Genomic DNA, 521557 nt, shown 5'->3' with positions numbered 1-521557 from the left:
CTGAGTTACTCCAGCACTTTGTGTCTATCTGTAGGTTAACCCTTTTTTCCCCTCCAATCATAGTCATGGAGTCTTATGCCCCTGTCCCACTTAGGAAACCTGAACGGGGGTTCCCGGAGGTTTTTGTTAGTCTCCCTGCCTGCTTCCACTACCTGCAACCTCCGGCAACCACCTGCAACCTCCAGGAACCGCACGGAAACCTTGGGTGGGGCGCAAAGTCTCCAGAGGTTTCCGTTCAGGTTTCCTAAGTGGGACAGGGGCATTATAGTGTGGAAACAGGCCCTTCGGCCCAACTTGCCCACGCCGACCAACATGCCCCATCCACCTGCCCGCGTTTGGCCCTTATCCATCTAAACCTATTCGATCCTTATACCTGCCTGAATGTTTTCTTAAAATGTTGTGATAGTACCTGCCGCAAATACCTCCTCTAGTAACTCCTTCCTTACCCCTACCATCTTTTGTGTTAAAAAATTGGCCCTCAGATTCCTATTACATCGTTCCTCCCTCACCTTAAACCCATGTCCTTAGGTTCTCGATTCCTCTACTCTGGATGTAAGGCTCTGTTCTTTTACCCTATCTATTCCTCTCATGATTCTGTACACCTTTATAAGATCATCCCTCATCCTCTTGCGCTCCAAGGAATATAGTACTGGCCAGCTCAACCTCTCCCTACAGCTCGCACCCTCGAGTTCTGGCAACAACCTTGTAATTTCATTCCTGCACCCTTTCCTTCTTAACAACTTTCTTTCCTATAATAGGATGGCCAAAACTGAACACAATGCTCTAAATGTGCATCACAAATGTCTTGTACAACTGTAACATGACCTCCCAACTTCTATACTCTGTATTCTGACTGATGAAGGCCAATGTGCCAAAAGCCTTCTTGACCCCCCCCACCCACCCAACTACTTGTAACACAACTTTCAAGGAAAGTGGTACATGTTTGTCATTCATAGTATAAAAACACATGAAATTGTGTCAATTATCTGTGGAATACACAAAGAATGTTTGCAAAATTAACTTTTACAAGGCATCTCTCATGATAGAATATCTAAAATGTTTTACAGCCAACCAAGTGCCTTTGGAAGCATGATTATTTTTGGCATGTATAAAATGGCAACAATTCCTCTTCAATAACCATCAGTAAAGAGGAACTTTAAGGCCCTGTGCTTAGCTGCGTACCCTATTCACTCTATACCCATGGCTGTGCAGTCAGACACAGTTCCAAACCCATCTTTAAATTTGCTGATGACATCACTGTTGTTGGACAAATTACAGATAGTGATGAGTGAGAGATAGGGGGGAGATCAATCATCTGATTCAATGCTGCCAGAACAAAGACCTTGATCTAACGGCAGTAAAACTTAGGAACTGCTTGTTGACTTTAGAAGAAGAAGACCGAGGATCCACAAACTTGTCTTCATCAACAGGTTGGGAGTGTAGAGAGTCAACATCAAGTTCCAGGGCGTGCATATCTATGTAGATCTGTCCTGGACCCTGATGCAATTGTACAGAAAAACCCATGTAGGCTGAGGAGATTTGGCATGTTGACCAATACTCTCCTGAATTTCTACAGGTGCAAAGTGATGTTGGGTCAGGAATAGTGTTGAAAATACCACAGGGAGAACCCCTTCATTCCCCCTTCCTCTTTTTGAAATAGTGCCAAGGACTCTTTCAGTCTTTCTAAGGGATGGGGATGGGGAGGGGAGAGATTAATGCTCGGCCAAAAGAGCAGTACCCCTGACTGTGCACCTTTTCCACAGTACCACTGAGGTTAAATTTGAACTGGGTTCCTTGCCAATTTACATTGGTCTATCTCTTAATCTATTTAGAAATACAATTTACATTTTTAATCTGTGTTACATCCTGTGAGGAAGGGTTCTCAGCTGATTAGCTGCACCACAAAAGGTTGCTTTGTAGTGGGATGAAAGTAAACACTTTAACTGAAAGCCAGAGATAGACACAAATGCTGGAGTAACTCAGCGGGTTTGGCTGCCTCTCTGGAAAAAAAGGAAAGGTGATGTTTTGGGTCATAGAAACATAGAAAATAGGTGCAGGAGTAGGCCATTCGGCCCTTCGAGCCAGCACCGCCATTCAATATGATCATGGCTGATCATCCAACTCAGTATCCCGTACCTGCCTTCTCTCCATACCCCCTGACCCCTTTAGCCACAAGGGCCACATCTAACTCCCTCTTAAATATAGCCAATGAACTGGCCTCAACTACCTTCTGTGGCAGAGAATTCCACAGATTCACCACTCTCTGCGTGAAAAATGTTTTTCTCATCTCGGTCCTAAAGGATTTCCCCCCTATCCTTAAGCTGTGACCCCTTGTCCTGGACTTCCCCAACATCGGGAACAATCTTCCTGCATCTAGCCTGTCCAACCCCTTAAGAATTTTATAAGTTTCTATAAGATCCCCCCTCAATCTCCTAGTTGGGACCCTTCTGCAGACTGTAAGTAAGGGATGAGATAGGGTGAAGAGCTGGAGGCAAGAAAAGATCAGGGCTAGTCACAAATTACCTCAGGCAGAGTGGTGCCCTGGTGGGCCCATTGTTGACTAAGGAAGGGGTTGGGCACGAGCAGTGGATGAGGATCTTGCAGTCAGAGAGAGGAAGAGAATTTCTTTAAAGTAGGCATATCTTGAAGAGATTTCACAGTGGAGTAAGCCAGAAAAGTAGAAACAGAGAACCGCAGATGCAGGTTTATACCAAAGATAGACACGAAGTGTTGGAGTAACAGTGGATGTTGGCTCCCAGCCAATTTTGTTTAAACTCTCCCAAGTAGCACTTGCGATCTTGCTGCAAGATATTCGTTCCCCTCCAGTTCAGGTGCAATCTATTCCTCTTGTTCAAGTCACCCCTGCTCCACAAAAGATCCAAATGGTCCAAAATTTGCCACCCCTGCTCCCTGCACTAATTCCTCCATCATGCATGCACCTGTCTTATCTTCCTGTTCCTACCCACTCTAGTAGGTGGCTGCATGGGATCTGGAGATTACTACCCTTTATGTCCTGCTCTTTAAACATAGAAACATAGAAACATAGAAATTAGGTGCAGGAGTAGGCCATTCGGCCCTTCGAGCCTGCACCGCCATTCAATATGATCATGGCTGATCATCCAACTCAGTATCCCGTACCTGCCTTCTCTCCATACCCTCTGATCCCGTTAGCCACAAGGGCCACATCTAACTCCCTCTTAAATATAGCCAATGAACTGGCCTCGACTACCCTCTGTGGCAGGGAGTTCCAGAGATTCACCACTCTCTGTGTGAAAAAAGTTCTTCTCATCTCGGTTTTAAAGGATTTCCCCCTTATCCTTAAGCTGTGACCCCTTGTACTGGACTTCCCCAACATTGGGAGCAATCTTCCTGCATCTAGCCTGTCCAACCCCTTAAGAATTTTGTAAGTTTCTATAAGATCCCCTCTCAATCTCCTAAATTCTAGAGAGTATAAACCAAGTCTATCCAGTCTTTCTTCATAAGACAGTCCTGACATCCCAGGAATCAGTCTGGTGAACCTTCTCTGCACTCCCTCTATGGCAATAATGTCCTTCCTCAGATTTGGAGACCAAAACTGTACGCAATACTCCAGGTGTGGTCTCACCAAGACCCTGTACAACTGCAGTAGAACCTCCCTGCTCCTATACTCAAATCCTTTTGCTATGAAAGCTAACATACCATTCGCTTTCTTCACTGCCTGCTGCACCTGCATGCCCTAGCTCCCTGCATTTATTCTGCAGGACATCATCCCTTTTTCCTGAACTCTTTACCTATTCCTCTTCCTGGAGATCACCCATCTACTTTCTGTCCATACCCCAGGTGTGGCCACCTCACTGTTACTCCTCCTATCTATGACATCTTCTGTCTCCGGGAGACTGTCTGTTTCATGCTTTGTCCAGAACTGAATATGCTTCATTAATTATGTTTCCAACCTGCCCATGTCACTTTCATGGACTCATACTCCAGATTCCTCGTCATGACCTCCTTTTATCCTTTATTGTTATTCTTCCCACCAAAATTCATCACCTCATATTTCTCCGCATTAAATTCAACTGCCATGGACTAACCCGTCAATATTCTGCTGCAATCTATCACTTTCCTCACTACATGAGGTTTCCAAAGTTGGAAAAATTGGGTCATCCACACTTTTGGAAATTATGGCTGGACCCAGGACAAGGTCCTCAATATAGATCAGAAAGGAATGCCCCCAACACAGATCTCGGGTGAATTTTGCTTTCCACAACCTTTCAGCTCAACACTTTGTTGCTTGTTACTGTTATCCATGTCATCAGCGTACCTTGTATGCCATGTGCTTCAACTTTGCTGATAGGTTGTTCTGTGGCTCCTTATCAAAAACCTTCTAGAAGTCCAACACACCATATCAACTGCATTACCCCCCCCCCCTCCCCACCATCAACCTTGTACATTAACTCATCAAAAAATTCTATTAATTTGGCTAAACCCGATTTGCCCTTAAAATCTTGCACGTTTACCTCAATTAATCCTATTCCTTCCAGACGACTTTTAATCCTGAACCAGATAAATGTTCACAAAAGCGTTCCCACCACTAAAGATTAAACAGTCTGACCTGCAGCTCTTTGATAGAGCAACATTTGTCTTTCTCCAGTTCTTTGACACCACACCATGTTCATAGTCATAGTCCATTCCCGTTTCTTCCTTTAAAATCCAAGGATGTGTCTCGACTGGTCCTGGTGACTTAACTACCTTAAGACTGGCCATCTTTGTTTAACACTTCTGTGCTATCAACCTTTAACCTTTACATAACATTAGAAGCATGCTCTTCCATGGTGAAGGCAGATGTAAAGTTCTCATTCAGTGCCTTAACCATGTTGTAAGCATCCACAAGCAATGCCCTATTTTTATCCATAATCGGCCCAAATTCTCCATGTAATATCCCTTTCCGACATATATTCCTCTAGAAAACTTATGGATTCAATATTTGTCTGGCTGTATCCAATTTCATTCACTCTTGATGCCGCCCATTTTTAATCTTCACTTGTTCTCAGATTGTTTTGGTAATTGCTGTTACTTACAACCCAACACATATGATAAACATAATCTTTTTTTCTCATTCCTCTGTATCTCTTAAATTATACTTTAACCCTCATGGGAATGTGGCTCAACTGAATCTGAACCATCTCACATTTAAAGGCAGCCCATTGTTCTGTTCCTGTTTTGTCTGTCAACATTTGGTTCTAATTTATCTGGACCATATCCATTCTCATGCCATTGAAATTGACCTTCCTCCAATTAATTGTTTTTACGTTGAATTGCTTCTTCTGCTTTTCTGTAACTGACCTAAATGTTACAAAGTAAAAAAATCACAATTTCCAAAAGTTGGTGCATTTGACCACCCTCATCTCTGGAACAGATTGGTTGTGAGAGAACACAGACTTCCAGATTCAGGGACAGCTTCTTCCTATCTGTTATTGGGTAAGTGAATCATCCCACCACATTAAAAAAAAAAGCAGTCCTGAGCTACTATCTATCTCATCGAGACCATCAGACTATCTTTGATCAGATTTTACTGGTCTTTATCTTGTACTAAATGGTATTCATGTTATTCCGTTTATCACACACTGTGGACAGTTCGATTGTAATCATGTATTGTCTTTCTGCTGACTGGTTAGCACGCAACATCAGCTTTTCACTGTACCTCAGTACACGTGACAATAAACTAAACTAAACTAAAGTGTATTTTCAAAATATCCTTTGAAAGTTCAATTCATTTGACTGTTTCTTCAGAATGAGAAAGTATTTTCAGTGGTGGCTCTGTGGTAAGTTTGGTATACAAACCAAAATCATGGTAAATGTCCAGTGCTATCCTATTAATTATTTTAATATTTTAGCCAGTTTGATTCAAATTTAATATTTGTCTCTCCTAATTTTGTATTAATATTCCACATTTATCTTACTGTTTCCAGATCCAAATTTGTTCTACATAGGAAAGAACTTGGAATATAATTCTGGGATGCAAGGAGTTACAGATTTTGGTTTACCAATAAGGAGACAAAGTGCTGGAGTAATTGAAAGGGTCAGGTAGCAACTCTAGAGAACATGGATAGGTGATGTTTCGGGTCAGGACCCTTCTTCAGATTCTAGGATTCTTCGAGTAATTCTGGGGTGTGCATGCATCCAAGAGACATATTTTCTCCTGTACGCTACTTTCTATCCGTCAGCCATTGCACTCATTTTAATTGGTCCTTTGTGTGACACTTCCTAAAAAGCACATTAAATCACTCAAGTACATTAAAAGCACAATGTTCTTTCTGTCTACAAGCTCAGTAACTTCATTGTAGTACCCAAATTACAAGACATTGTACAATATGTTGGCGAGGCTGCATTTGGAGTACAATGTTCAGTTTTGATCATCCTGCTACAGGAAGGATGTCATTAAGCTGGGAAGAGTACAGAGAAGATTTACGAGGATGTTGCTAGGACATGAGACCCTGAACTATAGGGAATGGTAAGATTGCAGGAGGTTGAGAGGAGATTTTACAGAGGTGTATAAAATCATGAGATGAATATATTAGGTGAATGCACAGAGGCCTTTAACCAGGGCAGGGAATCAAGAACCAGTGGACATAGGTTTAAGGTGAGAGGAGCAATATTTAAAAGGAATCTGACCAGCAAAGTTTTCACGCAGTGGGTGGTGCGTATATGGAACGAGCTACCAAAGCAGGTAGTTGAGGCAGGTTTTATAAAAGCATTTAAAAGACATTCCGACAGGTACATGGATAGGGAAGATTTAGAGGGATATGGACCAAATGCGTGCAAATGGAACTAGCTTAGATGGGGCATCTTGGTTGGCATGGATGTTGGGCTGAAGTGCCGTTGCCATGTTGTATGATTCTATGATTCTTATTTGTATACAGTATGAAGTTGTTTTGCCTGTCCCTTTAGAATGGAGACGAGGAAACACTTTTTCTCACAGAGAGTGGTGAGTCTGTGGAATTCTCTGCCTCAGAGGGCGGTGGAGGCAGGTTCTCTGGATGCTTTCAAGAGAGAGCTAGATAGGGCTCTTAAAAATAGCAGTGTCAGGGGATATGGGGAGAAGGCAGGAACGGGGTACTGATTGGGGATGATCAGCCATGATCACTTTGGCTGGCTCGAAGGGCCAAATGGTCTGCTCCTGCACCTATTGTCTATTGTCTATTGTCCCTGATTAGCCCAACTGTTACTAAGCGCTCCATAACTTGGAAACATTTATATTAATCCTGTCAAGCTATCAGTCGACGTTGCTTGGGTGCATTGCTTCACTCATTTTGCCACCTTTCAACACTTAGTGCAGGTTTGTAGGTTAATTGGCTTCTGTCAATTGTCCATAGTGTGGAGGATAACTGGGATAACATAGAACTAGCGTAGGGATTATTGTTGGTCAGCATGGACTCGTTGGGGCGAAGTGGCTGTTTCCACAATGTATCTCTAAACCAAAACTGAGTTCATTTTTTTCTGAATAAACTTCAAATTTGAGGCTGACAGTTTCACTGCTTTAACTCAAGTAGCCAGAAATCATAACATTGCCTGTATTTTAAATTCAGACCCATATTTGGGAATTATTACACTTCAATAGGCTGTGATTCTATTCCTTGGTGCACAGGAGGATTCACCCAGAGTGTTGTGAGTATGTGGCATTCTCTGCCACAGAAGGCAGTGGAGGCCAATTCACTGGATGTTTTCAAAAGAGAGTTAGATTTAGCTCTTAGGGCTGAAAGAATCAAGGGATATGGGGAAAAAGCAGGAACGGGGTACTGCGGCGGCAATGGTGAAGACTCGCGACGATGGGGTCTTGGCGGTGGCAATACTTCGCGGGTCGACTCGCGGTCGATGGTCGATGAGAGCGTGGAGGACCACCGTGAAGGCGGAGGGAAAGAACAATGGAGGACCCAGCGAGGGGGGGATCGCCATGAGGGGAGAGGGGAAGAACAATGGACAATAGGGGGGGGGGGCAAAGGACAATGGGGACCTGGTGTGGGGGAACTGCTGTGGTGGGAGGGAGGGGGGACAAAAGGAGCCGGTGTGCTTTGTAACTTTGTCAGTGGTGTAGGTGGCTGCTATTGGTAGACATTGTGCATGCAAGTAAAGAATCTCACTGTGCCTAGTCACATGTGACAATAAAGTATTCCTATTCGTATTCCTATTTTAGATGATCAGCTATGATCATATTGAATGGTGATGCTGGCTCGAAGGGCCTAACGGCCTACTCTTGCACCTATTTTTCTATGTTTCTATGAGGGGTGATCTTATTGAGGTGTATAAAACCATGAGAGGAATAGATCGGCTAGTTGTCGTCTCGGACAAAAATCTGAACATTATCTGTTATTTGCACTTCATCAGTTTATTTATTCATGTGCGTATATATTTATATAATGGTATATGGACACACTGATCTGTTTTGTAGTCAATGCCTACTATGTTCTGTTGTGCTGAAGCAAAGCAATTTTATTGTCCTATCAGGGACACATGACAATAAACTCACTTGAACTTGAACTTGAGATGCACAGAGTCCCTTGCCCAGAGTAGGTGAATCAAAGACCAGAAGACATAGGTTTAAATGAAGGGGAAAAGATTTAATAGGAATCTGAGGGGTAACCTTTTCATACAACGGGTGGTGGGTGTGTGGAACAAGCTGCCAGAGGAGGTAGTTGAGGCAGGGACTATCCCAATGTTCAAGAAACAGTTAGATGGGTACATGGATAGGACAGGTTTGGAGGGATATGGACCGAACGCAGGCAGGTGGGACCAAAGTGTGGCTGGGACATGTTGGCCGGTGGGGCCAAGTTGGGCCGCATGGCCTGTTTTCACACTGTATCACTCTATGACTTCTCATCTTTCAATTGTGTTGCTGGACAGAAAGCAGAAAACCTAATGCAGGATACGTGATCTTCCTCACACATCTAGATGTCACACTCCCTTGCCAGGGGATATTATGTAGTATTTTCCTATTTGTCGAAAGCCACTATCCCGGAGCTTCCACATTAATTAATCCAGTAAATTCAATTCTTTGCATATATGGACATAGTGAATTACTACATGCAGGTGTCGTCAGTCTTCTGCATGCCATTGTGCTCAATCTATTGAATGTTAAATGGTCAAAGCTTCGGTAGATAACTACAACAGTCAACCTCCAAACATGCTGGGTTTATGGAATGAGCTGCCAGAGGAGGTAGTTGAGGCAGATACTAAAACAGCATTTAAAAGACTCCTTGGACTAGTATGCAAATAAGAAAGGTTTGGAGTGATATGGGCCAAATGCAGGCAAATAGGACCAACTTAGAAGGGTAATCTTGGTCTGTGTGGAAGGGTTGGGCCGAAGGGCGTGTTTCAGTGCTCTACAACGCTATAACTTTATTACTACACAACAATCAATACAACAATACAATACAATCAGTTTTATTCGTCACGTTGCACATAAAGTGCAAGTGAAATGAATTTGTCCATGTTACACAGTATCTGAATTCTACTACAATTAACCATCAATGCTATTTTGTCAGTCTTCTGAAAGTGCAGTTGATAACGCTCTGAAATGTAACTTTGTTAATCATCTAAACATTACTAAAGTTAATCTGAATACTATGATTAAATCTTTGTGACTATATTTTCTTCAGGTTACAAACACCTGACTTATGAACATCCCGTGGGCGGCACAGTGGCGCAGTGGTAGAGTTGCTGCTCTCCAGCGCCAGAGACCCGGGTTTGATCCTGACTTCTGGTGCCATCTGTCTAGAGTTTGTACGTTCTCCGTGTGACAGCGTGGGTTTTCTCCAGGTGGACTGGTTTCCTCCCACACTCCAAATATGTACAGGTTTGTAGGTTAATTGGTTTTGCTAACATAATTGGAAATTGTCCTTCGTATATAGGATAGTGTTAGTGTATGGGGGTGACCGCTGGATGGAGCGGACTCGGTGGGCTGAAGGACCAGTTTCCATGCTGTACCTCTGAAATCTAAAGTCTAGAGTCTAAATCCCATACGTACAAACAAGCTCCCATGAATTCAAAAGCCCGACTTATGTACACCCATTCATACGAGCGGCAGTTTCTTACTCACACTGGGCAAATTATATAATTTGATGGGAATACAAATCAAGCCCCCCATGCAATGCTGGTTATCTTGAAAGTGCATATTGAGAGTTAAGGGCCTGTCCCACGAGCATGCGCCTGCATGCGGCAAGCACGACCTAAAGGGCCGGTCCCACCAGCATGCGCCTGCATGCGGCAAGCACGACCAAACCAGAAGCGGGGGCCGCGCGGTGGTCGAGTGAGTGACATAAAGTTTGAGCGAAGTCCGCGGGAAGTTCGCGAGTGACGTACGCCGGTGAGGCAGCTGCGTGCCGGCAGGCCGTTACCGCGCAGAATTTTTTAACACGGTCAGTTTTTCGGAGCCCCGCGCGATGTCGGGATCAGCTCTGCACAACTCCATACGGCTCCGGCGATCGAAGTGGGACCGGCCCCGCGAGGCCGGACGACTCAAGCGACCACGTTAGGGCACTCTTGCCGCATGCAGTCGCATGCCCGTGGGACAGGCCCTTAAGATTGTGACTCTTTAGAAACACTGTGCAGGTACTGTGCTGTATAATTCTCACAGTATTTTACCATTACCACACCTCCCAAAAGCAAACAAGATACACGTGATGGTCGTGCATCTAAGAAAAGGAAAACCATCTCAATGGAAGTTAACATGGATACAATTAAGCATATGAGAAGGAAGAAGCACAATTAAAAATTGGCAAAGCATTGGGTTTCAGTCGTTCAATGGTAGGGTCCACCATAATGAACAAAGCAAGCATTCTTCAGCATGTTAAAGGATCGGGCCCGATGTAAGCTTCTATCATTACAAAGCAACAAAGTGGTTTGATAATTGAGAAGGGAAAATTGTCGGCGATTTGCCTTGAAGATCAAAATCATCGCCGACACCCGTTAGGCTGATGCTTATTCAAGAAAAAGTAAAGAGAACCTCTTCAAAGATTTGACAGAAAGTTTGGTAATGAAAGTGAAGGATTTGTTACAAATAGAGGGTGGTTTAACAGATGTAAAGCGGGGGCTGACGCATAGCATTAAAGTGCAAAGGGAAGCAGCAAGTCTGCAAGGGCATTCCCTGATGGTTTGGATCCGATAATTAGGAAGGGGTGGAGGGGAAAGGGGTTATTGTGTCGATCAAGTGTTCAATATGGACTTGACAAAATTATATGGCAAGGAGGTAAAAGACTGCTGCAGGACATAATGCAGCAAAAGGAAGAGCACAACTTCATAACTTTATAAATTGTCGGAGCAGAATTAGGCCATTTCATCGAGTCCGCCATTCAATCATGGCTGATCTATCTTTCCCTCTCAGCCCCATTCTCCTGCCTTCTCCCCAGTTGCTGGAATCTTGAAAGTGCTGGAGTTAACTCAGCGATTCAGGCAGCATCTGTGGAGGGAATGGATAGGTGATGTCTCAGGTCAGGACCTTTCCTCAAGTCTGGGGTCAGATTATGGTAGAAAAGTAGGATAGCAGCAGGAATCACAGAGGGGGAGCCGTGAGAGATGAAAATGTAAAGGGTTACCTCTCTAATAGAAGATGCACAACTTGGTGGGAGATTGATTATCCGTTCAAGAACCCTTGGAATCTTAAAGGAATTTGAAAGGCATCCCTTCCCATCACCTGGAAGACCAATAGAATGGCTTTGGAGACATTGTCCCTGTTAAAGCATAAGACTGTTTTCGGCACTATTTTGTCCAGAGGTGAAAAGACACTGTGCTTCCAAGAATATGCCATTCAAAATGTTATTTGTTCTCGATAATGCCCTGAACAATCTGCTTTTTCAATGATTTTCATCTCAACATCATGATTGTGTACTGTCCACGGAACACCACAGCCCATGGATCAAGTTGTAAAGGCATCTTTTGAAGCATATGATCTCCGCAAGCTATTAAAGTAACCAATGCAGCAGAAAGCAAGAAGGAAAATTGGAAGTCATACAACATCAACGATGTAGCAAAGAATATTGGAGATGCATGGACTGAAGTAAAGCCAACAACAATGAATGTTAGGAGGTGCAAGGAACTGCAGATGTGTTTTTTGTAAAAAAGGCACAAAATGCTGGAATGCCAGTCAGATAGGTGACCTTTCAGGTTGAAACCCTTCTTCAGACAGGAACGTACAGTATGAATGTTGCCTGGAAGAAACATTGCCTTAACTTTGTTCATGATTTAAAAATTCCTTAGTTAATCCTCCAAAATTTTTAGTCAGTGATAAATAGCGCAATTTATTAATTTTATTTTGTCACCAGCTTAATTAATATGAATGTTAAATCCTTTGAAGATGATGGGCATATTACTGAGAACTATTATGGTAAATATTTTGGATTGGACAATTATTGGCTTTCTCTGAACGATCATGGTAGACAATCCAATGAATTACAATAATAATTCTATTAATACCACCATAGTGGTATTAAATATCGCCGTGGTATAAGACGTTGGTGAGAATTTAGAATATTGTGTTCAGTTCTGGGCACCGTGTTATAGGAAAGATATTGTCAAGCTTGAAAGGGTTCAGAAAAGATTTATGAGGATGTTGCCAGGACTAGAGGGTGTGAGCGGGTGGGAGAGGTTAAGTAGGCTGGGTCTCTATTCCATGGAGCGTAGGAGGATGAGGGGAGGTCTTATAGAGGTATACAAAATCATGAAAGGAATAGATCGGGTAGATGCACAGAGTCTCTTGCCCAGAGTAGGGGAATCGAGGACCAGAAGACATAGGTTCAAGGTGAAGGGGAATAGAATTAATAGGAATCCGAGGGGTAACTTTTTCACACAGAGGGTGGTGGGTGTATGGAACAAGCTGCCAGAGAAGGTAGTTGAGGCTGGGACTATCCTATCGTTTAAGAAACAGTGGACAGGTACATGGATAGGACAGGTTTGGAGGGTTATGGACCAAGTGCAGGCAAGTGGGACTAGGGTAGCTGGGACATTGTTGGCCGGTGTGGGCGAGTTGGGCCGAAGGGCCTGTTTTCACACTGTATCACTCTATGACTCTATGTCTCTATGAATCTAGTATTATTAATCCTATTAGGGTTAGCTCATTCAATAGTCTCAAAACATTTAATTATCTCAACATTACAATGATTAATTATCTGAACACCACTGCTGATAATATTCCAAAACCTCTTATATGCAGCCTATGGATACTACTCAGCGATTTCCCACTAAAGTCTCTACAAAAACTTGACGCAAAATATCACTGTAGGCCATAACTCGACCAGTAAAATTGTTAGTCAATCTGATACTGCAATATTCAATTTTCTTTTGCAGCTACAGTCAATACCGTGAATATTACTTTAGCAAATGATCAGAATATTGTTTTTAGTAACAGTGCAAAATATACCATAGTTAATTATCTGAATACTATAACAGTCAGTTTGTTGACCTTTACATTACACACTTATCAGAAGATAATAGTTGATACGCCACTAATTAATACAATGACCAATTTCCTAAAGGTGGTCATGGTTAAGTAAGTAAGTAAGTAAGTTTATTGGCCAAGTATTCACATACAAGGAATTTGCCTTGGTGCTCTGCCCACAAGTAACAACATATATAGTGACAGTTACGAATGACTCAGAAAACACTAAACATTAATAATAATAAAACATTAATGATAAAACACCATTGATCAAGCATGTGAACCAACAAAATACCAGATCAAAGGGAGGCTGCAGATTTTTGGCTGTTGAGTAGAGCAACTACTCGTGGATAAAAACTGTTTTTATGTCTGGCTGTGGCAGCTTTGACAGTCCGGAGTCGCCTTCCGGAGGGAAGTGATTCAAATTGTGGCCAGGGTGAGAGGGGTCAGAGATGATCTTGCCCGCTCGCTTCTTGGCCCTTGCAGTGTACAGTTCATCAATGGTTAACCACCTGAATATTCCTGTAGTCAATCTTGCAGGTATGTTTGACAATAGGTAATCCTCTAAATAATTATTTAGCGATACGGTATCTGTAAAATCTCCAATGAACACACTATGAACATTACAGCAGTGATCATTTTTCCTTATTCCCCTGAAAACTGCTGTAGTCAAAAGTCTTAATATAGCAATAGTCTACAGTGAGGCAGTAAGTAAATAACAATAAAGTCAATCTTCTGACTGTTACAGAAGCTAAAAATCTATCCTCTGAATGTGACTATTACCCTGAATACCATTGTTGTTAATCTTCTGAATACCTGTTGAATTAATCCTCTGGATATGGTAATCGTCTAATCCTCCAGATACAATTAGGCTATGAATTGTAAACTGGACAATGGGCTTAACATTGATTCCTACTTAATGGGTAGCACAGACACAGTGGACCAAAGAACCTTTTTCTATAGATAGACACAAAATTCTGGGGTCACTCAGCTGGCCAGGCAGCATCTGTGGAGAAAAGGAATAGGTAAAGAGGACGGGAATAGGAATAGCCTTTTTCTATGCTATATGATTATGACTGTAATTAATTTTGTAGCCTCTGAAGTAGAGTTTATACACGTTCTGATGCACAGCACCAGACTTCATGACAAACAATATTTCACAGTACTCATCTGAACCCCAGTCACTTTCTTTACCCAGAATTTGATTAAATGCAGAAATGACAAAAACAGAAACAAAGGAAAATGACAGGAAGAAAAGGAAATGAAGAACGACACGATGTAGAAACTAATAGAGCGTTATGAAGGGTGACCGGATATGCTTCAGTTTCCTAAATTAGCAGGGAATCAGGAAATATAGGCGGCGATACTCAGTCTTCATAGCGAAAGTCAAAACGTCCTAACTGCGTGTGGCAATGGCTCCTCAAACAACGTTAACAAATACAAAAGTTAAATAAATAGTTTTTTTTAATCATCTTGGGGTATTTACTTACTGGTAAACATGGCATGATATGTGAATAAAATGGCATTGGGATCTGGAATACTCCACTGGTCTTGATCTGGTACACCAGAAATGAAAGGACAAGAGGTAGCTATACTTCTGAACATGCACCGGATCCTATACCCCTCCATGTTTTTGCCCACCTCTACAGTTCTAGAGGCAAAATGGTTCACATTCACAAGGAGATACCTTCTCAGTACCTTACCCAATACCTGGTGATGTTAGTTGAAGGTTAAATATTCTGTGCCGATCTTCAACGTATAAACTGTGTGATGTTGTCTGCTGCCTGACTGGAAGAGTGGAGTCTTACATGGAAGACAGCACCAGCAGTCCAGCACTTCCTATGGAATTTACTGTCAGTGTAGACTTTTCACCCAAGGACGTTATTTTAGGAAGTAGATGAGAAGAAATGTATTTAATCAGAGGGTGGTGAATCTGTGGAATTATTTGCCACAGAAGGCTGTGGAGGCCAAGTCAATGGATATTTTTAAGGCAGAGATTAGTCAGAGGTTATGGGGAGAAGGCAGGAGAATGGGATTAGGAGGGAGAGATAGATCTGCCATGATTGAATGGTGGAGTAGACTTGATGGGCCGAATGGCCTCATTCTACTACTATTCCTTTTGACCTGAAGTCTTTGGAGCAGTGATTCATATTTGCTGGTGAGAGTGTTTCCTGAGTACTCAGTTTCACAGAGTCTCTAATTGTTAGAAGGGGTGGCATAGTGCACAGCAATAGAGTTGCTGCCTTACACTATGGATGTTGTCTAAATGGAGTTTGCACGTTCTCCCTGTGACTGCATGGGTTGTCTCCGAGTGCTCCGCTTTCCTCCCACACTCCAAAGACATGAAGGGTTGTAGGTTAATTGACTTTGGTAAAATTGTAAATTGTCTCCAGAGTGTAGGATAGTGCCAGTGAACGGGGTGATTGCTGGTCGGCACAGACTCGGTGGGCCGAAAGGCCTGTTTCCACGCCATATCTCTAAAGTCTAAAGACTGGATGAGCAAGGTCTTAGTTTAAAACTTTTTTGGAAGACAGCACTACCAGTCTAGTATTTACCCCGGACTGGACCGTCAGTGTAGATTTTGGTGCCAACTCTTTGAAGCAGTGATGCACAATTGCTGGTGAGAGTGTTCCCTGGGCAACCCACTTTCCAGTTTCACCCAGTCTCTTTAATTGTTAGAAGTAAACATGCAATTCTTCAATGGAGAGGATACAAGGAAGATTCACCAGCATGCTGTCTGGATTGGAGCATTTCAATGTTAAGGATAGATAGGGCAGGCTGGGTATGTTTTCTCTGGGTCAGAGGAGGCTGAAGTGACCTGATCGAGGCATCTTAATTTATGAGGGGGATAGATAAAACAGATAGTGAAGGTTCTAACTGCATCCTCCAATACCTTAGAGAGGCAGAAAAAGCTGGAGTAACTCAGCGGGTCAGACAGCATCTCTGGAGAAAAGGAATAGGTGAAGAATTTTCAGTTTAAACCAGCATCTGCAGTTCTTTTCCACACACTCCTTCCATGCCTTGCCTATTTAAGTGCTCAGTTAAATGCCTCTTAAATGTAGTGATTGTATCTGATTCCATCCAGCACCTCCTCTGACAGTGTGTCCCGAATAACAACCACCCTTGAGGAAAGCAACCACCCCATCAGCTCCTCTCTCCTCTCCCGCCAGGCAAGAGGGAAAGAAGTTTGAAAACGAATACCTCCAGATTCAGGGACCGTTCCTTCCCAGCGGAACGGTCCTCACACCAGCTACAGTGTTGGTCTGACCTCCCATCTACCTCATTGGAGACCCCTGAACTATCTTTAATCGCACAAAATGTTGTACCCTTTATCCTTTTTATCTGTACACGTTTGCAATCCTTTCTCCGACTGGCTAGCACGCAACAAAAGCTTTTCACTGCACCCCAGTACACGCGAATAATAAACAAAACTAAATGAAACTATTCCCTGCAGCTCTTTGCCTCCCACCCATTACATCCTGAAAGAGCAACTTTGGAATCCTTCAGAATGTACGTTCCCGTGACCTTTGACGGTATCTTTTATGTAACGTTTGAAGCAGTGGTTCTGCTGAAAATGTATCTTTTGCAATTCCAGTGTCAGATGGTCCCAGTAGATACTCGTGAGAGAAGTTCATTGAATATCAAATCCTGTCTCACCAAGATAAAATAATTCCTCTATGTAAAACTTTGTAGTACATGCTGTTTGCTGAACGCCTGAGATCAGGTTATACGTAGGATTTCCACCATTGCCGCTGCTTCTCCTCCAAGTACCGGTCTGCCTACCTAGCTTTTATTTGAGTTTAGTTTATTGTCACGTGTACCAAGGAAGGTGAGAAACTTTTGCTGCCTGCTAACCAGTCAGCGGAACGACAATATATGATTACAATCGAACCATCCACAGTGTGCAGATACATGATACAGAGAATAACAAGAATAACGTTTTATGCACTATAAAGCCAGTGAAGTCTGATCAAAGATAGTCCGAGGATCTCCAATGAGGTAGAGAGTAGTTCAAGGCTGCCTGCAAGTTGTGGTAGGATGGTTCAATTGCCTGAGGTCATTTAGTACAAGGTAAATCCAGTAAAGTCCGATCAAAGATAGTCCAAGGGTCACCAATGCAGTAGATAGTAGTTCAGGATTGCTCTCTAGTTGTGGTAGGATGATTCAGTTGCCTGATAACAGCTGGGGAGAAACTGTCCCTGAATCTGGAGGTGTGCGTTTTCACACTTCTATACCTTTTGCCCGATGGGAAAGGGGAGAAGAGGAAGTGGCCAGGGTGAGACTCGCCCTCGATTATGCTGCTGGCCTTGCCGAGGCAGCGTGGGGTGTAAATGGAAGGGAAGATAGACACAAAATACTGTAGTATCTCAGCGGGTCAGGCAGCATCTCTGAAGAGAAGTATTGGGTGATGTTTTGGGTCGAGACCCTTCTTCAGAAGGTTGGTTTGGGTGATGGCCTGAACAGAGTCCACAATTCTCTGCAATTTCTTGCGAACGTGAATGTCTGAGTAAACCCATCCACTACCATTGTGACGCAAATCTAAACCCACCTTGTGTGAGAAATATTTATGGCCAGCTGAAGCTCGGACTTCGAAAATGGAGCCAAACTGGCGACTCTTGCACACAGTCTCAGTGGGTTATTTCTATTACACTTTGTACTTAATCCTGGATTGTGTTTACGTATAGTAATAATTTACTGTACTGTATGCAAAAAAAAAGAATTGCACTGTACCTCAACACATGTGATAATAAAGAACCATTGAGGTCTTTCTCAGGTCAGCAGTTGCATCTTTGCGGAGAGTGAAGGTGGTCTACCGCTGCTCGATGACATTCAGGTTCCTGCTGCTACCCGAGGCTGCCCGTGGTCCAGTTCCACCACAAGCATGGGCAGGCTGAAGCAGGCTGGTCACTGGACTGGGCCATTATCCAAGGCCCTTGACGTTTTCTCCACCGTATTATCAGGCTGCAGCTAATGGCAAATCTCGTGCTTGATCTGTTCCTACCACCGGGTGGGAGACAAGCATTATTGTGGGGCACCTCCACCTTTATTCAGGAGTGTCGTGAGTTCCATGTGAAAAGGAGGCATCTCCCACAGAACTCCATCATAAGATCATAAGTGATTAGAGTCGAATTAGACCATTTGTCCCATCAAGTCTATTCGCTATTCATTCTTGGCTGATCTATCTCTCCTTCCGAACCCCATTCTCCTGCCTTCTTCCCATAACTTCTGACACCCGTACTAATCAAGAATCCATCTATCCCTGCCTTAAAATATCCATTGACGGCTTCCACAGCCTTCTGTGGCAAATAATTCCACGGATTCACTACCCTCTGACTAAAGAAATGCCTCCTCATCTCCTTCCTAAAAGAATCAATTGCCCATCTGCCTGGTTATTCTCTTACAAAAATCCCGGAGCACTATATCAGAAAAGCTCCAGTTGCCCTGGCCGATATTTGTTCCTAGCCACTGGGATCTCAACATCTAACTTACCCCCTGCAACGTCCCACAAAAAACAACCCAGGGCACAGTGGCGCAGCGGTAGAGCTGCTGCCTTACAGCGCCAGAGACCCGGGTTCGATCCTGACGAAGGGTGTTTGTCTGTACGGAGTTTGTACATTCACCCTGTACCCGCGTGTGTTTTGCCCGGGTGCTCTGGTTTCCTCCCACATTCCAAAGACGTGCAGGTTTGCAGGTTAATTAGCTTCTGTAAATTGTCCCTAGTGTGTAGGATAGTGTTAGTGCACAGGCAATCACTGGAAGGCTGGACTCAGTGGGCCGAAGGGCCTGTTTCCATGCTGTATCTCTAAATTAAAATTAAATTAAATCTGATAATGACCCCCATCATCTAGCCTAGTGAGCCAGTCGTGACCCGTGATTACTCTAATGACCCAATCATCTACTGCATCGGGTTTACTGAGAAGTAGCACGAACAGCCCTATTAACCTAGTTGACCGGCACACCCTGTCACAGATAGACCCTCTGTCCTGTCCATTTGACCCAACCCTGCAACCTGAAATGTTCTTTTATCAATCACTCCATCCTAGATGTGATCCGAAATTCTTTGACCTGAAACATTAACTCGGTTTCACCTTCCACAGATGCTTCCTGACCTGCTGAGTTTTTCCAGTATTTATGTGAGGTACTCCTACAATCACACATCAGAGAGACAGGCCCTTCAGCCCACCGTGTTCATGCTGATCATTGAACACGCATTGATGCTCATGCCCAAATAAGGAACTGTGAATGCTGATTAATACAGAAAAGGACACAAAGTGCTGGAGTAAAGGGCATGTCCCACGAGCATGCGACCTGCATGCGGCGAGCGCGACCAAACCGGAAGCGGGGGCCGCGCGGAGGTCGAGTGTGTGACGTGAAGTTCGAGCGAAGTCCGTGGGAAGTTCGCGCGTGACGTACGGTGTCAAGACGCTGCGCACGCCCGTCGAGGCGGTGCGTACGGCGTCGTGGCGGCTACGGGCCGGCAGGCCGTTGCCGCGCGGAATTTTTGAACACGGTCAGTTTTTCGGAGCCCCGCGCGATGTCGGGACCAGCTCCGCACAACTCCATACGGCTCCGGCGATCGAAGTGGGACCGGCCCCGCGAAGCCATACGGCTCAAGCGACCACGTTAGGTCGCGCTTGCCGCATGGAATCGCATGCTCGTGGGACAGGCCCTTAAGTTAGCAGGACAGGCGTGGAGAACATGGATAGGTAACGTTTCCGGTCAAGCCTCTTCTTCCAAAACGTCACCTATCCATGCTCTCCACAGATGCTGCCTGATCTGCTGAGTTACTCCAGCACTTTGCGTCCCATTGTGATACTCACGCCATTTACTCGGGAAGTTCCATAATGCTCCAAATTCCAACCAGCCTTGAGGTGAAACAAAAACTCCCCTCTGAAACTCTTGCCCCATACCCTGAACCTTTGCCCTCAAGTATTAGATACTTCTACTGCAGGCATAGGCTACTATCTACGCTGTCGATGCCCTCATGAACTGTTGGACTGGATGATCAGCTCAAGTCTTGGGTCAAGACCTTCTGGCACAATGAGCAGAGTCAGCAATTAGATTATAGGTCACAGTTAAACAGTATAGAAGATGAGCGTAGTCATAATCTCTGGCTCAAATTAACTTAAATACTTTCAGGGGTGAGAATTCCCAAATGTGCAGCAAGGCCTGGAAATCTAATCTGTGCTTAGAAACAAATCAAAGGCAGACGAGAGGTCAGTCAGTGAAAGTCGCACCAGGGTTTAAATAACTAGCTGAGACCAAAAAAACAAATCCACTCCAACAAGGGCATCATCTTGCAGCCGTACTAGATGTTGCTTCGGCCACACTTGGAATATTGTGTGCTGTAGAAGGGTCAGCATTCTGGTCTGAAGAAGGGTCTTGACCCAAAACATCACCTATATCCTTTCTGCAGAGATGCTATCTGACCCGCTGAGTTACTCCAACTCTTTGTGTCTATCTTCAGTTTAAACCAGCATCTGCAGTTCCTCCCTACACATATCAAGAGTCAAGAGTGTTTCATTGTCATATGTCCCGGATGGGATAATGAAATTCTTACTTGCTGCAGCACAACAGAATTTGTGAATATGTAAACATAATACATAATAGGGGGAGATTAAAAAATAAAAAGTTCAACAAATAACAAAATATAGTGCAAGAGCTCAGCTCTTATTCGTTGTGTTTAATGGCCTGATGGCTGCAGGGAAGAAGCTGTTCCTGAACCTGGACGTAACAGTTTTCAGGCTCCTGTACCTTCTTCCTGATGGCAATGGTGAAATGATTATGTGACCAGGACGGTGTGGGTCCTTGATGATTTTGGCTGCCTTTTTGAGGCAGTGACTACGATAGATCCCTTCGACGGTGGGGAGGTCAAAGCCGGTGATGGACTGGGCAGTGGTCACAACTTTTTGTCGTCTTTTTCGCTCCTGGACGTTCAACTTGCCGAACCAGGCCACGACGCAACCAGTCAGCATACTCTCTACCATGCACATGTAGAAGTTTAGGAGAATCCTCTTCGACATGCCGAATGTCCGTAATCTTCTCAGGAAGTAGAATCGCTGATGTGCCTTCTTTACAATTGCATCGGTGTGCTGGGTCCACGAAAGATCTTCGTAAATATGCACGCCCAGGAATTTGAAGTCTTTGACCCTCTCCACCATCGTCCCATTGATGTGAACAGGATTGTGGGTCCTCATCCTTCCCCTATCAAAGTCCACAATCGGTTCCTGGGTCTTACTGGTGTTGAGAGCCAGGTTGTTGTGCTGGCACCATTTGGTCAATCGGTCGATCTCACTTCTATACACTGACTCGTCCCCATCTGTGATTTGTCCAACAACAGGGGTGTCGTCGGCGAACTTGATGATGGAGTTCGCACTATGTCCGGCTACGCAGTCATGAGTATGGAGTGAGTACGGCAGGGGGCTGAGCACGCAGCCTTGAGGTGCTCCCGTGCTGATCGAGGATGACACATTTCCACCAATTCGAACAGACTGTGGTCTGTGGATGAGGAAGTGCAGTTCTGGTCACCATACTATAGAAAGGTTGGGCATTGCTAGAAAGAGTGCAGGACTGAATCTCTCTTGCCTTCTTCCGAGTGTTAGAGTTGCCGGGTCCCATCAGATAGCATGAGATCACTCTCATTGAAGTGCAGGATGCTGAGGGGCTAGCATGATAGAGGTTCACCAAATTGTGAGTGGCATGAATAGGGTAAAATGTCACAGTCTTTTTCATAGATAGGGTGAGTCTAAAACTAAAGGACATAGGTTTAAGTTGCAAGGAGAAATATTTAAAGGAGATGCGAGGGGCAAGATTTCCAGAGAGAGGGTAATGGGAATATGGAATGAGCTGCCAGATGAGGTCATAGATTCATAGAGTGATACAGCATGGAAACAGGCCACTCGGCCCAACTTGCCCATGCCGACCAACATGTCACATCTACACGAGTCCCGCCTGCTTGCGTTTGGCCCATATCCAAACCTGTCCTATCCATGTACCAGTCCAAATGTTTCTTAATACCTGGCTCAACCCGACCTCCTGCAGCAGCTCGTTCCATACACCCACCACCCTGATGAAAATGGTACCCCTCAGGTCCCTATTAAATCTTTCCCTCCTCACCTTAAAACTACGTATGTCCTCAGCTTCTCGATTCCCCAGATCTGGGCAAGAGACACTGTGCATCTAGCACAGGTGTTAGTAGAAGGTATAATGACAACATTTAAAAAGCATTTGGTCAGATAGTTGGATAGGAAAGAAATAGCAGGATGTGGGCCAAATGCAGAAAAAGTGATAAATATAGATAGGCATCTTGGTCAGCATAGATGAGTCGGGCCAAAGGGCCTGTTTATGTGGCGTATAAACCCGATGAATAAATTACTCTTTACGACTCTGTCCTCTTCCAAAAATAACCCTGCCTTCCAATTAAGCCAGAATTCTAATTAAACGTCGATGGACAACAAGGCAAATATTGAGCAGCTGATCTGAACACACTGGGCTCTGTCTTCCTTGGCATGCTACCAAGAGATGTCCATTTAAACTGACTGGGGGTTTATTGTGCCTGACCAGCAAAAGAAAACACCATTGTCTGATCAACTGAGAGCTCAGCATGTGGTTGGAAGGACTGCACTGAAAATTAGTTATTCAACTGCCTTTAATTACCGGGCGAGTTTGTAAACACTTGGCTGGCTTTTGACACAAAGCAAGAGGAATGTAGCAGCTCAGGGAGAAACTCCGTGCCAGCGGGTTCCTGTTGTTTGCCTGGGATTATCAGGAATAGTATGTTCAAGTTGCTGAGGAACATAGCAGCCTAATGTCAAATAAACGAGCTCGGAGTCCAATAGCCCAGAGACACTTATCAGCAGCAGACGCAAGTTTGGTGCAGGAAGGAACTGCAGATGCTGGTTCCTGATGTTGGGGGAGTCCAGAACCAGTTTAAGAATAATGGGTAAGGCCATTTATGACTGAGATGAGGAAAAACTTTTTCATCCAGAGAGTTGTGAATCTGTGGAATTCTCTGCCACAGAAGGCAGTGGAGGCTAATTCACTGGATGTTTTCAAGAGAGAGTTAGATTCAGCTCTTAGGGCTAACAGAATCAAGGGATGTGGGGAAAAAGCAGGAACAGGGTACTGATTTTGGATGATCAGCCGTGCTAAATATTGAATGGCAGTACTGGCTCAAAGGGCCGAATGGCCAACTCCTGTACCTATTTTCTATGTTTCTATGTTTATACCGAAAATAGACACTAAATGCTGATGTAACTCAGTGGGTCAGGCAGCATCTCTGGAGAAAAGGAATAGGTGATGTTTCGGGTCGAAACCCTTCTTCAGACTGAGAGTCGGGGGGGGAAGGGTGCCTAAAGATATGAAGAAGTACAAAGGACAAATGAATGAAAGGTATGCACAAGGACAAATCAAAGCCAGCAACAATAATCAAGGAAAGGTGGAGCCCACAATGGTCCATTGTTGGCCGTGGAGAAGGTGATAACAAGTGAAACTAACGAGTGAAACAGTGAAACAAGGCAGGATGACAGTGAAACTAAGTGGATGGTTATGGTGGTGGGGAGGACAGAGAGCGAGGGAATGCAAGGGGTGCTTGAAGTTGGAGAAATCAATAATCATACCACTGGGTTGTAGGCTGCCCACGGAAAATATGAGGTGCAATATGAAACTGCAGATGCTGGTTTACACCAAAGATGGACACAAAATGCTGGAGTAACTCAGCGGGTCAGGCGGTATCTCTGGTGAAAAGGAATAGGTGACGTTTCGGGTCGAAACCCTTCTTCAGACAGGGTTAAGGGAAACTAGAGGAAGGAAAAGGTTAAGAACAAATCAGAACCAGCATGGGATGACCAAGGAAAGGTAGAGCCCACAATGGTTCATTGTTGGCTGTGGAAGAGATGATAACGAAGGGAGATATGATTGTGAACCATGGAACTGGCAGGACAACTAGGGTGGGGGAGGAGCAGGGGGAGGGGCAGAGGGAGAGGGAATGCAGGCGTTGCATGAAATTAGAGAGATCAACACTAGCCGTTGGCCAGTAAGCTGCCCATGCGAAATATGAGGTGCTGTTCCTCCAATTTGCGTTTGGCTTCACTCTGACAATGGAGGAGGTCCAGGACAGAAAGGTCAGTGTGGGAATGGGAAGGGGTGCTAAAATGTTTGGCAATCGTGAGATCATGTAGGCCAAGGCAGTCTGAGAGTAGGTGTTCAGTGAAACGATCCTCCAGTCTGCACTTGATCTCGCCGATATATAGGAGTCCACACCGAGAACACGGATAGAGTAGATGAGATTGGAGTTGATATTCATCTCTTGTTTTAGGGATACAGTGTGGAAACAGGCTCTGCGGCCCGCTGAAGTCCGCAAAGACCAGCGAACCCCGCACATTAACGCTACCCCACACACACTTGGGCCAATATTTTACATTTATACCAAGCCGATTAACACGCAAACCTGTGCATGTTTGGTGTGTGGGAGGAAACCGAAGATCTCAGAGAAAACCCACGCAGCTCATGGGGAGAACGTAATAACTCCGTACTTACAAGCAACCATAGTCAGGATTGAACCTGGGTCTCTGGTGCTGTAAGGCAGTAGCTCTACCGCTACACCAACGTGCCACCATGCATCTGCAACCCAGCCTGGTCAGGTTACTAGGGCTTGTGAACAGGATGGGTCAGCCTTGCATTAGCCCCAGTTGTGAATGGTAATCTGTGCACTGCATTGTGCTGATATTTGGTCCTGCGGTTCGAACCTGACCCTGGGTCCCAGCTCGCAGTGAGAGCCTGGCTCCCTGCACACTGGCTGGACGCAAAATGCCGGAGTAACTCAGAGGGACAGGCGGCATCACTGGAGAGAAGGAATGGGTGACGTTTCCGGTCGAGACTCTTCTTCAGACCTCGACCCGAAACATCACCCATTCCTTCTCTCCAGAGACGCTGCCTGTCCCGCTGAGTTACTCCAGCATTTTGTGTCTATCTTCGATTTAAACCAGCATCTGCAGTTCCTTCCTACACATTTTCCCTGCACACTGGCACAGCCCAATGTGATGCACAGAAGTCCAGGGTCTGTCCCATTGTACCTGGATGAGGGCATGGACACAAGGGGGTGTTGCATTACTGCGTTCTTGCCCCAACCCATCCCCGCTCCCTCAATCCACCCAGGCCCCCAGCTCCAGCTCAAAGAACCCACAAAACTGAATGTTTGCGAACAAGTCTGATGAAAATTACTCAGCACCTTCAGAAGATCACATTTGCTCCATTCTTTCTCAAAGTTTAAAGAGCAAGAATGCGAACACATACCTGAAAACAATTATAAGATTACTCACTCAAATCAAACAAAAAGCTCTGCTGACCAAGGGCAGCTGATTTTCTCATTCATTTTAATTGTTTCCGTTTCATTTTATTTCGTGTCTTTTGGTCACTGAAACCAGGCACAGGTGTGCAGTTGATGGATCTCCTAACCTGATGGCCGACAAATTCTTACACTCATTAAAACACAGGAGGAAACCATTTGGTCCATCGAGTCCCATGCTGATTCCCATTAGACCCATTGCCTCCCTCCTAATTTCCCTCAGCTCCAACTACATATTCTCACTTAAACGCCTGACAACTCCTCAAACTATATTTTTTGCCCTTAAGCTGTAATGAGGGGGCAATTTACAGTGGGCAATTAGTCACTTGGGGAGTTGGGAGGAAAATGGAGAATGCAGAGAGGAAACCAGAGAGAAGATGTAAGCACCACATGGTTCATGAGATCCCCTGGTTCACGGGTTGCCTGCTTTTTCATGAGTCCCAATTGTTGATGCTGCCCACTGGCTCATGACTTGAGGTGCCCACTGGTTCACGAGTCCCCCTGCTTCGTGTGATCCTCGCTGGTTCACGGGTTCATCTGGTTCAAGTGTTCTCCAGGTTCATGGGTTTAGATTTAGGTTTATCATTGTCCACAATGCACCTGTGAGACAGCAGCACTAACTCTATACACATCTCTATAAGTTCACCCCTCATCCGCCTGTGCTCCAAGGAATAGAGTCCCAGCCTTTTCAACCTCACCCTATAGCTCAGACCCTCTAGACCTGGCAACATCCTCATTTCTGTATCCTTTCCAGCTTGACAACATCTTTCCGATAACATGGTGCCCAGAACTGAAGACAATAAATGCGGTCTCACCAAAGCCTTGTTCAACTGCAACATGACCTCCCAGCTTCTATACTCAATACTCAAACTGATGAAGGCCAGTGTGCCAAAAGCCTTTTTGACCACTTTATCTACCTGCGACTCGACCTTCAAGTAACCATGCACCTGCACTCCTAGATCCCTCTGGTCTAATAAATTCCCTAAATCCCTACAATTCACTGTGTTGGTCCTGCCCATGTTAGTCTTCCAAAAATGCAACACCTCACATTTCTCTGCATTAAATTCCATCAATCATTCCTCAGCCCATCTGGCCAATTGATCAAGATTCTGCTGCAATTTTTCACAACCATCTTCACTATCTGCAAAACCACCCGCTAGACAATAGACAATAGGCAATAGGTGCAGGAGTCGGCCATTTGGCCCTTCGAGCCAGCACCGCCATTCAATGTGATCAAGGCTTATCATCCACAATCAGTGCCCCGTTCCTGCTTTCTCCCCATATCCCCTGACTCCGCAATCTTTAAGAGCCCTATCTAGCTCTCCCTTAAAAGTATCCAGAGAACCGGCCTCCACCGACCTCTGAGGCAGAGAATTCCACAGACTCACAGCTCTCTGTGTAAAACCTCTCTGGCCCACTTTTGTATCATCAGCAAACCTGCTAATCTTGCCGCTGAGGCGGCGGCGACCTGGATCCGGGGCTCGGCCGCGGGCCAGTGGAGGACAATGTCGGGAGCTCACAGGTCACAGGCTGGTGCCTGTTTTCCGGAGCACCCGTTGCAACAGCTGCGGGCAGCTTCGACCACCCCCGGGCCGCAGAGCTTGAACCGCGGGACTGATACCATCGCCCGGTGGGGTATCGCCTCGGCGCAGAGGGAGAAGAGGAGGGAAGAGACAGTAACTCTAAGACTTTTGCCTCCATCACAGTGAGGAGGTGTTTGGTGAACTCACTGTGGTGGATGTTAATTTGTGTTTATTGTGTTTTGTTATTATTACATGTATGGCTGCAGGCAACAGCATTTCGTTCAGACCGATAGGTCTGAATGACAAATAAAGGATTCAATTCAATTCAAAAATTCAATTCAATGAATGTTCTCATCCAAAACGTTGATGTAGATGACAGGCAGTAACGGGCCCCGCACTGAGCCTACAACGAGCATTTGACGGCACTGGGCCTGTACTCGCTGGAGTTTAGAAGAATGAGGCGGGGACCTCATTGAAACATACAGAATAGTGAAAGGCTTGGATCGAGTGGATGTGGCGAGGATGTTTCCACTAGTGGGAGCGTCTAGGACAAGAGGTCATAGCCTCAGAGTTAAAGGGCGTTCTTTTAGGAAAGAGACAAGGAGACATTTCTTTAGTCACAGGGTGGTGAATCTGTGGAATTCTTTGCCACAGAAGGCTGTGGAGGCCAAGTCAGTGGATATTTTTAAGGCAGATATTGATAGATAATTGATTAGTACAGGTGTGGGGGGAAGGCGGGAGAATGCGGTTAGGAGGGAGAGATAGATCAGCCATGATTGAATGGCGGAGTAGACTTGATGGGCTGAATGGTCTAATCCTACTCCTATTCCTTAAGATCTTATAGAAGAATAGAATAGAAATAATTTTATTGCCACACAACCAAGGTCGGTGGTATTTGGGTTGCCAGCAGCGGTACAATAATAAAGAACACATCCACATTAAAATTTTACACAAACATCCACCACAGCATTCATCACTGTGGTGGAAGGCACAGAGCTTGGCCAGTCCTCCTCCATTTTCCCCCGTGGTCGGGACCTCCACCCTCCACAGCCGTTGCTGCGGGCGTCCAGATGGTAAGGGACAAAGTCAAAGTCAAGGTGAGTCCAGGATCGGCTCTTCCCAACCAGAGACCGCGGCTTCAGGCTGGTGTAGGCCGCAGGCCGGCGGTCAAAGTTTTAAAGTACCTGCCGTGCCGCAGCCGGAAGCACCGCAGTCTGCAGGGCCGGCGGTCGAAGCTCCCCTCCAGGGGTGATGTTAAGTGCATACCACGCCCGCGGTAGAAGATGGCCGCGGGCCGGCGGTGGAAGCTTCTTCCACCCGGGTCCCCAACGTGAGATCCCGGGCTGTAGACGCCGCACCAGCTGGAGTTCTGCAGACCGCTGCTTCAGGCTGCCGGCTGCCGCGGGCCAGCGTAACGGAGCGCTCCCCTCCAGCGAGGTCTCACCCGCTCCGCGCCGAGAGTCCACGCTGTGCCCGCCGCTGAAGCTCCAGGCGCGTCTCCGGGAAAGTCGGCGCCGATCCTTGCTGTTAGGCCACGGGGGAGGCGGCCTGAAAAAGTCGCCTCTCCATGGAAGAGGCGGCCGAAACGGTTTCCCCCTTACCCCCTCCACACCACCCCCCACACTTAACACACAAAGAAACATTAAAAACACACTTTTAAACATACTAAAAAAATAAAAAAAGTTGAAAAAAGACGGACACGCTGCCGACAGGCTGCTGCCAGTGCATCACCCCCTACCATGAGGCCCACCAACTCTGCTGCCTTGCCACTTCTTGCACTAAGAATCTAAATATAAAATCAACAAATCCTTTGCCTAGGTTCCAGCCCGTAACTCACTCCCGGGTACCCACTGTTCTAAACACATATTATTCCAACACTGCTGGAGGCCCCATAGCAGAAGCGTCCATGTCGCAGGGCTGGAAACTGGAAGTATCCTGTGCTAATTCTGCTACCACCATCATCTATTGCGACGTGGCAGCTCCCACTGATTGTCGCCAGAAGCTTGCGTCCTTTTCAGGACGGACGATGACAGCGAGGTGAACCTTTGTGACAAGATGGACACGAAAAGAAGAAGAACACTCCTGGAATTCCTGATATTGGGCACAGTCCTTCCCAATACAGTGAGGGCATTTCAGGACATTGAACCAGTGATGTTGTTACCATTGCTTGGGATTGCTGGAGACAGTGTCTGGAATGAGATTTATCGGCCTTGAAGGGATACTATGGCAACCATGACATTGATTGTTAGGGATGTGGAGTTGTGGTAGGAGGGAAGGTTAAGCAGTTATTTTAAGTTATTTTATTCTATGTATGTGTACTACTCTGAAGGTTGGCATCTTAAACTGGCCTCACAAAGATGTGTAGGGAAGAACGGCAGATGCTGGTTTAAATCGAAAATAGCCACAAAATGCTGGAGTAACTCAGCGGGACAGGCAGCATCTCAGGAGAGAAGGAATGAATGACGTTTCGGGTCCAGTCTGAAGAAGGGTCTCGACCCGAAAACGTCACCCATTCCTTCTCTCCAGCGATGCTGCCTGTCCCGCTGAGTTACTCTAGCATTTTGTGTCCATCTCACAAAGTTGTCCCTGATCTGTCCTTCTGTGAACCGTACCGTGATGATGTTCTAATGATATTGCGTTGCAGGACTCTGAACAATGAAAGGGTGCACATTCGCTACCTGTGCAGACTGGGCTGTGGCTTGGAACGGATCTTGATGCACAGAGTGGGGCCATTCAGCCCACCATGTCCATGTTAGCCCTTTGAAAGAGCTCTCCAATGAGTTCCATTTTGTCCCTTTTTCCCCAGGGCTGAGCGCCTAGTATCGATTGGCATCCAGCCCTCTCTGAGAGCTTGCACTGTACTGAACAACTTTCACTTCAGTCTTATCACAAATTGGTGACCACTTATTGTTGAACAGTAGCCCCTAGTTCTGGAATCTCTACAAGAAAACAGTGGCGCAGTGGTAGAGTTGCTGCCTAAAGCCCTGTCCCATTGTACAAGTTCACCCAAGAGCTCTCCCGAGTTAAAAAAAAATCAAAACTCGTGGTAAACACGTAGAATGAATGTAGCGGGTACGTCGGAGCTCGGGACGTCTCTTAGCGCTAACGGCAGGTACTCGGGAAATGTGGTAACTAGTGAAGATTTTTCAACAGGTTGATAAAGGTCCACAAGTAAAATATCCTCGGGATGTAAAAATTTGATACTTTTTAACACCTAGTCATACCGTAGTAGCTGGTGAGTTTACCGTAGTAGGACCTGGTGTCCTATATCACTATTGTATGTTCATGATGCAAATAAGAATACTCTGTATATTCATTACATTTGAATTGTAGTTTTATGTAATACTCCCATAATTTCAGATTTCCATTTCATAATATCTATCAGACATACAGAATGTTGCAAGGTAATATTTTGCCCAAACTCAGTTGTATCTTTCTATCTCAATAAATATCACAAAATATGCCATTGTTACAGCCACATCAGAACTCGCACAGTGGGACAGGGCTATTACAGCACCAGAGACCCAGGTTCAATCCTGACTACGGGTGCTGTCTGTATGGAGTTTGCACCTTCTCTCTGAGACCGCGTAGATTTTCTCCAAGTGCTCCGGCTTCCTCCCACATTCCAAGGATTTGTAGATTTTTAGGTTAATTGGCTTCCGCAAATTGTCTCTAGTGTATAGTATAGAGCTAGTGTATGGGTGATTGTTAGTCTGTGCACCCTTGATGGGCCAAAGGGCCTGTTGTCACACTGTATCTCTAAACAATACTAAGAGGCAACACATCTCTCCACATCAGGATCTTGTGCTTCCGTCTAGTGCTTCCTCATTCTTCTCAACTCCAGCGGGTACAAGGCAGGCCTGTCCTCATGAGATATGCTGCTGTACCTACTTGCCTGGTCTAGTCAGTGTGTGTGTGTGTGTGTGTGTGTGTGTGTGTGTGGAGGGGGTTGAGGTCTGGCTTCTTCTGCTTGCTGTTTATTTTGTCTCGACCTCTTCTCTGTCAATGTGTTCTGGATGATATAACAAATTGACTTCAGAGATACAGCGCCGAAACAGGCTGTTCAGCCCACCGTGTCCACGCCGACCGGCGATCACCCCATACACTAACACAATCCTAGTCAAAAATCCAGAGAAAACCCATGCGGTCACAGGGAGAATGTAAAAACTCTGTACAGACAATACCCGTAGTCAGGAATGAACCCGGGTATCCGGTGCTGTATGAACGCAACTCTACTGCTGTGCCACTGTTCCAACCCTTCAATCAAGCTCCTTCTAAATGCCAGTGGTTACAAGTCTGGCCTGGACAACCATTCCTCATTAGGCAATAATGGGTTCATCCATAGAGCAATTCAGTGTTGTTGTGATAAATATCCTGTACATTTCTTTTTTTCTCTGCCTCGGTCTGACAGTGTACTGGTCCGACCTCCTCTGTTTACTGACTCGTCTCTCCTTGGGTGGCCACACCACGCTGGGTGTCTAGGCATGCTGTTCCACTGAGGACATACAAGTTGTTATGTTCATTGGAATAAGGCAGCCGCTGGCAACTTACAGCTGCAATTCTGCTCCTGGTTGATTTATTTTGCATCAGGATTCCCCAGATTAATGATTCCAATAACGCAGCACTGCAGCACTGGGTCAAATCAAGTCAAGTTTATTGTCATATGCACATCCAGTGAGATGCAGGCCCAACGAACAGAGAACATGGAACAATACAGCACAGGTTCCCAATGTCTGTGCTGAACGTGATGCCAAGCTAAACTAAACCGGCACGCTGGCGAAGCGGTAGAGTTGCTGCCTCACAGCGCTTCCAGCACCAGAGACTCGGGTTCAATCCCGACTACAGGTGCCGTTGGTACAGTGTTTGTAAGTCCTCCCTGTGAACGTGTGAGTTGCTTCTTAGATCTTCGGTTTCTTCCCACACTCCAAAGACATACAGGTTTGTAGGTTAATTGGCTTGGTATAACTGCAAAATTGTCCCCAGTGTAATGTTAAAATTGTACAAGGCTTTGGTGAGACCAAATCTGGAGTATGGTGTACAATTTTGGTCGCCCAATTATAGGAAGGATGTCAACAAAATAGAGAGAGTACAGAGGAGATTTACTAGAATGTTGCCTGGGTTTCAACAACTAAGTTACAGAGATAGGTTGAATAAGTTAGGTCTTTATTCTCTGGAGCGCAGAAGGTTAAGGGGGGACTTGATAGAGGTCTTTAAAATGATGAGAGGGATAGACAGAGTTGATGTGATCAAGCTTTTCCCTTTCAGAATAGGGAAGATTCAAACAAGAGGACATGACTTCAGAATTAAGGGACAGAAGTTTGGGTAACATGAGGGGGAACTTCTTTACTCAGAGAGTGGTAGCGGTGTGGAATGAGCTTCCAGTGGAAGTGGTGGCGGCAGGTTCGTTGGTATCATTTAAAAATAAATTGGATAAGCATATGGATGAGAAGGGAATGGAGGGTTATGGTATGAGTGCAGGCAGGTGGGACTAAGGGAAAAAAGTTGTTCGGCACGGACTTGTAGGGCCGAGATGGCCTGTTTCCGTGCTGTAATTGTTATATGGTTATATGGTTATATGGTGTGTGTAGGATAGTGTTGATGTATGGGGATGGCCGGTCGGTGCGGACTGGGTGGGTCGAAGGGCCTGTTTCCTTGCTGTATCTCTAAACACAAGCCTGCATGTGAATCCAAATTCACTATTTCCTGCATGTTCATGAGTCGGTCCAAAAGCATCTTAAATGCCACTGTCATAGCTGCTTCCACCACAACCCCTGGCAACCTGTTCCAGGCACCCGTCTCCCACTGTGTACAACCAATCTTACTTGCAGCTGTATCACAGCCACACAGATTCAGACAACACATGAGAACAGAAATTATACTCAAAATATGCAAGACCCATAAAAAGAAAAAAGAAAAAAGTGACAAAAAGACCCTAGTGCAAAACAAAATCAGAAAAAAAAGAAATTCATGGCCATGCAAGATGTGGTCCATTGTGTTCCGTAGCTGAGGATGGATTAGGATCAGGCAGATCGGTTCAAGAACCTAATGTAGGAAAGAAGCTAGACACTTCCATAACTGAGCTGTAACAGACAAAAGGTGCTCATGAATGTGTGAACTCTGAGGGCTATTGTCCACTCATTTACTCATAAGTGTACAAGAGAATGGGACATACCCGCAGCATCTCCAAGGCAACTTTGTCAGCACCGTAGGTGGCTGCTATTTGCATATATTGGGTATGCAAACAAAGAATTTCACTGTGCCTAGTCACATGTGACAATAAAGTATTCCATTCCACCCCAACCGTGTCTCACTTCACAAGAACTATCTCTCAGCAGAGGCTCACCGGTGGCAACTTCACCAGCAAGCCCTTTAGGCCGACTGGCTTATAGATCAAGATCTCAGACTGTGCTCAGAGCTCATGGTAGCACTGATTCCCTGCTGTCCTCCACACCTCTGGAACCCCGCACCACCCACTGCAGGCACCATAAGGCACTGGAAAGATATTACTTACACTTTCTCCACAAAATACTTCAAATTCCCTGGAAGGATAAGAGAATGGTACCAGAGTCCTCACCAAGTACAACATCCCCGGCACCGAGGCCCCAGTAATTCTCACCGAACAATGTTGAGCAGTCTCATTGTTCCCCACAACAGGCTCCCGAAACATTCCATTGCAAGTTCTGTCAATGGAAAGATTACCAGACGGACAGAGCAAAAGATTCAAGGTCATGCTCAAAGTTCTTCCATATAAAATTCTTAAGGGATCGCACAGGCTAGATTGAGGAAAAATGTTCCCCATGTTGGGGGAGTCCAGGACCAGGGGGTCACAGTTTAAGAATAAGTGTAGGCCATTTAGGACTAAGATGAGGAAAAAAAATTTCACCCAGAGAGTTGTGAGTCTGTGGAATTTTCTGCCACAGATGGCAGTGAAGGCCAATTCACTGGATGTTTTCAAGAGAGATTTAGCTGTTGGGGCTAACGGAATCAAGGGATATGGGCAAAAAGCAGGAACGGGGTACTGATTTTGGATGATCAGCCATGATCATTTTGAAAGGAAGTGCTGGCTCGAAGGGCCGAATGTCCTACTCCTGCACCTATTTTCTATGTCTATGTCTATGTTAGTAGAGTTATAGAGCAATATAGCACAGAAACAGGCCTTTAACTCAACCCGTTCAAGATAACCCATCTAATCTAGCCCCACTTGCTCGTGTTTGGCCCATATCCCATTATTAAACATAGTTGCACCTATCTCTACCACTTTCTCTGGCCACCTATCTCGTGCCTGTTTCTTCTGTGTCAAATAGTTGAATAGCTTCACAATTTGCAACTCGTCAATCCTTTCGTCTCACAGCCTGTCATTTCATCTCTGGCCTTTGTCCAACCATCTGCCTAACAAATAATCCTCCTCACCTGAATCACCTATTACCTGCAAGACTTTGTCCTCCTCTTCCTTTCTCCCAGCTTTCTTCCTAACCCCCCAACAGTGTCTGAAGAAGGTCCATGTTCCATGTTGTTCAGAGATGCTGCCTTTCCCGCTGGATTACCCCAGCATTTTGTGTCTTTACTTGTAAAGCAGCATCTGCAGCTCCTTGTTCCTGTATTCAATACCCTGGCCAATGAAGGCAAGTATGTCAAATGCCTTCTTCACCACCTTGTCCACTATGTACCTGCCCCCCTCATTCTCTCTGTTCTCCAACACTCTCAGGTCCCCACCATTTACTGTGTAAGTCTTTGCCTGGTTTGCCCCACCAAAATGTAACAGCTCGCATTTTACTGAATTAAACTCTATTTGCCTTTCCTTGGCCCATTGACCCAGTCAATGAAGATCCCATTGCAATCGTAGATGAACTTTGTCACCGCCCATTATACCACCAGTATACTAGTATTATTCACAAACTTGCTAGACATGCCACCTACTTTCACATCCAAATTGGTCATATATATAACGAACAACTGTGGACCCAGCTTTGTGCCCTGTGACACTAGGGTTGCCAACTATCCCGTATTAGCCGGGACATCCTCTATATTGGGCTAAATTGGTTTGTCCCGTACGGGACCGCCCTTGTCCCGTATTTGAATGCTACTACTCAGGTTGAGGGGACTGTTGGGTCCGAGCGCCACGTCCTGCCCCGCCTCACCAGTCCCGACGTAGTGCAGCCCATGGAGTGCAGCAGCAGCGCCTCGCCCGTGGCCCCGTCGGTCGGCAGCCCGGCCAGCTGTCCGACCTTCACTTACCGCCGACACCACCACCCCTCCTTCTCATGGCCAATCATCGGTTCATGAGTTGGATCGGGTGCGGACTTTGCGTGCGATGTCGCGCGGGCCAAAACTCCTCAGCTGGCCCGCTGGCTGGGCATTGTGTGCAGTCCAGCACCCGGGCCAACTCATCATTCACCCAGCCACGGCCGAGTCGGTCAACGAATTGCCGTCGGGAATTTGTCCCTTATTTTAACCTTTTGTCCCTTATTTGGGAGTGAGAAAGTTGGCAACCCTATGTGACACACCAGTTGTACAGGCCTCCAGCCTAAAAAATAACCCTCTACGCCCTCTTGTCAAAAGCCTTGTTGAAGTCCATGTAGACAAGGTCTGTCAAACCACCCTCATCAATCTTCCCCGAGTTCCCAAGCATCATACTTTTTTTTTCACCGTAAATTCAGACAAGAAACATTCATTTAACATCAGGTCCCACATTGGCCTCAGGAGTCACTTGAAGGTCCACATAACTTCAGTGGGAACAGTCACCCTTGAGAGACAGCCGAAGAAGAAGACGACTTCTCACAGTTTCTTACAGTAACTACACTTTGAAAGCTGAGCCACAGCAGTGAACAGCTTGGGGGGAGGTGGGGGTGGCCCACACCCTAAGGATGGGGGAAGGTGGTGTTTAAATGTAGATCCTTCAAATTCCTAGCACAAAAAACAATCTGTCTGTAGAGAACATGGGGAATCTGAATCTAGGATGGGAATGGGTGCAGCTGGGAATCTGACAACTCCTCCTCATGTCGGGGTGGGGAGTAGGGTTGCCAACTTTCTCACTCCCAAATAATGGACAAAAGGTTAAAATAAGGGACAAATTCCCGACAGCATAAAGTACAGAGGCCTTCGTCGAGTCACCGCTGGCGGACTTAACCAACGTCATTTTTGCATCTCATTGCTTGTTATGGCTGCACACTTATCTTTTCTGCAGGTTTACCCATATTTGCTGCAGGTTTACCCATATTTGCACATGGCCAAACTGACCGAACAACACTAGGCCGATATTGGTAAAATATAGCATACAGCTGATGCGCATTAGGGAGCCTGTGATAGGATGACAGGTGAATCACTCGTGCGTGGCATCAACAGCACGTGCAATGCGCACGCACGCTGTTGTATCACATCTAGGATCTGTCTGTAAGCGTGCCCTCTGGTGATTACAGAAACGAGGAAACACTTTTTCTCACAGAGAGTGGTGAGTCTGTGGAATTCTCTGCCTCAGTGGGCGGTGGAGGCAGGTTCTCTGGATGCTTTCAAGAGAGAGCTAGATAGAGCTCTTAAAAATAGCGGAGTCAGGGGATATGGGGAGAAGGCAGGAACGGGGTACTGATTGGGGATGATCAGCCATGATCACGTTGAATGGCGGTGCTGGCTTGAAGGGCCGAATGGCCTACTCCTGCACCTATTGTCTATTGTCTATTCACAACTGTGTGAAAAAGTATTTCCTCATCTCCTCATGGCCTACCCTTTATTCTTAAACTGTGGCCCCTGGTTCTGGACTCTCCCAGCATTAGAAACATGTTTCCTGCCTAAGCGTGTCCAAACCCTTAATAATTTTTCAATTATGTTTCAATAAATACAGCTAAAAAAACTTTACAAAAAATATGTTACCTGAAATGCTACCTAGCACTGAGATGACAAAAAACTTTTTCGCCCAGAGTTGTGAATTTGTGGAATTCTCTGCCACAGAAGGCAGTGGTCTTGTTTCCTTCAGCAGCACCTCGTCACCCTAATCGCCTGCAACCTCCGGGAACCGCACGGAAACCTTGGGTGGGGCGCAAAGTCTCCAGAGGTTTCCGTTCAGATTTTCTAAGTGGGACAGGGACATAAACCCCACCTCAACTTAACTAAACCTCACACCTAATCGCCGCGTCTCTCCCGCTCCCACTATTTATAATACCGGTTGTCCCAGCTAATACGGGACAGTTGGCAACCCTAGTGCGGAGGGTGGTGGAATTAAACGCAAGAAGCGATATGAAGCTTCGCCAAGGCTGACCCAAATGTTCCCGAGAAGCAGCAGTCACATGGAGAGCAGCTTGTGACAAGGAACAACTCGTATGACTGGAAAATATCATTATTTCATTAGCTATGGTCAACAGGACATTTCATGTGAAGTGCACTGGTGACCCAATTAGGGATTTGAATCTTCGCTCTGTTTACAATCGATTATGACAGACCTGGTCTGTGCTCAGAGCTCTTGAACTGTGTTTATTTCGGAGCGAGGAATGGGGAAATAATAGAGGCTGAGAAACCGTGCGCTAACCCTGGCTGTCTCTTTGACACAGGGTCTAATCTGCCTCGTCCATGGAAGATAGACACAAAATGCTGGAGTTATTCAGCGGGACAGGCAGCATCTCTGGAGAGAAGCAATGGGTGACGTTTCAGATCGAGACCCTTCTTCCAGGGAACATGACCCAAGCCCAAAGATCCGTCCGCCACAGTGTATATAAATTAGTGTTAGACCATGAGGAAACATCTCTTCTCACTGTGACAAGGAGCACTCACCACAGGAGGACAAACATTTTATGCCACTTCTGCAGGCTCACCCTCTTCCCAACTGATATCAGCCTGATGTGAATGCCTAAAGTATGCTCTATGTTTGCATTCAGTTTTAGTACAAGATATGGGGTAAAACTGTCTAGAACAAGGGGGCCCAGTCCCAAAGGGTCCTCAGGGCCAGATAAAGCTGAGCTATTTCTCTGCCCAAGAGGATGGTGCTGGTGAAAAGTCGGTCACTGACTTTGATGGTTTGTGATATTAAAGCAATCTGTGGTGTGGTCTAAGTGTAGGAAAGCAGCACTGAGGTAAAATATCAGCAACGGACGCGGAATGATGGAGCAAACACAATGGCCCAATATCTCCTCTATGGAATTGGGGGGTAAGGGACTGATATGAACATAGAACGTAGAACATATACCGCACAGGAACGGGCCCTTCGGCCCACAATGTTTGTGCCGAACATGATGCCCAGTTGAACTGATCTCATCTGCCTGCAAGTGATCCAGATCTCTCCATTCCCTGCAAATCCATGTGCCATTATCATATCTGTCCCCAACACCATCCTTGGCAACGTGTTTCAGGCACCCAACTATGCTAAAATCTTGCCCCACACATCTCCATTATATTCCTGAGAAACCGTGCGCTAACCCTGGCTGTCTCTTTGACACAGGGTCTAATAGACATGGACATAGACATAGAAATCTGCCTCGTCCATGGAAGATAGACACAAAAAGCTGTAGTAACTCAGCGGGACAGGCAGCATGGGTTGCCTGGGCTGGTGAGCACTTCACGTTAGATTTAAACCATTCACATTGTTTTGCCTTTTGTCTGTTTGATTATCGGCGATTTCATTGTTCATTCTGGAACAGCCCCGGAAAGGCACCATCCAGAAGCACTTTGTGGAATGTGGGAGAGGAGTTGGGAATGGAACATTTCCCAGCATCAGCGAGTGCCAGATAAGCCCGGGAAAAACGTGGCTTTTCCTCTCGTTCTCAAAACAAAATCCCCCCGGAAGATTCCCAGGAATAACAAAGCACGTCCCACACCCAAAGCAGGCTCAAACACCCAGATATTTTCCCTGCGGCAAAGAGTTCAAGGACATTGCCTGAGAGTAAAGGAAGTGGTTTTAGGCCAGCAAGGGTCATGCCCAATACATCGATGAAATCACTTCAGCTTGCAACTGTGCCGGGGAAGTAATGGTCGGAGGAATTCAGGCAAAACATCTGTGGCAAAAGCAAGAATATAAATCCCTTAGGATTGAGGAGGAAGTTGTAAACCGGATAATAAATTGGCTGTTTAATGGGAAGTTAAGAGTAGCAATCTCTGGCAGGGTTGCACAAGGGATCACCCTGATCTCACAGAGTATTTTTTTCTTGGGGTTTCGAAAGTGGGTGGGTAGAAGGTCGCTGAAGAAAAATGTTTTACGGGATTCAGATTCACAACTCTTCGGAGACTAAGGTCTGGAAAGCTGTCAGACAGCACAGCAAGGACAGGATGTTCTGATATATAATTACCAGTCTGGACGTGACTGACGCTGTGACTCACGGCTGAAAAGTTGCAGGGTGACCCAGCACATTGATGCAATTAGACAGAAATCTACTTCGAAGATCGAGGAGATTTGGTGTGTCGAAGAATACCCTCTTCAACCTCTAGTCTAGGGTAGTGAACATATTGACTGGTTGCAACATGGCCTGGTTCAGCAACTCGTATACGAAATATGGTGAACATGAACACTGGTTGGTCCATCACTGGTACTGACCTCCCCACCATCAAAATGATCTATAGGAGATGCTGCTTGAGAAAGGCATCGTCAAGGTCCCTCACTAATCTGGCCACACTCTCATTTCCATTCCTGCCATCAGGAAGAATTTATAGGAGTCTGAAAACTGTAATATCCAGGTTCAGGAACAGCTTCTTCCCAATAACCATCAAGCTATTGAACACTACAAACTCCAACTAATCTCTGAACTACAGTCTGCCTTGGCTGCACTGGGGACTTTGGGCTTTGTTTTGTCTTTGCACTACATTGTTCTTTTTATTTAATGGAACTTATTTTTTGTTCATTTATTATATTATTGATTGAGTACTGTGTATGCCAAGCTATTGTGCTGCTGCAAGTAAGAATTTCATTGTTCCATTTTGGGACATATGACAATAAAGCACTCATGACTTTTGAGTTTGACCATGTCTGGTGTACCACATTGAGTTGAGTCCCGGGCATCACATCTCACGGAAGTCTTAGAGCTAATGGAATCAAGGGATATGGGGAGAATGCAGGAACGGGGTACTGATTGTGGATGATCAGCCGTGATCATATTGAATGGCAGTGCTGGCTTGAAAGGCCGAATGGCTTACTCCTGCACCTATTTTCTATGTTTCTAAGTTGTGGAGGCTGCGGCTGGGGGAGAAGGAGAGGAAAGGAGATCCCATGATTTGACCGTTTAACTGGGCAGCAGTTTGTAGAAATAACTGGTTTAAAATGGTCAAACGTGGACATGTTGCATAGCCCAGGATGCAGCTTACCAAAGTACAGAGCAAATAAGAGAGTTAACGTGTTAGTACATAGATGGGCCTCATATTTTTCTATGAATATTTAATTGATAAAATATCATTATATAATACAGGACGATGTGCTGTCTTCATTCACTGTAACTAGCGTGTCATTACATTAGCCTGTAATGCTGACATTATGTCCACGTGACATTTGTTTTTCATTCCTAAGTGTTCCATCAGTGATGGGTTTGAGAGGCTGATACGCAGGGCCCAGCCACTCAATGGCCGGTGTCTGCCTGACCCTAGACTTTAGCTCTTCCCCCACTGAGCATTTGCGTTGTCTGCATTGACTCAGTGTGTTCCTCAGCACGGACCCCTGCATCCAGGAATGCACCAGCCGTCAGCGTTCGCTTCTGGTTATCTCCACGTGCTAGAAGGCCAACATGTTTCGGACAGACAAAGTAGGGCATTCACTTGATCAGTGATCTTCCATCAGCTGCTGAAACTTTCCTCGTGTTCTGTTCTCCTGGAAGCAGCCCCTGGAGTTGAGAGTCACGCCTGACACAGATACTCAGGACAAATCTTGACAAAGACCATGGCATCCTCTCCATCCCTTCTTGGAACCATCCCACAGGAATGGTAGCTGTCTGTGCCGACCATTGCCTGAAGGACTTGTGGGCGAAGATGGAGACACCGCAGAGAACAAAGGAGGACCCGGAGTGGGGGAAGTGGGAGGTGGGGGGGGGCATTGTGCATGCAAAACAAAGAATCTCACTGTGACAAGAAAGTATCTTTCATTCATTCCTTCATTCATGCAGGAGCTGCAGACGCTGCAATCTTGAGCACAGCACCAAGTACTCAGCTGGTCAGGCAGCATCTGTGGAGGAAATGGAGAGACAATGTTTTGGATCTGGACTCATCTTCAGGCTGAATCAAAACATCCGTCCACTCCACCCGCAGATGTTGCCTGACCTGTTGAGTTCCTCCAGCACTTTGTGTGTTGTGGTCAACAACGTTTTCACACAAGGGGCAGGTGGGGCGATATGGTCCAATTGAATGGAACAAGGTCAGACCCATCCTTTGCAACACAGGGGACAGGGAGAGGCTCAGCACCTGCTTTACATTCCCTGACTCTTCAACAAAGTGGCCAACAGTCCAAGAGGACTGTCATCCCCTTTGTCTGGAGACTTGGGCACCACTTCCCCACCGAGGTGGTCTATGTTGGACCTCCAGATAGAAGGGAAGATGGTTGAGGTGGGTACTGCAGTGCAGGAGCAGGGAATGGCTCACGTGTGCTACCGGCAGCAACACCAAGAGCACTCTTCGCCCGGTGTCCAGGACCTTTCCCAACGTCGAGAGTTGACGCAACATCCACATCCACAATTTTTGTTTCACCTCAAAGATAGACACAAAGTGATGGAGCAAACATCAGCGGGTCAGGTAGCATCTCCGGAGAAAGGATATGTGACGTTTCGGGTCTGGACCCTTCTTCAGACCGAAAGTCGAGGGTGGGAGAGGTGATGAGCTGGGGATGAGAAAAGACCAGGGGCAAGTCAGGGTTAGTGACCTGTTTCGCTTCAGCTATTCGCCCCAGTTAATGCCCTCCTAACCAGATTCCCAGCCTCTTTAGGTGCTGATCTGGCATCTCAGAGGCTTTAGAAATCCTGACACTTGGCATCTGGCTCACTCGTTAGTTAGGAACATGAGCTGCGAGTCTTCATCTATTGTGGTCAGGGCCAGGTTGCTGGCAGTGAGCCTGGTTTGAGGTCTGGAACACCGGGGGTCACGGACACTGGTGGGATTGGGTCTGATGAGCTAGTATACTTCCAGCCCCCCCTTTAAACCCGCGGGAAAATTTATATTACAATGCAACATAAAAAAGTGAAATACTAGTGCTAGGATATTAATAGGAGTGACATCTGTTAGCCTGGAAAATTCAGCTGGCGTTTCTTTTATGTACATCTGCATGTGCAGTTCCTCGTGCCTACAAACAACTTCACTTATCTGGAAGAGAGCAGCTTCCACAACACCATACAGGACACCAGGACATCGCTTGATGGGCATCCCATAATCATTCACTCCCTCCACCACCAGCGCACAGTTACAGCAGTTAGTACCATCCACAAGATGCACTAGGGCAACTCACCTTGGACAGCACATTCCAAACCCGGGGTCTCTATTAGCTAAAAGGACCTGGGCAGCAAAATCACAGGAACCACACCACTTAGTCAAAACCTTTTCCCAAGGGGGGAAATGTCAAAGACTTTAGGGTACAGCTTTAAGGTCAGAAGGGGAAAGTTTAATGGAGATTAAAGGGCAGCACAGTGGTTCAGCGGTATAGTTGTTGCCTTACAGTGCTGGAGCCCCGGGTTAGATCCAGACTACAGGCACTGTCTGTACAGAGTTTGTCTGTTCTCCCTGTGACCGCGTGCGCTTTCTCCCTCCAAAGACGTACAGGTTTGTAGATTAATTGGCTTTGGTAAAATTGAAAATTGTCTTTCGCGTGTAGGATAGTGCTAGTGTACAGGGTAATCGCTGGTCAGCACAGACTTGGTGGGCCAAAGGGCCTGTTTCTGAAGGGAAGTTTTGGTTTTACTGAGTGTCGCGGGTGCTGGTAACACGCTGCCAGGAGTGGTGGCGGAAGCAGATACAATAGTGGCAATTAAGAGGCTTTTAGATAGGCACGTGGATATGATGGGAATGGAGGGAACTGGTTCGTGTGCAGAGAGAGAGGTGAACCATAGATTCATGTTCGGCATGGACACTGTGGGCCGAGGGGCCTGTTCTGTTCTATGGGAGTTGCCCTGTCAGCCACCATCCTGACTTGGGAATATATGGCTGTCCATTCACTGTTGCTGGGTCAAAATCTTGGAACTCCATTGTGGGTGTGCCTACTCCTCAAGATGGCAGCTCACCACGATCTTCCCAAGGGCAATTAAATGCTGGACATCCCATCGGAATGATTTATAATCAGACTCAAAATGCCCGTACAAAGCATACACACAGGTTCCATGGAAAATAAATACCAATAAAATAAAAAATAAGGTGGTGCATTTCGTAGAAGGAGTATGGCAGCAATGTGGCAGAAGGAACAGTGGAATTAAGGATCAGGTGGATAAGGCTATACATGCACAAATCATTAAAGCAGTGCCACAAGTTAATGGGAACTTTAAAAGGCAGTAAGACATCGGGATTCACTTCTAGAGCAATAAATAACTGGTGTTGATCTTGTATAAAATCTTGTTTAGTCCATGGGGGAGTACAGTGCAGATAGCATGTTACAAATAGACTAAGGTCACTTATAGGGAAAATATGAAAAAAATCAATGAAGGAACTTCTGTCCTTACTGTGCACTTTACTGTAAAATTCCAATAATACGGCACGCTCAGAATGTTGGCGGTGCTAGAATAATGGATTTTCAGGAATGCTGGTTGTTATTCCTATTCCTAACCCAACACTTTTAATTCAGTTAAATTTAAAGGGAACTAGACCAAGTGCAGACCCGTTGGGTCTGTTTCCCCAACGCGCGTTTGCGGGGGGGGGGGGGGTTGGGCGGGGGGGCTGCGGCATCACACTCACGCTAACCACCCCCCAAACACCACAGGCGGGGGGAGGGGGGGGAGAGGGAGACGGGGTGGGGAGAGAAGAGGGGAGAGGGGGAGGAGGAAAGGGAAGATTGGGGAGGGAGAGGAGAGCGGGGTGGGGGAGAGGGAGGAGGAGGAGAGTGGGGAGTGGGAGGTGAGCGGGGAGGGCAGGAAGGGGTGGAGAGGGGTAGGGCGGGTGGGAGAGGGGATGTTAGAGGTGGAGCGAGGGGATGAGGGGAGAGAGGGGTAGGGGGAAGGGAGGGGGGAGGGAGAGAGGTGGGGAAGGGGGAGGTAGAGGGGAAGAGTGGGGAGTGAGGTGGAGAGGGGTAGCGGGGAGTGGTGCAAGAGAGGGGAGGGGGTGGGGGGGAGATGGGTGGGGGAGGGGGGAGAAAGGGGGAGAAAGGGGGTGAGAGGGGAGGAGGGAGGGGAAGGAGGAGGGAGAGGGGGGAGGGGAGAGAGGGGGAAGAGTGGGGAGGGAGGGGGAGAGCGGTAGGGGGGAGGGGGAAGAGTGGGGAAGGAGGGGGAGAGGGGAAGAGTGGTGAGGGAGGGGGAGGGTAAGAGTGGGAGAGGGGAAGGGGGAGTGGTGGAAGAGGCAGAGATGGGTAGGGGGGAGAGGTGGGGGTTGGGGGTGGGAGGGGAGGAGGGAGAGGGGTGAGGAGAGAGGAAGAGGGGAGAGAGGGGTGAAAGGGAGGAGAGAGGGGGTGAGAGAGGGTGGGGGGAGGGGGGAAAGAGGGTGGGGGAGGAGGAGAGAGGGGGGGGAGGGAGGAGGGAGAGGGGAAGAGTGTGGAGGGAGGGGTAGAGCAGAGAGAGGGGGAAGAGTGGGGAGAGAGAGGGAAGGGAGGGGGGAGAGAGAGGGGTGGGGAGGGATATGGGGAGGGGTGGGGAATTGGGGGGAGATAAGTGGAAGAATGAGGAGGGAGGGGGAGAGGTGTAGGGGGGAGTGGTGGAAGTGGGAGAGAGGGAGGGGGAGTGGTGGAAGAGGGAGAGAGGGGTAGGGGAAGGGGGTGGGGGGAGAGAGGGAGGGAGAGGGGTGGGGGAAGAGAAGTGGAAGAGTGGGGAGGGAGGGGTAGGGGGAGTGGTGGAAGGGACAAAGGGGTAGGGGGAATGGGGTGGGGGAGAGAGGGAAGGGGGTGGGGGAGAGAGGGAAGTGGGGTGGGGGAGAGAGGGATGGGGTGGGAGGAGGAGGGGGAGAGGGGTGAGGAGATGGAGATGGAGAGAGGGGTGGGGGAGGACCCCGAGCGAGGCGGCGGGCGGGCAGGCGTCGAACCGGGTTTGGAGGGGGGAGGAAGGATTTTATTTAAAAACGTGTACATAAAAATGTCCAAATGTTTTAAGGAATGGATGATTGAATGTAAAAGTGAAATCGCTAGCGAAATGGGAAAAATCTCGGGGAATTTCGGATTTGTTTTGGCGTAGCAAGGAATCAAAGGCCGAATCTGGCACCCACAAACACACACACACACAGTTTTAATATATAGATAGATAGATGCATCAACCAGGGGCCCCGGTGACCAGGTGAGGAGTGCAGCAACTGGGGCCTTAGCGATTGATCGGGACCACGGCAACCGGTGCCCCGGCAACCGAGCGGAGACCACGGCAACCGGTGCCCCGGCAACCGAGCGGGGACCACGGCAACCGGGGCGGGTGGGCAACAAGCCAAACATCAAACAATTGGGATTTCCAAAAGATCAGACAGCAAATTATTGGAGTTTTCCCGCATTTCCAATTATGTCCCAACTTAAAATGCGGTTGAAAATAAACAGCAGTCGTCAGAAATTTGAAATGCATACAAAAATAAAATGAGGTGCAAAACCTCTGCAGTCTGGAATTGTAACTCGGTTTCCCTTTCCATTGAGGCTCCCCGACCTGCTGAGTGTTTCCAGTATTTTGTATTATCTCAAAACCTATAAACACATTGTTAGTCCGATTCTCACTCACAGAACAACGTACACACAATGTGTAGTCAAGTTGAAACAAGCTGCATCATTTTTTATTGTTGCGTCACACACAGTGACTACAGAACAAAAAGTGTAAACATATGCAATGAGCAAACATTAGGTCCATGTCAACCACGCCAATAATATCTTCCAAATTTGTTGCTATCTCAAGCTTAAAGAGGCACCTTATTTACCGGTGAATGCGTGACCACCCTCTGCAGACTTGCACCTAGCCCCGTCTTGCTTTCAATTACCACAGCGGCAGAGGCCTCTGCATGCGGAATGTGACAGGGGAAGGTTGGGTGCTGAGACTGTTCACTTCACGGCCAATACTTCCCATTATTTCAGGTGTTAGAAGTCTAGTGAAGGCAAAATCTTGGTCACCTTGTGACCGTGCTGAACTGTGACCTTGGTCACAGATATTTATCAGCAAGAGAGCAATGATCACTTGAGAAAGCAGACATGGAAAGATTAATAACAAGCTGACTTGACCCTTGCATGTTATGCTCAGGGTTAACTGTTAACTGTTCAAGATGTAGAAACAAGGAACTGCATATACTGATTTACAAAACAAAGACAAAGTGCTGAAGTGACTCAGTTGGTCAGGCAGCATCCCGGGAGAACGCACAGTCCTGATGTTTCGGGTCAGGACCCTTCTTCCTTCTTTTACGAAGAAAGGTCCTGAACCGAAACGTCACCTATCCATGTTCTCCAGGGATGCTGCGTGACCCGCTGAGTTATTCCAGCACTTTGTGTTGTTAACGGTTCAAGTATTTGCTTACAAAAACCTGCAATAAATCGTGGAGCTCGATATAATCTTTTTTTTTAAATGGACCCAAGGGATGATTATCAGTAGTTTCAAGCCTAATGGGTGATAAAGTAAAACAAAACTTTCCTCAAAATCAATTTTAGGCTCGTAACAAGAGCCCAGTTGGATGTGGTATTGTGCATGGAAAGGAAACATGGATTCATTTTCATTTGGCATTTTAAGTGATGTCAAGGAATAAATTGGTGGTTTCAAAAATCCACAAAATGCTCAGAATTAATTACAAAGTACTTTAAAGTACTTAATTTTAGCCCCATCTTGGTCTGGAAGGTGCAAGCCATTCATCTGTTTGATTCTGATAGATAGTTCATAAAGATGAACATAAGAGACATTGTCAAATTTAGATTCAACAACCCTTTGCCTCTGAACAGCTATGTAATGTTTCCTTGTGCAATGTGTGTGTGTGTGTGAGAGAGTGTATGTGTGTGAGTGTGTGTGAGTGTGTGTGTGTGTGTGTGTGAGTGAGAGTGAGTGTATGTGTGTGTGTGTGTGAGTGTGAGTGAGTGTATGTGTGTGTGAGTGAGAGTATGTGTGTGAGTGAGTGAGTGTATGTGTGTGAGTGTGTGTGTGTGAGTGAGTGTATGTGTGTGAGTGAGTGTATGTGTGAGTGAGTGAGAGTGAGTGAGTGTATGTGTGTGAGTGTGTGTGTGTGAGAGAGAGTGTATGTGTGCGAGTGTGTGAGTGAGTGTGTGTGTGCGTGTGAGTGTGTGAGAGCGTGTGTGTGTGAGAGAGTGTGTGTGTGTGTGAGAGAGTGTGTGTGTGTGCGTGTGTGTGTGTGCGAGTGCGAGTGTGTGTTTGTGCGTGAGTGTGAGTGAGTGTGTGTGTGTGTGAGTGTGAGTGTGTGTGTGTGTGTGTGTGTGTGTGTGTGTGTGTGTGTGTGTGTGTGTGTGAGTGAGTGTGTGGCATTGGGCACGGTAACCATGTCACTACAGAATACTGAAATATAAAATGACACCTGACTTATAACACATTTTAAATTAGTTATTCAGCATCGTCATATCCAACCACAAATATCAAGTTATTAAATATGCATCAATGTTGTTGATAGAGACTGGATAAGATTCATCAGTGCAGAATGCTTGCATCAGGAAACTAGGGCTTAACTTAATACAAAACTTGATCAAGGCCTTGGTAATCTTCCCACAACTTCATTAAAAGGCAGATGGAGCTGATGTTTATTCATCAAGAAACAGGATATTTGAGTAATCTGGAATGCACATAGAAAATCAAATTATTGGATGCAATTTCATGCACAATTTTTACCATCCTCCCCTCCCTGTTATTGATACACCAGAACTCCACGCAGGCTCTGGGCTGTTTCCCTACTACAGTCAGACATTGAACACCCATGTGGGATTTGGTAGAGTTGCTGCCCTACAGCGCCAGAGACCGAGGTTCGATCCTGACTGCGGATGCTGTCTGTACGGAGTTTGTACGTTCTCCCCATGACCTGTGTGGGGTTTCTTCGGAAGCTCCGGTTTCCTTCCACATTCCAAAGACGTACAGGTTTGTAGGTTATTTGGCTTTGGTAAGATTGTAAATTGGCCCTAGTGTGTAGGATAGTTTTAGTGTACAGGGTGATCGTTGGTTGGCACATACCCGGTGGGCCGAAAGGTCTGTTTCCACGCTGCATCTCTAGAGTAAAGTAAAGCACGATCTGGATGATAACACCACAAGTGTAACAATGAGAACCCTTACACTCTTTCCTTGTGACATGCCATGGTGTCATTTCGCTTCCTTCCATTTCAGAATTGGTTCTAGCCCTTCTCCTGACTTACCAACACTACATTGAACTTTGTAATTGACTGGAGGCTTTGATTATACGGTCAAAACTCTGGAGCAAGGCTTGACCTGGCCTCGTCAGCTTAGATTCTTGGATGTAACTACTGAGACCAAGCCCTTGCACTATATTAAAACCACTGTTACCTGACACGAATCGACCCTCATCATGAATCTGACTGCACAGGATCAAAGATGGGCTTTCAAATTCACATTCTCTCTTTAACAAGTTCCTTCAGAACTATCAACAGAAGTAAACATGGCCCACTTTGTCTGCCCTTGCAAGCAACATTGCGGCACTCATGAAAGCATGTAGTTACATTTTCTCCAGCTTATAAAATGTATTAAGCTCTGAATGCACTTTACGTCCTAAAACAAACAGGAAGATCAGGATAGAATTATATTGTCTAAATCAGTTCTGGACAGACCTTTTTGATTTAGCAACAAGCAAGCAGAGTGAGAAAGATGAGGATCAAGGCTAATGCAATACTAACGCTCAACATATGAGGAGCATTTGGCGGCTCTGGGTCTGTACTCGCTGGTGTTCAAAAGTATGTGAGAGGGACCTCATTGAAACTTACCAAATAGTGAAAGGCCTGGATAGAGTGGATGTGGAGAGGATGCTTCTACTAATGGGAGTGTCTAGGAGCAGAGGACACAGCCTCAGAATAAAAGGAAGTAACTTTAGAAAGTACCTTTAGAAAGGAGATGAGGAGGAATTTCTTTAGTCAGAGGGTGATGAATCCGTGGAATTCAATGCCACAGATGGCAGTGGAGGCCAAGTCTTTGGGTATTTTTAAAGTGGAGATTCTTGTTTAGTAAGGGTGTCAAAGGTTACAGGGAGAAGGCAGGAGAATGCGGTTGAGAGGGAAAGATAGATCAGCCATGATTGAATGGCAGAGTAGACTCGATGGGTAGAATGGGCCAATTCTGTTCCCATAACATATGTAGTTATTCCTCTGCTGCAGTCAAGGAGGAGGACTGCACTGCTGGAGGTGCTCTGCTAATCCAAAATGCCATGTGTATTCATTGGTGGACATAGAAAATCCTTCAAGAAGATTTCCAAATGAGCAGGTCAATACCCAAATATATAAAAAATATAGTGAGTGACCAACTTCCAAGTCACAAGGCACTTGCCTCCTCTCTGCCGCAAGGTCGGATCGCCAGTCAATGCTGATCATGTCCCCTCCCTTGGTAACGTCACTGAGATTGGAATCCAGTGCCACAGGATTTTACCAACTATGAAAGGGAACGTTTGAAGACAAAGACCTGGAAACCTGGCAGGAAGCACATTACTCAAGATGCTGGCAGTAATCTTCAGTTCTCCATGTCTCCAATCTTCACCCTCCTGAAATATTGGAGACATGGACAACTGATAACAGGAGGTTCAAAAGCTTTGAAGAACCACAAACATTGTGTCTCCCCAAAGTGCTCCAGATCTATCGTCAGGAGAGTGAATTATTCTCCTTGATAAACAGCACCACGTATGACTCTGCCCACAGTCATCCAAGTCTGACAAGAGGTCACATTGTTTGCACAGATTCCCACAACGAGGCCTCCTCTCCTCGAAGCTCAATCACAGCCAGTAGTTCCCTGGGGAAAGAAGCCCTTCAAAGATGTTCTCAAAACAACCTTCCAGAATATAACATCCCCACTGGACAAAGACTACTCAGACTCACGGAGAGGCAACTAGGAAGGCGTCCAAAAAGACGGGAGAATTTTAAAGGCAAATGCCAACAAAAGGAGTGCACAATAATTAAATCAAGCCAGCAGCGGGTTCGTCATTTCGACTTTTTTTGTTTTTTTACTATGTCCAAATGTATGTTTTAGTGTCTCTCGGTATGTCTTGTGTGGGAGGTGGTGGGGGGGGGGGGGGAATAAGGGGAAGAGAGAACCATTGGGAGAAAAGGGTACTATGTTTTGCATACCCAGGCATACAAAGAATCGCCCCTACGTGGCGATTCTTTGTATGCCTAGGTATGCAAAACAAAGCATCTCATTGTGACTAGATGCTGCCTCACCCGCTGAGTTTCTCCAGCATTTTTTGTCTACCTTCGATTTTTCTCGCATCAGCAGTTCTTTCTTAAACATCTTAAAACACGTACAGTTTTGGTCTCCAAATCTGAGGAAAGACATTCTTGCCATAGAGGGAGTACAGAGAAGGTTCACCAGACTGATTCCTCGGAAGTCAGGACTTTCATATGAAGAAAGACTGGATAGACTCGGCTTGTACTCGCTAGAATTTAGAAGATTGAGGGGGGATCTTATAGAAACTTACAAAATTCTTAAGGGGTTGGACAGGCTAGATGCAGGAAGATTGTTCCCGATGTTGGGGAAGTCCAGAACAAGGGGTCACAGTTCAAGGATAAGGGGGAAATCTTTTAGGATCAAGATGAGAAAAACATTTTTCACACAGAGAGCGGTGAATCTCTGGTATTCTTTGCCACAGAAGGTAGTTGAGGCCAGTTCATTGGCTATATTTAAGAGGGAGTTAGATGTGGCCCTTGTGGCTAAAGGTATCAGGGGGTATGGAGAGAAGGCAGGTACAGGATACTGAGTTGGATGATCAGCCATGATCATATTGAATGGCGGTGCAAGCACGAAGGGCCGAATGGCCTCCTCCTGCACCTATTTTCTATGTTTCTATGTTTCATTGTGACTTGTCACATGACAATAAAAGAATCTCAATCAGGAAGGGCTAGCGATGTGAAGTTGTTGAATTCAATACTAAATCTCCGGTAAGACCAGCAATGTTCATATTTACTTCAGATTTCCAGCATCTGCACTTTGATTTTCAAGGGAAGGCATGGCCAAGTTACTCCGTTTGCTAAAGGTACTAGAGTATTTAGTTTAGTTCAGCTTAGAGGTACAGTGTAGAAACAGGCCCTTCGGCCCCCCGAGTCCACACCGACCAGTGATCCCTGCACACTAAAGGGCCTGCCCCCTGTACGAGCTAATTCATGAGTTTCCCCGATTCGAACTCGGAGAATTACGGTAATAGCCGCTCGTCGGTACTCGGGGCTCTCGTGGACATTTTTCAACATGTTGAAAAATCTTCACGAGTCTTCACGTGCTTACCGCGTTTCCCGAGTATCTGCCTTTAGCGTTACGAGCCGCTAAGAGACGTCCCGATCGCCGACGTACCCGCTACGTACATTCTACGTGCTTACCACGAGTTTGTTTTTTTTTAATTCTGGAGAGCTCTTGAATTACCTCGTACAGTGGGACAGGCCCTTAACACTATCCTACACACTAGGGACAAATTACAGATTTACCGCAGCCAATTAACCTACAAAACTGCACATCTTTGGAGTGTGAGAGGAAACCGGGGCTCCCGGAGAAAGCCCACACAGGTCACATGGAGAACGTACAAACTTCGTACAGACAGCACCCGTAGTCAGGATCGAACCTGGGTCTCGGGCGCTGTAATGCAGCAACTCCACCGCTGCGTCACAGTACCGGCCGTATTCTTCATACAAAAGAAAATCTCAGTTGTTCTGACAATGAATGATAATGTTAGTACCTGCAGTCTGAGAGTTGCCTTCAGAACAATCCCCGCACCTGCTCCGTATCTGAGTCGAGGTCGATGTCATAGAAGCAAGGCCGAGTGGGTAGTCCTGGCATGGTGCTCATCTGCAAGGACCAAAGAGAATACATCAAGAGACATAACATTCACTACAGAGGCTTGTGGTGCCGCCTAGGGCTTGCACCAGTCAGTGTTCAAAATGCATCTGTGTTTAACTCTGGAGCAAAGACCTGCTCAATGATATTCTGTGCATAGGAAGCAGGCTGAAATTGGCTATTCTACCCGGTTCTCTCAAAGCAACTCCGTTATAGTTCAACCATTAAACTGCTTCCTTACTGTAACTTTCAATGCTTTTTCTTCATGACCTCAAAATAATAGGTGACAGAATTCATCAGCTAATTTGAAGGATTATTAGCTTCGTGATTAGTGGGTGGCACAGTGGTAGAGTGGTTGCTTTACAGCGCCAGAGACCCGCGTTCAATCCTGACTATGGGTGCTGTCTACACCTCCTCCCCGTGACCTGCGTGGGTTTTCTCCGGGTGCCCTGGTTTCCTTCAGTTCACACTTCGTTGGGAAGAAGTAGGAAACCGGAGCACTCAGTTGTAGATGACACAGTCACAAGACGAGCATGCAAACTCCCCACAGACAGTGCCTAGAGTAGTGAGTCAGCAGCTCTACTAACTGCAGGGCTGCCAACTCTCATGCATTAAGCATAAGAATCACGCATTTCGCCAAATTCTCACAGTGATCACAAATTTCTCACGCTCTGTCGTGAGAAATTCTGTGGTCAACGAAAATTTAAAAACTCATATCAACTGCATAGGCCGCGGGTGTTGGAGAGCCGGGGTTGAGCGAGGGATGGAAGCAGAAGCAGCGGCGGGATCAGATGCGGACGGGGAGCCGGGGCTGGCGAGTGTTTGCTGGGCTGGCGTGTCACTCGCTGCAGCTCCAGCCATGGAGCAGCCTCAGTGCAAGAGTCCTGGGCCGTCCGAGGCGTTGGAAGCGTTGCGCCGCTGCCATGAGAGTCTCTGTGCCGAATTCGCCCAGGTGACCGGCATGGATCAGGCTGCAGCTCGGTGCATCCTGAACGACAACCAGTGGCTGCTGGAAATAAGTACCAAAGATTACCGCATTAGATAAGCACCTGTGGACTTGAACGTCTAGGTTAAGTCTAGGGGGTCAGATGTGGGGCTTTATGTGTGGGCCAGATATATTGTCAGTGCAGAAGGGCTAGGAGCAAGGCCAAGTGTGCAGCCAGAGTCAAGGTCTGGAATAGTACCAGGAGTGCAGTGAGACCCAGGTTGGCCAACATGGGCCAAGTGTTTGATTATAATCTGATTTCCTGCACCTGTTGATCAGAGCCTGGCTCAACTGTGGAATGTAATTAGGAATGTAATTTACCCTAACCTTATTCATAGCTAATCCAATTTAAAGCATAAACATTGCATTCAAGTGTAAGTTAAAAGACTTGGTACAGTATGCACCAGATTGCACAATTTCAAGCTGAAAAATGTAAAAGCTCCATACCAAAAGCTCCCACACCCCCCCCCCCGCTCGGTCGCTATGCTCCCTCGGGCTTGGTCTTTCACAATTTCTCACTCCAAACTCTCACCCAATGTTGGCAGCACTGTAACTGAGTTACTGCCATCACAATACGTCAGAACGCGGAAGTTAAGACATCTCCATGGTCCAGTAAAAAGATCAAATGTTTACATTCATAAAAGGCAGCCCCGAAACATTGCCTATTCCTTCGTTCCATAGATGCTGCCTCACCCGCTGAGTTTCTCCAGCATTTTTGTCTACCAACAAGTATTCATGCATTTTGACCACTAATCTACAGCATTGAGGCATCTGCCAATGTACTGAAACACGCTTTGAGTCTATTCACAGAATCGCAACTGTTGAAAGTTGTTTGTTTCAGTTCTTCTGCATAATATGAGATAATATCGCACTGAAACAAGTCAATATTGTGAAGCTCGTAGAGGGAAGTGTACTTTACATCCCATCTTCATTATAAAATTAGAAAGCATAAAATTACACCGAGTAGCAATGGGAAAAGCCTGATGTTAGATGCATCTCCCCTGATCACAGGCCTCTTATTTTGATGGCCGGCCAAAAGTCTGGCAATTTTACAAATAACCTTGGCTGGCCTTTCATTCCCATGCCCAAAGGAACATTCAGTTTCAAAAGTGTCTGGGACAGACTATTCAGTTCTTCGGGTCGACTCCAACACCGCGACAGCCCAAGACAGATCTCCCCTTCACCCCATTTACACCGACTGTATACCGGTTGTGACAGGTTCTGTTCCCAAGAACTGTTTGTCAGTCGGAATTGAAGAAGTATGTGGTGGAGGATCACGGAAACACCAGTGACGGGATAGCAAGCAGGTGCGGGATGAGTGGCCACAGTGCTCGGCGCTCCCCCTGGATCATTGAGCTGGGGGTGAGAGGCCCTGTGGAAATGCTCCATCCCACACAGCAGAAAATGCCTGCAGCCCCACAATAGCCAGTATACTCATTCCACCGATCTCCCAAACGCTTGCTTGTATGTACAAAGTGGATAAAAGTTGGGTGTTTGTAATCCAGGGAGGACCTCTACACTGAGCTGAGCTACTCTAACACTGTGTTTTACTCTAGATGCCAGCATCCATAGTTCCTTGTGTGGCCACACTGTTGGATCGGGACTAGGCACAAGAAACTGCCAGATGCTGGCATCTTGAGCAAAAATCAAAGTGCTGCAGGTCAGGCAGCATCTGAGAATGGACAGGCAATGCTTTGGGTCATAATACTTCATCAGTCTGAAGGGTCGCAACATCGTTTGTCCATTCCCTCCACAGATGCTGCCTGATCTGTTGAGTTCTTCCAGCATTCTTTTTTTTTACTCTAGGAACCGTACATATAATCATGTAACCGGTATTGAGGTAGAAATCTCTTCATTTAGCTAATGGTTACTATCCTAAGGCAAATACCATTTGGGATAATGGAATGGGAGAACATAGACAACATTAACTAAAAGGATAGAGACAAATCGTCAGAATCAAATGAGACGATAATAATTGACCAGCAAATTTAATTCACTTCAGATCCTCATGTCCTTTCTTACAGCAACACAACTGTGATTTGGTTTTCAAGAACCAAGTTTTGTTTTTGTTTTCCAGATTGAGAGAGACTGCGATAAATTGATTCAGATTCAGATTCAACTTTAATTGTCATTGTCCGTGTACAGTAGACAACAAAATGCATTTAGCATCTCCCTGGAAGAGCGACATAGCATATGATTTGAATAAATATTTACATTAGCATATATACAGACATAGTGTTTTTCCTGTGGGAGGAGTGTCCGGGGGGGGGGGGGGGGGGGTGATTGGCAGTCACCGAGGTACGTTGTTGAGTAGAGTGACAGCCGCCGGGAAGAAGCTGTTCCAGGACCTGCTGGTCCGGCAACGGAGAGACCTGTAGCGCCTCCCGGATGGTAGGAGGGTAAACAGTCCATGGTTGGGGTGAGAGCAGTCCTTGGCGATGCTGAGCGCCCTCCGCAGACAACGCTTGCTTTGGACAGACTCAATGGAGGGGAGCGAGGAACCGGTGATGCGTTGGGCAATTTTCACCACCCTCTGCAATGCCTTCCGGTCGGAGACAGAGCAGTTGCCATACCATACTGTGATACAGTTGGTAAGGATGCTCTCGATGGTGCAGCGGTAGAGGTTCACCAGGATCTGAGGAGACAGATGGACCTTCTTCAGTCTCCTCAGGAAGAAGAGACGCTGGTGAGCCTTCTTGATCAGAATTGAGGTATTGTGGGTCCAAGAGAGGTCATCGGAGATGTTAACACCCAGGAACCTGAAGCTAGAAACACGTTCCACCTCCGTCCCGTTAATGTGGATGGGGGTGTGCATGCCGCCCCTGGACTTCCTGAAGTCTACAATGAGCTCCTTGGTCTTCTTGGAGTTAAGGGCCAGGTTGTTGTCAGCGCACCATGCTGCTAAGTGCTGGACCTCCTCCCTGTAGGCCGACTCATCGTTGTTGCTGATGAGGCCAATCACCGTTGTATCATCTGCATACTTGATGATGGTGTTAGTACCATGTACAGGTGTGCAGTCATAGGTGAAGAGGGAGTAGAGGAGGGGGCTCAGCACACAGCCCTGTGGAACGCCGGTGTTCAGGGTGAGGGTTGAAGAGGTGTGCTTGTCTAACCTAACAGACTGGGGTCTGTTGGTTAGAAAGTCCAGTATCCAGTTGCAGAGGGAGGGATCGAAGCCCAGGTTACCGAGTTTGGTGATCAGTTTAGATGGTATAATGGTGTTGAATGCTGAGCTGTAATCGATGAACAGCATTCTTACGTAAATTGAAGTGATCCCACTCTGTATGGGAGGGTTGCTGAGCAGAGGACAGTCTTGTGCAGTTTTGTCCACAGTGCACACAGAGCTCAGTGGGCGGCACAGTGGTGCAAGGGTAGAGTTGTTGCCTTACACAGACAGAGATCTTGGTTCGATCCTCAATACGGGCGCTGTCTGTACGGAGTTTTATGTTCTCCCCGTGTCCTGCGTGGGTTTTCTCCAGGAGCTCCGGTTTCCTCCCACACTCGTGCAGGTTTTGCGTTAATTAGCTACGGCAAAATTGTAAATGATCTGTAGTGTGTGTAGGATAGTGTTAGCGTGCGGGGATCGCTGGTCGGCGTGCACTCATTTCCATGCTGCATCTTTGCAGCTAAAAACTAAAACTCAGACAGGCTTGCTGCACCACTACTCTGTCTGCATGCTAAGTAGTGAGATGCATAAAAACCTCAGCATAAATCAGACATCCAGTAAGACTGGTGGCACCCAACTGAGCAATGACTCACAGAATCTAATAAAGCTCAGACAGTTACGAGCCCATGAGGGGAAAAGGTACAAGGACCATGAAGTCCAAAGAATTTTTACAACGAAACAAAATAAATGAAACCAATATTTTGTGCAATGGCGCTTTTATTGTCGTGTGTGCGCGTGCAGTAAAAGTATTTTCTTACAGTCCAGTAGAGTATTGTCATACCAAAGCACATACCCAATTAGCAAATTGTACGGAAATAGTCCACTGATCCCGAGTGCATGAGCCGCCATGTTTTGGCGCCATTATCAGAGTCCAATCCGCGCTCTAGGTATTATGAGTGGTGCCCGTTACAGGCGAGCCCCAGGCTACTGCAGGCCTCCAGCTATCACCTTTCCTTGGACACACGGGTCGACCTCCGAACCGATGTCCATCTCCTGTACATATGGGACCAGCTCAAGAGGTTAACTTGGCTGGCATGGAAGAGCTGGGTCAAAGGGCCTGTTTCTGTGCTGTATAACTATAATTCATCCAACCTACTTGACTACTGATGGATGCCATTGTGTTTAGTTTAGTTTATAGATACAGTGGAACCAGGCCCTTTGGCCCACCGAGTCTGCACTGACCAGTGATCACCCGATACGCTATCCTACACACCAAGGACAATTTACAAATTTTACAGAAATCAATCAACTACAAACCAGAATGTCTTTGGAATGTGGGAGGAAACCGGAGCACTCGGAGAAAACCCATGCGTTCCCCGAGAGAACATGCAAACTCCGTACAGAGAGCACCTGTAGTCGGGATTACATAGAAACACAGAAAATGGGTGCAGGAGGCCATTTGGCCCTTTGAGCCAGCACCGCCATTCATTGTGATCATGGCTGATCGTCCCCTATCAATAACCCGTGCCTGCCTTCTCCCCATATCCCTTGACTCCACTAGCCCCTAGAGCTCTATCTAATGCGGCGACTCTACCACTGTGCCACCCCATATAATGTTTAAAAGTGGCATAACATTTTAAGCCATTCAGTTTATCAACAACAAAAAACAATCGGCAAACTAAGTAGTCAAAAAGAATGACGTGATTGACTGGCATGAAATGTCCATTTCTAAATACCAACCTACCTAGTCTTGAAAAACACATATTTTCAAAAAGCAAACCATCTCAAAGTCTGCATTTTCTGGAAACTATTGTGAATATTGTTGATTATTTTGCCAATTCAGCTTAGTTATTTCAGATGAATAAAATTAAGATGCAAAACAATGTAAATGGGGTTTTAGCTTCCACTAAAATGAAAGACTCCAAAATCAAAGCCAATGTGTATCATCCTAAAATACGAAAATTACTTCCAGGTTCTAAGTGACTAATATTGCCACAAGGGCAGCACAGTGGCACCGTTTGTAGAGCTGCTACCTCATTTACCTAAAGACCTGGGTTTGATCCTGACCTCGGGTGCTGTCTGTGGGGAGTTGGCACGTTCTCCGTGTGACTGCATGGATTTCTTCTCGTATCCTCCCACATCCTAAATATCCGCAGGGTTTGTAGGCTAATTGGCCTCTTGTAAGCAAGGAGTGGATGAGAAAGTGGGATTCCAAATTAGGTTTGGTCTATTGTTATCACAGGTAATGACGTACATACTCTGTTTTGCATGCTGTCCAAACAGATCAGATGTACCATACATATATGCAACCAGTTCAAACAATATACTGTACAGAGCAATTTATAGAGAGAGAATAAAGGAGAAGATACAGAGTGCAGAATATAGTTTTCAGCATTGTAGAGTATTAGTTCCACAGACAAAATCCAATGTCCTCAAAGGTCATAAGTAATAGGAGCAGAATTAAGCCATTCGGCCCATCAAGTCTACCTTGCCATTCAATCATGGCTGATCTATCCCTCCCTCCTAAAGGGGCTGTCCCACTGCACGAGCTAATTCAAGAGTTCTCCCGAGTTTCGCCCGATTCGAACTCGGAGAATTACAGTAATAGCCGCTCGTAGGTACTCGGGGCTCTCATGGACATTTTTCAACATGTTGAAAAATCTTCACGAGCTTACCGCGTTTCCCGAGTACCTGCCGTTAGCGTTACGAGCCGCTAAGAGACGTCCCCGAGCTCCGACGTACCTGCTACGTACATTCTACGTGCTTACCACAAATTTGTTTTGTTTTTTTAAACTCGGGAGAGCTCTTGAATTACCTCGTACAGTGGGACAGGCCCTTAACCACACTCTCCTGCCTTCTCCCCATAACCCCATACTAATCAAGAATCTATCTATCTCTGCTTGAAAAATATCCATTGACTTGGCCTCCACAGCCTTCTGTAGCAAAGAACTCCACAGATTCACCGCCTTCTGACTAAAGAAATTCATTCTCATCTCCTTCCTAAAGGAATGTCCTTTAATTCTGAGGCTATGACCTAGTCCTAGACTCTCCGACTAGTGGAAACATCCTCTCCACATCCACTCTATCCAAGCCTTTCACTATTCTGTACGTTTCAATCAGATCTCCCCTCATTCTTCTAAACTCCAGCGAATACAGGCCCAGTGCTGTCAAGCGGTCATCATAAGTTAACCCGCTCATTCATTCCTGGTATCATTCTTGTAACCTCCTCTGGACCTTCTCCAGAGCCAGCACATCCTTCCTCAGATCTGGGGCCCAAGACTGCTCACATGGGATAGAGGTGATAGATGGACGGTGGTGCTTGGTTGGTTGAAGGGCCTGTTTTCCATGCTATATCTTTAAACCAAACTAAAAGATGATGCTATCCTGCAGACATACTGCGAACTGTTATATCCTGCATTAATTTTCAATAAGCTAAGTTTCTCCGGAGATATGAGATGGAAGCACTAATGCATCTTTCATGAGGCTGCTTTCTTTCTCGCACAGCAAGCACGGCTTTGGGCTTGAACTCTGCTTGGTAGTTGGTAAAATGAGTAGTCCCACTCTCATCAGAGGCCTGGCTTCCCATTAGACCCACCCCTACGATCAGGTGAGGCCTACTGGGCACCCAGTGAGACTGCAGGTAGTCCCACCGACTCAAGCTCAAATCTGTATTCTGATGCTGTCTGTGGGGAGTTTGCAAGTTCCTCCCTTGACTACATGAGTTTCCAGAAGGTTCTCCGGTGCCCTCCCACCCTCCAAGTGGCTTCTCCGAGAAGAGTGGCTGGTGGGAGCATTGGGAGGAGGGCACAGTTTTATGGTGAGAAGAGAAAGATTTAATAGAAACTGAAGGAGCATTTTTCCCCCACACACAAAGGGTGGTAGGAAAATGGAACGAACTGCCAGAGGAGGGTGTTGAGGCAGATACAATAATAACACACAGACTGGTACATAAAAGACACTTGGACAGGCACATGGATAGGAAAGGTTTAGAAGGATGTGTGCCAAACATAACCAAATAGCATAGGTGGGGCATCTTGGTCACATGGATAAGTTGGGCAAAAGAGAAGTCTGTTGAAGGGTCTCAACCCGAAACGTCACCTATTCCCTTTCTCCCGAGATGCTGCCTGACCCACTGAGTTACTCCAGCATTTTGTGTATACCTTCGGTGTAAACCAGCATCTGCAGTTCCTTCTTATATCTTTCCTAGAAAGGTATCAGTGTGTCTCCATAATTCAAAGCTTTACAGTTCTTGCTGCCAGGCACAAAGTAAGGATACAGCACCTAGAATTGGGTCACAGTTCCTACTTCAACTTGTTCAATGGCCGAGGGACTGAATGAGGTAATCCCTGCCCTAAATTGTCATATGTACTGGATTCAATTTCACAACTGGATGCAGTTGGGTTGGCTCTCACATATTCGATGGCTTATAGTTAAGCGTCAAAGCATAAGATGTAAACAAAAAGACGCTTTTCAGTCACCCCACTCTTCCAAATGAGTTCTGTTCTCCTGTAGCCTTGCGTGTAACAACAGATAGTTTCAGCAAAGCCTCGAGGTCATGCCCGAGTTAGAGAAGGAAGCGGGTTATCAAATGTCCTGCCCTGCATGTGACTGCAATTGTGAGCAAATTCACTTTACTGAAATTCCTCGCCAGATCAGTTTTGTAAGCATGTGACAAAACAAGTGGTGTGTGTGTGAGATGCAAGGCTCTCCAACTAAAGATGCGAACACGATCGTAAAGATAACGAACATGGTTTATTGCATTAAATTACGTCCAACTATTTTAGGCAGAACAAAGTCAGTGTCTTCACTCCTGACCACAACGAGCGTTGGACATACTCCTGTCTGCACACGAATAGCCATAACTACAAAAGGACACAAAGTGCTGGAGTAACTCAGTGGCTCAGGCAGCAACTCTGGAAGACATGGATGGGTGATGTTTCGAGTCGGTACCCTTCTTCAAACTGGTTCTTCTTCAACATGCTTTGTGTCCAAACCCAAGCCTCTCTCCTAATCTCCATCCCGCACATCACTTGTTTGCCCTTCTGCCCTCAGGAAAGCAGTACAGATCCATCAAATCACACACCACAAGATTAACGAGCAGTTTCTAGCCTAAGGCCATCACCACTCTGAACTCTGCACTGAACACCACCCCTCCTCCCCCATAGCCAATATTTTGTACTGCCACAACACTATACTGTGAAATATTGCACATTCTGACTTGACAACTTTTTTCTTGCCGTTTTTGTTGTTTCCATTGTCGTTATTATTTATCCGATACGTTGGAGCAGTGCGCCTGAAATTTTGTTGTATGTATTTACAATGACAATAAAGTCTTTTTAAATTATTATTATTATTAATACCACGACGCTTCTATTACAGACAGTTCCACATCTAATGTTGGTGGGTTTCTCGTCTACCTCATCATTATCACTATCAATTATTAATATTAAACATTATCAATTCCAATGCTCTGCTCACCTTGAACCTTTTTTAAACTGGAGGTGGTTCAAATCCTAATTCCAATTATCCTGTTGACCAAATCCCCTCATTTTCAGCAACCAACACCAGGTCTCAGTGCAGCAATCTTGATCTTAAAACTCTCATCTTTACTTTCAAATCCCTGTCACCTTCCAAAAATCAACGACAATCAGTTTTATTCGTCACATAAAGTGCAAGTGAAATGAATTTGTCAGCAGCGGTACAATGAGAAAGAACACAAAAAAACACACTAAAAATTTAACACAAACATCCACCACAGCATTCATCACTGTGGTGGAAGGCACAAAAATTGGCCAGTCCTCCTCCATTTTTCCCCGTGGTCGGGACCTCAACCCTCCGCAGTCGTCGCTCCACGCCGAGAGTCCACGCTGTGTAGTCGGGGGGTCTAATCTTTTTATGTGTGGGGGGTGGTGGGGGGGGAAGGGGGAAACTGCTTTTTCAAGTCCCTACCTGGTCGGAGAGGCTGCCTTCCTCCGAGCAGCACCTTCGACCTGTACTCGCGGCCTACCAGCGGGTCCTGGAGCGACGTTTCCTGAGGGGACCTGGCCAGAACCTCGGCTTTGGCGGCGGCACAGCGCTGGAGCGCTATTGCGGAGCGGGCGATGCCTTTCCTGGGTCGCCGCGCTGAAACTCCAGTATGCTGGGACCGCCGATGAAAACATTGTGGAGCCGCGGTTCTGTGGAGCGGCCAGCTGCGGCGCTGAACTTTACAACCGAGATCGCCAGTGTGTGGAGCTCCGTCAAACGCGGTCTGTTGGCTTGGAAGCCGCGGTCTCCGGTAAGAAGGCGGCCATTCCTGGCACCCCAAGCCGCTGAGGGTTCTCCCGACGCCGGAGCACCATCACCCGGCGAGAACATCGGGCGCCGTGGCGGTGACTGTGGAGGCCTCAATAGGCCCGACTCTGGGTGGACAAGAGGATGGGGACTGGACTTTGTGCCTTCCCCCACAGTGGTTCCCACTGTGGGGGGATGTTTTTGTGTTTTGGTGTTGAACTTCTTGAATGCTATGTTGTATTTTTATTAGTGTGCTGCAAGGACATCTGTTTCCCCTGAATAAGGGGATTAATAAAGTAAATCTAAAGCTCTCTGGAATCATGTATCTTCACCTCTTAGCCTCTAATGCATCTCGATTTCCGTAGCTTTATTGTTGGCATTCACACCATCAGCTCCCCACAACCCAAGATGCTCCTTTAAATTTGCCTCTTTGGCCAGGTTTATTTCCAATAATCTCAGTGCCTCAAAAATCAGTTCGATAATGTTTCGAGGTACAGTGAAAAGCTTTTGTTGCGTGCCAACCAGTCGGCTGAAAGACAATACATGATTACAATCGAGCCATCCACAGTGTACGGATACATGCTAAAGGAAATAACGTGAATAACGTATATAGTGCAAGATAAAGTCCAGTAAAGTATGATCAAAGATAATCCAAGGGTTTCCAATGAGATAGATAGTAGCTCAGGACTGCTCTCTAGCTGGTGAGAGGACAGTTCAGTTACCTGATAACAGCTGGGAAGAAACTGTCCCTGAATCTGCATGTGTGCATTTTCACACTTCTGTACCTCTTGCCTGATGCTGCAATTTTGCACCAAGTCCTGCACCAATACACATGCTCACCTGTGCAGGCATAAATGTCCTTAATGTTACAAACCTACACATCTTTGGAGTGTGGGAGGAAACCGGATCACCCAGAGAAAACGCACGCAGGTCACGGGGTGAACGTACAGACAGCATCCGTAGTCAGGGTTGAACCCGGGTGTCTGGCGCTGTAAGGCAGCAACTCTCCCGCCCTTGTGTGACACTCCAAAGACGTACAGATTTGAAGGTTAATTGGCTTGGTATAATTGTAAATTGTCCCTCGTGTGTGTAGGATAGTGTTAGTGTGCAGATATCGATGGTATGCATGGACTCGGTGGGCCGAGGGGCCCGTTTCCACGCTGTATCTCTAGACTAAATCAGGCATCTTTACTCAATGGTTGACTTCACAAGAACTCATGGCATATCTCCTTTAGCGAGTTACAGCAAAACCCAAATCAAATTCAATGCCTGTCTATGTTATTCCTTTTGAGAGGCAGAAAGAGGGAATCAGTCTTCAGTGACTTAGGAGGCACTTAAGATGCAGCAGAGAAGGCCACCAAGCCTTTCAGCTCAGTTTAGATGTCTCAAATGTGAGCGTTGTAGGAAACTGAGTGGGAAAATGATGGAATATGTAACACAAACGCAGGCATACAGGGAGTCGTTCGCATCATGTGTGCTGATAATGGTGTCATTTGATATTACATTCAACGTTATTTTACAATTCATCATTCTAAGGATATTGCTTATGTCCCATTTGCTTACTGAACCAAAATCTTTGGGTCATTTGATCAGCTTGCATGCTCATCACTAACGAGACCGAAGATTGCTGTGGAAGAATATACTGTGTGCATTTAGCAAGGCATTGCAGCCCTGCAAAAACCAGCTGATCACACGGAAATCTACACAAGCTCCTCTCTCCACAGCAACTGCAGGCTTTTTTTTGTGGGTAAAATTACTTTGCAAAGCTCACAGGATAAATCTAGTGAGTTCCCAAAGACCGTTCCACAAGATCCCTCCCGTCAAAATCCTTGCAACCTGAGAGGAGGATATGGGATGTTCACATTCTCACCAAACATCAGTGCAGCGTCATCAGCCCACACGCTAGATCGAGGCAAAGTTTTTAAAAAAGGGTGGCGTTTAATCTATCAGGCTTGTGTAAACATCTAGAAAGGTCTGATGGAGGGTCTCGACCCGAAACGTCAGCTATTCCTTTTCTCCAGAGATGCTGCCTGACCCGCTGAGTTGCTCCAGCATTTTGTGTCGATCTAGAAAGTGAATCATACCCCTTCGCTCAGTCCACAACTGCACAGTGGAGTGACTGAAGAAGGGTCTTGACCTGAAATATCATCTGTCCATTCCTTCCGGAGATGCTGCCTGACCCACCGAGGTCCTCTGGCACTTTATGTTTTGTACAGCTACACAGCTTCTTCACTCAAATTATATATCTAATTCCTTTCCGGAAGTCAACTTCCACCTTGCTTACAGGCAGGTCATTCAAAATCAGACTTTTATGTTAAAGTGCTTCAGTTCCTTCATCTGGTTCTTTTGCTGACTATCTGAAAAGGGTGTTCTCTGATTATCAACCTATTGACAATGAAATTATTTTTTTCCCTATTTACCTAATCAATATGTCTTAATTTTAACCAACTTTATTTACATAACCAAGTGGTGCTCGGAGAAGGATATCGCACCTCTTATGGCATCACCCTTAAACACAAAATGTAATATCCATGGCATCTAGAAAATGGCCTGTGAGGAGAAAATTGTTTGCAGAAAGGCTGACTGATCTTGCATCTATATATAAACATGCCATCCTGTGCTTTCCAAACCCTTGGCCCAAGTCCAGCAGCAAATTACCTTCAAAGATACTCACATACCGGAGTCCATTTGGCCCCTCAAGCCTACTCTGTCACTCAATAAGATAATGGCTGATCTGTCCTTGGCTTGCACTTCACTTTCTTGCCATTCTTCATTATCTTTGCTTCTCCGACAGTCAAAAGATCTGTCCCAGCTGTAAATAGATTCAATCCTGTGGCTTTTACTGATAGGGAGAGAATCCCAACCATTCACAACATTCAGTAAGATAAATTCTCCTCATTTTAAATGCTCTGAAATTGTGGCTCCCTAGATGTAGATTTCCCTCTTGAAGTGAAACATCTGCTCAGCATACACCCAGCCAAGCCAAATCTGAATCTTGAATATTTCAGTAAGGTCACCTCGCATTCTCTTAAACTCTCAATTATAGGACCAACCTTTCCTCATACAATGATCCCCTTATCCCGGCAATCAATCCCTTCTCTCAACACCCTCCAATGCAAGTATCTTTCTTCCTGCCTGCAAGCTGACAGCCAGGAGTATTTGGAAAGTTTTTTTTTTAAAGCAGCTGCTGAAAACATGAAATCAAACAAAAAGTGCTGGAAACACTCACCAGGTCAGGCAGCAACTGCGGAAAGAGAAATTTTCGGGTGAATATTATCTTTCATTCATTTGTTCTACATCACCATCTATATCTCTTGTTTCCTTTCCTCTGATTCTTAGTCGGAGGAAGAATCACAACCTGAAGATTTGGCTATCTCTGCCTTAAAAATATCCACTGACCTGGGCTTCACAGCCCACAGATTAACTACCCTTTAACTAAAGTAGTTACTCCCCCCCTCCCCCAACCCTCATTTCTAAAAGAGCACCCTTGAATTCTGAGACTACGACCTCTGGACCTAGACTCTCCCACCAGTGGAAACATCCTTTCCACATCCACTCTATCTATGCCTTTCACTATTCTGTAAGTTTCAATGAGGTCCCCTTCAACCTTCTAAACGTCAGCGTGTAGAGGCCCAGTGCTGTCAAACGCTCATCATATGCTAACTCACTTATTCCAGGAATAATTCTTGTAAACCTCCTCTGGGCCAGCACATCCTTCCTCAGATATTGGGCCCAAATTTGCTCACAGACTGCAAATGCAGCCTGACCAGCGCCTTATAGAGCCTCAGCATTACGTCTCTGTTTTTGTATTGCAGTCCTCTTGATATAAATGCTAGCATTGAATTTGCCTTCCTTATAATCGATCTGACTTGCAAATTAACTTTTTGGGAATCCTGCACCAGCTCTCTCAAGTCCCTTTGCATCTCCAATTTCTGGATTCTCTCTCCATTTCGAAAATAATCTACGCCTTTATTCTTATTACCAAAATGCATTACTCCGCACTTTGCTATACTGAATTTCATCTGCCACTTCTCTGCCCACTCTCTTAACCTGTCCAAGTCCTTCTGCAGAGTCCTTGCTTCTGGTTTAGTCTGGCACGTTGCAACCTCTTCCATGTTGAATACTACAATTTCTGGTAACATTTCTGGTACATTTCTCTGTATCATTGATCTGAATGGCCGTTTCTGCTTTGGGATACCCATTTATGATACTGGCCTGGTTTTTCTCATTCCATCAGCATATTCTGACTGGCTGGACAAACCTCACAACCCTGCACTTACACCCCTTTGTATTACAATTTTCTAACATCCATGAAGCCATTGACCACTCCTTATCCCCACTGCAGCAATGGCCTTACCTGACCATAAGTATTCCCTCTGTCCAATTCATCATTACAACTCCCCCCCCCACCACCCTCTCCGCAACCTAAAACTAACTTGGGGGTGGCACAGTGGCGCAGCGGTAGAGTTGCTGACTTTCAGGTCGGTCTGAACAGGGAAAACGAGCAAACTCCGTACAGACAGCACCTGTAGTCTTTCAGTCTGAAGAAGGGTCTCGACCCCAAATTTCACCTATTCCTTTTCTTCATGGATACTGCCTGACTCGCCGAGTTACTCCAGCATTCTGTGTCTATCTTTTGAAATGGAGTTGCTTTGCGACCGATAACACTATACCGATAACAAATACTCGGGTTTCAATTCACCGTTAACACCAACTCACACAAGCCATTCAAAAAATGACGGCGATCTGATTTGGCATCTCTGTGTTGTGTTCGACACACAAATACAAACCATCAAACAATCAACTACTCAACACCTGTTTCTCCTTAAATAATAAACGTGACCACTTGGGAAAATACTGGTGAACCTTCACATGCAGCATTGACACAAGAGCCCACCAAATCCCCAGTCTATCCAAATGTTAAAAAAAAGCCCAGTCAGAATACCAGACTTGACAGATATCCATAAGATGGTCCCCAAATACCCTGGAGCTCAGAAAGAGATTCAAAAGTGGAAGAAGGAGCTTACACTAATAAACATACATCCACAACTGCAGATGTCCCAATGCACTTCACAGCTAATTAAGTACTCTCTAAAGAGCATTTGGTGTTTTAAATCAGGAAGCTGACCAGCCATGTTAACAGAGCAAGTCCCACAAAGAGTGATGTAATAGTGTTAGATATGGAGTTATAGTTACAGAGTGCAGGAGGAGGCCATTCGGCCCTTTGAGCCAGCACCGCCATTCATTGTGATCATGGCTGATCGTCCCCAATCAATAATCCGTGCCTGCCTTCTCCCCATATCCCCTAGAGCTCTATCTAACTCTCTCTTAAATCCATCCAGTGATTTGGCCTCCACTGGCAGGGAATTCCATAAATTCACAACTCTTTTATTCTCACCCCAGTCTTAAATGGCCTCCCTTTTATTCTAAGACTGTGGCCCCTGGTTCTGGTCTCGCCCAACATTGGGAACAATTTTCCTGCATCTAGCCTGTCCAGTCCTTTTATCATTTTATATGTTTCTATAAGATTGCCTCTCATCCTTCTAAACAAGCCTAGCCTTTTCAATCTTTCCTCATATGACAGTCCTGACATCCCAGGGATCAATCTCGTGAACTGACTCAATCACGAGGATGTCCTTCCTCAAATTAGGAGACCAAAACTGTACACAATATTCCAGATGCGATCTTACCAGAGCCCTATACAGCTGCAGAAGAGTTGGACACTGTAACATTACTTAAAGTACGGTCTTACCAACAACGTGTACAGCTCGTTGTACTAATGATGTGCTAATGTTTGTACACAATATCCTTCCCAATGAAGGCAAGCATGCCAAACGCTTTCTTCACCGTATTGTCCATGTGAATCGAAGATAGATACAAAAAGCTGGAGTAACTCAGTGGGACAGGCAGCATCTCTGGGAATGGACCCTGGTCTCAACCTGAAACATCAACCATTCCTTCTCTCCAGAGATGCTGCCTTTCCCGGTGAGTTACTCCAGCTTTTTGTGTGTATTTTCGAATTAAACATGCATCTGCAGTTCTTCCCTACATATTTTGTCCATGTGATTCTCCACTTTTAAGGAACCATGCACCTGTACTCCCTGATCTCTGTTCGGGCTCCGGGGTCTCTACCATATACCGTTCAAGTCCTGCCCTGATTTGACATATTAAAGTGCGCACCACATACTCGTCAGAATTGAAATCCATCCAATGTTAATTAACTACATTGTCATTAATGATAAAGATCTCGAAGGATAGATGGGAAAAGTATCTGATGAACACACATAATTGTTCTATTAATGCAAGACATAATTTAATTCAATTCAAATTATTACATAGACTATATTATTCAAAAACGAGGTTGAATAAATTTTATCCAAACGTCTCTCCCAGATGCGATAAATGTTTGTTTCAAAATGCTAATATAACACATTCATTTGTAGGATGTACAAAGTTGAATACATTTTGGAGCGATATATTTGATATATTTACAAAGCTTTTCAAGTCCACAATAGAACCTAAAACGGAATGGATTATATTTGGAATAATAGTAGAAGATATCAATTTAAATAAAGACCAAAACGTTTTTTTAAATTATGGGTCAATAATTGGAAAGCAATTGATACTTAAATTTTGGAAAAATACAACCATACCAACTGTTAAAATGTGGATTAGGAATATGATGGACATAGCACGCCTTGAAGAAATGAGACTCCGACTAATAGATAAATATGATCAATTCTCCTTTCATCGACTTTTTGGAATCATGTGATACTGCGGTACCATAAGGATTGCTGATTTCAGTTCACGCGGATAGATCTACATCTCCGAATAAAGATTTGAAAATTTCTCTTTTAAGGGGCCTTCTCTCCTATTTCTACTTTCCACTTTTTCTTTTTTGTATATACACACTTCACGTTTTTCTACTCTCTACCATCTATTTTTCCACTCTTTCCCCTTTCTATTGTTTACATTTTCTTGTCTTGCTTACTTCCTCCTCAAAACATAAAACTAGAGGTTGTACATAGAATGGATCACGGTATGACATAGTTGGCACCTAAAATTAGGTTCCACTGTACTGTTTTGTACTGTATTAACTTCTAATAAAATAAACAAAACAAAAAAAAAACAAAAACAAAAAAAAAACTACATTGTCATCCAAAATAATTCATGCAGATAACAAAAGCAGCGGACCCAGCACCGACCCCTGTGTCACAGACCTCCTATAATAAAAACAAACCCTCTGCAACTCCCCCTTTGACTCCTTCCTCCAAGCCAATTTTATATCCAATTGGTTAGTTCACCTTGGCTTCCATGTGATAGAACTTTCCTGACCAGCCTACTATGTGGAACCATATCAAAGACCTTGCTGAAGTTCCATATAACCATATAACAATTACAGCACGGAAACAGGCCATCTCGGCCCTACAAGTCCGTGCCGAACAACTTTTTTCCCTTAGTCCCACCTGCCTGCACTCATACCATAACCCTCCATTCCCTTCTCATCCATATGCCTATCCAATTTATTTTTAAATGATACCAACGAACCTGCCGCCACCACTTCCACTGGAAGCTCATTCCACACCGCTACCACTCTCTGAGTAAAGTTCGTATAGACAATGCCCACTGCCCTGCCCTCATCAATTTCCCTTCAAAAAAATATAACTAGTGAGATACGACTTCATATGTACAAAGCCACGCTGACTATCCATAATCAATAGACAATAGGTGCAGCTGTAGGCCATTCGAGCCAGCACCGTTTTTATTATAGGAGGTCTGTGTGATCAATGTGATCATGGCTGATCATCCCCAATTAGTACCCCATTCCTGCCTTCTCCCCATATCCCATATCTTTAAGAGCCCTATCTAGCTCTCTCTTGAAAGTATCCAGAGAACCGGCCTCCACCGTCCTCTGAGGCAGAGAATTCCACAGACTCACCATTCTCTGTGAGAAAAAGTGTTTCCTCGTCTCCGTTCTAAATGGCTTAACCCTTATTCTTAAACTGTGGCCCCTGGTTCTGGACTCTCCCAACATCGGGAACATATTTCCTGCCTCTAGCATGTCCAAACCCTTAACAATCTTATATGTTTTAATAAGATCCCTCTCATCCTTCTAAACTCCATAGTGTACAAGCCCAGCCGCTCCATTCTCTCAGCATATGACAGTCCCGCCATCCCGGTAATTAACCTTGTAACTCCCTCAATAGCAAGAATGGCCATCCTCAAATTAGGGGACCAAAACTGCATACAATACTCCAGGTGTGGTCTCATTAGGGCCCTGTACAACTGCGGAAGGACCTCTGCTCCAATACTCGACTCCTCTTGTTATCAAGGCCAACATGCCATTCACCTTCTTCACTGCCTGCTGTACCTGCATGCTTACTTTCATAGACTGATGAACAAGGACCCCCAGATCCCATTGTACTTCCCCTTTTCCCAACTTGACGCTATTTAGATAGTAATCTGCCTTCTTGTTTTTGATACCAAAGTGGATAACCTCACATTTATCCACATTAAACTTCATCTGCCATGCATCTGCCCACTCCCCGAACCTGTCCAAGTCACCCTGCATTCTCAAGCATCCTCCTCACAGTTCACACTGCCACCCAGCTTTGTATCATCTGCAAATTTGTTAATGTTACTTTGAATCCCTTCATCCAAATCATTGATGTTTATTGTAAAAAGCTGCGGTCCCAGCACCGAGCCTTGCGGTACCCCACTAGTCACTGCCTGCCTTTCTGAAAGGGACCCGTTAATCCCTACTCTTTGTTTCCTGTCTGCCAACCAATTTTCTATCCATGTCAGCATTCTACCCCTAATACCACGTGCCTTAATTTTGCCCGCTAATCTCCTATGTGGGACCTTATCAAATGCTTTCTGAAAGTCCAGGTACACTACATCCACTGGCTCTCCCTTTCCAAGTTACATCCTCAAAAAATTCCAGAAGATTAGTCAAGCATGATTTCCCCTTCATAAATCCATGTTGACTCGGACCGATCCTGTTACTGCTATCCAATTGTGCGGCTATTTCATCTTTTATAATTGACTCCAGCATCTTCCCCACCACTGATGTCAGGCTAACTGGTGAAATAATTCCCTGTTTTTTCTCTCCCGCCTTTCTTCAAAAATGGGATAATATTAGCTACCCTCCAATCCACAGGAACTGATCCTGAGTCTATGGAACATTGGAAAATTATCACCAATGCATCCACAATTTCTTGAGCCACTTCCTTAAGTATCCTGGGATGCAGTCTCATCAGTCTACCCAACACCATTTCCTGCCTGGGTACACACAATTGCTGGGGAAACTCAGCGGGTGCAGCAGCATCTATGGAGCGAAGGAAATAGGCAACGTTTCGGGCCGAAACCCTTCTTCAGACTGATGGGGGGTGGGGAAAGAAAGAAGGAAAAGGGGAGGAGGAGGAGGAGCCCGAGGGCGGGCGGATGGGAGGGTGGGAGGAGACAGCTAGAGGGTTAAGGAAGGGGAGGAGACAGCACGGGCTAGCCAAATTGGGAGAATTCAATGTTATTGCCATAAGGACGCAAGGACCCCAGACGGAATATGAGGTGCTGTTCCTCCAATTTCCGCTGTTGCTCACTCTGGCAATGGAGGAGACCCAGGACAGAGAGGTCGGATTGGGAATGGGTGGGGGAGTTGAAGTGCTGAGCCACCGGGAGGTCAGGTAGGTTATTGCGGACTGAGCGGAGGTGTTCGGCGAAACGATCGCCCAACCTACGCTTGGTCTCACCGATGTAAATCAGCTGACATCTAGAGCAGCGGATGCAGTAGATGAGGTTGGAGGAGATACAGGTGAACCTTTGTCGCACCTGGAACGACTACATTAACATTGAATTCTCCCAATTTGGCTAGCCCGTGCTGTCTCCTCCCCTTCCTTAACCCTCTAGCTGTCTCCTCCCACCCTCCCATCCGCCCGCCCTCGGGCTCCTCCTCCTCCTCCCCTTTTCCTTCTTTCTTTCCCCACCCCCCATCAGTCTGAAGAAGGGTTTCGGCCCGAAACGTCGCCTATTTCCTTCGCTCCATAGATGCTGCTGCACCCGCTGAGTTTCCCCAGCAATTGTGTGTACCTTCGATATTCCAGCATCTGCAGTTCCCTTTTGAACACCATTTCCTGCCTGATGTGGATTTCCTACCGTTCCTCCGTCACCCCAGATCCTCTGGCCACTACTATATCAGGAAGATTGTTTGTGTCCTCCTTAGTGAAGACGGATCCAAAGTACCTGTTCAACTCATCTGCCATTTTCTTGTTCCCCATAATAAATTCACTTTTTTCGGTCTTCAAATGTCCAACTTTGGTCTTAACTAATGTTTTCCTCTTCGCATACCTAAAGAAGCTTTTACTATCCTCCTTTATATTCTTGGCTAGCTTACCTTGGTACCTCATCTTTTCTCCCCGTATTGTCTTTTTAGTTATCTTCTGTTGCTCTTTAAACATTACCCAAACTTCTTGCTTCCCGCTCATCTTTGCTACGTTGTACTTCTTCTCTTTTATTTTTATGCTGTCCCTGACTTCCCTTGTCAGCCACTGTCGCCCCTTACTCCCCTTGGAATCTTTCTTCCTCCTAGGAATGAACTTATCCTGCACTTTCTGTATTCTTCCTAGAAATGCCTGCCATTGTTGTTCCACTGTCATCTCCGCTAGAGTATCTTTCCAGTCAACTTTGGCCGGCTCCTCCCTCATGGCCCCATAGTCCCCTTTATTCAACTGTAACACTGACACCTCCGATCTACCCTTCTCACTCTCCAATTGTAGATTAAACCTGACCATATTATGGTCACTACCTCCTAATAGCTCATTAACCTCAAGTTCCTTTATCAAATCCAGTTCATTACATAACACTAAATCCAGAATTGCCTTCTCTCTGGTAGGCTTCAATACAAGCTGCTCTAAGAATCCATCACGGAGGCATTCTACAAAGTCCCTTTCTTGGGCTCCAGTACCAACCTGGTTTTCCCAGTCTACCTGCATGTCGAAATCTCCCATAACAACCACAGTCCAAATGTCGGTAATTCCGGACCTGAAGAATCCCTTCTGACAACTTTCCCGCCATTGATGTCAGGCTCATCAGCTTGTGGTTCCCTGTCTTGTTCTTGCTGCCCTTCTTTAACAATGGTTAAACATTAGCCACCCTCCAGTTCAAGGAACTTCCCCTCTGGCAAAATATGATACAAATATATCTGCAAGGACTACCGCAATTTTCTCTCTTGCTTCCCACAAGGTGCAAGGATGCACTTGGTCAGGCCCTGGAGATTTATTCGCCTTAAAGCACTTTGCAGCCACCAACACTTCCTTTCTGGTAATGTGTATATGATAATAGGACATGTCCTTAGTTCTGCCTTGCCGCGACAGTTGAGTTCTGAAGAAAACTCTCATTTTAGAAAATCGTGCTATAAAAATACATATCGTCAATGGTGAAACGGGGGTTATAGGCAGGGCCGGATTTAGATGAAGAGAGGCCCTAAGCTGTTCCACTTGTGAGCCCCCCCCCCAATCCCCCACCCCCACGACTAGCGGAAGATGGTCCACCAGATTGACACCGATTTGCAGCCGAGCGCGGCCAATGAGATAAGGGGCTGGAAAGCTGCGCTTTATTTATATATATATTTATTGCCACTGCTAGTGTCGAGTTATTGGCTTAAAACACTATTATTCTGAAATGGAGGGCAAGGAAAATTACTGAAGGGTTGTTTAGAGTCTTATAACTTATAGGGGCCGAGAGTTTCCGATTCATAATAACAATGTTTCCCCCGTGTAGGATTTTCAGAAATACAGGTATTTTTAATAGTTGATTTTTGTGCAACAAGCTAAAAATCAAGGCTGTAGGTTTCATTGTTAAATAGGGTGTAGTTGAACAAGCATCAAGAGCAGTGACACAAAATGCTGGAGTATCCCAGTAGGTCGGGCAGCATCTCTGGAGAACATGGATAGGTGACATTTCAGGTTGGGACCCTTTCTCAGCACCACCTATCCATGTTCTCCAGAGATGTTGCTTGACCCGAGTAATTCCTACACTTTCTGTACACTTCGTAAACCAGCATTTGCAGTTCCTTGTTTCTACATCAATGGAAGTGATTGCTTGTCAGTTTAAATGGCCTCCTTGAGTAAAACTGACACTGTTTTCTTGAGAGAAAATTAATGTCTGCAGGGAGGATGCATGGAATCAAATTCCCCTTGTTCCGCCAATCGTTCTCTCCCATTATCTTCACTACCTGGACTAATTTGTTTTCTATGTCAAAAAGACTTGGATCAAAAATGTCCTCTTTCCACAGATGCTGCCTGACCTGTTGAGTGTTTCCACCATTTTATGTTTCTGTTTCAAATTTACAGCAACCGCAGTCTGACATTCATTTGGTGCTTGACCCTGTACACTGGGTCTCCATACCCTGAACTTGGACTCTGGTAACAAAAGTTCACAAATTATAGGAGTGGAATCAGGCCATTCGGCCCATCCAGTCTACTCCGCCATTCAATCATGGCTGATCTCTGCCTCCTAATCCCATTTTCCTGCCTTCTCCTAACCCTTGACACCCATTCTAATTAAGAATTTATCTATCTCTGCCTTAAAAAATATCCACTGACTTGTCCTCCAGTCCTCTGTGGCAATGAGTTCCACAGATTAACTACCCTCCGACTAAAGAAGTTCCTCCTCACCTCCTTTCTAAAAGAGCGCCCTTTAATCCTGAGACTATGACCTCTGGTCCTAGACTCTCCCACCAATGGAAATATCCTTTCCAAATCCACTCTGTTTATGCCTTTAATTATTCTGTAAGTTTTAATGAGGTCCCCCCTCAACCTAAACTCCAGCAAGTAGAGGCCCAGTGCTATCAAACGATCATTATATGCAAACCTACTAATTCCTGGAATCATTCCTGTAAACCTCCTCTGGACCTTCCTCAGAGCCAGCAAATCCTTCCTCAGATATGGGGCCCAGATTTGCTCACAGCACTCCAAATGCGGCCTGACCAGCGCCTCATGGAGACTCAGCATTGCATCTCTGTTCCGTGAACTGAGAACTGCCCAAGACCATGAACCTGAGGAGCTGCAAATGAATGAATTGCAGGTTAATGTCAGATCAGTGATGGCCAAGAAAAGTAGCATTTTAAAGGAGAAAGGTCTATGCCATAAAACCGGCACTAATATTAAACTTTATCTTCCCAAAATTGAATTGTTTCATTGCACATTCACCTGACCAATGCAGCTGCCTTCATGACTGCTGGTAATTCAGGCCTAAACAATACCATCTGCAGGTCATTATGTTCTTATTTAATGGGGAATACAGGATACCAATCATAAAAATAACACAATTAGGACATCTGACAGATTGTTTTAGCAAGCTTTACTGTCTTTATGGCGAGTTTTTGGTTGCTCGCCACTTAAATTGTAAATCTAATTGCTTCTGTCCTTGTGAAATACGTGACATACATACTATTGAGCACGTACACGAGCCACTCGTTGCAGACACTGGGAGCACGGTACAATACCTCACCGTGCAAGCTTTTCTCATGCTGCAGAGAAAACATTACTCACTGTCATGTACTGCAGACTCCAAAAGTGGCACATGTTTTTGTTTTTAAATACCAAGACTGCTCAGGAGTTGTTTCGCTGATTCACATTCAAGTTAACACTTCAAATGCCAAAACCTGCTCCTCCAGACCCGAAACGTCACCCATTCCTCCTCTCCAGAGATGCTGCCTGTCCCGCTGAGTTACTCCAGCTTTTTGTGTCTATCTCCCGTTCATACGATAATTTTCCTCCTCTCCCTCTGGCCTTTCCCACCCCAATCATTTTAAATCCCTACCTCTAGTAATCCTTCCACCTGCCATTCCCACTAACTCGATTAAAAATCAATGCAATCTTGAAGCAAGCCTTTCCTTGACCCGTAGTAGCCTCTTAATCATCCCCAATCTTAATTTAATAACCTTTCTTTTTTTTTAAATCTCATGTCAGTCTTCATTCTGAATGTTGAAGATGAAAAGGCTGCTTCTTTCATTGAAAATGTTGGTCTTTGTTTCCTTTGTTCATAGCTCAGAAATATTCTCCCCATTATCACAACCAGCATTTAAGTTTAATCTACATGGAATCAAGGTTTTAGTTTAGTTTTGTATCACGTGAAAAGCTTTTTGTTGCGTGCTAACTGGTCAGCGGGAAGACAATACATGATTACAATCAAACAATCCACAGTGTACAGATGCATGAGAAAGGACATAACAATTGCTCAGAAGACGACACTAACCTTAGTACCCAGGCCGACAAGCTCAGTTGTGGAGTTTTCTCACTTCTAATTTCATATAGAGATTAATAGAATTATACAGTACAGAAACTGGCCCCTTCAGCCCAACTCGCCCATGCCGGCTAAAATGCCACTGATTCTATTTGCATAGGTTTATCCCATATCCATCTAAACCTTTACTATTCATATGCCTGGCTAAATGTCTTTTAAATGTCACAATTGTTCTTCAACAGGAAAGCAACCAAAGATTGGACCCATCTTGCAAATAAACCTGCAGGTAGCTCAAGTGTCCACTGGTCCAGTGAATGGAATGCAAAATTATTGTATTCATTTCCTTCAGTTTAATACTTGGATTGAATAGATTGGGGGAGGGGGGGGGGGGTTGGGGGAGGAAATTTGCCTGTAATAACATTAGCTTCTCTTAAGCAAACCAAAAGATTGCGTCTGCAACCTTTGTGTCCAATAATATGTGGCAATGATCTGTGTCCAAGAGTTATGTAGGATCCCCACATTGTGCTGGACAAATGCCTAAAGGATAGTTTATTTTTAAATGCCCAACCCGCTACATGGCCTGACTTGGTCCCGTGTAAAATGAAGACAAGACACTGTAGATGTTGCAATGTGGATCAAAAGACAAACTGCTGGAGGAACTCAGCTGGTCGCATGTGCAGTATCTGTGGAGGTAAATGGATAAGACAATGTTTTGTGCAGCTCGGGTCTTGAATTGAAATGTCGACCATCCTTACACCTCCACAGATGCAGCTTGACCTGCTGAGTTCAGTTTAGTTTGGGAACAGGCTCTTCAGCCCACCAAGTGATCCCTGCACATTAACACTAACCTACACACACTAGGAACAATTTATAATTTTACTGAAGCCAATTAAGCTCCAAACTGCACGTCTTTGGAGTGTGGGAGGAAACTGGAACACCTGGAGAAAACTCACGCAGGTCATAGGGAGAACGTACAAACTATGTACAAACGCAGCCAGGATCAAACCCGAGTCTCTGGCTCTGTAAGGCAGCAGCTCTACCACTGCGTCACTATGCCGCCCACACTGTTCCTCCAGCACTTTTTTTTAGCCCCCTGTAAATATCTTAGATAGATGTCTCCTCGCCCGCGATGTTCTGGGTATGCCCTAAAATAATCTGATCCAAGACTCCTTCCAGCTTTATCTAGATTCCCCAACCAACAGTGTGCATATGCTCCATGCAAGAACATTCAAATAGTATTGGTGTGACATTGTTGAAAGGATCATGCAAGCATGAAATCAAGGCTTGTTTCCATTACCAAATGGCTTCCATTCAGCTGGAACCTCCAAAGGCTGTGCTAATCTTATAAACTTTCCAGTGAATAAATAATGTGACCCACTCACACCTGCTTCCCACTCGAGTCCTGGATCAGTATTTTGGTTTGCCAATGTGTTGTTTGGCCCAAGTGGAAGGTTTTTTTTTTTTGTTTTGTTAAAAAAAGGGCCTGTGGCCAGAAAATTATAGTCTTTGACAATAACAAAACCCTTGGGGGCACAAAACATTTCAGACTTCAACTAAATTCATCTCCAACCCTGCAAACAACTCTTTACCTTCCTTCCAGAAAATAAACCTAGATCTCTCGATCACATCTCCTTCCAGATAGGATCACACCGATCACACTTGCAGATGTCATACTTTGATACAATTTTAAAATTATTTGACGGCACGGTGGCGTAGTAGTAGAGTTTCTGCCTTACAGCGCCAGAGACCCAGGTTCAATCCTGTCAACGGGTGCTGTCTGTACGGAGTTTCTCCCCGTGACCATGTGGGTTTTCTCCGGGTGCTCCGGTTTCCGTCTGCACTTCCAAGGACGTACACGTTTGTGGGTTGATTTGGCTTCGGTAAACATTGTAATTTGTCCCCAGTGTGTGGGATAGTGCTAGTGTACGGGGAATGGCTGGTCATTGTGGACATGGTTGACCGAAGGGCCTGTTTCCGTGCTGTGGCTCTGAACTAAACTAAAAAGCAATCAATGTTCCATTTGGCCTCTCGGGTCGATGTAAAAAAGCCCATCATTGCGGTGAAGGAAGCAAAAGATACCTTCATTATCTGTACTTCTGTCTGTGGGACCTTGCTGTGCATTAACTATGTTGGCACTTCCCACGCTTTGCTTGTAACGATGCTCTATTATATCCACCCAGCTAACATCACAGAATGCAGTACTCCTTGGGTCTGATGCTGGAAGAGTTGGCGTGGATTATGAGCTCAACCCACATCCTCTGGCTACGAGGGAATAACCCCATCTTGGAACCAAGTTGCCAATGAGAGAATAATACACCCCGCCCAACATCCTCAAATGGACGGTTTATTTTCTTTGGATGCTTGCTTGCATTGATTTGTTTGTCTCTACGGATGCTTGTTGATGCAGTTGTATTGAGGAACCTGGACATCTATATGCAAAGTGAACATGTGCTCACCATTAAACAGGCAGTGAAAAAAAAGTTTGGCCTAACCAATGATTATATTTGCACCACTACTTAACACCCTCCCCCCCAATCCTCGTTGCTCTATGCCTTCGACCTTCCAAATAAGCATCGTCTGGAGTTCCATATTCTTAATGCACGCTTTACGGCAAAATAAGCCCCCACAACCGATCTATGGTCCAATACGTGTTTGATTCTGTACTCTGGCCCATCAGACCATCAGTTTTAAATGAGTATATTTACGAATTTAAATAATCCCAATATCCATTACAGCAAAACATGGCAAAACAACCCAAGCTGCCAGCATCCTAATGTTAACTTGAAGTGTGAACTATTCAGCGAAGAGCAAAAAATCCAGTCCCTCCTTCCTCTATAACCTCATTAAATTGGCACAAGCCCAAATGCTACCAGCTAAACAGAGACATCATACTGATTACACAACTGTTCTTGTTTCCCCCTTTAAGTGCAGCTTGACTGTATTCTTAGATGTTTGAACTGTGGGATGGAACCAGCTAATCAACATTCAGCCCAAGGCTCTTTTGGCTGAAGAGGCTTCCAACTCTCCGGCTTTAGAGTGGTGTCTCTGATGAAATACCGTGGGCAGACTAGAGAACCTACAGCAGTGTCACACCCTGAGGCTTCAATTAAAAAAGGAGTACCAGACCCTTAAATAGCAGGAAATACAAAATCTTAACTGGAACAACCCCCTGAGTTTAACTTTGGTTTTAGTTTTAGAGATACACATCTCGGAAACAGGCCCTTCAGCCCACCGCGTCCGCACTGACCAGCAATCCCCGCACATTAACAATACCCTACACACACTAGGGGCAATTTTTACATTTACACCGCCAATTAACCTACAAACCTCTACGTCTTTGGAGTGTGGGAGAAAACCGAAGATCTTGGAGAAAACCTACGCAGGTCATGGGGAGAACGCACAAACGCCGTAAAGCCACCCGTAAAATTTGTTTACAAGAGTGAAAACTGTTACATAAGTAAACTTGTATAGTCTTGACGACTTTGGTTTACAACATAGTTCAGACTAAATAATATTCAAATTCCACCACAGAACCCAGTGGCAAAAACCATTGTTACCATTTGGTGGTGGCACAGTGGTAGAGTTGTTGCCTTACAGCACCAGAGACCCAGGTTCAATGCTGATTACTGGTGCTATCTGTATGGAGTTTGCATGTTCTCCCCGTGACCTGTGTGGGTTTTCCCCGGGACCTCTGGTTTCCTTCCACACTCCAAAGACGCACAGATTTGTGGGCTAATTGGCTTGCTAAAATTGTAAATTGTGTCCAGTGTGTCCAGGATAGTGTTAGTGTGCGGGGATTGCTGGTCGGCCACAGGGCCCGTTTCCACGCTGTATCCCTAAACTAAACGCAATCGTTGCTCGTCAGTGATGGCTGTTTTACCAAAAAGCAATTTGACAGTGAAAGTGGTGACCAGTGACAGTAAAGGACAGCGTCCATTTGCAATCATCCATAACTACGCCAACTCCTACCACTGTTTCACGGGGCCGTATGGAGTCACAGCAGCAAAAGAGTGACATTGTTAATTCAGAAACAATGGTTCTGAACTTAAAGAAAGGTAACTTTGAGGGTATGAGACGTGAATTGGCCAAGATTGAGTGGCAATTAATTCTAAAAGGGTTGACGGTGGATATGCAATGGAAGACATTTAAAGACTGCATGGATGAACTACAAAAATTGTTCATCCCAGTTTGGCAAAAGAATAAATCAGGGCAGGTAGTGCATCCGTGGATAACAAGGGAAATCAGGGATAGTATCAAAGCGAAGGATGATGCGTACAAATTAGCCAGAAAAAGCAGCATACCGGAGGACTGGGAGAAATTCAGAGACCAGCAGAGGAGGACAAAGGGCTTAATTAGGAAAGGAAAAATAGATTATGAAAGAAAACTGGCAGGGAACATAAAAACTGACTGCAAAAGTTTTTATAGATATGTGAAAAGAAAGAGATTAGTTAAAACAAATGTAGGTCCCTTGCAGTCAGAAACAGGTGAGTTGATCATGGGGAACAAGGATATGGCGGACCAATTGAATAACTACTTTGGTTCCGTCTTCACTAAGGAAGACATAAATAATCTGCCGGAAATAGCAGGGGACCGCGGGTCAAAGGAGTTGGAGGAATTGAGTGAAATCCAGGTTAGCCGGGAAGTGGTGTTGTGTAAATTGAATGGATTAAAGGCCGATAAATCCCCAGGGCCAGATAGGCTGCATCCCAGAGTACTTAAGGAAGTAGCTCCAGAAATAGTGGATGCATTAGTAATAATCTTTCAAAACTCTTTAGATTCTGGAGTAGTTCCTGAGGATTGGCGGGTAGCAAACGTAACCCCACTTTTTAAGAAGGGAGGGAGAGAGAAAACGGGGAATTACAGACCAGTTAGTCTAACATCGGGAAACTGCTAGAGTCAGTTATTAAAGATGGGATAGCAGCACATTTGGAAAGTGGTGAAATCATTGGACAAAGTCAGCATGGATTTACATAAGGTAAATCATGTCTGACGAATCTTATAGAATTCTTCGAGGATGTAACTAGTAGCGTGGATAGGGGAGAACCAGTGGATGTGGTGTATCTGGACTTCCAGAAGGCTTTCGACAAGGTCCCACATAAGAGATTAGTATACAAACTTAAAGCACACGGCATTGGGGGTTCAGTATTGATGTGGATAGAGAACTGGCTATGTTTCTAACCACACTTGTTAATGATACAGCTGCTTGCCATTACACTTGATAGAAAGCTGCTTTTTTTTTTTTTTAAAGTACCCTATCCACGCTACTAGTTACATCCTCGAAAAATTCTATAAGATTCGTCAGACATGATTTACCTTTTGTAAATCCATGCTGACTTTGTCCAATGATTTCTCCACTTTCCAAATGTGCTGCTATCCCATCTTTAATAACTGACTCTAGCAGTTTCCCCACTACCGATGTTAGACTAACTGGTCTGTAATTCCCCGTTTTCTCTCTCCTTCCCTTCTTAAAAAGTGGGGTTACGTTTGCTACCCGCCAATCCTCAGGAACTACTCCAGAATCTAAAGAGTTTTGAAAGATTATTACTAATGCATCCACTATTTCTGGAGCTACTTCCTTAAGTACTCTGGGATGCAGCCTATCTGGCCCTGGGGATTTATCGGCCTTTAATCCATTCAATTTACCCAACACCACTTCCCGGCTAACCTGGATTTCACTCAATTCCTCCAACTCCTTTGACCCGCGGTCCCCTGCTATTTCCGGCAGATTATTTATGTCTTCCTTAGTGAAGACGGAACCAAAGTAGTTATTCAATTGGCCCGCCATATCCTTGTTCCCCATGATCAACTCACCTGTTTCTGACTGCAAGGGACCTAACAAGATGGCATGTGAAGTTGTCGGGTAATAATCAGATGCATTTTAAAACCATTAAAGAATACATATTGCACAGAATACCTGCAAGAAGCCACTACTTTGTTCAAAGAATAGATTTACAGGTTCCTCTGCAGACTGGACTAGTAGAAATGCCAAGTTAATTATCACCTCAGCATATGTGAGGTTGTTTGTTTTATTTAAGCACCGTATTTGGAGGAGCAACTGGGAACATTCAAGCTTTCTAAATCTACATATGACACCGTGACCAAGTGAAGCTTGGAGACTGTAATCTGGGTTTCAGGATGGGATTCAGCTCTGAAATTGAGGGGGTAAATGGAAAACAGATTAATTACACACTGGGAGTGGCCCCTTGCCATGAATGGAGGAGCACAATCTATTGAATAGGATGAAGTGCATAGAGAGGCTGGAATAACAACAGGCTTTCAGGGTTAAGAAATAATGGACAAGGGTATACAGATGCATTACAGCACAGATCCAGAGGTTATACCTACCCGATGTAAACGAAAAACCATTGGTTTTACTGGCAAAATTACTATTGCTGCATGCCAAAATCTTTTCAGTCGCACCTTAATTGCGCAAAATTGCCCTAAGGCGAATTTGACAATGAGCCACATATGAGATGACTGATGACAAAAAGTTGTCAAAATGTTTTTTAGGAAAGCCTCATAAGTGTTAGGGTAGGTGGGGGAGTCAGATAAGTTTGGGAATGCAATTCCAGTCTGAAGAAGGGTCTCGAACCAAAACGTCACCTTTTCTGTTTCTCCAGAGGTGCTGCCTGACATGCTGCGTTACTCCCGCTTTTTGTGTCTATCTTCCAAGATTTCATCTCTCGGCACTGTGTGTGTTGTGAGCTGGTTGTAGGCAAAGGAGCTGACGTGGAAAGACCAAGAGTGGCTGCTTGGGGGGAGTCGTAAGAAAGGGACACCTTCATTTAGCTCCAGAAATATCGAATTGCAGAGCTGAGGGGGCTACACACAAAAGTGCATCATATATGTTATTTGTCTCAGTTAGTAAAAGATAAAGGAAGGAAAAAAATCTTTACTCAATGACTGACAATTATTTGGAATAAATATAAATGAGGAAGAAATCTAAAAGTTAATGCGTTCAGGATGTGGCTGGACATTAATTAAATGGGATAGCATAACCACAATACAAACTTGATAGGCTCCACTGTAATAAAGTTGATTTTAATTAATTTAATTAAATAATAATTAATTTAAGTAAAATAGTGTTTTATTGTCAAGGACCACTCAAGCTTTGCTTACCAATAGCCACAATGATACATACATAATCAAGACTAAACACAATTAATGTCATTATATATTAGTTCACATAGATATATCTATGATGGGACAAATCAAGGTTGTTTACTATGTTTTGGTTCAGATAGATTTGCTATAACAGGAATCCAGCTTTAATCAAAAGGAGAAAAAGAATAATTAATTGGTGACCTTGTAGATCACCTTGGTGACCAAGGTCAATCCACACAGAGATCTGAGTGCCAAGTGATAAGCAACAATAACTTTCTTAAAACAACTTCCTTCAACCTGAAAGTGCTGCCCAAGCCCAGAATGCGAATACCTTTGCATTAAAAGGTGCAGAACCCAACTATATGGTCGCTGCCAATCTGTTCAATGTGACAAACATCTTCAGTCACATGGCGGAGGATGCAATGTCAGAACATGCCACCTGACCTGCTGAGTTACTCCAGCTTTTTGAGTCTATATTCAACAAAACTAGCTGGCCATTCAATCCTTCACACTTGCTTGTGCCCATTCCACACTTCAAGCTCTCACTCCACAGCTCTTGCCTGAGAAAACCTACCGATCTTAGTGTTATAAACACTAATTGAACCTCCAGCCTCATTTTAGTTTAGTTTAGTTTGGAGATACAGCGAGGAAACCGGCTCAGGCCACCGAGTCCGCACCGGCCAGCAGTCCCCGAACATTAACACTACCCAACACACACTGGGGATAATTTTACATTTGTACCAAGCCAATTAACCTACAAACCTGTATGTCTCTGGAGAGTTGGAGGAAAGCGAAGATCTCAGAGTAAACCCACGCAGGTCATGGGGAGAATGTACAAACTACATGCATATAAGCACCTGTAGTCAGGATCGAACCCGGGTCTCTGGCAGTGTAAGGCAGCAACTCCACTGCTCCGCCACCGTTATCACTCGATAAGAAGGAAGAGAATGCTACAGATTCGTGCCAACATTCTTGCTAAACGAAACAAGCATTGAATTCCACGTTTGCAAGGCCCAATCTCCCATTCCTTCGCTCCAGAGATGCTGCCTGTCCCACTGAGTTACTCCAGCATTTTGTGTCTATCCTAATTATGATTTTCAAGGTTTGTTTATTGTCATATGTACCAATAGGTACTGGGAAATTCAGATTGCCATACAGACATACCAATAAAGAGCAAAACACCCAAATACATTTTAAACATGAACATCCACCACAGCGACTCCCCCACATTCCTCACTGTGATGGAAGACAAAAAAAATGTTCATTCTCCGCAGTCGGGGCACTCGAACCTTCTGTTGTCGGAGCGAACTTGGATCTCGCAGCCGGCGGTCGATCCCTCCGCATCGGGGGATCTCAGCTCCCCCACGCCCGGCGATCAGACTCCCGAATCGGGGCTGGTCGAACCTCGATTCACTCAGAGAAAATAGTTTCTGCCTATTGAATCCTTTTAAGCATTGAGATGTTAAGAATCTCAATGAGGTCAGAGTTCCATCCACTAATCATGGGGGAATACATCAGCATCAGTCCGTTAAATTAAACATGACAGTAAAACTGGTTGAAAGAGCTCCGATGCCCATGTTATTGCAATCAAATTGGTCATCAGAGTCAAAAACCACAAGGGGTTTGTTCTTGTGCATGGTGATGCCCATTATCACAGCAGCCTCATTTATACAGCTGGCACCAGCTCTGCCGGCTGGTCATATATAGCCCTAAAGCTGCTCCTCCTTAATAACATTGTGGCACGGGGCAGCACATTGGCACAGCTGGTAGTGCTACTGCCTCACAGCGCCCAAGACCCAGGCTCAATCCTCACATAAGGTACTGCCTGTGTGGAATTTGCACGTTTTCCCAGTGACCACGTGGGTTTCTTCCCAAATCCCAAAGACGTGCAGGATTTTACGTTAATTAGACTCTGTTAAATTGCCCCCAACGTTTGGAGAGTGGATGAGAAAGCGGGATAACATAGAGCTAGTGAGAATGGGTAATCGATGGTCGGCATGGACTAGGTGGGCTGAAGGGTCTGTTTCCATGCTGTATCTCTATAAACTGGAATTCTCTGCTAAAGAAGGTAGTTGAGGCCAGTTCACTGGCTATATTTAAGAGGGAGTTAGATGTGGCCCTTGTGGCTAAAGGGATCAGGGGGTATGGAGAGAAGGCAGGTACAGGATACTGAGTTGGATGATCAGCCATGATCATATTGAATGGCGGTGCAGGCTCAAAGGGCCGAATGGCCTACTCCTGCACCTATTTTCTATGTTTCTATGTAACTGCCTCTGAATGTTGTGGTAAAGGCAGGGCAATGCACAAAGTATGACCTATACAATGTAGGTTTTGGGCATTTGTGATGATAGTCAGACTTAAACCCCACCCAATAACTCTGTCCTGGCCCACTATCACTTCAGAGTATAGAAGAGCTTAGTTGGGGAAGTGAATGGTGGGTGGGGAGGGAAGGAGGGAGAGGGAGTAGCAGATCGGAGAGAGGGCCAGTGGAGTTCTCCTGGCTTTAGACAATCAAATTCTCTCAGCTGGCAGGTAAGGGGCAAGGTAATTAAATAGCAGTGCAGGTCGGGACAGAGACACGTTCGGGAGTTTTAGCTCTGAAGGACAAACGCAATATGGAAACAGATTTTTCTGTTGTGTCAAGTAGGGCTGTAGACGGATTACAATGCCACCGACCAGAGCATTAAAAATCTAGAACTCTATACAGACACTGGAAATTTTCCCTGTAGAGGCAATCTCTGGGGAAATCCATTGATAGTGGAACACGGTGACCCACCCAGTAGTTTTGGTACACAACAGATGCAAACATGTTTGCTCTCCTTCAGATGGATATTTGCTTGCCCAAAATTAAAGCAGTGAATTAATTAGATGGGGAAGGCAAATCCCAACTGATACATTCATTATGTAAATGCACTTCACTTTTCCTACGAGATTCCCTTCAATGACTGCTAGAAATAAGACGGAAGACAGCTTTGGAAAGCAAAGGCATTCATTTGGCAATGGAAGGGGCTGCTACGTCCCGCTGGACTAGCAGTTAAGAAACAGTGCACGTAGTTTCTCAGCATACAACATTGACTACTCCACCCATTCTATTCCCTCTCCTTCATGCATTCATCACACATTCTTTTTTAAATGCATCCAAGCTCTTAGCCTCAACAATTCCTGTTACGCCCTTAAGTTGTTCCTCGATTTGCAAGAGGAAAGGAAAAAAAATCCCATTGCTGCACTGATCCCAATTTCGGTTTCCTTGAAAATCGATCCATCATTCTCAACATTAATTCTGACAATGTCTTTTAGATTCTCCCTCAGAATGTGGTTGAGAGGGAAAGATAGATCAGCCATGGTTGACACAAAATGCTGGAGTAACTCAGCAGGACAGACAGCATCTCTGGAGAGAAGGAATGGGTGACATTTCAGGCCGAGACCTTTCTTCAGACTGATGCCAGGGGAGTGGATATAGACATAGGATGGAGATAGATAGATAGATCAGCCATGATTGGATGGTGAAATGACTTGATGGGCCGAATGGCCTAATTCTGCTGCCATGAGTTATGAACCTCATGGTCCAACGCACCCATCTCATCATTATCATGTGCAGGAAGGAACTGCAGATGCTGGTTTAAACTGTAGATAGACACAAAAAGCTGGAGTATCTCATCACTATCATCATTGTGAAGCTAAGGGATGGTTCAATTAGTGCAGCAGGACACGCTGGAGCTGTGCTTGTTACTCCTAAAAATTGCCTCATTCTGCTCCTAATATATGCTGGCATTCCCACATATTGAATTCTCCAAAAAAAGAGGGAATAGAAACATAGAAAATAGGTGCAGGAGTAGGCCATTCGGCCCTTCGAGCCTGCACCGCCATTCAATATGCTCATGGCTGCAAGAATGGCCCAGCTGTCCAACATTTCCCGACAGGGTTTTGCACTAATACGATCTTTTCCCCCCCATTTTACTGTGGTGCAGTATTTATGATTAATTAATCATTATGATTTATGTATAATTCATGTTTATGTGCGTTGCGAGTCTAAGTGCCCACGGTGCTGCTACAAGCAAGGCTTTCTTAGTATTGGCACCCTGCCCTACTTATGCATATGACAATTAACGAGACTGAACCTCATTTCCAGAGACACGTTTTCAGAGTGTTTCTAGCACCTTCGACAACACCACCACGTTCTTTTCATGGTTTTCCCAGAGATCTGCGGCGTGAGCTGATGCTGTTGTGAGGCAGGTGAGCAGACACTCTCCGCGCACGAAGAAAGCCGAGTGCTTAACTTACGGCTCTCCTCATCACAGAAAGCAAGTTGGCTGCTCTTGCAAAGGGCAATGAATAATTCAGATACTTCTGTCGCTGCCAGCTGCAAACACGCTGACGTCAAACACTTAGTCAATTTTTACGAGCACTAACCCAGAATTCTGCGTCACAGCTATCTGGAAAACCTGTTTGATTTAGATCACAAATCGCAGGCATCGGTATCCGAAGAGGCATTAATTCCGTCAACCTTTCACCATTTATGATGGGGAAAGTGTCAGGTTTTATTGTGACTCGTTAATGCTGGAACTTCTCCAAGTATTCCACATCAAGCTGATTCCCTGGAACACTTTGGCAGCACCAACAAGCTTACTTAAACGACCGGCTTAAACACCGATTCCCCGTTGCACCCCACATTTGCAGCATGTTGCAACAAAATGCAAGGCACTTTTATATAACAAAAACAAAAATTAATGTTACAGTCAGAAACAAGTGCAGCCAAGCAATCAGTCCTAATAGTATCCTTAATTTAACTAGTTTAGGCAGGTAGCTTTTTTAGACAAGAGCATTCTTTACACTTTAGAGATACAGCGCGGAAAGAGGCTCTTCGGCTCACCGGGTCCGTGCCGACCAGCGATCACCCCACACACCAACACTATCCTACACACGCCACAATTTTCAATCTTATCAAAGCCAATTAACCTCCGTCTTTGGAGTGTGGGAGGAAACTGGAGCACCCGGGGAAAACCCACACAGGTCATGGGGAGAACGTACAAACTCTGTACAGACAGCATCCGTAGTCGGGATCGAACCCGGGACTCTGGTGCTGTAATAGCCCTGTCCCACGGTGTGAGTTCATTCCAAGAGCTCTCCCGAGTTTGCCCTGAGTTTGCCACTCGGAGAATTACAGTAATGGCCACTCGTCGGTACTCGGGGCTCTCGTGGACATTTTTCTACATGTTGAAAAATCTTCACGAGTCTTCCCGTGCTTACCTGCCATTGGCGAGTCTTCCCGAGTACCTGCCGTTATCGTTACGAGCCGCTAAGAGACGTCCCCGAGCTCCGACGTACCCGCTACGTTCATTCTCCGTGCTTACCACAAGTTTGATTTTTTTTAAACTCGGGAGAGCTCTTGGAATGAACTTGCACCGTGGGACAGGGCTATAAGGCAGCAACTACTGCTTCCGGCCTCAAAAACCCTATTCACTATCCAAAAAAACATTTCCAAATGAATTGAAATAACGGTTGATACCAATGTCACAAACCAGCTCGTATCTACGTAGTAAACAACTCTCCTGTAATGTGCCTTCAGGTGAGCAGTCAAAATCTGACAGCACACTGCTGTTGAGTTGAGTTTATTGCACGGAATATTTGGAAAGATACTCTACAACGGGACAAATAATTGGTTTAAAAGCTATTTAAAAAGTGGTCGCAGATTTAAAGCAGGATTTCCAGGTGCAGCCCAGACAGCTGAAGGAGCAGCACTTCAAATTAAAAGTATTTCAGTCAGCAGAACTGGAGCTTCTAAGAGCTTGGAGATGCTTAGGAATTGGAGATCGCAAAGCTGTGGGAAGGGAGAACAATTTCTTCCAAGTAGTTATCAGGCAACTAAACCATCCTACCAACAACTATAGAGCAGTCCTGAGCTACAATCTACCTCATTGAAGACCCTCAGACTATCTTTAATCCGATTTTACTAAACTTTATCTTGCACTAAACGCTATCCTGTGGACACTTGATTGTAATCACTTTCCGCTGGTTACGCAACATAAAAGTTTTCCACTGTACCTTGGTACACGTGATAATAAACTAATCTAACCAACAAGCAGGGATTTGAAAACAAGGATGAAAATTTTGAAAGAGCAATGTTGTCAGAAGTTAAAGTCAGTCAGTGGCTACTGGGCACAATGGGTGAATGAGAGCTGGATACGGGCAGCCGGGCTTTGAATCAGTAAAGCTTCATGGAGGGTGTGAGAATAGTCAAGTCGTGAGGAAATGAAGGCATGGATACGAGCTCCTGCAGCAGAGAAGCTAAGAAGTGGAAGATGGGGATGGTGGTGGGCGGTGATGAATTAAATGAACCTTCACATTGTACTGCACTCCAATCCATTAAGCACAGAGCTACAAGACTCGAGTAACATTTATGAATTCAGCAAAATAAGTTATCTTGTTACTTAACACAATTCTGCACAAGTGTAAAAGTAGGGAAGGTTTAATGCAACATTTCAGGGTGCTGGTGAGACTACTGCATTTGTTTTTTTGCTCCTGATATTCGGGGAAGGATGTGCCTGCTTTGGAGGCAGTGCAGATATTTTCTTTCTTGCAATGAATGAAGTGGCTGATGTGTGAAGAAAGGATGGGAATGTTGGACCTGTCTTCATTTATGTGGAGACAAATATCTTATCGAAACATGAGCGGGGGGAAATCAAAAAGCGGGATATTGACAGAATTTTTTTCATTTCTTGGGGATGCCCTAAACAAGTAATTGGGGCGGTCCAATGGTGCAGCGGTAGAGCTGCTGCCTTACAGCGCCAGAGACCCGGTTTCGATCCTGACTATGGCTGTACAGAGTTTGTACGTTCTCCCTGTGACTGTGTGGGTTTTCTCCGGGTGCTCCGGTTTCCTGCCACCCTGCAAAAATGTATAGGTTTGTAGGTTAATTGGCTTTGGTAAAACTGTCCCTAGAGTGCATGAGAGTGCTAGTGTGTGGGGTGATCACTCGTTGGCACGCTCGGTAGGCCGAATGGCCTGATTCCATGCTGTATCTCTAACATCTAAAGTAAGGATGATTCCAATGTAAGGACTCTTCCATTTCAGACAGGGGTGGAATTTATTTTATTGGAGGGCCATTCTCGACCATGAAGAGCTGGAATCATTCAACATGTTCAAGGAGAAGACTGACATTTCAACTACAAGAGAGTTAAGAGTGAGGGGAAGAGTGCAGGAAAGTGTTGAAACTAAGACTGAACCAGCTGTGATCCTGTCGAACGATGGAGCAGGCTCAAATAGAAAGCTAGCATATTTCTGTTTAGTTTAGAGATACAGCGTGGAAACAGGACCTTCAACCCACTGAGTCCGCGCCGACCAGCGATCCCCGTACACTAGCACTATTTTACATACTAGGGACAATTTACAAATTTTACTGAAGCCAAAGCAACCTACAAACATGTACGGGTTTGGAATGTGGGAGGAAATCGCACCTGGAGAAAACCCACACGGTCACAGGGAGTACGTACAAACTCGGCACAGACAGCGCCTGTAGTCTGGATGGAACCCGGGTTTCTGGAGCTGGAAGGCAGCAACTCTACCACTGCACCACTGTGCTGCCCACACTCGGCTATTCTGCTTAGTATAAAGGCAACCCCTGCATTATGACAGTTCAGGTAATGGAAATTCATTCTTCTGCGATTCACAAGCAATTTTCAAAATATCCAGGACAAGAAATGAAAAAAATTGCTCTGAAACAAAAAAACTCGAATCCTTTCCTCAACGCATTTCTTGCACATGACTAGGCTTCGCACACAATAGGGGCCGTTTTCTAGGAACCCAAACTCCTTGCAGCGAGTAGAAACAAGGAACTGCAGATGTTGGTTTACATAAAAAGGACACAAAGTGCTGGAGTAACTCAGCAGGTCAGGCAGCATCTCTGGAGAACGTGATAGGTGACGTTCTTGGACATGACCCTTCTTTAGATTGGAGAAGGGCCTTGACCCAAAACCTCACCTATGCACATTCTCCAGAGATGCTGCCTGACCTGCTGAGTTACTTTAGAACTTTGTGTCCCCTGCAGTTAGTGCTCTGTATTTTAAGAAAGAGTGTTCCCTTGATGACACAGCCTTTTCTTCACCATGCCTCATAAAAGAACTGCCTCTGGGAGGAGTAAAACATACAGTAAAACATACATCCAACATAATCATCGGAAAATCTTGAATACATTTAATAAAAATAAGTTGGCTTTGAGACACAGAACAACAAATGAGACTTCTGAAGGCACGTTATAAAGGTAATTGTTCTATATGTCCCAATAATATAAGCGGCCATTTTGATCCACTGAGTGTCATTCCTCGTGGAACAGTTACATTCCTCCACTAATTTTACTATCACCTTTTCTCCCCGCATTCCCATTAGCTCCCCCACTCCACCCCTTTCAAAGCTCAAAAGTGCGAGACTGGGTGATGTGCAATAAATCAACGTTTAACTCTTTCCAATGAACTTTACTGCAAATAAGTAGCCAGAGATTTGGTTGGTAACTCGTGTCCCCTGTCAGAAAGGTTCCATGTTCAAGTCCTACTGTGGAGATCCAAGCACATAATCCAGGCCGACATGCCAGAACAACACTGAGAATATATAAAGGAACCGCAGTACCAACTCAAACTAGTTCTGCTTCAAATCCTGCCCAACATTTACTGCTCAAAAAATACCAAATATGCGGAGATTATGAATAAGATCTTGCCCATAGTAGGGGAATTGAGGGCCAGAGGACATATGTTCAAGGTGAAGGGGAAAAGATTTAATAGGAGTCCGAGGGGTAACCTTTTCATGCAAAGGTTGGTGGGTGTATGGAACAAGCTGCCAGATCAGGTAGTTGAGGCTGGGACTATCCCAACAAATAAAAAACAGTTAGACAGGTACACGGATAGGACAGGTTTGGAGGGATATGGAATAAGTGCAGGCAGGTGGGACTAATGTAGCTGGGACATGTTGGTTGGTGTGGACAAGTTGGGCTGAAGGGCCTGTTTCTACACTGTATCATTCTATGACTCTACGATTCTATCACATTGTGGGATCTTGTAGTGCAACGATTAGCAGCCTCGACTCCCCTATTACAACTGTGACGATGCTTTATTTTCTGCAAGCAGTCCAGGATGATTGGAGATTACAAGAAGCAAGCTCTCCCTTTATGGATGAATAAATCCTTGTTTACATTCTGCTTAATGTCATTGGTTTAAAAGGATAAAAGCGTCCCATTCATGGAATTGTACACCAAAGGAAGCCTTTCAGTCCATTTCTCATGTGAATAGGTCAATTAAATACATTCTGATTAGGCCCACTCCCCTATCTTTTCCCTGCAGCCAAACACTTTTTCACCTGTCCAAGCAGTATCAGTTCCTCTTTGAATGTAATAATTGACTCCACTGCCACCTCGCTTGAAGGCAGTGTATTTCAAAACGTGGGACAAAAAAAATCTCATGGTCTCTTGTTCTCTGCCACTTGTGAGAATTCTGTGCCTTTGGTCGTCCTTGTGTAGTTTGCTAAAAATTAAATCTGCCACAAATTTGAGCCATTAAATGTCCCTTCAAGATACAAGAGCACGAGGCTCATTGGCCATGAACACTGGCTCTGCCATTCAATAAACCATTGGCCAACTTAGCGACATCACCTTTATGTACTAATCCAGGCTCGCACGATTCCCTTAAGATCGAAGAATCTACCAATCTCTGCCATGACCATATATATTGGCTCCCCGAAGCATTGATTCCGACATTTTACTGGTTAGTCTTCTAACCAGCTAGTAGAAGCCCAGTGCTATCAAATGGCCGTCAAATGTTAACCCAATCATTCCTGCAATCATTCTCATAACCCTCCAACTCCAGCACACCCTTCCTCAGAAATGGGGCCCAAAACTGCTCACAATACTCCAAATGCTACACCCTATTATATCTAGAACCATTCCACGCGTTCATACTTTGTTTAATAACCTCGTGTCTGTGTCATCTTATCGAAGGCCTGGTAAATGTCCAAGTACATCATATCCCTTTGGTTCGCCTTTATCAATTCTGCTCATTACTACCTGTACCTCAAACTTACATATTTCTCAAATGTGATTTCCTCTTAATAAATCCACATTAATCCTGTCCAATCCTAGTATTCTATTTCAAGTGCCCAGGGGGTATGGAGAGAAGGCAGGGACGGGATACTGAGTTGGATGATCAGCCATGATCATATCAAATGGCGGTGCAGGCTCAAAGGGCCGAATGGCCTACTCCTGCACCTATTTTCTATGTTTCTATGTTATTGACTAAACAAATTCCAGCAATTTTCTATAGCTGATGTACTGATGAAGGAGGGAGAAAATAATCCCATCTTTTTCCAGTTACTCCAAAAATCTAAAAAGGTACGGGATTCAGTTGCTCTTCCAAAACGTGGACCAATTTTACAATCGGCAAGAATATGAAATTAGCTGGGTGTAGAAAATAAAATAATAATAATGCGCTTTAATTTTGCACCATTTTCCACCTCAGGACATCCCAAATGGAACACATTTTCTATCATCTCTCCTCTGGTTTTTATGGGTGCTATCTCAAAATAAAATGTGTTTCCGCTGATGATAATGAATGATGGATTCGGACATTCTTCTTTTTGTTTGTGGTAAATGCTGCACTTGGTAATTCACCTACCGTGCCAACCAGTGGGAAGATAAAGCCAGCCCCAATACTAGCACGTACATCCTGGATCGGCAGAGTAAAGCCAGTGGGAACTCCCTTTCGCTCAGACTGATGCGACAGAGACAGATGGGTCTTTGCCATGCAGATTGGCAGTTCTCCGAAGCCCTGTGTTAGAAGGAGAAGCGTTGGTCATTGAGAGAGTGACAACAGGCATGGATATAAACTGCACAGAATGTGCACATTTTTTTTCCGCTCAACCCCATTCTCGTGCCTTCTCCCCGTACTGATGCCCTTACTAATTAAGAATCTATCCGACTACCAGTCTGAAGAAGGGGCCCATCCCAAGACGTCACCTATTCCTTTTCCCCAGAGAGATGCTGCCTGACCCACTGAATTACTCCAGTATTTAGGGTCTATCTTTGGTGAGAACCAGCATCTGCAGTTCCTTCCTACATAAGAATCTATCAATCTCCTCTTTAAATATACCCAGCGACTTGGCCTCCACAGCCGCCTGTGACAATGAATTCCACAGATTCACCAAAGAAATTCCTCCTCATAAAATGTCCTGCAGTAATTTCTGAATACACGGTCGAACTTATCTCCCATTACTCTGTCCATAACTTTGTGTGTCCATAACACAGTGAGGAATTGTATTTTCCCCTTTTTCCCACATTGCTAGTGCATGAAGTAGCTTATTCGTCTGTGACAAGATTAGTGATACAACATTCAGTCATCTAATCTCATCTGGGGCAGTCCAGCAGCTATGCATGTGCAAAATCCTCCCACTTGACCCATCACTCCTTGGGGTCACGTCTTCCAAAATAACCATTTACACTCTTGGTTCCACATGACAGTCCCGTGATTCTGGACTTACAGCCTGCATGAACACCACTTTGCCAAGAGTTTGGATTGATGATTACACTCTTCATCAATAAGTAAAGGGCCCGTCCCACTTAAGCGACCTTTACAGGCGACTGCTGGCATCCGTGATAGGACGCCGAAATTTTCAACATGTTGAAAATTTCCAGAAAGACGCTACGACTCTTTGGAGACTTCTCACGACCATAGGAGACTCTCACAACCATACAGGCTGTATGGTCGTGAGAGGTCTCCTATGGTCGTGAGAGGTCACCCGCGACATGTCGCCAGGGGTCGCCTGTATGATCGTGAGAGTTCTCCTATGGTCGTGAGGGGTCTCCAAAGAGTCATAGCGTCTTTCTGGTCGCCGCTGAATTTTCAACATGTTGAAAATTTCGGCGACCTATCACGGGTGCCAGCAGTCGCCTGTAAAGGTCGCGTAATAGGCCCTTAAACCACCTGGTAATTCAGCATCAGTGCAGACAATTGCAGGCACATTGCTCACTGAACCCTACTCACTTGGCTGGTGTAGAGATCCACCTTGGACTGAGCTCGAGGAGATAGCTCTATATCATCAGCCCCATACACCTCCTTGGCTATTGTGCGTATCTTTTCCACAATGGGCATCTGTGAAAAGACAAAATTGTGCAATCAGACAAACTAGCGCAATCGGAGTCATACAGCACGTACACAGTCCATACTGGCCAAAATGCCTCATCCGACGGCGCTCCCGTCGGGGCGGCCCAGCTCGAGGGTAACGGCGCTCCCGTCGGGGCGGCCTGGCGCGGGGCTGAGACGCTCACGTGAGGGCGACCCGGCTCGGGGCTGGAACGGTGCTCCGGTGGCTGAGACGGCGTTCTGGCGGCGGCGGCCTGAGTCCGGGGTTCGGCCGGGGGCCAGTGGACGACGTCGTCAACAGCTGCGTCCGCTGGACTGGAGGGCGGCAGCTTCGACCACCCCGGGCCGCGGTGTTTGAACCGGCCCGTTCGCGGAGCTCGGTGAGCCGCGGGACTGATTTGCCATCGCCCGGTGGGGTATCGCCTCAGCGCAGAGGGAGAAGAGGAGGGAAGAGACTGCAGCCCTAAGATTTTTGCCTCCATCACAGTGAGGAGGTGCTTGGTGGACTCACTGTGGTGGATGTTAATTTGTGTTTACTGTCTGTTCTGTTGTCTATTATTGTATTATTGTATGTATGACTGCAGGCACGAAATTTCGTTCAGACTGAAAGGTCTGAATGACAATAAAGGAAATTCAATTCAATTCAATTCAATCCAAGCTATTGGAACAAACAGAATTGGGAGCATTAGACAACACCATTTTAAAACGGTGCAGGAAGATTCAGTGAGATATGGTACAGAAACAACCCTCTGGCCCCGAATCCACTACAGACTCTGAAAGAAGGGTTCAGACCCAAAATCTCTCTGATCCATGTCTTCCAGGGATGCTGCCTGACCCGCTGAGTTACTCCAGCACTCTGTGATTCTTGTGTCTCTGGACATCCTTGATTTCCTAGTTGCTAAACACTTTAATTCTCCTTCCCATTCCCACACTGAGCGTTCTGTCTGAGGTCAGAGTGAGGCTTGAGCAGCTTACAGCCCAGTGGTATGAGTATTTCACTTGAGCAGCTTGCAGCCCAGTGGTATGAGTATTGATTTCGCCAACTTCAAGGAACCCTGGCATTCCATCTCTCTCTCCATCTCTCCCCCATGCAAGTCGCACCAGCTTCTCATTTTCACACAACAAACAGCTAACAATGGAAAGAAGGAATTGGTGAAGTTTCAGGTTGAGACGCTTCATCAGCCTGAATAAGGGTCTCGACCCGAAAACGTCGCCAATTCCTTCTCTCCATAGATGCTGCCTCACTCGCTGAGTTTCTCCAGCATTTTTGTCTACCTTCAATTTTCCAGCATCTGCAGTTCTTTCTTAAACATACAACTAACAATGGAGTTTCCCTTATTATCGTTACTTTTTTGCATATCTTTCATTCATTGTTCTTTATCTCTCTACATCATCGTCTATATCTCTCTTTTCCCTTTCCCCTGACTAGTCTGACGAAGGGTCTTGACCCAAAACGCCACCCATTCCTTCTCTCCAGAGATGCTGCCTGTGCCGCTGAGTTACTCCAGCATTTTGTGTCGATCGCATGTGTGTACAAGCTGATAAAGAAACGCAGAATGAACTGCCGAGATTCATTAATTTGAGAAACACATAGAATGAGTAGGATGTTGGTTCACCACCACTGTCTTGGCCACAGGATTCTAGGCAGGTATACCAGAAGCAAGGTATTATTTATAATTCCCACATCAAGAGGCAAACAACAGTACTGCCATCACTGGTCACTGAATGTACTAACAGTGACAGCATGGTTTAATCTTCAAAGGATGTGTAACTTTCAAGTCGAAACTTAATACAACATGAATGGTAACTACTTAAAAAAGATAGAACAAACAATAAATATGAAGGGTCTTTGCCCGAAACGTCTCCTATTCCTTCGCTCCATAGATGCTGCCTCACCCGCTGAGTTTCTCCAGCAATTTTGTCTACCTTCGATTTTTTGCAGCATCTGCAGTTCTTTCTTAAATATTTCAACCTCTTGTCAATTTAGTTTATACGTTTCATAATAAACAGTGTATTAGATATTCTTTTGGTTAATTAAATGCTACTTTTGTCACTTATCATTAAATTAAAACACGGTGGCACAGTGGTAGAGTTGTTGCCTTACAGCACTTTCAGCGCCAGAGACCTGGGTTCGATCCTGACAATGGGTGCTGTCTGTACAGAGTTTGTATGTTCCCCCCATGATCACGTGGGTTTTTTCCGAGATCTTCGGTTTCCTCCCACACTCCAAAGACGTACAGGTTTGTAGGTTAATTGGTTTTGTATGAATATAAATTGTCCCTAGTGTTTGTAAGATATTGTTAATATGTGGGGATCGCTGGTCGGCGCAGACTCTGCAATTGTACCCACTTCTATAGGTTCCTCTGGCAGTATATTCCATATACTCCCATCCTCTGTGTGAAAAGTTCGCCCTTCAGTTTGCTTTAAAATTTTACCTCTCATAGAAACATAGAAATTAGGTGCAGGAGTAGGCCATTCGGCCCTTCGAGCCTGCACCGCTATTCAATATGATCATGGCTGATCATCCAACTCAGTATCCCGTACCTGCCTTCTCTCCATACCCCCTGATCCCTTTAGCCACAAGGGCCACATCTAACTCCCTCTTAAATATAGCCAATGAACTGGCCTCGACTACCCTCTGTGGCAGGGAGTTCCAGAGATTCACCACTCTCTGTGTGAAAAAAGTTCTTCTCATCTCGGTTTTAAAGGATTTCCCCCTTATCCTTAAGCTGTGACCCCTTGTCCTGGACTTCCCCAACATCGGGAGCAATCTTCCTGCATCTAGCCTGTCCAACCCCTTAAGAATTTTGTAAGTTTCTATAAGATCCCCTCTCAATCTCCTAAATTCTAGAGAGTATAAACCAGGTCTATCCAGTCTTTCTTCATAAGACAGTCCTGACATCCCAGGAATCAGTCTGGTGAACCTTCTCTGCACTCCCTCTATGGCAATAATGTCCTTCCTCAGATTTGGAGACCAAAACTGTACGCAATAGTCCAGGTGTGGTCTCACCAAGACCCTGTACAACTGCAGTAGAACCTCCCTGCTCCTATACTCAAATCCTTTTGCTATGAAAGCTAACATACCATTCGCTTTCTTCACTGCCTGCTGCACCTGCATGCCCACTTTCAATGACTGGTGTACCATGACACCCAGGTCTCGCTGCATCTCCCCTTTTCCTAGTCGGCCACCATTTAGATAATAGTCTGCTTTCCTGTTTTTGCCACCAAAATGGATAACCGCACATTTATCCACATTATACTGCATCTGCCAAACATTTGCCCACTCACCCAGCCTATCCAAGTCACCTTGCAGTCTCCTAGCATCCTCCTCACAGCTAACACTGCCCCCCAGCTTAGTGTCATCCGCAAACTTGGAGATATTGCCTTCTATCCCCTCATCCAGATCATTAATATATATTGTAAATAGCTGGGGTCCCAGCACTGAGCCTTGCGGTACCCCACTAGTCACTGCCCCACTAGTCACTACCCCACTCTCACTATATAATGCTCTCTAGTTTTGGCTCCCCTATCCTGGGGAAAAGACTGCAGCTACTCACCTTATCTATTCCCTCATGAATTTCGGAAAACTCTATAACGTCACACTATAGCATCCGAACCTCCTGGATTAAATTGTTTCAGCCTATCATAACTCAAACACCTTCCGGATGCTAGTAACATCCTCATGAATATTTCTAGCACCCTTTTCAACTTAATGACATCCTTCCTATAGCTGAACGACCAGAACTGTACACAATACTCCAAATGTGCTTTACCTATGATTTGTACAGTTGTAACATACCGTAATGCCAGTGCCTGGACCGTTTAAGGCAAGCATGCCAAATCCCTCCTTCACCATGGTTTCAAAAGATTTGCCACTTTCAGTAAACTGTGTCTGAAGAAGGGTCTCGACCCGAAACGGCACCGTTTAATTCTCGTCAGAGATGCCGCCTGTCCAGCTGAGTTCCTGCAGCATTTTGTGCCTGTATCTCCAAGTCTCTCTGTTCTACAACACTCTCCAGGGCCCCACCATTTACGGAGCAAGTCCTGCCCTGGTTTAACTTACAAAAATGTAACATTCACACTTTTTGAAGTTAAATGTCATCTGCCTACTTGCCCATTTGCCCAACTTTAAAACAACATTAATCCTACTTTTTAAAAAACACTCATCAATCCCCCAGATTCTACCCATCACCTTCATACCCCAAGGGCAATTTACAGTGGACATTTAACCCAACAGCCTGCAAGTCTTTGGGATATGAGAGCAAACCCGTGGACCTGAATGAAAAACATGCAATCACAGGGAGAACATGCAAACTCCACACAGGCAGTAACTCAAGCCTAGACTGAATCCGAGTTTCTGGAGCTGCAAGCTCTAAAACGCTGTATCATGGTGTCGCCCATCCAAAACTTCACTTGGTGTGTTAGCAGCCTTGCATTTCTATGGCACCTTTCACCATGACAGGACATAAGTTACAGGAGCATACTTAGGCCCATCATGTCTACTCTGCCATTTAATCATGACTGATCTATCTTTCCCTCTCAACCCCATTCTTCTGCCTTCTCCCCATAACCTCTTACACCCTCGCTAATCAAGAATCGCCCAATTTCCGCCGTAAAAATATACTTTGACATGACCTCCACAGCCTTCTGCGGCAATGAATTCTACAGATTCACCACCCTCTGACTAAAGAAATTCCCCCTCATCTCCTTTCCAAAGATACGTCCTTTTATTCCAAGGCTATGGCCTCTGGTCCTGGACTTTCCCGCTAGTGGAAACATCCTCTCCACATCCACTCAATCCAGACCTTTCACTATTCGGTAAGTTTCAGAGAGGCAAGAGGCTTCGCAGTCAATGAACTTCTGAAATGTAGCATTTGCTATGTAGTTTGAAATGTCCCAGCTAGTTTGTGCACAGCAACTCCCACAATCAGCAACGTGATAATGACTAGACATTCCTGGCTATGATTCTCAGCACACTGAGAGAAATCTTTCCTCTCGTCTGTGGAATGTGATCAGTTACATTCACACAAGAGAGTTGATCGATCTCAGTTTAGAAAACCTTTGAAAATCAGCACTTTATTGACAGTGGAGTGTTAGATTGGGGTATTTGCTCGTTAGTTCAGTTTTGTTTATTGTCACATGTACCAAGATACAGTGAAATGCTTTTGTTGTGTGCTGACCGGTCAGCAGAAAGACAATATATGATTACATTCGAGCCATTTACAGTTTATAGATACATGATAAGGGAATAAGGGAATAACATTTAGTGCAAGGTAAATCCAGTAAAGATAGTCAAAGATAGTCCGAGGGTCACCAATGAGATAGATAAAAGTTCAGCACTGCTCTCTAGTTGTGGTAGGATGGTTCAGTTCCCTGATAATAGCTGGGAAGAAACTCCTTGAATCTGGAGGTGTGCGTTTTCACACTTCTATAACCTTTTGCCCAATGGGAGAGGGGAGAAGAGGGAGTGGCCAGCGTGCAACTCGTCCTTGATTATGCTACTGGCCAAAGATCCTATAGCGAGCAAGATAGATCACTCGACGAAAAAGACGTAGTACGGTCATGGGCAGATTCATGGGCAATTTCCGGCCCCATTTCTGAAACCGGCTTCCTTCTCTGCACCAAGGATCCCATAGCGGAGCAAAGATAACTAGTGCGGAGACGGAAGCCGGTTACGGAAACATCCTCGTAAAAATAAAAGTTATTTGGTAAAAATCTTCTCCTCATTTTCAGAATTATAATTTATTAACACAAACCGTTCCCCCGCAACGTTGATTACACTGCGAGTCGGGTCGGGTTACTGAAATGGATGAAAAAAAGGCCCACGTTCCGCTCTGTTGCGTACTACACGTCAGCCCATTGCATTCAGAAGGAGTGGTCTATCTTGCTCCGCTATAGGATCTTTGCTGCTGGCCTTGCCGAGGCAGCACAAGGTATAAATGGAGTCAATGGAAGGGAGGGTTGGTTTGTGTGATGGTCTGGGCTGTGCCCACAATTCGTTGCAATATCTGGTCTCCAGAGTAAAATGTCCGACTCAAAGTGTGTATGGTACAATTTTTGAGCCACAATTGGTAAATTGGAAACATAATTTAATGTAACCAGGCCATCAGTGGCACTGTTAGCTGTTTAAGCATCCGTAAATGAAGCTTCTTAAATTGAGCCAAAAAGCATCAGCAAATACATTGACAGAAAATGTATCTGGGCGGTTGCAGTGGCGCAGCAGTAGAGTTGCTGCCTTACAGCGAATGTAGTGCTGGAGACCCGAGTTCGATCCCGACTATGGGTGCTGTCTGAACGGAGTATGTATGTTCTCCCTGTGACCTGCGCGTTTTTTCCTCCGAGATGTTCGTTTTCCCTCTACACTCCAAAGACGTACAGGTTTGTAGGTTACTTGGCTTGGTAAATGTAAAAATTGTCCCTAGTGGGTGTAGGACAGTGTTCATGCGCGGGGATCGCTGGTCGGCGCGGACCCGGTGGGCCGAAAGGGCCCGTTTCCACGCTGTATCTCTAAACTAAAAATATAACATTACAGGAAAAGGGGCAGAATGAAATCATTTGATCAAAGATGAATTAGTGGGTCATTTATCTTTCATTAACTGCTTCCAGTGTATTCCCTTAATATTTCTACAAATTAGGCCACTTTAATTAGGTTTGTTGATTGGAATATTTGAATAATTTAATTTCTGGGGCAATAAATGATTAAAGTATAACTGCGGACTGCAGGTGAATTAATCCAAAATAAAGATAGCATCCAACAACATTGTTGCTTAAAAGAAAGGCAAAGCAAGCTGTTGACACAGTTCATGCACAGTAGTCCTCATTTAAATTGCCACTGCCCATTAGGTACGTTTTCAGTATGAACACGAAGGCCAGACACCAGCATTTTTATTCCAACAGCAAAACATTCTAACCACGATCCTGCTCACTTCTCATACCATTTAGTATCGTGTATTTTAACTAAACTTTGGCCAAAGCACATTAACAAAAATATAATATCACAAGTGAGACAAGCTGGTGTCCTACATTCCTTCCCACATCTGTCCAAAGATGTACAGGTTTGTAGGTTAATTGGCTTGGTATAAATATAAATTGTCCCTAGTGTGTGTAGGATAGTGTTAATGTGCGGGGACTGGTGGTTGGTGCAGACTCGGTAGGCAGAAGGGCCTGTTTCCGCGCTGTTTCTCTAAACTAAAACTAAATTAAATACGTCCTCAGAGCCAATTAGCCCCACTCATTTTTTGCTCTAGATTCTACTATCGGCAGTCTCATGCTCTGCAGTCCCACTCTTTTATTGATTGAAATAATAGGCCCTTCAGCCCACTGAATCCATGTCGGCCATTGATCTCCCACTCACATTAGTTCTATGTTATCCCACTTTCCCCACACACGAGGGGCAATTTACAGAGGCCAATTAACCTAGAATCCCTCGTGGTCATGGGGAAACTCCACGCAGAGAGAATCCGCGGTCGGGATTGAACCTGGGCCTCTGGTGGTGAGAGTACCGACTGCGCCACTGTGTCACATTCATGTGCTTTTTTCCAAAAGCCATTCACATTTTCCATTTAAGTAGAGATCCAATTCCCTTTGAGTATTACGGAGAACTGTGCCTCTGTCACACCTTCGATTGCACCCCCAAGTAATTGTTGAGTCCTCTGTCAAATATTTTAATTCTATTTCTCCAGCATCTGGCCTTTGTCAGTGGAAATAGAAACATAGAAATAGGTGCAGGAGGAGGCCATTCGGCCTTTCGAGCCAGCACCTCCATTCATTGTGATCGTGGCTGATCGTCCCCAATCAATAACCAGTGCCGGCCTTCTCCCCATATCCCTTGCTACCACTAGCCCCTAGAGCTCTATCTAACTCACTCTTAAATCCATCCAGTTTCTCCCTGTCCATTCCAATCAAACCTCACTCAATGACGCAGCGGTAGAGTGGCTTCCCTACAGCGCCGGAGACCCAGGTTCAAACCCGACTACGGGTGCTGTCTGTACAGAGTTTGTACGTTCTCCCGTGACCTCGTGGGTTTTCTCAGAGATCTTCGGTTTCCTCCCACATTCCAAAGACCTACAGGTATGTAGGATAATTGGCTTGGTGCATGTGTAAAGTGTCCCTAGTGTGTGTCGGATAGTGTTAATGTGCGGGGATCGCTGGTCGGTGCGGACTCGTTGGGCCAAAGGGCCTGTTTCCGTGTTGTATCTCTAAACAAAACTAAAGTAAAATGTTCAAAGCTCCCCAAAGTTTGCTGACAATACCACCATTGGAGGAGCTGCAGAGAGTGAGGAATGCTGGCGGAAGTTGCAGTGGGATGTAGAGCAGCTGCAGAGAAATGGCAGATGGAGTTCAACCTGAGCAAGTGTGAAGTGAAGCACTTTGCGAGTTTGAATCCAAGACGAGAATATACAGTTAATGGCAAGACCCTTAATGGCATTGATATGCAAAGGGGTCTTGAAGTCCAAAGTCATCATAACTCACAAGTAGAAATGATGGTTAAGAAGGCATATGCTATGCTTGCCTTCATTGCTATGGGGATTTAGTATAAGAGTCAGGAAGTCATGATGCAGCTCTGTAGGACCTTGGTTAGGCCACAATTAGAGTATTGTGTGCAGTTCTGGTTGTCCCATTTTAGGAAAGATGTGAGTCTTTAGAGAAGGTGCAGAGGAAATGTAGCAAAGTGCTGCCTGGATTCCAGGGTTTCAGCTACAGGGAGAGGTCATATAGACTGGGATTGTTTTCTCTGGAACGTTGAAGGTTTAGAGGAGACTTGATAGAAGCATATAAAATTATGAGAGGCATAGATAGGGTAGACAGTCGGAACCTTCCCCCCCCCAGTGTAGAAAGGTCCACCACTAGAGGGCATAGCTATAAGAGGGGAAAATTTAATGGAGATATGTGGGAAAATATTTTTTCTACACAGCGAGTGGTGGGGGTCTGAAACACACTGCCAGGGAAGGTAGTGGAGGCAGATACGATGGTGCCTTTAAAGAGACTACTGGAAAGGCACATGGAAGCAAGCAAGAAAGGGATATGGATCATGTACAGGCAGATGAGATCAATTTAACTTGGCATCATGCTTGGCACAAACATGGCACAAGGGTCCGTTCTTATGCTATGTTCGATGTTCTTGACATACATTTGCTTTAATTTTGCCCTCTGTTCAACACCAATGGTCAGTTTACCTTATTTTGTCAAAGTTTTATGGCTTACAGAATTTAAAATCTTTGTGATTTTAGTAGAAAATCTAGTTTTGCAGTTAAATTCAAATCCTTATAAATAGATTAACAAAAATCTACAGAGACTTATAGGAAGTAAATCTTCACTTTGAAGTGTTCAAATGTCAAGATTGAATCTAGGGTACTTCTGATTGCTCATTAAAGATAATCAATTAGAAATGTTTGGGATCACGTGCAAAAAAAATATTTTGTGCAGCAAATTATCTGTGGAATTATTTCAACCACGTGATATGCAAGGACAAAGAAAAACATTTTGAATGTGAACATTTGCCTCATCATCCTTGCCTACATTTTCTTGGAAGGAATTTTGGTTTCCTAACTTGACAGAAGTACTGGGAGTCAAGATGGAGGAATGTGGTAAATTTGCACAGGAAATCAGAAGAGCAAGGAGGAAGAATGTGAGGCCCAATAGGTTGCTGAAAAGCCTTAGATATATAGTACACTGTTAAATTCTAGTCAAACAGCGTGGAAACGGGCCCATCGGCCTAACGTGCCCATACCAACCAACATGTTTCCAACTTTCCTTCCTATAGCTGAGCAACCTGTACTGTACACAATACTCCAAATGTGGCCCATACTCCATTTGGCCCATATCCCCCTAAACCTGTCCTATCCATGGACCTGTCTAAATGTTTCCTAAACATTGTGATACTCCCTGCCTCAACTACCTCCTCCAGCAGCTCGTTTCATATACCCACCACCCTTCAGTTACCCATCAGTCTCCTATTAAATCTTCCCCCGCCTCACCTTAAACCTATGAGGTTATTTTGTGAAGCTGACTCAACGACAAGCATTGGCCTGAACACAGAGAAGTATTATTGCCCTTCTTCAAATGGCAATATGTCATAGAACATTCGAGGCATTAGCTTACAGTTTTACATTGAAGACAGCAGCACAAACGGCACAGAACTACCAGAATATTACTCTGAGACTGCTACACTGGTAGGTTTCAATGTATTACTGAGGGAGATCATGTGCTCAGTTTAGTTTAGAAATACAGCGCGGAAACATGCCCTTCGGCCCACCGTCCGCACTGACCAGCGATCCCCGCACATTAACACTATCCTACACACACTGGGGACAATTTAACATTTACACCAAGCCAATTGACCTACAAGCCTGTACGTCTCTGGAGTGCAGGAGGAAACCGAAGATCTCGGAGAAATCCCACGCAGGTCACAGGGAGAACGGAAGGGGAAGCAACGTTTACTGAAGAGGACATCTCGGATGTTCAAGAACCGAAAGCATCATCCTGTGAGTAGATGCGGCAGAAACGGAGGAATTGAGAGTAGGCAATTGTGCCTTTGCAAGAGGCAGGGTGGGAGGAAGTGCTGCGCAGATAACTGTGGGAGTTGGTAGTTGATGTCAGTCGACAGAGTGTCCCCTGTGATGGTGATAGAGAGATCAAGAAAGGGTCCCCCCCAGATGGAACAAGGATAGAGTTCCCCTGGTCCGCACCTTTCATTCTTACAACACAAGGTGACTGCACTTCAGTAGTGTATTTGGCTGTAAAGAGCTCTGAGAAGTATTGACTACATTGAAGACCATAAGACAAAGGGGTTGAATTAGGCCATTTGGCCCATCGAGTCTGCTCCGCCATTCGATCATGGCTGATCTATTTTTCAACTCTCATGGAAAAATACTACATAAAAGGCAAGTCTAGCCATCTTTCATTGTCATTCACATTACTGCCACATGTCACTGCAATTTACATCTTGGATATCTGGTCTGAGGTTCTATTTCTTTAATGGGTCCTTAGAGTTTACAGGGAAATGCTGAACAACCCTTTGGATCATTGGAAAATGAATCAGGTTTGTGCGTAGCAATAACTCCATGAGAGCTATGGGTCAGGAAACTCCACGATGCACACCCAAGTCAAAAGCCTGGAACAGCCTGCATGAGATCCTCATTGTTAATATGCAGCAATTGCAAGTGTTTTCCTGGCCATTTATCCCACCAATTTAGTTTGGTTTATAGATACAGCATAGAAATAGACCCTTCAGCCCATTGAGTCCTTGCTGACCACCAATCACCTGTCACACTAGTTCTATGTTATCCCATCTTCACATTCATATCCTACACACCGGAGGGCAATTTACATAGGGCCAATTGACCCACAAACCTGCACGTCTTTGCGATGTGGGCGGAAGTAAAACCACGCGGTCACAGGGAGAACATGCAAACTCAACACAGACAGCACCCAAGGCCACAATATAACCCGGGTCTCCAGCGCTGAGGCAGCAGCTCTACCAGCTCCGCCGCTGTGATGCACTTGTCAATAGATCATCAAAAGTTTTATAATTGTTATTTATACTGGATGAGTGAGACAGAGCTGAAGAAGAAGTGGGAGCAAGTCTCACCTGTAGGTCGTAGAGGTAGCAGAAGCTACTCTTCTGGTCGGCAGCCTTGCTGACAGCCTGCGCCAGCTGCACGGCTCCCCTGCCCCCGGCTGCCCAGTGGTCACAACGGACTGCATCATATGCACCGGAACTCTTTGCAATGTCGCAGACAAGCTCAATCTCCGCCTTGCTGTCAGTCCTAAGGAAAAGGAGAACCCATGTTATGTGGTGGAAGGAACTGCAGATGCCGGTTTAAATTGAAGATAGACACAAAATGCTGGAGTAATTCAGCGGGTCGGGCAGCATCTCTGGAGAAAAGGAACAGGTGACGTTTCGGGAAGAGACCCTTGTCTGAAGAAGGGTCACGACCTGAAACATTCCGTTTCTTTTCTCCAGAGATGTTCTCTGACCCGCTGAGTTACTCCAGCATTTTGTGTCTATCTTCATGTTATGTGGGTCCCATTTATAACATCAGGATGCTCCAATGGCCTTGCACAACCAAGATATTCTTGGAGCATAGTCGCTGGTCAACTCAAAGAAATACCAGCAGCTTGCATGCAAGTCACAAGCTCTGAAACACCAAGGCAATTGTGTGCCGAGCATGTTTTTGTGATGCTAGTTGAGGGATAAATAATGGCCAGAACACCAGGGAGAAAGCCACGCTCCTGTCACCTGCAACTCCAAATCATAGCTAATCACATCACACAGTTGTAGAAACAAGGAACTGCAGATGTTGGTTTACAAAAAAGGGACAATGTGATGGAGTAACTCAGTGGGTCAGGCTGAATCTCTGGAGAACATGGATGGGCATTGTTTTGGTTCGGGAGCCTTCTTCAGACTGATTGTAGAAGCTCCGATGATGCTTACAAAGTTCTACAGATGCACCACGGAAAGCATAGTGTTGGGTTGCATCACAGCTTGGTTTGGGAACAGCTCTGCCCAAGACCACAAGAAATTGCAGAGAGTTGTGGATGTAGCACAGTCCACCACACAGACCAGACTTCCCACTATTGACTCCATCTACACTTCACACTGCCTTGGAAAAGCAGCCAAAATAACCAGAGACGTTCCACCCAGGTCATTCCTTCCTCTCCCTTTTCCCATCAGGCAGAAGATTCGGAAACTTGAAAGCATGCACCACCAGACTCAGGAAATGCTTCTTATCCTGTGTTATTAGGTTTCTGAATGGACCTTCCCTAAGCCAGATTCACCTCTTCCCCATTGTGGACATTGGACTTTAGTCTCTGGAACAGATCCGCTTCAATGCTGAGAACTATATTCTGCATACTGTATCTTGCCCTTTGCTGTACCAAATTGTACTTGAGTTTGGCTTGATGGTATTTATGTATTGTATTATCCGTCAATGGATATAATTAAGGCAGAGGTAGATAGATTCTTGATTAGTACGGGTGTCAGGCGTTATGGGTAGGAGAATGGGGTTAGGAGGGAGAGATAGATCTTCTTCTCCTTCCATGTGGCGTGCATAGCCTAAAGTTGTTGGGCAACTTGTTCTATTTGATCTTCTGTTTGTGCACGTCGAGTTGATTGCATTAGTCAATACAGGGAAGGTTGCAATCTTCCACCCCGAGAGATAGATTAGAATGGCGGTGTAGACTTGATGTGCCGAAGGGCCCAATTCTCCTCCGTTCACTTATGACCTTATGATCTGATTTGATTGAATAGCATGGAAAACAAAGCTTTTCACTGTACCTTGGTAGAGGTGGCAGTAATAAACCCAAACCGAGGCACAAACTCATTTGTGAAATAATGACTGGAACCAAACAGTTTTTTCTAAATGTGAGGGAAACAACATCAACATCTTTTTTTGCCTCATGTCCTAGTTATATTTTCCAACATTCCAAGCATCTTTTTACATTAAACAGGATACGCATTATGTTATGCTCCGCTATTTTTCATCGAGAAAAATACTTTAAATTGTAATTGCCATCTACATGCTGGTTGTCTTAAGTCAATTAAATCCCTGATAAAAATCCTCTCGGGCTATGATCAAATTCCCTAATCCTCTCCACTTTGATGTTTGCAAATATAACAAGCTTTGGCATCTTGGTTCGGCGCAAAGAACAGAGACAGGAATCAAAGTTCAGAGACCTCATCCTCCAGTCAGCAACTTCATCCAACGTTGTTAGGACACATTGAACACTCTGCACCTTCTCTCCAACACTCTACGGCACAAGAACAGGCCGTTTGACCCACAACATCTGTGCCAAACACCATGCCACATTAAACTAATCTCCTCTGCCTGCGCGTGATCCGGATCCCTCCGTTCCTCACATATCCATGTGCTTATCTTAAAGTCTATTAAACGCCACTATCGCATCTGCCTCCACCAGCCCAGCAGGGTGTACCAGGCACCCGCAACTCTGTGTAAAAAAAAATTTCCATAGTGCATCTCCTTTAAAATTTCCCCCTCAAATCTTTAAGCCATGCCCTCTAAGTCAGTGGTTCTCAACCTTTTTTCAGTGATGTACCCCCTGTGAAATATTTTTTCAGCCAAGTACCCCCTAACCATCGCAAAAATATAGGCCTACATATATGTAGGCCTATATTTTAAAATCTCACGTACCCCCTGGAGTGCCTTCACGTACCCCCAGGGGTACGCGTACCCCCATTTGAGAACCACTGCTCTAAGTGATAAGAACAAAATTGGAACATTTGGCCATCAAGTCTGCTCCACCATTCAATCATGGTTGATCTATCTCCCCCTCCTAACCCCATTCTCCTGCCTTCTTCCCATAACCCCTCGCGCTCGAATCATTTTAATATTTCCACTCTGGGAAAGATTCTGACCATCTACTCGGCACATTGCTATTGCATACTTGAAAGACCCTCAAGGCCTGAATTTCTAGGTTACTCAGACAAATCACCCTGCTGAAATAAATATTTCAGCAGCTTGACACATACGTTAAACTTTGCTGCAGAGTGTACCCCAGGAACCATGCTCGAATGGTACATTCAGTGCAGACTTTACAGCTGAAAGTTACTTGCATTGAGAACTAAGCCTCATGATGAGGGACTTGATCAATTGCCAATGCCCTAGAATGTCCTTCAGAATTTGTTAACTCATGTCTGATACGATTTGAAAGACCTTCAGTCATAATCTAAGAGTCCTCTTAATTTGCTTAATAAGCTGACTGATGCATACATTTTATCTGTCCCCTCATATCTATCTTTAAATAAAAAACATATTACAGGCAATTTCTCCAAAATTCAAAGCCACTTCTTGCTTATTATCTAACAATGAAGCTTTAAGAAATGGATTCTGGTATTAGCTACATGGTTTAATTCAAATTAATGGATAATTCAAATTAGTTTTGATACTGAAACCAAAAATAACTTGGAATCATTAGGAGCAGACTCTTGGACAAAGACCGACTTTTTAATTCACTGCAGCTCCAGTGCAAATTTTAAATAATCTTATTAAAACTGAATTGTTTTTGCCAAAATACTGTCCCTTGAAACTTGTATTTCGGCACGTTGACTTAGAACGAGCAACAACATGGTGTCTTTCATAAAGGGACAATACAGAACATACTGGTACAGTGAGTGGCGCAGCGGTAGAGTTGCTGCCTTACAGCGTCTGAGACTCGGGTTCGATCCTGACTATGGGTGCTGTCTGTATGGAGTTTGTACGTTCTTCCTGTGACCGCGTGGGTTTTCTCCGGGTGCTCTAGTTTCCTCCCACACACTAAAGATGTGCAGGTTTGTAGGTTCATTGGCTTGAGTAAAACTGAAAATTGTCCCTAGTGTGGGATAGTGTGGGGTGGGGGGGGGTGATCGCTGGTCGGCGTGGACCATGTGGGCCGAATGTTTCTGCACTGTATCTCTAACGCAAAGACATGAAACTACAAACACATTCACCGACAGACGACCAAAACCTTATTCAAAGAGGTGGATTTCAAGAGCAACTGAAGTGCAGGTTTAGGGAGAGATTTTTGTAAGGTTAGGAATCAGATGGTTTAAGACACAGCACACAACGGCAGAGTGAAGGGGATACAAGAACACAAGAGTTTGCAGAAGATTATAATATATTCTTGGAGAGGAACAGGGAAAGATGTGATCTAAACTGTATATTTTTAAATGCACGAGTTTTGAAGTGTCCGAAGGCAAATCTTTGAAGTCTACATGATTAATAAGATTATTAAAGCACACATGGCTCTGGGTCCATAAAGCACCAATTTAGCATTGGAGTAGAGATACTACCATGTTACAGACATTCCCTTTGCTCCCTCAACCTTCTCCGCAATTTGAAACACACCCACTTCCCATTGCTGCGGAGGTCTGATAAAAAGTCAATGACGCAAACCACTGCCTATTTCCCCTCCATAGATGCCGCCTGACAAGTCGAGTGTTTCCAACATTATCCGCCTTTAATCAACTGCGAATCATTGTGTCCAGTTCCAGGCATCAATTAAGGATTAAAAAAAAAGGCAAGGGCTTTCAAGAGCCAGCAGAAGATATTTACGAGAATGTTTCAAGGCATGAGCTTGGGATGGGGAATGGGAAGGAATTTAAAATAGGGTATGGAAATAACAATAATAAACCACATTTCTGGAGTGCCTTTCACAATCTCAAAATATGCCAAAGCAGTTGCATATAGGAAGAAAAAAACAAACATATTTTTGCTATGAGCAGACAGGATTTTGACCACAATGCCTCATAGGATTATACGTGGATATTCAATTGTAGCCTTCAAAGGGGAGTTGGAGAAACATCTGGCAAAGGAACAGGGGTGTGGGAAGTGGGACCAACAGCATCTCCTCTTCAAAATCAATGGGTCAAGTAGCCCTCTGTGGTTTACCATTTCATCACAGGGAGGGATGAGACAATGGGTGAAGTTGAACACAAGGGCAGAGGATTTTAAATTCAAGGCACTAATGCAAAGAGAAGCCAGCAAGCACAGCAGTGACCTGAAAGATTACAAATAACATCACTGACGTTAGCTGATCGCTTCTGGCTATGCAGCGTCTACAATCATTGTGGTTTAAATATGTCACCAACTCTTGTTTAGATCACTTTACTTGGACACAAAGGGTTTTAGAGGAATCGCTGCCTCAAAAGGGGAGCCAGCATCATCAGAGACCCACACCACCCTGGCCACACTCTCATTTCACTCCTGTCATCGGGAAGAAGATAGAGGAGCCTGAAAACTGTAACATCCAGGTTCACGAACAGCACCTTCCCTACAGCCATCAGGTTATTAAACATTACTACCTCCAAATAAGCTATGAACTACATAGACTTGGAGGCAGTGGTTTTTTCATTTTGCATTGCTATAATTTGTTTGTTGATTTTATGTGCATGTATGAAGGTAAGTAAGTATGCTGCAAGTAAGAATTTCATTGTTCTATCTGGGACATATGACAATACAACACTTTTGACACCAGCTCCAGTGGACCCTTGGACGACAGTCAGAGGGGAGTACAAAGGGCAGAACCGACACCAATGCGGCCAGAAATTCCCCGGGTGGGATGAACCCAAGTCTCAGCACACAGCACCTACTTGAAAACGTTGAGGGCGACCACGACCGGAATGCCGAAGAGCTGAGCGATTTGGATCTGTTTCTGCAGGTTACAGCACCCGTCAGCGACCAGCGGCAGGTTCTGCAACAACAATCACACAGGCAGATGCATTAAATACAGCAGCTGCTCCAAACACACAGGTCAAACAGGCACTGCCGAGAACGAGGGAAGCGTAGCTAATGTTTTAGGTCAACGATCGCCCCTCAGTGCAGGGAGGTTAGAAAATGAACAAAAGGGCAAAGCAGGTATAAATGTGAGGGAGATATATGGCAAGCGGTTAGGGCTGCACAGTGGTGCAGTGGTACAGTTGCTGCCTTATGCCCATGTCCCACTTAGGAAACCTGAACGGAAACCTGAACGGAAACCTCTGGAGACTTTGCGCCCCGCCCAAGGTTTCCGTGCGGTTCCCGAAGGTTTTTGTCAGTCTCCCTACCTGCTTCCACTACCTGCAACCTCCAGCAACCACCTGCAACCTCCGGGAACCGCACGGAAACCTTGGGTGGGGCACAAAGTCTCCAGAGGTTTCCGTTCAGGTTTCCTAAGTGGAACAGGGGCATTACAGCAACAGAGACCCGGGTTCGATCCATGGGGCTGTCTGTAAGGAGTTTGTACGTTCTCCCTGTGACCTGCGTGGGTTTTCGCCGAGATCTTTGGTTTCCTCCCGCACTCCAAAGACGTACAGGCTTGTAAATTAATTGGCTTCTGTAAAATTGTAAATTGTCCCTAGTGTGTAGGATAGTGCTAGTGATTGTTGGTAGGTGTGAACTTGGCAGGCCTGTTTCTGCACTGTATCTCTAAAGTCTAAATCTACAATTGGTTTAATTATACCTGGCCTGTGGAAGATCAGCTCTAACCACCTAATTCTTATAAACATTCCGCTGTCTCCCACTGTTGGACTCCGTGAACAGATTGATCCAAATAAGGGCAGGTATGGGGCTAGTTTGAGGTTGCCAGTGACACCATTAACACCTTGTGTTCAGCATGTGTATTACAAATGCATTCTTGGACCAATACTGAACAGCAACAGGCGTCAAATGAGTTGGCAAAGACAGTTGAATTGAAAGCAAAAAACGTTTTAATTGATTGAATGATTGAAAGATACAGTTTAGAAACAGGTCTTTCAATCTACACAGGCCATCTGTTGATACTAGTTCTATGTTATCCCACTTTCTCATCCACACACGACACACCCGGGGGAATATTACAATCAACCAACAAACCCGCATGTTCTTGGGATGTGGAAGGAAACCAAAGTCCCGAGGAGGAAACCCACACCGTCACAGGTAGAACATGCAAACTCCATACAGACAGCACCTGAGGTCAGGACCTGGGTCTCTGGGGCAGTGAGGCAGCAGATCTACCAGCTGTGCCACCCTTATTTTCACGGATTGATACTTGGCATTTGTGAAGTTGCCCAATATACAGGTTTAAAGGCAGCTATCAAGTAGAGTCAAGTTCTAATTTAAAGAAAAAAATTTGAAAGAGAAAAATTAAAAAATGTTTCAGTTTCGCTTCTCGGCTTGACAATTTCTGATGGAATAAGGTGGTGAAGTACAGTGGGCGTCACGAGTGAGTGTTGGGTTGCTAATTACATCCGCAATCATGATGGACATTCTGAAAATACTACGCAGTAGGGCCAGAACCTCTAAGCCCGCAATGTCAACAGTGCAACATCCTTGACAGAGGTATACCAGTAAATTAGTCCCACGGCACAAGCAGAATGCTATAGACACAGCGAAATGATCCCACAAACAAGGAACCAGATCAAAACGGGCACCACACCAGTGCCAGGCAATGGGCATTGACAAAGAGAGAATCTAACCACCTACCTTTGACATTCAATGGCATCAACTTTATAATCCCCCAGCACAAACATTCTGGTATCACGACCGACCAATTGATCACAGGCACTGAACCGGCAAGTGAGCTCAGAGACTGGATATCCTGGGGCAAGTGTCTCAACAAAAGCCTTTTGCTGTATATCTCAGTAAATGTGACACTAATAAACGTAAACCTCTTGGTACCACAAAGCCTTTCAGTCATTGGCATAGAACATGTCTGGAGTGCGGTGGAATAACTTTTGCTTGCCTGGTCGAGTGCAGTTTCAACACAAAGAATTGAACCCACTGCACTGCATGTTTACCACCCCTGCCACCAATACACCATCTACTATCTGCAAAATGCACTGCAATTACCCGTCCATGCTACTCCGTTAACTCCTGCCTAGCCGGCAACCTGCACCACTTGAGAACAAGGGCAACAAGTGCATGGAAAGACTACCATTAAGTTGTAATTTAAAGAAGCTGCAGGTTTCCCCCATGTCACAGCACCCTGACCTGGAAATATATCGCCAGTCTTTCATCCATGCCCACATTCAGGATTTTAGTCATATATGAGACTGCAATCTTGCACCATTTTGCTAGTTTGCATTTGTCATTATATTAATTGTTATATTTCTCATTACTGTATGTATACTGTTTATCTGTGAGCTTCATGTGAACAAATAATAATGTACCTCAATAACCTCAATCTGAACCCGACTTTAAATTCAAGCAGCTTTCAGTTCTTTATGAATTCTCAATATCTACTTACAACTTTAAAATACTATTTTGGTGGATTTTATCTGGTTATGTGGGAGGGTTGTTCCTATTTAGACTCCAGTGGTAAACGTAGCAACATGCAGATCTCCCTGGCTTACAGTCTGCTCTACGGTCTGCACACACAAACAAGTGTTTGTGAGACCGGTGGGATGGTTTTACTGGCTGCTGCGGGGCTGCAGGCATCTTCTGAAAGATTGATTGAATGGTACAGCTTGGAAACAGGCCCTTTGGCCCACCGTGTCCACGCCAAGCATCGATCATCCGTTCATACTAGTTCAAGTTTGAATTTATTGGCACATGCACCAATTAAGGTACAGTGATATTTGAGTCACCAGACAGCCATACTAAGTGAAAGGCAACAATACACGCGGCCACATAAAATAAAATTTAGCAAAAGATTATAACATAGTTCTATGTTATTCCACTTTCGCATTCACTCCCGACACATTAAGGGCAATTTAGAGAGGCTAATGAACCTACAAACCTGCACGTCTTTGTGATGTGGGAGGAAACCGGAGCACCCGGAGGAAACCTAGGCAGTCACAGGGAGAACGTGCAAACTCCACATGGACACCGCCAGAGGTCAGAATCGAACCAGGGTCTCTGCCGCTTTGTGGAAGCGGCTCTATCAGCTGTGCCACCCCTTGATGTTCAACTAAACACCGTTTTTAACTACATGTTGCCTTCGGTTGGCTTTTGTATTTAAATATGTTGCTGTGCAGCCCCATTCATTTCCGACTTGCAAACTGTTCGGCCTACAAATGGTTCTCAGGACCAGAACTCTGTCATAATCTGGAGGAGACCATTATGCCATGGACAAGGCACAGAATCCAAGATTAATTAAATCACCAAGAAAAAGTGAAGCATCTCTTGGTCACCATAGAAGCGTACCCACCTCCTTGGTGTACTCTTTCGCTAGGGGCTTGCCCGCAGAAACCTGAAAGAGAACAAAATAATGATAGTCATAAGTTTAAATACTTGTCCAAGCATAGAGGTAAGATATTACATTATAGTACATTACAAAAGCCATTTTTGCTTGTAATGCAATTGAGAAACATAAACCACATCAGTGGAGACAATTCAACAGAACTGGTTTTACATAATGCCCCCATCACAATGACGCAGAGACAATCTATTGGGCCAGGGTACATAAAGCTTCTGCTTTTATCTAATAATGTCCTGGATTGACTATATATTCACTCAGGGTGGCCAGCTAGCTTCTCAGTTTAACATGTCAACTATAAAACCACACCACTCACCCGAGACCTAAAATGAAAAGCCAAGGCCAACCCCTCCTCTCCCCCCAAAACATAGAAACCTTTCCCACACCAGCTTTTGCAGAAAAATGGACCAATTTGCAAGGCTCCTTGTTCATCACCGTTGATCAAATAACAGACAGTGACACTGAGCAAATCCTGATCTGTAGAGGCATGACATGCTCTAATCTGACACTCTCAGTCAAGCCTCCAGCCCTCAGTCATTGCCTAATCTGTTCAATACTCCAAGTTCATTCTGAAATGCAACAATAGCATCTCAAACATATTTCTTCTCTCCTTTAAGTATAGATGGCTAACGGGCTTGTCTCACTCCAATCAAGCAGCTGCCTCTCTCACTTCCACGGTCATCAGGATGAATGTCCACAAAATATTTACCTTGTCGTCTCTTCTCACACCTACAAAGCCACCTCTGCTCCCCCAGCCCTGCCCTGCTGATCTATCTTCCCCCCCCTTCCCCCCCCAGCTCTCGCCCCCTTCCCAACCTGTTTCTCATCCCATCTCTGCTCACAAACTCCATCAGGAGCTGGCATGAGTTCTCACCCGATGACACTTGGCTAGATTGGTTCGCTGACTGCCAACGAGCCGAATACGATCGCCTGCTAAATATTGGCAAAACCAACCCCATCATCAGTGGTCCCCATCCCAAAATGTCCAGCCGTTACCACTCCCAACAATCTTCTGGGGAACTACCCTGGATGGACCATGGCAGGTCAACCTACAACTGCAAGGTTATACACAGAGATTCAAATCTGTTATCTCCAATAACACCAGAGCTGCCCACTTCCCCCTTTATTTATGTCGCAACCCCATCCTTGTCCCTACTCACCATCCTCTCATCTTCTCATCTTCTGCCATTATTTGATTGTTCTAGACCCCCCCCCCCCCCTCCGACTGGCCCATCCCACACTCAATTGCCAATCCAAGTTAACCAAGGAGCTCCTCTTTCAGTGAAGCCTTTAAGCTAAATGTATTTCCCTCATCAACAAGTCCAGCAATGGCTTTGTTCCTCCTCATCTCTAAACTCCTCTGGTTTATTGACCCTCATTCATTCCTGACCGCTTGAGCAATCGGGACCTTGAAATTCTTCCATCAGTGGTTGGTAAATCCCCAAGCTCCAGAACTCCCTCACTCAATCTCTCCCTCTCACTTGCATGCTTTCCTCTGTGTTCACTCCTCAATACCCACCTCGTCTATCCAACAACTCCTTTGCATGGCTCAGTGTCAAATGTTATTTGTAATTATTTGTTTGATGATCTTTATGTTTTGTCAGGTCAGGTCGGGGGGGGGGGGGAGTTCCCCCGCCACGGGTACTATGTAATCCCGTGCTACCTGCTCCATGGTCGGATAATCGGCGACTAAACCGTCTCCTTACCTGGTTTGCCAGGTGAGGAGGGGGCTGTGGACCCCCAGCAGGACCAAAAACAGGACCTGTCAAAGGGCGGATGAGCTTCTAGCGAGCCAACAGCCATCCACACTTCAGTAGAAGTTGCGACCACTGTTGTACATAGCATTGTAAGGCACACAAAAAGGTGTTGTTCAAACTAATTCCCATTGCCCTGAATCACGCTTCAACTATACCCTTCTTACTCAGGCAAAGCACAACTGGCAAGAGCCTAGGGTTGGTAATTACTACCTCTTAGCTCGAGACTCCGTCAACTGGTGTCCATTCAGGGAACTGTGGTTGGCCACTCGGCATTTCCCAATTCACTGACAAACTGGCAGCAAAAACATCGAGAACACAAGACAAAGCACTGGAGTAAATGTGTAGGAAGGAACTGCAGATGCTGGGTTATATCAAATATAGACACAAAATGCTGCAGTAACTCAGCAGGTCAGGCAGCATCTCTAGAGAAAAGGAATAGATGACATTTCAGGTCAGAAGTTCTGATGAAGAGAAAATGTGTAAAAGACTGTCTGAAGGGTTTTGACCCAAAATGTCACCTATTCTCTTTTTTGACAGAGATGCTGCTTGACCCGCTGAGATACTCCAGTATTTTGTGTCTATTTTTCCAGTGTTGGAGTAACACAGCGGGCCAGGCAGCATCACTGGAGAACATAGATAAGTGATATTTCAAATCAGGACCTTCTTCTCGAAGAAAGGCCCAAAACCAATAAGTCACCTAGTTATGATAGACACAAAAAGCTGGGGTAACTCAGCGGGTCAGACAGCATCGCTGGACAGAAGGAATGGGTGATGTTTCGGGTTGAGACCCTTCTTCGAGTCACCCATCCATGTTCTCCAGAGATGCTGCCTGACCCACTGAGTTACCCATAAGTTCTAGGAGCAGAATAAGGCCATTCGGCCCATCAAGTCTACTCATTCATTCATGGCTGATTATATCTACTACAGTACTTTGTGTCTTTTTTTTAAGCAATAACATCCACTTGCCCAAAAGACTTGGTATTCAAAATTTTAGCTGCCATATGCAATTGTTTGCATCTCTGCAAGGCGTTAATGTAAAAAAAAAAAAAAAGGCAGTCCTGGACGAATTGAGCCTGCACAATTTAATGAATGGCATAACAACACTGAGTGGCCATGTAGGAAGGAACAGCAGATGCTGGTTAAACCGAACACTGGGTGGCTAACTGCCTTCCCCACGTTTACTCACACTGGGACCGCCACCGTGCATCTTCAGGGCTCGGATTGTTGCCACAAGCACCACCACGTCAGGCTGGAGCCCCGAGGCCCTGCACTTGATGTTGAAGAACTTCTCCATCCCAATGTCCGCACCAAAGCCAGCCTCAGTCACTGAAAGGCAACACACTGATTAGACCGTCCAGAAGGCAAAGATCAAGCAAAGCCTGGATTTTAAAATCATCACCTTTTAAATCAAATACTCCACATCCTGTGTATCCCTCTGAACTTCATTCCCGATCTGACTTCTTGAACACTGGCATCAAACTTGAGCCACTCAGCACCTCGTGTTTAATTAGAAATGATTTTGTGAAGGTCTGTAAAACCAGACATACTTCAGACAGAAGTTAATGCAGCTGAGCCTGTTTCACCATCTAATGAGATCATGCTCGATCAGTCTCGACCTCATCCATTTGTCTTGGCTGAATATTTGTACTTCAAAAGGTTTCCATCAATCCCAGACTCAAAGTTAATCTAACAGCATTTACTGCTATTTTTGTGGGCACGTTCAACATATCTGAAAGTAACAAGATTTTTTATACTTGTCTCCTGTCCACCCTAATATTGATTTGGAATTAGCCCCCTCACCCTAGACTCCTTCATCAGTGAGACAGGTTTCCAGCCATCCTACTGTTTCCTTCCAAATTCCTAAAGATAAATTAACCACAGACAATCTAGGTGTACATCTAGTTTGGATAACCTCTTCAAATGTGAGGTGTTGCATTTTGGGAAGTCTAACCTGGGCAGGACCTACACAGTGAATGGCAGAGCTCTGGGGAGTGTGGTAGAGCAGAGGGATCTAGGAGTGCAGATGCATGGTTCCTTGAAGGTGGAGTCGCAGGTAGATAAAGTGGTCATCAGCCAGAGTATTGAGTATAGAAGTTGGGAGGTCATGTTGTAGTTGTATAAGATGTTGGTGAGGCCGCATTTAGAGTATTGTGTTCAGTTCGGGGCACCGTGTTATAGGAAAGATGTTGTCAAGCTGGAAAGGGTACAGAGAAGATTTACAAGGATGTTGCCAGGACTAGAGGGTCTGAACCATAGGGAGAGGTTGAGTAGACTAGGCCTCTATTCCTTGGAGCACAGGAGGATGAGGGGTGATCTTATTGAGGTGTATAAAATCATGAGAGGAACAGATCGGGTGCATGCACAGAGACTCTTGCCCAGAGTAGGGGAATCGAGGGCCAGAGGACATAGGTTTAAGGGGAAAAGATTTAATAGGAATCTGAGTGGTAATTTTTTCACATAAAGGGTGGTGGATGTATGGAACAAGCTGCCAGAGGAAGTAGTTGAGGTTGGGACAATCCCAACATTTAAGAAACACTTAGACAGGTACATGGATGGGACAGGTTTGGAGGGATATGGACCAAACAAGGACAGGTGGGACTAGTGTAGCTGGGACATGTTGGCCGGTGCGGAGAAGTTGGACTGAAAATCTGGTTGAAGCCACACTGTATTACTCTACGACTCTAAATAGCCCAACCTTGACAACATGATGAAAAGCCTTCATGTACTCCCTCCATGGTTAACACCCTCCTTCTAAGGTTCAGTGCATAGAACTCTATATTGTGTTCCAGAAATCAGTGCATATTGTGGTTTAATTGAGGCTTTGCTGCAAGACTTCCTCCCCTAACATTATTTCCTTTATACAAGACTACTGTCTTCTAGTGCATATACAGTTCCCCAAATTTACTTGGTGCTCTATCCTTCTAAACTTTCACCAATCTTTATATGCAGACAAGAGCATGTTGACATCAAGATTCAAATATTAATCTGAGCCATCAGCAAGCAAGGATATATGGCAGCCTAGTGTTAGTCTAGTCATTATTCAATGATGAACAGTGAAGGTCCCAACATGGATCCTTATGAGGCACCAAGAATTATAGACTTCCAGTGCAAGACCATATCGTCACAATCTTTACTTCACTTCAGCACAATCAAATCGTGAATTGGTCAACTTACTTGTCTACAGATGCATGAGCAATAATTTCAGTCAGGTCTCTTTTCTTTTGTGTAACCTGCCAGGAGTAGTCTGAATCATATCCACAAGCATCCCCTTCAACCTTCCCTTCCTCAAAAAATTCAATTAGGTTTGTTCAATATAACAAATCTCTCCTTTAAAAAAACACTTAATTTTGGACGTTCAAAGCAATGTTACCGCACACATCTGCACACCATTTATTCAAGGACTTAAACAAAATACACAGACCTACAGTCAAATATACAAAGATAAGACACATAGGCACGGTTTGTGGGAATTAAATCATAAGGTCTACAGAAGTTCACCTCTTAACACGTTTGCAACACAGGAAATAGATCCTGTTCCTCAAGGAGCTGAGGATGATTAATTTGAATGCAAGGAATGATCAACGTTTCACTTTCACATAAATCAATGGCTGGGTAATTTCCTCGATGGCTGGGAATAGAATTTCCTTTCCTGCACTGTTCACATTAAGAACACAGCTCCAGTAACGGGACTTTTGCCCTCTCCCCCAAGCCAGTTCTTCTACTAATGAGACTGCGGGTGGTCTATGATTTAACTCTTTATACCCACTTTCTACCCATATAGGTTCATAAGTGATAGGAGAAGAATTAGGCCATTTGGCCATCATCTACTCCACCATTCAACCGTGGCCGATCTGTCTTTCCCTCTCAACCAATTCTCCTTCCTTCTCCCCATAACCCCAAACACCCATACTAATCACAAATCTATCTCTGCCATAAACATATCCATTGACGGCGTCCACCGCCTTCTGTACCTTTGGTCAACAATACAAATCCATCCATTTCAAGTTTAAATTTAACAACCGTTTGCATAAACTGCAGTTTGCAAAAGATTTCTCAGGGAGGGTTAAGTCCTCAACCCCAATGGGAGGACTAATGGGCCTGTCCCACTTAGGCAACTTTTTAGGCGACTGCAGGAGACTATGCGGTCGCCACATGTTTGTGGGTGGTTGCCGGGGAGTCACCTTCACGGTCGTGAGTACTTCCGCATTCTCGGAACATGTTGAAAAATTAGCAGCAACCAGAATGAAGCCGCCATGGAGAGTAGCGAGAATTCTCGTGCCGTAGGTGCAGTGGTAGTGGGTTGCCAGGAGGTCGTAGGTTCTCGTAGGTTGTAGCCGGTACTGACCGGTGAACTTCATTAGTAATGGTAATGTCTGCTGAGTTTCACAGCCGTGTACCTCTCGATTCTTAAAAGTTGTCTCCACTCCTTCTCCCCACCCCATTTCCCCCTTCTCCCCCCTCTTTCAAAGGACTTAAGTGACCCTTCCCGTACACTGTGCTTTGACCGTCTTAAGTACAGTGTCAACCATCCTGTTCATCGTGGTGTGTGTCTGTATCACATTGGTTTTGCACCGCATAAATTTCACTCAGACATCTGTGTGTGTGTGTGTGTGTTCGTTGCAGTGACCGTTTTTTCAGCAACCTGCTACGGCTTCAAAGTCACCTGAAAAATCGCCTAAGTGGGACAAGCCCATAAGGGTGACTGATCCCGACAACACAAGACATGGTATCTGTATGGTTCCAGCCTGAATATGGTTCCAGTCTGAAAAGTCACCTATTCCCTTTCTCCAGTGATGCTGTCTGACCTGTTGAATTACTCCAGCATTTTTGGATTAGTTTAGAGATACAGCGCAGAGACAATTCTCTTCAGCCCACTGAGTCCGTGCCGACAACCAGCGATCCCTGTACACTAGCGCTGTCCTACATACTGGGGACAAGTTACAATCTTTAACAAAGCCAATTAACCTACAAACCTGTACATCTTTGGAGTGTGGGAGGAAACCAGAGCACCCGGGGAAAACCCACGCAGGTCACCATGGGAACGTACAAACTCCGTACAGACAGCAAACCCGGGTCTCTGGTGCTGTAAACTCTACAAATCCGCCACTGTGCTGCCCTGATCTTGTCTATCTAAGATATAAACCAGCATCTGAAGTTGCTTCCTACACATATGATTAGATATAGTGCAGGAAGGAACTGCAGATGCTGCTTTAAACCAAAGATATAGAAATAAAATGCTGGAGTAACTCAGCGGGACAGGCAGCATCTCTGGAGAGAAGGAATGCGCGAGTCAGTCTGAAGAAGAGTCTCGACCCAAAACTTCACCCATTCCTTCTCTCCAGAGATGCTGGCCGTCACGCTGAGTTACTCCAGCATTTTCTTTCTATCTTTGGTAGGATAGTGTTTCCCCCAAGAACGTTAGCATATACAGCTAAAAGCTGCCACTTTTAGGCAATTCAACATTTAAATAAGTTCTAACCATGTTCTTTTGAAAAAGAAAGGGTCTTTTTTTTACAGAACTGCAATATTACACACAAGATCCACAAACTCAGTGGAGGAGACAAATAAAAATGAGGATTATTCACAATAACGCAGCTTTGGAAAAATCACGAAGGCACCTTGGTTGAGAGGGGAAGTGATCCTCTTGAGGAGGTCATGCTCCCTTTGAACTGGTGGCCTTCAATCTAATACCACCATCTCTTAAAGTGGAAAGGATGCTGAACAGACTTAGTGGAGGAAAAATAAATACATTGATTTAATCCAAAATGAAACGCAGATCTGGTCATGACGCTGGAAGAAATTACTGTTCAATTTGCGCAGATTTAAGAGGATTATATTTCCTGCTTTGCTGCATGCTCTTTCTATAATAAAAGCAGCTCCTTTCGTGGAAAGTGAGCCCATTACAGATGAGTGGAAGAACACTGCAATTAGAACACGGCAATTGGGTAGCATTTGCAGAGCAGCGCTAATAAGGAAGTGGTCAACTGACAAAGACGAGTCTTGTATCTTGTCGCTATATTCTACATATTCAATTCTATCACTGGCCTTTCTGCTGTTAGTATCTCAACTTTTACCTTTACACTAACCATTCCTGGTGCTGTATTTTGGAAGGTTGATTTAGTTTACTTCAGAGATTCAGCATGGAAACAGCCCCTTCAGCCCACACCGACCAGCGATCACCCTGTACACTAGTTCTACCCTACACACTAGGAGAAATGTACAATTTCACCAAAGCCAATTACCCTACAAACCTGTATGTTTTTGGAGTGTGGGAGGAAACCGGAGCACCCGGAGAAACCCAACGCTGTCGCAGGGAGAACGTACAAACTCCGTACAGAGAACACCCGTAGTCAGGATCTCTGGCGCTGTAAGGCAACAACTCCACCGCTGGGCCACCGTGCCGACCCACAGTGATGTGCGGAGGGATCTTGAGGTCAGAGTTCATAACTCTCCAAATCAGGCAACACAAGTAGATAAAGTGGTATAGGTGGCGTACAGTCTGCTTGCCTTCATCTGTCATGTTGAGTCAGGCAGTCATGATGCGGCAATATAGGACTTTGGTTAGGCCGCATTTGGAGTATTATGCGCAGTTCTGGTCACCCCATTACAGGAAGGATGTGGAGGATTTGGAAAGAGTGCAGAGGTGTTTTAACCAGACGGATGCCTGAAATGAAGGGGTATTAGCCACAGGGAGAGGTCATAAAGTCATAAAGGATAGGAGTAGAATTAGACCATTTGGCCCATCAAGTCCATTCCAACATTCAATCATGGCTGATTTATCTCTCCCTCCTAATCCAATTCTTCTGCCTTCTCCCCATAACTTCTGACACATCTACTAATCAAAAATCTATCTCTGCCTTACAAATATCCACTGATTTGGCCTCCACAGCCTTCTGTGGCAACGAATTCCACAGATTCACTACATAAATTTCTCCTCATCTCCTTCCGAAAAGGACATCCTTTAATTCGGAGGCAACGACCCCCCCCCCCCCCCCCCCCCCTGTGGAAAGATCCTCTGCACATCCACTCTATCCAAGCCTTTAACTATTCTGTATGTTTCAATGTAGTTCCCCCTCACTGGAGATTGGAAAGACTTGGATTGTTTTCTCTAGAGCTCCAGAGGTGGAGGGGAGACTCGATAGAAGTAGATCCAATTACAAATAACATAGTAGAACCCTTTACCCCCCAGGATGGAAAAATCAAATACTAGACATCTTAGCTTTAAGGTGAGTGTTGCCAAGTTTAAAGAAGATGTGCAGGGTAATTTATAAAAACTCAGTGCGGTGAATGCCTTGAACATGCTGCCGGTTGTGGTGGTGAAGGTTGATATGATAATGGTATTTAAGACACTTTTGGATAGGCACATGGATATGCTGGGAACGGAAGGATATTGATTATGTGCAAACAGATAAGAGCTGATCTTTGCATCATGTCCCGCACAGACATTGTTGGGTGAAGGGCCTGTTCCTGTGCTGTATTGTTGTTTGTTCTAAATGTGGAAAGAATTTAGACAGTAAATGGCAGGGTCCTAAGGTGCACTGGTGTACAGTGGCAACGTGGGGTGCAAGTCCATAGCTGTTTGAAAGCGGCAACACAAGTGGATAGATTGCCAAAGGTGGCATTTGGCATGCTCGCCTTCATCGGATGGGGCATTCAGTATGAAGTTTGAGACGTCATGCTGCAGCTGTATAAAACTCTGTTTAGGCCACATTTGATGTATTGTACACAGTTCTGGCCACCACATTTCCAAGAGGAGCGTGAAGGCTTTAGAGAGGGTGCAGAGGGAGGTTCACCAGGATGTTGCTTGGATTAGACAATAGACAATAGGTGCAGGAGCAGGCCATTCGGCCCTTCGAGTCAGCACCGCCATTCAATGTGATCATGGCTGATCATCCCCAATCAGTACCCCGTTCCTGCCTTCTCCCCATATCCCCTGACTCCGCTATCTTTAAGAACCCTATCTAGCTCTCTTGAAACTATCCAGAGAACCGGCCTCCACCGCCCTCTGAGGCAGAGAATTCTACAGACTCACAACTGTGAGAAAAAGTGTTTCCTCGTCTCCGTTCTAAATGGCTTACCCCTTATTCTTAAACAGTGTCCCCTGGTTCTGGACTCCCCCAACATCGGGAACATGTTTCCTGCCTCTAGCGTGTCCAAACCCTTAACATTCTTATATGTTTCAATAAGATTCCCTTTCATCCTTCTAAACTCCAGAGTGTACAAGCCCAGCTGCTCCATTCTCTCAGCATATGACAGTCCCGCCATCCCGGGAATTGACCTTGTAAACCTACGCTGCACTCCCTCAATAGCAAGAATGCCCTTCCTCAAATTAGGGGACCAAAACTGCACACAATACTCCAGGTGTGGAGTATAGATTTGAGTATATAAGCTGGAAGGGCAAACAAACTGGCCATTTGGCCCAACAAGCCCATGCTGACATCTAGGTCATGCTTCACAAGGTGCAGAAAAAACAGTCCTCATGGTCTCTTCCCCAGCTGTTGAAATGAGGCAACAACTTTCAATCATGAGAAAAGCCAGCAAACTGTACACAATTTATTTAGATGAATATATTCTCCGGAAGTATCCATTAGATTCTTTGTAATGTTAAATCAATGGCAAATTTATCATTGGCCACAATTGTAATTCACAGGAACCACTCAACTGAATGCGGCAATAGAGCGGCTTGATGTGTTCATTTCATGACCAAAAAGTACATCCATTTTTCTTTCAGATGTATTCTTTACAATGAGCAGAGCGCTTAGAATTGGCAGGTTTATAAAACGTGAGAAATGTCTAATGACACTGTTTCAATAACAGGATGCGTTGGAGTTAAACATATCCAGCCACTGTGCATGTGTTAAGTGCTAACGAGCGCACATTTCAAAGGATTATTTACTTTCTTTTTTTTTTTTAATCGAGGAAATAGATGGAAAATAATTCTCGAGAAACGTGGCAGGACGTAGCTCGAGTAATTGATCTTAAACGTCTGGAACGCTGAGAGAAAACCAGCCCGCGTGATTCCAGAGGAAGTAGGTAAACAAGCAACTCTATTGAAACAAAGCAAGCGTGCTCAAAAGAAGATGGAACCAGCCAGAGAGAACAAATATATTATTTTCATTATTACTGTTTTTCCTTTCAGAGAGAGAGCAACCTTGCTTGCATTTTATTGCAACTGTCCATGCAACACATACCAGCTTTATGTTTAAGAAAGAACTGCAGATGCTGGTAAAATTGAAGGTAGACACAAAATTCTGGAGAAACTCAGCAGGTGAGGCAGCATCTATGGAGAGAAGGAATTGGCGAAGTTTCGGGTCGAGACCCTTCTGAAGGGCCTGTCCCACGAGCATGCGACCTGCATGCGGCGAGCGCGACCAAACCGGAAGCGGGGGCCGCGCGGAGGTTGAATGAGTGACGTGAAGTTCGAGCGAAGTCCGCGGGAAGTTCACGCGTGACGTATGGCGTCAAGACGCTGCGCACGCCCGTCGAGGTGGTGCATATGGCGTCGAGGCGGCTGCGGGCCGGCAGGCCGTTGCCGCGCGGAATTTTTTAACACGGTCAGGTTTTCGGAGCCCCGCGCAATGTCGGGACCATCTCCGCACAACTCCATACTGCTCCGGCGATCGAAGTGGGACCGGCCCCGCGAGGCCGTACGGCTCAAGCCACCACGCTAGATCGCGCTTGCTGCATGCAGTCGCATGCTCGTGGGACCAGCCTTTTACTCACCAGCTTTAGTTCAGTGTATTCACATACACACACTTTCCAAAAGTGTCAATTTGTTCCGTCACCTCTCTTGTCTGTTTAGTTTATTTTTGAGATACAGTGCGGAAACACCTAGTCCGTGCCCACCTAGTCCGTGCCAACCAGCGATCCCCGCACATTAGCACCATCCTACACACATCTAGGGTTACCAAGCCAATTAACCTACAAACCTGTACGTGTTTGGAATGTGTGGGAAAATCAGAGACCCCGGGTAAAACCCACACAGGTCACGGAGAGCACGTACAAACTCCGTACAGACAAGCACCTCGATTCAGGATTGAACTCAGGACTCTGGCGTCGTAAGGCAGCAACTCTACCGCTGTGCCACAGTTCAGCCCAACTGTTCCTGTGTAATGCTAAATTACTTTATTTCTGGGTACAATGAGCAGGGAAGTTGACATTACAACCCACAGCTGATACGCCTTGTCCAAATTGGACACAGTGCCACAACAGTGCAATACAAGTGTAATGATTCCTTAGATAAGGGATTTCAGCTGCAATGGATAAGTTGGGATAGTTTTCCCTGTCGCAAAGACGATTGATGGAAGCACACAGGATCAAAGGCAAGGACAGAAGGACACAAAATAAAGAGAGAGAAGGGAGAGACATTTATTGTCACATGCACCAATTGGTACAGTGAAATTTGTGGTCACCATACGAATAAAAAAAGAACACAGAACAAGATAATCTTGAACATAAACATCCCCACAAGCGGAATCAAAGTTTCCCACTGTGAGGGAAGGCACCAAAGTTCAGTCATCTTCAAGAGTAGTGGGGGCCTGGAATGTATTGCCAGGGGTGGTGATGGAGGCGGATAAAATAGTAGAATTTACGAGACTTTTAGATAGGTACATGGAAGTGAAGGGAATAGAGGAATATGGATCACATACCGGCAGATAGGATCAGTTTAACATGGTACCATGCTTGGCGCAAACATGTGTAGGAAGGAACAGCAGATGCTGGTTTACACCGAAGATAGACGCAAAATGCGGGAGTAACCTGTCCTGTCCATGTACCTGTCTAAATGTTTCTTAAACGTTGTGATAGTACCTGTGATAGTTCTACGAATAAGTCCAAGGCACAGAATGTTAGGCGCCTAAGCCAGAGAGCCTATTTTCATGAGATACAACTTTGCAACTCAATGGTGGATTAAGACTTGCTTAAATGGGGAAACGTCGTATACTGTTCTCATTAGCTGATGGGATCAGGACCAGGGAACACGAATGTAAAGTTTTGGGCAAAAGATGCAAGTGGGATGAGGTGGAAGAACATTATTACTGGAGCCTGGATGTTTAGGCACTATAAAATCTCTGAAATAGGCAGGCAAAAAGGCATAATAAAATTACAAAAAAAGCACGAAAAAGGCTTTGACAAAAAAAGGCATAAAAAGGCATGTATTTCCACCACCAAAATATGGTTAAAAATGATAATATAAAGGTATACTACATTAAATGACCAAAGTTGCCTGGCTGCACATAATTACTAGCATATTTCCAAATTATCTGGTGTTAAACTATGCCGTCTGTCAGACAGAATATGCTTCAGTTGTGAAAAACTTCTTTCTACCTCAGCTGAGGTCACTGGTGCATACCCGAAACAAGTGTGAATGGAGATCGCTGGTCGGTGCGAACTCGGTGAGCTAAAGGGCCTGTTTCCGCGTTGTATCTCCAATTAAACAAAACTAGACGCGATTCAAGGCGATTCAGACACTGCCTTGCTACCAATTCCAGCAAAGATTGCTCATTTGCTCCAGATACAGTAAATCAACACGAGCTGGTCCTTGTGTGCCTGGCAAATACTTGCACACACATTCACTCACTCAGTCAGTGGGGATGGGACTCTTCATGCACAGAGCATGGACTCATGAATAGACAAATTCTTGATCATTATGGGTGTAAAGCATTACGGGGCAAAGGCAGAAAAATGGATTTCGGAGGCATAGATCGGCCATGATTGATTGGCGGAGTATTCCCGATGGTCCGATTGGCCTAATTCTACTCGTATAACTTGTAAACTTGTGGAAAAAACAGCACCTGCTCGGAGAGGAAATGGTTATTTTATTTTATGAAGTCATGTGTTGACTGAGGAAAGACGTGTCGTGCTTCCTTTCAAAACATCTGCACGCTGACAACATTTCCTCCCTGTCGTACAAACGCTGTTCCCGAATGTTGTCAAAGGACACAGAACTTCCTTTATTTGTAAGATGCTGGTTTAAGTCAAGGAAATTCACAAAATGCTGGCGTAATTCAGCGGGACAGGCAGCATCTCTGGAGGGTAGGAATGAGTGATCAGTCTGAAGAAGGGTCTTGACCCAAAACGTCACCTATTCCTTCACTCCAGAGAGATGCTGCCTGTCCCGCTGAGTTATTCCAGTATTTTGTGTCCACCTAAGATGAGCGGTTGTCGGCACTGGGCCTGTACTCGCTGGAGTTTAGAAGAAAAACTCCCTTTATCTCTCTCCATCCCACCACGGCTGCTGCTGCTCTCCAGTCTGCTAATCCTTGCTCAAATTGTGATTATACAAAGTGAAATCATGATCAGATCAGGGTTGGAAAGACAGCCAAATGGTTGAACTTCCTCAGTATGAAGAAGGGTTCCAACACAAAACATCACCTGTTCCTTTTCTCCAGAGGTGCTGCCTGACCCACTGAGTTGTTTATCTTTGGTATAAACCAGCACCTGCAGTTCCTTCCATCACAAATTATCTACATTGAATTTGAGAGACTAATAAGGGCCTGTCCCACGAGCATGCGGCAAGCGCGACCAAACCGGAAGCGGGGGCCGCGCGGAGGTCGAGTGAGTGACGTGAAGTTCGAGCGAAGTCCGCGGAAGTTCGTGCATGACGTACGGCGACAATACGCTGCATCCTGCGTCGAGACATCCCTCGAAGCGGTGCGTACGGCGACGAGGCGGCTGCGGGCCGGCAGGCCGTTGTCGCCTGGAATTTTTGAACACTGTCAGTTTTCCGGAGCCCTGCGCGATGTCGGGACCAGCTCCGCACAACTCCATACGGCGATCAAAGTGGGACCGGCCCCGCGAGGCCGTACGGCTCAAGCGACCACGTTATGTCACGCTTGCCGCATGCAGTCGCATGCTCGTGGGGCAGGCCCTTTAGACTGACAATTGATGGATGCATTGAAAAAGTTAAGATATAAGTATAAGGCATTCCAGGTTATCATCAGGTTTAGAAATAAATGCATCAGCACATAACTGCCCTTCACCCACAAGATGTTTAAAATCAGTCCTTTTCTCCCTCACAGGATTATAGAGACAATTATTTTTCAGAAAAAACATTTTACGAAATTTATTTCATAAAAAACATAATTATTTTAAATAAAAACATACACTTATGAGATATGTGTCAATGGCAAGACCAGCCTTTGTTGGACATTTGAATTGGGTGAGCTGCTTTCTTAAAACATTGCAGGGAACATTGGATCAGGATTAACATAGCTTTAAGAAAGATACAATAAACTGTAGATGCTGGAATCTAGAGCAAAGGACGGTGTTGGAGGAACTCAGTAGGTCAGGCAGCATCAGCGGAGTGAAATGTTCAGATGATGTTTCAGGTTGGGACAAGACTCATAAGTGATAGAAATGTCAGAGAATGATGGATCGGATGCTGAGGCTGGTTGGGGTGAAAGTTGAGGACCAGGGGATCTCTATTCTCTATTCTCAATCCATCTGGAGGGAGGGAGACAGAGCAGGACTACAGGACAGAAGAGGCAGAGGTGATGGATCCTACTAGAACATCAGGAGGGGGCGAGGGCACAAGTGAGAGGGTATCGCAGACGTCGAAGAATGAAAAGCCTCACCCTGGGAGATGTAATGGAGATGGAGAAATCGAGAGTGAGGGATGGCATCATTGCAAGGGGCAGGATGGGAGAAGGTGCAGTCAAGGTAACTGCGAGAGTCCGTGGATTTGTCGTAGTAGTCTGGGCCAAACCCTCACCTGTCCATTCCCTCCACAGATGCCGTCTGGCCCAGAGTTTCTCCAGCACTGAGTTTTGCTTAACAGAAATTTAACCCAAGTAACTACAATGAAACAAAATAGATCATTGGACAGGATGAGAGATAGTTTAACCTGGAAATGGTGATCTCATGCATCTGCTGCATTTGTCCTTATAAACAGTAGAGTCAGAGTCATACAGCACAGAAACAGGCCCTTCAGCCCAACTTCCCCATTGTGACCAAATCCCACCTGCCCACATTTGGCCCACGTCCCTCTAAACCTTTCCTATCCATGTACCTGCCCAAATGTCTTTTAAATGTTGCTGTGGAACCAACCACAACTTTCTCCCGTGGTAGCTCATGCCATATACCCACTACCCTCTGTGTGAGAAAGTTGCCTCCCGGGTTCCTCTTCACCTTAAACCTATGTCCTTTAGTTTTTTATTCTCTTACTCTGAGTAAAAGACTCACCCCTCATCCTCTGGCGTACCAAGGGGTATAATCCTAGCCAGCCCAACCTCACCCAGGCAATCAAGTCCTGGCAACATGCTCATGAATCTTTTCTGCACTCTTTCCAGACAACTTTCTTCCTATAGGAAGGTGACAAAAACTGAACACAATACTCTAAATGCAGCCTCACCAACATCTTGTACAACTATAACATAATATCTCAACTTCTATACTCACAATGTGTAAGAAAGAACTGCAGACGCTGGTAAAATCGAAGGTAGACACAAAATGCTGGAGTAACTCAGTGGGTGAGGCAGCATCTGTGGAGAGAAGGAATGGGCGACGTTTTGGGTCGAGGAGTCGCCCATTCCTTCTATACTCACTACTTTTACTGATGCAGGGCAGTGCACTGAAAGTCATCTTATTTACCCCTGCAGTAGAAAATACTGTGATAAGATGGGGGAGTGCATCCCCAAAGAGTTGTACAGCATGGAAACAGGCCCTTCTAGTCCACTGCACCTGTATCGACCCTCAGGTGCTCATTTATAATAGTACTGTTATACTTTATTCTTCCCACATCCTGACACATACCAACACAATTTACAGTTGCTAATTAACCTACCAACCTGCAGCATGTGGGTAGAAACCCAAGCGACCAAAGGGAGAATGTGCAAACTCCACGCAGATAGCACCAGAGGTTGGGATTGAACCCAGCTCTCTGGAGCCCAAAGGCAGCATTTGCCACAGCATCTTGTCGATGGCATTCAGTGCAGCCCTCCGCCAGCGGAGGAGCAGATTACTCCAAATTATGCCAGCGTTGGACCTGCATTCAGCCAGGCATGTGGAAACTGTTCCATCCTTGCATCATAAAAGTCATACAGCATGGAAACAAGCCCAATGGCTGAACACACCAACCAACATGTCCCATCCACACGAGTCCCACCTGCCTGCTTTTGGCTCATATCCCTCTAAACAGGTCCTATCCATATACCCGTCTAAATGTTTCTTAAACATTGCGATAGGACCTGTCTCAACTACCTCCTCTGGCAGCTCACTCCAAACACCCACCAATCTGTGTAAAAAAAGTTACCCGCAGGTTCCTATTTAACTTTCCCCGCTCACCTTAAACCTATGTCCTCTAGTTCTTGATTCCTCTACTCTGGGCCCGATCTATTCCTCTCATAATTTTGTACACCTCTAGAAGATAATTCTTCATCCTCCTGCACTCCAAGGAATAGAATCCTAGCCTGCTCAACCTCTCCCTACAGCTCAGGCATTCAAGTCCTGGCAATATGCTTATAAATCTTGGCTGCACCCTTTCCAGCTTGACAAAATATTTCCAACAACACAATGCCCAAAACGGAACACAATACTCAAAGTGTGGCCTCACAAACGTCTTATACAACTGCTATATGACCTCCCAACTTCAATACTCAATACTCCGCCATCACTAAGTACTTTGTTTGAGGAATTGTGATGGGAATTGTGAAGAGTAACATTGACACTTCCAATCCATCTCGGGTCCAGAATCAGCCATCGCTCACCTCTCTGCTCAACTGGGGGGGGGGGGGGGGGGGGGGGGGGGAGCACTGGTTCAGTTATGGTTCAAATGTTCCTTGGACCACATCAATTCATCGGACAAAACAGCTTACTTACCCACAAACCCCTCGTGGCCAACCAACTTCAGTGCCAACTTGTCAGCCAAAACCGAAGAACTGCCGTGCGCAATGTTTGCGAAAGGTCCCGCGTGCACGAACACAGGGGTTCCCTGGATGGTAGGAGAGGAACACAAAGGCTCTTAGAAAACACGCAGCATTGTCATCAGCATCAGGGAACTTAATTCCAAACAGTCACGATACAGGAGGCGCAGCGGTAGAGTTACTGTTACTTTTACAAGTTAAAATGTAAAGGAGATGGTAGAAAAAAACCATGATCACATTTAATGCTGGCAACATTGAGCTGGAAGAACATTCACAAACTTGAGACTTGAGAAATACAACGCGGAAACAGGCCCTTCGGCCCACAGAGTCCGCGCCGACCAGCAATCACACCCCGTACACCTGCACTATCCAACACCAGCTAGGGAAATGTTTTAATTTATCCGATGCCAGTTAACCTACAACCCCGTAAGTCTTTGGAATGTGGGTGAAAACCGGAGCACCCAAGTGGTCAAAGACAATTTACAAACTCCGTACAGACAGCACCAGTAGTCATAGAAACATAGAAAATAGGTGCAGGAGGAGGCCATTCGGCCCTTCGAGCCAGCACCGCCATTCATTGTGATCATGGCTGATCGCCCCCTATCAATAACCCGTGCCTGCCTTCTCCCCATATCCCTTGGCTCCACTAGCCCCTGGAGCTCCATCTAACTCTCTCTTAAATCCATCCAGTGATTTGGCCTCCACTGCCCTCCGTGGCAGGGAATTCCATAAATTCACAACTCTCTGGGTGAAAAAGTTTTTTTTTCGCCTCAGTCTTAAATGACCTCCCCTTTATTCTAAGACTGTGGCCCCTGGTTCTGGACTCACCCAACATTGGGAACATTTTTCCTGCATCTAGCTTGTCCAGTCCTTTTATAATTTTATATGTTATGCGTGTTCATGGCTTGTTGTAAACTGTGGTTTGTTTGGTTGGTTTTAATTATTATTTGCAAACTGGCTTTTCACAGAATTGGGTCTCTGATGTAGATTCCATATTATGAAGCAGCCAAGACACACAAGAACAAAACTTATGTGCCGCCTTTCGGAATGAAGTCAAAGTAAACTGGAGAGTGATGACAATCACTACGGTCAGTCCCTCCAATTTTGATTCTCAGTTACTGCTCGCTTTGGTATCAAGTTCCTATGGACCAGTTTTGTAGACTCTTTCAGCAGAACTACTTCTAATTGAGTGGACTTTGGCGTTAACTGTAGGATAAAGACAGTCTGAACGTGTGGAGATAAGCATTTCCAAATCTTCAATCTGCTTTTTGGAGAACAGGATGACGTTGCAGAAGGATTGGCAAACTAACTTGTCAGCCTGATCATAAGACATAAAATGCTGGAGTAACTCAGCGGGATAGGCAGCATTTCTGGAGAAAAGCAATGGGTGACGTTTCGGGTCAAGAACCTTCTTTCAGACTGAAGAAGGGTCTCGACCTGAAACATCATCCATTCCTTCTCTCCAGAGATGCTGCCGGTCCCGCTGAGTTATTCCTGCATTTTGTGTCCATCTTCAAATGACGTCACGCGATCCAGACGGCTGTGCAGGCGCATGATGACGTGCGCGACTCTCGTGGGACCGTCGCGTAAGTGACGGCCGAAGTGGGACAGGCCCTTTACTTTGTGTCTAACACAGTTTCGGTTGCCCCCAGGCTAGTACAAAACATTAAGGTAGATAAACCTTCACAAGCAGCAAAGCGAACAACTCTGCAAACCTTGAAACAAGGAACTGGAGATAATGGTTTACAAAAAAAAACAAAAAACACTGGCACGGTGGCACAGCAGTAGAGTTGCTGCCTTACAGCACCAGAGACCTGGGTTTGATCCTGACTACGGGTGCTGTCTGTACAGAGTTTGTACGTTCACCCCGTGACCACGTGGGTTTTCTCCGGTTTCCTCCCCACATTCCAAGGACATAGAGGTTTGTAGGTTTTTAAGAAGGAACTGCAGATGCTGGAAAATCGAAGGTACACAAAAATGCTGGAGAAACTCAGCGGGTGCAGCAGCATCTATGGAGCGAAGGAAATAGGCAACGTTTCGGGCCGTTGGTTAATTGTAGGTTAATTGTAGGTTAATTGACTTCAGTAAAAATTGGCCCAAGTGTGCAGGATAGTGTTGGTGTACGGGGAGATCGCTGGTCGGCGTGGACTCGGTGGGCTGAAGAGCCTGTTTCCTCACTGTAACTTCTAACTTAATATAAACAAAATACACAGTGCTCGAGTAACTCAGCCGGGTCAGGCAGCATCATTGGAGAACGTGGATAGGTGTTGTTTTGGATCAGGATACTTCTTCAGACAGGAAACCTAGTGTGAACTCCCTAAATTCAATCTCTTATGAACAGAACAATTTTAGCAATACCATGACAACCCCTCATTGCATTTCATGCTCCAATGCATACTTGCATAGAAATCATCGACATCCTTCAAGTTGGTTCCACCCTGTCCTCCAAACCCTCTCAGTATTAATTTTTTGGTTAGTATATAAGAGCAGAGAGTGACTTTGGAAGCTGCCTAATGCTCCAAGTGTTCTACTCCATTTGATAAATAGTGTACATTAGTTTTTTTTCCCCCTTCACTTTCCTTCAGCACTGAAATTCTCTTTCAAACTTTTCCTTCAATTTTACATGAATCACTTTTGAAACGCACAACAACACAGCGACCTTGACTTTAAACCCTGCCCGCAACTTGCCATGTTTTTCCCTGTTCCTCACAGGCCCCTCAAGCTCCATCTGTGAAAACACAAACTGCCCTTTCACTCACACAGGAGGGGAGCTGGAAGGTGTTGAAGAGAAAGAGCCACAATGGAAAGTTCTCAGACACAGCTATTCGGCCCCAAAGCATGAAAACCAAATAACAGGAAGATGCAAACACAAAGAAAGATATCATGTTCCGGAGACAGATGCACTATTAACTGAAATCCAGTTGATAAATATTTAGAGATTTATTAGACTTTTGCTTAACCCGACCTCAGAGCCAGTATGTTACTTGGGTAACAAATTTGAAGCAGATGGTACTGAGGTAGTGCTCAGTCATGATCTAGAATCCCTTCTGAATGAATAAGTTTATTGGCCAAGTATATTCACATACAATGAAATTGCCTTGATGCCCCGCTCGCAAGTGACAAAATGACATACAGTGACAATTACGAATGTCACACAAAACATTAATAATAAAACATTGTCGATTAATCATGTGAATTAAATAAAATACCAGAGCAAAAGGAGGCTACAGATTTCTGGTTATTGAGTAGAGCTACTACTCATGGAAAAAAAAGCTGTTTTTATGTCTGGCTGTGGCAGCTTTGACAGTCTGGAGTCGCCTTCCAGAGGGAAGTGATTCAAAGGGTTTGTGGCCAGGATGAGAGGGGCCAGAGATGGTCTTACCCGCTCGCTTCCTGGTCCTTGCAGTGTACAGTTCATCAATGGAGGGAAGGTTGCAGCCAATAACCTTCTCAGCTGATTGGACGATTTCCTGCAGCCTCCGAGTATCGTGTTTGGTGGCTGAGCCAAACCAGACCATGATGGAGAAGGTGAGGACAGACTCTACGATGGCTGTATAGAATTGGACCATCATTGCCTGTGGCAAGATTGTGTTTCCTCAGCTGCCACAGGAAGTACATCCTTTGTTGGGCCTTTTTGACTGTCGAGTGGATGGTGCCCCCCCCCCCCCCCCCCCCCCCATTTAAGGTCCTTGGAGATGCTGCTTCCCAGGAACTTAAAAGACTCCACAGATGTGACTGTGATGTTATTGATGGTGAGTGGGATGAGGGGAGGGGGAACTCTCCTAAAGTCCACAATCAATTCCACTGTCTTAAGAGCATTGAGCTCTAGGTTGTTGCTACGGCACCAGGATGCCAGCTGTGTCACTTCCTGTCTGTAGGCAGATTCCTCCTCATCCTGGATCAGTCCAATCAACGTTGTGTCATCCGCATAATTCGCAATACTTGAGAAGCTTGACAGAGGAGTCTGTGGTGGTGCAGTCGTTGGTGTATAGAGGAGAGGGGAGAGTACACAGCCTTGTGGTGCTCCTATGCTGAGGGTCTGCGGGTCCGAGATGTGCTTTCCCAGCCTCACATGCTGCTTCCTGTCTGTCAGGAAGCTGGTGATCCACCGACAGAGGGGTTCAGTCACAGTCAACTTGGAGAGTAGCTCTGACACGATGGTGTTGAATGCAGAGCTAAAATCAACAAACAAAATCCTCGCATAGGTCCCCTGGCGGTCTAGGTACTGGAAGATGAAGTGCAGGCCCAGGTTGACTACATCATCCATAGATCTATTGGTCCGGTATGCAAACTGCAGAGGGTCCAGCAGAGGTTCTACACTTAAGTACCATGTTTTGAGTTAGCACGTTCGGTGGAAGGTATTCTTTCCTTGGAGTCAGTACATCATAGTTTAAGCCCAATGCTGGAGATTTGATCCTGATATCCAAGTGCGGTACTGAAGGAATGCCAACAGTCACAAGATGCTCTCTTAAAATGTTAAACCATGCAAGCCTCTCAGGGCAGTATAAAAGTTCCAATGGAACTAAAGAAGTCTGAAGAAGGGTCTCCACCCGAAACGTCACCTATTCCTTTTCTAAGATGCTTCCTGACCTGCTGAGTTACTCCAGTTTTTTGTGTCTATCTTCGGTGTAAACCAGCATCTGCAGTTCCTTCCTACACTATTTAAAAGAGAATTTTTCTCCACCACCCAATCATACCTTTTAAATTTCTTAGTGCTTTCTTTCAATTAATTTAGTTAATTTTTTTAATTACATCACTTCCATTTCAATAGATTAAGTCAATGTCTGAATTTGAAAATTGTACGTTTGCCGACACCTATTTTATTTTATATTTTAATATTTCAATATTTCAATATTTTATTAGTTATTTATGTTTAGTTATTATTAGTTATTTATGTCTAGACTATTATCTGAATGGTGGCAGATTAGGAAAAGGGGAGATGCAACGAGACCTGGGTGTCATGGTACACCAGTCATTGAAAGTAGGAATGCAGGTGCAGCAGGCAGTGAAGAAAGCAAACGGTATGTTAGCATTCATAGCAAAAGGATTTGAGTATAAGAGCAGGGAGGTTCTACTGCAGCTGTACAGGGTCTTGGTGAGACCACACCTGGAGTATTGCGTACAGTTTTGGTCTCCTAATCTGAGGAAAGACATTCTTGCCATAGAGGGAGTACAGAGAAGGTTCACCAGACTGATTCCTGGGATGGCAGGACTTTCGTATGAAGAAAGACTGGATAGACTCGGCTTGTACACGCTGGAATTCAGAAGATTGAGGGGGGATCTTATAGAAACTTACAAAATTCTTAAGGGGTTGGACAGGCTAGATGCAGGAAGATTATTCCCGATGTTGGGGAAGTCCATGTAGATCAGTGCATGCTCCTTTAACATAGTGACCTCACCATTACTAACCACTCCCTATTATCTTCAGTATAACTGTAGCCTCCCCACGTCCCTCTCGCTCTCTAGCTCCAGTGACAGACCACGGACAGCTAGGGCACAGTGTGTGTTATATACCAGTGTCTGTAATAAAACATGTAGTGAAGACCACGCGTGTTTGGAAGTCATTACATGGTGTCAGAAGTGCTCACACAAGTCGGAAAAACAACCCTCTGAGAATGTTACTCTGTTGGGCGCTCGAGCGTGCCAGGACCTCGGTTTGGTTTCCTTCCACCGCGGTATCCACCCGGTGCAGGCCCCCATGGACCCCATGATCGAGTACCCCGATCGTTTTGATGATGTATTGGGGAAGTTACCCTGCAACTACAAGATCGCTGTGGACCCGGAGGTCGATCCGGTGGTCCGCCCGGCTCACCGCGTATCCTTTGCCATGAAGGACAGGGTGGAGTCGACTCTGCGCCACATGGTGGCCACGGGCATACTAAAGGAGGTGAGTGATCCCACCCGGTGGGTCTCCACCATGGTTGTCGCAGCTAAGAAGGACAAGAGCGAGATTCGAATCTGCATTAACCCCAAGGACCTAAACCTTGCCATCAAGCGCCCGCACTACCCCATGCGAACGGTGGAGGACGTCGCTGCACAGGTTGGCCCGGCCACTGTATTCTCGGTCCTCGATGCCAAGAGCTCTTTCTGGCAGATTCCGCTGGACGAACGTTCCTCCTTCCTGACCACCTTCAGCACTCCTTTCGGCAGGTTCCGTTTCCTCCGCATGCCTTTTGGGATCAACTCTGCCAGCGAGGTTTTCCAGCGCACCATGGAGCAGCTGTTTGCCGGTCTGCCGTGTGCTATCATTGTCGACGACATCCTGGTGTACGGGAGGGGACGTCGCTGAGCACGACCTCCACCTCCGTCAAATCCTGGATAGGGCTCGTGAGGTCAACCTCAAACTGAACCCCAAGAAGTGCCGTTTCCGCGTCCCGGAGGTCACGTACGTGGGACACGTCTTCACGGCTGAGGGTCTGAGGCCAGACCCACAGAAGACGGCTGCGGTCTCGGGGATGACCGCTCCGACTGACGTGCCCAGCCTGCAACGCTTTCTGGGCATGGTGAACTACCTGGGGAAATTCATTCCCGACCTCAGCGAGCTGAGTGCGCCCTTGAGGGAACTGACCAAGAAGGACACCGCCTGGGTTTGGTTCCCGCACCATCAGTCGGCTTTCGAAGCCCTGAAGTCCCAGTTGGTCCGCGCCCCCACTCTCAAATTCTTCGACCTCAAGCGCCCCATCGTCCTCACCTGCGATGCCTCGAAGTTCGGCCTCGGTGCCGCCTGCCTGCAGCTCTACGACAGGCTGCAGCTGCCTGTCTCCTACGCTTCCCGCACCATGACCCCTGCTGAGCAGCGTTACGCTCAGATCGAGAAAGAGCTCCTTGCCGTGGTGTTTGCCTGCTCGAAGTTCAAGGACTACATCCTGGGCAACACCTTCACTATTGAGACCGACCACCAGCCGCTAGTCACGATCCTGAATAAGCCGATACACGTTGCCTCATCCCGCCTGCAGCGTATGATGCTGCAGCTCCAGCGTTTCACCTTTCGGATTGTATACCGCAAGGGCAAGGACATGTTTGTGGCCGACACTTTGTCCCGCGCACCGCTGGCGTCCACTGCCCAACACCCGTACGAGTCGTCTGACCTGATGATATTGAACGTTAACATTGTGCCTTCCCAGCAGATGCGGTCCCTGGTCCAGCACACTGCCAAGGATCCTGCCCTGCAACAGCTTGCGGACGTCATCCGCCGTGGCTGGCCCGACCGCCGCTCGTCCCTGCCTGATGGCGCTGCGCCATACTTCCTCATCCGGGATGAACTTGTACTGCACGACGGCGTGGTGGTGAAGGGCCACAAGGTCGTGGTGCCTGCTGCGCTGCGGGACCACTACTTCCAGTCTGCCCACAGCGGCCATCCAGGGGCCGAAGCCACTCTGTCCCAGGCCCAAAGTCAGTTTTATTGGCCCGGCATGGCGCAAGACATCCGGGACAGAGTCTCCGCCTGTTCTACCTGCAACTGCCTCGCTCCCCACCAGCAACGCCAGCCGCTCCTGCAGCAGCCTGCCCCCGCCCTGCCGTGGATGTCGGTCGCCACTGACATTTTTAAGTGGCGCGGCAAACATTTCCTGGTCCTTGTGGACTCCTACTCCAGCTGGTTCGAGGTGGATCAGCTGCCCACCCTCACATCTGCTGCTGTCATCGGGAAGCTGCGCCGCCACTTTGCGACCTTTGGCTCTCCAGTTACTTTGCAGTCTGACAACGGCGGCCAGTTCTCCAGTGCGGAGTTCAGCGCCTTCGCTGCATCCTGGAACTTTCGCCACATCACCAGCAGCCCCGAGTACCCGCAGAGCAACGGCCTTGCTGAGCGCGCCGTCCGCAGTGCTAAGGAGTTGCTGGAGCATTGCAGACTTTCGCGGTCGGACTTTTACCTGGCCATCCTCAACCTCCGCAATATTTCCCGCGACCCTGCCCTGGGCTCGCCTGCTCAGCGGCTCATGTCCCGCACCACACGCCCTCCAATCCCTGTCTCCCAGCGATCTCTGCAGCCCGCGGTCCTCAGCCCTGCCACCGTCCAGGAGCGTTTTGCCCAGAAACAGGCCATTCAGAAGCGCTCCCACGACAAGTCCTGTCGTCCCCTTCCGCGTCTCTTCCCGAATCAGGTGGTCCGGATGCGGTCCCGCTCCGGCCACTACCGGCTAGCCGTGGTCGTCGGCTGTGCGGACTCTCCTCGGTCCTACCTCATTGACTACGAGGGTACCATCTACCGCCGCACCCGCCAGCATCTGCTCCTGGTTAACGAGCCCGCTCCACCCCCTGTTGCCCCTTTTGCCCCTCCGGTTCCTTCCTCTCTGCCCTCCACTCCTCACATGCCCAGGTCTCTGCCGTCTCAGCTCTGTGTGCCTAGTTCTCCCCCGGCTCCTCCCAGTCCGCCTTCTCCTTCCTCGCCCGCTCCCGTTTCTCCCGCTTCACCTCCCCGCTCTCCTCGTCCTCCCTCTCCCGCAAGCTCTCCTGCCCGTTCCCCTGTCCCCGCCCCGGTTCTCGTCCCTGCTCTTCCTGCGGAGGGAGGGGAGGGTGGGCTGCGCACCCGCTCCGGCCGGTTGGTCAAGCCGCCTGTACGTTACGGGGAGTTTGCGTGAATGTGTTAACTGTTTCTTGCCGGTGTACGCGCAGAGAGTGTTTCTAGCGTATGAGTCGTGGTCGCACTGTCACTGCCATAATACTTTGTTTCCGAGGGGAAGGATGTAGATCAGTGCATGCTCCTTTAACATAGTGACCTCACCATTACTAACCACTCCCCATTATCTTCAGTATAACTGTAGCCTCCCCACGTCCCTCTCGCTCTCTAGCTCCAGTGGCAGACCATGGACAGCTAGGGCACAGTGTGTGTTATATACCAGTGTCTGTAATAAAACATGTAGTGAAGACCACGCGTGTTTGGAAGTCATTACAGTCCAGAACTAGGGGTCACAGTTTAAGGATAAGAGGACCGAGATGAGAAAATCATTTTTTATACAGAGAGTGGTGAATCTGTGGAATTCTCTGCCACAGAAGGTAGTTGAGGCCAGTTCATTGGCTATATTTAAGAGGGAGTTAGATGTGGCCCTTGTGGCTAAAGGGATCAGGGGGTATGGAGAGAAGGCAGGGATGGGATACCGAGTTGGATTATCAGCCATGATCATATCGAACGGTGGTGCAGGCTCGAAGGGCCGAATGGCCTACTCGTGCACCTATTTTCTATGTTTCTATGTTATGACATCGGATGGAAGCTGCATACCAAATCTCGTTGCGCTTATGTGCAATGACAATAAAATATATTATTATTATTACCTCCACCGTTGGCTTCTGCCAAAGAATCTCAGAATGAGCGGGGTCTCAGCATGTTTGCCGCCGACAGTCCAGGTGACCCCAGGGACATATTGCCACTCGAAGGTGGAGAATTAGGAGTGACAGATATTCCAGGCAACAGGCACACAGTTCAGCACGATCATCAATTTCACATTGATTCTCATTGTCTGCAAACTGATTGCCGAGATCAAGCATAGACAAGGTGACCACTTCAATGAACACTTGTGCCCTGTCTTCCAGGATCATTTGGAGCTCCCATTTGCAATCCATTTTAACCCCCCTTCCATTATACTGCCTTGGTTGTCCTTGGCCTTCTCCATTGTCAGAATGAGGCCAAGATGCAAACTGGGTAAACGGCACGTCGTATTCCGTATGGGTAGTTTAAACCTCAATGATACAAACATTGAATTCTTCTATCAGGTAAATGAAACCTGGACGAGACTGGACGGCATTGTGGCGCAGCGGTAGAGTTGCTGCCTTACAGCGCCAGAGACCCTGGTTCGATCCTGACCAATGGTACTGTCTGTACGGAGTTTGTACGCTCTCTCTGTGTCCCTGTGTGCTTTCCGTGGGTGCACCGGTTTCCTCCCACACTTGAAAGACGTACAGGTTTGTAGGTTAACTTGCCTTCGAAAAAACTGTGAATTGTCCCTAGTGTGTAGGATAATGCTAGTATACGGAGATTGCTGGTCGGCGCGGACTCGGTGGTCCAAAGGACCTGTTTCCACACCGTATCTCTAAACTAAAACTGAACTAAGCTAAACCCACCAAACCTACTCCCTCCCCACCCCTTCTCCCCCTAGTCTGAAGAACGGCCTTGACCCACAACGTTGTCTGTCCATTCCCTTCCTGCCTGACCCACCAGGTTCCTCCAGCAGTTTGTTTTTGGCTCAATATTCCGGCATCTGCAATCTCGGTTGCCACAATTCCCACTTTACAATTAAAAGTAGTTCATTCACTATTAACGGCTGTGGTGTACTGGGTGTAGAAGACCTCAATCAATTAAAGTCTGTGATGAGCGGCATCCATGTAGACATCATACTCCTCCTCGAATATATGCGATTTTTCTCCGAGTTAATACCAAACGGCATCTGCAGAAATCTGTAGCGCCCGATCAATGCTACCTTCTTTTCTTTAAATAATTCAGGCTTATAGTTCAGTTGCAATGACATTTCAGTATTTGTATGTGCTTACCTCTAGTGTTTGCATCAATGTTGGCTTGATTGCATCTTTCATCAGCACCGCCAGCGCACCACTAACTCCCTGCATGAATCGAGAACAAGATTTTAGAATTGAGAACAACTTTAGAAAGTTATTCTAAAAATGAAGCTGTATTGAAAGTCATGTAATTCTCAAGAAGAAATGCATTGTCCAACTGAACAATTCCAGAGGATGCGATTTTCAAACCCATTCAAGTGAACAATGCATATTTAAACAAAGAATAGCAGGCGCTGGTTTATACCAAAGATGGACACAAAGTGACTCAGTGGGGCAGGCAGCATCTCTGGAGAAAAAGGATGGGTGACGTTTCGGGTCGGGACCCTTCTTCAGGCTGACATTTAGCACTGTTCCAGTGCAGCCTAGTGTAAATTCAACAAACAGCATCCCCTCTTCCAACAAAGCTTTCTCCAGCCCGCAACACCGAATTTAACAGCTTCAGGTAGCAGGACTTTCTCTTTTTTTTTTTGCCAGATACGGCTGTGGAGTCCGTCAATGGATATTTTTAAGGCGAAGATTGACTGATTCTTGATTAGTATGGGTGTCAGGGCCAGCATTTTGGGCCTATCTTTGGTGTAAAGCAGCATCTGCAGTTCCTTCCTGCACCGAAGAGCAAGCCTTTCTCTGCTTCAGAGTGGTCAGACTGGGAACTCAGATTCTGAATGTGTTATCACTCCTGTTCCAGCAGAAAGGTCATGATCCACACTAATACATAGATTGCTTTATGTAGCCAGCGTTAACTGGAGTTCAGATGTTTGACACAAAGGCGCTCAACTCAAAGTTGCTAATTTAGCATTATTGTTGGCAGTAAATTCAACTTTGCCTGCATATACTGGGGCAACTCAGAAGAGTCGATCTTTGCCTTTAAATAGCCAAGTAAATTAGATAACCATGACTGGAATTTCCGACGCAATAACAAGTCCTTGTTTTAATAGAAAACATTTAACTAACAGTGGCAAGACCTGAATTAGCAACATAACTGCGTGCTCGATTAAAAAGGGTAAATATTTAACTGGAACTCTTCCTGCTTCCTTTTAAAGTCATGAAATATGCAGCATTTCAATCCTATTTAACAGAAGAATTTAATGTCACTGCCGCACCACCATTGACCAGCATTTGATTAGATTCTCATTCAGTTCAAGATTTCAGTCGGTTAGAGTTTCACATGTTGAAGCCAGTTCTATGCATGTTGCCACGTGGCCAAAGGAATGACTTGAGAGAGGACAGTGGTGAACACAGGTGAAGCATTATGCCCCTGCCCCACTTAGGAAACCTGAACGGAAACCTCTGGAGACTTTGCGCCCCACCCAAGGTTTCCGTGCGGTTCCCGGAGGTTGCAGGTGGTTGCCGGAGGTTGCAGGTAGTGGAAGCAGGTAGGGAGACTGACAAAATCCTCCGGGAACCGCACAGAAACCTTGGGTGGGGCGCAAAGTCTCCAGAGGTTTCCGTTCAGGTTTCCTAAGTGGGACAGGGGCATAAAGGGCCTATCCCACATTCACGACCTAATTCACGACCACTGCCGAGTTTGCCCTTGACTCATACTCGCAGCATGGTCGTCACGATGTCTTAGGTAGGTCATAGCAGGCCGTGATGCTAGTCGTAGGTACTCGTGGCATCATGTAGGTCGGGGCGTTTTTCTAGCATTATGAAAAATGTCCACGAGTAAAAAAGGTTGCGAATTAGGTCGTGAAAGTGGGACAGGCCCTTTAGTCTTGAATGAGCAGGATGTTGGTTGCATTTGATAAGCAGGCAGAGTTGTTTACACACATCTGACAACAGTAACAGCTTGCGTTGATGCAAGGCCTAGAGTGCAATCATGGCATATTAGTGATTCACGGGACCTATTTAGAGAAAGGAAGCTGCAAAGAGATGTGAATCAATCAAGAAAACTTGCCCAAGAGCAAGGCTAAGCAGCATCAAACTTTTGAGATGGTTGAAATTCATAAGTTCGAGGAGCAGAATTAGGCCATTCGGCCCATCAAGTCTACTCCACCATCCAATCACGGCGGAGCTATCTCTCCCTCCTAACCCCATTCTCCTGCCTTCGCCCCATAACCCCCGACACCCTTACTAATCAAGAATCTGTCAATCTTCACCTTAAAAATATCCATTGACTTGGCCTCCACAGTTGTCTATGGCAATGAATTCCAGATTCACCATTCTCTGACTAAAGAAATGATGACTGATCCTGCTGGTGGTCGAGAAGAAGGGGTTAAGTTTGGTGTAGTTTAGAGATGCAACATGGAAGCAGGTGTTGCGGGGCAGTGGGTCCACACTGGCCATCGATCACCCATTCACACCAGCCCTACATTATCCCACTTACCCATCCACTCCAGACGCACTGGGGGACAATTTTACAGAGGCTAATTAACCTTCAAAGCCGCATGTCTTTGGGATGCGAGAGGAAACTAGAGCACCCAGAGGAAACCCACGTGGCCACAGGGAGAACGGGGTGCATGACAGAAGCCTCCCCGTGGCGATCCCTGGAAGCGATGCACTCTGTGACGAGTCGGGCGACAATTCTGTCAACATGTTGGACGACGACAGAAGCCAACAGCGAGCTACATCGCCTGACACACGAGTGGACGAACAGGGAGAACGTGCAAACGCCACACGAACAGCAGCAGAGGTCAGGATCGAACTAGGGTCTCATGTGCTGTGAGGCAGTGGTTCTGCCACCTGTGCCGCAGTGGCGCCTTGCACCGTGTAAGTTGCGGCCACATTTACGAACACGCTAAAAAAAAATAATTTTAATTAATTTTAATTTACTGGCAGTTCTGAAAAATTAAATTAAACCTGTATTCACGTCGGTCACTATTTAAAAAAAGGATAAACCTTGGCCTCTCTTTACTGCGCACGAACAGAGAAAGCAACGAGTCCAATTATAAAACACTATTTTATAGACTCTTCTCCTCACTCCCCCTCCCCACCCCAAAATACATGTTGAAAACATATCATTTACCTTGGGCAGGGCTCAGTGTTATTCCCTGGTATGTGTAGGATAGTGTTAAGGTGCGGGGATCGCTGGTCTGCGCGGACTCAGTTAGCCGAGGGGCCGGTTTCCGTGCTGTATCTCTAAACCAAACTAAACTTTCTGAAGACAATTAGTTTAATTTTGTACTCCTGGTAAATACTGGCCATCGTCAACATGACTTTAAAGGTTTCGATTTTCCACGTTAGTGGGAACGTAATTTGGAACCTACCAGATCTTCAGCTGTAACTGGTTGTTCTTTCCGGTCATTGGCCACCACTATCTTTCCGAGTCGCTTCTTCATGTCGGCCAGACTGTCCGTTAGGGCGAGGATCGCCATGATCTCGCTGGCAACAGCAATATCGAACTGAGCCTTGAGGGGTAAAGCACAAACGGACAACTTGAGACCACAGCGGATATGAAAAGATCCATGCTTTAAGGAGTTGCATCCCCTTTTTGATAAGAAGCTGTCTATGCCCACTAGGGTAAAGATAGCCACCTGGCCTTTGTGCTCTAGTTAGTGACCAAAGCTGGAATTAAGGTATAAACAAGAAACTGCAGATGGTGTTTTCCCAAGGAAAGACACAAAATACTGGAGCATCTCAGCGGATCAGGCAGCATCCCTGGAGAACGTGGATTGGTGACGTTTTGGGACGGGACACTTCTTCAGACCTCTTTAGATGACATTAACCAATGTTGAAGTTAAGTCCGACCTACGTCAATAGTGATGATGGGTTGTCTTACAAAGGCCTGATTTGCACCTTGTAGCCTGTTTTTCTTTGTCATTCTAGCTGAATACCATTAGTTCAAATTACTCGAGCATCAGTTCGATTTTAATACTGTAACAACTCTCACTATGGACACAGGTGAAGTCGTGAACATCAAAAGGTGCAGTGAGGTGAGCAGGCAGCAGCAGCAAAAACAAGGAAGGGCAAAATCATTCTATTTCCATGGATGTCCCACATTTGGGAATTTTCTTATACTTTTCCTTGTTATTAATTCCTTTACTAGAATCTGACACTGCAAACACTTCACTCTATAATCATGTCCTTTTCCCTCAAGGTGGTGGAACATCAGTGGACTTTAGACTTTAGGGATACAGCATGGAAACAGGCCCTTCGGCCCACCAAGTGTGTGCCTACCATCAACAACACCGTACGCTACTTCTAATCCACACACTAGGGATAGAAGCCAAATAACCTACAAACCTGTATGCTTTTGGAGTGTTGGAGGAAACTGAAGCACCCGAAGAAAACCCACACGGTCACAGGCAGAACGTCCAAACTCCACAGAGACAGCACCCGGATTTTAGGATGTACGTTTTCAATTGCGTAAGTTTTGGTTGTTTAAGTATTTCTACTGGCAGTAGATGCTTGGCCCATGTTCTCCCATCCTCCCCCCCCCCCCCCCACCACCACTTTCCTCCCTCCGGTTTCACAATCCGCTACTCTTCTACCTGTCTCACAACTTCTGCTCTTATCTCTGGCCCTTGTTCCAATCAGCTGCCTATCAAAAGAAGATAAGAGATCCTGCTCCAGTGCTTCACTGAGGGACCCACGATGTGGTCAACATTGATCCACCAAACCAAGATTCAAGATTCAATTTAATTGTCTTGGCTTGTACTCGCTAGAATTTAGAAGATTGAGGGGGGATCTTATAGAAACGTACAAAATTCTTAAGGGGTTGGACAGGCTAGATGCAGGAAGATTGTTCCCGATGTTGGGGAGGTGCTGAACAAGGGGTCACAGTTTAAGGATAAGGGGGAAATCTTTTAGGACCGAGATGAGAAAAACATTTTTCACACAGAGAGTGGTGAATCTCTGGAATTCTCTGCCACAGAAGGTAGTTGAGGCCAGTTCATTGGCTATATTTAAGAGGGGGTTAGATGTGGCCCTTGTGGCTAAAGGGATCAGGGGGTATGGAGAGAAGGCAGGTACAGGATACTGAGTTGGATGATCAGCCATGATCATATTGAATGGCTGTGCAGGCTCGAAGGGCCGAATGGCCTACTCCTGCACCTAATTTCTATGTTTCTATGTTTCTATGTCACATGTACCAATTAAGGTACAGTGAAATTTGAGTTACCATACAGCCATACTAAGTAAAAAGCAACTCCTCCTCCCATTCCGAATCCGACCTTTCTGCCCTGGGCCTCCTCCATGGCCAGAGTGAGTCCCACCGCAAATTGAAGGAGCAGCACCTCATATTTCGCTTGGGTAGTTTACACCCCACATTAATGGGCTGACATAAATGATTATTGATAAGCAGTAAACACAACTCGTGCCTGGCCAAATACATAGCAAGGAAAAAAAGGCTATAAAGCAAGTGGTTCTCACACTACCAAGACAATGGTGATAGGGCTGAAGACAGCTCAGAAGGAAGTGCACTACAGTTATAAACATCAAATAAATCAGTTCTCCTCAGGCAGGTCTCGTTCAGTGAAAGATCCCATTCCTGTCCACTGCCTCCACATTCTAAACCACCATCACCAAATTGCAAAACACAGGAAGTATCTACTTGGCCCAGAGCCCAGCAGCCTTGCTCTTTCCTCAAAGTACTCGACTTCTCTGCCTTTATTTCATTTCCTTCCTGGAAGCTACGTTTGCATCCGCTTCCACAATATGAGGCAATTCTCATGTCCACATTGGGGGGGGGGGGGGGGGGGGGGGGGGGGGGGGGATGGTGTTCTTTCCCAAGACTGACAAAGACGTGAGGAGTGAAGTGCAGCTCAGCTGTGAGAAAAGAAGATTGTACTGTGGGAGGAGACGGGCAATAGGCTTGGGATTCACGCAGAGCAAAATGCACAAAGCAGCAGCCAAAAGGAGCCACTCCACATCCTGGGGAAAGGAGTACATGACATGGAGTGATAACCTTCAATTAGACAATGACATTGGAGGGAGATGCATGCAAATCAACTGTGCAGATGACGACAAATTGTGCACCACAGTGAAACAGTCGCGGGGAATTTCATCAAAGAGACAAGTTCAGGAGAAAAGCCAAGGGACACCTGTCATGATGAGTCACGCAAATACAGACAGGCCGCTGGACAAAGGGTGGGTGGGGGGAAAGGAGGCAAAACTACTCAGCAAGCAAAAGGGCGGCAAGGTGGTGCAGCGGTAGAGTTGCTGCTTTACAATGCCAGGCTTCCGGGTTCGATCCTGACTATGGATGCTGTCTGTACCGAATTTGTACATTCTCCCTGTGACCGCGTGGGTTTTCTCCGGGTGCTCCGGTTATCTCCCACATTCCAAAGACGTACCAAAGGTTTGCAGGTTAATGAACATGTGCGGGGTGATCGCTGGTCAGCGCGGACTCGGTGGGTCAGAGGACCTGTTTCTGCACTGTATCTCTAAACTAAACTAAACCAGAAAAGGCTGTTCAAGTTCACTCTAGCATACAGGTGGATCGTGGCTGGGCCTTGGTTTAAGTTTCATCCACCATGGTCCTACATCCTGACATATCTCAGAAAACTCCAATCATCTCAGTTTTTGAACTTTTCAGCTCGTTGGGAGCTTTTTGTGGTGTGAATGTGCCTAAATTTTCATTACCCATCCCAACATTACATCTAAAAACGGATGAGGATTTGTTTACGGTTGTGGTTTTGTTCGAACAGTCCGTTACAAGGGTGTGAGGAGTCTTTATGGATGCTGACGGCTTTCCTGAGGCACCGTGTGTGGTAGATGCCCTCCAAGGCTGGTAGCTGTGTCCCAATAATCTTCTGCGCTCTGTGGACAACACGCTGAAGAGCACTCCTCTCCGCCTCCGTGCAGCTGAGATACCACATAGAGATGCCATACGTTAATATGCTCTCTGTGGTGCAGCGGTAGAAGCTTGTCAGCAACTGTTGGGGCAGACCAGTCTTTTTTAATGTCCTCAGGAAAACAGTCGTTGCTGTGCCTTCTTGACCAGCGCAGCGGTGTTGGTGGACCATGTGAGGTCCTCTGAAATGTGAGTGCCCAGAAACTTAAAGCTGGACACTCTCTCCACACTGTCCCCGTAGATGGAGATTGGGGCATATTCTCCATTATGTGATCTCCTGAAGTCAATAATCAGCTCCTTGGTCTTCCTTTAAAGTTCTCGCCCGTCGCCCAATGTGCACAGCCATTTTGCCTGTGCAGGTTTTTGGAAGTTAGACATTCCTACCTCCTTGCTTCTCATAGCCCTGCGAATGATTTCCTCACGAGACTCCTTTGAATGTCTTCCCACTGATCTACTTCTTCACGATAAACTTCAACTTGGAGCCACTTGGGGGCAATAATCATAAGCATATTATTCTACAACGGCTGCCAATTTTCTTTTGTGTGCACAAAGTTTTTTATTATAGCTTTCAACGATTGAGTCACTCTCTGCACCCTCTCTCACAGAAACTCCAGTGGTGTACATCTTACAATTACAATGAGTTCAGCCCTGGCTGCAGGAATAGTGGGTGGTACGCAGTGATAAACCAGGCACGCAGCCACAGGTAATGAACAAAACACCATCTGCCGATACCTCCCCATGGACTACGGACAAGTGCATTCACAGAACAGGCAGCAGAATCTCATGTTTCAAACATGCAAGCACTATTACAGAAAATGGCTTCCTGCAAAAACAGCTGGGGAAATATGTGGTGACATTTCAGAACGAGAGGACAAAAAGTAATGGGCCCTATTCAGCCCAACTCGTCCATTTTGATTGCGGTGCCCATCCATGCCAATCCTATCTGCCTGCATTAGCGCCATACTCCTCTATGCCTTTCCTATCCAAGTACCTGTCCAAATGCCACTTAAAGGCTGTAATTGTACCTGCCTCCACCACCACCTCTCTGACAGCTCATTCCACATATTCACCGACATCTGTGTGAAAAACTCCTCAGATCTCCTTTAAAATTCTACTCTGTCATCGAAAACCTTTGTCCTCTTACACTAGACTCCCATACCCTGGGAAAAAGACTATCTATTCTCTAGATGGGGGGGAATCCTGCTTCCAAGATGGTGCCCAACCCCGGCGACATTTGCATGCTAGTCACAGAAGCAGATCTACAATCTCATATTACAACCGCTCCACACTCTTAAATCTCTATTCTGACAGCAACGTTTCTTACTTTAACTATGATCTTCTTAAACTCCTCTCAGATCATTGCTGACCCTCGGATATTCCTTGATCATACTTTGCTGGCTTTACCTTGCACTAAACGTTATTCCCTTATCGTGTATCTATGCACTGTGAATGGCTAGATTGTAATCATGTTTTGTCTTTCTGCTGACTGGTTAGCACGCAACAACAGCTTTTCACTCTCGGTACACGTGACAATAAACTAAACTAATTTATAACTTTCCATAAGGTCACATATCGAGGTCCTATGTCGAGCTGAGAATAAATCCAGCATGTTCAATCTGTCCTTACAACTACAGTGCAATTCCACACAACATCCTGGTGAATCTCTTCTGCACACGCTCAATTTGTTTTCCATCATACATGCTAGAAAATTAGCTATTTAATTCAGAACAATAACTCTGGGATTTTCTAGATTTTTGGATAAGTTTAGGTCATTTTCTTTGGGATAGAGGCTGCTGAGGGGAGATTTAATTGGGGTGCATGACATGAGAGGTTTAGACAGTTGCAAGGTCAAGAACGAGTGGACATGGATCCTAAAGTAATTGGTAGAAGATTGAGGTAAGTTAAGGAAAATGTATTTTCATCAGAGGGTTTATAAACTCACAGTTTGCAAAAGGTAATTCAGGCAAAAATACTCATCATATCTTAAAAATGATTGGTCATGCATTTGAAGGGTTATGAAAAAATAACTGGAAGATAGAAATTGACTTAAAAGCTGTTTCTAACTGGCATGGACATAAGCCATGTGGTTTTCTATCATAGATTTGCCATGTCCTACCATTGCAGTTACTCACCTGAGCAACTCAGGCAGCACCGTTCAAACCTGCGATTTCTCCCACTCTGGACAAGGCCAGCAGGTACATAGAAGCACCGCCCTCTTCCAGGTTTACTCTGATCTAAGAGTCAGTCCATCCTAGGACATCCAAGGTGTCCTCTTTCTTTAGTAAACATGGTTTCCCCACTGCAGTCATAGATGGGTCCATCACCCACATCTCCCCTGTGCCCCCTAGTTCTGTTCGCCTTCCCCCTCCCACAGGCGGAACAAGGACAGAATTCCCTTGGTCCTCACCTTTCACCCACCATCCTCCGCATCCAACATATCATCCTCTGACATTTCCGTTACCCTGAACGTGATCCCACCAGTAGTCACATTTTCCCATCTCTGCCGCTTTTCCACTTTCCGCAGAAACTGCTCCCTCTGCTACTTTCCACCCCGGTACTTTCCCCAGCAACTGCAGGAGATGTAACACTTGACCCTATACCTCCCTCTAAGGATCCCAGCAGTCCTTCCAGATGAGACAGAGGAACATGTGCACCTCCTCTAACTTCATCTACTGCATCTGGTGTTCCCGATGTGGCCCTCTATAAATCAGCAAGACAAAGAATAAACAAAACAACAGTTTCTCTGAACACTTGAACGCCAAGGCCTACAGGGTCTCCTGACTGCTAATCATTTTAATACCCCTCCCCATTCCCATATGGACCTCCCTGTCCTAGTCCTCCTCCATTGCCAGTGAGGCCAAACCTAAACTGGAGGAACAGTGCTTCATATTCCGCTTGAGTAGCTTACAACCAAATGTTATGAACATTGAATTTCTCCAATTTTTGGTAACCTCTAATCTCTGGTCTTTGTTCTAACCATCTGTCTATCTAAATCCTCTTGGCCTGTGTTAACCTATTTCCTGTGTTGTCCTGTCTATCCGCTATTCCAGCTCTCCCCTCCATCTTACAATCGATCTGAAGAGGGTTGTGGCGTAAAATGGCATCTATCCATGTTTTCCTTAGAAATGCTGCCTGACCTGCTGAGTTACTCCAGCACTGTGTGTCCAAAAGTCAATCCTTAATGGTCACCAGGACGGAGAATAAACCCACTCTATTCAATCCCTCCTTACAAACCCTCCCAAACAGCATTGCTGCAGTTTCTACAGACTTGGCACTGACACTGTTGGCAAATGAACAGTTTCTGTGCTGACAGTTCTATGACTCGGACTCACATAAGGAGGCGGCTCATCACCACCTTCAAGGATATATTGGGCCAAGAAATAAGCCCGTATCCTGCTGGCAATACTATCATGCACAGAAGTAACACTCATCACCGTTATCCACCTTGTTGCCATTTCAAATAGTCCATACCTCTCTCATAAATCCTTTCTCTGTGTTAGATTGCCCAATCGTTATTTTACGCAAGAAACGATCATTTGTATCGACCACTGAAAAACAAAATGAAAATAAATACAATTTAATTTTATATATAGACAGGAGATAGAGAGCAACAGAATTCCACACCAGTGTCAAATATTGCACAGTAATGTTTTCTCTTTAACCAATGTGGTATGTTTTAGACTCAAATCACGTTCACTGTCTGAAGAAAGGTCACGAACTGAAACGTCACCCATTCCTTCTCTCCAGAGATGCTGCTTGTCCCACTGAGTTACTCCAGCATTTTGTGTCTACCTTTGATTTCAACCGGCATCTGCAGTTCTTTCCTTCACTGCCAGTGAGATTGTGCTCTGGGTCTTATACGTTTTCCGGTGGGCGGCGCGACTCACGTCGCAGCGGCCTCTGCAGTCCGTCTGTCTTTTTATTATTTTTTGTCTCGTTTGAATGTAGTTTTTATTATTTTTTTTTGTGTATGGGTGTGGGTATGTGTGTGGGGGGCGGGGGAAACTTTAAAAAATCTATCCCCTGCACGGAGAACCCAACCTTTTCTCTGTCGGGTCTCCGTTGTCGTTGGGGCCTAGCACCGTGGAGCGGCCTCTAGCAGGAACGACCTGGGGCTCCAGTCACGGAGCTGCGGACCTACTCACCATCATGGAGCTGGCAGAGTTCGGAGCGGGAGGAGCGGTGGTGGGGCGCTGCTGCGACCCGACCCCAGGGATTCGGAGGCTTACCGCAGGTCTGGCAGACAGGAACACCGGGAGCCCGCGGGTCCCTGCTGGGAGACCGCTTTTCGGGGCTTCCGCAACGGCAACTTCACCCGCCCGAGTTGCGGGGTTGAAGAGTACCTGGAGCGGGGCCTTACATCACCGCTTGGAATGGCTGCGGGACTTTGCTAGCGCCCGCCGGGGGCTCCAACAACAAGACCCGGAGCGTGGCCTTGCATCACCCGGCGCGGCGTAAATGGCCGCGGGACAATTACCATCGCCCGCCGGGGGCTTTGACTTTGACATCGGGAGGGGAATGGGAAGTGCAGGGGAGAGATAAGTTTTTGCCTTCCATCACAGCGAGGAGGAGATGCGCTGTGATGGATGTTTGTGTAAATTGTGTTGTGTCTTGGTTCTTTTTTGTGTGTATGACTGCAGAAACAATGGGGTTCAAATGACAAATAAATTGTATTGTATTGTATTGTATTGTATTATACCTCAACCCTTCACAAGTGCTGGTGAGAAACCAGTCATTTGTCTGATCTTTGCCCGTCCCAAACCTTTTATTTGCTTAGTAAAGGAGTCACTGCAACGAGTATTGCACTGGCCAGCTTGCTCACGTATCTGCACTGCAGTGGATTAAATTGATTGGTGAAGCAGCTGCCCTCAATCTGCTAATCACAGTCAGAGTTTTCTGTCGCCAGACATTTTAATTCACCGCTGAGCCTCCTGCACTGTTACAACACAGCCCATTGCAAACCCAAGTAAAACACCTTTATTTGACTGGTCAGATTCCAACCTGCAGGACTCAATGTTGAATTATTTTGATACAACTTCTGATAACTTGTTTCTCTCTTTTTTGCCCCTCGTTCTTTTTTCCTTCCATTTGTATATTCTGGCCTGCTAAACATGTGTTTATAGAATCTTATCTCACAGAATCTTATTGATCTTATAGAAACTTACAACATTCTTAAGGGGTTGGACAGGCTAGATGCATGAAGATTGTTCCCGATGTTGGGGAAGTCCAGAACAAGGGGTCACAGTTTAAGGATAAGGGGGAAGTCTTTTAGGACCGAGATGAGAAAAACATTTTTCACACAGAGAGTGGCGAATCTCTGGAATTCTCTGCCACAGAAGGTAGTTGAGGCTAGTACATTGGCTATATTTAAGAGGGAGTTAGATGTGGCCCTTGTGGCTAAGGGGATCAGGGGGTATGGAGAGAAGGCAGGTACGGGATACTGAGTGGGATGATCAGCCATGATCATATTGAATGGCGGTGCAGGCTCGAAGGGCTGAATAGCCTACTCCTGCACATAATTTCTATGTTTCTATGTGTACACATCACCCGCACTTCACCACATTAGCAACACATGACACAGACAAAAGAGCCTGACTGTCCATCTAAGGGCTATAATAAACAACCTTCCACAGCGCATTCATTCCCTTAGTTCCATCCACCGTCCTTCCCTCCAACTTGCTTGCTCTTTTCCTCAGTTCTAATGAAGTGTCTGCAACCTGAAACGTTAACCATTCCTCTTTCCACAAATGCTGCTTGACCTGCAGTGTATTTCCAGCACTCACGTTTTGAACACGAAACAAAGTGCTGGAGGAATTCAGCCCATCAGACAGCATCACTAGAAAAATGGACTGACGAGATCATGGATCTCTGACCCGTCTCGTGCTTCCAGCACGGGAACATTATTTTTAATTCATTTCTTGATCACCTACAAGGGTCCTGACTCAAAACATCACATGTCCATTCCCTCCACAGATGCTGCCTGACCCGCCGAGATACTCCAGCACTTTGTGTTTTGCTCCAGATTCCAGCATCTGCTGTTCCTCGCGTCTCTACCAGCTTCGGTAGGGGGCGCTGCTCTGGCAGCAGCCATGTCAAGCAGCTCGTCAGTTTTTCAACTTTTTTAAAACATTTTTTAGTATGTTTTAAAGTCAGTATTTAATGTTTCTTTGTGTGTTTTATGTGGGGGGTGGTGTGGGGGGGTAAGGGGGGAACCGCTTTGGTCACCTCCTCCACGGAGAGGCGAGTTTTTCCAGGTCGCCTCCCCCGTGGCCTAACATCAAGGTTCGACGCGGCCTTTCCCGGAGACGCGCCCGGGGCTTCAGCGGCGGGCGCAGCGTGGACTCTCGGCGTGGAGCGGGTGAGCCCTCGCTGGAGGGGAGCGCTCCGTTTCGCTGGCCCGGGGCAGCCGGCAGCCTGAAGTCGCAGCCTGAAGCCGCGGTCTGCAGAGCTCCAGCTGGTGCGGCGTCTACAGCCCGGCATCCCTCGTGGGGGACCCGGGGGAAGAAGAAGCCATCACTGCCGGCCCGCGGCCAACTTCTACCGCGGGTCCGGCATGGACTTACCATCACCCCTGGAGGGGAGCTTCGACCGCCGGCCCTGCTGTCTACGGTGCTTCTGGCTGCGGCGGGGACTTTAAATCTTGACCGCCGGTCTGCGGCCTACAACAACTTAAAGCCGCGGTCTCCGGTGAGGAAGAGCCGATCCTGGACTGACTCTGGACTCTGGTCCTGACCACGGGGGGGGAAATGGAGGAGGACTGGCCAAATTTTGTGCCTTCCACCACAGTGATGAATGCTGTGGTGGATGTTTGTGTTACAGTTTTATTGTGGTTGTGTGTTCTTTATTATTGTATCGCTGCAGACAACCCAAATTTCCACCAGCCTGGCTGTGTGGCAATAAATTATATCTATCTATCTATCTATCTATCTATCTTTTGACAAATTGGCTGCTCTGTACCCTACTTAAGGTGACCACACACCTAAAAGTAATTCAGTGGCCATATCGTTCTTTCAGACATCATGTCGAATTTGCACAAGAACGGGGAGTCACTGATGGCACGTGGTCACATAGATTTGGTTAAACGGCTCCTTTTAAAAAGTTTTAAACTGTACCTCAATACACGTGACAATAAACTCAACTCTTTACACTTAAATTAGATATCAATGCTAAAATTTCTGCCGTTTTATTTTAGTTTAAGACCACCACTCACCTCGTTGCCAGGTAATTGTAGATGGATCAATATCCAAGCGGACAAACTTGCTGATCTCCGCTGGTGTCAGTGAGTGGGGTTCCTTCGCCTCGATCCCCAGCCGCTGTGTCAAAAAAAAAACACAAAGTTGTAACAGGTTGAGTGCAGGGGATCTAAACATTGGGATTCACATGAGACCACAGATGTGTCACAACACCCTGCATCAGCACACTTAATACCAGCCTTCCAGCTTTACTCTTTTAGAAAGGAGGTGAGGAGGAACTTCTTTAGTCAGAGGGTAATTAATCTATGGAACTCATTGCCACAGAGGGCTGTGGAGGCCAAGTCAGTAGATATTTTTAAGGTAGACCAATTCTTGATTCGAATGGGTGTCAAGGGTTATGGGGAGAAGGCAGGAAAATGGGACTAGGAGACAGACGATGGGCCTAATGGCCTAATACTACTCCCATAGCCTGTGAACGTGAACTTGATGACAGATAAAGCCGATGCAACTATCATCGCCCCATTGATTTAAGGGGGCAAATGGGAAGAGCCTAGATGGGGCATCTAGGTCGGCATGGACCAGTTGGGCCAATGGGTCTGTTTCCACGCTGTATGACTTTATGACACTGCATATAAGAGTTTAGATAACCTCTCTTATTTTCCTTCATTTCACTGCTACTTTTATTAACAGCAGTCCGATAAGTTGAAAAAGATTTTCCGGCTATTTCAAATGCTTATCGTTGAAAGATATTTCTAAACAGTGAAATGATGTCCCACTGCACAAGCTGTCAGAAGGCTACTCGTGGATGTGACAGTGAGGTGCCAGCTGGTTGGGAATTATCCAGTCCATTGTGCCTTTTGCCCTGATCACCCATTACCCACACCAAGGCCAGCCACACAAGAGAACACAAATAAACTTAGTTTGAGCCTCCCTCTCTTCCACACCAGTAACTTCCCAAAACTATAGTTTTTGCCTCTGGTCTTGAATTCTAAGATAAAAGAACAACTTCTAAAAAGCTATGAAGTTCAAAGCAGATGACCCAATGAAAGACAGGCACCATCTTTTTGTTCACGAGTTAGCACTGCTAAAGGGAACTTATGGCAAACAGATGGCTCTTTGTTTACTGCTATTTGGGTTTAGAAACACTCATCATAACCTACAGTAAAATCAATGGACATCCTGTTACAATTTGCCACTAATAGTCTGTTAACTTTTGGTATTCATTTATAATTTACAATGTGTACAAAGATACAGTGAAAAGAGGGGAGGCTGGTTTGTGTGATTGTCTGGACTGCATCCACGACTCTGCAATTTCTTGCGGTCGTGGGCAGAGCTGTTGCCAAACCAAGTTGTAATGCATCCTGACGGGATGTTTTCTATTGTGCATCTGTAGAAATTGGTAAGATTCATTGGAAACATGCTGAATTTCATTAGTCTGATGACATATAGGCGTTAGGAAGCATTCCTGGCCATGCTGTCAATGTGGTTTGCTTTGACAGAACTATTATATAACTCCAGCATGGTACAATGCCAATCCACGAGGTTCCAATAGTTTGGGCAAACGTAGTGGCAAATTATCGGACAACTGTCTCATTTGAAAAACGTCCTACATTGCCAGATAGAAGCATTTGGTGGTCGGTGGAGGCGCTGCGAGGCAGCTGCTCTGCCAGCAGCGTGTTAGTCAATTCGACCTTTTTTGGATTTTTTTTAGTATGTCCAAATGTTTGTATTACTGTCTCTCGGTGTGCCGTGTGGGGGGTGGTGAGGGGGGGGGTAAGGGGGGAACCACTTTCGGTCGCCTCCTCCACGGAGAGGCGACTTTTTCCATGCCTAACACTAAGGATTGGTGCAGCCTTTCCCGGAGTCGGGCCTGGAGCTTCTGCAGCGGGCGCAGCTTGAACTTTTTCATCGCGGAGCCCTCACCAGGGGTCGCCAGAAGGGAGTGCTCCGATCGCTGGCCAGCGGCAGCCTGTGGTCTGCGGAGATTCCAGCTGACGCGGCGTCCGGAGCCTGGGATCCCTTGTTGGGGACCCCAGAGGAGAAGAGCTCCGACCGCCGGCCTGCAGCCTACAACAGCTTGAATCTTCTAGCCGCGGGTGCAGAGGGGACTTACTTAGTTACCATCCGGAGTGGGATCCCTCGCCGGGAATCCCTGGAGAAGAGCTCCGCCCGCCAGCCTGCGGCCTACGTCATCTTCAAGCCGCGGTCTCCGTTAGGGAAGCACCGATTCGGGACTTATCTTGCCTGTACATCTGGCCGCCCGCAGCGGTGACTGTAGAGTTTTATGGTCCCGACCACGGGGGAAAATGGAGGAGGACTGACTGAACTTTGTGCCTTCCACCACAGTGATGAATGCTGTGGTGGATGTTTTTGTGTTAAATTTTTATTGTGTATTGTGTGGGTTTTTTTATTGTACCGCTGCTGGCAAGCTCATTTCACTGCACTTCATTGTGTATGTGACAAATAAATCTGACTATTGACTATATCCCCCCAGCCAAATGGATTCCTGATAAACCATAAATTGTTAAAAGCTACCAGTAGAATGAATGGCAGATGTATTCTTCACATTTTGAGCGCATGTCATCAGTAATTCAATTTGTACAACTCATTGATTGGTGGGCATTTTCAATCAGGAGAGGGAGATCAAGAGTATACTGACCTACGGCATCACTTCCTGGTTTGGGAGCTGCAAGGCTTATGAACAAAAACAACTTAACAGGATAGTGAAGACAGCCAGTAGGATCATTGGTGCTCCACTCCCTTTCCTGTTGGAGATCTATCAGAAGCGAAGCATCCACAGAGCGTCTGCATTATTAAGGACCCCTATCATCCATCACACCACATTTTCTCCATTTTGCCATCTGGGAAGAGGTACAGGAGCATCAGCTGCAAAACCAGCAGGATGCTACACAACTTCTTCCCACAGGCAATAAGACTGGTTAACGGACTGTGTCCCCCCCCCCCATATATCATACACCAACACATCTAACCTCGCCCATACTTTGACAGCTAGGCACCTGTCAAAGCAAAGCCACTGTTCGATCTGAATGTCTGTTTTTAGTTCAATTTTTAGGCCTATTTTAGATATGTTAATTTTAATTTTTAAAGCTATATGTATTTATTCTGTTTTTATTAACTGCACTGACGGGAACTGATTGACAAACAATTTTTTTGTTTCTTCTGTGTATGTAAGTACTCAGTTAAAATAACATTAAAGTAAATACTGAATACTGAGATACGTGGAGTTTAGTTCAGATTTGTTTATTGTCACGTGGACTGAGGTACAGTGAAAAGCTTTAGTTGCGTGCTAACCAGTCAGCGGAAAGACAATATATGGTTACACTTGAACTATTCGCAGTGTACAGATACACGAGGGAATAAAGTTTAGTGTTAAATAAAGCCAGCAAAATCCGATCAAAGAACGAGACAGAGAGACTTGGGATAAAAACACAGGATATTAATACAATTAAACACATTTTACTCACTGCTAGTCGTGCAAGCTGGATGGCAGAGAAGTGTCGCTCTCCATTCACAATAGGCATCAAACGATTATAGAGTGCCTAGAAAAGTGAACCATAACACCATCAAAACAAATCCACACTCATCTCTAAAGGAGGGGAAGCCCCCCCATGTTGTGACCCATATCACTTGGACCTGCGCTGCTGCCAGTTTTTAAATATCACAAAATAAAATCAATTGGTACAAAATAATTACCATTATATTGAAAAGTATCAAGCCCGACATGACTTCAGTGAGCTATGAGGGTTATAGAGCCAGTGAGGCCTCTCTGAAATGTAGACCTTGCTTTTGTGTAGGCACAGGGACAACTAATTTGCACAGGAAGCCATTACAGCACCTGTTTTTGTTACACAGTTTGAGGGATAAATGTGCTAAATATCTGCTCACATTTTCTTTGCATAATCTCAGGTGCAATCATGTGGTATTAGTGGGTGGGCGCAGCTGGCAAGTACAATATCGATTGCCCCTCACGATTGCCCCTCAGAATTACGTGGCTCACTCAACCATTTAAGAGTTATCTCCCTTGGAGTCATGTATTAGCCAGACCAGGAGAGGCATCCAACCTTATCCCTCCCCCTCAAGGTCATTAAAGAACTAGATGGAATTTTTAAAACTGTGCAATTACCAGGTAGTTTCTTTATCATCAACAAGTTTTTTTTTCAAATTGCAGAATTATTACATTACTTGAATTTAAATTCTCCAAGTAGCACACTGGGATTCAAATTAATAAGAGACACCTCTGAATATTAGTTCAATAATAAACATGATGTTACTATTTATCCAACAGGATTGAAAGGTCTCAATTTAAGGTCTACATCTAAGAGAAAGCACCCTCTATGGTAATGTTTCTGTGGTACTGCACTAATCTTGTCAGCCTGAGACTCAACCCAATCTTTAGTTTAGTTCAGAGATACAGCGCGGAAACAGGCCCTTCGGCCCACCATGTTTGCGCCGACCAGTGATCAGCGCACACTAACACTATCCTACACATACTAGGGACAATTTACTGAAGCCAATTAACCTGCAAATCTGTCCGTCTTTGGAGTGTGGAAGGAATCCGGAGAATACCCACGCAGGTCACGGGGAGAATGTACAAACTCCAGACAGACAGCACCAGTAGTTAGGATTGATCCCGGGTCTCTGGCGCTATAAGGCAGCAACTCTCCCGCTACGCCACCCCGTGCCGCCCACAAAATAGATCCTAGGGAGTGCTAGCCTTGTTAACCCATACAATCCCCTGGCTCAAACTTAGAGCAAGTTACCAGAGAGAAAATCTAGTAAAAGGCCAATCTTGTGGCAGTTTGAGCACCATCAGGTCCAATTACTTGAAGATGCTGGGAATTTAATTCAGAGGGTCTGACTGGGACTTGCATCAATAACTGGGTGGATCGTATGGCAGATGTGGCTGGTCAGCCTGGGAAGGCAGTCCATCTAGGAGAGGGAAAACTCTGATTTAAAACCTCCACTGCCTGTTGGTTTAGAGTCCTTGTAGTAATAAAGACCTCACACCTTGTCAGGTTATACACTGCTTATTTAGAATAAACAACTACAAGCTCTCACTTGAGAGTTAACTTCATACTGCGGAGTGCAGTAGACTGCGACGCTAATAAGCTAGTGGGCGTAACTTCAAAAGCATGACTCATAACACGAGCCACTAATCTACATCCTTCTTAAATAATCAATAACAATGTATACCCATAACTAAACAAAGGAAAAATCACAACCGATGACAGACGTATGTAAAGTCAAACATAGTCCGAATACTTCACGACCGGCCTGCTAACACGACCGGCACGTGTACGATAGAGGCCATCTCCATCTGCCATATGATCCACCCACTAATCTACGCTGCCTTGTGGCCATATCCAGTCATGGAAAAGGCTCCAGGAGTAAACCTCAAGAAAATCCGGAGTCGGAGCCCTTAAGGCAGTTCATCGTTGTCTACAACCTCGCTCTGGCAGCTCCTGCGACGGCGCTGGTGCCAAACTGTAACGGCCCTGCTGTTCCTTTGGATCGATCAGCGACGTGGAGAGGGGGGACGTGCTGCATGGGCAACAGTCTGTCCTCCATATGACATTGCCCAGGCTTGCATCCGACCAGGATGCATTTCCCATGGTCAGTCATGACCGAGGGGGGGCCTAGTACATATGGCTAAAGTACAAAGAATCTGAGATTGTGGGTGTAGAGTTGCTTTTCTACTGCAGGAGACAACCTGGTAGTGAGGTGTGGTACACAGTGAAGGGATTAGTCGGGCAGTGGAGATGGTGGTTCCTGTTAGATACAAGGAACTGCAGATGCTGGTTTACAAAAAAACTCAAAGCACGGCAGGTAATAGGTTCATTTCGGTGAGGGGGGAGGGTTAATAGCAAGATGGTGGACAAACTATGTCAGAGATAAAAAGACAGGAGTGAAACAAAAACATAGAAGCGTTGTGAATTGTGAAGCCAGAGGAAGGAATGCAGGTAGAAGTGGAGAGGTAGGGGAGAAATAGGCGCTAGTCCAGGTGGGGCCCAGGAAGGAGTGGTTTTGGGGGAAGAAGGGAGGGAGGGTTTTGCAGTTCCTGTTGGCCGGATTGCCAAGCAGACCGTGTCTGCAATGGACATTAAGATTTTGCTCAGCTGGTAACAGGAGTACTCTCGTGGTCAGATCTTTCATGCACAGCCAGAGTTTCCACACTACAGCACTCTGCCCTTGAGGTGGCTAAGTTGCAGGTGCGACCACTGTTGATCTCCCTACGGAACGTGCATTTACCTGGAAGGTCTGGAAGGAGATGTGGTGGTATTGTTTAATGTTCTCAAGGGAGGGACACCTGGATAAATGTCAACTGCTCCTTAAGAAGAATAACTTAAGAACAACTTGCAAATCTTCCAATGCAAACCATCCACTGGATGTCGCACACAGGAAGATCCCAATGTTCAAGGGAGAGAGACAAGAGTGTTTTATTGTCATATGTCCCAGAACAATGAAATTCTTACTTGCAGCAGCACAACAGAATATATAAACATAATACATTGTAAACAATAATAAACGAGAGAAAAAAAAGTTCAGTGTGTATGTGTATATATACACACACACACACACACACACATATATACACACACACACACACGTGTGTGTGTGCGTGTCTCATATATAGATATATAGATTATATATATATAGTCCAGGACTACGAACTACTGACACACTAGGTTGGTACAGTCACCACAAGGTATCGAGAAAAGCCACAGTTTAAAGCCCTTTCACTGTCAGTGAGATTGGAAATCGTGTTTAAAAAACCTTAAAAAAAATTAGTGTTTCGTTCATGGATTACATAAAGAAAAACTCAGTGTTTTGCTGATACAACGTGGAAATAATAAATAGAATGCTTTGTGAAGGATGACACCAGATTGTGCTGTATTTACAGCTTAGTTTCTAAATAAATTATATCTGAAAGAAAAAGAGGGAATGAGAAAAAGGATGCAATAAAAAAGAAAAATGTTAAGCTTCCAGAAGAAACACCAGCCTGCAAGTAGACAGCTCACCTGGTCTGATTGAGCAGCTTCATGCAACATCCTGGCATCAATAGCTGCAGCCAACAAGTTATTGGCTGCTGTAATGGCATGAATGTCCCCAGTTAAGTGAAGGTTGAACTACAATGTAAAATAGAAACAATTGATCAAGACATACTTAAAGCACAAATGCATAAGGCCAAATGTACCATTACTGGTGCAATAAACTAACTTTCCTTTGACATTTTGCTGATTCAGTTTTGGCTCTGCACTTAGCTCATAGATTGAATTCCATCAACGGCAAAAAACACGCTGTATTAAAGAACCCATGGCAAACCTTTTCTCTGCCAACTCCTCCCTGCTGAAAGTGAGGAATAATGTGGAATATGCTAACTCTTGGAACTTCTGAAGCACATGATACTAATTTTTTCATTTAGTTTAGGGATACAGAGTGGAAACAGGCCCTTCGGCCCACCAAATCCACACACCGACCAGTAATCCCCGTACACTAGCCTTATCCTACACACTAGGGACAATGTACCATTTTTACTGAAGCCAATTAAACAACAAGCGTGTATGTCTTTGGAGTGCGGGAGGAAACCGGAGCTCCCGGGGAAAACCCACGCTGTCATAGAAACATAGAAACATAGAAAAATACGTGCAGGAGTAGGCCATTCGGCCCTTCGAGCCTGCACCGCCATTCAATATGATCATGGCTGATCATCCAACTCAGTATCCTGTACCTGCTTTCTCTCCATATCCCCTGATCCCTTTAGCCACAAGGGCCACATCTAACTCCCTCTTAAATATTGCCAATGAACTGGCCACAACTACATTATGTGGCAGAGAATTCCAGAGATTCACCACTCTCTGTGTAAAAAATGTTTTTCTCATCTCAGTCCTAAAAGATTTCCCCTTTATCCTTAAACTGTGACCCCTTGTCCTGGACTTCCCCAACATCGGGAACAATCTTCCTGCATCTAGCCTGTCCAACCCCTTAAGAATGTTTTAAGTTTCTATAAGATCCCCCCTCAATCTTCTAAATTCTAGCGAGTACAAGCCAAGTCTATCCAGTCTTTCTTCATATGAAAGTCCTGACATCCCAGGAATCAGTCTGGTGAACCTTCTCTGTACTCCCTCTATGGCAAGAATGTCTTTCCTCAGATTAGGAGACCAAAACTGTACGCAATACTCCAGGTGTGGTCTCACCAAGACCCTGGACAACTGCAGTAGAACCTCCCTGCTTCTATACTCAAATCCTTTTGCTATGAATGCTAACATACCATTCCCTTTCTTTACTGCCTGCTGCACCTGCATGCCTACTTTTAATGACTGGTGTACCATGACACCCAGGTCTCGTTACATCTCCCCTTTTCCTAATCGGCCACCATTCAGGTAATAGTCTACTTTCCTGTTTTTGCCACCAAAGTGGATAACCTCACATTTATCCACATTATACTGCATCTGCCATGCATTTGCCCACTCACCCAACTTATCCAAGTCACCTTGCAGCCTCCTAGCATCCTCCTCGCAGCTAACACTGCCCCCCAGCTTCGTGTAATCCGCAAACTTCGAGATGTTGCATTCAATTCCCTCTTCCAAATCATTAATATATGTTGTAAATAGCTGGGGTCCCAGCACTGAGCCTTGCGGTACCCCACTAGTCACTGCCTGCCATTCTGAAATGGACCCGTTAACTCCTACTCTTAGCTTCCTGTCTGACAGCCAGTTCTCTATCCACATCAATACTGAACCCCCAATACCGCGTGCTTTAAGTTTGTATACTAATCTCTTATGTGGGACCTTGTCGAAAGCCTTCTGAAAGTCCAGATATAACACATCCACTGGTTCTCCCTTATCCACTCTACTAGTTACCTCCTCGAAAAATTCTATAAGATTCGTCAGACATGATTTACCTTTCATAAATCCATGCTGACTTTGTCCAATGATTTCACGGAGAGAACATATACACTCCCTACAGACAACACCCATCATCATCATCATCATCGTTGAAAACATCAACGGGCACGGTGTCTTACAAGGCTATGAAAGACAGTGATCGCAGCTTCTACTGAAGTGTGGATGGCCGTTGGCTCGCTAGGAGCTCATCCGCCCTTTGACAGGTCTTGTTTTAGGCCCCTATGTGGGTCCACAGCCACAACACTGGCAAACCAGGTGGGGGAGACGGTTTATTCGCCGACCTTCCGACAATAGAGCAGGTGGCACGGGATTACATGGTACCCGTGGCAGTGGGAACTCCCCCCAACCTGACCTGAACAGCAGCCATAGTCAAGATCAAACCAGGGTCTGGCGCTGTAGGGCCGCAACTCTACCGCTGCACCACCCATTCATTCAAAGGGAGAGGAAGGATATGTCTGTCAGAGAAGATGGCGGGAAGAAGCTTTGTTGAGCAGAAACAGCAGTGCGTGTCAAACCATTCACTTATTTTCTTGTGAGTTCTATCTGATTAAAAGCAAATCCATCAATGTTCAAGTTTCTTGCAATTTAAGAAGACAGTAAGGCACTCAAAATGGTTAAGCATCAGACTTCTCACCTCCTCCATGGGGATGACCTGAGAATATCCACCTCCTGCAGCTCCACCTGCCGAGAGACAATCACTGGTTACATTGAACTGCAATATATAGACTTCATTCTGCTCACTATTTACATTGGAATATATCCATCACTGAAGCCGAGATTTAATGATGCAGAAAACATCATTTTATGTAATGTATTGGTTATCATCCTCCATATAACTATACATGTGTGTGCGTGCGTGCGTGTTCACATCTTCGTGGGTTCGATCCCGACTACGGGTGCTGTACCGAGTACGTACATTCTCCCTGTGACCACATGGGTTTTCTCCGGGCGCTCTGGTTGCCTCCCACACTCCAAAGATGTAGAGGTTTGTCGATTAATTGGTTTCAGTAAAAATGGAAAATTGTCCTTAGTTCGTAGGATAGTGCTAGCGTACGGGGTGATAGCTGGTCGCGCAGACTTGGTGAGCCGAAAGGCCCGTTTCCACACTATATCTCTAAAGTCTAATAATACGGTAATCAATTTATAGGCAGCAACTTCCCAAAAGCAGAACCAAAACGCAATGCATTTAATGGTGCTGATTGAATGATATCCACAGGTAAGGCCAGTGGGCAGACAACCTGCTGATATTATCACGAGGTATTACGTCAAGCCAAAGGAGCTGGTGGATACTCAGTTTAACACTGCGACTGAAGGACAGCAGCTACAATAATACAGACAGGTTCATGGATAGGAAAGCTTTAGAGGGATATAGGGCAAACATAGGCAAATGGGACTAGCTTAGATGGGGCACCTTGGTCGGCATGAACGAGTAAGGCTGAAGGGCCTTTTTCCGTGCTGTGGAATCTGTGGAATTCACTGCTACAGAAGGCTGCGGAGACTGTCATGGATAATTTTAAATCGGAGATTGACAGATTTTTTGATTAGTAAAGGGCCTGTCCCACGAGCATGCGACCTGCATGCGGAAAGCGCAACCAAACCGGAAGTGTGGGCTGCGCGGAGGTCGAGTGATACCCGTACAGGGCCGGTCCCACCTGCATGCGGCGAGCACGACCAAACCAGAAGCGGGGGCTTTAGGGTGTTAGCGATAATAGAGCGAAGGCAGGAGAATGGGGTTGAGAGGGGAAGATAAGATCAAACATGATTGAATGGCGGAGTAGACTTGATGGGCTGAATGGCCTTATTCTGCTGCTAGAACGTATGAACGTGACTCTAATAATACATACAGCAGTGATTAGCTTGATGTAGGACTGGAGTCTATAACCAACTGACTCAAGCCCGAGTAGACCAGAAACCAACAACTGAACAAATTGGACCATGTAGAGAGAGTGACCTTGAATTTATTTTTGGGAATAATATGGGGGGGACAAAGTAAATTTGGGAAGAATCAGTACTACAATCAGATTCTCGTGATACAAGTTTGCTCAGGTACTATTAAGGTGGCATTTAAACTGCACAGTGTTATCCAGATATGATCATTGTGTTTTGGGTGTTATGACCCTTGTAATTTAACTGAATATTTATTTGTTGTGTTGTTGCGTTTAGTTCAGTTTAGTTTACGATACAGCACGCAAACAGGCCCTTCAGCCCACCCAGTCCGCGCTGACCAGCGTGCTCCCTACACTAACACTATCCTACACACCAGGGATAATTTATCAACTTTTACCAAAGCCAATTGGTAAACCTGTATGTCTTTGGAGTGTGGGAGGAAACCGGAGCACCCGGGAAAGCCCACACGGCCATGGGGAGAACATACAAACTCCGTACAGACAGCACCAGTAGTCAGGATCGAACCCAGGTCTGTAAGGCAGCAACTCTACCGCTGCGCCACCGTGCCACCCATTTGCAGCAAGCAAGAATTTAATTGTTCCGGTCCATCTGCATATGACAATCAAACAATCGTGACAATTTCGCTCTTTGTCCAATGAATAAAAATTGCTCAGCTATTTAGCATGCAGTTACCGTAAGTTGATTACCTTTAACACCAAATGTTGGCCCCTGTGATGGCTGCCTCACACAAGCAAATGCATTAATGCCCAGATGAGCACCCAGTGCTTGAACCAATCCAATAGTCACTGTACTCTTTCCCTCTCCCAGAGGAGTCGGTGTAATTCTGGAGACAAATGAAGTTGAGAAATTAATCGTAGTGCAATTGCTCAATTTGAACAGTCTATCCCATAGACTCATGCACACAAATCGCCCAATGAAAATAATTGCCGGCCTAAGAGCTTTAATACACAAAACCATTACTCCAATTAATTTGCGCATAAAATTCTAGATTAAGATTTTGGTGATGAACTAAAGGACCAATACATAGTCATCTCTCCGGTGATGGATATGCATTTTTCGGGTCACAGTATTAGAACTGTTGCCTCAGGAGATCCCATGATCTGGCAACATCCATTGACGTTGACCTTTTTGGTCGAGACCCTTCATCTAGCTTACATTAAGGGTCTCGACCTAAAACGTTGACTCTCCACTTCCCTCAACAGATACTGCCTGACCAGCAAGTTCCTCCAATTACTCTCCTTTGTTTTTGCTTGCTTTCGATTCCAGCATCTAAAGTCTCTTAAATCACCCAGCTCCCGTGACCTCGGTTCAATCCTGATCTCTGATGCAGTCTGCGTGAAGTTTGCATGTTCTCCCTGGATCCAAATGCTGCGATTTTTTTTCCCAGAACCTAAAGATATGTAGATTGGTAGGTTAACTGGCCGCTGTAAATTGGCCCAGGGAGGAGGGATAAGCACTGTAATGGACACTGGGAAAACTCCTGCTATTCACTGAGCAGATGTAGCCAGGGCAAACTGTGCCTTGGTTTACAGTCATACGGCACAGAAATGGGCTCTTTGGCTCACTCGCTCTGTGCCAACCAGTGAACACTAATTCACATCTATCCAATAGTATTTTCCCCACATCCCCTAAATAGCCCTCGGATCCTACACACAGCCACAGGCCAGGGCAATCACAGTGGTCACGTAGTCTATCAACTTCTTGCCAATGCCCTATATTACTGGGGGATAATCCCTCTATTTATCAGTTCCATTTCTTCATTGATAAACATTAATCGCCTTACCAACCCAGATCTCTCTGCACCTTGTGTCTCCATTTAGCTTTTCCATTTTCTTCCTTCCACCCTTAAAATGGACAATTTCACCTTTCCTTGTTTTGCCCCATTCATCGGATCTTTGCCCACTCACGTAACCTATCCCTTATACCCTCCTCACAACTTTCTACTGATCCGTTTCATCAGCAAATCTTTGGCATCACTCGTCCAAATCATTTCAATAAATTGTAAAATATAAAGCTGTGGCTCCAGCATCCATTCATCCCGTACATAATCCTGCCAGAGAGGTTTACCAAATGTATATAAAATTCACAACAAAGAAACAGGCTGTTTAGCCCAAATAGACTTTGCCTATACTCATCATCAGCACAAATCCTTTTCTGCCTTAACTTCAATGACCACTATCAGCATGTCCTTATACTCTTTACACAGATATGTTGTTTCCCTCGGTGCTATTCACCATAGCTTCAGTACTCTGTTAACAGAAGTTTGTGGCGTCAGCCTATACACGGGCCACTTATGGTCGAACCCTCGTCAGGAGGTATGAGGGCGGGCACGTGACGTCATGGGCTAGAGGGAGTGTCCTGCTACTTAAGGTTTTCTCACCTCGAGACCTTAGGACTCAACAGGTAGCTGAGCCCGAGAGAACCACATCGTTCAGCTACAGCAGCAATGTTAATATAGTTAGCGCACCAACCTAACGTGTCGAATACACGACTGTTTGATCCGGACTGACGTCTCCACGTTTATTCACCACGTTTGGTGCCGCTACAAGTTTACCCTTTATTCTTAATTGGATGCTAGTGATCATATTTACCACCTCTAGTTACAAAGAGTTACATAGAGTCACTATTGACAAAATAGCTACCTTCTGGGCTTCAAACTTTGATTTTATAGATTTGGACACGCTTGTAATTGGGAATTTTCTCAGTATAAGCCTTTTCAGAGTGTCTCACAATACTCTACATGGTTACTGCGACATCCCTTTCCAAAAAGTAACAACTTAAATATGGCAATATAATACTGAAACAAGAAATGCCAGAAAATGTTTTAAAGAAGTTAATGAACAAAAAAAGCAAATAAAAAGTTCCTACCCAGCAACCAGTACATATTTTCCTTCTTCTTGGTTCTTCAATCTGTCCAAGAGAGACAGTTTGACTTTTGCTTTGTTCCTTCCATAGGATTCTATTTCAGTTGGATGTAGCCCAATTTCTTTGGCGAGGAGGCTGATCGGTTTTGGAGTCTGTGCACTGGAGATCTCGATGTCACTGAAAATGTTTGAACACGGGATTCAGATCAGTAAACGAGTTCCAATTTGTACCACAAAAATGCACCCTTAGAAACAAGTGCTTCCAATCTCAGTGTCATCCACAGCAAAACTGTTAGGCCCAGCAAGGGTGGGCACGGTGCTGCAGCGGTAGAGTTGCTGCCTCACAGCGCCAGAGACCCGGGTTCGATCTGACTACGGGTGCTGTCTGAATGGAGTTTTTACGTTCTCCCCGAGACCTGCGTGGGTTTCCTCCGGGATTTCCGGTTTCCTCCCACACTCCAATGGTACAGGTTTGTAGGTCAATTGGCTTGATATCATTGTAAATTATCCCTGGTGTGTACAGGATAGTGCAAGTATGTAGGGGTCGCTGGTCGGCGCAGACTCTGTGGGCCAAAGGGCCTGTTTCTGCCCCCCCCCCACCCCACCCCACACCCCACCACACCACACCACAAATAACATAACCTTCCAAGCTGCATTGGAGCTTTGGAACCAGGATACCAGCAATTGATGAAGTAGATGGTACCGGTCATCTGGTGAACAAGGGATAGAACCATTGGGATTCCCAAATGGTCAGTCGCTGATTATAACAGTTTAATTGTATTAAGGCATGGGGTCTGAAAATCCAATTAAAGCAAACCACCACACTCAAGGAAAGTTAGGTTTTGATAAGTTTACCTGGGGACAGGTGAGATGGTGTGTAACCTGAGGAGTTGAATATTCCATCTCTTGTGCTGTTGCTGTTTCAACCACCGGGTACTGCTTTCCACTGTGTTCTAAAGGAAAAACACATCAAGAAAATGAGATGATGTTCACAGATTATACACCCAGCAAGTGCCTGACAATTCAGCTGATACGTATGTGTACAAAAGAACTGCAGATGCTGGTTTACACCAAAGATAGACGCAAAGTGCTGGATAGACACAAAACTCATGCGGGTCACGCAGTGGAATAGGTGACGTTTCGGGTCAAAATCCTTCAGACTGAGTGCCTGGGGGGGGGGGGGGGGGGGCAAGAGGGAAACTAGAGGTATGAAAAAGTACAGAACAAAGCAGAGGTGACACCTATGACCAAGGAAAGATGGAACCCATAATGGACCATTGTTGGCTGTGGAAGAGGTGATAATGAAAAGATATATGGATGCAAACAGTGGAAATGGCAAGATGACTAGGGTGGGGGAGCAGCGGAGACAGGTGAAATGCCGCGATTAGAGAAATCAACACATACTGCTGGGTTGTAAACTGCCCAGACGAAATACGAGGTGCTGTTCCTCCAATTTGCTTGGGGCCTCACAGTGGAGGAGGCCCAGGACAGAAAGGTCATAGGAATGGTTAAATGTGCTTGCGGTTCCTGGAGGTTGCAGGTAGTGGAAGCAGGTAGGGAGACTGACAAAAACCTCCGGGAACCGCACGGAAACCTTGGGTGGGGCGCAAAGTCTCCAGAGGTTTCCGTTCAGGTTTCCTAAGTGGGACAGGGGCATTAGTTTACACTTTTGAAAAGGTTAAGTGTCTTCTTGAAATGGCATGCACCGAGGACAACCTATCACTGTAGACTATGTTAATATAAACCCAACATATTTGAGGTGCCTTTGGATGCTGCATTAAGATTTAACTGAGCTAAAAGTGTAGGAGTCCAAAACGCATGCACAATAAAGCAATTTTGAAAAGGATCTTTCGGAGGAAAGTAACAAGAGACAAAAGGAAGCATTGGGAGAGAATTGGCTGCAGTAGCAGATTGGGGTAGCATTACTTTGGGAATTTGGGATGCATAAATGGAGATGTTTAGGGGCACAGAACTTTGGAGAGCTTGAAGCCTAGAGGGTATGTGTAGCTATGTTTGAAAATGATGACAAATTTCAAATGAGTGCATTTCATTCAGGTTCTAATGACAGGTCATTGAGTGCTGGGATGATGGATGGACTTTCATGTCGAGTGCCCTCCTCCATTTTAGAACAGGATAAAGGAAAGAGCACAGGAATGCAGGTGCAAATGAATGCAGAAACTACGAATGGTTGGTGACAACTGGCAGTAGCCAACATCAATGTCACTGAAAACATAGAAACATAGAAAATAGGTGCAGGAGTAGGCCATTCGGCCCTTCGAGCCTGCACCGCCATTCAATATGATCATGGCTGATCATCCAACTCAGTATCCCGTACCTGCCTTCTCTCCATACCCCCTGATCCCTTTAGCCACAAGGGCCACATCTAACTCCCTCTTAAATATAGCTAATGAACTGGCCTCAACTACCTTCTGTGGCAGAGAGTTCCAGAGATTCACCACTCTCTGTGTGAAAAATGTTTTTCTCATCTCGGTCCTAAAGGATTTCCCCTCTATCCTTAAGCTGTGACCCCTTGTCCTGGACTTCCCCAACATCGGGAACAATCTTCCTGCATCTAGCCTGTCCAACCCCTTAAGAATTTTGCAAGTTTCTATAAGATCCCCCCTCAATCTCCTAAATTCTAGCGAGTACAAGCCGAGTCTATCCAGTCTTTCTTCATATGAAAGTCCTGACATCCCAGGAATCAGTCTGGTGAACCTTCTCTGCACTCCCTCTATGGCAATAATGTCCTTCCTCAGATTTGGAGACAAAAACTGTACGCAATTCTCGAGGTGTGGTCTCACCAACACCCTGTACAACTGCAGTAGAACCTCCCTGCTCCTATACTCAAATCCTTTTGCTATGAATGCTAACATACCATTCGCTTTCTTCACTGCCTGCTGCACCTGCATGCCTACTTTCAATGACTGGTGTACCATGACACCCAGGTCTCATTGCATCTCCCCTTTTCCTAATCGGCCAACATTTAGATAAAAGTCTGCTTTCCTGTTTTTGCCACCAAAGTGGATAACCTCACATTTATCCACAAAAGAAAGACAAAAAGCACTGCAATAACTCAACAGGTTAGGCAGCATCCCTAGAGAACATGGATAGGTGACGTTTTGGGTCGGGATCCTCTTCAGACCGAGCCCAGATGGGGGAAAGTGGAGGAACAGCAAATATTCCATTTGGATAGCTTACAACCCCACCAAGTAAACCTTTGAATTCTCCCCCCCCCCCCACCTCTTTTTTTTATCTCCCCCTCTCTTCCATGTGACCCACTTGGACCTTCACTTTTCATTCCTTCCCCTTGCTGCACGATTAGCAACTCTTCAATCCTTCCGCTTCATGCCTTATTTTAATCCCTGGCATTTGTCCAACCATCTGCCCATCAGGAAGCCTGCTCATCCTGGCTTTGTCCCTTTGCCCAGCTTCTCCTCTCCTCTAGCTTTCTTCTCCTCTCCCCCCCCCCCGGGGGTCACCACCACCGTAATTAATTGAAGAATTAAGAGATGCTGTCTGACCAACGGAATTATTCCAGCAATCTGTGTTTTTCTTTTTTAGTCTACAGCCAAACTAACTCCCAGGCAGATAGCAAAGTTAATGGTTGGCAGTTTTGTTACTGATCCTCAATTAGAATCTTTTGTCCAGAATCCCAATATTTTGTGACCAAAGGTGATAACAAAGAAAGCCCAGGCCAATTTCACTTCATGCTTTCCCTTTAATAATAAATAGCCAAGTCCAAAATTGGACAAAGATACTTTATAATATAAGGTAGACAGACAGTGCTGAAGTAACTCAGTAGGTCAGGCAGCATCTCTAGAGAAAAAGGATTGGTGACGTTTCGGGTCCAGACCATTCTTCAGACTGAGCTACTCCAGCACTTTGTGTCTACCTTCGGTAAAAACCAGCATCTGCAGTTCTTTCCTACACGCACCTGATAAGAGATTCAGCAAGTATATGCCTCACATTAATGGAGAATGACCTTCAGGCTCATGTCTCCTGCTCGTGGAATAATAAAATAGAATTCAGCAAAGAGGCTTCCTCAGGGGATGAGCAAACAAACTTTTTCCTACCTTGATCTGCATAGCTACTGTCAGGAGTCCAATTTCATCGTGCGATGGTCCAGGATCTTTGTGCTGGAAATCTTGGCAGCCAGACCTCGAGCTAAAGGCTGTATGTAACGAAACACAGAACAGTTCTTTCCAGCATCTGCAGTTCCTTCTTAAACACAGAACAGTTCTACATAGATACATAGAAAATAGCTACAGGAGGAGGCCATTTGGCGTTTCGAGCCTGATCAGCCACATTCATTATGATCATGGCTGATTATCCACAATCAGTAACCCGTGCCTGCCTTATCCCCACATCCCTTGATTCCGCTAGCCCCTAGAGCTCTATCTAACTCTTTTTTTAAATTTATCCAGTGAATTGGCCTCTGCTGTCTTCTGTGGCAGAGAATTCCACAAATTCACAACTCTCTGGGTGAAAGTATTTTCTCATCTCAGTTTTAAATGGCCTCTCCTTTATTCTTAGACTGTGGCCCCAGGTTCTGGACTCCCCCATGATTGGGTTCCTGACAGTCTTCAACTGAATCAAGTGAAATGAATCAAATCTAACTTTAGAACGTTAAGCCAGCAGGACAGTGGCTCTGACGCTACACACTGAAAATTACTAAGACAAAACGTACGAGCCAGCAAACATTCAGATCTATTGATTTCAAGTTTCTTTAAATATCAGTCTTGGGCCTCGTTTGCAGAGTGTTTGAGGTAGAGGCAGAATTTCACCAAGGGCAGCACAGTGGCGCAGCAGTAGAGCTGCTGCCTCACAGCGCCAGAGGCCAATTTTCGATCCTCACTATGGGTGCTGTCTATGCGGAGTTTGCACGTTCTCTTTGTGACCGAGTGGGTTTTCTCCGGGTGCCCCAGCTTCCTCCAACATCCCAAAGATGTACAGGCTTGTACGTGACTTTGGTTCTGTAAATTGCCCAAAACACACAAATATAACATAACGAAAGTTGGATAACGGAACTCGTATACGGGTGATCAATGGGCAGTGTGGATTCGGTGGACTTGCTTTGACTTGTATATCTCTAAAGAACCATAAATAATAATTTGCGTTTACACAAAGCCTTTCACAAGCACAACATCCCATTTGTCATTTTCCCCCAGCTAACAATGATCTATTCTACATTTTCTTTGAGCTTCATGACCTCCCAAATCATCCACTGTCTGCACTGGGTGTTGTCTTTTCAATGTTCTCCATGTAATCACACCTGGACCATGACCCAAGAGGTCCCCATGACTCTGGGAATGTTACCTATTTTCCCGTGCACAGGCTGTGTAATTAGAGTCTCTGCTCTCTGGGAGTTGTTCTCGTGGTAGACACTGGCATTGATTTAAAATGCAAAGTGCTGGAGTAACTCAGCGGGTCAGGCAGCATCTGTGCAAGGAATGGATAGGCGATGTTTCAGTTTTGGACCCTTTCAGCTTTAGAGATGCAGCTTGAAAATAGGCTCTTCAGTTCACGCTGACCTTCACACTAGTTCTATGTCATCCGACTTACTCATCCACTCCCTGCACAGTGGGGACAATTTACAGGGGCCAATTAACCTACAAACCCACACGTCTTTGACCCAGAGGAAACCCATGTGGTCACTAAAGATGGTGGCTCATTTCATCATGGTCTGCCTTTGTTCATAGGGACTCCTGACATATGTGAAACAGTCTGTGCTTTACAAAGTCTTGTGCATAATTATGTTTGGAGAGTGCTGTTGTGTAGCTAGGACAAGTTTGTAAAGGACCTTCACGTTTTGCAAATGTTAAGTGTAAGGCCTGTCCTCATCAACGAGCCGACAATAACTAGGGGTTTAGTTTTCATGTGTGTCATCTGCACAGTGAAGCTGCCCTGATCTCGTTTTTGTAGTGGCGGAAATGCAAGCGAACTTTCACATTTGATCCTGACCGATGATTATCCTTCAGTCGGTATTACTAAAAGGAATATTCTGGTCACTGTTTTCTCTGCACAGTTGGTGTGCAAATATCCTGTCTGCTTGCAGTACTGTAAGTGACTGAACCCTGGGATGTTTATTAAAAAGCCAAGTGTTGAATGTATTGGGATTGGGATAGACACAAAATGTAATAATGACTAAAAGTTACCAGGAAAGATAGTGAAAGTGTAGTTTTGCTAGGCTTATTCATACAGGCAAGGAGAGCTATATTTAAGAGGGAGTTAGATGTGGCCCTTGTGGCTAACGGGATCAGGGGGTATGGAGAGAAGGCAGGTACAGGATACTGAGTTGGATGATCAGCCATGATCATATTGAATGGCGGTGCAGGCTCGAAGGGCCGAATGGCCTACTCCTGCACCTATTTTCTATGTTTCTATGAAGTCTCTGTGTGGCGTTTATTGGGTTTAGTCCCACATTGAACTTCATTGAACCACGGAAATAAGATTAAGGCTTTCATGTAATAGTTACATTGGTTGATTACAACATCACTCATGAGGTGCAGTTCGACAGAATGAAGAACTGTTGGGTTGATTGGATCAGACCCACTGCCACATGCCATTAAGCCAAACAGTTTATGCATTGGAAGGAGAGCTGTGAGGGTTCAGTTATCGAGGAGCATGGGTGAAGCTCAACAGACTTCGTACTGGAGTTGGGCGTTTCAATGCCAGCGGAGCAGAACAAGAGACAGCCAGCCATGTCATCTCTGGGTGCCCGCTCTACCACCCACCAAATGGAGCTCAGGCCCTGGCAGACATTGACACAGGGACAACAACCTGGCTGCTCAACACCCAGCTTGAGATCTAACTATTCCTTTGGTTTATGTTTCATTCGCAAGAAGAGAGCTATGGAGATATTTGCAGATAGTTGGCTTGATAAATTTAAGACGAGACAGAAGGAACTGAAGGTGCTGGATTACCAACACAAAGGCACAAATTGCTGAAGTAACTGAGCTGGTCAGGCAGCATCTCTGGGGAACATGGGCGTGCAATGTTTTGGGACTGAAGAACCAACCTAAAACATCATCTATCCATGTTCTCCAGAGATGCTGCCTGACCCCTGAGTTACTCCAGCACTTTGCGTCTTTTTTGATTAATGTGAGCAATCTGATTAACTGGCTAATTAACTAATTGATTGGTGCCAGCACTAACTGTATTGGTAGCTCAGGAATTCCCCAATCTCTTCAAGGCCACTGTTAAGTGGAAGTTAGCCATTCCCGTCTGTGATGGGCCTCTACTGGAAGCACAATAGAAATAAACTTAAATCCCTCCTTGTCCAGCCATCAGAGAAAAAAAAATCACAAACTTTGATAAGGTTTTCTAAGAATATGAAACTAAAGGCTTGGGAGACACAGGACATTTTCCCGGTGGCCATTTGCATCTCCTCCACCCTCCTTCCCCAGAGAGCAAAGACACAGAGGAGAGAATGGCTTCTAAGCCAAAACCTTGTAACTCCAACAAAGCCCCAAGCCACCCAGTGAGCCTCGTCTCACCACCGATGGAAGTTGCATTCCTTCTCGTTACCCCATTACAGGTAGGATTTGGAGGGGGCGCAGATGTTTACCAGAATGCTGCCTAAATTAGAAGGTAATGGATGTAAGGAGAGGTTGGATAAACTTGGTTGTTCCCTCTGGAGCATCAGTGGCTGAGTGGAGACCCGACAGAATATTAGTAACTGTAGTGCCAGTAAAGAGTTGCACTGCCAATTAGAGCTTTGTGCCATGACCATTAACCATGATCGCTCTCCAATATGTAACGTGCATGTATAGGTGGTGGAGCAATATGCTGCTGCCCGGTGGAGATGTTGTTGTGGCTGCACAGTCCATAAAATTGTCAAAACACAGCCCAGGGGAAGCCATTGATCACAATGCAGGAGCAGCAACAGCCGGGATCAACTGGGAATGACAGTGTTCCTCATTGCTCCTGCATCCCATCACTGCTGGGTTGTCAGAGCAGGAGCGCAGCGAGAGTAAAGACAGTGATGGTGAACATTACAGGCTCTGGGGGAGTTAACTGGCAAGAGTTGCTATGATGTTTTATTTTTTATGAATATTTGCTCCATTCTCTGTTGCGACACAACCGCATGCATAACTTGGCTAATTATAGTTTGGTGAAACATCTCCACATTGCAAAATATTTGCACCTCTTCCAATGCACCCTATCATTATAGAATTACTACTCTACCAAACACAAAGCTTGCATTGCAATATTTCCAGGAATTGTTCCGCTTTGGGAGATATTTAACAATCTAAATTGATATGGCAACTGCTCCGCTCAAGACATGCAAGAGCTTGCAGAATTGTGAACACACCCCGATCACATCCACTCAACCCCTGGTATAGGAAATGGTATTGTGGTATCTATCACACACACACTCATCTCCCCTCCATCTACGCCATCTTTGGGACAACAGCTACCGTAATCAAAGACCACTAGCACCTTGGTCATTTTCACTGCTTTCCATCCAGTCTGGCAGAAGATACTAAAGCTTGAAACTACATACAACCAGATACACGAACAGCTTCCCTGCTGTTATAAGACTCTTAAACAGATCTCATATGGTAGGGATGAATTCCCGATCTTCCAGTCTATGTCATTGAGGTCATTGTGCTTTTCTTATCTGCATTTTCTCTGTAGCTGTAACACTATATTCTGCATTCTATATATTTTCCCTTTTGCACTACCTGTTGCCCTCAAGTATGGTAATGATTTGCTCGAATAGCATGCAAAACAAATTCCCCACGGCATCTTGGCACAATAATATACTGTACCTACACCAGGAATGCTTTACAATGGAGGGAATGCAGTGCTGTTTGAATTTCAGATGAAATGTTAAATCAAAACCATATCCACAATATTCAACAAAGTCTATTTAACTGTGTGGAAAAGGCAAGTTAAACCTTAATATCACTTATCAATTCATCCAACGTCGTTAAAATAGATTACGTGCCCTTTATTACATTGTTGGAGCTTACTGTGCAAGTTGGGTACTGTGTTCACTGCATAACAAGGGCTGCCATTTCAAAATTCTTGCCATAGAGGGAGTACAGAGAAGGTTCACCAGACTGATTCCTGGGATGTCAGGACTTTCATATGAAGAAAGACTGGATAGACTTGGCTTGTACTCGCTAAAATTTAGAAGATTGACGGGGGATCTTATAGAAACTTACAAAATTCTTAAGGGGTTGGACAGGCTAGATGCAGGAAGATTGTTCCCGATGTTGGGGAAATCCAGAACAAGGGGTCATAGTTTAAGGATAAGGGGGAAATCTTTTAAGACCGAGGTGAGAAAAACATTTTTCACACAGAGAGTGGTGAATCTCTGGAATTCTCTGCCACAGAAGGTAGTTGAGGTCAGTTCATTGGCTATATTTAAGAGGGAGTTAGATGTGGCCCTTGTGGCTAAAGGGATTAGGGGGTATGGAGAGAAGGCAGGTACAGGATACTGAGTTGGATGATCAGCCATGATCATATTGAATGGCGGTGCAGGCTCGAAGGGCCGAATGGCCTACCCCTGCACCTAATTTCTATGTTTCTAAAATCTCCCCACTGGTTGCAAAGTGCTTTGGGGATGTCCCAGATAGTGAAAGCTGCTACATGCGTAAATGCAAGCTCGTTTCTTTACAGAACCACGTCTCGTCAACAGCATCTAAAAGAACTGATTGCTCAGCCGTTCCAACCACCCTTTTACCTGGCAAGTCATAGGCGATTATGGTTGAGTCAGCTCTCAGCCAGTCATCTTTACGGCCGTCTGGAGCGGGACTGGTCACCACCACCACATCAGTCTGATTCACCTAAACAAACATGGAGGAAAAAGCATCTTAAATCACTTGAGGGAATCAGTATAATTTGGGGGGAAAAAACCCAATAGATAGTCTTAAGAGCAGATGAATCAACATCAGACAGGTTCAGTTCATCAGATGGCTTCCTGTAGGCTGCATTTTAACAAATGTATTGATAGTTTATCCTTAGTAATAAAACAGATATGGACTTGGACACATAGATTAATACCATATACTGTAACAAGGTTTCAGGAGCAAGTTGCCCATGGAGCAATGATTTAACATGGCACCACCCCATGAAATGGAACTGTGCAGCACAGATACCGAAACAGAGCATCTAAAATCAAATAGAAATAGAATACGGTGAATGACTAGAGATGCCATTTGTTGGTTCGATCAGGAGTAACAAATCATTGAACTGAAGACACAGCATTGCCAGACAGTACAACCTCACCACCCTGTTTGTATTCTTGAATGGAGGGATGATAATGGTCCTACAGCTGTATCCAAATATTCACGCAGTAATTTCTGTTCTGGACACATCCTTCTCAAAGGAATGCTTATATCATGTATGGTATGACTGCATCCATATGCAGCATGATTTGCCCGGATAACATTCAACATAAAGTTTTCCACCGCATCTCAATACACGTGACAATAAACCAATACCAGCACAACTGATCACTTAGATGGACACAAAGTGCTGGAGTAACTCAGCGAAGTAAGGCAGCATCTCTGGAGAAAAAGGATGGGCGACTGTTTGGGCCAGGACCCTTCTCCGGACCCATCATTTTTCTCCAGAGATGCCACCTGACCTGCTGAGTTGCTCCAGCACTTTGTGTCTATCTTGGGTATATACACCAGCATCTGCAGTTCCCTTCTACATAACTGATCACTTAGTTCCTCCTTGCTGGCCAGTTTCGCCAGCATGAGTCATTATACTTGACTGCGGGTCCCTTGTGTAATGATCTTTGAACAGTTGATGGAGGAAACCCATGCAGATGGCTTCCCCTGCTTAGCAATGGGACGCACGACCTCAGAATACATTGAAGAAAACACTCGGCTAACTAGGAAACCATAAGCTCAGAAGAAGCTTTGAGCTCAAATTCTACCCAAAGACATGGCAATCAAACTCTCAATCCTTTTGTTCCAGATGCGTTTCTGCTGAAAGTCAAAGTAAATGTTGCAAATTACTAACAGATGTTGATGTTGTTCCGTTCCCTCCCAAACCCCCGAAAAAAGTATGAGCAATGACAGACTGGAGGAGTAAGAAAAATAAATTATAAAGACGGAATGAAAGACTTGACAATATATTCCATATTGCAAACTGCTTTGTGCTAACAGCCGAGGCAAAGCTCTTATTTTTGTTATTCATTCTTGGGATGTGATCATTGTTGGCAAGACCAACGTATACGCAGCCCTCAAGGAGTGCACAGCTTCATTCCATGTGGATAAACGACACTCTGACAATTCAGTGATTTCGCTTCATTATGGTCGTGTGTACGCAGGTACAGTAAAAAGTCTGAAGACGGGTCCCAACCCCGAAACGTCACCTATCCATTTTCTCCAGAGAAGCTGCCTGACCCGCTGGGTTAGTCCACCATTTTGTGACTATCTTTGGTATAAATCAGCATCTGTGGATCCTTTTTATGACAGTGAAAAGATTTATTTTGCATGCTATCCAAACAGATGAGGTTTGCTATGTGTTAAAATGATAAATAAAATATTAAAAAATATTAAAACTAAAAAATCTGAGCTGAAACTATCTATTGTCAGCATCTCCAAGCATCCCACTATGTCAATCATAGAAACATAGAAAATAGGTGCAGGAGTAGGCCATTCAGCCCTTCGAGCCTGCACCGCCATTCAATATGATCATGGCTGATCATCCAACTCAGTATCCCTTACCTGCCTTCTCTCCATACCTCCTGATCCCTCTAGCCACAAGGGCCACATCTAACTCCCTCTTAAATATAGGCAATGAACTGGCCTCAACTACCTTCTGTGGCAAAGAGTTCCAGAGATTCACCACTCTCTGCGTGAAAAATGTTTTTCTCATCTCGGTTCTAAAGGATTTCCCCTCTATCCTTACGCTGCGACCCCTTGTCCTGGACTTCCCCAACATCGGGAACAATCTTCCTGCATCTAGCCTGTCCAATCCCTTAAGAATTTTGTACGTTTCTATAAGATCCCCCCTCAATCTCCTAAATTCTAGCGAGTACAATCCAAGTTGTGGGAAGGAAAGGAGGATGGAAGAATAGGCAATCAAATAATCTCTTTCCAGGATTATGGAAATAGTCTCAGAGTTCTCACTATGCAAATATTTGCTTCCAACAATTTGCGTTAGTAAGTTGCCTTCTCCATGGGAGATCTATTGCCGTTTTACATAAGCATCCCTAGATTCTTGAGGCAGGCTGAGGACAAGAGAGATAGGTGTGTGCAAACAAGGGCATTGGGCATGAGGAGGATGGTTTACAGAGCTTAGGGAGCATAACCACCAATGGCGGGGGAAAAGTGAGGAGATATAAAAGAGGCCTAATGGAATACAAAGACATGAGATTTATGGTGCAGGAAGGAAATTACACAAATACAAAAAGACTGGGGAAGGCAGAATAATGTATGAATTTATACAAATATAAAGGGGCATTGTTGAGGCAATAGTCAACGTGCAATTGGAAATGGGTAGGGGCTTTACATAACAGTTTAACACCACAAACAAAACTTGGACGAAACACAAAGTGCTGGAGGAACTCATCAGGTCAGGCAACATCAGGGAAGGGAATGGACAGATTATGATTCAGGTTGGGATGCTTCTTCAGACATAGAAAGGTGGGGGGGGGGGGGGGGGGGGGGGGGGGGGGGGGGGGATGCTGGAAGGCATGCAATGAGGCGGAGGGGAAGGAATGGGGTGATTGGTGAACAGCTTTTCTTGAAATTGCAGAATTTAATGTTCATACCATTGGGTTATAAGCTCTGTAAGAATATAAGGTTTGCAGGTTGCCTCACATTGGCAACGGAGGAGGCCAAAGACAAAGTTCAGTTTGGGAATAAGAAGGGGAGTTAAAATAGTTAGCCACGGGAAGATCCAGCAGGCCTCAGCTGACTGAGCACAAGTGCTCGGCAAAATGGTTGCCTTGTCTATGCTTGCTCGCGAATGGAAAGACCAAATGTGGCAGAATAAGGGGTAAGCCATTTAGAACGGAGACGAGGAAACACTTTTTCTCACAGAGAGTTGTGAGTCTGTGGATTTCTCTGCCTCAGAGGGTGGTGGAGGCCGGTTCTCTGGATACTTTCAAGAGAGAGCTAGATAGGGCTCTTAAAGATGGCGGAGTCAGGGGATATGGGGAGAAGGCAGGAACAGGGTACAGATTGGGGATGATCAGCCATGATCAGATGGAATGGTGGTGCTGGCTCGAAGGGCTGAATGGCCTACTCCTGCACCTATTGTCTATTGTCAAGATGAGGTTAGAGGAGGTGTATGTGAACTTTTGCCTCGCCTGGAAGAGCTGCTGGGGTCCATGGATGGAAGTGAGCGAGGAAGTGTAGGGACAGGTGATGCATCTCCAACGGTTGCAGGAGGAGGTGCCAGGGGAGAGGGTGGTTTGGGTGAGAAGTGACAAGCGAAAGTAGTTGAGGGTAACAGTCTCTGTTCAAAGACATTGCTGAGTGTCCCGAGGCCATCCTGTTGGAAAATGGAGGTGTAAAGGGACTGGACGTCCACGGTAAAGATGAAGTGACGGGAGCCTAAGAATTGAAAGTTATTGAAGTGGTGAAGAGCTTGCGGGGTACCTCGGGTGTGGATTGGAATGATCTGGAAAAGGAGGGGGGGTGCGGTTGAAGAGGGAGGAAACAAGATAGAATAAAGATATTTGAAGACAAGTTTAGCGGGGTAGAAATGATGTCCCAGGCCTGTTCCATTGCCAGAGTGAGGCCGCCAGCATAATGGTGGAACATCACCCCATATTAGAACTGGGTAGATTACAATCAAATGGTAAGAACACGATACATTTCAAGCGATAACCACCCCACTCCTTTCCCAAGTTCTCTCCCCCCTGTTTCACTCCTTCCCCAACCAGTGCACACGTTCCCCCCACCTTCCCCCGTCACCCTGCTTCGTACATTTATCTCTTATCCCCCCCCACCACGTCTCTCATTTCCCTTTTAGCCCCCACTTTCCCCTCCTCATATCCCCTCTCACCAATATCCTTCATTCCTGCTTTACCTTTCTCTCTTCCTCTTCTTATCCGGCACCCTTTTATCTTCTGTTCACCACTAGCTTTTGTCATTTATTCCAACCATCTGCCATTCAACAGCCCCCCCCCCCCGGCACACATATACATATACCCCTCATTTGCAACGCTTGATCCCACCCCAGCTCTTTGTCTCCTGTCAGTCTGAAGATGGGACCCAGAACATCATCTTTTCATTCCCTCAACAGATGCTACCTATCCCTCTGAGTTCCTCCAGCACGCTATGTACTGCTCAAGATTGCAGCATTAGTTTCTTGTGTCCACGTGCAAAAACGTGTTTGATATAGATCCCAATCAACTGTTTGGTCTCTAAAGAGCAGTGTGTTTTATCATCGGTGTGTGGTGAACGGGATGTGACGAACTGTAATTCTTTCCGTCCAACTTATTTTATTCCACAGAACAATAAAGCAATTCAAAATTATAATCTTATGATTTGGATCTTGAAATGAGAATTACACAGTTGAATGGCTGATTGAAGCTCTTCATGTCACTGAGCACATTACCCGGAGTGACAGTAATGCCACATCACTGGAGGTGTGGTATTTCAACTAACGCAGTCAGACTAATATTTCCATAGAACCAGACCCTTCAGCCCACGTCAACTATAAACTCTAATCCTATCCCAACTCATTTCATTCTCCCCACCTTCCCATTACCTTGCTCCTGATTCCACACCAGTGGCTAACTAACCAATCAATCCTTGCGTCTTTGGGATGCAAGAGCAAACAGGGGGTTTCGGTGCAAACTCATGGAGCAGCAACAGGAGAAGATGCCAATTCCACATGCCCCATGTTATGCCTCAAGCTGTCTGCTCCCCAACCTCTGTAAACCATCCTCCTCCTGTCTAACGCCCTTGATAGCACACACCTACCTCTCTTGTCCTCAGCTACAAGATAGCACTGGAGGTCAGGACTGAACCCAGCTCACTGGAGATGAGGGGCAGTGGCTCTACCACCTATGCTCTTCTTTCAGCCATGATGTTCATGAAATACCCATTCAAGTTCAAGTTCGTGAATTTATTGTCATGTGTCCCTGTATAGGACAATGAAATTCTTGCTTTGCTTCAGCACACAGAACATAGTAGGCATTTACTACAAAACAGATCAGTGTCCATATACCATAATATAAATATATACACACATGAATAAATAAACATAAAGCATTCCATCGGAGGTCCCACAATGGCATTTCAAGAGGAGTTCCTCTCAATGTTCCAACTGGCATTAATACACAACCAGACCATAACCCAGATAATTCCATGAATCACACTGCTGTTTGATGGAGCTTGCAATGTGCAAGTTTTCTGCTACACTTTTTATCCTGACCCCATATCAGAAAACTATTCATTTGCTGTAGAATATTTTCAACTTTTAGAAGACGCACCTAACGATGTTTCTGTGGTGTATAACACTATGACTCCAACAGTAAAGATATCAGACAGGGACGAAAATAAGGAAAGTTCAGAATAGGGGGAAAAAACACAAACAAATGGGCAGAATAATTCACAGCAAAACAATAGCAATACGGCTTAAATATTCACATCACTTTCATGTTGAAGGAGAAGACAGTAGGTCTAGGTGCATTTGTTGCATTTTGAAATTGAAAGAAGGTTAATAATGAAGGCGTGGAAGCAGAACTAGCAAATTAAATCAAGGGACTCGACAATTTGAGTGTCATGGAACATGTTTGCATATTTGTAAGGTCATAAGGAATAGGAGTAGAATTAGGCCATTCGGCCCATCGTCTACTCAGCCATTCAATCATGGCTGATCTAATGAATGAATGAATAAGTTTATTGGCCAAGTATTCACATACAAGGAATTAGCCTTGGTGCTCCGCCCACAAGTGACAACATGACATACAGTGACAGTTACGAATGACACATAAAACACTAAACATTATCAAACATGTGAACCAAACAAAAAACCAGAGCAAAAGGAGACTACAGATTTTTGGCTATTCAGTAGAGCTACTACTCGTGGATAAAAGCTGCTTTTATGTCTGGCTGTGGCAGCTTTGACAGTCCGGAGTCGCCTTCCAGAGGGAAGTGATTCAAAGAATCTATCTCTCCCTCCTAACCCCATTCTCCTGCCTTCGCCCCACAACCCCTGACACCTGTGCTAATCAAGAATCTATCTATCTCTTCCATAAAAATATCCAATGACTTGACCTCCACAGCCTTCTGCAGCAAATAATTCCACAGATTCACCACCCTCTGACTAAAGAAATTTCTCCTCATCTCCTTCCTGAAAGAACATCCTTTAATTCTGACGCTATGATGTCCAGTCCTAGTCTCTCCCACAAGTGGAAACATCCTCTCCACATCCACTCTATCCAAGCCTTTCACTATTCTGAATGCTTCAATTAAATCCCCCCCTCATTCTTCTAAACTTCATCGAGCACAGGCCCAGTGTTGACAAACGCTCATCATAGGTATTCTGGAAAAAATCCGCACTAGCTGCGTTCTAAAGCAGAACTTCACATGGGACACTACTTGGATTAACTACAGTGTACTCACAGCGTAGACATAGAACAGTACAGCACGGGAACAGGTCCTTGTGCAGAACATGATGTCAAATTAAACAAATCTCCTCTGCCTGCATGTGATTCCTGTCCCTCTATTCGTGGCATATCGATGAACATGTCCACCTAAAAGCCTCTTATACATCAATATCATATCTGCCTCCACCACCACTGCTGGCAGTGCATTCCATGTACTCTTCTGTGCAAAAAAACTTACCCTGCACATCTCTTTTATATTTTCCCCCTCACCTTAAAGCTATGCCCTCTAATCTTTGACATTTCCACCCTGGGGAAATAAGTTCTGACTGTCCACCCTATCTATGCCTCTCATCATTTTATATACTACTCTCCTCACCCACCCAAACTCCAGAGAAAGCAAACCAAGTTTGTCCCTCCCCTTATAGCCAATACCTTCTAATCCAGGCAGTATCTTGATAAACTACTTCTGCATCTTCTCCAAAGCCTCCACATCCTTCCTGTAATGGGGCAACCAGAACTGCACACGATACTCCAAATGTGGCCTACCCAAAGTTTTATAAAGCTGCAACACAACTTCCTGACTTTTGTATTCAACGATCTGACGATGAAGGCAAGCATAACATATGCCTTCTTTACCACTTTATTTGCTTGTGTGTCACTTTCAGGGAGCTATGGAATTAGTCGGCAAGCACCTTCCGTACATCGATGCTGTTAGGCGTCTGTATACTTTCAAATTCCATCAGCACAACACGTCTCACTTTGCCCAGATTATATTTCATCTGCCATTTCTCCATCAATGATTCCAACCAATCTATATCATGCCCGATCCTTTGACAGCCTCTTTCCATTCTTGTGTCAGCTGAAAACTTACAAACCAACCCATCCACATTTTCTTCCAAGTAAAGCAAGATTCGATTAAAATATTACAAATTAAAGGCAGCAATAGTGCAAGTATTTGTTATTTGCACTTTATCAGTTTATTTATTCATGTGTGTATATACTTATATTATGGTATATGGACACACTGATCTGTTTTGTAGTCAATGCCTACTATGTTCTGTTGTGCTGAAGCAAAGCAAGAATTTCATTGTCCTATCAGGGACACTTGACTATAAACTCACTTGAAGTAAATTTAAGTAAATGCATGCAAACGATATTTTATAACGCTAACATTGTACTGATCTGATGGAATGAATCTGAGGAAATTAATAACCAAGAAGAGGACACAGCAGATAAATTACATAGGTGTCAAAAATCTTCCATAGACAAGAGCAATACTCGCAACTTTCTACTATTTGGGGCGTTTGACAATTGGACATTATGCAGGAATGGAGGAAAATCACCACCAAGAAACTGTTGGAACCACAGGCTGACAAAATGTACAACTTCATATTTTGCATTCAATACTTCATGGGCGTTGAAAGAAGTGACATGCACGTTAGTGGATTCATTGTTTAACTTTCCAGAGTTCCTCGGATTCTTGGAAGGTTGCGTAGCATTGGAAAACTGTATATTTAACTCTCTCCTCCACACAGAGTAGGTGACAAAGGAGAAAACTACAGAACAATTAGCTCCTCATTTTTAATAGGGCAAGTATTAGAAGTGATTAAAGATATCTATTTTTTTAATGAAAGGGGAATTAGGCCATTCGGCCTATTGCGTCCACTCTGCCATTCAATTATGGCTGATCTCTGCCTCCTAATCCCATTTTCCTGCCTTCTCCCCATAACCCGACACCCATTCTAATCAAGAATTTGTCCCTCTCTTCCTTAAAAATATCCACTGACTTGGCCTCTACAGCCCTCTGTGGGAAGGAGTTCCACAGATTAACTACCCTCTGATTAAAGAAGTTCCTCCTCACCTCCATCTAAAAGAGCTCCCTTTAATTCTGAGGCTATGACTCTCCCAACAGTGGAAACATCCTTTCCACATCCACTCTAACTATGCAAATTACAGAGTAATCAAAGGCAATGAGGTCCCCCCTCAACCGTCTAAACTCCAGCAGGCAGTCCCAGTGCTGTCAAACGCTCATCATATGCCAACTCACTCATTCCTGGAATCATTCTTGTAAACTTCCTCCGGACCCTGTGCAGGGCCAGCACATCCTTCCTCAGATACGGGGCCCAACAAAGGATCCAGAAAAACCCATGGTTAAGAGGAAAAAGCAATGTTTTTTATGAAAGGGAAGACATGTTTGGCCAATTTATTGCAGTTTTTTGTAGTTCTTTGCTGTAGTAATGCATGCGGTGGATAAACGGGACCAGTGCATGTATTATCCTTCAATTTTGATAAGGTGCAAGTTATTGCAGAAAATAAAATCTTGTGGCATAGAAGATACAATGTTGACATGGATAGATTAGCTGGCTAACAGAAAATAAAGGATAAAAGTGGTTGACTAGCACCCAGCAACCGTCTCTCAGTATCAGTGCTGTGGCCCAAGTTTTTCCAATCCATACAAATGTTAAATAAAGGTGCTGAAGACAACAGGCGTGAAAGCAAGCTGTGAATAGGACACTGGGCCACATAGGGATATGGAATATTTTGGCATAGATAGGGTGGGATTGTCAAAGACAAGAGAGGGCATAGCTTCAAGGTGAAAAGGGGCAAAGTTTAAAAGAAATATACATCTTGGAAAGATGAAGAGACTGGGTTTCCTTCCATTTGAAAAGGCAACTGACCACACAATGGTATTCAAAATGTGAAAGCAAGGAGCAGGACAAAATAAGGTGCACTTTGAACCAAAACCAGAATGTCATCCATACATCAAAAAGGGAATTCAGAAGAAACCTTAGTGGTGAGAAGTTGGAATTAATTCCCACAGGGAAAGGTTGAGGCAAGTAATCTCAATACGCCAGAGGCATGGAAGACAGAAAAGGGAAAGTGGAACAAGTGAAAGATACAGGGAGGCACCAGTGAAGCAGGAATAATGGAAACATGGGTTAGGACTAACATGCTGTTTCTGTGCTGCATAACCCACGTTATTTACACAACTTGGAAAAACATATTGTGGGGTGTTAACAAACATACAAGGTTTTCCTTGGAGGTGCAAAGGGACTTGGGAGTGCTGGTATCAGTCGAATCGGTAGGTAGGAAGGCAAATGCAATGGTAGCTTTTATTTTGAGACGACTAGAATACAAAAACAGGGATATGATGCTGAATCTTTATAAGGCAATGGGCAGATCGCATTTGGAGTGTTGCGAGTAGTGGGCTCCATATCTGAGGAAGAATGTGCAGACAATGGAGAGGGTCCAGAGCAGGTATACAGGAATTATGCCAGAAATTAGTGGATTAACATTCGATGAACGTTTGACGGCAATGCGCCTGTACTCACTGGAGTTTAGAAGGATGATGGGGGGACATCATTGAAACTGACCGAATAGTGAAAGGCCTGGAAAGTGTGGATGTGGAGAGGATGTTTCCACTAGTGGGAGACTAGGATCGGAGGCCATAGCTTCAGAATACAAAGGATGTACTTATAGAAAGGAGATGAGGAAGAATTTCTTTAGTCAGAGGGTGGTGAATTTGTGGAATTCATTGCCATAGAAGACTGCGGAGGCAAAGTCAATGGATATTTTTTAAGATGGAGATTGACAGATTCTTGTTTAGTACGGGTATCAAGGGTTATGGGGAGAAGGCAAGAGAATGAGGTTGAGAGGAAAAGATAATTGAGCCACGATTGAATGGTGGGGTAGACTTGATGAGCCAAATGGCCTAATTCTGCTCCCATTCTGCTCCTATTGTGAGCTATTCCCTGCAAAACACATCGCGTTTACAGTCTTAACGCCCTGTCCCACTGTACGAGTTCATTCAAGAGTTTTCCCCGAGTATGCCCCGATTCGAACTCGGAGATTTACGGTAATGGCCGCTCGTAAGTACTCGGGGCTCTCGTGGACATTTTTCAACATGTTAGCGAGTCTTCCCGAGTACCTGCCGTTAGTGTTACGAGCCTCTAAGAGACGTCCCCGAGCTCCGACGTACCCGCTACGTTCATTCTACGTGCTTGATTTTTTTTAAACTCGGGAGAGCACTTGAATGAACTCGTACAGTGGGACAGGGCCATTAACACAAATAGGATGTACAGAACGCTTCGATTGTTTCATTATAATGTGTGCATTTAGTCCAATTTTCAAATATCCTGCACGGTGGGATTGGGACACTTACCAGTTCCACGATGTTGGAGCTCTGCCACAGGCAGCTCACAGCCACCATCCCCTCCCTCTGCACGAGTATCTGCAGGGCTGCCTCCCGTGATCCACCCTCCCCTATAATCAAAACCTTCTTTCCAAGCGTGAGCAGATCTGCGGACAAGTGGAGTATAGACAAAATCAATTTGGTGACATTGGTCGCGCATATATTGATAGCAAGCACGCGAGTCAAGAGTTAACAGTATTTTATTGTCATATACCCCAAAATAAACAAATTTTTGCACATCAAATTCATTCATGAATTCTCACCCCTCACACAAAATAAATGTCAACACAATGCAAGAACACGTGACCAAAAACTAAAATAAGGCACACAAAAAAGCTGGAGAAACTCAGCGGGTGCAGCAGCATCTATGGAGCGAAGGAAATAGGCAAAGTTTCGGCCCGAAACGTTGCCTATTTCCTTCGCTCCATAGATGCTGCTGCACCCACTGAGTTTCTCCAGCTTTTTTGTGTACCTTCGATTTTCCAGCATCTGCAGTTCCTTCTTAAACTAAAATAAGGCCTTTGCAGCCAAGTTAAGATTCTACATTTTGAACAATTTTAAACTTCAAGAGTACAAGATGGCAACATGGAAACTTGGCGACTCTCGTGTGTTGCCAAACATACAATAGGCACCGTTTTGGGTCAGGACCCTTCTTCAGAATGATTGTAGGAGGGGACAGAAAGCTGGGAAAGAGGAGGGAACAGGACAAAGCCTGGCAAGTGATAGGTGGATACAGATGAAGGGGGGTTTAGATTGGCAGATCAGTGGACTAAGGGTAGAAATGAAAAGGAGGTTAAAAAAAAGGATGTTAGATAATCTCACACAGTCAGCAAACTAAAAGGAAAAACACATGGATACAAAATGGGAAGAGGAATGAGAACCATAGCGATCATTACTTGACAAAGCAGTAAAACAAACAACAACTCTGCTAGTATCACACAAGCCATTCCACTCACTAGATCTATAAAATCAGTTCCAAGAATGTTATCTAATTGTCCCTCTCCCCAGTTCCTGCCCCAAAGCCCTACACACCTTCCCTTCCAAATAAATACCTTTCAAAAATACCTCTTTATCATATCAATCATTTAAAAGATATTGCTTCAGCCACAGCAATTTTATTATGCCCAATTCTAGATCGTAAGGTCATAAGGTCATAAGATCATAAGTGGTAGGAGCAGAATTAGGTCATTAGGCCCATCAAGCCTAATCCACCATTCAATCATGGCTGATCTATCGCTCCCTCCTAACCCTATTCTCCTGCCTTCTCCCCATAAACCCTGATACCCGTACTAATCAAGAATCTATCTCTGCTTTAAAAATATTCATTGGCGGTCTCCACAGCCTTCTGTGGCAAAGAATTCCACAGTTTCACCAACCTCTGACTAAAGAAATCCTCCTCAAGCTCCTTAATTCTGAGGCTATGACCTCCAGTCCTAGACTCACCCACTAGTGGAAACATTTCTACACATCCACTCTATCCAAGCCTTTCACTATTTGATAAGTTTCAATGAAGTCCCTCCTCATCTTTCTAAACTCCAGCAAGTACAGGCCCAGTGCTATCAAACACACATCATAAGTTAACCCACTCATTCCTGGGATAATTCTTGTAAACCTCCTCTGTACCATCTCCAGAGCCAGCACATCCTTCCTCAGATTTGCCCAAAATTGCTCACAATACTCCAAATGCGACCGGACCTTATAGAGCCTCAGCATTACATCCCTTACAATTTAGGAAGTATGAAAACTCAGAACACAAGCAAAGGAAAGTTACCACGGGCAAGGTATTGTAGCTGCACAATGAAGTTGAGATTGTTTTCCTTAAGTCTCTAGAGAAAAGCTAATAAGGGACTCCACAACCATGAAGTATTTGGGGAAAAAACGAATTATGATTGGCATGAGAATTAGGAAATAGAGGAGGTAGATTTGAGATAACTGACAGAAGACACAAAGAGACCAGAAGAATTTTTAGGCAGTAAAAAAAATTAGTGGAATCTGCAACCACCCTCAGAGCGGTGCCCCCCAAGCCTGGCCTCGAGCAGCCAAGATTGTTATCACAACAGCTGTGGTTTCAGCTGCCTGGGCTCTTAAACTATGAAATTCCACCATAATTCAATTATTTTCTCCTTCAAGATGTTCGTTATGGCCACCTCTTTGAACGCCTACCCCACCTCCCCTCAATTCACTCAGCATTAAATATTAATTGGATAATGCTGTGAAGCCCCTTGGGACATTGTACTTTGTTAAAGATGTGAAATTAATGCAATTTGTTGTACAATTCAAGACGAAGATTTGAAGGCTGTTACGGTTAAAGAAAGACTCAAGACACTATAGATGCTGGAATCTTGAGCAAAATACAAAGTGCTAGAGTAACTCAGCGGGTCAGGCAGGCGACATTTTAGGATGGCACAGTGGTAGAGTTGCTGCCTCACAGTGGCAGAGATTAGGATTCAATCCTGACTACGGGTGCTGTCTGTACGGAGTTTGTACGTTCTCCATGCCCTCAAAGGTATTCTCGGGTGCTCCGGTTTCCTCCCATACTCCAAAGACGTACAATTTGTAGGTTAATTGGCTTTGGTAAAGTTGTAAATTGTCCCTAGTGTGTAGGATAGTGCTAGTGTACGGGGTGATCGTTGGTCGGCGCGGACTATATGGCCAAAGGGCCCGTTTCTGTGCTTTATCTCCAAAGTAAAATGAAACCTAAAGTCAAAGGGTCCATTGTTCAATTTAAAGAAGGGCCTCAACCCGAAACACCGTCTCTCCTTTCCCTCCAGAGATGCTGCCCGACCTGACGCGCTGTGTTCCTCCATACTGTGTTTAAGATTAAAGGAAATAGTTGGGAAGGAGGATTTGTACAAACTGTACTGCTATTTCAGTAAATTCTGAAATCTGGAACATCCAGGTTCAGGAACAGCTCTTCCCCACAGCCATCAGGCTATTATACACAACATCAAATAAGCTCAGAACAATAACAGTCTATTATTATTATTGCACTATATCTGTTTATTTATTGTGTATATATGGTCAACGGTCCATAGACACACTGAACTTTTATCTTCCGTTTTGTATTATGTTTACATATTCTGTTGTGCTGCAGCAGGTAAGAATTTCATTATCCTATCTGGGACACATGACAATAAACCTCTCTTGACTATTTCAATGGGCACAACTGCCTGGATAGAATTAGTTGGATCGCAGGAGGTCAAAGGGGAACCTGGCGCAGATACTGTGTATACCTTGTCATTTTGTCTGCACCGTATGTGGCGACTATTCATATACCTTGGGTATGCAAACAAAGAATTTAACTGGGACTTGTCACTGTGACAATAAAGCATTCATTCATTCATGGTAATGAGCAGCAAGGAGCCAGCACAATGTAGGAGGAATCCTGCAACTGAGATATGAATTTTCAAAGAGGCTTCACAACAGTTTCCCCAATGGCGGCGACTCGCTGTTCAACAATCAATTTTAAACAGGGTACTATCCAAAACAATTTCTTGCAATGATTATACACTAGTGTTTGGTCAACCTGTGGGTGATGGAGACCAGTGGGAATCAGTGGGAATATCCCAGGACTCACCTGCTTGGTCCAGAAATTCCATCACTGCACTTGCAGCTGGCGGGACGAAGCACGCGCTCAAATTCCCACGGACCAATCGCCCCAAATTAACATCTGTGATCCTTGTTTGGGGGGTGGGTAAGCCATGGGAAAGGAAAAGAGGGGGAAACAAAACATAAATACATTTTTTTTTAAATAAACCAGAACTTGAAGTTTACAATAGCAGCCGACCAGAGGGAGAGGAAAGAGCTTCACTTCACATTAAATAGCATCGACATTACCCAATGTCAACATCCTGAGGACAATGACTAGAAATTCAACTATGTCAGCTGCAGAAATGCCATGGTTGCTGGAGGCTGGGTATTATGGTGAGATGTTCACCTCCTGATGTCCAAATCCTTCCGCTCCACACTCAGGCCAAACAGCAAGTGGGTGAAAAGCTCTCCATTTGCCTTACTGTGTGCACCTCCACCAAATGAACCTCAACACAATCGAAGGCGAGGCAACCCTCATGATCACACCCAATACAGTAGCTTAACAATTACTTCTCAATAAGCACCATCACAATAACTATATCATGCACCCAGACGACGCACTACAACAAATCTCTAACCAGTTTCTTCCCAGCCGTTATCAGGCAACTGACCCATCCTAACAACAAAGAGAGACCAGTCCTGAGCCATTAATTTAGTTTATTGTCAAATATACAGAGGTAGAGTTAAAAGCTTTTGCTATCTACCTCATTGGAGACCCACAGAGTATCTTTGATTGGACTTTAATATCTTGCACTAAACATTATTCCCTTAATCGTGTATCTGTACATCTGTGAATAGCACGATTGTAATCATGTATTGTCTTTCCATTGACTGGTCAGCACGCAATAAAAGCTTTTCACTGTACTTTGGTACATGTGACAATAAACTAAACTAAATATAAGCATGGATAGTCCACTTCACTGCACTGGTGTCCACCGTGCCAGCAATGCTCGTCCTGTTAGTCCTTAAAAAAGTGGCAAAGCCTTTGTGGTATTGTCTCAGATTGCAGCCAATTGCAGCCGGGGGCTTTGACTCTGTCTTTGACTCTGACATGGGGGGGGAGAAGGGAGTGCAGGGGAGAGATATGTTTAAGTTTTGCCTTCCATCACAGTGAGGAGGACTCACTGTGATGGATGTTTATGTGAATTGAATTGTGTTGGTGTGTGTCTTGGTTCTTTTTTTGTATGGCTGCAGAAACCAAATTTCGTTTGAACCTCATGTGAGGTTCAAATGACAAATAAAAGGTATTGTATTGTATTGAGAAGCTTTCAAGTCATCATCTCCTCAGACCTCATCTCCCAAAGCTCTCGGTCTCCAAAATATCTGATGCCTCCATCTCAGGCCCCTTCACCCTCGTACTCACTGCCTTAGCCCCTGCAATACTTCAAAATATCCAGCATGTACCCTAATATACACCGAGGATTTTGTGCAGCACAGTGGGGCAGCGGTAGAGTTGTTGCCTTACACCACTCGGGACCCAGGTTCGATTCCGACTACGGAGTTGGTACGTTCTCCCTGTGACCTGTGAGGATTGTCTCCGGGCGCTCCGGTTTTTTCCCACTCTAAAGATTCACAGGTTTGTAGGTTAAATTAGCTTCAGTAAAATTGTAAGTTAGCCCTGGTGTGTAGGATAGTGCCAGTGCACAGGATGATCGATGGTCGGCGCCGACACTCGGTGGGCTGAAGGGCATGTTTCCGTGAGGTACCTCTAAATCTAAATCTCCTGCATTCATCTTCCATCGTCACCAGTCTCCAAAAGCTCTGGGAGTTGCAGTTCAGACCATGTGCTCACCGCCTTAGTCCTGCAACACTTAATAATCTCTAGCATGTACTCCAATATCTCCCCCAACCTCCCACCACCATTACCTTGGTGTTATCTCCCACAGAGATATCGACAGTTCAGCAAATGCCCATATCACATGTCATCATCTCACAACGGGATCACACCATCCGACTCAAAGGCCCAAGTTAACATTCACACAAGGTTGCAAAGCCGTACTGCCCTGTACTCCTCATCACCCCTTGCTCCCGAGCAGGTTTCTCCCAGGAGGGAATACTCCCATCAGGACACAGGGAGGAGACATGGCAATTGAAGATGAATGGATACTTACCCATCCACGTCCTTTTCAGGATTCACCACATTCACGGCATCATCGCTCACAAGGCTGAGGGGAAGAACCAAACCATGAATTTTTGGATCTTCGTTTAACTTCATAATCTCGTTTACAATCTGAAAAGCAAAAAAAAAAAAAAACCATCATTCCAACAATTTGTTCATATACCATGATACAAGTGGAGTAAAGCACACCCCAGAAGGCTGATGAAAGGTCTCGACCCGAAACGTCACCCATTCCTTCTCTCCAGAGATGCTGCCTGTCCAGCTGAGTTACTCCAGCATTTTGTGTCTACCTTCCAGGTGACTCTCAGGAGTATATAAGATTACATACGACTGGGAAGTGCACAAAATGGGGTGGCGCAGCCAGTAGAGCCACTGTCTCACAGTGCCAGAGACCCAGGTTTGATCCTGACCTCGGGAACTGTGTGGAGTTTGCGCGTTCTCCCTGTAACCATGTGGGTCTCCCACAAGTATTCCGGTTTCCTTCCCGTTCCCAAAGATAAGTGGGTTTGTAGCTTAATTGGCCTCCAATGACAAGCATAATCAATGACAAGTCTCATTCTGGTCACTTCCTCTACTACCCTCAGCCAAGAGGTACTAAAGTGTGAAAAGGGGTTGGACAGGCTAGATGCAGGAAGATTGTTCCCGATGTTGGGGAAGTCCAGAACAAGGGGTCACAGTTTAAGGATAAGGGGGAAATCTTTTAGGACCGAGATGAGGAAAACATTTTTCACACAGAGAGTGGTGAATCTCTGGAATTCTCTGCCACAGAAGGTAGTTGAGGCCAGTTCATTGGCTATATTTAAGAGGGAGTTAGATGTGGCCCTTGTGGCTAAAGGGATCAGGGGGTATGGAGAGAAGGCAGGTACAGGATACGGAGTTGGATGATCAGCCATGATCATATTGAATGGCGGTGCAGGCTCGAAAGGTTGAATGGCCTACTCCTGCACCTATTTTCTATGTTTCTAAAATGCACACCTCCAGATTCAGGAGCAGTTTCTTCGCAGATGTTATCAGGCAACTGAACCATCCTACGAACAACTCGAGAGCAGTCCTTAGCAATTATCTACTTCACTGGAGACCCATGGACTATCTTTAATCAGACTTTAACTTGCACTAAGTGTTATTCCCTTTATCCAGTATCTGTACACTGTGGATGGCTCAACTATAATCACATAGTCTTTCCACTGACCGGTGAGCATGCAACAAAAGCTTCCCACTGTACTTCAGCAGACATGACAATTAACTAAAGTAGGCTGCATCAAGTTCTAGCACAACAGAACTCAAAAAGTTACTTACATGATATATTTTTTGTTTCGCTACCACTTCCCAAGAGCCAAGTCACATTGATACAGATTGGAAGCATAAAGAAAGAAGGGGGAAATAAAGGTTCAAAGTGACATGAAAACAGGAATCAGGAATTGTGGGGCTTTTTTCTCTAGAAATGAAACGGTGAGGACCCATAGGTGATGGAAGGTGAAAGGGCGTCAGCCAGGTATATCTAGTGAGGGACAATTTCTCACAACAGACCCACAGTTAAGAGAAGCCACAGAAAATGGATCTCACTGCTCTGAGCAACTGTTGAGACAATGACAACACACACGTTTTAGAGTAAGCTGCTCAATTACAAGGGGAATAGATAGAAGAACACAATCATGGAGGAGGCAGGCAAGTGGGAAGAGGATCACCTCGGGTTCGAGACATTGGCACAAACTACCTGGGCTGTTTCTGTGCCGTACGTTCTATGTAACCCGCACAAGGCCTCATGGAGAGAGAGAGAGAGAATCAGAATTTACCATTTGTTTCCAGGTGAATGGTTCAGCAACATCCCTACACATTCTTGGTCAGCTGTACATTAAAAAATTCAAGCTTGGTTTGAGAAAGTACATAAGCACAGGCAAAAAACAGTTACCTCCTTTGCCGCCGTTTCTTCGGGCAAATGGACCTGAACAACATGCAACCCGACCTATGAAAAAAGAAAATATATTTAGAGATTAAAACAAGGATCTGATTGACAATTAACCATATGATTGGAACCAGTGTAGTCCTGTGTAAAGGAATTGGGGGGTTTTCCAATACAAATAATGCTTTATAAATTATGGATTATAAATACAAATTATGAAGTGATCTACTGAAAAATCATGAAGTGATCCATTGGATAATTACAACGTCAGCCATGATCATATTGAATGGCGGTGCAGGCTCGAAGGGCCGAATGGCCTACTCCTGCACCTAATTTCTATGTTTCTATGTTTCTATCTACTTAATCTTGAGCTATTGCTCAGTGATGGCACTTGTCTACAAATTAAAAGGTCATGGGTAGAAGCCCTATTTAAACAGAAACTGTCTACATTCCCACCACACTTACTACTGGACTATCAGACATGTCTTTCTGAAGATATATTAAGTACAACCATGGTGGATATAGAAGACCCCCATGATGATCTTTTAAAGAGCACCAGAGCTCTTTGTAAGGTCTAGGCCAATATACAACATTCAACCAGCACTAGAATCTATTATTACGAAACGTCACCTTTCCTTTTCTCCAGAGATGCTGTCTGAACCGCTGAGCTACTCCAGCTTTTAGTGTTTATCTTGCTTACAAAGCTGCTGGAAATCCAAAACTAAAATAGGGATGTTCAATGCGGTTAGCCAACAACCATGGCAAGTGGAATTAAGTTAATGCTTCAATTTTTCACCATCCAATCTCTGCAATCTTCCATCCACAAGACCTCTCTCGTTCTTCTCACAATCAAAATAGGACGTACATGGTAAATGGTAGTGAATTGAGGAATGCAGTTGAACAGAGGGATCTAGGAATAACTGTGCACAGTTCCCTGAAGGTGGAATCTCATGTAGATAGGGTGGTAAAGAAAGCTTTTGGTGTGCTGGCCTTTATAAATCAGAGCATTGAGTATAGAAGTTGGGATGTAATGTTAAAATTGTACAAGGCATTGGTGAGGCCAATTCTGGAGTATGGTGTACAATTTTGGTCGCCTAATTATAGGAAGGATGTCAACAAAATAGAGAGAGTACAGAGGAGATTTACTAGAATGTTGCCTGGGTTTCAGCAACTAAGTTACAGAGAAAGGTTGAACAAGTTAGGTCTTTATTCTTTGGAGCGCAGAAGGTTAAGGAGGGGACTTGATAGAGGTCTTTAAAATGATGAGAGGGATAGACAGAGTTGACGTGGATAAGCTTTTCCCATTGAGAGTAGGGAAGATTCAAACAAGAGGACATTACTTGAGAATTAAGGGACAGAAGTTTAGGGGTAACATGAGGGGGAACTTCTTTACTCAGAGAGTGGTAGCTGTGTGGAATGAGCTTCCAGTGGAAGGTTCGATTTTATCATTTAAAAATAAATTGGATAGGTATATGGACGGGAAAGGAATGGAGGGTTATGGTCTGAGTGCAGGGAGATGGGACTAGGGGAGAATAAGTGTTCGGCACGGACGAGTTGGCCTGTTTCCGTGCTGTAATTGTTATATGGTTATATGGTTAAGGCATCTTGAACAATTTAATCTCCAAACGTTCTCCATTTTCAATGAAGGGACGGCATCTCAGTTCTCAATGCCACGTGACTGCTTCGTATTTCCAGCAAGGTCTTTATACCAATTGCTGGCTCTACCCTCACCTTTCTATCAGTAAAGCATATGGCCAGAGTTGTAGAAGTCCATCAACCTCTTCGATCCAGTCATTGTTAATTTGCATCTCTGGCCCATTAGTATTCGACTCAATAAGCCTGGATTCATCCACTCAACAGAAATCAATCTGTGCCAAAAGTCACAATGACTTCTTGGGGTCAACATTGTTTTTTCTCCTCCTAAGATGCTCTACCATTTGATTACTTGTTATCTCCAGGAATATGCATTACATCCCTCATCAGGAACGCCTTTTTTCTTTCTCATTAGCCCTCCAGGAAATTAAGTTTGATACAAGAGAAATTAATTTAAGGATCTTGATTAGACTATCGCACAATCTTCTCAAGTCAAGGAACTAAAACGAGTTTGAAGGATCAAGGAACTGCAGAGGCTTGTTTATGAAAAAGGACTAAAAATGCTGGACTAACTCAGGGAGTCAGAGAGCATATCTGGAGAACATGGAAATGTGAATGTTTTGGGTCTGGACCCTACTTAAATGAAGTTTATAAGACTTGACCACATCATCTAACATCAGCCCAGTATCATTCCAGTGAATCTACCCGTAGCATATTGGAAATGCAAGTAGACATGGCCCCACAAGTCTGCTTCAAAGTTGAATAAAAGTGGCTGATCATGTGTGCGATGGCCAGTTTCTCACATGATCTGCATATCTCCAATTCTCCCATTGTGCTAAAATTTAATTCAGCCCAGGAGTGAATATCCAAGAAAAACTTGGGACAATCTGCTGTCCAACCATTCAGAAATCCTTGCGCTTTGGCATCTGGCTCAACAGCTAATTTCCCCACCCTCCTACCACCCCTCAAGACTCACTGTTGGAGAATATTCAGGAGTTATACAAATACAGATGGATAGGAGATATTTATTAAAACACAAACCAGTCTTCAAAATGGCAAGACAAACAGTTCACGATTTAGCTTGCAAGGTTACTTTAGGGCGATCAAAACCAATCATTGCGTGTTGGACATACTGACACTGTACCATTGAGGATGGCATCTGAAGGTTAATTCCCGGGATGGCGGGACTGTCATATGCTGAGAGAATGGAGCGGCTGGGTTTACATACTCTGGAATTTAGAAGGATGAGAGGTGATCTTATTGAAACAAATAAGATTATTAAGGGAGCAGCACCGGAAATTGGAGGAACAGCACCTCATATTCCGCTTGGGGAGTCTGCATCCTGGGGGCATGAACATCGAATTCTCCCAATTTTGTTAGTCCTTGCTATCTCCTCCCCTTCCTCAGTCCCCCTGCTGTCTCCTCCCATCCCCCAGCCTTCGGGCTCCTCCTCCTTTTTCCTTTCTTGTCCCCGCCCCCCCCCCACCCCCGATCAGTCTGAAGAAGGGTTTCGGCCCGAAACGTTGCCTATTTCCTTCGCTCCATAGATGCTGCTGCACCCGCTGAGTTTCTCCAGCTTTTTTGTGTACCTAAGATTATTAAGGGTTTGGACACGCTAGAGGCAGGAAACGTGTTCCCGATGTTGGGGGAGTCCAGAACCAGGGGCCACAGTTTAAGAATAAGCGGTAAGCCATTTAGAACGGAGATGAGGAGACACATTTTCACACAGAGAGTTGTGAGTCTGTGGAATTCTCTACCTCAGAGGGCGGTGGAGGCCGGTTCTCTGGAAACGTTCAAGAGAGAGCTAGATAGGGCTCTTGAAGATGGTGGAGTCAGGGGATATGGGGAGAATGCAGAAACGAGGTACTGATTGTGGATGATCAGCTACGATCACATTGAATGGCGGTGCTGGCTTGAAGGGCCGTATGGCCTACTCCAGCACCTATTGTCTATTGAATGTTAATTGGCCCTCATTGAAACCTTCTAGGTGAGATCAGTGAAGTCATTAAGGGGCCATCTCTGGTGTTGCCTCATCGATAAAGCTAGTCCCTGACACTCAAAAACAGTGTATCCTGTCACTTAATATCTGCTGTTTGTGTCTCCTGGGAGCCATCCCTTATAGCAAAACGGGTATATTTCAGGTATTTGAGTTCTCTGTCCTTTTAGCCACTGAAGGATTTAGTCATAGGATTTAGTCCATCCATATGAATTACCTTGACCCAGCAAACATGTTTGAGCATTTAGAGCTATCTTGGCAGTTACAGTGTACTTCCCATTGTAACTATTTAATTCTGCAACATTATCCATCAACATCCAAAGTTTCAAAACTAACCAGATCATTATACCCATTAAAACAGTGGTTAGTCATTTATTGTCTTTATATTTAAAATACATGCGCTTTCGAGTTGGGAGATTCGACTGTAAAGATCACCAAGAGAATGTCTACGTCTCCTGATGAATAAAGACTCATATCAACAACTTCTAGTCCAGTATCATTAGTCAGAGAAAAAACATTCGTGTCAGGGTCTTCTAGGTCTCAGAACATCCCAAGGTGTTTAACTTTCTGCAGCCTCTTCCTGTATTTCTTCCAGTCAATCCCAATTCTTTGTGGTTACTTATTTTAGTCTAATCTGCCTCAGTCCATGTATGTGTCTCCGCACCCACTCTGATGCCGACTCACTGACATTTCTCATCAGCATCACCATGCCTGTTATGATTTGAATATGTCTGCATCTTCAAAACCATCTGAATTTTGTTTCAGCTCAGCTCACCTGCTTTATTTCCTTCATACCCCATTAGTCTTCCCCAGGAAAAAAAAGGGATGTTTCTATCCGCCCACTACTTTCCAAAGCATCTAACTCACTGCAACTTTAGGGCAGCTCATGCCATCTAGTGGCTGGTGAAAGAACAAATCCTAATCTGGATTTTCTCTTGAGTGCTGGAGGAACTCAGTTGGGTCAGGTGGAGGGAATGGTCAGGCAATGTTTTGTACGAGTAGTAGTCTGAAGAAAGGTCCTGACACGAAACATCCTCCCTCCCTCCACAGATGCTGCCGGACCTGCCGAGTTCCTCCAGCACTTTGTTTTGCTCAAGATTCCAGCATCTGCAATTGCTTGTGTCTCTGGATTTTATCTGGTTGTGGCCCAGGACGCAGTAGGGCTGAAGAGCTGATTGGGAAGTTCAATATGCAAATGCCTAGCACTACAGATCGTGACGGGGACATTGGCGCAACGGTAGAGTTGCTGCCTCACAACCGGGGCGGACTGTGTGGCATTTCTACTACCTTCCTGTGACTGTGTGGGGTTTTTTCCGGGTGCTCTGGTTTCCTCCCATATCCCAAAGATGTGCAGGTTTGTAGCCTAATTAGGCTCTGTAAATTGCTCCTAGTGTGTAGGATGCAAAAGTGGGACAACATGGAACTAGTGTGCGGGTGATCAATGGTCGGCGTGGACTCGGTGGGCCGCAGGACCTGTTTCCACGTTGTATCTCCAAACTAAACTAAACACCTTAGTTTCCATTTCGTTGTTGGTAGCCATGTCTGTCACTGCAAAGATTCACAACTCTGGAATTCCCTCCCAAATCCTCTGCCTCTCTTTCCTAAAAGACTACTTTGATGACAAAATTCTCATTCCCTCCAATACATTCTAACTTGGCATCAACGTTTGCCTCCCTCCTGTGCCACCTTAGAAGGTCTACCTACAAGAAGGGTGTACAAATTGAAGTTATTAAGCAACAGCACCAGAAGAAACTTGGAATGAGCAAAATAAAACTCCTTGAGAAGCATTAAACCTCTTTTAAACGCACCGCAGCTCACAAGAAAAAGACAACACAAAGTGCTGGAATAACTCAGCAGGTCAGGCAGTATCTCTGGTGGGCATGGGTAGGCAATGTTGCCGACCCATGTCCAAACCGCCGTACAAAATAAGGTACGCCAGCATTGTTATTTTATTTGTAAACCAGGATCTGCAGTTCCTTGTGTCTCCATTTTTATAGCTCACCAGTTCTGATTAGTCAATCGCTCCACGACCTCACCTCATTTCAGCATTGTAACCATTCATCTTCCCCACCCATTTCCTGCCAATTCACTGTGTCATCAGCACCATCTTTCTGGGCATCAGTACCACCTTTCCCCCACTCAGTCCAGTGGTTTGGTTCTTCCTGCTTCTCAAGAGATAATCTGAATTTAAGTCCCTGCAGGTTGTGGGATCTCAGGCAAGAGTTCAGAACAAAACACAAATTAAAAATAGCCAACTTTAATTTTGTTGACAGGCCAGGATGACAATAATAAAACCAAGTAGAACTAAAAATGATTTTAAGGTTTAGGTTTCTTTTTGTCACAGGTAGCAAAAAGATTTGTTTTGCATGATGTCCAAATAAATCAGATTCCCCATACACAAGTACAAACAAGTCAAATCCAAGTACAATAGATAGAGCAAAGGGGAAGATACAGAGCACAGAATATAGTTCTCAGTATTGTAACGTTTTCATAGACGAAGGTACTATCCAATTCACCTCTACCCCATTGTGGACATTAGATTTTGTCGACAGAGTGTTCAGAAGCTTGCTAACAGAGCGGAAGAAGCTGTTCCCAAGTCTGGTAGTATGTACTTTCAAGCTTCTGTTCCTTTTGCCTGACAGGAGCCGGGAGAAGAAGGAATGACCAAGTCTTTGCTTGCGTTGGCTGCATGAAGTGTCGATGGTGTCTTTGGTGGGAAGTCTGGTCTGCGTGATGATCAAGGTCAGACCCCTGGCCACTGGCAGCAAGGGAACAAGGTGACCATACTGTAAGTGTGATTAAGTCCAAAAAGATCCGAGAGGGGTGGATGGGGAGTAACTGTTTCCTCTTGTAGGAAAAATCTAGAAATTTAAGACCATTCCAAAAGAAGCAGTCAACCATTTGAAAGAGAATGTGTCTTTCATGTGGGCCACATGCTTTTAAATACTTCCTTGTTTGGCAGTGGAAACATGTTTGAGGAAGATGTAGATGGATTTTTGATAAGTCATGGGGTGGAAGGTCCCCCTGCTATGCTTGAATGTGGAGTCAAGGTTACAATCAGATTGGCCTTGACTGTATTAAAAGGTTGTGCATGTTCGAGGGGCTGAATGGCCTATTCCCATTCCTAATTTGCACTTTGGTCACTGCTGCACCAGATGCCAATTAACCTCAAAAGCCACCATACATTGCAATCCACGCAAGCAAATATTTAGATTCTTGACTTTCTGTAGATTGCCTCTCCATTGATTGACCATAAACCCAAGTGTTCTGCCTACCTCACAATTCAGTGGTGGTAAATACTTGGCCAGGTACAAGAGTAACTAACTGCTGTCTAACATGCAGTCCAAGGTGTCAAAAGCAGCACAGCAACAGATAAGGAACTGTACATAATTAATCAAAATGCCAGAGTAACTCAGCAGGACAGGCAGCATCTCTGGATAGAAGGAAATTGTGACGTTTCGTGTCTCCATTTTGTGTCTATCTTTGTTGTAAACCAGCATGTGCAGTTCTTCCTACATATGATTACAGTCAAGCCATCCACAGTGTACAGAAACAGGACACTGCTTGATGACGTGAGGTGCAGGGACAAGTCAAGTCGAGTCCCTTGCCTCTTCCAATTCACAGGGTACTCATAACAAATAAAAACAGCTTCCAGATCAATCTAAAATAATCAGGGCTCTCAAACAGGTTTTGCGAGGATCTTACCAGGATTTGTGAGAATGTTGCCAGGACTCAAGGTCCTGGGCTTTAGGGAGAAGTTGGGCAGGCTGGACTCTATTCCTTGGAGCGCAGGAGGATGAGGAGTGAACCCAGAGGTGTACAGGAATAGATCGGACAGACAGGAAATCAAGAACTAGAAAGCACAGGTTTAAGGTGGTGGGGGAGAAAAGTTAATAGGAACTGGAGGGGTAACTTTTTCCACACAAAGGGTGGCGGGGTATGGAACAACCTACAGAGGAGGTAGCTGAGGCTGGGACTATCACAATGCTTAAGAAACATTTAAACAGGTACATGAATAGGACAAGTCTAGAGGGATATGGGCCAAATACCATATGGGACTAGTGGGATGTGGGACTAGTGTAGATGGGACATGTTGGCCGGCTGTGGGTAAGTTGTGCCTAAGGGTCTGTTTCCATGCTGTTTGACTCTATAATTAAATTCAATCAAACTATTCCACAAGAGCTTGGAGGCAAGTACTCCAGTACAATAGCTGCACTGTGTGGAAGAGCAGGAAGATTGCAGCTGCACACAGAAGATAACCTCATCAGCACCATGCGTCAATATTGGCAAGTGGACACTGCCCCATGGTTTCAACCCATGGAAGGGTTAACCTGCACAATCAAAGTGTTTCAGCACCCGCCACGTCTAATCACCAAGCTTCGATCAAAACCAAAACCATCTTACATCCCCCACACTCCCATCTGCTCCGTAACCCTAACCCTAGTTTCCACCAGTCAACTAAATATTTAACTTGTAACCAACACACTATCCTCTTTGGAATATAGGAAGAAACAGGAGCGCCATGTGATCACAGGGATAAAGTTCAAAGTCGACATGGACAGCTGAGGTCAGGGTTGATTAGCAAGGGCGTCAAGGGTTATGGGGGAAAAGGCTGGGAAATGGGATTGAGGGGGAAAGGCACAAGCCACGAACGAATTGCGGAGCGGACTCGATGGGCTGAATGGCCTCATTTTGCTCCCATGACTTGGGACTTTATGAAGCCAGGTCCCTGGAGCTGGAAGACAGCAGCTTCAGCAGCTACACCATTGGGTGCCCAGAGGGACCTTATCCTGGAATAACACAGAACCACACTAAAGTTTCAACACTTCAGGAGTTTCAACCCACAAAATACAGAAGGCAGAGACTCACAACATCTGCCCCAGGAATGATTTCATGACAGACTAAAGAATGCTAGACAGACTAAGTACGTACGACAAAGATATTTGCAATTTCAGTCAAAGATGAAGGTTAATCAAAGCTCACTCAAGAAACAGGTGGAATACTCCAGACGGCCAAGGTAACAAAAGAGACGGCAGAGATACCTCACTTACCCAGTTTCAGACTTTCAGCACAACTTTGTTCGTTTTCCACAAACAAAAATAAAGTTTCAATTTTATGCTGAAGGTCTGAAGAAGGGCCCCAACCCGAAACATCACCTACCCATTTCTCCAGGGATGATGCCTGACCAGCTGAGTTATGCTCGAGATTCATGCGTCATTACTTATGCAAGAAAACTCACCTCTTCGGCCATCTTCTTCACCTCCACCATGTCACCGTCTCCAGCCTAAAAGGGAAATAACAACCACCCTTTAAGCAACTGGTAAACAGTGGTAGCTCCAATACAATGTTCTTACATTATGATAGACACAAAATGTTGGAGTAACACAGCGGGACAGGCAGCATCTCGGGAGAGAAAGAATCGGTGACGATTCAGATCGAGACCCTTATTCAGACTGAAGACGGGCCTCGTCTGAAGATGGGTCTCGATCCAAATAATCTGAAGAAGGGTCTCGACCCGAAACGTCACCCATTCCTTCTCTCCAGAGACGCTGCCTGTCCCGCCGAGTTACTCCAGCATTTTGTGCCTATCTTCCGTGTTAACCAGCATCTGGAGTTCCTTCCAACACATTCTTAATTATGAATCAGCTTTCAGAGAACATGTATGGGACGACAGATGGCACAATGGGCTAAGTGTTCGGCTGGCAACCGGAAGGTAGCCGGTTCGAATCCCGCTTGGAGTGCATACTGTCGTTGTGTCCTTGGGCAAGACACTTCACCCACCTTTGCCTGTGTGTGAATGTGTGTGAATGTGTGTGAGTGATTGGTGGTGGTCGGAGGGGCCGTAGGCGCAGATTGGCAGCCACACTTCCGTCAGTCTGCCCCAGGGCAGCTGTGGCTACAGAAGTAGCTTACCACCACCGAGTGTGACTGAGTGTATGAATAATGCGATGTAAAGCGCCTTGAGTATTAGAAAGGCGCTATATAAATCCCATCCATTATTATTATTATTATTATTATGGTAAACCAGAAATAATTTTACTTGAAGATTACAGAACAAGACAGTGGGGCAATGGGAAGGAGATCAATTAGATTTGGAGAAAAGCAATTAGATTTTTACTAATGTTGCAAAAGCAAGGTTGTTACCACTCAGACACGGGTCAGTCATCATTACACTGCTGTTGGTGGGAGCCTGCACATTTGACTGCCTGGTCAATAGGATAGACCAACGAGACTGCACAACTACTCTCCTGACTTCAGAGGGAATGAACATTCATAAAACAGTACAAGATAAATGTTTATTTTCAATCTTTTAAATGACATTCCCTCCCTCTTACACCTGCTCTTAATTTCACTTGCATTTTCACCACCTCTTGAAATGCAACCTCTTCGCTCATTTTACCAGTGTTCACCCCAAGTGCCATTTCACCACCAGTTTCCTACCTGCAGAATGCACCCACCCCCAGTCATTTCATAAATCGGTCGCCTCAGTGCCATTCACCAATATCATCTCTTGCATCTCAATCCAATTCTGCACCCATTCTGCCATTGTCCACTCTTCCCCCTGGATTTCAATTTTGCTGATTCTCCCCCCCCCCCCCATCATGTGGCACCAACATACCCACCCGACCGAGCGATCCGTCAACTATTCCAGACCTACACCCTCGGGGACCCAAAATCCCTTCAACTCTGATCCCTTGCTGTGCCTTAAATGTTAAATCACACCATCAACAAATGATGCCTTCAACTACAAAGGCTCCAAGTCTGGAATTACTTAATGAACCCCTGACTTTTCACTCACCAGGCACACAACACCTCAAGCATTTTGTCACTCCCTCGTGGTTCAGTGCCAATTTATGTTCGATTGAACACTGAATTGCCTCTAGTCATTTTGCAAAACAGTACACAAACAAGAGTGCAGTAAACTCCTGACGTGCAGCTGGTGCGGGCGCTGGCGGTCAATGACAGGCCGCGGGTTGAGAACAAAGAAGGACCTGTGGCGGTCCCTGGGGGGTAGGCCACCCCTTGGATCATCCCCCTCGCCGATTGAGGGACAGGGGCGTTGGTCTGCCACGGGGTTTCCTGACGACTCCCTAGGGGCAGAGATAAGGGTGCAGCAGCTGCCTCCCGACATTCGCATGCAGCTCGCCAGGGATCCGTTTAACGACATGCAGGCGCTGGGTGAACAAGCCGACGAGCTGTGGAATTCTCACCATCACAACCTGGAAGCAGTGGACGTCCTTCCCGAGGCGTTTGGAGACTCAAGAGCAGGTCGGGACCGCTACCGTGGGTTTTGCTGGGGATACGCACCGCACCCAAGGAGGACTTGGCCTCCTCCTCCGCCGAGTTGGTGTATGGGTCTCCGTTAACGATGCCCAGGGAGTTCATCCCGCCGGCACGTGGCCAGGTGGAGCAGCCTTCGGACGCTCTGCAACGTCTTCGGCAGACGGTGGGCAAGCTGGCGCCGGTGCCCACGTCTCGCCATGGGTCCTTCCGTCCGCACGTTCCCTCTGCTCTGGAGGACTGCCAGTTTGTTTTTCTGCGCAGGGATGCACATCGGACACCTCTACAGCGGCCGTACGAAGGTCCCTTCCGGGTCTTGGAACATGGCTCGTCGACTTTCGTCCTGGACATGGGGGGGTCGGCGTGAGACCGTTTCAGTTGCGCGGTTGAAGCCAGCACATATCGATATCGATCGGCCGGCGCTGGTAGCGCTGCCCCGAAAGCGAGGGCGGCCTCTGTCTAGGGTACCTCCTCCTCTGGCTACTTCGTCCCCCGCACTTGTTGACCAGGCTCCTGTTCCGTGGCCGAGCGTTGTGTGCACCCGGGCTGGCCACCGTGTACGCCCTCCTGTCCGTTTCGTACCTTGGGTACTTGGGGGGGGGGGGGGGGTCCTGTGGCGGTCCCTGGGGGGTAGGCCACTCCTTGGATCATCCCCCTCGCCGATTGAGGGACAGGGGCGTTGGTCTGCCACGGGGTTTCCTGACGACTCCCTAGGGGCAGAGATAAGGGTGTCGTGGTGTGTACTCGGGCTGCTGGAATTAAAAAGTTTATTTTGAATCCGCCTGGTGTCCGGTCTTTTCCTGACCTTAACCAGGCCACTACAGACACCTATCATTGGGGGGGGCGCTACCGAGAACATGGGGGACCATCACGAGTGTATTGAATATGTTTGTAACTGTCAGCGGCCAATACGAGGCGACTCTTTGCGTTCAATATGCAGAACAAAGAATATCACTGTACCAAGTACATGTAACAATAAAGTACCAATCAATCAAGGCAGAGATAGATCGATTCTTGATTAGTACGGGTGTCAGAGGTTATGGCGATAAGGTAGGAGAAGGGAGTTAGGAGGGAGAGATAGATCAGCTACGATTGAATGGCGGAGTAGACTTGATAGGCCGAATGGCTTAATTCTACTCCTATTCCTTATGACCAATCAAAAGTCTTAAGAACTTTACTGTAGGCTATGGCTCTATTGTTCTTTAGGAATAATCCCAGGGAGACTTAAGTAGTTGCCATTTGCTACCAGGTTTCCACCCAGATATTAAAGTATGCTGGTGCAGTGTGATAGCGTCATAGAGCGTGGAAATAGGCCCTTCAGCCCAACTTGCCCACACCAGCCAACATGTCCCACCTACACTAGTCCTACCTGCCAGCATTTGGTCCATATTCCCTCCAAACCTATCCTATCCATGTACCTGTCTAACTGGTAGTTGCTTTGTGGTTATTTAGTAATAACTAGTCATTTCACTTGGCGAATTTAAACAATAATTGAAAAGAAAATCTGGAAAAACGAAGTAGTTACATGTTGTAACAATCCAACTGGCCCACCAACATCCTTTAGTGATGAACAACTGGTGGCCTTGCCATGACTGCAGTGCAATGCCTACCTTGGTCCATTTATATGCCGGCCAGCAAGTTGGTCAGTCAATGACACAAAGGATGAGAAATGGATGCAGGGGTTTCAAGAAGCCACCAAAACCAAAGGAGGATTAAACATAGAGGCTCAACAGTGAAAGTGACTGAAATAATCCAGTGTTTAGAGACACTGCAACAGGACAAGACCAGTCGCCAGCAGTATTCCCTCAGATCAGAGTTCACACCAGGGCAAGAACTGAAGCACTCTCGGAGTGCTAAATCAAACATAAATCTCACAAAGTACCCCTCCTTTACCATATTGACACAATAGAGAGCAGTTGCTGGAATCTGCAGCAGACCTTGTTTATTTTATTCAGTGCTCTTGATGTGGCCTCCTCTACATCAGTGAGACCCTTTCACACAAAGGGTGGTGGGTGTATGGAACAAGCTGCCAGAGGAGGTAGTTGAGGCTGGGATTATCCCAACGTTTCAGAAACAGTTAGACAGGTAAATGGATAGGACAGGTTTGGAGGGATATGGACCAAACGCAGCTAGGTGGGACATGTTGGCCGGTGTGGCTAAAGAGCCCGTTTCCATAGTGTATCCCTCTATGACTCTATGACAATGGGATGCAGGCACTGCCATTTTTAGCGCCATTATTCAAAGTCGGGTCAGCCCTTGTGTGTCACATCCTGGCCTCAGATGTGAATAATAATGATACTGACACAATGTTTATAGGTTACATTCCTTGGTCTCCATGTTTATTACCTCACTCAGCCATGGCCTCATGCCTAGGCTTACACAGTGCACATGCGATCTGACCTCCAAGTCAGCTGATACAAAGGTCATGATATTTGCATATCATCATCATGGCTCATCATCATGACATCCCTCCTTTACCAGAATTAAACTTTACATTAATATCTGTTCTTTCTAATATACTTTCCAATTAAATTCTTACAAACATATTTGTATTTTCATTTGTGTTCCAATAACTCACGAAACAGATGCATTACAACTACAAAACAAACTTTTTTACACTCTTGTAACCTTAATAAACTCCTTGGTCATAATAAACAGCATCATAATAACAGTATCATAATTAACAGTATCATACTAAACAGTATCATAAACAATAAAACAAAATCATCGTATCTCTTGGGGACTCTCCTTTCACGGTTTGGTCTACCAGTTGGCACAAAAGCATCAGAGCCTGTTGAATCTGCCAATGTGTTGTCACCCCGACACCTTCTCTGCTCACCACCTGCGTTGCGGCGTGCTGCATCTGGAACTCTGGTCGCCACCTCGGAAATGTCACCTGTCCCCTCTGAATCAGTAGCTCTTGGTGAATTTTGGGCTACCTCGTTTTGTGTGTCCCTGGACATGTACTTTTTGATGCTCGATACATTTCTCTTGTAGATAACACCTTCTGGAGCCTTGACAGTCACCATGCTGTCGCTCCTCGATACAACATTGTATGGCTGGCAATCGTAAGGAGTGTCTATCTTACCGCCATCATCTCGCCTCACCAGCACATCATCCCCAGGAATTATTTCAGAGTGCCTGGGTCCTCGTTTCAAGTCAGCAAACCATTTTGCCGCACCTTTCTTTTCGGCATCACAGTCTCTCAGCTCCTGGTCTTCCATGATCTCCCGCACTTCTGGTATTTTAGTGCGAATTTCCCTTCCAAACAAAGCTTCTGTTGGACTTTTCCCTGTCGTTGAGTGAGTGATCGCCCGATATACAGCTACCTATGCTAACAGTGCCTCCTTCCAGTTTTCCCCTTCGGCATGGGCGATTCGTATCCTCTTCTCTATGGACTGGTTTTGTCTCTCTACTTCTCCGTTAGCTTGTGGCCATTTCGAAGTCACCTTGTGATGATGGATACCTGTGATTCTCATGTATTCAGCAAATGTCTCAGAAACAAACTGTGGCCCATTGTCGGAGTACAATGTAACAGGCAACCCGTGACTGGCGAAGATCTCTGCTAATGCCTGTAGTCTTTTCTACTGTACTTGACTTCATCTCTGCATACTCATAGTACCTACTACAGTAGTCTACCACTACCATAATTGATTCACCTGTTGGAAGTGGTCCAAGGAAGTCAACAGCTACGTTGACCCATGGTCCTGTTGGCAACTTTGTACTTCTAATTGGTTCTGCTGGGTTGCTCCTGCTTGTGATTTGGCATCCGTGACAGATCTTGACACATTTTTCTGCATCTTTCTCACAACCTGGCCACCACACTCCGCAAATTCTGTTTAGTACCGACGATGCCCAAATGTCCTTCATGAGTTAATGACACGATCCTTGGTCGTAGTGCCTGTGGGATCACCAATCTGCTACCTCTCAGCACACACTGACCAATTACACAAAATTCATCTTTTATGGGAACATATGCTTTGTAAGGGCATTGATCCCATTGCCCACTGTGAATACGCTCTTTGATATCTTTGAGTTCAGGATCATGTTCTGATTCCCTTTCAACTTCTTTCGTTGTCACGGCTCCTGGCGTTGACTGAATTGCGACGAATCGCACAAAGTTCTCCGCTTCCATCTCTAGCGTGGATGTTGCTCCCAGCTGTTCATCCTTCAACAGTCTCGACAGCGGGTCCGCGATGTTTGCTTTCCCAGCAATGTGGACTACTTTGTACTTGTACTGTTGGAGTCTCAGCACCCAACGTTCTATTCTGGCACATGGCTTAGACCTTGTTGAATAGATAACTTCCAGCAGCTCGTGATCTGTAACAAGTTCAAATTCAATACCGTACAAGTATGCATGGAACCTTTCACAGGCCCACACTAGTCCCAGTGCTTCTTTCATAGCAGAACGATTTGAGTATAGGAGCAGGGAGGTTCTACTGCAGTTGTACAGGGTCTTGGTGAGACCACACATGGAGTATTGCGTACAGTTTTGGTCTCCTAATCTGAGGAAAGACATTCTTGCCATAGAGGGAGTACAGAGAAGGTTCACCAGACTGATTCCTGGGATGTCAGGACTTTCATATGAAGAAAGACTGGAAAGACTCAGCTTGTACTCGCTAGAATTTAGAACATTGAGGGGGGGTCGTATAGAAACTTACAAAATTCTTAAGGGGTTGGACAGGCTAGATGCAGGAAGATTGTTCCCGATGTTGGGGAAGTCCAGAACAAGGGGTCACAGTTTAAGGATAAGGGGGAAATCTTTTAGGACCGAGATGAGAAAAACATTTTTCACACAGAGAGTGGTGAATCTCTGGAATTCTCTGCCACAGAAGGTAGTTGAGGCCAGTTCATTGGCTATATTTAAGAGGGAGTTAGATGTGGCCCTTGTGGCAAAAGGGATCAGGGGGTATGGAGAGAAGGCAGGTACACGATACTGAGTTGGATGATCAGCCATGATCATATTGAATGGCGGTGCAGGCTTGAAGGGCCGAATGGCCTACTCCTGCACCTATTTTCTATGTTTCTATGTTTCTCTGTTTGAGAATACCTTCTCTCCACGCTGGTTAACAATCGACTGGCATATGCTATGATTCTGGGTTCATCTGCATGTGTCTGTACCAACACTGCTCCTAAGCCGACCAGACTAGCATCTGCTATGACTTTTGTTGGAGCAGCTGGATCATAATATCCACGGGTTTCTGCACTCATTAGACTCTGTTTCAGTGATTTGAATGCCTGTCTCTGTTCACTACCAAACTGGAACGGTACGTCTTTCGTGGTCAACTTTCTCAGTGGATCTGCCAGTGTAGTAAAATTTGGAATAAACTTTGCACAATAATTGACCAGTCCTAGAAAACTCCTCATCTCGGTTGCATTCTGAGGTTCACGTGCATCTGCAACAGCTTTCACTTTCGCTGGGTTCAGCCCTTCACTTGTGAGTCTGTGTCCCATGAAATCCATCTCAGAGATGCCAAACTTCTACTTGTCTTCATTCACAGTGAGACCTGCTTCTTGAAGTTTAGTCAACACTAGCTTCAACCTCCTGTCATGCTCTTCACGACTTGATGCATGGACGATGATTTCATCTGATATGTTTGCTACTCCTGGTACACCTTGAATCACTCTGTGGATTTCGTACTGATAGATCTCGGGAGCAGCATTGATTCCAAACATCAGTCTTTTGTATCGGCACAATCCGCAGTGAGTGACAAATGTTGTTACCTCTCTTGACTCTGGATGTAATTCCAACTGATGATATCCCCGCTTGAGATCAATTTTGGAAAACACTTTACTGGTTGATAACTCTTGTAGCACCTCATCAACCGTAGGAATTGTCTTTCTCCGATTATTGCCTCATTAGCTCACCTCATGTCAACACACAGTCTAATGTCATCATTGGGTTTCGGCACTATCACAACTGGACTCACCCATGGTGTGGATCGTTCAACTGTTTCAATAATGGCCTTATCAATCAACTCCTTGATTTTAGCTTCTACTTTTCCACAAAGTCCAAATGGCGTTCTCCGCATCGGTTTAGCTATCAGCTTGACATTTTCATCAATGGCTAACTTCACTTGCCGACCATTCAATTTTCCAATCCCTTGGAATACTGAATGAAATTCCCACCTCGTGTCATCATATGACTGCACTGAATTGACATGCCCTCCGATGTGAAGCACTCCCAGCTCTCGAGCTGTGTTTCTACTCAGCAGAGGTTCTCCCTTCTCCTCTATCACCACGAATTCTGCATCAGTTTCTCTATCTCCGACTTCTACTTTAGCCGTGAAACATCCAATGGTCTGCAAAGGTTTAGTTGCGGTGTATAGATATAACTTCTGACTACTCCTCCTTGATGTGCACTTGATTTTCTGCTGTTTCAAGCATTCCCAAAGTGATCTGTCAATTACGTTGCTGTCGCTACCAGAATCTACAATCACTGGCACTGTAACACCTCCGATGGTCACTGCAACTTTCTCGTGATGGCTCTCATTCAATGCGAACTGATAATTCCTTTTAACAGCATGCTCACCAGCTTCATCACTGCCTTCCTCACTTCCGAAATCACCTTCTACGTGACGGACATGACCCTTCTTTTTCTGCCAAGGTCTGTCTTTCATTTCACTGGACTTCCCTTTCTTCTAATCACTTGTCTTGTCCCTGGACTTACTTTTATATTTCTTTGCAAAATGATCTTTGTCTCCACATTTCCTACATGTTCTACCTTTTGCTGGACAACATGCATCTTTCCCTATGTGACCCTTGTTGCCACACCTGCAACACTCGATTCCACTTTCAGGCATACTTCTTGGTCTACCGTAGGACGGCTGGTTAACTTGCCCAGTCTTGGAATCTTTCAATTTCATGCTGTGAAATTGTCCCTCAACAGCTACCAGTACCGCCGCAATCGACAAAGCATCATTAAGGTTTAACTCGCCCCCTTTTTCTAGTAAGCCTTCTCCTGAGCTTGTCTGACCTGCAATGCTGAACTACCTGATCCAATATCCCGTTTTACACAAATTTGCATCCTACAGACACCTGTCTGTGTCTCGTCACAAATTCGAGCAACAGTCTCGCCCTCTACCTGCAATGTTTTACGGAATAAATGGCGTTGAAATGTAGCGTTCGGCACCACCACATAATGACTGTTCAAAGCATCAACGGCTTTCTTATAGTCTTCCTTCATTCCGGTATCAGGGTGAGTTGTAAACATTTCTCGAACTGCTGGCCCAGCGGTGAAAAGAAGCAACGCTCTCCGCTGCGCCTTCTGCCCTGGCGTACTCTCCTCAAGAAAGAGCCCTCGGCTGCCGGCATAAGCTTCGAATTCCTCCAACCAAGCATTCCACTACACGCTGACGGTACTCACGTCACCCGTCGGATCGAAGTGTGGAACTCCACAAAGTGCTAAGAAATCAGCTCCAGCGACCGAAGCCACGGATCCAGAATCCAAAATATGCAAAATATCCTCGTTGTCAATGTCACATCCTGGCCTCAGATGTGGAATAATAATGATACTGACACAATATTTAGAGGTTACATTCCTTGGTCTCCGTGTTTATGACCTCACTCAGCCATGGCCTCCTGCCTAGGCTTACACAGTGCACATGAGATCTGACCTCCAAGTCAGCTGATACAAAGGTCATGATATTTGAATAACATCATCATGACGCATCGTCACGACAGTGTGCTCCATGAACTGGAGCGATCCCGCAAACCGGCTGGGCAGTCTGCAACCCAACGGCATGAACACCAAATTCTCTAATTTCAGGTAGTCTGCACAGCCCGTCTTTCTCTCTCCTCCCATCTAGCCTGCACCTCTCTCACACACCATCTTCCTCCCTACCTTCACACCCAGTCCCCATCACCCTGCTTCTCTCCCCCTCCCACTGGATTCCCTCCCTCTACTCCTCCCCCCTGCCACCAACCCTCATCAGGTCCACTCTTCACCCTCCTTTCCATTCGGATTCCAAAATCTGTAGCTTTTGTTCTCCACTTCTCACCTCTCGGCCTCTGACACTATCCCCCCCCCCCCCCCCCTCACCCGCCACCTGTTTCTTGCAAATCAATCCCTCCTTGCCCGATTCCACCCAACTCATGCCTGTTCTTGCCGCATCCCTCCACCACCTCTTTATACCGCCTACTTCCCCTCTATTCTTTCAGTCCAGACAAAGGATGTCAACCCGAAACATCGACTATTTCCCCCACAGACGCTGCCTGACACAGAGTTCATCCAGCTTGCTCTGGTTTTTTTTTTGTCACACCTGCTTTCATGCAACTTAAAACCCACCTGTACAATGGCCAGACTTGGGTGAAAACCAGGTTCACATTTCTTCAAGGCTACCAACTCTGCTTTACACTTCTGAATTATCCGCCTATAGTAAAGGACAAAATAAAATATAAAATCAGTCAATTTCAACAACATCTGTAATCTCGCCACAGAAATATGGGAATGATATACTGAATATGCCTTTTATTGCAATTCCTCTTACTTTCAATCCAATTAATTGTCTATGTATCAACTTTGGGGTGGCACAGTGGTTAAGTTGCTGCCTTACAGCACCAAGGACCCGGGTTCGATCCTGACCACGGGTGCTGTCTGTACGGAGTTTCAACGTTCTCTCCGTGACCTGCGTGGGTTTTCTCCGGGTGCTCCGGTTTCCTCCCACACGCCAAAAACATACAGCTTTGTAGGTTAATTGGCTTGGTAAAATTGTAATTTGTCCCCAGTGTGCAGGGCAGTGCTAGTGTATGAGATCGCTGGTCGGCGCGGACTCAGTGGGCCTGTTTACATGCTATATCTCTAAACTAAACTACACTCCACCATGACTGTGTGCTATGCGACTACAGTTTGAGTCCAAACTAACAACACATGTTCAGCAGGAAAGTTGTGGGACAAAGTTATACTGTTCCCGTTATACTGTTCCCTGTTCTATCTCCGAGCAAGAACTCATCCCCATTCATCTGTGTCGCAGAGGGATACATTTAAAATGTTCTTATTGGCATGAAGTGGCACAACCTCAAGCCCACACCACCACTGTGCTGAAGCAACTGCATAAACGGAAAAAAAACAAAATTCTCTTTGATGTTGTCTAAATGGGTCTAGAAGTACCAGCAGCAACATTTGTGCGAAAGCTTGTTTTAAAGACACAAGGTAGAAGGGGCAGGGAGTGGAAGAGAGTTTATTGTTCCAGTGTATTGCATGTGGTTGGACTTGCACAAGACCTCAGGTTATATCAAGACCATTCATCACCATGACCCAAAAACACTCAGAGCAATAATCACCCACATTGCGGAGTGTGGATGTGGAGACGATGTTTCCACTAGTGGGAGAGTCCAGGACTAGAGGTCATAGTTTCAGAATTAAAGGACGTTCTTTTAGGAAGGAGATAAGGAGTAATTTCTTTAGTCAGAGGGTGGTGAATCTGTGGAATTCTTTGCCACAGTAGGCTGTGGAGGACAAGTCAGTGGATATTTTTACGGCAGAGATAGATAGATTCTTGATTAGTACGGGTGTCAGAGGTTATGGGGAGAAGGCAGGAGAATGGGGTTAGGAGGGGGCAATAGATCAGCCATGATTGAATGGTGTAGACGTGATGGGCTGAACGGCCTAATTCTACTCCAATACCTATGACCTATGACCTCTATGTGGAGCGGAGTTTGTAGGTTCCACCCATGACCACATGGGTTTCCTCTGAGTGCTTTGGTTTCCTCTCACATTCTAAAGGCGAGCAGCATAGTTATTCAATGGGCTACTGTGGGCTGCATCCTAGCAAATGGGAGAACCCAATGGGAATCCAGGCAGAATGAAATGAGAAGGTACACAAAATTGCTGGGGAAACTCAGCGGGTGCAGCAGCATCTATGGAGCGAAGGAAATAGGCGACGTTTCGGGCCGAAACCCTTCTTCAGACTGATGGGGGGGGGGGGGGGGGAAAGAAAGAAGGAAAAAGGGAGGGGGGGGGGGAGCCCGAGGGCGGGCGGATGGGAGGGTGGGAGGAGACAGCTAGAGGGTGAAGGAAGCGGAGGAGACAGCACAGGCTAGCCAAATTGGGGGAATTCAATGTTGATGCCATAAGGACGCAAGGACCCCAGACGGAATATGAGGTGCTGTTCCTCCAATTTCCGCTGTTGCTCACTCTGGCAATGGAGGAGACCCAGGACAGAGAGGTCGGATTGGGAATGGGAGGGGGAGTTGAAGTGCTGAGCCACCGGGAGGTCAGGTAGGTTATTGCGGACTGAGCGGAGGTGTTCGGCGAAACGGTCGCCCAACCTACGCTTGGTCTCACCGATGTAAATCAGCTGACAAGGAATGGTAGGGAAGTGTCGGAAATCGTCCAGGTGTATTGGAGTGCCGGATGCCCAACTTCCATCCGGCACTCCAATACACCTGGACGATTTCCGACACTTCCCTACCATTCCTTGACCTCCCCATCTCCATCGCAGGGGACAGATTCCTGACCGACATACATTACAAACCCACTGACTCACATGGCTATCTGGACTACACGTCTTCCCACCCTGCCCCCTGTAAAGACTCCATCCCCTACTCCCAATTCCTCCGCCTACGCCGCATCTGTTCCCAGGATGAGACATTTCATACCAGGGCATCGGAAATGTCCTCGTTCTTCAGGGAACGGGGATTCCCCTCCGCCACCATAGATGAGGCTCACATCAGGGTCTCATCCATACCCCGTAACACTGCTCTCTCTCCCCATCCCCGCACACGCAACAAGGGCAGAGTCCCTCTGGTCCTCACCTTTCACCCCACCAGCCGGTAAATACAACACATAATCCTCCGCCATTACCGCCACCTCCAACGTGACCCCACCACTCGCCACATCTTCCCATCTCCCCCCATGTCTGCCTTCCGCAAAGACCGCTCCCTCCGCAACTCCCTCGTCAATTCTTCCCTTCCCTCCCGCACCACCCCCTCCCCGGGCACTTTCCGTTGCAACCGCAAGAAGTGCAACACCTGTCCCTTCACCTCCCCCCTCGACTCCATTCAAGGTCCCAAGCAGTCGTTCCAGGTGCGACAAAGGTTCACCTGTATCTCCTCCAACCTCATCTACTGCATCCGCTGCTCTAGATGTCAGCTGATTTACATCGGTGAGACCAAGCGTAGGTTGGGCGACCGTTTCGCCGAACACCTCCGCTCAGTCCGCAATAACCTACCTGACCTCCCGGTGGCTCAGCACTTCAACTCCCCCTCCCATTCCCAATCCGACCTCTCTGTCCTGGGTCTCCTCCATTGCCAGAGTGAGCAACAGCGGAAATTGGAGGAACAGCACCTCATATTCCGTCTGGGGTCCTTGCGTCCTTATGGCATCAACATTGAATTCCCCCAATTTGGCTAGCCTGTGCTGTCTCCTCCGCTTCCTTCACCCTCTAGCTGTCTCCTCCCACCCTCCCATCCGCCCGCCCTCGGGCTCCTCCCCCTCCTCCCTTTTTCCTTCTTTCTTTCCCCACCCCCCATCAGTCTGAAGAAGGGTTTCGGCCCGAAACGTCGCCTATTTCCTTCGCTCCATAGATGCTGCTGCACCCGCTGAGTTTCCCCAGCAATTTTGTGTACCTTCAGAATGAAATGAGAGCTTGATGGTTCGGCCTGTTTCTATGCCATACGGTTCATTGAAGAGTTAACACCATTTTGAAAGCCAAATCTCTCTCAGGAGAGAACCAAGGTCAGTGACAACCAAATATAAGCTTCACGCAAATGTTACAATGTGCAACAGACATCATTGCACCACCTTCTTGTTCCTCTGCCCATTTAGTAGCAATGTTACAAAATTTTGAGATTTTAAAAATCAAGTCTGCAATTTATCCCATCAGATAAAGCATAAAAATAAGTTTAATTTGACACCTAATTCACTTTCATATCTCAAGTATTTAAAAAGTTATGGCCATTTTCATACTTGGAAATTAGCATCTTGTTCCCTATTGATTTTCTATGGACATAACAAAAAAGCTGTGATCGTGGACAGTCAAAAGCCCATAACTTTCTTACAAATTAAGAGAACTGAATGAAATTTTCAGTTATCATAGATTGAAGCATTCTGAAACAAATATAAAATAATCTTACTTGGATGACCTGAAATTAAAGCATATAATTAGTTAGTTACCTAATTGTAGCCAATTTCAAACTTCAATTACTAGATCTAAACATCTATCCATTTCTTAATAAATGATTAACATTTTTAAATAGCCTAAGTGTCCAAATAATATTCACAAATAATTCACAATAAAACATGATTTTTAAATCTCATTTACATTAATTTATAGGCCAAATGGAAGGAATTTAGTGTTTAATTGCTGTAAATTAAAGTCCATTTAAATCAGCTTTCTAGTGGGATCCTGTGAACGCGCTGGTTTGGAACGTTCACATTGCGCTAGATTTGTGCCCTCAAATGCCCAGAAAAATACTGCGGGATATAATGGGCCCAAAATTAGCTGCTCGCAACATTAAGCTTTGTATAAAGGGATCTTAAGAAGCCCTTTTTAACGTAAAAATAAACAGCCTACCTCCTGTTGTCCCCTGTATGAGATCTGGCCCGTTGTCGGCGGTCGGGGGTTTAGAGGTTAATTTTTAACCTGCTATAACAATTAAATAAAGCCCTTAAAACTAATAATAGCTCAAGCGAGGGAATCTTCCAGCGATTTTTCGTTAATAATTAACTAGGCTGAAAAACCTCGATTTGAACAGCCTAGGTAAAATCGTGTTTTAAACCCGCCCCCCTCTAAACGGCGCCAAAATCGCGCACACGGGCTGGGACAGATTTTCAGCGACGCTTCAGGTACGTTTTGCAACATACCTACATTTAGCTTTTTAGCAGAAACTGTTCCTCATATTCTTTTAAATCAAATTAATCTCAAACGTTCACCATAATTTCCTCTTGCGGCCACTGACAACACACCTCAAACCTCCACATTCCATTGGAAAAAAAATCTTTAAACTCCAATCAAAGAAACATTAAAAAAAAAAGGAATAGGCCATTCGACCTTTCAAGCCAGCACTGCCATTCAATATGATCATGGATGATCATTCAAAATCAGTACCCAGTTCCTGTTTTCATTTGGGTATAAAATAAATTCTGGCCTTCTGTGTTCGATTATCTTCCTACAATGAAGCACCAAGAACAATACAGAGTAATCTATGGCTTTCGTTTAGCCAACCTCAGCAATAGTCAGCATGTTTGGAGTAAACCCTAATGTTAAGGCCGGTATTTGGCAGGATTCATTGCGGAATCACCAGATGATTTGTTTGTCTTCTCAGCTTGATGATGTGGGCTTCACAACCTGCGGGTGCGCAAAATGGCCATCCTCTCAGTTAGAAGCCAGCACTTTCTAGTCTCATCCAGGGATCTCTTTCTCAACATTAAGGCAAACGTTTGAACAGCGGCCAAAGATAGGTTCAGTCTTGTCGTTCATGGTTAAAGAATCAGATGACACCAAACACTCCTGTGGTAGCACATTTCAAAGAGGAAATAGAAGAACAAAAGGAAAACATAATGCAAGAAAAATGAGGCCATTCAGCTCCTTTTTTCTGCTGCACCATCTAATAAGTTGTTGACTGATCCCACCCCGCCTCCCTGCCCCCATCCTCAACAACCTTGTATTCCACAATTCCGGAAATATCAGTCACGGAGATGCCAGCTTCACAAGCCAATGTGCGGCACGGTGGCACAGCGGTAGAATTGCTGCCTTACAGCTCCAGAGACCTGGGTTGGATCCCGACTACGAGCGCTGCCTGTACGCAGTTTGTAAATTCTCCCCGTGACCACGTAGGTTTTTCCCAGATGCTCCAGTTTCCTCCCACATTCCAAAGACGTGTAGATTTGTGGACTAATTGGCTTGGTATAATTGTAAATTGTCCCTAGTGTATAGGATAGTGTAAGTGTGCGGGGATCAATGGTCGGCTGGGACTTGTTGGGCCAAATGGCCTGTGTCCGCGCCGTATCGCTAAGCTAAACAAGGCTTCAGCAGACTGATGCATCACACGACATGGGAGGTCTCATCTCTCCGGCAAAATATTGAACAGTTTGGACACCCTAAATGCTTCCTCGAGTGAATGCAAGAAACAGCATTTTCGAAGAGAGTTTTCCTGGCTGTGATTTATCCATCAACCACTGGCCACCATCACGTGTTAACTGTGGCACACACACACTGCCGGTCACGTTTCCTACATTACTCTTCAGAAGTGTGTGATTGCACGGAGGTCATGAATAGAGCAGTTGATGTTTATTGCTCGGGAAATAAATGCTTTTGTGTAAAGGGAAGCAAGCTCATCATGCAATTACTGGCTCTGGGGAAACTTGGGAAACTGTCAGACAGCAGTAAATCAAGATCCAAATGGGAGGCTCTGTCTTATGTTACCGAATCAATTGAATTCCCCAGACAGGACCAAACAGACACCAATGACACCACCACCACCACTGCCTGGTCTTCCTACACAGCAGCCACTAGTTAGGAGACGAGACCAATCTTGCATTCCTGCATCGGGCCCAAATAGAACCACATTGCCAAGGAGTGCTTCATCCAGTGACCAATGGGACAAAAAAAAAATGGAACGCACTGCCCCCGAAGTTAGGGCCTTATGCACCGTTTCCCCCTTTCCAACACATTTCCTGATTGCCAGCTTTCTCTTCTCCCCCATAACCCAACACCCTTTTAAACCATCCTCGCTCCTCCAACCCTAACTTATCAATTGATTCCTTTATCTTCTTCCATTCTAGGGCCAGCATTAAACCCTTTAACCCCAGGGGCAATTTATCGTCCATCCTCAACCCCGTTGCTGCCGAGAGTATTGGATACAAGGATGTGGAGAAAAGCAACATCCTAGCTGTAGCCCTGATCATCAGCACTCCGCCACGAGTAGAGCTTCCAGCAAGACTGTTCCACACTGGTATCCACTCAATAATGTGGAAAATGCCCATGGCATGTCCTGATCATAAGAAGCTAAACTAATTCATTCCAATGAATCAATCAAAATGAGTAAAGGTGTCAAGTAGGTCGCGCTATCAAGTGGCATTTTCAAATAAACTGCTCACCAACTCAGTCTGGGTCTCACCAAGAGCCAGTCACTGCTGCTTAGGTTCAATAATGTACCAAAGGGCTGAATTATAGGGAACCTCTTCTTGCGTATGGCGTGCACAGCCTAAGGTCCCTGTCCCACTGTACGAGGTAATTCAAGAGCTCTCCCGAGTTTAAAAAAAAAAACGAACTCATGGTAAGCACGTAGAATGTACGTCGCGAGTACTTCGGAGCTCAGGACGTCTCTTAGCGGCTCGTAACGCTAACGGCAGGAACTCGGGAAACGCGGTAACCTCGTGAAGATTTTTCAACATGTTGAAAAATGTCCACGAGAGCCCTGAGTACCTACGAGTGACTATTACCATAATTCTCCGAGTTCGAATCAGGAGAAATTCAGGAGAATTTCTTGAATTAGCTCGTACAGTGGGACAGCCCCAACTTGTACTATTTGATCTTATTTGATTGTGCAGGCAGAGTTGATTAAATTCGTCGAAACAGGGCGGACCACGTGAAGGTTGCAATCTTCCACCCCATTATAGGGATGAGCTGACAGTAATTGCTCTTGACATCAAGCAGCATTTGGCCAAGTGTGACACCAAGGACCTCTTGTTCTTAATAAAGCCAAAGGGGAGGGGAAACACTCCAGTGCTTGGCATCATTGGAGAGTGGAAGGGGAAGATTTACTATTGTCAGTCATAATTCCAACTGTTCCCAAGGGCAGTGGTGCAGGTCTAACTTGAGTTGCTTTATCAATGGCCTTTCTAGCATGGGTCAGAATTGGGGAATATTGGTCCAATTTCATTCTCTGCTCAATAAAACAATGTGGTCCATGTTTGGATACACCAAATGCCAGACCATTCATCACCATGACCCACATTTATGCCACACACACGGCATGGCTGCCACTAGCATGTCTATCCTTGACCATCTCTGGTGTTACCATTGCCCAGACCATTCCAACAACCAGGAATGTTAACTGGATCAGCCACTGGCACCATAATTACAAGGGCAGGTCAGAGCTTCAGCATCTTGTGGGGAATGACTTTGTTGCCAAATCCATAAAGGCTTTCCACAATTTGTAAGGTGAGAGAGAGAGAGAGAGAGAGAGAGAGAGGGGTAGTTTGCTTGTGATGGAGTGACGTCGCAACAGCGTTCCAGAAATTCACCACCAACTGGAACAAGACAACTCAATAAACTGGCAGGTAGACAAAAGCGCTGGAGAAACTCAGCGGGTGTAGCAGCATCTATGGAGCAAAGGAAATATGCAATGTTTCAAGCCAAAACCCTTCTTCAGACTGATGTAAGGTCAATAAACTGGCACTCCATCTACCACATAAGCACAAAGTCTCTCCACAAACAATAACAGTTGCCCCTCCATCACCTCACCAAACCACTAACCAGAACCCAACAAGATATCCAGAGCCTCAAGGAAGCATTTCCACGTCACAAGGGCAAAAGTGATGGGAAATAAACAATAGGCACTCTTCAGTCGGTCTTAAAACACAACTTGCATGCATGTTGTACAGTAGAATCCCTTGAGTCAACTCCATACCAACTCCATCACTGAGAACTCCTCCCCTATTTCATCTGTGGAAGAATCCACCCCCATGACTCCTGCCAGATCCCACCCAGTCAACTCCAACCCCGATGATGCCCCCAGCCCACCTCCCCCCTTCCCCCAGACAACTCATCCTCACCAACCAAACTCAGAACTGCTGTAGATTTGGGAGCAACAGCAGCAGGAGTTTAGCAAGAGATACGACTGATTGGCTCTAGCCCAAGTGGGAGGAGAGAAGTGAGTCAGTGCCGGGAAACCAGTTGAAAACTGAGGAATTTGTAAACTGAGGTTTGTAAATTGGTAAATCAGGCAATTTATCAGTCAATTTAAGCAAGACGGCTCTTAGCGAGCGGCAGTGAGTGAAGCGCCCTGTGAGAAAAGTGTGAGTCTTTGGCGTGCCCTGTGAGAAAAGTGTGAGTCTTTGGCGTGCCCTGTGAGAAAAGTGTGAGTCTTTGGCGTGCCCTGTGAGAAAAGTGTGAGTCTTTGGCGTGCCCTGTGAGAAAAGTGTGAGTCTTTGGCGTGCCCTGTGAGAAAAGTGTGAGTCTTTGGCGTGCCCTGTGAGAAAAGTGTGAGTCTTTGGCGTGCCCTGTGAGAAAAGTGTGAGTCTTTGGCTCGAGAGTCTTCGGCGAGGAGGCTGAGGAGAGGAGACCACGCAATACGCTTGAGAGGTAGAGACGAAAGAAGGAGATGTCAGGCAAGCTGATTCAGTGCGATGCTTGCAGTATGTGGGAGGTCAAGGACACCGCTGGTGCCTCTGGCTGCTACAAATGCGAGAAGTGCATCCAGGTAGAGCTCCTGAAGGGCCGTGTCGGGGAACTTGAGAAGCAAGTGGATGACCTCCGGTTCGTCCGAGAAACTGAGTCGTTCCTCGACAAGTCCTACAGTACGATTGTTACACCTAAGGTACTGGAAGAGAGAAGGTGGGAGACAGTGAGAACGGGAGGGAAGCATGGAATGCCAACTTCCCCGGGTGTTGTACCTCTTGTGAACAGGTTCACCCACTTAGAAGCTGTCGGGACAGAAGAGGTGTTTACACTGGGCGGCGGACTGGCTTGTGATGCGAATAGGGCTGTTGAGCCAAAACGAAAAAGGCCTAAGGCAGGCAACGCCATTGTAGTGGGAGACTCCATTGTGAGAGGTACGGACAGGGGTTTCTGCGGCAACAGACGGGATGCGAGGATGGTGTGCTGCCTTCCTGGTGCCAGGATCCAGGATGTCACGGACAGAGTGCAGAAAATCCTCAAGGGCGAAGGTGAACATCCGGAAGTGGTAGTGCATGTCGGCACAAACGATGTCGGAAAGAAGGGGATGAATATTCTGCAGCGTGACTTTAGAGAGCTCGGAAAAATGCTGAAAAGCAGGACCTCCAGGGTTGTTATCTCCGGTTTGCTTCCAGTTCCTCGTGCTGGCGAGAGCAGGACCAGGGAGATACGGGACCTGAACGTGTGGCTGAGGAACTGGTGCACGGGGCAGGGATTTAGATTCTTAGATCACTGGGATCTGTTTTGGGGTAAGGGGGAACTGTACAAAAGGGACAGGATTGCATCTTAACAGGTGTGGGACCAGCATTCTGGCAGGCAGGTTTGCCACTGCTACACGGGTGGTTTTAAACTGAATAAGGGGGGTGGGGTGTCGAATGGGATAGTGGAGGATGGAGTTAAAGGGAAAGGGTTTCTTAAATGTGTGAGCGTAGAGACAGAGGGGTGTAAAATGAGGGTAGAAGCAATAGGTAGCAAGGTGAAAAGTAAAAGTGGCAGGCCGGCAAATCCAGGGCAAAAATCAAAAAGGGCCACTTTTCAGCATAATAGTATAAGGGGTAAGAGTGTTGTAAAAACAAGCCTGAAGGCTTTGTGTCTCAATGCAAGGAGCATTCGTAATAAGGTGGATGAGTTGAATGTGCAGATAGCTATTAACGACTATGATATAGTTGGGATCACGGAGACATGGCTCCAGGGTGACGAAGGCTGGGAGCTGAACATCCAGGGATATTCAATATTCAGGAGGGATAGAGAGGAAGGAAAAGGAGGTGGGGTAGCGTTGCTGATTAGAGAGGAGATTAACGCAATGGAAAGGAAGGACATTAGTTTGGAGGATGTGGAATCGGTATGGCTAGAGCTGCGAAACACTAAGGGGCAGAAAACGCTGGTGGGTGTTGTGTACAGGCCACCGAACAGTAGTAGTGAAGTTGGAGATGGTATCAAACAGGAAATTAGAAATGCGTGCGACAAAGGCAAAACCGTTATAATGGGCGACTTCAATCTAGATATAGATTGGGTGAATCAAATTGGCAGGGGTGCTGAGGAAGAGGATTTCTTGGAATGTATGCGGGATAGTTATCTAAATCAACATGTAGAGGAACCAACGAGAGAGCAGGCTATTTTAGACTGGGTATTGAGTAATGAGGAAGGGTTAGTTAGCAGTCTTGTTGTACGTGCCCCCTTGGGCAAGAGTGACCATAATATGGTTGAGTTCTTCATTAGGATGGAGAGTGACATTGTTAATTCAGAAACAATGGTTCTGAACTTAAAGAAAGGTAACTTTGAGGGTATGAGACGTCAATTGGCCAAGATCGACTGGCAATTAATTCTAAAAGGGTTGACGGTGGATATGCAATGGAAGACATTTAAAGACTGCATGGATGAACTACAAAAATTGTTCATCCCAGTTTGGCAAAAGAATAAATCAGGGAAGGTAGTACATCCGTGGATAACAAGGGAAATCAGGGATAGTATCAAAGCGAAGGATGATGCGTACAAATTAGCCAGAAAAAGCAGCATACCAGAGGACTGGGAGAAATTCAGAGGCCAGCAGAGGAGGACAAAGGGATTAATTAGGAAAGGAAAAATAGATTATGAAAGAAAACTGGCAGGGAACATAAAAACTGACTGCAAAAGTTTTTATAGATATGTGAAAAGAAAGAGATTAGTTAAAACAAATGTTGGTCCCTTGCAGTCAGAAACAGGTGAGTTGATCATGGGGAACAAGGATATGGCGGACCAATTGAATAACTACTTTGGTTCCGTCTTCACTAAGGAAGACATAAATAATCTGCCGGAAATAGCAGGGGACCGCGGGTCAAAGGAGTTGGAGGAATTGAGTGAAATTCAGGTTAGCCGGGAAGTGGTGTTGGGTAAATTGAATGGATTAAAGGCCGATAAATCCCCAGGGCCAGATAGGCTGCATCCCAGAGTACTTAAGGAAGTAGCTCCAGAAATAGTGGATGCATTAGTAATAATCTTTCAAAACTCTTTAGATTCTGGAGTAGTTCCTGAGGATTGGCGGGTAGCAAACGTAACTCCACTTTTTAAGAAGGGAGGGAGAGAGAAAACGGGGAATTACAGACCAGTTAGTCTAACATCGGTAGTGGGGAAACTGCTAGAGTCAGTTATTAAAGATGGGATAGCAGCACATTTGGAAAGTGGTGAAATCATTGGACAAAGTCAGCATGGATTTACAAAAGGTAAATCATGTCTGACGAATCATATAGAATTTTTCGAGGATGTAACTAGTAGCGTGGATAGGGGAGAACCAGTGGATGTGGTGTATCTGGACTTCCAGAAGGCTTTCGACAAGGTCCCACATAAGAGATTAGTATACAAACTTAAAGCACACGGCATTGGGGGTTCAGTATTGATGTGGATAGAGAACTGGCTGGCAAACAGGAAGCAAAGAGTAGGAGTAAACGGGTCCTTTTCACAATGGCAGGCAGTGACTAGTGGGGTACCGCAAGGCTCAGTGCTGGGACCCCAGCTATTTACAATAATAATAATAATAATAATAACTTTATTTATAAAGCACTTTAAACAACTGCAGTTGCCACAAAGTGCTGTACATGAGAACTCATGGACAAAAAGCTATTACAAACAATTAAAAACCATTAAAAAAACGTAAAACGAAGGACTATAAAAAACACACTAAAAATTAAAAGACATTAAAAGCATTAAGAACAGGAGCAATGCCTCAGCCAGTGTCGAAAGCCAAAGAATAAAAATGTGTTTTTAGGGAGGATTTGAAGATGGACAGTGAGGGGGCTTGTCTGATGTGCAGCGGCAAGGTGTTCCAGAGTGCCGGAGCAGCAACAGAAAAGGCTTGTCCCCTTGTCCTGGACTTCCCCAACATCGGGCAATATATATTAATGATCTGGATGAGGGAATTGAAGGCAATATCTCCAAGTTTGCGGATGACACTAAGCTGGGGGGCAGTGTTAGCTGTGAGGAGGATGCTCGGAGACTGCAAGGTGACTTGGATAGGCTGGGTGAGTGGCAGATGCAGTATAATGTGGATAAATGTGAGGTTATCCATTTTGGTGGCAAAAACAGGAAAGCAGACTATTATCTAAATGGTGGCCGACTAGGAAAAGGGGAGATGCAGCGAGACCTGGGTGTCATGGTACACCAGTCATTGAAAGTAGGCATGCAGGTGCAGCAGGCAGTGAAGAAAGCGAATGGTATGTTAGCTTTCATAGCAAAAGGATTTGAGTATAGGAGCAGGGAGGTTCTACTGCAGTTGTACAGGGTCTTGGTGAGACCACACCTGGAGTATTGCGTATAGTTTTGGTCTCCAAATCTGAGGAAGGACATTATTGCCATAGAGGGAGTGCAGAGAAGGTTCACCAGACTGATTCCTGGGATGTCAGGACTGTCTTATGAACAAAGACTGGATAGACTTGGTTTATACTCTCTAGAATTTAGGAGATTGAGAGGGGATCTTATAGAAACTTATAAAATTCTTAAGGGGTTGGACAGGCTAGATGCAGGAAGATTGCTCCCGATGTTGGGGAAGTCCAGGACAAGGGGTCACAGCTTAAGGATAAGGGGGAAATCCTTTAAAACCGAGATGAGAAGAACTTTTTTCACACAGAGAGTGGTGAATCTCTGGAACTCTCTGCCACAGAGGGTAGTCGAGGCCAGTTCATTGGCTACATTTAAGAGGGAGTTAGATGTGGCCCTTGTGGCTAAGGGGATCAGAGGGTATGGAGAGAAGGCAGGTACGGGATACTGAGTTGGATGATCAGCCATGATCATATTGAATGGTGGTGCAGGCTCGAAGGGCCGAATGGCCTACTCCTGCACCTAATTTCTATGTTTCTATGTAACCCCCCCCCCCCCCCCCCCCCATCTCTCCCACCCCACCATCCCCCCCCCCACTAACAACTCTCCCCCCTCCACACCAACAACTCTCCCCCCACCCCCCCAACTCTCCCCCCAAACCAACAACTCTCCCCCCACCCTCCCCCCACCCACCCAACAACTCTCCCCCCACCCACCCACAACAACTCTCCCCCCACCTTTCATCCTGATGTCAATGCTCCCCGTACAATTCTTAAAATCAACAAACCGCTGGAGGGACACAATAGGTCAGGCAACGTGTGTGGTCCACGCTCCGAGTCGGGTCCGAGAGTGTAGAGGGAAGATAGATGGACGAGATAGATGTTATAGAAATGCAAGTGTGTGTGAGTGTGTGTGTGTGTGGGGGGTGTGTGTGTGGGGTGTGTGGGGTGTGTGTATGGTGTGTGTGGGGTGTGTGTATGGTGTGTGTGTGTGTGTGTGTGTGTGTGTGTGGGGGGGGTGTGTGTGTGTATGTGTGGTGTGTGTATGCGTGAGTGTGTGTGTGGGTGTAGGTGTGTGGGGTGTGTATGTGTGGTGTGTGTGTGTGGGGGGGTGTGTGTGTGTGGGGGGGTGTGTGTGTGTGGGGGGGGTGTGTGTGTGGGGCGGGGTGTGTGTGTGTGGTGTGTGTGTGTGTGTGTGTGTGTGTGTGGGGTGTGTGGGGTGGGGTGTGTGTGTGTGGTGTGTGTGTGTGTGTGTGGGGTGTGTGTGTGAGTGTGTGTGTGAGTGTGTGTGTGAGTGTGTGTGTGGTGTGTGTGTGTATGGTGTGTGTGTGTGTGGGGTGTATGTGTGGGGTGTGTGTGTGTGTGGGGTGTGTGTGTGTGTGTGTGTGTGTGTGTGTGTGTGTGTGGGGTGTGTGGGGGGGGGGGGGGTGTGTGTGGGGGGGGTGTGGTGTGTGTGTGTGTGGTGTGTGTGTGTGTGGGGTGTGTGGGGGGGGGGTGTGTGGGGTGTGTGTGTGTGTGTGTGTGTGTGTGTGTGTGTGGGGTGTGGGGTGGGGTGTGTGTGTGGGGGGTGTGTGTGTGTGTGTGGGGGGGGGGTGTGTGTGTGGGGGGGGTGTGTGTGGGGTGTGTGTGTGGGGTGTGTGTGTGGTGTGTGTGTGTGTGGGGTGTGTGTGTGGGTGTGTGTGTGTGTGTGTCTCTCTCTCCTCTCCAGCAGCATGGACCCCCTGAGGTTCCCAGCCCCGGCTCTGAGGCGCTCGGCTTCCCGGTTACCTGATGCTCCCCATCGCGCCGGTGCCCGGGAGCTGTCGGGCGGCTGCCGGCAGCTGTGCGGCTCCATCCTTGGTGCCGATGGCCGGCAGGCGCTGAGTGTAGGCCCGTGTCCCGGGCAGCAGCTGTCGGCTGTAGCAGCAGCAGCCGCCGCGGCTCCTCGCTAGCAGCGTCCACATGGCCCGAACGGTGAAACAGAAAGTGTGGCGGAGCTAGAGCCCAAAATCCAGCCTTTAACTCCACCCTCTTAAAAACACAACGCCCCAGAGCCTCCCCCCTGTGCCATACACGTCCTCTGTATGAATATTAATTTCTCTAACTGTCTCTTACAGCGTGGAAACAGGCCCTTCGGCCCAACTTGCCAACATGTCCCATCTGTGGACACAAAATGCTGGAATAACTCAGCGGGTCAAACAGGATGTGTTGGAACGAAGGAACTGCAGATGCAGAACACCGACAAATAAAAAAAATGCTGGAGTAAGTCAGCGGGTCTGACAGCATCTCTGGAGAAAGGGAATAGGTGACGTTTCAGGTCTTATCAGCGTTTTGTGTCTATCTTCGGTTTAAACCTGCATCTGCAGTTCCCATCTACACTCATGGCCGTCCGAAGGGGGTGTGCGTTGGGTGCGACTGCACCCCCCTTTTTCCCCCCTAAGAAAAAATCAACAACAAAAAATCAACGTTTCCACTTTGGAAACGGCCAGTTCTCTGTTCTCCCGTCGCCGGGCGGGAATGGCTGTAACCCAACGGCTGTAACCCCAAAACCAGACGACGCTGCGGCGGAGGCCGCTCCCCTCACCTCCCCCCCCCCCCCCCCCCCCCCCGCCGGGCCCCAAGCCATCTTCCCCCCCACACCACCCTCGCTGACCCCTGCTGGGTTCATGCCACCCCCGCTGGGCCCACGCCACCCCCGCTGGGCCCACACCACCCCCCTGACCTCGGCTGACCCCAAATGGGCTCACTGCCACCCCCGCTGGGCCCACGCCAATCCCCCCGCTGGGTCCACACCACCCTCGCTGACACCCTGCTGGGTTCATGCCACCCTTGCTGACCCCCGCTGGGTTCATGCCAACCCCGCTGACCTCCGCTGAACACCAATGGGCTCATGGCCACCCCCCCTGGCTGGCCCACGCCAACCCCCCGCTGGGTCCACGCCACCCCCGCTGGGTCCACACCACCCTCGCTGACCCCTGGCTGGGTTCATGCCACCCTCACTGACCCCCGCTTGGCCCACGCCACCCTCACTGAACCCCCGCCTGGGCTCACGCCACCTTCATCCCTCCCGCCCGCTGGGCCCGCTCCACCATCATCTTCGCCCCCCCCCGCAAGAAAGAGGGGGGATGTGAGGAGGGGGGAGGGGGAGAGGAGAGAGAGAGGAGAAGGGAGGGGAACGAAGGATGGGGAGGGGCGAGGGAAAGGGGATATCTTTAGTGAGGATATGCAAACTGCAGGTAGGTTTTTAGAGCTATTATATTTTCTCCTCCATATGAATAATATTAAATAATATCAAACAATTGGAACTGCTTTCGTTTCCTTGATAACAATACTGAAAAATATGAATTCCATAGTTTGTGACATAAAGACACATTTTAATGGGATCATTATATACAGATGTAACATTTCCATTTCGAGATCGGGGGGTTGGGGGCAAATATGCGTCAAGCCGATAGCCTAATCGTTAAAGAGGTAAAATATAGCCTAATTGATAAAGAGCTGAGAAGAGGAATCGGAGCTGCCAAGGAAAGGTACTCTGAGAAGTTGAGGAGCAAGTTCTCAGCTAATGACTCTTCTTCAGTTTGGAAGGGCATGCAAGAAATCACCAGCTAAAAGAGGAAAGCCCCCCGCTCTTTGGACAATCGTCAGCTGACGAACGACCTGAATGAGTTTTACTGCAGGTTTGAAAATCAGAAACGTAACCCTGGTACCCCTTCCCCAACAAACACAGCCAGACCCCAGTCTGCAAAGAATGGACCCTGCACCCTCTCCTTCCCATTCACCTACTTAAGGCAAGACTCCAGCATGAAAAGAGTGGACCCTTTCCCACCCCAACCAACACTTCACACCCACTCACAGCCTGACCTCAGCCTGCAAAGACTGTGCCCTTCTACACCCACCCCACTCCAATCACCACTTCACACCCAATTACTCATTTTTAACCAGTCCCTGCAAAGATGTACTGTCCCTGCCTGCTTCAAAGTCTCCACTATTGTCCCTGTACCCAAAAAGATAAGGATTACTGGTCTTAATGACTACAGGCACAGACCTCTGTAGTCATGAAGACCGTTGAAAGGCTTGTGCTGGCCAAGCTGAAAAATATCCCAATCCCTCTGCTGGACCATCTGCATTTTGCATATTGGGCCAATAGATCTGCGATGACGCCGTCAATCTGGGCCTGCACTTCATCCTCCAGCACCTAGACCGCCAGGGGACCTATGCGAGGATTTTGTTTTATTGATTTTAGCTCTGCATTCAACACCTTTGTGCCAGAGCTACTACGCTCCAAACTTTCTGAGTTGACTGTGCCTGAACCCCTCTGTCGGTGGATCACCAGCTTTCTGACAGACAAGAAGCAGCATGTGAGGCGGGAAAGCACATCTCGGACCCGCAAACGCTCAGCATAGGAGCACCGCAAGATGCGTACTCTCCCCTCTCCTCTACTCTCGCCACACCAATGATTACACCTCCACAGACACCTCTGTCAAGCTTCTCAAGTTTACAGATGACACAACCCTGATTGGATTGATCCAGGATGGATCTGTACTTTGTACTCTTTTCAGTTTGACATCTTTCCTATAACATGGTGCCCAGAACTGAACACAATATTCTAAATGCGGTCTCACCAACGTCTTATACAACTGCAACATGACCTCCCAACTTCTATAAATACTCTGACTGATGAAGGCCAAAGTGCCAAAATACTTTTTGACCACCTGATATACCAGCGACACGACCTTCAAGGAACCATGCAACCATTCCTCTGCCCACCTGGCTAATTGATCCAGATCCTGCTGCAATCTTTCACAACCACCTTCACTATCTGCAAAACTACTCACTTCTGTATCATCAGCAAACGTGCTAACCTTGCCCTGTCCTGTGACGTTTCACAGAGTGCTGGAGTAACTCAGCGGGTCAGGCTGAGTATAGAAGTTGGGAGGTCATGTTGCAGTTGCATAAGAAGCTGCCAGAGGAGGTAGTTGAGGCAGGGACTATCGCAACATTTAAGAAACAGACAGGTACATGGATTGGACAGGTTCGGAGGGATATGGATCAAACGTGGGCAGCTGGGACTAGTGCAGATGGGACATGCTGGGCCGAAGGGCCTGTTTCCACACTGTATCACTCTATGACTCTATCTTTCTCTCTCAAACCCATTCTCCTGCCTTCTCCCCATTACCTCTGACACCCGCATCAATCAAGAATCTATCAATCTCCTCCTGAAAAATGTCCATTGACTTGACCTCCACAGCTGTCTGTGACAATGAATTCCACAGTTCACAACCCTCTGATTTAAGAAATTCCTACTCATCGCCTTCCTAAAGGAATGTCTTTTAATTCTGAGGCTGTGGCCACTGGTCCTAGACTCTCCCACTAGTGGAAACATCCTCTCCAAATCCACTCCATCCAGGTTTTTACCAGGCTGGGACAGACGGCAACAGCTTCACACCGTGTCCCAAAGCTTGTGTCCTGTCCTGCATCACCCAAGGCAGCAGAGATGTTATAGGAGAGGGCAAGCACCGTAACAAAGTAGCTCACGATGGTTTGGGTAACATTCAGGAATGTCTATGCATGTCACATCATGAATATTACTGAAGAATGGTCTTGACCCGAAATATAATCTATACCTTTTCTCCAGAGATGCTGCCTGACCCACTGAGTTACTCCAGCACTCTGTGACATGTCACCTATCCATGTTCTCCACAGATGCTACGTGACTCACTGAGTTACTCCAGCACTCTGTGAAACGTCACCTATTCATATTCTCCGCAGATGCTGCCTGACCCACTGAGTTACTCCAGCACTTTGTGACTATTTTCCCTTCACCCATCTGCCCAAGACCACTCTCCCCCCTCCTTTCCTATGTTCCTTTCCACCCATAAACCTCTCTCTGCCTTTACATTTCACTCCTCTTTCAAATCTGCTCTACTTATCTACATGCATTTTTATTCTTCACTTTTTAGTCATAGAATGATGCAGTGTGGAAACAAGCCCTTCAGCCCAACTTGCCCACACCGACCGACATGTCCCATCTAAACTAGTCCCACTCACATGCGTTTGGCCCATATCCATCTAAATCTGTCCTATCCATGTACGTGTCCAAATGTCTTTTAAACATTAGGATAGTCCCAGCTTTAACTACCTCCTCTGGCAGCTTGTTACATACACCCAGCACCCTTTGTGTGAAAAAGCTACCTCTCAGATTCCTGTTAATTTCTGAAATATTGGTCATAAATTTGGTGCAGAAATGCTCCAAAATGAGGCTCAGAATGCATCAGAGAGCATCTAAAACCCCTGAGCTTCCAGGGCCCTTAAGCAGGCCCTGGACCCTGGCATCGAGGGACTTCACGCTTTGCCCTCGTGGTGTGCGCAGCGCGAACATTATTTCACATTATGTTTTTTGTAATCCTGTCATGCCACCCCCCTTTTTGAAAAGCTTCGTACGGGCTTGTACACTGGTCCCATCTTACCTGCCTTTGGCCCAATTTCCCATAACCTGACATCCATGTACATGTCTAAATGTTTCTTAAATGTTGCAATTGTACCTGCCACAACTACTTCCTCTGGCAGCAAGTTCCATACACCTACTACCTTTTGCGTGAAAAAGTTATCCCTGTGGCGGGGGCTCACAGGAGTCCAGCCAAAAACTAGTCGGACACGGGTTGTGTGCACTAGACGTGTTTATTCTCTCCGATACAGCTCCTTACCCCTCTCCGGACACGGGCGTTGCCCGGTCTTAAATACCAACTCAGGTACCGACCTCGTCACTAGCGCCTCCCACACCAAGACGCCGCCCTCTAGAGCCGATGGTTCGTTGTGCCCTTGGGCTTCCACCAGGTGCCGCCACATGGCCCCCCCAGAACCAGAGGCACCGAACCGGACGGGACGCTACACAATGCGGCCCGAATGCGTAGATGCAATCCCGCGCCCCGGGGGCTTGCTCGGTTCGGAAGAATCTCCGAGAGCCCGGGCCAGCAGACACCCGCGACGGTGAGGTTGAACCAAATAGACTGGCTCGCTCAGGTCCAAGTGGGTCAGTTTCAAACGAGCCACAGACAGTTTCACGCCTGCCTCCCATGTCTAAATCAAATGTAGTGGGCCCGTGCTGCAGCACGTGAAAGGGACCTTCATACGGGTGCTACAAAGGTGACCTGTGGGAGTCATGGCGAAGTAAAACGTATGGGCAGCCCATCAGCGGCAGTGGCACATGGGAAGGGCCACTCCATGACGTGATGTTGGGATGGGAGACAGAGCGCCAACCCTCTCCCGCAAGCGGATCAGCACCGATGACGGGGGTTCCTGGGACCCATCAGTAGCAGGGACAAACTCCCCGGGGACGGTGAGCGGAACACCATATACCAACTCCACGGAGGACGATGACAGATCCTCCTTGGGGGCCGTCCGAATCCCCAACAGGACCCATGGCAACCCATCGCATCCACCCAGGGCCTGTGAGATGAGCCTTCAGGGTAGCCTTCAGACAGCGATGGAACCGCTCCACCAACCCATTTGACTGGGGATGGTACGCTGTCGCGTGGTGGAGCTACGTCGCCAACAGTCGGGCCATTTGGAACAGTCGTTTCAAAATGCCGCCGACGGCAGAGTCCGAGGCATCCACGGTAAGGGCTGTGGGGGCGTCGGCCGACGGATGCACGAGCATAGTTGCCCGAGCTAAGGCCTCCTTCGCCCCTTCAAACGCCGCCATGGCGACAGCGTCCCACTGTATCTGCCGCTGCTTGCCCATCAGCAACTGGAAAAGCAGCAGCAAAAGTTTGGTAGCCGCCGGAACGAACCGGTGATAAAATGTGACCATCCCTACGAACTCCCGGAGGCCACGTACCGTAGCAGGCCGCGGGAACTGGCGGATTGCGTCAACCCTGTCCGGCAGAGGCAGCGCTGCTCCGTGACGTGTCACCTGATGCCCCAGGAAGTTGATGGACCGAAGGCCAAATTGGCACTTGCCAGGATTAATTACGAGGCCATGGTCACTGAGGCGCTGGAAGAGTAGACGCAGGTGGGCGCAGTGTTCCTCACGCGAGCGACTTGCCACGAGGATGTCGTCCAAGTAGACAAACAGGAAGTCAAGCCCGCGCACCACGGTGTCCATCAGGTGCTGAAAGGCCTGGGTGGCGTTCTTAAGACCGAAGGGCATCCGCAGGAACTCGAACAATCCGAACGGGGTGATAATTGCCCTCTTGGGGACATCCTCCGGTCGCACAGGCATCTGGTGATATCCCTGGACTAGGTCGATCATGGAGAAGAACGTAGCCACTGCCCAGAAGTGCTGAGAAGGCCTGTATGTAGGGAATAGCGTAACGGTCAGCGATCGTGGCCTCGTTAAGGCAGCGGTAGTCCCCACACGGCCTCCAGCCGCCGGACAGCATGTGCAGCGGGGAGGCCCATGGGCTGTTGGAGTGTCGAACGATGCCCATGGCCTCCATACTCTGAAACTCCGCCTTTGCTATGAGGAGCTTCTCAGGAGCGAGCCTACGGGCGCGGGCGTGGAGCGATGGACCCGATGTCAGAATATGGTGCATGACACCGTGCCTCAGGCTGGCTGAGCCAGAATTTTGGGTGACAATGTCCAGAAACTCAGCCAGTACCTGGGCGTAGACATTGTCCACTGTCGCGATGGGGTTGCTGACCGGTGCAGTGGAGCGCAAGGAGATCTTCAGGTATTCCGCCTGCTGCTGATCGGAGAGCCACAACTGATCAGCGTGGCCGCTAGCTGGTTGGGATCTTCAAAACTCTCTCACGCGAGCTGCTGGCGGATGTCTCGTGGCAACTGCTGCAGGTAGGTAAATTCAAAGAGTGGGCAGGGCAGGTGGTCGCCCATGAGCCCGCCCATGATTGCGAGTCTTGTCGGCTGTAACGCTGCGGATGCAAAATTGGGATTCGGCCTGTCAAAACCAAACCCCTGGCTGCGAGGTCCAAAATGTCGGTAGCTTTAGGGAGACCTCGTTGAGTCCGGCGTCGTCTGCCTCGTAGGCCTCGTAGGCGGGCAGCGGCAGAATGCATTGTTTTGTCAGATTTCCCTTCCAGGATTACACTCCTGGGTGTCGGGAGTCACCGGTGTAGCGGGGACTCGCAGGAGTCCAGCCAAAAACTAGTCGGACACGAGTTGTGTGCACTAGACGTGTTTAATCTCTCTAATACAGCTTCCTACTCTTCCAAGTACACGGGATGTTGCCCGGCCTTAAATGCCAAATCAGGTACCGACCCCATGACTAGCGACTCCCACACCAAGACGCTGTCCTCCAGAGCCGATGGTTCATTGTGACCTTGGGTTGCCACCAGTGCCGCCACACCCCCTAGATTCGTATTATATCTTTCCCTCCCTCACAAACCTATATCCTATTGTTCTCGATTTCCCTACTCTGGGCAAGAGGCTCTGTGCGTCAACCTGATCTATTCCTCTCATGATTTTATACACCTCTATAAGATTACCCCTCATCCTCATGCGCTCCAAGGAATAGCTCAACAGTATACAAACTTAAAGCACACGGCATTGGGGGTTCAGTATTGATGTGGATAGAGAACTGGCTGGCAAACAGGAAGCAAAGAGTAGGAGTAAACGGGTCCTTTTCACAATGGCAGGCAGTGACTAGTGGGGTACCGCAAGGCTCAGTGCTGGGACCCCAGCTATTTACAATATATATTAATGATCTGGATGAGGGAATTGAAGACAATATCTCCAGGTTTGCGGAGGACACTAAGCTGGGGGGCAGTGTTAGCTGTGAGGAGGATGCTAGGAGACTGCAAGGTGACTTGGATAGGCTGGGTGAGTGGGCAAATGTTTGGCAGATGCAGTATAATGTGGATAAATGTGAGGTTATCCATTTTGGTGGCAAAAACAGGAAAGCAGACTATTATCTAAATGGTGGCCGACTAGGAAAAGGGGAGATGCAGCAAGACCTGGGTGTCATGGTACACCAGTCATTGAAAGTGGGCATGCAGGTGCAGCAGGCAGTGAAGAAAGCGAATGGTATGTTAGCTTTCATAGCAAAAGGATTTGAGTATAGGAGCAGGGAGGTTCTACTGCAGTTGTACAGGGTCTTGGTGAGACCACACCTGGAGTATTGCGTACAGTTTTGGTCTCCAAATCTGAGGAAGGACATTATTGCCATAGAGGGAGTGCAGAGAAGGTTCACCAGACTGATTCCTGGGATGTCAGGACTGTCTTATGAAGAAAGACTGGATAGACTTGGTTTATACTCTCTAGAATTTAGGAGATTGAGAGGGGATCTTATAGAAACTTACAACATTCTTAAGGGGTTGGACAGGCTAGATGCAGGAAGATTGCTCCCGATGTTGGGGAAGTCCAGGACAAGGGGTCACAGCTTAAGGATAAGGGGGAAATCCTTTAAAACCGAGATGAGAAGAACTTTTTTCACACAGAGAGTGGTGAATCTCTGGAACTCCCTGCCACAGAGGGTAGTCGAGGCCAGTTCATTGGCTATATTTAAGAGGGAGTTAGATGTGGCCCTTGTGGCTAAGGGGATCAGAGGGTATGGAGAGAAGGCAGGTACGGGATACTGAGTTGGATGATCAGCCATGATCATATTGAATGGCGGTGCAGGCTCGAAGGGCCGAATGGCCTACTCCTGCACCTAATTTCTATGTTTCTATGTTTCAACCTTGCTCAACCTAACCTCGAGTTCTGGCAACATCCTTATAAATCTTCTCTGCACTTTATCACTGCGTGACCATATCTTTGCAATAACATGGTGCCCAAAACTGAACACAATACTCGAAATGCGGCCTCACCAACATCTTATATAACTACAACATGACCTCCCAACTTCTATACTCAATGCTCTGACTGATGAAAGCCAATGTGCCATAAGCCTTTTTGACCACCCTATCTAATTTCAAGTAATCCTTGTATCACCCTCTCTCTCCATTCCACCCCCACCCTCGTCATCCATGTAGTTTCACTGTCTGGGAAGGAACAGCAGATGCTGATTTAAAACGAAGATAGACACAAAAAGCTGGAGTAACTCAACAGAGTGTCTCCAGAGATGCTGCCTGACCCGCTACTGCAGCATTTTGTGACTATCATCTAGTTTCATTGTTTGTATCCATTCATTATCACTTCCACAGCCACATTATCACTTCCACAGCCACATTATCACTTCCACAGCCACATTATCACTTCCACAGCCACAATGGACCATTGTGGACACCATCTTTCCTTGAATAGTTTAGTTTATTTTAATTTAGAGATACAGCGTAGAAACAGTCACATCAACCCACCGGGTCCGCGCCGAATTACGATTCCTGCACACTGACACTATCCTGCACACACTAGGGACAATTTACAATTTTACCAAAGCCAATTAGCCTAGAAACCTGTACGTCTTTGGAATGTGGGCGAAAATTGGAGCGCCCGGAAATACCAACGCAGGTCATGGGGAGAACGTACAAACTCCATACAGACAGTACCCGCAGTCAGGATCAAACCCGGGTCTCTGGGGCTGCAAGGCAGCAACTCTAACCCTGTGCCACTGTGCCACCTAACAATCAACGTTGCTGGCATTGATTTGTCCTATTCATACCTTTCGCTCTTTTGTTCTTTGTACCTATTAAAATTTCTCCAGTTTCCTTCTGCCCCGACTCTGACTGAAGAAGGGTCTAGACCCAAAAGGTCACCTATTCCTTTTCTACAGAAATGCTGCCTGACCCGCTGTTTATCCAGCATTTTGTGTCCATCTTCTGTTAATGGGACGTTGACCAGGCCAGCCACCCAGTCCAACCTCCTCCCTCCGGGGCAGTCTGCAGCCGATACCCAATGCCAGGTGTCCTCAGGCTATGCCAACGTGATCGAAGAAAAGTAGCTGCTATGTTTTAACCTATTTTTATATTTCATATGATATGCTCTGATATCAGTTTAGTTTAATATTGCCACTTGCACCAAGGTACAGTGAAAAGCTTTTTGTTGTGTGCTGTCCTGTCAAAGATATAAACCATTTAATTAGATATTTTTTATATTTTATGATATGCTCTGATATTAGTTGGTCAGTTTATTATTGGCATGTGTACCAAGGTAGTTTTTTGTTGCTTGCAATCCAATCAATCTATTTAATTATATATTTCGTATGATATGCTCTGATATTAGTTTAGTTTGATATTGACAAGTGCACCCAGGTACAGTGAAAAGCTTTTTGTTGCATGCATTGTAGTCAAAGATATAATCTATTTCATTTTATTGTTTTATATTTCACACAATATGCTCTGATATAATCTATTTAATTTTATATTTTATATATGTTCTGATATCATCTATCTAGAATTCCACTGTCAAGTAAGCCTGCAGGTTGAAACTGAATTGAAGTGTAAAATTATCCTATAGTCCTTGCATTTCTGGTGAACAGAGGGGGAGATGTTAAGTGGAATCTTTCAGACGTTCAATTTACTTCAGCACTGTGCGTCTTTTATTTGTAAACCAGCGTCTGCACTTGCTTTAATCTATTCTCTGGCGTTGTTGGTTAAACTGTTGACTGTTTGGTCTGAGCCCAGATATACATCACATTTGACCTATTGGTTGACATGACTGTCAATAAAGGCTTTGGTTTACAAAACCAGGATCTGCAGTTATCCAAAGGCTTTGGTTTAAGAGGGTTCCGTCAGCACTATTATAGACATGGTTCTCAAACTCACCCTCAACCTAATACTTCCAAATCAGTCCCCACCCCAGCTTCTAAACAAATATCATTGCTGAAGAAAGGTTCCGACCCAAACCGTTGCCTATCCTATATGATGGCGGCCGGTGGGAGAGTTTTCTCGAGAGTTTTTGCGAATTAAACCGGAGATTTACCATACTGAAGACGGTAGAGTCATAGTCGAGGATGAATTGCTGAACTTTATTGTGGTAAAAATGCGAACACTAAGCCACGATGATATTGTGACGATAGTTACGAGCAGTTTCAGCTCCGAGCGGATTGAGTCCTCAAAGGCAGTTTTGTCAGAGCTCTTTCCACACAACAAACGATGGATCTCCTACAGGGGACAAAAGAAGGACATTAACAATGTCAAAATGTGCCTGCAAGTGATTAATGAGTGCGGTGAAGAGATCCCGAGATTTGTATCGCACTTTCTGGATGAATTACCCCCCGTCTCATTTAAACACATTGATGTGTCTGCGCTCCTCGGGAGAATGCAGCAAATCAATGCTGACGTTGACTACCTAAGAAGAACTATGGGAACACAGGTAGCTGCCTGTGAAACATTGCGGGAGGTTTCTGCTAAACTCGACGGCCGTCTGACTGCTGTGGAGGGGGCTTGTGGCCCGGACGCTACTTTTTCGGCTGCCTGCCTCTCTGCTGTGGAGATACAACCGGGCTCTGCGCCCAGTGCGACAGGTCTTTCCTCGACTGTGATGGAGAAGCCGCCGGGCGCTGATCCTGCCCCCTGCACTCCCTCTGTGGTTAATGGATGGTTGACAGCAACGCCTGGCGGGACCGACGGTAGACAACCAGCCCAGCCTGTAGATCCAGCCCTGGGACGAACGCAGACTCCCCCGTGGAGCATGGTGGTGAAGGAAGGGCGCCGACTGAAGCAGGTACCTGAGAACTCTGCCCATCAACGCCCTACACCTCGCGCTGTAAAAACTCCAGCAAGGCGTGTGAGAAAGAAGACCGGCATAATCGGGACTGGTGTGGGTAGCGATATACTGGCTGTCAAAACAAAGATGGTAAAGGTATTTGCTACAAAGTTTGATCTCAGCTTAGACGCCAACACTCTCAGTGACTACTTAAAAACGAAGCTGGGTCGGGAAGTGATATGTAGAAAAATAGAGATGACACAGAGTAGATTCAGCTCCTTCTGTGTCACTGCTGAATGTAATGATGTGGCGGAACTGTATGATCCGCAGCTTTGGCCCGCTGGGTCTTTTGTCCGACGCTACTATGAGCCTCGTCGCCCTAGAGGAGCAGACGGAGGTCTGGCTGGTCCAGAGGATGCCCCTCGCTCTCAGGATGAGGAGCTGCTGCACGGTAACGATGCTGGGGTGCCTGTTGCATCTGTGGGTGAGGACGGGATGAAGGCCAGCTGTTCCGCTGGGAGCGGCAAAACACATTAAATGCATGTTGCTTCATACAACACTCGCGGTTTGCGAGTAGGACATTCTGCTACTGATAGATCAAGACGGTTGGTGGTGGACACACTGCTAGACCAATGTGACATTCTGTGCCTGCAAGAAACTTGGCTGGCGAAACAAGATCTGGATAAGTTGAACACTCTACACATGAACTTCCATGGGGCTGGAGAGTCCACTACTGACCTCAGTACGAGGCTGGTTCGGGGTAGGATAGCTGGTGGTGTAGCTATACTGTGGAACATCAAATATGACTCGCTGGTGAAGGTGGTGCGTCTAAATGTTGACTGGGCCATAGGGCTGGAGTGTAATTATAACGGAAAGAAATTTACTGTCTTAATGTTTATACACCGTATGAATCATATGAGCATGAGGACGAGTTTCTGAACAGGTTAGCTTTTATTCAGTCCTTTATAGAGGACAACAGCTCATCTTGTGTCTACGTCATGGGTGATTTTAATGCTGACATGTCAGATAGCAAATCTTTATCTGCAGCACACCTGCAGCAGTTTTGTAATGAGTCTAAACTAATTCTATCGAGTAAAGCTCTGTTGCCTGACACAAGTTTTACCTATGTTAGTGAAGCGTGGCACACAACATCTTGGTTAGACCATATTGTGACCACAGCTGATGCTCATGCCTCACTGGAAAAGGTGGAGATTTGTTATGAACTTGCCACCTCTGATCACATACCTATTGCTGCATGGTTAAATGTTGAGAATGTACCCCTGCTGTCCAGTAATAATAATGCTGCTTCCTCAAATAAACTGGACTGGTCAAAACTGAGCAGTGATGCTATGGCTGGATATTCACTGCAAACGGACAGTTTTTTAAATAATATTGAATTGCCTCAAGAGGCCTTAATGTGCTCAGATATGAATTGTAAGGACGTGCAACATGCTGAAAAACTCTGTGCCATGTATGATGTTATTGTGAAATGTCTCATTGCCTCCAGTGATCCCTTTTGTAAAAGCAAATGTAAGGTACCTAACATCAGACCTGGGTGGAATGAGTTTGTGGCTGAGCAGTATGCTGAGGCAAGAGAGGCCTTTAGACTCTGGTCAGAGGCAGGTAGGCCTAGACAGGGAGTGTTGCTAGATATGAAAAAACGCACAAATGCTAGAGTTAAATATGCACTTCGTTTTATTAAGAAAAATGAAAACACAATGAGAGCAGACTCGCTTGCCAGGAAGCTACAGAATAACAACCTTACTAACTTCTGGAAAGAGGTCAGAGTAATGAGTATAGAAGTTGGGATGTAATGTTAAAATTGTACAAGGCATTGGTGAGGCCAATTCTGGAGTATGGTGTACAATTTTGGTCGCCTAATTATAGGAAGGATGTCAACAAAATAGAGAGAGTACAGAGGAGATTTACTAGAATGTTGCCTGGGTTTCAGCAACTAAGTTACAGAGAAAGGTTGAACAAGTTAGGGCTTTATTCTTTGGAGCGCAGAAGGTTAAGGGGGGACTTGATAGAGGTTTTTAAAATGATGAGAGGGATAGACAGAGTTGACGTGGAAAAGCTTTTCCCACTGAGAGTAGGGAAGATTCAAACAAGGGGACATGACTTGAGAATTAAGGGACTGAAGTTTAGGGGTAACATGAGGGGGAACTTCTTTACTCAGAGAGTGGTAGCTGTGTGGAATGAGCTTCCAGTGAAGGTGGTGGAGGCAGGTTCGTTTTTATCATTTAAAAATAAATTGGATAGTTATATGGATGGGAAAGGAATGGAGGGTTATGGTCTGAGCGCAGGTATATGGGACTAGGGGAGATTATGTGTTCGGCACGGACTTGAAGGGTCGAGATGGCCTGTTTCCGTGCTGGAATTGTTATATGGTTATATGGTTAATAACAGCAAAACACCCCTACCGTCTGACATTGAAGGTGTTAGTAGCCCAGAAAAAATAGCTGAGAGTTGGCGTGAGCACTACTGTAACCTTTTTAACTGTGTTAAAAGTAACCCAGTTAGAATCAATCATGAACTTATTGATCTCTCTGTAGATATGGTAGTTAGGGCAGCTGATGTATATGATGCCATTAACATGTTGGATAACAACAAAGCCTGTGGTATGGACTGCATTACTGCAGAACATCTAAAATATGCCAGCTATAAGCTCTGCCCTTTGCTTTCCATGTGCTTTAATGGCTGTCTGATTCATGGTGTCTTGCCAAATGATATTATGTCTGTAATGCTAGTGCCTGTGATTAAAGATAAGGCTGGTAGGCTCAACAGTATTGATAATTACCGACCTATTGCACTAGCCAGTATCTTATCTAAAGTACTGGAGAGAATACTGCTGACAAAGCTAGAAATGTATGTCCTTACTACTGACAATCAGTTTGGGTTCAAAAGAAAACATGGAACTGACCTGTGTATCTATGCTCTTAAAGAGATTGTGTTCAGGTACACAAGCCTGAATTCATCTGTATTCCTATGTTTTATTGATGCGTCCAAGGCATTTGATAGTATTAACCATGAACACTTGTTTGTAAAATTGCTAAATAGAGGTGCCCCTAAATTCTTAGTGAGAATCTTAGTGTTCTGGTATGCCCATCAAACGTTTTACGTTAAATGGGACAATGTTGTATCTGCTCCATTCTGTGTTAGTAACGGAGTGCGGCAAGGAGGAATTTTGTCTCCTATTTTATTTAATGTTTATATAGACGAATTGTCAAATCAGTTAAATAGGCTAAAAACTGGCTGTCTTGTGGGCAACACTATTGTTAATCATCTGATGTATGCAGATGACCTGGTCCTGCTCTGTCCATGTAGTGCTGGGCTGCTGCAGATGCTGAAGGTGTGCTCTCAGTATGGCCTTGATTATGACATTAAGTATAACGCTAAGAAAAGCCGCATAATGGTAATTAGAAGCGCTGAGGACAGGGAATCAACTTTTCCGACCTTTTATTTGTCAGACGGTCCACTTGCTGTGTGTGAGGAAATAAAATACTTAGGTCATGTCATATCTGATGACTGGAAGGATGACAAAGACCTCTACCGACAGCGCTGTAAAATTTATCTTCAAGCCAACATGCTTATAAGGAAGTTTTATATGTGCTCTGATTCTGTGAAGTGTTCCCTGTTCAGAACCTACATCACACCGTTATATACTGCTCAATTGTGGTCTAATTATAAGAAAAAGAGTATGCAGAGGCTTAAGGTAGCATACAATGATGCAATGAGGTTGCTACTTCGTGTCCCTAGGTGGCAGAGTGCCAGTCAATTGTTTGTGTCCACTAGAGTGCCAACCTGTGAGGCACTCTTAAGACAGCTGATGTTTAGTTTTATGTGTCGCCTGGACAAATCAGAGAAACAAATAATTGAAGCCCTAGTCAGCCCTCTGAAAAGCTGCTATAGATTCACTTCTAGGCTAAGACGGCATTGGTGCAATAGCTTATATATATTTTAGGCTAATATGCAATTTTTTAATGTATCTTTGTAATTCTTTGTACTGTTTGATGTGTTATATGGACCTGTGTCTGAAATAAAGCTTTAATAATAATAATAATAAATATCCATGCCTATCCATGCCCTCCAGAGATACTGCCTGACACTGTTATTTCAGCACTTTGTGTCTTTGTTTGTAAAGCAGCATCTGTAATTCCATGTTACCGCCACTCTGTTCTCTTTCAAAGCGCAGGCAATGGTCCTTGAGCCCAGAGTATTTGTGTGTGAGGTATCCCTTTATCAATGGTGAACCCTTTCTGCGTTCTTCACAGTGATTCACCATTGCAAGCTAAAATAAAACCTTATAAATCTTACTGCCCTATAATTTTTACATATATACAGGTACATCATGTATCCTCAGCCAATTGTCCCAGACACGTTGCTTAATGACTAATGACTTTTTAACGAATTTAACTATACATTTTACAACTTTGGTGCAATCATATAAACCAAATTCGTTTTTTTGAAACAATGCTTTTTGAGCTGCATCTCTACAGAGCTTTTTACAACCTGAGAAAATCCCGACCATTAAATAATTAAATACTTTATCATAATGATTAAATCATTAGATGAGTAATCCACAACTACTTAGTCGGCGGGAAAAATGTGGTAACAGGAAAATTTAGTTAATAATTAAATCTGGAATGAAAAGTCAGCATCTATTTTGGTGACCTTTAAGTCTTCCCGACAATTGTAAGAGATATTTATCATACTAATGTTTATTTTAAGCACAGGAAAAAAAGGCATTTGGTCCTTGAAGACTACTCCACCATTCAATACAGTCATGCTCCCAATACCACGGTCCTGTCCTCTCCCCTTCCCTCACCAAGGCTTTTCCATTGCAAAATCCAGCTAACTTGTGCTTGAATATATTCAACTGCTTGGAAATAATTCCACAGGTTCACAACCCATTCCATGAAAAGATTTCTCATCTCAATCCTGTCTTAAAACTAAATTGGTCACACCCACCCCCACCCCTTTTATAGACCTCTAGGAAGAGTAGACATTCTCCCTGTATTCATCTGTCTAACCCAATCAGAATTTTACATGTTTCTGAGAATACCTCTTTCATTCCAAAATGCTCTAGTAATCGCAGCTCAATAGGACCCAATCTCTGCTCACACTTCAGCTGTGCCTTTTCTTCCACAGGTCCTGCTTGACACGTTGAGGTCCTTCAGCAGCTCTCCCTCTTATGTTCCAGGTTGCGGCATCTGCAAATTCTTGTGCCTTGTTAGAAATATTTTATTTGATTAAGTCAACCAAACCAAGTCAAGTTGAGTCTAGTGTCAGGTGCACAAGTACGGTGTGGTGGAGATACAACGTAACACCTGCTTGCAGTGGCATTACAGGCGCACAAACTCCGACAACACACAAAAATATAAATTCTGTAGAACAGTGAAAAGTAAAATATGCAAAATATAGACATTCACGTAATGATACACAAACAGAAAACAAGTCTACGGTAGTGCAGGAGGTGGTCCACAGAGTTCTGTTACTGAGGTATGTTTGTGCATGTGTAGGAAGGAACTGCAGATGCTGTTGTTATATCGAAAATAGACACTAAATGCTGGAGTAACCCAGTGGGTCAGGCAGCATCTCTGGAGAAAAGGAATAGGTGACGTTTTAGGTTGGAACCCTTCTTCAGTATCGGGAAAGAATGGGGCCTCACTTTGACAATGGAGACCTTGGACAGAAAGATTGGTATAGGAATGTATGAGAAGGAGAGTTATCAACTAGGAGATCCAGCAAGCCTTGCGAAAGTGTTCGATGGAACAGACACTGAGTCCACGCTTGGTCTCGCCGATGTAAAGGGGACCACATCAGGAGCATCGAATACAGTAGATGAGGTTATAGGAGGTGCATACTGTCTCATGCACCTCCTCTAATAGTAGTATATGCTGACATGCCATAATTAAACATTGGCTTAGTATTGTGAGTAGCTGGCCTCTTATTCTACCTACTACCTTGAAGACCTGGTTATTCTTTGATACATAAGGACCAGAGAAAATATTGAGTCGCACGGGGGAATTACAGAACAAGGGCTCGAGTGTCATACAGCATGGAAACAGGACCTTCAGCCCAACTTGCCTAAGCTAAACACAAAATCCCATCTTGACTAGTTCCACCAGCCTGCATTTGGCCCATATCACTCTAAACCTATCACATCCATGTGCCTGTCTAATTGTTTCATAAGTGGGACCATTCAAGAAAAAAAAATTTAAAGTTACAACTGAAATATTTATGTTGTCAAGTCAACCCAACCCAACCCACCCAAGTTGTAATTTGCCAAAGTAGGGTGGGGTGCTGGGACAATAAAAATTTTGCACCAGCTTCACAGGCACAGACTCAGACATAAATCATACATAGATTACATACAAATTCTATAGGGCACGTAAAAGACTGTGCAAGACATTAATAGAAAAATACAAATTAGAAACAAGACCATGAAAGTGCAAGTGGTGGCCCATAGTGTTCTGTTGTCAAGGTAGGATTAGGGTCATGCAGGTTAGTTCAAGATTCTGATGGTGGTAGGAATGTAGCTTTTCCAGAACCTGGTGTGGGACCTCAGGCTTATGTACCCCCCATCCAACAATGGTAGTGAGAAAAGGGCATGGCCCAAACGGGGCCTGATACGGCAATGATGCAACAAGTGCATCAGTAGAAATTTGTCAGAGCATTCAGTGCCATGCTAAATCTCTTTAAAATCAAGAGATAGCTTAAATAGAATTGACACGTGAATCAACCATGATCTGATTGAATAACGGGTGAGACTTGAGGGCCTGACTGTCTTTTTCTTATCCAATGTTAAAAGCCACCGAAAATGGAGAAAATAAATCCCAAATAGTTTGGAAAAGAATTGCTCTAAAGAGCACAGATTCATAAGGTCATAAGTGATAGGAACAGAATTAGGCCATTCGGCCCATCAAGTTTACTCCCCCCCATTCAATCGTGGCTGATCTATCTCTCCCATCTAATCCCATTCTCCTGCCTTCTCCCCATAACCCCGGACAACCGTACCAATCAAGAATCTATCTATCTTTGTGCACTGTGCGTCTTTTATTTGTAAACCAGCGTCTGCACTTGCTTTAATCTATTCTCTGGCGTTGTTGGTTAAACTGTTGACTGTTTGGTCTGAGCCCAGATATACATCACATTTGACCTATTGGTTGACATGACTGTCAATAAAGGCTTTGGTTTACAAAACCAGGATCTGCAGTTATCCAAAGGCTTTGGTTTAAGAGGGTTCCGTTAACACTATTATAGACATGGTTCTCAAACTCACCCTCAACCTAATACTTCCAAATCAGTCCCCACCCCAGCTTCTAAACAAATATCATTGCTGAAGAAAGGTTCCGACCCAAACCGTTGCCTATCCATGCCCTCCAGAGATACTGCCTGACACTGTTATTTCAGCACTTTGTGTCTTTGTTTGTAAAGCAGCATCTGTAATTCCATGTTACCGCCACTCTGTTCTCTTTCAAAGCGCAGGCAATGGTCCTTGAGCCCAGAGTATTTGTGTGTGAGGTATCCCTTTATCAATGGTGAACCCTTTCTGCGTTCTTCACAGTGATTCACCATTGCAAGCTAAAATAAAACCTTATAAATCTTACTGCCCTATAATTCTTACATATATACAGGTACATCATGTATCCTCAGCCAATTGTCCCAGACACGTTGCTTAATGACTAATGACTTTTTAACGAATTTAACTATACATTTTACAACTTTGGTGCAATCATATAAACCAAATTCGTTTTTTTGAAACAATGCTTTTTGAGCTGCATCTCTACAGAGCTTTTTACAACCTGAGAAAATCCCGACCATTAAATAATTAAATACTTTATCATAATGATTAAATCATTAGATGAGTAATCCACAACTACTTAGCCGGCGGGAAAAATGTGGTAACAGGAAAATTTAGTTAATAATTAAATCTGGAATGAAAATTCAGTATCTATGTTGGTGACCTTTAAGTCTTCCCGACAATTGTAAGAGATATTTATCATACTAATGTTTATTTTAAGCACAGGAAAAAAAGGCATTTGGTCCTTGAAGACTACTCCACCATTCAATACAGTCATGCTCCCAATACCACGGTCCTGTCCTCTCCCCTTCCCTCACCAAGGCTTTTCCATTGCATTCATCTGTCTAACCCAATCAGAATTTTACATGTTTCTGAGAATACCTCTTTCATTCCAAAATGCTCTAGTAATCGCAGCTCAATAGGACCCAATCTCTGCTCACACTTCAGCTGTGCCTTTTCTTCCACAGGTCCTGCTTGACACGTTGAGGTCCTTCAGCAGCTCTCCCTCTTATGTTCCAGGTTGCGGCATCTGCAAATTCTTGTGCCTTGTTAGAAATATTTTATTTGATTAAGTCAACCAAACCAAGTCAAGTTGAGTCTAGTGTCAGGTGCACAAGTACGGTGTGGTGGAGATACAACGTAACACCTGCTTGCAGTGGCATTACAGGCGCACAAACTCCGACAACACACAAAAATATAAATTCTGTAGAACAGTGAAATGTAAAATATGCAGAATATAGACATTCACGTAATGATACACAAACAGAAAACAAGTCTACGGTAGTGCAGGAGGTGGTCCACAGAGTTCTGTTACTGAGGTATGTTTGTGCATGTGTAGGAAGGAACTGCAGATGCTGTTGTTATATCGAAAATAGACACTAAATGCTGGAGTAACCCAGTGGGTCAGGCAGCATCTCTGGAGAAAAGGAATAGGTGACGTTTCAGGTTGGAACCCTTCTTCAGTATCGGGAAAGAATGGGGCCTCACTTTGACAATGGAGACCTTGGACAGAAAGATCGGTATAGGAATGTATGAGAAGGAGAGTTATCAACTAGGAGATCCAGCAAGCCTTGCGAAAGTGTTCGATGGAACAGACACTGAGTCCACGCTTGGTCTCGCCGATGTAAAGGAGACCACATCAGGAGCATCGAATACAGTAGATGAGGTTATAGGAGGTGCATACTGTCTCATGCACCTCCTCTAATAGTAGTATATGCTGGCCTCTTATCCTACCTACTACCTTGAAGACCTGGTTATTCTTACTGATTCCTGTCTATCAACTAATTTAGATGTATGCGAGTTTATTACTCTGAAAGCTGCATACAATGATTCTGCACACTTACCTCCTATGTTGTACTTCCTCAAAGGTCTTCTGAAGATCAAAATACAGATATCCGCTAGTTCTTCCTTAGCTATTTGACCAGTTATAACCTCAAAACCTTCAATGTGTTCATTATGTTGGTTTTCCCTTTCTTAACTCCATATAAACTTTGCCTAATCGTGTAGGTATTTTCTAAGTGGCCCATTATCACATCCTTTAAAATTAAATCCATTATTTTTATCCATCACTGAAGTTAGGCCAAAAGGTATATATTTCACTATTCTCTCTCTCTCCCTCCTTACTTTTCCCACTCCTCAATCTGCAGGAGCTGTTCCATAACCTATTAAATTTGGAGAATAGTGACTAATAGTGACTAATACTGACTAATAGCCCAGAAAAAATAGCTGAGAGTTGGCGTGAGCACTACTGTAACCTTTTTAACTGTGTTAAAAGTAACCCAGTTAGAATCAATCATGAACTTATTGATCTCTCTGTAGATATGGTAGTTAGGGCAGCTGATGTCTATGATGCCATTAACATGTTGGATAACAACAAAGCCTGTGGTATGGACTGCATTACTGCAGAACATCTAAAATATGCCAGCTATAAGCTCTGCCCTTTGCTTTCCATGTGCTTTAATGGCTGTCTGGTTCATGGTGTCTTGCCAAATGATATTATGTCTGTAATGCTAGTGCCTGTGATTAAAGATAAGGCTGGTAGGCTCAACAGTATTGATAATTACCGACCTATTGCACTAGCCAGTATCTTATCTAAAGTACTGGAGAGAATACTGCTGACAAAGCTAGAAATGTATATCCTTACTACTGACAATCAGTTTGGGTTCAAAAGAAAACATGGAACTGGCCTGTGTATCTATGCTCTTAAAGAGATTGTGTTCAGGTACACAAGCCTGAATTCATCTGTATTCCTATGTTTTATTGATGCGTCCAAGGCATTTGATAGAATTAACCATGAACACTTGTTTGTAAAATTGCTAAATAGAGGTGCCCCTAAATTCTTAGTGAGAATCTTAGTGTTCTGGTATGCCCATCAAACGTTTTACGTTAAATGGGACAATGTTGTATCTGCTCCATTCTGTGTTAGTAACGGAGTGCGGCAAGGAGGAATTTTGTCTCCTATTTTATTTAATGTTTATATGGACGAATTGTCAAATCAGTTAAATAGGTTAAAAACTGGCTGTCTTGTGGGCAACACTATTGTTAATCATCTGATGTATGCAGATGACCTGGTCCTGCTCTGTCCATGTAGTGCTGGGCTGCAGCAGATGCTGAAGGTGTGCTCTCAGTATGGCCTTGATTATGACATTAAGTATAACGCTAAGAAAAGCCGCATAATGGTAATTAGAAGCGCTGAGGACAGGGAATCAACTTTTCCGACCTTTTATTTGTCAGACAGTCCTCTTGCTGTGTGTGAGGAAATTAAATACTTAGGTCATGTCATATCTGATGACTGGAAGGATGACAAAGACCTCTACCGACAGCGCTGTAAAATTTATCTTCAAGCCAACATGCTTATAAGGAAGTTTTATATGTGCTCTGATTCTGTGAAGTGTTCCCTGTTCAGAACCTACATCACACCGTTATATACTGCTCAATTGTGGTCTAATTATAAGAACAAGAGTATGCAGAGGCTTAAGGTTGCATACAATGATGCAATGAGGTTGCTACTTCGTGTCCCTAGGTGGCATAGTGCCAGTCAATTGTTTGTGTCCACTAGAGTGCCAAACTGTGAGGCACTCTTAAGACAGCTGATGTTTAGTTTTATGTGTCCCCTGGACAAGTCAGAGAACCACATAATTGAAGCCCTAGTCAGCCCTCTGAAAAGCTGCTATAGATTCACTTCTAGGCTAAGACGGCATTGGTGCAATAGCTTATATATATTTTAGGCTAATATGCAATTTTTTAATGTATCTTTGTAATTCTTTGTACTGTTTGATGTGTTATATGGACCTGTGTCTGAAATAAAGCTTTAATAATAATAATATTAATAATAATAATAATAATGTCTCCACTGTTTCCATTGTTACCTCTTTTAGTGAAAAATAAAGTGCTAGAGGAGCTTAATGGGTCAGGCAGCATCTGTGGAAGGATTGGACAGGCAAAGTTTCATGTCAGGCCCTTCTTCAGACTCTCTTAGTACTTAGACATGCAGATTATCAAGCATGGGGATTTATTTGCTTTCAGTCATTGATTTCTCTAGCACTTCATTTTTTAAATCTACACCAGTAGTAATTTCTTCCAATTCATCCTTTCCATTATTCACCTAGTTCCCTAGCATTATGGTGAAGTCATTTTGTATTCTCTTCCTTGAAGATAGAACCAAAATACTTTATCTCAACTTTCTTTTAACTTTTCTGCTGTTTCTTTGTTCCCTGTTATAACGTCTCCTGCTCCTAGTTTGGGTGTCAGCGGTTATGGGGAAAAGGCAGGAGAATGGGGTTAGGAGGGTTATCAGCCATGATAGAATGGAAAAGTAGACATGATGGGCTGAATGGCCTAATTCTGCTCCTATAACTGTAATGGGCTAAATGAGATAATTTGCCATATTTACCAGTCTGGTCTATATGCGGATACAGACCAATAACTGTGCTGTTGATTTTCAATTGCCTCTCTGAAATGCCCTTACAATTCAGTCACTTCAAAGTCAATTAATGATAGTTATCATATCTCCACATCTTATGAATGAATACATAAAAACAGTATTCACTGTTGTAATGTTGCCAAGCTGTTAAATTGTACATCATGTTCCCTTGCAATGATAAGAACCAAAATCTCTTTTAGCAATATCAAATGAATGATAAATATTGACCACAACATTGCACTTTGATGGAGCATTAAGGGATTTTCTGTATTCAGTATGTATTCAGTCCGAGACACCTCACTACAGACTGGTGTGCAATGATTCACCAGAATAATTCTAGGACTTTAAAGATGAAACTTGGAAGATTGCTGTGTTCCTGGAGTTTAGGAGATTGAAACATGATTTAGTAAGCATGTCCAAATTGTGAAATTATTTGATACATAAGGACCAGAGAAATTATTGATTCTCACGGGGGAATTACAGAACAAGGGCTCGAGTGTCATACAGCATGGAAACAGGACCTTCAGCCCAACTTGCCTATGCTAAACACAAAATCCCATCTTGACTAGTTCCACCAGCCTGCATTTGGCCCATATCACTCTAAACCTATCACATCCATGTGCCTGTCTAATTGTTTCATAAGTGGGACCATTCAAGAAAAAAAAATTTAAAGTTACAACTGAAATATTTATGTTGTCAAGTCAACCCAACCCATCCAAGTTGTAATTTGCCAAAGTAGGGTGGGGTGCTGGGACAATAAAAATGTTGCACCAGGTTCACAGGCACAGACTCAGACATAAATCATACATAGATTACATACAAATTCTATAGGACACGTAAAAGACTGTGCAAGACATTAATAGTAAAATACAAATTAGAAACAAGACCATGAAAGTGCAAGTGGTGGCCCATAGTGTTCTGTTGTCAAGGTAGGATTAGGGTCATGCAGGTTAGTTCAAGATTCTGATGGTGGTAGGAATGTAGCTTTTCCAGAACCTGGTGTGGGACCTCAGGCTTATGTACCCCCCATCCAACAATGGTAGTGAGAAAAGGGCATGGCCCAAACGGGGCCTGATACACAATGATGCAACAAGTGCATCAGTAGAAATTTGTCAGAGCATTCAGTGCCATGCTAAATCTCTTTAAAATCAAGAGATAGCTTAAATAGAATTGACACGTGAATCAACCATGATCTGATTGAATAACGGGTGAGACTTGAGGGCCTGACTCTCTTTTTCTTATCCAATGTTAAAAGCCACCGAAAATGGAGAAAATAAATCCCAAATAGTTTGGAAAAGAATTGCTCTAAAGAGCACAGATTCATAAGGTCATAAGTGATAGGAACAGAATTAGGCCATTCGGCCCGTCAAGTTTACTCCCCCCCATTCAATCATGGCTGATCTATCTCTCCCATCTAATCCCATTCTCCTGCCTTCTCCCCATAACCCCGGACAACCGTACCAATCAAGAATCTATCTATCTTTGCCTTAAAAATATCCATTGACTTGGCCGACACAACTTTCTGTGGCAAAGAATTCCGCAGATTCACCACCCTCCTCACTTCCTTTCTAAAGGAATGACCTTTAATTCTGAGGCTTTGACCTCTATTCCTAGACTCTCGTCCTAGACTCTCCCACTAGTGGAAACATCCTCTCCACATCCACACTATCCAAGCCTTTCACTATTTGGTACGTTTCAATGAGGTCCTCCCTCGTTCTTCGAAACTTCAGCGAGTACAGGCCCAGTGCCGTCAAACCCTCATCGTATGACCTTTCGTTCCCGCACATGCAATAGCGTAGGATTTTATTAAAAATTGAATAACGAGAGCTTGAACACACTCCATTCAAGAGAGACCTAGTTATGTTGGGAGAAATGTAACAATATTGCCCCCTTGGGCAAGAGTGACAATAATATGGTTGAGTTCTTCAATAGGATGGAGAGTGACATTGTTAATTCAGAAACAATGGTTCTGAACTTAAAGAAAGGTAACTTTGAGGGTATGAGACGTGAATTGGCCAAGATTGAGTGGCAATTAATTCTAAAAGGGTTGACGGTGGATATGCAATGGAAGGCATTTAAAGACTGCATGGATGAACTACAAAAATTGTTCATCCCAGTTTGGCAAAAGAATAAATCAGGGAAGGTAGTGCATCCGTGGATAACAAGGGAAATCAGGGATAGTATCAAAGCAAAAGATGAAGCATACAAATTAGCCAGAAAAAGCAGCATACCGGAGGACCGGGATAAATTCAGAGACCTGCAGAGGAGGACAAAGGGAATCCCTTAATTAGGAAAGGGAAAATAGATTATGAAAAAAAACTGGCAGGGAACATAAAAACTGACTGCAAATGTTTTTATAGATATGTGAAGAGAAAGAGATTAGTAAAAACAAATGTAGGTCCCTTGCAGTCAGAAACAGGTGAATTGATCATGGGGCACAAGGATATGGTGGACCAATTGAATAACTACTTTGGTTCCGTCTTCACTAAGGAGGACATAAATAATCTGCCGGAAATAGCAGGGGACCGCGGGTCAAAGGAGTTGGAGGAACTGAGTGAAATACAGGTTAGTCGGGAAGTGGTTTTGGGTAAATTGAATGGATTAAAGGCCGATAAATCCCCAGGGCCAGATAGGCTGCATCCCAGAGTACTTAAGGAAGTAGCTCCAGAAATAGTGGATGCATTAGTGATAACTTTTCAAAACTCTTTAGATTCTGGAGTAGTTCCTGAGGATTGGAGGGTAGCTAACATAACCCCACTTTTTAAGAAGGGAGGGAGAGAGAAAACGGGGAATTACAGACCAGTTAGTCTAACATCGGTAGTGGGGAAACTGCTAGAGTCAGTTATTAAAGATGGGGTAGCAGCACATTTGGAAAGTGGTGAAATCATTGGACAAAGTCAGCATGGATTTACGAAAGGTAAATCATGTCTGACGAATCTTATAGAATTTTTCGAGGATGTAACTAATAGAGTGGATAGGGGAGAACCAGTGGATGTGTTGTATCTGGACTTTCAGAAGGCTTTCGACAAGGTCCCACATAAGAGATTAGTATACAAACTTAAAGCACACGGTATTGGGGGTTCAGTATTGATGTGGATAGAGAACTGGCTGGCAAACAGGAAGCAAAGAGTAGGAGTAAACGGGTCCTTTTCACAATGGCAGGCAGTGACTAGTGGGGTACCGCAAGGCTCAGTGCTGGGACCCCAGCTATTTACAATATAAATTAATGATCTGGATGAGGGAATTGAATGCAACATCTCCAAGTTTGCGGATGACACTAAGCTGGGGGGCAGTGTTAGCTGTGAGGAGGATGCTAGGAGACTGCAAGGTGACTTGGATAGGCTGGGTGAGTGGGCAAATGTTTGGCAGATGCAATATAATGAGGATAAATGTGAGGTTATCCACTTAGGTGGCAAAAACAGGAAAGCAGACTATTATCTAAATGGTGGCCGATTAGGAAAAGGGGAGATGCAACGAGACCTGGGTGGCATGGTACACCAGTCATTGAAAGTAGGCATGCAGGTGCAGCAGGCAGTGAAGAAAGCGAATGGTATGTTAGCTTTCATAGCAAAAGGATTTGAGTATAGGAGCAGGGAGGTTCTACTGCAGTTGTACAGGGTCTTGGTGAGACCACACCTGGAGTATTGCGTACAGTTTTGGTCTCCAAATCTGAGGAAGGACATTATTGCCATAGAGGGAGTGCAGAGAAGGTTCACCAGACTGATTCCTGGGATGTCAGGACTTTCATATGAAGAAAGACTGGATAGACTCGGCTTATACTCGCTAGAATTTAGGAGATTGAGGGGGGATCTTATAGAAACTTATAAAATTCTTAAGGGGTTGGACAGGCTAGATGCAGGAAGATTGTTTCCGATGTTGGGGAAGTCCAGGACAAGGGGTCACAGCTTAAGGATAAGGGGGAAATCCTTTAAGACCGAGATGAGAAAAATATTTTTCACACAGAGAGTGGTGAATCTCTGGAACTCTCTGCCACAGAGGGTAGTTGAGGCCAGTTCATTGGCTATATTTAAGAGGGAGTTAGATGTGGCCCTTGTGGCTAAAGGGATCGGGGGGTATGGAGAGAAGGCAGGTACAGGATACTGAGTTGGATGATCAGCCATGATCATATTGAATGGCGGTGCAGGCTCGAAGGGCCGAATGGCCTACTCCTGCACTTATTTTCTATGTATCTATGTATCTATGAACACACTCCATTCAAGAGAGACCTAATTATGTTGGGAGAAATGTAACAATATTGTCATTGTGGGTGGATAAAATGAGCTGGAAGAATTTCTTTATCCTAACCCACTAGCGGAACAGAATACAAATACAAAATCTGAGCATCTTTAAGAATGAAGCTATTGAAGTTGGTGGTGACCTTTTAATGACCAGAAAATATTGCCCAATTGACAGGCAATAGTAAATCTTCCTCTCCTACTGCTGCTCCAGACTAGTACAAGCATAGTACTACGGTGATATCACTGGACTAGTCGCACAGAGACTCAAATGAATAACCCTGAGGTGTTAATTCAAATCCAAAAAGTTACTTAAATAATAAAGGCAAAATAAAAGCCAGCAGCAACACTGGCATCCATAAAACTACTGGATTAAATTGTGATAGATGGACTTTCATAAATGGCATTTAGGGGAGACAACCAGGCTATCATGTGTCTTCACCTTGAGTGGCTTAACTGTCCCCAAAGCAATCCACTTATTGTATGGGCTGTTACAGATTCTATCTGAAGATGCGCTCAATGGCAACAGGCAATGGCATGGAAGATAGGTCAGAAACAGGCAGTATTGTTTTCTGAATTTTCCATTACATTTTCCTCTCCAATGCTATGACAAACAGACTTCTGGAGGCATTTAAGGTTTCTGTTCAAATTGAAATGGCTGTTGGAAAGACTGACATTAAATGAGAGTAATTTATTTTTAATTACAGTGCAGGAAATACTCAGCAGGTCGGGCAACATCTGTTGAGAGGGAAACAATGTTAATGGTTGCAGTCAATTATCTTTTCTCAGTACTTTGCATCAGAGCAAGGTTTGCCCTGAACAGACAATGAACTGAAATGTTAACTCGGTTTCTCTCTCCGCAAACCACTCTGCGAAAGGGGGCGGCAAAATGGCACTGTGGTAGAGTTGCTGCCTTACAGAACAATACAATACAATATACAATACCATTTATTTGTCATTTGAACCTCACATGAAGTTCAAACGAAATTTGGTTTCTGCAGCCATACAAGAAAAGAACCAAGACACACACCAACACAATGAAGAACCAAGACACAACACAATTTACACGAACATCCATCACAGTGAATCTCCTCCTCACTGTGATGGAAGGCAAAGTCTTATCTCTCCCCTGCACTCCTCATTCTCCTCCCGATGTCAGAGTCAAAGCCCCCGGCGGGCGATGGTAAATAAGTCCCGCGGCAATTATAAAGCCGCGCTGGGTGATGCAAGGCCGCGCTCCGGGTCTTGGTGTTAAAGCCCCCGTCGGGCGCTAACAAGTCCCTGCGGCAATTATAAAGCCTCGCCGGGTGATGCAAGGCCGCACTCCGGGTCTTGGTGTTAAAGCCCCCGTCGGGCGCTAACAAGTCCCTGCGGCAATTATAAAGCCTCGCCGGGCGATGTAAGGCCCCGTTCCAGGTCATCCTGGTCAATGTCATTGTAGAATCAGTTTCAATAATTTAAATCAAATTTGGATATATAGTTGAAAAGGAAAAATATGTGCACGAAAATGAGGAAAGCGCAGGGAAAAGGGAATTAATTGTGGAAAGAATTATAGTAATTCAGCATAGAAACAGGCTTTCAGTCAACCAAATTGACCCTGACCATCCATTTATACTAACCCTGGTTTAATCTCATTTTTATTCTCCCTTCTTTCCCATCCACTCTACCCCACTCACCTACTTAACTAGGGACATGTTACAGTGGCCAATTAACCTACTGACCTGCATGTCCTTGGGATGTGGGAGGAAAGTGGAGCCCCTGGGAAGCCAGGGGGCAGTCATGGAGGAAAAGAGACACTAACTCCATACAGACAGCACCGGAGGTCAGGATTGAACCCAGATCACTGGAGCTTGGCGGCAGTAGCTCTGCCTGCTACACCACCGTGACAGCACAGAAGCGCTGCAGTAGAATTGCTGCATTACAGTGCCAGAGACCCGGGTTCGTTCCCGACTCCAGGTGCTTGTCTGTAAAAAGTTTGTGCGTTCTCCCCGTGACCTGCGTGGGTTTTCTCCGGGATCTCCAGTTTCCTCCCCTACTGCAAACTTGTACAGGTTTATAGGTTAATCGGCTTGGTATAATTGTAAATTGTCCCTAGTGTGTAGGATAGTGATCGTGTGGGAAAATCGCTGATCGGCATGGACTCGGTGAGCCGAAGGGCCTGTTTTGTGCTGTATTATTAAACTAAACACTGAGCTGCCTAAATAATCAGCACAAGACCAGTGGACCAATTTGGCGGCTCCTTTCTGCAAAAAGTTTTGTTCTACACGTCTGAGATGAAAAGAAAATTACTACAATAGTCTGGCTGTTTTAAGAACATATGTGAAGCTGGTAAATCAGGCCCTCGAGGGTAGCTTCACATATGTTCTTATGACAGCTAGAAGCTACAGCAGCACCATTTTCCATTACGTTTACCATGTGTGTATATATTTATATATTGGCATATGGACACACTGATCTGTTTTGTAGTAAATGCCTACTATGTTCTGTTGTGCTGAAGCAAAGCAAGAATTTCATTGTCCTATCAGGGACATGACAATAAACTCACTGAAACTTGAACTTGAGTAACTGAAAGACACAAACCTAGCATTGCAGCACTAACTTTGTACAGTCTTTGTGAGATAAGACACAAAGCATCACTGGAGAGCATGGATAGGTGATGTTTCGGGTTGGGAACCTTCTTCAGACTGGGGTCCCGACCCAAAACATCACCTACCCATGTTCCCCAGTGATGCTGCCTGACCCGCTGAGCTACAAAAGCACTTTGTGTCTTTTTTTGGAAACCAGTATCTGCATTCGTTCGTTTCTAGCCTTTGTGAGATGTTGTGTTGCACATCATGGAGTCCCATCAGTGAAAACTATTCGCCACAAGCAACCCTAATTTAATTTTGTACATTCCAGTCTCAAAATGAGATGTGCAGCAAGCACTTAACTTTAATATTTCTTTCAATTGCTCAAACACTGGCAAACTGAGGGATTCTGTGTGACATTTAATCACATTACAGGGCCATTACTGTGGCAGTAAATCTGGCATGGGAATCTTATAGAATGTGGATAGCAAGCTCATGTGACCATCATCCAAAGCAACAGCCATTGCACTTATTTGTAAGGGGGAGGATAAGAACTTTTATACTCTACTTCAGAGCAATTGCATTTGAAAATTGTGCTTTACTGTTATTTTTCCCCAATCAACCAGTAATGCTTTGCAATATGCACATTTTCAAAAAAATAATTGTTTAAATTTACTGCCCTTTGTTTCTTCAAAGCATAAATTGATGTAGGAATTCAGCAGGTCTAGCAGCATCTGGGAATGGAATGGACAGGCGACGTTTCGGGACGAGACCCGACTTCAAACACTTTTCATGCCTTGCCCTCGTGCTGGATTCATTAATAATGCACTACATTACACCACAAGGCTTGGAGTCTTCTCAAGCTTTTCATTTTATCTTTGTGCAATAGTGTTTGCAAAGTCAACTTCCTTCCAAAACACTCACACTAGAATTAAACAGAACAGTCAGGGTGGCACAGAGGTAGAGCTGCTGGCTTACAGACCCAGAGATCCGTTTTTTTCGATCCCGACTACAGATGCTGGTTGTACGGAGTTTGTATGTTCTCCCTGTGACCCGCGTGGGTTTTCTCCGGGTGCTCCGGTTTCTATTCACATTCCATAAATGTGCAGGTTTGTAGGTTAATTGGCTTCTATAAACTGTCCCTAGGGTGTAGGATAGAATTGGTGGACGGATGATCATTGGACAGCGTGGACTTGGTAAGCTAAAAGGCCCGTTTCCACGCTGTATCTCTAAAACAAAAACTAAAAACTAATGTCATTTCTACCTCTAAACCCTCGAGTCTGCAGAGTTAGAGGGAAGTTACCCACCTTCACCAGCCAGGGTCTCGGGTACCCTTATGCTCCATTAACCCAGTCTATCACACAGCCCAGTCCATCACACAAGCCAGCCTTTCCCTCATCGACTCCATCTATAGTTCATGCTGCCTCATAAAATAAACCAACTTAATCAAGGACCATTTACACCCCCGTCATTCCCTCTACTCCCCTCTCCCATTGGGCAGAGGTTACAAAAGCTTGAAAACATGTACTAACAGATTCAGGAACAACTTCTTCCCCACTCATAGCAGACTACTGAACTGGGGTTAAGAGGGAAAGATAGATCAGCCATGGTTGAATGGTGGAGTAGACTTGATGGGCCGAATGGCCTTTTTCTGTTCCTGTCACTAATGAACTTATGTCATATGCTGAGAGAATGGAGCAGTTGGGCTTGTATACTTTGGAGTTTAGAAGGATGAGAGGGCATCTTATTGAAACATATAAGATTATTTCAAGTTATAAGGGTTTGGACACGCTAGAGGCAGGAAACATGTTCCCGATGTTGGGGGAGTCCAGAGCCAGGGGCCACAGTTTAAGAATAAGGGGCAAGCCATTTAGAACGGAGATGTGGAAACACTTTTTCACACAGAGAGTTGTGAGTCTGTGGAATTCTCTGCCTCAGAGGGCAGTGGAGGCCGGTTCTCTGGATACTTTCAAGAGAGAGCTAGATAGGGCTCTTAAAGATAGCGGAGTCAGGGGATATGGGGAGAAGGCAGGAACGGGGTACTGATTGGGGATGATCAACCATGATCACATTGAATGGCGGTGCTGGCTCGAAGGGCCGAATGGCCTACTCCTGCACCTATTGTCGGAACGTGGCTACTCGGTGCACTGTTCCAGAAGATGATCTGCTCACAATCAATACACTCTTACTTGTGTAAGAGTGTGCTGTTATATAGAGTATGATTTGAACGGGTTGCATGCGAACAAGCTTTTCACTGTATCTCCATACACAGGACGATAATAAACTAATCCATAACAGCCTCCTAGTGGTCAATGTGCAGAATGTCACAGACTGTTGGTTACTTTTTGCCTCCAGATGTTTACATTTGCTGCATAGCCATTAATTCTTACCCACTTCATCTTCTTCATAACCTGTTAAAACAAAAACTTGCAACAAAAATACATCAAATACCCAAATGGTTCAATTATTTATTTCATACAATTCATTTCTGTACAGCACTATATCCCTCCACACAGAAAACACATTCATTTTTTTTTTAAACGTGAAATGTTCAAACTATTCCTGGCAATTTGGCATGCATTAGGCTCAACTTTATTGAGCATAGTAAAATTAATGAAGCAAGCATCATTTTTTCATAATTTTGCTACATGTTCAACATTCATCTTGTTTTACAAAATATCCATAAAAAGTGCAAATTTGTTCTTGGAAGTCATTTCCATCTCAAATTCTCATCCATAGGATAAGACGCGAGAACTGCAGTCTTTGAGAAAGTTTACTTTATTCATTAACAGGTTAGTCAGCTCAACACCCATTTCAGTTTCAACTGTCAGAACTGTATGTGAACTTGGCCAACAATCTCTTTTCACTGAAGATCAGTTCTTGACAATGCGTTTTGTACAGTAAAGCCGCTGATGGAATGACAGAGAATTAAACAGGTCATGAGAAATCCTGATAGTTTCTCTGAAATACCAGGATCTCTTTTCTCCAGTTCAATGATTCTTGAATTAACATTTTAAACTACAGCAAGCCTCCAATAATGGAGCAATACAATAAAATATTGACCTATTGTTATTTTAAAAATATATGTATATGAAATTTACAAGCTTTACACTTTGTGAAGACTGTTCCCATCTACTGAATTTTACAATTAGAAGTCAAGTTACTGTATCAAGTGCATTTCATTATTGCTTAAAGTAAAAAGCAATTTCTTTTATTTAGGGAAAAAAGTCATTTTGTTTGTCTGCTTTTCAACATACATGATGAAACAAATGTACCTACACAAGAGGAGCCAGACAAAAGGAGTAATATTGCATAGTTAAATGAAGCACACAGACATATAGCAGGAGCACATAGGTTAAGTGGGAGCATTTTGTGCATTGAAGATCAAGCTTGTGCACATTGTCACAATGCTTTTGGGCAGGTTTATGGTCCAGCCTCTGAAAGTAGCCCTGAAGCTAAATTGCTCATCAATAAACCAACAGAGCTGATGAATAAGTGACCAACACCCCCACCTTCTAATTCCTTGAACCAAGCAATAGGGAGACGTACAGAAACACAACTCCGTTGAACAGATTTATACCCAGTGGGCTCCAATGAACAAGATGCTGTGTGTCTTAACATTTTAATTCGTCTCAATTACATACTGGTGACTAGGCTTGGTGGCTCGCATGCCAAGCTTGAAACTGGAGCATGATTATTCTCAATTGAACTCTCTTTATTGTGAACACGTATAAATTATTGGTTTTCAGCATTTCCGTGGCAATGGATGGAGATCACTTTTGGACTGATCATGATTCTAAATCATACCCCTCACTGAGTTATGAAATGGACAAATTAAATTGAGAAATTAATCTCAGTGAGATTGCTCCACGGGCAATAGTTAAGCTACCAATTTGAATGCAAATGGATGGACTGTTGTAGAGTGGAGGAATGAAGACAAGTCCCATACTTATGCACCTGGTCATCTGATGGACTGCACAGGAAAAAGACAGATGAAGCAGAAGGTCAGTTTTTTTTAAATTGGAACAGCTACCACTTTCCATTATGTTCTTACTGGAACCAAGAAGCAAGGTACAAGTCAAATCAAAAAAGGAAAAGATTTAATCTTGTTCCAGAACACAAACCAATTTCAAAATTGACTTCTAAATGGTGGATTCTCTTAAACTTCCAAAAAGGTAACATTGCTTGCATTGTTCCAGATGACCCTGTTCCAATATGCAACATCAACACGCATTCAAATGATGGTCCTGACCACAAGGCAGAAGGTTATTAGCCACCAGATCTCAAGGTATCAGCATCTCAATTTCTGTCCTGCAATTACCATTTAGGGAACACTACTCTCAATCCACGGTTAGTTTTCAGCAGCCATGCTCACAAGACACATCGTTTGAATGAAGTTCTGCTTATTCTGGCCGGCAGATGTTCTGCCATCTTTTAAAAGTAATAATTAAATGATTAAATAATTTGGAATGCTCATTGTTTATGTTGGCAAAGCAGAACGGCCAGTAGCACAAGCAGGTTGGAGGCAAATGACAGCAAGTGTTATTGGACTTCGGGCAATAGAGGAAACCTCGTAATCTGGAGTCAATTGGGAAGGCCAGGTTTGATGGGATTAAAGATTAATTGCAAGCATGTGTCTGGCAATAACTGTATGGGATGCCTAGTGGTGCAGGTTTGAACATGAAGCCAGACTAGCTTCTAAATAGTTTGTTAGGCATGTGAAGCTCTGCTCACATCAGTTAATGAGAAAATGAGAGGCAACAGCCAAGTAAGTGCATGCCTACTTCCTCAACCTGCTTTTATTCCCGACAGTTGCCAAAGATCCATTTTGCATCCCCCACACATTTCTCCTTTACCACGCTAATTGCCGTTACTTCAATTTCTCCTCAATCATTCCTCATTTTCAACACCAGTCTGAAAGCATGGGGCTAAAACAAGGCCCGAATAAACTGTCCAAGCACTTTGTGTAACTGGATCACTTCTACTTTCAGTCTTGGGGGCTGGGGCTGGCGAGGATCATTCATTTGGATTGCTTTCTCCCCACCAGCCCATCACCCACACCCAAACAGTGCCCCTGAGAGAGAGAGATGGTGAACGCATGATCATTACACTAGAGGGGGCAATAACCATTCTTGGCCAAACCCCGCAGCGAACACCACCAACATTCATTCCCACCTCAATAAGAACAGGTCACCCACGACTCCCACTGCATTTACACTGTGATTGTGTATTTTCTTCTGCCAGTAATTCCCTATAGGTATAAAAGTAAACATTTACTTGCATTGTTTTGTTTGATAAACTCGGACCTTCCCTGAACCTAGATACTATTTTAAGACTACAACTCGGGTCAGGGAGTGCAATCAGAGAGATCTATCAGAGCTGAGTTTAATACGTTATAGTTTCCCTTTGCTCTTTTCCCCAGATAAAGGCCAGCGCCATCGGACCATTCTGCCCACTAGGCAAAGCTGCTGGAACTGAGGCACTGAAACTTGTCGCGCAGAGTCTGCACAATATTCTGCTGACTGGGGGAGGGTTCCCGCCAGAGGTAGTGGCTCAGCTGGTCGGGCTCGCCCAGTGCAGACAGGGAGCCGGGAACATCCTCTCCCCCTCCCCCGCTCAACAGCGGGGTGCAAGGCTGGGGCTCCGACGTGCCGCTGTTTCGCAAGATGGTGGTGGTGGCTTCAGCTGCCAGGCTGCTCTCGTCCAGGTCTTCGTAGTCCTCATCCTCGGAGCGGATCTCCACATAGTCCTCGTCATCCTCGTCGGCATCGTTGAAGTTGGCGAGGTAGTTGCGTGCGGCCGAGCGTGCGTCCATGGCTGGGGTCCCGCCCGCCAGCACCACCTGCCGCGGGTCCCGCAGGGTCAGCTCGGGCCGCGGCGCTTCGACGGAGTGGCCGACCGCCACAGAGGGGGAGGACAGCGACACTCCCCGCGCCCCGCCCTCGCTAGCCAGCCGCCCCAATGTGCCGCAGCCCCGCAGCGGCGAGTAGCTCGGCACGTTGGGTGGCATCACCAGGGCGCTCCAGCGCTGCTCCGGAGGGCGGCTGGTGGCTAATGTAGGGGACGGGCTGGCCAGCCCAACCCTGGCCTGCAGCCGGGCCCTCATCTCCGGTGAGGTGTACTTGGCCGCCAGATCGTGGATGTCCGGCCAGGCCACAAAGTCGGCCAGCTCCCCGTTACTGTAGGTGGAGTGCAGCAGCCAGTCCTCAGAGTCCAGGCTGTGTCCGTGGGAGCTGCAGGAGGACAGCAGCCCTTGGGGAGTGCTCCTCGCCCACACCTCACTGTCTGTCGATGCCGTGGATAACCTCGGGGGAGTTTCTCGGAACAAGAGCTGGTCGTACAGCTGGGAGTATTCAGCGATGCGGGCACCTGAGAAAGTAGAAAAGGGAATGTTAGATCATTAAACAGATTGCTCTACCTATTGTATATTATCTGATCTGATTGAACAGCATACAACACAAAGCCTACTGTACCTCGGTACAAATGACAATAATAAACCTAATTCTAAATCACACTAAAATTGAAATGACAAAATATGACCATTTGCCAAGACTCTTTGACAAAATCCATGTGGACAACATCCACTGCCCTCATCAATTATCTCTTCAATAAACTCATTCACGTTTGTGTGAAATTATCTTCTGCAGACAAAACCATGTCTGCCGTCTGCCTTCTTACCTTCCACCACCTGCAACCTCCGGCAACCACCTTCAACTATCACCGCAACCGGCTTTGACTAAAAAATGACCGATTTTTAAAATGGCAACCTGTTTTTAGTCGCGGCCGGTTTTGAATTTTTTGAAATAATCGCCGGAACATAGAAGAAGCGGAAAGCACTTTCGACCATTAGGGAGACTGACAAAAACCTCCGGGAACTGCGCGGAAACCTTGGGTGGGGGCGCAAAGTCTCCAGAGGTTTCCGTTCAGGTTTCCTAAGTGGGACAGGGGCATTATACTCAAATAACAACTGCGTCCAATTTACTCTCCCTCGCTTCTGTCAAGTCAAGTCAAGTCAAGTTTATTTGTCACATACACATACGAGATGTGCAGTGAAATGAAAGTGGCAATGCTCGCAGACTTTTGTGCAAAAGACAAACAACCAAACAACCAAACAAACTATAAACACAATCATAACACACATATTCTTTTACATAATAAATAATCGAAGGAAAAACGTTCAGTAGAGTTAGTCCCTGGTGAGATAGGCGTTTACAGACCGAATGGCCTCTGGGAAGAAACTCCTTCTCAACCTCTCCGTTCTCACCGCATGGCAACGGAGGCGTTTGCCTGACCGTAGCAGCTGGAACAGTCCGTTGGAAGGGGTCTCTCATGATATTGTTGGCTCTGGAGTTGCACCTCCTGATGTTTAGTTCCTGCAGGGGGGCAAGTGAAGTTCCCATAGTGCGTTCGGCCGAACGCACTACTCTCTGCAGAGCCTTCTTGTCCTTGGCAGAGCAATTCCCAAACCAGATGGTAATGTTCCCGGACAAGATGCTTTCCACCGCCGCTGCGTAGAAGCACTGGAGGATCCTCGGAGACACTCTGAATTTCCTCAATTGCCTGAGGTGGTAAAGGCGCTGTCTTGTCTTACTCACGAGTGCTGAGGCGTGTGATGCCCATGTCATATCCTCGGAGATGTGGACTCCCAGATATTTAAAACAGTTCACCCTATCCACAGGATCCCCATTTATCCTCAATGGTGTGTACGTCCTCGGATGATGTGCCCTCCTAAAGTCCATGATCAGCTCCTTCGTTTTTTTGATGTTCAAGAGGAGGCTGTTATCCTGGCACCAGAGTGCTAGACCAGCCACCTCCTCCCGGTAGGCCTTCTCATCGTTGTCTGAGATCAGGCCCACCACCACAGTGTCATCAGCAAACTTAATTATTGAGTTGGAGCTGAACCTAGCCACACAGTCATGTGTGTACAGGGAGTACAATAGGGGGCTGAGGACGCAACCCTGGGGCGATCCTGTGTTCAGGGTGAGGGACTTCGATGTATTCCCTCCCATCTTGACTACCTGGGGCCTGGCGGTGAGAAAGTCCAGGACCCAGGCACACAGGGAGGTGTTGAGCCCCAATTCCATTAGCTTCCCGGCCAGTCTGGTGGGGACTATCGTGTTGAAGGCTGAACTGTAGTCTATGAACAGCATCCTCACGTAGCCCCCCTTCTGGTTGTCCAGATGGGAGAGAGCGGTGTGTAAGACCTGGGAGACCGCATCGCCTGTGGATCTGTTCGGACGGTATGCGAACTGCAACGGGTCCATGTTCCGAGGGAGGAAGGCGCAGATGTGTTTCTTCACCAGCCTCTCAAAGCATTTCATGACTACCGAGGTAAGGGCCACCGGACGGTAGTCATTCAGACAGGCTGGGGAGGCATTTTTTGGTACCGGTACAATTATGGATTTTTTGAAGCAGGCAGGGACCACGGACTTGTCCAGGGAGAGGTTGAATAATGTAGTGAGCACTGGAGATAGCTGCGTAGCACAGGACTTGAGTACTCGCCCCGAGATGCCATCGGGGCCTGCAGCTTTTCTCGTGTTCACCCGTGTCAGAGCCCTCCTCACGTCGTGCTCGGACAGCGAGAATGTGTGCACATTCCTCCCTTCAGCTTCAATAGCCAGCCCGCTGGCGGTATTGTCGATAGTCGGCAGACCTGGAGTGGTGTTGCCCCTCTCGAAACGAGCGTAAAAAGAGTTCAGGTCATCAGCTAGGGAGGTGCCGGCACTTGCGGATGAGGGAGGGGTGCTCCGGTAGTTGGTTACAATCCGTAGCCCCTGCCACAGGCTTCTGGTGTCCTGCTGCTCCATCTGTAACTCCATCTTGTCTCTGTACCTTCTCTTTGCGTCCTTCACCGCCCTTCGCAGTCGGTAGGACTCTGCCTTGTAGATGTCCATGTTTCCTGATGCCAGGCCCGAGTTGTAGGCAGCGGTGCGAGCATTCAGGGCCACACGAACAGACCTGTCTACCCAGGGTTTGCCTAATAATACTGTCATCTGCTTTACCCCAATTTAGTATTTTCCCCAGATTTATCCTTGCTGAAAATAATCTTAACCCATATGGAGTTGTGATCATCATTTCCAAAATGCTCTTCCATTGGTACACCAGTCACCCGGCCAGGCTAGTTTCCGAATACAATGTCCGGCACGGTCCTTTGCCGAGTTCCAACACACTCCTCAACTTCCCTATATTAAACCATCTACCAAACTCTTGTCTCAAACAATGAGTGGATTTAGAACTTCCCCCCTAAACCATGTGCTAATCTGGGTTTAGAGAAACAGGATAAGTAGAATTTAAGGCACATGTACAGTTTTTTTAAAGAAATCTGAAGAAGGGTCTTGACCCGAAACGTCAACCATTCCTTCTTTCCAAAGATGCTACCTGTAACTCCAACATTTTGTGTCTGTCTTCATTTTAAACCAGCATTTGCAATTGCTTCCTATACAGATTTTTTTAAAGTTATATTTAGGACTGTAATCAACTTACTTCTCGATCGGAACTATATTTTATTCCACGGGCCAGTTTGATTCACAATCAGTCGCAAGAGTTCATGCCTTCTGAAAATAAACTGCACATTCTCTCCTTATACCTCTCCTGTCCCGCCTGCAACTGGTCCAAAACGCCGCAGCGAGACTCCTGACGGGCACCCGAAAAAGGGACCACATCACCCCGATCCTGGCCTCTCTCCACTGGCTCCCTGTGCGGTTCCGTATAAACTTCAAGATACTCCTCCATGTCTACAAAGCCCTCAATGGGCTTGCCCCCACCTACATAAAAAGTCTTCTCACCCACCACTCCACCTCCAGGCCCCTCAGATCGGCCGACTTGGGGTTGCTGAATATCCCACAGTCTAGGCATAAGCTCAGGGGCGACCGCGCATTTGCGGTTGCAGCCCCTAGGCTGTGGAACAGCATCCCCTTTCCCATCAGAACTGCCCCCTCCATCGACTCTTTTAAGTCAAGACTAAAGACTTATCTATACTCCCAAGCCTTTCCTGACGTCCTCTGAGTGAGGGCTACATGTATATATGTATGTAGTCTGTTTTGTTGTGCTATTCTTATAACAAATGTAAAGCACTTTGGCCAACGAGAGTTGTTTTTTAAATGTGCTATATAAATAAATGTGACTTGACTTGACTTATACAGCCCAAATCTGCACTGGAGTGATAACATCATCACTGCCCAAGCTCATTAAAACAGGAACAATGAGGTACCAAAGAAGAGATGACATTATAGCCTAAATTACCAAGAAATGCAATGGGATTAACCACTCCTTAATGCGAGGAAACCTGACAAAGCCCATGCAAGAACAGGGTGCTGCTGTAAAAGATCACCTATGATCGTTCTGAATGACAGAGCAGGCATAAAGGGCCAAATTGCCTATTCTTACTTCTATTTCTTTAGTTCAAAAGTCTTAAGATAAATAAATTCTGTCATAAAGAGCTTATTGTTAATTAGCTCATTTAAGACGTCAGTAATTTTCAATATTGTTTTTTTTCACACATATTGTCTGCCTTTCGTGACAAGTCTCACCAAGCATTCTGGATTAGGGCAGGGTGTATCTCTAGGCTCATAAATCAATTTTACAACTAGCAACAGATAAAAGAGCTCCAGAAGAAATCAAACAACCTCTCCTAATCTAAACAGACTAATCATGTCATAGATAGAGCATGAAAATAGGCCCTTCCCAACCTGTCCTTACCCACCAAATTGGATTCTGGACTAGCCCTAATTTCTCTAAACCCATCCTATAGGAAGGAACTGCAGATGTTTGTTTAAATCGAAGATAGACACAAAATGCTGGAGTAACTCAGCAGGACAGGCAGCATCTCTGAAGAGAACGAATGGGTGACATTCGGGTGGAGACCCTTCTTCTGATTAATCAGGGGAAAGGGAAACGAGAGATATAGACAGTGATGTAGAGAGATAAAGAACAAATGAATGAAAGATATGCAAAAAAGTAACAATGATAAAGGAAACAGGCCATTGTTAGCTAACAAGAGCATAACTCCTTTAAACTAATTGAATTGTGGTCACTGGTCCCAAAGTGCTCCCCCTTTGACATATCAGTCACTTCCCCAACCTTGTTCCCCAAGAGGAGGTCCAGTGTTTCACCCTCTCCAGTCGGGTTCCTTTTACATAGATTAAGGAAGCTTTCTTGGATACATTAAACAAAGTCCATCCTGTCCACAACATCTACACATTCAGCAGGCTTGATTAGTCATTGTTTTATCCAATTGTGTCTCTTATTCTTGGAATAGCCTTGTCAGCATATGCTTTTTTCCCCTCTCTGGAGAATTGTGAGATTAGATGTACAACTGGTGCCCTGGGCCACAATGTACTGTTGGAGCGTCTCAGATCTGATAGTCTATTCGCTAAAACTTTCAATTACATAGAACTGGAAGTGGTGGGAGAGAGGAGACTGGCAAGGCGAACTGAAGAAAATTGAAGGTCCAGACAATAATACGAGATAACAAAATAGAACCACATTTTTAAACACCACTGTCAGGATAGCATTTTCAGTACAAGATGATATACTCTAATTAGTCAGACCAGAGAAAGATGGTATAATGACAAAAAATGAAGATTGTATTTGGATGAACACAGCATTCATAACAAGAGATAGAAACATAGAAACATAGAAAATAGGTGGAGTAGGCCATTCGGCCCTTCGAGCCTGCACCGCCATTCAATATGATCATGGCTGATCATCCAACTCAGTATCCTGTACCTGCCTTCTCTCCATACCCCCTGATCCCTTTAGCCACAAGGGCCACATCTAACTCCCTCTTAAATATAGCCAATGAACTGGCCTCAACTACCTTCTGTGGCAGAGAATTCCAGAGATTCACCACTCTCTGTGTGAAAAATGTTTTCCTCATCTCGGTCTTAAAAGATTTCCCCCTTATCCTTAAACTGTGACCCCTTGTTCTGGACTTCCCCAACATCGGTAACAATCTTCCTGCATCTAGCCTGTCCAACCTCTTAAGAATTTTGTAAGTTTCTATAAGATCCCCCCTCAATCTTCTAAATTCTAGCGAGTACAAACCGAGTCTATCCAGTCTTTCTTCATATGAAAGTCCAGACATCCCAGGAATCAGTCTGGTGAATCTTCTCTGTACTCCCTCTATGGCAAGAATGTCTTTCCTCAGATTTGGAGACCAAAACTGTACGCAATACTCCAGGTGTGGTCTCACCAAGACCCTGTACAACTGCAGTAGAACCTCCCTGCTCCTATACTCAAATCCTTTTGCTATGAATGCTAACATACCATTCGTCTTCTTCACTGCCTGCTGCACCTGCATGCCTACTTTCAATGACTGGTGTACCATGACACCCAGGTCTCATTGCATCTCCCCTCTTCCTAATCGGCCACCATTCAGATAATAATCTACTTTCCTGTTTTTGCCACCAAAGTGGATAACCTCACATTTATCCACATTATACTGCATCTGACATGCATTTTCCCCACTCACCCAGCCTATCCAAGTCACCTTGCAGCCTCCTAGCATCCTCCTCACAGCTAACACTGCCCCCCAGCTTCGTGTCATCCGCAAACTTGGAGATGTTGCATTCAATTCCCTCGTCCAAATCATTAATATATATCGTAAATAGCTGGGGTCCCAGCACTGAGCCTTGCGGTACACCACTAGTCACTGCCTGCCATTGTGAAAAGGACCCGTTTACTCCTATTCTTTGCTTCCTGTTTGCCAGCCAGTTCTCTATCCACATCAATACTGAACCCCCAACACCGTGTGCTTTAAGTTTGTATACTAATCTCTTATGTGGGACCTTGTCGAAAGCCTTCTGAAAGTCCAGATATAACACATCCACTGGTTCTCCCTTATCTACTCTACTAGTTACATCCTCGAAAAAGTCTATAAGATTCGTCAGACATGATTTACCTTACGTAAATCCATGCTGACTTTGTCCAATGATTTCAACACTTTCCAAATGTGCTGCTATCCCATCTTTAATAACTGATTCTAGCAGTTTCCCCACTACCGACGTTAGACTAACTGGTCTGCAATTCCCCGTTTTCTCTCTCCCTCCCTTTTTAAAAAGTGGGGTTACATTAGCTACCCTCCAATCCTCAGGAACTACTCCAGAATCTAAAGAGTTAAAAAAAATTATCACTAATGCATCCACTATTTCTGGGGGTACTTCCTTAAGTACTCTGTGATGCAGCCTATCTGGCCCTGGGGATTTATCGGCCTTTAATCCATTCAATTTACCTAACACCACTTCCCGGCTAACCTGGATTTCACTCAATTCCTCCATCTCATTTGACCCCCGGTCCCCTGCTATTTCCGGCAGTGGACCGGGGGACCAGGGGACAGATGAATTGATCACACAGATGTAAATGGGAATGATTTAATTGTCTTGCCAGATTCATGCCTAGTTTGGAATTATTCTGGGTTATTTAATGAAGAGATGAACAAAATAAGAAAAAGAGGGGTGGACCTGATAAAGAGCGTGGGCAGGCAAGGTGATAAAAACACGCCCAGCTCTGAAAATTGCAAGTACTTCAAGAAATGGAAAGGTACACAGTATAGACACAAACTGCTGGAGTAACTCAGCGGGACAGGCAACATCTCTGGAGAGAAGGAATGGTACACAGTATGTTGGTTTTCATTGTAAGTTGACCTGAATGCAAGAGTAAAGATTTCCTACCACGATTATACGAGGGTTCAGGTGACCTACTAATGATGTTATTTTCTGGTGCTTTGTGCATGTTCAAGATAGAATTTGATACATCTCTGGATATATAGAGTATATATAGAGGATGGAAAAACAGTATAGTAAAGTACCACAGTGGAAAAAGATAAGCCACAATTTTGTTGCACAGTGGAATGGCCGGGTAACCAACTACTTTTATGTTTTACATTCTTGAGGTGAGCTGTTGTTATTTGAGACCCGTGAAGCACAACTAAGGGTCAGAGAGACATTCTACGCACCAATGGCAGAGCCTCCTTGCTTCTTTTCCTCCAGAATAGCTGCCAGGTCCTTGCACTTCCTCTTGGGCTGATCAGACGGCGTCTGTTCTCCCGCATTCTTCATCTTCAGGAGCTGGTTGGCCTTCTTGATCTTCTGGCTGTACTGCCGGGCCATGTAGTAGACCTTGCGCTTGGTGCGGTTCACGATGTCCAGCTCCTGCGGACCCACTGCCTCCGTGCTGCCCAGAGGGCTGTCCGCCTCCAGCCCCTTGTCCTCGGGGAAGGCGGCAGCTCCGGCGCCCAACGGTGAGGCCAGCTCGCTCGGCTCGCCGCTGTCGGTCTCGATGTTGGTGGTGTTCATCCTGCCGAGCCTGCTCTCCTCCACTTGGAGGGACACCGGCCACTCGGAGAGCGGGCGAGCAGAGGGCCTGAGCCTCCGGCGGGCCAGCGCTCCTAGGTCGTCCTGGCTGACTGGGAAGGCGGCCGGCAGCCGGTCACGCCGGGTCTCCTCGCTCCTCTTGATGTAGTCCTCCAGGTCGTTCCAGATCTCGTCCACCTCCTCCGACAGTCGGTCAGGCACCGACTCGCGCGACGCCGAGTTGGAATTGGAGGAGCTGCCGGTCCAGGCCGGCCCGCTCTTGGCCGGCGACCGGCTGCGATCCGAGGCCTCGTCGCCGCTGCACCGCAGGCTCTCCTCGGAGGGGAAGTTGCCCAGGCCTCGGCAGGCCGTCTCGGCGTCCAGGCCCTCCCAGTCGTTCTTCAGCTTCTTGTGGGCCGTCTGGGACGGGGCTGGCCTCCGGTCCACCACTGGCAGCTCCCGCTTGGGCGACGCCGCGGTGCCCGACAGCGCCGGCATCCCAACTTGTGTGCGTTCTCGCTCGCCAACTGCGCCAGGGCCTGACCGGGGCTGCGCTCTGCCGGTTGCCGGTATTACCGACCCTTCGGCCCGCTGCAGGCCCGTCGCCGGGCGCCCCCTGTCGCCCTGGGCCGCCGGTCGGTACGTCGAGCGGTTCTCTCCGGCGCTGCTGGCCCGCCTGACCACCCTGCGGTCCGGTCCCACGGCCTGATGCTCCCGGACCCCCGGGAGACGGCGACCGCAGGCCCCTCGGGACGGGCTGACCGGCGTGGAGTGAAGCTCGGGGGCAGAGGCGGCCGGAACAAAGACCCGCCGATCGCTCTTCTCCAGCATCCTGCCGGGTAACAAGGCCCGTCCTGCAGTGGGCTGGAAACGCTCGCTTCTCTCCACTCCGCCGCCTGGGGCCACCGTTACATCCTCGTCCCATCCCGCAGGTCGGCCCACCGAGTGAATGGAGAAACGTTGGCTTTCCTGCTGCACCAGAGATGTGCACGCTACCTAAAGGAGCAGAAACAAAAACCCATGGGTTACAACATAGAACAGTACCTCTCAGGAATGGCCTTTTGGCCCACAATGTCTGTACTGAACATGGTGCCAAGTTGATCTAATCTTCTCTGCCTACACATGCTCTATCTCTCTCCATTCCCTGCATATTCTTGTGCCTAACTAAAAGCCTCTTAAATGTCACTATTGTACCTGCTTCCTCCACTACCCCTGGCAGCACGTTCCAAGCACCCACCATTCGCTGTGTAAAAACACTTGCCTGGCACATCTCTTTCACCCCCCCCCCCCCCACATTAAAGCTATAGCTTCCAGTACTTGACATTTTTCACCATGAGAAAGAGGTTCTGACTGTCTACCCTATCTATGCCTCTCATAATTTTATATATTTCTGATAGAAGTCTCCCCTCTGCCTCCATCGCTCTACAGAAAACAATCCAAGATTGTCCAACCTCTCCTTTTAGCTATTACCCTCTAATCCAGGCAGCATTCCGGTAAACATCTTCTGCAACCTTGGAAGGGGTCAGCGGTGATTCTGCAGTTAAAATTCCCCAGTGAGGGAACAGAGGCTTGAAGGCCAGGTCGCTTAGTGTAGGTAGAGGCATGTAGGGGGGAAAGCCAGGACTGCGAGTACGTCAATGAAGGATTTAAAGACAGGGCAGGAGGGAGGCATATCTTTTATCTTAAATTGGGGGTGGGTGGGTGGAGGACTCAGAGCAACAACAGTTCTGAGTCACTTGGTGAGTGACCTGATGCAGGTCACACAATTCTGGATCTGCTCAGGTTTGCAAGGACGTTAATTAGTCAAGTTAATAAATCTTGCAAACCAGCCTCCTCTCCCAACCCACCCTTCAATCAACTCCATCTGCACGTCACCCTACCTTGGGAAAGTAGCCATGGTCCATTTATACCCAGGCCATTTCCTCTTCATATGATCATTTAGATGAGAGAGCTGTTTTGGGAGGATCTGATAGTGCTCAATACAGTCAAGCCATACAAGGCAATAATTGATCAATTATTCACCTTAAGTATATTTAGTTTGCATTATTTGATTTAAAGGATGATTGGGGATCTGTCTGTGGATATTACAGGAGAATGGTAAAGACAAGCAGTTTTATTGATGCAGGCAAAGTGAACAAGGTGAAATGAAGGTGTGATTGAGTTTCCTCCATGGCATAACTGATAGCAAACAATTCCTCCTCATCCCATACTCTTCTACTAGTGAAAGTAACAGTGGAATGGGAAGTGGCCTTGGGTGGGAATGGAGCAGCCATGAGATGGCAAGGTTGCGAGGAATTTCTATGGATGTAGGAAGGAGGATTGATATTCATGGAGATTCAGGCGGAATGGCAGTGCAGGGAATTCATGAAGGAGCAAAATTCAAAAGGGAATCAAAAACATACAATGTGTTATCGAAGAGAACATGTTTTGGACTTGGTAGGGTGGGGGGGGGGGGGGGGGAGGGGGGAGGGTGGGTAGAACAATTTTTAAATTGTCAGATCACACAAAACGGTATTATGATGAGCAATACAGGGGATAATGAAAGATTGGAGAAATATATAAATAGGCTTTTGGAATGACAGATTAAGTTTAATGATTTGCATTCTGGTAAGAAGAATGAGAAACAATATAGGATAAGGGATCTAGGTGGATGTGTCATTCATTTGAAGCAGCAGGGCAGATTGAGTAGGTGGTTAAAAAGATGCACAAGTTCTGAGCAATCGACAGAGGGATAGAGTACAAAAATCAGGGAAGTCATGCCAGACCTTTAAAAAACAATGATTCAACCTCAACTGGTTTATTCTAGTCAATTTAGACTTTAGAGATGCATGCAGAAGCAGGCCCTTCGGCCCACAAAGTCCGTGTTGACCAGCGATCACCCTGCACACTAAATTCACTGAATTCTAAGTTATGTTGTAATATGAAGAAAAATATTGTACAGGATGGTCCCAGTGTTTCACCAGACTTTTACTGCAGTGGGGTTTCAACCACTAGGTGTCACCAATGCACTAAATTCAGTGAACTGTACTTTGTATTAGAGAACCAACTCAGTTAGAGCAAGAGGTTTGTGATGCATTCAGTTAATGAGGGGGATGACATGTTTTGTGCCTTTGGGTGTAAGGGCAACACAATGGCGCAGCGGCTAGAGCTGCAGCCTTCCTGCGTCAGGAACCCATGTTCATTCCTGACCTCAGCACGTGTCTGTGTGGAGTTTGTACGTTCTCCCTCTGACAGTGTGGGTTTCCTTCGGGAGCTCTGGTTTCCTCCCACATCCCATAGACGTGCAGGCCTGTCCCACTTTCACGACCTAATTCACGACCTTTTTTACTCGTGGACATTTTTCATCATGCTAGAAAAACACCCCGACCTACTTGATGCCACGAGTACCTACGACCTATCTCCTGACGACCTCGTGACAACCATGCTGCGAGTACGAGTCAAGGGAAAACTCGGCAGAGGTCGTGAATTAGGTTGTGAAAGTGGAACAGGGGCTTTAATTGGCTGCTGTAAATTGGCCCTAGATTGTGGATGATGGGTGGAGTTGACAGGAATGTGGGGAGAATAAAATAGGATTAAACGATGGTCAGCACGGATTCAATGGGCCAAAGGGCCATGATGTCTCTTTTTGTAAATACTTCAATCAAAGAAGACATAATAAAGAAAGCAAAACTTCAACTTGGACATTCTCACTCACTTTTCCCAATTCTTTTTCATCCCTTCCCCACTCCTACAGCATTCCTCCAGTTCTGAGCAATCCTGATTATTATCGTCCCACTATTTGCAGCTCTGCCTTCAGCTGTTTAAGCCTCAAACTGTCAAATTCCCTCCCTAAACCCTTCTCTCCCTTAACTTAAAGCCACTGCTTTGATCGAGCCTTTGTGTCTCAGTGTAAAACTGTTGTGGAACAGGTCTGCGTAGCACCTTGGTATATTTGACTGCAACTCATTATAGGAGAGGGTCTGCGTGCACACATTCATCCTTGGGTGATATCACTAAATGCAGTACATTGTAGCAGCTGCACATTCTACTTGCGAAGTTCGGCCCCAGCAGCTGTTGGATAGCACATTTAGCACCAGCAAACTAGGATGAAGTTCTCAGCACGCAAGCAGACAAAGCATGGTTTATTTATAGCCAACAGGATGTCTAACAGCAATTTGTAAACAATAAATTACTTAAACAAGGAAATACGGCAATCAATTTCAATGCAAGTCCTCGTGTTTTTTTTGGTTCTGTTGGTAGACATTAGACAATAGGTGCAGGAGTAGGCCCTTCGGCCCTTCGAGCCAGCACCGCCATTCACTGTGATCATGGCAGATCATCCACAATCAGTACCCCGTTCCTGCCTTCTCCCCATATCCCTTGACTCCGATATGTTTAAGAGCTCTATCTAACTCTATCTTGAAATCATTCAGAGAATTGGCCTCCACTGCCTTCTGAGGCAGAGGATTCCACAGATTCCCAACTCTCTGGGTGAAAATGTTTTTCCACATCTCCATTGTAAATGGCCTACCCCTTATTCTTAAACTGTGGGCCCCTGGTAATGGACTCCCCCAACATTGGGAACATGTTTCCTGCCTCTAGCGTGTCCAATCCATTAATAATCTTATATGTTTCAATAAGATCCCCTCTCATCCTTCCAAATTCCAACATATACAAACCCAGTCGCTCCATTCTTTCAACGAATGACAGTCCCGCCATCCCAGGAATTAACCTCTTAAGGACTGAGCATTGGCTCTGACACAGGGGCACTTCAACCACTCTTCCTTGACCTTGGATCTGTTGTGGTTCAACTAGGGGAGAAGATAACATCTCCATTTATAGTGTACCCTCATCTAATGTGTTGATCCAACAAGACAGCATTCCCTCAATATAACCCAGGGAGTGCAAGGGGGATGGCACGGTGGCGCAACTGGTAGAGTTGGTGCCTCACAGCGCCAGAGACCCGGGTTCAATCCTGACCTCGGGCGCTTCTGGGTGGAGTTTGCACATTCTCCCTGTGACCCCGTGGGTTTCCTCCGGGTGCTCTGGTTTCCACCCACATCCCAAAGACATGCAAGTTTGTAGGTTAATTGGCCTCTGTAAAACTGCTCCTGGTGTGTAAAAAGTGGATGAGAAAGTGAGATAAAATAGGAGCGAGTGTGAACCACAGGACTCCCACAGTGGAACAGCCATCACCAACAAAATAGATCATAGGACAGCTCGAGGAGAATGCTTGGATATTATCAGATATGTGTTGGAAGGAACTGCAGATGCTGCTTTACACCGGAGATAGACACAAAATGCTGGAGTAAATATCTGGATATTATCAACAATAAAGCCGTTCTTAACCTGTTCAACCTCCTCTTCATCGTCAGCGTCAGTCTGGTCCAAGGTGCGTAGATGGAGGCTTTCTTCGAGGTCGCTTGGATAGGCCGGCTCCAACGACTCCTGTGATTGGCTGACACTGTCTTCACGGGAGAGGGCATTGACTTCGCTCTTGCAGTCAGGTGTAGTTTCATTGGATAATGATTCCACAGGAGAAAGGAGGGATCCTTCAACACTTGCACGCTGTCAGGGCGGAAGGAAATATCCATCACACACTGTTCAAACATTCATTGTACATTTACACCAGAGAGAATGAACAAGATCTCATGTCGAGCATTCAATTTCCAAATAGAGGAACAATTCGTAAAAGCAAGTTACTTCTTTGAATATCTCCAAGTTGAAACGTGGAGAAAATAATGATATAAATGCTGAATATTTTTTAAAGAATAGCTAGTTCTGAACATAGATTTATCTGAAAATTCAGCATGGATGGATAACCATGACTGGGACCATCTTATTAACATCATTTCCTCTTTTCTCATATCCTAAAGAGTTTAAGTATTTTGCTCTATAACGTCACTATCACCAAGTTGGTGTGCACTAGGTTATTTAAAAAATAATGCCAACTTCAAATGGCAGCATTTATGACACAAGAAAGCCACAAAATATCAGACCACAAAGCCTATATCTGAGTCACCCATACTGTTTGTACTTTACTCATAAAAGAGGTGGTGTTGGCACAAAACGCCACAGGAGATCTGTACAACTCCTCCCCCTTCTGTCAGTGGGGTAGGCTGACTCCCCCCCCCCCCCCCCCCCCCCCCCCCCCCCCCCCCCCCTAATAAATCTTTGCACATCCCCAATCCTGGGTTTTCCACTCGTCACTTTAGTTTCATGTTTCAAGTATCTTGTTGTATTTTATGACCAATTTCCCTCCTGGGAGAAATAAAGTTCTATCGTATCGTATTAGATACTCCAGAAAACTTCAACTTTCTTCTCAGATCGGGTGAGTAAAATCCAAAGGAAAATTTATTTCTGGAAAATTATCTATATGGATTATTTCTTATAGAAACATATAAAATTCTTAAAGGATTGGACAGGCTAGATGCAGGAAAAATGTTCCCGATTTTGGGGGAGTCCAGAACCAGGGGGTCACAGTTTAAGAATAAGGGGTAGGACATTTAGGACTGATGAGGAAAAGCTTTTTCACCCAGAGAATCTGTGGAATTCTTGCCATAGAAGACAGTAGAGGCGAGAGATAGGAAGGGGAGGAGTCAGCAAGGGCTAACAAAATTGGGAGAACATTGAATTCTTCCAATTTTGTTAGCACTTGCTGTCTCCTCCCCTTCCTATCTCTCCCTCAGCCTCGGGATCCTCCTCTTCCTTTTTCCTTTCTTCTCCACCCCCCCCCCCACCCTCCATCAGTCTGAAGAAGGGTTTTGGCCCGAAACGTTGCCTATTTCCTTCGCTCCATAGATGCTGCTGCACCCGCTGAGTTTCTCCAGCATTTTTGTGTAACTACTGATTTTAGATGATCAGCCATGATCATATTGAATGGCGGTGCTGGTTCTAAGGGCCAAATGGCCTACCTCTGCACATCTATCTATATTACTAAAAGTCTGATCTTGACCGCTTTTAGCCCACTGTGCTGCGCTTTCCGAGAGAACGCCGCCACCTACGGCCGTCATTTTTGACCACCTCGTTCAGAGCCCCCCTCCGCCTTCCAGGACCAGAGGATTTTTCCCATTGACGAAACATCAGAGCGATGTTAATGGGTTTTTTTAAATTGCCATTCTCTCTGCTGCCCCTGCTGGAGGGAGGGGGAGGGACTATAAAACTAGGAAGTGGTGTGCCTCACTCAGTCTCTGCAAGATGGAGGAAGCCATCTCTCTGAGCTCTGAATAACACTGAACACATGTCTACTCAACTGTGAGTGCCCTTAATGTGGTTTGAAAATGAAAATATGGTTGGTTTGAAATAAAAAGGCACTGCCTGCAAATGGTTGTTTGGGGGGTTTGGGTTGAAGTAAAAATGCACTGCCTGCAAATGGTTGTTTGGGGGGTTTGGGTTGAAGTAAAAAGGCACTGCCTGCAAATAGTTGTTTGGGGGGTTTGGGTTGAAGTGAAAAGGCACTGCCTGCAAATGGTTGTTTGGGGGGTTTGGGTTGAAGTGAAAAGGCACTGCCTGCAAATGGTTGTTTGTCTAAACTTCCTGTTTGCACTATATTGATTTTAGATAAAACGCTACCACTTACGGCTGTGATTTTTGGCCATCTTACTCAGTTCCCCTCCTCTCATCAGGTGCAGAGGGTTTTCCCATCAATGAAAAACAAAAGTGTTATTAGTGTTTAAAAAATGTTGAGAATCTCTCTCCTGTCAATCACGCCATGAAGGCCACACCTTTTCCGATGGGAGGGATTATAAAACCCGGAAGTGTGGGTGTGGCTCAGTCTCTGCATGATGGGGGAGGGAGAGGTCACAACTCTGTCTGAGCTGTGAATCAACTGAACACACTGAATGTCTACTGTGTGGTTTTATGGTGGTTTCACCCTGCTTGAAATAGTATGAAACTGCATTTGAATGTGGTGGCCTTGCACGAAATGGTATGAAACTGCTTGCATGTGGTGTCGTTGCACCCTGCATGAAATGGTATGAAACTGCATTTGAATTTGGTGGCCTTGCATCATCCTTGAAATGGTATGAAACTGCACTTGAATTTGGTGGCCTTGCAACCTGCTTGAAGTGGTATGAAACTGAACTTGAATTTGATGGCCTTGCACCCTGCTTGAAGTGGTATGAAACTGCACTTTAATTTGGTGGCCTTGCACCCTGCTTGAAGTGGTAGGAAATTGAACCTGAATTTGGTGGCCTTGCACCCTGCTAGAAGTGGTATGAAACTGCACTTGAATTTGGTGGCCTTGCACCCTGCTTGAAATGGTAGGAAAATGGATTTGAATTTGATGGCCTTGCACTTTGCTTGAAATGGAAATTCAAGGAATAGCCGCGAGTCAACTGCCAGCCCACCAGCCGTGAGTGAGCTGCCAGCACATCAGGCTTGAGGGACTGAGCTGCCACCCCAAGAATCCATTTGGCCCACAATGTTCACACTAGCCCTCTGGAGACCAGTAGTCACTGCAGCCAACGACACCCATACCAGTGCTCCAGAAATCCCCCCCCCCCCCCCCAATATTGGTCGCCAGTCACTCTGGCCACCAATATTGGAATTGGTGGAGAGGTAGAATATTGCGACGGGGACCAGCCCTCCTGTGTGAACATGGGACCCAACAGGTCCCACTTAGTCTATTTTTTGCTATAACTGAGCAATATTTATTATTCAGCTATCTTTGAAACACATTATCTGGCTATTATCACATTGCCGCCTCTAAAACCCTGCTGTGTGAATATGGGTGTGGTGTTTCCTGCAACAGCGATCACAGTTCAAAATACTCCATTGACTAAAACACTGACGTTTGAAGGTCATCAAGATAGTGAACGGGCAAATACAAAGAATTTTATTTTCTCAACTACATTATACCACCTTCCTGCTTCCTTTGCAAGCCGCACCCCTCATGCCCCCAAGGCTGTGGGAAGACAGAGTGTATGGAGTGATCAAAGTGTTGAGAGCAGTATAAAGTCAGGCAAGTGAGCGCTGCACAGCAAGACAGAGGCAGTGAATAAAAGAACGACGGTGGAAGGGAGGAGGAATGGAGAATGAGGAAAGAAATGAGAAACTGTCACAGGACAGTACAAATTTTGGCATGAAAATATCTTCACACAAAATCAACGATTTTACAATCTCTAAGGGATTGCGTGGCGTCTCAATACCAACATGGAATGCTCATTAATTTCTAAAATAGATGCAGCTGCACCCATTAAATTTTAGTCCCAACTTGCTTTCAATATCGTGTTTAAGAAGGAACTGCAGATGCTGGAAAATCGAAGGTACACAAAAATGCTGGAGAAACTCAGCGGGTGCAGCAGCATCTATGGAGCGAAGGAAATAGGCAAGGTTTCGGGCCGAAACCCTTCTTCAGTCTGAAGAAAGGTTTTGGCCCGAAACGTTGCCTATTTCCTTCCCTCCATAGATGCTGCCGCACCCGCTGAGTTTCTCCAGCATTTTTGTGTACCTTTGCTTTCAATATCGGCAACTCAAAGTGTCCAGGTGGGGTTCTTGCATTATTATGAGTTTTTAGCACAGCTGGAAGTTATGAAAAGTTCCACATTGCACAGTAGTGCAGTTTTAGAGTTGCTACCTTACAGCGACAGAGACCTGGGTTCGATCCTGACTATGGGTGCTGTTTGTACGGAGTTTGTACGTTCTCCGTGTGACCATGGGTTTTCTCCGGGTGCTCCAGTTTCCTCCCACACTCCAAAGACATACAGATTTGTAGGTTAATTGGCTTCGGCAAAATTGTAAATTGTCCCTAGTCTGGGGTAATTGCTGCTCAGCACAAACTCAGTGGGCTGAAGGACCTGTTTTTGTGCTGCATCTCTAAAGTAAAGTCCAAATGCAAATCATCTTTATTTTTCCCACTACTTTATACTATTTGAATAATAGGAATTGTCTTGAATCAAACAATCTTAACTGAAATGTCAGAATTCAAATATGTATCATTTGAAAATACTTTGTATTATGGCATAAAAAAAATTCCTAACCTCCCCAGTTTACCATCTTTTTAAAGAAAAGATTCAATAAATCAGTAAACACAGGCCTACCTTGTCTTGTCTTGTTTCTGAATTAGGAAAAGGGCAATAAGAAAAAGAAGAATTGTTAGAAGGCCCAACTTAATATGTTCAAGCATTTAACTGCTTACAAGTGTAAACTTGTTTAGCAGAAGGTACTGTAGATTACAATATAACAAACGAATTAGAAGTTTTGTTACTGACCCGCTTGTTTGGGAGTTTTCATTCTTGCTGATGGTTCTGCAAAGAAAGAAAATTAGGATCAATAGAGGTATTTGCATTCAACTTAATGCACCGGCTCCAGTACACATCCACATCTGCAGTCAACCGTAGCAAGTTCCCAGTCACGTACAGCTGTTTCTACGGTCATATACTTTCATTGGGAGTATTTTTTTTAAATGCACTCCAGGGACGTAGCATCATTGGCAGACCGTTAATTACTGCCCATTCCTATATACATTCATTCTGGTGGAAAGACACTTTTGTCAACTGCTGACGATTGCAAATGCTGTTGCATGCAATAGGTTACTAGGGAGCTGCAGGAGATTGGCCCAGCAATAATAAAGAGATTGACAAATTGTCTTGTCTGGTTTCTGGGCAGGTAAGGATTTTTTAATGCCATAATGCAAAGTATTTTTAAATGATACAACTTTGAATTCTAAGATTCCAGTTAAAATTATTTGATTCAAGACAGTTGATAAAATCAAGATGCTGTCTGTTGAATCTGTGGTGAATCTGTACAATTCATTGCCACAGAAGACTGTGGAGGCCAAGTCAATTGATATTTTTACGGCAGAGATAGATAGATTCTTGATTAGTATGGGTGTCAGGGGTCATGGAAAGAAGGAAGGAGAATGGGGTGAGAGGGAAAGATCGATCAGCCAGGATTGAATGGCAGAGTAGACTTGATGGGCTGAATGGTCTAATTCTGCTCCAACCACTTGAGCTTATGCTGCAAATTTGAGAGTACAGTACTTTTTATCTTTACTCACCCAATTGACAGAGTTCATGAGTTTGGGGCAGTACCTTGATACTATGGTGACTGCCATGGCTCTACAAACCATTTTCAACCATTTGACAGTACAGAGCAAAGATCCTATAGCGGAGCAAGATAGAGCACTCCTGCTAAATGCAATGGGCTGATGTGTAGTATGCAACGGAACGGAACGTGGCCCTTTTTTTTGATCCATTTCCGTAACCGGACCGGACCCGACCCGACTCACAGTTTAATCAACGTTGCGGGGGAACAGTTTGTGTTAATAAATTTAAATTCTGAAAATGAGGAGAAGGTTTTTACCAAATAACTTTTATTTTTACGAGGATGTTTCTGTAACCGGCTTCCGTCAATGCATTAGTATCCTATGGGATCTTTGGTGCGGAGACGGAAGTCGGTTACGGAAATGGGGCCTTAAATTTCCCATGAATCTGCCCATGACCGTACTACGTCTTTTTCGTCGAGTGGACCATCTTGCTCGCTATAGGACCTTTGGTACAGAGGGCAGTACTATTGCCCAGTACCTCTTAAGTCTCACTTGACTCAGAGGTGTCCCTCTCACCAGAGCCAGAAAGTAGCAAGACTAAGCCTTCCAAAGACTTCAGAATCAACTTTAAGCTGAGGCCCATTCCAGACACAAATCATTGGAAATCCCATTCCTGCCTTTGGGGAACTAGTACACAAGTGAGTCACATGCCTCAGCACACGGGTGGCAAGGCATCTCAGGTTAACTATGTAAACAACAGATGCAAGCCACCCCAAACACTCATTATTTTGTGCAAGAGTTCAGTGTTATACCGGACTTCCTTCGGACTCTGCGAGGCGTGATTTTATCCTCCATGTCTGCCTTCCTCTCACCCTCTGGACTGTAGTGGAAACCAGGGTGATCTGCAATAGAAATAATATTGTGATGAATACATTTACTCCTGATTTCTCCCTTCCAGTTTTACTCATGTACCAAGCTAGACCCCACCACAGGTTTTTTTTATAACTTAAGAGGAGGAGCATGCAGGAAAAAAAAAAGTGTAGTATCGTTTAAACAGAGTTAAAGGAAAGATGTTTGGAAATAGTGATTCCACAAACTGGATGGAAATTGGTGCTGTAACTTTCCTTTCTCCTCCCCAAATGGAAGCTACTAACCAAAGTGAGAGACACTTTCATAGTTCCCTCTTCTTTTCAGGGGTCCTGTGTGTGGGACCCTCGACAGTTGCAGATTGCAGTTGTACCTGGTGCTGTTCTTATCCTGCAACCAACTCACCGCACTTTCTACCCGTGGCTGAATCATGATCAGAAGAAGAGCCCAGGATCGCTTAATCTTTAGTCGCCTACTACTGCCCTGGTTTAAAAAAACAACTAAACTCCACTGGATGAGAAGTAGACAGCATCAAGTGATTCAAGTGAAAATTTAAGAAGAAATATTTGGATGCAGGAAATTGATTTGAGGTAGGTAGGTAGGGGGTGGGGGTGGGTGGGTGGGGGGGGGGGGGGGGGTGTGTGTGTGTGTGTGTGTGTGTGTGGGGGTGTGTGTGTGTGTGTGTGTGTGTGTGTGTGTGTGTGTGTGTGTGTGTGTGTGTGTGTGTGTGTGTGTGTGTGTGTGTGTGTGTGATATATATATTTTATATTATGTATTGATAATTGATCAATACATCAATTGATTTGATATGTAGAGCATATGCACATGTTATATATAATTGATATAGAAAGCAGGCTTGAGAGAAACAAATGACTTTGAATCCATGTTCTACCATTGTTTTTTTTAATTTTCAGCGTCTGGTAATCAAGATGGATTAGTCAGCAACTCTGATGTTGTCCTAATTCTTGCTCTCTTGTGACCATAATATTTTGATGATGATGGTTATCTGTAATCTAATGGTTCAATGGTAACTAGTTGCTCCTATATACTTATTTTCATATCATAAAGTGAATCCGAGTTAGGAAACACCATTATCATACCGCAGGGCAGATATGCATTGAAGACACCCAGTTCTGGGAGAAACGGATAATCAGCTTTGAATTGTTCTGACAAAAAAAAATAATCAAGGTAGTAGGTCAACTGACCCCCATATCATGCAAAGTCCGCTGCGGCTGTTGCTCTGCGGAACAAAAAGACCCACCAAGTGGCCTGGCCTCTTTCCATACAGCTGGAAGCAAATTGTCCAGACTGCTTGCCCTTAACACTTTATAATTCAGTTTCCTTCTTGATAATCCCTTAAGAATAGAATAAAAAATCTCATTCTAGTCCTCTTGCTTAGGTCTGTCCATTCCTCCCCTTCCAACAACCCCTGACAAAAAAAGGTACTAACGCCTTCCGATTCTTATATCCTATATGCTTTCCTCCAACTCTTGACTCTAATGCCGCCACCTTTTTGCCCAATCACTGGCGACTGTGACTTCAGTGGAAGACTACACACCAAACCACATAACCTCAACTCCTATTTGGCCAAGTCCTCTTGAGAATCTGCTATGTCTCCCCCTCCCAATATTCTCTTCTACAATCTGCCAACTACATTGGAAAATGTTATTGAGATTAAATAAATAAATAAATAAATAAATAAATAAATAAAAAGCAGGTTTTAGTCATGTTGCGCCCGTTGCAGCTAAAATTGGTTCCCACAAATGTGAAAGGAACAATGTAATACCTAAAACCAGATAAACTCACAAGGGTCTACTGACTGATTGTGAGACAAACAGATAAACACTCGTACAGAGTCACAAGAAACTCCAGATGCTGGAATCTGGAGCAAAACACAAAAGTGTTGGAGGAACTGAATGATCATGCAGTATCTGCGGGTCAAGCAGCATCTCTTGAGAACATCACCCATAACTTCTCTCCAAAGATGCTGCTGTCCCCCTGAGTTACTCCAGCATTTTGTGTCCACCCTTGAATGTAACGAAAATATTCGTCTAATTGTTCTCATTAGGCAATTACCATCTATTCATGTACCTTATTTGGTATTAAAATAAAATAATTAACCATTTTATAATAGAATATGGCATGCGATTTATGAAGCGCAAGGTTTGAGGTTATAACTTCTTCAAATTGATTTATTTCTGTGGGTCTGCACTTAAATCAACATGGAAAAAAAAAGCTTAATTGTAATCTGTTGCTATATTTACAACATTTTCTTATGTTAGCAAAGTGGTACTGAGTGTTTTGATAAGTTGGCTTTGCCGAGGATAATCACTTTATGCTTGGTGTGGGGAGTTACTGAATAAGGATTTAAGAGAGATTTAGATAGAAGTCTAGGGGCTGGTGGAATCAAGGGATATGGGGAGAAGGCAGGCACGGGTTATTGATTGGGGACGATCAGCCATGATCACAATGAATGGTGGTGCTGGCTCGAAGGGCCGAATGGCCTCCTCCTGCACCTATTGTCTATTGTCTATCTGTGATGGGAATGGACAGACGACATTTTGGTTTGGGACCCTTCATCGGTTTAAAGGAGGGTTCCAACCTGAAACCATCTGTCCATTCCTTCCACAGATGCCGTCTGACCCACTGAGTTCTCCCAGCTTTTTGTGCTTAACATTCAAATATATGAACCACCCAATTGACATGGTTATTCTTTTTCTGCAGCTAGATCTCAACCAAGCATAATAACTAAGGCTTATTCTGAAGGAGAATGTTTCCCCAAGAGTGTGTTGCTGTGTATTCTGGGAGTTGGGTATTGCAGTCAGGGTGTGTGACAGTTCAGATGTGACTCTGGCATAATATAAACAGGGACTTGTTCACCTTCAATGCATAAACTAGGTCAACATTAATATCCAGTTAAAGTACAAGCCAACCAATAATTTAGCAGCGCCCGTTAAACAAATCAATTCAAACAATACTTACGGATGGCGTCCATCTCCAGAATTGCTTGTTTAGCCTGTAAATAAAAACATTCATTATTTAGCCACTAAACAAAACTGAGCCAACTATCAACTGCAAGTTGCTGACGTCAGAAATGGGAGCAGCTGAAAGCAGCCGTATAGTTACATTTGTGCAGATCCCACCCTTCGGAAACATACAAGAGATGCAAGGGTTTGAAGTGAGTAAACAGAGCTCAGGAAACAAGGCCAGACTTGAATGGAAACAAAGCTTAAAAAGGTGAACAATTCCAAAAACCATTAAGAGGTATCAGCAACAACCTTGATTATTTTGTCTATCCACGGCAGACACCGAGCCAGCAATATGGAATTTAAAATAAATCAAGTTAGTGACAAAAATAATTACTAGATAAACTATAACCAGAGGTTATAGCCAGGTGGATGCGGCAAACACATAATCCTACGTGGAACAAAGGTCTCCTAAATAATTTGCCGTTGGCTGCGCAATTAGCAGCCATCATTTCACAAATTGGAATAACAAGTTAAGACTCCAGACACCATGTTCTGCCTGTGTTCACGCCAGAGCTTGTGGTCTTGGTGCATAGTAGATTGATTTCACTCCTACAGCATAACTAGTCTACGTGCAAACTCAATCTGCGGTTCCCACCAGGTTCAAGGCAAGGATTCCAGAAAGACTTAATCTGGATCAACCTGTCATTTGCAAGCCAGGTAATAACATTTCCACACGATTGATTAATAGCTGTCAGTGACATCTGCAAGAGAACAGATGCAATTGTTCTAAAGACTGGAATTTTAAGTGTGAGTGAGGCAAGGCTACACGCCATACACCAGTGTTCCCTTTGCTATTTTATATTGGTACAAAAAGTCCTTCTCAGAGGCAGGTTCTGCACACAAAAAAACTGGCCACATCTTCTAATGGCCAGTATCCAGTAATTTCAGCCAGAATTATTCACCATATTGGGTGTATTCTTGGTTCTTAGATACACAGGTATTCACTCACATAAATAATGTGGTACGTGCATCTCAATGAGGACTAGCAGTTGAAGTCTGACCCAAGTCATTTGCTTCTCATACAGTTACACAGCGTGGCAACAGGCCTTTCGGCCCAACTTTCCTACAACGACCATCATGCCCCATCTACACTCGTCCAAACTTCCTACGTTTGGCTCATATCCCTCTAAACCTGTCCTATCCATGTACCTGCCAAATGTTGTTTAAACATTGTGATATTGTGATCGCACCTGCCTCAACTACCTCTTCCGGCAGCTCATTCCATATACCTACCATCCTTTGTGTAAAAATGTTGCCCCTCAGGTTCGTATTAAATCTTTTCCCCTTCACCTTAAACCTATGTCCTCTGGCTGTCAATTCCCCTACTCTACCATTTACTCTTTCTATTCCTCACATGAGCTTATACACACCCCTATAAGAACACCCCTCTTCCTCCTGTGCTCCAAGGAATAAAGTCCTAGCCTGCTCAACCTCTTCCTGTAGCTCAGGCCTTCTAGTCCTGGCAATATCTCATAAATATTCTCCGCATCCTTTCCAACTTAAGAACGTCTTTCCTATAACAGGGTGACCAAAACTGAACACAATACTCCAAATTTGGTCTCACCAATGCCTTGTACAATTGTACCATGACCTCCCAACTACTACACTCAATACTCTGACTGATGAAGGCCAATGTGCCACCCTATCTACCTGTGATGCCATTTTAAAGGAACTGTGCACCTGCACTCGTAGATCCCTCCATTCTACCACAATCCGCAGAGCATTGCCATTCGCTGTCATTCAAATGCAACACTTCTCTGTATTAAACTCCATCAACTATTCCTCAGCCCACCTGTCCAACTGATCAAGATCCTGCTGCAATTTTTAACAACCATCTTCACTATCTACAATAACACCTGCTTTAGTATAATTTACAAACTCAGTGATCATGCCTGGTATGTTCTCATCCAAAACATTGATATAGATGACAAACAGCAATGGGCTAGGACTCAACCCTGAGGAACACCACTTCATAGGCCTCCAGTCTGAAAAACAACCTTCCACCTTCACCCTCTGTTTCCTTCCATGAAGCCAATTTTCTATCCAGCCGGCTAGCTCGCCTTGGATCCAATGCAATCTAACATTCCAGAGCCTACAATGCTGAACCTTGTCAAAATTACTCTGTCCTACAGCTGAAATTAATTTGGATTCAGTTTAAAGGTGTCAAATTTCACTGGGTTACTGCGGAACACTACACGAACCAGCTGCCTCATCTGAGCATAGGTCAGAGCCAGTATCTATCGAACAGTAATTAACTACCATTTACAGTAATTAGAGGATTGTTTTACGCTAAGCTTGCAAAGAACCAAAGTGAATCTCTATTTCAGAAAACATGTGCGGCACAGTGGTGCAGCTGGTGGAGCTGCTGCCTCGCAGCGACAGACACCCAGATTCAATCCTGGCCTACAGTGCTACCTGTGTGGAGTTTGCACGTTCTCCCTTTAACCACATGGCTTTCCTCTGGATGCTCCTAGTTTCTTCCCACATCCCAAAAACGTGCGGGTCTCTTGGTTAATCGGCTTCTGTAAATTGCCCCTACCTAATGTGTAGGGTGTGATGTGAAAGTGGTCTAACATAGAACTAGTGTGAACGGGTAATCGATGGTCCATGGAGGCCTGGTGGTCTGCAGGGCCGCTTTCCGTGCTGTATCTATAAAATGTAACTAAACCTTATTGTCAACACAACTCGGGCACATTTTCACATTCAGACTCTTTGATGCATTTGGTGCCAGAACAGATTAGTAACTTTAAAATGAGTATAAAAGGTCCCTAAAGAATATGAGAACCTAGGGTTATCCTACTTCACACCTTGGCAGGGATCTTGGCTGGATGATTTTCAAGAATAAGCCTCTTCAGGTGAAGAATCCAAAGCCTCTTGTCCTGCATTGACTTGGCCTGTAAGAAAATATGACAAGCATGAAGAGAATTTGGGATGACTTGATATCATATAGAAACACCTTCAGAAAGTATTTTTTGAAAAACGTAATCCATAATTCCACATCACATTTTATCAGAACTAAGGGACTCTTCAACTGGCCCTTTCCTCATACTTACCAATCATAACCCCACACAAACGTTTAAGACATAGATTTGTATGTTTTTTATATTACAAGCATACCAAGGATACAAAGCGCTGGACTTTGCAGCAGATCGGGCAGCATCTCTGGAGAACATGGATAGGTGACGTTTCAGGTTGGAACTTTGTGTCCTTTTATATAAAGCAATTTCTACAGTTCTTTGTTTCCACAAGTATACCAAGGGATTGTGGATAAAAGGTAGGCAATTGGATTTGGGAATCAGATCAACCACCATCTAATCAATGCTAGGTCACGTCTAAGGGAATAAATACCCTGTTCTTACTCTTATGCAAATGTGATTTCAATTATGGAGACGCAAGGAACTGCAGATGTTGGAATCTTAAGCAAAAAAACAAAGAGCTGGAGGAATTTTTAACAATTCATGCAGCATCTGTGGAGGAAAATGGACAGACGGTATTTCGGGTCAAGGCTCTTTTTCAGACTGAATATCTTCGTCTGGACATCGTCTGACCAGTTCTTCCACAGTTAACCCACCGAGTTCCCCCAGCTTATGATTTGAATTATTATTATAAAATATATGCATTTAAGTAAATGCCTGGCCTATTTCTGGAACCCAATCAGAACTTCCTTTTCCACTTCATGAAGCACTGGTAGCTGAATCTTCGTACTTTAACCCATATAAGAGGACAGACAGTCCTCTTTGTGGAATAACTTGCATACATTAGAAAAATTACAAAAAAAATGTCAAAATGTAACCACTAAATCAGAAAAAAGATTGGAGAAACAAGCTGAAATGCTGAGAGAAGGAACTTATTATGCATGCTTCAGGGTGAGTAATTTAGGCTTTCCAATATTGGTATTAGTTCTTTACTGTCTCATGTAATGAGATACAATGTACACCTGATTTGCGTGCAAGATCAAGTGAGTGAATAATTCATGAGTGACTCATCACCTGATGAGTACATTAGGTAGTGCAAAAGATATTAAAAAAATTAAAATAGTTCAGAATATAGTGTTACAAGCCACACAGAAAGTGCAGTAGAAAGAAGAACAAGAGTCACAATGCGATAGATTGGGAGCTCAGGATAACAGCCTGAGCATGGGGGGTCCTGTCAATAGTCTGATAACAGCGGGAAAGAGCTTTTCATCAATCTGATAATTCATGCGTTCATGCTTTGTATCTTCTGCCCGATGGGACTAATAAGAAGAGGTAATGACTGGGGGGGGGGTGAGGTAAGCGATCTGTGATTATGTTGGCTGCTTTCCTAGGGCATCGTGAAATGTAGATGGTTTTGAGGGGGTGGGTGGCTGCATACTCTGCAACTTCTTCCATTCTTGGGCAGAGCAGATGCCAAACCAAGTTGTGATGCATCCCGATAGGATGCTTTCTGCAGCACGTCAGTAGAAATTGGTAAGAGTCATTGGAGACATGCCAAATTCCCCTAATCTTCTGAGGAAGAAGTGGCGTTGGTGTGCTTTCTTGGCTGTCGCGTCAATGTTTGTATAGCACATCTGCAGCTGCTGCCAGGAAACACCTTCTCATCTCCTGCCTGCTGTTTATTCATGAAGCCATGCCACGCTTACCCTGTTGAACACAGCGAGAGGTTGACCTACCTGGACTGTATGCTGCATTTTGGGATTCTTGTAGTGGAAAACACTGAAACCAAGATGCTCCTTCGGTATAACCTCCACCAGCATCAAGTTACAACACTGGAAAGGGAGAGAACATGACAACTTTAATTCAACCAGAGCTCAATCTTTTATTTACACATGTTATTAGCTACCCACCCCCCCCCCCCCCCCCCCCCACACATACACACCCACGCACACATTTCAACTGGCAGTTGAGAAAAAAAGATCCAACAAGTAGCATAACATCGGAGCATCAAGGTCAAAAGTATCGGTTTTACATTGTACATTTACATATCCCAGCGTGTCATTAGGAGGAACACTCAGACCAAAGTCATCTCAAAGCCACATTAGACTACGTGACCTGCCATGGCCTTTCGAGATTTTGTTTTTGGGGGAAAGAAAGGAGAGGCAGGATTCCAGGAGGAAAGTGCAGATGGCTAATAGCATGGCTGCCAGTGGTGGCATATAAAGTTGTGGGTTTAGAAGAGACCAAAATGAAAGAATTGCAGAACATTTCAGGCCTCACATGTTATTTCAGATATAAGTCATTGATGGTGCAATAAGCATTTGAGCAAAGGATGAAAATCTTAAATTTGGGGTGACTGGGCTGGGCAGCAAAGTAGCACAGCTAGCAGACGGTCATGGTGGCGCAGGGGTAGAGCTGCTGCCTTGGATCGAATGCAGCACCGGAGACCCCGGTTCGATCCTGACTACGGGTGCTGTCTGGACGGAGTTTGCACGTTCTCCCCGTGACCTGCGTGGGTTTTCTCCGAGATCTTCGGTTTCCTCCCACACTCCAAAGACATACAGGTTTGTAGGATAATTGGCTTGGTAAATGTAAAGACTGTCCCTAGAGTGTGGAGATAGTGTTATGCCCCTGTTCCACTTAGGAAACCTGAACGGAAACCTCTGGAGACTTTGCGCCCCAACCAAGGTTTCCGTGTGGTTCCCGGAGGTTGCAGGTAGTGGAAGCAGGTAGGGAGACGGACAAAATTGGGCTATACACAAGATGTGCATTTGTAACCTGGATAGTGCCTGTACTTTATAAGCTAGCATGGATTCATTGGGCTGAATGGTCTCCCCCTATATCGTATCCAGATATTGCGAGTGGGCATTCAGTTACCAGAAGCTGGTGAATTATCTATTGTTTAAATGGATAACGTAGGATGAAAGAATAAATATGAGGGTGGAACTCTGCTTACTGATGTTGTAGATAGTTGCAAAGCAAGCCTTTCAGGGGAACATTTCAGGATAGTACTTCCAAAAGCAAACCATCGAACTTTCATGTAAAAAGCAAAGGACCCATATTAAAATAAAACAGTTCTTACCAAAATATGAGCTTTATAAGCATAAGTTTCTTCCCTTTTTTTAGTGATGAGAAGAAGTTTATCTAAAAGAAACAAAGTGCGTTCATTTTTGGCCCGCTGAAAGCGGAATGTTCCCTCTAAGACCAGCTCTCCATAGCTGGTCAAGTCTGGACCTTTCCAATTTGTCAGCAGGCTTTGTATCTCCTTAACAAGAACACAGATAAATAATCAAACAACAGCAGTAATAAAACAGATCATCTAATGCAATCAAAACACTGCAACTGGAGTAACCCTTCCCAACCAGCAGACCTTTGTCAGTTAGAATTGGTCATAACATTTCCTCTACGCAGGTGCCTCTCAGGATTGTGTGCCCAGTCCCTTGCTCAACTCCCTGCACACCACCAACTTTATTGTGGCCAAGTACAATGCCAACTTTATCTTTAACTGCAACTATGATACCACTATTGTCTGCCAGATCAACAATAACAATGAAAGAAAAGTACAGGAAGAACCTTGTGCCTTAGTGTCAGGCCGACAACCCAACCCTTAATGTAAGCAAGACAAAAGAGTTTGTTGGTGACCTGAGGAAAGGAGGGGGGTGAACCTCTCGTCATCAGCAGAGCTGCTGTAGCGGTGGGCAACAGTTTCAAGTTCTTCAGGAACCATATCACTGGTAACATAATATGGTCTGTTCACAATGATGCGGTGATCAAGAAAGAGCATCATCGTATTTACTTTCTTAGGCATCGGAGAAGATTCAACGAGTTCACAAGAATACTCTCGAACCTCTTGATGTTTTGTAAAAAGTATTCGGTCGGGATATCCCTCAGCCTCAATAGCAACTGCTCTGCTCTTGACAGTCCGAACCTACAGAGAGGCAAATACAGCCCAGCCCATCACGTTTACTCTTCACGGTGCATTGTTTCAGGAAGGTTGGTCGAAGGGCAAGGATTCCCACTACCGTCGCCATTCCACTTTCTCACTTCTACTTTCGGGGAGAAGATACAGGAGCTTGAATGCTCAGAGTAGCTTCTTCACCACCGCTATCAAATACGGAACTTTTAGTTTAATTTAGTTTAGAGATGGCCCTTCAGACCACCATGTCCGCACCTACCAGTGATCAACCACACACTATAATTCTATCTACACACTATGGAAAATTTACAGAAGGCAATTAACCTACAAACCTGCACATCTTTCTACTAGTTATTGCAATGGCCCATAAGATGGGTTACATGTTACCATGTTTACATATTGTGTTGTGCTACTGCAAGTAAAAGTTTCATTGTTCAGTCTGGGACATATGACAATAAAATATTCTTGACCCTTGACTTGACAGGCACTCAATGAAAAGTGTCCTTCCTAGATTATCTCTCTATTACTCACATTAAATGGATGGGTCCTTGAGACAAGACATTTTTGGATGGACAGGTTTACTGTGTTTTTTCAGCCAAATATTAATCTCTCAGATAACTGCCACTCTGAGACTTTTCGGCAAAACGACGGCATTTCAGCAAAACAACAACATCTTTCGGATAGGAGGTTGTCTCTGGTTGATTTAATTTCCCCCCAATCCCTATGGCCACTGAGGCTCGTCGAAGATAAGTGTCTTCCAACCCTGAACTGCAAACTGGGGACTAAATCTTCACCTGGTGGTAAATTAACAACTGGCTCCTGGGGCATGGGTACTGGCAATAAACTCTGTCTGCAACACTATCTCCCCACATTGAATGTATTCTTTAAATCCTGTTGGCGATTACCTGCAGTCTTACTGCATGCTCGTGTTTCCTCTTCATGTCATTAATGTGCCAAGCCACCCTCTGCATTGTGTCAATGGCATCCTGCACCACATCATAACACTCTGTATCCTTCTCCAGATGACTAACTATTTCCTGTAAACAATAGCCAAAGGATAAAACAGACCATTAAAGAAACATCACAACATAGAACTGAAATCAATGACGACCCAGTTCTCAGACAATTTATCATAGTGCGTGTGTTTGGTCCAGGAATTACTTACACTATTGAGGGTGCCCAATGAGCAATGACATTTACTTCACGTTCAAAGGGAAATAAGGGGGGGGGGGGGGGGGGGGAGGGGTGTAAATTTGAGGATGACCAGGTAGGTGGATACAGAGAAAATAACAGGCCAGCAGAACTATGGAGAGAAGGCAGGTACAGGATACTGAGTTGGATGATCAGCCATGATTATTTTGAATGGCGGTGCAGGCTCGAAGGGCCGAATGGCCTACTCCTGCACCTATTTTCTATGTTTCTATGTTTCTAACTTCCATTTGGAGAACAGACTCCTAAAAATGATCACTGTCTGACAAAATCTGGAATCTGGCAAAAGGTATATATATGCTTTCAAAAAGATTTTGTGGGCGTGTAGCCATTTTTTATATCAAATAAATGTCTACCCTTTACAGCACCATACACAAATAAATCAATTTCCTCTTTGGTGGTTAATGGTTTTTCTACTTCAAAAGCAAGGAAACCAAAATACTTCCCCTTCTCCATGAAGGCAATATGACCCTGTTACAAACTGTCATACTAATCTTCAAGGGTAACTAATTATCTCCACATTGATGACATTGGTTCAGGCGTCAGAAGCCATAGACAGTTGATGAAGGGCATCAAATGATACGGTGAGAAGGCAGGAGAATGGGGTTGAGGGGAAAAAATAGATGAGCCATGATTGAATAGCAGAGCAGACTCGATGGTCGAATCCCCTAATTCTGGTCCCATGTCTTATGGAGATATTTTTTATGAAGTCGTTACTAAGCATTTCAATAAATAACACAAATAGCATTTTGGATTTTACATTCTTGCTGTCGACAGACTGACTCATGTTTCGGATATGTACCGACATGTCATATTGAACATTTGTACACACAGTGATAAATACCCAGATTATGATTGAAATCTCTAAAAGATGAAAGCTCGAGAGACATTGCCGAAACATACAAGGATAAATGAGGTAAATTAAGTTAGGCTGTGTTGATTGCTTGTACTATTAACATTGCTGTACCCCTACAAATGCTGTATGTTAACAGGAGAAGAAGAGGTAGACAATGATTAATTTGGGCCTGTTCCTCATACGCTTCTAATGACAAGATAACTTATAAATGAAAGGCAGCATCAATTGCCACTAAAGTCATTGCAAAGTGTTGGACTTGGAGAAAAAACAGCAGGTAACCACATACATGCAAGAGAAGATGATACTTTAGGATACGTTGCACAGGTTTGAGAAGGTAGGATCCCAATGGGAGTGAGTGTTTCAAGGTCTCCTGTCGCTCTCTGAAGAATTTGGCAAGCACTTTGTTCCTCATACATTCCGTTAACACAGCTACGGACCTGCAAGTAACATAACATGATCAGAGGCTCTGGCATAACCTTGGTTCTTGTACAAGACATCTGGACTAATCTTCATGTCCAATGTCATGATGGTTCCTAATGATGGCTACTCTCCAGAGACGCTGTTTGGTTGTTTTCCTTCTTTCGATATTTTGCTTTGTCGCTGCGACATGGAACACCAGATATAAATATATTAAATGATATAAGCATGGAATTGCTGCTCATGGGCAAGGAGAACACCGGATCTCTTGTGCCACTGTTTCCCTCAAGAGCTGCAGATCATCAAGTTCCAAATGAGGCGAAATCCATGACAGAGTGCACATTCTATACTCTGAGTGCACAATTAAAGACCTTGATAGATCTGCATATTAATCATTTATCCAAATATTTTCCACCATTTATTTAACAAACTTCATGCCGTATCAGTTGTTTTGTTTTTAAAAAAATAGAAATTCTGGGCACCATGTTATAGGATAGATGTTGTCAAGTTGGAAAGGGTACAGAGAAGATTTACAAGGATGCTGTCAGGACTCGAGGGTCTGAACTGTGTAGTGAGCAGGTTGTGACTATTCCCTAGAGCGTAGGAGGATGATGGGTGATGTTATAGAGGTGTACAAAATCATGAGAGGAATAGACTGGGTAGACACACAAGAGTCTCTTGCCCAGAGTAGGGGAATCAAAAACCAGAGGGCATAAGTTTAAGGTGAAGGGAAAATATTTTATCGGAATCGGAGGGGTAACTTTTTCACTCAAAAGGAGGCGAGGAGTGAGCTGCCGGAGGAAGTAGTTGAGACAGGGATTATCGCAATGTTTAAGAAACATTTAGACAGGTACCTGGATAGGACAGGTTTAGAGGGATATGGGCCAAGCACGCACGCGCGGGTAGATGGGACATGTTGGTTTGTGTGGGCAAGTTGGGTCGCAAGGCCTGTTTCCACACTGTATGACACTATAAATTAGACAGTAACCAACCAACCATATAATCATTGCACAGTGGTACAGTAGTTAGTGAGCATTGTTCAATCTATTCTTCTATATCAGGTGCTGTCTGCGTGGAGTTCTCCTTGTGAATGTGTAGTACTCCTCCACCCATCCACGCACACCCCAAAGGCGTGATGCTCGTTTTTTGGCCACTGTTAATTACCCCTAATGTAAGTGGGCGGCAAGTGAATAAAGGGTGGAGTTGACGGGCATACAAGAAAGAAGCTACAAAGGAAAGAGTGCAGGAATGGGGATGTGTGATTACTTCCAGTCAACACCGTCTCAGTGGGCCAAATGGCCTCCTCCCATGTTTGAGAATATGAAATCAAACTGTTCCAGAATCTATCATTATTCTATCAGCTGACTGTCACGTTTAGCCCCAGTGCAACACAGAGAGAATGGAAAGGATGCAGGATAAATTATGGCACAGCTCCCATGGACAAATTCACTATTTCTTCAAAAGCAACCGATGAACAGCTCAAATTACAGAATGCCTCCTTGATACTTTGAGGGCAATTTTAATCTAATTGAATAGCTGGGAAACACAAGATTGGTTTTGACCCAGGTTGAAACAATAATACTCATCATTAAATTAAAACTAGGTAGAATATTAAAACCAGCATCCACTGATACAGCAGCTTCCTTATGTTGCAATTTCCCTACAAACTAGCAACAACCTCAGTATTATCTGATGATTTCAAAGCTTCAGTGCAACGCATGTTTGGCCTTCACACTTGTGATGCTGACTTACCTGGGGTAGTTTGTGCAGTATTGTGTATAAATGTGGAACTCTTCACTCTGAAAATCAGGAAAAAAACACAAACACATCAGACCCTATTCAATTATCAAAAGCTCCACTAGTTCGATTCGTTTTGGCAGATTGGTAATGACAGGTTTTAAACAAACTACTGCCAGTGAAGACTTGGCCACATCAAGATTAGACGGCCAGGATTTCAGTCAGTTCAGCTATACTGGACTAGCAACAGGCTAGATAGAATAGGCTTCAAACAAGAGGACATGACTCGAGAATTAAGGGACAGAAGTTTAGGGGTAACATGAGGGGGAACTTCTTTACTCAGAGAGTGGTAGCTGTGTGGAATGAGCTTTCAGTGGAAGTGGTGGAGGCAGGTTCGGTTTTATCATTTAAAAATAAGTTGGATAGGTATAATGACGGGAAAGGAATGGAGGGTTATGGTCTGAGTGCAGGTAGATGGGACTAGGGAAAAATAAGTGTTCGGTACGGACTTGAAGGGCCGAGATGGCCTGTTTTCCGTGCTGTAATTGTTATATGGTTATATGGTTAAACTGATGTGCCTAAGGTGGTTAACACAATCCCATTGGAGTGGGAAGAAAATACTATCTCCTTTGGTAGGCAAATTCAGAACACAGGCACATTATTTATGATTTAGAGATAGGATGTTGAGGGGTAATATCAGTACATTTCCTCCTAAAGTATGGGAAAATACTCTTCCTTGAGGGGAGGGATCTATGAGAAATGGGTATCAGGATGACGAGGAGAAAGCAGGATCATAGGGTTGAGAAGGAAAGATAGATCAGCCATGATTGAATGGCGGAGTAGACTTGTTGGGCCAAAGGGCCTAATTCCGCTCCAATCATTTATGAACATGAATAATAAGTTGCAGAGCTACAAGAAACTGAGATGGGAAATGAGAACGATGGGATTGTCTCTTTTGGAAACAGCAGGAACACATTGGATCAATAATCTTCTTCTCTGTTGTTATATGATAGCAAAATGCATGTAGGAAGCAAAATAAATAACCCTTACGGCAGTCTTGTACGCACACATAATTTAAAGTGAACCTGAAAGTAGGATTTGTTCTTTCCGACTTGCATACAGAATCTGAAGGCACGGTGGCATTTACCTTCGCTACAAAACATTCCGCAATTGCAACTGGGTCACTACCGCAGCTCTCCAGATCTCGAAGCAGTTCACTGTAAACAGAAAGCAAAGCCAAGTTTTAAATGAATACCCACAGATCTTGCAGGTGGCTCCTGATCAGCAGCCTGGAGCTCAGTACTGAGTCAGATGCTTGAAGCACCATCTTAAAAATACGACGACTGCATTTTTCATAACCTCAAGGAAGCCATTGGCCTTTTGTGATCCCGAAATATTTTGAAAATACAGCCGTGTTATAATGCTGCCAATTTGCAGGCCACAAGTTTCACAAACATCAAGCATTTCACAACCATTTGGTTGAGAGAAATGTTGACCAGAAGATAGGAGGGAATGTGCTTGCTAAATATTAGATCACTCAAGATTGCATAATGTGAGCGGTAATAACTATCTCCAGCAAGAGTACCAACCCACTTACCCTTGACAACAATGGGATCACCACAGTTCTCAACACCAACAACCTGGGGGGGGAGGGGGGGGGGGGTTCAACATTGACCAAAAAAGACAATGGGTCAGTCACATGTACAGTGATATTACAATGCAGTCAGAGCAGTGAAAAAACTTCGAGGTTGATTCATATCGGATACAAACTTCGAGGTAAGACCACATCTGGAGTATTGTGTACAGTTTTGGTCTCCTAATTTGAGGAAGGACATCCTTGCGATTGAGGCAGTGCAGCGTAGGTTCACGAGATTGATCCCTGGGATGGCGGGACTGTCATACGAGGAAAGATTGAAAAGACTAGGCTTGTATTCACTGGAGTTTAGAAGGATGAGGGGGTGTCTTATAGAAACATATAAAATTATAAAAGGACTGGACAAGCTAGATGCAGGAACAATGTTCCCAATGTTGGGCGAGTCCAGAACCAGGGGCCACAGTCTTAGAATAAAGGGGAGGCCATTTAAGACTGAGGTGAGAAAAAACTTTTTCACCCAGAGAGTTGTGGATTTGTGGAATTCCCTGCCACAGAGGGCAATGGAGGCCAAATCACGGGATGGATTTAAGAGAGAGAGAGATAGATAGAGCTCGAGGGGCTAGTGGAATGTAGGGATATGGGGAGAAGGCAGGCACGGGTTATTGATTGGAGCCAATCAGCCATGATCACAATGAATCGCTGGCTCGAAGGGCCGAATGGCCTCCTCCTACACCTATTTTCTATGTTTCTATATGCTGTTATAAAGGGATACAGAACCAGCAGTTCGGCAGCTGCGTAAACTATCACACCAAAGCCTTCCCACCATCTACAAAAGGCACCAATTAGCAGCATGAAAGACAGCTCGCCACTTGCAACTCCAGCATGAGGGGGAACCTCATTGAAACATACAGAATAATGAAAGGCTTGGATAGAGTGGATGTGGAGAGGATGTTTCCACTAGTGGGAGAGTCTCGGACTAGAGGTCATAGCATCAGTATCAAAGGACATTCTTTTAGGAAGGAGATGAGGAGAAATTTCTTTAGTCACAGGGTGGTGAATCTGTGGAATTCTTTACCACAGGAGGCTGTGGAGGCCAAGCCAGCAAATATGAAGACAGAGATAGATTTTTGATTAGTACAGATGTCAGAGGTTATGGGGAGAAGGCAGGTGAATGGGGTAGGAGGGAGAGAGGGTTAGGAGGGAGTGATAGATCAGCCATGATTGAATTGCAGAGTACACTTGATGGGCCGAATGGCCTAATTCTACTCCTATTCCTTATGACCTTAATTCCAGCATCACACAAGACAAACACCCCATGAATAAATCCCTTTCCAATGGCAAATATTCACAATTAAATACTATTTACCTTCATGAGCTAACTCAATCAATATTTGGCACAAAGTGATGGATTAGCAAGTTGTGAGAAGAAACAAAGAACTTGCAAAAAGGGATGTTGGTTTGTTAAGTGGATCCCGAAGCACTCATCCATCTCCACTTTGGCACCATTGACACTGAAGGAAGCACGTGCACCACCTCACTGCCAGACATCAATAGCTAGCTCCTTCTTCACAACACAAATGATTCTTAGGAATCGCTCAAAACACAGGTGTTCAGGAAGGCACTGCTCTGAAGCTGCACCTCGGGCAGAGCTCCACATTCAGTCATTTCAGAACTGAGCACTGGAGTGGAAATCAGCCAACTTCAGCTCCAAAGCATCTGCCCATAAAGAATGTGTCTGTTATATTTTTCTGCATGCACAAATCTGTCACACTGCTTTGTTACTTTCTTTGCCCATTACGTTAACTACTGAACAGCCATTGTTGTGATGTCGGCATTTCCATTCTTTTGTTTATGTCACTTGAGAAAAGCGTGAAAACCTGAGGTCCCAGCACAGATGTTTGTGGTACCTCGTGTAATTGGCGAATTAACCTATTAAAGCCAACTCATAAGTTTCCACCCCACCCAGTGTTATTCTTCAGGGAGACATGGTTCCAGCTGACGTGCTGTTACTATTACACAGGTTTTGCAGACTGCAGAAAACTTTAATAAAAGGTTTGGTCGAAGTGCAACTGTAAACAGATCATGAAAGAACCCAAACTGCCACCATTAAAACGGCACAGCTGTAAATGGGTTTGCTTTCCAAGCTGTGCTCAGATTTCAATTGATTATAACAGTTTATACTGGTGGAATCAGGTGCCTCTCAGTCTGTTATTTAGACTGTAGAATCAACCAATCCCCGTCTACTAATACTCTCCGGAGCTGGTCCTTACCCTTAATAACTTTTTTTGACTCCTCCCATTTCCTCCAAATACAAGGCGTAGCTATGCCTGCCTCTTTGTAGGGTATGTCGAACAATCCTTGTTCGAGACGAACCGTGGCCCTATCCCCGAACTCTACCTCTGCTACAACGATAACTGCATTGGTGCTACCTCCTGCACCCACACACAACTCACTGACTTCATCCATTTCACTATTAACTTCCATCCGGCACTCAAATACACCTGGACCATTTCCCTACCATTTCTTGACCTCACTATCTCCATTGCAGGTGATAAGACTTCCGACCGACATCCACTATAAACCCACTGACTCCCATGGCTATCTGGACTACACTTCTTCCCACCCAGCTTCCTGTAAGGACTCCATCCCCTACTCCCAATTCCTCCATCTACACTGCATCTGCACCAAGGATGAGGTGTTCCACACCAGGGCATGGGAGATGTCCTTATTCTTCAGGGAACAGGGGTTCCCCTCTTCTACTATAGATGAGGCTCTCACCAGGGTCTCTTCTATACCCAGTGATTCTGCTCTCACTCCCCATCCCCCCCCACTCGTAACAAGGGCAGAATCCCCCTTGTCCTCACCTTCCATTCCACCAGCCGTCACATACAACAAATAATCCTCTGACATTTTCGCCACCTCCAACGTGATCCCACCACTTGCCACATCTTCCCATCTCCTCCCCTGTCTGCTTTCCGCAGAGACCGTTCCCTCCGTAACTCCCTGGTCAATTCGTCCCTTCCCACCCGAACCACCCCCTCTCCAGGCACTTTCCCTTGCAATGCTAAACTTGTCGCTTTACCTCCCCCCTTGACTCCATTCAAGGACCCAAGCAGTCTTTCCAGGTGCGGCAGAGGTTCACCTGCACCTCCTCCAACCTCATCTATTGCATCCGCTGCTCTAGGTGTCGGCTGCTCTACATCGGTGAGACCAAGCGTAGGCTTGGCGTTCGCTTTGCCGAACACCTCCGCTCGGTTTGCAATAACCAACCTGATCTCCCGGTGGCTCAGCACTTCAACTCCGCCTCCCATTCCGAATCCGACCTTTCTGTCCTGGGCCTCCTCCATGGCCAGAGTGAGGACCACCGTAAATTGGAGGAGCAGCACCTCATATTTCGCTTGAGCAGTTTTCACCCCAGCGGTATGAACATTGACTTCTCTAATTTCAGATAGTCCCTGCTTTCTCCTCCCCTTCTCAACTCACCCTCAGCCCACTCTTCCTTTCTTCCCGCCTCCCCACCCCCCCCCCCCACACCCTCACATCAGTCTGAAGAAGGGTTTCGATCCGAAACATTGTCTATTTCCTTCGCTCCATAGATGCTGCCTCACCTGCTGAGTTTCTCCAGCATTTTTGTCTACCTGTTATTTAATGTTCCAGTCTTCCAGCTCTCCACATGTATCAACATGTTCAAAACAACAATCTGTTTTATATTTTCAGCGTCAGCTTTGCCCCACTCTCTCACCCGAATCACAAAATTGAAAATTCAATCCTTATTCCATTAGTCTTGTACGCTTGATTCCATGTGTTCGTGTAGTGGTGAGAAAGTTCTGCGGGAGCAGGAGGAGGAGTCTTCCTAAAAAGACCTTAATCTGGAACGCAACTGTTCTATGTTCGATAGGCAGGTGGGATTATAGTTTGGCATCTTGATTGGCAAAGGCATCATGAGCCGAAGGGTCTGTGTGATGCGTTGTTCCATGTTCAAGCAGATGTGGAAGATAACTATGCATCTTCAACTATTTAATCACCTGCTGTTCCATTTGTGCTTAGAGCACAATACTTCAATGTACCTTACATTCAGAGGGATTCTTCCCAGAGAATCTAATAGAAGATCCCCCGGTCTCCTCCTCAATATCTGCTTGTGCTGCATAAATACTTTTTTTTTTAAATCTCCTTGTGGCTCAATCAAAGTCACAGCATAGAGCAAAACTATAAATGATCATTTAAGTTCTCAGCAAGTTATAACAATCTGGCAGTCATTATGGGAAGTGTGTCAGAAGCAAATTAAAAGTAGATTTGCTAAAATGGATTGTACAAAGCTCAAAAGGACAATGAGCCGGGAGCATGTGGCAAAGACAGTGGAGGGGATTACCTCCACAGAACCAACTGCATGGCTCTCTCTATATCAGATTCAATAAAATGTCAGGTGTCAGAAGTTATGGGGAAAAGGCAGGAGAATGGGGTTGGGATGGAGAGATAGATCAGCCATGATTGAATGGTGGAGTAGACTTGATGGGTCGAATGGCCTAATAATACTCCTATCCCATGACCTTATGGAACAGTTGTTGCAATGAAGTTGAATCTACAATCGCCGCTGTTTCCAAGAATTAAAAGAAACACAAAATAAAAGGGGCCAAAATGACACAATTGCTTATTCATTCTTTGCATCATTGACAAGGCAAGCTAATTTTCCTTCAATCAATGCTGTACAACGCCATTTCAGAGGGCATTTGCAGATGCATGAATCAATCATACAGGTCAGGCTGCCTAAGGATAGTCCCTTCCCTGAACTATATTAATAGTTTTGTGGTCATTATTGCTGATGACATTTTTATCAACATAATTTAAATTCCACAGCTGCTATGATGGGATTTGGACATTCTCTGGTATAGTTGTTCTTTATTACCATTGTATCCATTAAGTGCAACTTGAAGTGAGATCTAATAGAGTGGATGGGCCAAACAGCCACCACCTGTACAGTTGAATCTTACATCTCTCTCTACCTCCTCCATCCATGCCTAGGCTTAAAGGATAATTACTCTTTATGATAGTGTCCGTCCCCCACCCCCCCCCCCCCCACCCCCAATCCGCCAACCTCGTCACTGTACAGCACTGAAGTACCATACCGCACAAGCTGCAGAACTGCATTCCTTGATCAATCAAATCATTTCCAGGGTGGTCAGGACCACAATTAACATTTGACACAGGGTCCCATTAGAGCCAGCAGCTTAGTTCGCAGCAGAATGTTTCAGATAATGATTTTAAAAGGTGAAGAGATGAAGTGGAGTGGTAGAGGGGAGAAATGCGAGAATTTGAGTTTCGTTTATTCTCAGGTACAGTGAAAAGATTTTTGTTGCGTGCTAACCAGTCGGCGGAAAGGCTATATATGATTACAATTGAGCCGTCCACAGTGTACAGATGGTTAGAAATGCTGTTGTTTGAATAGAGGTTTCGAAGAGTGGAGCGATTGCAATGAGTGATTGCAGATCCACCTATTGTCTAGTGACTCTCCAGCATGGAGAGTCAATAGACAATAGGTGCAGGAGTAGGCCATTCGGCCCTTCGAGCCAGCACCGCCATTCAATGTGATCATGGCTGATCATCTCCAATCAGTACCCTGTTCCAGCCTTGTCCCCCTATCCCCTGACTCCGCTATCTTTAAGAGTCCTATCTCGCTCTCTCTTGAAAGTATCCAGAGAACTGGCCTCCACCGCCCACCGAGGTAGAGAATTCCACAGACTCACAACTCTCTGTGAGAAAAAGTGTTTCCTCGTCTCCGTTCTAAATGGCTTACCCCTTATTCTTAAGGTGCAAGGCTTGGGTGCCATTTTCGAATTCCAGGCTTGGGTTGCCTGCCATTGCATCTCATTTGGTCGGGGAATAGTAGAAACATCAATTGGGATGACTTAAGCCCTTGAGCAGATTCATAAAAAGCGCTGAAGCGGATTGTTAAATTGGGAATAGCTTACCTGTTGAAACGATAGATGTCCCCAATGTTCCCAAACAAGGCCAAGCGGTCTTCTATCCCCAGGGGGAGCCTTGACTGTTCCGTGATGCAGTCTAGATAGTCCTAAAGAACACAAGAACAGGGTATTATGACAAAGCAAGATACAGACCATGGCACTACCCAGGCCCAACCTAACAATGCTATCTTCCCGAAGACAGACACAAAAAGCTGGAGTAACTCAGTGGGTCAGGCGGCATCTCTGGAGAAAAAGAATAGGTGACGTTTCGAGTCAAGACCCTTCTTCAGACTGGAACGAATTACCCTGGGTTCTTCCAAATTGCATTCTCCCATCACTGTCCCCTAACAAATGGGTAATTAGTTCTTCAAACTTTCTTCTATTTCCCCTCACCCCCTCCAACAGTGTTTTTATCCTTCTACCCAACTGGAACCAATGTCAAACATCAATTAAATAGATTAAGTCCATCCTGAACTTGCAGTATTACAGAATTTATTCTGAAGAGATTGGCTATTTAACCAACAGGTCGATCAGTTTTTATGTTCAGACCAGCAATCTCCCATTCTTTGTCTGCACACCCTTCTATTTCTTTGTTCCACACACTTGCCCACCTTCTTCAATAACGGATCGATACTATTTGCCTCAGTTAAAAATGAACAACTTTTACATTCCCCATTCTGAGTTGAGGAGCTTCTCCTGCATCTAATTTTAGCAATACTTTTCAATTTACTTGAGGAATTTAATGTCCATTCAATCAAATCCTTTCATAATTTAAAAATTCTTTAGATAACCTTTAAAAGAAAATCCAGAGAAACAAAGCCCCAGCGTGTTCAGTGCTGTCTGCTGGAATCAAGAAGTTACAAGCCGCCTGGCCCTTGTGAATCAACTTTTGCTTCTATATCCTTTATTAAATCTGCAGACCAGAACTATGCAGAGTATTCAAGAGCTCGCCAAGGTTCAATGTTTGCTTCCAGATGACACAGCTGGGTTTCATTTACTGGATCAACCCAAAATAGAATTGCGAGAAAAGGAGAAAGTCAATCAGCCCATCAAGTCTGTGTTGGCTCTCTGAAGAGCAATGCAATGAGTTGTTCGGTGGAAGTAGGTAGCTGCCAAGATGGAAATAAAGGCCAATCTGTCCAGAAAGGAGCAAGCAATGATGAAGCGTATCAGGCCTGTGCACAATAATAGGGGTTCTTGCAGGGCCCAGAGCTAAGGGTTGAGGATTGGTATGGAGCGGAGTAAATACACAATTTTATTATGCACCCCATTATTCAATTCAATTATACTTTATTGTGCAATGCTTTATTTTGCACACAACCCAGTAAAATCATATAGCACACCTCACCTAGGCAGTATGCAAGTGTTGCCACGTTTCTGTCGGTGACAAAGTTACAAAAATTCACCGAACATTCTCCTCTGCGTTCTCAGTGCCCAACCCGGGTTCATTATGCACTCACTCATGAGCAAGCATCACGCAGCGTTAGGAATGTCCGTTTTTGGTAAGACATTCATTCCCCCCTCCATGGATCCAGGATATCCCTCGATACAGTTCCAAGTCCTCTCATCAATTTATTATCATTTAACCAACACTTGATCATGGGCACTATCTTGCCTTAGTTTGGAAAGCGAGCTGCGTACAAATTAGTTTCCTTCCTAAAAACAGTGAGTACACTTCAAAGTACTTCATTGGCGGTGAAGCACTCTGGGACTACCATGAAAGGCACTGCACAGGACACAAGGCTTTAAGTCTGCTTTACTGTTTCAGAGATGACAGCCTCGCAGTCTGTTCTGATAACAAATTGTTCCCTTCCAACTTATTTCGTCTAGGATTTATAATTATTTCCACATCTTTTACAGGCGTTCTTCTACATCAAGTTTACTTGTAATGTACAAGATCTTTCATGCATCAACATTAAGTTTAGTTTATCATTTGCAAACTTTGTCTAGACTCCTCGGTGGCTTCTGAGTATTGAACCTGGGACTTTGATTAACAATTCAACATCAATCATGCCACATTGTTCCTTTCTCAGTTTTTTTGCCAAACTTCTTTTGTCCAATTGATTTTCCTCATGGTCTTTAGAACCATTTACTGTTTAAAAAGAAAGAGCAGTTCTGGGTTTATAAAGTGTCAATCCTCAAAAGAGTTGGAGACCTGGATTGATTACTGCTTTGGTTATGGGTGTGGAGTTGGCAGTAAATAAAAAAGAGGAACTAAAGAAGATGATGCATTCTGATTTGAGTTCATTACAACTACCAAGGGCAATTTCTGGCAACTTTTATAACTGTGTGGTCTACATTGCAGTTGACATTTTAGAATATGACCCACAACATGCAGTCAATTGCAGTGTGATAATTCACAAGGAATTTATGCAACTTTTTTCTTTTGCTTTAATTCTACACTGATCAAAACCAACCATGCCGATGACATTTACCCCATTTGTTGACAAATATGCTGCTTCACTGAACAATGCACAAGAACGCATTTTAATTTGATTTGCAAACAATTTAAAAAAGATTTTGAGAAAGAGTCAAAGTCATCTGGAAAAAATAACCTAAAATGCTGGAGTAACAGTGGGTCAGACAGTATCTCTGGAGTACATGAAAAGTGACGTTCAAGGTCGGGCCCCTTCTTCAGATTGGACCACCAAGGTTAAGGTACAATGAAAAGATTTTGTTGCGTGCTAACCACCCAATGGAAAGACTATACATAATTACAATCAAGACATCTGTGCACCATTTCAATGTGCAGACACATGATAAAGGAAATAACGTCTAGTGCAAAATAAAGTCCTTTTAAGTCTGATTACTGATTCAATTCAATTCAATTCAACTTTAATGTCATTGCACAAATACTGAGTATGGGTACAACGAAATGCAGTTTTGCGTCAGTCCGTAGTAGTGCAATATAGAAATTTAAAAAAAAAGAGGATACAGAACAATAGAAAATGCAGAATAATTAAACAATGGGGACGGAGGGACCGGAGGAATCTATCGGCGGGACTCCGAGTTCAGCAATGCGACGGTATGATTGTAGAAGCTGTTCCTCATCCTACTGGTACGAGACCTGAGGCTCCTGTACCGCCTCCCTGATGGGAGGAGGGCAAACAGTCCATGATTGGGGTGGGAGGGGTCTTTAATGATCTTCCCAGCTCGTTTCAGACACCGTTTTCGGTGGAGGGCATCCATGGCAGGGAGCGGGGCGCCGATGATGTGCTGCGCGGTTTTCACCACCCGTTGTAGTGCCTTCCTGTCCGCAACAGTGCAGCTGCTGTACCATACCGTGAAGCAGGCGGTCAGGATGCTCTCGATGGTACACCTGTAGAAGTTGGTCAGGATCTGGGGGGACAGGTGGGCTTTCTTGAGCCTCCTCAGGAAGTAAAGGCGCTGCTGTGCCTTTTTGATCAGCTTGGAGGTGTTGAGGGACCAGGACAAATCCTCCGAGATGTGTACCCCGATAGTCTGAGGGTCTCCAATGAGGTAGATAGTAGCTCAGGAGCACTCTTGAGTTGTTGATAGAACAGTTCAGTTGCCTGATTAGTGCTGGAAAGAAACTGTCCCTGAATCTGGAGATGTGCATTTTCATACTTCAGGGCTCTCACTTAACTTTTTTTCACTGTTTCTAGCCGGGCAACCTAGGCAGCTTTTTAGGTTGCCAAATGACAGTTTAAGTGGTTATTTAAGACTGCTTGTATGACGCGTGCGATAATGTGCTCGGACGAAGTGCGTAGTTACCAGTTGGAATTATGCTCAATGAAGCATTCACATATTATTTCTGCTTCAAATAAAGTCACAACCTAAACATATTCACCAATCAAGACATGATATATACCACAATGACATGCAGCAAAATTACAAAACAGTATCGCAACTCTTTTTACATGTTGCAATGAATGCAATTTTTATTATTTCTTTCCACTTCCAAACAAAAATGTGGTTGGATTATTCAGCGTGTGATCAAGCTCGGTGAGACCAAGCGCAAGCTTGGCGATCGCTTCGCACAACACCTCCACTCAGTTCGCAATAACCAACCTGATCTCCCGGTGACTCAGCACTTCAACTCCCCCTCCCATTCTTAATGTGACCTTTCTGTCCTGGGCCTCCTCCATGGCCAGAGTAAGGCCCACCGTAAATTGGAGGAACAGCACCTCATATTTTGCTTGGGTAGTTTACACCCCAGCGGTATGAGCATTGGCTTCTCCAATTTCAGGTAGTCCTTGCTTTCTCCCTCCTTCCCCTCCCATTCCCAGCTCTCCCTCAGCCTACTGTCTCCACCGCTTCCTTTCTTTTTCCCGCCACCCCAACATCAGTCTGAAGAAGGGTCTCAACCCAAAATGTCACCTATTCCTTCGCTCCATAGATCCTACCTCACCCGCTGATTTTCTCCAGCTTTTTTATCTACCACCCATTCACACAAGTTCTGTTATCCCACTTTCCTCACCCACTCCCTACACATTAGGGGCAATTATACAGAGACAAATTAACCTACAAAGCCAATGCATCTTTGGGATGTGGGAGGAAACCTACACGCTTACAGAGAGAATATGCAAATTCAACAGACAGTGCTGGAGGACAGGATCGAACACAGATCTCTGGCGTGTGAGGCAGCAAGTCCACCAGCTATGCCACTATATTTTGTTTTCCAACACACAAACAATTATATGTTGATAATTTTGGTTACTAAAAAGAATTAACTATCTATTTTTAGTCTTAAATCTCTAAGACACTTTATGTCTCCCTTTATAGCTACCGTGGGTTTTAATTCAGTTCAAGACTATGGGGCAGTACATTGGCCATAAAGTTGCTGCCTAAAAGTGTCAGAGACCCAGAATTGATCCTGAATATGGGTGATGTCTGTATGGAGTTTGCTCCTTTTCCCTTTGATCGTATGGGTTTTCTCCGGGTACTCTGGTTTCCTTCCACATTCCAAAGGTGTGCAGGAACCCATTTCAGACCCAACCCAAAACGTAATATTTTCCTTTTGTCCAGAGATTCTGTCTGACCTGTTGAGTTACTCCAGCTTTTTGTGTCTATCTTCAGTTTAAACCAGCATCTGCAGTTCCTTCCTACACACACAATACTATACAATAGAACTTTATTAGTCCCAGGAGGGAAATTGTGTGTGTGTGTGTGTGTGTGTGTGTGTGTGTGTGTGTGTGTGTGTGTGTGTGTGTGTGTGTGTGTTGTACACACACACATATATATGTATATATATAGTTATATATTCATATATAAATATACACTGTTTTGTTTTCTCGTTTATAACATTGTTTACATATTCTATTGTGCTGCTGCTGCAAGTAAGGATTTCATTGTTCTAACTGGGATGTGAGAGAATAAAACACTCTTGACTCTCATCGCTAATGTGTGGGATAGAACTAGTGTACGGGTGATTGGTGGTCGGCGTGGACTCGGTGGGCCGAAGGGCCTGTTTCCACGCTGTATCTTTAAATTAAACTAAAAACACTAAAACCAGAGGGAGTCTAAAGAAGGGTCTCTACCCGAAACGTCACCCAATTTCATCTATCCTGAGATGCTGGCTGCTCCATGGAGTTCCCCTGCACAATTAAAGCATGGAATAGTCTTCACCCTACCATAGTTACCCAACCAGACGCAACTAAATTTAAGGTAGCTCTTTTTTCCCCAAGAACCCTTTTTTGCTTAAGTCCAAGTCAAGAGTCAAGAGAGTTTTATTGTCATGTGTCCCAGATAGGACAATGAAATTCTTGCTTGCTGCAGCACAACATAATATGTAAACATAATACAGAACAGGAGATAAAAGTTCAGTGTGTTTAAATACCATAGATCATATATATACACAATAAATAAACAGATAAAGTACAATAGGCTGATATTGTTCAGAGTTTGGAGTTTGGTGGTGGACCCTCCACCACCTTCAGTTTAAATTCCATTTGGAATATTTTTGGAGGACCAGGAAACCAAGAAGCAAGAGTTACTCCAGGGAGTTACTCCAGCTCCAGGGAGTGATTCTGCGTTGGGTTTCAGCGGTCACGGCGAGGCGGCGATTGGACAGCAATGCCGGCCAGATCTCCCACAATGCAAAGGGAGGGAGAAAGTGCCCGTCGCCGACCAGTTTCCGTGGCAGTTCACATGTGCAGAGCGGCTGATGATGTGCTGGCTGTGGTTTTACGATTGTGCAGGGGGAGGATGTGCAGGCCGTGGCAGTGCGCATGTGCAAGGCGGATGAGGAGCGGCCGGAGAGCAGAGACTCGGCGGCCCGGACACGGATGGCGGGCGGAGACGGAGAGTGACAGAGAGAGAGAGAGATAGAGAGGGGGGGCCCCCGCTCAGAGTCGACCGATAGGTGTCCCGGGTGCTTGCCAAGCCAGGCAAAATAACACGGCTTTTAGGTTGCCCGACGGGACTTCAGGTGGCCATTGGCACCCGGGCAACCATTCATTTCGAGCCCTGTACTTCTCTACTTCTTGCCTGATGGGACAGGAGAGAAGTGGGTGTGATTCAGCCTTGATTATGCTGGTTGCCTTGCCGAGACCGCGTGAAGTGCAAATGGAGTAAATGGAAAGGAGGTTCGTTTGTGTGAAGGTCTGGGCTGTGTCCACAATTCTCTCGAATTTCTTGCAGTCTTGGATAGAGCTGTTCCCAAACCAAACTGTGTTGCAGCCCAATAAAATGCTTTCAACGGGAAATCGCTACAAGAAGTTGGTGGGAGTTATTGGGGATATGCCAAACTTCCGAAGGAAGCAGAGGTGTTGGTGTGCCCTATTAACCATTTGTTTTGTGGAGCTTGAAGCCATGATATTCTGGGCTTAGAGCTGCCCACTGAACTAAATATCAAATAATGGTGCAATGGAGTACAGGAAGGAGATTGAGAACTTTGTGACCTGGTGTCGAGACAACAACCTTTCTCTCAGTATAAACAAGACAAAGGAGATGGTGATCGGCTTCAGAAAGCCAAACGGTACACACACTCCAGTTTGCATTGATGGTGCCGAAGTAGAGAAAAATACAAATTTCTCGGAGTTAATATCACCAACAACTTCTCCTGGACCACTCCAATTTGAAGCAATGATCAAGAAGGCACACCAACACCTACTTCCTTAGACGGCTTAGGAAGTTTGGCATGTCCCTTACAACTCTCACAAACGTCTACAGATGCACTATAGAAAGCATTTTATCAGGATGCTTAACAGCTTGGTTTGGGAACAGCTCCATCCAGGACCGTAAGAAACTGCAGCGAATTGTGGACGCAGCACAGGTCATCACACAAACCAACCTCCTTTCTATTGATTCCATTTATAACTCACGCTGCCTTTGCAAGGCCAGCAGCATAATCAAGGACGAATCGCACCCTGGCCACTCCCTCTTCTCCCCTCTCCCATCTGGCAAAAGATGAAAAAACACACACCACCAGATTCAGGAACGGTTTCTTCCCAGCTGTTATCAGGCAGCTGAATCATCCTACCACAACCAGAGAGCAGTGCTGAACTACTATCTACCTCTTTGATGTCCCTCGGACGATCCTTGATCGGACTTTGTTGGCTTTACCTTGCACGAAACGTTATTCCCTTATCATGTATCTACACTCTGTAAATGAATTGATTGTAATCATGTATGGTCTTTCTGCTGACTGGTTAGCACGCAACAAAAGCTTTTCACTGTACCTTGGTACACGTGACAATAAATTAAACTAAACTGAAATGTGCCGACACTAAAATTCAGCCATCCAAAGACTACATAAATACCCCAGTTGCCGCTCTGGTGAGCATTAACATGCACTATGCAGTCTGAAAGCTCCACTTTAGATGTCGCTCATTAACAGTTTGCAGTATCCAGTAAAGTGTCCTTAATTAAGGGGTTAAAATGCCATAGCTGTGTAATGAAAACATTGGATTCAATCTGTCTATGGTGCCAAAACAAAAGCATTTATGTCAAACATTCCAACTGACATCTATTCCAGGCAAGGAGCCAACTAAAAAAAATAGAACAGCTGTATAGATGGATTCTCTCAGAATTAGTGCACCCTGTATTCTGATATCACACCATGCCACCAACCCATTCTCCTCCCATCCCTGATCCTCGCTAGCTAACCTGCACAAACTTCAGATCTAGTAAGGCCCAGCTTACAAGTCAAGACATAAAGGAAGTGGAAGCTCCCACAACACTATTGAAGAGCGGCATGGTGGCGCAGCGGGAGAGTTACTGCCTTACAGCGCCAGAGATTTGGGTTAGATCCTTACAAAATATTCTCTTTGAGACCCACTCAGTATAATCTCCAAATTCAAAGTACATTGAGTTCATATATATTTTAAACAGAAAGACAACAATAAATGACTAACTACAGTTTCAATGGCTCTAATTGTCTATTAAGCTTAACATTTTGATTGTAGACAAGTAAACTTCATAGAAAGTACATATTTACAATGGGAGTATATTGCAGCTGCCAAGCTGCCTCTGAATATCCAAAACCTTTGCTGGACAAAGTGATTCATATGGATGGTCTCAAGGCTTCTAAGGGCAGAGAATTCAGTCACCCAAAATTAGTGTGGTGAGGGCTGACTCTCTTGAGTACACAAATACCCCGTCGATTGATAGATTGACAAATATGCCCATGACATTAAGGCGGCATGGTGGCACAGCGGTAGACTTGCTGCCTTGCAGCGCCAGAGACCCGGATTCTATCCTGACTACGGGTGCTGTCTATACGGAGTTTGCAGGTTCTCTCCGTGACCGTGTGGGTTTTCTCCGGGTGCTCCGGTTACATCCCACACACCAAAGATGTACAGCTTTGGAGGTTAATTAGCTTAGGTAATCCCCAGTGTAGGATAGTGCTAGTGGACTGGGATCGCAAGTCGAGCTGAAGGGCCTGTTTCCACATTTCTAAACTAAACTCCCATTCTAAAGATACCGACGCCAAGAGAGCCACATGCACTCAGTAATGCAGTTCCAACATTGCCCCTCATGTTATTCCCTTTATCATGTATCTGTACACTGTGGATGGCTCAATTGTAATCATGTGTTATCTTTCTGCTGACTGGTTAGCACACAACAACATCTTTTCTCTGTACCTTGGTAAATGCGACATTAAACAAAACCAAAGTTTGTGATATTAGCACAACAAACTACAACTCCAGTTTACAGGAGTGCTACAACTGATCCACAGCAGATAGCCAGTCTGGGATTTTAATTCACAATTTTTTAATTCACACGTATAAGAATGGAAAGTATGTTGAATGTATGGTGAATCCTCTATTGGAATATTGCATGCCATTTTGAGCGTACACTTATAGGTGGATGGGCATGAGAAAGGGGGGGGGGGGGGGAGAGAGAGAAAGGAGGGGTGCTATTCAAACAACCAGGAGCGAGTCAAATGAAGGGCCAACAGAAAGCTAGGAACTGGGGGCAAACAAACCCTTGTCCCAAGTTTTCAAATGGAGAATTGTTTTCCATGGGCAAGTATTACCACCTTCATTAGAGGTCAGAAGAAAATGTTTGCACATAGTTACTAATTAGTCACTGTAGAATTACCCTAAAACATAGGTGAGTAGCAGCATTTGGGTTGGGGAGGTAGAGATGATGAGAATGTGGGGAGAACCAAAATGGGATTAATGTAGGATTACTGTAAATGATTAGCACAGCCACGGTAACCAAAAAGACCTGTTTCCGTGCTGCATGTCTCCATGACACGGAGTGCATTAGCAGATAGTTCTGGCAGGTAATCCAAAAAAAGAATTAGCCAAACATTTAACCATTGAGATCCAAGCCAAGGCAATGGAATTAGGAACAGGATCTGGAGCATAAAGGTTTTAGCGGAGGATTAAGCACTAACACAGGTGTGGTGGGTCCATTACAAGTTTGAATCATTGCCTGGGATATTAGAAGTACTGCTGTTTTGGACCTCCTTTTGTGCTGAGCAAGTTGGATCAAGGATTGCGCCAACATTACTTAACAGCAAAGCTTTCTAATTTTGAAACTCAGGCATGTAACAGTTGAACTTATTTGAACTGGTAGTTCATCAGCTTTGCATGTAATGTGGTGGCTTTCAGACACTAACTAACACCTCACCGATATCCAACCATGCTGATAAACCACTGGGTGCTAAAACTCTATGCAGCTCAAACCAACAGGCTTGCACTGAGTGATTTGCGGGGAGGAAACAAGGAGAATGGAATTCAAGAGCATTCCCGGCTTCCACTGATTTCAATCTGGCTAATGTCAAAGCCAGATACAGAGGGGAGGAACAGGATTTCTGTTTATTTCTCCACTAATGATGGCTTTGATAGCGTAGACAAAGCAAACTCTCGGTGGCAGGAAACTCAGTAAAGATCAGACAGATTAGAAAGAGCCAGGATTGGGCAAGGATTGTAAGGCAAGAGGTTGGGGAGAAACAAGAACTTAAAAGACGAGAATTAAAACCATTGAATTCACATTTTGACAAATGATAATGCGAACAGGTTCAATAGGATTTGCAAGAGATCTGGTTATACACAAAGGAAAGATTCCAAGGTAACAGCAATAGGGAACTACAGCAATAGGGAACTACATCAATATATCAGCAGTCAGATTAGACAGGATGGGTCTGAAGAAGGGTTTCGGCCCGAAACGTTGCCTATCTCCTTCGCTCCATAGATGCTGCTGCACCCGCTGTGTTTCTCCAGCATTTTTGTTTACCTTGGGTCAAAGAAGGTACCTCCTTCTCCATTTTAAGGTTATGTAAATTCATTTATCAACTTCATTTCATAAGAAGATTCTTCCAGGTCCTTAAATATCGGTGGCAAAATGGAAAATTTTCAATTCCAAACCAGAGAGGAATCGAGGTGCCAAAAAGACAATCATCCAGTCTTAGACTGGATAGGATTCAACCAGCTGTTCAATGACAATTCTTTGTCCAGACCTAAAGACTCTGAAGGGAAATTCTGCGTTCTTTGGGGAACAATATACATCACTAACAAACATCCAGATACACACACGATTAATTAAGTATCAAGTTCAAACATTCGGATTTTAACCAAGCATGCTTCGGCTTCTGAAACACAAGTGCCTTTATAATTGCCCTGTCCCATAAGATCTATTTACATTTTATTGGGTACAATGGAAAGAATTAGAAATGGAAAACAATGCCCTTATTTTCATTTGAAGATCAAAATACAAATTTGTGTTCATGCCGCTGCTAGAAACAAACACGGCTCCAGATCACTCCAAGTTCACTTGTGTCCGCATCAAGCTGGCAATGCAAGTTTACAGCTGAAAATGTTGAAACAATCGGCACTTCTTCCAAAATGCAGTGAAACTTGAAAATCTGACCCCCTTGAGGACATTGCAGTGCCGACTGGCAAATTTCAACACCATTCCAAATGCACGAGCCAAATACTGCAGACGCTATAAAATGGTCATGCAGGTCTGTGGAGGAAAGTTTTTCGTTCAAGAAGGAACTGCAGTTGCTGGAAAATCAAAGGTAAACAAAAGTGCTGGAGAAACTCAGCGGGTGCGGCAGCATCTATGGAGCGAAGGAAATAGGCAACGTTTCGGCCCGAAACATTGCCTGTTTCCTTCGCTCCATAGATGCTGCCGCACCCGATGAGTTTCTCCAGCACTTTTGTCTACCGAGGAAAGTCTTTCTCCAGATCTAGAAAAGTTAGAAATGTGAAGAGAATTGTGATGGAAAGATAGAGATGGAAAGATAAACACACAGGGAATATCTATGACAAGATTGGAGACAGGGTTTGTTAATGGCATGAGGCAAAAAGGGAGCGATAAACAGACACAATATGAATATGTGTAAGAAGGACCTGCAGATGCTGCTTTACACAAAAGATAGACACAAAATGCTGGAGTTACTCCGCGGGCCACGCAGCATCTCTGTAGAAAAGGAATAGGTGACGATTCGGGTCGAGACCCTTCTTCAGAGCTGCTGCCTGGCCCGCTGAGTTACTCCAGCATTTTGGTTCTTTCCTTGGTAGATCGGCACCTGCCGTTCTTTGCTACTTCATCATTTTTACCTCCTCCCTCCCTCCCTGCTACAGCACCCCTGCATGGTAAAGCACTGAGGCCCTGGATATTGTGAGAGCCAGGTGAATGGGCAGGTGCTTCATCAATTTGTGTGTACAGGAAGGTGCAGTGGGATTAGGAAGGTGTATCAGGAATGAATGGAAAGTAATCTAGATAACACAAGATGTCCTTTCAGAATGTCCAGGGATGATGGTGTTTGGTGATGTTGTTTTTGGAAATGGAGGATGAAGATAAGGGGTGGAGGGCGAGCAAGAATCTGGGGAACTCTGCTCTGGGAGGAAGTGAGAAGTTAAGGATATAGGATGGACATAGCCATAGTTCTTATCAAATAGGTTCAATATAAAGAAGGGGCTCATGTTGTCGACCTCCACGTGGTGAGCCCTGTCAACTGACCTCAGTCAGGCGAACGACAACAAACAGAGACAGCAGCAGCACCGCAGCTTGGCGCCAACCCGGAGCATGCGCCCTTTTTAGGGCGGGCACCTACGGATGTTGAATCGGACGGCATCACCCTGCGGCAGATTTCTGCTGTCTCAAACGCAAGAAGAAGAAGAAGAAGTATCAAGAAGATAAATGTTTAAAATGCTGATTATAGAAGGTGGCATAATCAGAGCACATTCGACAAAGAAACCAGGAAAACAGAACAGAATCCTTACAGTTAATAGGATTAGGAAAATGTACAAGTCTGTGGGTATCAGTGGGATGATTACGTTGCTCATTGCATAAGTTCATAAGTCACAGGAGCTGAAGTAGGCCAATCGGCCCACTCCACCATTCAATCATTCACTCACTTATCACCAGAAGTGGGAGAGATGTCAAAGAGTGGACAAATTGGAGCTGGACTGCGTAAAGATGAGAGAATGGGGATGTGTCCAAATAATTCTGCTGTTGAGCATGTAATTTCCAACAATTTCAGCTTCTATTGCTGAATAAAAGCAGCGCTTCAGATTGGAAATATATTGCCATTTCTTTCGTCGTCTCTGGCTCCAAGTTCTGGAATTTCCCCACGCAGCAGCAGCAGCAGCAGCAGCAGCAGCAGCATGGGTGCATCTTCACCACAGTCTGCCGTGCGTCAAGTAACAATGCCAACACAACCTTGCCCGCAATACCACATGAATGAAGAACTGTCTATGAAAATACTTCAGGTCTCCCTTTCTTTGTAATATCTATTGCCATTATAGATCTGCAAGTGCAATCCTAATAGCCCTGTCCCACAGTATGAGTTCATACCAAGAGCTCTCCCGAGTTTAAAAAAAAATCAAACTCGTGGTAAGCACGGAGAATGAACGTAGCGGGTACGTCGGAGCTCGAGGACATCTCTTAGCGGCTCGTAACGCTAACGGCAGGTGCTCAGGAAGACTCATTAACGGCAGGTAAGCACGGGAAGACTCGTGAAGATTTTTCAACATGTTGAAAAATGTCCACGAGAGCCCCGAGTACCGACGAGTGGCCATTACCGTAAATCTCCGAGTTCGAATCAGGGCAAACTCGGGAGAGCTCTTGGAATTAACTCGTACCGTGGGACAGGGCTTTAACCCGTAATCTCATCTGGTTTCATCCCTGTCACTACTGCCCCACTTCACCTTCTCATCACCCGATGGAGTAAAGCCAAACCGAAGTGGCCCATCACAGATGGAGTTAGTTGTGGATTATTCAGCAGTTATAGAATTATGTGGCAGCAGTGGCCATTAATTCAAAAACAAAAGAACCAGTCTTCTGAATATCTGTACTAATGTATATTGAAAGCTGTAATCAATTTGAGATTAAAAAGACAGCTTTGCAAACCGGCAACTCACATGACCATGAATGGTTCTGGTATTCATAAGCCAAACGCAAGATAATGGGGTATGTTAATTGACCTAAATCAAATCATAAAATCTTCAGTTCAAGTTATTTTACGCCACAATGATACAGATGGAGGAATCTTCCAGAGCAGACTTATTTAGTTCTTGGCACATCCAGCATGTAATAGGCATATTCAAGAGTGTTTTATTGTTAAATGCCCCAAATAGATGAATGGAATTCTTACGATAAGTGTGTGTTAGTTTTCAGACTCCTGCATCTTCTTCCCGATGGCAGGAGTGAAATGAGTGTGTGGCCAGGGTGGTGTGGGTCTCTGATGATGCTGGCTGCCTTTTTAAAAGCAGCGATTCCTAAAAATCCATTTGATGGTATGTATGTATGTATCTATTTATCTATTACCATATTTGTCAATCTATCAATAGATGGGGTATTTGTGCACTCAAGAGAGTCAGCTCTCACAACACTAATTCTGGATGTCTGCATTCACTGTCCCCAGAAGCCTCGAGACCATCCATATGAATCACTTTGCCCAGGAAAGCTTTGGATATTCAGAGGAATCTTGGCAGCAACAATATACTCCCGTTGTAAATATGTACTTTCTATGCAGTTTACTTGTCGACAATCAAAATGGTAAAGCTTAGTAGACAATTGGAGCCATTGAAACTGTAGTTAATCATTTATTGTTGTCTTTGCATTTAAAATATATTTGAACTCAATGTACTTTGAATTTGGAGATTATACCGAATGAGTCTCCAAAAGAATGTCTATTTCTCTTGATGAATAAAGACTTTCATATCAACCAGCTTCAGCCTCTGAATGGCTTAGTACACAAGTCACAAGTGTTCTCAAATAAACTGCTACTCCAGTTGATGCTACTATCTTTCCCACCTAGTATAGGCACAGGGAACTGCAGAGGCTGGTTTACAAAAAAAGACACAAAGTTCTGAAGTAACTCAATGGGTCAGGTAGCATCCCTGCAGAATATGGATAGTTCAAGTTTCGGGTTTGGACTCTTCTTCAGACTGGTTGTGAGGGGAGGGGGAAAAAGGGCAAGAAATCTGGAGCAGGAGGGGCAGGTCACAGCATGGCAGGTAAAAGGTGAACATAGGTGATGTGGGGGGGGGGGGGGGGGGGGTTGATGGGCAGGTGGTTGGACTAAGGCCAGAGATGAAAAAAACAGGTGGTGTGAAAGAAAATAATTGAAGAGTTGTGAATGTGAAAGAATGTGGGTGAAGGAGATGGTGTGAATCCAAATTGAATATGTGCCACAGGTCAGTCATCATTTACTGTTTAGACTAAGTCAGATTTTCAGCCAGAAAACCTGACAAGAGGAACCACACACCAGATATCCAGAATTAAATACAAAGCTGCCTCAATGATTTTTGCACAGCAACTTTAGAGACACAACATACAAAACACAAGAAAGTAGGAGCAGTAGGCCACTCAGCCCCTCATTCCTGCCCATGTTTCAGTATGATCATGGTCGATCTATACAGGCCTCAACTCCTCTTCTGTGCCAGTTCCCGACAACTCTCGATCTTTCAAATATTTATCTATCACTATCTTGTGTATCCAGTGATCTGGCCTCAACCCCCAATTATAGAGATTACTACCCTCTGAGTATTTTTAAAACTTCTGTCTGGGAGTCAAGTGGATGCTATGGTGGTGTTCGTGACCAAAGGACAGCAATTATTTATTCCAAAATAACAGTACACTTGTCAGTACACTTTATAGCTTTGTGTAGGACCGACTTAGAGAGAGTTAGCTAGAGCTCTTAAAGATAGTGGAGTCAGGGGATATGGGTGAGAAGGCAGGAACAGGGTACTGATTGTGGATGGTACACAAAAATGCTAGAGAAACTCAGCGGGTGCAGCAGCATTTATGGAGCGAAGGAAATAGGCAACGTTTCGGGCCGAAACCCTTCTTCCGACCCGAAACGGTTTCGGCCCGAAACGTTGCCTATTTCCTTCGCTCCATAGATGCTGCTGCACCCGCTGAGTTTCTCCAGCATTTTTATGTACGTTTGATTTTCCAGCATCTGCAGTTCCTTCTTAAATACTGATTGTGGATGATCAGCCAGGATCACATTAAATGGCGGTGCTGGTTCGAGGGGCCGAATGGCCTACGCCAGCACCTATTGGTTATTGTCTATTGACTTCTGTTTTTATGATTTCTCCTACAAAAATGTTTAACTGATTTAAATGTACTCTCCATTGTAACGTGTAATACACCCACAATATTACAACCAATTTCAGGTGGAAATGAGGCACTCAATCAGTTTAGTTTAGTTTTTAGGGATACTGCCTGGAAACAGGCCCTTCAGCCCACTGTAATCGAAATGTGGCCTGACCAGCACATTATAGAGCCTCAGCATTACATCCCTGTTTTTGGTACACATGCCCTCTTGAAATAAGTACACGTGGTACACCTGACAATAAACTAAACTCAACTAACTACATCGAGGGCTCACCAAAAATCAAGCATTCTACCGTTCTTCACAAAGGTTAATAACTCAAGAAAGATCAGTCAGGTTATTGTCCTGCACAGCTTGCGGTACTCTGCCCAGAGACAGAGGCAGGCAGACCACCAGCTCACTGAAGGGCTCTTGAGACAGTCACCACCTGTTGCACTGACCCCAAAACAAAACTTCATCCAAGTGGGTTGCCTACGTTACTTTCACTAATTGCAGCCACCATATGGAGCCCAAGCAAAACAGTGGCAGGGTTCCTTGTAAAAGTTTGTCGCCCTTCAGATTAAAATCAGAGGAAAGAAGTCCATGATTTCAACTACCTCCCAATCAATGCCTGCAAATGTGGCCATCCCTTTTTTTGATGAGGGGAGGGGCAGAGGAACGAAGAAATGAAGGGAGAGAGAGAGGGGAGAATAGGCGATGTCACAGCCATGAAGAGCTTAATTCAGAGAGCAAACATGTGCACTCTTCGGAATGTGATAGCATTATGAATGAAAAAATCTCAAATGTAGATATCCGCAGTAAGAAACATGTTAATAAGATACAGCAAGTCCAACATCATTATGAAGTGGGGGAAGAGCAGTGTTTGGGATGGTACATTATAAGTTATAAGAATCATGAGATGTTCATGGAATTAGAAAACACATTGCACCACTTGTATTGCATCAGAGCCTTAATTATTAAGTTTCCAGCAGGAGAACATTTCCACATCGTCCAAAAACAAGCTCCAGCAGCATAAAGATTTGATCTAGTCAATTCAGCACCCAACCAAAACCTGTGGTTGGTTTCCCGAAAATTGTACTAAGAGAACGGTATCGGGGCAGCAAGGTGGCGCAGCGGTAGAGTTGCGACTTACAGCACTTGCAGCGCCCAAGACCCGGGTTCGATCCCAACTAAGCTGCCTGTATGAAGTTTGTACGTTCTCCCCGTGACCACGTGGGTTTTCTCCGAGATCTTCGGTTTCCTCCCACACTCCAAAGACGTGCAGGTTTGTAGGTGCATTGGCATGTTATAGTGTAAACTGTCCCTAGTGTATGTAGGATTGTGTAACAAATGTGCGGGGATCGTTGGTCGGAGCAGGCTCGGTGAGCCGAAGGGCCTGTTTCCGTGCTGTTTCTCTAAACGAAGAAGGCTGGCAATATCTACGTTAAAACACATCGCAGGTGATCCTACAGTGGAATCTGGTGGCGGTGACAGGCGTTCATTATACCAGGTCATGACAGTTGCCAACAGCACCTTAAATCCTCCACATTTACACTTCTTGTGCAACTAGTTCCCCATCATCCACCCGCCCCAATGACTCTTCACCCTATGATATACCTCTTCCTTTCCTGAAGTTGTGGATCGTCACCAACCCTCATCCAACCCTCATTCAAGTGGGCATCGACAACACAGAGGTCAGAAAAAACTCCAGAAGTCTCACCACTGTTCTGAAATGTTGCCATGACCCTGTCAGTAACCTGCTACACCCCTACAATCAGCAGGCCATTCTTCCTCCATTGATGGCCTTACTCTTCATGCTTAACATTTAATTGGCTGCCAATGGCAGCAATGGTATTTCAAGCTGTAAAATAGCAGGATGGAAATGTCTCAATTAATACCCCTTTAATATTGATAAGGAGATTTATCCAACTGACATTTTTATAACGGTATATGACCAATACGCAATCAACAACCAGCCTGGGAAGGAGTCCAATGACCGTCGTTTCACTTTTAATCAGCAATTAGGTAAATACCTTGACAATGCTCTGCAGATCTTGAACATAGGTCCGTTCTGTCTCCAGGATTTCCTGCACCACCCTATCCACGTAAAGGAGTTTGGGACTTCCAGATGCCGCCAGTGGAGAAGTTGCACGGCTCTTTTGGATTCCCCTGGAGTCGAGTCTCTTAATCCCACCGATTGCCGGCCTCTTCTCCGCCACCTCCCCAGGATTCGCACACCCCGCCTTGCCCCTTCCATGCGGCTCCTCTGCGGATAACTGCCGTGTCGGAATCAACTCCAGCCGGATGGCGCCGGCTTCCTTCTCTTGGCCTGCGAGGCCCAAGTGACTGTTGGAGACCAGAGTCATGCCACTGCTTAAGGAGCAACGGCTATCCCTGGAGGAGGCCGAGGACGAAGTGGAGCTGTAGCTGACTGGGCGGTCGCGATCATACGAATCCATGCTCCTCATTCCAAAGTAGCGTCGATTCTCCCTGGGTCCAGTCAAGGCTGCTCTGTGGGAGGGAGTATCTCGAACAGGTGGGAGGATATCTGGGAACTCATGGTACTCATCTGCAAGAGGAGAGAAAGGAAAAAGTCATGACGTATGCAGAATAATTGGACATTAACTACCATTATTCATAAAAGCATAGAAAATAGGTGCAGGAGGAGGCCATTCGGCCCTTTGAGCCAGCAACGCCATTCATTGTGATCATGGCTGATCGTACCCTATCAATAACCCGTGCCTGCCTTCTTCCCATATCCCTTGCCTCCACTAGCCCCTAGAGCTCTATCTAACTCTCTCTTAAATCCATCCAGTGATTTGGCCTCCACTGCGCCCTGTGGCAGGGAATTCCATAAATTCACAGCTCTCTGGGTGACAACGTTTTTTCTCACCTCAGTCTTAAATGAACCTCCCCTTTATTCTAAGACTGTGGCCCCTGGTTCTGGACTCGCCCAAAATTGGAAACATTTTTCCTGCATCTAGCTTGTCCAGTCCTTTTATAATTTGATATGTTTCTATAAGATTCCCCCTCATCCTTCTAAACTCCAGTGAATACAAGCCTAGTCTTTTCAATCTTTCCTCATATGACAGTCCCGTCATCCCAGGGATCAATCTCGTGAACCTACGCTGCACTGCCTCAATCACAAGGATGTCCTACCTCAAATTCGGAGACCAAAACTGTACACAATACTCCAGATGTGGTCTCACCAGAGCCCTATACAACTGCAGAAGAACCTCTTTACTCCTATACTGAAATCCTCTTGTTATGAAGGCCAACATTCAGAAGATATGGAAGGAAAATGTCAAGTATGTATCATTTAATCCAAACAGTTCAATGTGTACTTAACGATCAGCCAAGAAATCATGCTCGAGGCAACTTTGAATCCCTTGATACTGTATCTAATAAAACCGAGGGCTTTTGTGGCAGATGTACAATTTTAAACAATCAATGGAAGAGCTCTCACATCACACTCAGGCAGATGAGTAGAGTGGATGATCCACCTCAGTCTCCTCCTAGAATTGCCCATCATCTTCGCAGACAATCTGATTCAGTTCATCAGGAGATATCAGAGACTACTGGATGCAACAAAGTTATGAGACCAGAAAACATCCCAGCTATAGTAACTGAAGAACCATTTGTGCCTCTAGCTAAGCTGCTCCAACACAATTACAACATTGGAATCTACCTGTCAAAGTAGAAAATTGCCCAGGTATGCTTTGCTCACAAAAAACTGGACAAATCCAATTTGTTTAATTATCACCCCATCTATTCCCACTCACTTTGGTGGAAGCCATCGTCATCATTATTTCTTGGTTCTTGGTTTCTTGGTCCTCCAAAATATTCCAAATGGAATTTAAACTGGAAGTGGTGAAGGGAGGGCTTAAGCCAGAAAGGGTTATTGGGAAGAAAGAGCTACTTTAAATTTAGTTGCATCTAGGTAGCTATAGTTGGGTGGAGATTATTCCATGCTTTAATTGTGTGGGGGAAGAACGAATTGCTGTATACATCTGTCTTTGTAGCTGGGATCACAAATTGGATCGAATGCCCTCGTCTGCTCCTAATTGGTTTGGGTTTGGTGTAGGTCTTGTAGTCTATGTCGAGCTGACCATTTAACATTTTGTAAAAACAGGTCAAACGGTGAGCTTCACGTCTGTCTTGGAGAGGGTTCCACCCCAGAGAATTCAGAATTTCTACTAACTAACAACCAATGCCCATTTTGGGTTTTATCAGGATCACTTTGCTCTTGTTTCCAACACAGTGTGGAAAACTTAATCTCAGACTTGGAGAAAGTTCCAGATCAAGAACATTCCAGAAAGTTCCAGATGTGATATCAAGGAAAATTGAGGTTCATAGGAATCTAAGGGAACAACAAGCCAGTGTTTGGTGTCGTACTCAGCAAATGAAGTAGGCCATGCCTGATGCAACTGCCCCTAGGATTTGGATGGTGGTGATGAAGGACTTGCAAATCATAATGGCATGCAACATTCAGGCATGGACTGGTAAATGCCATGTAACAAACATTCCATAAGTGTCAGGCAACAACCATCGGCAATTACCATAGCAAGTTCCTGACCATAACCACTGAATACAAACTCAGCTAGACCTGTACTTGACCATATAGAAACAGGGAACTGCAAATGCTGGAAGGGTCTCCACCCGAAACCTCAACTATCCATGTTCCCCAGAGATGCTGCCTGACCTGCTGAGTTATTCCTATACATGACCATTATGGCTGCAAAGCAGGTCAGGGGCAGGGAGCCCTGCTATAAGCGGCTCACCTCCTGACACCCGAAAAACATTTCCCCAATCTACAAAGTCAGGAGTGTGGTGGAATACTCTCCGTTAATCTGGATGAGTACAGCGCCAACAATTCTCAATGGCTTAAACCCCACCTAAAACGGACCTCCTCCAAAGTTGCACGCCATTATGATTTACAAGTCACCACCATTCAAATCCTAACCAAAATTTAACCCCTTACTCAATTGTAGACTTTACCAGAAAGACTGCAACAGATCACCATCACGTTCAAGGGGGATTAGAAATGATTAAATGCGTTGCCTTACCAGCAACATACAGATCACAAGAACTAAAAATGTAAAGAAACCAGAGGAGCAAAATGTGGTTTTCCTAATTAAAATTAGACTTAAACAGCATATTGTTTCCCAGAAAATCTGGGGCTTTTTTGATTGAAAGATACAGCATGGAAACAGGCCCTACGGCCCACTGAGTCCACACGGACCATTGATCATCTATTCATACTAGTCCTATGTTATCCTACTTTTGCATCCACTCCATACACACTAAGGGAAATTTACAGAGGCCAGTTAACCCACCAACCTGCATCTTTGGGATGTGTACTTCTAGTATTGAATTGAAGCAGCAGGGAAAGAATAGCGAGGAGCCAAATGGTTGTTCATCTTTTGAAAGTTAGCTAAAGGGCCAAACAACCTTAGCTGGTGTTGCAAAACCCTAATCTTCCACTTGGGATCAGCTGTAGGAGTTCATTTTGTGCCTCCTTTGGATAACCAAATTTTCCATCATGACAAGGTGATAAGATGTTGTGGACCAAGTCCTTGGGGACAATTTGCTGCTCTCAAAAGGCATTAACTCCTTGATTAATTATGGTTGTCCCCTAGTACTTTTACCCTTGACCATTATCTACTCGTACACCACATCAGCCAGTGGTGGACAGCTACTGAACTACAATGGGCTTTGTATCCCAATCCAATTTTGTGCACTCAGCTGAAGCCCATTGATGCTTCATAACCAGATTGTACAAAAGAATGCAAGAAACAAGAGTAGGACATTTGGCACCTGGTATCTGATCCTACAATTAAGAAAACATTGCTGCTCTTTTACGCAAGGGCCAGATTCCTAAACTGATCCCACATTCTTTCATGTCATTCACTCATTCAATCTCTGGCTCAAACATACTCAATGACAAAGCTTCCACGGCACCCTTGGCTAGAAACTTCTGCAGATTCACTACTCTGTTGGTGCAAACAGATCCTTACCTCAGTCCTGAACAGTTAGTCACTTACTTTTAGACGCTGACCCCTAGTTCACCCATGCCCAGAACTATCTGGTTCTTGAACCAATCTGCACAACCCTAATCCTATCTCAGCAAAGGAACACTGTGGACTGCAGATGCTGGTTTAAACTGAAGATAGACGCAAAAAGCTGGAATAACTCAGCGGGCCAGGCAGCATCTCTGGAGAGAAGGAATGAGTGACATTTCGAGTCGAGACCCTTCTTCAGGTCGAGACCATTTCCCCAACTACCATCGACCTTCTGTTATAATTGTGTTTTTCACTGATGTCTTGTTTCTTTGACACAGTCTTTCTTCTTTTCATGGTCTTGCAGAATTTGTGTGTAATTTATGTATCATTTATGTGTTGTCTGGGTCTATGTGCCTGTGATGCTGCTGCATGATTTTCATTGTACCTGTACTTCACCATACATAAGACAATAAACTTGACTTGAAAATATAATTCCAACCTTAACGTCACCCTGTAAGAAATTACAGTATTTCCATGGTATCACCCTATGCCCTAAGTTCAACAATAGAGGCCTTGCCAGAGAAAGTGACATACAGCACAGAAACAGACTCGTCCACGACGACCAAAACGCCCCATCAAGGCTAGCACCATTTGCCCACATCTGGTCTATTTGTTTCTAAACCTTTCCTGAACACAATCTCTCACACAAAAAAAAACAATCCCTCATCAACCCATATCTTCCCAATTGCATGTATACCTTATCCCTCAGAATCCTCTCCAAATTTCCTACCATAGATGTCAGGCTTACTGACCTATAGTCTCGTCACTGAATGAAGAAGCCGTGCAAGAATCAATCTGGTCGATTTTTGTTGTACTCCCCCTCTGGTCATAAACCTGTCTTTCCATAGTTCAGGAGATAAGAACATTATGGAAGGATGGGAGATCAGATATGAAAGAAGTGGTAATAGCATTCCCATTTGCATCTGCTGCTCTTGGCTTACCAGATGGCAGTTCTTGGGAGCTTTCAAGGTTGAAGTTGGTGAGTTGCTGCAGCATTTAGTTTAGTTTAGGGATACAGTGCCAGCTCAGGTGCCGAGCTTCAACAGCTAAACTGCGAGTCTTGTCACCCGTGCAACAGACTGCAGATTGGTTCATTGAATGTGACCTGAAAATGCTTGGCAGTTTCTCTCACCCTCCCGACCTCAGGTGGTTGAGATTGCTGCAGTTTTCAGATCACAAGTGGCGGATTTATGGAATAAGTCACAAGAGGAGGTGGCAGAGGCAGGTACAATTACAACGTATACTAATCATTCGGACACGTACATGGATAGGAAACGCATATGGAATTAGTTTAGATAGCTATTTTAATCAGCGTCAGGGCTGAAGGGCCCATGTCCATGCTGAACAATTCTACGAAATAACTGACTCACCTGATTTCAACTAACTAAATGCACACCATGGAGTGAACCTGGTGTGACCTGGTAAATCGGTGGATAAACTGGAAAGCTTTATCCTTATAGGGATTACTAGAATACAAAACTATTTTGTGAAGAAAGCTCCACTGTTCCAGTTGCTTAAGATCAGCCAGAAGTCGCTTGCTTCTACCCACTTGGACCTATTGTTCCGAGTTAGATTTTATTCTTCAGTGATTGGCACAGACCTTTCCATCAAAATATTTAATGCCATATCCTGAACCTTTTTTCTAATGAATGCATTACAAATCACCTCGACAACGTCAGGTGGTAGCAATTTTTCTGCATTCACTAGTCTCCAGGTTCTCCCGATTTCTTACGGATTCATTTGGGACTACCACAACCACTGAATGCATGACACTGACCTCAAGTAATTTCCACGGGGAGTTTACGCATTCTCTATGAACGCATGAGTTTCTCCTGGATATTCCAGTTCCCTCACATAACCCCCAAAACATCTTGTTGGTAGTTTACTGGATTACTGTAAATTGCCTGAATTGGGTGTTGGGGGGGCAGAGTTGATGAGCAAGCAAGAGAAAATATGTTATAGGGAAGCGGCGAATGAGACTGATGAGAATTCTGAGAGCTTGCACACTTCCAATGGGCCACATGGCCTCCAGCAATGTCATAAGGTAGAAAAAATAAATTATACTTATGATGCCTAGTTTGGTTGCTATCCAAGTGGAAACATAGACATGTTTGCCTGCTTAAAATCCTTGCATCATTTTGAAGACATCTAGAAATAAGGGAGATGCTCTGATAAAAGTTAAAAGGCCCAGACTGTTCAGTGTGTCCAGATGGCAGGACACCACAGTGTCATCTGTGCACATATTTCTTGTAAATTCTCAACTGGCTCATTCTTTTTATAATATGGAGATTCGAACAGGTGCACGGCATTTTCAGTGTGGTCTAAAGTGAGACACGTTAAGTACAGATGAGCCATTAAATATTCTCTCCATCCTCTTGTGGTTGTTATTGACAGTATAGTGGGGACGTATATTCGAGGCGGCATGGTGGCACAGCGGTAGGGTTGCTGCCTTACAGCGCCAGAGACCCAGGATCGATCGAGACCACGGGCGCTGTCTCTAAAGAGTTTGGACGTTCTCCCCGTGACCTGTGTGGATTTTCTCTGGGTGCTCCGGTTTCCTTCCACACTCCAAAGACGTACAGGTTTGAGGAATACTTTATTGTCATATGTGACAAGGCACAGTGAAATTCTTAGTTTGCATACCCATGGTTTGCAAATAGTGGCCACCTATGGCGCTGACAATTTGAAATTGTTCCTAGTGTGTGTAGGATTGTGTTAGTGTGCAGGGATCGCTGGACGGTGTAGACTCGGTCGATCGAAGGACCTGTTTCCGTGCTGTATCTCTAAACTAAACTAAATGCTGCAGCAACTCACCAACTTCAACAAAATCTTGAAAGCTCACAACAACCATCATGTAGGAAGCCAAGAGCAGCAGATATGAATGGGAATGCCATTACGTCTTCTTTCATATCTGAACTACCACCCTTCCAAGTATGGAAGTATGAACAGTAAGTATTCCTTCCTCAACGTTGCAGGAGCAGTTAGAAATTGGTAAGTATGATGTTGTGCGAATTACAGAGACATGGCTGCAAGAGGATCAGAGCTGTGAACTGAATATTCAGGGGTATACGTCCTATCGAAAAGACAGACAGATGGGCAGAGGGGGTGGGGTAGCTCTGTTGGTAAGGAATTAAATTCAGTCCCTTTGAAAAGGTCCCACACAGGAGATTAGTGGGCAAAATTAGAGCACATGGTATTGGGGGTAGGGTACTGACATGGATAGAAAATTGGTTGGCAGACAGGAAACAAAGAGTAGGGATTAACGGGTCCCTTTCAGAATGGCAGGCAGTGACTAGTGGGGTGACTCAAGGCTTGGTGCTGGGACTGCAGCTATTTACAATAGACATTAATGATTTAGATGAAGGAATTAAAAGTAACATTAGCAAAATTGCAGGTGACACAAAGCTGGGTGGCAGTGTGAACTATGAAGAGGATGTTATGAGGATGCAGGGTGACTTGGACAGGTTGGGTGAGTGGGCAGATGCATGGCAGATGCAGTATAATGTGGATAAATGTGAGGTTATCCACTGGTGGCAAGAACGGGAAGGCAAATTATTATTTGAATGGCGTCAGGTTAGAAAAAGGGGAAGTACAACGAGACCTGGGTATCCTTGTATATCAGTCACTGACAGCACGCAAGTACAATAGGCAGTGAAGAAAGCTAATGGCATGTTGGCCTTCATAATGAGTTGAGTACAGGAACAAAGAGGTCCTTCTGCAGTCGTACATGGCCCTGGTGTGACCACACCTGGAGTATTGTGTGCAGTTTTGGTCTCCTAATTTGAGCAACGACATTCTTGTGATTGAGGGAGTGCAGCGTAGGTTCACGAGTTTAATACCCAAGATGGCGAGACTGTCATTTGGTGAAAGAATAGAGCGACTGGGCTTGTATTCATTGGAATTTAGGATGAGAGGGAATCTTATAGAAACATATAAAATTATTAAGGGATTGGACAAGCCAGATGCAGGAAACATGTTGCCGATGTTGGGAGAGTCCAGAACCAGGGGCCACAGTTTAAGAATAAGGGATAGGCCATTTAGAACTGAGATGAGGAAAAACCTTTTCACACAGAATTGTGAATTTGTGGAATTCTTTGCCTCAGAAGTCAGTGGAGGTTGATTCACTGGATTAATTCAAAAGAGAGTTATATAGAGCTATGAGGGCTAGTGGAATCAAGGGACATGTGGAGAAGGCAGGAACGGGGATGATCAGCCATGATCACATTGCCTACTCCTGCACCTATTGTCTATGTATCTATGCGTGTCGTGTGTGCTGTAGTGATCAAGGTCCATCCACTACAAAAGGCACCCAGGGATATGTGATTAATGCTGGTCTTACTAGCATGGTGACCGCCGACATAGGCAAAGGCAAACATCCATTTCTTCTTCCCTTTTGGCAATCTCACCATTTCCACCTCCCACAAGACCCATCTTAACAAGGTACAATAAAAAGCTCAAAAAAGTTGAGTGGCTTACTTCTGATCTTACTGTTCTTTGCTTCTATGACATTACTTCCAGAGTGCTTCCTGGAGAAAATTCCAGAACTTTACTCCAAAAAATATATATATTTATTCGCAAAACAGTTTGCGACTTGGAGGAAGTTTGGCGCACCAACATGCGAACTGTATGTGACAAGCTCTAGTATTAACTGGGGGATATAGTTTGAGGGGAGCAGTCTTGGCACATTCCTGCATGGTATCGTTTAAATGGTATACATGGCAGCTGTAGTGTACCAGTGTGGAGGGTGTGATTCTTTATAGAGGTCGATGAGATGCTGATAAAACAGGAAAATGGTGCTCAGGTTACATTGTTGGAATGATGCTGAATACATAGCATTTTACCCAGAGTAGGGGAATAAAGAACCAGAGAACATTAGTTTAAAGTGAGAGGAGAAAGATTCAATAGGGATCTGTCACACAACTTTTTCACATAGGTGGGTATGTGGAACGAGCTGCCAGAGGAGATAGTTGGGGCAGGTAATATAACATACTTAAAATACATTTGAACAGGTAAATAGATAGCAAATGTTTAGAGGGGTATGAGCCAATCGAAGGCAGGTGTTTCCATGCTCTATGTCTCTATACATTTGAGTATAGGAGCAGGGAGGTTCTACTGCAGTTGTACAGGGTCTTGGTGAGACCACACCTGGAGTATTGCGTACAGTTTTGGTCTCCTAATCTGAGGAAAGACATTCGTGCCATAGAGGGAGTACAGAGAAGGCTCACCAGACTTATTCCTGGGATGTCAGGACTTTCATATGAAGAAAGACTGGATAGACTCGGCTTGTACTAGCTAGAATTTAGAAGATTGAGGGGGGATCTTATAGAAACTTACAAAATTCTTTAGGGGTTGGACAGGCTAGATGCAGGAAGATTGTTCCTGATGTTGGGGAAGTCCAGAACAAGGGGTCACAGTTTAAGGATAAGGGGGAAATCTTTTAGGACCGAGATGAGAAAAACATTTTTCACACAGAGAGTGGTGAATCTCTGGAATTCTCTGCCACAGAAGGTAGTTGAGGCCAGTTCATTGGCTATATTTAAGAGGGAGTTAGATGTGGCCCTTGTGGCTAAATGGATCAGGGGGTATGGAGAGAAGGCAGGTACAGGATACCGAGTTGGATGATCAGCCATGATCATATTGAATGGTGGTGCAGGCTCGAAGGGCCAACTGGCCTACTCCTGCACCTATTTTCTATGTTTCTATGTCTCTATACTCATCCAGGCAAGTGGAGAGTCTCAAATTGCACACATTGTAGATCAGAGAAAGACTTTGCAAGTAATAATAGGAGAAACATCCAGATTGCCCTGGATATATTGGCAGTATTTTATTCCTTAATCAATTCCTTAAATGGATCAGCTGGATAGTCACATTGCTATTTACGGGGCTCGCTCTTTGTACACAATTCTGTGCAATTCTGCAATGTCCCAAGGACGTGAAAGACACGATACAAATACATTTGACTGACTGTGGCTTCCAGGAGCCCTGGTAGAACAGAAATCATTAGGCATTAAAGAGAAAATACTCCAATCAATGGAATCGTACATTGCACAAAGTATGATATTTGGGTAAATCTTCACATTCCCGGTACTTTACTGCAGGCTTTCCTCAAACAATGCCCCAGGATCAACCATCTCTGTTTGCTTCAATAACCTCCCTTCTCCACAAGGTCAGACGAAGGGACCTTCACTGAATTAAGTAACTCATGCCTGCAAGCAGCAAAGCCTGGGCAGCAAGCAGCAAAATTTAGATAGCAAACAAGCATGGGCTGAAGTGGCAATTTATATTCACATCACAAAAATGCCAGGCAACAAACCATTTAACAAGAGAATCTAACCTCTTAGCCTTGAACTTCAAATGGAATAATGAGAGGAATAGATAAACTAAATGAATAGTCTTTTTCCCCCACCAGTGTAGGTGTATCAAGTACTAGAATGGATAACCATATAACATAGGTACAGTGGGCTGAAGGTACAGTGGGCTGAAGGTACTGTGGGCTGAAGGTACAGTGCTTTTTGTTTATATAATAAAGGTACAGTTTAAAGGGCAAGAGGGAGCAGTTGTTGTGAGTCAGATACCTGCTGATTTCTCCCAGCAGTTTCTATTGTATTGTACTGGTATCGGATCCAGGGTAAGGCGAGAGAATGACAGTCAGAGCAGTGTACTGTTCTGGATGTCAGATGTGGGAGGTCATGGTGTCGGATGTCCCTCCAGACGTCCACATCTGCACCAGGTGCAGAGAGATGGGGCTCCTAAGGGACCGTATTAGGTTCCTGGAGCAGCAGCTCGATGACCTCTGTCTTGTCAAGGGGAGTGACGAGGTCATAGAGGGGAGTTATAGGGAGGTGGTCACTCCAAAACCACGGGAGGGAGACATGTGGGTCACGCTAAGGAAGGGCAAGGGGCAGAGGCAGGAACGAGGGAGTACTCCAATGTCGGTACACCTTGCAAATAAGTACTCCTGTTTGAGTACGGATGAGGATGACAGCCTGCCCGGGAGTAGCAACAGCGGGCGGGCCTCCAGCACAGAGACCGGCCCTGTTGCTCCGAAAGGTAGGGAAAATAAGAAGAGGGCAATAGTAATTGGGGACTCTATTGTTAGGGGGTCGGATAGGCGTTTCTGTGGCCGCAGTCGGGAGACCAGGATGGTGGTCTGCCTCCCTGGTGCCAAGGTCTCGGACGTGTCTCAACGCATCCAAGATATCCTGAAATCAGAGAGAGAGGAGCCTGAGGTCGTGGTACATATTGGTACAAATGACATAGGTAAAAAGAGTGAGGGGGTCTTGAAGGGAGGATTTAGGGTGTTGGGAGGAGAGTTAAGGAAAAGGACCAAAAAGGTAACAATCTCAGGATTACTGCCTGTACCACGCGACAGTGCGAGTAAGAATAGAGCGAGGTGGAGGATAAATGCGTGGCTGAAAGACTGGTGCAGAGGGCAGGGATTCAAGTTTCTGGATCATTGGGACTTCTTTTGGGGAAGGTGGGACCTGTACAGAGAGGATGGGTTGCACTTGAACCCGAGGGGGACCAACATCCTGGCGGGGAAATTTGCAAAGGTCACTGGGGGGACTTTAAACTAGAATGGTTGGGGCGAGGGACTCAAATAGAGAAAGCTGGTAGACCGAATGGGAGGCAGGAAGCAGAAAAGGGAAGCACTCGGACACAAGAGGAGAGAGAAAGAAAGGGAAATAAACAGAGAAGAAGAGACGGGGGGTTTCTCAGAATGTGTGAAGATAAAGCTCTAGATGTAAAAGGGGCAAAAACGGAAAGGAAGGGTAGTAAAAATCATCTGAAAGTGCTTTATCTAAATGCGCGGAGTATTCGAAATAAGATAAATGAATTAACGGTGCAATTGAGTATATATAGTTATGATGTCGTGGCCATTACGGAGACATGGCTGCAAGGGGATCAGGACTGGGAGTTAAATATAGAGGGGTACTCGACAATTAGAAAAGATAGACAGGAAAGAAAGGGAGGAGGGGTGGCCCTTTTAATAAGGGAGGGAATAACGGCAATGGAGAGGAAGGATATTGCGTTGAAGGATCAGGATAGTGAAACAGCTTGGGTACAGATAGAGAATAACAAGGGGAAAAAAACACTAGTGGGTGTAATTTATAGACCTCCAAATAGCTGTGACGCTGTTAGTCAGAACATAAATCTGCAAATAGTTGACGCATGTAAAAAGGGAACTGCTGTAATCATGGGGGACTTCAATTTTCATATTAATTGGGCAAACCAAACTGGGCAGGGTAGACTAGAGGAAGAGTTTATTGAATGTATTAGAGACGGGTTCCTAGAACAGTATGTCACGGAACCGACAAGGGGGGAGGCAATCTTAGATCTGGTCCTGTGTAATGAAGCAGGATTAATTAAAAATGTCATAGTTAGGGACTCGTTGGGAACAAGTGACCACAATATGGTCGAATTCCATATTCAAATAGAAGGGGAGCAGGTTGAAACTCAGGCTAGGGTGCTTAGTCTAAATAAGGGGGATTATGAAGGTATGAGGGCTGAGCTGATCAAAGTTGACTGGGATAGCAGACTCAAGAATAAGACGGTACATGAGCAGTGGTGTACGTTTAAGGATCTACTGTATAACCTTCAAGAAAAATTTATTCCTATGAAGAAAAAAAGGGGTAAGGGTAAGAACAGTCAGCCATGGCTCAGTAAAACTATAAAGGATAGTATTCGGCTGAAGGCAAGGGCATATAAGGTAGCCAGAGGTAGTGGGAGGGTAGAGGATTGGGAAGCATTTAAAGGTCAGCAAAAAGTAACTAAGAGATTAATTAAGACGGGGAAAATAGGCTATGAAAGGAATTTAGCGAACAACATAAAAACTAATAGTAAGAGTTTTTATAGCTATATAAGAAGAAAAAGGGTGGCTAAGGTGAACGTTGGTCCATTGGAGGGTGAGACTGGAGAGTTGTTGGTGGGGAACATGGAAATGGCAAAGGCATTAAACGAGTATTTTGTATCAGTCTTCACCATAGAAGACACAAAAAATATTCCAACGCTGGATAAACAGGAGGCGGTAGGAATGGAGGAGCTAAATACTATTAAGATCACCAAGGAGGTGGTATTAGGGAAATTAATGAGACTGAAGGAGGATAAATCCCCTGGGCCTGGTGGATTACATCCAAGGGTCTTGAGGGAGATAGCAGTGGGGATTGTGGATGCATTGGTGATAATTTTCCAAAACTCCCTGGAGGCAGGAACGGTCCCAGTGGATTGGAAAATGGCCAATGTAACACCTATATTTAAAAAAGGATGTAAACAGAAGGCGGGTAACTATAGACCGGTTAGTCTAACATCGGTGGTGGGTAAAATGTTGGAGACAATTATTAAAGAAACACTAACGGGCCACTTGGATAAACATGACTTCATCAGACAGAACCAGCATGGTTTTGTGAAGGGGAAATCGTGTTTAACGAATCTGCTCGAATTCTTTGAGGAAGTAACAACTCGGGTGGATAAAGGGGAACCGGTGGATGTGGTATACTTGGACTTCCAAAAGGCTTTTGACAAGGTGCCACATAAGAGACTATTGCTAAAAATGAAAAATTATGGGATTGGGGGTAATATATTAGCATGGGTAGAGGATTGGCTAACGAATAGGAAGCAGAGAGTGGGGATAAATGGTTCATACTCGGGATGGCAACCGGTAACTAGCGGGGTTCCGCAAGGGTCGGTGCTGGGACCCCAGTTGTTCACAATTTATATAAATGATTTGGAGGAGGGAACCAAGTGTAATATATCAAAATTTGCGGACGATACGAAAATGGGAGGGAAAGTAGGGGATGAGGAGGATAGGAAGAGTCTGCAAAAGGATATAGATAAGCTAGGTGAGTGGGCAACAACTTGGCAGATGAAATTTAATACTAATAAATGTGAAGTCATTCACTTTGGGGAAAAAAATGATAGGGCAAGTTATTTTCTAAATGAGGAGGAGCTGCGTTGTAATGCAGCGCAAAGGGATCTAGGGGTATTAGTACATGAATCACTAAAAGTCAGTATGCAGGTGCAGCAAGCAATCAGGAAGGCCAATGGAGTTTTGGCCTTTATTGCTAGGGGGATTGAGTATAAAAACACGGAGGTCTTGCTGCAGCTGTACACGGTATTGGTGAGACCACATTTGGAATACTGTGTACAGTTCTGGGGTCCATACTTAAGGAAGGATGTACTAGCCCTGGAGGCAGTGCAGCGAAGGTTTACAAGATTAATTCCTGCAATGAGGGGATTGACATATGAGGAAAGGTTAAGTAAGCTGGGACTCTACTCTTTGGAGTTTAGAAGAATGAGAGGCGATCTCATTGAAACGTATAAGATCGTGAGGGGCCTTGATCGGGTGGATGCACCGAGGATGTTCCCAATGATCGGGGAGGCTAGAACTAGGGGACATAGTTGCAGAGTGAGGGGGGGCTCTTTTAAAACTGAGATGAGGAAGAACTTCTTCACCCAGAGAGTGGTTAGTTTGTGGAATTCACTGCCCCAGGGAGCAGTGGAAGCAGAAACGTTAAATATATTTAAGTCAAAAATAGATGGTTTTTTAGCTGCCAAGGGGATAAGGGGCTACGGGGAGAGGGCAGGGATATGGACCTAGGTATGGTTAGTATAGTAGACCTGAGTGATCTCCTGGACAAGTGTCGATCGCCTGGATTGGGGTCGGAGAGGAATTTCCCGGATTTTTTTCCCGAATTGGACCTGGGTTTTTATCCGGTTTTTTGCCTCCCCCAGGAGATCACGCGGTTCTTGGGGTGGAGAGGGGTGATAGCGGTATAAAGGGGAGGGTAGTGTCTTGTGTTCTGTGTCTTGTGTCTACTGTTTGTGGGTAAGTGTGTCTGTTTGGTGTTCAGCCATGAGTGAATGGCGGTGCGGGCTCGACGGACCTGGTGGTCTACTCTCGCACCTACTTTCTATGATTCTATGATAACCATATAACAATTACAGCACGGAAACAGGCCATCTCGGCCCTACAAGTCCGCGCCGAACAATTTTTTTTTTTCCCTTAGTCCCACCTGCCTGCACTCATACCATAACCCTCCATTCCCTTCTCATCCATATGCCCATCCAATTTATTCTTAAATGATACCAACGAACCTGCCACCACCACTTCCACTGGAAGCTCATTCCACACCGCTACCACTCTCTGAGTAAAGAAGTTCCCCCTCATGTTACCCCTAAACTTCTGTCCCTTAATTCTGAAGTCATGTCCTCTGGTTTGAATCTTCTCTATTCTCAAAGGGAAAAGCTTGATCACATCAACTCTGTCTATCCCTCTCATCATTTTAAAGACCTCTATCAAGTCCCCCCTTAACCTTCTGCGCTCCAGAGAATAAAGACCTAACTTATTCAACCTATCTCTGTAACTTAGTTGTTGAAACCCAGGCAACATTCTAGTAAATCTCCTCTGTACTCTCTCTATTTTGTTGACATCCTTCCTATAATTGGGCGACCAAAATTGTACACCATACTCCAGATTTGGTCTCACCAATGCCTTGTACAATTTTAACATTACATCCCAGCTTCTACACTCAATGCTCTGATTTATAAAGGCTAGCATACCAAAAGCTTTCTTTACCACCCTATCTATATGAGATTCCACCTTCAAGGAACTATGCACGGTTATTCCCAGATCCCTCTGTTCAACTGTATTCTTCAATTCCCTACCATTTATCATGTACGTCCTATTTTGATTTGTCCTGCCAAGGTGTAACACCTCACATTTATCAGCATTAAACTCCATCTGCCATCTTTCAGCCCATTTTTCCAAATGGCCTAAATCACTCTGTAGACTATGGAAATCCTCTTCATTATCCACAACACCCCCTATCTTGGTATCATCTGCATACTTACTAATCCAATTTACCACCCCTTCATCCAGATCATTGATGTACATGACAAACAACAAAGGACTCAACACAGATCCCTGAGGCACCCCACTAGTCACCTGCCTCCAACCCGACAAACAGCCATCCACCATTACCCTCTGGCTTCTCCCATTCAGCCACTGCTGAATCCATCTTGCTATTCCTGCATTTATACCCAATAGTTTAACCTTCTTAACCAACCTTCCATGAGGAACCTTGTCAAAGGCCTTACTAAAGTCCATATAGACAACATCCACTGCTTTACCCTCGTCAATTTCCCTAGTAACCTCTTCAAAAAATTCAAGAAGATTAGTCAAACATGACCTTCCAGGCACAAATCCATGTTGACTGTTCCTAATCAGACCCTGATTATCCAGATGCTTATATATATTATCTTTAAGTATCTTTTCCATTAATTTGCCCACCACTGAAGTCAAACTAACAGGTCTATAATTGCTAGTTTTACTCTTAGAACCCTTTTTAAACAATGGAACAACATGCGCAGTACGCCAATCCTCGGGGACTATTCCCGTTTCTAATGACATTTGAAATATTTCTGTCATAGCCCCGGCTATTTCTACACTAACTTCCCTCAATGTCCTAGGGAATATCCTGTCAGGACCTGGAGACTTATCCACTTTTATATTTTTCAAAAGTGTCAGTACTTCTTTTACTTTGAAACTCATAGTATCCATAACTACTCTACTAGTTTCCCTTACCTCACATAATTCAATATCCTTCTCCTTGGTGAATACCGAAGAAAAGAAATTGTTCAATATCTCCCCCATCTCTTTTGGCTCTGCAGATAGCTGCCCACTCTGTTTCTCCAATGGACCAATTTTATCCCTCGTTATCCTTTTGCTATTAATATAGCTGTAGAAACCCTTTGGATTTACTTTCACCTTACTTGCCAAAGCAACCTCATATCTTCTTTTAGCTTTTCTAATTTCTTTCTTAAGATTCTTTTTACATTCCTTATACTCCTCAAGCACCTCATTTACTTTATGCTGCCTATTGTAGATCTCCCTCTTTTTCCGAACAAGATGTCCAATTTCCCTTGAAAACCAGGGCTCTTTCCAATTTTTACTGTTTCCTTTCAACCGAACAGGAACATAAAGATTCTGTACTCTTAAAATTTCCCCTTTAAATGTCCACCATTTCTCTTCTACATCTTTCCCATAAAACAAAATGTCCCAGTCCACTCCTTTTAAATCATCTCGCATCTCATCAAAGTTAGCCTTTCTCCAATCAAAAATCTCAACCCTAGGTCCAGTTCTGACCTTCTCCATAATTATATTGAAACTAATGGTATTGTGATCACTGGACCCGAAGTGCTCCCCAACGCATACCTCCGCCACCTGTCCCGTCTCATTTCCTAACAGGAGGTCCAGCACTGCCCCTCCTCTAGTAGGTACCTCTATGTATTGCTGCAAAAAACTATCCTGCACACATTTTACAAACTCCAAACCATCCAGCCCATTTACAGAATGTGTTTCCCAGTCTATGTGTGGAAAGATGAAATCTCCCACAATCACTACCTTGTGCTTACTACTAATATCTGCTATCTCCTTACATATTTGCTCTTCCAATTCTCGTTCCCCATTTGGCGGTCTATAATACACCCCTATAAGTGTTGCTACACCTTTCCCACTTCTCAGTTCCACCCAAATAGCCTCCCTAGATGAGTCCTCCAATCTATCCTTCCAAAGCACTGCTGTAATATCTTCCCTGACTAGCAATGCAACACCACCACCTCTTGCCCCTCCAATTCTATCACACCTGAAGCAACGAAATCCTGGAATATTTAGTTTCCAATCACAGCCCTCCTGCAACCATGTTTCACTGATCGCCACAACATCATACTTCCAGGTGTCTATCCAGACTCTAAGCTCATCCACCTTTCTTACAATGCTCCTAGCATTAAAATATGCACATTTAAGAAACCCCCCGTCTCTTCTTCTCTGTTTATTTCCTTTTTTTTCTTTCTCCTCTTGTGTCCGAGTGCTTCCCTTTCTGCTTCCTGCCTCCCATTCGGTCTATTTGAGTCCCTCGCCCCAACCATTCTAGTTTAAAGTCTCCCCAGTGACCTTTGCAAATTTCCCCGCCAGGATGTTGGTCCCCCTCGGGTTCAAGTGCAACCCATCCTTTCTGTACAGGTCCCACCTTCCCCAAAAGAAGTCCCAATGATCCAGAAATTATCCAGGATAGGCTTAGGTGAGAGGGGAAATATTTTATAGGAACGGGAGGAGCATCTTTTTCACTCAGAGGGTGATTGATCATTGCCAATGGCACTCCATCAGCGTCCTTCGAGTTACCACTGACCAGAAACTCAACTGGACGAGCCACAAAACCTACAGCATTTCCCACCTCCCTCAAGGCAAGTCAAGAGCATGGTTAAATACACGCTACTGTCCTGGCTATATGCAGTACCAACGACACAGGAAACTCAACATCATCCAGGAGAAAGCGGTCCTTGAACAGCACCCCGTCCTCCACCTTATTCATCCTCTCCACCACAAGCACATAAATGGCTGAGGTGCACACCATCTACCAAAGGCATCACATTACTCACCCAAACTACTCCTTCAGCACTTCCCAACCCCACCACCACCTAGAAGGTCAAGATCAGCAGTCTCATGCAAAGACCACAACCTACTGGTTTCCTTCCAAGTTGCACACCATTGTAATTTGCTCATTTTTAATCCCTGGGTCTGAGTTATGGAATCCCTTCTCAATGGAGCTGTGGGAGAACCTTCACCAGTAGGAGTGCAGCAGTTTAAGGCTGCAGATCAATGGCATATTAGGGAACTTGGGAGTTAAAACAATACAAGTCCTCTGAGGTTACAAACACCTGACTTGCATAAGGCCCATACATACTAACAACCATTTGGGAGACCGACGGGATGGATTTGCTGGTTGTTGCCAGGTTGCGGACATCTTCTGCTGTGTGGAAACTCTGTTCTCAGCATTATCTAAATGATTGAGCTAAACGCCCTGGTTTAACTATCCAGTGTCCTTGACTGGCCAATGTTTTTACTTAAATATATTGCCAGGCGACAACATTTCAAGTCAAGTCAAGTTTATTCGTCACATACACATACGAGATGTGCAGTGAAATGAAAAGTGGCAATGCTCGCGGACTTTGTGCAAAAAGACAAACAAACAAACAAACAACCAGACAAACTACAAACAGAATGGAACAGAATCACATATTCTTTTACATATTAAATATTGTGGGCGGAAGGAAAAAGGGGGGGAAAAAAGAAGGCGTTTGCCTGAACGTAGCAGCTGGAACAGTCCATTGCAGTGGTGGAAGGGGTCTCCCATGATCTATTTGGCTCTGGAGTTGCACCTCCTAATGTATAGTTCCTGCAGAGGGACGAGTGAAGTTCCCATAGTGTGTTCGGCCGAACGCACTACTCTCTGCAGAGCCTTCTTTCCGACTTGCAAACTGCTCGGGTAATGAATCTGGGATAAGAACCTGGGGCGAATCAGTAAATAATGGCCTTGCCAGTGGCAAATCGGTTTCTGAGAAATGAAATGCATTGAACACAAGATCCTCAAGTGTCAAAATGCTTTGATGCAAAGGGCAACTTTAATTCCTAAGGAGCAATGCTTATTAAAACACAGCTGCATTGCATCGGCTCTTACATCTAAACACATTGCTACCTTTATCAGGATCTGCAACCCGTCAACATTGGAAATTAGATGGGCATATGTTGTGAGAAAGATCTGAACGTGTTAAGACATCGCTTTTCCAATTCACAGAGGAAAATGTGCTTCAGGAGGCAAACAAATGGCAGCTGCTCTGTGAGACAGGAATCGTTTCTTCCAGCATTTCAACCCCGTGCAGCAGGTTGGAGCCATGTCTGGGTAGAGTCACAGAGGCAAACAGCATGGAAATAGGTCTTTCAGCACAACTCATCCATGTTAACCAAGATTATCCTTCTAAGCTCGTCCCATTTGACCCATATCACTCTCAAACTTTCCTATCCATGTACATGTCCAAATGTCTTTTAAATGTTGTCTCAACTACAGTCTCTGGCAGCTCAATCCATATACCCCTCACCCTCTGAATGAAAAAGATGCACCTCAGGTTTGTATTAAATATTTCCCCTCTCACCTTAAAACTATGCCCTCGAGTTCTTGTTTCACCTACCCTGGGACAAAGACTATACATTTACCTTATCTATTCCCTTCATGATTTTATACACCTCCATAGGATCACCCCTCAGCCTCCTTTGCTCCAAGGAATAAAATCCTATCCTGCTCAACACCTCTCTGAAGCTCAGACCTTTGAGTCCTGACAACATCCTTGTAAAACTTCTCTGCACTCTTTCCAGGTTAATGGCATATTTTCTATAGCAAAGTGTCCCAAACTGTACACTCACTTCAATGTCTTGAACAACTGTAACATAACATGCCGACTTCTATGTAGAAACAAAGAACTGCAGATGCTGGTTTACACCAAATTCCAGTCTGTAGAAGGGTCCCGACACGAATTGTCTCCCATCCTTTTTCTCCAGAGATGCTGCCTGACCTGCTGAGTTGCTCCAGCACTTTGTGTCTATCCCAACTTCTATACTTAATGCTGAAGGCCAATGTACTGAAAGCCTCAACCACCCTCTCTACCTGTGATGCCACTTTCAGGGAACTATTTACCTGTACTCCCGAATCCCTCTACTCTGCAACACTCCCAGTTCACTCTGAAGGTCCTGCCCTGGTTTCAATTCCCAAAATGCAACATCTCACACTTATCTGAAATAGACATTAAACCTATGACCTCTTGTCTTTGATTCACCTACTCTAGGCAAGAAACTCTGGGCATCTACACGATCTATTCTTCGCATGATTTTATACACCTCTATAAGATCACCCCTCAAACTCCGGCGCTCCAAGGAAAAGAATCCCAGCCTGCTCAATCTCTCCCTATAGCTCAGTCCCTCTAGTCCTCACAATATCCTCTTAAATCTTCTCTGTACCCTTCCCAACTTGACAACATTTTTCCTATAATATGGTGCCCAGAACAGAACACAATACAGACTCACCAACATCTTATACAACTGCAACATGACCTCCCAATTTTTATATTCAATTCTCTGACTGATGACAAAGGACAGCAACAATCAGCAAACAGACCTCAAAAGCAAGTGAAGATATTTCCTGTAAAATGGTAATTCGATGAGGTGAATTGCCTGCATAATTTATTGCTTACATGAACTGAAGAGAAAAATAATGCCTTTCATTTTACCCTCATGACCCAGAAACTTGAATATTTTCAGGTTACATTCAAATCGCAAGCAGTATAATTGCCAGGCCACAAACTCTTATACTCACGATAGACACAAAATACTGGAGTAACTCAGCGGGACAGACTCATTGTATTCCTATTGATAAGAACTTCTCCAAGTCTATAGCACCTTCCATGACCTCAGGACTTCTTAACATACTTTACTGCCAATGAAGGCCTTAAGTGTAGTCAATGTTGTTGTAGTGGAACATGACAGATAATTTGCACACCAAAGGTCCCACAAACAATATGATAACAGTTAGGTAATCTGCATTGGTGATGTTAACCAAGAGATAAATATTGACGAGGGACCCGGATAGCTCCTTATCTTTACTTTCCACTTTTCTGTCCACTCGAGAAAGCAATCTTGGAGAAGGCAGAAGCATCTTATCCCAAAGACATGCCTGTGGCAATTCATCAATGTATCCACATTTTAGTCCATCAAGGCAAATCTTGATCTAGCTTGAGGAAGGACAACAATTGGTGGAAAGAAAATGATCAAGGATCTGACCCAAAATGTCACCCATTCTTTTTCCCCAGAGATAAGTTCATAAGTTATAGAAGCGGAATAAGGCTGATGCTGATCTATCTTTCCCTCTCAACCCCATTATCCTGCCATCTCCCCATAACACTGACACATGTACTAATCAAAAATCTATCAATCTCCGTCTTAAAAATATCAATTGACTTGGCCTCCACAGCGTCCTGTGACAAAGAATTCCGCAGATTTACCATCCTCGGACTAAAGTAATTCTTCCTCATCTCCTTTCTAAAGGTACATCCTTTTATTCTGAGACTATGGCCTATGATCCTAGACTCTTCCACTAGTGGAAACATCCTCTCCGCACCCACTCTATCCAGGCCTTTCACTATTCATTAAGTTTCAATGAGGTCCGCCTTCATCCTTCCAAAACTGTAGCGAGTACAGGCCCAGTGCCGCCGATGCTGCCTGACCTGCTGAGTTGCTCCAGCACTTTGTGTCTATCCTAACTTCTATACTTAGTGCTTATCTTTGATCAAATGAGATGCAAATCACTACAGCAGCAAGTATTCTTGCAACACATCTGTCTGTCAAATCCAGTCATTGGGACTTGAGCTCAATCCTCCAACTTGCATTTGAATGGCACTGTGTAGGAAGGAACTTCAGATGCTGGTTAAACCGAAGATAGACACAAAGTGCTGGAGTAACTCAGCGGGACAGGCACCATCTCTTGAATGAAGGAATAGGTGACCTTTCAGGTTGAGACCCTTTTTCAGACATTATGGCATTATTGGGCCAAGGTAGTGGTTAGTTTTTAATCCAGAAATAGTAAGTGCCTTTAAAAAAAAACAGGCAGACTTTAGGAAGCTGCCCTCCCAATTTTTTTTTGACAAAAAAAAGATTTACCAGATAAATTCACTGTCATTCTCAGCTGCTGCCAGTAGCAGAATTGCCGGATGCCAAGAGACACATTTCTGAATTATACAATGTACAAAAGCTCTCTTCACATGAGAAACGGTATACAGATGCAGAAGAGCATTATTTTCCTGACTCCTCCAAAGTAACAGTTTCTATATACCCCAAAAAACTACAGGCTTTCAAAATCGATTCACAAAGAGATTTTCTACAGATCCTAAGCAGAGCGCTAGAGCAACATACCAATCTGGAGGTCTGACATTTCCCTTCAACACCCCATCTCATATTGTGAAGGAAAAGTAGCTGCTCAGCCTTTAAACCTCCTCCAGCTGATAGGACCACTTTTCACTCTCGCCTGCCTAGTTTGACAATGATTTGAGGCGCTCTATTCCTGAAAGTGCACTCAGGTAGAACGCCTGCCCGAGGCCTTATTTTCCAGTCACCGGTAACAAGGCAAAGGTATTGTTAATTGATTTGGGCATGTGAATAATAGTCCCCCTAACCCTGACCCCACCCCACCCTCCAATTCCTTGCAACAGTTATTTTGGAGAAATATTCTGGTGCATTGAATAAAAATACATTTAGGTTTAGGCTTAATTTTATAATTGTCATGTGCACTGAGGCACAGTGAAAACATTTATTTTGCATGCTATCCAATTATATGAAGAGTCCAGAGAGCGTTTTATTGTCATGTCCCACACAGAACAATGACATTCTTACTTGCAGCAGTACAACAGAAATATTGTATAAATGTTTATACATATTAAATCAGATAAGACTATATATAAATGCATCAAGCCGAACTCAAGTATTATTGAACGAGCAAAAGGGAAGATACAGAGTGCAGAATATAGTTCTTAGTACGGTAACTAGTGCATTACCGTACTAAGGACTATATTCTGCACTCTGTATTTTCCCTAATGCACTAGTTCCAGAGACAAAGTCCAATGAGGAGGAGGTGAATCAGACAGTGCTCCAGCACGGGACCGTTCAAAAGACTGATAACAGAGGGGAAGTCTGGTGGCACTGGTGGATTCTGCTTGCAGCAGAGACAGAGAACATCGGATTAATGGGGACCGAATAATAAATTGCAATGTACTGCCGAGTAGGATGTGGCAGGCGAGCGAGTGGCATGAGTTTCAAAAGAAACTTCAATAGAAACCTCTTTTTAAGAGGGGTCTTGGGGAAATAATCTTGAGAGTTTAAAACAAAACATCGTTGTGAGGAAAGTGCAGGAAATGGGGTCTCCTTGAACAGAGGCTGAGAAGTCTCCGGCTGTGTATGCCATCCCATAACACGACCCATTTATACTGTTAAGACATGCTCACAACCAAAGAACGGCGACATTTGAGCACTAATAGTAATCTAGTCAGAGGCATTCTCTAGAGATGCCCTTTGCCTAAACCGGCCACCTGTCACGAAAGCTGACATACCTCGCTCCTCACAGCGTCCGCGCCGTCAGTTCTCGAATGATACAATGCAACTAACTTGTGGAGAGAAGACACAACATTGAAGAACCCCCCCTCATGGACAATGGCATCTGTTGACCAAAGCTCTCCCCCTCTCTCGCACTCATCCCACGTGGTGCTTCCACACAATGAGCAGCCGGCGCCGTGGATCACCCAAACCTCGTTGCTTTTGTTCAGCCAAGGACTCGGGAGGGGGGAGAGGAGAAAGGAAGGGGGGAAGCACCAGCACTAGCACCAGCGGCTGGCCTCAAGAGCAGCGATGCAGCCGTTGCCACTGACGACAGGGGGGGGACTGCGCCGAGCCCGCCTCAGCCGTCGGGTGTTTGAGACGGGACGAAGGTCACGGAGTGGAGTCGCTCCCCCCCCCGCCCCGACACACTGGCGACTACAACTCCAGCTCACTAGACTAACGCACAGCGGTGAGGGTCAATCACAGAGCACTCCATTCCCCCATCCCTATCCCTCACTTCGCCCAGAGGAGGGGGAAGAAAGGACAAAGTCAATTTGGAAAGGAAAACTGAATCTGAAACTGTTGGTTGTCATTTGCATAATCTTTTTAGGAGGGAGATTTGGTTTCAGTTGGTACAAATAACGAGCGTCTTCTCTCCACGATGTAAAGGGTGTCTACGCTACATTTGCACGTACCTGCCTCTCCCCCCCTCCCCCCAGGCTTTTGGGACGGGGAGAGGTGCAATGCAATCCCATTCATCTCTCAACCCCATTCATCTCTCAACCTCAATTCACCTCTCGGCTCGGGCACAAAGTGCTGGAGTAACACAGCGGCTCAGGCAGCATCGCCAGAGAACGAGGATAGGTGCCGTTTCGCGTGGTCATGTTCATGTCCATGTTCCCCACAGATGCTGCCTGCTCTCTATTGGATCTTTGCTGCAGATGCTGGTTTACACCAAAGATAGACGCAAAAAACTTGAGTACAGAACAAATCAGAGCCGGCACCAGTGGCCAAGGCGCTCACAATGGTTTAACAGTCTGAAGAAGGGTCTCGACACGACACTCGTCCCTTCTCTCCAGAAATGCTGCCTGTCCCGCTGAGTTACTCCAGCGTTTTGTGTCTATCTTCGATTTAAACCAGCATCTGCTGCAGTTCTTTCCTACACAATGCTTTATTGTTGGTTGTTGAGGATGTGATAAGGAAAGGATACAAACGGTGAAACTAACAGGACGACTGGGGTGGGGGAGGGACGGAGAGAGAGGGAGGATGCAAGGGTTATTTGAAATTAGAGAAAACAATATCATACCGCTGGGTTGTAAGCTGCCCAAGCGAAATATGAGATGCTGTTCATCCAATTTGCAACGTGGTCTCACTCTGACAGTGGAGGAGGCCCAGGACAGAAAGGTCAGAATGGGAAGGGAAGTTAAAATGTTTGGCAACCAGAAGATCGTGTAGATCATGGCAGACTCCGTGTCCTTTCGTGTAAGCCAGCATCTGCAATTCCTCCATTTTACTCTTTCTTGATTCACCTCTCTCTCGCCTTGCACTCTAACACTTCTGATCTCTATTCTGGTGGACAGCTTGTTCAAAGGAAGTTGACATACACATTCCCTCTGCACCCCAGTAACCCATACACTGGAACTATTTGGATAAAATGAGTTTAAAGAACACTGTTTATAGCGTAATCATTTGATATAGGTACAATGTATTCTTTCACCGTGTCTCTCTGGTCTACAAACACAAATAGCAAATCACTATAGTTCCAGTTTTTTTAATTTAGTGTTGTCAAGGTGACTATGGTCCACGATTTTCTCAGCAGTATCCAGAGTAGTGAGCTACTGATAAATCCAAAGAACTTTGTGGCTGGGAATCCAAAAACCCAATGACAAAAGATGAATTAATAACATGACCCAACAATGACAATCTATTTGGTCTCCATTTGTTGATAAAAATCGCAAAGAAAGGGGAAATGGTGCATTGCATTTATTACTTTGCAACAATGGAAGTGGAAAAACCCAGCATCCACTGCTAATGCGAAAGCCCTCTGTTAGCAGAATAGGCCGCCATTTATAATTGAGCCTTTGCTGTCACAATGAATGTTGGAATGGCTTTTGGTGATATAGAAAACCCAAAAACAAGAGAGAAACCAATTGCAAACCATCCCATGAGCATTCAAATGCCCATATGCAAGATTGCCACTTGGTCAAAAACAAATTGGTAGATAACCAAAAGTTAGCCAAATGACAATTTTCAGGGTATGTCAGATGGCTGCAGACGTTCGAGACAGAGATGGAGACAGAGAAGGCTCTAGCATTGGAAATAGGAGATATGCACGTGGCCTTGGAAATAGGAGATATGCAAATGGCCAGAAATCCCGCTGACTACAGACCCTCCTATTGCTATAGCAATACAATGGCGCAGCGGTTATGTTGCTGCCTTACAGCGCCGGAGACCCGGGTTCCATCCTAACTGTGGGTGCTGTCTGTATGAAGTTTGGGGAGGGGTGGGGACTGGACATTGTGCCTTCCCCCATAGTGCTATCCACTGTGGGGGGATGATTTTTTTTGTCTAACTGTAGTCTTGTAGGTCTGTGTCCAAGATGGCTGCCGTGAAGGGAGAGTGGACGCTGGCACGAATTGGTTGCCGCTGCTCTCTCTTCACACTGTGTTTTTGATTTTCTGTTTTTGGATTGAATTCTGTTTTTAATTTGTGTCTCTGTGATGTCTTTATTATTTGTTATATTCCGATTATATGTTATTCCGATTAAATGTCTATTATTGTTATGTCTGTATTCTTTCTTTATGTGCTGCACGGAGAGGACGCTGGCGCTGTTTGTTCGCCGCTTCTCCGTTTGCTATTGTCTGTTACTATTGTAAAGCGACTTTGAGTCTTAGAAAAGCGCTATAAAAATAAAATTTATTATTATTATTATTAAGTTTGTACGTTCTCCCTGAGACCGCATGGGTTTTCTCTGGGTGCTTCGGTTTCCTCTCCCATTCCAAAGACGTGCAGGTTTGCAGGCGAATTGGCTTCGGTAAAATTGTAAATTGTCCCTAGTCCTCGTGTACACAGACCTGGTGGGCCAAAGGGCCTGTTTCCCCGCTGTATCTCTCAACTGTAAAGATAGGAGAATCTATAGTTGGGGGGTAGACAGTAGATTCTGTGGTTTAAAATGGGACTCTAGGATGGTGGTTGCCTCCCTGGTGCCTGGGAGCAGATTTCTCAAAGCTGCTGCAGAACATTCTCATGGGAGAGGTTGAGCAACTAGAGGTTGTTGTGTGCGTACCTTTATCTACCAACGACATAGGTAGATAAAGGTAGATCCTATGGAGGGAATATAGGGAGCTGAGAGTGGTTTAAAAGCACGTTCTCAAGTGTGGTAATCTCTGGATTACATCTAATGCCACATGCTAGTAAGGACAGGATTAGAATGATAGGTACGGTGAATACATGGCTGAGGAACTATGCAGGAGACAGAGGTTCAATTTTTTGGGATCATTGGCAAATCTACTGGGGACGAGTACAAGAGAGACGTGTTGCATCTGAACTGGAGGCGTCCAATATATTGGGAGGGAGATAGATGTACTAGTGCTACTCGGAAGGGTTTTCAAACCAGGACAGGACTTGTACAGTAAACATTGGAGGTTGTTGCTGAACAGAGAGATCTACAGCTTTTTGCATGGTTCCCTAAAGGTGACAAGTCATGTGGAGAATGTGGTGGGAAGGGTATAGAGTACAAAGGTTGGCACATCATGATGCAGCTGTGCAAGTCGTTGGTTACACCACACTTGAAGTTATGTGTGCAGTTCTGGTTGCCTAGGTATAGGAATTATGTCATTAAATTGGAAAGAGTGCAGAAAAGATTCACCAGGATTTAACCTGGATTTGAGTTGCAGGGATGGGATGGCATCACTGGGATTATTTTGTTTTGGAGCGTAGGATGCTGAAGGGCACATCATCATGAAGGGCATGGATAGAGTGAACATTCAGTCTTTTTCAAAGGACTTTAGAGATACAGCATGGGATCTGGCCCTTCGGCCCACCAAGTCCACGCTGGCCAGTGATCACCTGTACACTAGCACTATTCTACACACTAGGGACAATTTACTATTTACAGAAGTAAATTAACCTACAAATCTGTACATCTTTGGTGTGGGAGGAAACTGACCTAAGGGGATCAGAGGGTATGGAGAGAAGGCAGGTACGGGATACTGAGTTGGATGATCAGCCATGATCATATTGAATGGCGGTGCAGGCTCGAAGGGCCGAATGGCCTACTCCTGCACCTAATTTCTATGTTTCTATGAAGCACCCGGAGAAAACCCACATGATCACAGGGAGAACGTTCAAACTCCTTACAGACAGCACGATCAAACCCCAGTCTTTGATGCTGTAAGGCAGCAACTCTTCCGCTGCACCACTGTGCCACCCCTACCTCAATAATCTATGACGTAGATTGCAAAAAGTGCACCTCAACTGGTTAACAGTGGGATTGTCTCAACTGTCTTATTTGACTGTAATCCAGTTCACACAAGAAAGATACCAAAAAGACTCATGGTAGACATCTTAATGACATCATTGGTCAATCTCAAAATAACAACCCAAACCAAAAGTAAAAATTCTAGATAGATTTACAAGGTCAAATGCTGCTTACATAATATTTATGGACTTCTTGCAATTGATGACTTACAAATTAATCAAATGGCTTCTCCAGCAGGAAAACTATTTATAATGGGTTTAAAAAAAACTCTTGGACTATTAATAATGTTAACTGCCAATTTGACGCATTTATCTGAATTTTGGGAAGCAATTCAGAGTGCAAGCTGAACTAATATTTTGTGCCTTTTATAGACCACCACCAGCACTGCAAATGAGATCATCAAATTAAAAGCGAGTGCATGCATTTGATATATTAAATAACGGCAAGCACCATATGTAGTATTATCATCTACCATTTAACAGACATCATGCACCTTCAGAAACCAGGTACTTTAAAGGAAAATAAAGCTGAGCCAAGGAGCATCTGGGTTCTATCTGACTTCCTTTGGGAGTAAGTACGATTTGGGAATCATTGTATGCAAAGAGAGAAATAGCAATATTTGACAGACAGAACAAGAGACCAAAGCACCAGATTCTAAAAGGCTCCAGTCTCCACGTCACTTAGATCAACTTTCCTTACAAAATGCCAACAACTCAACAGGTGTACTGAGAAACGATTTACTTATAATGCAACAAAGACCTTTTGGATTCATGAGACCTCCCAGAAGAACAATGCCAACAGTTTCACTCACCTTTGTTCACTGTACTTTGCAATTTATTCTCTCACCTTATTTTAAGTTTAGTTTAGAAATATGAGGACACAGGCCCTTCGGCCCACCGAGTCCACTCGACCAGTGATCCCCATACATTTGCATGATCCTACACACTAGGGAACAATTTGCAATCTTTACCAAAGCCAATTAACCTACAAACGTCTTTGGAGTGTGGGAGGAAACCGGAGCACCCAGAGAAAATCCACGTGGTCATGGGGAGGACATACAAACTCCAGACAGACAGCACCCATAGTCAGGATCGAACCCGGGTCTCCGGCGCTGTAAGGCAGCAACTCTACCGCTGTCTGGCCCCGACCAAAAGGAGAAATTCTAGATAAATTTACAGGAGTCAAATGCTGCTTGCATAATATTTATGCTCTTCTTGCAATCGATGACTTGCAAATTGCTCCTGTCCACTTACCTATACTGAGAGGTAATTTACAGTGATCAATGAACCTACTACCACATCTTTGCCATGAGAGAAAAAAACCAGAGCATCTGGAGTAAAACCACTGGTTACTGGACTGCACACACACTGCATCGGAGGTCAAGATCGAACCGTGGACCTCGGGAGGACTGAAGCAGCGATACCGACAGCCATGCCACAATCAGCGGGTAGCCTGCCATTTTTAAATGTTCGACACTTTAAACTTTAGACAGCCGTGGTCAGGATCGAACCCGGGTCTTTGGTGCTGTAAGTCCGCAACTCTACTTCTGCGCCACTGTGCTGGTGGCAGACGAAGACCAGAAGGAAGCAAATTCTGCACTATATCCCCAAACTCAGAATCTCTGCCAGCAAGAAGATTGATGATATCACTTCCGATTCACACAGCGTTAACATGAGACATTAACAACGCTATTCTTTATTGCTGGCCATTTCTCCCAATTGCTACTTGTCCTCAGCACCTCATAAATGGGTAATGCAAAATGCAAAAGTCCCAAGTTTATATTGACGATGAAGATTCCAAACTAATCCTGATTTAAGAGACAACAGTGGGTCAGTCAGTAACATCTGCAAACCCAAAGTTCCAGCACTTTGTGCATAAAATCTAGGCCAACTTCTCCTATCCAATGCCAAGGGAATTCAATGCTGTTTGAAGATGCTGCCTTCTAAATGAGACATTAATTCAATACTCTGCTTGCTTCTCCAGCCCCCACTCCCCAAGGGAGTTGTAAATGATCCCAAGAGTTCAAGCATATGGGTATTATTCCCCCATTCCCTGGCTATAATTTATTCCTTGGTTACCAATAAAGATGATCTGATCATTATCACATCATTCTTTGTCAGATCTTGTTCTGTACAGCTTGCCTGCAAAACCACAGTCTTTGCAACGCCTGCACTTCAAAAGTACTTGTTTAGGAAAGAACTGCAGATGATGGTTTACACCATCATGGTGATGATCATGATGATGGTTTACAAGATGGACACAAAATGCTGGAGTAATTCTGTAGGACAGGCAGCATCTCTGGAGAGAAGGAATGGGGACATCTCAGGTTGAGACCCTTCTTCAGTGTTTTAGTTTCTTCTCTCCACTCTGATTGCCTAACACCAATTTACTGTGGAAACAAAGAAATGGGTCAATCTGAAGAAGGATCCCGACCCAAAACATCACCTATCCATGTTCTCCTGGCCCGCTGATCTATTCCAGCACTGTGTCTTCTTCACCAATTTACAAATGACATTGAATAAAAGGCAATTATTTTCAAAATCGCTGTATCTACTGATTAAATTGAGCATTAAATTACTATTTTAACCGAGGAATGCTATATTCCATCTTTTGATTGATTGAAATATGCAATTTTAGCCTTTTCAAGAGAACATTACCATGTTTGCTTTTGACAGCCTCCTCCAATTTTTTTTTTTGATAACCTGGCTGTAATTGCTCTAATTTAGACAATGTAAATATGATCCATGCTTCCAAATTGTCTTCTATAATCCTTCTGAGTTACACAATCTTTTGGCGGCACCACAAACAATGAAAATGAGCGCACTGTCTCAACTGAACATATTTGCTGGAAGCTGACTCAATGATCAAGAGCCAAAGTCCACTCAAAAAGCTGAGTAGGAAGGAACTGCAGATGCTGGTTTATGCCGAAGATAGACACAAAGTGATGGAGTAACTCAGAGGGTCAGGCAGCATCTCTGGAGAAAAAGTATGGGTGACATTTTGGGTCTGTAGAAAGGTCCCGACCCAAAACGTCACCCGTCCTTTTTCTCCAGAAAGGCTGCCTGGTACAGTTACTCCAGCATATTGTGTCAATCCATTTAAAAAGCTACTTTTGGTGGTGGTGAAATCTGGAAGCTCTCTATCTCTCTCTCTCACACAATGTGGAGCGCAAGGTGCCAGAGTTGTGACGATAGAATAGCAAATACCAAAGGAACATTTAAGTCTTGGGACTTAGGACATGAACCCTCATCTTTGAAGCAAAGTCATGACCTGCTGAACCGTGGCTGACATTGATATTTGGCACTTTCCAAAGTCTTTGATGCCAACAAAAATAAAGTCTAGACTAACCCAACGATGAGTATCATCAAAAACCATCAATTTCAAAACAATCCTTGGATCTTACTTTCAGCAGGTCTAGCAAGCAGCCTAGTGTTTATTAAGGTTCTGAAAAATGGAAACTTTTTACACTTTAAGAGGCACTTCATTCCCTCCATATCACCGGTTCCTACCATCAAATAGTTGTTGAATCAAGGCCACAACGATGTTTTCTGTGAGGGTACTGCTCCGAGCCTGATCACAGATCAAGGATTCCACATACGTGCACATTCCTTCTGACAATACATATGGATATGGGAGGCGTGCACTTGCTCTTAGGTCATTGCCTTCCTTTTCCCACCCTCTTTGGCAAGTTTCAAGCCTGCAACTCCTTTTTCCTCCCGGTCACAAGGGTTGTGATTTCTGCAGTGAGTCAGCTCCTCGTCACCAATGCCCAAAGGATGGAATTCACAGTTTATATTCAATTATAATCTTTCCAACATAACAATGACATTTGAAGGAATAGAAATAACTGGATCCTCTCCCACTGCAGTAAAGCAATGTAGGACGAGGGGGTGCAAGGAAAATTAGATGGTTTAACATCAGCTTCTCACTAAACTTGCAAATCTCTTACAACCAGGAGAAAGACCGGCGAGCAGAAACAAATCTAAACTTCAGGAATCCTTTTGTACATTCCTATTTTCCAGCTAAGCTGCGACAAAGCAGATTGCTTGCTTTTCCAGCTGATTGCTCAATGCAGTGTGAAATATCCGGATGAAAATTGCTTCTTCAAATCACGATGTCACCCACACACAAAAATGAAAACTCCGAGGTAACAAAACAAAACCCAGTCCCTTTACATCATTCCTCTCAATCATTCATCCGTGCAATATCTCGCTGGATAATGAACCAAAAATATGGGGCAATTATTCAGGCTGGGAGCACGCCTAGGGCAGTTATTACTACTTTGGTAGCTCAACGCGAGCCTTTAAAAGGAAACAGATTTGGGACTTTGTTCTTCCACTTAAAAAAACATAACGATAAAAAAAACGCGGAAAAACAGACAAATACACACTTACCCTAAGGATTGACATCCTTGTAACCTGACCACACGTCCTTAGTTAGACCCCGAATGTGAAACACTGCGGGCCGTTTATTTTGTCATTCCAATTCAAAGCATAGCTTCGTTTTGCACTCAGGAATTAGAAGCAAAAAAAAAAGAGAAAAACTCTCAAACGCCAACCATCCGCAGAGGATAGAGAGACAAAAAGCCAAGAGGTTTTCTTCAAACCGACTGTGTGGGAAAGAGAGAGGGAGAGAGGGAGCGAGAGAGACGGGAGAGGGGACGCGCGGCGGCGCTCAGTGCACGGTGCTGGCAGCCAGCAGCCTAGGACCGCTCGGCGGAAGGTGGACGGACAGCCCACTTCCATCGGCAGCGCTTTAAATTTAGGCGAGAGGATTCAAGTGAGAGCTGATAACACAAGGTGGCAGCACGCCAGCACTGCAGGCAGCATTTCTATTCAAGACACATTCCCCCGCAAAAGCATTTAAAGGAGCCCTCCCCTTACAAGGTTTCAAAGACAGAGCAGGGCTGGGGGAACAAACTCACTCACTTGACCCAGAAATTGGGTCACCACCACCGATTCTCGGCGAGCCGTCAACTGTGGCATTGGGGGGAGGAAATCTCGCTGATCAAGTGCCCGCTGATCATCTATCACCCCAAGGGTTAGCGGTGAACTGCCCGGCGGCCGGGAGACTACGGGACCGATACCGCCCGGGGGCCGTGCAACGCGGATGTCATTTCATGCCGGGCAGTCAACCTCACTTCACATTTAGACATCCCATCCAACATTCCTTAAGGAGGAGACATTAGACGTCCAGCAACTCAAAGTGAACCTTTGACAACCGAGCCAGCCGGCTGTCAAACTTCCGTAGTGACATTTGGACAGACCCAGTGATCGCACGGGAGGGTTAGAGTCATACAGCGTGAAAACAGGCCCTTCGGCCCAACATGCCCACGCCAAAGTTGATGCCTCATCCACACTCGTCCCACCTGCCTGCGCTCGGCTAATATCCCTAATGTATAGGAATAGGTACATTTTCTACTCATGTACCTGTCCACATTTATGTTATAGTACCTGCCTCAACTACCTCCCCTGGCAGTTGGTTCCATACCCACCACCCTCTGTGTGAAAACATTGCTCCTAACGGCAATTTCCCCATCTCAGCTTAAACCTATGTCCTCTGGTTCAAAGACTGCATCTACCCTATCTATTCCCCCTCACGTACACCACGATAACATTACCCCTCATCCTCCCGCGCTCCAAGGAATAAAGCCCTAGCCTGCCCAACCTCTCATTTCAACCACTCAGCCTTTCAATTCTTGGCAACATCCTCACAAACCTTCTCTGCACTCTTTCCAACTTAACAACATTCTTCTCATAGCAGGGTGACCAAAACTCAACACAATACTGCAACTTTGACTTCACCAACTGGATTCTTGCAGGAGGTTCCAGGAAGTCAGTCTCCTGTGGACAGTCTCGGCAAGCTAGGCAGCATCAAGTTGGCTGAGTTTCTCCAGCACTTTGTTTTTGCTCGCGATTCCAGCATCTGCCGTCTCCTATGTCTCTCAGTGGATGGTTCTCTGTATACAGGCAGGTCAGTCTATTGCCATGTGTACCTAGGTACGTGTAAATGTGTAGTCACAACAGCAAAGTCAACTGCACTGGGATTTTACCCTCGAAGGCCTGGCCCCTGATGAGGAAAAGTAAACCATCTCACGTGGGACAATCTCCGACTGAAATAGGGGAGATCCCATTAAATACAGGTCCCATACCATTGTGATCTACATGGTATACCACCTATCTCCCATTATTACAACCTGGGCCAACCCAGCCACAATTCCCCACCTGGGAAGTGGGAAAAGGAGGAACTGTGGATCACAGGGAAGATGACGAGTGAAATGGAATTGCAACAGATCACTTGGGAAGATTAGGCAACTGAGGTTCAGGTTGGTTGGAACAACCAACAATACGCCATTGAGAGAGACAAATTGCTGGGGTACTTAAGTGGTTCAGGCAGCATCTCTGGAGAAAAGGAGATGCTTTGGGTCGAGACCCTTCTTCAGACTGTGAGTCAGATGCAAAAAGCCATTACCAGTCTGAAAAGAGAATTCCATCCTCTGCCCATCTGTTGTAGAAAGAATGTGATGCATGGTGATTAACAATGTAGGAGAAAATATGTAAAGGATTTTTGTCTCTCTCCCCCGCCCACCACCATTTTCTTATATGCTTTCCATGTAGGACATTGTGAATCAATGGGCAATCACAGGCTGATTTAACAGGCGAGTAAACCCTTTACCAAAAACATCTCCATTGCAATTACGATCTACATCCCAGCCAACGAGGGTGGTTTGACCAATATGTCGCATCGACTGTTGTGTTTTGGGTCTCAGTTCCAACATTGTACATTCCCCCAGGGAAATCGGCTACGTTTAACAACATTCGAATCTGGAGCATTGTGTTTTCAAACTTCTGTACATCTTGCCTCATGAGAGAGGGGAGAAGAGGGGGTAAGACTGGTCTATGATGGCGGCCTTGCCAAGGCAGTGTGAAGTGTAGATGGAGTCAACGGAAGGGAGGTTGGCTTTTATGATAATTGGGCTATGTTCACAACTCTCTGCATTTTCTTAAGGTGCTGGATTTAGCTGTTCCCAAACGAGACGGTGATACACCCCAACAAGATGCTCTCAACAGCACATCTGTAGAAGTTGGTGAGGGTTGTTGGGACGTGCCGACATGTTTACTTTCTAACTTTGTCATTCTGACAATTAGGCCATTGACCTAAAACACCAACAATGTTTCTTTTGCCCCAGATGCTGCCTGGTGTGCAGAGAATAATGGTGGCACAGAGGTAGAGTTTTTTGTATTCGATTTATTGTCATTATCTCATAAGAGACAACGAAAAGGATTTTCCTTACAGTCAAGTAACATAAAAATAAATAATAAATAAATAAAACAAGTCAGAGTTGCTGTCTTACAGCGAATGCAGCGCCGGGGACCCGGGTTCGATCCCGACTATGGGTGCTGTCTGTATGGAGTTTGTACGATCTCTCCGTGATCTGCGTGGGGTTTCTCCGAGATCTTCGGTTTCCTCCCACACTCCAAAATCGTACAGGTTTGTAGGTTAACTGGCCTGGTAATGTAAAAATTGTCCCTAGTGGGTGTACCACAAGACAAGACAACCAGCATGTCCTGTTTTAAGGAGGATTTCAATGCTGGACCCTCAGACTGCACTGGTCCCACTAGAGGTTTTGAACCCGATTATCTTTTCATTTATAAGAACGTCTGCAACTGAGATTCACGCTAAGGCAGAAGCAGGAAAGAATAACATGGGGAAGGCCAATTTCCAATTCTTTGCCCCCAGCCCAAGAAAAGCAAAGGAGGCTCCCCATTTAGAAGCCATTATAATTATCACATGGCGAGACTCATTGTAAATATAATCCAATGCAAATTTGTGGTTTGCAACATGTTATACTGCACCCAAATTTGTACAAACATGTTCTTAAAATTATTTTACATCCACTCCTTAGCCTTGCAATTAAATTTAGCTGCACACCATCTGTTCCACATTACTTGCTCACGTTTCATACACTTAAAATTGTTGGTGGCTTGGGGTGCAGAATGTCTTACTCCAGAGTAAAGTATAATTCCAGAGTATGGGTAGGACTATAAATAGATGTAGAAAAACCTCATTAAAACGGTTCAAATTGAGACTGACTGGTGGTTGAATGTACCAGGGAGAGGAAGGGAGAGGTGCGGGAGGAAGAAACACTGTGGGAGGCAAAAAGGAATGAACAGGGAGGCTGTGATTATAATTACCAGTCTAGTAATCCAGAAGCACATTCAGATTTATTTAATTATCATCTGGAATTAAGTAGAAATATTTCTACTCAATTTCATATTTTTCAGTGTATAGTTTCATATTTGTCATTATTGACAAATATGAAACTATACACTGAAAAATATGAAATTGAGTAGAAATATTTCTACTTAATTCCAGATGATAATTAAATAAATCTGAATGTGCTTCTGGATTACTAGACTGGTAATTAAGGTGACATTAAATCCATCTGCCTCAGTACCTCATGGAGGACAACTGCCACCCTAACTTGGTCTGGCCTATCTGAAACCCAAGAACCATCATAATGTGGTTGACTCCTAACCACACTCCCAAATAGCCTTGGTAAACTGTTAGAAAAATAACAAACTGCAGTGATAATAAGGTTATAAGGTCATAAGTGATAGGAATAGAATTAAGCCATTCGGCCCATCAAGTTTATTCCGCCATTCAATCATGGCTGATCTATCTCTCCCTCCTAACCCCATTCTCATGCCTTCTCCCCATAACCTCCGACACCTGTACTAATTAAGAATTTATCTATCTCTGCATTAAAAATATTTACTGACGGCCTCCACAGCCTTCTGTGACAAAGAATTCCACAGATTCACCACACTCTCACGAAAGGAATTTCTCCTCATCTCCTTCCAAAAAGAACGTCCTTTATTCTGAGGCTATGACTTCTAGTCCTAGACTCTCCCACTAATGGAAACATTCTCCCCATTTACACTCTATCCAAGCCTTTCACTATTCTGTGTGTTTCAATGAGGTTTAAACTCCAGCAAGTACAGGCCCAATGCTGATAAACGCTCATCATAGGTTAGTTAACCTACCCATTCCTGGGATAATTCTTGTAAACCTCCTCTGGACCCAGAACCAGCACATCAATTCCTCAAATATATATATATATATATATCTATATTACTAAAGTCTGATCTTGACCACTTCTTGTTGTTCTGTATATTGATTTTAGAAAAAACGCTGCCACTTACGGCGGTGACTTTTAGTCATCTTACACATAGACCCCTCCGCTGCGCAGGCCAAGAGGATTTTTCCCATCGATGAAAAATTAAAGTTATTAATGTTTAAAAAATGTTGAGATTGTCTCTCCTGAAGGTCACGCCCTTTCCGGAGGGATTATAAAACCCGGAAGTGTTGAGTGCCTAAGTCAGTCTCTGCAAGATGGGGGAGCGAGAGGGTCATGTCTCTCAGTTTGAGCTGTGAATAACACTGAACACGTCTACTAAACTGTGAGTGGTTTTACTGCCCTGTCAGTGCCCTTATGTGGTTTGAAAATATAGTTTGGAAATGCTAAAGCTGTGTTGCCTTTGGTTTGGAAATGCTAAAGCTGTGTTGCCTAATTAAAGTTGCCTTGCCTAATTAAAGTTGCCTTGCCTAATTAAAGTTGCCTTGCCTAATTAAAGTTGCCTTGCCTTCTATATAATTAAAAGTCTAATCTTGACCACTTCCTGCTTGCGCTTTATATTGATTTTAGAAAAAACGTGACAATGTACGGCGGTGATTTTTGGCCATCTTATTCAGAGACCCCCTCTGCTCATCAGGTGCCGATGAATTTTCCCATCGATAACAAATAAAAGAGTTATTAGTGTTTTAAAAATGTTGAGATTCTCTCTCCTGTCAATCACACCATGAAGGCCACACCCCTCCTGGTGGGGGGGGGGGGGGGGGCTATAAAACCTAGAAATGTGGGCGTGACTCAATCTCTGCAAGATGGAGGAAGGAGAGGCCACGACTCGTTGTCTTTAGTGGCCTTGCACCCTGCTTGAAATGGTATGAAACAGCACTTGAATTTGGTGGCCTTGCATCCTGCTTGAAATGGAATTTCAAGGAATAGCCGTGAGTCAACTGCCAGCCCACCAGCCGTGATTGAGTGAGTTGCCAGCACAACAGGCTTTAGTGACTGAGCTGCCAGCCCAAGAATCCATTTGGCCCACAATGTCCATACTAGCCCTCTGGAAACCAGTCCCTTCAGCCCACAACACCCATACTAGCGCTCCAGAAAGCCCCCCTCACAGGGGAGCGCTGTTTGAAATTCACATACACACGTTGAACAGGAAGGTAAAAGAAGGCTGCACCATATACGGCAGCAGAGAGAATGGGGAATTTTGCAAAATCATTAATATCTCTGTCATTTTTCATCGACGGGAAAAATCCTCGGCACACATACGGCGGAGGGGGGCCCTGAGCGAGGTGGCCAAAAATGACGGCCGTAGGTGGCAGCTTTCTCTCGGAAATCACAGCACAGGTGGCCAAAACCGGTCAAGAACAGACTTTTAGTAATATAGATAACAATATATTATTATTATAAAACTTGTGAACATGACTAATCATATATAATTATGTATAATTATACTATATAAAAATAATATAATTAATATAATTGTGAGTGAGTTTTTTGAATGAGACTGCCGCAGATGTCCGGCTCCTGAACCAGCCTAATTAATGGGTGAGGGCAGTTCCTGTGGGTTTTCACGTTTACTGAACCCCACTGACTGCCAGTGTGCAGAGTGGGGGTCATTTCTATAGTGGAACTGGGGCAGTGCCAGGCTGGGGTAAGGCTAAGGCATCTTCCACTGACTGGAAAATTCGTAACCTTAACTCGCCCACCTTCCAGAGCTGCCCACGGCTGGAGCTGGAGCCGCTATGGGACCGGCTATGGGCTCCGTACGTGTGGCCCCACAGTGCGTCCACCTCGGCCAGCATGCCCTTCTGGATCATCATAGTGATGATGGTGGGGAGCAGCACTGCCCTGCACGCCGCCCGGGCTGCCTTCAGCACCACCATAGCACCTGCTCGCTCGCTGCAACACCGGCCTACCGCCCGCCCGACCCCTCGCAGCATCCACCGGCGGCCCAGCCACTCTCATCACCCACCGGCGGCCCGTTAGCCCGACCAATCCTCCACAGCATCGATCTGCCTACCGACAAGCCCGATCTTTCAGCGACTGTCTTCGACCTTCAAGCTCGAGGGCACTTGCCTGGAAAACCTCGAGCTGGATCGTCAGCGATAAAATCGCGAGCTGGATCGACTGACCACGACCACACACACACACACACACACACACACACTGCAAAGGCAGGGGCCAAGGAAAGCAGGGGAGCGCTGTCTGAAATTCACATACACACGTTGAACAGGAAGGTAAAAGAAGGCTGCACCGTATACGGTAATTCCTTTAGAGAGCGCAGGGGGGGGGGGGGGGAGAGAAGGGGGGGGGGGAAGGGGGGGGGGAGGAGAAGGGGGGGGGGGAGGAGAAGGGGGGGGGGGGGGAGGAGAAGGGGGGGGAGGAGAAGGAGAAGACACTTTTAAGAAGCCAGACAACTTATAATAAAGTTTAGTGGGCATTTAACCTACCGGTCGGTTTTCCTTGGACCTGAAAACTCCATGAGCCAATTAAAATGCCCGGTCAGCGAAGGAGATTGCCTACGGCTGCCCCCGACTGCCTGTAACTACATAGTGACCCCACTCCACTGCACTACGAGTTCAAAAGAACCATGCCGACCAATTTTTACTTGGGGAAAATTTTTCAATTTGCGGAAAACTTTCCTTGACCAAACTGAGGCCGCGAGTATGCGGGAACTTCCCTCGAGCATGAAGGAGAGTTCCAGTGACCTCGTAGGACCACGTGTCTCCCATGCTGCGAGTTTGAGTTGAGGGCAAACTCTTCTAAACTCACAGATTAGGTCGCCGCAGTGGGACAGCCCCTTAACCCTAACCCTAGCTCTACATTTATCATTTTTATTTAACAGTTCACATCATAACTTTATAAGGATAAATCAATTGAAAAACAAAATGATCTGCAAGGTTAGCATTATCTTTATTCCTTGGAAACCTAGCTATTGTTTTGATGTAATGAGGAGGCAGCCATGATCCCAGGGTCCTCGCTGCCTAGCAACCATAAAACAAAGCGCGGGATTGGTCAATTTGCGTCCGACCTCAGTGTCAAACGTGTAATTGGACAATTACCACTCGGAAAATTGGAAGTTTTTCTCATATTTAAATTAAAATGTGCAGATTTTGGTCTTGACGAGTTTCAGGTATGATTTATATAATATTTTTACACAATATGTTAAAAATTCAGGTAGTTCCGTGAATTGGGTCACGAACTTGAACGAAAAAGCTCCTCGGCCCACAGCCTATACCGAATCGACTTGCAGATTAACTTTTTGGGAATCGTTCGCTAGTACTCCCAAGTCCCTTTGCACCTCCAATTTCTGGATTCTCTCCCCATTTAGAAAATAGTTACACCTTTATTCCTACTACCAAAATGCATGACTCCACATTTTGCTACACTATATTCCATCTGCCACTTCTCTGCCCACTCTCTCAATCTGCCCAAGTCCTTCTGCAGAGTCCCTGCTTTCTGTACACTACCTGCCCTTCCACCTATTTTGGTATCACCCGCAAACATGGCCACAAAGACTTCAATCCCCTCGTCCAATTCATTAATATACAACGTGAACAGTAGTGCCCCCAGCGCCGACCCCTGCGGACGTCCACTAGTCACCTGGCAGCCAATTAGAAAAAGCCCCCTTTATTGCCAATCTTTGTCTTCCTCCATCCAACCAACCTGCCATCCATGCAAGTATCTGCCCTTTGATACCCTAGGCTCTCATCTGCCTTTGCAGCCTCACATGTGGCACCTCATCAGAGGATTTCTGAAAATCTACTGACTCTCCTTTGTCTGTCCTGCTATTTACATCTTCAAAGAATTTGCATATTTGTCGAGCAAGACCTCCCCTTCACAAAGGTTCAAGGTGATCCTCAGCGCCACCTTTTCTGAAGGGCAATTCAGTCACAATGCTGGCCTTCCAAATTGCATAAGCATCAGGTAAAATGAACAGAGGTAGTTTCCAGGAAGAGTGAAAGTGAAGGTGATGCTGATCATGGGAGAGGAGCCCACAATTGTGGAGATACCGAGGATAAGCGAAGAATATAAAGGAGTACAAGATGGAATGTTGTTGTTTAAATTCTTACGGGGGTGGGGGAAAGTTTGACCAACTAGGCCAACTAGTTTGATAGTCAGACATTCAGGGCTGACCTTAAGCCGATTGGACCGATTGCTCCCAATTGGGCCCGGCGCCTAAGGGAGTCCCGCACTAATTTTCCATATTTCGTAAGGAAATATGAATTTGCATTGTTAAATACAGATTTTTTTTTAGAACCACTTGCCTTGTTAAATACGTTTTTTTTTTTTAAAAACGAACATGGATAAAAACCGCTGCACCGGCCATCAGCCAAAAACGATTTGCTAACTACCACTATTAGCACTTGTTAACAGCCAGTAGTTAACACGTAGTTATACAATGTCATCAATGTATTGATCCACATTCCTCAGTAAATGTAATTGTGTTTTGACCAAGTATTAATGATGACGTGTTCCTTTGAATAAAATTCACGGGACTCCCGTGAATTTTATTCAAAGGAACACTGCGTCATTAATACTTGGTCAAAAAACAATTACATTTACTGAGGAATGTGGATCGATGCATTGAAGACACAATGAGAATTTCTTAAAACTCACTTCATGATTGAGAACTCCGGACCGTGAGCATGGGCTTCTTCTTGGTCTGCAGGTAAAGTAATTCACCTATCGACCCACGTTGTGTCTCTCTGTCTTTCGCTCTCTCCCTCCCTCCCTCTCTCGCGCGCTCTCTCCCTCTCCCACTCCGCATCTCGGCTCTCTCTCGCTCTCTCACTCCCTCTCTCTCAACCTGTCTCTCACCCTGTCGCCTCTGCATTCCCGGAATCATCTGACGTTTTGCAGTGACGACTGCATCTGCGGTTCTTTTCTGTTGGGGGGTTGGGGTGGGGGGGACCCTGGCCCGTGGCGGCTCCTGGTCCATTCCCTCCGCGGGTGCCGCCTTGCCTGCTGAGTTCCTCCAGCAGTTCCTCCAGTTTTTTATTTGGCTCTGGAGTTGAAGGTGGACACAGGGGGCTGTGGTGGCTCAGCGGGACGGGCAGCGGCTCTGGGGAGAAGGTTGCGTTTCTGGTCAAGATCCTTCTTCAGACAATCACAAGTACTCTCACCGACGAGAGTTCAGTTCAGTCTAAAGAAGGGTCTTCTCTCCAGAGTCGCTGCGCTGCCTGTCCTGCTGAGTTACTCTGAGTCTTCAATTTCAGATTTAAATAAAATTTCTCATGGGGGGGCCAAAGGTTAGATTGTTAGCCAAGAAAGATAGATCAAGAACGATGTTGCTGTACTGAGGGTACACAAAATTGCTGGGGAAACTCAGCGGGTGCAGCAGCATCTATGGAGCGAAGGAAATAGGCGACGTTTCCGGCCGAAACCCTTCTTCAGACTGATGGGGGGTGGGGGGGGGAAGAAAGAAGGAAAAGGGGAGGAGGAGGAGGAACCCGAGGGCGGGCGGATGGGAGGGTGGGGGGAGACAGCTAGAGGGTTAAGGAAGGGGAGGAGAGAGCAAGGGCTAGCCAAATTGGGAGAATTCAATGTTAATGCCATAAGGACGCAAGGTCCCCAGACGGAATATGAGGTGCTGTTCCTCCAATTTCCGCTGTTGCTCACTCTGGCAATGGAGGAGACCCAGGACAGAGAGGTCGGATTGGGAATGGGGGGGGGGGGGAGTCTATCCCTCATTGCTAGCAGCTGATGGGAAGCGGCTGTAAAGTGGGAAGCGGCTGTAAAAGGACAGCGCCGCTGGGGTGGGGGGGGTGGGGGGGGGGGAGTTCCTTTCACAGCGTGTGGGGAGTCTGGCCAGGGGTAAAGTTGCGGGGAGGGCAGGAGCGTTGAGAAGGAGGGGGTCGGGGTTCATGCCAGCATCCAGCTGAAGAGCAGGTCAGGGGCAATGGATAACAGGGCAGTGGGCGGTGGAGCTTACTCCATCACCCGCTGACCCACTCCGCTCTATGATCTTTGCTCTTGAGTTGGTCCCCTCACTGTTCAGATGGAGAGCACTGCCAGACGTGATTGGGCCGGCAGAAGGCGCTGAGGTCCCGGCGGCCGCTCGTAGCCACGTGAGCTGCTTCCCTCCCCGGCCACAATGCGGTGGCTCTGCGCCCAGAGTGACGCGGCAGCGGTGAGTGAGTGGGTTACTGGCATGATCCCCGACCTCCTCCTTCTCAATGCTCCTGCCCTCTCCGCAACTTTACCCCTGGCCAGACTCCCCACATGCTGCGAAAGGAACTCTCCCCCCAATTGGTCCCTTGAACTAGTATCTCTCCACCTGCCGTCACCCTCCACCCCCCACCCATTCAGAAATTACTTTCTTTATTTTTATTTTTTATTTTTACGGAGAGGAGAACAATCTGCGCATGCGCAGTTTAAGATTTTTTAAAAGCCGACTGACTGCCTACCCTAATTACTCATGGCACGTGCCTGAATATGATTTATAATTATATATTTATATTTCTATAAAAATTGTTCCCAATTCGTTCCCCGCACCTCCGAAGGCCGGCCCTGCAGATGTTGATCCACTTAGTAAAGATTGGATTGATAATCAGGAGAGGCAGCAAGCTACTCATACACTTGACCCTGAATTAAGTCTGTTTGGGTTTTGTGTGTTGTGTTGACTCTACCATGAATTCCATTCCAGTACTTCATACAGATGGGGAGGTGGGGAGAAGGAAGGCGTTTCAGATTCACAAAATTGGGTTTGTTTTCAAGATTTGTGTTGATGTATGAAGTGACCTCCAGTGACATTCACACACCCTGTTCAGTCAGCCCACTGATTCCCGAGCTATTCACAGATAGTTGTCCACAGAAGCTAGGAATCATTTGATTTGGCAATATATCTTTTCATCCATGTTGCTGACCTAGATAAATGGAGAACAACTAAAAATAAAGTCCTTTCACATCTCCCAGGCCCCATTTCCCTCTAATAATTTAACAAAATTCGATTAAGACGAGGCAATGATTCTTCACTGAGAAAACATTTACAATTAAATAAATGGGTTTGTCAGCAGGAAATCGCTAGAGCTCGATTAGAATGTTCTGTTTTATTCCCTCGGTGGAATAAAACAGAGGGAAGAAATACATTTTAATTTTAAAAAAATAAGCCAGGGTTGTTTTCTCCAGGAATATAAAAGTTGAGGGACAACCTGATAAAATATGTTAAAGTTGCAAAGGGGTTCAACAGAGTAGATGAATGTAAACCAGTTGTCAGCAGTAGCGTATTTCAGGAGAAAAACATGATAGTTTTTTGTTGTTGTACCCAGGCCCAGGTTGTGCAGGCACTTATAACCACTAATGAAGCCCAAATGGAAAGAGTAATTTCTGGCAAGTGAAGGAACGTGGGCCGAATGTGCAACCATTTTTGACAAATTTCTAGCTTGTGAAGATATCGTGGTTGATTAGCTACAATACAACTGGCCACTGTTCCACACCCCCTCAACATGATTAATTCTTAACTGTACTTCCAAGATTTGATTGAACACAGGAGAGCTGAGATGGCCAAAAAATTGTTAGCCATGCTTGCATCCCCAAAATGAAATCTCAGAAACATTCTACTACCGAAGAACCCAGCTAACAAGAAAGAGCATTGAAATAAAGCATTGTACCTCTTCAGTAGATAAGGTCCAGCAGTATTGGTTAAGGGAATTCTCCTGCAGTTAACCTATTTCCCTCCCAACTCACCATTCTCATTTCTGCTGAAGGAATAACATTTAACAGAGCTGCACACGTTTACATTTGCCGTGTTTGAGGATGGGGCAAGGGAAAGCAGAAACTTAAACTTACCCAAAATTGTTTCAAAAATAGCATAGCCAAGATCTCCATCTCTCCAAGTGCCCTCATTAACAACCTGTGAGCCAGATGAAATCAATTCCAACTTATTCCCTCAGCAGCCCTGGACTCTTTTGATATATTCCTTTGTTCTATCCACTCTCCCCATACTATCTTGTAACTTCAAAACAAACTTTTCTTTGTTGTAGAAACTTGGCACTGCAAATGCTGGTGTACATAAAAAGACACAACGTGCTGGAGTAACTCTGGTGTATCTCTGGAGAACATGGATAACTGCTGCCTGCCCCACTGAGTTACTCTACGACTTAATGCCTTTTTCTATCTTTCCCATTTATGGGCGAGGATCTCCACTGTGAAATGTTACCCTTTCCTCTTTCAACAGATGCTGCCTGAGCAACTATTTCCATCATTTTGTTTATATACCCAAGTGAAGCAATGCTTAACAAAGATCCCCCAGATCTTCAGTTTCCTCCTAAGACGTACAGTCCTGTAGATTAATTGGCTGGGTACAAATGTAAAATTGTCCCCAATGTGTGTAGGATGGTTTTAATGTGTGGGGATCGCTAGTCGGGGCGGACTCGGTTGTCTAATGGGCCTGTTTCCACGCTGTATATCTAAACTAAACTAAAGGGAAAAAAGCACATTTTGATTGATTGAAAGATACAGCATGGAAACAGGCCCTTCTGCCCACCTAGTCCAAGATGGCTTTTGACCACACGTTCACACTAGTTCCACGTTATCCCACTTTCCCATTCACTCTCCACTTCTGCAATTTTACAGCAGCCAATCAACCTACAAACCTGCACGTTATTGGGATGTGGGAGGAAATGTGCGTGCAAACTCCACACACAAACAGCACCCAAGGTCAGGCTCCAACCCGTGTCTCTGGCACTCTAAGATAGTGCTTCTTCCAGCTCCACCACTATGGTGCAGGAACTGTGGATGATGAGCCCCATAGATTGTCCCTCACCACTTTGGTCCAGGTCTTGTTGGGAGCAGGGGAGAGGGGAGAGGGCAAAGATTGGATTTGACATAGTTACAGTAGGTTACTTTAACAGCAGCATTGTGTTCAGGGAGGCAGGAAAGTGGGGAGAGGCGAGTTATTTGGCTGGGTAGGCTGGCACTCACAGGGGCAGAGAGAAGGTCTGTGGTGCACAAGGTATACTGAAGAAAAGTGGCTTGTGAAGATAAAAGTGTCGATGGACCCTGATGGACTGTTCACATTCCTAGACCCTCCGAGCCCTTTATATGAATGCAACATTTCTCTTGGCTTGTCAAGCAATTATTCCTACAATTTTGCTAATTTTCCCTGATAGCCTAGTTATTCTCCATGACCTTGAGTGTGCACCAAGGTGAATGCCATTATTGTAGTACACCATCTATTTTAAAGTGGCCTAGAATGTAAAAAGACCCCTTGCGACCATTTTGAAGCGGCGAAAAAATGTTAGTCGCAAAGATCACCTGATCATTTCACATTGGTGATTGGAGTAATGGAAGCCTGTTGGTTTTGAGACTGGGACGAAATGATTCTCCAGGAGCACTATTAAAATAGAGAATTGCTGTCATAAAAGTAAACAATTGTGGCAGCAGACAAATTCTTTCTCAAGTGTCGTTCTTACACCGTGTTGTGAAGAAGGAGAATTCCATTAGATACAATAATCACTAGAACGCATGGACCAAGGAGGTATCTTTATTCAAATAAGTGAAGTAATGCAAAGATTAATGAATGGAAATGCAGAAAACTTTGATCTGTGTGCTTTGCACATCATTTACAATACATCAATGCCAGCATGACTTGAGGTGTATGTCTTTTGTACATTAAAGATGTATAGCAATATTTAGGCTTTAACGCACACAACCGCATTCACCACATCCTTGTCAATAAGGTTTTGCGCTACTTTTACAACTTCAAACGGTTTCAACAGCCAATTAAATATTTAAATACGATCTGTGCAATATTTAATATGGACATAGCCAACAAAATTCTTAAGGGGTTGGACAGGCTAGATGCAGGAAGATTGTTCCCGATGTTGGGGAAGTCCAGAACAAGGGGTCACAGTTTAAGGATAAGGGGGAAATCTTTTAGGACCGAGATGAGAAAAACATTTTTCACACAGAGGGTGGTGAATCTGTGGAATTCTCTGCCACAGAAGGTAGTTGAGGCCAGTTCATTGGCTATATTTAAGAGGGAGTTAGATGTGGTCCTTGTGGCTAAAGGGATCAGGGGGTATGGAGAGAAGGCAGGTACAGGATACTGAGTTGGATGATCAGCCATGATCATATTGAATGGCGGTGCAGGCTCGAAGGGCCGAATGACCTACTCCTGCACCTATTTTCTATGTTTCTAAGGTACCAGAATGAGACAATCCCTTTGCCTTTCAAACTCTTCTGAAGATGCAGGTTTTTTTTTTTTGGTTTTTTTAAATTATATTTTTATTAGAAGTAGACATATTATAAAGTATAGTTACATATTATAGTAAAAAGACTTTTCATATACATCAGTCATACATTATTAAAATTTTCAATTATCAATTACTTCTGCTTCTAGTGTTTTTATTTTTTATAGAAAGAGAGAGAAAGAGAGGGTAGAAAGTTACAAATTAAAAAAAACAGAAAAACAGAGGAGGTGGAATGGGTTACCTGTAATACGTCAATGGAGATAGGTTCGTAGATTATAAAGTATAGCTTTTCATCTGATCCCGAGTTCAAGTTTCAGTTGGGTCCTCGTGCTGTGCCAATCTATCCCTTCAGATAGTTAATGAATGGAGCCCAGATTTTATCGAAAATATCTTGTTTGTCCATTAAGACAAGTCTAATTCTTTCTAAGTATAGGGTCTCCGACATTTCCGTAATCCACATATTAATTGTGGGGGTTGTAGGGCCTTTCCAAAATTTTAATATTAATTTTTTCCCGATTATTATACTGTAGTCGAGGAAATTTCTTTGGTTTGTTGTGAGTGTTAAACTTTGTTCTGATATTCCAAGTATTATTAATTTTGTGTTTGGGTCCAGTTTTGTATTAATAATTTCTGAAGTTATTTCAAAAATATCAGTCCAGAAATGTTTAAGTTTTATACAGTTTGCAAACGTATGTGTTAAATTAGCCTCTAGATGTAGACATTTATCACAAATCGGAGAGATTTGTGGGAAGATTCTATTTAGTTTTATTTTAGAGTAGTGTAGTCTATGTAAGACCTTGAATTGTATTAAAGTATGTCTGGCATTTAATGAACATTGATGTATTTATTGTAAACTTTCGTCCCACATATCTTTCGTTATAGGGTGACCTATTTCATTTTCCCATTTGTATCTATATGGTTCGGTCAGTGGTACCTCGTTGTTTAGTAGGGTGTTATAAATATAAGCTATTAGTTTTTCAGTATTAGGATGCTTGTTCAAACATTCATCAAGAATTTCTGATTCCCTACTCCTGTAGACTTGTGCATTAGATTTAACATAATCTCTAATTTGTAGATATCTGAAGAAATTATTTGAGTGCAGTCCATAATTCTGTTGTAACTCTTGAAATGAAAGAAAAGTGCCTTTCCCATAAAGATGTCCAATATTTTTGATTCCATAATTTTTCCATTGTGTGAAACCTTTGTCCATAAAGGATGATTTGAATGAAGGATTATTTACAATGGGAAGACATAGTGGTATATTATTCAATTTTAAATCTTTTTTTATTTGTTTCCAAATTCGTATTCCACTATGTATTATGGGGTTTTCTTTATAGGGTTTTTTGTGCAGTTTTGTGGGGGCAAATATGATCGGACCTATTTCAGAAAGGTAGACAGTCTTCCTTTTCCATCATTAACCAATCTGGTTGTCGATCCATTTCTTCCAGCCAGAAATTCATGTTTTTAACATGGACTGCCCAAAAATAAAATAGGAAATTTGGCAAAGCCAAATCTCCATTTATCTTTGACTTACATAAATGTTTTTTACTTATTCTATGATTCTTATAATCCCAGACAAAACTTGTAACAATGGAGTCGACTTTTTAAAAAAAAGTTTTTGGAATATATATCGGAATTAATTGAAATAGGTACAGCAGTTGCGGTAAAAAAATCATTTTTATAGCATTAATTCTCCCAAGCATAGAAATGGGGAGTGTTTTCCAGTATTGAATATTCTTATGTAGTTTATTCAGTAAGGGTGGGAAATTTAGTTTAAATAAAGAGGTATATGTCTTAGTTACATAGATTCCTAAGTATTTAAATTTATCTTTAACTATTTTAAAAGGGGATTGTTGTAATGTATGTAGATTGAATTTTGTTATTGGCATGATTTCACTTTTATTCCAATTAATTCTATATCCCGAAAACTGACCAAATTGAGTTATTAGATTTAATAAGTTTGGAATACTAGTTTCTAACTTTGTAATATATATTAGTACATCATCTGCATATAAGGAAATTTTATTCCTTGTGTCTCTAGTATTGTATCCATATATTCCTGGATGGTTTCTAACGCTTTCTGCTAGGGGTTCGATTGCAAGAGCAAATAATAGTGGGGATAGTGAACATCCTTGTCTACAGCCTCTAGAGAGATTAAATTTAGTTGATAACATTTTGTTTGTTAATATTCTGGCTGTTGGATTAGAATATAACAATTTAACCCATGTACAGTACTTCTCTCCTAGTTGAAATTTTTCCATCACTGAAAATAAATATGGCCATTCTACCTGGTCAAATGCTTTTTCAGCATCTAACGAAATAATTGCTAGATCTGCATTAGGAATTCTATTGGAGTATATAATATCAAATAATCTTCTCAGATTATAAAATGAATAATGTTTTGGGATAAACCCTTTTGGTCGGGATGTATTAATTTACTGATCACTAAGCTCAATCTATTAGATAAAATTTTAGTTAATATTTTCTGATCAGTATTTAAGAGGGCTATAGCTCTGTATGAACCTGGGTCTTCAAGATCCTTGTCCGTTTTTGGTATGAGTATGATTGTAGATTCATTTAGAGTTTCTGGGAGTTTCTGTTGAGTGTAGGCGTATTTGTACATTGTCTGTAGGCGTGGGGAAAGCAAATCGTAATTTTTTTTATAAAATTCAGAATTTAGACCATCGGGGCCTGCAGCCTTTCCGTTTTTTAAAGATTTCATTGACTCTTCGATGTCTTTTATCGTAATTTCAGCCCCTAGTAATTCTCTCTCTTTCTGATCTAGACCCGCAAACTTACAATTCTGTAAAAATGTTTCCATTCCCGTTGATTGTTCTGTTATTTTAGATGAATACAATTTTTGGTTGTATTGTAGAAATCTATCATTAATATCTTTAGGCAGTGTTAATGTTTCTCCCTGTCTGTTCTAATTTTGTATATTGTTTTTTCCCCATCCAATTTACGAAGTTGACGCGCTAGTAGTTTTTGTGGTTCATCACCAAATTCAAAATTTAATTGTTTTGTATGTTGATAAAGTTTTATAACTTGGTCTGAATATATCTTGTTTAATTTATATTTCAATACTGCAATTTTATTGTGTTTTATCGTGGATGGTGCTACTGCATTTTCTGTGTCTAATTGCTTTATTTCCAGTTTCTGTTGTTTGGCCCTATTCTCTTTATTAAAAAATGATTGGGAAGAAATTAATGCTCCTCGTACAAATGCTTTAAATGTTTCCCAAAGAAGGGAAGCAGAGATTACAGGGCTATCGTTAGCCTCAAAAAACATTTTAATCTGTTTTATTAGGTATTCATTACATAACTTATCTTTTAAGATTTGGGGATTAAATCTCCATTGTGACTGTGTCTCTACCATTCCGTTTAGTTTGATCATAAATGTTAGTGGAGCGTGGTCTGAGATTATGATGTTATGATATTGCGAGTTATAGGTAAATGGGATAAGTTTTGAATCTACTAAAAAATAGTCTATCCTTGAGTAAGTTTTATGTACTGGTGAGTAAAATGAATATTCTCGGCCCGATGGATTTTCAATTCTCCAAACGTCCTTAATATTTGTAGTATTAATGTATGAGTTTAAAAATTCACTTGATCGAGATTTTAGTTTTCTTTGAGTTGATGATCTATCCAAACAAGCATCCAATGTACAATTTAAATCTCCACCGATTATTAAGTTTTGTTGTGTACATTCCGGGATATTGTTAAGAATTCTCTTAAAAAACAGAGGGCTATCAAAATTTGGTCCATACACATTGAGGAGAGTCACCTTTTTTAAGTATAACTCCCCTATTATTACAATATATCTGCCTTCAGTGTCTTCTATCGTTGATATATGTTTAAAGGGTATACCTTTACGAATTAATATTGCAACACCTCTAGATTTATGTGAGAATGAAGAGTGGTACGCTTTAGCAATCCATTTTGCTTTCAATCTGTGTTGTGCTTCCTTTTTAAGATGTGTCTCCTGGAGAAATATTATATCTGTTTTCAATGATTTTAAATAAGCTAACACTTTGCCTCTCTTGATAGGTTCATTAATTCCCTTAACATTCCAACTACAGAATTTAATTCCCTCACCCCCAATTTTTATATTCATGTCTTGCATCTTGTGATTAAGTGGTAGAGCAGATGATTCAGCACACTCAACCCTACCTTATACTCGAACATCAGGTAGATGAATTTTAGGTCACGTCTGTTTTCCATCCGAACATATCTCCTTAAGTAAAATATGCAATTCCATTCCAAATACAAAATATAATATGATATAAAATAAAAAAAGTGATAGGAAATTGAATTAGTAAAGTGTGGATAGTAAAAAGAAAAAGCAACTACAACTACAATTAGTGCAGTTAGTGATAGCCACCCTAATGTGGCTAAGCATCTATGGACTTACGTAGCTTTTGGTTAATAAAAATACTAGCTCCGTACTTTCCTTGAAAGGAAAGTTTCCAATTCGATGCAAACAATTTGTGGGGGGGAAAGAAATAATGATTATATTCCATTAATGATATAATTAGTAGTCTCAAATTGAAATGTTAGTTTTGTATAATATAAACATTTATAAAAGAATAATCAAAAACAAAAACATCAGAGAGAGAGCCACCATACATTTTTCATTGTAAAATATCTGAATCACACTTTACTTATATTTCATACTTTTAGTTAATTCTTAAATAATCTAAATAATCTAATTATCAATAATTAGTGTTAGTTAGTATTCATGATTATTAATAGTTGTTAGAAGTTAGTACTAAAATGTAAGTATTATATATCCGTTGCATGATATTTACCCAAATCTTATTGCAAATTTTAGGCAACTCTTAAATATAATTGTTTAAAGTTTAGAGTTTAGAGTTCCATATCTTCTCTGCGAGATAGCAGTATCCAGGTAGGTGTTGAGTGTTGAATATTTTTCAATCGTCGATCTTGTCCTCGATGTTCTTGGCAAATTCAAATGCTTCTGTGTGCTTGAAGATGCAGGTTTTGTCGGGCGTTACATCACATTGCCAGTAACCCCTTTGGTTTGTTGTGTGACTGGCCCACAAGGCCATCTTACCCCTCATACTTGGCTAATGTTCCATTCTGGTCACACTGGTCAAAATAGAGAGGGGAGCTCCTTTGTTCTATCAATGTAATGCCATGTTCTTTGCCATCCACCATAGGTTATTTTCCATCCATCCTATGGTGGAAAAAAAAGAATCTATGACAGGAGTGGAGCATTTCCTCAGTAACGCACGAGATAACATGGTACCCGAGCCACTGAATAACACTGGAGCAAGGGTGTTGCCATTGAGTCACTGCTGATATCTACTTATAACTGCAGCAATTTACACGGTGACCGAGGCCTTCGGGAAGATCAAAGTTAATTCACTTTGGTCCTTTGAACACGGAATCCAACAGTTCAATGCCCTGATCCCACCCACTGCCGACATAAACAATAATCATGTGGCACTGAGATAAATCAGGAGATATCCATCAGTCTGACTCTGGGAATGAACTTTGTGACTACAGGACAGAGACGAAGGCATGGGCGTTAACTTGCAGTCACATATCCTTAACATACAGGGGAAATAAACACATGGTGCACTCATAAATGCTAACTAAGTGAATGAAAATGTGAAGCTAATCAGGAACGAAGTTTGGTTTTTGAGAAAAGGGATTTCACAGCCTGGGAAAATAATAGTGCGGCTGAAGATATTTTTCTTAATGGTGGCAAACGGCAAACATTCAAAAGACCCAAGGGATCATCTGAAATTGCCTTATCAAGCCAGAGATCTGTACCTTCAAGTCATTCCAAAGACACTTGAGAACCCAACATAGTATGGTAGTTGTTGGTGAGGGATTAATAACCCAACATGTTAACACTTTCCTTCTCCGCAGCTTTTTGTGTCTATCTTCGGTTTAAACCAGCATCTGCAGTTCCTTCCTACACAGGCTTTGCTCGACGATTGTTGCAATGCTTTAACGATGCCACGGTCTGCGCAGCTGGTAGAGCTGTTGCCTCAGCGGCAGAGACCCAGGTTCGATCCTGACCTCAATTGCTGGCTGTGTGGAGTATAATGTTCTCCCTTTGACTGTGTGGGTTTCTTTCAGGTGCACAGGTTTCCTCCCACATCCAAAAGATGTGCAGGTTTGTAGGTTAATTAAGGGCCTGTCCCACGGGCATGCGACCTGCATGCGGCAAGCGCGACCTAAAAGGCCGGTCCAACCAGCATGCGCCTGCATGCAGCAAGTGCGACCTGACGGGGTCGCTTGAGCCGTACGGCCTCGCGGGGCCGGTCCCACTTCGATCGCCGGAGCCATATGGAGTTGTGCGGAGCTGGTCCCGACATCGCGCGGGGCTCTGAAAAACTGACCGTGTTTAAAAATTCCGCGCAGCAACGGCCTGCCGGTTCACAGCTACCTCGATGCCGTGTCACTCACTCGACTTCCGCGCGGCTCCCGCTTCTGGTTTGGTCGCGCTTGCCGCATGCCGGTCGGCTCAAGCGACCTGGAGTATTGCATACAGTTTTGGTCTCCAAATCTGAGGAAAGACATTCTTGCCGTAGAGGGAGTACAGAGAAGGTTCACCAGACTGATTCATGGGATGTCAGGACTTTCATATGAAGAAAGGCTGGATAGACTCGGCTTGTACTCGCTAGAATTTAGAAGATTGAGGGGGGATCTTATAGAAACTTACAAAATTCTTAAGGGGTTGGACAGGCAAGATTGTTCCTGATGTTGGGGAAGTCCAAGACAAGGGGTCACAGTTTAAGGATAAAGGGGAAATCTTTTAGGACCGAGATGAGAAAAACATTTCTCAGAGAGTGGTGAATCTCTGGAACTCTCTGCCACAGAAGATAGTTGAGGCCAGTTCATTGGATATATTTAAGAGGGAGTTAGATGTGGCCCTTGTGGCTAAATGGATCAGGGGACCTCACGATAATAAAAAAAAACTATCTGAACTTAACCAGGTTGTTGGAACCTAATTACAAGGTTACAATAGCACAGAATATAACAGACACTTAACCCACTGGGACAGTTGACCCAATTTAGTGCACCACTTTGACACACAAGTTAGTCAAGTAATAATCCATAGTTGAATACAACATGACGAAAAGAGCAAGTTACAGAACGGGGAGCAGGTTATACCAAGTGCTGCCTTAATGGCCTAGGATCCAGGACAAGGGAAAGGACCACTGGTGCACTGGGAAAGAAAGTGGGATTGGTCCAAGACATTGTGTACTTAGGACACGACAACTCTAATAAAATGGGATGTGGGAAGCTCAATACAAAGAGCACAATGATTGAGAGACAGAGGGCACCAAAGCAAGGGAGTGTAAAAATAGGCATTCGTGTGGATCAGACAAACTCTGGAGTAAGTGACTGACTACCCAGTACATGCTGAGGTTTTTTCTGTTCGCACCTGTCCAGATTTTAGGGGAGGACAAGCTTAGCATTGTAAGAATACCAATGCAATACACAGGAGGGTCTGTGCAAACACCAGTCTCCAGGATATGAGGCCGCAAGTAAATCCCAGGCACAAGGATGCAAGGGGCCCTGTTCAAACACAGGACTACTTTTTCTCTGTCTAACAAAAATAAATTGCTCAAACAGTAGACCCCTTGGGGAGAAGCAATTGAATCTCTTCGGAGCAAACCATTTGCCAAGTTAAAGAATTCACCACTTATGAAAGGGATCCAGCCCAGACATTCATGTAGTTTAGATTAAAGAGCTACTAAAAACAGGCCGTAAAAAAAGTTTATCTTCAGAACTCAAACATGCAATCCGATAAATATCAAACTTCCTTTCTGTGACCCTCACTTTATATATCTAACTAACTCATCTTTTCTGTGCTCATGTCTTTTGAACTTTTCCTGATTATTCCTTACTTTGGAATGTTAAAGTCTGGAGGCCCAGTATCCTAAAACATTCATTTCAAATTATTTCTTCTCCTTCTCTCAAACCACAACAGGAAACAAATGCAGCAAGGTTTGGAACCTGAAGCATATGAACGGCGATTTGAAAAAAAGAAATGCTTCATCAAACTTCCACTGTAATAAACAAAGTTCACAGCTGTTAAAAACTGTTTCCCAAGATCTCCATTCAATGGAAATTAAGATGCTCCTCATTGGGAATTACATTCCTGTTATTTTGAGATGGGGTGAAAATCATATTATCTAAAGCATATCCAAAAGTTTTTTTTTAAGTTTTAAAAGTGTTCATTTTACTTCTATCTAAAAGGGTAGCATAAATTGCAGATCTATAGCTGACAGGCCTGTTGAGAGAGTAACAGTCACCGTAACGAGCTTGGGGAATGCAGAAGTAACACATCTGGAAGAACAACTGAGCTTTCCAGACTGATTTGCCCTCGCTTCCCCAAATGTGTTATAAATAGGATTTCTAGTCTATTTATAGTTCTGGGTATGTCTTGTTTCTCCATTTAGGAGGGCAGAATTAGAATGCGAACTGTAACCCACTTCCTGACAAAGTTCACAGGCCTCCACCCAGGACTGAACATGGTAACTCAGAAGTGAAAGAAACCAAACAGATTCATGGGCGAGGATATCAGAAAACAGGGCCAGTATCATTTACATTCTTGGTTCTTGGTTTCTTGGTCCTCCAAAATATTCCAAATGGAATTTAAACTGGAGGTGGTGGAGGGAGGACTTAAGCCAGAAAGGGTTATTGGGAAGAAAAAGCTACTTTAAATTTAGTTGCATCTGGTTGGGTAACTATAGTAGGGTGGAGATTATTCCACGCTTTGTGCGGGGGAAGAACAAATTGCTGTATACATCTGTCTTTGTAGCTGGGATCACAAATTGGATCGAATGCCCTCGTCTGCTCCTTAATTGGTTTGGGTTTGGTGTAGGTCTTGTGATACAATACAATTCAATTTATTGTCATTTGGACCCCTTGAGGTCCAAACGAAATGCCGTTTCTGCAGCCATACATTACAAACAAATAGACCCAAGACACAACATAATTTACTTAAACATCCATCACATTGCTGTGATGGAAGGCCAAAAAAACTTATCTCTCCACTGCACTCTCCCCCCCCGATGTCAGAGTCAAAGTCAAAGTCAAAGCCCCCGGCGGGCGATGGCGATTGTCCCGTGGCCATTAAAGCCACGCCGGGTCATGCAAGGCCGCACACCGGGTCTTGGTGTTAGAGCCCCCGGCGCGCGCTCGCAGCCCGCAGCCATTCCAAGCCGCGCGGGGCGGTGATGTAAGGCCCCGCTCCAGGAGCTCTTCAACCCCGCAACTCGGGCGGGAGAAGTCGCCGTTGCGGAAGCCCCGAAAAGCGGTCTCCCTCCAGGGACCCGCGGGCTCCCGGTGTTACCGTCCGCCAAACCCGCAGTTGCAGCCACCGAATCTCCGGGGGTCGGGCCGCAGCAGCGTCCACCACAGCTCCACCCGCTCTGGACTCGGCCAGCTCCGCGACGGTGAGGTGAGTAGTCGGCACCACAGCCCCCGGTCTTCCTGTTGGAGGCCGCTCCTCGTTGCAGCCCCAACGACAACGGGGACCCGACAAAGAAAAGGTCGGGTCTCCCGTACAGGGAGAGATTTAAAAGTTACTCCCAAACCCCCCACACCACCCCCACCCCCCCACACACATACCCCAACAAAAAATAACAAAAACTACATAAAAACATAGACATAAAATAATAAAAACGCAGACGTTAAATGATCTATGTCGAGCTGACCATTTAACATTTTGTAAAAACAGGTCAAACGGTGAGCTTCACGTCTGTCCTGGAGAGGGTTCCACCCCAGAGAATTCAGAAGTTTGGTGACACTCGCTTCTCTCTCATAGGTGTTAGTAACAAATCGAGCTGCCTGTCTTTGGACACGTTCGATGGAAGAAAGGTTCTTATTTGTGTATTCTGAATTCTCCCAGTACATTCTTTCAGTCTGAAGAAGGGTCTTGACCCGAAACGTCACCTATTCCTTTTCTCTAGAGATGCTGCCCGGCCCGCTGAGTTACTCCAGGTTTTTTTGTGTCTTCGGTTTCAACCAGAATCTGCTGTACTTCCCTACTTATTTACATTAATATGCATTCAATACAAGCATATTAATGTATGAATATTGGGAGATTTAGCAAGTCTTATGTGATGCTTTGTTACAAGACAGAGCTTCGTGAAGGACACAAAAGATCATTGCTGGGTGATGATCAAGGTCCATCCAGCTCAGTTCTGTCATTGCATGATAAGTTCAGCAGTCTATTAGACCACAACAGATTCGGGCACATGGCAAGGAAAGCCCCATCAACACAACGCTTTGCAAACCAAAGGCACCTTTTCATATTAAGTACTCACCATAAGTTGCCTCTCAAGTTACTCATGCATTGTGCACATAGACATCTATGCAAATAGTTGATCTTCCATTTATACATTGTAACAGGGAGGGACATTTTACATCAACGTTTTTGGCTGGTTGAATCTGTTATTCACTTGTCACGGACAATTGAAATGTAATATTGTCGCATTGCAACAGACATTGCTACATGACTACCTGTATCTCTGGACAGGAGAGAAGGGACCAGAGTTGTACAACAGCTGGACATTTGTGCAAGAGGAGGACAGAGAGGAGACAAAAGTTATCTTCGATAAGTTTGAAAAATACCTCGAACGAAAGACTAACCATCACATACATCATTACAATTTTCAAAGCAACTAAAGACAACACCGTGGGTGGCACAGGGGCGCAGCAGTAGAGTTGCTGCCTTACAGCGCCAGAGACCCACGTTCGACCCTGACTATGGATGTCGTCTGTACAGAGTTTGTATGCTCTCCCCGTGACCGAGTGCATTTTCTCTGATGCTGCGGTTTCCACCCACACTCCAAAGAAGTACAGGTTTGTAGGCTAATTGGCTTAGGTAAAAATTGTGAATTGTCCCTAGTGTGTAGGATTGTGCTAATGTTCAGGGTGATCGCTGGTCGGTGCGGACTCAGTGGGCCGAAGTGCCCGTTTCCTCATTGTATCTTTATTAAACTAAACTCAAACTAAAAAATAACATGGTTTTGCTGGTGGTTCCAACCCGAAGTGTCGGAGCTCAGCCATAAGTTCCAGCCCACACATTTTAAAAATGTGCATGCCAGAGTCTTAGTAAAAGACAAATGGCATCTCATCTGTCACTTTTATTCCATCACCGCACTGTGGGGAGTCCCAAGCCCAGCATTAAGTGGGGATGGAAAAGAATGAGGAGAAAATGTTAGAAAGCTCACAGGATCATAGAACACAGAGCAGTGCCACAAAAGAACAGGCTCTTCGGCCCACAATATCCGTGCTGAACATGAAGCTGAGCTAACATCTGTGCCTGCATGTGATCCATATCCCGCAATTCCCTGCAATGGAAGGAAATGGAAGAAGTAAGCCCCCAGTGTCCAATGCCAGTTAAATGCAAGGCCCCATCCAATGCACTGGGCGTGTGGTTCTGTAGATTAGGCAGAGGCACAGGCATGTAGAAAATTTATCAGCTAGAAGGGTCGTGACCCAAAACATCATCTGTCCTTTTCCCTCTATGAAGGCTGCCTGACTTAAGGGCCTGTCCCACGGGCATGCGACCTGCATGCGGCAAGAGCGACCTAAAGGGCCGGTCCCACCAGCATGCGCCTGCATGCGGCAAGCGCGACCTAACGTGGTCGCTTGAGCCGTACGGCCTCGCGGGGCCGGTCCCACTTCAATCGCCGGAGCCGTATGGAGTTGTGCGGAGCTGGTCCCGACATTGCGCGGGGCTCCGAAAAACTGACCGTGTTTAAAAATTCCGAGCAGCAACGGCCTGCCGGCCCGCAGCCGCCTCGACGTCGTGTCACTCACTCGACCTCCGCGCGGCTCCCGCTTCTGGTTTGGTCGCGCTTGCCGCATGCCGTACGGCTCAAGCGACCATGTTAGGTCGCGCTTGCCGCATGCAGGCGCATGCCCCCCTGCAGGAACTATTCATCAGAAGGTGCAACTGCAGAGCCATTAAAATCATAGGGGACCCCTCCCACCCCAGCAACGGACTGTTCCAGCTGCTACGGTCAGGCAAACGCCTCCGTTGCCATGCTGTGAAAACAAAGAGGATGAGAAGGAGTTTCTTCCCAGAGGCCATTAGGACTGTAAACTCCTATCTTTCCAGGGACTACCTTTGCTGTACCTTTTTACTGTTGTGTCTTTTTAAAAAATGCTGTTTTTATTTCTTTTTTTCCTCCCACAAATATGCAATATGTGAATATGCGTTTCTGTTCCATTCTGTTTTGTCGTTTTTTTGCACAATCCGCGAGCATTGCCACTTTTCATTTCACTGCACATCTCGTATGTGTATGTGACGAATAAACTTGACTTTGACTTTTACTTTGATAAATGCAGCTCAACTCTGCCTGTCTCGCCGGGTTAACCTACAGCCCTGCCTGGACTGATGGGACACCAACCTGGCGTCGTGGAGCTAGCACTGTTTCCCCGGGCTGGATGTAAACCTGGGCTGTCGTTCCCGTAAGTCCAGGCAGGGCTGTAGGTTAACCTGGCGGGACAGGCAGAGTTGAGCTGGGTTTAGCGCTGCTTCTCTGCGCTGGCTGTGGGCACTGCTCCCGTCTGACACCCGACATCTCTAGCGACTCCCGGGCGTGGGGGGCACTCGGGTGGGGACGGGAATGGTCCAGTGGCGGTTCGGCAGCGATTGCAGCGCCGGAGACCGGGATCGATCCTGGCTGTGGATGAGGCGCAGGTCTGTGTCCAGGGCTGCCGAGTGTGTTTTGGCATGTCTCCCTCCTCCAATCACCTCTATCCTCAGTCCCACCCCCCCCTTCTTCCACCTCTGACCGACACCTCCCTCCTCCAATGATCGCGCTGAATCATAATGTCCCACCCCCCATTGCCTGCTGACCGACATCTCTCTCGTCCAATCGGATCGTATGATGTTACACGGGTGGACTGCTTAAGTCTTCTGTTCCTTGGTTAAACTGCATTTTTCTTGCAAATTGCAAAAATGATGGACATGATATCACCGTAGGTAAACTTCACAGGGATCCCTGGTTGAGCCTGGCTATATATGGCTTCACTGTCAAGATTTAAGGAAAACAGGAGCTCCAATGTTATTCCAACATCTCCAAAGTCTCAGAACTCGGGATGGAAGACAAATTCTTCCCGAACATCACCAGCAGAATAGATTAAAAAAATAGTCAGTTACTGTTTCAATACCATGACCAGTGTAACAGGTGACCAGAGGCAGCATATCTTGCGGCAGTGACAGGTTGGATGTTCTGCTCCATCCTCCAGCTCCAGAGGTACATGGTCAAAGGGCACGAGGGAAACTCATGGTTACCTCGGGTTAAAGAAACAGATGAATCAGAGTTCATGTTGCTCGACAAAGAAAAACACAAAAATCAGAGGAGAACCGAAAACATCCCACAACAATTACCTACTGCTGGCAGTGAATGGCAGACTCAAATTGCTTCGTTTCTGGGATCGAACTCCTTTGCAGGAACACAAATTGCTCGGTTCATAAAATACCAGAGACTTTTATTTTGTTACATTTGCAACGAAGTACAGCCCCTGAGAGAGGTTGACAGCACGCCCGTTCCTGTAAACAGTGGCGATTCTCGACACAGCAACTCCCTCACCACAAATTGCTGAATTTGAGAGAAAACATCCACCAGTCAATAACAGAATGTGCCTTTGATTTGCCATTATTTTGTCTGAGATTCCTGGCCCCAAACCTATTGCTTGATAAAAAAAGAAACCTTGTGTAGATTTTGCGAAAATATTTTCTTAGTACTTAATTCGGGATGACTTCAAGATGTCTTGGATCCCAGACCACAGGCTACAAGAGCCACAATGGCTTGCCTACAAGGAGTCTCTCAAACACAGGCTGCTTGCATTCTTCAAAACAATTACAAGTAATAATGGTCCGAAGAAAAGGGATATTAAAAACATAAAAGCTCAAGGCTCATCTAAAAAAAATTACATGTTATTTGATGATTAGGAAAAGGCAGAGCTTTAAGATTTAAATTGGAGTTTCAGTTTGAGTTTTATTTATTGTCACATGTATCGGGGTACAGTGGAAAGTTTTTATTGTGTGCTAACCAGTCAGCAGAGAGTCAATACATAATTACAATCAACCATCCACAGTGTACAGAAACATGATAAAGGGAATAACGTTTAGTACCAGATAAAGCCAGTAAAATCCGATCAAAGATAGTCCAAGGATCTACAGTGATGTAGATGGTAGTTCAGGATTGCTCTCTAGTTGTTGGTAAAGGGCACAACTATATCCGAGGACAGGATGCATTATCTTTCCCTTTGTGTGTTGTGGACATGGTCCTACCCCAGGAAATTATTTTTCACACCACTACACACCTACGAACTTTTTATAGGGGGACAATCGAGAGCACATTAACCTACGGCATCACTTCCTGGTTCGGGAGCTGCAAGGCATACGAACGGCACCAACTAGACAGGATTGTGAAGACCGCCAGCAGGATTATTGGTGCTCCACTCCCTTTCCTGCTGGACATATACAGGAAGAGATGCATCAGCAGAGCCATCTCCATCATCAAAGACCCCTACCACCCATCGCATCACATATTCTCCATCCTGCCATCTGGGAAGAGGTACAGGAGCATTAGCTGCAAAACCAGCAGGATGCTCCTCAGCTTCTTCCTGCAGGCTATAAGACTGATAAACGGACTTTGCCCCCTGCCAAAGTATCGCGCACCAACCACCAACCTGGACACACTGCAGCAGAGCCACTGTCGTGCTGCTGCCGATCGGAACGCCTGTTGATGTTTAGTAGAGAGTAGAGTGTTTAATTTGTTCATGATATATGTATTTTTATTTCTATTTATTTTTTACTGCACACTGGACACTGGTTGAGCAACGTTTTTTTGTTTCCTCTGGGTATGTGAGTACTCAGGAAAATGACAATAAAGATATACTATACTATACTATACTATACTATACTATAATAGAAGAGAATTTAACTTTTAAGATACTTTTTTTCCCCCTGGAGCTCAGAATAATGATTTAAATATTATAAATTAGGGAAATGGAAACAACCAACTCTGGTTGTCACGTCGAGGTCAAGGTTAGGGTGGGGGATGTGGGTGCAAGTTTAGCTGAATCACTCAGTTTCAATTTCCCAACGTACATCAAGCTGCCATTTGTCAGCTTGCACCCAGGTTAACATTACAAATCATTACAATGGGGATTCATTGTGTGTTAGCGAATGGTATGTTCGCATTCATAGCAAAAGGATTTGAGTATAGGAGCAGGGAGGTTCTACTGCAGTTGTACAGGGTCTTGGTGAGACCACACCTGGAGCATTGCGTACAGTTTTGGTCTCCTAATCTGAGGAAAGACATTCTTGCCATAGAGGGAGTACAGAGAAGGTTCACCAGACTGATTCCTGGGATGTCAGGACTTTCATATGAAGAAAGGCTGGATAGACTCGGCTTGTACTCGCTAGAATTTAGAAGATTGAGGGGGGATCTTATAGAAACTTACAAAATTCTTTAGTGGTTGGACAGGCTAGATGCAGGAAGATTGTTCCCGATGTTGGAGAAGTCCAGAACAAGGGGTCACAGTTTAAGGATAAGGGTGAAATCTTTTAGGACTGAAATGAGGAAAACATTTTTCACACAGAGAGTGGTGAATCTCTGAAATTCTCTGCCACAGTTAGTTGAGGCCAGTTCATTGGCTATATTTAAGAGGGAGTTAGATGTGGCCCTTGTGGCTAAAGGGATCAGGGGGTATGGAGAGAAGGCAGGTACAGGATACTGAGTTGGATGATCAGCCATAATCATATTGGATGGCGGTGTAGGCTCGAAGGACCGAATGGCCTACTCCTGCACCTATTTTCTATGTTTCTATGTTTCATTAAAGCAGACTTGAATACAAGCAAGAAGTAAATTAATAACAAAGAAGAAAATGCTGGAGAAACTGGGGTATCAGGGAGAATGGGTCTCGACCACACCACATCAGGAGCTCTGCTTTCTGTTTTGGGCATAATATCTGAGGCATAATGGACCGTGGAGCAGGTGCAATGTTGTCAAATGGATGAAGCAGGCTATTGAATTATGAGGATATAAATAAAATGGGAGAGAAGACTGAAGCATTTAAAACAATTGAAGTTCTCACTTTGGTCTACTCAAGGAAGTTAGAGCAAGGGGGGCACAATCTTGAAAGTATAATTTGAAATTCTTCTTCCACACATAGGCTAACAGACAACATAGACCTCTATCCTGAAAAAAAAGATGTGGCAGCAGGGATCCATTAAAGCTGTCAAGTGTTGATTGATTTGTTTTGAGATATTCAGGAGCACGAGATAATAGTAACAGGCCCATGGGATGTGAAAGGCAGGTAAATGGATTTGAGATACATATCAGTTATCACTATAATTACAAAAGCAAAACTGGTCAAGGTAGTTGAATAGACTTCACCAAGGCCAATGTTTTTATTTGTTTTATACAATCCAAAGTAAAAAAATATATACACCTTAAAAATAAGTTCTTGCCTCTGTCTTCTTTTTTTGGTATTCATCCAAAGAGTGATTCATTGATTATAATCATAAAAGTCAATCAGTTGCCACTCAAGTCTTTATGGCACATCAAACAAATGGCATTATTGCTTAACCAAAGGGACTGGCTTTGGTCGTTTGGAACCTACCATTCACAGATGTGAAACCCACAGGATGAATGATTTTCTTTTCAATTGGACACAATGCTCATCAAATCCACGTGAATATTGCTTTGAATTAACTGTGTGGGACCCACTTATATCGGAAAACAAATCCCATCATTTTCTCAGCCTGGTAAACTGGCTTTGGATTGTTCAGACTCGGTGCAATTGCAATGAAAGGCACCCAACACTGCAATTTATTCCACAAGTCTTTGTACACTACAGATCACTTCACCCCTTTCCTGCAAGAATCATTAGCATGAACATCTCTCCACAGATGCTGCCAGACTTCCTGATGACCTCCAGCATTTTGCTTTTATTGCGGATTTCCAGTATCTGCAGTACCGAGCTGCAAGAAAAACGAGTTGCTCTTGATTTCAGTATAGGAGTAAAGAGGTTCTTCTCCAGTTGTATAGGGCTCTGGTGAGACCACATCTGGAGTATTGTGTTCAGTTTTGGTCTCCTAATTTGAGGAAGGACATCCTTGTGATTGAGGCAGTGCAGCGTAGGTTCACGAGATTGATCCCTGGGATGGCGGGACTGTCATGTGAGGAAAGATTGAAAAGGCTAGGCTTGTATTCACTGGAGTTTAGAAGGATGAGGGGGTATCTTATAGAAACATATAAAATTATAAAATGACTGGACAAGCTAGATGTTCCCAATGTTGGGCGAGTCCAGAACCAGGGGCCACAGTCTTAGAATAAAGGGGAGGTCATTTAAGACTGAGGTGAGAAAAAACTTTTCACCCAGAGAGTTGTGAATATATGGAATTCACTGCCACAGAGGGCAGTGGAGGCCAAGTCACTGGATGGATTTAAGAGAGGGTTAGAGCTCTAGGGGCTAGTGGAGTCAAGGGATATGGGGAGAAGGCAGGCACGCGTTATTGATAAGGGACGATCAGCCATGATCACAATGAATGGCGGTGCTGGCTCGAAGGGCCGAATGGCCTCCTCCTGCACCTATTTTCTGTGTTTCTATGTTTCTATGTACTCGTGACCCAGTCCAACTGCTCTCCTTGTTAAGTAGTTCCACGTGCTTTATCATCATCAGAATGAGGAGTCCTGCACAAGTCGTGTTAGGTAAACAATGCAATTAGTTGGCCTAGCCTGTGCTCCAAACAAATCCTAATGCAAAGTAACGTTGTTTAAATTTGTATTCAATAAAAATAATTTGTTTTTCCAATGCCAATGATTTTTCTTATTTTGTTTTCCATTGGCGATTTAAAAAGGTCAGATTGCTGGAACCTTCAGAACAATTGCAGATGGTTGGCAATTCAAGGAAATTCCCATCATTTTAGAAACACCAGGATCCTTTGATCACCAGCCAATGTCATAAAAACTGAATAAATGTGGTAAATTTGTTGAGTGTGCAGTCCACACTTCAGATTGTGCAATTATCGGTAAATATTGTCTGAGGGAATAGAGTCCACGGTGCAAATTACTGATTTAGCAAGTGCCTCTGCTTACACCCTTCTCAGAGTACAGGAGATGAAAGCGTTTAGTCGGAGAAACACACCCAATGCCTCAGGCTTGTTGGCTGGCTCTCAACATCCCCTTCCCCTAACTGCAACCAATCCACCCCACAGCACGCAAGCATGGAGTTCCCCCTTACTACAATTTGACCAAAATCCGAACAATAGGAATGCGTTTTGAGCAGCAACATGTGCTCCTGCAATCTTTTGCATCACAAACATAGCCAATCTGCAAATTTGGCCATGAGCCCAGGACAAACAACTGATCACTGGAATTTTCCACTAATTGTGCTCTTCTGCACAGCTTCAGCGAGGCTTTAAAAATGTCAAATGGGGTCCAACAAGAGATTTTTTGTGATTTTAATATTAATTTTGAGAAACTAACTAGCATGTCTGTAGACAACAGTATATTTCAATATATTTTAACGTTGCTCAATGATGGAGCAAATTAAATTGCTTTTTCCAAGCTGAATCAAGAGAGTTTTGATTCTCTCAAAGCACTTTTTTTTTTAAATTCTAACATTTGTGCCCTGTATCTTGGGAAATAGTGCATTCGGCAATATGCAATGGAAATGTGGGAGGGGCAAGCAGGAAAACAGGGTAAAAAAAAAGACAAAACAGGTGTAACTTGTAAAGAAGGATTTGGCAAATAACCTGATACAAAGCAGCAAAACCAAAAACTGGAAAATTCTTCTCTCTGACCTCCATCTGTAATGGAAACCAGACCACATCAAATTGACAATGTGTTTGATCTCTGTTACAGGAGATTTATAACAAGATTTATGCTTGGCAATGTTTCACATGGAGAACATTAGCAGATCAAATTTGACACCCAGCCAGATAAGTCGATATTTGCCCAGGTGATCAAAAGTATGGTTAGAGGTCGGATGCAAAAGGTGTTTTCGGAATAGAGAAGTCAGGGAGGAAGGGAGGGGATTGCAAATGACAGAGAGCGATGTCCAATAGTGAAGAGAAAGAGCACGAGGATATCCTACACTTGGCGAGCAAGAGTTTGACAGGATTGTAGACCGAGAAGTACGAGCTCAGGAAGTGATGCTATGCTGCAACTGGAAGAGGCAGCATAGGTTGAGGTTATAAAGAGAGTTGACAGGAGCCAGCAATATGAAAGGAACGCCTGATGTACGCTGAGTTGTTGTTGACAAAACTGCGGTTCTGAAGGCGTAAGAAAATGAGGATGGGAATTGAGAAATTGCTGGTTTGGTAGGCATGGGCACAAGAGTGTGATGGATAGACATGAATTTCTGCAGGTTGATGATTAATCCATTTCAATTCTACATAATGAGATCTGTAACCAAGAACTGGCTATTTTTTTTTTTGGACAAAAAATGGTGCTTCATTACTATAATGACATCCAGACCGGTGTGGCAGGAGAGGAGTCCCACTGGGACTGGAGACACGTTCACATTAAAGCAACTGGCAACAAGCAGGGGGGTTGTAAAAGTTAATGAGAAGAAGAAACAGCCATGAAATTGGAAGGAAATCAATGAAGATGGGAAACAAATGTTCTCTGCAGAGTAACAACATTAGGAAGGGAGAGGGAGATCGAGAAATCAAAAGCTGCTGCAAACAAAGGACTCGGAAGGAAACTCACAAACTTGTTTTAACAGCTCAGTCTAAAGACACCAACTCTAACCAGCACCAAAGCCACAACACAACCTCACAACTCCACAAAATGACCATAACTTTCAGCTTCTGTCGTTAACTTTAAAACCAAAAGAGAAAGTTCGGCCAAGAGGGGAGTCCTCTTAAGCATCATCTTCATTGTTTTATGAAACAAAAATCATGTGTGACAAATTTGTTAAAACTCATTAAAGATTTGCTTTAGTTTATGGACATATACAATTTTCCCAAGCCAATAAGCTTCCAAACGTGTACGTCTTTGGAGTGTGGGAGGAAACCAGTGCTCCCAGAGAAACCCCACACAGGTCACGGGGAGAACGTGCAAACTCCGTAAAGTGAGCACAAGTAACCCAGGCAGCAACTATACCGCTGTGCCACCATGCCGCTCCAAATGATGTCATGCGTTAATGGAAGGTAGCCTGTAGTATTGTGTATTTTCAGGCATTTGATAAAGAGCTGCATAAAGGCCTGGTGCACCAGATTATACCTCACGCCATTGAGGCTAGATTCTGCAACAGGATAGAGACAAGTTGAAGGAGTGGGCAAAAACTTGGCACATTTAGGCATTTTTTAAAAGTGGGAGGAAATGCATGAGAATAGGAGGAATCAAAAGGCAGACTATATTGACCTAAAGGAAAGAGACTGCAAAAGAATGGAGGGTATGTGTTCTTGTGTGAGAAAATGTTGAAGAGTTAAAATGCAGTTGGTACTTAGGAAGGCAAATAGCACATTGACGTTTATTGCCAGATGGCTAGAATTTGCAAATTGCAAAATACAGTTATGATGATAATCATTGATGGCGAGGATGCTCCTGGAGGTCAGAACAGAAAGAGATCGGCTGCTAATTCCAGGAATGTGATGGTTGTCTTCACAACAGCTAAAAACAATTGGTTCCGTGTTCATCAATGTTTAAAAGGGGGGGTAGTAGAAGGGTACAGTTCTAAGGGAGAATTATTGTAAAGGTTAAGATACTTCCACTTGTATGAGAGTCTTGCACGAGGGGACAGACATACAAGATTAGGGTCCAGTCATATAGAACATACAACAGTACAGCACAGGAAGAAACCTCTCTGTCCACATTGTCCATGCCGGGCATGATGCCCAGTTAAACTAATCTCCTCTGCCTGCACGCAATTATATCCCTCCATCCCTCCATCTCCGGCCATGGTTAGCGAGTTTCCTTCGGAAGTCCCGATGAGGGTACGATTTGCGGCCTGGCGCGGGGACGAGGCGCACTTTTCCCAGCAAGACTACGTGGCAGACAAACTGAAAATTGTATTTCCTGTATCTGGCTCCACCACCACCCCTGGCAGTGGGTTCCCGGTGCTCAGCAGTCCCTGTGTAAAAAAAAAAACCTGTTCCACACAACTCCTTTGAACTTTGCCCCTCTCACATTAAAGCTATGCACCCTGGAACTTCAGCCTCAGATAAAGGTTCAGACTGTCTACCCTATCGATGCCTCTCATATTTATATATACTTCTATCAGGTAACTGAGGTACACAGAAATGTCTCGCAGAGGGCGATGAATCTTTTCAATTATCTCTCCTGGGGAGCTGTGGAAGCTGGATCACTGGAGGTAGTTAGAAGGAAATGAATACATTTTTTTCTAAGACTGAGCAAATACAAATTGAATAGAACTAGTATGGAAAAAGAGTTGAGGCCTGGGTCAGAAGAGTCATTTTGTTTGAATGACAAGGCAGATTTTAGATTTGTTTAGTTTAGAAATTCAGCACGGAAACAGGCCCTTCTGCCCAACATGTCCGTGCTGACCAGAGATACCTGCACACTAACATTATCCTACACACTCTAGGGACAATTGACAATTTTACCAAGCCAATTAGCCTACAAAAACCTGTACGTCTTTGGCGTGTGGGAGAAAACCGGAGCTCACGGAGAAAACCCACACAGGTCATGAGAACGTACAAACTCCATACGCACAGCATCCACAGTCAGGATCCAACCAGGGTCTCTGGCGCTGTAAGGCAACAACTCTACCGTTGCGCCACCTTGCAGATGTAGATGCAAGGAGCAATGTGACCTACCTACCCGCTCCTGTGTGTTCCCATGTTTAAATTACTCCACATTTGTGTCCCAAATTAATAACAGTACCGCACGTCAGTAGGGAATCAGAACACAAAAAGGCTGCACCCAAAATCTTCTTAAGGATACAGAAGAGAGAGCGGAACAAATAGAAATACAAATAATGCATGGCAGTACTCAGACAGTGGGCTTGTAAAAATGATGCAGTGGAAAACCAATCTAAAAGTAGTTCCACTGCCGCTGAACATACAAACTGTTAGAATAAAAGGCCACGATCAAGCAAGTCTGTCTTCTGTTAGTCAGTAATATCAGTAAACATGGAAAGCTAATCATAGCAATCAATCTTGGTTTACAGTATACACAAAAATCACAAGATAAACTATTGTCTAAATTTACCGTTCTCCAAACATTTAACAGATAATGTCTCAAAGTTATAATTTTCAGACCCAACAGTATCTCTGAAAAGAAGAGGCAGGCTGCTGGAGTAGGTCAGTGGGTCAGGCAAACATAGTTAGGCATCTTTTCAGGTCAGGACCCTTCTACTATCTCTGAAAATATTCACTTTATCTTTCCAATTGTCAAAACAACTTTAACATTAGAATTAGATTTGTTACAGAGACCACCACTGAGTCCAACAAAAAGCCCCCCACTTTCATCCCAGTCTCCAGCACAAGGTCCAGAGCATCAAGTCCAGCACATTTTTGGTGAGAACTGCCCTTTTCAGGAAGCAAACTCCAGATCCTTACCACACTTCGGGTGAGAAGTAGATTTAAAAGAAAATCCCCAGAATGATTTACTCCTCAAGTTTGAATGGTACGTCAGAGCCACAATCATATTAACAGGATGCTCCTGATGACAGGCATCATCCACCCAAAATGACAACACAGAAATCACATCTAACAGCATGAATTCAGCAATTTCATAGAACAGTGCAGCACAGGTACTAGCTCTTCAGCCCACAATGTTTGTGCCAAACATGATGCCAGGTTAAATTGATCTCATCCGCCTCCACACGACCATATCCCTAAAGTCCTTGTACTTCCATGTGCCTACTTGAAAGCCTCTTATCTGCCTCCGCCACCACCCCCAGCAATGCATTCCACCACTCTCTGTGTAAAAGATAAAACACCACCCCGCACATCTCCATTAAACTTTCCCCCTCCCTATGATCTCTAGTGTTGGACATTTCCCCCCTGGGAAAAGGCTTCTGACTGTCATGTGCAATTCTTAAAAACATGTCCTCACAGTGAAACGGAATAGCTAATTTATCAAAGCTAATGCCTCAAAATCCAACAATCTACGATCATTGAAAATCTCTGCATGATAATTCCCCATTCCTCTTTGAAAATGAATATTTGGTGCTCATATGCAATTCTTCCAATAATTTATGTTTTTCAATGACTCATTTTCTAAAAATAAACTTATACCAAGATTCTGGCGTTTTTGTACTCTGTACACCAAACTTTGGAATATGCTTGGTATTTACATCGACATTCAATTGCTTGGAAAGCATAGATAATTACGAGCAGTCTTTTAGATTCATGGTTCCATTTATCATGATAAATAAAACTTTGCAACTAAATGTGATCAAGTCCAACTCTATACAAAACAATGCATCCTGCTGATATTTTTTTCCCCCTTCCCATTGTTAGGATTAATAATTTCATCTCTAATTTATTGGAGGAGAATAAAAATTTAAGTTTGAGTCACAAAATTCACACCAGAAGAAGGGTTTTCTATTTGCTGGTGCAGCCACGGGGTGGGGGAGAAATTAAATATCAACGTTATAAAGAGCAATGCGAATGTACTGAAATGCACGGACAACCTGAACATTAGGCAATGTCTTGAAATAATACTTAGAGAAAATGTTGGACGAAGGCCAAAACAGAAGAAAGCACAGGTAAGTAGGATAAGACAAGGAAATAAAGACAGGGGTTGAGGAGAATGTCAGAAGTTCATGTTCTGCAATAATATTAAAAATAGGTGCAGGAGGAGGCCATTCGGCCCTTCGAGCCAGCACCGCCATTCATTGTGATCATGGCTAATAAATTCATGGTAATAGTGGATTAGCAAAGCAGGTACTGATTGACAAATCAGAATCCAGCAATGAATGCTGTAATGGGGGACCCCAATCCTGGGTGACTGAGGGATGAATACTTGTTCTGGTTCATTACCCTAGGATTAATACTCAAAACATGGTCTTCTTGTACATACAGCGTCGTCGATCGGATGGGCAGGCTCCCATACCCCTAGGGTATTTGAGCATAATAGTGTAATGGATGATATGAGCAGCAGTAGGCTTTGGTGTTGCCAACTGGCCAGGACATTCCTTTCAGTATTAAGACCGTGGCAATTGCATATGTTTCTGGTTTTCTTTAGAGTCTTTTGTGCGTCAAACACAAAATATTAGAAATGAGGAATTATGCTACTTAACAAACCATCAAATCAGATAGCAGTACATCAGCTCTTTCTGCACTTACAAAATAACAGAAATCAGCCACACTGCCCCTCAGCTCCGCAACTTGATGCCATCATGGCTGGCGTATTCTTGGCTTCAGAGCCAGCCTTCACTCTAAATTCCTCTATATCAAAAATAATACCTCTATATTGAATCAGCTTCCTAGGGTGTAGAATATTAAATGTTAAGAAATTTGGGTTTGGGAGGTGCCGTCAAAGTAGCCTTATATAGTAAAATAATAACATAGAAAATAGGTGCAGTAGGCCATTTGGCCCTTCGAGCCAGCACCGCCATTCAACATGATCATGGCTGATCATCCAAAATCAGTACCTGTAGTGATGTAGATGGCACACCAAGATACATTTGGTATAGGATAGGGTATGCATCACGCAGCATGCTATCAATTAGATGGTGTCAAAATCAAGCGTTGTTGATGTTGATCTCATCAGGTAAGTAGAGTGCATTCCAAACACATCCCAGCCTCTGCCTTGTGTATATTGCTAAGGCTTTGTGGGTTATGCAAATTCACTTGCCACACAATGCACAGTCTCTGATTCGCTGTTGTACTCAAAGTATCAATATAACAAATACAATTGAAGTTCTAGTAAATAAGGGACCCCAGGAATATTGAGGGAAGGGGATTCAACAATGATAATATAATTGAACGTCTAGGGGAGGTGGTTAGATGCTCTTTTGCATCAATGTTAATGCCAGCTCAGTTTGATAGTTTGCGTTGCAAATAAAATCTGCACCATGTCAAAAACACTGACCAGCCTATGCTACACCCAGCGATTGTGGAGAAGTTGCAAATTGAATTGAACCTTGAGCAATCATCAACAAACATCTCAATTTCCAACCTGCTGATAGAAAGGAAGGTCATTGATGAAGCAGCTGAAGATGGTTTGGGCCAAGGACACTGCCCTGATGAACTCGGAAAATTGTTGCGCTATGGCTGGGATTTCAATTTCCCACAGCCACAAGCATGGCCTCTTGTTGCGCCAAACAATCTTTAACAAAATTACTCGGCTTCTCTCAATAAAAGACTTCAGAGTGTGAAAATAGGTGCCCGAGAGTCCAAAATTCCCAGCACACATGTTGTGTAGTTATTGGAAATGTTCTCCCCCTTGATGACCAATGCCTCCAGTTTTCCCAGGGATTTTTAATGCCACACTTTGACCAATGCTGCCTTGATGTCTCGGGCATTTCTTTCCAACTACGCAGTTTAGCTCAGTCTGCATTTCACCCCATGCTATGACAAAGTCTGGAGCCAAGTGACCCTGACAAAATCCAAAATGGGCAGTGAATTGGTTGTTGGTACATAAGTATTATCTGACTATTCTTCCATCATGATATTAATGATAAATTGAGAATGGTCTGATCTGGCAGCGATTACCCAAACAATTTGTCTGGCTTCCTGTGAACATATACTCATTGGGAATATCATACTGTCTATTGAATTGCAAGAGGCAATAAACATGGATTTGAGCTATACAAAATAAATTACTAGATGGATTGAGCCACACCTTCTTGTACTCCACCAACACTTGCACACATTTCATTTTCTTTTAACTGCGTCCAAAACGAAAAAAAAAAATGTCTTTAAAAATCCAATTATTTTAAAAAAAGCAGGTTCTTTGTGGCACAACCGAGGGATAGGCAATTCTTCCAGATATCATGTTCTCAATGTTAGCTGGACCAATGGGAATGTGGGGAGGAAAGGAAGCACCTTTTCCAAGGACAAAACCAAAGACAAAGCTATTGTATCCTCTGCCTCTCCACCCACCTGCCAGATAACAAGCAGATCTTTCTGCCAATGTTAAAATGTAAGGCAGGGCAGCTAACATTAAACAATTTTTAATAAAATTCAAAATTAACATGACCTTGGGGCACAGGTGTGTGAATGAACAAAATAATTAGGAACAGCTATTTCTGTCCAGAAATTCCAAGGAAACAGACTCAAAAGCCTCCCTTGTGCTAGGAATGGAATGACCAACATTCATTTAATATGCTAATATGTTTAATATATTGTGTGTGTGTGTGTGTGTGTGTGTAAAATCTATAGATCACACACACACACACACACACATATATATATATATATATATATATATATATATATATATATATATATATTATATATTATATATTATATATATATATATATATATATATATATATATATATATATATATATATAAAAATTGATATTTAATATAATAGCACCGCAAAATATGTCACAGGAGAGTGGTTACAATGGACTGATTTCTAAGGTATCAGGACAAAAACTATTGAAGGAGTGACATAAATGAGAAAAAATGGACGCAACCAAGCCAAGGAATTCCAATGCGTCAAAATGTTGTGGTTTAATACAGAGCCACGGATGGACAATTGAAAGTAGAAATGTCCAAGTTGACAGAATAGGAGAAGCCCTGAAGGAATGCTTTAAGGGTGGAGTTAACCGAGAACAAAGCAAATCCAAATCATACGACTAATAAAAGGGAATGATAACATTCCTCAGGAATTTCCCGCACAAACGCTAATTAAAAATGACTTAATTGACAGAATGCAGAGAATGTTAGACACCTTTTAATAGCCAGCTACACATGAGCGTTCAGCAGGGATTTAATGAAAATATTTATTTTATCTATTATATAAATGATCAGCATATCATTTTCAGGTTAGGTGGGGTGGAAACAAAGTAAAAACACCAACTTTAGGCTATGTTTAAGCTGAGGGAAATGGGAAGGTGTGAGGTTTTGTGTCAAGTTTCCAAGGTGGATTTTCCAATTTCAATGACTGGTGAATCTCTTGAAACCACAAAAAATTTAACATTCAGTAATTAATCTTTGTACAGATAAGCTGTAATGCAAATATATTGATGGCAAAGATAAATATTGCTGAATGCACTGAAATACATTGAAGTCAAACAGGTGAGAAAAATAAATTTGCATTCCATAGCACCAAAGTAATTCTTCATCGCTGATCGATCCTGACTACAGGGTGCTGTCAGTACAGAATTTATACTTTCTCCCTGTGACCACGTGAGTTTTTCCCCAGGTGCTCCGGTTTCCTCCCATACTCCAAAGACGTACAGGTTTGTAGGTTGATTTAACTTTGGTAAAAATTGTAAATTGTCCCTGGTGTGTAGGATAGTGGTGCTTTACAGGGATTGCTGGTCGGCACAGACTTGATGGACCGAAATGCCTGTCTCCGCACTGTATCTCTAAACTAAACCTGCAGTGCCTCTTCGATTGGTCATTGAACGATAGTTTCACATAGACAATTCTTACGTCTACAGAAGCAGTACCCCCAGGACCTGCTCAATGCAATTCTTCCACACTTTGTAATGTTCAAACCTTTATCTCATTGCTTAGGAACCAGAGATCTTAATGTACTCGGCACACAACTGGTTTAATTGCTTATCAACTTTAACTACATCAAGCATTTTAGGTTGAGCTATCCCTCGCTAAAATCATTTTTTAAATTTCAAAAGGCATATTTTATTCATAATATGTACACAGTAAATACAACTGATGTGTTTCTCTGCATTAGATTCATTGAATCAATACATTTTCTTATAATGCATCAACAACACTCACTTAAAACTCCTTAAGCAGTTGGCTCTGAAGTGCTTGCGAGGCACCTGACAGGTCCCTAGACTGTAGTCCCTCCCCACAGAGCCTTTGTGGTGGCTGTATGGAGTTCAGTGCATCCCTTTACATGTATTCCTGCATCCAGGATTGTGACAGTCAGGAGCTTGTACTTCCAGACATCTTACTTTGGAAGTCAGCAAATTGCAGGTGGACCACAGTGCATCTTTCACTGAGTTTCTGATCATCCAGCAGCACCTATTCATTGCTCCTGGATCACCCTGGATCCAATGTAATGGCCAGCTTTGCACCACTCCCAAACATTATGGAGACATAGAGCAAAACAGCATGGAAACACACTCTTTAGCACAACTCATCCATGCCAACTCCAAACGGAGCTAGGCCCATCTTCAGAAATCTCCCACATTTCCAGCTGCGGGCGGTTCACGGTTTATTTTATTAATGAGAACAGTCAAAAAGCTGGACTCAATTGCCACATCTCTCCCTCCTCTTGCCAAGGAAAAACCAAAGCTTGCCATTTTACCAAAATCCATTTTTTTCCTTTTAGAAACAGAAACATAGAAAATAGGTGCATGAGTAGGCCATTCGGCCCTTCGACCCTGCAAATGACCAAACACCACCTTTTCTTCCTAATGCCTGGCAGTGAATTTTGCAACCCATTCCTTCTGCTCATTGAGCCCACCTAGACCTCCACCCCAACCCCCCTACCCTCCCATCCCCACCTCCCCCTTCCCGTTTCAATATTTACTCAGGTTTATCTTGAATACACTTGTGACAAATACGTTTTATTTCAGCTGAACACATCTCCCAGACACAGGAGAGCAATGAACAAAACAGGAGAGGAAGAAAAGTTTAGAGGCGAGAATGAGGCACTTACTGAACATGGTGGCCATATTGTCCAGGTCTGCTAAATTCTCTCATTTGTTTTCATTTCATAAGCCCTTAGTTGCCTTCACAAATGACACCAGCATCAGTCCTGGTGAATTGAGGACCCCTTTCTCATGACCGGAAGCACAGTAGCAAGGCTGAGGTCACTGTCATGTGGAAACAAAGGTCCTGATTAGATTGTTCACAAGTTTTAGTAGAATAAGGCCATTTGGCCCACCGAGTCTACTTTGCCATTCAATCATAACCATATAACAATATAACCATATAACAATTACTGCACGGAAACAGGCCATCTCGGCCCTACAAGTCCGCGCCGAATATTTTTTTCCCCTTAGTCCCACCTGCCTGCACTCATACCATAACCCTCCATTCCCTTCTCATCCATATGCCTATCCAATTTATTCTTAAATGATACCAACGAACCTGCCGCCACCACTTCCACTGGAAGCTCATTCCACACCGCTACCACTCTCTGAGTAAAGATGTTCCCCCTCATGTTACCCCTAAACTTCTGTCCCTTAATTCTGAAGTCATGTCCTCTTGTTTGAATCTTCCCTATTCTCAAAGGGAAAAGCTTGATCACATCAACTCTGTCTATCCCTCTCATCATTTTAAAGACCTCTATCAAGTCCCCCCTTAACCTTCTGCACTCCAGAGAATAAAGACCTAACTTATTCAACCTATCTCTGTAACTTAGTTGTTGAAACCCAGGCAACATTCTAGTAAATCTCCTCTGTACTCTCTCTATTTTGTTGACATCCTTCCTATAATTGGGCGACCAAAATTGTACACCATACTCCAGATTTGGTCTCACCAATGCCTTGTACAATTTTAACATTACATCCCAGCTTCTATACTCAATGCTCTGATTTATAAAGGCTAGCATACCAAAAGCTTTCTTTACCACCCTATCTATATGAGATTCCACCTTCAAGGAACTATGCACGGTTATTCCCAGATCCCTCTGTTCAACTGTATTCTTCAATTCCCTACCATTTATCATGTACGTCCTATTTTGATTTGTCCTGCCAAGGTGTAACACCTCACATTTATCAGCATTAAACTCCATCTGCCATCTTTCAGCCCATTTTTCCAAATGGCCTAAATCACTCTGTAGACTTTGGAAATCCTCTTCATTATCCACAACACCCCCTATCTTGGTATCATCTGCATACTTACTAATCCAATTTACCACCCCTTCATCCAGATCATTGATGTACATGACAAACAACAAAGGACCCAACACAGATCCCTGAGGCACCCCACTAGTCACCTGCCTCCAACCCGACAAACAGCCATCCACCATTACCCTCTGGCTTCTCCCATTCAGCCACTGCTGAATCCATCTTGCTATTCCTGCATTTATACCCAACAGTTTAACCTTCTTAACCAACCTTCCATGAGGAACCTTGTCAAAGGCCTTACTAAAGTCCATATAGACAACATCCACTGCTTTACCCTCGTCAATTTCCCTAGTAACCTCTTCAAAAAATTCAAGAAGATTAGTCAAACATGACCTTCCAGGCACAAATCCATGTTGACTGTTCCTAATCAGACCCTGTTTATCCAGATGCTTATATATTATCTTTAAGTATCTTTTCCATTAATTTGCCCACCACTGAAGTCAAACTAACAGGTCTATAATTGCTAGGTTTACTCTTAGAACCCTTTTTAAACAATGGAACAACATGCGCAGTACGCCAATCCTCGGGGACTATTCCCGTTTCTAATGACATTTGAAATATTTCTGTCATAGCCCCGGCTATTTCTACACTAACTTCCCTCAATGTCCTAGGGAATATCCTGTCAGGACCTGGAGACTTATCCACTTTTATATTTTTCAAAAGTGTCAGTACTTCTTTTACTTTGAAACTCATAGTATCCATAACTACTCTACTCGTTTCCCTTACCTCACATAATTCAATATCCTTCTCCTTGGTGAATACCGAAGAAAAGAAATTGTTCAATATCTCCCCCATCTCTTTTGGCTCTGCAGATAGCTGCCCATGGAATCATGGCTGATCTCTGCCTCCTAATTCCATTTTCCTGCCTTCTCCCCATAACCCTTGACATCCGTTCTAATCACTGTCTATCTCCGACATAAATATCCACTGACTTGGCCGCCACAGCCCTCTGTGGCAATGGTTGTGTAGAGAGAAATTGCAGATGCTGGTTTATACCAAAGATAGACACAAAGTGCTGGAGTAACTCAGCGGGTCAGGCAGCATCTCTAGAGAAAAGTATGGATGACGTTTTGGGTCGGGACACTTCTTCAGATTGAAGGGGGTGGGAGGGGGAGGGGGGGGGGGGGGGAGGGAGGTGGAGTCAATGAGGAGTTGTGTTGCAATATTCTCTATCCTGATTAGATTTGTTTGTTCAAAAGGAATAACTATCTTTTAAATTTCACTAAACGCACAGGCTTTAAACAGTTACATTTTTTCAAGGCAGCAACGACGGATGCAGGACTGTCAGAAGCAGCAGCTCTCAGTTAAGACATTATGCCATGGCCGCCTCTGCACCTGGATGGACATTGAAGTATTTTGAGTGAGTTTACAAAGAACAGCGCAGAATCCCTCTGAAGTGTTTCTACCAACAATTATCCTTCCACCATTCATCATTATAATGTGACTGATGTGGAACTTGCTTTGCTTTCTACTTGGGGCAATGGCACTACAGACTATGTCATTGGCTTGGAACACCACAGAGGGATGAAACGCTCCATGAACATACAAGTGCTTTCATTCTGTTGCCTTGGAAGCAAAGTATCCAAACTGGGGTTAGGAGGATGCACTGACATCACTTGGCAGCACTGAGTGTCAATGCAATTCCCAGGCCAAGTGCAAAATATATAAGACACCACTTTGAAAGAAGGATGCCTGGGCCTTGATCAGCATCACAGGATGAATCAAAATGGAGCGTGGAAACGTATAAGGCTCACAAAAGCAGCTTCTGAAAGCAAATGTCAAGGCTGACACAAAGAGAAAAAAATTTGACGGTACATTTGAAGGCAGTCTTAACATCGAGTTCGATCAGCAATACCACCAGTGCTCTAATTGTTTTTCCTGATATGGATGCCAGCAACAGTGGATGGTTAAACCAGCTTTCATGGAAGAAGGGATTCAACCCTGATGCCTGTGATGGGACCCACTAATCAGGACACAGTTCAATGGTGATTTGCGCTGCTGAAGGGTCTAACATAGAAACATAGAAAATAGGTGCAGGAGTAGGCCATTCGGCCCTTCGAGCCTGCACCGCCATTCAATATGATCATGGCTGATCATCCAACTCAGTATCCTGTACCTGCCTTCTCTCCATACCCCCTAATACCTTTAGCCACAAGGGCCACATCTAACTCCCTCTTAAATATAGCCAATGAACTGGCCTCAACTACCTTCTGTGGCAGAGAATTCCAGAGATACACCACTCTCTGTGTGAAAAATGTTTTTCTCATCTCGGTCCTAAAAGATTTCCCCCTTATCCTTAAACTGTGACCCCTTGTTCTGGACTTCCCCAACATCGGGAACAATCTTCCTGCATCTAGCCTGTCCAACCCCTTAAGAATTTTGTAAGTTTCTATAAGAACCCCCCTCAATCTACTAAATTCTAGCGAGTACAAGCCGAGTCTATCCAGTCTTTCTTCATATGAAAGTCCTGACATCCCAGGAATCAGTCTGGTGAACCTTCTCTGCACTCCCTCTATGGCAAGAATGTCTTTGCTCAGATTAGGAACCTCCTACTAGATTAGGAATCTCCTACACACCGACAGTCACATTCTGTGATGTAGGAGCCTCCTCATTTACTTGCCAAATACTCCTGTGCTTTCCTTGCCCTGAAAGATTCAGCTGTGACCATCGGAAATCACTCACACCAGCCCGGCATTCTGTCTGTTTTCTTCTTTATTCACCAGGTTTGGATTTGGATTTACTAATCTCCACCAGCACACTGGACAGGAACATTTCCTCTTTCTCTCTCCACATAGGCAGTGTTCATTTCAGAATTCCAGAACCCACAGGACCTTTCTATTGATTCGATTCCCCTTTGAGTAAAATAGGTATGAATCCCTTTTCCATACGCATCAAATTTCTTATAGGAATACCACACTGTTCCGATTTAGGATTCATCCCGTCATTTTAAAACCTCAGACTCCACCTAAAACAATTAAACAAGTGCAGGTAGAACAAGCCAAGGGAAAGCAAAGACATGAGTAGGAAGAGGGGGTGAGAATGAGGAGGAGAGGAGATAAAGATTCATCATGAATCTGCAGACCAAGATTTTTAGAGCTTGAAACATTCAGGAAAATGCCACATTATCTGACTCAGAATAATCAGATACATCTCAGAACCGTGACACATTGAGATAAACATGGAATGAAACATAATCTAATCAGCCATTTGTACCCAGGCCAACCTTTCACAAGAGTCATCTAATTCACTTTTTACCACAGAATCTTTTCCTATTAGCTTCTGAATATATTTTTCCCCGCCTCGCGGAATTATTTATATCCTTTTCTTGAACAAATCTCTGAATATCACCTTTGCAAGCGGCGCATTGAAAATAACACACCCCTGCATTGACAAACTTCACCCAGTTTTCTCTCTGGTTTCTTTGCCAATCATATGCAATGAGACGTCTCTAGTTTCCAATCCATACATGAATGGGGGGGAAAAAAACTTGTTTAGAAATGAAGGGCTACAAACAGCAGATCAGACAGTATCTGTGGAGGCAGAAACAGAGTCAAGGTCACAGCATGATGGCGTTTCATCAGAACAACTCTGAGTGATTGTTAACCTAAAACATTAACGTTATCTCTTCAAAGGTGTTAACTGATCTGATAACTATTTTCAACGTTTGCCATTTTATTTCAACAATCTTTTTGATTTCCTTCTTGTCTAATTAACTAAAACCATTTGTAGTTTTGAATCTGTGTTAAATCTCACCTCACCCCCTCCCTTCACCCCGCTCACCATCAACAACACCATAGTCACATCTGTGGAGTCTTTTAAGTTCCTCGGAACCATCATCTCCAAGGACCTTAAGTGGGGGGCTACCATCGACTCCACAGTCAAAGAGGCACAACAGAGGATGTACTTCCTGCGGCAGCTGAGGAAGCACAATCTGCCACAGGCAATGATGGTCCAATTCTACACGGCCATTGTAGAGTCTGTCATCACCTTCTCCATCATGGTCTGGTTTGGCTCAGCCACCAAGCATGACATCCAGAGGCGTCAGCTGAGAAGGTTATTGGCTGCAACTTTCCCTCCATTGACGAACTGTACACTGCAAGGGCCAGGAAGCGAGAGGGTAAGATCATCTGACCCCTCTCACCCTGGCCACAAACTCTTTGAATCACTTCCCTCCGGAAGGCGACTCCGGACTGTCAAAGCTGCCACAGCCAGACAAAAAAATTGCTTTTTTTCCCCACGAGTAGTTGCTCTGCTCAATAACCAAAAATCTGTAGCCTCCTTTTGCTCTGGTGTTTTATTTAATTCCCATGTTTAATCGATAATGTTTTATTATTAATGTTTAATGTTGTATGTGTCATTCCTAACTGTCACTGTATGTCAAGTTGTCATTTGCGGGCGGAGCACCAAGGCAAGTTCCTTGTATGTGAATATACTTGGCCAATAAATGTATTCATTCATTCAACAATGACCCCGGAACCACTACATTCCAAGACTATTTCACCAAGTCCCCTCTGCGCCTTTTCTGAGGCAATGATATTCTTCTTGGTGCAATTTCCATAATATTCCCATTTGGAGCCCAAACCACTGTATTAGAGATTTATCACTTCTTCCTGCTGCGTGCATGTGAATCTTCCAGGTAGAGCACCCTGCATTGCATGTTCTATACGGCCTTCTCAACTTGTCCTACCACCTTCAAAAAAATGCATGCATACACTCAAATCTCTCGGTCCCTGTTCTATTCTCAAAGCTGTCGTATTAATTTAAACTCATATCATAGGTCATAAGTGATAAGAGCAGAATTAGGCCACTCGGCCCATCAAGTCTACTCCGCCATTCAATCATGGCTGATCTATCTCTCTCTCCTAACCCCAATCTCCTGCCATCTCCCCATAACCTCTGACACCCGTACTAATCAAGAATCTGTCTACATCTGCCTTAAAAATATCCATTGACTTGGCCTCCACAGCATTCTGTGGCAAAGAATTCCACAGATTCCCCACCCTCTGACTAAATAAATTCCCCCTCATCTCCTTCAAAAGGAAGGTCATTTATTTCTGAGGCTGAACTATGGTCCTGGACTCTCCCACTAGTGGGAACATCCTCTCCACAGCCACTCTACCCAAGCCTTTCACTATTCGGTAAATTTCAATGAGGTTCTGTCTCATTTTTCTAAACTCCAGCGAGTACAGGCCCAGTGCCGTCAAACACTCATCATATGTTAATCCACTCATTCCTGGGATCATTCTTGCAAACCTCCTCTGGACGCTCTCCAGATCCTTCCTCAGACATCCTTCCTCAGATATGGTGCCCAACCTCTCATAACTAACATCAACCCAACAAAAAAATGTACGTACTACTCTCATCAGCAGAACAATAGCTGACCAAAACCATGAATTAAATGTTAGATCCTTTCAACATTCAATGTTGTGACATTAATATATTCGCGCTGGCCATCGTTTATTAACTCGATTGGATACTCGATTAAATATTGAATTGATATTTCTCAAAATAGTTATATTAGGGTTACAGGTTTATCCCAATCCCATTTCTTGGATGACACAAATCTGTGGTGTCTGCGGGAGTAATCGATTTACACCAGTGAATTGACACGAGGACCCAGTGCACCATATCCAAGTTTGCCAAAGGCACAGTGAGTGGCAGCACCGACCATGAGGAGAACCAGGTGATGTTAAGTGAATGCACAAGAATTTGACAGATGTAAGGCAAGGTGGAAAAAATAAAGTAATTATAGTAGAAATTATTGCCCACTAAGATGCAGGACAGACCCACAGGAAATCCTTCTTTAACTGTACAACTTCTCCTCATTTTGTTGTGGGGTAGACTGAGACCGACTTCCACTCCCCCCCATCACCCACCAATCTTTTCCACTTGTCACTTTCATTCCATGTTTCATGTATTTTGTGTTTATGTACCCCTCCTGGGATAAATAAAGTTATTTCGTATCGTATCATATTGTATCATAGAAAACGCCCAGAAGAAACAGGATATTTTCTTCAAATGGGGCAAATTTGATAGGTCAACGTATTTGGAGGACCTGTTAACAAGCTACAAGCAATAATGAAGGCAAATGGTATTTGATGTGTTGTCAGGAACTGCAGATGTTGGTTGACACCAAAGATAGACACAAAATGCTGGAGTAACTCAGCGGGCCAGGCAGCACCTCTGGAGAGGAATGGGTGACGTTACCAACTGATGAAGGGTTCCGACCGGAAAGGTCACCTATTCCTTTTCTCCAGCGATGCTGTCTGACCCATTGCATTACTCCAGCATTTTGTGTCTTTAAATGGTATTTGGTCTTTACCTTGAGGATTTGTATACAAGAGTAATGACACCTTATTGCATTTATATAGATCCCTGGTGAGATCAGATCTGGAACAATGTCCCCGAGTTTGGTCTCCCTATACAAGGTATACTTCCAAAAAAGGAGACGAAAGTGGGAAGTGATCTTGTTGAACCCTGCAGAAATCCTGTTTGACAGTGTAAACATCTACACAATATTTCCCTTGTCTAGGATGTCTCCAACCGGAGGTCATGCTGTCAAAATAGTGATCAAGCCCTTCAGAATAAAGGTGAGAAGAACTCTCTTCACTCGGGAAGCAGTGAATCTTTGGAACACTCTACTCAGCAAGGCTGTGGAGACTCAGTAGTTGAAGACACTGCAAAAGGTTTTTAAAGATTAAGAGAATCAAGGACATGCAGAGAATTGGCACTTGAAGCAAAAGCTCAACCAAAAACTTTACAAATGTTAGCATCAACACAAAACATAGAAACATAGAAAATAGGTGCAGGAGTAGGCCATTCAGCCCTTCGAGCCAGCACCGCCTTTCATTGTGATCATGGATGATCGTCCCCTATCAATAACCCGTGCCTGCCTTCTCCCCATATCCCTTGACTTCACTAGCCCCTAGAGCTCTATCGAACTCTCTCTTAAATCCATCCAGTGATTTGGCCTCCACTGCCCTCTGTGGCAGGGAATTCCATAAATTCACAACTCTCTGGGTGAAAATGTTTTTTCTCACCTCAGTCTTAAATGACCTCCCCTTTATTCTAAGACTGTGGCCCCTGGTTCTGGACTCGCCCAACATTGGGAACATTTTTCCTGCATCTAGCTTGTCCAGTCCTTTTATAATTTTATATTTTTCCATAACTCCCCCTCATCCTTCTAAACTTCAGTGAATACAAGCCTAGTCTTTTCAATCTTTCCTCATATGACAGTCCCGCCATCCCAGGGATCAATCTCGTGAACCTACACTGCACTGCCTCAATCACAAGGATGTCCTTCCTCAAATTACTACGGCCAATAGCCTACTCCATTGCTTTATGTTATCAGAGAATCATAAAATGACTAATCCAATGGAGCCCACAGTAAAGTTGGCATTGATTCAACAGCCAGAGAACACATCTCCTGAATCAAATGGAATTCCTTCATGTTTGGTACTTGCATCCATATGTTTAAACGGGTGTTTTTAATACATAATGTGCAGAAGCACCACTAACCTCACCAATGCTTTCATCAATGGTTACAAATTGAGGCTGTCAGACCAAACAACACACCCTTTCCCCCTTGCGTAGGTACATCACACAGTGGCTTTGTCTTGACAAAGTCACCCTATGGAGAGAGAGGTTCCTCATGGGGTCAGGAGGCCAGGGTTAGAAATGTTGGACTGGTTCAAAATGTTCACGTAATTTAAAAATCCATAAATTAATAAAATATAGGCCGCTGCCAGTGTCGACCCTGTTAATAAATAGGTTACCGTTTAACATGATCATCGATTTAAATGTCATAGTTATGTGTAAAATCTTGAGCCCCTCAGCTACAGTATCATGGTGTAACTCTCACTGGAGGCACTCCAGTACTAACCAGCAGCCATTTTGTTGAGTACTAAGAAAGGGACTAATCTGAGGAAAGTCCCTATATTATCATGACCGTGTGTGTTCATTGACCCAAGAACATCTCATTATCGCAGTTCTCACCTTATTTCATTGTTTGAGGGACGTGGCCTGCCAGTGACATCAAACAACGTGCATTTTAATTGTGACTTTAATGGCAGTAAATGATCCAAAACAAACACTTAGCATAGGAATTATTGGAGAAAAATTGATGCAGAATCAAATCTGGCACCATTGGAAGTAACCAAAGGTTTGGACAGAGGAACAATCTTCATCCTTCACCAACTTTACCAAAAGATGCAAGGATGGAATGAACTGGAATGGAATGCTTATTGTCACATGTGACTAGGCACAGTGAAATCCTTTGGGAAGGCAGGAATTAGGGTCAAGATGGCCAATGCCACAGACATCAATGAAGGATGTTAAGGGAAGTCTGGAAAGAAAACCTTAAGATTTGAAGCACAATAATTCCTGAAGAGGATTGCATTGGGGGAAGCATGGCCATGGGAAAGACTTGGAAACATAGAAACATAGAAAATAGGTGCAGGAGTAGGCCATTCTGCCCTTCGAGCCATTCAATATGATCATGGCTGATCATCCAACTCAGTATCCTGTACGAGTTCTGGAGTTGGAGTTGGAGTTCTGCTTTATAAGAGAAATGACCATGAAAGGTCAACAAAAGGAATGATCAAGCAGAATTCAGCAAAGGTCAACCTCCTCATGGACAGATCAGAATTGGTGCAAAGAATCGGGGATTTGAGAAATCTAGGGCATGGCAAATGTAATGGGAAGAGGTGTGGATGGGCAGCTTGTGAGGCTCAGTGATGTGGATGGTTGTGGCTGGCTTGAAGCTCAGTCATGGATTGAAGGAGACGCCATGAAGGATGACTGACAGTGAGACTGAAGAATCAAATGATGGGGGGGAGAAAAATACATTTTATTTACAGCAAGTTACTAGTCAATGCCAAGTTATTACTAAATCAAGCACTAGGATTCATCTCAAGGGCATTGATTATAAAATCAGATGGCAATTTGACCCAGAATTATTTTTTGGCAAGGCCACATATGGAACACTGTGTGCCATTTTGACTCATTTATCTTAATATTTATTTTTAAATTATCAAGCAAAACTTTCCATTGGGGACAGAGGTAATTAGATTAGAATTCAATTCCTTAACAGCACCAAAAAATGGAAAGAGAGTGGTATGGAATTGAATATTACAGAACACGAGGGTGAGGGTGAGAGCAAGAAGAGTGTGCCTCAGTCAATAATTGAATAAAATTCCAACCCTCTCCCTTTCTCACCCGTAAAATCATCAAATTTTGAATTAATTAACACATTTAAAAGTTTTGAAAGCATCGGTAATATTGGCTGTACAGAGTAAAGTCCCTCCTTAAAAAAAATCCAGTCAAGAAAGAAGTTGGAAGGAACTGCAGATGCGGGTTTAAACCGAAGATAGACACAAAATGGTGGAGTAACTCAGCGGGACAGGCAGCATCGCTGGAGAGAAGGAATGAGTGACGTCCCGGGTCGAGACCGTTTACGTCAGATAAAGGGTCTCGACCCAAAACGTCGCCCATTTCCTCTCTCCAGAGATGCTGCCTGAGTTACGCCAGCATTTTGTGTCGATCTTAGAGATAACGCTGAGTTCATCTTGAAGAATTGAATACCTAATAGAAAATTGAAATCTCTGATCTAGGCTGGAAATTATTGTAGATTGAATTATCCTATTTAAAGGATGGTATAAACAACTCAAAAACCATACTTGTATTCATGCAAGCATGCACAAGCCAATGATGAATTAAAACCTGGGACAGCAAAAGGAAGCAGGCAAAGGGAAATGGAAGGATTATGGTGCAAAGAGTTTGCCGTTTCCACTCACATTTGTTTAGTTAGTTAGTTTTGTTTATTGTCACATGTATTGAGGTACAGTGAAAAGCTTTTGTTGCGTGTTATTCAGTCAGCAGAAAGACTATACATGATTACAATTGTCATTTTCAGTGTATAGATACATGATATTATGTTTAAGAAGGAACTACAGATGCTGGAAAATCGAAGGTACACAAAAATGTTGGGAAACTCAGCGGGTGCAGCAGCATCTATGGAGTGAAGGAAATAGGCAACGTTTCGGGCCGAAACACTTTTTCAGACAGGTATATTCAGACAGACAGACCTATAGATACATGATAACCTGGTATATATTTTTGTTTTAAAAGAACAGGATACAAATATATTCAAAGTTGTGAATCAAGACAACAAAAGAAAACGGGATGATGAAATGCAGTGTCAGAATTAGTCAGTGAGGATCGATGAACAGCTTTAATCAGGGAGTTTCTCTTCTCCAAGAGGTGAAAGGAAATGTACAGAAATGTAATCAGGTGGATCATCTTTGGCGAGTTAGAATTCACTAGTTTTGGACAGGCAATCGGGAGGGGGGGGGGGGGGGAAAACACATGGACAATGAGTTTTAGTTTCATCCTGGTCTTGGGAAGATTCTTCATCATGGAAAGGTAAGGAAATTCAGACCCAATTCATGTACAGTCAATTAAATCACTTGGCCTGACATTGGGCATCTCACCCGGAGCAACTCACCAGGAGAGGAGATGGTTGCCCACCTCTTCACAGAGTGTGGCGTTGCCAAGAGGATCTGGAATGATGCAAGGGTCCGTGTTACAGTTCATCCCGAACAGCTCCATAAAAGAGCACTCTATGATTTACGGACTGTTCCCAGGGACATTTTCAGAGACGGGCATCATGTGCTGTTGGAAGATCATCAACTCGGTGAAAGACGCTCTTTGGTCTGCCTTAAACTTGTTGGCCTCCCAGCATAGCAAAATGTCCGTCAGGGAATGTTGCTGACTGGCCCGTTCCAGACTGCAGGAGTACCTGCTGAGGGATGCGCTGAAGCTTAGTGCAGTCGACCCCAAGGCTCTGGGGTAGGACCAAAGTCTAGGGTCTGCCACTGCGGGACAATGAGGTACAGAGTTTGGTGCGGACACCCATCAAACAAGGGAATGGATATCCCAACCTGGGGGTGATAGTGGCAAGGGTTCTTGGTATAAGGATAGTTATGAACACTACTGATTATGACATTAATTAATGTATAGGCACTGACATTGCCGGAAGAGGTTTAGCACTGCTTTTGTTTATTTAATTGTTTTTTAAAATTTTTTTAAAAAGTTTATTTTTGGAAATATATTTTGAAATTTGACCAGGAGTAAGAGACAAACCAGATAAAACTCAAGTCCAAAGCTTTATTGGTATTGGTTTATTTATATCACATTTGCCAAGAAAAAGTGAAAAATGTTGTGTCCAGCCAAATCATATTATATATCAGTACGGTCAAGCCACACACCAGGTAGCGCAACGAGAATAAAGTGTTGCAGCGATTTAGCATTGCATTTACAGAGAACGTGCAGATTAAAAAATGTGCAAGGACAATGAGGTAGGCTGGAAGATTGGGACTACTTCCTCAGTTTATGAAAGTTCTGTTCAGTAGTCTGATAACAGTGGGGAAGAACTTCTTTTGGCCAAGGGGTAATGAAAAATGAGATTCAGAGGGGATATGACGGGGACCCTTTTCACCCCGGAATGGCAAGTACCTGGGTGATCGTTTGAAACTGGGTTGCTGACAACATTTTCGAAGTATCTAGACGAGCACTTGCATTATTTCAACACAGTAGATTATGGACTCAGTGCTGGATGATGGCACAGGGGTGACCATTGGTCACCATGGACAGGTTGGGCCAAATGGCTGGTTTCCATGCTTATATGATATACTGTTATAGGTGACCAAAATTATATGTTACACCGATCCCTACTACTCTCCACTTACTGTACTTTACAGGAGCAATTACCTGGTTATTATTACAGCAAGTTGCTGTACTTTTTGTTTCCTCTGCTCTCTAAAAGGATCATTTGAAAGAATTAGCTTCCCACAAAAGACAGTTATGTAACCTACCTTGTCATCAAGACATCAGAAGACATTGTGCTGGTATTAAATACAGCCGGGACTCTCTCCGCATTGAAATCTGGAGCATAATTTCCATACAGAGGACGTCAGAAATATTTATCAATTAAATGTTCAGAGCAAGTTCAATAGATTATTGCGCAAAAGTGGCACCAGAGTGTGGAACCCTAACCCCAACGCACACTGGCTCCAGTAGAGGATCTACCTCATCCAATACCTAAACCAAGTTATGGAAATATGACTGTGAAACAGATAAACTGCTACAAAATTAAAATGTTTCAATTTCCTCAAAGGCTGTTCCAATTCTGCACTTCATACCCAATATCTTCTGCACTGAGGAAGATCAGTCTTGTGTAAAGGGCCTGTCCCACTTAGGCGATTTTTAGGCGACTGCCGCGACAGCCACAGTCGTGGTGAGATGCCGGAAAACCGGCTTCTCTGGACCCAGCCCACGACAAAGTCTCTGACAAGCTAGTCGACGTCAAGCTACGACACAATTCCTCGCGACTTGGGGCTTCCACCTATGACCACACCTACTACAACCTACGACAACCTTCGACCACACAGGCGACAACTGAAGTCAACTTGCGTCCACCCGCCACAAGATACGACCCTGTCGGTAACAACTGAAGACAATTCAGTCGCCGGTACCTGTCGCAGGGTTGACATAGGTAGTCGCCAATGGAATTCATCGGTCAGCACCCGGCGACAATCAACGTCACCTGGCGTCATCCTGGCTATAACCTACGACAGCACCTACGACAGGAGAAGACAGGCAACGTCAAGCCCACTGTCGCTGAAAGGTTTTGAGCATTTCAAAATCCAGCGGCAACAAGAAAAAGTTACGACACTTGAGGAGACGCCTCACGACAATACAGGTGTCACTCCGCGTCAATGTGGCGACTGCCTATTTTCTGGCAGTTGCTGAAAAATAATCGCCTAAGTGAGACAAGGCCTAAAGGGCCTGTCTGTAGATGATATGTGCATGTACCTTTAATATAGTTACCTCACCACTACTAACAACTCCCCATATCACAAGTATAATTACAACCTCCCCACCCACTGTTCTCTCTCTAGTTCCCGTGACAGACCACGTACAGCTAGTGCTCATTGTAATGTTACAGTATGTACAGTATAAATAAACGAAGTAAAGTTACAGTGTGTTGATGACACTTCTTTACCTGGTGTCATATCTCTTACCCTTGCGCCTCATGTTTATCGGTTGTTTCTTTACTTTTGCCCCAGTTTCCCGTTCCCTTTCTCTATTTCCTCGTTATGGCCACTTCTTGCCGCAAGCCCGATGTGCTTGTTTTCGATTCCGACATTGCCCATCGTTGGGATGTCTTTAGACGTGACTTCGACCACTATGTCACAATCGCCCATCCTGCCGCCACCCCTGAAGTCAAAGCTTCTCTGCTTCTCAACCTGGCTGGTCCCGATGCACTGGAACGGTCAGAATCATTCGTCTACGCTGCGGGTGAAACTGCTCGGGACCCGGTATGTTTATTGGCTAAGTTTACCGCGATGTGCGACATCCCCTCTAACTGCATCTTAGAGTGTTTTAAACTGTTCGGGCGGCGTCAGAACTCGGGTGAATCTATTGAGAATTACGTCGCTGCGCTGCGACACCTGGCCAGGCGGTGCCGCCTTGGCACGCTGACCCCCGATGAACTGACCAGGGACATTATGGTTTATGGTCTACGCGACGGAAAGCTGAGGGCTGAACTTTTGCGGAAGCCCGACCTGTCTTTTGACGAGGCTATGCACGCCTGCCGTCTGGCCGAAGCCGTCACCTCGGCGGTGTCACCGGCTGATCACGATATTAACTTTGCCAGCGTTGCCAGCCGTCGGCGGTACACGGCCCCGCCACGACCACGGGGGTCCGGCACTGCTCCAGGGGGAGGCACCCCACAGCGGTGCCCCAATTGCAACTTTGCCACTCATCAATTCAATGTGTGCCCTGCCTTGGGTAAAACATGCAACTACTGCAGGAAACTGAACCATTTCTCTGCTGCCTGCCGTTCCCGTGGGAAGCCTGTTGCTGCTCCACGGCGTATGTTAAACAACTTGGTGCAAGCTGATAGCACGCTCGGTTCCCAGAACCAGCCTGACGAACTCCCTATGTCTGACTCAGGTTCCTCCCAGGTGGAGACCAGCATATTTTCACTGTTGGATACACAGTTCGTGTAACTGTGAACAACTCGACCTTCACCGCGAAGATTGATACTGGGGCGGTCGCAAATGTAATGTCAACAAGCCTCTTCAGGAAGATAAGGGCTAATGAGCAAGTTACTACTGATCGCTCCACTTTGCATGCTTACGGGGGAGGGGTGCTCGTTCCTGTGGGAAACGCAACTCTGCACTGCAAGATACTGGAGTCCACTCGCCCCCTCACTTTCTATCTTCTCGATTCCAACTGCATCACCCTGTTGGGCATCCAAGCATGCCAGGACTTGGGCCTAGTCTCCTTCCACCGTGACATCCACAAGGTGCAGGCCCTAATGAACCCGTTGATCGAATATCCTGACCGTTTTAACGACTAACTGGGCAAGCTGCCCTGCAACTACAAGATTGTTGTCGACCGCAAGGTCGAGCCAGTGATCCGTCCACCACACCATGTCTCCTTCGCCATGAAGGATAAAGTTGAATCGACGCTGCATGGCATGGTAACAATGGGCATCCTGAAGGCAGTGAGCGAACCCACCCGGTGGGTCTCCACCATGGTTGTTGCCGCGAAAAAGGACAAAAGCGAGATACGCATTTGCATCAACCCCAAAGACCTGAACCTGGCCATCAAACGCCCGCACTACCCCATGCGAACAGTAGAGGACGTCGCTGCACAGGTTGGCCCGGCCGCAATCTTTTCTGTTCTCGATGCCAAGAGTTCCTTCTGGCAGATACCGCTCGATGAGCAGTCCTCCTACCTGACAACTTTCAGCACCCCCTTCGGCAGGTTCCGGTTCCTCCGAATGCCATTCGGGATCAACTCTGCTAGCGAGGTGTTCCAACGGACAATGGAACAACTGTTCGCCGGTCTACCGTGTGCCATCATCGTTGACGACATCCTGGTCTATGGTAAGGACGTCGCTGGGCACGACGTCAACCTCCGCCAAGTCCTGGACCGGGCCCGGAAGATCAACTTGAAATTGAACCCCAAGAAATGCCGATTCCGCGTCCCAGAGGTCACATATGTTGGACATGTATTTACGGCCTCGGGGCTGAAACCCGACCCGCAGAAGACGACTGCAATCTCCGGGATGTCTTCACCCACTGACGTGCCCAGCCTGCAACGTTTCCTGGGCATGGTTAACTACCTGGGGAAGTACATCCCTGACTTCAGCGAGCTGAGCGCGCCCCTGAGGGCTTGATTAAGAAGGACACGGCCTGGGCTTGGTTCCCTCAACACCAGAAAGCTTTCGACGTCCTGAAATCCAGACTGATCAGTACCCCCACACTCAAATTTTTTGACCTGAAGCGTCCCATTGTCATCACCTGCGACGCCTCTCAGTTCGGGCTCGGTGCCGCATGTCTGCAGCTCCACAACGACCTGCAGCTGCCTGTTTCCTATGCGTCCCGCACCATGACCCAGGCCGAGCAGCGCTATGCTCAGATAGAGAAGGAGTTGCTGGCTGTGGTGTTTGCCTGCTCGAAGTTCAAGGACTACATTCTGGGCAACACTTTCACCATCGAAACCGACCACCAGCCGCTTGTCACCATCCTCCACAAGCCGATCCATGTTGCCTCATCCCGACTGCAGCGCATGATGCTGCAGCTCCAGCGTTTTACTTTCGAGATTGTCTATCGTAAGGGCAAAGACATGTTCGTGGCCGACACGCTATCCCGCGCACCGCTAACATCCACAGATCGCCACCCCTATGAGATGTCTGACCTGATGGTGCTCAATGTTAATATTGTCCCTTCACAGCAGATGCAGTCCCTGGTCCAGCACACTGCCAGTGATCCTGCCCTGCAACAGCTTGCTGGCGTCATCCAGCAGGGCTGGCCCGACCATCGTTCCGCTTTGCCGGCCGGTGCCGTGCCCTACTTCCTGGTCCGTGATGAGCTCGTACTACACGACGGCGTGGTTGTGAAGGGACACAAGGTTGTTGTGCCTGCTGCGCTGCACGACCACTATTTTCAGGCCGCCCACCGCGGTCATCCTGGGGCCGAAGCTACCTTGTCTCAAGCCCAGAGCCAGTTCTACTGGCCTGGTATGGCTCAATACATCCGGGAGAGGGTCTCCTCGTGTTCCACCTGCAACAGCCTCGCCCCCCACCAGCAACGTCAGCCGCTTCTGCAGCAGCCTGCTCCCGAACTACCCTGGATAGCGGTTGCCACTGACATTTTCGAATGGCGTGGCAAGCACTTCCTGGTGTTTGTCGACTCTTACTCCAACTGGTTCGAGGTTGACCAGCTGCGCTCCCTCACCTCTTCGGCCGTTATCGATAAGCTGCACCGCCACTTCGCTACCTTCGGCTCCCCGGCCAGCCTGCAGTCGGACAACGGCAGCCAGTTCGCGAGCGCCGAGTTCCGAGCTTTCGCGTCCAGCTGGAACTTCCGCCACTACACCAGCAGCCCCGAGTACCCGCAGAGCAACGGTCTTGCCGAGCGCGCCGTCCGCAGTGCAAAGGACTTGCTGGAACATTGTCGCTTGTCTCGTTCCGATTTTTACCTTGCCCTCCTTAACCTTCGCAACATCTCCCGCGACCCTGCCATGGGCTCCCCTGCTCAGCGGCTCATGTCTCGCACCACCAGGCCCCCGATCCTGGTGGCCCAGCGCTCCCTCATGCCCTCCGTCCTCAAACCCGCTGTTGTCCAGGAACGCATTGCCCTTAAGCACGAGGTCCAGAAGCGCTCCCATGATAAGTCCTGCCGCCCCCTTCCGTGCCTCTTCCCCCGTCAAGTCGTCCGCATGCAGTCCCCCTCCGGTCACTCCAGGCTCACCACCGTCGTTGGCTCCGCGGGCTCGCCTAGGTCCTATCTGGTTGACCATGCGGGTGCATTCTACCGCCAGTCCCGCCAACACCTGCGGCTCATCAACGAGCCTCCACCACCGCCCACGGACCCCTTTGCTCCTCCGCTGCAGTCTCCTGCTCGCTCCACCCGCCGCTCCTCACATGCCTCGGTCTCTGCCTTCTCAGCTCTACCAGTCCTCTCCTCCTCCGGCTCAGCCCCCCTCGCCTGCCCGCGCGCTGCCCGCCGCTGCGCCTGCGTCCTCTCCTTCTTCTCCGTCTCCTCCCAGCTCCCCTGTTCTGGTTCGGCCACCTGCACCTGCACCTGCACCTGCTCCACTTTTTCCTGCAGGGAGGGAGGATGGCGAGATGCGAACCCGGTCGGGACGTGTTGTCAAGCCGCCTGTCCGTTATGGCGACTTCGCGTAACCGTGTATAGCGAATGAGACGTGGTCGCCCTGTCACTACCTTGTTGCTTTTGTTTCTAAGGGGAAGGATGTAGATGATATGTGCATGTACCTTTAATATAGTTACCTCACCACTACTAACCACTCCCCATATCACAAGTATAATTACAACCTCCGCACCCACTGTTCTCTCTCTAGTTCCCGTGACAGACCACGTACAGCTAGTGCTCATTGTAATATTACAGTATGTACAGTATAAATAAACGAAGTAAAGTTACAGTGTGTTGATGACACTTCTTTACACTATCCCACGAGCATGCGACCTGCATGCGGCAAGTGCGACCTAAAGGGCCGGTCCCACCAGCATGCGCCTGCATGCGGCAAGCGTGACCAAACCAGAAGCGGGGACGAGTGAGTGACATGAAGATCGAGCGAAGTCCGCGGGAAGTTCGCGCGTGATGTACGGCGTCGAGGCGGCTGCGAGCCGGAAGGCCGTTGCCGCGCGGAATTTTTAAACACGGTCAGTTTTTCGGAGCCCAGCGCGATGTCAGGACCAGCTCCGCAAAATTCCATACGGCTCCAGCGATCTAAGTGAGACCGGCCCCGCGAGGCCGTACGGCTCAAGCAACCACGTTAGGTCGCGCTTGCCGCATGGAGTCGCTAAGGTCGCGCTTGCCGCATGGTCGCATGCTCGTGGGACAGGCCCTTTAATGCCTCCGTGGGATTAGAACAAACTTGCATTTCCTCACAAACAGAAAGAAAGCTTAGGTTTTCCACCCAATTTCTCCAAGATATTAAATCATTGACGGCATTCATCTTGAAAATGTAGCAGTAACAGGGTGCCACGGTGACGCAGCAATGGACTTGCTGCCTCACAGCGCCAGAGACCAGAGTTTGATCCTGACTACGGGTGCTGTCTGCATGGAGTTTGTACGTTCTCCCTGTGACCTGCGTGGGTTTTCTCCAGGAGCTCCAGTTTCCTCCCACACTCCAAAGACGTATAGGTTTGTAGGCTAATTGGCTTGGTAAAATTGTAAATTGTCCCTAGTGTGTGTAGGGTAGTATTAATGTGCGGGGATCGCTGGCTGGCGGTGGACCAAAGGATCTGTTTCTGTACTGTACAGTGCATTCAGAAAGTATTCAGACCCTTTCACTTTTTCCACATTTTGTTACGTTACAGCCTTATTATAAAATGGTTTAAATTCTTTTTTTTTTTAAATCGTTAATCTACACGCAATACCCCGTAATAAAACAGCGAAAACACGCGTTTAGAAACTTTTGCAAAGTAATAAAAATGAAATAACTGAAATATCTTTACATAAGTATTCAGACCCTTTACTCAGTACTTTGTTGAGGCACCTTATGCAGCGATAGCAGCCTCAAGTCTTCTTGGGTATGGTGCTACCAGCTTGGCACACCTGTATTTGGGTAATTTCTCCCATTCTTCTCTGCAGATCCTCTCAAGCTCTGTCAGGTTGGATGGGGAGCGTCGATGCGCAGCTATTTTCAGGTCCCTCCAGAGATGTTCGATTGGGTTCAAGTCCGGTCACTGGCTGGGCCACTCAAGGATATTCACATACTTGTCACAAACGCACTCCTGTGTTGTCTTGGCTGTGTGCTTAGGGTCGTTGTCCTGTTGGAAGGTGAACCTCCGCCCCAGTCTGAGGTCCAGATCGCTCTGGAGCAGGTTTTCATCAAGGATCTCTCTGTTCTTTGCTCCGTTCATCTTTCCCTCGATCCTGACTAGTCTCCCAGTTCCTGCCGCTGAAAAACATCCCCACAGCATGATGCTGCCACCACCATGCTTCACTGTAGGTATGGTATTGGCCAGGTGATGAGCGGTGCCTGGTTTCCTCCAGACGTGACGCTTGGCATTCAGGCCAAAGAGTTCAATCTTGGTTTCAGCAGACCAGAGAATCTTGTTTCTCATGCCTTTTGGCAAGCTCTTAGCGGGCTGTCATGTGTCTTTTACTGAGGAGTGGCTTCTGTCTGGCCACTCTTCCATAAAGGCCTGATTGGTGGAGTGGTGCAGATATAGTTGTCCTTCTGGAAGGTTCCCCCATCTCCACAGAGGAACTCTGGAGCTCTGTCAGAGTGAACATTGGGTTCTTTGTCACCTCCCTGACCAAGGCCCTTCTCCCACAATAGCTCAGTTTGGCCGGGCAGCCAGCTCTATGAAGAGTCCTGGTGGTTCCAAAGTTCTTCCATTTAAGAATGACGGAGGCCACTGTGCTCTTCGGGACCTGCAATGCTGCAGAAATTGTTTTATACCTTTCTCCACATCTGTGTCTCGACACAATCTGTCTCAGAGGCCTACAGATAATTCCTTCGTCTTCATGGCTTGGTTTTTGCTCTGACATGCACTGTCAACTGTGGGACCTTATATAGACAAGTGTGTGCCTTTCCAAATCTTGTCCAATCAATTTAATCTACCACTGGTGGACTCCAATCAAGTTGTAGAAACATCTCAAGGATAATCAATGGAAACAGGATGAACCTAAGCTCAATTTTGAGTGCCAAACTTATGTAAATGTGATATTTCTGTTAGTTATTTTTAATCACTTTGCAAAAGTTTCTAAACACCTGTTTTCGCTTCTTCATTCTGGGATATTGTGTGTAGATTGATGATAAAAAAAAAGAATTTAATCTATTTTGAAATAAGGCTATAACGTAATAAAATGTGGAAAAAGTGAAAGGGTCTGAATATATATATATATATATTTTTTTTTTTTAAACTGGGTGCTTGAGAATGTGAGAAAAAACAAAAAAAAAGGAAAGCAAAAAGAAAAGAAAACAGGCCCCAAAGAAAAGAGGGCCTTAGAAAGGGAAAGGAAATAAGTAAAAAATCCAAATAAGGTGGAGCTAAATAAAAAAGAAAGGGAATGTGACTAATTCATAACGATTCACACCCATCACCTAGTTCTAAAACAATACCTTTCTAGGGTTATGCTGCACCATATTATGCTTGTAATGAATATTTTCTGAATGCACTGTATCTCTAAACTAAACTAAACTAAACTGAACTGAATTGAATTGAACTAACCTGAACTAAACTGAAGAAGGGTCTCGAACTGAAACGTCACCTATTCCTTCTTTCTGGAGATGCATCCTGTCCTGCTCAGTTACTCCAGTTTTTTGTGTCAAACTTCTTTCTTAAACTAAACTAAAGATCATGGGTGTTCCTGTGAAGGCCAGAGAACATGTTCATCCACTGGTGGAGTTCTCTGTTGGATAATTAATAAACCAGGGCCACACTTAGCCGAATGTCAAGATTCCTTGCTGCAATTTGAAAGAGGAGGGAACTTTGCCTGTTCTCTGACCGCAGCAATCCATCACCAAAATAGATCACTGACCATTATTCCCTCGGTTTGTGAGAGCTGGCTGTGGAAAATAAGCTACTTAATCTCTCTTACATTGACATTACAATAGCAACCGAACTTCAGAAGTACTTGGGTGCAAGAGGAAAGTGTCCCGAAAATGTGAAGGACGTTTTATAAAAGCAAATCTCTCTCAACTCCTGCAGATGAAGCTGATGTATCTACAGCTCAGGACTTGCAAAGCTGTTCATTGTGGTAGCTCTAATGCTGAAAGGCATTGCAACCCAACACCATTGATCGCAAGACAACTTCAATGATTTTGGTAAAATTAACTCTCCCCTCCCTCGCACAAGTTGGTTTTGGATTACACCTCTGCACATTTTAGGTTCTACAAAGTCGCTCACCTGCAGAAATGAGAAGCACTGCAAACAAAAGCAAATCCACCTCCTGTGCAGACAAACCGAGCCAATGAGCAATCACATCGTCAAGTCACATTTATTTATATAGCACATTTAAACAACTCTCGTTGGCCAAAGTGCTTTACATTTGTTATAAGAAACAAACAAACTACATACATATATACATATAGCCCTCGCTCAGTGGACGTCAGGAAAGGCTTGGGAGTACAGATAAGTTTTTAGTCTTGACTTAAAGGAGTCGATGGAGGGGGCAGTTCAGATGGGAAGGGGGATGCTGTTCCACAGTCTAGGAGCTGCAACCGCAAAGGCGCGGTCGCCCCTAAGCTTATGCCTAGGCGGGATATTCAGCAGCCCCAAGTCGGCCAAATGGAGTTCAACAACTTACAGAGTCAAGGAAACTATCACAGAGGAAAATTGACTGCATTTGTTTTGCAATATATGATGGATTCATTGGATTGAAGCTGACCTGGTCATATCTTCCCGCAGTTGAAGTTAACAATCCAGTTGTAGGATTTGGAGATGTTCTCCACTGATGAGACCAATTTGAGCAATATCAAAAAATAGAAAGGAAAATGTTATACATTTATAACAAATTGCCAGAGCAATTCTCCACAAATGCTGGCTGACTTTATTTATTTTAGAGCTACAGCATGGAAACAGAGCAGATTTTAATTTCACACCCACACATAGATGGCATCTCTGGATCATGTCAAGGTCATCTTTAGACTTTAGAGATACAGTGCGGAAACAGGCCCTTCCGCACACTTTGTCCATGCTAACCAGCAATCGCCCTGTGCACTAGCACATTCCTACACACTGGGAACAGTTTACAATTCACAGAAGCCAATTGACCTACAAACCTGTACGTCTTTGGAGTGTGGGAGGAAACTGAAGCACCCGGAGAAAACCCACGCGGTCACAGGGAGAACGTACAACCTCCGTACAAACAGCACCCTTAGTCAGGATCGAACCCGGGTCTCTGGCGCAGTTAAGGCAGCAACTCTACCGCTGCGCTACTGTGCTGCCCTGGTGGATCATCCCAGATCCAGCTTGCCTTTGGTGATAAAGGAGGCACTAATTCAAGCCTTCGAGTTTCCACATGGCACTGCGGTTAACTCTTGTCCATAGGCATGGCTATCATTTACCGGACATTCTGAGTTACCCAGATCACCTGGTGCTTGGGAGGATTCTATGGCATTTGATTTTATAGCACAAATGGCATCAAAGTGGCACGGCAGCAGAGTTGCTGCTGTACAGTGCCAGAGATTCAAGCACCAGAGACAGGTGTTCTCTGTACGGAGTTTGGACGTTCTCCCTGCGACCGTGTGGGTTTTCTCTGGGTGCTCCAGTTCCCTCCCACACTCCAAAGACGTACCGGTTTGTAGGTTAATTGGCCTCAGTGCGTAGGATAGTGCCAGTGTACGGGGTGATCGCTGGTCGGCCGGAATCGGTGGTCCGAGGGGCTGTATCTCTAAAGTCAAAACATCATGTTACTTGTATTGTTTAGGAGGAACTATTCAGCCCATCAAATCTATGCTAGCCCACAGAGCCAGATTTAACTGATTTGTCAACTAACTGACATCACCAGCGCACTAACTGTGCTCAGCAAGAGCCACAGAATCTCCAGGCCAGAACTAGAGCTGTCTTGGTAGCAAACCAAGGTTTCCATTACTGGACTAGTTCACATCTCTGGATTGCAGCAAATCCAGGGCTAGTGGACCCAACCGCCTCATTTGAAAAGTTCTACCCCCGCAACTGAATATGAAAAAGCTACCATCACATAGAAACATAGAAAATAGGTGCAGGAGTAGGCCATTCGGCCCTTCGAGCCTGCACCGCCATTCAATATGAACATGGCTGATCATCCAACTCAGTATCCTGTACCTGCCTTCTCTCCATATCCCCTGATTCCTTTAGCCACAAGGGCCACATCTAGCTCCCTCTTAAATATAGCCAATGAACTGGCCTCAACTACCTTCTGCGGGAGAGAATTCCAGAGATTCACCACTCTCTGTGTGAAAAATGTTTTTCTCATCTCGGTCCTAAAAGATTTCCCCTTTATCCTTAAACTGTGACCCCTTGTCCTGAACTTCCCCAACATCGGGAACAATCTTCCTGCATCTAGCCTGTCCAACCCCTTGAGAATTTTGTGAGTTTCTATAAGATCCCCCCTCAATCTTCTAAATTCTAGCGAGTACAAGCCGAGTCTATCCAGTCTTTCTTCATATGAAAGTCCTGACATCCCAGGAATCAGTCTGGTGAACCTTCTCTGTACTCCCTCTATGGCAAGAATGCCTTTCCTCAGATTTGGAGACCAAAACTGTACGCAATACTCCAGGTGTGGTCTCACCAAGACCCTGTACAACTGCAGTAGAACCTCCCTGCTCCTATACTCAAATCCTTTTGCTATGAATGCTAACATACCATTCACTGCCTGCTGCACCTGCACGCCTACTTTCAATGACTGGTGTACCATGACACCCAGGTCTCGTTGCATCTCCCCTTTTCCTAATCGGCCAATCTATCACAAAGCTTCTGGGTCATTTTGCTTCACGGTCCCTGGAGAGCAAATTACAGCATCCACACAAGTTAGTGCCAGCAACTGTTGTCAGAGGTAGGGAGAGTAATGTTATCGGGATGTTTTATTGGGATGCACCACAGCATGACTTGGGAACAGCTCCATCCAAGACCATACGAAATTAGAGTTGTGAATGCAGCCCGGACCATCACGCAAAACAACCTCCCTTCCATTGACTCCATCTACACCTCACGCTGCCTCAGCGAGGCCAGCAGCATAATCAAGGATGAGTCTCACCCCGGTCACTCCCTAATCTCCCCTCAGGCAAGGGTTATAGAAGTGTGAAAACGCACACTTTCAGATTCAGGGGCAGTTTTTTTCCAGATGATTTCAGGCAACTGAACCACCCTACCAACAAGTAGAGAGTGGTCCCAAGCTACTATGTACCTCATTGGAGACCCTCGGACTACGTTTAATCGGGTTTTACCTTGCAGTAACCATTATTCCCTTAATCATGTATCTGTACACTGTGGATGGATCTATTGTAATCATGTATTGTCTTTCCAGTCTTAACTGGTCAGCATGCAACAAAAACATTTCCCAAGACTTTAAACTATGCTAACTAATGTTATAGAGCTAGAAATAGGCAGGGTTTATAGCCGAGATGGTTATTAATGTAGATCAAAAACCAACTGCAGCCCAGGCACTGGGGCACAATCTGCTTTTGTGCTCAATGCAATTTCCCATTTCAAACAGAACAGACTTCATATTCATCTCCCAACTCCTGTGGCCCTCAGTTCATTCAGAATTACATCTGGTGGAGTTTAGCCCAGAGCTTGGGTCTAAACACGTTGCAGACACCACCAGTTTAACAACCCAAAACTTCACCTATCCATGTTCTCCAGCGATGCTGCCTGGCCTGCTGAGTCACTCAAGCACTTTGTGCCCTTTTCTGTATTAACCAGGCATCTGCAGTTCCTTGTAGCTACCCATCACAACCTAACTTTCTTAGAGCGAAAATAGGAGCAGGTCGCAATGCACAGCAGCTTAGAGGCAATTCTGTAACTTTTCCACTCAATACAAGCTGGGCCCCTTTGATTCAGAGTTAAGAGCAAGGAATCCTTGCAATTGTCAACCTTTGATATCAATTGCAACATCACAAGTAACTATTCCTGCAAGGAAACAGGAAATATTAGCATCGTGTTCAGCAGGGAACTGACTGAACAAAGCAAAACTGGTGACCTCTGCAACGAGCATCTGGAGCTGCACTGACTCACTCAGGAGCATCACAAACATGAGCTTTAGTGCGGTGCTCACACCACAGGTGCAGGTGGCAGATAGTTGGGGAAACACCAGGTAAAGTAAAGGGGATTAGCGGAGTGTACAGAGTTCCCATGTGGCCATTGCCGCACCAACATGCATCTCTCCACGCCCTTCTCCCTGGCCTCTTGCTCTCCGCCTCTACATTCTCTCCCCTGCCTCTGTCTGAAGAAGGGTCCCAACCTGAAATGTCACCCATCGCTTTTCTCCAGTGATGCTGCCTGACCCACTGAGTTACTCCAGCACTTTATGCCCATCTTTGATGTACAACAATCTCTGACTGCTCACACTTCTGCTTCAGAATATTCAGCAACCACTCCGAGAAATCCTGGACCCTGAAGGAAGGCTACCATCCTGAAGTCTCGATGTATTGAGTCTCCCATGATATAGTTGCTCTTAAATCCACCCTCCACTGGTTTGCATCATAGAAACATAGAAAATAGGTGCAGGAGTAGGCCATTCGGCCCTTCAAAGACTGGCATCAAAGCCAGTCATAGTGCACTGACCTGGATCCTGCTCTCCTCTGAAAGATCATCCCTCCCCCACAACCCCAATAGATTCAACAACATAAAGATAGACTGCCACAGGGCTTCCTGACTCATACTAAATGTCCAGACCAGTGAAGGCAAGCATTCTATACACCTTCTTTACCCCGCTATCTACTTGGGTTGCCACTTTCAGGGAGCTATGGACTTGGACCCCAAGATTCATCTGTACATAGAAGCCGTGAAGGGTCTTACCATTGACTGTACACTCTTCCCATTATGCATGTTGGCAAGAGTACAGAAAAGATTCACAAGAATGTTACCAGGTGTGGAGGGTTTGAGCTGTAGGAGAGGCTGGGACTTATTTTTGGTGGAGCACAGGAGACCGAATGGTGACCTTGTGGAGGTTTGTAAAATCATGAGGGGCATTGATAAGGTGAAGAGTCATTGCTGATATTACCCCAGAGTATGGGAGTCTGGAGAGCATATATTTAAGATGAAAGGGTAAAGATTTAAAAATGGACCCAAGGAGGAACTTTATCCACTCAGAGCGGCACAATGGCACAGCGGTAGAGTTGTTGCCTTACAGCGCTTGCAGCACCAGAGACCCGCATTCTATCCTGATTGGCGGGTGCTGTCTGTATGGAGTTTGTACGTTCTCCCCATGATCGTGTGGGTTTTCTCCGAGATCTTCGATTTCCTCCCACTCTCCAAAGACGTACAGGTTTGTACGTTAAATGGCTTAGTACAAGCGTAAATTGGCCCCAGTGCATGTAGGATAGTGTTCATTTGCAGGGATCGCTGGTCGGTGCAGACTCAGTGGGCAGGAGGGCCTGTTTCCGCACTGTATATCTAAACAAAACTAAAGTGAGCATGGTGGGCATGTGGAATGAGCTTGCAAAGGAAGTGAGGAGGTAAGACGGCCAATTTCAATCTCATCAGGACTTCCGCACTAATATGGTGCGATTCACTAATATGCTGGCAGATTCAGTTCCATAGCCAACTTCCGAGGCCGACTTTGCGGGCAAATATCTCGGCTGCCCTCCGCCATGGGAAGACCGTTCAAGTACCATTGGACTCCACTCAGAGACCATAATCTCTGTTCATCCAGCAAATCAGATAATCCAGAAAGCCTCTGGAACAAAGGGTGCTCGAAAATCAGTGGTGGACCTGTACAAGATGTCATTTAAAAGACCTGGATAGAAGAGGTTCCGGACGCAAGAATGTGGGACTCCTTCATTTAGACATTTTGGTTGGCATGGGCGAGTTTAACCGAAGAGTCTGCTTCCACGCTGCATACCTCTACAACTATATTAAACAAATTAGATCATCTCAATGGTTAGGCAATCAAAGAAACAACAAACTTTGACATTGAGCCCATAAAGTCAAGGTAGAATCGATAAACAATCTAACTGTAAGCCGTTACAAAACAATTTAGCTTGTCATGCCATAGAAACAACATTTCACATAGCCATACAAACTCCATAAGTACTCAATGAATCATTCAACACAAGGTAGCTCCCCCACAAACAAATGACCACATGCCCATTTATCAGTAGAATTGAAGGCACCCTCCAATTGCAAATCAACTTTTGAAAAAAAACCTTGTATTTTATTTGAAGGGCACGCTTCGTTTTAATTTTCACTTACTGAGAGATAATTCCAAAATAAAGACAGTGAATTTGTCAAAACTTATTGCCAACTCATGATGGACACAAAATGCAGGGATGACTCAGTGGGTCAGGCAGCATCTTTGGAGACTGTCTGATGAAGGGTTCCAACCAGAAACATCGCCCACCGCTTTTCTCCAGTGATGCGATGAGTTACTACAGCACTTTGTGTCTATGTTCGATATAAACCAGCATCTGCAGTTCCTTTCTACACTTAACTCAAATTGCCAACTCAACCTTATAATCAGCTTTATATACCAAGCAGCAATGGGACTGTGGTCCAGTTGCAACCCACTGTTTCAGAGATCCTACTCTCTGCTGATTAAAAGTAAAGGAACATTGTTGTTCGCAAACATAGGAAGACAATCAAAAACCCAAGAGATCCCATTGAGTACTGACCTTCACTTCTGGAAATGACCTCTATGTCCTCCAGTGCCTTATCTGGCATCTCAGCGCACTGCAAGCTAATGGAACCTGAAGGCAAGAAAGGATAGAGATCTTAAACACAGTTCATATCGGCCTGCAAGAGAAGATTACACATGGATGCAGTTTCTGTCACTCTCATCTTAACAAACAGAAAAATATCAAGTTCACTAAAATGACTCAAGCACCATCTCAGCTGATGACTCAAGTTGGCACGAAGAGTGCAGCACTGACAGGAACCTGCTCTCAGAAAAGCTGTTAAACTGGGTCAAATACAAGAGTTCCCGTAAAGCAGGGAAACTCTGAGATGGTGATCCATCTAACAATTGATACTCCAATGAATGATACTTTATGAATGAATGAATGATCCTTTATTCTCACTTGTTCTGTTGGATTGTGTTTTCTACCCCAAGGATTATTGGGATGTTAAGATTTTTTTAAATTTTGTTTAAACAACATAGAGGAAGATCGTTCCCCCCAGACTCTACATCAGTTCTCAGTGGAAGCACATCAATATTGCTCCCCCATTAACCCATCCTCTCTCACTTGCCTATTAACTTTGGCTGGTTGTCCTGCCACCCACTCAGGCTCGAGGTGATTTACAGTCACCAACTGACCCAGCAAACTGCAAATCTTCAGGCCATGGCAGGAAACTAAAGCACCCAAATGGAAAGAATTTGCAAAGGCAACTACATCAAGATCAGGATCAGAAACATAGAAAATAGGTGCAGGAGTAGGCCATTCGGCCCTTCGACCCTTCAATGTGATCATGGCTGATCATCCACAATCAGTACCCCGTTCCGTCCTTCTCCCCGTATCCCTTGATTCCGCTAGCCCTAACAGCTCTATCTAACTTTTGAATGCATCCAATGAATCGGCCTCCACTGCCTTCTGAGGCAGAGAATTCCACAATTTCACAACTCTGTGGGTGAAAAGGTTTTTCCTCATCTTAGTTCTAAATGGCTTCCCCTTTATTCTTAAACTGTGGCCCCTGGTTCTGGACTCCCCCAACATCGGGAACATGTTTCCTGCATCTAGCGCGTCCAATCCCTTAATAATTTTATATGTTTCCAAACGATCCCCTCTCATCTTTCTAAATTCCAGTGAACCCAGCCATTCCATTCTATCATCATATGACAGTCCCGCCATACCGGGAATTAACCTCGTGACCTACGCTGCACTCCCTCAATAGCAAGAATGTCCTTCTCAAATTTAGAGACCAAAACTGCACACAAAATTCTAGGTGTGGTCTCACCAGGCCCTGTACAACTGCAGAAGGGCCTCTTTGCTCATATACTCAAATCCTCTCGTTATGAAGGCCAACATGCCATTAGCTTTCTTCACTGCCTGTTGTACCTGCATGCTTACTTTCAGTGACTGAATCACAAGGATACCCAGGTCTCGTTGCACTTCGCCTTTTCCTAATCTGACACCATTCGGATAATAATCTGCCTTCTTGTTCTTGTCACCAAAGTGGATAACCTCATTTATCCACATTATACTACATCTGCCATGCATCTCTCCACTCATCCAACCTATCAAAGTCACCCTGCATCCTCATAGCATCCTCTTCACAGTTCACATTGCCACTCAGCTTTGTGTCATCTATAAATTTGCTATTGTTACTTTTAATTCCTTCATCTAAATCATTAATATATATTGTAAATATCTGCGGTCCCAGCACTGAGCCTTGTGGCACCCCACCCGTCACTGCCTGCCATTGTGAAAGGGACCCATTAATTCCTACTCTTTGTTTCCTGACTGCCAACCAACTTTCTATCCATGTCAGTACCCTACCCCCAATACCACATGCTCTAATTTTGCCCACTAATCTCCTGTGTGGGACCTTATCTAAGGCTTTCTGAAAGTCCAGATACACTACACTGGCCACAGGCTCTCCCTTATCCATTTTACTTGTTACATCCTCAAAAAATTCCAGAATATTCAGACGAGCACGTGGTTTAAAAAAGGTTAATGTTCTGCTAATTAAAACTTGCTTTCAAATCAAACTCAAAAATAATATTCCCTTCTGTAAATAAGCAAACTGTACAATCTGGAGTTCAAGATCATCTTTCATCGGTACCCATATATATATATATATATATATATATATCGCGGTACAGCAGGTTGTTAGTTCATCGTTACCGCTTCCAAGACTGACCAGTGTAGGAAGTGGGTGTTAGAATGAATCATACAGTAAGGTGGGGTTAGTGATGCTATTCTACTATGATTGGTTCACGTGCAATTACCAATCTACACTTTCTATTCAACTGCTGGCAAAACTATCTACAGATGTATCACAGAAAGCATTTTATCAGGATGCATCACAGCTTGTTTTGGGAAGAGCTCCATCCAAGACCGTGAGGAATTGTAGCGAATTGTAGACGCAGCCCAGACCATCACACAAACAAACCTCCCTTCTATTGACTCCATTTATGCCTCATGCAACATCTCAGTAAGGCTAGTAGCAGAATCAAAGACGTCGCACCCTGGCCATTCTCTCTTCTCCCCTCGGGCAAAAGGTATAGACGCGTGAAAACGCACACCATCATATTCAGGAACAGTTTCTTCCCAGCTGTTATCAGGCAACTGAATCATCCTACCACAACCAGAGAGCAGTGCTGAACTACTATCTACCTCTTTGATGACCCTCGGACTATCCATGATTGGACTTTGCTGGCTTTACCTTGAACTAAAAATTATTCCCTTATCATGTATCTATATACTGTAAAGGGGTCGATTATAATCATGTATTGTCTTTCTGCTGACTGGTTAGCTTGTAACAAAAGCTTTTCACTGCACCTTGGTACACTTGACAATAAACTAAACTGCAACTATTTTAGCTGTTGACCATGTTCATAGGGAGAAGAAACTTTTAAGAAGCATTTAGTCATGTACATGGATAGGACAGATTTAGGTGGGTCTGGGCCAAATGCAGGCAGGTGTAACTAGTGCAGATGGGGCATGTCGGACAGTGTGAGCAGGTTCGGCTGATGGGCCTGTTTCCACGCCGTATGACTATGGCTCTATGAAGAATTTTTTAAACTGAAAAAACATTCATGACCGTGAGTATGGAATGGCATTAAAATAAATGGGTGCTCAATGGTTAGCATGGGTTTGGTGGGCTGAAAGGCCTGGTTCCTGAATCTTTGACTTTGAATTCCTTGATTTGCATTTTTGAGATGATATTGATTCGTTTCAGTCCTAATTAATGAAAAAATTAAATGAAACATAAACGCTAGCATATTCTTGTTGCCATCTCAAATGAAATAGGTTACATATATAATTGGGCTCATTACTTTGCGATCATTACTCAGGGGTAGAACAGGACGGTGCAATACAGTTAGTTCATTACTTGATGATTAGATGATAATTCCCAATTGCACAAGTTTTTATCAGAACCACTAACCGAAATGTTCATGGTTGAATGCAAACTTAATTTCTGCATAAATGCCACTCTTTATCAGAAGGACATCTATTTTTTTTTTTTTAAACCAACAAGGCCTCCACTATCCCACCTCAGATGGTTGCAAAGGATCCCATGACACTAATCCATAGATTTGCTAAATGTTATATCTGGAAGCAGGAGCAACATAGTTCATCTTGTCTAGCCAAGGGAAACAACGCTTGACACAGCTGCACCACGTCCACACGTACTCACTGCTGTGGGAAATTGTCCCCACCTCCCAATCCCACAGGTATCCTGGCCAACACTGATCCCCAGCTGACTACACCAACAGTAACATACAGTGGAACATGTTTGAAATGTACCCAATTTCCCCCATATAATAGACAATACGTGCAGGAGTAGGCCATTCAGCCCTTCCAGCCAGCACCGCCATTCACAGTGATCATGGCTGATCATCCACAATCAGTACCCCGTTTCTGCCTTCTCCCCATATCCCTTGACTCTGCTATTTTAAGAGCTCTATCTAACTTGCTCTTGAAAGCATCCAGAGAATCGGCCTCCACTGTCTTCTGAGGCAGAGAATTACACAGATTCACAACTCTCTAGGTGAAAAAGGTTTTCCTCATCTCCGTTCTAAATGGCCTACCCCTTATTCTTTAAACTGTGGCCCCTGGTTCTGTACTCCCCCAACATCGGGAACATGTTTCCTGCCTCTAGCCTGTCCAATCCCTTAATAATCCATATGCTTCAAAAGATTCCCTCTCATCCTTCTAAATTCCAGTGTATGCAAGCCCAGTCGCTCCATTCTTTCAACATATGGCAGTTCCTCCATCCCGGAATTAACCTCGTGAGCCTACGCTGCACTACCTCAATAGTCCTTCCTCAAATTTGGAGACCAAAACTGCACACAATACTCCAGGTGTGGTCACACCAGGGCATGTTCATATACTCAACTCCTCTTGTTATGAAAGCCAACATGTCATTAGCTTTCTTCACTGCCTGCTGTACCTGCATGCTTACTTTCAGTGACTGATGTACAAGGACACCTAGTTCTCGTTGTACTTCCCCTTTACCTAACAACACCATTCAGATAATAATCTGACTTCCTGTTCTTGCCACCAAAGTGGATAATCTCACATTTATCCACATTAATCTGTATCTGCCATGCACCTACCCACTCACCCAACCTGTCCAAGTCACCCTGCATCCTAATAGCATCCTCCTCACAGTTCACACTGCCACCAAGCTTTGTGAAGCTTTGTGTCATCTGCAAATTTGCTCATGTTACTTTCAATCCCTTCATCTACATCATTAATGTATATTGTAAATAGCTGTGGTCCCTGCACCGAGCCTTGCGGTACCCCACTAGTCACTGCCTGCCATTCTGAAAGGGACCCGTTAATCCAAACTCTGTTTCCTGTCTGCCAACCAATTTTCTCTCCATGTCAGCACCCTACTCCCAATACCATATCAACGACTACCGCCCCGTCACACTCACCCCCACCATCATGAAGTGCTTCGAGAGGCTGGTCTTGAGGCACATAAAGACCCTCCTGTCCCCCCGCCCTGGACCCCCTGCAGTCTGCGTATCTATCCAACCGCACGACCGATGACGCCATCACCACCGCCCTTCACCTAGCACTCACCCACCTGGACAAAAAGGACACATACGTCCAAATGCTGTTCATAGACTTCAGTTCAGCATTCAATACTATCATCCCCCAGCACCTGACCGGGAAGCTGAGCCTGCCGGGCCTGAACACCTCCCTCTGCAACTGGATCCTGGTCTTCCTGACGGGGAGAGAGACCCCAGACAGTCCGGATCGGGAGCAACACCTCCAGCACCACCACACTGAGCACAGGGCCCCCCCCAGGGCTGGGTGCTCAGCCCACTGCTGTTCACGCTGCTGACTCACGACTGCACAGCGCTGCACAGCTTGAATCACATCATCAAGTTCGCCGATGACACGACAGTGGTGGGTCTCATCAACAAGAACAAGTCTGTATACAGAGGAGGTGAAACAACTGTCAACTTGGTGCAAAGTCAACAACCTGACTCTGAACATAGACAAAACCAAAGAGATGGTTGTTGACTTTAGGAGAGCACAGAGGGACCATGCGCCACTGGACATCGACGGCTCCCCAGTGGAGATTGTGAAGAACACTAAATTCTTTGGTGTCCACCTGGCGGTGAACTTAACCTGGTCCCTCCACACCGGCTCCACTGTGAAGAAAGCCCAGCAGCGTCTCCACTTCCTGAGGAAGCTGAGGAAAGCCCTTCTCCCGCCCCCCCATCCTCACCACATTCTACAGAGGGACATAGAAACATAGAAACTAGCTGCAGGAGTAGGCCATTCGGCCCTTCGAGCCTCCACCGCCATTCAATATGATCATGGCTGATCATCCAACTCAGTATCCTGTACCTGCCTTCTCTCCATACCCCCTGATCCCTTTAGCCACAAGGGCCACATCTAACTCCCTCTTAAATATAGCCAATGAACTGGCCTCAAATACCTTCTGTGGCAGAGAGTTCCAGAGATTCACCACTCTCTGTGTGAAAATTGTTTTTCTCATCTCGGTCTTAAAGGATTTCCCCTTTATCCTTAAACTGTGACCCCCTTGTCCTGGACTTCCCCAACATCGGGAACAATCTTCCTGCATCTAGCCTGTCCAACCCCTTAAGAATTTTGTAAGTTTCTATAAGATCCCCCCTCAATCTTCTAAATTCTAGCGAGTACAAGCCAAGTCTATCCAGTCTTTCTTCATAGGAAAGTCCTGACATCCCAGGAATCAGTCTGGTGAACCTCCTCTGTACTCCCTCTATGGCAAGAATGTCGATTCTTGGGACTATAGAGAGCATCCCGAGTAGCTGCATCACTGCCTGGTTTGGAAACTGCACCAGCATGGACTGCAAGAGCCTGCAGCGAGTAGTGAGGACCGCCGAAAAGATCATCGGAATCTCTCCCCCCCCCCCCCCCCCCCCCCCCCACATCTCAGACATGTACACCATCTACACCACACACTGCATCTGCAAAACAACCCCCTCTGGGGGAGTTGAGGAGAATGTGGGAAGAACAAGATGGGATTAGTGGAGGTTCAATGCAGATGGAGGGTCGGTGCCAACTCGGTGGGCTCCAGGGCCTGTTTCCCTGCTGTATCTCTCCATGACTCCAATAAGGCACCAATGCATAATAATTTATTAAATGTAAATTGGACTAGTAGAAGGAAGAAAAAAACTAATTGCATGGAAAAAGAATGCATTCACCCATTGTACCTCTCGAACTGTAAATCCGAGCAAGCTCAGTAGCTTGCTGTGAATTTGGCAGCAATTCAATCAGAGCTTTCCAACTGCTAACAAAGGTGGGCGCCATCCAATCATAAGCTTTAATTTGGCTGCAGCGCATGCAAGGTGTTAAAGACATCTGCAGTGTCATTAAAATGCAGAGTCAGCAGGACATTTTTGACTTTGTAAGTAACCAGAAACGATCAGAAATACATGTACTAAACAAAACAACCTTAGTCCATCTTGTTGTAGAATACAGCAATAAGGAAGTTGCTGACGAACCAGTCTTTAGAAAAATCTTTATTTTTTATATTACAAATCAAGATCAATTGATGTATTACATCCTGCAACATGTACTGATACTTCCAGATGATGCCACAAAGAAAGAATAAGAATCAACCCTTATGGGAAAAAAACCTTCTCTAGATACTCAACCCATTTCCAAATCTGAAATCATAAGCTAGAAACAAAGAACTGATGATGTTGGTAATACACAACAGTGCATAAGGTGCTGGAGTAACTCATCAGGTCAGACAACATCTCTAGAGAACATGGAAAGGCGACGTTTTGGGTTGAGACTTTCTTCAGACTCAAGAAGTATCGACAGACCCAGTCTGAAGAAGGGTCACGACCCGAAAAACATCACCAATCCATGTTCTCCAGAGATGCTGCCTGACTCGCTGGGTTACTCCACCACTTGTTATCCTTTTCTAACCTCTCGATTAATAAGAAAAGGCTTGTTACCTCCACACACTTCTGCTTGAGCTCCCATCCCCTTTTCCTCTCCTAAAGTCTACAACACACCATTGTCCATATGATCCATTCTCACCATCCCATCGCCAAATGTACAGGCTCTGTCACTGATGCAAAGTGCCCCATCAAGCATAAAGAACTATATACTGATTTGTTGCAGTAACAGAAGCTCAAACACTCATGTATTGAGAGTTTTGTGTTTAAAAGAATTTACCTCACCACTGCTGCAGACTTTAATGTAGCTCACCTCATAATCCTTCCAAAACCCTTCTTCACAGTAATCCAGCAACATAGGACTCAATCTCCCTGGTTTCATTATCCTTCCAGTCACACCTTCCAATTACAGGTGATTACCTGTAATGGCTTTGTCTCCAGTCATCAATTTGCTGAGAGACGGCCTTTGGTCTGCCCGAACCTTATTGATCTCCCAGCAGAGCGAGATGTCCTTCAGGGAATGTTGCCGACTGGCCCATTCCAGACTGCAGGAGTACGTGCTGAGGGACGCACTGTGGCTCGGTGCAGCCAACATCAAGACTCTATGGGGGTGGACCACATCGTGGGTGACAGAGTGCGATGGAGATGCCCCTCAAACAAGGGAAGGGGTATCACCCCAGGGGGCCACATGGGTGACAAAGGTGCCTAGTATAATGCTATTGTGAACCCCACCAAATACAATGCTAATGAAAGTATGTATAGCTGCTGAGAATGATGGAAGATTATATATTTTTTATTCTGAAGAATGGTCATTTTTGGAAAAGAAAGGTTCATAAAAACATAGAAAATAGGTGCAGGAGTAGGCCATTCGGCCCTTCGAGCCTGCACCGCCATTCAATATGATCATGGCTGATCATCCAACTCAGTATCCCGTACCTGCCTTCTCTCCATACCCCCTGATCCCTTTAGCCACAAGGGCCACATCTAACTCCCTCTTAAATTCTTCTTCTTATCGAGCCCACACACAAGATTAGAAGTTGTTCAGCCAGAGCTGAACACACTTCTCGGCATCTGCACAATGGTGTCTGTCTTGCGCTTCTTGTGCTTCTTGTGCGTGGTGGTGGAAAGATTGGTTGAAACAGGGCCGCGACATGAACGCTCTTTCCTTGGCCCCCCTCTTAAACATAGCCAATGAACTGGCCTCAACTACCTTCTGTGGCAGAGAATTCCAGAGATTCTGTGTGAAAAATGTTTTTCTCATCTCGGTCCTAAAGGATTTCCCTTCTATCCTTAAGCTGTGACCCCTTGTCCTGGACTTCCCCAACATCGGGAACAATCCTTCTAGGAACCCATGTTGTCCCAATGTTATGCAAATGCACCGCAGTTTCCTCACGCACTGTGACTTCTTCCAACTTGTCCGTACTGCATTTCTCATCTACTTGTTTTACTTCCTGCAAAAGATTTCATTCACAGTTAAGAACTTGCCGACTTTGCAAACATTGGATGTCTGCAGGATTTCCAACTTGTCAGACTGCCTCATGGATTTCCAGTGCTAGACGAGCCAAATTTTCCCTCCAACCAAATGCTGGAGAAACCCCTCACTCTGGCCATGCCAAAAGTCTTCGCGGATTGAACCAATTTTGTTTGCATACCACAGAGCACAATTAACCACAAAAAGTTACATTTGGACAACACTACTGCATCACCACCAAGATTGCTGGCACCATCGCTTTAACATCACCCAGGCACTCCTGTATCTTGGCTCAAGTCCCCTGTAAACAACGTCATCTTAAAAACTTGCTACATGTGTCCCATATCGTTCACCCACTTCCCCTGTCCCAGGTTATGCCTCAACTTTAAAATTCTCAGCCTTGCATTCAAAGCCCTCTTGGCCCTGCCTTTGCCCATGTCCAATTTGAAGGCCATGATATTTGAATTCTGCAGCAGCCAATCTATAAAGAAGCGATTACCACCAATGCCAGCACTTCCCTTCAGCTGCCAAACAGCTGCTCCACTATACTATCCCCAAAACATCCCTTCTCTCTGCCTTTAAAATCCCCATCTTTGATCAGTTGCTTCAATACTTTAGGGAGGCTTAGTTGTAAACGTCCTGATAAGTGCCTTAGGATGTTTACCATTAGGGTTATATAAATTAAATTTGTTACATTCATACAAGATCAGATACTCCTGTGTTGGGACCAATATAGGCTACTGTGGGGTATTCAATAGTGATACTGGAGTAAGTGATGCAGCAACAGTGTCTGCTGCCATAAGGCTGCAGACTTGGGTTCTTGGCTGGCCTGGGTTAACATCAACTTGGAGTTTGCATGTATCCCAGGTGACCACACTGGACTACCAAAGGCGTGCTGGCTGGCAGCTTAATTGACTGTTGTAAGTCTAAGCCCAGTGTATAAGTGGGGTGGGGGAGGAAGATAGTGATGCAAATTGTTGGCCACGAGTGAGAGATGAGGATCGTTCTAACAGCCGGCACGGACTTATTGGCGCCAAATTGTCATCTACCATGACAGAAGAAAGTGTGGAAACAAAATAATTAGATTTTGCAATTATCACGTTCACAGATTATAGGAGTAGAATTAGGTCATTCAGCCCATCGAGTCTACTCCACCATGCAATCATGGCTGATCTCTGCCTCTTAATCCCATTTTCCTGCCTTCTCCCCATAACACTTGACACCCGTTCTAATCAAGAATTTGTCTATCTCTGCATTAAAAATATCAACTGACTTGGCCTCCACAGCCCTCTGTGGCAATGAGTTCCAGAGATTAACTACCCTCTGACTAAATAAACTCCTTGTTGGTGAAAGTATATACATAGTATCATCTTTATACCAGCACAAACATACTTGAAGGTTAATACAATAACTGCACCAAGTAAAGAGACAATATTCAAACTAGAGCCTTTACTGCACATTTCCTGTTCTCAGGCCGATAGCAGGAGGCAGTACTGAGTAGTGCCCAGGTCAGAGAGTTGGTACTGGTGACATTCATGTGTTCCTGGAATACAAATTTATGATGGTTTGAGAGAGATTTTAATAGTTAAAGTAATTGCCAATAAAACCTCTGAAAGCGATAATAAATGTATATCATCAGATGCTTATCTACCTAATGCCCGTCCCACTTAGGAAACCTGAACGGAAACCTCTGGAGACTTTGCGCCCCACCCAAGGTTTCCGTGCGGTTCCCGGAGGTTGCAGGTGGTTGCCAGAGGTTGCAGGTAGTGGAAGCAGGTACGGAGACTGACAAAAACCTCCGGGAACCGCACAGAAACTTTGGGTGGGGCGAAAAGTCTCCAGAGGTTTCCGTTCAGGTTTCCTAAGTGGGACAGGGGCATAAGTTTAACTGATCTGGGCAATTCCAATCCCTCAGTATAGCTTAATTGCAACTGGGGTCTTCTGAGGCAGGCTTAACAAGTCACTGGGTATTCCAAGTGTAGGGGCCAACCCATCACATCAAGGAAGCTGGGGGCAACAAGCCAGGAATGACTTTACAGAAAGATGGCTAGAAGCTGCTTCAAAATACTCCAAGCAACCAATTCTATAACACAGTGGGAGAATCACACAGATCCAGAGAAGATGGAAGTGCAAATGAACAATAATGGAAACCTAACTCCTAAGTACTGTGAACCTAACTTTGTCAACTCCGGTTGCCCATGATCTCCAACTGAACTGTGATTCTCTCGCTGCATTCTGCTATCATTGGCCAGCTGGCATCCCCACTAGTGACTAAATTCCCTGCCAATTGTAAACAAACCCAGCTAGATGGATTAAACAATCAGATATCACAGCCCCACACCATCCATCCAAATGAACAAGAGCCATGTCCATTTCTATGTACAACCTCCAACATAGCAAAACCAAAGGGTGGCAGTCTGGTGCAATGGTAGAGTTGCTGTCTTGCAGCACCAAAGACCCAGGTTAGATCCCCACCATCGGTGCTGTCTGTACGGGGTTTGTACGTTCTCTCTGTGACCGTGTGAGTTTTCTCCGGTTTCCTCCCACATTCCAAAGACGTGCAGGTTCGTAGATTAATTGGCTTCTGTAAATCGTCCCCAGTGTGTCGGAGAGTGTTAGTGTACGGGTGATTGTAGTCAGCATGGACTCGGTGGGCTGCAGGGCCTGTTCTGTGCTGTATCTCTAAATTACTAAAGTTAAGGTCAAGAAAGGCACATGATAAATCAAAGTCACGTAGCATGACAATAACGAGGATGATTCGAAAATTCATCAACATTAAGTAAATCAAAGTGAAGTAGAAAGTGTTTGATAGCTTGAAGCACGAATGTCAGCGGGGCAACTTTGGAATTTAGAAATGGGCAAGACGGGAAAGCTACAGGCATGCGGTTTGAATTGTTGAACTCAATTTGATTTCAGAAATGGAGCAGGGGTGACTCTGGAGAGATGTGAAAAAAATGATGAGAATTACAAAGAGATTGCTTAACCAGGAGCCAATCATCAGTAAATTATTTTAATTTACAGTTCCAGAAAACGGCTCAATGATTCCAGTTGCCTTGCTACAGCAGTAGCTAGGAGATTTATCTCCAATTCCTGGAGATGTGTGTACAATCCTAGAGAGTTGGCAACGTCAACTGGAACGGAAACAGCTCTCTACAGCAAAATAAAAAGAAGTTGTTTTGGAGAGGTTTGTATGTTAAAAGACTATTGTTCCAATAGCACAAATCATTCCAGGAACACAGCCAACTGGATATATCAAAGGGGATTTCCATTTACTAATGGCTCAATAACATTCACAAAGGCTGCTTGACCAGTCTCTCGAATAATTTACTTTTAAACTATTTGTTTAGTTTTTGGCTGCTGGCATCGCCAGGCTTCATTTCGTGGGCACAGAGTGTACAGTTACCTTTAAATCAAACACCATCTGTTGATGCACGTATACAAAAAGACTTTACATCATTTTGAAGCAAATTTATTATGATTACAAGCAACCTTTAAGCAGCCTGGTTTAATTTAGTATAACTGTATTCAGGAGGTGCTCCAATGTGTCTGTACTTGAATAAAGAAACAATTCATAGATCCGTTTTATAGTGGCACCCAGACGGTTTTAATGATTTTTGTTTTCACACAACCAATTTTTTTTTTAGTTTAGTTTAGAGAGACAGGCCCTATGGTCCACTGAGTCTGAGCCGACCAATGATTCTTGTACACTAGCATTATCCTTCACATACTAGGGACAATTGATCATTTTACCAAAGCCAATTAACCTACAAACCAATACGTCTTAGGATTGTGGGAGGAAACCGGAGCACCAGGAGAAAACCCACGCAGGTCATGGGGAGAGCATACAAATTCCGTACCAACAGCACCCGTAGTCAGGATCGAACCTGGGTCTCGGACGCTGTGAGGCAGCTGCTCGGCTGCTGCACCACCGTGCCACCCCGGGATTGAACCAGGGACCTTTCAATCTTCAGTCTAACGCTCTCCCAACTGAACATTGAAACAGAGCCAGCAAACATTAGATTTAGGCCATGGATGACAATCTTTACATGATGAAAGATTATGACTTTTGAAATCTCCCACCCTACAAATTTCAGTATGTTCTGGGTAATTAAGTAAATTAAAAGTAATTTGAAACTGTACCAATTCCGATACAGTTCTACACCTTTAAAAAAAAAGGAACCAGCTGCAGAACTTTCTGCTGCCACTGCAATACATAAAAGATGCCCATACACATAAAGCCAATGACTACTCTCAAGTGATCTATTTGCCTCTCCTCTCTTCCACTCACGGAAGGTTCAACAAACCCACTACCACCAGCAACAGTGAACATCTCCAGTAGTTTTAATCCTCATCCAGTGTGACCTGAGATAACTCTACCCTTGACAATCGCAGATTAAAGGGCCTGTCCCACTTGGGCCGTCACTTACGCGACAGGCCGGTAGCGACGGTCCCGTGTGAGTCGCGCACGTCATCATGCGCTCGCACAGCCGTCTGGAGCGCGTGACGTCATTTGAAGATGGACACAAAATGCAGGAGCAACTCAACGGGATCGGCAGCATCTCTGGAGAGAAGGAATGGATGATGTTTCAGGTCGAGACTCTTCTTCAGTCTGAAAGAAGGGTCTTGACTCAAAACGTCATCCATTCCTTCTCTCCAGAGATGCTGCCGGTCCCGCTGAGTTACTCCAACATTTTGTGTCTATCTCCAATCGTCTTGGCCCCGCTCTGGGAGTAGGTGTGGGGGTGGATCCGGATCCGCAACGGCCGTGAGCCCCAGGCCGAGCTCGACAATCGTTTGCCTGCTTCTGCTGCTGTTGGAGGTGAGACGTTGCACCGCGCCAGGGTCTTGGGCCTGTCCCACTTTGGCCGTCAATTACGCGACAGGCCGGTGGCGCGCGAAGATTTAGTGCAGGACGAAGTCCACACTCTTCCACGCCACTCCACACTCCTCCACAACACTCCATGCGCCCGTCCCGCGCTACACACACGCTAGCAGGTCGCGTAAACGGCGCGCGAAAGACAACCAAGTGGGCCAGGCCCTTACGACAGAGAAAAACAACAACTAACCCATTAAACAAACACACCTTTTAAGCATTCTTTTCCTGTTCACAACCAATAACCTACCAAGAAAGAAAAAGTTACCTCAGGCAAATCCCCAATGAAGCTGAAGTCTTTAAAAAGAGTATTTTACTTTCCAAACAATTGCCATTTTAGATTAGATTAGATTATTTAATGACCACACAGTCAAGCTGGTGGAATTCAGGTTCAGTACAGGATGTTACAAGGTAGGCTGATTCCCGTCAAACATAACATAAAACACAACATCATACAATATACATGAATCCAGGTCTCTTTTGTTGCCTCAATCTTTTCGAATTCCCTTTTGTCCTAACACAGAACAATCACTTTTGTGTGATTTTGGAGTATCAGATGTTGCAATAATTGAATGCAAGAAGAGGCAATGATTACTGAAGATTACCCTTTTAGTCACCTACAGCTCGACCATTACAGACTCCTGCACAGAGAACCGATGGCCAACATCAATAAAGAGGAAATATGTAGGAAGGAACTGTAGACGCTGGTTTACACCGAAGATAGACATGAAATGCTGAAGTAACTCAGCAGGACAGGCAGCATCGCTGGAGAGAAGGAATGGGTGATGTTTCAGATCAAGATCCTTCTTCAATCTGAAGAAGGGTATTGCCCTGAAACATCACCTATTCCTTTTCTCTGGAGATGCTGCCTGACCAACTAAGTTACTCCAGCATGTTGTGTCTATTATCAATTGAGAGTATGCTTCTTAAAGGCATAGCACCAACAAACTAAACTAAAAATCTTTCAAATGAAACTTTGCATATCAAACTGAAAAAAATGTTCAAGGCAAAGGAGCTTCGAAGCAGACTTGCCCCTTCAGTCAATAGATTGTTATGGAGGAAGTTTGTTCTTACTAATTATCTGCTATCCATGCTAAACAAAGTTCACGACAATCTTTTTAATTAGACTGAGAATGGAGATCGTGGTAACTGAGGGAAAAATAAAACGCCCGCCTCATATTTCCTTTAAGTTGTCTTGCATTTATGTAAAATCAAGGAACTGCGGATGCTGGTTTACCAAGTTAAGACACAAAATGCTGGAGTAACTCAGCGGGTCAGGCAGCATCCTTGGAGTCACAGAGATAGATTTTGAGTATTCGGGAAGGCTTTAGAAACAGAGTTTTAGGAAGGGATTGGAATGGTGTACCCAGCAAAGATGATGAAATGGTGGCATACTCCCAGGATGGTGTGCACCTTGGAGAGAAACTCCTACAAGCCTGCTGTTCTTGGCCTAGATACAAGATTCAGAAAGATACAGCACAGAGAAAGGTTCTTGGCTCACCGAGTCTGCACTGACCGTCAGTCACCCATTTACAATAATCGTACATGGGAGGAAACTCATGTCGTGAAAGGGAGAACACTCAAACTCCAAACATACAGCACCAGAGATCAGGATTGAACCCAGGTCTCTGGCGCTGTGAGGTAGCGACTCTACTAGCTGTGCCACTGTGCCTCCTTCAAAGAAGCTACAATGTCAAAGAAGGCTCGACATGGAAGTGCAGGACATTTTGTAGCCATTACGCACAGTGGCCACACTGACCAGGAGACGGAGGAAATGAATGCACAGACTGACACAAAAGATGATAACTTCACCATGTTAGACAAAAAATGCTGGAGAAACTCAGCGGATGAGGCAGCATCTATGGAGAAAGGAATTGGCGATGTATCGGGTCGAGACCCTTCTTCAATCTGAAGAAGGGTCTCGACCTGAAACGTCGTCGACAACTTCTGACAATCATAATCAGTTTTATTCGTCACTTGCACATAAAGTGCAAGTGAAATGAATTTGCCAGCAACGTTACAATGAAAAAGAACACACAAAAACACCATAAAAATGTAACTTAAACATCCACCACAGCATTCATCACTGTGGTGCAAGGCACAAAATTTGGCCAGTCCTCCGCCATTTCCCCCCGTGGTTGGGACCTCAACCCTCCGTAGCCGCCGCTGCGGGCGTCCAGATGTGTAGACAAGGTAAAGTCCAGGTAAGTCCTGAATCGGTGCCTCCCCACCGGAGACCGCGGCTTCAGGTTGGTGTAGGCCGCAGGCCGGCAGGCGAAGATCTAAAGTCCCCGCCGCGCCGCAGCCGGAAGCACCGCAGACCGCAGGGCCGGCGGTCGGAGCTCTGATCTGAAACGTCGACTCTTTTCCTCCTTTCACAGATGCAGCCTGGCTTGCTGAATATTTCCAGCATCTTCAGATTTTATTTCAGGTGCGCAGGTGTTGGTAATAATGATGCCACTGAATGACAAAGTGAGGTGGTTAAGCTCTCTCTTGTTGGAGATGATCATTACATGGCACTGTGTGAGAAATGAGCTCATAGTAGTAGCCAAATAGTGACCAAATTGTAGCTTTTGCATAATTGAAATAGTCAAAGCATGAACAGATGTATTTAGATTGCCTGAGGTTTGTAGGAGTCACACCATTAGTTTGGTGTGTACCCTTATTGAGTACACAGAGGCCCATGAAAATGCCCCTTGCCGAGGAGGTACAATTAGGAATTAGACAAAATAAATGGAGAAAATAAACTCAAACACAATAAGGAACCTTCAGTCTATGTCTTTGCAAATATAAACAGGACTGAAATCAGCAAAGCAACAGGACTAATCAATGGCCCCATCTGATATCTGCTTATGGGACCTAAGGCTATTCAACTAATTAAGTTCAGCAAAATAAGATAAGACGATGGAAGGAGACCCAAGTGTTTGTTAAGCTGTAAATAAAGTATATGGGATCTCGACCCGAAACGTCACCCATTCCTTCTCTCCAGAGATGCTGCCTGTCCCGCTGAGTTACTCCAGCTTTGTGTCCATCTGAAGTACATGGGGTGCAGGTATCTGACGAAGAGGAACAAGCATAAAGGAAAACAACCAGTCCGGTATGAGAGAATAAGTTGGAAATTAAAAAGAATTGCTGGAAATCTAACATAAAAATCAGAAAATGCTACAAACGCTCAGTAGGTCAAGCTGGGTCTGAGGGAGAAAAAAACTGAGTCCATGTTTCAGATTGGAATCCCTTCGTCAGGTTAAACTGCAGGGAGGGTGAGGGAGGGGGATTTTTCCATTAGGACAAAATGACAGTGACCATGGGGTTAAACTGTAAACTAATCATGTGGTCAATGAGTGAATTGGAGTGCTGAGAGAGTGCGGACATAAAACAAAATAACATTAAAAAAAGAATGGAGCAGTTGTGAAATATTGAGCAAGAAGACCTGCCCCCACCTGCGGGCACGACCTCCACTTCCATGGTAGGAAAAAAAGCTGAGCCAATCTCACAGATGGACAATTGATTTGGTACAGGCAGAAATTAAGTTACCTGAAGGCGAGGTGTTGATTCTTAAGCTTGTCTTGGGCAGTTTACCACAATGATTTCTCCACTACATACATCTTCTGAACCTCTGTGTCTGCCACCATGGTGAGATTGCTGTACATCTAATAAGCTTTATGTTGTTCAGTTACATGCTGAAATAACTTAATGAGTGGGTTATGACTTGTGCTCTAACATACTAAAGTCATACAACATGGAAACAGGCCCTTCGGCCCAACGTGACCACAGGCCCTTTGGCCCGGACAATATGACCCATCTACACCAGTTTCACATGTCTGCATTTGGCCCATTCCCCTCTAAATCTGTCTAATTGTTTCTTAAACATTGCAATAGTCCTTGCCTCAACTACCTCCTCTCGAGCACGTTCCATACACCTACCACCTTTTGCGTGAAAAAGTTACCCCTCGGGTTCCTATTAAATCTTTCCCCTCTCACCTTAAACATATGTCCTCTGGTTGTTGATTCTCCGACTATGGGCTTCACAACCAGATTTGCTGCGAATGAGAATTACCTTCCACTTGTGAGACACAACTTCACATTCCATGCTTTTATGTTGTCCTGTTGTTGCTAAAGATTTCAAAGGACGGCTTGATTATCTGAACTGCTCTGACTAGAAGTGTGTTCAGTCAGGAGCTAACATTCCCGTTTCAGGTCTTACAATGGAGGAAAGGTCACTGGTGAAGTAACTGGGGAGTGTTGGACATAAAACGGTAGAATGCATTTAGCAATTGTGACCACCGAGGTCAAAAGAATCTTGACCATCTTTCTTTGTACAAGGCATGACCACAGCTGCTGGAGTGCCTTCCATTCAATGCCTAATGCTGAGTTTCTGCAGCATTTTTGTGTACCTTCGATTTTCCAGCATCTGCAGTTCCTTCTTAAACACAATGCCTATTGATATCAGTTTGATCAGAACTTATACTGCCTTGATGTCAAGGACAATTACCTTAATCTCCCCTCTGAGAATCCTTCATCATCCTTAGAATCCTGAGAGTCATCCAGCATGGAAACATACCCTTTAGCCCAACATGCCCACATCGACCAACATGTCCCATCTTCATTAGTCCCACCTGCCTGTGTTTGACACATATCCCTCCAAACTTACCCTATCAATGTACCTGTCTAAATGTTTCTTAAATGTTGCAATAGATCTGCATCAAAAGAAAACCATTGAGAAGTCTCCCCTCTAAAAGAAAACCAAACTAGAGCTATCGGTCCCTCTTCATGTCAGGAAGACACCAGTGCTGGCGAGCGAGCTGGGGGGGTTCACTTCCCGTGCACTTGTTGGGTCTCTGAGTGCTCAGAGGTTGGCTGTGAGAAGCCCCCCCAGTGAATGGAGTCGGAGTGTTGGCGGTGCGAGGTGAGGTTCAGTGCATTCGAGGGTCGAGACGTCCGAATCGAGGCATGGCTCGAGTGGGCCACTAGAGGCCCTTGCGCAGCCTGGGGCTGGAGTAGATCAGGCAGCACTCCAAGAAGCCGAGTGCATGGGTTGGATGCCGCACGGTGCAGTGGGGGACAGCAACAACACCAAGGCTAATCAGGTCGAACAACTCCGACCCAGTGCTGCCGCCAGGACAGCGAGCTTTTATAGCCAAGTTAAGACTCGATGTCTTATAAAAATTTCGGACTTAAATCTTACAAGATGGCGCCAGAAATATGGAAACATGTACAGTCTCAGTGTAAGCTATTATTTCTACACTCTTATACTTAAGTATGATTGTGCTGTTGTATAGTATGATTTTTTACTGAACTATATGCATAAAAGGAATTTAACTGTACCCAAGTACATGTAACAATAAAGTACCATTGATCCATTAGCAAGACTGTAACCACATTGGATTTCTTTATCTCCAGGCCATTACCTCAAACACCATCACGGGCTTCATCACCTCCGGCTCCCTGCCCTCCCAAGCCTCCAACCTCATCATTCCCCAGCCCCGCACGGCCCGCTTTTTACCTTCTCCCCTAAATCCACAAACCTGACCATCCTGGCAGACCCATTGTTTCTGCTTGTTCTTGTCCCACCAAACTTATTTCCACATACCTCGACTCCATCCTTCCCTCCTACCCACCTACCCCTACCTACCCCCCCCCATGTCAAATCCCTCCCTACTTATGTCCAAGACACTTCACATGCTCTTCACCGCCTCCAAGACTTCAGTTTTCCAGGCCCCCACTATTCCTTCGCTCCATAGATGCTGCCCACTGAGTCATATAACATGGAACATACAACTCACCCACTGAGTTTCTCCAGTATTTTTGTCTACCTTGGATCTCTTTACTTTTACTACCATGCTGTTATCGTCAATGAGGGATTTCAGAACTTTGTTAATGGAGACCAAATTGAACAATGTCATTGCGTGAGTAACTACTTTTTACTATTCTGAGAAAATAACTAATATCACTCACTCCCAGCTACCTCGCCAATGTTCAGTAATATCTGGGAGATTGGCACGAAATGTTACTGCAATATCCTCCCATACTTCCTCAATAATAATCAGACAATCCTTATCTGGCCCATGAGATTATTTTAATTTAAAATTTGTCGAGATGTTCAGCAACCATTCCGGTAACAATACATCACAAAACAACTCCCGGATATGTTGCTCCTTTCCAGGTTGCAAGTTACCCAACTTCTCCGTAGTGAAAGTAGAGCAAAAACATCCGACTTAGAACTTCTGCAACTTTGTAGAAACAAAGAACTGCAGTTGGTGGTTTATACCCAAGATAGATACAAAGTACTGGAGGAACTCAGCAGCTCAGGCAGCTACTCTGGGTCCCAACCCGAAACTTAATCCATCCTTTTCCTCCAGAGATGCTGCCTGACCCACTGAGATACTCCAGCACTTTGTGTCTACTTCTGCAACCTTGAGAGGAAGATATCAAACCCTCACTTGGTTCCAATTCTGTACTTGTTTTGCTACATCTCTTTGCACAAAACACTTTCACATCAAATATTTTCTTGATCACTCTGCTGACATTTATTCATTTTGTACCTTTCACCTACACCCTTAAATCCTTAATTGCCTCTGAAGTTATTCAGTAGTCCCGAGCAAGTGAGTTGTTGGAGATGACACCTTAATAGAATATTTATATACATGTTATCTTCTGCAGTTCAACCACTAATTTAGCAAAACTCAATGCCCGCTCTGACAGAAGAAATAGAACAAGAGTTGGCAATTCCACCCTTTGAACCTGCTGCACCATTCAATAAGATCACGACTGATCTCCGACCTCAGTGTCACTTTCCCACACCAACCCCATACCTTTTGCTTGCTGAATATTTAAAGATCAATCAATTTCTTGTCCTTCTCGGGAGAGAGGTTATGGATTTAGCTGGTGGTGTCAAAGAAACCTTGGCAAATAAATGATGTACAATTTCCCTCACGATTTATCTTGAGAACATAAGTATTAATACGTACTCTTTGAGGGGATATTGTGCAAGCTTTGTAACCTCATCAGTTCGTGGAATATCAACAATGACATGATGGCCAATAGTACATTGTCCTTACTACTCATGACCACATTCAGGAATAATGTTTAGTCTTTTGCAAACTGAGTCATGGAGCAGTCTATTTAACAGAGAAAAAAAAAACATTTGGAAAGCAAAAAACGACATTGTGAAAGAAAGAATGAATGAATGAATCAAATCAATCAAGTAAGTCCATCCAGCACTACAAATTGTTGAGTAAGGAAGGCACAACAAAGGTCAAGACAGTTATACAGCTCACGAACCCTGCCATTATGTAAACAAACACTGCCAACTCTGGCTAAATCACAATTTGTGAGGGGCTTATGAAGACAAATTTCTGACCACTTTTTTCCCCCCCAAAAGTAAACTTTATTCAGAATAATATATACAAAACAAGAACTGTGCAAAAATTCTTCCGACATTCTCAGCGGCTTTACATACATTTTATTAGCGTTATAATTAGCATTAGGAATAAAGACGTAGACTATTTTCTAAATGGGGAGAATCCAGAAATCGGATGTGAAAAGGGACTTGGGAGTGCTGATGCAGGATTCCTAAAAAGTTAATCTGCAAGTCAAATCGGTAGTAAAGCAAGCATACTCAATGCTAGCATTTATTTCAAGAGGGCTTGTATACAAAAACAGGGATGTAATGTTGAGGCTCTGTAAGGCTTTAGTAAGGCTTTATTGCAGCATTTGGAATATTGTGTGCAATTTTGAACAGCATATCTGAGGAAGGATGTGCTGGCTCTGGAGAGGGTCCAGAGGAGGTATACAAGAATGTTCCCAGTAATTAGTAGGTTAATCTATGACGAGTGCTTGTCAGCACTGGGCCTATACTCACTGGCGTTTAGAAGAATGAGGGGGACCTCATTGAAACATACAGAATAGTGAAAGGCTTGGAGGGAGTGGATGTGGAGAGGATGTTTCCACTAGTGGGAGAGTCTAGGACTAGAGGTCACAGCCTCAGAATTAAAGGATGTTCTTTTAGGAAAGAGATGAGGATAAATTTATTTAGTCAGAGGGTGGTGAATCTGTGGAATTCTTTGCCAAAGAAGGGTGTGTAGGCCAAGTCAGTGGATATATTTAAGGCAGAGATAGGTAGATTCTTGATTAGTACAGGTGTCAGAGGTTATGGAGAAAGGGCAGGTGAATGGGGTCAGGAGGGAGAGATAGATCAGTCATGATTGAATGGCGGAGTAGACTTGATGGGCTGAATGGCCTAATTTTACTCCTATTCCTTGTGACCTTATATTTGGTGGTGCTCACTAAACTAGCATACCAGGCACACTTGCCTGCTGCTTGTTCACAGTAACTTGCTAACATCTACTAAGGTGTGGGTGCGGAGTTTTTAAACATACAAAGCAATGTGTGTGACTTATTCCAATGAATGTTGCTGTCTCTTATCGCTAATATTGTCACATTGTACAGCTGTTTAGTTAGAAGCAGCAGCAGCGTTTAACGCTATCAGCTGTTGTGTCTATCGCTTCCTCCAGCCTCCATTCACTCTTCAGCCTGACCTGGTGCCCTGGTAATCATCACCTGCATCAAAGAATGTTAAACACTTTCCCCGACTGCAGCACAAACATTGCTGTGCAAACACGTCACCAAGACTGTGTCTACCCCACCTCCACCACCCTTGAGATTATAATCCTGGTTTCCTTTACCTTAACCTGAAGTGTCAACTGTGAGATAGAGAGATTTGAGCACTTAATCCGGGCTGCCATTCTGGCACAATGATAAATCAGTAGAGTGGTCCTTTGGAAAAGGCATTAACCTTTTCAGGTGGTTGCATTTAATCCCAATACACAATATCAATGAGCAAGAGAGCTTTCCCTGGCTCCCTAACTAATCTCTCAATCATCATCGTTCCAAAAACAGGTTATTTTAGCATCATCCCACTGCCATTTAAAGGGGTTTCAATGCACATATTTACCAAAGGGCTTCCTACTTCACAACAATGCTAATACAAGAAGAATGTAATACTTCAGGAATGTACTTCATTGGCTGGAAAGTATTTTATGTTTTGAGACATTGAATAGGACTATTCAGCAAATCCATCTTTAAGTCGATGTCATATTCATAATTACTCTTAAGTAGACCACCGGCGTATTTCACACAGGGCTGATAGCAAAGAAATTGATTTTGTTTTATTTAGTTTTAGTTTTAGAGATACAGCATCGAAATAGGCCCTTTGGCCCACCGAGTATGCGCCAAACGACAAACGATTACCCGTTGACATTAGTTCTGTGTTATCCCACTTTCGCATCCACTCCCTACATACCTGCATGTCTTGGGGATGCGGGAAGAAATCAGAGTACCCGGAGGAAAACAACACATTCAAAGGAAGAAGTTGCAAACTCCACACAGACAGCACCCGGGGTCAGAATCGAACCTGGGTCTCTGCAGCTGTGAGGCAGCGGTTCTACCAGTTGCGCCGCATGGTTCCTTTGTACATTATTTCCTTTGCACATTATACCAGCCACATGGTATAACTTAACTGAAGAAGGGTTTCGGCCCGAAACGTTACCCATTTCCTTCGCTCCATAGATGCTACTGCACCCGCTGAGTTTCTCCAGCATTTTTGTGTACCTTTGGTATAACTTAACGTTGGGTTATACTGGATTTCTAAATCAATTGCATGTTCTAGCCTCAAGCATTATTTTCCAAAGGAATACCACAGCTACAACTTTATCAGTGTAGCTTTATCACAGGAACAACCAAAAGGTTCACCCGAAATAATGGAAGTACTTGATGTATTAAATAAGCTCTGTTTTATACTACAATTCATAAATAGGAATAGAATATTACTTTCGTTGGTCTCCATTCGTCATTTTTTTGGAATCATATGGTGCAATACAATTGTAAAAAATAACTGTTTCAGGACTGGACGAGGGTTGGTCAAGATTATAAATAATGATCTCCTTTTTTAAATTTTATTTATTTATTTATTTTTTCTATTTTCTCATTCTCAACTTTCTTCATTTACTCGTTTTCTTTCTTCACACACTATATATTTCACATCTTTCTATCCTTTACTATCTAACTTCTTTTTCTTATTCTAATCTTTTTTCAATGTTACAAAAAAAAAAAAGAAGTTATACATAAAATGTATTATGAAAATATATATTAGGCACTTTGGTGCGATATGATTGTACTTACTTCTAATAAAATATAAAATTAAAAAAAAAAAAAAGAATATTACTTTCGAGATATAGTGCGGAAACAGGATGTACATACAAACTCCACACAGACAGCACCTAGAGTCAGGATCGACCCTGGTCTCTTGCACTGCAAGGCAGCAAGTCTATGTTGCACCACTATGCCATGCTAATGTGTGGGAAAAAATCTTGTTCTTTCGTTCCACTGAGGATTAGACTATAGATTTGAGAAACTGAACATAGTGTCCTGTTCCATAACATGGTATCAGGATTGGCATAGACACTGTGGGCTGAAGGGCCTGTTTTGTACGTTACTGTTTTATGTTCTATATCCTAAAATTGATAATAATACTGCACTAACTCATCAGTCCAATGACATACTCTATTTCTAGAGTAGACAGAACCCATGAGTGATACAGCCAGGACAGTGTTCTTGCTGATTCGTGAATGATTCCAGGTCACCTAAATTGTGGACAGAAAGCTCCTGTCTATAGAGGGGCTCCTGTGTTGTTGACATCTATTGTCTTACTTTTTTATTAAACTTTCACCAAAATTGTTGCAGTTGGAGACACAAGGAACTGCAGATGCTGATTTACCCCAAATAAAGACACACAAAGTGCTGAGGTATCTCAGAAGCAGCACCTCTGGAGGACATGGTTTGACAATGTTTTTCAGAACGGGACCCTTGATTGGCAGAACCCCAAGGAATTTACTGATTACTTGCCAATGGCCTTATCTGATACATAGAATTTTATCTTTTTTTAAAAATTTTCTGACTAAATAACTAAATTGATAGGAGTTTGGAAGGTGCAGGAGAGTTTGATGTACTTTTCTCTGCAAGAGTGGGCAGATGCCAAAAGGGTTTGAACAAGGGTTTCGACCCAAAACGTTGCCTATTTCCTTCGCTCCATAGATGCTGCCTCACCCGCTGAGTTTCTCCAGCATTTTTGTCTACCTTCATCCCCTCCAAGCTGGTTACCAGGACTTGTTGAGGGTCTGGAACCCGGTTGCCATCGACTGGGGCCCCCCCTCCGCCGGTGGAAGGCGACGGCCCGGGCGTGAGAGCAGCCGGCCATTGTCCCGCCCCACCAGCCAGCCCATCACCGGCTCTGACCTCCCCACCATCGAAGGGATCTATCGCAGTCGCTGCCTCATAAAGGCTGCCAACATCATCATAGACCTACACCATCCTGGTCACACACCCATCTCTCCGTTGCCATCAGGAAGAAGGTACAGGAGCCTGAAATCTGTAACATTCAGGTTCAGGAATAGCTTCTTCATCAGGCTATTAAACACAACATCAAATAAGCTCTGAACAATAACAGTCTATAATTACTATTTCACTTTATCTGTTATTTATTGTGTATATATGGTCAATAGACACACTGAACTTTCATCTCCCGTTCTGTATTATGTTTACATATTCTGTTGTGCTGCAGCAAGTAAGAATTTCATTGTCTTATCTGGGACACATGACAATAACACTCTCTTGTGTTCAAAAGGGAACTGCAGATGCTGGAATAACGAAGGTACACAAAATTGCTGGGGAAACTCAGCGGGTGCGGCAGCATCTATGGAGCGAAGGAAATAGGCGACGTTTCGGGCCGAAACCCTTCTTCAGACTGGGAGAGGAGGTTGTGAAACTGTCTCCGGAGAGAGGAGGAGAACTTCTTCAAAGTAGGCATACCTTGAAGAGATATCGCAGTGGAGTAGACAAAGTGTTCAAAAGGGAACTGCAGATGCTGGAATATCGAAGGTACACAAAATTGCTGGGGAAACTCAGCGGGTGCGGCAGCATCTATGGAGCGAAGGAAATAGGCGACGTTTCGGGCCGAAACCCTTCTTCAGACTCTTGACTTCTCTTGATCCATTGCACACTGAAGGAGGCAAGAAACCACTTACCCAAAGTATGGGGACAAGTAAAGAAGCTGAAACCCTACTAGTCTTAACACTCGAAATGCCCAAAGAATACAGAGCAGCAACAAGTAAAGAGGAATCCAATCTGAACTATATATTGGTGACACAAGGAACTGCAGATGCTGGAATCACACACTGAACACAAAGTGCCAGAGAAACTCAGCGGGTCAGGCAACAGCTATGGAGGACATGGACAAGCAACGTTTCGGGTCGCGACTCTTCATCAGTCTGACCTTCTAAGATACTCCAGCACTTTGTGTTCTACAGAATTGTATGCTAGAAGGTGAACAAGAGGAGGTTACCTTCAAATTGTATAGAAACAGACCTGCAGTAATGTCTCACAATGAAGCAATTGAGGCAACTCACAAGAAAAATGAGAAAAATCCAAGAATGTCACTTCGAGGGGGAAAAGAAATTGAGAAAATTGTTTCAAAAATGGGGCATTTGAAAGCTGGAGACATTAAACAGTGGAGAAACCCAAAATATAAATTAGAAACAGAATTCACCCAAAGTAACTGAGCGGTTGCTTTTATAGAGGCTAAAGCTCCCCAATTATTCTCACTGCCCTCCCCTGTCTTTCTCAATAGACTTCCATTTTGTATTTTTTCAACCATGTATCAATTTCCTCTTCGAACGTTTACTACTGGCAGTGTTACATCACCAGCCAAGCATTCCAGATCACAGAAACTTACTGTGTAAAAAATAACTTCTATTCTTCTTCCTCCGTCCTGTTGCCAAAAACCTTAAATCTGCGTTCTAAAAATCTGCGTTCTGTGTACAACCACACTCCAGCCAGTGGAAACAATTGCTCCCTGCCTACCCTTTCCACAATCTCCTCATAATTCAAAACATAACTATTTCTCCCCTTTGCTCTGGAAAAAAAAAATCCATTTCATCCAGTGTCTCAGTGTAAATCATCTTACAATTTCCCAAACACTAGAACCATTCTAGTAAATCTCATCCTATTTCTCTCCAGGCCATTTACATCCTGCTTAATATTCTTTTTTTTTCACATTAACATCCATTGAATGTCTTTTTGGCAGATGGACATCACTCTGTGACGGAATTATGTCTGTGTGCTGTTGCTCTGATCATTTACTGTCCTCTGACCCTCTGCCTTCTGCTGAGACCACATTTCAGCACAACAAGTCCATATGAGCAATCAGATGGGTCACTTGCCATACAAAGACACACTTGAACTGTGCTCTGCAGAAGTAAAGTCATGGAGCCCAGATGCTCCATAATGTGCATCCATCCTCACTTTAACCAAAGTTATATATTTCTGCAACTTTCTCCCACGTTTGCTCACCCAGCTTCCCTTGTATCCAAATACTGTATGCTACTAACCTGAAGATAGACACAAAAAGATGGAGTAGCTCAGCAGATCAGGCAGCAACTCTGGAGAAAAGGAATGGGTGACATTTTGGGTCGAGACCATTCTTATGACTGAGAGTCAGGGGAAAGGGAAATGAGAGATATAGACGGTGATATCGAGAGATATAGAACAAATGAATGAAAGATATACCAAAAAGTAACAATGATAAAGGAAACAGGCCATTATTAGCCAAGGGCTAGGTGAAAACAAGTTGCAGATAATGAAACTTATAAAGACGACCTAGAAGCTAGTACAACTTAGGTAGGAGGGATGGGGAGAGAGGGGATGCAAGGGTTACTTGAAATTAGAAAATTCAATATTAACCTCATCCTTTCACAAGTTTCACTTTCTTTTAGTTTACTTTAGGGACACAGCATGGAAACAGGCCCTTCGGCCCATGGTGACCAGTGATCACCCTGTACATAGAAACATAGAAACATAGAAAGCTGAGGAAGGACATTATTGCCCTAGAGGGAAGGACATTATTGCCCTAGAGGGAGTGCAGAGAAGGTTCACCAGACTGATTCCTGGGATGTCAGGACTGTATTATGAAGAAAGATTGGATAGACTTGGTTTATACTCTCTAGAATTTAGGAGATTGAGAGGGGATCTTATAGAAACTTCTAAAATTCTTAAGGGGTTGGACAGGCTAGATGCAGGAAGATTGCTCCCGATGTTGGGGAAGTCCAGGACAAGGGGTCACAGCTTAAGGATAAGGGGGAAATCCTTTAAAAACCGAGATGAGAAGAACTTTTTTCACACAGAGAGTGGTGAATCTCTGGAACTCTCTGCCATAGAGGGTAGTCGAGGCCAGTTCATTGGCTATATTTAAGAGGGAGTTAGATGTGGCCCTTGTGGCTAAGGGGATCAGAGGGTATGGAGAGAAGGCAGGTACGGGATACTGAGTTGGATGATCAGCCATGATCATATTGAATGGCGGTGCAGGCTCGAAGGGCCGAATGGCCTACTCCTGCACCTAATTTCTATGTTTCTAGGCCCTTCGGCCCATGGTGACCAGTGATCACCCTGTACACTAGCACTATCCTACGCACGAGGGACAATTTTACCACAGCCAATTAACCTACAAACCTGTCCGTCTTCGGAGTGTGGGAGGAAACTGAAGCATCTGGAGAAAACCCACGCAGTCACAGGAAGAACGTACAAACTCCATACAGACTGCACCCGTAGTCAGGATCAAACCCAGGTCTCCTGAATTTTCCATCAGGGTTGATGGCTATTACCAAAACTCCATTGGGTTTAGTCGCAATGACCATTTCTGCATTAGGTTTAGTAGCAGCTACCAATTCTTCATTGGATCTGATGGTCACGACCAGTTTTTCATTGAGTTTGGTGGCAACTACAAATTCTCCATTGCATTTCGTAGTTCTAACACATCGGACGGTAGAAAAAAGTGATGATGCTGGTTTATACCCAAATTAGGCACAAAATGCTGCAGTAACTCAGCGGGTCAGACAGCATCTCTGGAGAATAATGGTAGGTGATTTTTCTGGTCAGGATCCTTCTTCAGACTTCTGAGCCTTCATTTAGGACTCTCACGTATTTTGAAACATTTTCTCTCTGACTACACAATCAAACCACATATCCTTTCTAAAGACTTCTATTAGCATCCCTCGTCTCTTTGTGGAAGGAAAAAATAGTTCCAGTGTGCTCAATCCTTAACTGATAATTAAAACCTCCTGGGTCACATTTCATCCTTATAAACATTTATAAATTAATCATGCAGTTCTATGGAGCATTCCCCAGCACTCGTAACACTTTAAAGATTGGAAGGCTGGCTATAGTTCAGCTCCAGCCTGCAAATTTGAACCCTTTCTTCTTATAACCATGTACAACTTCACGTGACTAAGTTAACCAAACACCAGAGTAATTATGCAAAAATACTCGCTAATTGTTTGCATACGGACACGACTGAAGAGACCCATGGCAGATCTGAATCAGGGAAAACATAGGGGGAGGAGAGGGTGGAAACGGCCATTGGTGGCTTCACGTTATTCCCTTTAAATTAGTAACAGGATGTAGGACACAGCAACCGATTCTCTCCCAGACATTCACTGCAAGGAGCCAGCTTGCAATGATGGAGTGTTTGGAACACAGGCAGTACTTGTAAATATGGATGGGTAAACTGCAGAAATGGGAATGGAGGGTTATAGGAGCATCAGAGATACTATTAACTTGGTGGTACAAGTTTAAATAATGATGTGGATGGAGAGACACAAAATGTTGGAGTAGGGCCTGTCCCACCAGCATGCGACTGCATGCGGCGAGCGCAACCAAACGTGGTGACTTGAGGCGTACGGCCTCACGGGGCCGGTCCCACTTCCAACCGCAGAGCCGTATGGAGCTGGTCCCGACATCATTACTCACCAATCAGCTGGGCAGGAGGCGGGCTGACTGAATTTGGACGTCGCACGGTGTCGGGCGGTTACGTCATCACGCAACGGCACGCAGGGCGGTGACGTCATCTCGCAACGCCAAGCGCTAGGCGTACACCGTCAAGACGCTGCGTATGCCCGTCGAGGCACTGCGTATGCCCGTCGAGGCGCTGCGTACGGCCTCAATGCGGCTGCGGGCCTACAGGCTGTTGCCGCGCGGGATTTTTGGACAGTGTCAGTTCCGGCGATCAAAGTGGGACCGGCCCCGCAAGGCCGTACGGTTCAAGCAACCACGTTGGGTCGCGCTTGCCGCATGCAGTCCCCAAATCTGAAGGACATTATTGCCATAGAGGGAGTGCAGAGAAGGTTCACCAGACTGATTCCTGGGATGTCAGGACTGTCTTATGAAGAAAGACTGGATAGACTTGGTTTATACTCTCTAGAATTTAGGAGATTGAGAGGGGATCTTATAGAAACTTACAAAATTCTTAAGGGGTTGGACAGGCTAGATGCAGGAAGATTGCTCCCGATGTTGGGGAAGTCCAGGACAAGGGGTCACAGCTTAAGGATAAGGGGGAAATCCTTTAAAACCGAGATGAGAAGAACTTTTTTCACACAGAGAGTGGTGAATCTCTGGAACTCTCTGCCACAGAGGGTAGTCGAGGCCAGTTCATTGGCTATATTTAAGAGGGAGTTAGATATGGCCCTTGTGGCTAAGGGGATCAGAGGGTATGGAGAGAAGGCAGGTACGGGATACTGAGTTGGATGATCAGCCATGATCATATTGAATGGCGGTGCAGGCTCGAAGGGCCGAATGGCCTACTCCTGCATCTAATTTCTATGTTTCTATGCATGCTGGTGGGACAGGCCCTTAACTCAGCGGTTCAGGCAGCTTCTCTGGAGAAAAAGAATAGGTGGCATTTTAGGTTGAGACCTTTCTTCAGACTGAAAGTCCAAAGTTCAGACTCTCAATCTGAAGAAGGATCTCGGCCCGAAACATCTCCTATTCCTTTTCTCCAAAGATGCTGCCTGACCCGCTGAGTTACTCCAGCAATTTATGTCAATATTTACTGTAAACCAGCATCTGCAGTTCCATCCTGCACATATCGATGGAGGTACCTGGGGCAAAATGTTTAAACAAACCTTTGAATGTGGAAGAATAAACTGACATGGTTATACAAAAGAAACTGGCAAGGCCACAAATGGTGGCACAGAATACAAAAGCAAGGATATTACAACAAGCCTCTGTCAAACCCAGGTTACCTGGGGCGCAAAGTCCAATTTTGGGCATTACACCTCAGGAGGAGGAGAAGGCCTTAAAGAGTTTACAGAAGTTGTTTGGTGACATCAAAAAGTGCGCAATGGTCTACGCACCTCCAGGGTTAAAGTCTGGTCCTGCATCACTACCACTGGGGTGTCCAGCATCGAAGATGTCTTCAGAATGGGTCATTCTATCTCTGGTGAGATTATGCTCCATTTGCTCCAAGGGGACCCAATCCCCATCACCCCTTCTACATGCCCATCTCTGAAAGCTGGCACCCCCTCATTTGTGAGATGCCCACGTCCCACAACCTCTCTGCCTTGGAACAGTTCCACAGGTCAGCAGGACTTCCCACTGAAGCCACTTCAAAGAGCGCAACTTGGTAAACTGTTGGGACTGATGGCAGATAAATCTCCAGGGCCTGATTGTCAGCTTCGCAGAGTACTCAAGGAGGTGGCCCCTATAAATCGTGGATGCATTGGTGATCATTTTCTAATGTTCTCTCGACTCTGGATCAGTTCCTGTGGACTGGAGGGTAGCCAATGTAACTCCACTTTTTTAAGAAAGGAGGGAGAGAGAAAACAGGGAATTATAGACCAATTAGCCTTATATCGTTATTGGGGAAGATGCTGGAGTCGATTATTAAAGATGTTATGGCAGCACATTTGGAAGGCAGTGATCGGATCGGTCAGTCAGCATGGATTTATGAAGGGGAAATCATTCTTGACAAACCTTTTGGAATTTTTTGAGGTTGTAACAAGTAGAATGGATAAGAGGGAGCCAGTGAATGTGGTGTATCTGCACTTTCAAAAAGCCTTTGACAAGGTTCCACACAAGAGATTATTATGCAAAATTAGAGCACCTGGTATTAGGGGTAGAGTATTGACATGGATAGAGAACTGGTTGGTGGACAGGAAGCAAAGAATAGGAATTAACGGGCCCTTTTCAGAATGGCAGGCAGTGACATGCGTTGCTGCAAGGCTTGGTGCTGGGACTTCATTTGTTTACAATATATATATTAACGATTTAGACGAGGAAATTAAACGTAACATCTCTAAGTTTGCGGATGACACAAAGCTGGGTGGCAGTGTGAGCTATGAGGCTCACTGGGTGGCAGAGAAGGATGCTATGAGGCTGCAGGGTGACTTGGATAGGTTGAGCGAGTGGGCAGAAGCATGGCGGATGCAGTATAATGTAGATAAATGTGAGGTTATCCATTTTGGTGGCAAGAACTGGAAGGCAGATTATTATCTGAATGGTGTCAGATTAGGAGAAGGGGAGGTGCAAAGAGACCTGGGTGTGCTTGTACATCAGTCCATGTTGGCCTTCATTGCGAGAGGATTTGAGTTTAGGAGCAAGGAGGTCCTACTGCAGTTGTACAGGGCCCTGGTGAGACTGCACCTGGAGTATTGCGTGCAATTTTGGTCCCCTAATTTGAGGAAGGACATTCTTGCTATTGAGGGAGTGCAGCGTAGGTGCACCAGGTTAATTCCCGGGATGGCAGGACCGACATATGATAAAAGAATGGATCGCCTGCACTTATATTTGCTGGAATTTAGAAGGATGAGAGGATATCTTATAGAAACATAAAATTCTTAACGGTTTAGACTTTTTAAAAACTTTTTATTTATTTTTTATTTTTTTATTCCTATCTTGCACTATGACTATGACCAGACGCTAAACTGCATTTTGTTGTACCTATACTTGTATCTGTGCAATGACAATAAAGTTGAATTGAATTGAATAGATGCTGGGAAAATGTTCCCCATGTTGGGGGAATCCAGAACCAGGTGTCACTATTTAAGAATAAGGGGTAGGCCATTTAGGACTGAGATGAGGAAAAACGCTTTCACTCAGAGTTGTGAATCTATGGGATTATCTGCCACAGAAGGCAGCGGAGGCCAATTCACTGGATGTTTTCGAGAGAGAGTTAGATATCGTTCTTCGCGCTAACGGAATCAAGGGATACGGGGAGAAAGCAGGAACGTGGTACTGATTTTGGATGACCATGATCATATTTAATGGCAGTGCTGGCTCAAAGGACCTATTCCTGCACCTATTTACTATGTTTCTATGTTAACAACACCTCACTTTCCACCTGACCACTTCACAGCCTGCATTTCTCCACACCGAATTCTCCAATTTAATATAACTTGCTCTTTCTTTCAGTTTATATCAGGACTGGCCTTATTATCCTGCCATTAAACATTTCCATTCATTTGTATAGTCTGGTCTGCTAGGCATGTCCCAGTAGCCCAGACGAGACAATATAATTACAGACAAACAAGCTACAATGCTTCATAATGGTTAGATTATTTCAGGCTCTCAAAAGAATTCCCTTTGTCCTACCAATTGCCCCTCCTCCACCTTCTCTGCTGCTTCAACTAAATTGTTGTCCCTCTTTCTCAATTGTGACAAAGTGTGTCTGACCTGACATGTTAACTGATTCTCTTTCCATAGATGCTATTTGGCGGTGAGTGCTTCCACGCTTCTTCTCTTATTACAGAACCCACTTGTAGGCCCGTTTGCAGTTTTCAGCCACACACCCGGAACCATACCCGGTTCCTGACTCCTGCATAAGGCTTCTCTGGAACAGAACCTCCAGTATAATTGAATCTCAGATGAACCCACAGATAACTGCAAGGATCACCCCAAACATCAACTATCAACATAGGAACAGATAACTCATTGCTTTCTATGGAAAATGCGGTGCACAAATTGGCGACCACAACCTACATTAGAACCTGTCCCGCTGAGTTACTCCAGCACTTTGTGTTCCTCACAAGACAAACAGACTTTTATTGGGCAAAGGTATACAGCAATTGAAAAACAAAGTAGGTGAATGAAATTGGAATGCATTTCAGCCACGGGCTAACTGTGCAGTGGGAAGTCTCAAGGGGCTGAATGGCCTACAGCGGTGCTTCCATTAGAGCTTTCCCTCAATGGCCCTTTCTTTACTTATGGAACAAAGTCAAACAAGATTAATCCATCATGTCACAGTTTAATTCAGTTTTGTAACTTTAGTCTTCTTGCAGCCGTTTCAGCAATCTCAGTAGGAAATGGCCTGATTACGCTTCTTGTTTCTACCGGTCTTTAAATTAGACTGCTTTCTTACTCCCAAAGTAATTCAAAACAAAGTCTATTTTTACCAGCAGCAGAAGGGAGGGCTGTGAATTAATCCATTTTGTAAAGGCAGGCAAGCAGACTCCAGCATTTAACTGGTGAGCCCTTTATTCAACTTTTATCAGCCTCTGCACCTCTGCACTCCAGCTTGTATCAGCACCGTGCAATCAGGCCCACACCCTCCCTCTTTGTATTCTTTTCCCCTTGTGCAAAACATTTTAAGAATCAATTCGAGCAGTTTAACAAGCTTCTCTCCCTCGTCACCACCCCCGCCAACAGCCTTTCTTTGGCAACAGAAGGAAACCAGATGTTCCGTTCTGTTTTACACAATTAAAAAAATCTTGTCGATCTTCCCCGCTCCATCAGAGGCAGCAAGCAGTCTGGTTGCGGTTCTTGCTGCTCCTTCTGATGAACAAATGAACATCTAAAGTCAGCGTCAACTACTTCAACTGTAGCATCCTTCCTGAAAGCAAACACCCATCGTCACAGACTCCTAATGACCACACCTCGAGATTTGGGGGAGCTTATGTTACATAGTTTAATTGTGTGTTGCCTCACTCCAGTCACAACCACCACCATCCAGTTCTTTCATTAAACTCCAAACATTCGAGGACAATTTGGAAAGAATACCTTTACTTAAGCAGAACTGTACCTGGAGGTATTTTTTAATCCAACTTTAGTTTGGAGTACGGATGAGTTGCCACGGTTACAAGGCGGCAGTTGTAAAAAAAAAGGCACAGTACATTTTAGCCAGGAGGTAAATTTGTGAGAAGAATTTCACTTAGAAAGGACTTAGGGGGAAAAAAAATCCCCTGCATGAAAAATGAGATGGATATGGTAATCATTTGGACACAGGACAAACTGGTATGCAAATTACCTGGGTAAACTTGCTAAAGAATCGGCATCTTGAGAAATATTTCATCCTTGGCCAAGCAAACACCAAGGGCCTCAGTGCTAAGTAAATAATAAAACATCAATAAATAAAAAAACGAATAAACCAATTGACAGGCCAGTATTTGCAAGCAGCTGGTTCACTGCTTGCATAAACCCGGCAGACACTTGCCTTGTTAAGGCCTTCCCAACGAGAGGGGTCAAAGCCAGCGATAAAAAAAACACCATACCATCACCCCTACAACAAACTGTTCACTCCCACTGCCTGCTGTTGTTTATTTTAATGAGTGTCATGCAATCATACAGCATGGGGATAAATCTGCTGGCCCACCGAGGAAGTGCTGACCATTAAACATGCCTTCACTCTAATCCTATGCTCATCCATAGCGGTGTAGACTGACTGCTCGTCCATTGGGGAGTACTGGGGGGGGGAGACCGACTCCGCTCCCCAATCTTTGCACATACCCAATCCTTCCCACTCGCCACTTTAATCTCACGTTTCATGTATTATGTGTTTTATGACTTGGCAGATCAATTTTCCTAGAGAATAATGACATTCTTACTTGCAGCAGCATAGGAAGCCTGTAAACACAACACATATGGATAATGTATAATCAACAGGGGGAAAAACAAATCAATACATTTAGAACTTATGCAAAAAAAAACCTCAAAGTTTTTGGTGCAATCAAAGACAAGCCATAGTTCATAGTTGATAGTGGTGTGTAGAGTTCAGTAGCCTGATGGGAAGAAGCTATTCTAATTTCTGATGGTCATGGGTTTCAGACTCCTATACCTATTTGAGGCAGCACCTCCTATAGATCCCATTAATGGTTGGGAGGTTAGTAGCCAATAGACAATAGGTGCAGAAGTGGACCATTCGGCCCTTCAAGCCAGCACCGGCATTGACTGTGATCATTGCTAATCATCCACAATCAGTACCTCGTTCCTGCCTTCTCCCCATATCCCTTGACTCCGCTATATAACCATATAACAATTACAGCACGGAAACATGCCAACTCGACCCTTCTAGTCCGTGCCGAACACGTATTCTCCCCTAGTCCCATATACCTGCGCTCAGACCATAACCCTCCATTCCTTTCCCGTCCATATAACTATCCAATTTATATTTAAATGATAAAAACGAACCTGCCTCCACCACCTTCACTGGAAGCTCATTCCACACAGCCACCACTCTCTGAGTAAAGATGTTCCCCCTCATGTTACCCCTAAACTTCTGTCCCTTAATTCTCAAGTCATGTCCCCTTGTTTGAATCTTCCCTACTCTCAGTGGGAAAAGCTTATCCACGTCAACTCTGTCTATCCCTCTCATCATTTTAAAGACCTCTATCAAGTCCCCCCTTAACCTTCTGCACTCCAAAGAATAAAGACCTAACTTGTTCAACCTTTCTCTGTAACTTAGTTGCTGAAACCCAGGCAACATTCTAGTAAATCTCCTCTGTACTCTCTCTATTTTGTTGACATCCTTCCTATAATTAGGCGACCAAAATTGTACACCATACTCCAGAATTGGCCTCACCAATGCCTTGTACAATTTTAACATTACATCCCAACTTCTATACTCAATGCTCTGATTTATAAAGGCCAGCACACCAAAAGCTTTCTTTACCACCCTATCTACATGAGATTCCACTTTCAGGGAACTGTGCACAGTTATTCCCAGATCCCTCTGTTCACCTGCATTCTTCAATTCCCTACCATTTACCATGTACGTCCTATTTTGATTTGTCCTGCCAAGATGTAGCACCTCACACTTATCAGCATTAAACTCCATCTGCCATCTTTCAGCCCACTCTTCCAACTGGCATAAATCTCTCTGTAGACTTTGAAAATCTACTTCATTATCCACAACCCCACCTATCTTAGTATCATCTGCATACTTACTAATCCAATTTACCACACCATCATCCAGATCATTGATGTACATGACAAACAACAGTGGACCCAACACAGATCCCTGTGGCACCCCACTAGTCACTGGCCTCCAACCTGACAAACAACCATCCACCATTACTCTCTGGCATCTCCCATTCAGCCACTGTTGAATCCATCTTGCTACTCCACCATTAATACCCAACAATTGAACCTTCTTAACCAACCTTCCGTGAGGAACCTTGTCAAAGGCCTTACTGAAGTCTATATATACAACATCCACTGCTTTACCCTCATCAATTTCCCGAGTAACCTCCTCAAAAAATTCAAGAAGATTAGTCAAACATGACCTTCCAGGCACAAATCCATGTTGACTATTCCTAATCGGACCCTGTTTATCCAGATACTTATATATATTATCTCTAAGTATCCTTTCCATTAATTTGCCCACCACTGACGTCAAACTAACAGGTCTATAATTGCTAGGTTTACTCTTAGACCCCTTTTTAAACAATGGAACAACATGCGCAGTACGCCAATCCTCCGGCACTATTCCCGTTTCTAATGACATTTGAAATATTTCTGTCATAGCCCCTGCTATTTCTACACTAACTTCCCTCAATGTCCTAGGGAATATCCTGTCCGGACCTGGAGACTTATCCACTTTTATATTTCTCAAAAGTGTCAGTACTTCCTCTTCTTTGAATCTCATAGTTTCCATAGCTACTCTACTTGTTTCCCTTACCTCACATAATTCAATATCCTTCTCCTTGGTGAATACCAAAGAAAAGAAATAGTTCAATATCTCCCCCATCTCTTTTGGCTCTGCAGATAGCTGTCCACTCTGACTCTCTAATGGACCAATTTTATCCCTCGTTATCCTTTTGTTATTAATATAGCTGTAGAAACCCTTTGGATTTACTTTCACCTTACTTGCCAAAGCGACCTCATATCTTCTTTTAGCTTTTCTAATCTCTTTCTTATGATTCTTTTTACATTCTTTATACTCCTCAAGCACCCATGCTGCCTATAATTATTGTAGATCTCTCTCTTTTTCCGAACCAAGTGTCCAATTTCCCTTGAAAACCATGGCTCTTTCCAATTTTTACTATTTCCTTTCAACTGAACAGGGACATAAAGATTCTGTACTTAAAATTTCACCTTTAAATGTCCTCAATTTCTCTTACACATCTTTCCCATAAATGTTTATCTATCTTTAAAAGTTCTATCTAACTCTCTCTTGAAAGCATCCAGAGAGGTAGAGAATTCCACAGATTCACAACTCTCTGGGTGAAAACGTTTTTCCTCATCTCCGTTCTAAATGGCCTACCCCTTATTCTTAAACTGTGCCCCCTGGTTCTGGACTCCCCCAACATCAGGAACATGTTTCCTGCCTCTAGCGTGTCCAATCCCTTAATAATCTTATGTTTCAATAAGTTTTTCCTCTCATCCTTCTAAATTCCAGTGTATACAAGCCCAGTCGCTCCATTCTTTCAACATATGACAGTCCCGCCATCCTGGGAATTAACCTCGTGAACCTACGCTGCACTCCTTAATAATAATAATATAATAATTTGTTTATAGGGACAGTGCATATTAATGAACATTTGCATGTAAATATGCGAGATTGTAGCCAATCAGTAGCTAATTTCCGTCTCTAGTCCCAGGCAAAGGTAGGTGAAGTGTCTTGCCCAAGGACATAACGACAGTACACACTCCAAGCAGGATTCGAACCGGCCACCTTCAGGTTGCCAGCCGAACACTTAACCCATTGTGCAATCTGTCGTCCATATAGCAAGAATGTCCTTCCTCAAATTTGGAGACCAAAACTGCCACAATACTCCAGGTGTGGTCTCACCAGGGCCCTGTACAACTGCAGAAGGACCTCTTTACTCCTTTACTCAACTCATCTTGTTATGAAGGCCAACATGCCATTAATGCCCCTGTCCTACTTAGGAAACCTGAACGGAAACCTCTGGTGACCTTGCCCACGACCCAAGGTTTCCATGAGGTCGCCCGAGGTTTTGGTCACTCTCCTTAATGGTCGAAAGTGGCTTCCGCGTGGTCAAGGCTTCTTCTAGGTTGCTTCGATTATTTCAACAAAATCAAAACCAGCCTAGACTAAAAAAAGGTTGCTGTTTGGTCGAAGCCAGTGAAGTGGGGTTGCTATTTACTTAAAGGCAGTCGAAGACAATCTCCTTTACTGACCGGCCAATTTGATTAGCTCATTGGAGTTTCACGATCTAGAAGGACCCACCGGAAGGTAAAATGCCCGCTAACTTTATTAAACTTCTTAAAACTGTCTCCACTCCTTCCCTCCCCCCCCCCCCCCCTCCTCCCGCGCTCTCTATAAGTCCTTTAGACTTACTGTGCTCTGTGGCAGCTGTTTACCTTTCTCTTCATCGCGCACAGTGCTCCTCCGCTGTCCCTGGCCCCTATTGTGTGTGCGTGTGTACGTGTGTGTGCGTGTGTGTGTGTGTGTGTGTGTGTGTGTGTGGGTGCGTGTGGGTGCGTGTGGGTGCGTGTGGGTGTGTGTGTATACGTGTGATTGCACGTGCGCGTGTGTGCGTGCGTGCGCGGCCGGTAACAAAGGTCCTATCGGATCTTTGGTCGGTAGATGCAGCTCACGCTTCGGTCGAGGCTTTCCAGGCGAGTGACCAAAACCTCTGGGGACTCATGGAAACCTTGGGTCGCGGGCAAGGTCACAGAGGTTTCTGTTCAGGTTTCCTAAGTGGGACAGGGGCATAACTTTCTTCACTGCATGCTTACTTTCAGTGACTGATGTACAAGGACACCCAGATCTCGTTGCAGCCGTGTTAGTCGGTCAGTAACCATGACGGCACAGTCGATCACCCTGTGTAATCTCCTTCGTTCTTGGGCATTTTGAGTTGCTGAACTCAATGATGCAAACCAGTCAACATGCTCTCTTCTGTAAACCTGTAGAGGTTCAAAAGTGTATTGTACCACCTGCCTATAGGAGGTACAATTTACAGTGGCCAATTAAACGACCTACCCGCAAGTCGGGATGTGGGAGGAAACCGGAGCACCGGGGGAAAACATGATCACAAAAATAATTTGTCAACCCCACACAGACCGCACCAGAGGTCAGGATTGGACCCAGGAAACTGGAGCAGTGAGGTTGTGGTTCCACTGGCTGTGGCACTGTGCCTCCTTCAGAGATGAGTTTGAGTCTGTATCCAGCGATCTGAACGTGCAATCCAGATTGATACTCGAGGTACACACAATAATGCCACATTGTCAGGTGTCATTTTACAGAGACGGATCTAAAGCAAGACTACCCTACCCAAGCAAAACACCGTGAACCTGGTTTGATAAAGAGCAGGCGAGCTTTTTCTTGGTGTCCCTGCCAAACTTTATCCTCAACCAGAAGAGCAGCGAAGATCACCCACTACTCCGATCCCACTCCAGCAATTATAAAGATCATGGCTCATCTTCTAAACAATTATCACCATATCCATTCATTTCCTTCATGACCAGAAATCTATCAATCTGTTTTGAATTAACATCACAGCTGACCCTCCACAGCTGTCCATGGTAGAAATAAATATTCAACGGTTCACGTCCTCAGAGTGAAGAAATGTCTCTTCATCTCTGTTCCAATTGACTTGCTCCTTGTTCAGAAACTCTGGCAACCCCTTGGGCTTGGCCCACACTCCTGAGGCAGATAAAACAATCCTGCATCAGGCTTGTCAAGCCCATTCAAAATGTACATTTCAATGAGATCACCTCTCCCTTCTTCTAAACTTGAGTGAATACAGTCCATTAAATGCCGTAGTAAAAGCTAGCTTCTTCCAGCTTCAGATGATAGCTAAAATAAAACAATTCCTCCAGTTTGATGATCTCGAAAAGATAATTCACACATATATCTCCTCCCGCCTCGATTACTGCAACTCCCTTTACACTGGCATCAGCCAATCTTTCCTGTCCCGCCTGCGACTGGTCCAAAACGCCACAGCGAGACTCCTGACGGACACCCGAAAAAGGGACCACATCACCCCGATTCTGGCCTACCTTTGCGGTTCCGAATATATTTCAAGATCCTTCTTTATGTTTACAAAGCCCTTAACGGGCTTGCCCCTACCTACATCAAAAGTCTGCTTACACACACCACCTCCAGGTCCCTCAGATCGGCCGACTTGGGGTTACTGAACATCCCGCGGTCTAGGCATAAGATCAGGGGCGACCGCGCCTTTGTGGTTGCAGCTCCTAGACTGTGGAACAGCATCCCTCTTTCCTTCAGAACTGCCCCCTCCATCAACTCTTTTAAGTCTTTACTCTCAAGCCTTTCTTGACGTCCTCTGAGGGAAGGCTATATGTATGTACTTAAATCTATGAGCCATTGTTGTAGAACGTTAGTACCTCCAACAATATAATGCACTTTTGGTCAACGAGAGTTGTTTTTTAAATGTATATATGTTTAAAAAGTCAATATAACTAAAAGATATTGTAACCATTATCACCCTGTGTTTGTGGGCATATGCCAAACACAAATATGTGTTTCCTACATGACATTAATTGCAAGGGTAGATTGTTGATCGTAAAGTTAGTTGTCTTGAGTTGCGAAAGCTTATTTTATTCTGCTCTTACATGCTTCAAAATGAAATATATATATATATTAATATATTTCAAATTAATCATTTTGAGTAGATCTGAAAAAGGAAACCACTTGAAAATTCTGGAGGCGTCTATCCCAATCATCGACATATCAATTCCACATAATCCTGTGCCATCAATAATAACAAAGTGCCTTTTTACAGCTTATTTAACAGAACAAAATACTCTTAAGATGTTCATAGGAATGCTGTCAAGCAGCACAGAGCCACATCAGAGCAGGTAGCATAAAACTCAATCTAAGGGAAGGTTTTAAAGAGTATCTTTAATTAGGAGGCGTAGAGAACCACAAAGGTTCGGAGATGAGGACCCTGAAACACAGCAACAAATACAATGTATGTTACAAGATCAAAACTGGAGGATTGCCTCTGACACCAGCTGGTAAGTACAGAGGAGGATAAGGAGGATACCTCAAAACAGTGACCATAATATTAGAAGTCGACGCATTTTTTAAACCAGAAACCAAAATAGACAAGGAGCATGGAGTCAATGTGTGAGCACAACTAAGTGGTAGCTGGTGCCCAGGACCCGTTTTTTTTTTGGGGGGGGGGCTGCAAGTTTACAGAGAACCAGGAAATTTGGCCAAAAGTTATAGCAACAAAAGAGAGAACACATATGGACAAAAGCAAGACCAATCGTTTTAAATATATGTAAATGTATTAGATTGCACAAAGAGCAGGAAAATAATATCAGTGAAAACCAGTTATGCAAATTACTCGTATGCACGGTGTAACATTTCAATTTTCCTATCTAAGGTGTTAGAGGTGACCATTGTTAACAGCAGTACACATTAATTCTTGAGGGATTGCAGATTAACTTGGATGGCTCTGTGAGTGAATCAGCATGATATGATGGACCAAATGGCCTCTATCTTTGCTGCAAGGTTGTAGCAGCACAGTTATAAGTAAATGACTGCATGAGACAAAAGCCAGGTCTTTGTTCAAATGACTTATTTTTATGAAATAACTTTTCCATGATAGATGTGTGGCAATGATTCGCCAGGGATGTCTACCAAGACAGACATCAAATGCTGTTGGAAGATCATCAACTAAGTGAAAGACACCCTTTGGTCTGCCCGAAGCCTGTTGGTCTTGCATAATACTAGAAACTGACCATGACAAAATATTTTACTGCAATTGGTTTATGATTACCAGATTACCAAAGAGTACTCCAGAAAGTAAAATGAGAAGTAGATATGACAAAACAAGTGCGTGTACTGTGTAAAACTTTCCAGACATTGTAGATTTATCTGCAACAAAGATAAAGCTGTAAACACTCAACTTTCTCTGACTTGAACAATCAATTCTTCTCTTCCCGCAGATGCAGCCTGACCTGCTGAGTGCTTTCTGCATTTTCTGATTTTGTTTCAGATTTCTATCATGTGCAGCTTTTTTGTTTTTTAGATTTTCTGCAACGTCTTGTTTTCAGTAATCCTCGGGAAGAATGCTTACTTCTATGCAGAAAAGATGGGACTTCCAGTTTCTTTCCAAAGACTTGATTATCTCTTAGCCAATTATTGAGTGCAGTAGTGAGGGAATGCTGGACTGTTGGAAATCCCTTCATTGGGAAGAGACCTCAACCCAATCGGCTCTCATGGTTGGATGCAAGGGATGTTATGTTGGTACTATATTGGACACAACTGGAGTTCTTCCCAGCTACCAGAACAATAGCTATTCCTCTAAAATAACTGATCTGGAAATTTAAATCAACGTGATACTCATAAAACAAAAAGAATCTGCTGGAAATCCAAAACAAAAGTAGAAAATCCTGCAAATACTCTGCAGGTCAGGCTGCATCAGTGGGAAGAGAAACTAAGTTGATATTTCATTTCAGAGACCCTTTGTTAGAACTGAGAAACCAAGCACAGATTGGTTCCTTCTGCGTGGAGTAACTGTGTTCAAACAGCTTTCTGTTGCAAGCTTCCTGTTGCTTGCCACTTGAATTCTCCATCCCATTCCCACTCTGACCTCTTATTCTACATTACACAGCTCCCACACTATTTTCTCTGAGGTCTTCATATCTATTTTTTCACTTTCTTAATTGCTTCCATTCACTCATTGCCCTGATGCAGGATTCTTGAGGTGAAATGCTGATAATTCCTTCCCCACCCCCCCCCCCCCCCCCCCCCCCGCCCCTCTGCACAGATGTTGCTCATCCCACTGAGGTCCTCCAGCAATTTGCCTTTCGCCCCATTTACTCATCGGTTGGATAAACTTGTTCACAACTAAATCTCCATGTTCATACAAGTTTACTCCCATCAGAGAATCCCCTCTCCCACCCTTCCTACAGACGATAGACACAAAGTGCTGGAGTAACTCAGCGGGTCAGGCAGCATCTCTGGAGAAACATTCAGGTCTGAAGAAGGGTTCCGACCCTAAACTTCACCCATCCTTTTCTTCCAGAGTTGCTGCCTGACCCACTGAGTTACTCTAGCACTTTGTGTCTATCTTCGGTATAAACCATCATCTGCATTTTCTTTCCACATTGCTGCTTTGCAGTTCCGGTGAGGGGTCTCTGACATGAAATGTTAGCTCTGTTTCTCTTTCCACATGTGGCCTGATCTGCTGAGTATTTCAAAACGTTCTGTTTTTGATGTAAATCAACACCATTTGTGAGATTCATCTGTGTGCAAAGTTGTGGCTGTACCCCCCTGCAATACCACAGCGATCAACTTCAAATATATTTATGTGTAGGAAAGAACTGCAGTTGCTGGTTTAAATCGAAGGTAAGACACAAAATGCTGGAGTAACTCAGCAGGACAGGCAGCATCTCTAGAGAGAAGAAATGGGTGATGTTTCGGGTCGAGACCCTTCTTCAGACTGATGTCAGGGGAGGGGGGGCAGAACAAAGATAGAATGTGGTCAGAGACAGTAATACTAATGGGGGAACTGGGAGGGGGAAGGGGATAGAGAGGAAAAGCAAGGGCTATCAGAAGTTAGAGAAGTCAATGCTCTTATCGCTGGGGTGTAAACTACCCAAGCGAAATTTAAATATAGTTAATTAGCTTTAAAGCAGTTTGAAAGCAGAAGAAAAAAAGGGGTAAGGGTAAGAACAGTCAGCCATGGCTCAGTAAAACTATAAAGGATAGTATTCGGCTGAAGGCAAGGGCATATAAGGTAGCCAGAGATAGTGGGAGGGTAGAGGATTGGGAAGCATTTAAAGGTCAGCAAAAAATAACTAAGAGATTAATTAAGACGGGGAAAATAGACTATGAAAGAAATTTAGCGAACAACATAAAAACTAATAGTAAGAGTTTTTATAGCTATATAAAAAGAAAAAGGGTGGCTAAGGTGAACGTTGGTCCATTGGAGGGTGAGACTGGAGAGTTGTTGGTGGGGAACATGGAAATGGCAAAGGCATTAAACGAGTATTTTGTATCAGTCTTCACCATAGAAGACACAAAAAATATTCCAACGCTGGATAAACAGGGGGCGGTAGGAATGGAGGAGCTAAATACTATTAAGATCACCAAGGAGGTGGTATTAGGGAAATTAATGAGACTGAAGGAGGATAAATCCCCTGGGCCTGATGGATTACATCCAAGGGTCTTGAGGGAGATAGCGGTGGGGATTGTGGATGCATTGGTGATAATTTTCCAAAACTCCCTGGAGGCAGGAACGGTCCCAGTGGATTGGAAAATGGCCAATGTAACACCTATATTTAAAAAAGGAAGTAAACAGAAGGCGGGTAACTATAGACCGGTTAGTCTAACATCGGTGGTGGGTAAAATGTTAGAGACAATTATTAAAGAAACACTAACGGGGCACTTGGATAAACATGACTTCATCGGACAGAACCAGCATGGTTTTGTGAAGGGGAAGTCCTGTTTAACGAATCTGCTCGAATTCTTTGAGGAAGTAACAACCCGGGTGGATAAAGGGGAACCGGTGGATGTGGTATACTTGGACTTCCAAAAGGCTTTTGACAAGGTGCCACATAAGAGACTATTGCTAAAAATAAAAAATTATGGGATTGGGGGTAATATATTAGCATGGGTAGAGGATTGGCTAACAAATAGGAAGCAGAGAGTGGGGATAAATGGTTCATACTCGGGATGGCAACCGGTAACTAGCGGGGTTCCGCAAGGGTCGGTGCTGGGACCCCAGTTGTTCACAATTTATATAAATGATTTGGAGGAGGGAACCAAGTGTAATATATCAAAATTTGCGGACGATACAAAAATGGGAGGAAAAGTAGGGGATGAGGAGGATAGGAAGAGTCTGCAAAAGGATATAGATAAGCTAGGTGAGTGGGCAACAACTTGGCAGATGAAATTTAATACTAATAAATGTGAAGTCATTCACTTTGGGAAAAAAAATGATAGGGCAAGTTATTTTCTAAATGAGGAGGAGCTGCGTTGTAATGCAACGCAAAGGGATCTAGGGGTATTAGTACATGAATCACTAAAAGTTAGTATGCAGGTGCAGCAAGCAATCAGGAAGGCCAATGGAGTTTTGGCCTTTATTGCTAGGGGTGTTGAGTATAAAAACACGGAGGTCTTGCTGCAGCTGTACACAGTATTAGTGAGACCACATTTGGAATACTGTGTACAGTTCTGGGGTCCATACTTAAGAAAGGATGTACTAGCCCTGGAGGCAGTGCAGCGAAGGTTTACAAGATTAATTCCTGCAATGAGGGGATTGACATATGAGGAAAGGTTAAGTAGGCTGGAACTCTACTCTTTGGAGTTTAGAAGAATGAGAGGCGATCTCATTGAAACATATAAGATCGTGAGGGGCCTTGATCGGGTGGATGCACTGAGGATGTTCCCAATGATCGGGGAAACTAGAACTAGGGGACATAGTTGCAGAATAAGGGGGGGCTCTTTTAAAACTGAGATGAGGAAGAACTTCTTCACCCAGAGGGTGGTTAATTTATGGAATTCACTGCCCCAGGGAGCAGTGGAAGCAGAAACGTTAAATATATTTAAGTCTAAAATAGATGGTTTTTTAGCTGCCAAGGGGATAAGGGGCTACGGGGAGAGGGCAGGGATATGGACCTAGGTATGGTTAGTATAGTAAGACCTGAGTGATCTCCTGGACAAGTGTCGATCGCCTGGATTGGGGTCGGAGAGGAATTTCCCGGATTTTTTTTCCCGAATTGGACCTGGGTTTTTATCCGGTTTTTTGCCTCCCCCAGGAGATCACGCGGTTCTTGGGGTGGAGAGGGGTGATAGCGGTATAAAGGGGAGGGTAGTGTCTTGTGTTCTGTGTCTTGTGTCTACTGTTTGTGGGTAAGTGTGTCTGTTTAGTGTTCAGCCATGAGCGAATGGCGGTGCGGGCTCGACGGACCTGGTGGTCTACTCTCGCACCTACTTTCTATGTTTCTATGTTTCTATGAAACACTCTGAGGCCAAGAAAGATATTCAGTACATACAAAATCTTCCTTTGTTTATCTTCCTCTCATTTATTATATTTTCTCTCTGTTTCCCCCATCCCCGATAGGCAAAGGGAACGCTATCCTTAAAGTACAATGGGATAATGATGTGCAGTATTATTATTGTTGGGATATACAGTGCCTGTAAACACAGTTCCTGTAAACTGGTCCTCATTAAGTAAAGACTTGCTCCTGGAAGATGCCAGGGCTAATATTCAAGAAAAATAACCAATCATGCATTGCCTATCCAGAAACAAGCAACATTTATTTCAATAGAACACAGTAACTACAGAGGGTGGAATTATGAGCAAAAAGCAAGGTGCTGGAGGAGCTCACTGGATCAGGTGGTATATGTGAAGGGAAAGGACAGACTCTTCAGACTGATGGGGTAGGGGAAGAAAACAGGAAAAGAGAGATGGAGGAGGGCAAAGCCTGGCACGGTGGATACAGGCAAAGGAGCAGGTGATTGGCAGAGGGGTAGAGTAAGTTACAAAGGCTAAAAGTGTAAAGGAATCAAAAGGGTGTCATATGAGAAGTGGTATGTAAAGCAGGAGGGAGGGATATGGGTGAAAGGGGACAGATAGGAGTGGAAAGAGAGGGAGGGGGAAATGAGGAGGTAGGGGATGAGCATACGAAGGCGGGGGAAAGTGTAGTGTGACTAAGGTTTAGTTCAGTTTAGAGATTCAATGTGGAAACAGGCCCTTCGGCCCACCGATCAGCGATCACCGCACACTAACACTATCCCACGCATACCAAGGACAATTTACATTTATACCAAGCCAATTAGCCTACAAACCTGTACATCTTTGGAGTGAAGATGGTTGGAGAAATGTGTTTGCACCTTGGCAGGGGGTGGGCAGATTTATTTCAAAGCTTGGCATCAGTTTCCAGAGTAGCAAAACCCAGTTCTTCAAATTCTTTTACTTCACAGCAGCCTTCATCTGCGTTCTCCTACTTGCCCAGCCTCCCTCACAAACACACAAACACCGCTCAACATCGGGAACAGGGCTGCCCAGTTGGAGCGGTGGTTTAATTCCTGATTTATCCAGTTCTGGGAAAAAGAACACTCGGATTAAATGCGACCAAGTAAAATAATTCACAGAACTTCACGGTAAGGAACATCGGCTTGGATCAAATCATTGGAAGCTTATCATTGGAACCCCCATAGGGATCAGAGGCTGAGATCCTTGGTATGTTGTTACATAGCTGTTTCGGAATTTGCAGGTTGAATCTGTAGACACAGCAAGAAAACAAAATATTCCTGACCTGGGAATCATTTTGTCACTGTTCAGACAGATTACCCTCAGAGATCACCTACCATTTGTGTAACCTGATACTGAAAGGAAAAAAAAAATCAAATCTTGATGTGTAGTTTCATACTGGAAACACAAAAGATTGGACTTCTGTGAGCCATTTATTTGAAGGACATTCACTGTTGGAGGAAATGTGACAACCAGCCTGGGACTGCATGCTCACACAAACATCATTCTGGTAATTTGTCTTAATAATTTCAGTTGAGGGAACAACATCGACCATAAGTTTAGAGTTTAGTTTTGTTTAAAGACACAGCGCGGAAACGTGCTCTTTGGCCCACTGACTCCACGCTGACCAATGATCACCCATACATTTGTTCTATCATAGCGTGGAAAACAGGCCCTTCGGTCCCATTTCTACACACTATCCTACACACCAAGGACAATGGACAATTTACAGAAGCCAATTAACCTACAACCCTGTACGTCTTTGAAATGTGGGAGGAAACCAGAGCATGCTGAGAAAACCCACAAGGTCACGGGAAGAGCGTGCAAACTCCGTACAGACAGCACCCGTAGTCAGGATCAAACTTGGGTCTCTGGCGCTATAAGGTAGTAACTGTACCTATGCACCACTGTGCCGTTGCCCTCGCACAGAAGGCAAGGAGAAATCCCCCCCCCCCTCCCCCTCCCATGCCACTACACAAAGGTAATTTCCGGCAAAACGATTCGCAGAACAAGGTTTAATGGCTCTTCATGAAGTTATACCTCCGACATTGCAGCACTCCCTCAGTGCAGCCCTGTAAGTGGAAGTCCAAATTTTGTGTGCTTATTGGAAGTCGGGGTTATGGAGAGATAAAACATTTAAACAAGCCTTTCCTCCCCCATCAAGTCCGTCCTGGCCATCAACCATTCATTTATACTAATCCTTCTTCGATCCCATTTTATTCTCCCCATATTTCCATGAATTCCTCCCAGATTCTACCATTCACCTGCACTCTAAGGCCCATTTTTACTGTCCAAAAATTAAACTGCTGGAGTAACTCAGCGGGTCAGGCAGAATTTTTGGAGGGTAAATTTTGGAGGGACTGAATGGTCTAATCCTGCTCCTCTGTCTTATGGAAATGGACAGACGACATTTCAGATTCAGACTTTTCTTCGGACTCATCAGTTCGAAGAAGGGCCTGTCCATTTTCCTCCAACGATTCTGCCCGACCCGTTGAGATCCTCTGGCAGTTTATCTTTGCTCCAAGATTCCAGCATCTGCAGTTTCTTGTGTCTCTGTGTGGACCAGTTATGGAGGCCACTTAACCTACCAACCTGCACATCGTTGGTATGTTCTGGTCAACAGTGAATCCTCAACCAAGATCATTGGATTAAATAACAAGTCACTTATCCCAGCCACTGCCTGTGGAACCTTGGCAGTCGCTACATTACAACAGGGACTCCCAATTGAAAAGTGCATCACTAGCTGTGGAGTTCTTTGGTGTATTGCAAAGGCACAATAACAAGTGTCTAAATACAGATTCTTTCTTTTGCCATAATGAAGATAGTTCCATATGTGATGCAATTGTTACCTTGATGTTGTTTACAAAACCGACAGACACAAAAGAGTTTGGTACATAGCTTGGTTTTAGTTTAGTTTATTGTCTCGTGCCCCGAGGTACAGTGGAAAGCTTTTTGTTGCATGCTAGCCAGTCAGCAGAAAGTCTATACCCAATTACAATCGAGCAGTCCACAGTGCACAGATATAGGATAAAGGGAATATGGTATAAAGACCAGTAAAGTCCGATTAAAGATAGTCCAAGGATCTCCAATGAGGTAGATGGTATTTCAGGATCGCTCTCTAGTCATTGATGGGATGGTTCAGTTGCCCGAAGACAACTGGGAAGAAACTGTCCCTGAATCTGGAAGTATGAATGTTCACACTTATATACCTCTTGCCTGATAGGAGAAGAGAGGAGAGAGTGACCAGGGTGAGACTCATCTTTGATTATGCTGGTGGCCTTGCCGAGGCCGTGTACATGGAGTGTATGTGAAGACTGATGTTTGAACTGAATGAGAATGGATCTCACATTCCTTCTCATGGCCAGTTTTCAATAAGGAGAGTATGGGAGGGCTCAGTGGGTAAAATGTGGAAGGCCCAACCTTTAACATTCTGCAGCGATCACCTGAATGGGAATCGGCCCACCCCTGGCCACCACCTTGCCACTGTCTGGTGACTTTCCTGGGTAAGAGCTGGACTAGTTTGGAGGAGAAAGAAAAATCCAAATTATTGAAATAATTTATTTTTCCTGAAAATATCTGTATTTTTTATGAGAGAAACATTATTGTTTTTACCAATAATCCCAAAGGTAATCAATGCATAGCAGAAAATCTATTGCCTTCACTGTGGTGTGGGAGGTTGGGATGTGTGCGGTCGGGTAATGTTCTTATCCATGAACACCTTCAAGACCATCCTTGAACTCACCCCTTTGACCATGATTTTGGTCACCTGCTCCAATAACACATTGCATGATTTGATGTCAAACTTTGTCTGTTGAGATCCTGGTATGTGCTGTAAGTCCATTTGTTCTGTTAAACAGTCTATACAAGCGCCATTTGTTCCACCACTTGGAATATGTTCTTCCACAGTTGCCCACCCTAATCAAGCCAGAATCTTTGAATAGTGTCCCAGAAAATACAAACCAATGTCCAGTTACAAAGCATTACAAATAAACTCTCAGTTGTATCTCAAGTAAGAAAAATAGATTAAAAGTCTTGTCCAAACCAAAGTGTAAAGTTGTCCCATTTGTTACCAGAAACTGAAACAGACATGTACTGTTCCAGCCTGGGAACAAACCCATTAAATTGTTCTTTTATTTCCCTCACAGTCAATGCTGACAGACTCCACATAGAAGCAAATAAGTGCATCAATATAGCTTTAAGCTTTGAACTTTACAAAATACTTTGTGAAGTTCAATGAAACAACAGGGAAGTGGTCATCCCTGAAATGTAGCAGCAGATGTGCACAGGGTCATCTTCACAAAAAGCAAAGTGATACTGAGCTATTCGTCAGATTTCCGTGATCAGGTCATTATCATTTTGCTTTTTGTTGGAGTGTTGTATGAAGAAACAAATTTTGATGGTGTCAAATTATTGTGGGCCATTAGTAATAACTTCCAGCTCACTTCAAAATACTAAAGAAGCAGTATTAAAGCTTGGTCTAACATATCATCCAAAAGACATTGACAGTTCAGCATTGTCTCTGGAGGAGCTTCAATGACTTGAAGCCACAACACTCAGAGGCTGGAGAGCCTCCAGCGAGTACTGCCAATATAGTTCTTGTGTGCATACTTAAAGCACCTTTAATATAGGAAAATAAACCAATACACTTTGCATGAGACAAAAAAAAAAGGCAACCCGCCATAGAATTAGATGTTAGGAGGGGCAAACAAGCGTGGGGTCAAAGAGGTTGGTACGCAATTGCCAAAGGAAGATCAAAAGAGAAGTGACAAATGTGGGCATAATGGAGAGCTCTCAGGGGAACTGCAGGACTGGAAACATCAAAGGTGTTGAGGTTCAGGGTGGCTTCAATGTCTTAATACATGGATCCCCTAACATGCAGGTACTACAAGTAATTGGGAAGACAAACAACTTTACTCATGGGTACAAGAATACAGATGCCTAGCTTCAATTCTACAGAACTCCTGTTGGGATTGCACCTGGGATATTATATACAGGTAGGGTTGAGACACCCATGTGTATTACATGAAGAGAGATTAAGTGGACTGGGTCAAGGCTTTTTTGGGAAGAGTGGTGATCTCCTCGAGACATAGAACATTTCTTATGCGGCTTGATGGGGCGAGGGAAGGTAGATGTCTGAAGAAGGGTCTCGACCCGAAACGTCACCTTTAAAGTGCACATTGTCAGATTTTAATAAAGGCCATTTTTATACATTTATGGTTCCACCATGTAGAAAATTACAGCAGTGTTTATACATAGTACCCCCATTTCAGGGCACCATAATGTTTGGGACACAGCAGTCATGTAAATGAAAGTAGTCATGTTTAGTATTTTGTTGCATATCCTTTACATGTAATGACTGCTTGAAGTCTGCGATTCACAGACATAACCAGTTGCTCAGTGTTTTCTCTGGTGATGCTCACCCAGGCTTTTATTGCAGCCATCTTTAGCTTATGCTTGTTTTTGGGGCTAGTCTCCTTCAGTTTTCTCTTCAGCATATAAAAGGCATGCTCAATTGGGTTGATTGATTTGGCCACTCAAGAATTGACCATTTTTTAGCTGTGAAAACCTCCTTACCAAAACCTCCTTTGTTGCTTTAGCAGTGCGTTTGGGATCATTGTCTTGCTGTAGAATGAACCGCCGCCAATTAGTTTTGAGGCATTTGTTTGAACTTAAGCAGATAGGATGTGTCTATACACTTCAGAATTCATTATGCTACTATCATCAGCAGTTGTATCATCAATGAAGATAAGTGAGCCAGTAACTTCAGCAGCCATACATGCCCAGGCCATAACACCCCCACCACTGTGTTTCACAGATGAGATGATATGCTTTGGATCTTGGGCAGTTCCTTCTCTCCTCCATACTTTGCTCTTGCCACCACTCTGATATAAGTTAATCTTCGTCTCATCTGTCCACAACACCTTTTTCCAGAACTGTGGTTGCTCTTTTAAGTACTTCTTGGCAAGCTGTAACCTGGCCATCCTATTTTTGTAGCTAACCAGTGGTTTGCATCTTGCAGTGTAGCCTCTGTATTTCTATTCATGAAGTCTTGTGTAGGCTGTGGTCATTGACTAATCCACACCTGACTCCTGAAGAGTGCTTCTGATCTGTCGGTGTTTGGGGATTTTTCTTTATTATAGAGAATTCTTCTGTCATCAGCTGTGGAGGTTTTCCTTGGCATGCCAGTCCCTTTGCGATTAGTAAGCTCACCAGTGCTCTCTTCTCAATTATGTTCCAAACAGTTGATTTTGGTAAGCCTAAGGTTTGGCAGATGTATCTAACAGTTTTATTCTTGTTTCTCAGTCTCATAATAGTTTCTTTAACTTTCATTGGCACAACTTTGGTCCTCATGTTGATAAACAGCAATAAAAGTTTCCAAAGGTGATGGAAAGACGGAAGGAAAGACTAAATGCTGAGAGCTCTCTTATACCTGCATTAAGGAGGCATTTAAGCACACCCGAACAATTACAAACTCCTGTGAAGCCATGTGTCCCAAACATTATGGTGTCGTGAAATGGGGGGGACTATGTATGAACACAGTTGTAATTTCTATATGGTGAAACAAAAATGTATAAAAATACCCTTTAATAAAATCTGACAATGTGCACTTTAACCACATGTTGTTTTTTTTCCTATTACAAATCTCAAATTGTGGAGTACAGAGGCAAATAAATAAATGATAGGTCTTTGTCCCAAACATTATGGAGGCCATTGTATATTCCTTCTGCTGGCTTCACTACTCTTTAGCAACTCTTTAATAATCTTTTGTCTTACATCTTGTCTTTGCATTTCTGGCTTTTGTCCAACTATTTGCCTCTCATAAAACTTCCTTCACCTGTTTCAACCTACTACCCGCTGTACTTGGTACTGCCTCTCCTCGCTTCCAGCTTTCCTTCCAATCCCCACCTTACAATCAGTCTGAAGGATCCCAACCCAAAACATCACCTGTCCATGTTCTCCAGAGATGCTACCTGACTCTGCAAACGCTGAGTTACTCCAGCAAGTTGTGTCGTTTTTTTTGGTAAACAGCATCTGCAATTCCTTGCTCATATAATCCTTTTTTTATTTACAGGCTACTGAGTTACAAATATTAGCTAACACCTCAGATAAACGCTTTTCTTTATATCAACTTTGCCCGTTGTCATGGGATTAGTTTTGTCCAAATTAAGCATCAGGCGAGGTAAGCGTTAAAGTTTCACCTGAGAGTCATCCTGAAGATTGTCCGTCTAAAGCCTAGCCCTAAATGAAGTGAAAGCTGCAACTGGTTTGGGGCTCCAAACTTTAACCATCAAGTGACGCACTTGAACCGTTTTGTAGCTGGTTCTACTGTCAAATCCCAGGCTAGGCTTCTGAAAAGCGAGTCGTGCTAAAACCGTCAACGCGCAGTGTCTTCAACATGAAAGACGTTCATTTAACACATCCGCTGACCTGGGAGAGATGTCTGCCTCCCTCACAGAAAAATCACCGCTTGTAAGCACAGACATCAAGCGAAGCTCCCCCACCCACCCCCCAACAACAACCAGTGCATCGACTCCCAAGATAGGAGACGCTTCTCTGTTACTGCTGAGACTGCACTTCTCCGCTCACCCTTGCAAAATGTTTCACGCGTGCGGCAAGTTTTACATTCTATCTGGCTTGGTTTGATGAGCGGCCGCCGTGAGAAGGAAAAATCGCTGCGAACTTACCCAGCTCTTTAAACTCCGTCCAAAGCCTCTGCCGTGCTCCCGCAGCCGATTAACAATGAGGTACTTCTGAATGGTGGGAGATCCGAGTCCCAATACACCGTGCATATCCTCCAGTCTACTGACGCCACTCCCTAGCTACAGTACAGCCTTTGGCTAGAGCTGCACTTTACTGAAAGAGCTTGGATCGGCCTCCCTGGCCTTCAGCCAGCCACACAGCTGAGTTGCAGTCACATCACCACTGCAGCAATAAGCATGAATGTCCCTGGGTCCTGAACACTTTATTTTCTTTTTTCCACCATAACTATTTCCTGAAACCACGATATATATATATATATATATTTTAAATACGTCAGCAGAAGAGTCTTTGGACACTGGAATCTCAATCAGTGGTGCCTATTTTATCGGAACCATTGTGTTTTCGTTCAGTTGCTCCATTTTCGGGCTCTCACCCTGCATGCGAGCAGAAGTAGCCGAACAAGGCTGTAGCCTGCACCCGCGTTACCTCTAAAGGCTGCAGCGCCATTGCAAAGCACTAGAAGGCGCAAGTGAGCAACTGAAGCTCTCCAACAGCGAGAAGCTGTCAACATTTCAGATTACCAGACTGCAAAGATTCAGATTCAGATTCAACTTTAATTGTCATTGTCTGTGTACAGTACAGAGACAACGAAATGCATTTAGCATCTCCCTGGAAGAGCGACATAGCATATGATTTGAATAAAGATTTACATTGGCATATATTGGAATTGACATTTCGTTTGGACCTCAAGGGGTCCAAATGACAATAAATTGAATTGTATTGTATTGTATTGTATATATACAGACATAGTGTTTTTCCTGGAGGAGTGTGGGGGGGGGGGGGGGGGGGGTGATTGGCAGTCACCGAGGTACGTTGTTGAGTAGAGTGACAGCCGCCGGGAAGAAGCTGTTCCTGGACCTGCTGGTCCGGCAACGGAGAGACCTGTAGCGCCTCCCGGATGGTAGGAGGGTAAACAGTCCATGGTTGGGGTGAGAGCAGTCCTTGGCGATGCTGAGCGCCCTCCGCAGACACCTCAGATGAACGCTTTTCTTTATATCAACTTTGCCCATTGTCATGGGATTAGTTTTGTCCAAATTAAGCATCAGGCGAGGTAAGAGTTTAAAGTTTCACCTGAGAGTCATCCTGAAGATTGTCCGTCTAAAGCCTAGCCCTAAATGAAGTTAACCATCAAGTGACGCACTTGAACCGTTTTGGGTCTTGATCTGGTGCCAACCAGAAGCAAGGAGGCTAAAGAAACATGCCCTCATGAGGCAAACACTTCTTCGGGAGGAAGTAAACGCTGTTAATAAAAGATTTGCATTTATAAAAGTGCCTTTCACAAAAGAACATCACCTCATATTCTAATTTGGGTGTTTACTACCCAACATTGAATTCTTCAATATTAGGTAATTACACGCCCCACGACCCACGACCCCCCCCCCCCCCCTCCCCTCCCCTCCCCCTCCCCCTCCCCCTCCCTGTGCCCCACCTGAACTCACAGCTATTTTTCCCCTTTCATCTACATACCTCCCTCTAGCTTCACAATTCGTAACTCTTCAATCCTTTTGTTTCACATCTTCTGTCTTTTTATCTCTGGCCTTTATCCAACCATCTGCTGATCAAATAACTCCTCATCTATTACCTGCCAGGCCTTGTCCTGCCCTCCTCTCTTCGAGCTTTCTCTCCCCCCCCCCCCCCCCCCCGCCAAAAAAAAACACTGGAAGAACCCGACCTGAACATACCTTAACTACCGTGTTTATTTCTCACAAGCACCAGATATGAACTGGAAATGTTAAAAGTCTTACCAGTAGCAAAAACAACAAGTAAGTATACAACAAAATAATCAGTTATTCTAAGTAAACTGGATTATGACTTCAGCATTTTAGAGTGCAAGATCCAAGTGCATAGAACACCTTGCTAGTGTAAAAAGTGCGTGGTGATTCAATGCTGAGTTTGGGATATGATGCGGGGTGGTTCAAGAGCATGGTGGTTAATGGGAAGTAGTCCAGAGTTCAAGCGATCACCTATTCATACCAGTTCAATGTTATCCCAGTTTGCGCATAATGAGATCCCACTTTGCGCATAATGAGATCCTACAAAACTGCAGGGACCTGATTATTAGATTTATAAATGGTGGATGAAAGATAAATGTTGGCCAGGAAACTGACTTTGTTTTACTCAGAGTTCAATGTCTCAATTATCTCTGAAGAAAGGTTTCGACCTGAAACGTTGCCTATTTCCTTCGCTCCATAGATGCTGCCTCACCCTCTGAGTTTCTCCAGCATTTTTGTCTAACTTCTCAATTATCTCTGCAGTGCAGCACTCCTTCACTTCTAGGACAATGAGGTGAAATCATAAATTCAGCACTTTGACCTCTGGAGTGGAATTGGTCCTGAATGTCTTTGGATTTATGCTGACACAAGGAACTGCAGATGTTGGTTTATGAAAAGGACACAAAGTGTGCAGGAGTAACTCAGCAGATTAGGCAGCATCTCTGGAGAACATGGATAGGTGAAATTCCAGGTTGAGACCCTCATTCAGAATCCAAATGTTACCTATCCATGTGTTTTTCACTTGGGTGGCCTACAACACTGGTCTGAGTGCAGGTAGATGGGACTAGGTGAGAGTAAGTGTTCGGCACGGACTAGAAGGGCCGAGATGGCCTGTTTCCGTGCTGTAATTGTTATATGGTTAACAGTGGTATGCATTGAATTCTCTAATTTAAAGTAATTTCTACTTACACTGCCCTCCCCTCCCCCTCACCCACCCTAGTCCTTTTTTTTAACCAGTTTCACAGTTCTCCACATTGTTACCCTCTTGAGATCACACCTTCCCCAGCCAACAATGGGTGCATCTGGCACTGCCCCGCCTGAGGTCATTTGTGGCTGGCCTTGATTGATCCTGGTCTTTTCTCACCTCCAGCTCTTCACTTCCACCCTCTACTTTCAGTCTGAAGAAGAGTCCCAACCCGAAACATCACCCATTCTTTTTCTCCAGAGATACTGCCTGCCCCACTGAGTTACTCCTGCACTTTGTGTCTTTTTTTGGATTTGTGTTGTTCAGTTTGAAACAGGTAGAGGTACAGACCTTCGTAGCTATTCCACACCATGACCTTCACAAAATGTAAATCACTGCACTAATTTAGTTTGTCTAATTAGTTCTTGTGCTTGAGAATACTTTCAATTTTTGAAAGATAATTGATTGTAAAATTACACTACGGTGACCAAATTTAGAATTTTACGGCCCAATTCACAGTCCTATCATTTAACAGGTAGCAGAGGGACTTCTGCGGAAGTGACTCACAGGATAACACAGCACATCATTGTTTGGTGGTCATTGCACAATTATGGAAATGCCCCAGGAACGCACCATTAGTCTCTTGGACTGTAGCCACCTCCCCACTAGGTCACAGTTGATTTATACTTCAGTTGTGCTTCCTAGTCTTTTTTAATAAATAATCCTTGATACCCTAACCTAACAAACATCTCAATCTTGATAGCTCCAATTACCTAGCAGCATCCATGTCCTTTTAGGGAACAATTCCACATTTCCAGTATCCTTTTCCTGAAAGGACTGGCTCTAATTTTAGGATCGTGACATCTTGCTCTGGATATTTCCCCACAAGAGAAAATAATTCCGCTGCACTTCCCCTGATCAATCTTTTTTATCATTTTGAGCACCACAATCATATTCCTCCTTGACCTTATAAACACATGGGAATAAATTCCACGTTTATGGTATCTCTATTCACAATTTAACCCTTTAAGTCCTGATATCAGTCCAGGAATCATTATTGCACTTCCAAAGACCAATATACCCTTCGTGAAAAAAAGGACAGAATACTGGTGTAACAGCAGGTCAGTCGGCATCCCAGGACAGACAGGCGAGATTTGGGTCGGAACCCTTCAAAGAGTCCCAACCCGAAACGTCACCTGTCCATGTTCTCCAGGGATGCTGCCTGGCCTGCTGAATTTCTCCAGCACTTTGTGCCTTTTTTTGTAGGAAAGCACCTGCAGTTCCTTGTTTCAACTTCTATTCTCTTCCTGAGTTGAGGAGGAGGAGCCATCTTGGTGAACGGCTGCTAGCAGCAGCCGTCCGTCTTAAATTCGTTTTTTTTTTAGTTTTTAGTGAGTCCTGTTTTTTTGTTTGTAGGGGATATGGTCTTTTAATGTGGGGGGGTAGGTGTTACTTTATTTATAGGTCCCTACCTGGTCGGTGTGGCAGCCTTTTTTCCGGGCTGCCCGTCGACCCGTCGGCGTGGCCTACCAGCGGGCTTGGAGCGCCGTTTCTTGGCGGGAACCACCCAGCACCTCGGCCTGCGTGGCGGCACTGCATTGGAGCGCTGGAGCGCTGGAGCGGAGCGGAGCGGAGCGGAGCGGAGCGGGCGATGCCTTGCCTGGGTCGCCGCGCTGGAGCTCTGGCGAGCTGGACCGCCGTGAGCAACATCTCCGGGCTGCGGGTTTGCGGAGCGGAGAGGCGGCGTGCGTAGAGGCGGCAAGGCGGCAGTGACGAGAGCGGGCGCCGACTTTTTCATCTGGAGCCTAGGAGCGCCAAACCGGCGCGGCCTTGTCGGCTTCGGCAGCCGCGGGCTCCAACCAAGAAGCGGCCGTTCCAAGTGGCCCAGCCGCCGAAAGGACTCTCCCGACGCCGGGGCAAGACCACCCGGTGAGAACGGCCAGGGACATCGGGCCTCCGTAGAGGCAATTGCGGTGGCCCCAATAGGCCTGACTTTGGGGTGAACATGGGGTGGGGACTGGACATTGTGCCTTCCTCCACAGTGCTATCCACTGTGGGGGGATGATTTTTTTTTGTCTAACTAGTCTTGTAGGTCTGTGTCCAAGATGGCTGCCGTGAAGGGAGAGTGGACGCTGGCACGAATTGGTTGCCGCTGCTCTCTCTTCACACTGTGTTTTTGATTTTCTGTTTTTGGATTGAATTCTGTTTTTAATTTGTGTCATTGTGATGTCTTTAATTACTTGTTTTACTCCGATTATATGTTTTTATTCCGATTACTATGTAAGGTGTCCTTGAGATTTTGTATGAAAGGCGCCCATTAAATATAAAATTTATTATTATTATTATTATGCAGAGCTGAATGCGGAATCCAAATCACACCGTGTAACTGAAGTATCACTTTCATGTGCCTTCCCACTCCCTTACAATAAAGTATCGCATTTCAGTGGCCCTCACAGTGACAGTGGATAACCTGTGTGCCTGGACACACAAATTTGTCAGGTTGACCGTCATAAGATCAAGACAACACACCCTGTATCAGGAGTTTGAACATGAAATCATTGATTGTATCCCAACCTGCCACTGAATTCATCCAATCTGGAGATAGTCATAGAGACATACAACACGAAAACATGCCCTTCGACCTAATACATCCATGCTGAGCAAGATGCCCCATCTAAGCCAGTCCTATTTACCCCTGTTTGGCTTATAACCCTGAAAACCTTTCCAATCTATGTATCTGTCCAAGTGTCTTTTAAATGCTGTTATAGTCCCTGCCTCAACTACCACCTCTACCAGCTCATTCTGTATACCACCACCCTCAGTGTAAAAATGTTTTCCCTCAGGTTCCTATTAACTCGTGCCTCTCTTACCTTCTCTCCATCTCCAATCTTATTGTCAACAACCACACACTTACCTCCTCCAAGACACAAGTAGCACAGTTAGATTTAGCTCTTTGGGCTAAAGGAATCAAGGGATATGGGGAAAAAACGTGGTACTGAATTTAGATGATCAGCCATAATCATATTGAATGGCGGTGCTGGATCAGCCATAATCATATTGAATGGCCTACTCCTGCACCTATTTTTCTATGTTTCTATGCCCTGGGAGATGCAGTATTTCAACCTGTTCCCATGACCAAGAGAACTGACTTCTGGCACTCCCAGTGCAGCAATGATGGATCGTTGTGCTGTTGAGAATGTCATAATTGTGGAGCAGTCATTTTGTGAAACGTGTCAAATGTTAAATTTTAAATCTGTTATCTCGTCCCACACACCATGATCATTCACGAGTGGTTGATACCATTGTTATGAATTCCCAGTATAAGGTGATTGGGAAGAACATGAAGCCCAGAGACTTCTCAACAATTATTATAGACTCATCAATTAAAGATTCATCTTCAGCTCATCAATGACTTGATACATACCGACAACAAAAATAAAATGAAACTCTCTTTATTGTGGAATAAGATTAGAAGGAAGAAAATCATTTTTTTAATCTATTATTTAGAGTGCAGCTTTTTGAACGAGAAGCACAATGTATCCCTTTCGTAGTCTTCCCATAGACTTAAAGATCTTTTACTTTCCAATTAAATATGCAATCCCTGTTGAACATGACAGACACTTTTTCTGCCAGTACATTCCAGACTGTATCATCTCATTGAAAACAGAAGGACACTTTGTGCTGTTATATATGCCAGGTGATTCAGTTGTGCAGCACAGTGGTGCATTAGTCAAGCCTCTGTCCCACAGCAGCAGAGAAGTGGTTTCAAGCCTAATCGTGGGTGCTGCCAAGCTGTGTGGAGCTTGCACATTTTCCTGTGTAGGTTTTCTCTAGGTGCTTCAGTTTCCTCTCACATCCCAGAGGTGAGTGGGTTGGTAGGTTAATCGACCACTGTAAATTGCCTACCGTGTCGGTGAGTGGCAGAGTTAGTAGGAATATGGCGAGAATAAATTGGAATTAGTGCAGGATTTGCATAAATGGGTGCTTGATAATTGATGCCAACTCATTGGGCTCAAGGTTAGTTAAAACAAATGTATGTCCCTTGCAGTCAGAAACAGGTGAATTGATCATGGGGAACAAAGACATGGCAGACCAATTGAATAACTACTTTGGTTCTGTCTTCACTAAGGAAGACATAAATAATCTGCCGGAAATAGCAGGGGACCGGGGGTCAAATGGAGGAACTGAGTGAAATCCAGGTTAGTCGGGAAGTGGTGTTAGGTAAATTGAATGGATTAAAGGCCGATAAATCCCCAGGGCCAGATAGGCTGCATCCCAGAGTACTTAAGGAAGTAGCCCCAGAAATAGTGGATGCATTAGTGATCATTTTTCAAAACTCTTTAGATTCTGGAGTAATTCCTGAGGATTGGAGGGTAGCTAATGTAACCCCACTTTTTAAAAAGGGAGGGAGAGAGAAACGGGGAATTACAGACCAGTTAGTCTAACATCAGTAGTGGGGAAAATGCTAGAGTCAGTTATTAAAGATGGGATAGCAGCACATTTGGAAAGTGGTGAAATCATTGGACAAAGTCAGCATGGATTTATGAAAGGTAAATCATGTCTGACGAATCTTATAGAATTTTTCGAGGATGTAACTAGTAGAGTGGATAAGGGAGAACCAGTGGATGTGTTATATCTGGACTTTCAGAAGGCTTTCGACAAGGTCCCACATAAGTAATTAGTATACAAACTTAAAGCACACGGTATTGGGGGTTCAGTATTGATGTGGATAGAGGTACACAAAAATGCTGGAGAAACTCAACGGGTGCAGCAGCATCTATGGAGCGAAGGAAATAGGCGACGTTTCGGGCCAAAACCATTCTTCAGACTGATGGGGGGTGGGGGGGGAGAAGGAAAGAAAAAGGGAGGAGGAGGAGCCCGAGGGCGGGGGGATGGGAGTAGACAGCTCGAGGGTTAAGGAAGGGGAGGAGACAGCAAGGGCTAGCAAAACTGGGAGAATTCAATGTTCAACCCAGGCGGAATATGAGGTGCTGTTCCTCCAATTTCCGGTGTTGCTCACTCTGGCAATGGAGGAGACCCAGGACAGAGAGGTCGGATTGGGAATGGGAGGGGGAGTCGAAGTGCTGAGCCACCGGGAGTTCAGGTAGGTTATTGCGGACTGAGCGGAGGTGTTCGGCGAAACGATCGCCCAACCTTCGCTTAGTCTCCCCGATGTAAATCAGCTGACATCTAGAGCAGCGGATGTAGTAGATGAGGTTGGAGGAGATACAGGTGAACCTTTGTCGCACCTGGAACGACTGCTTGGGTCCTTGAATGGAGTCGAGGGGGGAGGTGAAGGGACAGGTGTTGCATTTCCTGCGGTTGCAACGGAAAGTGCCCGGGGAGGGGGTGGTACGGGAGGGAAGGGAAGAATTGACAAGGGAGTTGCAGAGGGAGCGGTCTTTGCGGAAGGCAGACATAGGGGGAGATGGGAAGGTGTGGCGAGTGGTGGGGTCACGTTGGAGGTGGCGGAAATGGCGGAGGATTATTTGTTGTATTTGCCGGCTGGTGCTGTGAAAGGTGAGGACTAGGGGGACTCTGCCCTTGTTGTGAGTGCGGGGATGGGGAGAGAGAGCAGTGTTGCGGGGTATGGATGAGACCCTGGTGCGAGCCTCATCTATGGTGGCGGAGGGGAATCCCCGTTCCCTGAAGAACAAGGACATTTCCGATGTCCTGGTGTGGAACGTCTCATCCTGGGAGCAGATGCGGTGTAGGCGAAGGAATTGGGAGTAGGGGATGGAGTCTTTACAGGGGGCAGGGTGGGAGGACGTGTAGTCCAGATAGCCATGTGAGTCAGTTAGTTTGTAGTGTATGTCAGTCAGAAGTCTGTCCCCTGCGATGGAGTATGTCGGTCAGAAGTCTGTCCCCTGCGATGGAGTATATACACTACAAACCTGTCCCTTCACCTCCTCCCTCGACTCCATTCAAGGACCCAAGCAGTCGTTCCAGGTGCGACAAAGGTTCACCTGTATCTCCTCCAACCTCATCTACTGCATCCGCTGCTCTGGATGTCAGCTGATTTACATCGGGGAGACTAAGCGAAGGTTGGGCGATCGTTTCGCCGAACACCTCCGCTCAGTCCGCAATAACCTACCTGAACTCCCGGTGGCTCAGCACTTCGACTCCCCCTCCCATTCCCAATCCGACCTCTCTGTCCTGGGTCTCCTCCATTGCCAGAGTGAGCAACACCGGAAATTGGAGGAACAGCACCTCATATTCCGCCTGGGTTGCTTGCGTCCGGATGGCATGAACGTTGAATTCTCCCAGTTTTGCTAGCCCTTGCTGTCTCCTCCCCTTCCTTAACCCTCGAGCTGTCTCCTCCCATCCCCCCGCCCTCGGGCTCCTCCTCCTCCCTTCCTTCTCCCCCCAACCCCCATCAGTCTAAGAAGGGTTTCGGCCCGAAACGTCACCTATTTCCTTCGCTCCATAGATGCTGCTGCACCCGCTGAGTTTCTCTAGCATTTTTGTGTACCTTCGATCTTCCAGCATCTGCAGTTCCTTCTTGAACACTTGATGTGGATAGAGAACTGGCTCGCAGACAGGAAGCAAAGAGTAGGAGTAAACAGGTCCTTTTCAGAATGGCAGGCAGTGACTAGTGGGGTACCGCAAGGCTCAGTGCTGGGACCCCAGCTATTTACAATATATATTTATGATTTGGATGAGGGAATTGAATGCAACATCTCCAAGATTGCGGATGACACGAAGCTGGGGGGCAGTGTTAGCTGTGAGGAGGATGCTAGGAGGCTGCAAGGTGACTTGGATAGGTTGGGTGAGTGGGCAAATGCATGGCAGATGCAGTATAATGTGGATAAATGGGAGGTTATCCACTTTGGTGGCAAGAACAGGAAAGTAGACTATTATCTGAATGGTGGCCGATTAGGAAAAGGGGAGATGCAACGAGACCTGGGTGTCATGGTACACCAGTCATTGAAAGTAGGCATGCAGGTGCAGCAGGCAGTGAAGAAAGTGAATGGTATATTAGCATTCATAGCAAAAGGATTTGAGTATAGGAGCAGGGAGGTTCTACTGCAGTTGTGCAGGGTCTTGGTGAGACCACACCTGAAGTATTGCGTACAGTATTGGTCTCCTCGTCTGAGGAAAGACATTCTTGCCATAGAGGGAGTACAGAGAAGGTTCACCAGACTGATTCCTGGGATGGCAGGACTTTCATATGAAGAAAGACTGGATAGACTTGGCTTGTACTCACTAGAATTTAGAAAATTGAGGGGCAATCTTATAGAAACTTACAAAATTCTTAAGGGGTTGGTCAGGTTAGATGCAGGAAGATTGTTCCTGATGTTGGGGAAGTCCAGAACACGGGGTCACAATTTAAGGATAAGGGGGAAGTCTTTTAGGACCGAGATGAGAAAAACATTTTTCACCCAGAGAGTGGTGAATCTGTGGAATTCTCTGCCACAGAAGGTAGTTGAGGCCAGTTCATTGGCTTATTTAAGAGGGAGTTAGATGTGGCCCTTGTGGCTAAAGGGATCAGGGGGTATGGAGAGAAGGCAGGTACAGGATACTGAGTTGGATGATCAGTCATGATCATATTGAATGGCGGTGCAGGCTCGAAGGGCCGAATGGCCTACTCCTGCACCTATTTTCTATGTTTCTATGTTTCTAAGGGCTTGTTTCCGTGCTGTGTCGCTCTTTGATTCTTTGAGAATCTGCTTCTTGTTTAAGGTAAATTCACATGATGGTTGAAACGGATATTGTAATAACCGGAGCAATTACAACACAGTCTGCTTTGAGGATGAGAAAGCCAACTTGTCCAGGATGTTGCTGGCATGCACTGCATACTTTGATGGATTGTCGCCGGAAATGATATATTACGTAGCACTTTGCACATGAGTTTTAGCCATCGTACACCAGCAGTGAGTCATTTTTAGTTCCAATGACCACCCATTCCATTGAACAAAATTCCAGCCTAATCGCTGTTGCTTGAATCAAGCATGCCTGTCAACCTAGCCTTGACAAAGTGCTGAAGGATGTGCACAGGGCCACGTGTATTAAGGGAACTGGAAAAGCTGCATCCTAGTAATGCCCCTGGGACAATGAAGCAGCAACAGTACCGGAATCGCTCATGTAACAGACTTCCCTGCTCCTGTTCTGCAGCTAAAAGCAGGATTCCTCTGAAGTTTTTAACCTCTTAAGAGATGGACTATGGACTGTCAGAAGTTTACATTTTCCAGATTTATGAACGCAATGATTGGAAATTTGATAACTTGAACCATGTTCTGTGTATGTGAGTTAAGTGCTACTTGTACATTGCAATGATCCTAAGACCCTACCTTGTGCCTACAATGCACCTCATACTTTGATGTAATCATTGGAGTCTCTTGTTGCAGTTTCAAACCCACAATTATAATCTCAACAATGAGTTACTTCTGCAAGAAAGTTTGGCATGTTGGCATGTCATGTGGCATGTTGAGAATGGCATGTTAGCCTTTATAACAAGAGGAGTTGAGCATAGGAGGACATATTGGTCAGTGTGGGCAAGTTGGGCCGAAGGGCCTGATTCCATGCTCTGTGACTCTAAGACTCTAGGTCTCAGGAACAAGGTCCACTCCAGGGAACTGAGCATATAACCCAAGCTAGAATGAGTACAGTACAGAGAGAGTGTGATACTGTTGCCGATGTGTTGTGGATGATACAGTAAACCAAAGCTTTGTCTGCCAGTCAGTTGGAGTAAAAGATCCAATGGCACTTGTTTCAACAAAGAGGAAGGGAATTATGCTGTTTCCTGGCCAATATTTAATCAACGTAGTTAAACCAGATTGTCTGATCAGTATCACATTATCTGTTGGACCTTGCTATGCACAAACTGGCTGCTGTATTTCCAACATTACAATATAAGTAAACACATGAGACTCAAAAGACTACAGATCCTGTACTCTGGAGCAAACTTACAAACTGGAGAAACATAGCGGGTCAACCAAAGCCCTGCATTAAACTGGAATATCCACCATCTCTCTGCCTCCACAGATGCTGCCTGGCCCACAGCCAGTTTATTCTTTGAAGAAATCAGAAATTCACTGGTTCCGATGCACCTTGGGATGTCCTGAGATTGTGGAATGTTAGTGTCTTCTTAAATTCTTTCCCACCTCAAAGTAGAGAAGACAATACAAATCTCAAACTGAACCACAATTAAATGATCACAGAATATAACCACTATTGTCATACCTGGAAGGCAGCTTAAGTGAAAAGGCTGCATAAAATCTTATAAAACTAGAAGTTATGAGTGCTGTCAGATACAAGTCGGACTTTTAATATTTAGTAATGTTACTGACTGCTCATCACAAATAGCAGTGATAATTTTAGCAAGCCAAGCTTTCATTAGCTTGAACATAGCATATAAGCAAGAAAGCTATGGTACAACAGTTGGACTATAGCTGGAATACTGCGTGTAATTCTGGTCACCACGTTAGATGAGAAACATGATTCCATTGGAGAGCGTGCAGAAGAGATTTACCAGCATGTTGCCAGAAATGGAATGTTTCAGTTACAAAGAGACTGGGTTTATTTTCCTTAGGGTGGAGCAGGCTGAAAAGGGACCAATGAGGTATACAGATTTTGAGGGCACGGATAGGACAGATAATGAGGAACTTAGTGGAGCTATCTGTGACCAGAGGGTGAAGGTTTAAGATAAGGAGGAGGAGATTTAGAAGAGATGAGAGGAATAACATTTTCATCCAGCAGTTGGTTGAAACCTGTAACACACTGCCTGAGGGGATAGTGGAGGCAGGTACTTTTATATCATTTAAGTATTTACATTTGGACAGGTTGGGTGAGTGGGCAGATGCATGGCAGATGCAGTTTAATGTGGATAAATGTGAGGTTATCCATTTTGGTAGCAAAAACAGGAAGGCAGATTACTATCCAAATGGTGTCAAGTTGGGAAAAGGGGAAGTACAACGGGATCTGGGGGTCGTTGTTCAACAGTCAATTAAAGTAAGCATGCAGGTGCAGCAGGCAGTGAAGAAAGCGAATGGCATGTTGGCCTTTATAACAAGAGTTGAGTATTGGAGCAAAGAGGTCCTTCTGCAGTTGTATAGGGCCCTAGTGAGACCACACCTGGAGTATTGTGTGCAGTTTTGGTCCCCTAATTTGAGGAAGGACATTCTTGCTATTGAGGGAGTGCAGCATTGGTTTACAAGGTTAATTCCCGGGATGGCGGGACTGAGATATGCTGAGAGAATGGAGCGGCTGGACTTGAATACTCTGGAGTTTAGAAGGATGCGAGGGGATCTTATTGAAACATATAAGATTATTAAGGGTTTGGACAAGCTAGAGGCAGGAAACATATCCCCAATGTTGGGGGAGTCCAGAACCAGGGGCCACAGTTTAAGAATAAGGGGTAAGCCATTTAGAACGGAGACGAGGAAACACTTTTTCTCACAGAGAGTTGTGAGTCAGTGGAATTCTCTGCCTCAGAGGGCGGTGTAGGCCAGTTCTCTGGATACTTTCACGAGAGTGCTTGATAGGGCTCTTAAAGATAGCGGAGTCAGTGGATATGGGAAGGAGGCAGGAACGGGGTACTGATTGTGGATGGTCAGCCATGATCACATTGAATGGCAGTGCTGGCTTGAAGGGCCGAATGGCCTACTCCTGCACCTATTGTCTATTGTCTATTAGCATTTAAAATGCAATGGCAGAACACACCATGGGCCGATTGCTGAGTAAGTGGCAATAGTACAGATGATGACCAACATAGCAGCGGTGGGACAAAAGGTGCATTTCTGACTATGATTATGTTTTACATTTGGCATGGTGGTGCAGGGGCAGCACAACGGCACAGCGGTAGAGTTGCTGCCTTACAGCACCAGAGACCCAGAGTCAATCCTGACTATGGTTGCTATCTGTAAGGAGTTTGCATGTTCTCTCTGTGGCCGTGTGGATTTCCTCTGCGTGCTCCCTTTTCTACACACATTCTAAAGATGTGCAGGTATATAGGTTAATTGGCTTTGTAAATTGTCCCTAGTGTGTAGGATAAATTAGTGTATGGGTGATTGTTGGTTGCCGTGAACTCGGTGGACCAAAGCGTCTGTTTCCACGCTGTATCTCTAAACTAAAGTAAATTACCAGTTAGGGATGTACCAGCAAGGGATTCGCACAGTGATCACTGCTGATCACTCACAAAGTGAAAACTCCAATTAAGCACATGCACATTTTTTAAATTCATTCTTAGGATTTGTGCATTGCTGCAACCTTGAACATTTAGTGCCTCTTATAGTAGAAACATAGAAAATAGGTGCAGGAGTAGGCCATTCGGCCCTTCGAGCCTGCACCGCCATTCAATATGATCATGGCTGATCATCCAACTCAGTATCCTGTACCTGCCTTCTCTCCATACCCCCTGATCCCTTTAGCCACAAGGGCCACATCTAACTCCCTCTTAAATATAGCCAATGAACTGGCCTCAACTACCTTCTGCTGGCAGAGAATTCCAGAGATTCACCACTCTCTGTGTGAAAAATGTTTTCCTCATCTCGGTCCTAAAAGATTTCCCCCTTATCCTTAAACTGTGACCCCTTGTCCTGGACTTCCCCAACATCGGGAACAATCTTCCTGCATCTAGCAAGTCCAACCCCTTAAGAATTTTGTAAGTTTCTATAAGATCACCCCTCAATCTTCTAAATTCTAGCGAGTACAAGCCGAGTCTATCCAGTCTTTCTTCATATGAAAGTCCTGACATCCCAGGAATCAGTCTGGTGAACCTTCTCTGTATTCCCTCTATGGCAAGAATGTCTTTCCTCAGATGAGGAGACCAATACTGTACGCAATACTTCAGGTATGGTCTCACCAAGACCCTGTACAACTGCAGTAGAACCTCCCTGCTCCTATACTCAAATCTTTTTGCTATGAATGCTAACATACCATTCGCTTTCTTCACTGCCTGCTGCACCTGCATGCCTACTTTTAATGACTGGTGTACCATGACACCCAGGTCTCGTTGCATCTCCCCTTTTCCTAATCGGCCACCATTCAGATAATAGTCTACTTTCCTGTTTATTGCCTCCAATGTGGATAACCTCACATTTATCCACATTATACTGCATCTGCCATGCATTTGCCCACTCACCCAGCCTATCCAAGTCACCTTGCAGCCTCCTAGCATCTTCCTCACAGCTAACACTGCCCCCCAGCTTCGTGTCATCCACAAACTTGGAGATGTTGCATTCAATTCCCTCGTCCAAATCATTAATATATATTGTAAATAGCTGGGGTCCCAGCACTGAGCCTTGCGGTACCCCACTAGTCACTGCCTGCCATTCTGAAAAGGACCCGTTTACTCCTACTCTTTGCTTCCTGTCTGCCAGCCAGTTCTCTATCCACATCAATACTGAACCTCCAATACCGTGTGCTTTACGTTTGTATACTAATCTCTCATGTGGGACATTGTCGAAAGCCTTCTGAAAGTCCAGATATAACACATCCACTGGTTCTCCCTTATCCACTCTACTAGTTACATCCTCGAAAAATTCTATAAGATTTGTCAGACATGATTTACCTTTCATAAATCCATGCTGACTGTCCAATGATTTCACCACTTTCCAAATGTGCTGCTATCCCATCTTTAATAACTGAGTAGTCGATCATAGATGATTAAGACTCAACCCTATTTATCCACCACTGTTGTAAACCACTACCTAACAAAATCTATCAACCTCAGGATTTAAATTGTTAATTAATCCCGGGGCACATAGGCGGAAGGCCTGGAGAGATTAGAAGGACGGCTCGCTGGTGATCCGAATGAGGTGATGGGTGCAACAGACCTTTACGGCCAGCTGCAGCTTGCACTGTGTAAAATGGTGCCAAAAGCTGGCACCTATTGCATGTGGACTCAGTGGGCTGTTTCCACGCATGGGGAACTTAATCGGGGATTGCCTTTACTTATAGCAATATAGCAAGACACGTGTTATGAAACAAAGTCATCTTTATTGTGTTATACAGAGAAAGCTCACACACGACGGGGGAAGATTCTCCCAGAGTTCTATATCTATATTACTAAAAGTCTGATCTTAACCACTTCCTGTTGTTCTGTATAATGATTTTAGAAAAACCGCTGCCACTTACGGCTGTCATTTTTGGCCATCTTATTCAGAGTCCCCCTCCGCTTCGCAGGACAAGAGGATTTTTCCCATCGATTAAAAATAAAAGAGTTATTCGTATTTACAAAATGTAGAGATTCTCTCTCCTGAAGGCCACGCCCCTTCTGGATTGACTATAAAACCCGGAAGTGTTGAGTGCCTCAGTTAGTCTCTGCAAGATGGGAGAAGCGAGAGGGTCACATAGAAACATAGACATAGAAATTAGGTGCAGGAGTAGGCCATTCGGCCCTTCGAGCCTGCACCGCCATTCAATATGATCATGGCTGATCATCCAACTCAGTATCCCGTACCTGCCTTCTCTCCATACCCTCTGATCCCCTTAGCCACAAGGGCCACATCTAACTCCCTCTTAAATATAGCCAATGAACTGGCCTCGACTACCCTCTGTGGCAGGGAGTTCCAGAGATTCACCACTCTCTGTGTGAAAAAAGTTCTTCTCATCTCGGTTTTAAAGGATTTCCCCCTTATCCTTAAGCTGTGACCCCTTGTCCTGGACTTCCCCAACATCGGGAGCAATCTTCCTGCATCTAGCCTGTCCAACCCCTTAAGAATTTTGTAAGTTTCTATAAGATCCCCTCTCAATCTCCTAAATTCTAGAGAGTATAAACCAAGTCTATCCAGTCTTTCTTCATAAGACAGTCCTGACATCCCAGGAATCAGTCTGGTGAACCTTCTCTGCACTCCCTCTATGGCAATAATGTCCTTCACGTCTCTCAGTCTGAGCTGTGAATAACACTGAACACATGTCTACTAAACTGTGAGTGCTTTTACTGTCCTGTCAGTGCCCTTAATGTGGTTTGAAAATATGGTTTGGAAATGCTAAAGCTGTGTTGCCTTTGGTTTGGAAATGCTAAAGCTGTGTTGCCTTTGGTTTGGAAATGCTAAAGCTGTGTTGCCTAATTAAAGTTGCCTTGCCTTCTATATAATTAAAAGTCTAAGCTTGACCACTTCCTGTTTGCGCTTTATATTGATTTTAGAAAAAACGCTACCAAGTACGGCTGTGATTTTTGGCTATCTTACTCAGAGTCCCCCTCCGCTCATCAGGTGCTGAGGAGTTTTCCCATCGATGAAAAATAAAAGAGTTATTAGTGTTTAAAAAATGTTGAGATTCTCTCACATGTCAATCACGCCATGAAGGCCACGTCCCTTCTGGTGGGAGGGGGGAGGGACTATAAAACCCAGAAGTGTGGGCATGGCTCAGTCTCTGCAAGATGGAAGAGGGAGAGATCACGACTCACTGTCTTTAGTGGCCTTGCACCCTGCTTGAAATGGTATGAAACTGCACTTGAATTTGGTGGCATTACACCCCGCTTGAAATGGAATTTCAAGGAATAGCCGTGAGTCAACTGCCAGCCCACCAGCCGTGAGTGAGTGAGCTGCCAGCACAACAGGCTTGAGTGACTGCGCTGCCAGCCCAAGAATCCATTCGTCCCACAATGTCCATACTAGCCCTACGGAAACCAGCCCCTTCAGCCTACAACACCCATACTAACGCTCCAGAAAGCGCCCCCACCCCCCCGGCCACCAATATTTGAATTGGTGGAGAGGTGGAATATTGCGTTGGGGGACCAGCCCTCCCGTGTGATGCTGGGACCCAACGGGTCCCATTTAGTCTAGTATATATATATATATATATATATATATATATACCAGTCACGCCCCTAGGCCATGTGAAGACTTCTTCCTGCCACATGACCCTGCCAGTCCTAGGGCCAAGGGTTCGCCCAGTAAGTGGCCTAACCACCAGGTGGCGCCACAGCAATAATCTCCCTGATCTATAGGCAAAAAATGTCACTGTACCTTGGTACACGTGACAATAAAAGAACCATTGAACATTGTCAGGACATCTAAACTTCTGACCTTTTGTTGAATACTACCATGAGATCTTCAGCTTCCACCTCAGCACACAGACAATTTAAAGCTTCATTGAAAGGACTGTTGCTCTGGCCGTGCAGAACATTCTCAGTACTGCAGAGTGTTAGTCTGGATGACGTGAACTCATGTCCCAGAACTATCTGGGAACCTCCAACCTTCTGACGGATAAAAGAGAACCACCAGGTTAATTAAATCAAACACTTAATGGGGATGAATGCAGTCAATATTGGAGGCGAGGGAGAATCCTAGATGTCACTTCAATTACGAGGATAATCACTGATTACCAAAAGACATGTGTCCTCCACAATCTCTGAGGCCGAGAGGTGAATTTGGTATTGGCTAGATTGAGTTAAGTGGTGGCTGCAGTGAACAGCATTCAGTTGTTATTCCATCTCCATTAGTCTGTGAAGTTCTAAGTTCACATCTCTCGGTTCAGAATGGATGGTGAGGGTAAATACTTTTACAACATTTACCACGAACTACATTTACATGTCTGTTGTGCTGCTGCAATGAATAATTTAATTGTTCTGTTTCGGGACAGATGGCAATAAAACACTCTTGACTCTTGAAGTATTCAGATCAACACTCAAGAGGCTGTAGACCACATAGACTATGACTATATACAGCCACAGATTATTTACAAGGCCTTGATTACTTATTGTACGTGTATTGTGCCATCAAGGGTTTCCTTTGTCAATTGTCAATAGATTTCTAAAATTACTAGCATATTTATTTTCTAACTATATGACCTACTTATACACCAGTTCCTCTTCAAACTGTTCCTGTGCTTCTAAACCAAAGGCCAAATATTTGACCCATCTACGTGATGTTGCCTCTTTGAAAGCACTACCCAATAAGCCTCAATCCCTCAGTTATTCCTCTGAGCCATCACATTTTCCTTGTTAGACTCTAACAGTCAGTTTTGAAAGTTATGAAATCCCTTTTCATAAACCTTCCGGGCAGCCCATGCCATATTGTTATAACATGTTTAATACAAAATAAAACCCTATCTTCCCTCTGGTTCTTTTGCCAATTATCTTAATCTGCAGCCTTTGGCTACCGACCCTCCTGCCAATGGAAACAATTTCTGCCTTCTGCTAAGACCCTCCAGGTTAGATTGATTTATACTTTGCTAATCAGAAGCATGAAGCTGGAAACAGCTCCAATTACGACTACAGACACAGCAAGGAAACCTTAAGCCACAGTACAGAACATTGGGAACCAGCAAGAGTTAAATGACTGATGTTCATGGTGAGAATTGGACCTGGAAATTGACGGAGAACTTGTTTCCACCACAGAAGCGAGTTTACTGATTCTTATCTTCAGAGAAGCATTTTTGTTTAAGGGTCTTTGCTTAAGGCTGCACTAGCTTTCAAATATCCATCTATCCCAGAACAATTACCTATTCTTTCCTCGGTTCATGCATGGTTTGCTTTTCTCAATTTGGCGCTGATTGAGAGCCAGATGCTTCCTTTCCCTCACCCCTCCCAAACTCCTGTTCTGTAGTCCAGCCCTGATTTATATCAAGGCGAATGGCTGCCTCAGTCAAACACAAAGCTGGGGCACAACACTGTTCCTCCCATTCACAGTGGTTGTGTCTGAAGAGTGCGCAACAAAGAGGAGAGCAGGGAACAAAAGAAATACCCAGCGAAATGCCTCATGGAATCAATCATCCCGAGAGATGAAGATAGGAGCTGAATTGGCCTGAACAAAACAAATTATGAAGACAGAAATGCTGATGGGGGCTCCGTTACAAGGAAGGGGGATGAAGGGAAGTTTGATCCATTCACAGCCTACAGACGTAATTAGAATAATAACAATCATAGTAAGAGCCTCAGATGCTTCCTTTTCCTCACCATATGTTATCGCAAGACACCGCTCACTTGTTTCCCATCTGGCTCGTACAAGTAGTGCCGGCCCAGTTGCATTACAGGAAAGACAACACTTGGAGACTAAAGAAAGATAAGCAGCTCGTAAACATAAAACAAACGTACCCCAAACTTCCTCATCTTTAAAGATGCCTGACGTTAAAGGCAAAAACAAGATCTAGAAAGCGATAAAGGGAGGGGAAAATGGAGAATAAATTCTCCTTGTCAAAAACAAGATGTACTTACATTTATATTCTTCTTCTTCTTCTTGTGTATGGCGTGCACAGCCTAAAGTTGTAGGTCAACTTGTTCTATTTGATCTTATTTGATTGTGCACGCCGGGTTGATTGCATTCGTCGAAACAGGGCGGACCACGTGAAGGTTGCAATCTCCCACCCCACATTTATATTGAAAAGGAAAATAAACTACTGGAAACGTGAATTAATACAGGAAACAGTGGAAATACCCAGCAGGTCAGGCAGTATCTGTGGTGCGACAAAGAGAATTAATGTTTCAGGTTGATGAAAAATCACTGACTTTGCCTGCATCTTATATTTATATCGCAATTTTCACAACTTTGGAATATCTTGATACGCTTTACACCGAACAAAGCAATACAATCTACCCTGGTTATTATTGATCTGTTTATAACAGAGTGGCCTGTTGATGGTGGGGGTTGGCCGACAGCACACAGAGCCACGTTGGGCAGAGGAAAGATGGCAGCTGGGCGGGAGCGAGCGGTAAAACATTCTTGAAGAGCGTTGAATTGGGCACAGGTTTGCAGCGGCTGCAATCACGAGGGGTCCCGGGCTGTTGGATGCAGACATAGCGTTCGCCTCTGCACCGGTGTCACCATACCTCAGTTGCCTCGTAGCGGCGCAAGGCCGCCATTGCACCGACCCCGCTACCAAACGAGCTGGCACCTTCTGGTGTGCTTCCGGTTGCGGGAGTGGAGAGAGCAAGCAGCATGAAGGCGGTATGAGTACCAGACCCATCCCTGGAACACCACGTGTAGGGCTGGGGCTCTGTGGCCTCCTCCCCCTGGTTTAAGCATCACCAGCCACCCTCCTTATGCCGCACCTCTTCCCGCCCACCCTTGGGTTAAACTAGTTAATATTGAACCTCCTTACTCAATTATAGCGGATAATCATTAATAATGGACATAATTTCCTTTCCCCACCTCCTATGGTCCATTATGACAAGCGTCTACTGTATTTGGAAGTGTGGTTACTGTTATGTGAAAAGATGGTAATAAAATAACACACAACATGTTCCCACAGACTGCAGTTTAAAGTGCCACCAAGTCAGCAAATCAAAGGCATTCTTGGAGGAATAAATATTGACTAGGAAATTGCACTGGTGATTCTTTATCCAACATGACAAAAGTAGACAAAACTACAATGTAATATCTCATCCAAACTGCAGGATTTCAGGTAGTTCAGCTCTGTAGCTTTTATCTCCAGGAACAGTTCTTTCTATATAAAAGCAATATTTTCATTAGCCTTTCTGAATATGCCCTGTGCCTATCCATGCCATATTATTGGAGTTCATGATTCTTTTAGTCTCTTTGGACTTCTTTAGCAGCGACTGTAGAAAGTGCCTATGAGTGGCTACCCAAAGATGTATGTACATATACTGACCCAAATAAAAGGCACAAGAACATGCATTTACCTAGCACCTTTCACAATATTCCAAAGAATTTTGCAGTTGATGAACCTGTGACCTTCTGACACAAGGGAGAATATTTCAAGTGTTAAAACTGAAAACTTTATTTTGACCATGTCAGAGGTGACGTCTGTCTCTCTTTCACAAAAGTAGCTGTGCAACCTACTCAAGGACGATCTGAAGACCGTTGACTACTTGGGACAAACACTCCCTTTGACTGTAAAAAGCTACCATTGTGTTAAAACTATGATTCCACTGGATCTTTAAAAGCCATTGCCCAATATCATAATAGACACAAAATGCTGGAGTAACTCAGTGGGACAGGCAGCATCTGAAGAAGGGTCTTGACCCAAAACATCACCCATTCTTTCTCTCTAGAGATGCTGCCTGTCCCGCTGAGTTACTCTAGCATTTTGTGTCTATCTTCGGTTTAAACCAACATCTGGAGTTCCTTCCTGCCCAATATTATAAGCCAAGTCAAGCCATCATCAGTGCTAATCTTCAAGCAGTCAAAGGTTCGATCCTGAGAATCTTGCTCTGCAGAGCACACATGTACTTACACCACAAGGCACAGACAGAACAGACTAAAGGGTCTGTTTCCATGCTGCATCTCTAAACTAAGCTAAACACTGAAACTTAAACACTGCAAAAGATACCATCCTGGGAACCATATTTATACAGCTAAAAAACCCTCCATGAAATAATACACACACGCATACACAGTCATAGACATCATTGGAGCAACACAAAATCATTCATCACATGCTCGATTAAATTCATCAATGAAACATATACAAAACAAAACCTACAAAACCGCACCACGAATGATACACACAATACACAATACAATTTATTTGTCACTTGAACCTCATAGAGGCTCAAATGAAATGTTGTTTCTACAGTCATACACACAAGAAAAAAAAGACCAAGGACACAACACAATTTACACAGACATCCATCACAGCGCATCTCCTCCTCGCTGTGATGGAAGGCAAAAAAACGTATCTCTCCCCTGCACTCCCCATTCCCCACCCGATGTCAGAGTCTAAGCCCCCGGCGGGCGATGGCAATTGTCCCGCGGCCATTAGCGCCGCGCCGGGCGATGCAAGGCCGCGCTCCGGGTCTTGTTGTTACACAAATCAACAGCTGCAAACATCACCACTGAACCACATATACCTTCAAAATTTACTTCAACTCTCAAAGCTGTTAAACATAACAGTGAAAAGAGGGAAACACTCTCACAGGGAAAGCACACGACCATCGAACCACACCTCCAAAAGTCCATCATCATTCCCACACATCTTCAATGCTGAACTTATAAATACTGTGATCAAACCTCTCACAGACTTGCATTGTAAACACTGACATCATTTCACTCGTGTAGACTTTCATCCTGCCAAACCACCATAATCAGATATATCTTCCCACAGCCATGTCATCACCAATGTACAAAAGCTTGTTGACAGGAACAATTTGAGTACTAGCCTGGTTATCATGGCACTTACTGGACCACAGAAAATCTGGACTAGATAAATTGTTCCCTTATCATCTTCCTCTGAGGAACAGAACTGTTCTTTCCAAATACAGACACTCCCTGGGGGAATGCAAGGGTTCCAACAACCCTTCAGAAATACTGTCATCTGAGATTGCAAAAATTGTAATGGTAGGTTAATTCGCTACAGGTTAGTACAGGTCTCAGTTAACTTTAGATCTTAATTTGAATTAGTTCATTAGTATAGATTCATTTCACAGACTCACAACATGTTGGGCCAGAGGAGTTGCCAGATCTTAAAATGTTGGTGCAGAGAGTTACAACTTTAGGTTATTAAAGGTTTTAACTTGAGTGTGGCCAATAAGCCTACAAATCTGTACGTCTTTGGAGTGTGTGAGGAAACCGTAACTTCCCGGAGAAAATCCACAGGTCACGGGGAGAACGTACAAACTCCATACAGACAAGCACCCGTAGTCAGGATTGAACCCGGGCCTCTGACTGTAAGGTGGCAACTCTACCGCTGTGCCACTGTGCCACCCGTGACATGTTCAGATAAGACATGGAACTGGGTTTAGTAAAGCAGAACTTGAGAGCAGAAGTAAAGTGTTGGAGTGAATGGCAGTCAGGGGGAAATGATAAGCAGCCAGCAAGGCACTGGGTTGGAAATCTCGTTCATTATGGTGGAGAGAAGAGGGAGGATTGCCAAGTATTTGCTCCAGAGAGAAATGCGGGGTTATAAAATCCTGTTCTGTGGAGTGTAGGGGCAGCCAGTGCTGCTGAAAACAGCACCTCAAAAGGATGAACATTTGTGAAAATCAAAACAAAAAAGAAACAAAGTGCTGAAGTAACAGTGGGTCAAGCAGCATCTCTGTAGAACATGGATAGGTGATGCTTCGGGTCGGGACCCTTCTTCAGACTGATTGTAATGGGGGAGTGAAAGACGAAGGGAGGAGGGGCAGCACAGAGCCTGGCAGGTAATAGGTGGGGTGAAGTTTGATAAGCAGATGGTTGGACAAGGGCCAGAGATGAAAAGATAAAATATATGCCACATAAGTATTGAAAAGTTACAAATTGTGAGGCTAGAGGAAGGAATGTAGGTGGCTAGGTGGAATGGAAGGGGGAGGGGAGAAATAGGTGCAAGTCCAAGAGGGGTAGAGGGGAGAGGTGTGAGGGAAGAAATGGTGGTGGGGGGGGGGGGGGGGGGGGGTGTAGTTACCTAAAATTTGAAAATGGAAATATTGCAGCTGGGCTTATCATAGGGATAACAAACAACAAATAGTAGGTGTGAGATATTTATTAATATGGAATTGATAAAACTGCAGCTGCTGGAAACCTGAGCTAAAATCATAGCATCATACAGCCTGGGAACAGGACCTCACCCATGCCTTCCCGAGTTAGTCCAATTTGGCTACAGTTTAGCCCATATTCCGTAAACATATCCTATGCACAAACCTGTCTATCTGTCTTTTAAACATTGTAATTATACTTGCTTCTACCCTTCCTTTGGCAACTCATTACCGTGTACCTACCATCCTGTGTGAAAATGGTGTCCTTCGGGTCCCTTCTAAATCTTTCCCCATTTATCTTAAATCTGCAGCCTCTAATTTTAGACTCCCCTACCCTGGGAAACAGACTGACCATCCAACTTATCTATGCCTCTCATGATTTTATAAAACTGTATGAAGTTACCGTGCACCTCTTTCCCTGCATGGAACACATTCCCAGCCTACCCAGTTTCTCCTTATAACTCGAGTCAATTCCTGTGAGTCTATTTTGCACTCTTTCTAACTTAATAATAACCTTCCTTCACAAAACACTCCGGGTGAATCTCATCAACGTCTTGTGCAGCTGCAACATGACATCACAACTCCTGTACTCAATGTCCCACTGATGAAGGCAAGTGTGTCAAATGCCTTCTTTACCACCATCTCTATCTGTATTACTTCTTTCAGGGTACCTACGCCCTAGGTATCTCTGTTCTACATCATTTCCCAAGGCCCTCTAATTTTCTGTTGGTCTTGCCCTGATTTAAGGGCAGCACAGAGGCACAGCTTACAGAGCTGCTGCCTCGCAGCACCAGAGACCCAGGTTCGATCCTGACCTCGGATGCTGTTCGTATCGAGATTGCACATTCTCCCTGTGACTGCATGGGTTTCCTCCTGGTGCTCCGGTTTCCTCTCACATTCCCAAGGACACGACTCCATAAATTGGCCGTGATGAATAGGGAGTGAATGAGAAAGTGAGATTAAAAAATAACTAGTTTGAATTGATGGTTGGTGTGGACTCGATAGGCTGTAGGGCCTGTTTCCATGCCGTATCTTTCAAACAAATAGTCAAAATACATCACTTCGCACTTGTCCAAATTAATTTCTACTTGGCATTCTTTTGTCCAATTGATTGACAATAGACAATAGGGGCAGGAGTAGGCCATTCGGCCCTTCGAGCCAGCACCGCCATTCAATGTGATCATGGCTGATCATCTCCAATCAGTACCCCGTTCCTGCCTTCTCCCCATGTCCTCAGACTCTGCTATCTTTAAGATCTTGAGATTCTGTTGTAATCTTTGATAACTTCTTCACTATCCACCACAAATTACATTTTGGTGTCATCCACAAATTTAGTAACAGGTAATTCAATACTGATACCTGTAATGATAACTGGTCCAATCTGAAAACAAACTTAAGATAGACACAAAGAGCTGGAATAACTCAGCGGGTCAGACAGCATCTCTGGAGAAAAGGAATAGATGATGTTTTGAGTCGAGATCCTTCTTTAGACTGAGAATCAGAGGAAAGGGGAAATGAGATATAGATGGTGATATAGAGAGATATAGAACAAATGAATGAAAATTATGCAAAAAAGTAACAATGATAAAGGAAACACGCCATTGTGAAAACGAATTACAGACAATGAGACTCAACAAGATGACTTTGATGCTAGTATGACGGGTGGGGGAGGATGGAGAGAGGTGTGTGCAGGGGTTACATGAAGTTAGAGAAATTAATATTCATACCATTGGGCTGTAAGCTGCCCAAGCAAAATTATGAGGTGCTGTTCCTCCAATTTGCATTTGGCCTCACTCTGACAATGGAGGAGGCCCAGCACAGAAAGGTCAGTGTGGGAATGGGGAATTAAAGTGTTTGGCAACCAGTAGATCAGGTAGGTCCAGGCAGACTGAATGAAGGTGTTCAGCGAAATGATTGCCCAGTCTAAGTTTGGTCTCGCCGATGTATAAGGGTCCACACCTTGAACAATGGATACAGTAAGTGAGGTTGGAGGAGGTGCAAGTGAACCTCTGCCTAATCTGAAAAGACTGACACAGAGTCGAGAAAACCTCCCTGGCTCCACACCCATGCAATCTCACCTTCCAGACCAGTCTATCACATGGGACCTTATGAAATACATTGCCAATGGGGGCTCCTTCACCTGTACACTCCATTGAGGATAAATGGGGATCCTGTGGATAGGGTGAACTGTTTTAAATATCTGGGAGTCCACATCTCCGAGGATATGACATGGGCATCACACGTCTCAGCACTCGTGAGTAAGGCAAGGCAGCGCCTTTACCACCTCAGGCAATTGAGGAAATTCAGAGTGTCTCCGAGGATCCTCCAGTGCTTCTACGCAGCGGCGGTGGAAAGCATCTTGTCCGGGAACATTACCATCTGGTTTGGGAATTGCTCTGCCAAGGACAAGAAGGCTCTGCAGAGAGTAGTGCGTTCGGCCGAACGCACTATGGGAACTTCACTTGCCCCCCTGCAGGAACTATACATCAGGAGGTGCAACTCCAGAGCCAACAATATCATGAGAGACCCCTTCCACCCCTGCAACGGACTGTTCCAGCTGCTACGGTCAGGCAAACGCCTCCGTTGCCATGCGGTGAGAATGGAGAGGTTGAGAAGGAGTTTCTTCCCAGAGGCCATTCGGACTGTAAACGCCTATCTCACCAGGGACTAACTCTACTGAATGTTTTTCCTTCCATTATTTATTATGTAAAAGAATATGTGTGTTATGATTGTGTTTATAGTTTGTTTGGTTGTTTGGTTGTTCGTCTTTTGCACAAAAGTCCGCGAGCATTGCCACTTTCATTTCACTGCACATCTCGTATGTGTATGTGACAAATAAACTTAACTTGACTTGACTTGACTTGTATCCACCTTACTTGCCAGACTTTGGTGCCTAATTCAATGATTTACTCCAGCACTGTGTTTTGTTTTGTAAACCCAGCATTTGCAGTTCCTTGTTTCTCCATGCTAGATTTAAAATGTCCAAAGCAAGTGGGAGGGCAGGAATGAGGGAGGATGGGGGAAGTGAAGGCTAGTGTAAATGGACCAGGAGCAAAGAATGGGCATTAAAATCAATACATTTGGTGGCCAACACATCTTGGATACTGATTTAAGCTATAATCTGTAAAACCGCAAGGATGACAACTTTAACTCTCAGCTCTAAGTGGGCGGTGAAAGCAGTACTTTCATAATATTTAAGAAATATCTAGATGAGCATCTGAATTGTGATGGCATTGAAGGTTACGGACCACGTATTGGTACATAGTTTTAGTGCAGATGAATAATTGATGGTCAGCATGGACATGGTGGGCTGAATGTTCTGCTTCTATCTATCTATATATTATCTATATATCATATACCTATTAAAAGTCTGATCTTGGATGTGTGTGTGTTTGTTCATGTGTAATCACATCTTTGCGAAAAAACGACGTGGTAACGATAACATTTTTACATATTCCGGTAGAGATTTTTCCCGTGGAGCCCAAAAACGACTTATCTGAACATTTTAGGCTTTATTTCTCGACTTATTACTGAAAATGTTTCAAAATACTTTGCTTTTAAATGGTTTTTACTGTTAAAAATCATTCCTCACAGCTTCCAACACTTTGATACAAAGTTGCAAGACAGGAACACTGGCAGCAACACTCAGAACTTTTTAGCTCAATGGCATCTCACAGCAAGTGTACCTGACATTTGCAACAATGTTGCCATCATAGCTCCTGGCAGGACAGGAGGGGAGGGTCATTTGGTATTGCAATTGGGGATTGGGATTTTATTTTTTAACTCCAGTGTTGGGGCAGGCTCATGAGCTATGAGCTTTGCTGAGGAGTGCTCGAATCTTACCTTTGGCAACGGGTTGAGTTGGAGGACCACGCCTCCCTTGGGGACTACGGGTAGGGGACGGGTGCAATGGGGGAGCAGAACCAACGGGTCTGCACTTGGTTTAGTATATTACTAAAACTCTTATTTTGTTTGTTTGTATGCGTGTGTGTTCTGGTAACTCCGTCAAAGCGATACAAATATTGGCCCACCTTACTCACCATTATCCTGGGGTGTGCAATATCCAATTTTAGTTCAGATTGATGGTGTATTTTACAAGTTATTGACATTTTGAACTTTACACAAACCATTTTTCAAAGCACTTTTCTACTTGCCCTGCCCGTCAGCCGCATCACAATGGGATCCCGAATCACATTATATTAATAAAATCGCAATTTTCAAAAAAGTTCAGTTTTATTCAAATTCTTCCGTTTTAATTCACAGTTACGTTACGATGGGATCCCGAATCTCATTTACACAAAAATCGTTATTTAATAAAAACTCAGTTTTAATCAAATTCTTCCGTTTTCATTAGCAGCTAACATTGTGCTAGTTCTAATGAAAAACCACCATTTTCATTGTGCGGGGGGGGGGGAGGGGGAAGGTTTCATTTTAAATAACTGAAAGTCTCCCTGTGCGTGCGCAGTGCGCCCAGTATCCTCTCTTGTGGGATTTGAAATGACCTGCGGCGCTGAGGCTGGGTCTGGGGGCGGAGAGGGAGAGGAGAGGGACCTGATACAAGGACTAGGCCGCAGCCTCAGCCTCTCCTCCCCCTCCCTCCCCCGGCTCCAGGCCGCTTGGCTTGTCCCCCCCGACAGCTCCCACCTCAAGTACAACTTCATCACTGACGTGGTGGTGAAAACAGAGCCGGCAGTGGTTTACATCGAGATTCTGGGGAGGTGAGGAGGAAGAGGAAAGGGTAGGGGGGGAGAGGAGGGGGGGAGTGAGGGAGGTAGGGAGTGGGTGGGGGATAGAGAGGAGGGCAGTCGGGGAGGTGAGGAGGGAGATTGGGGGATGGGATAGGGGGAGAGGAGAGGGGAAAGAGGGAGGGTGAAGAGGAGGGGGAAGGAGTGCTGGGGGATGAGGGGGAATGAAGGAGGCTAGTGGTAGGAAGAGGGATGATGAGGTACTGGAGGAGGGGAGGGGGAAGAGAGAGGAAAGGTGGGAGGGGGTGAGGGGAGGAAGCAGAGGAGGGTTTGTGGAGGGTGGTGAGAGGGAGGACAATGCAGGAGGAGAATAGGGGACTGAAGAGGGAGAGTGAGATGCGTTCACATTGATCTTCTATTTTACAAGTTAGTGCCATTTTCAACTTTAAAAATGTCGTAGTCGCACTCCCACTTGCTGGCCGCGCCTGTGCAGTGGGGGGAGGGTTGCCGCGACTTGCGTCACATCGGGGATCTCTGGCGTCACAACGGGAACCTGTCACCCGCGCCTGCACAGTTGGGGGCTATGGGTCAGTGGTGAAATAATGGCTTGGGGGACAGGGCCCAACGGGTCCGCACCTGGTCTTGTGACTTTATAATCCTTTGCAGACCAGAGCAATCAGTCTCAAACTTTTTGGATCTTACTACCAAACTGGCACAGTACAAAGGGTGGCACAATGGCGCAGCTTTGCCCTCACAGCGCCAGAGACCTGGGTTTGAATCTGACTTTGAATGCGGACGGTGTGGAGTTTGCACGTTGTGCTTGTGACCGTGTGGTTCATTTGTCTCTGTAAAAAAAATTGCCCCAAATGTGTAGGAAGTGGATGAGAAGGTGGAACTACATAGAACTAGCATGAACAGGTGATAGATGATCAGTGTGTCCTCAGTGGGCCGAAGGGCCTGTTTCCATCTGAAAACTGAAAAAACTAAACTAAAACCGCATGATGGGCACATGTGTGCATAAAATGCTGCATCAGAAAAGAGGCGCATTATCTTAAGCATGTCAACGTTTGTATAACAAATGCCAGGCTTGCTGCTGTTACTCAAATCCCAAATTCACAAACATCAACCTCATTCCTAAGAAGACCAAACTTTTTATCACTGCCATTACCAAAGGGCAAACTAGACAGGAAGCAGCAAACATCAGGCACACACTGCCACCCGCAGGACACACAGGGTATTGTATACAGAGGAAAACACCAAAATGATCCGCACTTTGACCAAGAAAGTTTTGCCTAGCCTCAGACTCCAGTGTCACAAATGCCACATCCATTATGCACCAGTTGAAACCTGGCATAGGGTGCCTGCAGTTATTCTAGGCAAATACAGCTGCAATTAAGTTGTCAGAAACTTACCCAGGAGTGCTGTTGCAACAATTTTCTTACTTGTTGTGTAGCAATTCATCTTGTGTAGCAACTAATATGCGCACAAAGGCTCCCACAGATAACAATCAGTTAATGACCAGATCAGCTGCTTTCTGGTGGTACAAACGCAAAATAAAACAGCAGAAACACGCAGTGGGTCATACTGAACTAAAATCTGATATAAAGTAAGCTTTAAAAAAAATTTAAAACTGTGGTTTTAGAAGTGGCTTTTTTGGAGATGGTGTAAGTGGAGTATAATTATAATAGTTCCAGAAAAATGTGGAATCATTGGTGAAAATCAGATATAAAAATACTAAAAACATTCAAGATTATGCTCATTGTTGAGTCCAGAAACTACAATGTGATTGTCTGAAGATTAGTTGTCATTCCTCAAGTTTTGATTGAGATCTGTTGGAACAATGGGAGACTTAGGACAAAATGGTGCAGATGAACAGTGAGACCAGTTCAGAGGTGATATAATCCATGAAGTAACAGGTGACATGAAGCTTGAGTTGTTCATTCTTGTATTTTCTGGTGGTGTTGGTTGAGGGATGAATATTGACCCTGACAGCAGGGAACTCGCGAGTGAAAAACAAAGTGTTGGGGGAACTCCGTGGGTCAGGCAATATTTGTGGAGGGCAATGGACAGACGATGTTTGGGGTTGGGTGCCTTCTTCGGAATAAAAGGTCCCGACCAGAAAAATCGTCTGTCCATTTCTATCCTCAAATGCTGCCTGATCCGCTGAGATTCTTCAGCAATCGTTTGTTACTCAAGATTCCAGCATCTGCAGTCTCTCATAGAAACATAGAAAATAAGTGCAGGAATAGGCCATTCGGCCCTTCGAGCCAGCACCGCCATTCAATATGATCATGGCTGATCATCCAAAATCAGTACCTTGTTCCGGCTTTTTCCCCATATCTCTTGATTCCCTTAGCCCTAAGAGCTAAATCTAACTCTCCCTTGAAAACCCTCGTGTCGCTAGGGAACTCTCCTTATCTTTGAAAGAGTGCCATGAACATAGAACAAGGAACAGTACAGCAAGGGGGAAAGGCCCTGTGACCCACAATGTGTTGTGACGAACATGATGCCAAATAAACTGAACTCATCTGCTTGAACATGATCCATATCCCTTTATTCCATGTACTTCCATGTGCCTATCTAAATGCCTCTTAAACACAGGGCACAATCGCAAGAG

General features: G+C 44.8%; 2 protein-coding genes across 5 annotated transcripts; both read right to left on the bottom strand.

Annotated features, from left to right (window-relative positions):
* Positions 1 to 46063: 46063 nt before the first annotated feature.
* On the bottom strand, positions 46064 to 235382 carry mthfd1l (methylenetetrahydrofolate dehydrogenase (NADP+ dependent) 1 like). The gene is made up of 28 exons (XM_033026140.1): positions 234592 to 235382; positions 219982 to 220066; positions 209653 to 209697; positions 200834 to 200887; positions 198917 to 199035; positions 196792 to 196892; positions 193185 to 193321; positions 182180 to 182282; positions 176559 to 176656; positions 173341 to 173438; positions 172490 to 172663; positions 170308 to 170444; positions 168348 to 168394; positions 165827 to 165934; positions 162272 to 162346; positions 158804 to 158906; positions 155065 to 155141; positions 148067 to 148207; positions 144840 to 144908; positions 134314 to 134425; positions 119684 to 119823; positions 116693 to 116734; positions 113178 to 113278; positions 107679 to 107856; positions 95990 to 96097; positions 94625 to 94777; positions 52166 to 52275; positions 46064 to 48070 (listed from the first exon to the last, which is right to left on the bottom strand). Exons 1-27 carry the CDS (start codon positions 234765 to 234767, stop codon positions 52186 to 52188), a joined length of 2871 nt encoding a protein of 956 aa, XP_032882031.1. The 5' UTR covers positions 234768 to 235382; the 3' UTR covers positions 46064 to 48070; positions 52166 to 52185.
* Positions 235383 to 267320: 31938 nt separating this feature from the next.
* Positions 267321 to 490672, bottom strand: plekhg1 (pleckstrin homology and RhoGEF domain containing G1). Of its 4 annotated transcripts, XM_033026136.1 has the most exons (18): positions 490206 to 490672; positions 435757 to 435831; positions 330632 to 331167; positions 312641 to 312741; positions 306228 to 306297; positions 305096 to 305142; positions 303213 to 303363; positions 301767 to 301898; positions 300028 to 300210; positions 298682 to 298777; positions 296838 to 296924; positions 293984 to 294017; positions 290947 to 291036; positions 289359 to 289394; positions 289188 to 289204; positions 284497 to 284715; positions 278832 to 280164; positions 267321 to 271246 (listed from the first exon to the last, which is right to left on the bottom strand). In XM_033026136.1, exons 2-18 carry the CDS (start codon positions 435803 to 435805, stop codon positions 270333 to 270335), a joined length of 4095 nt encoding a protein of 1364 aa, XP_032882027.1. In that variant the 5' UTR covers positions 435806 to 435831; positions 490206 to 490672; the 3' UTR covers positions 267321 to 270332. The 4 variants fall into 4 exon arrangements, with proteins under 4 accessions (XP_032882027.1, XP_032882030.1, XP_032882028.1 ...); XM_033026139.1 differs by lacking the exon at positions 435757 to 435831; XM_033026137.1 differs by lacking the exons at positions 435757 to 435831; positions 490206 to 490672 and adding an exon at positions 363504 to 363909.
* Between the last annotated feature and the right edge of the window lie 30885 nt (positions 490673 to 521557).

This window comes from Amblyraja radiata, chromosome 8 (assembly GCF_010909765.2).
Source record: "Amblyraja radiata isolate CabotCenter1 chromosome 8, sAmbRad1.1.pri, whole genome shotgun sequence".
Classification (NCBI taxonomy): domain Eukaryota; kingdom Metazoa; phylum Chordata; class Chondrichthyes; order Rajiformes; family Rajidae; genus Amblyraja; species Amblyraja radiata.
Note: the sequence above shows the minus strand (reverse complement) of the source record. Positions and strands in the feature narration are given on the sequence as shown.

Coding starts and splice junctions, on each gene's coding strand:
- mthfd1l (XM_033026140.1), bottom strand. CDS start 234,767: ATGTGGACGCTGCTAGCGAGGAGCCGCGGCGGCTGCTGCTGCTACAGC. Junction 196,893..198,916: donor CCTGAAAAGGACGTGGATGG/GTAAGTATCCAT, acceptor CCCCCAAACAAG/GATCACAGATGTTAATTTGG. Junction 176,657..182,179: donor AATCGCCTATGACTTGCCAG/GTAAAAGGGTGG, acceptor CGTTACATACAG/CCTTTAGCTCGAGGTCTGGC.
- plekhg1 (XM_033026136.1), bottom strand. CDS start 435,805: ATGCCAGATAAGGCACTGGAGGACATAGAGGTCATTTCCAGAAGTGAA. Junction 303,364..305,095: donor TACTGCACAAACTACCCCAG/GTAAGTCAGCAT, acceptor TGTTACTTGCAG/GTCCGTAGCTGTGTTAACGG. Junction 298,778..300,027: donor CTTATAAAGCTCATATTTTG/GTAAGAACTGTT, acceptor CTCCCTTTCCAG/TGTTGTAACTTGATGCTGGT.